Source organism: Perca flavescens, chromosome 17 (genome assembly GCF_004354835.1).
Source record: "Perca flavescens isolate YP-PL-M2 chromosome 17, PFLA_1.0, whole genome shotgun sequence".
NCBI classification, from domain to species: Eukaryota; Metazoa; Chordata; class Actinopteri; order Perciformes; family Percidae; genus Perca; species Perca flavescens.
This window is the reverse complement of record NC_041347.1, coordinates 16,702,708-17,157,707: the sequence shown is the minus strand read 5'-3', so window position 1 is coordinate 17,157,707 and position 455,000 is coordinate 16,702,708. Positions and strand designations below refer to the sequence as shown.

General features: G+C 40.9%; 31 protein-coding genes and 1 non-coding gene across 61 annotated transcripts in view; 13 read left to right on the top strand and 19 right to left on the bottom strand.

The window, feature by feature from the left end:
• Positions 1-2,187: 2,187 nt before the first annotated feature.
• Positions 2,188-7,511, top strand: hps6 (HPS6 biogenesis of lysosomal organelles complex 2 subunit 3). Its single transcript, XM_028603798.1, has one exon. It carries the CDS (start codon positions 2,654-2,656, stop codon positions 5,474-5,476), a length of 2,823 nt encoding a protein of 940 aa, XP_028459599.1. The 5' UTR covers positions 2,188-2,653; the 3' UTR covers positions 5,477-7,511.
• A 2,028-nt stretch (positions 7,512-9,539) lies between these two features.
• On the bottom strand, positions 9,540-21,314 carry prom2 (prominin 2). The gene is made up of 24 exons (XM_028604327.1): positions 21,197-21,314; positions 19,858-20,121; positions 18,933-18,997; positions 18,391-18,596; positions 18,089-18,209; positions 17,668-17,731; positions 17,450-17,539; positions 16,361-16,557; positions 15,787-15,861; positions 15,434-15,497; positions 15,166-15,322; positions 14,927-15,079; positions 14,669-14,792; positions 14,462-14,550; positions 14,143-14,227; positions 13,897-14,040; positions 13,716-13,784; positions 12,860-12,952; positions 12,686-12,739; positions 12,509-12,589; positions 11,093-11,161; positions 10,906-10,995; positions 10,620-10,732; positions 9,540-10,538 (listed from the first exon to the last, which is right to left on the bottom strand). The coding sequence occupies exons 2-24, from the start codon at positions 20,117-20,119 to the stop codon at positions 10,487-10,489; spliced, it is 2,517 nt and encodes an 838-aa protein (XP_028460128.1). The 5' UTR covers positions 20,120-20,121; positions 21,197-21,314; the 3' UTR covers positions 9,540-10,486.
• A 1,994-nt stretch (positions 21,315-23,308) lies between these two features.
• On the bottom strand, positions 23,309-40,964 carry ldb1a (LIM domain binding 1a). 5 transcript variants are annotated; one of them, XM_028602724.1, is made up of 11 exons: positions 40,772-40,964; positions 31,731-31,833; positions 31,002-31,046; positions 29,985-30,060; positions 29,035-29,137; positions 28,494-28,666; positions 28,269-28,391; positions 28,097-28,174; positions 27,845-27,968; positions 27,511-27,659; positions 23,309-25,618 (listed from the first exon to the last, which is right to left on the bottom strand). In XM_028602724.1, the coding sequence occupies exons 1-11, from the start codon at positions 40,797-40,799 to the stop codon at positions 25,565-25,567; spliced, it is 1,056 nt and encodes a 351-aa protein (XP_028458525.1). In that variant the 5' UTR covers positions 40,800-40,964; the 3' UTR covers positions 23,309-25,564. The 5 variants fall into 5 exon arrangements, with proteins under 5 accessions (XP_028458525.1, XP_028458526.1, XP_028458522.1 ...); XM_028602725.1 differs by having other exon boundaries at positions 27,517-27,659; XM_028602721.1 differs by lacking the exon at positions 23,309-25,618 and adding an exon at positions 25,628-26,498.
• A 9,267-nt stretch (positions 40,965-50,231) lies between these two features.
• Positions 50,232-60,722, top strand: pprc1 (PPARG related coactivator 1). Its single transcript, XM_028602720.1, has 14 exons — positions 50,232-50,445; positions 52,657-52,752; positions 52,873-53,022; positions 53,185-53,265; positions 53,411-55,484; positions 56,021-56,074; positions 57,288-57,348; positions 57,597-57,664; positions 57,931-58,648; positions 58,756-58,959; positions 59,094-59,172; positions 59,267-59,388; positions 59,697-59,848; positions 60,243-60,722. Exons 1-14 carry the CDS (start codon positions 50,365-50,367, stop codon positions 60,341-60,343), a joined length of 4,041 nt encoding a protein of 1,346 aa, XP_028458521.1. The 5' UTR covers positions 50,232-50,364; the 3' UTR covers positions 60,344-60,722.
• On the top strand, positions 59,465-59,605 carry LOC114572666 (small nucleolar RNA SNORA50). The gene has a single exon (XR_003694798.1). It is a non-coding gene; the product is annotated as a small nucleolar RNA SNORA50 (small nucleolar RNA).
• Positions 60,723-61,864: 1,142 nt separating the features above from the next.
• oga (O-GlcNAcase) lies at positions 61,865-77,201 on the top strand. 2 transcript variants are annotated; one of them, XM_028603146.1, is made up of 18 exons: positions 61,865-62,536; positions 63,387-63,438; positions 63,552-63,649; positions 63,859-63,989; positions 64,092-64,263; positions 64,362-64,460; positions 64,580-64,864; positions 65,033-65,188; positions 65,344-65,534; positions 65,815-66,075; positions 67,994-68,197; positions 68,697-68,871; positions 71,956-72,041; positions 73,138-73,242; positions 73,618-73,709; positions 73,795-73,987; positions 74,103-74,262; positions 76,276-77,201. In XM_028603146.1, exons 1-18 carry the CDS (start codon positions 62,371-62,373, stop codon positions 76,410-76,412), a joined length of 2,763 nt encoding a protein of 920 aa, XP_028458947.1. In that variant the 5' UTR covers positions 61,865-62,370; the 3' UTR covers positions 76,413-77,201. The 2 variants fall into 2 exon arrangements, with proteins under 2 accessions (XP_028458947.1, XP_028458946.1); XM_028603145.1 differs by having other exon boundaries at positions 65,030-65,188.
• A 3,097-nt stretch (positions 77,202-80,298) lies between these two features.
• npm3 (nucleophosmin/nucleoplasmin, 3) lies at positions 80,299-82,745 on the top strand. Its single transcript, XM_028603581.1, has 5 exons — positions 80,299-80,508; positions 80,685-80,770; positions 80,978-81,097; positions 81,189-81,282; positions 82,078-82,745. The coding sequence occupies exons 1-5, from the start codon at positions 80,433-80,435 to the stop codon at positions 82,197-82,199; spliced, it is 498 nt and encodes a 165-aa protein (XP_028459382.1). The 5' UTR covers positions 80,299-80,432; the 3' UTR covers positions 82,200-82,745.
• A 6,728-nt stretch (positions 82,746-89,473) lies between these two features.
• On the bottom strand, positions 89,474-99,383 carry trim8a (tripartite motif containing 8a). 2 transcript variants are annotated; one of them, XM_028604143.1, is made up of 7 exons: positions 98,999-99,383; positions 97,542-98,144; positions 92,808-92,903; positions 91,832-92,065; positions 91,559-91,590; positions 90,866-90,981; positions 89,474-90,731 (listed from the first exon to the last, which is right to left on the bottom strand). In XM_028604143.1, exons 2-7 carry the CDS (start codon positions 98,109-98,111, stop codon positions 90,073-90,075), a joined length of 1,707 nt encoding a protein of 568 aa, XP_028459944.1. In that variant the 5' UTR covers positions 98,112-98,144; positions 98,999-99,383; the 3' UTR covers positions 89,474-90,072. The 2 variants fall into 2 exon arrangements, with proteins under 2 accessions (XP_028459944.1, XP_028459945.1); XM_028604144.1 differs by having other exon boundaries at positions 99,003-99,383.
• Positions 99,384-99,789: 406 nt separating this feature from the next.
• sufu (suppressor of fused homolog (Drosophila)) lies at positions 99,790-119,133 on the bottom strand. 5 transcript variants are annotated; one of them, XM_028603304.1, is made up of 13 exons: positions 118,793-119,133; positions 115,034-115,210; positions 114,537-114,672; positions 112,688-112,824; positions 110,793-110,935; positions 110,076-110,161; positions 109,398-109,470; positions 105,199-105,355; positions 104,941-105,043; positions 104,374-104,508; positions 101,481-101,619; positions 101,320-101,388; positions 99,790-101,228 (listed from the first exon to the last, which is right to left on the bottom strand). In XM_028603304.1, the coding sequence occupies exons 3-13, from the start codon at positions 114,635-114,637 to the stop codon at positions 101,139-101,141; spliced, it is 1,233 nt and encodes a 410-aa protein (XP_028459105.1). In that variant the 5' UTR covers positions 114,638-114,672; positions 115,034-115,210; positions 118,793-119,133; the 3' UTR covers positions 99,790-101,138. The 5 variants fall into 5 exon arrangements, with proteins under 5 accessions (XP_028459105.1, XP_028459106.1, XP_028459109.1 ...); XM_028603305.1 differs by having other exon boundaries at positions 119,004-119,133; XM_028603308.1 differs by lacking the exon at positions 118,793-119,133 and adding an exon at positions 115,345-117,049 and having other exon boundaries at positions 105,199-105,352.
• Positions 119,134-120,569: 1,436 nt separating this feature from the next.
• On the bottom strand, positions 120,570-123,645 carry mettl18 (methyltransferase 18, RPL3 N3-histidine). Its single transcript, XM_028603940.1, has 2 exons — positions 123,188-123,645; positions 120,570-121,722 (listed from the first exon to the last, which is right to left on the bottom strand). Exons 1-2 carry the CDS (start codon positions 123,290-123,292, stop codon positions 120,754-120,756), a joined length of 1,074 nt encoding a protein of 357 aa, XP_028459741.1. The 5' UTR covers positions 123,293-123,645; the 3' UTR covers positions 120,570-120,753.
• zdhhc16a (zDHHC palmitoyltransferase 16a) lies at positions 123,518-128,699 on the top strand. 2 transcript variants are annotated; one of them, XM_028603938.1, is made up of 11 exons: positions 123,518-123,799; positions 124,654-124,911; positions 125,028-125,222; positions 125,333-125,421; positions 126,020-126,048; positions 126,132-126,265; positions 126,445-126,528; positions 126,629-126,714; positions 127,741-127,864; positions 128,040-128,110; positions 128,222-128,699. In XM_028603938.1, the coding sequence occupies exons 2-11, from the start codon at positions 124,678-124,680 to the stop codon at positions 128,322-128,324; spliced, it is 1,149 nt and encodes a 382-aa protein (XP_028459739.1). In that variant the 5' UTR covers positions 123,518-123,799; positions 124,654-124,677; the 3' UTR covers positions 128,325-128,699. The 2 variants fall into 2 exon arrangements, with proteins under 2 accessions (XP_028459739.1, XP_028459740.1); XM_028603939.1 differs by lacking the exon at positions 123,518-123,799 and adding an exon at positions 124,025-124,408.
• A 1,692-nt stretch (positions 128,700-130,391) lies between these two features.
• Positions 130,392-137,558, top strand: ubtd1a (ubiquitin domain containing 1a). Of its 3 annotated transcripts, none has more exons than XM_028603705.1 (6): positions 130,392-130,476; positions 131,160-131,246; positions 131,430-131,459; positions 135,512-135,739; positions 136,270-136,455; positions 136,656-137,558. In XM_028603705.1, exons 2-6 carry the CDS (start codon positions 131,168-131,170, stop codon positions 136,868-136,870), a joined length of 738 nt encoding a protein of 245 aa, XP_028459506.1. In that variant the 5' UTR covers positions 130,392-130,476; positions 131,160-131,167; the 3' UTR covers positions 136,871-137,558. The 3 variants fall into 3 exon arrangements, with proteins under 3 accessions (XP_028459506.1, XP_028459504.1, XP_028459505.1); XM_028603703.1 differs by having other exon boundaries at positions 130,394-130,746; XM_028603704.1 differs by lacking the exon at positions 131,430-131,459 and having other exon boundaries at positions 130,394-130,746.
• A 540-nt stretch (positions 137,559-138,098) lies between these two features.
• On the top strand, positions 138,099-147,654 carry rrp12 (ribosomal RNA processing 12 homolog). The gene is made up of 34 exons (XM_028603962.1): positions 138,099-138,387; positions 139,259-139,479; positions 139,765-139,848; positions 139,962-140,038; positions 140,150-140,255; positions 140,351-140,467; positions 140,582-140,720; positions 140,824-140,951; positions 141,057-141,155; positions 141,235-141,326; positions 141,414-141,525; positions 141,764-141,864; positions 141,951-142,065; positions 142,152-142,294; positions 142,390-142,511; positions 142,611-142,675; positions 142,768-142,930; positions 143,014-143,168; positions 143,406-143,473; positions 143,592-143,685; positions 143,793-143,951; positions 144,062-144,142; positions 144,229-144,334; positions 144,434-144,541; positions 144,634-144,791; positions 144,878-144,969; positions 145,613-145,768; positions 145,858-146,030; positions 146,145-146,255; positions 146,342-146,388; positions 146,521-146,599; positions 146,739-146,806; positions 146,901-146,983; positions 147,088-147,654. Exons 1-34 carry the CDS (start codon positions 138,249-138,251, stop codon positions 147,188-147,190), a joined length of 3,864 nt encoding a protein of 1,287 aa, XP_028459763.1. The 5' UTR covers positions 138,099-138,248; the 3' UTR covers positions 147,191-147,654.
• A 906-nt stretch (positions 147,655-148,560) lies between these two features.
• On the bottom strand, positions 148,561-176,394 carry antxr1d (ANTXR cell adhesion molecule 1d). Of its 2 annotated transcripts, none has more exons than XM_028603743.1 (18): positions 176,171-176,394; positions 166,921-166,992; positions 166,768-166,839; positions 166,178-166,259; positions 165,570-165,600; positions 165,422-165,495; positions 164,367-164,435; positions 164,208-164,288; positions 164,031-164,091; positions 159,872-159,970; positions 159,657-159,726; positions 156,404-156,482; positions 156,033-156,128; positions 155,906-155,944; positions 155,677-155,775; positions 155,438-155,602; positions 155,239-155,319; positions 148,561-149,717 (listed from the first exon to the last, which is right to left on the bottom strand). In XM_028603743.1, the coding sequence occupies exons 3-18, from the start codon at positions 166,833-166,835 to the stop codon at positions 149,409-149,411; spliced, it is 1,503 nt and encodes a 500-aa protein (XP_028459544.1). In that variant the 5' UTR covers positions 166,836-166,839; positions 166,921-166,992; positions 176,171-176,394; the 3' UTR covers positions 148,561-149,408. The 2 variants fall into 2 exon arrangements, with proteins under 2 accessions (XP_028459544.1, XP_028459543.1); XM_028603742.1 differs by lacking the exon at positions 176,171-176,394 and adding an exon at positions 171,719-172,111.
• znf488 (zinc finger protein 488) lies at positions 173,568-176,833 on the top strand. The gene is made up of 4 exons (XM_028603744.1): positions 173,568-173,674; positions 174,426-174,645; positions 175,008-175,236; positions 175,403-176,833. The coding sequence occupies exons 1-4, from the start codon at positions 173,664-173,666 to the stop codon at positions 176,464-176,466; spliced, it is 1,524 nt and encodes a 507-aa protein (XP_028459545.1). The 5' UTR covers positions 173,568-173,663; the 3' UTR covers positions 176,467-176,833.
• Positions 176,834-180,880: 4,047 nt separating this feature from the next.
• Positions 180,881-200,424, bottom strand: gdf10a (growth differentiation factor 10a). The gene is made up of 6 exons (XM_028604209.1): positions 200,374-200,424; positions 198,436-198,535; positions 183,857-184,045; positions 181,705-182,444; positions 181,300-181,497; positions 180,881-181,164 (listed from the first exon to the last, which is right to left on the bottom strand). The coding sequence occupies exons 1-6, from the start codon at positions 200,422-200,424 to the stop codon at positions 180,973-180,975; spliced, it is 1,470 nt and encodes a 489-aa protein (XP_028460010.1). The 3' UTR covers positions 180,881-180,972.
• Positions 200,425-215,058: 14,634 nt separating this feature from the next.
• LOC114572537 (tyrosine-protein phosphatase non-receptor type 13-like) lies at positions 215,059-236,033 on the bottom strand. The gene is given in 37 exon segments (XM_028604208.1): positions 215,059-217,202; positions 217,300-217,362; positions 217,737-217,952; positions 218,060-218,394; positions 219,609-219,699; positions 221,495-221,643; positions 221,763-221,937; positions 222,562-222,665; positions 222,927-223,176; positions 223,278-223,418; positions 223,810-223,871; positions 224,959-224,996; positions 225,093-225,303; positions 225,398-225,572; positions 225,684-225,854; positions 226,632-227,274; positions 227,713-228,140; positions 228,345-228,443; positions 229,422-229,633; positions 230,102-230,273; positions 230,772-230,857; positions 231,389-231,482; positions 231,706-231,807; positions 232,022-232,230; positions 232,396-232,512; positions 232,634-232,741; positions 232,868-232,945; positions 233,460-233,539; positions 233,640-233,933; positions 234,018-234,031; positions 234,034-234,180; positions 234,279-234,464; positions 234,633-234,785; positions 234,889-235,027; positions 235,127-235,262; positions 235,587-235,761; positions 235,981-236,033. Coding segments are annotated over 37 exon segments (6,012 nt in total). The 5' UTR covers positions 236,029-236,033; the 3' UTR covers positions 215,059-217,091.
• Positions 221,935-224,623, bottom strand: LOC114572043 (disks large homolog 2-like). Its single transcript, XM_028603450.1, has 8 exons — positions 224,578-224,623; positions 224,092-224,382; positions 223,810-223,871; positions 223,257-223,418; positions 222,927-223,176; positions 222,562-222,665; positions 222,327-222,409; positions 221,935-222,003 (listed from the first exon to the last, which is right to left on the bottom strand). The coding sequence occupies exons 2-8, from the start codon at positions 224,108-224,110 to the stop codon at positions 221,964-221,966; spliced, it is 720 nt and encodes a 239-aa protein (XP_028459251.1). The 5' UTR covers positions 224,111-224,382; positions 224,578-224,623; the 3' UTR covers positions 221,935-221,963.
• A 135-nt stretch (positions 236,034-236,168) lies between the features above and the next one.
• Positions 236,169-239,939, bottom strand: LOC114572536 (FERM and PDZ domain-containing protein 2-like). The gene is made up of 9 exons (XM_028604207.1): positions 239,816-239,939; positions 239,456-239,619; positions 238,436-238,501; positions 238,158-238,337; positions 237,933-238,008; positions 237,339-237,419; positions 237,098-237,173; positions 236,305-236,458; positions 236,169-236,186 (listed from the first exon to the last, which is right to left on the bottom strand). Exons 1-9 carry the CDS (start codon positions 239,937-239,939, stop codon positions 236,169-236,171), a joined length of 939 nt encoding a protein of 312 aa, XP_028460008.1.
• A 4,913-nt stretch (positions 239,940-244,852) lies between these two features.
• mapk8a (mitogen-activated protein kinase 8a) lies at positions 244,853-256,528 on the top strand. 5 transcript variants are annotated; one of them, XM_028603881.1, is made up of 12 exons: positions 244,853-245,095; positions 247,247-247,413; positions 247,664-247,793; positions 247,961-248,019; positions 248,168-248,306; positions 249,315-249,480; positions 252,082-252,153; positions 252,563-252,745; positions 252,863-252,987; positions 253,122-253,185; positions 254,090-254,167; positions 254,507-256,528. In XM_028603881.1, the coding sequence occupies exons 1-12, from the start codon at positions 245,087-245,089 to the stop codon at positions 254,680-254,682; spliced, it is 1,368 nt and encodes a 455-aa protein (XP_028459682.1). In that variant the 5' UTR covers positions 244,853-245,086; the 3' UTR covers positions 254,683-256,528. The 5 variants fall into 5 exon arrangements, with proteins under 5 accessions (XP_028459682.1, XP_028459683.1, XP_028459686.1 ...); XM_028603882.1 differs by lacking the exon at positions 252,082-252,153 and adding an exon at positions 251,616-251,687; XM_028603885.1 differs by having other exon boundaries at positions 254,502-254,619.
• On the bottom strand, positions 255,804-269,746 carry arhgap22a (Rho GTPase activating protein 22a). Of its 3 annotated transcripts, none has more exons than XM_028603879.1 (11): positions 269,591-269,746; positions 269,257-269,357; positions 264,166-264,362; positions 263,332-263,419; positions 259,569-259,697; positions 259,184-259,394; positions 258,948-259,080; positions 258,793-258,866; positions 258,378-258,499; positions 257,224-258,235; positions 255,804-257,141 (listed from the first exon to the last, which is right to left on the bottom strand). In XM_028603879.1, the coding sequence occupies exons 2-11, from the start codon at positions 269,306-269,308 to the stop codon at positions 256,922-256,924; spliced, it is 2,238 nt and encodes a 745-aa protein (XP_028459680.1). In that variant the 5' UTR covers positions 269,309-269,357; positions 269,591-269,746; the 3' UTR covers positions 255,804-256,921. The 3 variants fall into 3 exon arrangements, with proteins under 3 accessions (XP_028459680.1, XP_028459679.1, XP_028459681.1); XM_028603878.1 differs by having other exon boundaries at positions 269,595-269,746; XM_028603880.1 differs by lacking the exon at positions 269,591-269,746 and adding an exon at positions 268,467-268,604 and having other exon boundaries at positions 269,257-269,339.
• Positions 269,747-270,645: 899 nt separating this feature from the next.
• On the bottom strand, positions 270,646-275,235 carry si:ch211-223a10.1 (putative ZDHHC-type palmitoyltransferase 6). Its single transcript, XM_028603559.1, has 10 exons — positions 274,920-275,235; positions 274,185-274,320; positions 273,928-274,038; positions 273,685-273,817; positions 273,360-273,538; positions 273,172-273,245; positions 272,831-272,993; positions 272,646-272,728; positions 272,011-272,201; positions 270,646-271,624 (listed from the first exon to the last, which is right to left on the bottom strand). Exons 1-10 carry the CDS (start codon positions 275,035-275,037, stop codon positions 271,139-271,141), a joined length of 1,674 nt encoding a protein of 557 aa, XP_028459360.1. The 5' UTR covers positions 275,038-275,235; the 3' UTR covers positions 270,646-271,138.
• Positions 275,236-275,345: 110 nt separating this feature from the next.
• On the top strand, positions 275,346-319,046 carry wdfy4 (WDFY family member 4). 4 transcript variants are annotated; one of them, XM_028602913.1, is made up of 65 exons: positions 275,346-275,556; positions 277,169-277,256; positions 278,299-278,544; positions 279,548-279,659; positions 280,474-280,601; positions 280,797-280,925; positions 281,084-281,273; positions 281,877-282,066; positions 282,708-282,868; positions 284,109-284,341; positions 284,434-284,573; positions 285,296-285,426; positions 285,655-285,756; positions 285,892-286,082; positions 287,076-287,800; positions 288,352-288,445; positions 288,547-288,761; positions 288,927-289,030; positions 289,193-289,418; positions 289,653-289,729; positions 289,815-290,033; positions 290,820-290,998; positions 291,086-291,317; positions 291,811-291,962; positions 292,040-292,151; positions 292,242-292,432; positions 292,543-292,695; positions 292,840-292,913; positions 293,230-293,388; positions 293,516-293,610; positions 293,718-293,814; positions 293,936-294,138; positions 294,923-295,089; positions 295,733-295,852; positions 295,942-296,121; positions 296,205-296,363; positions 296,811-296,937; positions 297,048-297,199; positions 298,233-298,471; positions 298,572-298,693; positions 298,860-299,051; positions 299,149-299,258; positions 301,673-301,750; positions 301,906-302,097; positions 302,187-302,262; positions 302,353-302,567; positions 304,156-304,304; positions 304,413-304,527; positions 304,843-304,928; positions 305,019-305,081; positions 308,504-308,546; positions 308,738-308,857; positions 308,939-309,062; positions 309,147-309,256; positions 310,837-310,987; positions 311,732-311,823; positions 313,026-313,235; positions 313,324-313,444; positions 314,807-314,964; positions 316,312-316,470; positions 316,575-316,754; positions 317,000-317,182; positions 317,581-317,668; positions 318,342-318,471; positions 318,682-319,046. In XM_028602913.1, the coding sequence occupies exons 2-65, from the start codon at positions 277,236-277,238 to the stop codon at positions 318,743-318,745; spliced, it is 9,756 nt and encodes a 3,251-aa protein (XP_028458714.1). In that variant the 5' UTR covers positions 275,346-275,556; positions 277,169-277,235; the 3' UTR covers positions 318,746-319,046. The 4 variants fall into 4 exon arrangements, with proteins under 4 accessions (XP_028458714.1, XP_028458715.1, XP_028458716.1 ...); XM_028602914.1 differs by lacking the exon at positions 275,346-275,556 and adding an exon at positions 275,564-276,049; XM_028602915.1 differs by lacking the exon at positions 275,346-275,556 and having other exon boundaries at positions 276,080-277,256; positions 288,355-288,445.
• On the bottom strand, positions 305,446-308,369 carry lrrc18a (leucine rich repeat containing 18a; the record flags this gene model as incomplete). The annotated part of the gene is made up of 4 exons (XM_028604121.1): positions 308,344-308,369; positions 307,471-307,629; positions 307,244-307,366; positions 305,446-306,139 (listed from the first exon to the last, which is right to left on the bottom strand). A coding segment is annotated over exon 4 (690 nt), but the record flags the coding sequence as incomplete, so codon positions are not given.
• Positions 319,047-320,673: 1,627 nt separating the features above from the next.
• On the bottom strand, positions 320,674-329,615 carry vstm4a (V-set and transmembrane domain containing 4a). 2 transcript variants are annotated; one of them, XM_028602822.1, is made up of 8 exons: positions 329,573-329,615; positions 327,103-327,555; positions 324,124-324,177; positions 323,905-324,012; positions 323,742-323,775; positions 323,463-323,614; positions 322,022-322,089; positions 320,674-321,268 (listed from the first exon to the last, which is right to left on the bottom strand). In XM_028602822.1, exons 2-8 carry the CDS (start codon positions 327,506-327,508, stop codon positions 321,116-321,118), a joined length of 975 nt encoding a protein of 324 aa, XP_028458623.1. In that variant the 5' UTR covers positions 327,509-327,555; positions 329,573-329,615; the 3' UTR covers positions 320,674-321,115. The 2 variants fall into 2 exon arrangements, with proteins under 2 accessions (XP_028458623.1, XP_028458622.1); XM_028602821.1 differs by lacking the exon at positions 329,573-329,615 and adding an exon at positions 328,805-329,057.
• An 881-nt stretch (positions 329,616-330,496) lies between these two features.
• Positions 330,497-345,389, bottom strand: c17h10orf71 (chromosome 17 C10orf71 homolog). Its single transcript, XM_028604205.1, has 2 exons — positions 345,151-345,389; positions 330,497-342,780 (listed from the first exon to the last, which is right to left on the bottom strand). The coding sequence occupies exon 2, from the start codon at positions 342,566-342,568 to the stop codon at positions 331,250-331,252; it is 11,319 nt and encodes a 3,772-aa protein (XP_028460006.1). The 5' UTR covers positions 342,569-342,780; positions 345,151-345,389; the 3' UTR covers positions 330,497-331,249.
• A 3,993-nt stretch (positions 345,390-349,382) lies between these two features.
• On the bottom strand, positions 349,383-354,356 carry drgx (dorsal root ganglia homeobox). Its single transcript, XM_028604286.1, has 7 exons — positions 354,288-354,356; positions 354,046-354,134; positions 353,186-353,286; positions 352,476-352,577; positions 350,557-350,729; positions 350,072-350,184; positions 349,383-349,959 (listed from the first exon to the last, which is right to left on the bottom strand). Exons 2-7 carry the CDS (start codon positions 354,101-354,103, stop codon positions 349,595-349,597), a joined length of 912 nt encoding a protein of 303 aa, XP_028460087.1. The 5' UTR covers positions 354,104-354,134; positions 354,288-354,356; the 3' UTR covers positions 349,383-349,594.
• A 1,498-nt stretch (positions 354,357-355,854) lies between these two features.
• Positions 355,855-375,230, bottom strand: ercc6 (excision repair cross-complementation group 6). Of its 2 annotated transcripts, none has more exons than XM_028603818.1 (22): positions 375,151-375,230; positions 374,421-374,632; positions 374,046-374,274; positions 373,465-373,585; positions 373,252-373,366; positions 369,666-370,383; positions 368,105-368,236; positions 367,315-367,473; positions 366,277-366,412; positions 365,860-366,030; positions 365,411-365,587; positions 362,535-362,651; positions 362,011-362,106; positions 361,066-361,284; positions 360,447-360,557; positions 359,860-359,979; positions 359,539-359,633; positions 358,898-359,043; positions 357,570-358,169; positions 357,299-357,467; positions 357,126-357,204; positions 355,855-357,035 (listed from the first exon to the last, which is right to left on the bottom strand). In XM_028603818.1, the coding sequence occupies exons 2-22, from the start codon at positions 374,620-374,622 to the stop codon at positions 356,589-356,591; spliced, it is 4,359 nt and encodes a 1,452-aa protein (XP_028459619.1). In that variant the 5' UTR covers positions 374,623-374,632; positions 375,151-375,230; the 3' UTR covers positions 355,855-356,588. The 2 variants fall into 2 exon arrangements, with proteins under 2 accessions (XP_028459619.1, XP_028459620.1); XM_028603819.1 differs by having other exon boundaries at positions 369,666-370,380.
• A 23,824-nt stretch (positions 375,231-399,054) lies between these two features.
• cxcl12a (chemokine (C-X-C motif) ligand 12a (stromal cell-derived factor 1)) lies at positions 399,055-408,436 on the bottom strand. Its single transcript, XM_028603293.1, has 4 exons — positions 408,269-408,436; positions 404,777-404,894; positions 403,694-403,777; positions 399,055-401,411 (listed from the first exon to the last, which is right to left on the bottom strand). Exons 1-4 carry the CDS (start codon positions 408,333-408,335, stop codon positions 401,384-401,386), a joined length of 297 nt encoding a protein of 98 aa, XP_028459094.1. The 5' UTR covers positions 408,336-408,436; the 3' UTR covers positions 399,055-401,383.
• Positions 408,437-437,173: 28,737 nt separating this feature from the next.
• Positions 437,174-442,161, top strand: tmem72 (transmembrane protein 72). Its single transcript, XM_028604318.1, has 5 exons — positions 437,174-437,449; positions 439,744-439,810; positions 440,640-440,711; positions 441,093-441,232; positions 441,572-442,161. The coding sequence occupies exons 1-5, from the start codon at positions 437,374-437,376 to the stop codon at positions 442,006-442,008; spliced, it is 792 nt and encodes a 263-aa protein (XP_028460119.1). The 5' UTR covers positions 437,174-437,373; the 3' UTR covers positions 442,009-442,161.
• Positions 442,162-444,471: 2,310 nt separating this feature from the next.
• rassf4a (Ras association domain family member 4a) overlaps positions 444,472-455,000 on the top strand; it is a 26,416-nt gene continuing 15,887 nt past the window's right edge. Inside the window, exons 1-6 of one of the 5 annotated variants that reach the window (XM_028602786.1) lie at positions 444,472-444,595; positions 447,079-447,135; positions 447,310-447,375; positions 449,838-449,887; positions 451,188-451,256; positions 451,409-451,484. In XM_028602786.1, the coding sequence (XP_028458587.1) occupies positions 451,204-451,256; positions 451,409-451,484 (129 nt within the window). In that variant the 5' untranslated portion in view covers positions 444,472-444,595; positions 447,079-447,135; positions 447,310-447,375; positions 449,838-449,887; positions 451,188-451,203. Of the gene's footprint in view, positions 444,596-447,078; positions 447,136-447,309; positions 447,376-449,834; positions 449,888-451,187; positions 451,257-451,408; positions 451,485-455,000 lie in introns of all 5 variants that reach the window. The other 4 variants (XM_028602785.1, XM_028602784.1, XM_028602787.1 and 1 more) reach the window with 4 other exon arrangements.
• Positions 448,963-450,455, bottom strand: LOC114571691 (growth-regulated alpha protein). The gene is made up of 4 exons (XM_028602788.1): positions 450,376-450,455; positions 450,081-450,210; positions 449,826-449,906; positions 448,963-449,290 (listed from the first exon to the last, which is right to left on the bottom strand). The coding sequence occupies exons 1-4, from the start codon at positions 450,440-450,442 to the stop codon at positions 449,155-449,157; spliced, it is 414 nt and encodes a 137-aa protein (XP_028458589.1). The 5' UTR covers positions 450,443-450,455; the 3' UTR covers positions 448,963-449,154.

The window sequence follows — 455,000 nt, the reverse complement described above, 5'->3', positions numbered from 1 at the left end:
ACATATATGATAGCTGAAAGCACCTGCTTTGAAAGAGCAACCTCAAGGAAAGTCATTCTCGTTATTGTTCAGCTATTAGGTCAGAGAAAGTTTAAAAGAAATGGTAAGTAAAACCTTTTTCTTTCTTTTTCCCTAAAGCAATGACCTTTCAGCCAGTAATAGAAAAGTAGATAAAGAACATTATGAATCTGAACATGCGTTTATGACCAGAAAATAATTATTTTGAATCCTTAGCTTGGTAAAATGTCATTGAAAAAGAGAATGAAAAAACGTTTTCACATCCCTCAAAAACTACTCAAGGCACTTCAGCTCTCAGTGGACCCCCACAGCTGGCTGTGGCTGTAGCCAGAACTGTCCAGAAACAGTGAGGTAAAACAGTTGCAATAAAAGTCATGAGATTTAATGGTTAAGTTTAGTTAACTGCGGGTGCCTTGTGATGCTGGCTCTATAGCCATGTGATATTCATTGAAAAACACAATGAGTGTTGTCTGTGGTGCCTTAGACAATGATTCAATGCATTTGTGCTCTCAGCGTCAGAAAGAAAAAAAAAAAAAGACATGATAAAGAACAGCATCATCCATATTTATCTCTACCCTTGTGAGCTCTTATATAGATATTTTAATTTATTTTTCCTTACTACAAGTTCCACATGCAGTGAGTGAAGATAAATACTGCCTCCTCCTGGATAAGAGGTAAACTTACAAACACCAGAAAAACAATTCAAGTAATACTCTAATATTGAAGGTGTGAATATTCGAATTTTTTTTTTCCATTTGTCAAAATGTAAAAGGAAAACATTTGACCAAGATGGATAGGCTTGTGGCCATAAATAATTAAGAGGCAGTGAGACACAGACAGTGGAACTTTCACCATGATTTGATTACGTTATTGGTATCACAAGCTTGTCTGCTAATTCATCTAAAAATATTAAACACAAGCAAACGTGTGATTTACTTTATCATTGGTGTCCTCATTCAATTACAATACGTGAGCTCAGTCTCTCAGGTTGGTATTAGCCCAGCTGATTTTGTTATTGATCAGACACTGTCTTCACAGCCCCTTGCCAAAATGAACAAGTATGTACTGAAACAGTTACTCAGCTGCATTCAGTTAAAGGTTCTTGCCTGGAGGGAAAAACTGGTCTCCATAGTTACACCGTGTAAGAGTTATCTTTAAAAACACCCATTAGAATATGCTGTCAAGGCAGACACGGAAATTAGCACAGTTCCTCATTTGTGCTTATCTGGATATTGTTTTCAACTTACCTACTGTGATTTTCAATCACTTTACTGCACGTCCTCTTTGCTCGTTCTCTTTTGAATTTTCCTCCAACAACATGATGAACTGTTGAAAGATCAGAGGTCAGCTACTGAAGCTGGATCTGAAAGTAGTTCAGTATCTTGCTCAGATACACTTCAGCACTTACAAAAATGTTTAATTTGCACGTGTCTCTGTAGTTCCCCAGTTTTCCACTGTTCAATTGGGGTGGGAAAACACCTGAATGGCATAGATGTAGGCTATGGATAAAGTAGGCTATTTATGACTCAAAACAAAAGTGCACCACATGATGAACTTACTGAAAACCTAATTCATGACAACCTTTAAAGAGTTTCAAAGTTTCCAGAATTGCAGATGGCCCATAGTTATATGAGATGGCCACACAAACTGCATACCGCTAATTTACAACAATCAGAGAGACAATAAACGAAGTGATAGCCTACTTAAAAGAGACTATAAATGTAGACACATTGTTGCAGTTATATCTTTTTCTTCTACTTTCTCAGAAGCTAAACCTAAAACTACTCCAACATGCACCCGATTTTTCTTCTACTTAAAATAAAATGATAACGGAGTGTCTATTTGCACCCCCGGTGTGCACCGGCGGGGTACTAATAGCATTCATTTCTAATTGCACCAGAGTACAAAGAGCATACTGCTAATTGTAGGCCTACCAGGGGTGCAAATAGCATACACTTCTAATTGTACCAGGGGTGCAAATAGCCTCACCCTAAAGATAAATAATGATTAAATATGGAATACTTATTATAGATGATGGTTAGCCTACTTTCTCTTCTCAACATAAGTTAATGGAGGTTTTTTTTATTTTCAACGCAAAGATGTTAACTAAAGTTAAAAGTTGACTATCAACTTGTGTTACCAGCTTGACGTAACGTAGGCTGACTGAAGACCAACGTGCAGCGGCAGTCGCTCTTCTCTCTGCCTCTACACACTCTTTGTTGGCCTCAGCTCCTCCTCTTATGCAAAACGTCGTCATCGGTATCCGGAAATTAACAATCCCGTGATGTCAGGGCAGTGCTAGCATAGCATCGGAATGACTATAGTGCCTTTCTCGATTTGGGCTTAGAACTTTTTTCGGCGGTTACTGTCGCCCTGCAGTTTAGCTCCGATGTCGTGTACCGACATGGGGTTACCGGGGTCGAAGGCTGTCGGAGGATGTATCCTTCCGCAAGGACGTTAAGAACGGGATGAAAGCTCAGGACCTAACGTTGACGTTAAACGGGATGCCGTTCGGTTAGTCTCTCCGGAGCCCGAGATCAGATTTATGTGCCACACAAGCTAGCAGGTTAGTTCATACGTTGTGTCGAGTTAATTACAAGCTACATTCCGCTGCTCGGGCTGGAAACAGGGAGTCATGGCGCGATTGGTGTTGGAGCAACTGTCAGATTTCGGGGACTATACTGGCGGTAAAGAGCTGACTGAGATCTTTAAACTGACTAATAACGAGCTCAAAAGCAGTCCGTCAAACGTTCGCCTGAGCCCAGATGGACGTCATGTTCATGTCATCCTCCGCAAGCCTAAGGTCGGTCTTGTGACTTTTGACAAATATGAAAGACCCCAACTGGCCCAGAACCAGAAGAAGCTGGATTTGCGGTTAACACAAACCGTGCCTATTGTTGATATTTTATATTTGGACCATAATAACAGCAGCAGAAGCAGAGACACCGCAACTGTAGCAGTGGTTTATGAAAATGGAAAAGCTGAGTTTTGGAAATTCCAGGAGCGCAAAGCTGGCTGGCATCTCCTGCAAACATCAGATCTGTGCAACAGCCCCAGAGCACGAGTGGTGTCGGTCTCTGCCTGTTCCAATCTTATCATCTGGTGTGAGGAGAGGCCGCCCTCAGAAAGCACCCCTGCCCTCAGCTCCACAAAGAGTAAGCTGAGATACTGTGTTTGCAGACGTGAATTCGAGGTGGAGGAGGGGGCTGTCAGCTTGGGAGGAGTGAAAATCGCCCTCCACAACAATCCTAAATTCACTGTGGTCAGCTCAGGTGAATATGTACACCTTCTTCCTGAAGTGAAAGTGAAGCCGCTGATGAGTATCTCAAAATTTTTTATCTCCTGGTCCCCTCACAATGACTCCTTCACAGTCAGCACCACATGTAAAAACACTCCCCTAAAAAAGCTTTCAGCTAAAGAGTCTGACTTAAAGAGGTTGGTGACGGACTGTTTGGGATATTTATCAACTCTTGAACCACCTGAGATCTACGACTTCTCTCCTACAGCCTGTGGAGGCCTGCTGCTGCTGCTCAGCACAGGATGGGTGTGTCTTCTGCAGAAGGATGGCATGCTGCGGCAGGTATACAAACTGGCGGACAACTGCTTGGTAAAATGTGGTACTCAAACTAGCCTCTGCATGTACCAGGACACCCTGGCGCTGCTGATAGGGCAAAACCTGCATCTGATAGATGTGAACTGTGGCAGAGAGATGGAAAAGATCATGCTGAAGAAAGAGGGGTTATTGTATGTAAATCAGGCTGAGAGATGTGCACCTCACCTGCTCTCAGAAACTGGACTTTTTGTGGTTGTGAACAGGGAGACGGACTCCAGAGAGAGCAGCTCTAAGCTGAAGCCTTCTGGTCTCGGTGCAGTGGAGTGTATTCATCCTGGAGCCCTCCTGGTAGAGGCGGTCTTTGAGGAGGCCTGTAAATACTACCAGCAGAGAAGCCTGAGCAGCACCCAGCTCACTGTGGACACACTGAAGAAAGGAGGTAGGTTCCAGGCCCCCACCTCTTTAGCATCTATCGTCAGGAACTACCTCAGCAAAGGGTTGAGGCAGAAAGGAGCAGAGCCGTCCCAGAACGGTGGAGGCGAATGCACAGCAGCGCAAGACAAACTGATGGGCTCTCTGGAGGCTGAGCTCAAGGCTCTGGTCGCTCTGGAGGAGGTGAAGGGGAGTTTAGTCAGGGGGGATGTTAAAGAGGTGGAGGCAGTGTGTGAGAGTCTAGTTGAGAAAGAAGTAGCCAGGCTGCTGTCAGTCTCAGAGCTGGATAAAGAGGCTCTGCTTTACCTCAACTCCATCTTCAGCATCTTTCCCTGCCAGGTGTGGAGAGCGGTGCAGGCTGCTCTTCAGCTACACTACAACGGGGAGGGCTCTCTGTCCAGCAGGGCTCCCCCAGACGTGTGGAAAACTGTCCTCAGCCCTGCTATGACACCCAGCACCCCCTCCTGCCTCCCTTTCACAAACGGCGGACCAAAACACAATCATAGCCTCAAAGGTGATCAAGCCGCCAATTGTAAAGACAAAGCTACCAGCTCCACTTGCCCAGCTGCCCTGCCTGTGTTTGAGCTCCTCTGTCGCTCGGTGTTCCACTTCCAGCCCAGCTGGTTGCCCCGGTTCCTCGAGCTTGCCCAGCAGCAGCAGGGCTCAGCCGGCCTGTGCCTGAGCCTGGCCTCTTCCTCCTGGGGCTTTTCCGGTGGGAGAGGAGTGGACGGCAGGGAGAACAACGTGCCGCTCTACAAACGAGCCCTGTGCGTCTTGTCCGGCCTGACCTCAGACAGAGACCAGCTGCAGGACATGGAGGTGGAGCTGCTGCTGGTCAGTGGGCGGCCTAATGCCATCCTGCAGGCGCTGAGGATCCTCATGGCCAAGCAGCAGTGGCAGCGGGTCACCCAGGTGGCCCAGAAGTTCTGCAAACAGAGTCCGCTGCTCAACAAGGAGATTTTCACTTCTCTGCTGTGCGAGGTGGCCCAGCACAGAGACCTGGACCCCTATTTGGACCTCCTGTGGACCCTGTGCCCTGAGGACCTCACTGTCACCACTATTCTCAACCTAGTGCTGAAAAACCTCCCCTCCCCTAACACCCCCCCATCATCCTCCTCTTCCTCTTCCTTCTCCATGTCCAGCACAACCTCCTCATCCCCTGCTCCCTTTGCAGACTCCAACAGCAGCCAGTTGACCATCGGGCTGTTGAAACCTCTGCTGAGAAAAGTGCTTCAGAGGGAGACCAAGCCTAGCCAGCGCTATGCTGACATCCTCCAGTCACCATCATACCCCCCTCCTGCACCTCCTCGCAAGCCTGTAGAGCAGCCCAGGACAGCCCCAGATCCTAGCACAGACTCACCCGTCGACAACAACATCGCCCTGGCTTCTTTTGCAGAAACAGCCGAACAGCAGTCGTCCACACACACAACTGTCCCAAGAGCCAGGGTGGCGCTACCTGCTAACCCAGTCTGATTTCCACAGAAATGGACAAACCCTCTCAAAATGGAGTCTCATAAAACATTCCACACATAATCTGACCAAACTGTGAAGCAGCGTGTGTTGACAATCAAATTAAAACAGAATAATATCAGTATGTTACAGGTACAATCAGTGTAATGCAGTCAATTGTGATATTTGATGGTGTTTAAAAAAAAAGAAATAAAAAAAAGATTGGTATGAAGTATGACTTCTAGAGACTATGAAATGACTACTGAAGATCTTACCAGTGTAAATACTGCAGATAATTTTAAGTCTTAATGTGTATATACTGTATCTGCAATGTTATTTATCTCTTAAGCCTTAACTGCACGTGGCTGAGAATGTTATTGCATAGTCTTGCATTGAATAAGTGTTGTCTTTATCAGAATACCATTAATACATGATAATATATTGTGTCAACACAGTGTAGGGTTTATCAGCTCAGTCGAAAACAAAGCCACCAACTCCCATTTTGGGGGTTTATCGTATCTGTGTGTAGAGTATTTGTCTTTGCCGAGCTGATGTCTGCTAATTGTAGCCAAGTATAGCTGCCTTTCATTTGCTGATGTCAGAGTGTGTTCATGCAGTGGGTAATCTACTGAGACGAGCTGGCCTTTGTGTTTGAATGTTTGTTTTAAGTGTGGTTTGGTTTAGAAGAGGAGGAGGGAGTCCAAGGTCCCTTTACTGATTTCTAGTTTCGTACTTCTATCGTAAGTGCTTAAACATTAACCTGGTTTCGATGGGCTCAACTGGACCACGTAACCTCTGTAAATCAAACCCAAAACAGGCTGCCTTTCTGCTTTTTATTTTTCAATTCCTGTCATTCATTTGCCTCTCTAGACCCCATCTTGTCTTCTCTGCTCCCTTGCAGCAGGACATTCCAGACATAATACCCAGTAAAAGTGACTCACAGTTTGACTTTAAATTCAATTTTGGAGGTAATTCTGTTAGGATTTGAGTGTGGGTTGGGCACGATGTGACTAACATAGGAGCCCTGCTGCTCGAAGAAGGTCATGTACGTTTTCCTTCGTGGACCCAGTGAGGGTAATGTTATTAGAGATGTTAGGTCCTCTGTCTTCTTGCTCCTCTTAGTTTTCTCCATGCTCTGGAACTAATTGCACTTTTATATCACCCCATTCCGTATTGTTTGTGCCATGCATCTGTTGAAATGAATGTTTTCTGATTAAGTGCCGTAAACAAAACTATATTTAAGTGCCTATTGTCTTTGATGTCTTTGTTAATGTTTGAGCTGTCAGCAGTTTAATCAAAGAAAGTGTTTCTTTGTATGTAAATGTGGAGCACTTCGAAACAAAATGCTATTTATTTTGTAACAAGCTTTGAAAAACTACTAAAATAACAAGCTTTGGCCCTTCATGGGTGACATTCTGACAGAGAAACTCTTGTGGCATCTCTAAAAGTATTGAGTGACAATCAGACTTCAAAATGCTGCAGAATAATTAGAGTGCCTTTCACAGCGCTGCTGTTCATTTACAGGGTAGTGTCACATTCCTGCTGTGTCTCCTCAGCTTCTCTCATATTCTGGAGAAAGAACTGGAGGTAGATCCCAGGATAACAGATCTTGGCCTCTACAGTCAAAGGCTTTTTTTAATGACATTTTAATATGAAACCTGCTGTTGTCTTACTCTGGTCTGATTGGTGTACTAATGGTGTCCTTCCAAACTCTGTACACCTAAACAAGCATGACACAATCTGTGTGACTGATTTCAGATCAATGTCATGAGTTTTGCTGTGTTTCAGCCCATCTCAGAGTTGCTGGGAACTCCCTGACTTCCCCAGACACGGCCACTCAGCCTGATGCTAGGACTGCTCAGATGTTAATTAATTTGACTTGAACTTTGCTTCTGGTTTCTGTTAACAAATAGGAATCCATCCGGGATTTGACATCTACATTTTTACTTTGTTTACTTTTGGCTCTCCTGTAAGTGTTATTTGAAGGAAAAGAAAGAAAATGTATACAAGTATTTATGAACTGATGCTGTATGCTATTAAACTGAAGATACAACTTTGATTTGCTGTCCCGAGTTTTACATATTAATTTACTTGTTCTGCAACATCTGTGAAGCTTGTAATATGCAGTGTGAGGTTTTCATTGCTCCGATTTAGCTTGCATTATATTGTGCCCCTGTTACATCCCTGCCCTATACATATGGGCCTGGATATGTGTATGTGTCAGCTGGTTTCGTTTAATGGTACTTTTAAACACATGTAACAGGTAGGTGACAAACCTACCTGCCACATCCCTGTTCCCACTGATTGTTGTAGTTCTGGTTGGTTCAGCTCTCTCAGCATATTCCATTCACTCTAATAGACAACAACAGGTCTAGCTGACAGATCACACACTATTTGGTCTTAAAACAACTAACATGTCAAGGCCAATATACACTTTTCAGGTTTATTTATTCAGTTACAGCTGTTTTCAGTCTAAACTGAAAAACAGTCTACTGCTTAAAAAAAAAAAAGCTTAGCTATAGTTGTGTACACACAATTATTCATTCACATGATCCACTGCCCCCATTTCTGAGTTTCACCATATCCCTTCCATGGACAAATCCACTTACAGCTGCAGTCCCGTGTGTGTGTGTGTGTGTGTGTGTGTGTGTGTGTGTGTGTGAGAGAGAGAGAGAGAGAGAGAGATCTAGTGGAAGGATTTGAGTGTGTAAATGCACTCGTTTCCATGGTCAGGGCCTATAAGAGGAATGTTCAGTCGTTACCCATTAAGCTTCTCTTAACTAACTCTGAAAACGACAAAAGCAGAACACTGAGTGCATGTGTGTGGCTGCTGGTTGTCACAGCAAATAGTCAGGTTCCACATGGGGATGTAAGGGGGTATGATCACAGGAGTGGCATAAGTGTAGAGGTAGAAAGTGGAGGGTATCCTGTATCTTTAGTGTATGAGGGAGAGGGTGATAAGAGGCTGAGTCTGCCCAAAGGGCAAGAAAACAGCAGAGGGCTGCAGAAACCTGATACCTAACATCCATCAGCCAATCTCTATATTTCCCTCCCACTTTCTTTCTTTCACTTTGTGTCACATTTCTTTCTTTAGATTGAGTTTCTCTCTATCCAGCCTCTCATATTACAAGGGTTTGAGTCACGATGGTGCTGTAATGCCATCGATTGACTTGTTCTAATTATAGATGTCATCCTGTAAACAGTAATGAATATAAACAGAGGCTGGCCTCGTCCTCTGCTTGTCCCTGAACAGCTGAATATATGCTACAGAGCTGCGCCAATGACTGCATCAGTGGAAGAAGAACTGCATTAAAGGACATTTTCATGGGACGAGAGAAAAGCAACACCAAAGCTTCAAAATACTTTTGAGGGTGGTGATACTTTTTAATACTGAATACCTGCAGACCTGAGCCAGCCAGCTGTCTGTTGGCTTCCAGCATGCGTCTGGACCGTGTTCTGTCTGACATGGTGGTGAGTGGTACAGGGACTCCACAGGGGACTGTGCTTTCTCCTTTTCTGTTCACCTTATACACCTCGGATTTCAGTACAACTCAGAGTCATGTTATCTATAGACATTTTGCTATAAAACTTCCTGTGCTTAAAAAAGTCCTTTACCACAATATATGTCTGTTGTTATTTGACCATTATCTAATCAACACAAGGAAGCATGATTCATATTATTGTAAAATCTTTACATCAGTTTACAACCAGCTCACACAAATTCCCTCTTGTCATATGTTCATTAATCAGTGTCACATGAGTGGGGAACTTAAGAGTTGAACTGTTTGCATGGATAACAGATGCCTGACAGTTATTGTGATTACAAAGACACACCATCTTTGTCTATCACAGTAAAACATAACTTGCTTTTAACTGTTTTGTGTCTCTTTGCAGAGACTGCATTTGTCACCATAGCAGACTTTTGTTAAACAAATTGTTGATGTGTACGATCCAAAGGGGCATGCCGGGCTACAAATGTGCACTGTGAAAAGCATTTTCATGGTTTGTGTGGAAAATAGACTGACTGATCCCTGAGATTCCACTCATGTTACGGTAGTAAAAGGTAGCAAAATGCACAGCAGACTCATTGCGTTTGTTATCAGTGGCAATTTTTACTTACAGCAGTTTTCACAACAGCTGGCAGAAATGTTCACAACCTTTTTTTCACATTGAGCAAACAGACCATATAAAGTGCTGTGTAACAGAAAGCTCAAACACAATCTACTAGTACAAAGTAGTACAAAATTCATCATTATCGAATCATGAATCGCATCAGTTAAAATCAATATGTACAAAAACATATTTGCAATCAAAATTGTACCAAAAAACTTGCATTGTCTTGTTTGCAAACAGCAGTGATACCAGTTATACCCGTCACATCTGTCACACAAAAAGAGTATTCATTTCATGATTCTTACAAAAAGATTTGTGCTTTGACTTCTGAAATAAGTGCAAGTGTAATTAAATATCTAATTAAAAAGTGTTTCCCATTGAAATTAGGGTGCAGAACAATGGCAATGAACAGACAGAGGCTGTAACATTATAAGAAGCCTGTTGGCACAGTAACACACTGCTGCGTTCTCAGGGATCAACTCTGATCAACAAAAATCTGCTTCGCAGTTTGAAATGTGAAGTATATATTCTCAGAATTCAGCAGCAGCTCAGTTCATACAATAAATACTTACAAAACATTTATGGAATACAATAAATCTCTTTGATATGTTTATTTAAAATGGTGAAAAAAATCCCTGCAGATTCCCTGTGTCCCCCTGATGTCAACTGATGTCAAAGATGCTGTGTGTGATGTTTGACATGTAATGCATGACTACTGCAGTCACTTCAGCTTCTCCACTCTATGCTGAAAATTGGAGTTAAAAAAAAAAGTTACCTCACTTTTTTTCAGTTTAAGACTTTTCACCAGAGTAACAATGTGTCACATCTGTTTAGGATTGCACCATGTGTCTTTAGTTTGTCAAGTTCTGCCACAGTTGTGCCTGCAGTCTTTTAAAGCTGTAACCCACACATGCCGGCTTCTCAGGTAAATTTCGTCTGGGCCCGCGGTATGTGAGTCATAATTAAGTGGTTGCTGGAAATAGAGACATTAAGAGTGGTCAAGGGCAGCCAGTACAGTGAAATAATACAGGATACAGTTTTTTTTTGTGCTTACTCATAGGCATCAGAGTACTTCATCCTCCGGTAGTACTTGGCTAGTTTGATAGAAAAGATGATGCTGGGGATGAAGAAGATCATGCACCAGCCCAGACTGAACCAGAATGCATTCTAAAGAGAGAGAGAAAGAGAACAATACAGGACTGAAGAGTGACTTTTGACAAACATAAAAATTGCTATTTTTTTTTAAACTAGTCCATACTCTCCAGACTTCAGAGTATTTGTCAAAAAGAAATCAATGAGGGATGTAGCTGTAGGTGGAGCTAACAACGTCTGATCCTCACCAGAGACTCCACAATGTGTGAGCATAGGATAATCTCAACAGAGTCCACAGCTCCCGCCACCGGCCCACAACGGCCCACCTGCTGTGTTATCTGAGGGAGAATACACAGATCAGTAACAGTACAAACATACACACATTAGACACACATTTTGTTTGGGTAAAAGTGTAAAAATCTGAACAAACTTTACCGTGATGTTGGCCCAGTCAGCAAAAACAATGAAGTAATTCAGCTGACAGTCCAAAAACTTTTTGCTCTCCTATGAACGTGACAGAGAGAAAGAGAGTAAATTCCACACATTTTCTCCCTGCTTTACAATGGGAGGTCATGAGGAATCGGTGGAACGTCTGGCCATCTCAGCATGTGGAATTCTGGGTAAATCCTCTGAAGTGACCCGTAAATAACTGCAATGGCAGTATGATAAGGCATGGCGAGGCAATTAGGTTATGTAGAACATTTCATGCACAGACGCAAATCAAAGTGCTTTACATAATGCATTAAAACATTAATAGCTGGTGATATTTTATATTTCACTTACTGTCAACAAATCCCATGAAAAGACTGACCACCAACAATGACTTAATCCAACACACTGACACAGCTTATTCTTGTGTGCAATAGACCTCCATTGTTGTCCAAAAAATATTAAAAACACATAAATAAGGCACACTTTTGCACTGGGTTATATGGTCCTTCATTACCATAAACATGGGCACTGTAGTTTATTTTGAGTCAATCCCACGTATACAGTCCTGGTGCCGTAAATACTCACTAGACCACGAGATCAGCATCTTAAAATAGTCCCAAACAAATGAAATATGTACTGCTGTTTGGCCAACTTTTACCTAAAACTATAATGTCCATCTGTTTTAGGAAATTACTTTTTCTTTTTACAAAAAACTAGATACAGTGGTTTCTTACATTTTTTTATCTTCACTAGAAACGAATGGGCTTAGTGCAACCAACAAGGTTGGGAAGTCAGAAGATATGGAGGGATTGACTTACACATTGTTAGTTTTGGTCTTTTCATGGGATTTATTAACATTAGGTCAAGATGTAAGTGCAATGTGGAAAATTAAAGTAAAGACAGTGGATTTAAAGGTCATTAAAGTCAGGGTGAGTTGTTCCAGTTTGTTTGTTACAACTCTGAGGTGCGTAGTTCTCTGAGGATGGTTAGTAGATTGCAGGAAGAGTTCACATGGTCAAGGACAGTCATAGATGTATTTTTACTTTACACCCTATTCTATGACACACTGGAAGCTACACCTAAGATTGGTGTAATATGTTCAGTGTTGTTTCTTTTTGAGTGTTTACTATACATGACACAATATATCATCCTGGACCCCTCAGTACATCTGCTTCACTTCAATGGAACTAGTATTTCGTTACCAAAAAGCTTTCGCAACTACAATTGAAGAAGAATACAATTGGACACTAAATGGAATTAATGCGCTGTAGATGTGTAACCAACAGGCACATTTTTACAAATATAAGCAGCCCACCTCCCCCTCGCCCCCTCTGGCTAAATGACTGACCGACCACAGGCATTAACAGACCACATGGAGCACATTTTCTTCTAACCCATGTGACTCGTGGCTCTACTCACGGTCCTGACGATCTGTGCTGTTTTTGTGTTGAGGAAGTCTTGTGCTGCTCCCACGTTGCTCAGCACCTCCCCCACTGTTCCCTAGATGAGCCGGAGAGGAGAGAATGAGCCACAGGAAGAAAGAGAGGAGAATGACCTTTCCTCTTGGCAGTTCCAGGTGTTAGTCAGTGCACTCACATTGATTTTTACTGCAATGGATCCAAAGCTCTGGAGGGTCGAGTTCAGGTTTTTCTGAGGGCAAAAGCAGTAGGTATCTATGTTTAAGTTCAGATGGGGGGCCAACACGGGAAAAGGAAAACCAGAATGAGGAGATTAGGAGAGATGGCAGCCGAGATGGGGCAGGCTACTCACCAGTTGTGGGATGATGGTTGTTTCTATGTTGGTCTGGATCTGCCTCAAGTCCCTGGCCTCATTTTGGAGCTCTTTTTTACTAGCATTGTTTAACTGAAAAAAAGCAAATAGTTTAATAGTAAAAATAACATGTGACGTGTTTATAGAAAAGCAGAGTAAGGAGTAAAATATCAACAGGGCATTTTGTGTTATGTTACAGTTTTTCTGAATTGCTAAAACACTAAATTCTCCTAATTCTGTGAACCAAATGCTCAGTGGCCTAAACCCATTTGTGGAATCAATAACTCTTCTTGCAAAACTCTAAACACATTCTCACTCGCTAAAACACATTTAACACTGTGATTGTGCTCCAAAATGGTTAACACAGGCAGCAAAAGTTAAACACAACTACAACACAGTTGTCATCGTTTACACACAACTCAAAATTGTAACCAATGTTTCTACTGAGGTGATCAAACCAATTGTAGAGAACACAGTATAAGCCAGTTCAGAGTGCACAGGTGGCACAGGAGCATTGAATGTTGATGTCTGATTTTGCGGTTCCACAATATTTTTTAGTGTACTGTCATGTGCTTTTCATTTCGTTTCCTTTGTTCTTTGGCCTTTGTTGGACTACTGCATTGTTCTACAAGTAGAAATGTTTGAGGTAATGTCTAATGAATGCTCTGTAGTGTTTAGTTATTGACTGGCTATGTGTATGATCTAAAAGCATTGTTTGATTTTGCCAGCAGAGTCAGATGTTTTGTGAATATAGTTTGAGAATTTGGTTGTATGTTTATAGTTTTGAGAAAATGGGTGAGGGTTTCAAGAAATGTGCCTTAGCAATCGAGAAAAACTTGAATGTCTCGTGACTCACTTGTGTCACAGCGATCGCATCAATTTTATCTGCTGTTGTATTCAGATTGATGCTGGAAATGTTGTTCATCTGAGAGAGACAAGAAAGGAACACCAGATCACGATTACGTGACACGCAGATACATGTAATAATGGCGATAAATCTACACAAAGATACATGCAAGCCCATGAATAATGCCCACCTTCCGCGTGACAGCAGTGAAGTCAATATTTGTCGCCCTTTTGGAGAAGTTGCTGAGTTGGTTTTTATCTTCAGGGCTCAGGAAAGTGATGGTGGGCAGAGTGATGTTTTTATTCTCAAAGAGCTGCTGGATCTGCTCTGTGTACTGAGTGTGACCGACACATTTCAACATATGTTTAATAAAATGATTGTAGGTTTGAACATTATTTATTTTTGAAAAATTAAAAAGGACAATCAGGAAACTCACTTTAGATACATTGAGCAGGTCTTCAAGGTTTATGAGCTCATACAAGTGCAGCGTTGTCCACAGAGGCTGGTTATTCTCACAGTCCCTGTAAACATTAACATCAAGTCTAACATATTTGTACAGCACCTAAACAAGATAACAGATTTGCAGTGCTTTATGAATCCCGCCAACTTTAAACCCACAATGGGATGGACAGGTGTGTAATGGATGTCACGAGATAGCAAATGAAACTACATTACATGGAGACCAGCCTGTGTGTATGCATGCACATGTGTATAAGCATTAGTTCCTGTGTGAGCGGTGGATTGACATCACATACCTATAGATATCAGATATACTGATGTTGGTTTTCAGTCCCAAAGTTTGACCTATCTCCAACCCTGGAATTAAACCTGGAGTATCAATGAGCTATGGAGAGAGGAGGCAATATGATAAAATGTTAACACCAAGATATCTCACACAGCGCCTGTAGTGTCTTTGTATTTCTGATGCGCACAGATATTAGTGTGTGTTTTTTTATAGCTACCTTTAGCAGTTCTCCGTTGCTCCATGGCCGACAGAGCAGAGTGTAAACATTCCCGCCCAGCAAGAACAGCACCAGCACCCCTATCATGAACAGCCAGGAGAAGAGGAAGCTGAAACCTGCGCCCCTGTAACCACATCCAGGTCAGAGGTCAAACAAGCGGTAAGGAGGTGAAACAGTTTGAACAGTTTGACGTTTCCGCCCTGGATAAGAGCATCATATGAGACTAAAAATGATACGACATTACAATTCAGCACTCACATTATGAGGAAGATGCCTCCACAATCCGACGTGCAGGAGCGCTTTGTGGGGTCTGCTTTGGGTGTCAGACCCAGAGGGCCCAGGACCAGACCCAGGAGGTTACACAGCACCACCAGAAGGACCACGCAGCACAGGACCACGCACACTGTCCATCTGGAGAGGTATACACATGTAATGACTGATTTTCAGTTTTTTCTTGCATTGATCACGTGTTGTTTGCACATACAGGCTTTTTTTACCTAATATACTCAGCTTTCTCGACTTTTGGTGCAACACTGCCGATTTCTCTCTGCACCTGGTTCAGAGTCTCCAACACGTTGGTCAGCTCAGATAAAGGGATGTCATTGGTTACCTGAGAGATCTGTATTTTTATGTTATCCAACATCTGCTTGCTGCCTAAAAACACACACAAACGTATATCGTTTTAAAATTGATCTTATCTTACAACTAAAGTTAATTAAGAGAAGTGAAGGCCTAAAGTTTGTGGCAGTGAATGTGCTCACTCACTTTGAACTGCATCCTTGGTGTCATTGGTCACCCTCTGGGGGATGCTGTCAAGATAATCCTCCACCTGAAAAGTCAGTGCGTTTATTGAATATCAAGTAAACATATGTTAAATATAGTGTTGAAGTTGAATTGTGTCTATCTGTCAAGCTCTTTTCTATTAAAAAAAAAAAAAAGTGGCTTTTCTGTAGTCAGCCATTGATTTAACTCTGTTTACACACATAAGCTTCACCTAAAGTGTGTAGCTAAGCAATGATTACATTATCTTTGGTTTTACGCTTATTCAGATTAGTTAAGTAGGCAGGCATACATTATCAAGATTGATATTATATTTGTGTTTATTATGAGTCACCGACTTTCTTGATTTTGGATGTGAGATTTATTTTGTTGATTTCATCCACTGCAGACTGGAACTCATTGAAGCTGGGAATCTGTGGAACAACCAGAGACACAAGCATGCTACCATTGTGACCAGCAATCAAATGTAATGACATGTTGTACTTTAAACTAACAGAGGGGGGCAGCAGACTTCAGCAAAACAAGCATTTACAAGTTCAATGCTGATGAGGAGAGGAGAGGAGAGGAGAGTGCGTATGTGTCAGAATTAGTGTAGGAGGAATAGAGAACAGATGGGCGGAGGACAAATGAGCTGTTTAGATAAAACCAAAAATGAAGAGCTATTTTAATGTGTCACGCTGTCTCAGCCTGCGTCAGAAGTAGTTTGCATAAATGAATCTTCCTGTTGCTTCATTGTGATGTCTTGTCAAACCAGCTAATTCGTCTGTATTTTAGGAAGTTTATAATCTGAGCAGTCAAACCTAACTCCTCTTTTGCATTAAACACTGGAGCTGGCCTGGCAGGATTCCATTCAGGAAGAAAACACAGGAACATCCATTTTTACACACCAGGTTACGCAGAATCAGTACTTACGGTAATGGAGGTATCCACTGGTAGGTTCTGTAGCTCAGACTGCAGGATGTTACAGCCAGTGCAGTTTGGTTTGGATAAAGTCTGATTTATTTGATTTTTAACAGCAGTGACATTGGCCTGGATGCGGTTCATGCTGGACTGCAGCTGGGCCAAAGATGAGTTCAGCTTGTCCACTTGAAGACTAGTGTTTACAGTCTCTGCTCACACAAATGAAAAACACACATAATCAGTGTATGCATGTTTAGAAAATAATTTTAATACATTCATCTGTGACATTTGTGATGCTACCTGGCTTTGAATTCAAAAGCAATTTAAAGTTGAACTGAATGTAAGTCCTAACAAAAACAGAGCAGCATAAGAGAAAGAACATCAGGAAATTGATTATAAAGGAAGATAATCCAGCTGCTTTTATTATTTTCCATATTGCTCTACTACGCCTGCTCTGTGTTACTCTAAGAGTGGAAGTGCAGTGAAGCAACATGGCGGTAAATTATGTATCAGCACCTTTGTCATCTTGGAAAAGGCGAAATTACTGCAGCCAAAAAAAAATTGTACTTTATGCTGCAAACCTCTACACTCAATTACAAAACCCAATAATTAACACTTTCTTTTAAAGTATTGATTTGCAGCCATATGTTGAAAGGATGCATGTTTATTCTACTTAAACTGAAGAATTGTATAGTATTAGCTAAGAAAGCTAAACATTAAAATGCTTAGCTTTTTTATGTAGGTTTGGCAGAGACTCAACATTAAAGAATTTATATCAGGATTAGAAGCAACATTACTGATCAGGACATCCCTGCTTTTGACTATCTATCTATCTATCTATCTATCTATCTATCTATCTATCTATCTATCTATCTATCTATCTATCTATCTATCTATCTATCTATCTATCTATCTATCTATCTATCTATCTATCTATCAATATCTTCTTGAAAACAGTTTTTAGTGTCAGGGTAAGAAGTGAAATATACAATGCACTCATGAACAGCACCCCACCTATGATTACTAATCTCCTGTCAAATATGCACACAAGGATTAACATGCTCAGACTGAAACAGGACAGAGCATGCAGGTATACCATACCTTGGTACAGGAGTCTAACTGAGCTCAGCGCTGGTTCCAGGGTTCCTCTGAATCGCTCCTTGATCTCTGTTCCCAACTGAGGTCCAATGGCTAATAAATACAAACAAACAGGGGTGAGGTGGTTAATCACGTGTTTAGAACAAACACTGGATCGCAGCCGTTGGAGTCAAAACAAAAGTGGTTCCTCTATTTTTACATTATTACCTTCCTGTTCTTACCATCTAGGTTTGTGGTAACCTCCTGTACAGTTCTGTAGCTTTCATTCACCACATCGTTGACTTGCTGGAGATAGGCAGCGGAGAAGCAAACAGTTTTAAAGTGTGCACATAACATATGGGTTGAAATACAAGCTAATTGTACATAGCAGCTTTTGCAAATGAAGAAGAACAAACAGAACACTACTCTGCTTTTCCCGCTCCCTTGTATCTTGAGATAAGTGTATTGACACTGCAGAGTCAGTGGACTGACTGGATAATTTGCAGGTTTATTTGCATCTCACAAAAGCTGTCGACTCACTGCAAACTGATGGCAGGAATTAATGTGACTAATCTGATCAATGCTGCCACATTGAGATCCCAGACCTTTGTATATTTCCATGCTCATAACATGCTCTGCAATCAACACAAGGTTTTCTCTTACCTGAGGCACAGCAGTGAGGAAGGAGTGGAGGTTGCCTATAGTTTGGTTGAGCTCCACTTGACTCTGCTCCACACTCACTTTCATGGCTTCGTTACTTTTGAACATGCATATGTTCCCAGCACTACAAGCGCACACACACACACACAAACAATTAAAATTGTGTCATGAACCAAGGGAGACACACAAAGGCAGTAAGGCATGCACATTCAAGCTGTCTTTATTCAACGGTAATTTCAAATAACACATCATTATGTTGTTCAAAACTGCACGCACACACACACACACACACACACAAAACTCACAGGATAATAACTGTGGTGACGAATGCAGTCCAGTAGAAAGTTCTTCTGCGACAATGAATGGAGGATGTCTGCTTCTGGTACATCTTCCCACCACAGTTGCCACAACAGCGACAGCACGCCAAGAAGAAACCAACTATGGGCATCAGAACAATGTACAGTACGCCAATGGCTGCACACACCAGGAAACCCACTTGATACACCAGGACCTGAACACCAAACACGCACACAGACACATACATAGAGACAAATGACATGTATTACAACTAAAATGTCACAAGATGGTATAACAGCGGCATATTTTTTACTTTACGACAGAAGTTTTACTTTACTGTGGGCAAAGTCCACAATCAAAGTGGACAAAAGAGTCTCAGTAAATTCAGTCGACTAGGAAAAATACACACAAGGCTGCTTTAACATTAAACATTCTCAGATTACCAGCTCAAGAGGCTGTGAGGAAGGTGTGTCTGTTTGTTTTACCCACATACATGGAAGTTCAAAACAACATCCTAGAATATGTTAATCTCATAAAAACATTCACTTACTTTTTTGATGATTTCTTGATTTGACAGCACTTGGTTATTATCATGGACTATTTGCAGGATCAGATCTAAAAAGAAATTGATAAGAAAAAAAAGGGTTTTGTGACTGTGTTTTTGAATAACTTCAGAAGACACAGAACCCAGGGATACCTAATTAATATTCCACGCTACTGGTTTCTGTCCCAGTTGTCCATGTACACAAGCCCGGCCATTGGGACATTGTGTCCTGTGGTCCGTACAAACATCTTAATCTCTCGCATTGTAAAAGTGGAAATCTGACACCTCCATGTTGTGGTTACTAGGAAACCAGTACAGCTTTCTGGACACATTAGATTTTTACACCAACAAAAAAACCAAAGCCAAACAAAGCCATAATCAACGGTTGACACCTACACAGTTCTTTATGCCTCATTGATTGTGGCTATTGGTCTCATTCAATGACTCTGAACTGGGCAAAGGTTGTTCATTGTGTTTTTTGAGTACATTTTTGTTTCCTGTTTGAAATTCATACCAAGCAGGAAGTAATATAGAAGGTTTTATGGAGCAACAATTACGTCACATCACAAGTTTGGGAATAAGGAAACACTGGCCTTAAAACATCGGTTAATGACTTAATGGTTAAAGATTGACCGTGGAAAATACAAGAACTACCATTTACATACGGATTAGCCAAATCTTGTCATCTTTCTGTATGGGCATTATTAGCTGGGAGGTAAGAGGGTTAAAACTGATGTGTCACCTTTGTGACTGTATAGAAATGTTGCTCAGCACCATGGAGCATGAAAGGATTTGAATGTAATTTGAATTTCACCTGGTTGCTCTGTGATTTAAAACGATCAAGCTAATGACTTAGCAGACTGTGTCTTATGCATCAGAACATGATGAGATTCAAGATCTTTGATTACTGAGTAATACTGATGACACTGACCTTTAGGTAAAGGCTTAGGCTGGACTGTTTGAAGGAAGGACTGGACCAGAGCTGCCATGAAGCCCACACCGGCGTCCACTGCTGCTGTGTCCTGGTACTGGGGCTGGGCGAGGCTCTGTGGGGCCGCAGCTGCTGGACAGGCAGGCTGTGGAGGGACAGACTGGGCCAGGCTGAGTCCCAGCAGCAACACTCCTACTCCGGCCCTGAACGTTCCAGCGCTGCCCGGCCAACTCCAACCCCTCACGCTCTCACATAACCCCATGTCTACAGGTAAGACAGGATGAGAAAGACTTTGGCAGTCAAAACGGATTTATAGAGTGATCACCTCATGGCACAAGCTCTGGCTTGATGCGTCTGGAAATAAGACAAAAAGACTGAATACAATGACACTCATTCAAGGCAGGAGAATTTGAGATTGGAGAAGAAACCCACAGATTGAGTCACAGAGAAAGATGTCGCAGTGCAGTTTGTTACAAAATGGTAAGGGGAAAAAACTGCTGCTGTTTTGCAGAAGTGCAACAATGACATTTGGTAAATGGTAAATATAAATGTTAAACCAACGCCTATTTCGTGTCTGAGAAAAACAGTGCCCTTTAGGCATCTATTTCGTACTTCTACATTTAACCAGAGACTTTGGAGTTTGTCATTGAGGACAGGATGTGATGACATTTAGAAGTAACAGGAAAAGTTGCAGAAAGAATGACACATGGGTTATTATAGCATGTCTGGCGGTCGGTGCTTTGTTCATAGTGTACACATACAAAAAAAAGCACATCCGCATCAGATACCTGCATCACTTCTATTTGTTCAACATTTACTAGATCAAGTGGTAAAAACATCTTCTGTCTTTATGAAACTCATAAATAAAAAGTTATTTCTAAATGCTTATTGACTGTGTGTTTTGTATAGGTGTACTTCTCTTAAGCAAATAACTTCACAAGGGTTAGGCCCTAAAGTAACTGAACATACTGTATCTATGTTTCTCTTGTGGTTAAGGCAAGCTGCTGAAATCAGAGAGACTATATATTATTAGATAACATGACCACCCTCTTTAACATAACACACAGTAGCCTGAGGGTATTTAAACTGTACATATATGAGCTCTAGAAACAAACTGCCTGAGCAGTTCCTCTAGGTCTAGTGTTGTCAGGGTAAAGGTGTGAGTGAGAGTGTAAAAAAGTGAGTTCAAAGTGAAAAGAGGCCAGAGATAAGGAAGTAATAGAAATGTAGAGGAAAACAAAATGTAGACACAGGAGAACAGAGTAAGCTTCTGGCTGTTTTCTCTCAGTCAACTCACCTTCCTCGGTCAGGCAGTGAAGGATAGTCGCGCTGTACTTACCTCTAGTACTTCAGTAAGGGACGTGTGACTCTTATGGTCCTGTAGAAACCTGATATGCTCTGCTCTTGCTGTGAAGTTGAAGCTGACTGTGTGCTCGGCCGGAGAACACAGGCACTAAGGAGAGAGGGAGGGAGAGAAGGGACAGGAGGAGCAACAAAGGGAGGAGAGAGAGTGGTAGCCGGAAGCAAATATTTGGTAGGGTATTTTTCCCACTTGGGTTACCTGGATTCGGTGGGGAAGACGGGGATGTCAAGCCTAACATGCCAGTAATAATTGTTGATAGTCTTTTTTTCAGTCATCCATTCTTTTCATGTAAATCAGCCCACATCTGCAATGGTGTGGTGTCCAAACAAGCAACAACACAGCCCAAATATGCAGGACACATAGCTGGGACCGAGGCACTTGGGGAGGGGGGGGTTTGAGAACACAACAACTAAATGTTGCCAAGAAATTCTCAAAAATATATCAGCAGACACTATTGAAAGAAATGATGTTTTCCCCATGTTATCATCGTTGTCAAAAGGGAAGATATACAGTTTAACTCTGCAGCTGAACAAGCCTGAACAAGAGTTAAACAATCACTACCGTCACGAGAATAAGAACCACTTGTACAAGATGGAGATAGTGCTATTACTCCCCTATAACCTGCTTTTGCTGAGGCCCAACTTTGACGTGAGAGAAAAGAAACTCTTCTCATTCCTTTTATCAGTTTATGAAGTCTAGTTTGTCACTTTGGTCCACAATCTGCCAGGCATCGTGACACTGCCTTCTCTGTAACACATGAGAGAACACATTTTTACATGAAAAGGAACGTGATACTACAATAGGAATGAATCTTATTTCCCTTTGGTAATACATTAATGCAAATGAAGCAGAAGGAGTATACTGTACCCGTGTCTGTCCTCGTCTCTGGTTTTGTTTATCAAGTCCAAAGTCACTTGGCGATCCCCCATTCCTGGTTCACCTCAACCCAAAGTCTTCAATTATAGGCTGATCCTTTAATAGTCAAGTCAAGTCAAAGTTTATTTATACAGCACTATTTATACAGACAAGCTGACCAATGTGCTTTACAGAGCAATAGAATATCACACAACAGACAAAACAAGAAAAATTTAAGAACAAATTAAACACTATTAAAAGCAATTGAATAGAAGTGTGTTTTCAAGAGTGACTTGAAAACTGACAAGTTGCTTTAATCTGTTACCAAGAGAGCTCTTACAAAATGGCTTTGTAAAGATGTAATGTAAAGACTATCAAGGCCTTGCAAGTGCTGCCACTCAGTGATTGTTCTCAATGTCTTTATGATGTGGTTAAAAGTTCTAACAAAGCAAGTGTAACTTAAGTTGATATGATTTGATCCCACATGCAGATCCAAAGGTCAAGAATTAGCTTCCGTGCTTTAACATACTTGCTGGATCAAAAGGTACACATGTGAAGCCCATTATGTGCCTCTCTCTCTGAGCTTCAAAAAAATGTTCTTATCTAAAGTGTCAACACTCTTTTGTCTCCATTTTGTTCCAATGAGTTGCTTGTTTGATTCACCAACTTGGTAGGGAAAACAGACACCTAGTATTGCTATATCAGGTATTTACTACGTCCATTGCTATTGTCACAATTTCTGTCATTAGTTGTCCTTCCTCATTTCTAACCAACTAACATTCTACATTAGTACTTCCCTGCCAAGGATAAATAACTGATTTAAAAACAATGGCAAATAGGTCACAGGAATTGCATCCTTGATAATTTGGTGTATATTAACTCAGAAACAAGGGTTGCAGTGTCTTGCTCACATTCTACTTGCAACGTTTTCCATAAGAAAATTCAGTAAACTGTTCTTGGCACAGCTTGTCCATTTTGCATGGCAAGAAAAACTTTTTGGAACATGTTTTCATTGCAATAGCTGATTTTATGAACTTACTGAGGTCAGATTTACCAAAGCATATCTAATTGTTTATTACCGAAGAACATTTTAGTAATCGGTTTTACTTTACCCCACTTTTTCTCTGTTTTTGTGTGCTTATCCTGTTAGGATTAGTGCATGATTAAAAAAAATAATTTCACATCACAGTAACAAAGATTTCATCACCATAGATTAGTCCAATAAAAACAGAGTTTTCAGTGAAAATTCAATTTATTGATGCCATACATGAATTATCAATGACAGAAAACTGGCAAAAAATATATAGATATAAAAGCACCCGTATGGTGAGGTGCTACAGGAGCCAGCTATGGGTGAATGGCCATTTCAGCTCCATCTCACATATCACAAACCCTTATTCCCTAAATTATGTCAACTTGGGAAACACAGGGTGATGAAAAGTTCCCCTTAGATTCAATTCTGTCAGCCTGCTTAGTAGATAGACCACAAAAGTAGACTAGTGGTGCTAAAGACTCTGTGTGGTTTTACAGATGGCATATCCCGCAGATATAATAACGGAGAATTTCTGACAGGCTGCTCAGTCTGTCCTGGTGCTCTGGGAGACCCCTACTGGGCGAGTCTGCACATTACTTTAAAAATAGCTATCAGCTGTTGGGTGATGCTGAAGCCCACTAGTTAGGCAACACTTTACATCATATGTACGTAAACAGAAAACCCTGACACAGCAGCTAAAAGGTCAAGCCCAGTGAGTCTTTTTTTCCCCCTACGACAAGATTTAATGTCAATGGTCAGCAGCATATTACCATTAATGAAATATCCACTTTCCAGGTACAGATTTGAAATGTATCTGAAAAAACATCCATCACATACATTTCAAGACAAAAACCACAAAAATCATTGAAGGTTTAGGTAAATTTGATCAAAATGCACTAAAAGTTGCTCCATTGTGGAACATTCCCAGAATCAGAGGATGACTCGCCGTAAAATAGAGCAACTTTACAAAAATAAAAAAGGATGACTTTTCTCTGATTATTTATTGTTTTTTAGTGCATCCGATAGGTTTTCAGATAGACCAGGTACCTCCAAGAGCAGAAAATGGCCATCTCTTATATGACAACATACTTGACCATAGTGATAAACTGGCCAGAATGACCTGGGAGTGCCATGTCAAAAAACACAAGTATGGAATGACCTGTATTAGCATTAACTGACTCAGAAGCCCCAATAACTCCTCCATATATCATCATGAGTATAATACAGGTGGGTTGGACCTAAACAGAAATGTCAGTACATATAAAAATAAATACAGTTTGCTAAAATGAGGGCAAAATTCTTTTATCAGTGATTGTACTGTTAAAAATATCACATTTAAAAAGACTTAAGAGGGCTTTTCATCTCTTTACATTAGATTAAGTTTCTCATAATTCTAGGGAGGGATACGTTGAATAACTTTTACAGAAATGACTACCTAAAAATATACAAGCACAGACACAAACATGAGTAAAGCCAACAAAATGATTCGTCATAAAACATAAAACAGCACAGTGTAATCAATATCTAAAGAATCTTTACATGTAGCTCCTTGGTCTGCAGCTTTCTTAATCTTGATTAAAAACATTTCTGGGAAACTTAAGTTAATACAAAAGTCTTTTTTTCTTCTTATTTTACAATCCTGTCAAAACTTGTTTTTAAAATATTTTTGAGTAGCAAATTTGAGAAGTTTTCTGTTATGTTCTCTGAAGAGAGGACCCCCAGATAGAGATTCAAGACAAAGCAAACAGTTCTGCAATAACAAGTCAACAGATCCAAACCAGGCGCTGGATGTTAGTGGGGAAAATGCTTCCAGTGTGCTGCTTTGGACTCACATCAAACAAGATGGGAGTACAGTATTAAAACACTAGCCTAGTTCTCCCTTCTAGCACTGAAGCCAATGGACCTGATGACAGTGTGATGGCTGACACAGATAGGTGACATTATATTAAGCACAGACTTACATGGAAGTTATTACCATCACAATAAGAATGATCTAACAGCAATACGTATACATTAATATACTGCAGGTTTCAGATGTTTTACAATTCTTACATTAGCAATAATAGAAAAAAAAATACACTGTCAATTCATAAGAAAAATAGATTGGGAGTTAATAGTGGAAAACAGTGCAAAGAATAGTCTGGGGTGTTTTTGTTTGCTTGCTTGTCTGTTTAGTTTTTAGAAATTGTTTACAAAAATAAAAACAATTCAAAACAGGTCTAAAACATAGAAAATGAAAACACTTCTGTAGCATCTGGTGCTCTGGTCCAGACATGCTGCGTACCACCTCTCTCCAGTACCTCAATGTTTTATGCTGTAGGTGTAGGTGAGTGAGTGAGTATTTGAATGTGAGGATGTGTATATATGTAAGAGTGTGTGTGTGTGTGTGTGTGTGTGTGTGTGTGTACTGGTCTGGATGTGTGTGTGTGTGTGTTTAAGATTTAGCGTAGTGGTTCTCAACTCCGGTCCTCAAGCTCCGGCACTGTACAGGTTTTTGTTCCAACCAGGTCCTACAAAAACAAATAATTGAGTTTTTAAAAACCGAACGTTGAATTTTGATACTAAGAGTGCACACAGTTTTCTGCAGCCTGCAAAAAAATAAGTTAAATAAAAGCTAAGCATTTCTTCCCTGTGACATGAGCACAACAGAAACAACGGGGTGCGTCGTCAAGGAAAACGCACGCCTGAGAGACCCGAGGTTGGAACAAGAACCCACTGACATGGTCGCCATGGCGAGCACTCGGACAACAGGACAGGCCAACTTTGGCTCAAACACTGTGGTGAGCAATGATGGGGGGTAAAGACACATGCACACACGCCGCCACCCTCACCACACCTCTAAGAGGACTGACTGGAGCCGAGCAGACAAGGGCCAAGGCTGAGCACCACTGATCATGTGCAACAATGTGACGGAGCGAGAGGGATTCTGCTGACCCTGTCCTTTAAAAAGAGCTTTATCAGTCCATCAGCTATTGTTGCTATTGTCCCTTTCCCTAACCACTCTCCTTTCGTCTCGAAAAGAACATGACGGAACAAAACAAACAAAAATCAATTGAACTCAAGTGCCCGAGGCCACCCTCCCTGACTCCTTTCACTAGTGTGTTGGCTCAGGTGGATCCCAGTAGGATTTAAGCATTGAAAAAGGGGCTGGCTGGGACCTCAGCACTACTGGGACGACTGGGAGTTGTCATTCTTGCTCTCCTGACTGGAGGGAGCCTTGTTGTTCCAGGGCGACTGTGCCCCCAGCGCAGGCGAGCTGTTGAAACTGTCCTCATCCTCCAGGCCATTCGCCCCATCGAACTGCGTGTTCTCCAGCCGCGTGATCAGACGCTCGTCCTCGTCACCAAACTCCCCTCCCATCAGAGTGGGCTCTCCCACCATCATCACGTCCTAAAGGGGACAGCAAGGGCCGGTACATATTATCCCCATAATACAGGGGGGTGCGCGGAATGACTGGCTGCACGGACGAGTTGTAACTGTTGTTTCCTGCCTATGGTCTCTAACTTGGTTCAATTCCAGCATTACAAATTCATTTTTTCTAATGAAATGCATTATAATTGATACTTCAAGATAAGTTTTACGGACCAAGGGAGTATTAAAAACCTGAGGTATTCGTGTCCTCTCATTCTTAACCCAATCACAACAGGACAATGTGGTGTCTGGGCATCTACCCTCACAGTTCAGTAGTCCATGTGGCCCTGACTGCCTGCCGCTGTTCCAAGAACCAGGGTCAAGGGGCCCTCCCTACTGGCCAGCAGTGGGCATCCCTGATCCTTGAGTGCTGCATCAGGGGAGGGGAGGGGAGGGGGGGGGTTCATTCCACCTCGGGTCTCGTTCGCTCAATCAAGCAACCAAATAAGCAAAGACAGCAGTGCTGTGTGAATCATGTGCTCTGATAGACTTAGTGTTGATACACTGGATTTAGAGAGAAAACCTAATTGTCACACTGGAAATCAGAGCAAGGTAACCCTACCCCATGGCCCCAAATATTTTGAACATTACATAGTAATGGAGGTCACTAGTACCTCATCTAAATAAACCCATTAACCTGTGGCCCCAGAAGACCAGGGACTGCCCATCACTGGTTCACATCAGGGGGTCTACTAAGTAAATCTACTCATCCTCAAAATAATTAAATAGAGCAAGCCATATTCCCCCTATCACACCTGAATTCAAACCCCACCTCCAGAAGTCACCCTATGCTATCCCGCTGCTACACCTCCTCCTTAAAAACACACCAACAACCCCAGCTACCAACCCCTACAAAAAAAAAAAAAAAAAAAAAACACTTTCTACCTGCTTGCCTTTCTCTCCAACCCATCCACCCTCTGTCTTATCCTCCAATACCTTGCTCAGCTGAACTTGGAGGTGCAGATAGAGGAGAAGTAGATGCAATGCTTACAGGTACCTGGCTGGAGAGTGAAAAGCTGTTGGCTGGACTCTTCTTTTTGCTGTTGCTGTTGTTATTGCTGCCACCGCCAGAGCTCACGGTGCTTCCACCGGACACCTTCCTTTTCCGCCGCTTGTTTGGAGCTTGTCTGGCTGGCTCAGCTGCAAGTAGACAAAGTGAAGAGGTGTTTCATAAGAACATATTTAAGTCTCTGTACAGCTGTTGTTATTAGGCCTGTTGCAGATTAACGACTTTAAGGCAATTGCAACTGGATTAGTTTGTGGGTACTTCACAGCTTAATGAATGGAAGGGCAACACTGCCATAACTGCGGTGTGTGTGCGTTACCTGGAGGTGCTACCATTCTTTGCCACTTTTGGAAGAGGCAGGTCTTCAGGCAGTCTCTGGGGCTCAAGCTATACGTCTTATGCCTTGACATCAACTCTTGCATGGGCTCCAATATCACACATAGCTTTAGGGAAAATAAAAAGAGGAACCAAACAGACATGAGAGTATTAACATGTTATTGCAAGTGTAGTTTAGCTTAATTCAATGATTGATCAAAAGAAGAATAAGATCAACATAAGGAGATTTGCTTACACGGAGGTAGTTGAGCGTGGAGTTGGATAGCCCACATCTGGTGATATTTTTAGCCAGCTGATCGAGCATTTGGGGATCCTGCATGATTGGGTTGAAAAGATGAGATGCTTAAGTGCATGTACAGTATGTGCATTTGAGTGTGAGTGTGTGGTTGTTTGAGTCTGGAACGCACATGCATAGCCAAAATGCTCCTTGGTAGGACCTCTCGGTGTTGTCTGATGCTGAAGTGCCACGTCTTGATCCTCATCATGTCATCAAACATGAACTCTAGGTACAGGCGGCCCTCCACACACACCTTATCCACAGGAGAGAAATAGAATGTTAGAGGTTACCGCACCAGGAACAGAAAGATAAGAGAAGGCTGTACATTGTTCATCCAGTGGGACATTAACAGTACCTGTGTGAACATAGGTTTGCCGTTCTGGGTCACCATGGTGCACTGGTCACAGTCGAGAGACACAAAGTTACTGTGGAAGGACTCCTTTGGGTGTTTCAACACATAGAACAACTCCGTGGCGCCCCCCTCAAAAATACTTCGAAAGTATCGCGGAATCAACGTCCTGCCGATTGCTGCACACATAAATGATAACTTTGTCAAAACCTTGTCAATCAAATGAATACACGTAGAGAGGGTGTGTGGTTATAGTAGTACAAAATCTGACACAGACATGAAAATAATCAAATTAAAAATAGAGCAGAAAGGATATACATAATGCTACTAACAGATATGCCAATCTTTATCTTGATGAATGATGATCAAATTTCTCAGATAAATTTAAAAGATATATGAAACAACAAAAAAAAACATTTAAAGATGAGATGTAAATTGTATACCATACATTACTAACATAAAAATAGTTTCACCGTCTTAACATTTACAATTAGAACCTGAAAATACAAATAAACATTAGCATTTCCTTTTTTCTTTTTATTCTTACTGTATCGTTTTGGTCCATCTTCCAGACAGAATGTGATGGTGAGCATGGCGTCATCCTCAAAGAACTCTGTGGTGAAGGCATCCCACCAGAGATTGTCACAATCCTGAAAGCAGAGGAAGAACCATTACTCTCAATTACCATTACTCTCAATTCTCATTCCTTAAACTCTGCAAGCATAACTAGGCACGTTGCAAATCATCTCAAATCACAACATAGCATTCAAGTCCAATACAGGACGAGGAAATAAATGCTATTATATTCTCCAGTTAAAGTGTTTACTATAAAGAGATGAGGAAGTTGCATAAGAATGAATAAACAATGAACACTCAAAAAGAAGAAATTCTTGTTTCCTCAAATTTATCACTTGTACAATCCCTAAACTCTTCTTCCGTATAATCTGTATTGATTATATATTATGTAAAACACTGGATGTTTGAAAATCAAGTGAGATCAGATATGCATGCTTCATCATAGTCACGGAAGGGCTCTAAAAGATGAGCAGATGAATACATATTTTGTTGGTGTAGCGAAGAAGCAAAAACTGTTGGATTCCTAAATAAGGCATGCTGCGATTCAGACATTGGGCGTTTTGTTGGACTTAATTGTAGTTTAAATCTTGTATATGTAAAAGTGTGCAGACTGACAGCCACATAAAAAGCATTGCTCGTAACAGCTCAGGCATATAAACAGTTGGCACTCCAATTACGTTTTAGCCAGGTTGATCAGATAATCCTATTAAGAGCCTGAATGTAAATTAAGTCAGTGCATTCTCAGGCTTAATTTCCCACAAAATCCCTAGCATGGTTAGATACACAGACAGCAGTTGGGAAGGAAAATCTGAAAACACAGCAACAGTAAGTAGTTTACAGGAGCTGCAGAATGTAACGGTGTTTTTGTGCCGCATGTTGAGTTCTTATTACTCTCTGTATGAATGATGAAGTGACTCTCACCTCTGTCCAATTCTGTAGCCTTTTGTTCAGCTCATATATCCGGTAATCTGTCTGGTTCCCATACGGTGTGGGTCTCCTAAAACAGAAAACAAGGGGATTCAACACTGTAGTTCAAGCTGCTTTAGTGGCTTTTCCACACCCATAGTGCAAACAAATGACATAAGCTATGAGCAAGTTAAGTACAGGCAAATTGAATGCCTATGTGCTTCTAAATGTATGGAGTAGAGGGTATAAAGGCTATATAAAATTAGTTCTGAGCTGGGACAAACCACAACTGTTTGTTCACTATGCAAGCATCAGTCAGTGTGTTTGCATGCACAGCAGTAACCGGGGTGAATAACCGGGTTATGCCAGCTCTCCTCGTCGACATGAGCGGGAAGAGTGGCAGAGTAACTCTACCTCTGGTACAGTAGGTGGCGATCTGCCAACGCAGACTGTTTTTTTTCTTCCGGTTGACCTATGTCACTGACAACTTGTTCAGCTAGTTATATCAGTAACCTTAGACTGTGTCAGGTGGAATTAGCAAGCTAACTTTGTTAGCTAACTAACATTAACGTTAGCCAGCGGCCGCAGCTTAGGCGCTTGATCCCTCTACTTTTTTGCCGAGACGCAACGTTGACAGCCCTCCCTAGCCATCTCCCGATATCCACTGCTGCCTCAGCGGTGAGTAAAACATTTGGGCCGTAGGCTCCATGCTGCCGATGGCCCGCTAATTCGGGCATCGCTCACCGACTCACAGCACTGACGGATTATTTCCGGTACAAAAACCATTCCAGCTGAGTGGGGAGGGGCAGTTGAAGCATGCGCAGATGCTTAAACCAATAATAGGTGTATAAGACAAGGTGTATACATGGAGGAATACCCTGGTTACTGAAGGAGTTCTCTACCTCTGTTAACTGGGTTATTAGAACTCCGGTTATTTAACCGGAGTAAGGTGTTTACATGACGTTTGAGACATCAGGGTATTTCCTTAACCCAAATATAATAGTTTTTTTAAACTGCATGTACTGTACTCACCCCATTCCAGGCTCCATGTATGATGGGGGGTACATGGGTGTAGGCCTAGGAGGAACAAAAAAATATAAACATCAGCAATAATTTTTTAATAAACATAAGTAACATTAAGAATGTGTGTTTCAGTACTATATGTATCATATGACATGACCTCTGAACCTTGATCTCAGGGTTAGGTTTCAAGGCTATCAGAGCGTTTACATAATAATCCACATTACAATATAGAACAGAGATGTATAGAAAAGCACTTGCAACAAAAAAGTATACATGTAATATACTTTAAAAAGTAAAGAGAGCCACACTGCATTAGTGTAACATCCAACTTTGTCTGCCACTTTTAATTAGGGTGAATGAATGAATGAATTCTTTATTTTTGCTTTATTAGACCACATTTAAAACCAATTGGCTTCGGTGTGGTCAACTCTCTCGATTTTATTCCAATATCACTATTAAAGATGGGGTGATCAAACATTCCAATTGGAAAAATATGCAAACACATAAGTCGTAAAATATTAGACGTAGATTACTATTTATAAAAAAACCATCAGCATCTAAAAAATATGTTGTATTCTTCAGTAAATCATATTTGTCAAGACAACAATGATCAAAACTAACAGCTTGCAAGAAGTAAAAAAGGAGACATTGAAATCATGTTAAAAAGGCGCCTTAGTTTTAGACATATTTTCCTTTTAACAGAAACTCTTGTGTCATGACAGTATAACCCAGACCTACCCAACATCTCTGTCCAGCATAGCGCCTGGATGGAAGGGGGGAAAGCTGCCGCCGTTGGGGGGTTCCTTAGGAGAGTACAGCTTGAATGACTTTGACGAACAGCCTGCACCCAAGCACACAGCAGAGGAGGAGAAAAAAGGGCAGAGATTTAGAGGAGATTTAGATTACTTTAGATTTAGCTCATTTAAATCACAGCATCATCTAAGTAATCCAATGCTGGATGATTTTGTTGAGATTTACTCAAATAAAAACACACGCTGCCAAAACAATTTCCTGCTGCTTTCATTATCTAATGCATCTTCAATCTTGTAAATGGAAAAGAAAAAATCACAAGGAGGAAAAAAAGAAGAAGCCATATTTATTAGCCTGCAGAAATGTGAGAAAACAATGGGTGAAATGGGGGGAAGGAGATACAAGCAGATGAGATGGTCCGGCATGTTCTTTGTGTTCTTGTACCATCCATACAATTATAGAGAACCCTCTTTTCTGCATACAGCCCCATATGATCCTAACCATGCCTCTGCTGTGTGTGTCCCTCTAGTTGCCTCTTCTACCCATCCCCCCCTCCCTTTCACTACCCCAGCTGTTGTTAACCCTTGTCTGTCCATATAAGGCATTCATGCTCAAACCATCAGGGCTCTGAGAAAACATCTATTCTGTATCTCTACTCAAGAAGGAGACCTACTGGACTACTACTGCTTGTAATTACTGTAGGTCTGACCAAAAAAATTTGCATACTAGTGGCTGACCGGGATGTTGAGAAAAATAACCCCTGGAAATCCCAGACTGGCCAGTCACAACCACACTACAGCTTCACTACTTTCTAGGACATAAGGAGAAAAATGTGATACTAACATGGCAATGTTGAGATCATAAAGAGTCTTAACTGTTCCTGTATTTGCCCCCTGATAATACTGTTAATGCTGGCCCTGCTTGTAAATCCGATATTCCCAACAGGCAACTGAAGGCTGTTTAATTTGTGACTATGTCACAATTGATGCACAACACTCAAACTATCAGCTAGGCATATACATGATGATTGTACCAAATCAAAACCAGCAGAGGGACAAAGAATCAACATGGGCCACTCTGATAGAGGATCGATAGCTTTATCTTTTAATCGTTTCACATCACTTTTGGTGAATTAAATGGATACCCCACAGGTAGACTACTCTACAAATGGTGATGTCAAGACAAATAGAAATGGAGGGGCTATGGCATGAGTTGGGGTTAAGTATGCCTGTGTGAACTGTGCTCTGTCTTCGCTCCTTGAACAACTACAACTCCTTCATCTCTCTCATTCTTTACTCCCTTGATTCAGTATACCCGAAAGAGTCATGGCAGGTCATCTTCTCCTCCCCATTACTATATGGGTGAACCTGTTCAGGAATAGCAAACAATGGTTCTCTATGAATTACCGCTGACCTATAGAACCCCCCCTCTCCCCCCACCAGTCCCAGACAGCATTCAACCACTTATGAAGTCTTTGTTGAATCTGATACACATTGTGTCAAAACACAAATTCCAATGCAACAAATTAGTCGTATTTTCTCCGATATATAACGCCTCTACATTGAGAAACATACATTCTGCACAAATGCTGACAGTTTATTATCACCTTATATAAACACCAACACGCACCCTAAGAAACAGGTCCTGTCGACAGAGATAAACCTATCTACAGCCTCTACGGATTATAGGACCCCAATCTAACAGAAAAATCTATAATGACAATTTCACGAGCCAGATATAACGTCTTGCCAGTCAGCATAATTTAATATAAGATAAGATGAGAGATCATGATGCATAATCACTCTAACAAAGGTTAGCTTTAAAGTGAGAATTTAGTGCATTTCAATCCGCCCAAACTGTTCATTGCAAACAATAGAGCTGCATCCAGAGGCTGGCCCTAAGCCAATAACACATCCAAAGCAATGTGCTTAGAAGGCAAACATACTTGCACTGTTTGCTGGTGTAAATGTATTGCTCTCGGTCTGTGGAAATGCACAGTCGACATTAACAAAAGACGAAGGCCGGTAACGTTATCACTTTAACACACGCGACCAGACGTACACTGAACTGCAGGCCGCATTCATTAACCGTTTGCAGAGGAAGGATGCCATTGCTAAGCTATTAACCTAGCTGCTAAACTAACGTTACCGCTATCACCGCCACACACTTAGCTATAATTCCCCGTGCTTGTTTACAAGCAGTTTCAGCGGTTTATTGGGAACCAGTGTTGCTGCCAAAGTAGTGAGGCTGTAAGTTTGAGTTACCTGCAGAGAAACGTCCACCGATACGCGGTGTTGCTCAACACCTCTGCTCGGTGTTTCTAGCCAGCTAGCCTCGCTGCTAGCCGGAGCGACTGGATGGTGAAAACTCCAGCTCCCGGTCGTTGATAATGTAACCTTAGTCCTACAATCACAAACAAGACGAATAGCGACTGAAAGTACAACACTCCAGTTAGTTGCCCTGGTTCCTGTCAATTAGCAATCCCCGACTAAATGTTTTAAATGTCATTTGTTTGGGGGATGGTGCTATCTTATCTACTACTACTATAGGACCCTTTGTTCCTGCCAGCCGAGACACGAAAAAAACAAAGGCCCCGCCTCCTCCAGGCTCCCCCGCCCATCCCATAACAGGCCCGGGACAAAACACAGACCTGCCTCCCTGACAGCCATGCATGCAGGGACCCTAATTTGTCTTGTCCAGGACTCATACGTATCATTGGTCCCCACCCCAGAGTGGTACAAGGTTGGTTCACTTGAGAGGTACAGTTATTACGAATGGAATAAAGAATCTTATTCCACCGTCTGGCAGCATCATATATTATGTATGAGCTCAGCTTGCTCCAGCTCTTCCTTGAAGCTATATGATGTTTACACTGTGTCAATTGGCTTTATGTTTGTATCACTTTACTATTCTATCAAATGGAAGTTTTATTGAAATGTGCATAAATGTATACACATGTCCACATAATTCACTCAGGACCTATTAGGTATGGAAACTTTGGGGACTATAATGTAGAAGTTTTGAACAATTTTTGGCTGGGAGTTTGTAATGTGTGACCAACTGGCAGATAAGAGATTAAGTTTACAGTGTTTCTTGTTGCAAGTCTTAGACATATATGATGCCCTCAGATTCATAATAAACCATACCATAAACATATGAAAAAGATACTATCAACATACTATAACAAAGACTATAACCAAATATGTAAAATATAGCTGTTTTAAAATTGGAAGCTGTACAGTTGTGTGCAGGATGTGCAAAAATATTAACATTATATCAACACATTTAATGAGGAATAATAGATGCCAGTGCAATGGAAACTATATTCATTCATATTTTTTGCAGGGTTATATCCTGTGAAACTGCAGTATTTGAGAATGTTTTTCCAACCTGGTGCTTTTATAAAACCTTTGTATGGTGGGGGCATTGAAACCTCATTCAGTCATAATAATCATTCATGAGGAATAAAGTGATAGGGAATTTTTTTTACTAGGGCTGCTGGAACACTGAACTAGCACTGACAAAACAAATGACAGTGATTCAGACGTTTTGTTTAGCAAATCTGCGACAAAGACTAGTTACTTAAACAGGCTGTTTCAAGCCAACTTTGTAAAGGCTTATGAAAAATGATTGACTTGACGGATGACTCAAATCCTTTAGACCACAGTCCTGAGCCCCAGATTATGTAAGGGTATAATCTGCAGCCTCACTTTTAATCAATAACCACTCTAATGTTTACAAGCAATATATTTGAAGCCTGGAAAACCTTTTGTGGTCTCAGAGTGCATTTAAAGCTCAATTTGTTGAGTCTTTCACTTGAGCTGCCAGTCAATTTGTAGAATTGTATAAACCAGGAGAGCAGATGAGAGAAGCGAAGCAATGCATTTCATTGAGAAAGTAAACACATCTGACCCACACCAGTCAGATACTGCATAAACACCACATCAAGCAGATACACAGCATCATTTGTAGGTTGTGTTCAGTGTTCAGACTGGAGGGGAGTGCCACAAAAATATCTGGTGTGAACTGTGGGCTACATCATTGGTTACATTTTGGAAAACGATGCACCTCAAAACCTCTTTCTCTAGAGAAGTGACTGTGTAGTTATACCAGAAAATCAATTATTAAACAGCTGCAGGGGGAATAAAAGAAAGACTAAAGCCTTTTGTTGTAACATAAGACCAGATCCAGGATCTCTTGTTGAAAACAATGATTCCTCAGCCTGCTTTCTGTTCAGTGTTGATGGACTGGCACAAGAAGAGATGTGACAGAACAGCATCTCCCTCTGCTGGCAAATGCTGCAAACATACTCATGTTTCACAATAGAAAAGAGTAGAATACAGTAAAATGATCTTTTTCCAGCAGTTTATACTGTACACTAACATTTAAAAAAAAATAAAAACTATAAAATCTCTCATTTATATCATTTAGTTATGATACATGATTATAACAATAACTTTTGCATGCACAATACTGCTTATATTTTAAGACTTAGGCATCTAAAGGAAGTCTGCATTATTTGCATTATCATTACAGAAAACAAATAAAGATGGGCCAAATGGAAATGAGGATCATACGACACAAAATATGGGATATTGCATACAGTACATACATTACTGTTGGAGTGTTTCAGTCCTGACAATTGGATCCTATTTCATCTGTATTCACTAAGAGTCACATTTAGTACACACATACACACAGAGTACCTGGCAAGTAGGACTGGCAGGCAGTGATCACATTAAATGGCAGTCATATACACAAGAACTAAGTCCTATTTTAGTCCCTGGAAAACTGGTCTTGTACTACACACGATCTCTTGTATTTATAGATCCCTAGCTCCTAAGACCACATTGCATGTGCTATTTTATGCAGAGGTGGACTGCATAGCAGCATTCACACTGAAATGCCTTACACGCACTTTCATGGCACATAATAATGTGATCTATAATACAGAAAAATATCAAATAGATTGGTCCATTACTCAGACATCCTTACAGTTAGTTTTTTCTTTTCTTTTTTCAGTTGAGTAGAACTGAGGTGAGCTGTAAACAAGTCTAAACTGACTCCACACAGGCCATACACCATACACGTGGAAACATGCTTTGAATGCATTTTTCGAAATCTTCCAACGTATTGTGTCTTGTGACAGAGAGTGAAGCAGTAGTAAGGAAATCTGAAGAGAGCCGGATGAACTGCACATTCAGACTCCTGTTGCTGCTTTTTCTAGACACCACAGTGAAAGCACAAACCTGTCAGGGAAGCTAATGTGACACCTGACTGGTAGTGATAGCAACAAAGGCAGCAGACAGAACTAACACAGACTGCACCCAAAGGACACAACTGTGGCTTGACAGGAGGAAGTCAAACAGCATGTGTTGAAGATAAAGAAGGATAATAAAAGAAAGCTAGTATGTGAATGTCTGTGTGAAGGTTGGTGTTGTAGACACTGCAACAGAGGTCACTGATCTGAATTTAGGCAGAATTAGTCTGTTGTTGACAGACAGGCTTTGGTGCAGCTTGGTCATTTTTACGGCTTCTGTTGTTGTGCCAACATCCAAGGAATGAAATGATGTGGCCTGAAATAAATATCAAACCCAAATGTACTACTAAAATGTGTTATTAAAAAAATGAAAATCCACCATAAAATATAACTTACACTTCTTATAATACTGCACAACTCCATTTTAATGTTGGTTCTTAAACTGAACAATAGAAAAACAGACAGCACAAAATTATTTAAAGAGCACCTGAATTTACTGGAATATGGGCACTTTATCTAATTGACAACATTAGGCCCAGAATACTTTAATTTAATGTCCCATTACAAATTATATAAGCCTGATGAGTCAGTCGCTTATTCCAAGTAAATGGACCAACTCTACCAAGTCCTCCAATTTCTGACATCAGTTTAGAAAAACATTTGTTAGGCTTTACTGTCCAAAGAACAAAAAACATTTGGATGTACAGCAGAAATCCCTTAATAGCTAAAATATCAATATTCGCCTTGATTTGCATACACTTTATCACATCTAGTCTGTTCAATTCATCTTTGACACCAACCAGATCAAGCAGGCTGTTTACTTCAATACATTCATAAAGTCTTGTGCAAAAAATAAACATATCTAGTAGATGGTTTGTATGCTAAATTTACACGACAGTCACACTTTCAAATACACAGGTGGCACAGAGATTCAACACAAAGCTTTCAAATAACACCTTTTGTTTTCAGCATAGCTTTGTTTCAATCGGAGCACTGTTACCATCACCTTCTACCTCAGTACCAAACCTGCTTTCATGTTTTAAAGACTCTGCGGCTTGCACATCTTTGATAGAAAATCATTTTTCCCTTCCCACACATTCTCCCTATCCTCCCCCTCCTCCCGACTGTGGCACATGCCAGCTTTCCTCTGCCATCCTGTCGGCCTGCAGCAGATGTGACATCACTATAGCACGTCTCCAATCTGCACCCCCCCATCTCTCTGACTCCCAGCATCTCTGTCTCCCACGCATTCCTTCTTTCTCTCTGCCTCTGCACACACAGCCATTTTGATGTAGCAAACAAGATCTGAGAGACTCACTAGGGTAGAGAGAGGAAGGGACGAGGAGAAGAGAAGAAGTAAAGAATTGAGGAGGGGAAAAAAAGAGGCATAGGCTTTCAGCGCAGTGAGATAAAGCTGAGGCAGTCTTGTTGTTGTGTAACGGTAATCAAAAAAGCCCTGGCTGTTTGGCTGCCATCTTGGCTCTGCTTTAAGTCACTTTTCTCCAATCAGGAGCCATGTGACTTTCTGCATGAGGTAACACCACTGTTACTGCAAAAAGGCAGTGAAGGAGGGATGAGGGAGTGACAGAGAGGGAGAGAGGGAGAGGGGGGGGGAGAGTGAGATGAGGAAGGCAAAAATGGGAGGGGGGGTTAGAGTGAGATGGGTGAGAGATGGAGAGAGTAGTGAGCAAAGGGGAGCGCATGCTTGAGTGCATGTGAGAATGGAGGGGAGAGAGGGGGGTATCTTCAGCTCACAGGCAATCTATTTTTACCATTTAGTCTGAACAAAGGATGTGATTGGCTCCACTGTGTTAGGACGGATCTCCTTCATGCCGGGAACAAAGCCTTAAAAAGGCTGATTCACAGCAAAGTCACAACAACAGCAGGATGTCACAGGGTTGTCAATGAACTAGACAGACAGGAGGAGTCTGTTTAGTATTATGGCTCACATTCTGTCACATGCAAATACGCTCAGTTCAGATCCCTTTATTCTATAATGCTTTAACCCAATAACAAAATAAAGACAAATGGGACCCGATGAAAATAGAAAGTGGTGTAGAATAAGAGAGGATTTGTTTTTCCAATGCAGATTCACACACAAAGGATGGGGAGGATCTTCCATCCACCATTGTACAAGAATGTAAACAAACCAGCATTCAAATATAATGATTTACAGCGCACGCACAGCGAGGAAGAGAGAAATTGTTGATCAATGTTGCCCTGTGGTTATCTGACAGATCCACCAGCCTAAACTTGTTTGAGCAGGCTCCTTGTGAAGATGTATGTGTGTGTGCGAGTGTACGTGCATGCTGTACATGTGCACACATTTCCTGCATGTGTAAACCTGTGAGTGTTTGAATGTTGGCGCACACAACATGCACATGGCAGATCTCTCTGGTTCGGCCTCTTTCTCCGTGCATACATAAAAAAACATGTGGATGTCATTAAAAGTTTCTGCTCCAGAGTTAAGTCTATCATCAGAGAGAGCAAAGGAGGCAGATATTCTGGAAAACTACAGGAGAGAGCGAGTAAGCGAGCTAGTAGAGAAAAGATCTGAGGAAGAACATCAAGCAGAGGCCTCTCTAATATTATTCCATCTGATAGGCAACTACCAATGTATCAGAGCAGCCCCATTAAAATGATACTGACACCCTAATTCAATTTCCCCTCTCTGAGATCCCCCTGAGCAGATGCTACGATTCAATTTTCTATCTGGTACTTGCTCCCTTGTGCTGCACAGACTCCGTCCCCTAGCACTGTGAGGCTTTCACTGTGCACAAGGCAACCGTCTCTGTAGCCCGCCTGCTCTCACTGTGGTGAAATTGCTCCAAAGTCATACAGAATCAAACACTCTATGGGAGAGAACCGATTATAAGATCTTCTTGATAAAATTTGCTACATTTTGCTTGCCAAAGACTGACGTGTGAAGACAAACTAGGACAGTACTAGATTTCCTGCCTCTTGCTCTGACACAGTAGCACAAGAGCAGAGTGTGGATACTGAGTAACCAATAAGACACCATAATATATTATGTAACCTTAATTTAAAGCTCAAGAATGTTGGTTTCAGGAAAAGCCAAGCCAAGCGTAACAACTGCATTAAAAAACTAAAATATGCAGGAATGCAAAGTCACAATCACGAAGAGCTGCCTAATATCCAAACAGCAGCTTAACTCCAAGCTAATTTAACTCTTTGTTAAAACTTCTTAAGTACCATCATCAAGAAAGACCGTCTTTAAACCATTTTGCAGTGAGTAAAGTACTTTTGACTCATTCAATTTTGCCCCATGGGACAAATATGAAAAACAGTTTGTGTTACAGTAAGCAGTGGTTTCCAACAACTCGATACATATAAGAGCACAAATAATGACCTATAGTGGCTAGATAAAGTGGAGAAAAGGAGTGAAAAGAACCAGCAAGTAAAGTATTATTGATATCTCAGTGTCTCTGTACGTGGCAAAACTCAAAGAGCCATTGATCTGCTGCACAGCAAGCTAGCGTGACTGAGAGGGTCTGCTGAACAACTCAATCCTAAAGCGTGGTAGCCTCAGTCTATAACCTTGTTTTAGGACATGTGTTGAGAGTGTAGCATGGCTTCACAAACACACACGCGCATGCACACACAAACTCTCTCACACACACACACAGCTTGATGCTGGCCCTAGGCGGCTTTGCAGCACTTTTACATAAGTCATCTTTCTGACAGCACCACTGAGCACAGAGACGGAGGAGGAAAACGGGAGAAAGAAGGAGAAAGAGTAGGCACTCACCGGGACAAGCACAACCTCCAACAGACATCTTCTCACATGTTGGGCTCTGCTCTGAACGAAACAGCTGCACTCAGTCCACACGCTGCTCGCATGGGCTAACTCTGAGGAAAAACAACACAGACAGAGGGCTGGAGAGATTAGAGGGAGTGGTACAAAGCAGGGCATGTACACAACACAACTACACTCCTCTCTCTGTCAGAGGCAGGAAGTTGGCAGTTGTGCTCTAGCTGCATCATTAATAGGCATATTGCAACACAAATGGGAGGGAAAATGAGAGAGTAGTGAAATAGAAAGAAAGAGCCTTTACATAATGTGGGACTGGAGTAAGTAATATGGAATGGAGCAAGGGACTGTGTGTTTGTGCATTTGTTTGTGAAAGGGAACATGCAAGAGGGAGGCAATTAGAGCAAAGGAGAGGAAAGAGAAAAAAAATGCAGAAGTTGTGTGTGTGTGTGTGGCAGTGATGTATCGTCCATTTTTGCCCGGTGCTGCTGTGGGAGATAAACATACTCAGTAGGAGCCCGGAGGCAAAGGGTCATTACTGCCAAACAAACACATATAGCACACACAAACTCACTCACACACCCTGCCTTCTGTATGACAGATTTCCATATCTCTTTCTGTCTCCCTCTCTTGCTTCTTCCGTCAGTTTTTCTGTTGCCCAGAGAAGACTGGTGTTAATCACTACAGACAGTATCGATTAAAAATGCAAAGCCCACCTGGAGCGCAGGGACACTGGAGACCCATGGGAGGCAGAAAGAGCGCGCATTACGGATGTGCACACGCTCACACCCAACAGGAGGTGCAGGTAAACGGTCTGACTTGACTGCAGACTGTTTGCCCAGCAGCTGCCTCTTTTCTGCTCTTTTCTCGCTTTTTAATCTTACTTCGCTCTGTCTATTTAATCTCCTCACCTTGTTGATATTACTTCAACCTTTCTGCAGCTTGATGTGATTTTGTTTCATTTCCTTTCCCTCCTCTACGTCTCTGGTTTCCCTTCCTGTTCATCCCATAACTTCTCTTGGCTCAAGCGTGCCTGTTCTCCGAGCCAATAATCTCATAATCTCACACTCCACTACACAAACACACGCACACATAACTGACTCCCATGAGCTGGATGTCTTTGTTGCTTGTGCACCTGATCTTGTCAGGTGGATAACAGGCTGAGCCATATCATGGAGTCATTGTGACTGAAGTAATACAAGAAAAAATAGAAAATGTTTAAAGAAATACAGCTTCAGTCTTAACTGACTGCAAAGAAATACACCAGGACTAGTGACACACACTACACTATAAAGTGATTACCAAAAAAAGGCTAATTGTACCCCCAGGGGGTACTTCTGCGGTTGCTATGCAGTACTTGTAAAGACTGTAGAGCTCTAATTATTTGACAAAATAGAAATTATGATTTCTTAAAAAATATTGAGTCAGCTGTAACACTGGAAGATTACATGTTGCAATTGAGAGTGCATGAAACTACGTAGTTAGCAAGCAAGAAAGCAGAGAAGTCTGAACAGTTGGCTAAAAAGTAATGGATAGTTAAAATAGTGATGGATGACCCATGAACGGTTGAAATGAATGGCAAGATGTGATGGAAAAATCTAAAGTAATGCATAAACAGTTCAACTAGTTAGGTAATATGACAGGTTTACAGTTGAAATACTTAGTTGAATGTAATTGATAAATGGTTGAAATGGATAAAAGTAATAGATAAACTGAGTAAAATTATGTCCAGTTTCTGGTGAGGTTGTACAAATGCAAACTTGACAATTGTTATATAAAAAGTTTTTGTATTAATATTCACTTTTATATAATAATGGTTTTAAATACCATTTAGTTTAAAATAATGACTGTGGGGGTACATCAAACCACTGGTCTGTAATAGGCCTATCTATGTATCCTCTGCAATAAAGAAGCCCCCCCAAAGTGAGTTGAAGCCTAGTTTAACAAACCTCAGATTTCTGTTGTCTGTCACTCCCAACCAATATACTAACAAAAGATAAACAACTATCTCCACTGAAGCGAAAGCTGAGCAGGTGCATTCCCCACACACCAGCACACTGGCAGAGGCATCACAGTTAAATGTCATACACGGTGTCAGACATTGTTTTCAGGACCAAGACACAATGAATAACCCTGCGGGCCTCCTCTTCTTTTCCCCCTACTTGTCTTCTCCCCTTCTTTTCATTTCCACGTCACACACACAAACACTTTGTTTCTCTTTCAACAAGGTCTGTCTCTCTCTGAGTCCTGTCATGTCTTGCTGCTATTCAGTCACCATTTGGTCCTTTGTGCTCCTTGTAGGTCGCGATCTGCTGGGTTTGACATTTACAGCAGATTCTGCTACTGTAAAATGGTGAACTCTGAACAAAGGCAGATATGAGAGATAGAGAGAGGCATCCCAACACTGCAAAAGAGAGAAAATGAAGAGATAAGAGTGAGAGAGCCAAAAAGGAGGAGGGGTGCGTGAATGTGATTTGGGAAATGGCTTCTGTTTTCAGGAGCGATTAGGCTTTGAAGCTGAGCACTTCACCACTGACTGCACTGTCAGGCATGCTCTCTCTCTCTCTCTCTCTCTCTCTCTCTTCCTCTTGCAGATACAGAGATTCCCGCTATGTCAACACATCAACACATCGCTCAAAAAGCTGCTCTGAGAATAATGAAGTTCCCCCTCTGTTCTCTCACTGTGGAAACATGCAGCAGCTCCATAACACTATGTGACAGACAGCAAAGTGCCTGCACACAGACACACTGACTGCCTTGCTCACTGAGGTATACATCTGCTCGCACACTAATACACTCTAAGCATGTTGTCCTCTGACAGCAGACAAACACTTGCTCACATGCACTGACAACCTTGTTTTTTTTTTCAAAATTCCCAACAAAATGTTTAAAAAGCTCCAGGTAGTATACTTGTTATCTCAGGTGAGTTCATGTCATTAATGCTTACCTCTCAGTCTTTTGTCTTGCAGCAGTTCAGCCCCCCCCCTTTCTTTTCTGCACACTCTTTCTCACAGACCAACTACTCTTAAACATCACCCTTTTCAACGCTTACCTTTGTCTTTCTCTTTCTTCTGTGCCCACCCTCACTCGAAAAAGTCTGCCTGGGTCAGCCACGCAGAGGTAAACAAGCTGCGCCAGCAGAGAGAGAGAGAAGGAGACTGTGATGAGCAGATGTAGATAGGACACACAAACGGAGGTGGGATCTAGCAGTGTGCAAATTGGATGATGAGAAGGAAGGAAGGAAGGAAGGAAGGAAAGTAGAGGAGGATGAGGGGGGAAAGGGGGGAGCTCTCAGCTGCACTGGTATGAATATGACGCAGAGGCAGCAGCCAGAGCCACTTCTCCTCTCCTCTCCAGCCCCATCCCTCCATATCCACCGAGAGAGGGGGAGAGAGGGCACTGTATCCATGGCAACGGCAGAGCAGCGGTAGGTAGCGGTTAAGGAGTGTGTTGGGGCACAGTGGTGTTCCTCTCTTTCTCTGTCTCTCTCACACACAGACATGCTCATAAGTCTTTCAGCTCCCAAGCTGTAGAGGAAATATGAGCAGCAGTGGATTCATCAGGATGTGACTGGTAATGAGAAGCAGAATGGTTGGACCAGTTGTGTCTCAGACACGTGGGGAACAGGCACAGAGAAAGCACAAGTTAAATCTACTGTAACAGCAGCAAACTGCATCACGCATCAAGTCATAGAATACTTTTGTGTTAAACTCTAAACATGCAGATTACTCTCACTACATGAAGTAGGCCTACACATCAGGGATGGTGTGAAATACTGCAAACACAAGGATTTGAGACAGAATAAAGACAGCGATTTAAAACTAGGAGAAAACTAAAACCAAAAAAACTCTGACTGTCTCCGTGTAAAGCCAAAGAAGAGATCTTCAAACAAAACGATAACAAATACAAGAATGTCTTCTTGTGGCATTCAAGTAAAATCGCACAATTATAAGAACAAATATTTAAAACTTTCTTCTACTTTTTGTCTACTTGTTCTTCCTTGAAAACACTGCTACAGCCATTAGGCACATGCTTCAGTCGAGAGCCATGTAAATGTTTCCCTCTCCATACATCCACACTCATCAGGAGCAAGTTGGGGTTCAGTGTCTTGCTTGAGGATTTTCAACAGGACAGGAAGAGCCAGGGATGGAACTACAAACCCTTCCATTGTCAACAAACCCAACTTCTAAACTAACATTATATATATATATAATTTATATAAATGTTATATTAAATGTTATATGCTGTGGCACATATCTAAAAGGGTCTTGTTTTTCAAACGAAATGCAGCAAGGGACAGTGAGGATCATAATTGTTGCCTGAGGGATTCTTGGATTGACTGGACAACTACAGTGCAGTGGGTCTGTAACCTGGTGTGTTTATTGTTTGGAGACAATAATATTTTTTCAAATTCAGCATAAGGCGTGTATGAGTTTTATTCTTCACACAGCACAGAATAAATGACATATGTTAAACAGATACACAGACAAAGTGGTATACCCCAACGGAAGACCACAGTTAGTGTGTGTGTGTGTGTGTGTGTGTGTGTGTGTGTGTGTGTGTGTGTGTGTGTGTGTGTGTGTAGCTGGTCTCACCTCTAATCCATTTCTGCCTGTGGGACACAGGGAATTGCTGATGGCTTTCCTGTGCCATACAGTACTAAACCCTAATGAGGAACACATCCTCCCCACTTTTGTATATGACCCAATTTAATCCCCACCTGTTTCACAGCCTGTCTTCCTGTTCACTCATCATACCTTTTCTTTATGTATTACACCCAGTAATAAGAGGACATTCACCACCTCCCGAGCTCTGAGGGGAAACAATTTTTCTTCTCAGTGATGCTCTTTTCGTTAGTCCTCACTGAGCGATATATGTTTTCATAGCAGTAGACTTATATAGGTGATTATTGTAACCTGTGTCTCTGTCTTTTTTGATGGATATGAATGGTGTTTTTGATCTTTCTCCAGCCGTCCACTGACGCTTGGAAAACAGAGAACGTCATTTTAATGTTCAGGGCAAAATGTGCACCAAGAATTGAAAAGTCTGCATCTTTTAAAATAAAAATGGCTTTATATGTAGAATATTAAAAAAAGAGAGCCTATATAACATTTGCTAAACAGCGCCCACTGGGGCTACAAGGGGCAATTACAGGATAATGGTAAGTGCTTTTTTTTTTATTTAACTTTTCATTCTCAAGAGGATGAATGTGTAATTTCTTCAAAGGTTACATGGTCTTTTTAAGTAAGCAAGATAAAGTATTAGCATCTAATTGTGTGATTTCATGCAGCCTATACTATGCACTTTTTAACATCCCAAATTTGAGGATTTTTAACATCCTCAAATTCAGCCATCATATAATCTGAACACAATATAGGGACGGATATACAGACAACAGCATTACACAAGTTATAAACCAATAATCCATGACTGTCATTGTGTAACCCAACAGCGTGAGCAAGAATATAATATTTTAACAAATGCTTCGGTTTCTTTTAGTGTTTAAACAAAGACACCACTAGAGGAGTCAACAACTGTTTCTCCCAAACTTATTATATTTCAATGTGTCTTAACTAATTAATTGAATGGGCCATTTTATGTTTTATTTTTCTTGTCGGTTTTCTGCTGTGTTAAAGGGGGGACTAAGTGGTAAAGTAGACATCTTGCATGTGTGCTTTACTGTGTGGTTTGAGTCACCTTAGCTTGCTGTGAGTAGGTACTTTTGTTTGTTGTAAAACAGTTTTGATTTGGTTTGAATTGGTTCGTGTGTAGTGGTTGTTCATTCATAATGTGCCTACATATGTTGTGACATTAGGCTATCCTCTTTCTACGCATAACTCCACACCAACCTCCTGGATAGTGCAGTCCAGCCCGACATTGTTTATTTTATTTGCCTGTTTATTTATTTTGATTTATGTATTAACTGTCTGTACAATTTACTATATCCCTCATTTTTTATTATGGGCTGCATTTAGGCATCCTATTGAAACTCCCTTGCTGTCCCCTAGTTGAATGGAGACAAGTCTTTTATTTCATGCATTGTCAATATATCTATATGTTTGGTATAGCAGTCTCTGGCAACAGTTTATTCTGTGTTTTGTGTATTGAGTTATGACAAAGAACAACATAAGAGTCCTCCTGAAGAGCCCCCCTTACTTTCTTGTTCCAGTCACTGGAAGTACAAGCAATTAAATGAAAACTGTTGGAGCAGTAATGCCAGACAGATGGAAAATAACCAAGAAACTTTAGTATAGGCACTGCCAATTAACCATTTCTTAAAATTATAACTTTCTCCAAACTTCCTATAATTAACACAAGGTACTAGAATGTGTACTAAAACAAGGCAAGTAGATGTATAACCAACAGAATAGTTTCACACAGCCTGTGCATTGTAAAGTCACATTTTTTTCCAAATTTTTTTTGGAGTTGGTATTATATTAGGAAGTAGTGTTTAGGAAGTAGTGCACAATAGTTTTCACTCAATGTACCATGACAAACAGGCAGTTAGGCTGCTCTTACAAAACAACCATAATAATCCCATGATGAATTTTACAATAATTTCATGCAAAATATTATATCTTTCAAACAATATTAAATGATGCATATAACGCACACCTATACCCTAAAGGGATATTATAGAATGTCTGCAGATAAGAGATTAATTGGAAAGATTGTAATATGATTTGTCCACCAATACCTTCAACATTAGATGGTTTACTTCACATGACTGGAATTCACATTAGGGCTGCAAGTAGGCCTAACAATTATTTCCATAACCAATTAGCCTTCTCTATTACGTTGTTTAGTCAATGCCCATCACAAGAGTTCAAGATGACTCTGTAAAGTTGCAATATTTACTGTCAATTACTGCAGTCCGAATTCAAAATACTGGAGAGAGTCGTCTCCCCCGCCCCTTCCTCCCCAGACTCGAAGTTCCCGTTGGTTGCCAGGCTGAGACCGCAGCCTCCAACAATGGTGCTAGACGCTTGTCTCACATAGCCAGACATTACTCCACAGCACAGCAGAGTAGCTAACATTAGATGCTACCGACAGTCATAAAAGCCTGTGCACACGTGGAGCTCTAACAGTACCCAACTGACAGACAATTTTCCGCTTAGAATTACGGTAGGAACCACTAATAAAAAAAACACAACCTCGCTGTCCTCTCCACCCGCCAGACAGACACACTTTCTCGTCTTAGAATTACGGTGGAACCGCTAAAAATACTACCTTGCTGTCCTTTTCCACCCGACTGAAATACACACTTTATTGGCTTAGAATTACTGCAACAATTGCTAATCACACTGCAAACTCACAATCCTCTCTTCCCGATTTACAGCTCCCCTTTCTTGGCACGACGCTGAAATTGGCTTCCGATTCACAGATTCTAATTCAGCAGGGAAACATAATTACATTGCTGAGTGACTGATCCTCCGTTTATTGAACCTCTTACTGTATTGAAAGCATGTTAGTCATTAAGGTAAATTACTAATTATGTCTAAAACACACTTTTAGATTTGTGAAAGCTTTACTGTCTTTATGAGAATGCAATAAAGGGAGATTTCACAGTTTTTTCATATGTAGACCACATTAGACCAGGTCCAGATCCAAAACCACTACACCTAGACTTGTCAAATCTGGACCAAATTATCCTAGAGAGGCTAAAAACACAGGTTCAAGTTTGTGAAAGCTTTATTCTATTTGTGAAAATGCAATCAAGGTGGATTTCCCTGTTCTTTTTCATATGTAGACAACACTGGACCAGGTCCGGATCCAAAACCACTACACCTAGAGTTATAGGTATAGGTTTACTTTTAACTAAATTATCCCAGAAATGCTAAATATTCTTAAAAACACAGTTTCAGATTTGTGAAAACTTTATTCTATTTGTGAAAATGCAATAAAGGGAGAGTTCCCTGTTATTTTTCATATGTAGACAACATAAGACCAGGTCCAGATCCAAAACCATTATAGGCCTACCTAGACTTGTCAAATCTGGACCAAATTATCCTAGAGAGGCTAAAGATTCTTAAAAACCTAGTTTCAGATTTGTGAATGCTTTATTCTATTTGTGAAAATGCAATAAAGGGGGATTTCGCCATTTTTTTCATACGTAGACCACATTGGACCAGGTCCAGATCCAAAACCACTATACCTAGACCTGTCAAATCTGGACTAAATTATCCCAGAGAGGCTAAAGATTCTTAAAAACACTGTTTCGGATTTGTGAAAGCTTTATTCTATTTGTGAAAATACAATAAAGGAAGATTTCACTTTTTTTCATTTGTGGACCACATTAGACCAGGTCCAGATCCAAAACCACTATACCTATCCCAGAGAAGCTAAAGATTCTTAAAAACACAGTTTCAGATTTGTGAAAGCTTTATTCTATTTGTGAAAATGCAATGAAGGAAGAATTCACAGGTTTTTTTTTTTACATGATGACAACTTTGAACAAGGTCCACATTGAAAACCACTATACCTAGATTTATCAAACCTGGACTGAATTATAAATAGTGATTTTGGATCCGGACCTGGTCCAATGTGGTCTACATTATGAAAAGAAAAACAGGGACATCTCGGGGGTTACCCGAGGTTAGTTACGACTCTTGTCAGCAACTGTTAGAAACATGCGAAGTCTTTTTTATAGGTTGGGTAGAATCTATCTCCGTTGATCCCGTTCGTTTATTTGCTGCTTTCATGGCTGTACTAACTTTACAGCTGTAGTGCGCTGGGATTAAGTTTTTAACCATAGACTGTATCAGTCTATGTTTTTAACAGGTATATCTGGCAACCTGGCCTAGCTGTCAAACTGGGCAGTTATACCAACATACAGGCCAAAACACAAACAGACATTCAGAAATTTCAAAACGAAAAAAATACTGGCATTAGTTTTCTTGTCAGAAAAGATAGTATTTCAACTTAGCATTTTTCCTTAATATTTGATGACGCATTGGGGTCATTTTTGGATTTATTACAGGAAATATATTACATATTGCACCTTTAAATGTCTTGTTTTGTCAAACCAACAGTCCAAAATACTCAATTCATAAACAGAGAAAAGCAGCAACCCACCACATTTGAGAAGCTAGAACCAGCAAATATTTGGCAATTTGATTTATCACAATTTCCCAAGGTCCTGCAGTCAAAATCCGTCTTAACTAGCTAACATACCTGCATGTATTTACTGGATAGTTGGAATCATAGACTGTAATATACAGTAATATACTACAACCATATACTGTAATATACATGGTTGGAATCCTGATGTTTCTGTCATTGTAACCAATGTGGCTAAAATATAAAACAGAATATAATAACATACTATTGTGGTATTGTGCCTACTGTGTCTTTTTGCAGCAGAGATAAAACAGCGACCCACCACAAGGCAGCAGCCGAGCCAATTTATAGATGTATTAAATAGAACTACAGAGAAACGTGGTCGCGTAACCCCTGACCCTCTGCGTCACTTTGCGTCATTTTACCGGGAATGTTGTACCACGTGTCTCGTGCCGGCGTGTTTGTTCCTCCAATGCGCGATTCATCACTTTTCATTCCGAAACGAGTCAGGCAGGGAGTGTACTTGCAAGATGGCGGCGCGGTGGGGAGCAGGCGAGGAGACTTTAACTACGTGCAATATGGAATTTTTCCCTATGGATACACTAGGCGAGGTAAATAATATGTTCTATACTTTATTTCTTATCATGTAATCCCACTGTTACTAGTTTGGTGTATATGTTTAGAAGCAGGGGCAGAGCGTGTTGTGTGTACGAGCTGTGCAATGCGCATGGAAAACTGACACGTGGATGCCACCGTAGTATCACTAGTAAAACTTATTTTAAAAAGTTCTCATTGTTTTGTGGCGATAAGAGCTAGATAACTCTTTGGCATATTTATTTAGCACTACATAACGCTTCATTATAAATGTGCTGGTGTGTTTTTTTTTTAGCTGTACGTTATGTAAAGGCTATCTGGTGAGTCGTGTAGCTTGACCGGTCGGTTAGTGAAAGACACAGGTTTTCTCCCTTGTAATATAAACAGTCGTCTAAACAAGAGAAGTGACAGTTGTGTATTTTTATTGGCAGTAGGCCTGGCATGTGCCCACTTGTATAATCAATATCAGAAATAAGCGTTGAAGCTCTATCAATGTGCAAAGGTAGGCTACTCTGTGTAATGCTGCTCAACTGATTCATACACACGTGGTAACAAACACTGCAAGATGCTAGTCAGCTAACGTTAGCTTATCATCACTGCAGTGTGTAACGTTTTGCATACTTCTTTTCTTTGCTTGACAGTGGTTAAGGTTAATTATGCTATGTATTTTATAGGCTCCATGCCAGCACATTGCAGTAACGTTAATGTGTGATCGACTCAGTGATGATGCTCACAATGATGAAGCTATTGTATTTAACGTTAGACAATGACTGCAGTGAGGACAGTTACACACACCTGGGTGATTATTCACACACACACACACACACTGTAACAGCGTACCACGTTTTTATTATGATTGTTTTTATTTTATTGTGTATATCCACATGTGCTTAAGTCGTGGTGAATCACATGTTGGCTTCCTTCACACATGCGCAGCAGGCAAAATCAATTTATTATCTACACAAACCCGTCCATAGATTATAAATGACTACCAAGCGTTTTTTTTTAAAACGTTTGGTGTAAACGTGTATTTAAATGTAGCCTATCAGTTGGCAATTCTTCAAATAGAAAAGAGCAGAGATGAGGGCGCTAGTCGTGTTTGTTGTAGTGCAACACGTGGGCTAGGTGGCACCCTTAGTTTGGACGGGGTGAGGCGAGGATCAAATATGTCTGCGCACTGTAGAAAGCAACACGTGGGTCACTGTCTCCTGCGTTTTTAGCTGAAACTACATAATGTTGTATGGTTGCTCATATAGGTGGGCCTGTCACCCGTGCTAGACTTATTGTAGTTATGCATATAATTTAAATCTGAAGAGTTGCTCACTAAGTGAGTCTCAACATGTTATTGCGCAACTATTCTAATACTAATTTCATATGCATTTTGTAAACGTATTTAAATGGCACTACTTCACACTTAATGTTGTCTTCTTTGGACAGATTACTTGTTATGGTATTTAACTTTATTTATATTCAAGTTATATGTAAAAGTTATAACTTGATAATGTAAGTGTAAATCAGAGTCCTGCATGTCCAGTCGGTACTCGCTCCAATGTTCTTGTATATTTCATATTGTAGGAAAATGCCTTGGTATTTTGTTTTTCTCTTTTTCAAGCTGGACCTTGGGTTTACTCCCAGTGCCTTCAACCACCAAATAAACTATGACTATTTCACCATCCAACTTTGTACACAGACTAAACTTTTAACATTTTCTGTTTTAAGTTCTTTGGTTTGTTTAAAACAGTCAACTCTGACTCAACAGATTACATTCTGCACCACTGGTTTTGTTTAATTTCAGTCCAGTTGTAATGGGAATACAGCCCAGTGGGCCATATATGATACTACAAGGATGTTTACCCTCAGGATCAAATCCCCTCCCCCCTCCCCCCCCTTACAAACCTTTAAAAAAAGCCATGAGTTTTTTATAAAATAATGTTGCTGCCATTACTTGATAACATGTCACGCTTCTAAATATTGCTTAATATAGAATTAAGTTAGCTGTTTTAAATGATAGTGACGGAAGTGGTTTTATTTAGTCGTTGTCTTTAGATCTTGGCGTACTAAGGGATTAACCATGTTTTCAGTAACAACTCCTTGTTTTCACTTTGAACTGTGGTAATTAAATGTTAGCCACACTGTACTTGTGCATGGCTGGTTGCACTTTTTTTGTGCGAATCATATTTTCATTGGTTTTTCCAAATAAATCTGAAGTGTTTTTTTTTCCACTGTAGACTGATGGGCTGCACTCTGCAGAAACTCTGGAGGCCCTTCAAAGCTGCTTAGACCCCTCCATTCTTTCTATCTTTGAGGACACACCAACAATAGAGGTAAGACAAATGTCACATGGTTAAATTTAAGTATTACAGTAGCATAAGAAATCTATGATTTGTAAGCATTGTACAGTTGTTTATACTCCCCGTTGACCTACTTTCCATGTGTTTATTTAGACTAAGGGTCTAGATGAGGAGAGTGAAGCCACGCTGCTAACTGCCCTGACGGAGATCCTTGACAATGTGGATGATGCGACCCTCTCCCCATTTGACACACTGCCCGACTCAGACCTGCTGTCAGGTCAGAAGGGCAGGGAACGCTCTCCGGTTAGTGCCCAGCTGTCATGCATAACTCTGTGTCTCACACATTCTTGCTTGAGTGAAAGGGGTTGGAAGAACAACCTGTGTTGTTGTAAAATGTTTATTTATGTTAAAGTCTACAAAAATAAGTCTTAGTCATTATGTTTCTGTTCATCTTTCACTCTCTAGCTCAGGAGATTGCTGTGCCTGTCCCGTTCCCCTCCAGAGAAAGACTCACTATGTAGTGCAAGAGCCTTATCAACGGGAAAGGTAGCTTTTTTCACTCATAAGATATATATATATATATATATATATATATATATATATATTATATTTATTTTTATTTATTTATTTATTTATTTGTACAGCAGGTTTTTCTGAATTATTATATATTTGTCTCCCTCTCTGTACTCAGAGCCTCCCCAGGATACTGGCAGACTCTCTCCAGAGAAGTGATGGGGAGGAAGAGGAAGATGGCTCCCTCACTCTGAGCCCAGTGAGTCAGGATTCCTCTCCTTGCAGTGACCTGCTACACTGGGAAGGTCTGACCCTCCCGCTTCCTGTCACCTTTGAGCAGGAGTTTGAAGATGGTGTTTCCATTAGCCTGGGGGACTTGGTCAGGCATATGCACCCGTACTGTATGTCCATTTGTATGGAGAATGATGAAGGTGAACAGATGTTGCCTGAAGGAGGCATCTTACTTGAAGTTGTGGACCAGGGTGAAAATGGAGAACCCATCCTGGCCATCCCAGACATGGATCTCCCAGTCACTCTTCCCCTTCAAGAGCAAGCTTCAGAAAATGAGCAGGAAGTTTTTGACGAAGCAGAAGAAGTGGCCTCTGACAGTTCAGAGCATATAGTCGTTGACGATGAAGACGAAGCTCCGGTGAAAGTTGCAGCCCCTGTGACACCAGACCCATGTTCGGATGTAAAATATGACATCATCATTAAAAGACAGAAGGAAGAGATAAAAGAGAAAAGCCCCTCTCGGAGAAAAAAGAAAAAGAAATGCAAGGAACAGTGCAAACCTGAACCTGTGGATGGAAGGGTCCTAAGGAGTGGCACAGTAAGAAAGACAGCGCAAGAATCGCCCCAAAAGCCTGAAAAAAGGTCAGTCAAAGAAAAAAAACACAAAGTCCCAAAGGTTACTCTTCTAACTACTCCAGCTTCTTCATCTGTAAAACCTAAGAAACTAAACCGATGCCAAACTGAAAAACAAACACAAATCACCGCTACAACACTATTGCCTGAAAGGAATGTGCAAGTTGCCACTGTGTCACCTAGGCAGGAAACGGTGCTGTTAAATACTAGCCCTGAGAAGAGTGAGCCTAGCAGTTTACCCACAACATTGAGCTCCAAACAGCCTGATGAAATGCCTAAAAAGTCTGCTCTGGCTCCTGAGAAGCTGGAAGACTCATCAGCAGCTCCCTCTGCTGTCCTGCCCCCGGTGTCTGCAGAGAGCCCTGCAGCTGTTTCTAGTCCTGCAACACCCCAGACACCACCGGTTAGTGAGGTCCTCCCTCATGTGGCCCCTGCAGTCTCAGAGCCAAAGCCCAAATCACTCAGCCTTGCGGAGTACCGGCGGCTCCGACAGCAGAAAAAGCCAGCTCCAGTAGAAAAGCAAGACGACAACAGCACCAAGTGGCCCAGCCTTCCAGAGCTTCCTAAAGAGCTTCTCCCCATTCCCTGCCTGCCTGACCCCAGCCCTAAGGATCTTCGACGCCCCAATCCCCAGGCAGAAGTGGAGGAGGTCAGACCTGCCTGGCAGCCAAGGGGACCGTGTGCACCACCCACTCCTGAGGCGCTTTTGATGCCACCGGCCTACATGGTTGCCTCATCCAGCAAGGTTTCCGCCATTACCCCTGTTCCTAAACAGCAAACACCTGAACCTTCCAAACCTTCTGTGCCCCAAAAGCCCTCATCTCCTGCCCCTAATTCAGTGAAGAATGTACCCACACATCAACACACCACTGCTCAACCTTCAGTACCATGTGTGCCTCAGAGCTCTCGGTCTCCAACTTCTTTAATAGTTGCCGCTCAGTTTGTGTCGTCAGCAAATGGGAAATGTTCTCCTGCACATTCAAGAGGAAAGAGTGGAGTCGATGAAAGGCCCCAATCTCAGCCTGCATTTCCTAAGTTAGTAGAGCTTACTAAAACCGGTCCTAAAACCACTACATTCAAACCCACCACTGAAACTGTGTCTAAGCCCAGTGCTCCCCAGAGGACCATTGTTGTTTCCCAGAAGGTGCCTGAGGTTACTGCTTCAATGTCATTAAATAACTCCAACACACCTGATGGCAAGTTCTTCAAACCCACAGCCAATGGTACCCAGCTCTGTTCTTCTCCAGCTGTCCATCCCTCAGACTCCCAGAATCTGAAGGTCGAACCTGTTGTACTTGAAACTAAAAAGAAACCCACTACAGCAGTGAAACTCCAAAGGGCAAAGAGCCCCACACAGGAGCTGATTGAGGCCTTCACCAGTGAGATAGGTGAGCTTAAAGTTGGTTGCATATTTTGAATGCTATTTTTAGTTGGGTTGCTGAAATGCTGACTATAATGACCATTTTATCTCCACATTTTCCTTTTTGATTGAAGTCATGTTATGTTTTCTTGTGAACAAAAGCACATTTAAATGATTGACATATTAGCAGCTAGTATTTATCCTTAAAGTCCTTGTGAGAAAATTGCCTTGTCAGTGTCTTAACTGTGCTGCTCTTCAATTCTATCCTGTACTTAATCTGCTCCAGTGATTGGCTGATTTGAAGGAAGCCTGTATGAGAAATGATTTAGGAAAGGCTATCTGCTGCTATTGCAGCAAAATAATATGCAGTGTCACTGTAAAAATCTAAATACTTGCACCTCTCTGTAGCTTCAACACTGTTTTCTATTATCATCCTACACCTTCCTGTCACCACTTTAATTTAGCCTGTTTGCCTGATCTGTCTGGTCTATTATACAAGTATAATTATATTATGTGTTTTGTATTATACGATGATACCTAATGATATATTTTTTTTGTGTGTAGGTATTCAAGCTGCTGATCTGACCAGCTTGCTGGAGCAGTTTGAGGAAACCCAAGGTAATAAATAATGTAAATGGACTGTTTTTATATAGCGCTTTTCTAGTCTTAAAGACTAAAAGTGCTTTTACATAGTACAGGAACCATTCACACACATTTATACACTGTGGCCTAGGCTGCTGTACAAGGTGCCACCAGCTCATCAGATAAACATCACACACATTTACACTCCAATGCGCAGCATCAGAGGCAACTCAGGGTTCAGTGTCTTCCCAAGGACACTTTGACATGGGACTGCGGGCCAGGGACCAAACTCCCAACCTTCCAATTGGCAGGCGACCGCTCTACCACTGAGCTACAGCTGCCCCTGATGTCCGATTTTTACTGTATTTTATTTGTCATAGTGGTTGCTGTACTGGCCAGTAGCTTGGTGTGTCATATAGTTTAGAACCCAGCTAAATGTAGTCAGAGTATCAGTTTTCCTGGTTTCATAATGGTGGGAACAGCCATACAACATTGCAGCACTATCTTTGGTTGGAGGGTAGTGGGACTTTGACTAAAAGACTTCAAGTGATAGAAAGATGACAGAGCATTTACGAGAGCCACCTGAGTTCGTAGTCCACAAAGGTGACCTACGGAACAAAGCTATTATCGGCTTGTTCATATTAGCTTGAAGCTTATCTGATCCTCCTAGAGAAGTGTTAACATTCAAAGATTGTGTGGGACTTCTGATTGTTCAAAATGGCAGGATTTTTTTTCCCCCACTGAAACATTCCCCTTTTAAGAGATGGGTGCTGCAGGGGGGGGCAGAGAAGCCGCTTTGTGCTCTTGTCTGCTCAGCTGCTGAAATTCTGCGCTGTCCGCAAATCCTTTTAACTCTCGCCCTGCTGTCTTTGTTTGGGCGGATGTACAAGCCCAAGCCCTACCAAGTAGCTGGCCTCTGTATGTTCCATTACTCATGTCAGTGGGCTTATTATTGAACCATCATACTGTGTACTATGGCTAATGTAACTGCTGACTTTTCTGTAAATTCCCATGGAAAACTAGTATTACAAGAGCAAAACACATGTTACACTGCATTTACACCGTGTGTGTGTGTGTGTGTGTGTGTGTGTGTGTGTGTGTGTGTGTGTGTGTGTGTGTGTGTGTGTGTGTGTGTGTGTGTGTGTGTGTGTGTGTGTGTGTGTGTGTGTGTGTGTGTGTGTGTGTGTGTGTGTGTGTGTGTGATTCCTTGTGCGGATGCACTAATTTCCCTTGTTCCTTCTCTCTTCAGCCAAAGGAGAGCAATGTGTGCTGGAGGTCTCTGGTAGAGCAGCAGCTGTAGGAAACTCGAGGTGAGTTACCCTACAGCCTTAAGCTGCTCTGTGTGAGTGACGGAGTCACGGTTTCTCTGAATGAAACTGTTTTTGTGTGTAGAGATGACACACTCCCACCTTTTGCCAAGACCTACCGCAAACCCTGCTCTTGTCCGGCCACAGTGATTGCCTTCTCATCACGAGCAACCTGGTTTACGGGGTTTTTTGTCTAGACTTTACTGCACTTTACCAGTGGTATGCTAATAGACTCTGTGCTCCATTTACAGTGTTGAGTTGGCTCCAGAGAAAACCGTTGTTGAGCGTGTGAGAGCTAATGACCTCTCAAGTACTGCAGGTAATTCAGCATTTTGACTTTGGCTTCAAGATGAGTCCATGAAGTTAAATCCTCAAAATAACAAAGAAAAGTGTAAAGTAAATGTGCAAATTAGAATTCCATTCTATTCCTTTCTTGTATGGCTTCTGTGCTTCCAGCAAGTCATTAGATAGAATTATCTGAAACACTACATCATGATCAGAGATTTGCTAGCTCGTAATACAGATGACAAACTGCTCTTAAATGTTGGGTTTAATTGTAGTGCCCTGTCTTTCTCTCTGCCTCAGCTTTGACTCCTCCAGCTACTCCTCCCCACCAGATGTGGAAACCCTTGGCCCCTGTGGCCCTGCTGGGAAAGAGCAAGGTCGCTGAGGCCTCAAAGTCGAGCCCCTCCAAGGTTATCCAGATAGAAGCCCGGCCTCTGCCCTCAGTCAGATCCCGCAGCAAACCCACTCCTGCTGCTGCCACTGTAGCCCCCGAGCTGGCATGCATGGACCATGACTATTGCCTCCCCAACAAAGGCACTTCCACTGGAGAGCCAGGCAAGCGTTGGAATGTCAAACAGCCCTCTTTTATCACTATTAAACCTATCAAACAACCCAGTACAACCACTACACAAACACCCTCAGCTGCTTTGCCATCATCTGACCAATCTACCACAAACCCTGCGGTTACAACCAAAACACAAGAGTTTCCACTGACAGAGCCCCTGGATCACAGGACTGATAAAATTGAGAGAAGCTCTGTCCTGGAGACTCCTGATGCATCGCCTGCTCGGCAGGAGACTGATGCTACTGTTGAAGAAGGAAGCCCCAGGAGAGAGCCTTTTGGGAGGTCCTACCACCGGCATGCTGCTTCTCGCACACCCAGCCCCAGATCTAGTCCCAAAGAGAGGACTGGAGGCCGGTCTAGGAAAAGAAGATCCCATCGTTCTCCCAGCCCTATGTCCAGTGGTTCAGAGTCAGACTCCCATTCCTCTAGATCAAACACACCAGCTAAGAAAAGGTTAGACCCACAGTCAGGATATTTTAGGTGGATGTAGCATCTTGATTACCATTTTGGGGGTATGTTTTCCCTTGTTCATGACTGGCATTCCATCCTATTTCCTCTAGGTATCGCCTCCGTCATTCTGAGAGTAGTTCCAGCTCCTCATCACGTTCCTCCTCTCGGTCCTCTACCTCGGTGTCCCGCTCCCCTCCCAGGAGGTGGAGGTACTCGTATTCATCCTCTCGTTCTGGCTCTTGGAGTGCGTCCAGGTCGCGGTCTCGATCCCCTCAGAGACGAGCACAATGTAGTAGAAGCAGAAGATTGTACAGGTGCGGTACATGAATCATGCTCATCTGGGTGGTGGTCATTATATGGCTTTTATAGCTGTTTCACTTGTGCATTGCAAATACTTTGCCAAGCGGTTAAACAAAAATGACTAAAGGCATTATCTTGTTTTCCTCAGTCCCTCATCTATGTCCAGTTATGGTCAAAGTGCAACGATAAATGTGGAGGAGGTGAGGAGACGCAAGGAGAAAGCCATTGTAAGTTCTTTTAATCGGTGTACACCCTCCTCTAAGCAAAGTGGTTAAAATAATGTAACTATGAATCATCTGATCGACTACTTTCTTCTCTCAGGAGGATCGCCGGGTTGTTTACGTTGGTCGAATTCGGGGAACGATGACTCAAAAAGAACTTAAAGAGCGCTTCTCTTTATTTGGCGAGATTGAAGAATGCACCCTGCACTTTAGAGACCATGGGTAATTACATAGACAGCTTTTGTAATAATGGATTACTTTAGTTTTGACCTTCTAATAAAGCTATAATATGAGCAAATTGCACTGTCTTTGAACCTTGTTGGTCTTGTTTGTGACCTTTTTAGGCCAAGCTACAGTGCTAAAGCAAATTCAGACTTGTTCATAACTGGAGCCTCCTGGCAACAATCCCAGGTTGCTCTTTTAAAAGCAAGTCACAGCTCAAAACTATGTACAAGACCTGTTATAACCTTGACTACACTTCTGACAAATGGAAAATGAATACATGCTGATGGTTTGGTAATTTGTCACAGGGACAACTATGGGTTTGTGACTTACTACGACACCAAGAATGCTTTCACCGCCATCGAGAATGGAGGCAAGCTGCGCAAGCCTGACGAACTGCCATTTGATCTCTGTTTTGGTGGAAGGAGGCAGTTCTGCAAGACCAACTATGCTGACCTGGGTACGCATAAATCAACACTCATATTTCCTGTAACCCTTACCCATAAGTCCAGTGAGTCGTACTTTGTAAACTTTAGCTAATGACTATGAGGAAGAATCATACTCTCCTTTAATGTACTTTTTGCATGTTCAAAAGGAAAAATTACCCAATTTTCTGTCATCAAAAGTATACTTTGATTTGAACACTTATACTGTCACTATATCCTGGCAGTACTACATGGCAGCGCTGATCAAATATGAATCTAGATTGTTACTGCATTGCCTAGTTCTCGCCTCAAATGTTTTCAGCAACATTTTATTAAAATGTTGCTGAAAACATTTAGTATAAAAATGATAGTGTTCTGCCATTTTTATTTCAATGCAATGCTGACTTCTTCTGCCTTTTACCTTTTCAGATTCAAATAGAGAGTACGAACCATTGCCTGCGAAAAGCAAGTTTCATGCACTAGACTTCGACACTTTATTGAAGCAGGCCCAGCAGAATCAGAAGAGGTAACAGGAGGCCTGCAGCAGGAAGCAGCTGGAAGCAGCTGACACTTACCTCAGAGCCAACCGCTGGCTCCTCACATGCAACACTGTCTATACTTTTTAGTTGTTGCATTATTTCTTTTGTTTGTTTTTATTTTATTTCTGCAAGCTAACACCTTCTATTGAAGTGAAGATTTGTAATGAAAGTAGTAAAAGAAAAAAAATGGAATAAATAAAATTAAATTTTTTTTAAAGTTTATTTAAATGTATTAGCAAATTTGAATTGTATGCAGAGAATCATTTTTAAAGGAGGAAAGTTAAGTGGAATGGAGCTCCCCAATTACTGGGAGAGGTTGTAATACATTACATGTACTACAAACCTAAATAAAAACAGAACCTCAAATGTGTAGTTTGTTTTTCATTTCAACTTTCATATCTGCGTTGCTTTTGTCATTTAGTTGCATCTTCTTTAAAAACATAAATGGAAGTTATTTGTCAGAGAGGTGATAGGCCTTTTTCACATAAGACATTTTGACATGTCCAAGGAAGAGTGTAGGTGTAAATAAGTAATGGCTGAATTCTATTTTCTTGCTTGTTTCTGGGTATTTGTAGACATGTTTCACAGCACATGTATTGACTGCAGAAAAAACACAGGTGAAACTAACTTTGAGTAATTGCTCAGTTCCTTAAGTGTCTCTGTGAGCCAACATGCAAAATACCAGGGCCCTTGAACTGCATTTATTTTATTAATTAACCCTGTGCTTTTCGATTTATGACATAACAAATATCTGAAAGGGGTCCGGCCTACTGGGACACTCCCAAATAAAACATACCCACCTTTAAACTTTATTTTTTAAACACCTAGGCTTTTCGAGTAAACATTTCTGCTGTGAAAAAGGCAGATGAAGGAGAAAGGGCCTATCATAATCATAGAGCATGCACAGCATTGATTTCATTAACCAATGCACATTGCGCTTCCTTTGTGGGGTCCCTTGCTGTATGAGAAATTCTGGATAATTATGCCAAAATATAATTGTATATTTCATGGTGACTTAATACAAAGCATGTGTGATTTGCTGACACAAGGTATACCGGCTCTGGTCATAACCAATGAGCAGCACCTCCCATTTCAATGTGTTTTATTATACATCCATGGTGTGGTGTTGTAGCTCAGCGGTATTCCTAATATGGACTGGAATTCCACGATATTAGAAAGCTGTTGAGATATTCAACACAATCACCGATTAGAGCGAGTCAACGAGCGTTATGATTTTTTGCTGTAAATTCAGGAATTCTGCGATTAATCCGGCTCCTTGACAACTCAGGGATGTCATTGTTGCTCTTAATAACCACAAATAATCGGGCCATGATTTATATATTCCATTTTTATAAGATAGAACATCAAAAACACAATCAAATATAATAATAAAAAAAAAAAACGTAACGTAATTAGGACATTTTGTACAAATTCCGTCATTTAGCTTAAAGAAATAAATTGTCCGTTAGCTGCATTTATACGGTAATTTACTTTTATGTTCGCTACATTGGATCAAAGTTAACGTTGCGGAGTCGGACATTGGGACAAACCACTGTGGGTTGTGGATTAGAAATGTTATCGATCTCTTTGCCATGGGGATATCTTTGCGGTGTTTGGTCACGCAGATCTAGTTTTGACTGGTTTAGTCCAGTCCTATGAGCATGCGCACTCGGTGTAAACAGGAAGAACTGACTGAAAACCAGGGCAAATCTAGCATAAAGAGAAGAAAATGATCGGACAAAAACGAACGAATATCTTGTTTTTCCTTATATATTAACCACCATAAATGTTGTCCTATAACACCTGATGGTAATTTCGATTACATCGTGTAGAAGCAGTTGCTACGTTTTCGACATTTTTGATAGACGGTATTAACGTTAACGTTAGACAGACAGACAGTGACGCGATTTATTTCCTCCAGGCTTTGCTTGGCGAATTTGTCTGCTGAACAACAGACCTAAAACATAACTCGCTGCTTTCTGAATTTGGCGACTTTATACCGAGGGAAATCTCTAACAATGGTTCAAAAAGATAAGACGCTGGAAACGCCTCAAGTGGACGGTGAGCCTAGTCCCAGCCCAGTCTCCGGAGATGCTTGTGCAGAGGCCCCCGGCCCGGGTGATGAGTGCGGCATTGGAGTCGAACCGACGGCCCACAGGAAATTCATCTGTGGAGTCGTGGAAGGTAATATTGAACAGAAGCTAAAACAATCAAATGTAATCTAGTTGTGCTCTGCATACAATCATAAATAGCCTAAGTGTTTTGGGAAAGTGTTTTATAAATAAAGTTTATTAGTATTGCTATTATATAAATCCTGCTTCCTGGGGAAGAAGATTATTAGAGTTGCAAATTAAAGTCAGTAGGGCAGTGTACAATGGGAATCAATAATTAGAAATCGATTGTGAATAGCCTTAAAAACACAAAAACGTATAATTCATATGTTGCAAGTTAAAGTAATCATGCAGCGTAATGCAGATAATAAATCAACATTTTCACAGGTCGTTCACGGGCAGATCGTTAAATTAATATTTAAGGTGGCCAGTTATTAACAGGTGGTATTCAATAACAACAACAATTCCAGTTATAGGATGAATTGTCATTTGTAAAGTAAATATACCAAACATTGGCAGGTTACATCTTAACTAAGGTGGAGAATAATTTGTTTTTGTTAGTGTCATATTATAAATTGAATAAGTTGTGTGGATTGGCTTCTGGCCAGACAGAATAAGGACAAATAAGATTAGTATTCTCCTCTAATAAATTAAACTTAAGATGGGCATTTTTCATACTTTTTTGACAATTCATAGACAAAATAATTAGTTTGAGATTGGTAAGTACCAATCAGTTAGTAGTATTGGTAAGTGTTACAGTCATAATAAGCAAAACAAAAAGCACGTCTAATGGCACTTCCAGCCAACACCTGGGGGCAGTTGCTTTAGTTGTATGGTTGTAGCAGTCAAGCTGCACAGAAAAAGTAGTTGAAAATCAGCACTGCAGACTGCATGTTAACTAAATGTATTGTTTGCTGATGCAGGCTTTTATGGCCGACCATGGACAATGGAACAGAGGAAAGAGTTGTTCACAAGGTATGATGAACTATGTGAATTATTTAAGCATGCATGTTAATCAAATACCACTAATATTGCAGCTTGATGATTTTAGTTGTTATACTGAGTTTGTACAACATTGCATTTCACAGGCAGCAGAAATGGGGACTGAATACGTATCTTTATGCACCCAAAGATGACTACAAACACAGAATGTTCTGGAGGGAGCTGTACTCTGTGGAAGAAGCAGGTGACTATTCAGAACAGATCTTGGGATCAGCTGTCTTGGGGCAAGGAAAATGAGTAATGCCTAGTTATCTAAGTTCTGAAGGACGGGCTGAATTTTCCAGTTTTAAACATGGGTGAAATGGGGGAAAAGCTTTTAAAGTTAGTTGTATATAATGTATATGATAATACAATAATGCATTAAGTGAGTGATTTCCCCCATCTATCTCCTAGAGCAACTCATGACTTTAATTGGTGCTGCTAAGGAGCGTGGGATAGAGTTCATCTATGCTATTTCCCCTGGACTGGACATCACCTTCTCCAATCAGAAAGAGGTGTCTGCACTCAAGAGGAAACTCGATCAGGTATTGCAATATTTTGTATGACAAACTATTGATATCTTCAGAAGTTCCATGCATCTTACACTCTGCATTATTCTGTAATTATTTGTCCCGTCTCCCCCCCAGGTCACTCACTTCGGCTGCAAGTCATTTGCCTTACTTTTTGACGATATTGACCAAAACATGTGCCCCGCGGACAAAGAGGTGTTCAGCTCATTTGCACACGCTCAGGTTTCCATTACCAACGAAATCTACCAGTACCTGGGAGAGCCCGAAACCTTCCTCTTTTGTCCCACAGGTACATCAGTTCTGTCTGAATTTGCACATTTTACACAATTGTTTCATCTACTGATTTATTTATTCATTATTTGTTTGTTCTCTTGCCTTGAAATACAGAGTACTGTGGAACATTCTGCTACCCAAATGTCCCTCAGTCCCCTTACCTCCACACAGTAGGAGAGAAGCTTCTGCCTGACATTGAAGTGCTATGGACAGGTAAGCCTAACACAGTTTCCGGACAACTGACCAACACCATTACTGCAGTTTAGCATACAGTCACACATGTCAGAGTAGTAGATAAAACAATTAATTGAGAAATGTTTCCTTTTCTGCAGGCCCCAAGGTGGTGTCCAAAGATATAACCGTGGAGTCAATTGAAGAGGTGTCAAAAATCCTAAGAAGAGCCCCTGTGATCTGGGACAATATTCACGCCAATGATTATGACCAGAAGAGGCTTTTCTTGGGTCCATACAAGGGCCGCTCCACAGAGCTCATCCCTAGGCTGAAGGGAGTCCTCACCAACCCTAACTGCGAGTTTGAGTCCAACTTTGTAGCAATCCACACTCTGGCCACGTGGTATAAGTCAAATATGAATGGGGTGCGCAAGGATGTGGTCATGAGTAAGTATGATCCAAAAGTTAACCAACTTAATGCTGTAATGTTTTAATGCGGACACACTGTGATCTCTCTGTATGAGGTTATACTCTGTCACGTGGTACCATAATGCAGGTCCTTCATTAATGCTGTTTTTCCTGTGTTTGTTTCTCCGTCTTGCCCTCTACCAGCAGATGGTGAGGACAGCACAGTGTCCATTCAGATCAAGTTAGAGAATGAAGGCAGTGATGAAGAACTGGAGACAGACATGCTCTACAGCCCGCAGCTTGCTCTAAAACTGGCTCTCACCGAATGGCTCGAGGACTTTGTTGTGCCACATCAATACAACAGTGAGAGCAGCACCATTATTATAGCCTATCTCTATGCTAATGGGTTTTCCAGCAGTTACACTTGGAATACACCCATAGTGTGGCCATTGACAGCCTAAAATGATAATTTCGTGACTGAAGAACATGATGCAGTGAGGCTTAATTTTGTCTTTCAGGCCGACAGGTGCCTCAGAGTGGTGCCAAAAGCACAGCCATCGACGTGTCATCAATGGCTGCTTCCTCTCTCTGCTCTTCCACAACAGTCACAACTGTGTTCCAGCAGCCCATCATGTCTCCGGCCATGCCGACTCTCGGCCTGGACCCACTCTCACACCCCATGGCAAAAAGACCTGGGGAGGTAGAGGAGGTGAGGTTTATTGTTACTATGAGACAATATAGTTTCACTGGAATGAGTATTATGTTTCTTCTTCAAATCAAGCTTTCTATTGATGTGAATAAAAGAAGACATATGTTATTAATACAGTATAGTATATGATCTGATTAATATATTGTCATTTATACAGTTTTACTGTATGGGCTTCTTTCTGCAACTCAGAACATTCACTTTCTTTCTTTAACATTTGTTTACTGGAGAGGGCAGCATCTGTATATGGTTCTACAAGTATGTTTCTACTGCTCCTGTGCAGGTGGAGGTGGAGAAAAAGGATTCAGATGAGGAGCCCATGGAGATGGTGGTTGAGAAGCTTGATGAGCCAGAGCCAGAAGCAGAAGCTGACCCAGAGGAGAAGCAGATTGGTCCTATCTTAGCTGACAAGATGACTGAGGACCTGAAGCCCATGGATACAGACAAGGAGAGTCTGACAGAGTCAAAGTCCCCTGAAGGGTCTATCCAGGAGGACCCTGGGAGTGATATTGCCCCTATGCAGACAGATGATCAGCTCAAGCAGGTTCTGCTCACATTTTTGAGTTTCCTTCAGTTAATTTCCGTTGAGTTTATTCTTTGTCCCAAAAGGGCAGTTTGTATGCAGCAGGAAGACATCACATGAAGAATATACAACACAAAGCACACAACAATTAACACAAATAAAAACAGCAGCTTCAGCCTGAGTTAAAGAATAAATAGTTGCAGAATTGTATTAGAGTGATAATGAAAGTAAAAAAAGAACTACAAGAACTTAAAACAATAAAAAAATTATTTATTTAAAATAAATAAAGGAGTCATTAATATAAACAAAAACTATCACCTCCTCTTAGCTGAGTTGAGTGCCTGAATGGAAAGAGGAATAAAATAGTTTTTCGTATCTCTTTTTAAGAGCCAAGGGGGTGCTAAAACGTAAGCCAGATTGTAATAACATGTATTCTCTGTACAGAGTCCTTGCAAATAGACATGGCTTTTAAAAAAAATCTGTTTGTTAAAAATGTCAGTAAGGCTATTGAACTTCACACCCACTATCTTGCTAGCCACATTCACAATTTTTAAAAGCGCATTTGTATCCTTGATGGTGAGGTTTCCATACCAGCAGTTGATAGAAAATGTCAGGACAGACTAGTTTAATTTCGTCAGACGAGACTAAATGTGTTCGTCAACGACCTTTTTTTCCATGACGAGACTGCGCCAATGTCCAAAAGCGCTGACTAAGACTAAATTAACATGCATTATTGTTGACGAAAAAAGACGAGACTAAAATGTTTTGCATAAAATATAAACTAAGTCTCTCTTCATTTTCGTCTACAATCGCCTCTACTTTTTCATCATGAGATAGAATATTCAGCTGTTACTAGGGTTGGGTACCGAGACCCGGTGCTAATACTGCACCGACCGGTGCCTTAACGACCGTTATCTACCGGACAGAATAGCAACGCGGATTTCGATGCCACTTAAATGCCTGCGCTTCTCTCTGATGTTCATTAACGGACGTTAGAGTCAACCGAAACATCGCTGCACGGGACGCTAGTTAACACTATACTTGGCAGCAGGTAACGTTAGCCTACCGTTAGCTAGTTAACACTACACCGGACAGTAGGTAACGTTAGCCTACCGTTAGCTAGCAGCTGGAGTAACCACGGTTAAAATGCTGACAGCTAAACGGGGTAAAGTTTGTCTGTATTTCACTGTAGAGGATTCCAACACCCAGACGTACGACAGTCTGCAGCTGCCGTTGTCTGAAAAACAACACATATGTTGTGTACACTTGAAATACACCTCGCAAGCTTCGTGCTGCATTCAAAGTTATTGTAAAATATCCTTTTCCCATGCAGTGGTTGTTTTTGTTGTTTAACAGGAATTTACTGGTGAAATAAGGAAGAGGCTCAATATTTATATAACATTATATAATTTAATAACTATTTGACTGAAATGGTTATCAGAAATAATCTCAGAAATAATTTATTTAAAAAAAGACTAAAATGTTTTGACTAAAACTTTTGATTAAAACTAGACTAAAATGACAAGACTTTCAGTCGACTAAAACTTGACTAACAAAAAAATATATGTGATAATAATATGTGATATGTGAATGACTAAAACTAACAAGGACGTTTGGCACAAGACTAAGACTAAATTCAAAATAGGTGACAAAATTAACACTAGGACAGACTCAATAAAAGCTCTGTAGAACAAAGTCATTAATGTTTTGTCCACCTGTAATTTAGCAAGTTTCCTGAGTGCAAGAGTCCTTTGTTGGCCTCTTTTGCAAACAGAAGCAGTGTTCAGTTCAAATTTAAGCCGGTTGTCAATCGAGGTGCCCAGATATTTGTAATATGGCCCCATGTCCTTTTTATTTTGCCAATTTATATCTGCAGTTGAAGGCCAAAACAAATTAGAATTACCTACAAAGTCGCATTATTTCTGGTTTGTGTCTTCAGGATGTGTTTGTCCCTGGGCCCAACGAGAAGACCCTGTTCACAGCAGAGCCCCTCACACTGGAGGACCTGACCTTGCTGGCAGAGCTCTTCTATCTGCCTTATGAGCATGGACCCAAGGCCATTCAGATGTTAAAGGAGTTTAACTGGCTAAGAGCCAACAGCAGCGTCGTCAGTGTTAACTGCAAGAGAAAGGAAACTGAAAAGGTGGGTTGATTCATTGAAATTAATACACACACACACAGTTGAGAGAATAGGTCTATCTGAGAAAACTAGTTCATTATTAACTAAACTTGCCTTTGATAGTGTTGGATGCTGAAAACAAAATGGTGGATATGTACTACCCATACTGCCCATTGGGTGGTGTGGTTATGATAGGAGATGGAGTGCACCAAAGAGCATTGTGCTGTGAGTATTTGTGTTAACTACAGCTTTCCCTGTTAAACCATCTGCCTTTTTCTCAAAGACATGTTGACATGTCACATAAAAGCACAGGTATAAATAACAAATAATAAGTAATGATGTGTCAAAATCGTCATGGCTGACACGAATAGAACACAACCATTGTTAAATGGTATAAGAAAAACCTGCAATTTTCTTACTTATGACACGTAAAAAATGTCTGCTGTGCAAAAAGGCCTGTTACAAACCAAAATGGTCATTATTATTTATTTGTCCTTATTTCCAATCACTGTGTTTCATGCAGGTAGAAGAATGGCAATTAAGGGCAGAGAAGTTTGAGGAGATGTGCTGCTCAGTCATCCAGATGTTCACACGGCTGTCCAATTCAGCCAACCGCACCATCCTTTACGACCTCTACTCTTACATCTGGGACATTAAGAGCATCATTTCTATGGTCAAGTCTTTTGTCCAATGGCTAGGTATGTATGAAGGGAACCATAAGGCACTCACTTTTAACGACAGCATTACAGTAGCATAGCAATAGTCTGATCAAGTCTGGTAATCCTGATTTTCGCTATTCTCAGACACACAACTCAATCAATTACCTTTAAAAAATCAAAGAGCAAACAGATTATATAAAGAAAGAGCACTTTAATGGTTAGTTGCATGGATTATGCCGTAGTCCAGTGCTTTATAGTTAGGCTAATTTGAAATTATTTCACACATCTGGCACATTTCTGCTTAACAGATGGTAATATTACTGATCAAAGACTTGACTCCTACAGTTCTTATACTCCACATATATATAAATAAATAAATTAAAATAAAATAAATATATATTATAGTAGATCAGATAAGTACATATCAGGCTACTCACATCAGCTCTCAGTAGTTATGATTCTATTAAATTCTCATTTCACACATTAATTTCTTTCTTTTTTTTTTTTCTGACTGAATGCTGCTTGCACTGCTAGCATCCTCCTTATTTATTCCACAACAAGCTGCCCCATCTTGGTGATATCTAAACTGGGTCTCTGTGGCAAATGTCCCAGCAGGGTTACTGCTGCTTGCTGTGTATCCAGTAACATCACTGCTGCATTCCCACACAGACACACTTGCTTCCATCTCTCTGTCTGTGGGAATGGGAGCCCCCGTCCCCCCTCCCCCGTCCATGCCCTATTGCGCACGCGAGCTTGGAGAGCAAGCTGACTGTCTATGGAAGGCCATTCTGGTGCATAAACTGAGTCCGAAATATCTGAATTGGTCTCCGTTTGTTTCTGCTGGTTTTTAACATAAACCACATGAATATATTACAGGACGTTTTGTGTCACTGAGTAGTCTCTAAAATGAGGCTGTCAGTGGATTGTAGCCCTCTGAATTGTTTGCTCAATCTGTATTAGTGTGGCAACCATTTTTGTTTGTAAGATAGGATATTCGTTCTCTCCACCTTTTCTCCCTTTCCCTTCACTTCACGCCTTCTTTCATTCTTTCAGATGGTGCACTTTGATGCAGTTTGAGTGACATTCAGCCCATAACATCTCCATTTTTTTGGAGTGTTCTTTCGAATAGTCTGAAGCACCAGCATGGCCTGTAGGTTACCCCCTGTAACCCAGTTTCATTCACAGGTTTCTGTCCTATATGGTCAAGCTGAGGACACAGTACACAGCAGGCAGCATACCTACACTGGCAAAACCACCTCAAAAAACCAGACTACTGGCTCAGTAAATTGTTGTATCCAACCACTCTAGCAACATAGAGGAAATTGAGCGCTCCATAAATATAGTTGTCTTTGAATATTCCTCTTATTAACTGCAGTGTCATTAAGTGCCTAACTGTTGACTTCTGCTGTTGCTATTATCAGGGTTTTACATCAGTCCCCATGTTTTCCCCTTAATAGAAGCTGTGCAGCCAGCACCTATTGTACTGAGAAAACTTACTAATAACTATTTTCTACTGTTTTCTCCCTTCACTATGTACAGATGGAAGAATCCACAGTACACGTTTCCACTGCTATTGGATCAACAGTGGCCGTTGTGTGCACAGTGCAAGCGTTGATTCTTTTTGTTTTGTTTGCGTTTGAAAGGGATTTATGTTTTTTTTTTTTTTTTTTTTTTTTTTACTAGATTTATAAATGTAAAACATTGATTTGGAGGAAAGGAAGCAGCCCTCTGGATGAAGTCACATTTTGCGCAGCGATATAGCTTTGAATCTTAAGTGTTAACTTGTAAATTTCTCCCTTTGCCAGCAACTCTCTAACTTGTTTTTTTGTTGTCCTATAGAAATGGCTCAGACCAGCCCGATGCACCTACTCAAGGGAATTTACGCTTGAAATTTACCATGGCACATGATCTTCATTCTACTCAGGGATACTTCTGATTGTGTAGTCACAAAAAGTGTGCTCGCACAGACACACACACACACACACACACATTGGCTGGATCATGCAAGAACAAAAGCTGCATGTTTTCTGCATAGCTGTGATTGTGTTAAGGCAATGCAGTCTGAATAGATAATTGAGGTGGATGTCATCCAACAAGAGATCATTCTTTTTTCCGTTTCGTGTTTTTTTTTATTTTATTTGGGTAAGCAAGTTTGGAGTTCCTTCCTGTGGGTGCATCTGCGTGCTGTGTCGTGTCAGTTCATCAGAGGAATTGTTTTAGGTAGCAGGGTGAGGTTATGTAAAACACTATTAGGTGTCCTTCCCGCGCGCTGCATTTGTCTGGTCACATGAAAGGGCTCCTCGTCAACCAAGGTTAGACTTTGTTAGCAGGAACACCACTTTATACAGACTCTGAGAGCCTTGTGTGCAGCAGAGATACACTCCATGTCCCCACTGTGTATTTTATCTTTGGTCTGTCTGATTATAGCTTTTAATAGAAAGCTGAGAGGCCCTTTAACTCAGGGACTGTTTATACTACCTCTCGTTTTGTCTTCCTGGTTTGATGACTCATGCTCCCCAGTCATGTGACAAGGCAGATAAGATGAGAATGTGACTTCACACGGGGTGCTAAGATGAGTGGGGTGACGGCAGCTGAAGCTTACTTTTGTAGTCCACAAACAGAATGGGTTTCAGTTCTGATGGTCAGTGTAATATTTCTGAAGTCAGTCAGTTTTTCAAACGAGAATTACCCTTACTAAAACACCAAAGGGGGCTGAACTGCACTTAATTCTGTTCTCTCTTCAATTTTTGGAGAGCGTGCGTTCCTCACTGCGTGAAATAACTTATTTCTTAAGACCTGCATACCATTTTATGTGGAGCAGTTTGACATTGTTGTATTGACACGGAGAATTTAAGGTGCATTTATATCTTGGACCTGATTTCTCCTTGCAAACACGTAAGCTTTAGTTGCTTGAGCCCCATTTTATCATAAAATATTTCCTTTGAATATAGTCCCAATTAGGTCCTTTTTTATGTTTTAATGAGTAAAGTAAAATTTATTTATTTAAATGGATTATGCTATTAGATACATGACCCCCTTCCTCCCCAGTTCCCCACTCCCTTCATCTGTGTCAGAGAGCCCCATCCTGTGGTAACAATGTCCGCTTGGCTCTGCTCCTAACAGGGTGTCGTAGTCAGTCCTCAGCACAATTCCTTAGAGGAGACCAAGAACCCTGGGCCTTTAGGGGCGGTCTAGCAGGAGAGTTCCAGGTATCTAATGCACTGAATTTACCGCAATCTAATGGGAAAAAAAAAAAAGAGTGTTGTGAGCAAAGACGACAATGGTAATATTTGCGTAGATATGAAGGACTTTGGTCTGTCCAAGGTGAGCTGATTATAATGGGTTGGGCTGCATAACATCCGGGTTCCATCCCCTTCACTTGTTCTCCAAAGAAGTTCATGACCTTGTATTATTTTGGGATATTGTCAGTCTGTGGGAGGGAAGTGGGTGACCTGAAACCCATCCTGACAAAAGAGGCTACAGCCAATGTTTGGCACGGCATTTTCTGATTTGATTAATTTGAATTTCTTTCAGCAACTGCCCAAGGAGATGCTGCTTTTCCCTAGCGCATGCGGCACAAGCGAGCATTACTAGGTTTTTATTTTCATGACATCTCATTTCTTTGCAGGAAAGCACAACAGCGCACAAATTACCAAGCCAACCCTTTGCAAAGCGCACGCGCAAGCATCGCAGCGCCAGCGAGAACGCAAGCATGTATGCAAAGGGAAAACTCCATGATCAAACACACCTGTCTAGTCTAAAGTAGCATCTCCATCCTTGGAGAGTAGCACGACTCATGATGGCAACCAATATGCCATTGAATTACTCAGTTAGCTCGCATTTAATTTGCCTCATTGGTTTTTTTCCTGGAGTTCTCTCTGCGCCAGCATCATTATTTTTCTCAACAGGAGGGTCCTGCGCAGCGAAATTATTGCAATGTCTTACAAAAGGGAAAGGAGCATCTCCTTCAGCCAGTATAACCTTAGTCAGACCAAAATACCACCCTTGTTTTATTATTTGAAAAGCAAATGTGTATGTGCTTGTTGTGCTATGTTCCTCTAGCAAAATTGAGAAAGATGTGATGTTTGCTCTTGTTGTCCACTGTCAGATCAACAAGGAACGTCAGTTTATATCTTTATATGACTTATTTTTTTAAATATTCGTCATTCCAAAGCACTTTGCTCTCGTCTGTAGTTCCTTTTGGTTTGATAGTGGCTCAGCTGTAGCAAATGCAGGGTGAGGCAGCCACAGCAGCACACCTCCTGGTCTCAGTGAAACTGAATCGGTTTCTTTTGATACCCACAGAGATTGTTGCCAATAGAGGGGGCAAACGATCTTTTCTACCAACCTCCACCTGCAATGCCAACCTCCAAAATCTATTCCATAAGGCCATACTACCCCAAAGATGTGGTAAGATGTTTGTTGGGTTATGCCTTACCTTATTTTTTAGCAGAACCCAAGTAGTGCGCTTTAAATACTAACCGTTACGAAACGTCATACATGTATTGTTGCAGAAATAATGTTGGCCACTTGCTAGTATTCCCAGCAGAACTGGAATAGTTTAAGCTGTGAATGCTTTGCACTTAATGTGTGCTCAACTGCTCACTATTTGAAAATACACACTCCGAAGCTCATACATTTGTAGTGCTGCTGTAGATTCAGATTGTGTATTTCCAAACATTTGTTATACACATTGACATTCTTTGTGGCATTTTTTGGGCTTAGTTTTGGATTTTCTATCTCGTGTCATAAAAGTTACAGCTATATCTGTCTTCTTTTTTGCAGACTGCGATTTATAAAATCTGTAAAGAAATGTACTGTGAAGGAATGGAGGATATTCCAGTCTCTGATAAGGATCCTGACCTCATAGGAGACAGGTAAAACATGGAGAAGATTAAAGCCTGGACTGCAGTTATCCCCTGCATTGCAAACCAACATGGCTGACAAAATGTTTGTTCACAGGTTAGTCGGAGGTCTCCTGGCACTGAGTTCAGACTACGGGTTTGTGCTAGAGGACGATGAAGGGATCTGCGGTTATGCTCTTGGCACTGTGGATGTCCAGCCCTTTGTCAAGAAATGCAAGTTGAACTGGATTCCCTTCATGCAAGAGAAATACCTCAAACCTGACTGTGAGAAGGACCTCACAGAGGCTGAGGTAGGTTCTCAATTCATCTCTCTTACTATCATGATCTCTGTATCGGTTTGCATTTGATTGTGTGCACTAGTGTTACATTGAAATACTTTACCGTCTCTGCCTTTCGTCCATGTAGAAGATGATGCTGAGTTTCCATGAAGAGGAGGAGGGTCTTCCAGCCTCTTTCCTCTCCAACTTCCCCTCTCTCATCAAGGTTGACATTCACGCCAAGGTCACTGACCCCAGTGTGGCCAAAAGCATGATGGGATGTCTTCTATCTTCTCTTAAGGCCAACGGTAGGTGGCAGCTGCCTCCATCATGACAGCAATGTTCATTGTTACTACTTGTACTAACTACAGAAAGGGCGTAATGTATTAGTGTCATTAGTCCTGTTGGTAAGAGGGTGTTAGATAATTAAATTTTGCATTAGACAAAGGTGTTAATCAGTAATGTAAATACTTTTTTCTGTGTTGATAACATTTTAAAACAAGCAGGGACATTGGGCCTCATTCACCAACCGTTCTTACGAAGAAATGTGTTCTTAAACCCTTCTTACGAACTTTTTACGAAGATTCTGGCATTCACTAATGTTTTCTTAACTTGGATTTTGTTATTAGCTAAGAACAAAATCTACGAACACTGAAAAGCACTCTTACGCACATTTGAGTAATGACAATTTGCTCCAAATGATTGCTTACTGCATTTTATTTAATTCTACAGTTGTTTACAATGATAGTATTGTACTGTAATGTATTTCTGATCATTTGTTGAAAAAAATATCATAGTATGCAAAAAAAACACTAACACTGCAATTTACATCAGCAATTAAACTGATTTAAATCTTGCGTTATTTGGCGATTGATCGCTATTTATAGGGCCGAAATGCAGTGGTAGAATGTAACAAAGTACAAATTCGTCCTAACTGTACTAAAGTAAATTGTTCACGTATCTGTACTTTACTTAAGTAGACTCAGTAGTGCATAGCCTACTTTTGACTTTTACTTTGTTACATTTTGCAGCAATTATCTATACTTTCTACTCCACTACATTTCTACAATGTTCCGTTACATTTTCTGATCAGTTTCCCCCCCCCCTGCCAAAACGTCTTCCTGACCGTCACACGTTTGTCTCACCAGTAAAGTTTGGTTGCCGTAGATACTGTATATAAAGGGCACCGCTGATCCAAGCCGGCTCTAGTGCTGCAGAGCCCGGGCGCAGCGCCGCTGACCCTCGGTAATACAGCCTCCGGTAAAAGTGAAAATGAAAACGTTTGTTTTTATTATTCCCGTTTTTAAATCAAAGTTGCTATATCTATTTCTCTCCATCGTTTACTCCTCCGCCAGGCTGCGTAAGACGCGTTCATATCTTATTTATTTGGCTGGACCTGTTCACATCTCCCCATGTCCGCTGCTTCACACACTTTATTTGCTTACTTGCATGGTTAAAGAAAATAAAATACATCCATGAATAAAACCAACCGCATTCCGATTCTAACAACACATTTCCGTTTTATGCTGGTTAGGATAGGAACTTCTTTTAAAAGCCAGGCCTTGTTTGTGGTAATGGACACCTTATACTTTTACTAAAGTAAATATGTCTCTGGTTATTTGTACTTTTATTTAAGTACTGAGATTCAGTACTTCCTCCACCGCGACTCCGACAATCTCCGAAAACCTGTCTCCCAGGAGGTGCACAAGTGTCATGTCCTTATATGGGAATTTGCGGGGCGTTTTCTTATGCTAATTAGGAACAACTGGCACGCGCTTTCAGTTACGAAGACGTGGGATTCATCAATCCTAAGAACACAGGTGCGAAGAAATCTGCTGTTTAAGAACACGTCATGAATCCGGCGTAGACTTTTCTTAGGAACCTTCTTAAGAACCTATTTAAGAGAAAACTTAGGAAGATATTGGTGAATGAGGCCCATTGATCTTATCTTATTGTAATATGAAAATTAGTCCAAAACAACAAGAACTTTTCTGAGTTGAGTTTTCATATGACTTATTTTATCCATGTAATAGTCAAATTCATCCCTTTTGAGACGCAAAAAAAGAGAGAAAACAGGGCTTTCAGCTTTAAGAAACCTAAACTATCAAAGCACTGGCTGAAATAATCTTCTCTTCCTGGGACAGAGGTCTTGAACCATTTTATTTCTGGTCAGAGTAGAAGATTCATAGATATAGAACAACATCTATGAGAAGATTACCGTCAGCTTAACACCGTATTTGGCCACACTGATTGTGGGGGAGATAATTGTTGGGATTTTTGTCATTGACTTACATGTAGTTGTTATCTGTTCTTTCTTCCAGGTTCCCTAGGTGCGTTCTGTCAGGTTCGTCAGACTGACAAGAGAATGTTGGACTTCTACGGTAAGCTGGGATGCTTTGAAGTGGCCAAAATGGAAGGCTTTCCCAAAGACGTCATCATTATGGGACGAAGCCTATGAAGAAACGTCCTGCTTCAATAACAGACAGACAGAGAGCAAGTCAACGTGGCTTAACCATGTTTGCTACATTCATGAGAAAAACTTCCATGATGATTTTATACTACATTACTATCTGGGCTAGCCCCGGGAAACCTCTTTTTACCTTAGATGTTATGGCTCTGTTGGATTCAGCAGATCCAAAGCTAAAAGGCCGAGGAGTGATCTGTAATCAGTTGATTTGAGCCAACGTGGAAGAGTGGCACTCCAGCATTGATTGTGGGGTCCCACTTCTCGTATACCTCCAGGAGGCAGGAAGTGATAACTCCATAAGCCTTTTTTCTGATTTAATCCAGTAATCACTACATGAATATTGCCCACATGCCCTAACGTAAAGTGTCTGTATCTGAAATGGAGGCAGAGCTGTGAAATGAGGGCTGCCTGTATCTCAGGTAGTGTCTTACTACCCCTACATCCTGCTTTCCCAGCTTTGGCAGAGAGCAATAACGCAGCTGTCGATATATAAGTAGGACACCTTTATACAGGATGTGAGGTGCTATGTGAGAGTTTGCCTTTCATCATTACATCATGGTATTTCCAGTTCCTCCACAATAGACTTGGAGAAAGAGGCCTTTTACATGCCGTGTTTCTATCAATGCTGTGTCTGCACTGCAAATTGTAGCTTTTGGGGTTTGTGAAACCCTCAATAAAAGATCGTCACAGACCAGCGAGGGGAAAGTATTTGTTGAGATTGTTAAAGACTCATCCAGCAGGTCCTCTGAATTTCCATTCAAGTAGTAGACATTTGGAAAGCAATAAAAAAGCTTCCACAAGTTGACAAACATGGTTCTCAGCCTATTTCTGTTCAGCACTTTGCTTGTGGCCATTTTTCTTTTCTTTCAGCAGTTTTTTTTTTTTTGCTTTGGGCTTATTTCCGTTTGAGCTATTGCCTTTTGGTTCATTGCCTTTAGATTTTAGGTTTACATTGCAGACCCCAGTGTCTTCTGTTTTAAAGGCTTTCTAACACGTATCAGTCAGATATAGTTATGTCAGTCACAAATATAGGATTTTAGGACATTGGCCTTGTTGCTCAAATTCCAGAGATGTATTCTGACATTGGCAGTCACATGTCTTAGTTTTTCCCTGCCAAAATCCTAATTCCAGCACAAGAATCCTTCAGTAAACCTAAACTGACTGTCGGAGAAAGTTCAGACCACCTAATTAAGTTATGTCAAATTAATTTAAGTAGTTACTCTTGTGAATGAACTCAAATTCACATTTTCTGATAGCAGTGGGACCATAATCTTGATATTCTGATCTGCTATTAAGGAGAAAAATGTAACATTTGACTGGCACCAGTTTACATTAGAATACATTAGTTCAAAATAAGTAAGAATCCTGAAGATTTGGAAGGATTAATAATTCCCGCTGTCAAAAAGCGACTCACTTTTTTCTTAACCACTAAGCAGGGCTATGTTCTTGTGTTCATGTGCTGTGCTGATCTTTTGCTTGTCATTGGTAATAGAAAGAAAAATCAGTTTACCTCTGTCAGCTTGCATCCTTCCAACACTGCATACTCTCAAATGAATGTCTTCTCAGATGAGCCTTGGTGAGCACCCTTGTACCCCGTCACCAAAGTGGCACTGAGCTGTAGTTGTGGGGACTTGGAGCAGAAATCCCTATGTAGGCCTTTTCCTATCTGTCCATTGAATGTTTTATATGCTGACGCATTTCCCATTTGTTTTTGTAAATCTTGTGTAGTTGACTTAAAAAAAGGACTTATAAATAGGAGTGTTCTGTTTGTAACATAATGGTCATCAGTTGCTCTTCAGTAGCTGCCTGCCAATGTGATGTTTTGATACTGTGTACATTCATAATGTGCATGAGGTGTATTGGATTTGCCGTGGCGGTCATTAGAATAACCTCATCTTATGCTACATAGAGGAAGAAGCATGCCACTCAACTCTATGAGTATGATACTGTAGTTCGTAGACAGTCTGTAAACACTGTCAATCAAAAAGTGTTATTATTTTGTATATCTTCATTGGAATTGTGGCTAGGTTTCTGTTGTCCTTTTAAGGAATAAAAAGTGCTGCCCTTGAAGGCGTGAATCTGACCAACAGATCTGCTGTCCCTCTTCTTAAACAACAGCAGAATTTTCACTCTTGTTTTAAACGGTTCATGTTGCAGTTGGTCGATGCTCAAGCTTTCTTCCTCTTCCCACCGGTTTAATAGAAATGGGCTGTGACTGAGGAAAAAAGCTCAAATTGTACATTTTGATTATCTGAGTTTAGGGTTGGGAGGGGGGGGGGTCATAAAAGTGACAGTTTACCAATGTAAAATTTGTATGTAAGATACATTAGATTCAAAACTAATAAACCATAATAAGTTCCTTTGTTGCTTTTTGTCCTTTTTTTTGCTCAGATCATTCTGTAAACCTGTCTGGACTGAAAGAAGCCTTGCTGTTTCTGTTTAGACAAATAAAAGGAAGGTTATGTAGACTCTGTACACATGCAGGTTCGGCACTAAACTTTCACAAGCTTGAATTTGTGGTGTTGTAAACTGTCCTTTACCGGTTGCATTATTCCTAAAACAAACCCTTGACTTTGGCAAAATTGTATTTATGCATAAACTCTTGTATCATGTGTGTATTGTGTGAAATAATCTATGTGCACCTGTTTGGAGAGAGCTCTTGAGCAAAATACATATTTATAAATGGAGAGACTTCAACTTCAAGCTCTTTTGACTTCAAATAAAATACATATTTTGGTTCCTTCCATAGCCACACATTAGAAAACTTTAAAAATAGCAGTACCGTGTATTTCTTTCTTTTTTTTTTTTTTTTTTTTTACTTAATGTTTTTGTTTATCTAGTTTTAATTAACATCTCCGATATATTAGGGCAAGCGGTGCTTGCGCAAGGTGTGCAGCATCATCAAAGTGTTCTCACCCCAACCACAGTCTGTTCACCCCACTCCCATCCAGGAGGCGTTTCAGGTCTCTCCGCACCCGCACCAGCAGGTTCAGAGGAAGCTTCTTTCCTGCGGCTGTCACCCTACTGAACTCTTGCTCCGCATCCTGGTGACAATTAACCTACTAAGCCCCCCCTGGACAATTTGCACTATCCTATCCCACCCATACTGTTCTATTTATTTATTTACAAATGTACATACTGTGATTACACCTATACATAGCCATATTCTACTGCTCTTGATACTATTTATCTGTACATACACTTATTCTTACTACACCTATAATGTTACCACACTGCACATAGCTGTACATACTGTACATATCTGTCTATATGGTTCATACAGAATATCCATATTCTGTTTTTATTATATATTCTGCTAATACACTGCATATATTTATATTATTCTTACTACTATTATAATGTCGCTGCTACTACATTGCACATATCTGTACATGTTGTTCATACATTGTTCATATTACATAGCCATATTTATTCTGCTCTTATAACACTGCAATATCTTTCTTGTCCAGCCTATGCACCACCTGTCTATATTTTGTATATCACATTGCACTTTTCTGCTTTTTTTGCTCTTCTGGTTAGACGTAAACTGCATTTCGTTGTCTTTGTACTTGTACTCTGCACAATGACAATAAAGTTGAATCTAATCTAATGTAATCTAATATTAGGAGCATGGAATCAGGGCTTAAAGTTCTCCAGTTTTACATTTATAAAATACTTAATTTAGTATACAGTACACATTTCTTCCAGGGCAGTATTTCAGGCTCACAAATGGTTTCTTGCCTTAACCCACTCTATTTCAACATTCATCTTAAGTTCCATATTTTGAAAGTTGGCTACATCAATTTGGAATATTCTTGTATAATGCACGGTCTTATAATACAGCTATGATTGGTCTGGAGGAGAGAGGAATCAAAAACGTCAGCGAGCAACTGGCGCATAGTGATGACGCGTGCAGGCATGCTCGAAGTTTGCGTCGCGCTTGTTATTTTTCGTGGAGGCTCCATTCGAGTTTAGTGTTAACAGCAAACCCAAATTTAGTGTTTTGACAAAATGTCTTGCCACGACGATGATTGCTCGGATGACCACGGACTAGCTGGTCAATCGAAGCTGGAGAGCTTCCTGTTTAGTAAGAACCATTTTAATACAGTTTCAGTTCTGTTGGCTCGCACGTGGGGTCTCCTTCTTGATGTTCCGACAGTGAAGAACCTGCTTTGATATTTCTATATTTCAGCTAGTGCATTAACTTACATGAAATCCAAAAACTGTCCCTAAAATCATCGTGGTTTTTGACGTGTCTTCCAGGCTGCGAGCTATCCTCTAAAGTGCCTTTCTACACTTTCCAAGGCGACGAAGAGGAGGACCTGGAGCACTTCCTTGAACTCAGAACAGTATGTACAGTTGCAACTTGAGTTTGTATAATCAAATTCACTGGATGCAAAAGGCTGCACCCCGCCACTTTAATACCAAGCTTACAGGAAAGTGTGTTATCCAAGGCTGTTGAACCATAGTTTTGTCTTCAACTCGGCTAAAAACATACTTTGATCTGGCTGCCAACAGTGTGTATAAATGTCAACTGAGTTATTATTTTTTGGTAGGTTTGTCTGGGAGAGGGTGCCAAGGAGGAGAGTAATGTGGTGGAAGTAACGGCCATGAACCACCAAGGAAAGACTATTTCAGTGCCCATCGCCAACCTTCACATCAGCTGTCTGCCTATGGTACGTACAGTACAGTGATCTCTGTCTTCAAGCAGGTTGATGTACCGCACGTGGCAGAGATGCATCTCAACTTTGACCTTTTTCTCCTCAGGTGAGTCTGGGAGAGTTTGAGCTGAAAGCGCCAGTGACCATCCGGCTCAAGGCTGGGACAGGACCAGTTACTGTCAGCGGGTTACACCTCATAGGTAACACTTCACCCCCCCAGTGCTTGAACTGTTTTTAACGTTTAGTATGAGAAGGAAAAATGCCTGATGGGTCTGAAGTCTTGAAATCTGGGCACACTTTGGAGAAACATCTAACAGTACAACGTTGAAATGTTTAGATCACATTCAAAATTACACTTTTATCAGTGGTCGAAGTCAGGATTTTTTGAAAAATTAGGAGAAACGATAACATTGTGTTTATTAAATGTCGTCCATATGAAATATTTGTTTTGTATGTATTATGCAGGTCATATTCAACTTGTTATGAGTTCATAGATACCAAATACTATATTGTGCTCCTTTTTTAGTTTGTGAGATCCAGCCATTTTCTTATACTATATTCATTTATTTTTTGGGCACATGGTGGGAGTTGTTTTTCCTAAAATATAATGAACTAGAAGGGCTCTCTCCCCCATTGCTTGCCCTATCTCACAATGTTAATGCATTGTGAATTTTCATGAAAAGTAAAATGCATCTTTGGGCAATACAATGGCAAATTTCTTTGTAATAAAAAAAAAAGACCTTTGACACTTTTTATATGTATTTCAATTAAGTTTTAAATATAGGTTGTAAAAAAACAAAAAATCAGTGACATGCACATGTATCAATACTGCAGGGATTAACTTTTGCTCTTTATAGTGGTTATGAGTGTGTGCACCTGCATATTACTAACTGCAGGAAGTTAAAAGGGCAGATTAAATAAAGTCACCTTTCTGACTTTATAATTAAATATATCCGTATTCTACAAATATATCTTTGTCCACTGTTCCTGTGCAGCCTCTCAGGTTGAAGAGTCAGACTTTTCTGATGAGGATGATGAAGACAATGATGATGAGGATGACGAGGAGGAGGAAGAGATCACCCCCATTAAACCAGCAAAGAAGAAGCAAAAGCAGTAGGCGGAGAAGTCACTGATAGGTTTTTTGTTACCGGACAGACACATTTTACAAAGTTACTACTTCTTCCACACAGCCAAGTGAATGCTTAACTTAGCTGAACACACTGTTGGAGGAAGTGACATCATGACGGGCTTTGACGTTCTCACTTCTCCAACCGTCAGTTTCTCACTGCGAGTTCTTAGTCTCAGCAGTGTATTTAACTGCGGTTTCAACATTCAATTATAGAAGAACTGTTTTTGCTACTAAATGCGACCCAGTGTTTTATACTGCATATGAGACAGTCACACTGACTGTGTGTGTGTGTGTGTGTGTGTGTGTGTGTGTGTGTGTGTGTGTGTGTGTGTGTGTGTGTGTGTGTGTGTGTCCTGTACAGACACGAAAAAATATGCAATCACATGACTTGCATACATACAGTTTATTAAATGTTGTCGGTGCACAAGTATCTTCATTTCCAGTTGTTTGTAGTTCCAAAAATGCTGTTTTTTTTATGTGATATGTCAACCATAAATGTGAAGATTTTGTACTTCTGGTGAATGCATCAAAATACTTTTTGTTTGTGTTTTCATTTAGCTTCTTTTTGAAATAACATGGTAATTTTTAGCCTATTGCATACAAATTATACAGTTTATGTATCTAAATAGTTAAGTTTACTGCCTTTTTTTGAAATACGCAGGAAGTATGTTGTATTTTAGTCAATTTTAATGTTTATAACCACAGCACTTTTTTAAAGCCCCTGAAAATTGTTTAATTTCAATGTACACCACTTTAACATTAACAGTCCATGATTAAAATGGCAAAAAAATACATTTCAGAAAAAAGACTCAAAACTTTCAATGTGTCTGGTTTCATCCAATTTGATTGACAGTGGCCTGCCATTATAAGCAAATGACCCAGACAAAATAAAAACTAGAGAAATCTCCTAAGGGAAATAACCAAAATGGTCAAATTAAAGTAAAGCTGAATTCAGTGGGTCTACAGGCTCCAAAGATGAAAAAGCAATATGACTACAAAACAGAACCGTGAGAGGAGAGCCAGACAAATAAATACAAATATTTGACCAGAAGGCACCATTTCCTAAGTTGACAGTTGCTGCGTAGAATTATTGGCCAAGCTGACAGTAAACAAACCAACAAAGGACAGCTCATTGGAGGGGCTGAAGGGTGACAGTAAATCGTGTGATATCAGTTAAAGCTTCATGAAGGCAGATGTGATTGTATCAGTCTGCATCGTCATCTAATACGTACACATCACGATCCCATCTGCACTGTACAAACATCCTCACGTGTAAACCTAGTCTTTGCAAGGCAGCTGTAAACAGCAAATCACTGTAGTGTATTGTACAACAGGTTTGTTGCAGATTCATTAGAGCCCCTGGCTGAAGTAGATGTACTGCACTTTATCTTCATTCATACTGAGACTAACTGAAATGCATTGGAGCTCCTTAACTCTGGTTGCAGTTTGGATACAGAGAGAAAATTACAAAGACAGATCTTCCTCATCACATGTGTTTACTCCACATTTAAAGTGTTTCTTAGTTGTACTTTACTGTATAATAAAGAATTTATCTGGAAGATAACTGTCAACTTCAAAAAGCCAATAAACCACAGTCCAGTTAAAAGTTATGCCCATCTGTCACAGTTATCATTCTGTTATCATTTCTGTGGGAAGAGCCAGCAGGCTGCAGGCGCCACGAAGATAAGACTGGAGGAGGAGATACAGGGAAAGCGATAGGAGAAATCAGAAAAATGAGCCGCATTGTGGAGTAAAAAGTGCAATATTTCCCTGAGATGGAGTGGAAGTATAAAGTTGCATAAAATGGAAATACTCAAGTACAAGTACCTCGAATTTGTACTTAAGTACGGTACTTGATTAAAGTGAAGTCACAGCTCTCCTGTCTCTGCATGATGATGGGCAGCATGTCTGTGGCACAGTAGGAGAGGGAAAAGCTGAGGGAGAAACTGCTAAACAAGCCACACCGCTGAGCAGCTGATGTCCATTAGACAAGTTTTGTCCCAACAAATAAGTCATGCCATTTGCGGCCATGGTAACATGAGAAATGACCACCTGTGTGATGTCCTTGATGGCAGCATTCAGCTAACAAGATAACAAGAGACAGGATTAAGGAGGAGGAGGAGGGTAGGGTTGCTTTAATCAGAGGAAGCTTAGATAGATGATTTAGCATTATTAGGGTAAGGTGGGGAGCGAAGGGAAGGGAAGCAACAAGATGAGTAACCCTCATGTCACCTTGGCTCGGAGCAGGCGCTGCTGCTTCTTATTTTCTGACTCATAAACCACGTCCAACTCGGTGTACGCTGAGTGGGAGTTTTGTGAACCTTTATACCACTTTTATTGGGCATAAGGGTTTTATGGTGCAGCGTCTGTGTGGTGCGTTAACGTCCTTAACCTTTGATGTAGAGGTTAAAGCTGCGTCCAGGGCAGGCTTTGTGTCTGTAGCATAGGCAACAACAGTCTGCTGGTTAACACGGTGAAGCATGTTGAAAGAAATGTTACTGAAAATGAGACATCACTCACTGCCAGATCAAATGTCTTGTGGGAAGTGTTCCTCCTATTCGTCAAACTTGAACTTACCTTCATGTCAAACTCCACTGGCATTTGGGGGACAGTGTTAGCAGTTCTTTCTTTTTGCTGACACTCATTTACTTTAAATGTGAGTCCTTTTTTATATATGTGCACTATAAACATAGCTTTACTTGTCTATTCTTTGAATTATATGCTTCTATGTCACATAGTTCATCTGTTCTTCCATATTTTTATGTTAAACCTGAAATTAGGAATTTAATTATACAGTTAAACTGTCCAAATGACAGCGAGGACATGACCTTTTTACAGCTTCAAATGAGCAGAAAATGTCACAACTCTCTAAAAAGCTTGTGAAATATAATACAAGTCTATCCATCAACCATATGGTGAGAATGGGTGCAGACAAAAAAAAATTATCTGGAAAAAGGTTGGCCTCATTAATGTTCAGTACATTAAGAGAGGGCTTAGAACTGCTCATCTGTGGAAGTATTATAGATCAGCATACTGTAGTCTACATGGATTACTGATTTTTAATACAAATGGTTGATGATTGGAAAGTACCACGAAGTACAGTGAGAGCAATTAAGTACAAAATAATCCAACTTCATCTTTGCCAGAAGTAGTTTCATCATCATAAATACTGCTGATGCTGAGTCACAATTTCTTTACGCCACTCTCATCAAATAGCTGTTGGCATGTGATTCGAAATAAGATGATGCAGCATTGCGGTTGGTGTAGTTGACCAGGGTGATGAAAGACTGGTTCACCCAAACCAAAACGCTACAGGTACTATCCTGAAGAATAGCAGTATTTATTACGGTAACAAAACACAGTGGATTGCAATTTTCAACCCTGCTGAGTTTGGAGGTTCTGTGTTCAATAGTTTACCAGTGGAAGAAAGAGTCATGGATTCCCAACCACCAATAAAAAGAAAAGCAGAAGAAGAACAGCTCAGTGGAGAACCGCTGCTCTTCAGCGTTATACTGCCCGCTCTAAACACACACACACAAACATATAAACATGATATCATTAACAGCGTATCACAGTTCCAAACATGTCCTCTTCATGCCGACTGAGTGAATCCATCCAGATATGTGCCATGGTTGCCAGGGGCCTGTCGTCTGTCCACCTGCAGCTGTCTGCCTGTCTGGTGATCTGGGCCAGGTTGGCATAAGGCAGTAGGACAGTTCAACACTCTGTGATATTGAATAAGGGTTTCAGTCTGCACTAGTAAATGTACTCTGATAGAGAGCCTCGATGTCAAGGCCACTATAGGGAGAACCAGGTAACAAATAGACATACGGATAGTATAGTATTTCTGACTAATGTATGTGACGTGTAGTGTGTAAAAACATTGTAGGCTACATTTAGTTCATTCAAGTGTCAATCCACATTCAAATGTTGGAATGAAGATGATTTTGGAAAGTAACATCACTGTCAATGTCGCTACATTGAACCCGAGAGACAGTTACCGGGGGATTTTTAGCGGGTTTTTTTTACTTTTAAAAAGTGCCACTTCAAAGAATGTATGTTCATCTGAGAAGTTGTTTGTTTGCTAAATACCTGGCAGAAACAACTTCCTGTTTGCTAGCTCGTCATCGACACATCATCATGACCAGACCACAAGATCTCTCACACACACACACACACACACACACACACACACACACACACACACACACACACACACACACACACACACACACACACACACACACACACACACACACACACACACACAATTCCTTAATTGTCCAACAAACTGTTGATATATCTTATGGACAAAAGTTCATAAAATTAAAGTTTAATTTAGGATGCAATAACTCTATAACTAATAATTTCTACTACAGCCTTTTAGAGAAAAAAAATGTGGAATAAAAGTATGCATCTGCAATAATAATAATAATAATAATAATAATAATCATAAAGCTAAGTGCAGTACTTCATTAAAGATATTTTATTAGTTTCCACCTCTGACACTTGCATGTGTCACTCCAGTGTGGTCCAAAGTTACTATGGCAACATCTGAGGCACGCCACTGTATTCTCACACAATAACTGCATACAGCTGTTCTCTACAGAGGGAGTCTAAAACACCTACCATATTCATATATACAAACTGGTACAGTTACTCTGCACACACCCTTCCTGTCTGTGCTTATTTCACTTATATACAGTACATTGTTTTATTGTTGCCTGTTTCCCTTCAGCTGAAACTCGACAGAAGACTGGTTAATATTACTTTGATTTCCACAGGCAAAAATAAACCTGGAGATCAATAAACATTGGCCATGGATCTTTTTCTTTGATGTTTTTGCCCTGTGTGTATGTGTGTGTGTATGTGTGTGTACACTGTTATCCTGGATTGGAGTTTTGGCACTGATTTCAAAGACCTTATCAGATGAAGGTTAGCATTCTGCATGGTTGATGAATAGCCACTCTGTATGCATTATGCTGTACATGTCCATGTTCCTGTCAGTGATACTGGAAGGACTGCTGAGAATCTGTGTGCCCAGACTAACAGCACTAATGGCCACTTGTTTATTCCACATCCTATGATACTTAAGGCTGCCATGTCAGCCACTTCTCACATCTACCCCTGAACTGACGGGACAGTTATGCAAGCTGTGCAAATGTATTGGGACAATGTCAATATTATTCATCAAAGGCCTGAGTTACAGAGGAAAACCCCACCCTCAACTGCTGTATATCAGTCTGTGATGTTCAGTAGATTCCAGGAGTTATTCTTTGATGAAGCGTTTATCAGTGCAGAAATGGTAAATCTACAAAGCCCATTCTAAGGGACTGACACCGATATTTTTAAGATATTTGCCTTAAGCAGAAGTGGATCTGTGGCTGCGATGTGAATGTTACAGAGCTATTACTGACATCTCAGGATGCAAACATCTGTTACAGTATCAACATTTTAACAAATGTAAATATACCCTGAGAATATAATAAATTCTGGGCAAGAAAATGTGTATGTGAAAGATTCAGAGAGTGTCCACTGTAAAAACTAGATCTAGCCATTGACTAAAGTACACAAACAGGTGCACAACAGCTGAAAGTTCCCCATGCATTGAAAACACACACACAAACACTACAGGCTTATGTCCTGTTGCAGGCACGGTGTGTTGTACTCATATACATACAGCTCCAACACACCTGCCACAACAGAGCACAGCTGTCAAGTACATCACCCTTTACCTTATATGTAACCTCACTGTGCACGCACGCGCACACACACACACACACACACACACACACACACACACACACACACACACAAGAATCGACTCACACTAAGCCTGCACACAAGGTGGTACAAACCAAACACACAAAGCTGCACACCTTTCTTTTTTCCAAGCTTGTGCTAATACAAATGTTGGTAAATTACTATGTAATGATCCGCAGTAGGCATTCCAAAATCTTGTTAAATTTTGTAGATTGTATAAAATAAGACAGAATTCAAACATTTAAATCCCTAATTTTTGATGATTTTACAGTTTAAAATGGCAACGTTGATATAAACAGCAGCTACAGATGAAATTATTTATATGGATTCAATTAATGGTTTGGCCTCCTTCAGGATATCTACTGTATGTTTTATTAATAACACAGAAGGAACGGTGCTCAAGGGGAATGCTAATAGGCTTACACACACTCTCACACACACACACACACAGTCAGAATCATGCCACACTGTAACTAAACCTCAGCTCCTCCTTCTCCTACTCTGCCTTATGTGTTCACTGCTAAAAGGGGCCGGGTTCTTTGGGAAATTTAAGAAATGTATTCACTCTCTTGAATAAAAAAAAAGAGAAAAGGAGAACGAAACAGGAAGACAGAACATTTTATAACCTATAAATAAGTGATGTGTCTCACTTGCTCTGTATTTCCCCCCTCTCTAACATTCCTACCTTTCTCCTCTCCTCCCTCTAAGCCGTCCACCCCGCCCCTCAGCTCCCTCCCTCTATCTCATGGTCTAGCTGGGGGGTGGGGGGGTGATGAAAGGAGTATGAGTGACAGATAAGTAGATGACTATGCTGTCCCAGCTCTCATTAAAACTCTGCGCTTATATCATCTGCCGCTCAAATCCTCCTCCTCCTATGTGTCGAGCCCCGGCAAATGATACCTCGAGAGAGTCGGGAGATGAAGAGAGAGAGCTGAGGGGAGGGAGGTGCTGCTCATCAGTTATTCCTGTTCTCTGACCTAACTTGACAATGAGCTCCAATAATGAGACAAAGAGGGATGAGACAGAGATTTTGCCAGAGACCAGGATGTTGACAAGGAAGTGAACTGTCCTAAATTGGCAGATAATGGGCTTGCTGTGGCCTGGTCTGTAACAAATCATTGTCCAAACCTCCTCCACCGTGTTCTACGATTCCTCTGAATGCGGTAGATCTTAAACATGTGGTCATCCAGTGTTTTTTTCCATTTACAACCCTTTGAGCCTATGAATAGATTGTGGGTGAATTGCAGGGTGGGATGCACTGCAATAATGGCTTTGCTTCTTTTTTTGTGGTTAAAATGTACCTTTTTTTTTTTTTACAGAAGTTATGACATTTCAACTGTAACCCAGTGAGTTAAACTGTAAAACCTCTTAACCTAAACAAACCAAACTATGTTTCTCAGTACAAAGAATACCATACAGTTTACACTATAAGCATGGATAAAAGCCCACAAAATTACATAAAAGTGTAAACTTAAAATGCTTAAATTATGACAAAAAGGTAAATTAATATGCTTGTTTATTCAATATTTTCCACTGATTTTGGTTTATTCATAATCTTGTATAAAAATTCATGAAAAACCTGACAAGCATTTGGAGTCCAGTGTGTTTTTAAAGCCACATGGACTTTGGAGTGCATGGAGAGGCTCCCTGCATGCTTTCGGCCACAAACAGGAAATAATCAAGAGCTAGGAACTTGCAAGTACAATAAGAGCATGTTAACAGTCTTTTTAGGCACTGAAGTCTCTGGTGTCCTATGACAGGACCCGTGATGAAGGATATGTTGTTTCTTTAGTTCACCGTTTGAATGGATTTAAGACTACATTATTCACATTAGCACTTCCAGTCAAATTGAAACAGAAAATAAATAAAAATACTAACTCCGTTTTGAAAATTAGAACATTATTACTGTCACTGTGATTTAGGAAGTAAACAGGATAACAACATTAACAGGGCAGGGGTTTCCCAAAATGGGGTCAAGTAAATTACATTATCATGAAGGCGTGTTGCAGACACAAACTGAACCAAAATGGAAAGGAACAAAAAGCAAACATGGAAATTCTGATTTCATAAAAACGGAACAAATGCTGATTCTGGTATATTACTTGGTCCCATAATGCTTGGTTGAAGACTGGCCGTACAGGCCGTAGAAGTCAGGGTGCCTGGCTGCCTGGGAGGCTTCCATCAGTCCCCTCATGGGAAAATGCTGCAGTGGTTGGCTTGCAGGTAGCGTGGCATGTGGGGGAAACTCCTGAGAGGTCATGGAGGGGAAGGAGTCCGATGCTGGATACGGAGGCCGGGCACGAGCAGCAGAGGCCCTGGAGCAGCAGCAGTTATTCAGAGTGCACATCAGTACTTTCCTCCCTTCGTACATGGCTTGTTGCGAGGCACCTCCACTGGAGAAATGGGAGGAGGGGAATATGGTCCCTGAGTGGTGGCTAGAGCTGGACCCTAGACCCACCATGTGATGGGCTGGAGTGTCAAGGAGTCGGCTATGGCCGGGGCCATCGTGAGGATTCTGGGAGAGGCCTTCAGAGGAATATATGGATGAAGCACGATGGCTCTGATCAGCCAGGAAGGGTTTTTTGCTGCTGTACAGCAACGGTGGAGGATCGTGGGAGGTGGAGTTTGCGGTGTTACTCTCCAGAAAAGCCATGCCATATTTCCTCTTCTGTAGTCCTGAAGCAGTCCCCATGTGGGAGCCAGCAGAGCTGCTGTGAGACTGGACAATCTCAAGAATAGGCGCCTCATTGAACGGTTCTGAGAAGTAGTGGTGTGGCAGAAAGAGATACTAGTTAATTCTGACCATACTATATCCCAGAGATTGATGTTAAATATCCTAAAATACACTTTTCCCTCATCTTTATTTACTCCTACTTGCAATGTTTTCTTACCTTCCAGCATTTTTCGCATGTTCTTTTCTCTTGTTGAAAGTTCAGATAGCAAATGATTAGAGTTGAGCTGGCCCACTCTGAATGGAGGGATAGCACTACTCATGTGCGAGTTTGACCTATAAAGAAAGAAGAAAAAAGAAAAAAAAAAAAAAAAAAAAAGCGACACATAAAATACTGTGGACCAGATTTAATAAGCCATTTGCACCCTTGCTTGACATGCATTCTCCACCTTAAGACTTGCACTTTACTTGACACAGACTGGAAGCCTACGTTGCTGGTGACGTATACCTTCCATGCAACAGTGAAGTATACATCTCTCCTTTATGCATACACATTTTGAGTAGGATTATGTGAATATTAAAAATGAGATAAAAAAAAAATAAAGTATGGTTGATTGCCTATATCTTCTGTATTTGACAGAGTCCTCCAAATTTGCTCAGGTACATGGAAAATAAATTGCGGTTGGGAAAACAATATTTGATTACAGCAGGATAGTAGTCAGTGCCCCAAAACAAGTGTGCATAAAAGCATCACTGGTTTATTTCAAAGAAATGAACCACTTTGGCATATTAAGAGACTACAATATTTATAAAGTTGATATGCACTTCTATGTACATCCTCACCCTCATCGTCTAACATATGATAAACGCAATCACGTCCCAGGAAAGTAAAAACAGGCGTAGAAATGCTTACCGGTCCATTAGCAGCTGGTAAGGTTTCGTGTTCTGAAAAAGACAAGAAGAAGATCAAATCCACCTTCTGCCTTTGAACCTCTCGCTAACAGCTACCATGAGGAAAACAGAAGAATACATAGACAATGAGCCTGCTGTGGTCTGGCATCAACGTTCGTGCAAATGAGGTTTGTGTGCAACAATGTTGATGCTAAAATACTCTAAAACATTTTCAGCAGGTGTGTGGAATTATGTGCGTTTGTGTGGCTGTATACAGATGTGAATGCATTTGTACCTTCATAAAGTTAATGCCGTCTGCTCTTTTGAAGAACATTTGTACTGAGCTCAGGAGTTTTTCTGCTTCCTGGCGTTTCTCGTTGAGCTGCAAAACCTTCTGGGAGTTTTTCCTCACATACATGGTGTAGGAGCTCTCCAGCATCTGCAGGGTTTCAGCCTGGTTCGCTTCTAGCAGCGCGTGCATCCTCTGATACTGAGCTCTCACACGCTCCTTCAGTTCAGACACTGCATCCTGTGAAGAAAGGACAGGTTGGAGACAAGTCAATTCACACACACACACACACACACACACACACACACACACACACACACACACACACACACACACACACACACACACACACACACACACACACACACACACACACACACACACACCTCTTTTATATGTAAAAATTAATTTACTAGCAATGCAGAGTATGACTGAAAATAGTTGTATAATGTCTTTGGTGGGTCAAGAGGAGGCTCTTGTCATGTCTGAGAAGAAATTACTAAAAGGTCATCACTTTTGAAGGTGCAATATTGAATTACTGGAGTGCCAATTTTAACAAAGAACTTTGCCTTGTTACCAATTATTTCTGCAATTTTTTATCATAAGCATCTCTACTACATTAATTATTATTAACACCATTCAGCAGAAAACAAGTAAAGACCTAGAATCCAATACATATTAATAAATAGATGTGTTCAGTTACTGTAGGTTAAAGTTCAGGGAATCAATACTTTTTGAAGTAGGAAAGTCATTTGCAAATTTGCATTTCCCACCCTAATGCACCAGCCATTCAAAGCTAGAGATAAATTACATTTTCCTTTTCATTTTGCAACAGTGAACAAAGTAGTCATTTCATTACAGCAGCATGTGGACGAAGTAATAACACAAAACCCACATGACGACAAAGATCCAAGGGGCAACTACTGATAATGTTTAGAATAGTGTCTCTGTAAGTACATAAAATGTGCGTGTCGTACTGTACCTTCATCAGCGTCTTGTCTGACTCCAGCTTGGTGAGCTGCTCATCGATGTTCTGAACACGACCATCCAGTCTGCCTTGCTGCCTCATTAGCATGGCCTGTGGAGACATGACATACAAGAGATGGGTTTGACAGATTATCCCCAACAGGATACATTTAAATAAAAAAGCAGCAAACCTGGCTGCTAATTCATGAGTAACTAAGACATGAATCTCAACCTCCCGATCCACAATCCAGATTTGACAGAGGAAACAACAGCTGCCAGCAGCAACCACATGCATTTATCAATGAGGAAAGCACCAGCATAGGAAAACACAATTGTCCATCTCTAATTGCTTCTAAGTTTGTCAGGGTGACAACATCAAGTGAAGTCCATTGTTGGGATCAGCCTACTTCCTCTGTTGGCTGAATCAGAGTGCAAAAAGAGCCAAAGGCCAGTAAAAAGAGCACAGAAGAAAACATAATCCTTCTCCATTTACTGCAGGAGATGGAAATCCATCTACAGTGACATACTGACAGCTAACTAGGAACAAGGGAGGGCAGGTACACTTTTTAATGAACTGTATCTACATGGGAAAGGCACCATGCCCAAATAAAAGAAACCCTGCTGTCATGGCAACAAAGCAGTGTGTATGTACTTATATGTGAAAGCTGAAGTGTATGTGAGGGAGAAAAAAGCGGGGGTGTCTCACTACCCCTCTCTGCGTTCTCATTTTGCCACATGCATCACTCCCATTGTTTGCATTGGCCTCTGTGTCAGTGACAGATTGTCATGTCTGTGTGCATAATGCTGGGATCTGCTCTCTCCCTCCGCATGAGTGTGCATGGGAGAAAGAGAACGAGAGGAAAAGTGCTATTGGGCTCTGCTTGCACATGCCAAGAACGGACAAAAAGAAAGTGAGAATGAGTGAAACCAACAGAGGGAAAGTTTGAATCAAAAAAGAGAGATACGGAGAATGAGAACATTCCTGTGGTCTCTAGTGAGCAAGTTTCAGGGCAGCTACGTTGTGGTATCACAGCAACAGGCCTCTTCAGCTGCTTACAACACTCATGGAGTCTTATGTACAACAACTGGCTGGCAACTATACTATACCACAGTGAGCACTTTCAACAGTCCATCAGTTTCTAAAACAAAACAGCAAAGAAATGATCTTAAATGCCAGCCAATTCATAATACTACACCCGCTTTTGCTTGTTTGTATGTTCTTTAAATCGTCCTTTTAGTGAAGTGCTAACAATTTTCAGCAGGGTAATATTTGTCTCTTTGAGTTCACGTTTAAGATAACTTGGATCATGACGTGGCCTTTGACTATTGTCAAAAGATGCACTAACAAGGGAAATACCACATAATAAACAAAAGCAGAATTTAAAGTGACATTTTGGGCTACTTAGGGACAGCGGAACAACCTGTAAACACATTGGCATACTATCACCATATACAGTTGTTGGTGAATGTAAACAGTAGCCTAATTTCACATCCAGCAGAGTAGGACCAACATTCAAATTCATTTGGCTTCATGTCTCTGGCCACCCAACAAATATATGTCCACTAATCATTCACCTGTTAGCACTGTTAAGGTCTCCACCAACTCCTATCTGGCTTCTGAGCAGCTAAACGCTCCTCAATGTTAGCTAGTCTCTGACTGATTGTCCAACTTCTGAGTGTGTGAATTTCTCCACTATATAGTGTCCTAAGAAAATCCACAATGGAAAGACAAAAGTATTGTTTTCACTACTTTCTGCTAACAATCCCACAATGCAATGCATGTGTGTCTATTAAAGGGAGTAGTGAATAAGTGAATAAGGGAGTGATTTCAGACACAGCCTCTAACTGTTAGCTAATTGCTGCCTTTGTCAGTCTGCTATTTAGTGCTGGGCAGGAAGTGTACATTGGTTTTTATCAAAGCTGTTTTAGCTGCTTGCTGTGGCTGGAAACATTGCTGATGAGAGCGGTGAGGGTGAACCAAATCAGTAAAGTTGCCATTAGGCCATAAAACCAAAGTCCCAATTGAAATACACTAAAAAGCTCCGTAGAGCTGAGGAGAAATGCAGAGATGGGTGATTATTATCAGTGGGTTCGTCGCTACCGAGAGACCCCTTTCAGATGACACGGAGTCATTTAATCTATTGTTCCTACAAAAATATTGATCAGAGCAGCTTAAAACATTGTATTTTCAATAATAAGACCATGAATGCTGCATCCCTGTTGCAGTTCCAACAGTCAGCATTGAAGGGGTCTCACTTGGAAGTCATTTTCTCACATGAAACTGGCAGTATTCATGTTGAAAAGTGTGTGGTCCTTAATTATGTGTCACACACTCATAGCACATCTCCACACTATACTGTATATTGCTTATACAGGCAGTTTTAGCTCAACAGTCCTCTTCAAACAACCCATAACACCTGACTCTGACCTACAAACTCACGTGGCACCTAGTTACTTGGCTGTTTCTTGTTTCATCCAGTTTTTCATGTATACTACTGCGTGCACAATACTTTTCATACAGCACACCTGCACTGGTATCTCACACCTTCTGTGTGACTGTTTTGACAAAAACAGGAATGAACACTTTGTTGGGATGTTTGCTTTCGTAAACACTGTGTGCTATGTGACTTGGGTTCACGTAATGGCAACAGCTTCACTGTGACTAGATGCTTCTGCTCAACAACTGTCTTCCTCATTTCGCCATGTTTTCTCCAATCCCCTTTTTGTCTTGTGTGCTTGAAATAGCATAAGGGGACGGGAGGGAACTGTCTGCTTGCTGATCTCTCTGTAGCAGCGTGAAAGCCTACCTTTATCAAGATTAAATCCAACAATGATCACTTTCCCCATTGTCCTATTTAGGCATCCAGACACCCGCGGGTTGCCAGGAAGCTCATGTTTAAATGAGGAGCCTCAGGCTCAATGAACAGAGAGTCTCTTTCACAATCAACTGACAACTATTCCCTACTTCTGATGTCAATGGACTGCCCTCAGCATTCTGGGGAACTGACTCACTTCAGCCCAGATACAAGAAACTGCAAACTGCAGAGCTTCCATGAGCAATGGTTTCCTGCTGAGGTGCCTGAGAAAACCAAGGTGAGGCTGTGTGGGAGGACTCCTCCTCCGCCTGTCCCAGGGACGACATAACTATTATATTACTCTTCCTTTATAGTCTTGAAATTACCAGCAAGCCTGCAAAAGGTTACTGTAAAAGTCTCCTTTGAGAGCCAAAGAAAACCAAAGATATGAACACAGCTACATTGGTTTTTCCCTTTTTGTTTATCCCAAAAGTAACAAGAGTGCTGCCAGGGGAATTTAAAATCCTTTTTACCAAAATAGACTACAGCTCTGTCAAAGAGAACAACCTCTAAGTAAGAAATGAAGAGAAGCCACTCAGCCTCAAATTACTTGAAGAAATGAACCAGCATACAAAAAGCCTAACTTTTGGCCATTGCCACATTTATCAGAATTAGAGTGCACTCTGCGTCTGAAGGCTCAAACATGGACAGTGTTAATCTGAGAAGAGCCAGGAACTCTGATTCGTGGATAACTCCATTTACCCTGCAGACATACAGTTGTGAAAGAACAGAAAGATGGGTGGGTGTGTGCATGTGTGTGCGTAGAGAGCAGCTGTAGAAAGGGCTGAACAGACATCTTTTGTCCCAATAATAGCTCTGACCCAGAGCAACAGTTTGCACTAAAGACTCAAGACAACCGATTTAGAACTTTGTGATCCACACACTGGAAAGAAATGTGTCTGTAACTTTCCCAACTGGAATAATGCGATCACCAAACGTATCTACAAGAAAGCAACGCGGCAGATGCTCCGCAGGATGAAACAGGGAAGAAATGTGTATAAGGCCGTGTGGGTGGTTGTTTTTTTACACCTTGCCACTTACATTAGACTTGTGAGAAGAGAACTGAAATAATCTATAGAACTAAGGAAAATACAGAACCCTGGCCTTGTGCAAAACCCATTCTTCTATTCATCCAGAGTTTAACCCTACCAAGACTGTTCATTATTTACCTACTTTTAGTTAGATTAACACACAAACTGTAGAATCTATTTTCCTCTTTTCTAACCTTTTTTCTCCCTGAAAATTTCCAACTTCCGGTGGTGAATGGTTAAAAAGCAAAGTTATAAACTTGCTGGCTTGCGAACAATTTCACAAATCACCACGTTTCCTTCTCACGAAAACAGTATTTCAATTCGTTTATCAGCCTCTGCAGCCTTGCCAGTGTTCATTTCCTCCTAAACAAATCCTGAAAACTGATCAGGCTAGCTAACATAAACAAACTACATGTGGATCCACCCCCACTGCACAGGGGTCATCGTTTCCGGTGGATGCAGATTGCATCACATCACTTACCCGAGGGCAAAGGGTGGCTAATGTGAAGGCGTGGCAGTGTAGAATGGGCGGTGTGATCAAGGTTAAAAGCTGTTTGGGACATATGCCTAGATGTGTGTGTGTGTGTGTGTGTGTGTGTGTGTGTGCTATCATCTAGCCCGAGGGGTGGCTTTCACCTGTCCAGTCCTATTACGTCAGATAAGATTAAAAGGAAGAGGCAAAGAGAGAAGGCCTTTATAGACCGATGAACTGAAAGAAATTGCGGCTTCCTTGAAATTCAAAGAAGAATCCATCGAAGAAAGTGCATCTATCAAATCTTTTGACAGTCACCTTACTGTCAGCTGATAGTTTCAAGTGAATGGGTAAGTAAGAGAGTACTGTATGCGTGGGAGCAATTTATGTACCTGCATTTGTATGCGTTGCGTATCCACATCGCAGACTGTGTGTCTTTGGTTAGTGCAGTGAGAGATGCAGCAGAACGCACACAGAGCCACCTGCTCTTCCTCACAGTGGAGAAGCCTGTACTCCTCATGACTGGGACAGGTCCAAGCGCTCAGCTCCTCAGCATCAACTAACAGGTGTCCCGGGGCTGCACATGGCTGCTGTAGGTGTGTCTGGATATGAGTTTGGCAGCAGGGCTCCTTACAGCGCAGACAGACCTTCCGCACAGGCAGAGGGGGGCCTCGTCTGCAGAGGACACAGTGCAGCACAGCAGGGACTTTGTCAGTGTTCAGTGCGTTAAACCGCTTCACTATGTTGGCAAGCTTAAAGTTCTTCTCCAGCGTGGGTTTCTGCTCGTAGTCATGGTTGCATTCGGGACAGCGGACCGCAGCGTTGTCTTTGGCCCAAGCCTCAGAGATGCAACCCTTGCAGAAGTTGTGCTTGCATGGCAGCTGAATGGGTTCATCAAAGACATTCAGGCAAATGGGACACAGAAGCTCCTCTTCAAAGCAGTTTTTCCAACTTTCATCCATGACGTCAGCTGGATCCAAACTGATGCTGTGGGACTAAAAAGAGAACAAACTGAAAATTAATTCCTAAACATGGAATACTGTTATATAAAGAAATACCCTTGTGAAAATTAAGCCTACCACATCGTATTTCTACTTGACATACACATACATACACATATATATATATACACATACATACACATATATATATATATATATATATATATATATATATATATATATATATATATATATATATATATATATACACACACATATATATATATATATATATATATATATATATAGTCTAAAATAGAATAGAAAGGTATATATATATATATATATATATATATATATATATATATATATATATATATATATATATATATATATATATATATATATATTTATTGTCTAAAATGGAATAGAAAGGTGTGGGCCATGCAAACCCACGGGTAGAGAAATTATTTTGAGGTAAATGCGTATGAAGAATTATAGGCCTATATCATAACTGGACAATAATTAGCAAATGGAGCATTAGCAGGCGACGACTCCACTTAAAAGAAACGGGTCAGATTAACTCAAGTGTCCTACAAAGTCCAACCTCAGTGAAACTTCGACAACACATGCCAAACTATTATCACAATCAAACAATTCACATTACGTACAATGACAATATAACATTTAGCTTCTACATTCGTTGGGGAATTCACGACAGGACGGTACAAGCTGTGGCGTTTGAAAGCAAGTGACAACTTGCTTCAGAATAACACTAGAAATGTCACTCTGGGCTACACTGACATTTTATTTTTACGCACAGATACTCGTTCCTACTGTCAATAAAGCATTATAGTAGTCCAATGAAACATATTAGATGCGTTCTTATAGAAGAAAAGCAACGTTACCAACTATTTATTTTTCATGTCGACGGCAGACTCCGATGCACCTATAACGCCGAGCTTCGCATCCAGCCCGCGATGAGATCTAGCTCCTCCGTTTAGATTACAGCAGTGTGTCCGACCTACTCCTCAACGTCGGGAATTTTATAACAATCCCGGCTGTTATTCGGCTGGTTTCGCTTTCCCGTCAACTCGGAGTAATATTTAACGGTAAGTGCAGGCAGATTGCGACTCGTCGGTAGGGAGCTCAGTGCTTCCACACCGACTGCCCCCCTCCGATAACGTGACCCGTCAGAGTTGATACATCGACGGGGAGGAGCCGAGAGGAGGAAGACAAGGGAACCATAAGGGAACGGCCACAGCAAACTCTACCGGAGAGATTGTAAATGACCAGGAGACATTTGTGTGACCTGGCATCCTTTGCACCATGGTTTCTAAAGAGAATCCTGGCTGGCTGGGAAAGAGGCCCCCAGGGGCCCATGAGAGGGTTAGTGCATGACTGGAAACATTGAAAACAGTTATGTATGCCATATGTTAAACCCTTTATAAAATGTGCAATATTTTCATATATTTTATAAGAAATCATATAAATAAGCATATATTTTATTATTCATTAAATAATCACCATTATAGGATTACAGGCATTAATAGGAACACCAAAAATAGAATAATCCAGTGTATCAACCTAATATACTGTATACACATCAACCACCATGTTGACATTGCATAGCTGGATAAAAGCATGGATAAAAGCATCCATTTAGATACAACATATTTAAATGAAATAAGATCCTCTGTATTTGTGCATTAGTGTTCCATCTTTATTTGTGTAAATAGCTACACGCTTTAATGCACTTGGGATTACAATCAGGCAGTTCATTCATAACAAAAGTAATTACAAAATACCATATTAACGGTGTCTAAACTTTACATTTGTCACTCTTAATAGAAAAATACAAACAAAAATAATAAGCCATCACACGTTGTAGAAGAGTACATTTGTTAGAAACTGTAGTAAAAGTAGTCTTTTTTTGTTTTAAAATGGAATGCAATGACAGTATCAGAAAAAGACTGAATGCAGCAGCCTTGAAGGTCAGATTTATTTCAAACAATCTAGGAGCCATAGGCAGCATTAAGAGTCACCAAAGAATATGGGTTCCTTTTTCAACACAAAGCACTGAGGAATTTTAATCCAACTCATTTTTAGGCAGGTCCTACTGATGAACAAAACCATGTGGCTACCGGAGACAACACAAGAGGACACTGACCACAGATTCCCAGTTTTTGATGCATTTCATTTCATAACTTTAAAACACGCATCATCATGAGAGAGAGAGAGAAAAAAAAAAAGAAACTCAATACAGGAGTGTATTGTTCTTGGCTAAGGGGAAAAGAGGTGGTTATACCTGCTGCATTTGCCAGATACCTAGGAAAACAGGTCCGATGCTTGTTGGATTATCCCAGACAAACAGGCAGTGAATATTAGTTTAGCTTAGTTCAGCCTGTCATGTCATTATTAGAGAATCATGACACAGACTGTATTGGCAGCGAACTGCCAACAGTTAAAACTTTGGTATGACCACAAACACATAAGGGAAAAATGACCAGCATTTGTAAATATACTATACACATGAGCTCAATTGAAAGAAACACTGATAAAATTGTTCAACATGTGACTTTTCCATCCTTTCTAAGGCCAGTGGAATAAATAAAAACTGTTTTTGCGAACCGCAACAGTTATCGCTTGGGACACTGTCTGGTGAGAACAGGATGCATTCTCAACTGTATTAGTGACGTATATTTTGGACCTTAGACCTTGGCAGGCCTTACTGGAGGAATGACAACATCCTGTTTTGCCCTACAACTAGTGTGTCACCTATAATTGTTTTACAGGTCAACCATCTGGACAGGCTGGTTTGACATTCTCAAAAGCATTCAGGCCTCAGAGAAATGTCTGAGAATGCGTAACAGTCAAAGTGTTTAGATCATCCCTCAGATCATTTTCAAGAGTGAAATTGGCCGTCCAGTGTGGGAACACCACATCTGTGTGCCCTGACACACAGATGTGGCACACATGGTCCTCTCTGGAAGTGTGTGTTTGCGGGGGGGTTTTGTTGGAGTTTGCTGGTGATTAAGTGTCTCTGTCTCATTGCAGTGGGTTATCAAACACAGAGTCTGGTAGGACAGAGATCTTCAGCTTCTTTTCTGGCCAACTGTACTCCTTTGGTAACTTTGTCTATCCAAAGAGAAAGGATATACAAGGTAAAACTGGCAGTTGAACAAAACCAAACCGAAAATAAAAGTTAAATACAAGGGGGTTTACGTACCTCTTCACGAGTGTTAAGTTCCTGTAAATCCCCAAGCATTTGCTCCACAAACTCCTCAGTCAACAATATCTATACAGAGAGAGCAGAAGTTTAAATAAATGCATTAAATATGAAATTACCATATGGAAAGATTGAGTTTATGTGCAAGTCTATGTGTATACCTGAAGCCAGGGGCCATGGGCTGCATATGGATGCTCTTCTGTAGCAAAAGCTCCTTCAACTCCCGTAGACACAAATGTAATGGCTGTGTCTCCATTGATACTTTTATAAGTGAAGTGTCTCCCATGGAGCAACCGGCCCCTGTAACAGATTAAATACAGTACAGTATGAACTACAAAAGGTCAGTACAAGTGCATGAATGTGTTTTCACTCATTTGAACCATAACAGAATACTTCTCTTACCATGTGACAACTACTAGCAAGCTTTTAAAGGATAGTTATAAAAATGTTTTTGTGATGAAGATAGCCAGTTTCCCATTTTCATATTTACAAAAACATGCTATCGCTTAAGGTGACAGTCAGCATCTTACAGAATAGCTTTAAAGAAATAATCTCTTGAAGAAATACACTGCAAGGACTAAAATGTTTGTACATTATTAAGATAATGAAAATTTATGTCTCATGTTTCTTCATTTGACTTTATGGACATTTGGAAATATTTAGATATAATTTAAGATACTAATCAAACTGTTAGTTATTTGCATCTGCTGCCATTATGATAATTTAAATGTGATAGGCAAATTTCATTGATAGAAACAACATATAGTGGCTTTTTGATTAAATCAAAATCACCCACAACCTTTTTGGATACTTAGTGATGGTTCGGAGTAATTTCACCCTAGGGTCCTTTGCACCATGACCTCGAGCCAAACACCCCCCCAGAAGCTTTTTTCACCTGGGTCTAACATTGGGAGAGTTAGCGTAGAGTAGCGTTATCAACTGAATAGCTTATTAGCGCAGGGGCTAATGGACCCACGTCTGTATCTCGTAAATGACCCCACTAATAATGCCCGAAATGATACCAAACTTCTACACTAGTACAAATAGGTTATGTACTCATAAAACGATGGATTGGAAAGTTTGTAAGTAAACCAGAAGTTTATGAACACTTGCCTGAACCCCCTAACCCTAACCCTAACCCTGCAGTTAGACGAGTGCTTAGGGCAGTCTACAAATTACTACACCGAAAAGAGATCAAACTAAAATATTTATTAATTTAATGATTAAATAAGGTAATGTTTCCAAATTTATCTTAGTTATTACTTGTCTCCTGCTAGTTATACTACAGCACTTACTTGAACCTGCATTTTTATGCAAGGTACAAGTAAAAAGAAGTTAAATTAAAAAATATTTTTGTTGCATCTCTTTTCGGTGTTGTAATTTTTAGACGTCCCTAAGCACTCGTCTTACTGCCGGCAGCAGCAACAACAGCAGAGAGCAGAAGCCAGCAGGCAAGTGTTCATAAACTTCTAGTGTACTTACAAACTTTCCAATCCATCGTTTTATGAGTACATAACCTATATGTACTACTGTAGACGTTTGGTATCATTTCGGGCATTATTAGTGGGGTCATTTACCAGATACAAACGTGGGTCCATTAGCCCCTGCGCTAAGCTATTCAGCTGATAACGCTACTCTACGCTAACTCTCCCAATGTTAGACCCAGGTGAAAAAAGCTTCTCGGGGAGTGTTTGGCTCGAGGTCATGGTGCAAAGGACCCTAGGGTGAAATTACTCAGAACCATCACTTTAAAAAGGGATATTGTTTGTAGGTAACATTTGACCTAATAACACCCCATGTCAGTATCACATAATTGGGCGCTTTACACCGTGTTCTCACTCTTCACTCCCGGCACATCTCTCCCTCTCTCACACAAAAGGTCTCTCCGTCAGCTAACTTTGGTCTGGTTCTTTCCTCAGATAGAGATTACATAAAATAGGTTTGTCTCCTGGCTGTACAGAGGAGCATCACCAGAGGAGCATTAAAAAACAAAAACAAAACAAAAAAAACAACTACAGTTCCTATTGAATAGTAATTGCTTGGGAAGTGGCATTTTGTCTGCAAAAAATGTCACATTCACAAAAAAAGGTTAGCAACGAATGTGTACATTTCAAAAAGGCACAGAGCATATCAGAGAAAGAGAAAACACAAATGTTAAAATTCTGCAAACTTCTTTGTATGCATTTTACCATTTGCTTTGTCACCATAGCATGTAATGCAATAACTGTTTATTTATGAATGTTTTGTGTTTTCATAGCACATGTTTTTATCTGCTTTAAAAAAAAAAACATTTTTGTGAGACTTAAATGTAAGTTGGTTGACATGGTGAGGATCCATTGGATTTCAGCAGATTATGACCTTTGTCCATCTAAAGCTACTTCCTGTCCTTTGATGCACTTGTCGTTGGGTAAGTGAGCAGCAAAGAGAGCCAGTCAATGTACATGAGCGGTGTTGACTCAAGTGTCTGAAATATGGTGTCAATGTACAGTAATAACCTTTGCTGACTTCTCTAGTTAGTCAAGGGTCAGAAAAGAAGTAATTTGCACAAAACATGCCAGACAAATACAGGGGACCAGTGCATAGCCTTTCTTTAAGTTACAAGCTGACTGACAATGAATGCATGACAATCAATTTATTCATGTAACGGGTTACATTTATGTATACTTCACTGGCTAGCTTTTTATTTCTAGACACTTTGAAGTGGCATCAAAAGTAGAAGAAAGATAATCAGTTTGGGTCTGACTTGCAGAAGGCCCTTTTCAAGATGTCATTTGTGATTTTGCTCTGGTGTTTTATAAAGACATTCTGCGGCACCCATCCAACCTGAATGTTTGGACTTTATTTTTATTTATTTATTTATTTATTTTTATATATATATATATATATATATATATATATATATATATATATATATATATATATATATATATATATATATATATATATATATATATATTTTTTTTTTTTTTTTTTTTTTTTATCTGTCTGTCTTCGGGGCATTCCAAAAGGATGAAAATCATGTGTGGGAGTAAAAGAGAGAGAGTGGTGCAGTACCGTAGGCAGAGGGGCAGCAGTGTGCCTGACTCTTGGTTGAATTTCAAATGGACGCTCTCCAGCTGTCGTGTACGGACCAACTCATGAGGTACAATGGCTGCTGAACTCTCACTCTCCAAACTGTCCTTCCGGCTCCTGAGAAACCGACAAGGAAGAGAAAAAAAAAAAAAGATGCAACAAAACGGAAATATAAGTGAGGAAGTTGGATATGGTACAATCATCAATATGAGAATGGCTGTCTGTGGAAAAACAGCTACTGTGAAGGAAATGGCAGCTCCTTGGCCTTTGTCTGCAAACGGAAATGTACAGACACAGATTTCACAACTCCTTTCATGGAGCGGTTACCTGATTTTGCGGATGACGCAACCATTTCAACAGAAAAATGGCAAAAAATTTGTGACAAACCACCATATTATGCTGGTAACTAAGAAACATGCTGATAAGAGATCAGATGTCCGTTGCCCTGTGAGTCATTGCACATGGCGGAGGGAGTTATCCTGGTGCAACCCTTGTACTGAGCTAAACCCATGTTACGTGTGTGTGTGTGTGTGTGTGTGTAACACCCACTGAGGTCTCTCGTGGCTCTGTCTCTGGCTGCTGATGGGTGGTAGTGTTGCCTTGCTGTTAAACTCCAGTCCTTTTCTCAGAGTCTCCCTGATCTGCTCTGTGTCTGTCAACACACAAACAAAGATCAGCATGGAATTATCCCATCATGCACTGCTGACAGCATGAAACCAGAACTCCTGTGTATAGATTGGTTAAGCATTTTTGGGTCTGCTCGGTCCTTAATTAGAGGCTTTACTCTTTTCATTCCTTCGGGCATACCTTTGTCTGAGAGCCTCCGTGGCTGGGACCCTATGCAGATGGATCGGCTGTCCTCCTCATCCTCTGGCGGTCGACTCAGATCGTCCCACACACACTTGGCGCTGACCCCACTCAGGTTGGAGCCCTCTGCCTCGATACCCTGGTCCACTCTCTCCTGCTTAGATGAGCAAGAAATATACGCAATCATCAACACTAGCTCACAGAAAATTCAAATGTGGTTAACATTTTCAGAAATGAGAAGAAGACATTGCATACAGATTTCGGGGCCAACAGGGGGCACTAAATACTGTCAGAAAGCAAAATAATGTAGACATAGTTGTAAAACACTACATTATCTATGAAGGGTTCCGTTTAAAATGATTCATAGATGTCAGGGTCACTGTTCCAGGACAGTCCAAGTGAGCACTGCAAGTTATAAATGGCTTCCTTTTATTTATTTACAAGGTTTAAGATGGCGCCGTTGTGGGTGCCTCGCCGCTTACCTCTGCTGGGATTATTGTTGATTTGTTTGTTTCTACTGTTTGTCACTTGAAATGTGTCACCGCTGCTGGTGTATGACCGCCTGACTCTTTTAAGTATATGTAAATCTGCGGAGAAAGTGCCGTTCTCCGGCTCTGTCGGTCAGTCTGGTACGCAGCCGCCGCCCTTCCTGGCGTCCATACCAGCCTATCTACGCCGTCACCCGTCTGCCGCTCCGCAACAATCGCCGCAGGAGACGCGGCAAGAGAGGAGGAGTACGTGTCAGGCTCAGAGCGTACCTGGCATCATCCTCCACCTGCAATCCGGGAAATTCTGCGGAGTTTATCGGCTGCAATCTGCGGCGTTCTCCGGTCCACAGCTACCGGTGGCTCCGGCCAACTATACCGGACTCCGAGGGCCCGTCTGCCCGCTGCTGGAACAGGAAGCGCTCCAAGCGAGGCTGCATGCATGGGAATCTCCGCCCGCTCAGTCGTGCTTCCCAACAGACTGAAAGGCGCCCGATTCGCATGGCGCTGATCAACACTAGATCACTCACAAATAACACTTTTATATTGAATGACTTTTTTACTACAAATACGCTGGACTTTCTGTTGTTGACGGAAACCTGGCTGAAACCAGGTGATGACAGCGCCTTCTCGGAGCTCCTCCCCCCCAGCTGTTCTTTCCTCAACTCACCCAGAGTGTCAGGTCGAGGTGGTGGGCTGGCCACGCTCTTCAAAGAGGAGTACAGATGCAGATTATTACCTGCATTCTGTTATAATAGCTTCGAGCTTCAGCTGTTTGTGGCTGATCTGGATTCTCCTGTGTTGTGTGCATTGTTTATCGCCCACCAAAACTCAACAAGCATTTTATATGTGAGTTTTCTGAGTTTTTAGCTGATGTTGTTCCTAAATATGACAAGCTTCTGGTTTGTGGGGATTTCAATATCCATGTGTGTTGTCCGTCAAATCCACTGGCTCTTGATTTTAAAACACTTTTGAACTCTTTTGGTCTTAATCAAATGTGTGGAAGGGCCGACACATCATCTTGGCCACACCTTGGATCTCATCATCTCCTATGGGCTTTCAGTTTCACTTGCAGAAATAACAGAAACTGGTATCTCAGATCACTTCCCCATCAGGTTCGAGATCAGTGTCCCACCACCCGCTATTAAGCCTGTCTCCTCAGCTTTTAGGCAGCGCTGCATCACCTCCTCTTCAGCTGGAGAGTTTGCTTCTGCATTTGTGGGCTCAGAGTTTTATGTAAAGAATGGTCTGGTATCTCCCTCTTCCCCAGATAACATTCTCTCTGTGTTCCATTCCACATGCACTGAAATCCTAGACTCTGTTGCCCCTCATCGGATTAAATCTATTAAACCTAAGGCAGACCCGTGGCTAAATGACACCACAAGGGCCCTTAGGCAACATTGCAGACAAGCTGAACGAAGATGGAAGAAGGACAATTTACATGTTTCACTGGGATTACTAAGGGACAGTCTAGCCACATACCAGAAGGCTGTGAAGGTGGCAAAGATGCAGCATCTCTCCTCTGTCATAGCCGGCAGTTGCCATGAACCCAGAGTGTTATTTAATGTAATAAACTCTGTTGTGAATCCACACACCTCTGCTCTGACAGATATTTCAATCATGACGTGAGAAATTTCTTTGTTATTTTATTGACAAAATAGCATCTGTCAGAACAAACGGCAGTGCTAATTTTAAGTTGTTTGTACCTGCTTCTCCTGCACACTCAGCTTTGTTCGAGGAATTTAAGCCAGTTTCTCTGACGTTAGTGAGGTGGTACAACACATGAAACCTACCAACTGTCCCTTAGACATTGTTCCCGCCAGAATGGTGAAGGAGGTTTTTAAATTGCACCATTGGGTTGAGTCTTCTTACTTTTTTTATTTCTTGTCTTAGTTTAGGCTCTGTCCCAGCTGCCTTTAAACATGCTGTGGTCAGGCCTCTTCTTAAGAAGCCTAATCTTGACCCCACAATGTTGTCCAATTTTAGACCAGTCTCATCTGCCTTTTCTGTCAAAGGTTTTGGAAAAAGTTGTTTTTATACAGTTATAAGCCTTTTTACAGCAGAACTCTGTGTTTGAAAAATTTCAATCTGGTTTTAGATCACGTCACAGTACTGAGTCTGCACTGTTGAGAGTACATAATGATATTGCCTTGTCAGTAGATGCCGGGAATCCTACTGTTTTAGTGCTTTTAGACCTCACAGCAGCTTTTGACACAGTGGACCATGCAGTCCTCCTCTCTCGCCTTGAACATTGTGTAGGCATCAGAGGCTCGGCACTTAAATGGTTTAGCTCCTATTTGGCAAATAGGAGCTTTTCTGTCATGATTGGGGACCTCTCCTCGTCAGCTGCTCTTCTCTTGTGGGGTACCCCAGGGCTCAATTCTTGGCCCCATTTTGTTTTCTTTATACATGTTGCCTTTAGGGGCTATTATAGGAAAATAAAGTCATTTCATTGTTACGCAGATGATTTGCAAATCTATTTGCCTATGAAAGCTAATGACAGTGTTGCACTACATTCCCTGCTTAGTTGTATCGCTGATATTAAGTTGTGGCTTTCAGAAAACTTTCTTAAATTGAATGAAGATAAAACGGAGTGTATTATTTTCAGTGCTTCAGCCACGCAAGATGGTCCAGCTTCGAATCTGGGAGCTCTGGCATCCTACATTAGGTCATCTGTCAAAAACTTGGGGGTTACTTTTGATTGCAGCATGAAATTTGACAACCAGATCAGTAAGGTTGTTAGAATGAGCTTTTTCCAGCTTCGTCTCCTGGCTAAAGTTAAGCCTTTCCTGAACAGGCATGATCTAGAAAAGGCGATCCATGCTCTTATCAGTTCAAGATTGGATTACGGGAATGCTCTTTATATTGGTCTGAATCAAACCTCCATCTCACGTCTTCAACTTGTACAAAATGCTGCTGCTCGCTTTTTAACAAATACACCTTGACGTGCACATATTTCTCCCGTTCTCCACACTGGCTCCCTGTGCGTTTTAGAATATATTTTAAGATTTTGTTTTTGTTTTTAAGGCCTTAAATGGTCTGGCCCCGGAGTATTTGTCTGAAATTTTAACTTTGCGGGAGCACAACCGGTCATTGCGTTCTTCAAATCAGCGAGTTTTAGAAGTGCCTAGGTCAAGGTATAAACGTTGGGCTGATCAGGCTTTTGCAGTTGCTGCCCCGAGACTCTGGAACAAATTACCCCCTGATATTCGCACTATCACAGATGTAGCTCTTTTTAGGTCCAAACTCAAAACGTATCTGTTCTGTCTGGCCTTTAATACATAGCAGTGGTGTGACAATTTCATTCTTTTGTTTCTGTGTAACCTTTTCTGATTTTACTGTTTTCTATGTTCATTCTTTCTATTGTATGACATGTGTTTCTGATGTTAAGCACTTTGGATACCTGCTGGTTTTGTAAAGTGCTATATAAATACATTTTGATTGATTGATTATTTATATATCTTTATATGGACAATCTGTTTCCTTTGCATCACTTTCAACTAAACTCTTTACAACTCAGCTCCACTTTATTACCCAATACCCTTTACTGACCATCTATCCAATCCCAGGTCGTCGCAATAAACCAATTGCGCAATGTAACAGGGGATTGCGATGATATTCAACAATTGGCTGGCACAAGCACATAAGACGACTACTCATCTCACACACTATAAATACAATACAGTTCACTTTGCGGAGTGTGTAGAACCTTACTTGTAGGTGTGGATCAATGTCAAAAATGGTCTCCCCTCTCCTCATGTCTGTAATTAGCCAGGGACCACCAGCTCTGTACACAGGACAATCATCAACATTAGTCCCAGACAGCATTAACTATTAATCAAGTTTAACACTGGGTTAATAAATGAACAAGTAACTAAGCGCTTCACTTCCTTCTCACAATGTATTTCTCAAACTGGACACACATTTTACTTCACAGGAGTGGCATCAATGCAACAGCGTTTTGTTTTCACTTCAATGACTGACCGTTTGGAGGGAAATTTAAATATTGTGTTACAATAGACAAAATAATCTATATTTGATTTGCTAATACCATACAAGGAAAGCAGACCTGGTCTGCATTATGTCATTTAAGGTTATAGGGACAAATCACAAGCAAAAAAAAAAAAAAAAAAAAAAAGGACAGCTAATGACTTAAGGTGTGTCAAGTTATATTTACTGCACATCCAAATGATGAGTATCCCATCACATACTAAAATTGCTAAGACTGACATAGTAACCTATAAAATAGAGAAATAACCTAGGTTGTTCTGACTAATCACTTCACAAACAAAATAAAACCAAAAGGAAAATATCAGCACAGTATATAAAGTATCCCAAAAACATGGCTTCTTTATCTAGCCAAATCCTATACTGATGCACAGTTGTACTCACACTCTGACTCCACGCATCAGCTCGAGGATGCCTTGGCCATTCCACTGTTGGGCCGCCTTTAGCTCCTCTGTACAAACACCCACAATCTGTAGGAGACAGTGAAGAGCATTAAAAATGAGCATGTGTGCATAAAACACACTGTCATAAGTTAGTGTACTGTTGCCGCTTCACCATTTTTAATTGAGGTTTGATGCCAGTATGTAATATTAACTAAATGTCACAGTGGGTTTAGTCAGCTGCATAATAATATTTTCATTTAACAATACAGTTGATGTGACTTGATGCAAAGAGCATACCGAGACACTACAACATTGTGCCATAGAAACACATACACTGAATGAACTAATTTCCTCAAACTTACTAAAAGAACAAGATGTATGTACACACACGCTTGGGCTCCAAAGATCTATCATTTTCCTGGACAACAAAACAGAATTTTTACTTAGATTACACAAAAGGTTTTTATTTCATGTGTTAACTTTTATTATTTTAGTTTGGTATTTTGGCCAAATGCAATGAATTTTAGGATAACTAAATGGGTCCTGCATTATCATTACTGATATAAAATTGCTGTGCTATGGTCATCTTCATCTTTCCTAGTGCTTGTAGTCCATGTTTTGTCCAAATGGCCATTATTGGCTTTAATTTAGTTGGCAAAAATATCCCAAAAGTGCTCGATTTAAAGTTACTTAAACAAAGTGAATATCACATGGTCACCTGGAGAAAGCTCACTGAGCCAAATGGTGTTTGAACTGGTTGCATCTGTGGGTCCTCTGTAAGCAACATATGCTGGATACGAGATTCACTGTTGTCTAGTGGACTGTGCCACGATACATGGTCGCCACTACAAAATGTGTTTTCTGTAAAAGAGACAACAAAAGTAGACATTCATTTTAAAATAAATATGCCGTTTTAAGTTGTCTAGAATAAACATGGTCATGAGTCTTAGTCTGCAGAGTCCTGTACCTTTAGCCACCAGTGGGAAGCAGTCCTACTTTCCTACTTTTCATTAGCTTATGGTGCAGAATTGCTAAAAGAAAGTTGCAGTAACAAGAAAAGAGGGGACACTGATCAGCGAGAGAATGAGAACGAGCAGAGCAAAATTGAGAACTAACTGGGGCAAAAAAAAAAAAAAAAAAACATCTGAGGAATCTGTCTGCTTGGGAGGTAACATGCACCCAGTCCAGATTCACTGCAGGAGAAAAGAGAGGGGAAGATGGCCAGGATCAGCCTTCATTTAGCTCAGGAGCCCAGCCCACCCACGCGCAAATTGACCCCAGCTGGATAGCAGAGAAGGGTTGGGTGGTAAGAAGAGCGGAGCCTGGAGAGAATAGCCTTCTTCTGTTTCATGGCTTTTAAATGCCCCGGCTGACCCAACCACACTTTCTTGTGTACATTATAATACATGACTGAAGGATTTAAAGAATTTAGCAGCACCTTACATACCCATTACACACAGAGTATATATTCACACACACTACAACAATGGTCTCATTTGCCATTCATAAAAACAATCCTTTTAAAATGGCGAAGGGAAAGAAAGGAGAGATTAGACTTCCTGTGAATACCCAGAGCTCCAACAAACCTAAGACTGCTGCCTGCAGCAGACTTGCATGTATCACAGGAATTACAAGCTACCTTTACAAAGAACACATTCTTCACATTCACAAAGACGTTACAAGCAGGCATGCCAATGCAGCCAAAGAAGTGTTCTATCAAAACCTGTGCAGATAGTAAATCATTTACTAGACTATTAACAAAGTGTATCTCTTTGTCAAACATTTTACAGATGAAGGATGAAGAATGTAGGGCAGGAACTAACAAGGTTTCTCATTACCTCTGGTCAAAACAGCTTGTTTAATCTGACCAATAGCTACAACTTTTAACTAAACTAAGAAAAGCATGCAACTTTTTACAAAGCCAACTATAATTTTGATACAAAAGTATTTAGTGATTTCAATACGATAAATTAAATGTAAAAAGATCCCTTATCACTGGAACATGTAGAGTATGAATTATCCTAATTCTTCATCATTATTGCTGCAAAAGTGTCCTCAATAAAGTTGTTCAAACCAATTTATAATTTATTTTTCCAATAGAGCATAGATCTTCAAAAGAGGGTCGTCAGAGTCAATGCAAAGGGGCGTCCAAATTATTGTTTTAAATCCCCACTGCTTACTGGCCTTTATGTAAGGTAGTCACTAAGGCCATCCACAGATAGTTAATCCTAAGGATTCACTGTGCCACATGTATGTTTAACATTACAACCAGATTTATAAAAGCATGCCAACAATTATTAGGCTATTTTAATAGCTTAGTATTCTATGCAAAAAATGTATGTATAAAGGCTTTAGGCCACCCTACACATTATTGTAGGCCCAGTTTATGCAACTTCCTTTCATACAATAAATGTAGTAGGGTGTCCTTGCTCCATCTCTCTTTGTTAAGGGGTCCTTTGCTTAAAAAAGGTTGAAGACCCCTGCAATAGAGTATGAGAACAAATGCTTGCCTTGATCTTGGGATGTTATAGTGTAGCTTACTCCATGCAAAGATACAAGAAGAAGAGCTTTATTTCATTTATATTGAACCCCCCATAAACCCTGTGCTTTTACCTGACTGGAACACATAGCGAGCCAAGCCTTGCATAAGTTCAGCCGGCCAGGTTGGTGGTGCAGTCTCTCCCGTCTCTCGTTTGAGTCTAAAGGTGAGCTCAAAACCAAACCCACTGGGCCCGTCTGCCCCTGTGAATCTAACACAGACACAAACAATAAGAAACTGAGTAAACAAAATAACAGGAGCTGTACTTTTATTTATTATATACATGAGCGGTGTAAAAATCCCAATGCTTGAATAAGTCAGAAGGTGGTCTACTCTAAGGGCTCCTGACATAAGCAAATATTTGGCATAACTTAAAAAAGGCCTGATGTGATGTACAGACTTCCCACGGTTTTCACACACACAAATATACATACATACATACACCTAAAGGATTATTAGGAACACCTGTAAGATTTCTCATTAATGCAATGATCTAATCAACCAATCACATGGCAGCAGCTTCAATGCATTTAGGGGTGTGGTCCAGGTCTAGACAATCTCCTTAACTCCAAACTGCATGTCAGAATGGGAAAGAAAGGTGACATAAGCAACTTTGAGCGTGGCATGGTTGTTGGTGCCGGACAGGCTGGTTTGAGTTTTTCCCAATCTGCTCAGTTACTGGGATTTTCTCACACACAACCATTTCTAGGATTTACAAAGAATGGTCTGAAAAAAAAAAAAACATCCAGTATGCTGCAGTCCTGTGGGTGAAAATGCCATGTTGATGCTAGAGGTCAGAGGAGAATGGGCCGACTGATTCCAGCTGATAGAAGATCAACTTTGACTCAAATAACCACTCGTTACAACCGGGGTATGCAGCAAAGCATTTGTGAAGCCACAACATGAACAACCTTGAGGCGGATGGGCTACACCAGCAGAAGACGCCACTGGCTACCACTCATCTCCACTAAAAATAGGAAAATGAGGCTACAATTTGCACAAGCTCACCAAAATTGGACAGTTGAAGACTGGAAAAATGTTGCCTGGTCTGATGAGTCTCAATTTCTGTTGAGACATTCAGATGGTAGAGTCAGAAGTTGGCGCAAACAGAATGAGAACACAGATCCGTCATGCCTTGTTACCACTGTACAGGCTGCTGGTAGTGGTGTAATGGTGTGGGGATGTTTTCTTGGCACACTTTAGGCCCCTTAGAACCAATTGGGCATTGATTAAATGCCACAGCCTACCTGAGCATCGTTTCTGACCATGTCCATCCCTTTATGACCACCATGTACCCATCCTCTAATGGCTACTTCCAGCAGGATGATGCACCACGTCACAAAGCTCAAATCATTTCAAATTGGTTTCTTGAACGGGACAATGAATTCACTGTACTGAAATGGCCCCCACGGTCACCAGATCTCAGCCTAATAGAACATCTTTGGGATGTGGTGGAACGGGAGCTACGTGCCCTGGATGTGCATCCCACAAATCTCCATCAACTACAAGATGCTATCCTATCAATATGGGCCGACATTTCTAAAGAATGCTTCCAGCACCTTGTTGAATCAATGCAACAAAAAATTAAGGAAGTTCTGAAGGTGAAAGGGGGTCAAACACGGTATTAGTAGGGTGCTCCTAATACTACTTTAGGTGAGAGTGTGTGTGTTGCATATGCATATATGCATATGCATATATACATACATATGCATACATACATACATACATACATATACATATATATACATATACATATACATATATATATACATATACACATATTATATATATACATATACACATATTATATATATACATATACACATATTATATATATATATACATCCATTTCATCAAACGTGTTGAAATTACCCCAACTCCTCTGTGCAACAGGAAGTCAAGTATTTACATTAGCGTACTTACTCATGAACCCTATTATCCCCATACAGGTCACTCAGTCCAAAGCTGACATAGTGCCAATGCTCCTGGATGTCCTGAGCTGGACAGCCCGTACTCCTATACATACTGATGTAGTCTAACGGGTCAGGTCCCCCCTAACCTGTGAGAAGCATAAAATGAAAACCATCGGCCAGGTCAAAAATTGTTATTGTTTTCAGTGGACCGCGTTTACTCTTAAGTACACCTATGTAAAGACCATAACTTATAAAAGTAGTGAGCTACATTTAAATTAAATGAATGACACCTTAAACACCCCGAAACAAAAGTGGCAGTTACTTACAGAAGGGCTCTTGGACGTAGCTAGTTAGTTGAAAAGTTAACATTAGCTTAGCAGCTAACTATTGGCTAAACGTCTAGCTAAGCATCACTAACGTTATATAAACTTGTCCCACAAACGTATGGCTTATAAATTTGTCAGGCAAACAACAACAACAACAACAATAATAATACGGGGTACCTACCAATATTTTACAATGGCTGTAACTTGGAGCGGGTTGGCCTGCTCGGGGTAAAGACGCCGGCATTCCCCGTAGATAGCCTGCAGTCCAGGAGGAAACAGCGGCACCAGTCCGTGGGCTTGAGCACCACTGGTAGGCCGTACCTCATCCATGCCACGGCCTGCAACAAATCTGGTTATTCTAAAAAAAAACAACAACGTATATGCAGTTATCTTCTGCTATCTAGCCCCAGTTCAACAAAAACGAGAAAACACTAAATCACAAAGGCTTCACACTACAAATGTTGACCGACAAAATACAGGTTTAACACCGACCGCTGTGGTACTCTCAGCAGGGGCAGTGGGACACAGCCTGTTGCTCGCTGCTCGTTCTCTACAAAAAAAAAGTACCTCCCAATTGGTTGGATGGGTATAGTGACTTAATGATTGACGACTACTTATGGCCAATGAAGAATGAGGTTTTAAGTTTGTGTAGATTTTCTGATGATTGTGATTGGCTGATAAACTGTCAATCAAGGGGGTCGCGGTTTTAAAGTTTTTCAGTGGCCAAATGATGGACGGATGAACCAAACTGGTAAACAAAAGCTCAACTAACGAATAACTATTGCCAGAGTGATAGAGAAAGACATGGCTCTGACTATTTCTATTGCAATATCAAATGTAACAACACTCTTCTTAAGCCCTGGATCCAACATTTTACTTGAGTAAAAGTACAGAGGTATTATGAGCTGAATTAGTAGGCTAGAGAGGTATTATCAGTAAACATAAAAATTGCCCATGTGAGAGTATACGTTTTACTATTGTATTGTAAATACTGATGCATTAACATGTAATCATAATTTTAATGTTGTAGTTGGTTTAATTTTAGCATCCTTATTAGGTTGTTTAATCTGTAACAATGCATCATGTTTTATGAGCTGATCCAATAAAAATCACCTGGTTTCAAATCAGAAAGTAAAAGTAAATAATTTCCCTTCTGAGTTAACTAAGTTAATGTAGTAAATGTAGCCTACTGTGACCCCTGTACTGTACACTGTACACGCGGTATAGTGCATGTTTTGAATTAAAATCCTCAAATCATTATTTAATTAGAAAATAGAATTTATGTAATGTTGGCATGAGGGTGCATATCATAGTCAACTGACTATATTTGAGCCACAGGCAAAGGCCTTATTGTATCCTAAATGAGTGATAACAGGGAAGGAGTGCCTATATTTGTAGAATGCTATTTATTTATTTCAGAAACATAAAAATATGCATTCGCAGACACTTCTCATGAGAGAAAAAACAACATGCTGAGGTGAGGAACTTATAGTTAAAAAAAATCCCCTGATAATCACGGCATTGTCATCTCTTTCATAATACTGAAGGTAAGAGTAGAGCAACGGTAGTGAAGTAATGTTTTATAAGCCAACTGGTTTCCTCACTCTACACATCCAGTGGTACAGCAGCCATCTTTTTCTGCCTATTATCGCTATACACAGCCATACCTGGAGCCTGAAGACTAGGAACTTTAGCAAACCAGGATGGTGAAAATAAAACCACTACTAAAGCCCTTATTCTGTAATATTGTTCAAGCCATGTGGGAGACATATGTATAAGTACAGAGTTTATTAGGAGGGCCCGAGGACAGTGCATGGCGTATACATGAATAACTTTGAGACACTACGGGTATCTCGAAAAACTGCTTTAAACCAGTACTGGTATACTACAACTATCTATGCTTTTGTCTTCCTCTCTTAAAAGTCTACATAACAACATGCTGTTTTGTATTTTGTACTTCAATAGTTGCAGCTGGACGTTTTGTTAGATCCCCATGATATTGTAATTGAAAAGGATGTTGGCTATTGTTTATAAGTCATCTAACTGACATGGCTGCAGATTTTTATGGAACTAAAGCTGAGATAAGATCTGAAAAAAAAGTGGTCTGCATGTGTGGGTTGTATGTTGCATGGTAGCCCCTGTATTTCTGAAAATCATTGTCAGTCTTTGTACTGTATTAAAATGTTGCAGTAGCCTATTTTAAAATTCAACTGAAATATCATGAGTCAACAAATTACAGTAGAGTAAATAATTAACTTTGATTTATTTTATTAACAATATACAATATGCTTGATAAACTCTGATTGGTAATTTACAAGTTTATTTTATTCACAGTAATGTTATATTAAATTTGAAATTAATTCCTCAATCATCATTTGAAGAAAGGTAACAATATACACAAACACAACAAAAATAATGCGTAGACATGCAACCACACAAGTATTAATCCATTCTGATGGTCATGATTTCCGCTCTCTGTTGGTGTGCAGTAAGGCTGACAAACTAGTACCATTCCAAAAGAACTGAGCCCATAGATGACACCTGAAGACGCCACCATCTATGGAATTCAGTTCTCATAGTACAGCACTTATCAAAAGTTGGTCCTCAGGAACCTCGAATGATCCTTATATCAATGTAATTTTCAACTCAGTTTACTACTGTCTTAATGAAATAAAACCCAAATAAAACCATGCACAATCAATAAAACAACATAAAGAGTTTCGTATTCAACAATAAAAGTGGGGTTAAGATATACAATCTTCAAGATGTTGAGCAGCACATTAAGGTTAAGTCACTCATGACCTTCCCTATTTCTCAAGAAATGTGGGGTGGTGATGAGATAACGTCAGCCCTACTTTTTTCGTTGGAAGATTGAGCAAGAGACCATTACAATGGCAACTAAAGTTCAACTTAAACAGTGATCTATCACAGTTGGCATTTGCATTATACAGTAGTGCATTATGTAATTTAAAACAGACCTTTTCATAAATTGGCAACAGATAGAGAGGCATTTTTATGTAAGTGAAATAAAAACCAAAGTGGGAAACAAACCTCCAGAATGCCATTATGATTGAATGGATCCAATGCTGTGGTTAGACAGAGCCTATGGAGAGTTTCAGGGTTATCTGAGGAAATCCAACCATTCTAACCTAAGTACTTCTTGAAATGCTTCTCAACCACTGAAATGAAAGTCTATCCACTGGGCTGATGCAAGCACTGGTGATAGTGCTCTGGTTAAAGCATGAAATGACTCATCATTTATGGCTATACACTCCCAGGAAAAGAACTTTGGGACAGTGTGATTACTGACATAGACTTGGTCGATGTATCTGACTCATTTAACGTAAGTTTGATATTAAACGACCTGCAAAATCACCTTGTTCAAGGCCTGGAGTCAGTTACAGTGACAGTACAGTGAGATAATTCCTCAATGTTATCTCAGTCACTGGGGTTTATTCAGTATGAGTGTACATTCGTTTAGGATACATGCAATAGAGTACAATGAACTTTCTGAGGAAAGCCACACCTGAACACGTTCAGGAAACTCCTATCTTTCCGGCCATTGGACTGGGAAACAACCGGTTCCACGGTCTATTACAGAAAATAATTCCCCTATGAGGGAATGCGTTCAGTCTTAAAGCCTGCACTAGTTTAAACAGCTCTAACAGAAAGATCAGGCTCATTAATAACATAGTATGAGGACAGCATTAACACCCTTCATCTGCTAGTGCTCAGAAAATGTGGAAGTTGGTATTTCTTTGTGAAAACTCTTTTCTAACTAATCCAAGAATTTCACAACTTAAAACATGTTGACATTTTGTAGCTTGTAGTTCTGTAAAGGCATTTCTGACAGTTTTAGATCAAATGTGTCCAGTATATATATTTTTTAAATTGATCATACTTTGAGCAATTTGAGATCGTTTTCTAACTATATACTTACCCCAGTCATTCACTGAAACCTTTCTCTCCAGATCTTGGACATATAAATACATCTCCTCATAAAAGGCCTCCCGGGACAGTGCTCTTGCAGGGTCGAGCTTTAAACACTCTTCAGCAGTCCCATCTCAACCAAAAGATGTTTTAGCATTGAATCAGCAGCAAGTCTCTCTAAACTGAATGAACATACAGTAAGCCATCCCTCCCCGGTTCACCTGCATGTTCTGCTCGCTCTCCCATGTCCTTCAAGTCCCAAGGAAGGATACGGCATACTGTCTGACATTCAGAGCAACGAACCTTAAATACCACCACCTTTCACATCACCCATCAGTCGCCCTCCCTCCTCTCTATCTGTTTTTCATACGCTCCCTCCGTTCGGTAAGCCTGACAGTCACTTCCCAGTAAGAAGGAAACAGTGGGAGTGGTGAACAGCACGCCCCCTCACAGTGAATCAACACATAATAGTTTCTGAGGAAAACCATCTGACTGGCCCTGCCCCTGTTCCCATAAAGTAAGCAGGGGAAAGGCTGTGTCTACTCGAGGAACCAGGAATTCCCCCACAGGCCACGAACAGCTGTCGAGATGAGAGATGACGACGAAGCAGACACACTGGAAGTTTGCTGTCCGGCATATACAAACAGAAACCATGTTGGGTGTTTTGTATGTGCGTATAAGTGACATATTTTTAAACACTACACTATATTTACACAATAAGTAAGTGGAAATTCTATCCACACACCGTGGGTGTTTAAATGCACAGTTGTGTTTGAGCTGGTGACACTAAGTTTCCTAGTGTTTTATCTTAGCAAAATATTATTTATCAGGTCAGTGTGTAATACTTGCGTCATGGGCATGCTTGTGATGAGATCGATTCATGTGCATATTTGTGTAGCTGGAGTCATTTATTCAGGTTAGGTCTGATAGAGGTGTATTCAATAACCCAGCCTTCCTAAATTAACTTTGTTTGCTCTCTGGTCTTAGTCAAATATAACAGGGATGTGATACTGATTGTGTTCAATCAGCTGAACATGACAGGACTGGTTCAGCAGGGTAAACCCACAGTTATTGAACAAGCTAGTTATAGTACAAATACAGTTATATCCATAGTACAGTTTTGTTTTTCAGTGACCGTGTAAAAACCCTCCGATTTCCTCATCCTCTTTACCTAGTCCCCTCAAATACGACAAACTAGTCTGTATTTAATGCATACTTCCTCAGAAAAAAGCAGAGTAATTCAATTGATTTCCTCAACCTGGACAAAAAGGGGATTCCACATGGTGTTGGGAAAGTTACAGCATAGTTCCATTCCTGTACTTGGATGTGTACTTGCACATATTTCCTTGATGTACATATTCAGTATGTGTCACGTCTTTGTTTTGCAATGGAGTACACCCAGATTACGTAGTGACATTAACTGAAGGTAAAAACCGACAGAATCAAGAGAAGCCATTACTTGAATAAAAAGGTACAGAGACCCCATAGAGTCCCGCCATTGATGTGCAGTGACTCTAGAATCCACTTTCAAACTACATCCTTGGGCTGGTGGGATAAGTTGCAATTGACATTTTGCGCCAGACTTCAGAAACAAGCCTGGCTTTCATGCTGCTGTTTGAACACTGGGGAAATCACTTGCAAAAGGTCACTGAGCCCATTTCCTTTCTTTCCTCCCTGTGCATCTAAAGACCTGTAACAGCCCCTTTCAACTGCACTTCGCTTACTGGCAGACATATTCAAATTTCTATATAGGAAGTGAAAGAAGGTATAGGTAACCAAAGTGCAAATAGGAGATGAGACAGCATATTTTATTACAGTTCATCTTTGTTTTACCACGGTTGCTGTAACATACAATTTACATCCTAATATTGTTATTTGCATTAAACTGTGGAGTAGTTATTCTTTAAAAGAGTCTCAGACAGTTATTACATAAATAAAGCTGCATATTAAACCCAGGACTGCTTTACTTAGTTAAGTGCCCTTTGCCATTGTAAAACGCAGGACTACTACATGTCTCTGAAGTCCTTCTTCCCTATCCCACACGTGATCCAAAGAGAAAATACCCCTCTGCTCCACAAAGGTCTCGAATAGGTGCAGTCCACCACCTACACCAAAGTAGTGGGATTTGGTGGCGAGGTAGACCAGTCCATCGGGTGCCAGCAGTTTGTGGAGGGTCTCGTGTAGCGCAGGGTAGTATGCAGTGTTGTAGATGGTCTCGGAGGTGAATATAATGTCATATTTGGGTTGCGGGTCCTCCTTTTTAACCAAAGCAAGAAATGCGCTCCAGTCACCAGAGAAAAATCGACACTTGGCTAGTAATGGGTGCTGGGAAAGGTCTGTGGCTCTTTTCTTAGGTGGCGGGACGCCATCTCTTACCTCTTGTTTCTCTTGTACCTTCTTTTTACAACCATCTTCCTCCTGTAGGTTTCCCTTCCCCCTCCCTTCTTTGTCGTCTTCACTGTCTACTTCATCCTCCTCTTGGCAGTTTAGTATAACATTTGGCACTGTGAGCTGTTTAATAACTGTACTGTTATAATCTTGGAAGTGGACCTGCCTGGCCCCTCTCTGCAGAGCCAATATCCCCAGCAGCCCCGCACCGCAGCCCAAATCCAAAACAGCCTTCCCCCCAAAGGTCTCTCCATCTTTCTCAATCAGCTCCAGAAGGTCGTAAGTGCACTCCCACACCTTCAGCCCACCCTCGTACACGCCAGAGATGAGATCAGACCTCTGCTCCGCAGCGCGAGACAGAATTTTCTCTCCGTCCTCTCTCTCCGAGGCCGTCTTTTCAAAAACGGTCTCGTTGAGGAAGTGAAGAGGAGGAAGAGTTCCTATGGTAAGCGTTTCAGTGACAGCATCTCTAAGGAGGAACTGTGGGTCAGGTAGTGGAAGGTGCTCTTTGGCCTCTTTTACTGGCTCTGCTGGTTTGGTATCATCCTCCATCTGAAAAACACAAAGCAGTGGGTAAGGTTAGGGATGTTTTCTATGTGTCTGATGGTGTGCATATACAGTATGACTACAGCACATAGAAAAACACGTGCTTCAAGTTGAAAATATCATGGCTTGAGGCATATTTGGCAGTAAAGATATATAAATCAGCAATACACTACTGAGGCTGTGTAGCTAGAGGCAACTACTCACAGGAATGTTCACATTTAATTAGTCATGGTGCTTTTGGGTCTTTGTAGGTATTTCCTACGAATTATGGAGGTATAAATATAAGCACAAGTATTTTGTGTTGTGTGCTGTAAGTGTTTTGGAAAGAAATAGAAATAAACACTTCATGTTTTATAAGAACAATTAAAATGAATGATTAAAGCTGTCACCTAACTTCACTTTACTTCAATTAACTTATTTTTAATTCTTACTAATCAAGTAGAGGTGATGTTGAAACACTGCTTTTTGAGGCTTTGATAACTATATTAATATTGGCGTAAAATGGGTTTCAGTTTCACGTGACATCTGCTCATGAAATTATGAAATGTTGGGAGGTCATATGAAGCAGCTGATCGGTTATTAGGTCTGGGATCCTTCTGGATGGGAAAACACCATAAACATGTAAGATCTTTGTGCAGTAATGCGTTCGATTGGATGTTAATTAGTCTACAATAATGCTACAGACTTTTTGTTACAAAATACTCTTAGCTTGATACAATTGCCTTTTTCTAATTAAGACTGGTTGATGAACTTAACCATTAAACCGTTACAAATCAGCCGTGTTATTCACTGTGCGACTGAATCACTGTTTGCAAATACCATGTGTTACTTTTTTTTAACATACCTCTGAAATTTGGTTTCATACATTAAACTAACAACACATACTGCAAAGGAGGTTTGAGAGGGATGTGTGGGTGGCTGGCTTGAGACCAGTGGAGGTGTCGGTAAGAACAGGTCTGTCCAGTCACTTTCAATTCCACAATTCCTTTATTCCAAGCATTATCAATGAGACACGTTACAGGTTTGTATGGTTGTGTGTGTATGTGTGTGGTTTCTGAGGGGAAAATGATATGGGATATAAGGAAAGGGGGCGTTGTTAGATGGGAATATAATGTTGATATTGTACAGTAGCCTAATAACGTTATTTAAAAAAAAAAAAAAAAAAAAACAGGTTTAAGCATAAGCCTAGTGCCTTACGGAAGGTTAGGGGGGTCTTGTTTTTTCCCTTACTGCCCCTAGCCCTTATAAAATTATACCCGCCTCTGCATGTACATATCGTAATATCGTCTTTCTTTTAAAACGACCAAATCCCATTTCTGTATTAAGAGCCATTATCATGCCAGAATGTCCTTTGGCAGAAGTCCCTGCTCAAAAGAAACTAGCTACATTGTGACATCACGACCTGACAGCTTTGAGTACTTTGAGTAACTTAACCTAGAACACAATTTATCAGTGAGCTAACGTTACTCACAGCTATGGCAGCAGTGTCTTTTTTTCCATTTTGCAATTCCTTTGCATCCACGTCGTCCGGGTTTGTTGTACGTGCTGCAACGTCGAAGTTAAAACAAAATGACATGATGACTGACAACAGCGCATGTAGCTAGCTTAAGGTTGGAAAGTTGGTATCCCCGTTTACTGCAGGCTCCACATGGCGAAGCTTGGTAGACCCGCTGCGTGTACGACCTACAAATCCCAGAAGTCTGAGAATCATAACCGAAACCCAGCTGCTAACTTTTCTATATTAATGAAGTAAAGTGACCGTTTATTGTAAATTGTAATTAGGTTCATGTCATGAATGTATTAGTTTTAGATCGACTGTAGTCTATGGTTTAGATGCATATAACACAATACATCCATGATGTAAAAAAAATGCCGTAATTAGTTCCTGACTCAGACTACCATGATGCATTTCGCCTCGATATTGGCGCACGCGCAATAACTCCGGATCAGGATTGAAATCTGTCAGGTCCCTGATCCTGCTCTTCTTCGCTAATATGTGGCAACAATAATCCCGTTTTTGCCTTGCTTTTGAAAATGTCGACGGGAGGGGTGGTTTCGGCAGGTATCTTACCTTCATAGAAAAGTGAGTATACCACAAAAAAAATCTGAAATCAAATGTTATTAAATATGAACGCAGCACACAGCGTCGGGTAATGTTATTTGAATAGGAAAGCAGTGACATCCAAACAAAAGGGATTTGGGAGCGTTAGGATTATATGAGTCAGTTCACAGAAATCTGTATTTATGGACTAAGTGGTCCAAATTAAAATGTTAACGCTTTCATCATGAGGCGATAGTTTAGCTATTAGATTTGTAATGGTCTTGAATAGCCTAGCATTGCCTGATGTGAAGCTGAATGCTGCCGCTGCTGACAGAAGTCAACTCCACTTCAGACTCAGTCGTCACCTTAGGTGGCTGAAAAACCTCCACCCTGTCTGGAATGCAGCAAAACAGCTCACTTTAGGTTAGGCTTTCAGCATATTAAACAGCCAGCCCTTTTTCTACATGTTGGTTTGGTTTCCTCTATTTAATTTAATTTGCATGTGAATGCTCTGCCTTAGTTATCTAGCTGCACCTTTTAAACTGTATCTGGACGTTACCTGGAGAGGTTATAAATCTGAGTTGGCAGAATTTGGCGAGTTATAAAAACAACTCAACTTTCAAGTTGACTGGCTCCCAAATTCAGCGTTTGGTAAGTTTGATTTAATACACTGTGTTTGTTTGATTTATTTGGCTAGTCAATCGACAGAAAATGAATTGCCAACTACTTATCGATTAATTGTTTTAATCATGTTTTCAAACTGAAATGCAAAACATTGTCTGCTTACAGCTTCTCATTTTTAAGGAGGGGCCGCTTCTCTGTGTCTTATAGTAAATTTAATATGGGTTTTGGATTGTTTGTCAAAAGGCAGCTAATCTTTTTTTTTTTTTTCGAAGGTGCGTGCATATTACAGATGCAGAATGCGGTGGGGTCCCAGCTCAGCGCTCCATCTGCTGCGGTGTGTGCGGTTACGGTCATGTCCCAGGAGAGGAAGGAACACACTGCCATTGTGGATTAGGGAAATACTGGCTTATATGAGACTGCTGGTGCAGTCCTTCTACTTTAACTCTCTCACAGACTCAGATGTGGTTTTCGACTCAGTCTTTGAACCAGTGTTTTGGACTGTGGATTATGTCACCCGCTGGTTTGGCACGGTGAGTGTGTGTTTGTCTGTGTCTGTGCTTTAATTAGCTGCAGGGAGTTTTAAAGTTTTTCTCTGAAGAAAGTTTTTTTTTTTTTTTTGTGGATGTCCCCTGTCTTTGTCTGACAGCTGTTTGTTTGGCTGGTGGTGATACTGGTGGGCTCCATCTTAGTGATATGCTATGTGATCCTACTGCCTATGGTCCTCAAAACATACTCCCCTGAAGGGATTGCTTGGCACCTTTGTTATGGACATTGGAACCTCGTCATGATTGTTTTCCATTACTACAAGGCCACCACGACTTCCCCTGGGTACCCCCCTACAGTAAGATATCAACTACACTTTTCTGCAGAACCACATATCACTTTACTAATCTGGGTTTTATAAATAAACTTCCATTTAGTAATTCAACGAAAATGTCTTCTTTCAATCAGGAAAAAAATGACAGTCCATTTGTATCAGTCTGCAAAAGATGCATCATGCCCAAACCAGCAAGAACACACCACTGTGGTATCTGTAACCGGTGAGTCAATGTTGTTTTTCTTCTGTTCTGGTATTTCCCTTATTGATGAGTGGTCTGATGAGTGTCTAGCTAATTTGGATGGGCGTGGCCAGAATAGTTCGCAAATGTGTATCTGCCAGAGCTAATGAATCTTGAGCTCGCAGATTCGCCTGGTTTCCAGATCCAGATGACTATCACTTTGTTATAATATCTGATTGCTCAATCTTCATGAAAAGACATTATTAAAAATCGCTGACTAGGTCGCCTGGGTAGCTCACCTGGTAGAGCGGGCGCCCCATATATAGAGGTTTACTCCTTGACGCAGCAGCTGCAGGTTTGACTCCGACCTGTGGCCCTTTGCTGCATGTCATTCCCTCTCTCTCTCCCCTTTCAAGTTTAAGCTGTCCTATACAAATAAAGGCCTAAAATTATCTTAAAAAAGCTGACTAAAAATGTCTTAGTAGACCAATCTCCTTTCGACTGCTTAGTGGAATATATAATGGACTTGCAGGGGACAGACCTGGCTAGCAATAACTTGCCTCATGTAAAGCAAGAAGAAACCTGGAAGAAGTGTTGTCTATATAAGTTTCAGACTGCATATTTTATTTTTCCTTTGCAGGTGCATTCTGAGAATGGACCATCATTGTCGTATCCTTTTCACCAACATTATTTCAAATACTTTTTTTGATGTGACTATCAAGGTTTTTTTTTCCTTAATGTCAGCATCTCAGCCTGGCTGAATAACTGTGTGGGCTATTTAAACCACCGTTACTTCTTCTCCTTCTGCGTCGCCTTGACCCTGGGCTGTGTCTACTGCAGCATCAGTGGCAGAGACCTGTTCCTAGAGGCATACAATGCTATTGAGGTGATTTGCTCTGACGCACTCCACAGCTGGTCCCTGTGGGCCTGCTCGGCATTTTGTCCTTGTAACTTAAGGCTTGTTTGGTATTGTCTGTTACTTTTCCTCCATGTCTAGTGTCTTTCTTTGCAAGGGTTAACTGTTCCTTACTAACCCTGCCTTGTTTCTGTCTGTCACTCCATTAGAGCTTTAAGCATTTGGATGTGGTAAAGCCAGGTGTACCAGTAACAGGGATGGGAGTTCTCATTGGGCTTCTCCCCCCTGGCCAGGTACAGTCTCAAAAGTACAAACACAATAACATGATGAAGCTTACATGTTTTTTCATTATCCGTTAGTTATGTAATATGGGCTCTTTTCATTTTTGTCAAGACCATCTATCAGACACCTGCACCTCCGTACACCTTTAAGGACAAGATGATTCATAAGAGCATCATCTACATGTGGGTGCTTACCAGGTAAAATATGCATTTAATATTGCCATTTGCCATACATATGGGACCAATTCAAAGCAAGCTTTCTGTATGCAGTGTGTGTTCACACTGGAAAAATGACACAATTAAGTTTACTTGTTCCACAATGCAATGCATTAGGGCTCCTGCACACTGCCTGCATGGCGTGAGCGTGTCAGCTGTGTGGCGTGTCCGTTTTTATTTCAGCTTCCATGTTAACCGGTTAGAGCTTGTACACTGCCTGTGTGACACGCACGTCTCAAAAACGCGTGCATGCTAGAAATAGGACAGAAGCCTATTTTTCACGTGACACGCAAGCGTGTTGGAAGAGTTTCCAGGCAAAATAGAATAGGAAAAGCTGTTTATAAGTCATTTTGAAATGAATACATTTAATAAATGACATTTTGATGTTTGAAAGTCTCTAGATTTTGACATAAATGCAGATATAAATGTAATTTAAAAAATAATTAAAAAACATTATCGATTATCAAATTTTGCACCTGTCAATACAGAACAAAGTATTCTGTAGTCTTTGCTGTTATCAAATCAGTATATATTTATGTTAATGGGAAACATACATGTGTACAGACAAGGCTAGCAGCAGCAGCGCCGCGTCAGACACGTTTCTGGTGTGCAAAGACATAGAAAACGCCACGCAGGCAGTGTGCAGGAGCCCTTAGGTAAATGGAGGAGCTGCTCATAGCTGCAAAAAAAATGTGTGGATGGTGGTGAAACAGGTCCAGGTTGATCTCAGAAAACAAACAAATGTTTGAAAAAAACATTTTGCCTCCTCTTCGTCAAGCATAATTTGCGGAGGCATTCCAAGTTTACAATGTGATTGACACATCTTTAATCACTTCCTGTTAGTACAAAACAGTAAAGTACATTGATTTCTTTCAAGCCTACTCCAAACATGGTTGTACTAAAGATTACATACTGTTGAGTGTCAGTATATGGAATAGAATTGTAACATAGCGGTTTTCTTTTACTATCTTGGCAGTGGATCAAATAAAACGTGTTTTGTTCTATTAGCACTGTGGCAGTGGCCCTGGGAGCTCTGACCATATGGCATGCAGTTCTGATAACCAGAGGAGAGACCAGCATCGAAAGACACATTAACAGCAAAGAAAGAAAGCGACTGGCAAAACGAGGACAGGTGAGGCGAGCATGTTGCTTATTTTAAATGTCAAAATAAGTAAGGTTGTGATAAGTTGAGGGAGATTTTTCATGATGAGCCACAAACCCTCAATTAAAAGACAAGTTATCTTGGTTTAAATGGCAGTGAAAGCACTCGGTTTTTAAATGCTCTTTTTCTTTGACTGCTCTGCCAGGTTTACAGAAACCCTTTCGACTATGGCAGGCTGAATAACTGGAAATACTTCCTTGGGGTGGAGAAGAGAAGGTGTGTCTCTGATGTTTGTAATGATTTTCTGTTAAGTTACCCATTCACCATCTGTGACCAACGCTGCCTTGTAATTCTTGTAAGCTGTTCCACTTTATCTTTTGTCTCTAGTCACTGGTTGACGCGTGTTCTCCTACCCTCTGGACACACCCCACCTGGTGATGGTTTGACATGGGACATCTTCCCAGTTAAAAAGGACTTAATACCTGTATGACAAACTCTACTCAGGCATACTTGTAGCCTAATTTCAGCAGTCTTTGCTGTGTCCAACCTACTCTGGTCATTTGTTTTGGTTGGCTTAAAGGATCCTAGCATCATGGTGGCTCCACACAGCTGAAGAAATGGGGTCATGCCAACCTTCAATACCTCAAAAACTCGCAGTGGCATTGCTCATGGTTTGACAGTCTACATTTTTCACCAGTGAAAAGAAAATATGTCATGGATGTTTTATTCTCCACTGGATTTTATTTAGTCATACAAACGGGTCTTACTTGACTCTGAGCATTGTGAAAACTGCAGTACCATGATAATGTGTTATTTATCTGTATTTTGTACCTACTAAGTTAATAAATCTTTATAAATTGCTTTATTTAAACAATTGGACATAGTGAATACACACATTTGCTGTTATTACACATACACAGGTTGCATTTTTGCAATTATGGTGTTCAGGTTTTTTGTTCCAGGATCACTTTACACTACTGAGCAGACAAACTCCACCTTCAGTCACAGTGTCCACCTTATGTCACAGTGTTGCTTATGCAGACAGATGCAGAGACACGCTGCTAGTAGGGGAGGACTAATTGAGATGCAGATTTAATCTGCAGATTCATATGAATATATTACATCAAAACAAGCAGCCACAGTAGTGGAGATGCACAAAGATGAAAGCAAATGAGCGTGGGGAGATATAGAAATTTCCTGTCCAATTTGACCAAAATCTTGCTGACTATTCCTAGGACATTTAATGCATTTGAAAATGAATTGTGATCTTCTTGGTTAAAGGATAAAATGCAAGAGAAAGATATTTGCAGATAATGAGAGAAGAGATTAAGGCATTAGAACAGATTTCAGCCTGTTTCCAACCCAGCCACTGATCAGTCTGTTTCTGTCTGAAACGGAGTACGCAACGCACGCACACAGTCATTATTCAATCTTCCAGCAGATGTCAGTGTTCGTCCAGTTTGGTAATAGATAGTTTATGTTTGGGGGATAACTGATAATACTTTTTTTTTTTTTTAACTGCAGATTTTTAGAAGAATTTTATTAGAGGTCATCAATTTGGATAATTAGGAAACTAGAGTGACATGCTGTGGTGAATGCTTGCTTGGCATAGTTTATAATGGCCAAGGGTTAGGCTAAGAATATGGTGTATGGTTCACGTATGTCCATACTCCATACCTTCAATATGTGCTCTTATTTCCAGATGGTAAAACCCCTATACTCATTCTTGGACAAATTCAGCGTTTTCATGAAGGCCTTGGATCAAGTTGTGCACAGTGAATTGGCTACAGAGTGACTTTTCCTCATTTTTATTGAGAGCACTTTTTTCTTACATCAACCCTCAAAGATTTGGATGCTTGGCTTCATGAGCAATAACAAAGTATTCCACTACACACATACTTTTTACTCTTGCCTGCCTAGACCTATCAATAAATAGGTTTGCCTAAATTTAACTAATGTTTGTGCCAATATTAAATTGGATGGGATTAACCTGTTCCCAGACTAATAACATAATCCAATATAGTTTTACATTTATAGTTGCTTTTATTTAGGCTACATACAGAAATAATCGACCTAAACAGACATAGTTTTGCAGTGTATCAGGCTGGTTCCACACAGTTTTATTCCGATGAAACTGTAAATGGCTAAGCAATAACCTCATAGAAGTTGGACTTTTTGGAAAAGACACCAGCAAAAATTGTGTTATTAGTATTCTTAAATCATAGCCTATAGAACTCCATGGATGTGCGTTTTATTTTAAATTTCTAGATGGTATTTAAAAGGAGAGGAGAAACGTCTAACAAAAAACCAACACACTAACCCTTACTCAATAAATACTTCCGCCTCGCATTTCAGACTAAAACACCTGAAAAGAGGTTTACAAATGTTTAGCATGTTGCACAATAAACCCTAACGTTTATTTTTTACATTTTTGTTTCATAACTAAGTTTTTTATTATTTCAAAATTCTGCTTGTTTGCAAACTGAATGGATAATTGATTGCAATCGCTTAACTATTCTCGGGGGTCATTATCAGTTTCCGCTTTTATTCTGGTGAGCTTTGAAGCAGGATCAAATAATTGGTGCGCATGCGTGCAGACTGATAAGGATTTAATTCTAGATCAGTACAAACGGATTGTGACGGTGAGCTGCATTCATAATGATTCGGGGGGAATACGGAAATTGATTGCTGTTTTTTGTGGAGAAGCTGAGATTCCCTTGAGGCTGTGCAGGGCCAGACTGGTCACCAGTCCGCCAGCCCTGCGCACACACACTGCTCCCAGTTTGTGTCTGTCAACCTGCTAACTCGCATCTCCTGCTGATCGTCGCGTCAGGGTGATAACACTTGGAAGCAAGTTCTGATGTGGCAAGCAAACTGCAGACGAATGCATAATTTAGCAGACTGGATTTCCGGTAGGCAAAAAGAATCACAATTAACTGTTTATTTAAAAATCCTGATATAGCAGAAGACCTGTGACTAATAAAGCAGCGAATGCCATTAAATCATTTACATTTAAAACATAAACACGTTTTTTAGCCTATGTGAATTAAAATCAGAGCAAGTACGGCGGCATGAGGTTCAGGCGCGTGCCCTCGGCCGTCAGCTGGCATTACACGTGACGTAAACATCTCAGCTTGTCTGACCTCACAGGAACAAGGAGTGCTGAGGTGTCATTATTCCCCCCAATGATGCTTTTCACATAAGGCACTTCATTTCACATCAGCATTAACTGTATATTTATCCGACGTTATTATTCATTTTATAGCATTTATATGGCAAATATGTACAAGACTGATGATTTTTCTCCTTGTGGTGTGGATTGTAGGGACAGTGATGGGAGGCTGTGTTGGGAGGAGTAGGATGGATGGACAAGGGAGTGCCCGAAGCTCGACCAGAACTAAAAAACGTGGAGGTAAGAAGCTGGAACACATTGGACTGCAGCTTTTCAGTTTCTGAAATAAGTAGGCCTATTTTGTGAATGAATTAGAAACAGAGCTGCACTAATGGAAGTGATCTAAGCATAAGATATATGATGTTCTTAAACCAGAAACTGGGACTAAGAGTTTCTATATATCTGTTGTTGTTTTTTTTGCAGAGGGTGCTGTTACAAGAGAGATGAAATGTGGTGAGAATATCATTTTGAGAGAGCGCAAGTAGCACTGTTACATTAAATTAGATTATGTTATTATAGCTAAAGGGGCATTGCTTCTGGGTTGATGCATTTAAATGCAAGTGTGTGTTACACAGCACACATCCTCTGATACATCAGACACATACGAGAAGATGAAGCCATAACAATTTATGCATTTATGATAAAATGCAGGTTGGGGGTAGGATATCTAGCTTCACCCCTGTTGCCTTGATGTCTTTCTCTGAGAGCTCACTGTCTCAGGTGTTAAATGGTTCAGGCCTCATGGCTTAGTCTAATCTGTGCTGAGGACCTGCGCTGATACGAGACAGTGTTTGACATAAACACTGGTCAATTAATTCCCTGTGGAAAAAACGGCTGTGCACTCAGCTGGATTGTCATGCATTATGTATGGAGCAGCAGCAGCAGTGGCCTGCTTTCAGAGTTTTCATATCAAAGTTTGATCTACTTGGAGCATGATTTTCCTTTGGTCGACCTGCTTTGGAATATATTTACATGACCTCACATATCATGTTTACATGCTCAGACTTTCTGATTTTGTGAGATGCAAACACAGAAGGCCTCTGTAATGAACTGCCCAGCTAATATTATTGTGGATGCATGATGTGAGAGACAGATTTACATTTATTTATACAAATAGCAGAGCCTTCATGAAGGAAAAGCACTCATCTGTTGGGGGAAGTTTGCAGAAGTACAGTGGCTTCTCCTTCAACTTTTAATAGCCTGACAAGGTTTATTGTCTGTTAATAGGTTAAGCAGGTGGCCTTTGGGTATTTCTATCCTGTCTCTAAATAGCGCTGATAGGATTAGTTCTGTTGTGTAAAGAAGCTACCTTCTGTCTAGGACATTCAACTTACTCTCACAGCACATTGAACCTCTTTCCGTGAACTGATCCTGTTGTATTTTTGGGTTGCTAGGTATTTGTTATTAGAAGAGTTGTAAGTGGTTGGAGTGTGGTCATTTTTAAGCAACTGGGAAAGTGTCACAACCTCTGAATCGGAGTCTGCAAATCATGGCAAACTAGACCAGGTGGTTGTCTCTTCCATTGAGGGTTCGGTGTTGCAACAAGCTGGTTGGACACAGCAGGGCTGTCCTCTTCCTCAGGGTTAGTGTCTTTAGGTCATTAATGTGGACTATTAAGTGACTCACATCAAAACATCCGTGTAAGAACCGCTATGGGAGTACCAAACTCCAGGGAATACAACTACTATCACGCTCCAACCACACCCTTTAGGATTTTGCTGAAAAGTAAGTATAGAGTTTTTGTGTGGTGTGAAAGAATGCTTTTATTATTTCTGTTAATATGTTTGCACTGCTCACTCTATTATTATAATAATAATAATAATAATAATAATATGTTGAGTTTAGGATTATCTGCGCTGTTGATGCTCTTGTTATTGTATGAAGGTGTTTAGGGTAACAACACAACGTCAACATTGCTACCTCTCAGTGAAATATATGTGCTCATGCAGACGTACACTGATGTCTCTTTGATAGAGATGTGAGACTGATAATATTAGGTTGCAGTGCTGATGTTTAGGATATGCTTGCTTATTAACACAGATGCTGATACTTCTGATTTAATGTATGTTTCAGTATGTGTTCATCAATCCATTTGTGCCGTTTACGCTGAAACACTGAAATACTACGACTATTGCAACTTACCTACTATTTATATAAAAAGTATATAGAAATGGTGCAGCGATAATAGCCCAAAAATAACACTTTGTTTTACATGACAGAGACTTAATCAATTCCTGTTTTGGTAGATTTTTAGTTGGTAGTTTTTCCATCCAATAGAAATGTTTAAGCTTGAGGAAAACAAACTTGGCTAAGCTTAGATTCAAGGTAGCTACGCTTACAGCTGAGGACACGCTGTCAAAGCTGAGCTCTCTGTACACGCACACAACACTGTACACAAAAACTATAGCAAGGCAAGGAGGTGGATGAAACATTCTTCAAATAATGCAGGTTGTCATCATTGAATGCGTCCACCTCATTTATTAAGCACAAAAATCTAACCAAAAAGGTACCTAAAGTCATGTTATGTTACTGTGTGTACAACCAGGACTCTCTTATGGAGCATGTTTTGTTGAGTGTGTAATGTGCTGTTGGCCATGTCCGTTCTTTCAAACGTCATGACCTAAAAATGTCCCTCTGAACTAAAAACTAGGAATGGGTTTTGTCCTCATTATCTATGAATGTGTTTCAGAAAACTTAGTTTTTTCGCCAGCTGTTAATGTGCTTACCTCTTGCAGTCATTTGTCATCACCCAACAGATCAGAGCAAGTCTCTGTCAGTCAGGTTGCCTGTTAGGATTCCAGACACTACATGTTAATGCACCCCTTTGCAACTTTGCAGCCACCTGTCCACAATAACAAAAGTAGACATAAAACCTAAAAACAAATGTTTATGCAAGATAGGTACAAATTATGGAATATTTATATTCCATAATTTTATAACATAATAATGTCACAGAGGAATATGGAGTATAATCTTTGATTGCAGTTACTTTCTCTGGACTTCTGATATATTGTAATTATGGCTTTGAAACCGAGAAAAAGCTGATTTGATATTAAAACTGCACTTTTTTTTTTTTTTTTTTTTTTTTTTTTACTAATGCATAAAATCTAAATGATAAAATGTGTAAATTGTGTACTTCTGAGTGAATACGTATGCAGACACACAAGCAAGAAAGGCACTTTAAATCCAACTGGCAACTGGAGACTCACCTCCTCTCTGAAGGTGATGGTGTCACATTCATATTTATTGGCCTACATTGTTAATTACATTTAAATCTGTGCATATTGTATAATGGGAATGGCAACCCAATGCCCAACTCAATCAACAGATGAAGACATTTATTCTTGTTTTGAAACATTTTTGCATCAGATATAAGAATATATATTCTACCAAAGGGAGGCGTGATGATGTGATAAATGATTTGTATAAGCTTTGTATTTATATTTCAATGTGCTTGTTGTTTTAGACTTGTAATAGTCCCTGAGAGTTTTTGCTTGTTTGTATTGGCCAAAGAGTGCTCATCTCTCCAACCAATGCCTTACGGGATAGGGACAAATAAATCCTGTTATGTGCAACCTGATTACGGCCTATAATCCACTGGTGTACGCTTGCATATGTGTGAGTGCAAGTCACACAGTGTATGTGTTACTAGCCACTGCAGTGATCCACAGCACTATAAATAATCACTTTGATGTTTTTCCCTCTGTGAATCAAATGGACTTCCTTGGTATGCTGGTACAGTGGATATAACATACAGTATATGCTAGCATGGAAACACCTGCAGTGGGTGTATTCAGTTACTTGGTTTATGTGTTGTTGGAGTGATAAAGAACAGTTTCATGCATAATAGTTACTTAGCTTTACTTAGCCTATGTAGCACATAAAACATTGTTGTAATTTTTAAGGGCTGTTTTACTGAAGATTCTTCAGTATGGGAGTCTTAAAATGAGCCTTTTTTTGTCCTCACTGGTGTTTACATCATTTGAAGCATTTAACTTTTCTAATGTATCTTATATAGGCACATGTTTTTTTCAGTGATGATGCTCTTATATGTTCAAAGAAGTAGACTTTGACATATTGTTTTTCGTGATGTATTTTGTCAGAAATTATAGCTCTGCTTCAGGCAATATATTAGTAATAGAAAGTACATTTGAATTACACAACAATATTTTTTTAAACTCCCACGTGCCCCAGGGTTCTAGTAGAGAGCTCAACAGCAGTTGTGGCCTGAGCCAACCTGGCAACCATCTACATACTAAGTAGGTTTCTCAGAACTTCACTACCAGATACTTGGTTGCTGCCTTGTAATCCCTTTTTACAGTAACTGTTTTAGCTGCAGCCATTATGTCATTAAAAAATAAAAAGTCACTGCAAATATAGCACCTTTTTAAAAACTACAAGCGGCCAGCAGAGCACAGCCCTGATGCTATTGGGTTACATCCTTTGGATCAGTTGTTACATTAGTCTTTAGATTAGACTGAACACTGCCTTCTTTTTTTTTTTAGGGCGCAATGAGCCCCTAAAAAAGGAGCGTCCAAAGTGGAAGAGTGAGTACCCGATGATGGAGGGCCAGCTGAGGAGTAAGAGGGATGAGTTTTGGGATACGGCTCCTGCCTTTGATGGACGCAAAGAGATCTGGGATGCACTCAGAGCAGCAGCCCTGGCTGCAGAGTGCAATGACCTGGAGCTAGCACAGGCTATAGTGGATGGAGCCTGCATCACTCTGCCACATGGTATGAAACCACCCACAGGCACACAAACACACACACACACACCCTCTCAGATGTGGAAATGTGCTTTTTCCAGCTATCAATTGTAAGCAGTAAATGTCCTGGAACTTCCAGCACAAGTGCATAAACTCACTGTAATCATTTTCAAAATGTCAAAGGACATTTGGCAGAATCCCATGCATCAGTTGTTCAGAGGTTACGGCTGTAATAGTTACATAATAGTCACAGTGCTGCATGACCACTTTGAATGGATTGGTGCACAGAAAGCCATGGCACAGTAAGTTGGAAAAAAAACACCTACCTACTTACACACAAGAGTGCTTTTGCTTTTAAGCGTTTAGTTCAAGGACACTGGTGTTGTTCATGTAAATGTGGTGTATGTAAATATAATGTAAATGTGATGACCTCATATTTCTACTGGTTTATTGGAGTAGAGAAGGGTGTTTATATATCAGGGTTAAAGTCAGTTGCTATTACTGGTAGCAAGGTTTTTGAAATCCGGTTATTTACATAGTCCTTTTGTCCCTCTGCAGGCTCTCTCACAGAGAGTTATGATGAACTGGGCAACTGCTACCAACTTCCAGCCTACACTTTAGCCCCGCCTGTCAACCTCATCTCTGAAACGTCCAGTGAGAACAAAGTATCTGACTCCACACAGAAACAAGCTCAACCCCCTCCGTGCAGACAAGAGTTCCAGCTGCGAGTGCGATTGTCAACAGGTGAGAAACACACAGTAAGACCTATAATATTACATTTAAATCTACAGAACTACATGTTATGCAGATTGCATGCATACAGCATTTCATCACATCTGGTCTCATCTAGGCTGAAGATTGATTCATAATTCATAGCTTTTCAGTGTGTCACAGCTTGTTCAGAAATATGTGTCAACTCTTTTTATGCCTTAACGTTTTTTAAGGAAATGATGTGCGTCTGACCGCCAGCATGGCGGATTCCATCGCTGAGCTAAAGAAACAGTTGGAAGAACGAGAAGAAATTGACGTGACCCGCCAGAGGTGGTTCTTTTCCGGGAAGCTCCTGACTGACAAGACTCGTCTTCAAGACGCCAAGATCCAGAAAGACTTTGTCGTTCAAGTGATTGTCAATATGAACCCTCAAGTCATAGCTAATTGAGGAGGGAGACAAAGGGCTATGAAGAGGAGAAAATATAAGGGACATGCCAGAGAGGAGGGCAGGAATAGGAGTAGGGTCTGAAATCATTTTCCAGTTGGCACTGCAGTGTAATTTTGTGTACATTTTTATACAAGAAATTATTGCTTTTATATTGCTCCTTTTTGTAATTTTCCCTTTTTCCAAATTAAGTCTATTGAAAAGCACTTTAGATCAAAAGTAGAGTCCTAAAATGCACATCCCAGTGTCTGTCTGTCTGTGTGGACATCAATTCAGAGCTCTATTGTTTACACAGGTCTCCCTCCTTACCATGTGTGTTTGTACTAAACTGAATATGTTGTTTTTTAAATTATTTTTTAGATTTATGTCATGCGATTTGAGAAGTAGAGATGACGGAAAACTTTAGACAAAAGAAAAAAAATGTAAATGTCAGTTTCCATAAGTGTTGTTTGGTCATGTAACTATGTGCACACTACATTTTACAACTTCACAACTCATAACAAAAGCGGAAGAAAATGGATGGATGGAACTCATTACAAAGACACACATTTAACAAAGTCACCTTTCTAAAAGGTAATGAGAAATGATTTGTTTTTTTTATTTCATCACTCCAAACAAGTTACTGTAGTATTATGTACAATATGATGCTCACTGTACTTGAATAACTTATTAATAAAAAAATTAAAACCATTCTCTGCTTCTCTGATTGTTAGGAACCACAATTATCTAACATAATAACTTATTCTAAAGCAATGTAATTACACAAATAATGATGATAATTAAGTTTATTTTCAGACTTTTCTCAATATTTGCATTTTTCATTGGTTACTAACCGCTATGAAATCCTTCAAATGACACATTCTAGGAAGGAAAATGTGATCAAACTGCTAATAAGAGTATACACATACATTATATTTCATAGTAGAGAGTAGAATGGCAGTAAAGTTACTTAAAAGATTTTTTTTCCGGGGCTTTCTACCGCATCACACATAAGCTGATAATGGTTCCTCTTGAAGATGTTGTGATGTGTTTAAGTGTGTGTGTGTGTGTGTGTGTGTGTGTGTGTGTGTGTGTGTGTGTGTGTGTGTGTGTGTGTGTGTGTGTGTGTGTGTGTGTGTGTGTGTGTGTGTATATATATATATATATATATATGTGTGTGTGTGTGTGTGTGTGTGTGTGTGTGTGTATTTATTCTTGCTGAACAGCGCCATCTATTGGCAAATAACAACAAGGCCCGGGCAGACACACAATCACATGGAGAAGATATTGGACACATGAGCATAGACACACATGAGTCGCTCGTGACGTCTTTTGGTAAGCGACAGCGTCATCTGGACCCGCAGAGACAGTTTGGGGTAACGTGATTATTTCAACCCCGAAAATGGTCAAATCGGGGAAACTTCGATCTGGGACGGGGTCGAAACTCAAACGATGGAAGAAAGGACACAGTAGCGACTCAAACCCGCAGACGAGTCGTTTTAGGCAGGCTGCCAAAAGCCGCTTCTTCAGCCGACCCAGCGGTAAGCATTCCATCAACGTTACACGTGGGTCTGTGGCTAGTGCTAATATTAGCTAGCGTCAGCCATTTAACTTGCAACAGCCCAAGCTAACTTTATGCGGCGCCATTAAATGTTAATCAGCCACCCAATAAACTTGTCAGCAGAATGCCTAACTCCTATCTGTCTATCTTTTCCCCTTGGTCCGCTGAAATAACGTGTCAGTCACTTTAGACTTCGATTTTACATGATAACAACTGTTGTGTGTTCGTGACTGAATGAGACACATTGTTTAACTGTGTCGATATATTAAGATAAAGCTCATTATTGCTGATGTCATAACGTTGTAACACCCTGAAATAGACAGTCTCGACAATAATAGCAAATAGTTTGTAAGTATTTGGCCAGAGACCGACATTTAGCTGTGTTGGCTCTCTGTTCAGCACATTAGACTTTAAATGTATTTACTCTGAAGTTTGAGGGTGTTTTCACATCCACACGTTTGGTGCACAATGAGGAATTGCAGCCCTATTTATACATGGCCATTGTCCCCCCAATTTCAGGGTACCAAAAACAATGATGTCATCATATTTAATATTAAGTTTCAAGTTTTCAAGCTTCAATTAATCCTTGTTTCAGCCTCATTCTCAGCAAATGAAATGCATACAACAGTAGTTGAATCAAGGTTATGTGCAGACCTATTCGTGTCTTGTTTACTTTGGTTGTGTGTTTATAATCCTTCATTCATACGCATTGTCTTAAAACGTGGTGGCTACATATGAAAAAGTGTGTGCATGTGGAAACCCTATCATGCCCTAGGATGGCTTCCATTTGCGCTATGGGGAGGTTAGCTTAATGTAATTGGGTACCTCTACATCTTTTTTTCCCCCAACAGGAAAGAGCGATCTAACAGTTGATGCTCTTAAGCTACACAATGATCTGCAGGCAGGTCCGCTTGAACTCGGTGGCCGTAAAGATGCCTGTATGGAGGAGGAGCCTGAGGCATTTTCAGAAAGAACCTCGGGTACCTTCCTCAGCGGCCTGTCAGACTGCTCCAACCTGACCTTCAGAAAGGTGCAGCGCTACTGGGAGTCCAATTCCGCTGCTCACAAGGAGGTAGGCAATACACTAAAGGTAGATAATTTCTTCACAAAACCCCATTAATAAATGGCTTTAAACGTCTGATTTGTAATACCTGCAAACCTCTTGCTTTGATATAGGCAAATCGCCTTTTTGCATTAGGAGCGAAAACTAAAACAATCGAGGGTAGCTCTGAGGAGTTGTGGTTGACATTTTTAGGAGTTGATGCAAGGATACCAACACGACTAACAAATTTAATTGGAAATCGAAGACGCAGAGTTTTCCTGTAGCTGTAACATTGTCTGCTGATGTGCCTCACAGATCTGTGCAGTGTTGGCAGCTGTGACTGAGGTGATCCGTGGTCAAGGAGGGAAGGAGACTGAAACGGAGTACTTTGCTGCTTTGGTAAGTGCTACCTTTAATCACAAAAAGTGTTTTCCAAATTACTTGTGTGTTGAAAGGTGATAGTAAAAGTTGGTGTTGTGTCTGAAAGTGCAACATGTGCTTTTTTTTTGTAGATGACCACCCTGGAGGTTGTGGACTCACCAGAGTCTCAGGCGGCGGTGGCGTACCTCCTCAACCTCGTCATGAAACGGTTGGACTTTTAACAACTTTTGTCGCCAAAACAAACCTTTCCATTCATGTCAAGGCTAATTAGATATGCCTCTAAATGTTTTTCATCTGACTGGTGTATTGTGTTCCCCAGGGTTCCTGCTCCAGTGCTCATGTCTAAGTTCTCAGACACCACCAAGGCTCTAATGGACATCATGTCTAAACAGGCCACGTCTGAGACTGCCTCGGCGGTTAGATGGGTGAGTGGATTTGTCTCTGTGTGCATTTGTCTTGTTTATTGTTCACTGTTGAAGAAGGCAGCATAGATTTGAGTTTGTCATTTTTGCATCTATAGATCCTGTCATGCCTGGCCACTTTGTTGAGGAAGCAGGATGCATCTGTCTGGACTTACCCGACTACTCTTCAGGCTTACCACGGCCTTCTCAGCTTCACAGTTCACAGCAAGCCTAAGGTTTGTCTTAGCAGCTTGCTAGTAACTTCCTCAGAAGTATTCCATGTTGAATGAAAAATGCTAAAATCCTACAATTTTGTCCCTTTTAATTTCATGTCCGCTTTTTTCTGTCAGGTCCGTAAGGCAGCACAGCAAGGCGTTTGCTCTGTTCTCAGAGGTAGTGACTTCCTATTTAAAGATGACGCTCCAACCCATCATCCTGCTGCAGTGACCACAGCCAAGTTTTGCATGAAAGAAATGGAACAGGCAGGAGGTAAGACAACTGTTTTTTTTAATAATTTTTTTTTTTAAAGGTAAATAGTTTTTATTGTTGTCCAGCAAGTTGTAGTTCATGTCTATTTCTTTCCCCCCTTCAGGCAGCAAAGAGGACACCACCACACTTCATGTGCTGGGTCTTTTGAAGGAGTTGATGGGGGCGTTTCCTCTGGGAGCTGTCAAGTCCTGTTGTGAAACTCTGCTGCGAGTGATGACACTTAGCCATATGGTGAGAGCACGGAGATATTCATAGGTGCAGCCAGATACCCTTTGTTCATCTACATAGATACTCAAATGTAGTTTTTTAACACTGCTGCTGTATTTCTGTCTGTAGCTGGTGACGGCGAGTGCCATGCAAGCCTTTCATAGGCTGTTCAGCGGGAAGCCAAATGCTTCAACCCTCTCACCGGAACTTAACGCACAGATCATCACGGTGAGAGAATACTAAACAAAACCAATGTTGTTAACGCAAAATGTAGCGTGAAAGCTAATATGCCATTTCTCATCCTCAGGCTCTGTACGACTACCTGCCCAGTGAGAATGACTTGCAGCCTCTGCTGGCTTGGCTCGCTGTCATGGAGAAAGCACATGTTCACTTGGCGAGGTAATAAAACAACAGCATCACATATCCTTTCTCTGTTTTTTAGTAAGATTACGTTTTTGGATCAACAGTTTGTGTGTCTTTGTGTAGTTTGCAGAGTTCTCTGAGTTTGGGCCACCTCCCTCGCCTCTTCTCTGCTGCCATGTCCTGTCTTTTGTCGCCTCACACACAGGTGGTTTCTGCAGCCACCAATACACTAAAGGTAAAGAAGTCATCCATCCACATTGAGTAACTCAAGTGGACAAAGTTTTTTTTTGTCAAGGCTAGGTTCAGGGTATTTCTGGATTATAATTGAAGACAGGGAAGTCTGCCAAATCATTAAAACCTAACTAGCTAAGGAAATTAAAAAAAAAAAAAAAAAAAAGTCTGTTGGTGGTTTTCATTTTTTACAATGTATGCAAGGTCCTAATTGACGATTTATTTTTGTTTATCTGTTTCAGACTTTGTTGGCTGAATGTGTTGCCCCTCACATGGAGGAAATGGGCATGCTCACTGCCACAGCCTCTGCAGGGAACCCCTCCTATGTCTGCAAAATGTTTCGGTAAGCTCTCTCACCGTTAGCTAGTCTTTTCTTTGTAGAGACTACATGTAAATGCTCATCATGATAATTGTGGCTGTGTCTTTCAGTATCGTAGAAGAAGGATTGTCCTATCGCTTCCATGCCTCCTGGCCATTTGTGCTGCAGATCCTGGGTTGCTTCTATCGAGCTGCAGGGAAACAAGCTCACCCCATCATGACCAAGGTACATGGCCACAAAACCTTACAGATCACTCTGTGAGTGGAGAAAAATAAAAGTTTGCCTGAGTCTTTGTGTTGTGTCCCGGACAGTCCCTGCAGTCTCTGGCAGACCTGCGCTCCACTCCTCAATTCCCCTTCAGCGGGGAGTTGGACCTGGCTGTAGGAGGAGCTGTAGAGAGCATGGGGCCTCAAGTTGTGCTGGGTGCAGTTCCCCTCAACATCACCGGCTACGAGTAAGCGCAAATAACATGGACACAAAAACACTGCGGAGTTGCCTGTATGTCATTGTAGTGGTTTAACTGACTGTGTGTGGATTCTTTTTCATCAGTGATGACTTGGAGTTCCCACGCAGCTGGCTGGTCCCTGTCATACGGGATCACGTGAAGAACACTCACCTTGGTTTCTTCGCTTCTTATTTCCTCCCTCTGGCTTCTACACTCAAGCATAGAGGTAAACATATATGTGATGCTCCACTTAAGGGTTGGATGACTGTGATGCTGAGTTTGCTTTTTATGTGTATTAACCAATGACTGTGTTTTTGTGTTGTAGCTGAAGAATTAGAGCAAGCAGGACAGAAACTCGAAGCCAAAGTCTACCAGACGTTACAGATGCAGGTAACTCTACACTGACTTAACTCTGGTGTATTCAGAGTTCCAGTGAATGAGTTGTTGAGAAGTGCCTCAAATGCCTGTACTTTTTCTTTCAGATTTGGACCATGCTCCCTGGCTTCTGTACGTGTCCTGTGGACCTGCTGGCATCCTTCAAAGGCATCGCGCGCACACTCGGTATGGCCGTTAATGAACGGCCAGACCTGAGGCTCACAGTGTGCCAGGCTCTACGCACTATTGTCAACAAGAGCTGCTCCACTGGTAGGAGGACACGCATGTTCACAGAGAGAGACAACACATAAACAGTACAGCAGCTACTTACTCGGTCTGCTTTATCTCTGTAGAGGAAGAAAAAGCTGAAGTGGGCCGCTTCTCCAAGAACTTCCTGCCCATCCTTTTCAATGTGTACGGCCAGCAGCCTGCCGCTGGAGAGTCCGGCACCTACAGGATGGCTATACTAGACACTATCAAGGTCTACTTAACTGTCACCGAAACACAGGTCAGTTAAGTTTGCTCACATTCTGCTGCGTAATGTTCTCATGTGGTGCCGTGACGAAGCATTTCATGTTTGTTTACATAATTTAATGATCTGACTGAACACTCTGAAGTGTACCAGGGGTGGAGGACTGGGCCTGCATCAGAAAAAAAAAAACATTCTTTCATGAAGAACTGATGATTTTTCATAGGCTCATATTTCTTGTGGTGGTTTATTTTTAATTAAAACAATCCTCCTCAGATGGTCTGCACGTTCCTGCAAAAAGCCATAGACAGATTGAGAAGCACCGACACCACTGAGTTCACACGGTGGGACATGAATATCAGTATATTGCTGTAGAATTATGTCTGCCTTTGTCTATTCATTAAATACATTTTAGAAATTGGTAAATATCAGTACACTTACGCTTCCATCTCTACCTCTCAGGCTGTCAATGATGGACCTTGTAGTCGCCATGGCTCCCTCTGTCGATGAGGTCACCATGACTGAAACCTTTGAACTGATTAGGCCATATTTAGAGGTAAGGGTATACACCTTGTGCTTAACGGAATGTCACGTTTTTAATAAAAAAGCTTTTGAACCTAACTGTATTTCTTGTAAACTGTCTCTTGGTGCATTTGTCTCCAGAACAAAGAACCAGGCATGCAGAAGAAGGCGTACCGTGTGCTGGAGGAGATGTGCGGAGGAGAGCGGGATGAGTGCAGATCATTTGTTGTGGCTAATCTGGAAACACTCAAAGTCGTCCTGCTCGACACTCTGAAGAAGGCCTCTTCACCAGCAAAGAGGGTGAGACTGCTGTGTAGAGGGAGAAAAAAGAAGCTGACGTTAGATGGAGCTGTATATCTTTATTTACGGCGCTGTCTGATCGTATCTTTCTATCTGTGTTTCTTTCTCAGCCGAGACTGAAGTGTCTGATGCACATTGTGAAAAGGCTCAATGAAGAACACAAAGACTTTATCACAGCGCTGCTGCCAGAGGTACAAACGCAAATGGGTGCTTGCAGACAAACGCACACACTGAGTATCGATATATAAAATCTTCATGAGGTTGTTCTCTCTGTCAGGTGATAATATGCACCAAGGAGGTGTCTGTTGGAGCGCGTAAGAATGCCTACAACCTGCTGGTGGAAATAGGAAGCGCATTTGTCCGCTTCTGTGGCAACACAAAAGGTAACACAGCTGTCTTCCTTCTATTGTGTACGTGCGGATGCAAGTTTCTCATTTTGATGATTTGGTTTAAAATACTAATGGAGTATCTGTCTGCTCCAGACGCCATGGAGCAGTATTTAGTGTTGGTGTACGCAGGACTCACAGGCTCCGTCACCATGATCACCTGTACAGTGTTGGCGCTAACTCGACTGGTGTTCGAGTATAAAGGTAGGCCTGCTGACTTTCCAGCAATTTCCTGTTGCCGTTTTAAATGATAATATTCGTGGACTGGATAAAGTCTGGTGTACTTTCTTCCCCAGACGCTATAGAGGAGACCACCAGGGAGCAGCTGCTGCACAACATCTGTCTGCTGCTGTCGTCGCGGACCAGAGAGATAGTCAAAGCTGCCTTAGGCTTCATCAAGGTCATCCTCTTTATCATGGACCCCAAGACGCTGGCATCACATGCCACTGTCATGGTAGGCATTGACATTATAGATACTCTAGTCCACTACAAGAGACAGGTGTGCCCTCATTTAATACAGATTTCACTCTCTGTGTTCAGATGGAGGGAGTTGGGAACATCAAAGACGACGTGAGGAGGCACTTCAGAACCAAACTAAAGAACATCTTCACTAAGTTTATCAGAAAGTTTGGGTAAGTAATTTTTTTTTTAAAGAAATGTTAAGCCTGAACTGGGCACCATTTAGCTAACTTATAGCTCTGAAGGAGACGTGGCGTTGTGTAATAATGCAAGTAAAAAAATGTGAATTATTTCAGATTGGGTTGGTAATTGCTCCTGTTTCTTTGGCCATCCCACCACTTTTACTTCAACAAAGAACAATCAAAATGACTATTTGTATGTAATCATGGTCTGTAAGTGCTTGTGTCTAGACAACACATGTATTTCACTGTATTCTAAGAAGTGAACGGAGTTGATTTCTTTCTGTGCTGTTTTTGATGGGGAACTGATATTTCATCATCAGTGATGCATCTGATTGATTCCTTTTTGTTTTAATTAAAAATGCCTGTTTGTCTGCTACCAGTGAACCAAAAAGTCTTATTATAAACGTGAATTATTAAAGCAGTCTGTCTGTCCACTGAAATTATATTAAGATTAGCATGCTAGCACTATTATTGAGTGCTTTGTTTAATAATGGCACCAGCTGTTTAACACAGCTGGACGTCTTGGTACCAGATGGTCTCCTCTGGGACATTTATACCACAACTACATCACTTTTATATGTTACATTGTCATGTACTGTGTATTTGTGTGTCTCATTATCTGCCGTATTTCCAGTTTTGAGCTGGTGAAGAGCATGCTGCCTGCAGAACACCACAAGGTGCTTGTAAACATCCGCAAGGCCGAGGCTCGCACCAAGAGAAGGAAACAGGTCGCAGAGCAGCACGATGATTCCGAGAGCGAAGACCAGGAACCTAAAACAAAGAGCCAAAGGTAGACCACCACCCCCCCACAAAGCCCTGACTCCCCTTATGCAGTTACCCTTTTCCTGTGTTATAAAGCTCATCTCCTCTCCTCTCCAGTATTGAGGACATCCTTGCAGAGTCAGACAGTGATTTGTCAGAGGATGAAGGAAAGGCTCGTAATGCTCAGAAGAAAGCAGGAAAACCGCAGAAAGCACGGGCCTGGCTCAAAGAAGGAGAGGAAGATGACCCACTTAACTTCCTGGATCCCAAGGTTTCCCAGAGAGTGCTAGGTAACACACTTTGTTTTTGATAGTTGCTGTGAGCCTGCATTTTTTGTCAAGACAAAAAACAAACCTGCTTTATCCTGTGGATGTATTTGTTCAAATGTTTTTGTTGTTTCTCAGCCACCAACCCAGGGGTGAAAAAGAGTGCCAAGGTTGAGCACGGCTTCAAGGTGACATCAGACGGACGGCTGATCATCAGAGAGGATGACGAAGAGGATGGAAAAGATAAAGGTAAGAGGAAGCCTATAGTTAATCCAAACATCATGTACATTGCATTGCTTTATGTATGAACAGGCTGTTCATATCTTTTCCCACAGATGAGGGAGAGATGAAAGATATTCTAGAAGAGGCTGGAGTCAAAAGTGTGAGTACTTAATGTATATTTGTAACGCAGTATGTATTATTGAGCGTTCTTGTTGCTGTAGAGACATTGTTATTGCTGTTTTTCTTTTGTCATCTGTTTTTTTGTTTTTTTTGTTTTTTTAATCCCCTTCAGAAAAAGTCACAGAAAAGAAAGTTCAGAGATGACAACTTTGATGAGGATATGGACATTGAACCCCATCTAAAATACAAAGGTAGGAATGGCACCAAACATCCTGAGTGATAAATCAGCCTGTGCATAAAGCTTGGGTTATAGTTTGGGAATAAATTGACTCTTTTTAGGCTAACTTTGTGATTTCGACTGAGCAGCACATTTTTTTTTTTTGTTCTCAGCTGGGGGCTCAGGCATCCACAGACCTCTGGGAAGAAGGGAAGATGCTGGGGCAGACTACAAGTCAAAGGTAAGTCAGACAGCATGCAGGAACACACACACTGCAGGAGTTGCTGGTTAGAAGCTATCATCCTGAGTGTATTATTTCATCCTACATTTCTCAGAAAGGAAAAGGAGATGTGAAGAAACAAGGAAAGCTTGATCCTTACGCTTACATCCCTCTGAAGAAGGCCCAGCTTAATCGAAGGTAACCGCTGTTGTCATTGCACAATTTCATAAACTTTTCTCACAAGGAATTGATTTATATTAGAATGTCAGGGTCTAACATTTTTTTATTGTTTGTGTTTACAGGAAGCGCGCCAAACTGCAGGGCCAGTTCCAGGGCATGGTGAGAGGAGCCCAGAAAGGGGCGCTGTCTGGAAAGAAAATGCAGAAGAGAAAGAGAAAAGCCTGAAGAACATGTACTTGTTTTACTCAATGGACTTTAAATGCATCATGTGTGTGATGGTGTGTTAACATACTAAAATGTAGACATGCACCTTGGATGTGTGTGTGTATGTCTGTGTGCGTTTCTGACAGTCATTGAAGGTAAAATCAGTTTGTTTTTAAACTGTTCATCTTTCAAAGCTCTCGAAATACTCATTTTAGCTTTGAAGGCCTTTGGCTGTCAAAAAAATCACTCAACTGTAATCTGTTCAATGCATCAGATAAAACTCCCTTTTTGGTAAAACATAAATGTATTTATGTATGAACACTGTCTGATATGTAGACAGACAATAAGACTGGTTTGGGAAGAGTAAAGTCTGCCTTTTGTTGTGTTATTTGGTCACTTGAGGGCGCTGAAGACCTCTGGCTTGTTAATGGTGAACGAGCGTGTTGCCTTTAAGATGATAAAAAACAAAGCTGTTAACACAACAATCAAAGCCGTTTTTCTACTGAAAAGTATAAAAGGAAAAATCTTAAATTTTCCTTATGAGAAACCCACTTATCTCCGGTCTGTGGTTACTTTTCATATGACAGTGTGCCTTCAATTCAGCTGCTTAAAGACATTGAGAGAGATAAACTGTAGGTTGTTGTGCTGGGGAAGTGAACATACAATGAGTCTTGTGTGATTCATTTCCCCAGATGGATTGCAGTGAAAATGAATCGTGCAGCGATCTCCTAATCGCACTCTTTTGTGTCCGAGCTCAGTGTGTCAGTCAGTGTTTCTGAGGAGGGGAGCAGATGTCCCGGAATGATTCAGGACATTCTCAGACCGGCATCATCAGCACTGCGGTAAAATATATATATAATGTAACGTCAGAAAGTATTCAGACCATTTTTTTTTTTTTACACGCTTTGTCTTATAGTTTTTATTATTTGTTTGTTTGCTACACACAATTGCGCATAATGACGAGGCAAATACAAGAAATTTGGTTTTAATACTTTACGTAACTGCACTGCAGGACTACCGCACACAAAAAAAAGTGGCAAAAGGTTATATCAGAAGTGATGTGTTCCAGAAATATGACTTTAAATGGAGCCAAAAGTGATAAAAAAACAAATCTTAGAATTTAGTATTCATGTTGCAGGCTACCTATATAAATGTCATGGATAGATTATTAGTGTCCTGAGTGTAATTAGTTTATTAAAGAATGTTGCTCCAAGAGGAACACACCAAATGTTGCATCCTGCAATATTATTCAATTAACTAATGTCATTAGGTGTCTGTTGCACTGACCCCAATGTGTGCGTAAGCTGATTCACAACATGACTGTGCAAAAAAGTCCTCTTGAAATATAACTGATAAATAATAACTGAAAGAAATCACTGCCAGACAGCACATAAAAAAAAAGTTTATTGAAGACGGACACAAAAGGTTGTAAATAAAGAAATAATGCAAATGATCATTTCAGTCAGTAAATGCAGTATACAGGAGAACCCTGAAGATACAAACTTTCAATGCAATTTTACACTTGATGCTAATAAGACCACAACAGATCAGAAGCCATGCCAGGATGCTTCCTTATACCCACCTCGATATTCCCCTCTCTCAAAGATTTGAAAACTCAGAAACTCACCCGATACTCAATAGAATACAAATGCAGACAGGGCTTGTATTATAATAAATAAAATATGGAGAAACTGCCCTGCAGTTGCAATAAGTTCACTGAACCTTTGCACTAAAATTTAAGGATGTAGAAAACGTTTCTGTGGTTGAAAAGGTAAAAATGATAAATCAGTCTGATCTGTATACAACTAAGAGAGTGTACATTAACTACTAAAGCCAATATAACCAACATTGCTATCATCTTTCACTACATTATTATTCTCTACCAACCCAAATTAAACTGTTTACCATTATCATTCATACACACACAACTGCCACAATCTAACTTGCAACAACACATTAATCCTTTCTGTTGGATTGCACTTCCTCTTGCCACTTAAGTCAAATGACATCTAATACTGTACATACAGGCTTTATCAAGTAACTACATGCTTGTTGTTTCTATAATGTTTGTGTTTTTATAAATGTGTAAGTTTTTATGAAACTTTTTGATATAAATATTTTTGCTGTCCAGCAACAAAGCACAGAGCTTCACGTCAGAGCTCATGGCTTCTTAGATTTGTGGGTGTTTTATGAAATGAGTTGACGTAACACATGTTAATCGGAGGCCCTCTCTTCATCATCAGAGCCTGGGTGGGGGTCGAGATGGCGGGGGTCCTGGGGGCCCGGGGGGTGCACGAGTTGGGGGTGGACCTGGAGGGGGTTGGACCACCGAAGGGGGTGTGCGGGAGGGTGGTGTGGTGCGGGGTCCTCTCGATGGAGGCTTTGTACGAGGGACAGAGTTAGAGACCAGAGGTTGCTGTTCGGCGGGCGGATGAGAAGGAGGAGGCGGCGGCGGTGGTGGCGAGGGAGAGTGATGTGTGCGAGGAGGAGCCTGGTGTTTTGGGGTAGACTCCCCATCTTTGACCCGTTGAAAACTAATACAGCGACCCTGCAAGACACAAGCAGGCAGACAAAGGTTAAACCACAACTACACATCATCATTTCAAGGCAAAATGCAGACTCAAATGCAGTGCATCTTGGTGCAAAATCAATTAGCTTCTAAGATCCACCAGCCAAAGTGGTCTATGTGGGTCCAGCTCTGCTGACAGAGGCATGTGTGTTTGAGGCCTTGGAGGGCACACAGAGCTGCTTCTGTCTTCTGTCCACACCTGCACTACAATAGCTGTGATGCTAGCAAAGAGAGGCACACACACACACGCGCTTTTGCAGTCTGCCGCTTTCCCCTCTTTTCTAGGCGCCTCTGCTGTGACTCGGCCTCTCCTGATGCAGAACAGAAAGTGGTTTATGTCTCTTATGTGCTTGACTTGTTGGAATGTAAAGGGGGGATTTCAATATCCCAACAATAGTTAACAGAGGCCCCTTAGCGTTTAACATAATTTACAAGTCGGGGAGAATGGAACGCTTCTCTTATTGTTCTCATTGATGCTTTTCCTCTCTGTTCCTTCTGCAGACACACATAAACAGAGACACACACACAAACTCTTGTCCTGCTCAGTCAGTTTGTGAAGGATGGAGAGTAGGTCTCTGTGTCACAGACCCTTGGTGGTCTTATTATAACACCTTATTAAACAGAGAGGCCCTAAAGGGACCCCAGCAGCAGTAGCATTGTGACTGAGGGGGCCATTGTGTTGTTAGTGTCTGTTTGAGGGGTGCGTAATTGATTGGGGGCAGCCCTGTTGGGGGTGACTGCTTTGGTCTTGTTGCCGGGCCGCGGTGAAAAGGCCAGTTTGTGAGCAGCAGAGCAGCAGAACAACACCAGCGAGAGCATATGGACACAATGAGAACACAAGCTCATGAATATGAGTGTGTTTGTGTGTGTGTGTGACTGTAAGCATGCCTCCACCAGAACATATGGCCTGAATGAAACCTTGGCCTCATGAATAACAGAAACAGAGGGAGAGAAAGGTTAGGGGGCTGGCTGCAAGAGAGCACCAAATAACAAGATTGGAGAAAAAGTAGATACTTCCACTTTTAAGTAAATATGTACAATAGATGCGTTGGGTGAGAGGTCAGCAATGTGCCACTTGTGATAGTCAGTCTCCATGTGTGCACCTTTGGCTGTGATGTCTGTCACTGCTTTACTTCCCCTGTTGGTGATTGTTTACTTCAAATCCTTAACTCCTTTCTAGGAGAAAAACAAAACCCTAAAAACGCCTCCAGCATCCCTCTACACACCACTTCTCTGTCTAGCCTCTGTTTCTTCTTCTGAGCCCCAAGACTTTGCCCTTCCCTCACAGACACACATTAAGCAGATACTTTGCGGCCGTTTACAGGGAACTGATGCGCGCACACATTTGTCACCATTATAAGAAAGCAGGGGAAAGACGAGAGAGAGAGAGAGAGCGAGAGACACACATTTGACCTGACAGCTCTGCCTGTCATCTCGCATGACATTACAGCAATCCACTCACATAAGGAAAATGCTCCATGTGTGCTCACAAGAGTTAACACACATCATAGATTACATATGCTGCTCTGAAGCATGGAATACTGATAATGGCAGGAGAACAGGTCTGAGCAGGAGAGATTGAGTGGGTGTCTTTGAATTGTGGACGGGGCAGGGCATTTGGTGACGCTGTCTTGGGCTTTGGGAGACACTGATCCACATTTTTCACCATTTTCTTACTGATTTTGGAGGCCAGGCAAGTAGTCCATTCGTCCAGGGGGTGATCGGCCCATTGATCCACAATGAAAATATTAAGTTACTGGCAGCCCTCTTAACATGTTTTAATCCTGTGAAGTGACATGTGATGAGGAACTCTTTCTGTTTCAGCTGATCGTGAGTCTGTGTTCAACACTTGTACCAAACTCGTTTTTCTGAGCAGATAACGATGAATGTGAGGAACGAAAAAACTCTTAAAGAGTCTCAGAACTGTCTGATCTGGAAACGGATTAAATAATGAGTTAAACAGTAACATAATGTTGCTGTCCACGTGATAAATTAGCATTTTTAAATCATCATACGATACAACTTTATTATCTGTTTACCCGGAAATGTATTTTAGCTTCCTGAGCAGCTCCGCTCGAAAAAAAGAGAAAGAAAATCAATTACACATATAGTACAAAAGATGAAAACACATCAACAGCCATGACAAAGAAACATGTTTCATGATATCCTCGGACCCAGATCTTAATCGGCAGTATATATAGATAGATATGATGAAAATATATGATAATGTGGTTGAATTTCGCGATAATGATACTTGCGATAAATAAACAGCTACTAAAGTGTAAAAAAAATTTAGTATTAAAGGGTCGGTTTACCCAAATTACAAAAATATATGTCATTGCTTACATGTAGTGGCATCTAGCTATGTTAATAGTTTAGATTTTATCTATTGACATTTTGACTTATCAGTTTCTGAGATTTCTTCCTCCATACCAACACAATGGAGGTAAATTACATTTGTTTTGCTCAATACATTTAACAAATTACACTTACAAAATCCAACAGTAACACGTTTTTTCCAGACTCAGTGGCTCGTTTGTTCTGGATCAGTAGCTCCCAGCCTTTTTTTTGTCTGATATAACCCCCTTTACTCAGGTTGGTTGGATGCATTTACTTTACAGTCAGCCTATTGGTTGTGAATCACTGCTTGAGATAATGAAGTGAACTGGAACTACTTTCCATAGAAGAAATAGTCCCTATGAAAACTGTTGACAGCATTTTCTGTGGATACCAGTGAAACTATTACTTGATACCAGTCAAACTATTACTTGAAACAAATGTTGCTAATAATTAAAAAATGGCAACTGAGCAAACTTGCTCTACTAACGCTCCAAACAAAAGCTCCAACACAAGTGAGTAAGTGGTCTTTTGGCGCTTTTCCATTACATGGTACCTACTCGCCTCGCCTCGACTCTACTCGCCTTTTTTGGTTTTCCATTACGAAAAAAAGTACCTGGTACCTGCTAACAGGTACTTTTTTTAGTACCTGCTCAGTCGAGGTTCCAAGCGAGCTGAGGCGAGCCGAGAAGGTGACGTGAAACCCTGGCGAGAGACGGCATTTTTAAATAGTTTAGCCAGTTTCTTTGCTGCCGGAGGCTCCATGCAGAGCTTTCTCCGTAGCATACAAGTGGCCTGATGGTTATACTGGTGCGCTGGTGTGTGCATGTGTGATGTGTGTGTGTCGAGTCGCCGTATGTGTGTGTGTGGGGAGCTAGTGAGCGAGGGAGAAGTGAGAGAGTGACGGCGATTATCTCCGCAGCGAGTAGTGACTCTAGAGTCATATATGTGAGAGAAACAAAGCGAGTAGCGACTCTAGAGTCAAATATCTGTGACCACGGTGGGAAATCTGGAGCAGTAAACGTTAACTATCTCTTTGATATCATGTTGTTTACGGAGACGGAGAACCAGGAAATGCGTCGGGGATATGTCAATGGGAAAAGCAAGCTACTAAGCCACGCCCACGGCAGTCGCTATGACGACCAGCCATGCTGAGGCGATACTAAAATCTGCAATGGAAAACGGACGCACAGCGAGTCGAGGCGAGTCGAGCAGGTACCATGTAATGGAAAAACGCCATTTGAGTTGATATTGTTTTGTCAACACAATTGGCACCACAAACACAATACCATTAACTTTGACCGTAATTCGAGCACAACCTTAAACTAAAACTGTCAGCATGGCTATATTCGACTAGAGGTAAGTGACAAAATGTTTGTTTATGTAATTTGGGTGAACTGATCCTTTAAGTGAAGATGGTGATAAAGGGGAGGTGCTGCTGATGTGTGTGTGAGGACGGATGGATGGTGGCCGCCCTCTGGTCTGGTCTGTGCTGTGTGACGGGGCCTTCAGAGCCATCAGCTCTGGGGACAAAAGAAGGGAATCTCTTCTGTCACAATATGGCTCGTGGCCTTTCAACTCCCCATCTGTTTGTGTGACGCTCACTCGGGAGAGCTGACACACACGTTGCAGTGACATACACATGCACGCACGCACACACGGTAAAGACAGATCAAAAGCAAATGGGGAGTGTGGCAGAAACTGGCAGCCCCGCTGATGGCTGTTTGCAGAGGCAGTGAATTAGATGTAATGTGGGGAGAAAGCAGGACGAGCTCCACCTGAACGGATGGTTAACAATCTGCATTGAGAAGTCTGATCCGCGCTCGTTATTGCTGTGCTTTTTGCCACCTTGTTGGGCTTTTTGTAATCCCACTCTGCTGTTTGTCATCCAGCTGATATTTCTTCCTTTTGCAGAGATGTTTGACATCACTACCGTGGGGGAATTTAGATCTGTGCCTGGCTTTTGTCAACATGAGAAATCATTGTTGTCTTTCATGTCGGATATGGCGATGAGCACCAATTCTTCACAACTATCTGCTTTGCAACAAAAGTGGATTTTCCCTCCTCATTTCTTTCCATGTGAGAAGTAGTGTTTTATTTTCCTCAGTTAATGACTCGTGAAGGGAATTGTGGGGGTCATTGTTGAACCATAGCCACACAGAAAGTGGCTGACAAAGACTCTAGAAACGTCTGTCCTGACAGAGATTAATTGTTCCGCTTAGAAAAAAAGAATCCAAGATGGAAAGGGGATAAAACCATTGATGATGACCATTTATATAGACTTCAGATACAGTAGACACATACACACAGCTACTGTTACATAGTGAAGATGAATCATGCCATTCAAAGAACAAATCAATACATTTTACGGCAATATGGCCTCCGCTATGAGAGGCGACAATGATACCATTTACAACGGAGCAGCTGTTTCACCATGACAACCAGTATGATGATGAAAACATGTTGGTGGGGTTATGGGATGCCATACACAGGGTCAAGGTTAGATAACACAGGCAACTCTGCTCTCTCTTGTTCACAGTGATGTCATGATTTAGGACTTTTCAGGAGCAGCAGTAATTGGCCAGTAATATAGCACATTAAAATCTTCAGCTTAAATAAAACCCAGTCTGACACTGTTTTGTCTATAAATTATCACTTGAAAGTAGAGAGTGATTGTGTAACATGGTATTTGGAAACCTGGTAGAAACCCAGTCATTTTCTGAGAGTCACAGGGAATTCAGAAGAAGAGTACAGTACTCCTTGTGTGTGAACAATGGCAGCTTTGACGAAGAGAGCCGGTATCAGTAGCTCAATGACTCACTGTGTGTGTGCATGTAGAAAATCAGTACTGAGCTACTGTGTTAAAGATTGTACATGTTGCTCACTGACACATGTTGTCTTTATGCAATGTGACAGACAGAATGCAGATGCTCAATTGTCCACATGCAGATATAGAAAACACACTAAAACCTTCTGTACCATCCAACTCATTGAAAAGCTTTTAGGTGGTTGTTACCCACAGAGCAATCCCCCAAACACATAATTACACATAATTACCAAATTATAGTTTAGTATCAGTCATCATGCCTGTTTGTGGTACACAAAGTCATGTTTAAGGTGAAAATAAAAATGAAATGAGACTGTAGTTAAGTGTTAGACTCACCTCGTCTCCAGCCTGTGGTCTCATTAGAGATACCTGGTCGTAACCTCTCCTGAACAGAGCCCACAGAGCATCTAGCTTCCCCTGGAGGATCCAGAAAGAAAGAAATGAAGGCAAAATATATATTTAAAATGGGAGATTTTCAAAAACACAACTTTAAATATTCATTTAACTTTTAAAGGTAATTGAATAAAAGACTAACCTTAATGGGTGAGTACCACCTTCTCTGCTGTTGGGGGTGGCGTGGTTGTTTCCGAGGCTTGGGCTCATACGGTTCAAATTCCTGCTCTGGCATCTTTACAACTGCATTCTTAGGTTTGTCCAGCTTCGCACCTTCCTCAGTGGACCCCTTCTCCCCCCATCGCACCTAGGAAAGCCTCATTAAGATGTATATTCTTTTAAGCGTTGAAAATGTGTGTGTGTGTGTGTGTGCATACATACCTCCATGCGTTTGATGCCACCCACTCCTCTTCCTCCATAGTAGGATGCATCCACTGTGGGCCACCTCTTCTTTGGCATTCCATCCTCATCGTCTGAGTCCTGAGAGTTAGACTCAATTACATGACACAGCATATTCTCTCAAACATACTACTTTCAATGTTGACTCCAATACTACCATGACAATAACAACACTAATAAGTAGTTATGAGAAAAACAAAACAAGTTTTACTGGCTCTGGTGGAGGAGGTGGGGGAGGTTCTTTGATCACCTGAAGGTTGAAAAAAAGGTGCCATTTGGGAACCAAAGATATAATCAACAAATGACTGATGCTAATGTCTCATTAAGTTCAAACTTACCAAAGTGCAGCAGAGAGGCCAGAACCACCACATCAGCAGCAGAGCCAACAGCAGGAACACCACCAGCAACGATATTAGCACGATGGTGCCGTCAAACTGCACACAAACACAGGATGACGGGATTGAGATTAAACTGGACTATAAAATAATGGATGAGAAAAAGGTGAAAATGAAAAGGGAAAGTACTCACAGCCTCCTCTGATGACAGACACAACAGAGGAGACATCAGAGAGGAAGGAGAGAAGAAGAAGACTAGAAAACCAAGAGAAAATAAGGTTGAAAAAAAGTTTTATCAAATAAGGCAGCGTGCCAGAAGGAAATACCATCACGTTTTGTTGATAATGGGGACTATATACACAGGGTGTACTCACACATTCAGTAGTAGTGATGTGAACAGAGCTGGTGATGTAGGAGAGGCCCTCATTCATGCTCACCTGCAGATAGATCACCCTGCAAAAACACACAATCGTGACTGGTCTTATCATCCAACACAAAAATGCAGCGCACATCACACGCTTGAGTTGCACACCTTCTTGTGTATTCACATTCACAGTCTTGTTTCGGCTACTGTACAAGCTCGCCCGAGGTGTCAAACACATTCCTCCATCTACTTTGTCCATACATGCTGCCTTATAAGCACACAAACATGCTGACATAGACACAAAGTCTAAAGAGGTCAGGGAGTTCTCCACCCTCAGAAGGAATCTATTCTGTTTGGATTAGACCCAGACCTCTAATGTGGAAACCACAGACAGCTAAATTACTTCTTATTCTCCAGTATCCATTAGATATATCTGCAGCTATGACTGCACAAAGACAGACAGGGCAGGGACAAGAGACGGGGGAAAAGTTTACTTTTTGGTTGGGAAGATGACGGGATAGCGAGGCTGATGGAAGCAAAGATTGTACACAGGATTGCGGGGTTATTCATATAGCTCTTAAGAAATATGAACAAAAACAAGACAGATAGGCAGGCGGAGTGTTGAAACGCAGACAGCTGGATTGTAGTGATAGGTTTGGAAAAGAATGGAGAAAGGCTTCTTGTGCTGTTCTTATGGTTTGGGGGTGCAGAGACAAGGGGGGCATTGAGCTCTGGGTTTAGATTTGACGAGGGGGCAACAAGGCGGAGGTCACTGCAGGGGGGGGGGTAGAGGAGAGGAAACAGAGTGGGGGATGGTAGGAGGAGGGCGTTTCCTGTTCCACATCGCTTTAGCACTGTCCCTCCCTTCTGACACCCCTGCATTACTTGCTCAATTACTGACTCTATTTTCACCCCCTCCTCTATCCTCTCCATACCACTGTAGCTGGTCTCATAACTCATGCTGACACTGACTTCAGACTGGGAAACTGGTGGTGCAGGTGCCACTCATCTTTTCTTCTACTTCTTCCCTCCCTTCTTTGTCCCCCCATTCCCATTATATGGTCAGCCCTCATTTCAGGCAGGCAGGGGACACGGTGCTATCAGCTCCTCTCTGACAGATAGATCTCAGCCCCCATCAATCATCAATCTGCCCACTATATATGTCTTTACCCTGTGTGTTTGTGTGCTAGTGTGTGTGTGTGTGTGTGTGTGTGTGTGTGTGTGTGTGTGTGTGTGTGTGTGTGTGTGTGTGTGTGTGTGTGTGTGTGTGTGTGCGCGCGTGTGCAGGAGGGGGAGCTGCATCCGGAAGGTTCCCAGTCAACATAGATTTGTGTGACGGCAGCGTCAATGACTTCATTATATGCGACAAGGCTTGGGAGGAACAGGAGGTGAGTGAGGGTCTTTGGGGTTTGGGTGAAGAGGTGATGCTGGGAGCTGGAGTCCCTCAGACCTCATGTATAGGCTTGACAAACCCCAAAACAGGAAGAGGTTCACATATAATGTGATCTGACAATTTTAGGGCTACAGCTAATGATTGTTTTTATTATTAAATTTGGTCAATAAAATGGCAGAAAAAAAGTAAAGAATTTGCTTTGTAATCTGTATTATGAGGCAATATCTATATTATTGGTATAATCTGTCCAATTCCTGATGTGTGGGTGGGTTCAGCTGTCTGGTTTGTTCTATCTGTATTATTTATTGTTGTGACTATTTTTGTTGCTTTTTTGTTGCGGTGTATTACTGGTCACTCGATGACTACCTCGGACAGATGCTGTGATAACTTGCTTCAACAGTTGAGCTTTAAAGTTCATTCTTGACCTTGAAAACAGCAGCTTGAAAAATGAGTTTTCAACACAATGTCCACTTACTTGGTGTTTAATTTTGAGCGACTCTTATCAATTGAGGAATACTATTAGACAGGGTTGAAAGCTTCAGAAAAATCATGCAAGTGGACCTTGTGGTAAGTATGTTTTTTGCTACTGTTATCTTAGTCAATCTGTGTTGTTAGGTTCTTTTGATAATGCGTCTTATTCACCACACTTTTGTTTTTGTATTAAAAAAGAATGATGAAAACTTAAATAACAGAAAAAAACACACCTGTCCAGTCACTTCACTACATATTTCCACGTCTCTCAGCACGTTACTGCACCGCAGCCCAGAACTCATAAGCCAGCTGTTGGCCTGCTCTCTGGGCCCTTCAGCCATTCACAGCTGACTTCCTCTTTAGCAGCACTCAGGGTGTTAGGGCAGTGCTGACTCTGCTCTAATGGGCTTCGGTTACATGGAAGGACGCCTGCTTGAGGCACCATTGCAGTGTGTAATGATGCTCCCTGTTCCACTCTCAGCAGGAGCAGCACAACCTGTGACAAAGCCATGCTGGCAACTATTGCTGGATTGTGATTTACGTGAATTGTTGCTGTCTTTTTGTCAATCCCCCAAAATTGTCTGTGAGTTCCAAGTGCCACGTCGGTTATAACATGTGTGAGTAAAATAATACTGTATGTGACAGACTCTTATATCTGCCTGCTGCCACAGTGTGAAAACAAAATGTCTTCTTTCCCCATCAAAGCAGTACTTTTCACTGGCAGACAAGACAAGCTCAAATCATCCTAGAAATCTGAGTGACAGCGACAAGACAGATGATGACTGGGAGGTGTCTGAGGCCGCAGGCCCGAGTGTATAATTATGCACAGGACTGCAGGCAGCGGGGACGGTAAGGCTGCTGGACCTCGGACCTCTCCAAGCTAAGCCAACAGCATCGCTCTGTCCGCCCCGCAAGAAACTTCTGCTCAGAATCACCAGTAGCAAAGCTGGAAGCCCTCAGAGGAAACTTTACACTGCCCCACCGACTTCACTCACACTTTCGCTCTCCCAAAGTGTCAGACAAAGACTGGGATACATCACACAACACACAAATACACAAGCACATACACACACATACACGGTTGCGGAGGGTCCTCTCCAGCAGGCTCTCATTAAGTCGTGTTCCTGGGCTCTACTCCTGTTGTCCCCTTGTGATTGGTGTCTGGCTTCGTTAGCTGTGACAAACACTGATTGATCACAGACACTCAATGACTTTGGCCCTAATTTGTTCAAGGACAGCAGTCTTCTGCGTCCAAACCAAACTTGCGTGCAGCTGGCAAATATCTGGGCTCAGAGTGTTACAGCTGAACATGGAGAATTTGGCAACTGGAGTGATGGCTGAGTGAGAAAGAGTGTAGGGGTGTAAAGGCAGTCAGAGCCAAAAGAGATGTGTAACTTACCTCCCAACCTCCTCTACAACAGGAGCAGGACAGAGCAAGAAGGTATCTTCTATTCCAGCTGGTCTCTCATCTGCACAGGGAGAAACAAAATCACACTTTATGTAGGAGGAATTTTAACATCTGCAGCCTAAACACAGTTCCCACATTCTTCTTAAATGCACAAGCCAAACCAATCCCTTAAAAGCTTGTGTGTGCTGTACATTTGCAGAACTTACCCACAGTGAGTGTATCATTCAGTTTGAAGCTGCAGAGGACCTGGTCAATGTTTCTGGCATGGAGAAACCCATTGCCTCTCACCACCACCTGGAAACTCTCTGAGACACCAACAAAAAGAGTGCAGGCACCATCAGAAATGATCATGCATGACAGTGGTAAGACAAATATTTTCAGCTGTATTTGAGAGATATAAAAGATCATAAATCGGTCTCCTATTTTATTTTAAGTAGAAGACTATTTTTGTTGTATCATTATGGTGAGTGCTGGCAGCCATTGGCTTTCTCTGATGTGCTCAACTTAAGCAGGAGAAACTTGTGCATGCCTCATTACTGCTAGTTTATATCTGTGTGTGTGTATGTGTGGAAAGGCTGTAATAAGCTCCAATGGTGCTAATGCTAAAAGTGCTGCTATTCACAAGTACATGCTGTGCATTAGCCAGAAGGTTTGCATGTGTGTGTGTGTGTGTGTGTGTGTGTGTGTGTGTGTGTGTGTGTGTGTATGTGTGTCTTTGACCTTTAGTTTCCCCCAGGCACAGTTAAAGCGCACTGACAGAGGCTTGCCAGCATATGCTGGAGTGTCTATGTGGCTGCTACTCAGCATATGTTAGAGAGCGGGAAAAAAAACACTTGGTTAAAAACATGCCTGCAGGGCTGACAACAGCACAGCACTGTCAATGTAGGTCTGACCTTACCTATGCCACCATTAACACATGTCTATATGCATCTGCATGTAACATGGTGTACATACTGTATGTGTGCACTAAGCGTCTGTATGTCTTCATTATGTGCATGCATGAATGTATGTGCAGGCATGTGTTTGAACGTGAATATAGTGTGCGTGTGGTTGTGTGTGTGTGTGTGTGTGTGTGTGGTCTCTGGCTGTACACTGAGCTTTCCTCTAGCATTATCCTGGCCAATAGAAGTGAACGTTTGCCACACCTTTAACATTTAAAGCTCCAGCGTAAAGATCACTGGATAAAAACATCACAGTGTGTGGGTGTATATGTGAAAAAATTTCCAAAAAGGTCAGACAGGCTGCTATGAAAGCCATAAATATAGATACACAGAGGCAAAGCTGAGCGGAGAAAACTAACTTTGCATTTGCCTGCACATTTCTACATTTTTACAGATGCTGTAAAAAATGTTTTAGAGTGCAGATTGGCTGTTGGAGAAGATACTGAAGGAAAACTGGTGATGTACATGACAGATGAAAATTGAGCTCTCACAAAACAGGCATACGTTGTACATATATATGATATTCATTTAATTTAATCCTCTTGGCCCCCTTGGGAGCATAGGGCGTCCATCATGGATCTCCACCTCACTCTCCTCTGCGCTGATGATATGATATGATATGATATGATATGATATAGGTATTAGATATAAATATTACTAAACATGTTGCATTAGTGCAGTTACCCAGCCTCAGAAAGATAAAACCTTCTTTAACTTAAATTTCTAATATCCTTCCACTGTGCCCACAGCCAACCTCATACAACTGTGTCTATCTGCATGTGTGTTTGTGCTTATTTACAGATGTTCAAGATTGCAACTTGTCAGTGTCACTCATGTCATTTCCTCAGCTAGACTCAGATTCTCCTTGTGCATACACACAAACACACATACACCACCCGATTAACCAAACATCTCAGTACAGACAGCCTAATCATTTCCTGTTCACCATGCCCCATGTCTTCTCCCTCCTCCTGCCCTAATTTGACTTTAAAACAAAACCACAAAAATCAGAACAATGAATTACAACTACATAATATAATATTATACAACTTGGATTGTATTAATTTTAACATAAACTGCTGGTTTATGTGGTTTTGCAACAATGTGCAACTTAATTGGAGGTCTTGACACTAATTATTCCTAATTTGCAGTGCCGTGCCGGCTTTAGCAGTCATTCCCCTTTCACACAATGTTACCATCAAACAGCATGAGCTGCACTGTGACGGGGCGTATGCGCGCACACACGCACACACACACACACACACACACACACACACACACACACACACACACACACACACACACACACACCTTGAAATGGTAATGGTACATGGCAGATATTACTCAATTACTAAAATACTCAACTGTCTAACTTTGGGACTGATTATTGTCCTACTCTTTTAAAGGTAGAAAATTGCTTACTGGTGTTGCTTTATTTATCAGCAATTAAGTATGCATTGCATTATAACTACATGTTTAACATCTATGAGAGAATTATCTTATTCATTTAAATCCTGAGTCACTTGGGTCAACCAAAACACACACACACACACACACACACACACACACACACACACACACACACACACACACACACACACACACACACACACACACACACAGACAGTTTAAAGGTCAGTGCTGTCAGACACGTGGTGGCCAGGGACTGGTGGTGCCCTGCTGACATGAACAACACATATGTTTCTGCCCTCTCCTCTGCTTTCCTTGCCTGCCTCTGTGGCTACATGTCCATTTACATTTACACCTGAGCATTTGATAAGCTTTGTATGAATGTGTGGCTGTGTGCAACTATACACATGTACATGCATGTGTGTCTTGTGTGCATGGAGAAAATTGGCTACGGCTTGTCCGAACAGTGGCTCTTCAATCACGTTAGTGCGACGGGACAGTGAAGGGCAGGGAGGGGTAAAGGAGGACGGAACAACGGCGAGGAAAGGGTCAGACGTTAATGAAAGCAGCAATCTCTGCTGTCATGTTAGATCTAAGGCCCATATATATGTGTGTGTGTGTGTATGTGTGAGGGGGAAATCACTGCTGTCATGTCTGATAGTGTGGCCCAACGTTCACTGTCCAGTCTGATGGCCTGTTTGCAGGCAGCTCAGTCTGGTCACTTCAGATCAATGTGAGGGGCATGTGCGTACATGTGCTTGAAGATGTGTGTGTGTGTGCTGACTAAAGGACATCTTAACATGTGTGTGTTGGTGTAAAGCATGTATGGTATGTGACTACTGTACATGCAGGCAGAGAGAAAGAGTGCCACAATACCTATGCAATATGTCAGTATGTAAGTACATGTACAGTAAATGCATCAGGATGGATGGATGGATGTGGGTAGATGGTTATATTCAAACCTATAGGGAATCTTGTCCACAGTCTTGCAGTTCAAAATAAAAGCAAACTCTGACAAGTGCTTGACAATAACATCAAATCACATTATACTGCAAGGATGAGCTCTGAGTAAGGGACAGAAGTGCCTGTTATTTCTTCACAGGACAATTTAAAGTCAACCATAAGCATAAGATGTAATTATATATTATTTATACACATCGTGTTACAACAAAGGCAGCATGTGCACTACAATCTTTGCCCTTTATTAATTAGAATTAGGATTTGGTTAAAGTGGGTCCTTGGTTTGTAGTTCACTGACCATTAGGCTGCTCATCAATCGAATAATAAATGAGGCTGTTGGAGGATATTTGGGCACATGTCGAGTGACACACTCGGGCTCTGGCAACAGACCAGTAATTATCACATGGGGACAACTGTGATTCTTTATTATTCCTTCCTCATTTTTGTCCTTGAATGCAACATTTTCATTGCTCTAAATATCCTCTCCTCTCCCCTCCTCTCTCCTCTCCATATCCCATAATGGATGCTAATCTAAATTGGTTGTCCTGGTAGCAAAGCTGCAAATGCACTCTCTTAAGTGAGTCCTAATAAGGTCATGTCAAAGCTCATCCATCCTACTGGCTACACATAACGGCTCTCTCACACTGTCTCTCTTATCCTGTTTTTTTACTTCCTGAAACTGCTGTCCAGAAGCAGAAGAGCTGGACATGGAAGAAGAGGTGAGAAGGAGGACAGGATTGAAACAACTGTATAAACATATACGATGTGGCAAACTAGGCCAGAGAAGCAGCCATGCTTAAAGATTCTCGGCTAATTCCTCTGACCAACACCCGTCCCCCCCTTCCTCTTTTTTGCACACACGCTGTGCTAATTTCCCCCGGCCGTGAATGACAATACGCTCTCTGTCACTCCGTGGTCATAAGCGTCCATGCGATTACTCAACCTAATGTTCCACTCCAGAGGCTTTAGATGACTGTCATCTGACACAATCGCACACCGTGACTGCCCAGTGTCTTAACAAGGAGGGGAAACCCTTGCACCTCACACGTCTTACCTCCTGCACATACGCTGGACGGCTCGGCTGCTAGAATCTCAATGCAGGACTTCTTGATGATCTGAGAGATCAGACAAAAGGAATAAAACACAGTCACAAGACAATTTACTTGCATATTAATATGATTGCGTGTGGATGAGTGTGTATCTGTATACATGCTGTATGTATGTGTCATACCGAGTCAATGATTCCCCTCAGGGCTTGGAAGTTTCCCCACACAGGAAACACATGCTCCATAGTGTCTGCAATAGTTGCAAGCTAGAAAAACACACAGACACAGAATGAAACATTTGTATCTGTTTTTTTTTATGTATTTGCAATATCTGTGGATCATACCTGGGTCTGGTTGAATTCTTTGACCCCTACACAGTAAACAATGGCTCCCATAGATCTGGCCCTCTGTGCCTGAAAAAACAAGAACAAATAAACCAAAATGCAGTGAGCTTTAAAGAGACTCTGATACGCTTATGAAGCCAAATACATCTCCCAAAAGACTTTCTTAGTCCACACAGTAGAAATGTTAGACTGGAGCGAGACAATATGATGTTAGCTCTGAAGTAACATAATAAAAACACCAAAATGAAAGTTGGTTTTATTTCCTAAATACCAGTTATTTACCAACTTTAAAATCGACCCAAGAACTAAAATATTCCACATTAATTATTTTTTAACTTTTCCCAGGGACTAGGAACTATTTGAGAAACTCAAAACTAAGTTCTGGGAGCATTTGTTTGGGACCTTTTTACCCCCCAAAAAGTCCCTGATCGGAGGGTAGTACTTTGTGAAAGTAAAGGAACCTTCAGGGTGGGGTTTGCAGGGATGACCATTGCTGATTGGTCAAACACACACAGCGGGGCTGCTTCAACTCGCCTACCGCTTCATTCATGAAACAAGGAAGTACTCTTAGTATTGATTTATGACTTTTAGGACTAGGGGTGTGTGTGTGTTTTGATGACATTAAAAATAAATGTCAGTGTGCAGCTCGCCCTGCAGCTCTCTAAATGGCTTTGCTATCGACTTCCAAACTCATTTAAAAGCATTTACCACTTGTGTTCATTGTGGTTATGTGGGCAAATAATTGGCAATAAAGTTATGAATCTTGAATCTTTAAAGTAATGTGAAACAATTAATGGAGCACTAAAGCAGCCAAGTCATTTGATTTGCAGGTGCATCTATCAAAACAAAACTGTGACATTATTATGTCATATATATGAAAATCACAGAGCATCATTAAAAAGAAAAGCAATAATAACTTAAACCTAACAAACAGGACTAGAATGAACAGTACCCTACAGTATCAAGACCCCCTGATACCCCTGTGACAATGTTTGAAAGTGAAAATCCATTCATCAAGTGTCCCTGAAACGTCTCTATTTGATAATCCATCTTACCTCTCGCTGAGCTGTGTCAAACTGCCACTCATTCAGTTCTCCATCTGTCAGAGCGATGATAACGCTGGCTGTACCTGCAGAGCACAACACTTTCATGTTCTCTGAAACAATGCACTAAATGGAATTAAATGTATTAGACAGAGCTTACCCTGCTTCTCTTGGTATATCTGCGCATTAGCCTGCAATTGCAAAGAAGGCGGTAGTAACGATTGTGAACCAGTTAAATTAACAAAAAATAAAAGAAGTACACTTTCAGACATTACAATAACCTGTGATGGTTTAAAACATGTTACAAAGCCAGCCCACAAATGTCACATTGCTCAGTGTGGTCTGGTGATGCTCATTACTCATTAGTTTGGGACAGGTGTCATTTTTCAGATTGCTTTTTTGCTAGGACATCAACATGAACCCTTCCTACACCTGATTGGTCTTTGCTTTACATTTTTAAACTTGGGATGTTAAATATTTAACCACCAAAACATGTTTCTGATTGAAAAAAGAAAAGAGAACTAGACCACGTGGAATGTGGATTCATGCTTAATTTGACAATGCCTTAAATACTCATTAACAAGGCTCAGCAGTTTTAAGAAACAGCAAGTCATTCATGATCTGAGCCACTCCTCATACTGATCTAACTGGCCTTGGTTCCAGCTGCCAGGCTCAATTAATCGCCAGTAGATATTTTCCAGAATAAATCTTGTAGCGAAGACTAAGCTCTTGAGATTTTATTTGTTGGGTTCTCAGTCTCATCCTTACCATCTCCAGGCCTAAGTTCATAAATGTGTCTCCTCCAGGGATAACCTTTCTCAGAACCGTTAAGCCTCCAGTGATGGCCTCCCTGTTGGGTAAACAGACAAACTGCCTGATAAAATACATTGAAAGAAAGCTGCTCTTAGAAAAGATATTAGGAAATATTTACAATACAGAAGTTATAGTTAGAAAGTGAGAGGTTGAGAGTGGTTTGAGATGGCAAGTAGTAGTAGTAGTAGTACTCAGGTAGTATCCAAGGTTAGCAGTGTTGGGAGTAACGGCGTTACTAATGGCGTTCAGTAACGGAGTAATCTAATTAATTACTTTTCCCATCGTTGCAACGCCGTTATCGTTACTGAGAATGTAAAGTGGCGCGTTACTACAATTTGGTTGAATGAAGCGCGAGGTGGCTTTCGCTACACATCAGCTGCCTGGAGAGAGCGATGCCCTGCTCACACCAACACTGAAGGTTAGTCATCAGCCAATAGTCATCCCTAGTAGACCAAATTCAATGCTTTGAATTACCTAAAACTGGATGAAATCTGTGTGCAATTACATTTTGAATTGCAGTGACAGTGTTCAGGTGTGGGTCTTACCTGTTCTCTGTCAGTTTCATGATGATGTGTCCTCGTGTGGAGAAGACAATAAAGGACATTCGCAGCATGGGGCTGCAAACATACGGTTGTTTTAAATTAACAGACAAACAACAGAAAACATTCAAATTCTTGGATGACTAATCCAGCTTGTACCTGATAAACTTCTCTGCCAGCTTCTCAACAAAGGAGTAAATTTCTATCCAGTGATTCTTCACACTTCCAGATCTGAAACAACAAGAACACAACCTTATAAGGAAAAAAATGGGATGTTGCCACAGATCTGGCTAAATTATCATCAGCCAAAGCCAAAACAATTGTATTGAATTAAAGGCAGGGTTACTTAGATTCGTGGCCAGCTCTCACAGGAAGTTTGGGCTTATTCATACAAAATGTTTTTTTGTCTTATAATGTAAAAACAAAGATTACTGAGTGAAACTATGGCAGTTTTTAATGGTTGGTCCACCACTTTGGTCCAGACTAAAATACATCAACAACTTTCAGATGGATTGCCATGAAATTTGGTACAGATATGCATGGTCCCCAAAGGATGAAGCCTACTGATTTTGGAGTCCCCTGACTTTTCATCTATTTCCGACTTGAGGTCAACTTTTGTCGTTTTGAGTGAGATGTCTACTCAACTTTTGGATGCATTGCCATGAAATTAGGACATTCATGGTCCCCACAGGATGAACTGTAATAACTTTAAGTATCCCTAATCTTTTAATTTAGTGCCATTATCAGGTCAAGATTTTGATTTGTTCAAATGTTTGTATTAATGACCAATACCTCTTAAACTGACGACAATCTTCTATACCTTTGTGTTCAGTGCTAATTAGCTGTTAGCTTGCAACATGCCAAGATAGTGAACACGGTAAACCTAATGCCATGCTAAAGATCAGCATGTTGGCAATATTATTGTGAGTATTTTAGCATGCTGATGTTAGCATTTAGCATAACTTCAAGGATTGCTGTATGTACAGCCAGAACTGGTAACATGGCTGTAGACTAATTTATGCTAAAGTAGGCAAAACCATGGCTAAAACTATACCTTCATACAATTATTAAATCCCAATTTAGCTTCACAAAACTAAAGCAAAACCTACAGAAAGAGATGTGCAATTCAGAAATAATTCTTAAAAATACAAAACTATCTGAATAGGGCCATCACTTGTTGTATGTGATTCAAAGGAAGGCCTTATGTAGGTTTTGTAGGACACGTACGAATATGTATAAACTGGATTTAATGGCCATGATATGTTTCAGGAACAACCGGAACAGTGTATCTGCTCCACATTCAAGGACATTCCTCTGGCCACTCAGTCACATTCCATTAGTTTGGACTGTAACCTGTGAGCATTGAGAGCTGCTGATTGGCCTGCTACATGCTGCTGTGTACATGACAGTGTCCTTAATGAAGCCCAGTCCCAGGGGACCACTAATGGGGGCTAATTGCTGCTGGGCCAGAGGGTTGAGGTTAGGCAGGGACAGATGTAGCAGTCCGCCTCTAGCAGGGACCATGTAGCAGGCAGCTGGCCTGTGTGTCCGTGTGTGTGTAGTATCTGTGTTTATGTGATTGTGCGTGCGTGTGTGTGTGACTGTGAGGGGGAACAGATGGTCCCAGTGAGCACAGCCAGTCTTACAACAGGTTGGCGGTCCACAGAGTGAAAAGGCTGTGACATGAACAACAGAGGGACGCAGAAGTAACACTCAGCAGGGAGTAAATGTGTGTGTCAGACTGTTATAGTGAGCGTCTATTGAAGGATGCAACATCAAACAGCAAAAAGCAAGGCTGTGTGTGTGTGTGTGTGTAACAGGGTCATAAACAGAGTGAAAGTCTGAGCTGGGTTCTCATGATGGCTCTTTTGCACCTCTCATTTAACCAGTCTCTTCCTGCTCTACTTATCCTTTCCCCTGGAAGGGAGGGCGTGCTAAAAGCCCTGATCCAGGAGGAGTCTCCTGGGGGAACAAGAAATCTTAATCTTATTTTAAATGTCACAGAGTTAACCAATACGTATACACAACAGTTGTAACAGTTTCAATCCAGTGAGCAGGACAGAACGCACCTTAAAACATGTAACAAAGTAAAATATGTTTACCAGTACTGTTCTTTTCATTAAACTGAAAGTCAAGCAAAGGGCTCCAATGCCAGTCTAACTTTATATATATGAATGACTGAGGAAGAGTTGACCTTATTAGCATTATTTGTCATTTTCTATGTGTGGAAATGATTGGTTAATTATCTAAAATGAACTGTAAAAGTTTTGAGTATTGACTCATTATTTTAAGGCAATCGTCAAGCAGCTTCTCAAATGTAAATATTTGATGTTTTCTGTTTTATTTCTCTGGGTTTTGAACTTTTTTTCAGATAAAACAAGCAATTTGGAGACATTACCCTGGGCTCTGTGCATTTTTCATTATCTTCTGACATTTTTTGGAATAAAAGGTTATTTGAGAGATTTAGCACTTATGAAAAACAACCCTCCAGACACTGTATGAGTTAATGTAATTGCTTTTAAATACTGCATTAGGAAAGCTCTCATTCTCTGCAAATGTACCATACATTCAAAGACAGTTCATGTATTGTAAACACACTGATCTTTACTACTTTCATCAGACCTATATCACTGCCATCATCCAACCAATTCAGCAATTAGTCTTCACCTTTTCTACCTGCATTCCTAAGTTTGTATAATATTACTGCAGAATCTCATTTTGCAGAGATCATTTTTGATCACTTTCTGCAAGTCATTGGGTCAGTGAACACAAATATCTGCTGAGAACCCAGCCATAAAACATAAGACCTATTATTCTATTTGTGGGCAACCAGATAGAGAGGAAAAATGCAGTCTGGTATTTATTGTGGGCCAGACGTGGAGTGTAGGAATGTTTTCTAATGCTCATTCTGTATGTGCTGAGATTCATCCATTGGAGCATGCACGCGCACACACACACACACACACACACACACACACACACACACACACACACACACACACACACACACACACACACACTCTCTCTCTCACACACTCTTCTCAGCATGCATGATTTTTCTCCATTCTCTTTTAGATTAGGTCACTGTGTGGCATTTAAGATCTGAAAAACAGCCAACAAGTCGGTGCCATCTCGGGGAAAAAGAGCAAAAGCTTCCTGAAGGCTTGCTGGAGCATGCATGTCCAGATAATCAAACAAACAGAGGCGTACCAGAGGCTTGGCCATGCATGACGTGCCACGCTCCCCAGGCTTCTCCGAAACGCAAAGAGTAAAGACTGGGGTGACAGATGTTTGCCGTGGACATCCGAAAGATCATCAAATGTGTTGAAAACCAAAGTAAAATGTCACTCAACGTGTCCAGTTCATAGGTGGTGCAAATATGGCAACTGAGGACGTATACAGAAAGCTTTTTGAAAACCATTACCTCACCATATTCCCAAATGTTATACACAAATACCACAGTGTTTAACAGCTTTACCGCTAAATCACATTCTTTTGACACCATAACATGTTATTCTTCCAGAAAAATAGGGCAACAAATTCAACCATACTTTGTTATTTTTTGTCATTCTCTCTCTTTCTCTCTCTCTCTCTCTCTCTCTCTACTCATTTAGCATGTTTTGACATGTCTGATTGTTTTGTGTCCACATGCTTGATCTCACCTTGGAACTGGAGGTAAGATAGGACAAAAATGTAAATTATAATGTCTGAGCAGCTATGAACAGCAGCACTGTCTGAGACTGCAGAGAGATCACACATGGATAACTACTGGCCACTTAAACAGCCCAAAAAAGGTGGCAAAAACATCACTGACCATAGCCTCAAAAAACGAGATTTAACATAAAGTCAAGTATGTATTGTTGGGGCTATGAGGTGGCCCGATTTGCATTCCTCTTAGCTTACAGTAGTGTTAAATATGGCATAAAAGATATTTAAAGATTGATCTGGGGTTAGTCTGAGAGTTGGTATTAGTTAGAAACAGGGTCATAGTGGTCTAGAGGTCTAAAAGTCTCTGATTGAAATCAGGCTGGGGATCTTTGTCATTCTCACTCTCTCATGCCTCATTTCTGAAGGTGTAGTAGTACCACTTTCATATACAGCATATTTTTTTATGAGGCATTCTTTAAAAGGGATTTTAAAATTGGTAAAAGCTGGGTAAAAGTTTGTCATCATTTGACAATTCAAATGATGTTCTTACAAATGGCTTATAACCGATCTATAAAGCATTCTTAACTTATTTACCAATGACGAAAGTGAGAAAGTGGTGCTAATATACATGTGTCTGGTGTTTTTGTTCCATAAAATATCAACTTAATCCTAATCACAGTTAAGAACTCTAACTCCCCATATGGAAAAACAATAAATAATGGACTCTGTTTCTGGTCGATTCAGGATACAATCGGCCTTCAGTAGCCAAGATGGAGAGAAGAGTAGTTGAAAGGATCACCAGGCCACATAGCACCGCTGTGGGGCTGCAGCTGTGTCTGCAGGCGTCACCAGCCTGAAACTCTATCCATCCTGCCCGCCCTTCCCACATCCCGTGGGTAAAAACTCAATCTGTTTGCTTCTCCACTTTGAACCGGACGAAAAGAAAATAATAGCATGCATGCATGTACGAAATACTATTCATACTTCTAATACAATGCTAATAGCCTACATGTGCGAAAAGACACTTAAAAGATAAACAATCAGGGTTAAAATGGTTTTGGACGGGCTCTCCGTGCAATTATCCCATCAAACCAGAAACGACTTTGTGATACAACAAGGCAATGAATAAAAGCTGCCCTTCCGAATTTACAAGCTCAAACTTGTAGGTTACTTTTCTTTAGTAGCCTACCGTTACAACAACAGACTGAATGTGACGGACGCGCACCGCGTTTCCAAACAACTGGGCGGTTGCATGGCAATGCGCAGCGATGAGAAAGTAACAAAGCCGTAAATAATATGGGACACTCACTTGTCCAGGACAAAATAGAGGTCGAAGGCGCCCTGACAGGACCTCTCCTCCTCCTGTTGCTCGCCCTGCAGCTCTCCTTTCACCGAGACATCGAGGAAGAACATTCCCAGCAAAGCCAAGGCGAGGAACATGCGAGTCTGTGTCCTCGCCATCTTTCCCGGTTACTGTTGACTACTCCAACACTGTGACAACTAAAGACCTTCACATTTTCTCTCTAGCATCTGTTTGTGAGTCGACTGTGTGTGTATAACGCGTTGATCCTCGGTGTTCCGTCCTGTTAGGTTGAGTGCATTCAGCCTACAGGAGGATTGTTCCGTTTAAGCCGGGCTCTCCAAGTCTTCTCTTTCAGCTGATAGAAAAACAGGATGGAGGAGAGGAGCGACACCCGAGGAGAGATACAAAACTCCACTTTAACACAGACATTTTTTAGTGGGATACAGATACTGTCTAGAGATTACCCAAAATAACAGACAGTTTGAAAATGGAAAAACATCAAGTCCTCGCATAAATCGGCTTTATTTTTGTTTGTTTGTTGACGAACCGCTTTACAGTTATTTTGAAATTAAACAAGGTTTTAGTATGGTAGGTGAATTAATGTCATATTTAGTAAATCCCTCATTTTGTTTTGAATAATCAATAGCCTAATTTGGTAATTTGGAGAATTTGTGTTTTTAGTTCCATCCAGTCACTGTCTCAGGCATTTCGCCCTCAAATGAAAACTGCAAAGACAATTCAATTATGGGCCTGTATGCAAATCGACCAATAACAGGATGTGATGCTGGAAGGTTTCCAACGGTTCCCGAGGTTGTCATCAAACTTCCCAACACAATGTAATGTGATAGGCTACTAAATTTCGATGAAATGTTTTCGGACATGAAATAAAACAGTTTCCAGCCTAAAGTGTAATTGTACTGTAACCAGACAGTTGGAGTCCCCACCGAAAGGCTTTAATGTCCCGCTTTCTTTTTACAGAAAGTTGGCTCAATAACCAGCAGGAAATTTACCCAAACCAAAGCTTTGATGCATAATAATCCATTAAATGCTCATTAGACAGAAACATTTAGTTTATGAATAATGCATTTTCCCGGTGGCAAATCCAGACCACCCTGCATCATGTCATGTAATTTTACAATGAATGCCCACATTAGCCAGGACTACTTCACCCACTCGTGTAACTCTCGTGTAGCTGGACTTATAGTTTTCAGAAACGTGACCAACACATTTCTCTGGATCCCACATGGCGTTTATAGACTATAGTCGTAATATCTACAATTAGTGGAGTGACTTTAATTTAAAACCATGAGAGACAATAAGATGTCAGAATAGCTCCATGCACACATTATAATAAATTCGGACTAACTGCTGGCTGGCACAGGCTGGTGTGAGGTCTTGCTCCACAGGATGTGGTCCTCTAAGCTCATGGTTTTAGGAAATGTAGGTGTACTGGTACAAATTGTACAAGTTGCACACAGTAAAGACACAGGGAACAAATATTTAAATCGTTTCATAGGTGAAAATGTTACTCTTGTTCATATGTGGTGCACAGTATATCCACATCAGTCATGCATGCTGTATTGGATGAACACCCTTATTATAAGGACTCCATAATAATCCATTATTGTTTAAATGATCACTGTATTTCCTCACGAGCGCCCGTTTCTCTCCTCTTCCCTGAAAGGACTGTAAATCAGACAAGGGGAAATATGACAAGGGTCTAAATTCAAGGCGTGTGCGCGCGTGTGTGCGTGAGCGCGCACGTGTTTACATCAATGCGCCACGCTTCAGTGCGCTATCCGAAGGGGATAAGTGGGAGTGGGAGAGGAGAGGGGCGACAGTACGGGGGAAGATTCAGTCGGATAAGTAACTCGTCACCAAGAGGGCATCGTTACCGAGGTCCACTGCACCTGCTGCAACTTGCTGCCACACGGCACAAACATCCTCCTCAATGTCCAGCGGGTAAGTCCACATGCCACACTATCAATATGACTTCTCTGTTTTCTCCACAGGGATACACGGTCTTTCTCTCAAGTGTCATTATTTATTTTTGACCAGGAAGTCATTTTCAGACACCAGATCATGCTGTTATGATGCTGTGCAATCAATTGTCAACATTCTTTAAAGATAAAACCCTAAAGATCCGATCGTTTGTATTGATCAGACAGGGACAAAATCAATAGTCACGTAATCTTCATGCGTTAATATTGTTGATGAATTAGGAAAAAAGCATATTGAACTTATCCTGCGCACAGCGGAGGCAGTTGGCTCCACGGCAGATGGAGAGACAAAAGGAGAAACCGAGTGAAAAACTGAGACAAAGGGCGTTAGAAATAATTTTGCCTCAACAGCGGCTGCGTCTGCTTCACAATTGGGACGCTTATCTTTAACAGAAATAACATAAAATACTGTTGTATTTATAGATTTTTCCAGTATTGCATGCAAGAAAATCCAGACTGGGTTTAGAGCATCTGAATCCAAATCGGCATGTCAGGTCACTCCAACCTATATTTTATTTAGTATATCCCAATTGTTCCTTTATATTTTGTTTGATTAAAACATAATAACAGGCAGTATAAGTTGTAACACTTCTCACGATTTTAGTCTAATTCTATTACAGAATATGTAGGCCTCGTTATTTTATCTTCGTCTTGAAATAACTTACATCAATATTGTTCACCTGCTCTTTAACAACAGTTGTATTTTATTACAGTTCAACGATGGATCACACTTTCCTGCCTCGGTCCATCTGGACTGGTGACAGTAAATTCATCCAGCATCCAGCAGATCTCTACACCAGTGTGGTCGTTACGCGCAGCATCCCTGCAGGCACGTGCTTTGGTCCATGTGTGCTCCAAAACACTTTCTACGACACCATCGCCTTCATAGCGCAGAAATCCTGCGACAAGAGAGCCAAATCCTATGTGTTCAGGGTGAGTTGTACGATTCTGTGCCCAGTTGTCAGGCATAATTTTGTGGCATCTCTGCTTTGCTTTAGTGAGTTATTATATAACTGGCCTGGTGAATTCATGACCACTGAGACTAGATTAGTTTGTTACACATTTGATGTCCCCTAAGAGAATATATTTGTATGCTGTGTTTGTCATGAAGCTGCTTTCTTGGGTGCTCTGTCAAAGGGACTAACATTTAAAAACGTGGATTAAATAATTTAAAAGATTGCCACCTGCTGATTAAAAATGTAACTTTTATTTTTTTTTATGGAATTCCAAGCTTGTAGGAAAGATAAATTAAAATGTGAGATCTCGAGTAAAATGTCAATGATTCCTGTCAACAGGTGGACCCAGAGGCCATGCGTAATTCTGCGCTGGTGCTCTCCTGGCTGCGGCTCGTGCAGGCTGCGCGCAATGGAGAGGAGCAGAACACAGAGGCCTTTCTGAAAGCGGGTCAGCTGTATGTGCGGACCATCCGGGACATTCGGCAGGAGGAAGAGCTGCTGGTGTGGTACGACCAGGAGCTGTCTCACCTACTGGGCTTCACGGACATGAGCAGAGTATCAAGTGAAGGTGAGCAGAGCTCTGTGCTGCGAGTGAGAGGTGTGCCTCTACAGCACCGTTGAGTATTTTTGGCAGGATGTACTATCATGTTTGACTTCTGTGAGGATGTAAATTTAATTTAAATTGTATATATGATCTGTACATAGTCCCATCGTGTGATGTTTGTCTCTTTCAGAGTTCAAATGTGGAAGATGTAACCAGGCCTTCAAGAATTTGTATCCTTTCCTGGCTCACTGCCGATTTCTGTGTACTCAAGTAAAGACTGACACCTGGAGCCGCGAGATTTACGAGCACAAGCATGTGGAAATTAAGAGGCAACACCGAGTGACAGATTTCCACAACATCGCCAGAGATTTGGAACACAAAAAATCTGGCAGCAACGAGGACGCAGAGATTTTCCCCAAGAGAAGGAAATACGAGGAAACACTTTATCCCAAAGGGCGGAAAACGGTTCTGTTGGAGAAAACGAATATATCAAACGATAACAATATTACACCGCTGATTAAGAGCTACGACCAGACAGCAGGAGATGCATCTCCCTCTGCGGGGAAACTGAAAGCTGATAAGATCAGACCGGATCATTTGGGATGTAAGAATGATGCTTTTACGCACGACAGAGAGATGCACGCACGGTCGGAGGCAGGTGAGAGCTCTGGTGTGTACTCAAGCAGCAGCAGTGCATTTTCTCTGGTCCTGTCCAACAGTCAGGGCGAGCAGAAAAGCGCTTTCTGTAAACCGAGTAAAAGAACTTCCCCTATTGACCCCCAGGCGCATTTGAGCAGCACTTCAACAGCCCCCTCTAGCCGCCTAGAGGAGATGACCGATGCCTTTACCCCCAGGACTGTTATGGGATACAACAATCTGATGGCATCCAACATCCTGAGCGGTGACTTACAGACTGTACCCTCCCCGGTTGCAATAAACAATGCTTTCCATTACGCACCGGAGCACTGGTCCAGGAACCTTGGCGTTCAGCTGCAGACCACATCTTCTCTCACGATCCTTCCACCGACTTTCACTTCATTCGGCGTGTCGGTGCAGAACTGGTGCGCCAAATGCAACCTGTCATTCCGCATGACCTCCGACCTCGTTTTCCACATGCGCTCTCATCACAAGAAGGAGTTCGCGGCGGAGTCCCAAGTGAGGAGGAGGCGGGAGGAGAAACTCACCTGCCCGATCTGCCACGAATACTTCCGGGAGCGGCACCACCTGTCCAGACACATGACGTCTCATAACTGAGACAAGAAAGGACAACAAACACTTTAATTTATTAACTAAATGATGCTCGTATTTAACAGGTTTGGACTCCAGATTCACGAGACTTTGGTGTATAACAGTGAATGTAGGTAGCTGTTGAAAATAGCAATACGGACACACGCGGCCATCAAAGCCTGTCCACTAGATGACGATAGAGGTACGTGTAAGCTGAACTCACTGCAGTGTGTTGTCTGTCCTTTAGCCCTGTGTGTTAGGTTGATGATTATGTTGTGCCTTATGGAACTCAGGAGGGAAAAAAGACGGAGATATCTCGAGGACAGCTCATGATTGTCATAAATATCTCGACGCAATCCTCTTATTTATCAGTTTTTCTCTGCTCTGATTTGTACAAGAAGATGTGGATTGAGTGTGTTTGCACATTCGTTTTGAAATCTAAAATTATGAAAAAGAAACATGCGTGTCGAGTATTTTGTTCCACCCATGATAGGTTCCAACATCATGTTGGGCGTCAGTTTGTGTGTGCTCCAACAGGCGGCGACTGAGATGAACTTTTCTTTTTGTCCCCTGTAGATGATTCAATATAAAGAACATCTAAACATTTGGCCTTGTGATGAGACTGTCCTGAATAATAACAAGTTTTATTTGCAGAAAAAAAGAATAGTGTATGGGAGGAAATTAACATATATTTTTTCTCACTCTGCTCTAATGCACCTACTTGACAAAATGATACAAAACTAGTGTTTAAAATATCAATACAATATCTGCATGTCATTTGAGACTACCAAACATTTGAGCATGCTATTTGAAAAACAAAATGGAGCTGAAAACAATAAGAGGCAGAATTCCAGGCTGCCACTCAAAAAATGAAATCAGGTTTAAAAAGTTTCATGGTTATCATTCATCTACAGACTTGGAAGGAGTCCACATAAGTCTTTGAATTTGTGATTTTATGTTTCTCCACCCATAGCGAACAGCTCACGTCCCATTCAGGTCAGGCTGCCGACAGATGGACATAAATAGCCGTCTCTGTTGCAGGTAAATGAGGCGGGAAGAAAGCATGAAGTTCATGGGAAAGTCATGCCTCGACCCTGTTCAGCCACTCTGTAACATAAGCAGGGATGTAAACCCACCCACACTGCTGTTATCTACTTTTACTGGAGTATCAGAGTTTATCCTCCAGTTTCTTCATACTACTGATAATATGTTTTAAACCTACACATGAAAAACATGAGAACAAATACACTTATACTTGTTCATAATCTTTCATAAAGCCCATTTATCTTTAGCCCAAATAATATTTCTTTCCAGACTAAAATGGACTTCTTGGCTGAATAAAAGTTCTAAAATTTGGATACGGTAAAAGTAGATCTATTTGACTTTCTAAAGGAAAAATAAGATTTTAAAATAAAATACCCAGTGGCCCACATGATTAAACGGGTGATTAAGAGGCACAGTGTCACTCTATTAAAGCTATGTCCTAATGAACAGGACTATTAGTTCTCTGAGCTCAGTAACCATGTGAGGAAAGAGCCATTTCAGCCCAGACACAGAAAATCCTCTGTTGTCTAATAATGGCTGTATTGCTCTCCTTTAATTGAACAGTCATCATGTGGAAAAACAAATATTGTTCTTGGTTCCCCGCTTGCCTCGTTTGGTTTTGGCTTTTAGGCATATTGGGCTCTGAACACGAGCCTAGACTACTGTGGTTTTCTCGGCTGGAATTGACCATTGTAAGTACTCTCCTGTGACTGTGATTGCGGTTGACATGGGGTTCACTTTGTAATAGCAGACTGTGGGTCCGGACTGTAAAAGGGATCAGTCAGGAAATGAGGAAAAAAATGAACCTTGATGTGTTCATTACATTTGGGCCGCCTACTCTGATGCTAAAACATCTATTAATGTAAACATGATTTATAATAACCCTAATTACAGTCATTATATAATAATTTAAGTGGAGTTTAGACCCCATAAAGGGTGCATTTGTAAAAAGGTTTGTAATTGCTGAATATTTCCACTTGTTTAAAATGGAGAAAACTGATTTCTGACTCTCTCCGTCGTCCTCAAATATGGACTAAAATTGTGCTACTGCTTATCATCATCATCATCATCATATGTTACAGTACAACAGCATCACTTTGTCAGTGAATGCTTAAATTGTATTACCAGGCTAAAATAATAAGCTGTCCTTTTTTATACTGGTTTAATATACAAAGCAGTCCCCCTCCTTGGAAGTTTTCATTAGTTTTTTTTAAAGATTATTTTTTGGGCATTTTCGGCCTTTATTTTTGAGAGGACAGATGAAGACATGAAAGGGGAGAGAGAGGGGGAATGACATACAGAAAGGGCCGCAGGTCGGAGCCAAACCCGGGCCTGCTGCGCCGAGGAGCCAATACATACATGGGCGCCTGCTCCACCAACCGAGCTACATGGGTGCCCAAGAAGTTTTAATTTGTTATTTTCACCCAACATTGAATCCTATGGCATTTATTGTGTCTTTTTTGACACTGATCAACAGAAAACAATAACGTTTTAGTCAAGCAGAAAATTGGCTAAATTAATTACAAATATAAAATACAAAATACATGTTTGCGCAAATATTCAACCGCTTTTAGAAAAGGTATTGTTGAGTTGATGTCATATTCGTAGAGATCTGTTTTCACTTTCACAATAAAGGGTCTTCTTCTGTTGGTCAGTGTTAAAAAACATAAATAAAATAAAAAGCCACATTAACTGCCTTTGCTGACAATACAACACATAACAACTTCCAAAGAGGGTGAATACTTTTAATAGTCTGTGTATATCTAATGGACAAAGCAATCCAGACAGAAGTGGTGGCATCATTTCTTTTTTGAGATGATAACAGGTGACTCCATGCACAAGTGCAAGCCAAAATACTCATAGCATTACTCTCAACTGCAATAAACAATATAATGGCTCAATATTTTGGTCCCCCCCGCCCCCCACTTGGTAACGTCTCTGTCCGGTCTTGAACTTCAGAGCATTATGTTGTTGCACACAGATGTGGTACTCTGTGCCAACTTTTTCCAGGCTCAAGGCAGAACAACCACAGAGTAATGAGTTAATAAACAAAAGGCTCCCTCTGTCATCTCACTGTCAGTTTGTCACACTGTTTAGGCACCACATGGGCCACCTTCTTCCTCTTATGAATAAAAGTGACTAGCAGTTGAGTTAAAGTGGTTTATATAATCTGTCTGTAACCATCTGTTTAAAAAAAGACTATTGAGGAGAACATCCTGCCCTTGGAAATGCTTTTGAATGGAGGGATAGAAAAAGGGGAAGTGCACCACGTTTTGAAGTTCAAGTGGCTGCCGTCCTAATAGGTGCGTGCCTTCTTCCTCCATCAACCATTAATCCACGGCAGCTGCATCAGCCACATTATTTGCTGGACAACAGACGTCTGAGCCTTTGGTGTGGGGTAATAATGGGTTCAAGGGGCTTTAGGGGAATGTTGGCTATCTTTGAGTGGAACCTTCCTGCTTTTGTACAAAGTTATTTTGGAACAGTCGTGCCCTTTTGGTTTTCTTTTGATGAAAAACATTATATGCAGTAATGACCAAGTAAAGACCAACACAAAGTGTATGAAACAATAATATTCCAGCAAGAGCATTGGATTAAATTACTTTTTTATTCTAATTTATAGAAGGCTACCTTTTCATAATTTAAACAATACACATGTACAAAACACCATCTCATCTAGAACATAGTAATACTTAACCTAGTAACAATGACAAATTATTTTTAACCAAGTTTCACATTCAAAATAGAAAAATATTTCTGGTTTCATTATAACATTCTTGAAGTGTTATGAGGGGGTTGGTTGGTGTAAATGATTTCCAGATGCTCTCTACGATCCATTGGATATTTCCTTTTAAGGATGTACAGAACAAGAATATACAATAACCTTCCTGTCTCGCAAACAAATTAACTTTGCATGTATCTACAATGTGGCGTATGATTTGTTTAAAAGTATGAACAGCTGTACACAGTGTGTAAAAATGAAGGAATATGTTTCTGTCATCTGTATGTGACTGTGTAAGCTGCCCGACGACACATTGATAGTCTTTTTTTTTGTAGCCTTTGGGTCCAAAGAAAACATGAACACAAAGTCACTGTGAGCTGTCTGAAAAGTAATTACATTCTGAGATAAAAGGAAAAAATGCTCCTGTCCATGAAATCCTCAATATTATCTCAAACACAGAATCAAAACAACTGGGCTTCTTAGACATGCTGAGCCCTGACTTTACATGTGTGACTCTGTTCCTCTTGCTAAGGCAGATGCCAGACAATGTGTCTCTTCATGTCTGCTGCCGCAGGACAAAAGAGATGGAAGTGATTTCTCTACAGCCTTTGTTTCTCAAGGAATAACGACGGCCAAAGTGACTTTGTTTCTCAGTATCAAGAAAGCACTTAACAAACAGAGGTAGGGTTCTGTCTCCATTAGTCCTGTTTTCTGTTTCTCTGCACATCCACCCTGTTTTGTCCTCTGCCCTCGTTGCCCTCCCCTTCCTATCTGCAGGAGCAGGACTGGACGGACATATTGGGGTAGACCTTGAGCACCGGGTTCCTGGATTCGTCCTGGTAGAGCACAGCCAGAGGACTCATCTTTTCTGGGACACAGCAGGGCTCAGGAACACCGGGGATGATCCCAACGGCACGGACTATGCTCTGGATGGTGGCGTGGTTTGACGGCCTCGCCACCTGGGAGAGTTTGAGTGGAGAAGAGAGGCAGAAAATCAATAAAGGGAAAAAAACAACATACTGTAGTTATTCAATATAAATAGGTAATGACTTTTGGGAACCAAATGAAAGGGACCTAGATGTTTGTGCTCCTACCTTGGGCATTGGGAATCCACATGTGCCAGCGCAGTAGTAGGCATCAAAGGCCTTGGGTGCTATGACCCATTCGCTCCAGCCAATGTCTGCAAAATCCACTCTGAGGTTCCTCCTGGAGCAGCCTCTGTGCTGGGTGTCGCCCCACTGCCTCCTTCTGGCCTTACGCATCGTTTGTTCATCAAAACTCAGAACAGGCGACTGAGAGTTAGTGTTCTCCTTGTGCTTTTTTCCGTCCTTTTCCTCAATTCTCCGCTCATGCTTTCGTCCGTCGCTGGTAGTCAGCATGCGGCTGTCTTTGGGTTTTTTCTCTGTTGAGTCATCAGGTTTGATCCCTTGTGATGTTCTTTCTTCTTCTTTGAGAACCCGAGGTTCTTTTTTATAATGCGCTCCTCCACCTTGCTCCACTCCTTCCTCCTGGCTCTTTCTCTTCTTTTCCTTCCTTCCTAATTTAGGTTTGAGTGCCAGGTACCAAGTGCTCTCCCAAAGGTGATCCTTCCTGTACCCATCAGGCATGTAGTCGACCTCAGGCAGCTCATTGTTCTGAATGGGGTCTGAGAGCAGCGTTGCTTCCCTTTTCTTGCGCCCTTTCGACTCTGGTGAGGAGTTAGGTCTGTTGGAGGAATGTGAGGGCTCTTGTCCCTCGTTGATCGGGTCATATCTCTGAAGGCTTGCAGCCACGCTGTTGGGCTCTGCCAAGGCTTGGTCTTTAGCATACAGTAACAGGTAGGGCAGGCTGCCATCAGACAGCGCCCCCTCTGGTTTCCTCTGGTACTGCTGCCCTAAGTCCAACTCCACTGACACCAGGAGATGACCTTTGTCCCATGCCTCCTTTATGACCTGGGTCACATCTTTCATCTGCCACACCCCTCTCCTGTGGGGGTGGAAGGTCATATTGCCTAGAAGTGACCCCATTGACCCAGATCTGACCTCTGACCCAGATGAGACAGAGCGAAGGAGCAGGCTGATGGACGGAGAAGGGTGGACGGCTGAGGAACGACAGGATGGGCGTTTGAAGCGTTTGCAGAACCAGGGTTTTTGATGAGGGCGCCGATGGAGCAGGAAGTGGAATGTGGCAGAAAGGATGACCTCTGAGTCCTGGAGGGTTGTGAGGTTTAGTCGGTACAGCGTCCTGTGGTCAGACAAGTCTGCAAAGACAATCAATCAGTCAGTGGCAGGTGAACAACCTGGCAATTAAACCTTTTTTTTTGTTTCCACAGAATTATGTTTGTAAAAGCTAAATGTTTTAAAGATTTCCCACTGATCCTGGACATAGAGGATGAATCCACATAAAAACAGATTAGATTTCTGTTTGTTCTTTGGCTGTTGAGCTGACATAATTAGATGATAGTAACCAGAAATTGAACCGTATTTAAATTTACACATTTTATACTATTACTAAACAGTTATTTCAGAGGAAGGAAGGACAGAAAAAGTATAGAGAAAGAAAGAACTAAATAGTTGGTATCAAATAGCACTAAAAGCACTCTTCAATCTTTAAAGTGTTACTATTAAAAACTTTTCTTGTTACGTGAATGAGCTGGGTGGCTGGTACGCGGCTGCATGCCTTGGTAGGATTTCAGAAGGTGCCCTTAAGAGGAACCAGACTCTGGGGATCTGGCTGGTAGGGGTGGATGGGGGTGAGCAGAGAGCTACATATTCATGATGAACATTAACTTCAACAGCAGAGTTATTGTTCATTGTATAAGAGTTCAGCGGAAGTATGGACTGACTCAAGAGATATACATTACCTCGGATTCAGTCTGCATATGGAAATGCTTACCCCAGTTTCTCTTAAAGCTTTCCCTTAAGCCTAATACAGCCAGCACTGTCTGCCCAGACACCAAGACATAATCAACTGTTTTAACAGATCTTACATTGTTGTGAAAACTCTCTTACATCTCTCCTTGTATTACACTAAGCCTCAGCAGTAAAAATACACACGTGTTATGATATGCCATTTGAGAACTATGAGGGATATAAATGACTATGAGTTGTGTTTATAAAAACAGCATCAGACAGGGAGGAACGATTGTGCTTTGAGCCCCTTAACTCCAGGACGTGGAGTCGCACAGGTCCTGTCGTCACAACAGGAACGTAGAAGCCACGACAATGACCCTTTGCAGCGCGTTACTGCTGCTGAGGTTTCACTGTATTGGATCTGGGCATTGCTCGCAGGGAATCGCATGCATTCTTGCGCGTCTGTCTGCAGTAATTGATCAGACTCCGCGCAGAAGGGGCACAGCTGCTGCTACAAACACCGTGTGCGCACAGCGTCCCAAAATCATTTAAATGCATTCTCAGACTGTTCCAAAACAATCCTACCTATTTAGAGTGTCTGGCCAGGCAATGCAGCCCCACTGAGCGCTTTTAATAACCATCCATATAGAGGATCAGTGGAGCTTTCTGACTACTCCTTACAATTTTTCTTGGATTACTGGTGAACTAATGGCACAGGCTTTTTTGTTCCATAATACAAAAATCTAAATGGTTGCATTTAGCAAGAGGTGATACCTATTGATTGCGCACTGAAGGCAAATTAATCAATGTCTTCACACACCTTGGCTTGCTCTGAAGCTCCTGACGGTGTTTCCCTCTCTGAGGCGGTTTTCCCTGTTGTATTTCTCGTACAGTTTTGACATGTGCTGGGAGACCATGTCCTGCTCCAGATCATCTAAGAACGGCTCGGACGAGGGCTGGAGGAAGCTACTGTCCTGTGCGCTCCCAGAGCCCCCTTTCATGATCCTAACTGATGCAGCACCCAGGAAACAGTTTAACATCAACAGGAACAGGTGCGAGGAAATCATACTCAGAGATGCCATTTAAGTGCTGAAATCAATACAACATCCAAGAGGAAAAATGTCCAAAACGATCCAAGGTGGACTTTAAAGACGCGCAAAAACAATCCAGACTAAAAAAGGCTGTGCGTAAATCTCCCACCTCTCCTCTCACTTTTCCGCTTCGCGCTCGGTGAGCCGTCTCCCTCCTCTGTGTCAGACTGTGTAGGATGCTGAATCGGTTAGTCCGGGCAACAGTTGGAGCTGCTACTTTTACACTTGCGTCTGTGTGTACGCCAGAGGCTTGAGGGGGTTATACAGGAGCGGTGAGAGGTGCTGACGTATACTCCTGTCAGCCAACGAGGTCTCTGCAGAGCGCACAGCCAGAAGTGCAGGTCATGATGCTGACCCCCCCTTTCTCTCTTTGAGGATGATGATGATGATGATGATGATGTTGACGACGATGATGTCTTCCTTAGGTTGTTTTGCATTCGTGGAGTAATAACCAGTGGCTTTGGCACAGTGTCTCAGTGCAGAACTTATTTGTTTAGCACTGGTCAGACATAGCACTGTTGAAACTCATCAAACTGTGCTTTTTTCCACCTCACCATTTCCAGCTCACCACATTATTTCCAGTAAGTGCTTTTGACATTCTCTCAGTCACACATAATTAGCATAGAAACACCTACAATAATAGTCCTACCAACCACCCATGGGCTATTGTTAGCAACAGTGATCCACATTTTGTACAGTGTGTTGTGTGTGTAAGAGAGAGTTTTGTAGTGAAAGGCTGTGGTGTAGCTGTGAGATGAGACTCTTCCGAAGGACTTACTGGGATTTTATTCATTGCAAACAGAACATGATCTCTGCTAGGATTGCCAGTTTCAAACTCACGCATGTTTTTTTGTTGTTTTTTTTCTCTGGCGTGTATTTATTTTTGTATGTGTGTGTACGAGTTGTTTCCAGTGTGTGTCTCTGGTGTCTGGAGCTCTGTACCAACAATGCTTGTTTTGTAGAAGTGGTGGTCTCCAGCAGAGAGGCTGTAGCTAGCTGGGCCTCTCAGGTCACTCTCTACCACTACACACACACACACACACACACACACGCGCGCACACACGCATTCGCACACATACAAAGCTACATAGTACTTTTCTGGCCCCCAAGGGCCCCACAGGATACTCCTTTTCACTATGTTCCACACCAGCGACAGGTCTTAAATCTGGACTATTCTGGACATTTGTTTAAAAGTGTGTGTGTGTGTGTGTGTGTGTGTGTGTGTGTGTGTGTGTGTGTGTATGCGTGCGTGTGTGTTTGTGTGCGTGTGATAGTGGAGGAGCATTATGAAGGAGTTGGCTAAAGTGGCATGGGTTTGTCACAGCACACATGAATGTTTTCCCATACCATTCTGAGTATACTCTGTTGAAAAACAAAATATGATTAATTGTTGTGGTTATTTGTTTGAATACATGCAATACTGTTTTCCGCTTGGTTAAGTGTCATCTTTAGAAAAACAATGTAAGAATTCAGAGAAACATTTGAAACCAAATAATTGCCCAACATTGAGTCGTTCTCTGTTATTAATACGCCATTAAAAACCCCTTGTCATTATAACAGCATGGGAGTATCTCGTTGCGCTTCTCTAAAGTAACACATGGAAAAAAAAACAAGGAGACCATTGCATTGTTACTCAGACCAGTCACTATCTGTTTAACAAAATGCAGGAGTTTATACTTAAATACCTCAAAATTATGACCAATATTCTGTGAGCAGAGAGAGAGGAAGGGAGAGTTAAATTGATATCTGAAACCAGGACATTAGGGTCATAATAAATAGTCCTGGGGAGAACACAAGTTCAAGCGTGAAGACAATTACATGAAATGGCTTTGACCTCTAACCCTGAATATGTAGGGCAGTGTGAGATTAATGTTGGGCATTATCTACAATAATGCTCCACTCTCCATCACAACTGTGAGGACAGCAGCATCACTGTGACTAGATCTAATAAGATATGAAAAAAAAAAAAAATACAGCAGGACAGAGAAACCGCTGGTAAATGTTTCAATCTCAACCAGGCGTGTAATCTCAGGCTACGGTTACACGTGTCATTTCAGTATTACTTTAATGTTTCTGTCTGAAACACGGGTGTATTATTGTGACAGGTCATAGCGCACAAAAAAATTGGATTTTGCTTATGTTGCTATTGGATCTTTAAAGCCACACATGGAAGTAGTCAGGCTCACACTGAGATCATAATCCCACACATTCTGAATTTGATGAATACAGCCACATAAAGACACTTTCAGGCCAAGTGTGGACATGCAGCAATGTGGTCTTTAGAATCAGAAATTACATTCAAAGGATAACTGAAACTGCAGCCACCATGATACACAGCATGCATCAGTGCACCACAGAGCTGAAAGAGACATGAAACAGAAACTACCAGCTGGATGCAATGTGGATTGTTGCATAACTGATATATACGTAAGTGATGTGAGTCGCTACTGCCCATTGATCTCTGCAGCAGCACTGCACTATGAAGCCTGATGTATCTGACTAGTTCGGCTGTGTTACAGGGCAGCGGTGTGTTATAGTTTGTTCAACATGGAGGTCCCCTCGTAGGGCCATCCAAAGCAAACAGGAGTTGTGTTGTGCTCTCTGTGGGGGTATGAAGGAGCATGAGGAATGAACATGCCTGTGTATGTGTGTGTGTGTGTGTGTGTGTGTGTGTGTGTGTGTGTGTGTGTGTGTGTGTGTGTGTGTGTCTGCGTGCATGTGGTGCAAGGACCAATGGTTGGTTCTGGAAATGCTCCTAGTTTAACACCTTTGCATGGTTTTGGGTGATACTTTCTGGTTCCAGAGCTCAGCAGTGAGGATCTGATAGATGTTTTTGTGTGGGCACAGGGGATTTAAAATGTATCAATTATTGGCCAGTCATCATCTAGTGACTGATTTTGTCATGGATTCTCCAAAAAGAACAGTGCTGTGTGCATATAGGGGACGGACTAACTGGCAATGTCTTGTGCTCATAAAAAATAAAGTGGGGGTAATTTGAGCCAAATGTTCTCATGTTGTGCATCCTCTACGATGTTTACAGCTGCTATATGTGACTTGCCTGTGTACCTCAGGAATATTTTATTGGTGGACAAAACAACAGGTCACACTCTCACGTACAAGAGGTCACTCAGGATTGTAGAGACTTGTAGGGAAGCGGAAAGCACCAATGTCAGTTTAAAGGCTGTTTTAAGATGTTTAGGATCCTGTTAACCAGACAAAAACATCAGAGCGAAAACTTCTGCTACATCTAAGTTTTCTCTTTATTGGATGCATTTCATAAAGCATCAGGTCACCAAAATTATGAAAAAAAGGGAAATATTTGATTTGGTGAGAGTTAGCTGAGAAGATAAAGTCCACTCTCATATCTGTATGCTAAATATAAAGCTAAAGCCAGATAAAATGTAGAAAGAACAAAACACAACGTTGTGGAGTCTTGTTGTTACCATGGTCTCACAACAAGCAGAGAATCCAAGAATCCAAGAATCACTGGCGTTACCAAGAAATAGTTCAGCACATAACCCCTCTGTAAAACCACAACTACACTTTACGCTAAGATATGCTAAGCTAACCGCTTTGCTTACCTGGTGGCTGCTGGCTCTATAGCTTCATATTTAGATTACAGACTGAGAGTGGTATTGATCCTTGCATCTAAATCTTGGAAGGAAAACAAATAAGTAGCCTATATTTCACAAATTCTTTAACTCTTGTAGTAGACATGCAAGTAATTTTGTTTTATTTGTCCAAATTTTGAGACTTGGAAATTTCTGCTTCCTACTCGAAAGGAATGTTGTTTTTGGTGCTCACATCATTGAAAAATGGCATTTAAAAAATCAACAGCAACATCTCTTCTCTTTCCAGAAACAGTTTCCCAATTTCTAGAGGCACCTCAATGCAGAATGTTACCATCACAAACAAAATTCAATTGTACTTGGGTGGAAGCAGAAATCTTGGTGACAGCAAATAAAACTCAAACTACCACTAGTGGTAAGTGAACGTTCAATGCTTATTTGTGGCAAAGAACGCCCTGCTTCAGCAGTAAGCAGGATAACAGTGTCCAGTAAAACACAGACTGCCTTCACCTGGAGATTCATGTTTTTTGGCCAGATTCAGACAGTGTGACCTGGTGGGATTCCTGGTCTTTAAAGACCAGGAATCCCACTAGGTCAATGTCATCCACTCCACCTTGTAGGTAGGTGTGAGTGTGAGAATGAGCAGGGGCGTGTTTTTGTGTGTGTGACTATGGAGACTGTAGTTATGCTAGGGGGTGTAACTCTGTGACCCATTCACATGGTTAATAAAACATTCATAGAAGCAGAGGAATGTTATGGTTTTTGTGTGAGTGTGCATGCATGTGCAGGCAAACATGTATGTGTGTGTGTGCATGCATGCATGTGTGTGAGAGAAGGAGAATGTGTGTGTGTGTCCTTGTGTCTGTGATGTTGGGCCTCCTGCAGTGACCCCACGGAGTGCACCATTCTGTCTGCAAACAAAGGGCCGGCTGTTCCCCCCAACTTCAACCATGGATTGCTCCAACACTGCCGACGGTTAGCTGCCGAGCTAACCAAATATTTCCCTTCCTGCTCTGAATTTGTCTCAATAAATAGTGTTATGTTTTGGGGTTTTCTTTCTCCTCTTGCTCTTTGCCTTTGATAGACGACTCCTGAACACACAGGTGGTCACGTTAATCTCAGAAGGTAGAGGTCTTCTTTTAAACTTGGTTGAAAACTGGAGGACGCAACCTGACTTCTCACAATTGTCACCTCATGTGACATCCTTTCTTTTGTATGGAAATAAACATCCCACAGTGATTATTCTGTGCTTAATTGACATCTGATTGATTAATTTTGGTTCACGTTTGTCCTCACAGCCCGTGGTGAGGTACAGAGAGACACATTGTGCTTTAGATCTCACTGACTGACTGAGTATTTTCTCTGAGCGTGGCTCAAACCACTTGACAGGACGGCTGATCGGTGATTAAGGAAAATAAATGGAATATGTGTGTGTCTGTGTGTGTCCGTGTGTGTTTCAAACACTTGCAGGATTGATGTCCTTTCCCAGGTCTGACATACAGCCTTTGTTCTGTGTCTCCATCTCTCAATGGCCACGTTATTCACCGGTAGAAAATCAATGTCATACTATGTACCTTGACTAATAGCTAATAGCTTATTATTTTTTTGTGGTTCACATTCATGTTGTTGTGTTTCTGTGCCAACTGTAATTGCCCCCATGACAGATTTTTTTCTAATACCAAAAACATGTTTGTTGTCAGCAGTGGTGGAATGTAACTAAGGACATTTACTTTAAGTACAAATTTGAGGTACTCTTACTTTTACTTGAGTCTGTTCTTTTCATGCCACTTTCTACTTCTACTCTACTACATTTCAGAGGAAAATATTGTACTTTTTACTCCACCACATTAATCTGACAGCTTTAGTTAGTAGTTACTTTACAAATTATTTTTTTGAAAAACACAAAATATGATATTTCATTATAAATTAAACCACCCAGCAATATACAGGCCTACAAGTCCAGCTGAAATAATTATCTGATTAAACACTTAATTGACAGAACTGTTTGGATCGTATCCAGTTTCTGAAATGTGGGGATTTTTCTGCAATGAGTACTTTTACTTTTAACACTTTAAGTAAATTTTCCTGATGATACTTACATACTTTTACTTAAAGTTATAGTGCGTAGTTTCTGCCGCCCCCATGAGGAATTCTAAGTAATGACAACAAAACTGACATGATGGACTCTTCAGAAGAGGTAATTATCTTCTTAGGAGTTTTTGCGTGGGAAAGTTACCGGACGCCACAATCTTCTGAACATAGCCATACTGAGAAATACAGAGATAGTTGTGTGGCACTGATAGTCTTAATTAGCTTTGTAGCAACTCATTTAACAATGGCTTGAATGTAACTGTGTAAATGTGTTCATTAATACAAAAAAGTTACACACTAAAGCTTTAAGTAACATTTTTAAAGGACTTTTACTGTAATAGAGTATTTTCATATGTGTGGTATAAGTAAAGGATCTGAATACTTCTTCCACCATTGGTTGGCAATTATCCATTCATACCATACAGTCTCCGGTTAGACTTATTTTACAGACAGTACCAAGCGAGCAGCTCTGTACTCAGACACTGAAGTAACTGAGATTGCAGTGTTAGCTCGGAATGCAGAATATTGTAGAGAGAGTGGGATTTGAGCTGTGACTGGTGGTGTTGTGTTTACCCTGACGCCAATGATATTTGATATTCATTACAGGCTACGCTATGTGCTGCTACTTCCTGAACACGTCCCGTAGGCCCATGACCTTCACCTCCACAGGCTACCCTTAAACCCCATTGGGTTGGAGCCAGGATGGAGGAAATTGCACTGTGAGATTGATTGACTAAATCCTTTAATTTTTCGAATTTCACAATGGGGCCTGAGTGACTGTGCCTTTGGTAGTTGACTGTGTCAAACAAAGATAGGAATGTTTGGACGTCTTGACAGACCACGCTGTTTTTATTTCATTTTATTCTAAAATTCAAGTGAAATTTGAGGTTTTATTTAAGGCGTGGGAATTGCAGCAGGTTTCATAATATTGACAGAAAACAGAGACAAAACTCTTGGGAATGAGCTTGAGTGTTTTAACTGTAAAACAAATCAAAGGGCACTTATTTGTCACTTCCTCCTCACTTCAAATTTTTTGTGTTTTTTGAGTGAGATGTGATAATTTTGTGCATGCATGCATTGTGTTTTATCTGAATGTGATATGCCCACACACATTCAGTACAATATCCTGCTGAGATTTACATGGGGTTTGTTTCTGTTGGGCTGACTTTTACCCAATGGCTTTAAGGTTCCTCAAAAGAAAAAAAAAACTGTTATCCTAGACCTCTGGCTCTCTAAAGAAAGCAGATATGTAATACGTGTTGGGAATATGATGGCAGGGTCTTTTCATAACTTGATGGATCTGTCAGATTGACCCTTGCTCTAATTTGCGTCTGTCTCCATCGTTCAGTGAGGCGGTGTGTGATATTTCCCAATAGATTTACCCTCCTTGCAGAGTAATAACTGCAACATCTATTTCCCATTAGTGCGGGTTCAGGCCTCTTGTTGCTCTCCAGGCTCTAATTGGACGTGACCATTGCACCAGTGATGTCATGTTCGTGAGTTTTAGGAAGAGAAAAGCCCGGTAGTGGTAAGTGACTGATTAGTGAAAGTTAGGAAAATAGAGATTGAAACAAAACACATTGTTATATTTCCAAGTCATGTTGAATCAGTTTGAAATTTCATGATTCTGGCAATCGACGCAAAAGTAAACATTTCATCCATTGAGTCTAATGGGATCTATTGTCTCTGGTGGTGTAACAGAAAGGTCAGCCTATAGAATAAACATACCGTTTAAAAGACTGAGGGCCATGTCTATTTTCAGCCCTAGAAAGCCTGCTGTTAGGTCAAGCCCAGAGCAGCGGTGGCCAATCTCACAGGAACGCAGATTCAATTAATATCAGTGAAGGCCCTTTGTTGATAACGTCCTGGTTTTAAACAAAGTGAACCTTCAGGTTTCACTGCGTTATTGCTCCCATTCTGACATCAGACTAGAAGAGCAGAGCGGAACATTGTTTTTAATTAACACAGGGAACCAGCACCACAACATATTAGGGAGAACCCCAAGGTGTTTTAGAAAAAGTGTTCATAGGGAGAGTTGTGATGCTGGGATGCTAAAATAATAAAATAAATAATTACGAAAAAAATATTGCACAATGTAAGAACATGGGAATTTGAAGAAAGCGAATATGTAATTCTTTATTTATGGGTTGATCTGGCAGTTATTTGAATCAAATTGGTCAAACAAGTAATGCCCACATTACAGCCAGAGAGAGAAAAGATGAATTTGTTAATTATATCATGCCATAGAAATCTGTATTCTGTTTTAAACCTTAGAAGTATTTCCTTTTTGCAATGTGCTCTGGGAGATATATGTTTCATTCTTCTCCTATTTGAAGGCCTACGGTCACTTTCTCTCATTGTTTCAAATACGCTTGACTTGACTGATGCTGTATTAGTAATAGTCCAAAGGAAAATACTCTGCTGCTAGCAACTTACCACTAAATGTCTCAACACTATCCCTCCTCCTTTATTTTCTTCACTTCTTTTCTTGTCCACACTGTATGATTCGTCCTTACTTTGGTTGTCAGCTACTTTCTTTTTCTTTCACTCCCTCGTTCTTAGTCTTCCCATGGCTTATATCCACTTTTTCCACGTCTATGCATGTGACTATTTTACATTTTCTCCCTCAAAACTGGAATCCTACAGCAATTCCCCCATTCTTACTCTACTGTGTGTGTGTGTGTGTGTGTGTGTGTGTGTGTGTGTGTGTGTGTGTGTGTGTGTGTGTGTGTATGTATGTGTATATATGTGTGTGTGTGTGTGTGTGTGTTTGTGTGTGTCCATAACAAACATCAATCATCATTATCAATGATAAATTGCCTCTGAATGAAGCTCAAATTTTGGTTTGTGAACAGGAAATGCTAATAGGGTTGTGATACATCTGCTAGTTGTGTGACTGAGTTGTAGAAAGCCACACAATGGAACGCAGCATTTTGTGTAGAATAAGACATTTGGCTGCTAAAGTTTTGTATGTGGTCAAACTGAACAAATTTCACGTTCCCTCACTTTTACGGTTCAATGGAGCCTGCATCGCCTCATGATCGATGGTCCCAGTCCACCTTATCATTGCCTTTGCATATAAAATCTAAATATTATTTATGAATGGTTTCGGATGTTAACGTTAACATTAACATCCATCTCCATGTAAACTGAAACCGTAGTCCTGGTTCAGAGTCTTTCTGATTCACAAGGAATTTTTTCTGAAATGAATGGACTTCCCTTCCTGACACGGTGGGAGCAGCAGGGGAGCGGTGTCAGATGTTACAGCGCATGTGTATATACTGAGTGTGTGCATGTGCGTTTGTGTCTGTGTGTGTTTGCATTGCACTTGTGACTGCTTCCAAGGCCATGGACCATGAGGTCTTCACATTATGTCTCTCTCATTCTATCACACTGACTCCACAATCCTCTTATTCAGCTTAAAAGCATTCGAACCATGGGAAACAAAGAAAAAAACAGTCTAGTGACTTCTAAAATCTGCATGCCTGAAAACTCAAATGCACACTCCACCTCTTGTACTCCCCTGTACCTGATGTACCTCAGACATGAGGTAGATACATGAGGTAGACACAGATGATAGAATTGAATAGGAGACTTCTGATGTCATGCTTGGCAGCTAAATAAGTCTGGAGCAAGAACAATATTCTGTCCAACAAGTTGTTAGTTGTGACCCAAAAGTAATAGGAAATAAGTGAATTTGTTGGAATTAAAACACTGTGAAGCTGTATGTTTTTTTTTCTACCTTCTGGATATAATGAGTCTAACTGGTTGCCCTCACTATTTAAAGGAGTTTTGCCCTGGAAAAGTAATTAAATATCAATTAAATCATCGCTAAATGAGGATGTGTAAGTGACAGCAGTAGCTATGATCTCACCAACACATCCTTTTTAATAGAGTTGTGGGGTCATATTAGGGAGATAAAGCTGTACGAGTAGTGCAGATTGGGTCATGACAGTGTCAAGGGTGAGACATGTGGCACACACCAGAGTATGTCTGCTAACACCTAGACGTCTGCTGTGCCACACAGAGCTTATTGTTCCACAGCCATGGGTCATTCCATTCAGGATTGAGCCCTTCTCTGGTCCATCCCAGGCCCAGAGAGGACTCGGCGCTCCTGGGGTGACTAATGCTGAATGACAGGCAGACACTGATCAAAGCTGCTCCTGGAAGCCCTCCTGTCACAGTTCGGAGGGGGTGGAGAGGAGACGATAAGTGGAGAGACAAGAGCAGTATGCCCGGTCTGGACCTGGGCCAAATATCAAGGATCAGACAGCATGGCTGGACTTTATTAGCTTCATTACAGACAATACACTCTCCACAGTGGACCTCCACCATTGCCAGATTATCTCATCTCTCTTTCTAGCCCAGTGGCCCAGAGCCACACCACACTGGAGTTCTGGAACCATGAGGTGAAGAGATGCCTGCTTAATACTGTAGATGCTGAATCTGGCCTTTTTTCTACTATCATATATTCCCCATGGAGGTTATGTTATGTTTGATGTGCCTTGACGGCAGCAGGCATGAAAAGCTTTCACGAAACGTGAAACACGATTGAGTGAAGATCTTTGGCAGTTGGATGAAAAATATGTTTGCGCTTTTGCATTGATGTCTGTGTTTTTGTGCACACGTCTGCGTCTTAGTCCACTAAATATCCCCCCTGCACATCTTTAAAGTGAATGCTAACCTCTAAGCAACAGAGGAAGTAAACTTCTGTTTGATTTCTGTTTATATTTGTAAGATAAAGTACAGTACAACATGTCATGGTATATCCTGGGAGCATACTTTTCTTCCATGTTACCCATTCTGACTGACACACTGCTTGATCTGAACTGCTACTCTGAGCTACTACCTTTCCCTATCAATGCAGTTGGTGAAATGTGCGAGAAAAATGTGTAAAGTCTTCTATTCCACACAGGAAACATACTGTCAGCCTTTCATTAATCTTAATGTCTCTGGTCAAATACCTTTGTAAGATTGTCTGTTTAAAAAGATAAAGTGGGATTTGCCTTGACCTCAGAAAATCTTTGTTTGACCTACTCCTCACCTCTGCTGAGGACACAAGATATTTCTCAGGTCTGTGAAGAAAATCAAGGCTTTTGTGCAATCAGCTGCTGAACTGGACACACTATGATGAGGAAATCGCTCCAGGGACTTTATGAATAAGAAAGTTTTGATCTTGATTTGACACTGCTTTGATGCCTGTGTGTTGTTTACACTACAAGGATGAGGTTAAGGTATAGGAAGTGCTTTGTGACCTCTGTGGTCTGTGCCTCAAGGCAGATTTTACATTGAGCAGGGCTGGAGCTCAGTGGCATTAATTGCTTGTAGAAGCTCTGCGTTCAGCCCTTGATGTGATGGATGAATGAAGGGCACAGAGCAGCACTCTGGGCCTCGATTATGTTTCTCTTCAGTCACCACATCGCCAACACAAACCTGGACAGGCAAAGGCAAACAGGAGAAAGGCCAATAAGTCATTCTCCCTCTCAAAAAAACAGACTGTGGTCAATAACAGTTACATATAGCTCGTTAGGCTAAGGAGGGACACACTCCATTCTACAAACTAATAATTTTCAAATTTTTTTTACCTTATAAGCCGCACCCATCAGTATTGTTAATATACTACTCAGTGACTAACACCATTAGTAATCGTGATTGGCAATCACGATTTAGTAATTAATAATTTAGCATTTCTCCAAACAATCACATTTGCAGCAATTGGGGTTATGAGGTCAAAAAATTTATCCATTTAGTGTATAAACAGGAAATAAAACCATCCTTCATGTACTTACATGTGTGAAGTTGTGGATGAAAATGCCCTTGACTTTCTGCCCTTCCTCTTCATTGGCTTAATACCAAAGGTAAAAAACAACCCAATATTTTGCTTTGCTTCTCTCATCATATCTCAATATATCATTAGGACTGTTTATGCTTATGTAATTATTTATATTATTTTAATAGAGCTGGGGGGATAGTTCATTGTTCAAATATAACATTTGATCTGGAGATCTTCAAACGTGTTCCCATAAATCCTGAAATGCAAATCATAGACCCGGAGGATTGCTGTGGTGCCTTGAGGTCTGAGTGCAGTTTTGATGGGGTGAAATTCAAAAGAATAATCATGGTTTTGGGGAATGAAAACTGAAACCGTAGCCAAGCAAGATCCTCTCTGAAGTGCTTCCGTATGCCTCCTGAGTCAAAAGGCCTATGATTACATTGTTCAGCAAGTGCAGTATGTGTTCTGAATAGTTCCTATAATTCTCCACCCAAATCCACCTCATAAAGTCAGCCCCTCCTTGTTCCACTGAAATTGTTTCAGTGAAGCTCAAAAGTGGCTTGTTTAATTTCAAACTCCATCCACAACAATAAAACACTGTTATTGTGGCCCCCAGGCCTACTCCCAAAATAGCACTGCAAGTTTCTGCTTTAATAGCAGAGATCAGCGTGAGCGTCTTTGAAAATAGATCCAGTACGTTGCCATGCAGTTTGGCCGACCACAACAACCAGCTTTAATTGAATGTGGGGACTGATCCATATGGAACCAAAATGTGTTCAGGGCATTTATGCTGCTTGACTACAAATGTCTGTCTGGTTATGATATATATTTGAAGATAAGGCAAAAATAAAATTAAAGTATTTTCACTTATTTCTTTCGGTGTAGCCATGCTGATAGTTTTGGTTTTATTTGGGCAGGTTGTTGCAGCCCTGTCTCATAAAACATAACCTAACCCTAACCCTAACCCTGGGACCTAATTCTGAAAATGCATGTTATTGTTAAATATTTTAAAAGTAGTCTTTGAATACTCTGAGCACCACAAATTAAATCCCATTTACCTCTATTGCACCATTGTATAGGAAATACCTCACAGATATCTCAAATCCAAAGCAAATAAACCCCAAACCATCTGCTTTCTAAATACCACCAAGAGTTAGTAAGGAAATGTTTTGTTTTGTTATTTGCAAAACCAACACTTTAAAATGATTAAACAACCACAAGTTCAAGGCTGTGAAAAGAATTTGCATTCTTCATTACCCCTAACACCAAATGCAGAGTCTCATCTACACAATAATCATGCTGGAGACTATGTGGACAGAAGCATGCTGCTCAGTCTCATGTATTTTGGGTGGGTGCATTTTGGGATGATGTAGTGTATGGGTAGTTTTGAAAGTGATGATCAAGTGATGACATGTCATGTATTTAACCTGACAATAAAATATGTGTATACATGAAAATATGGAACACGAAGATCAATACCCTGGGAAAAGTGGACCCCCATACATTAAGGCAGTTGGTGAACATTGCTGAAGAGATTTATGAGAATTCAACAGAGTTTAATAAAACAAACAACTAAAAAAAAAGGGAAAAGTGTACTGCCTATAAAACCCTTCACAAGGACACTACTTAACTATTGTATAGAAAATGACAAGACTAAGACATTTTAAGTTGTATCAGAATGTTTTTACCTCACTGACACTGCTTTTGGTTTTACTTTTGTATTAATATGATTTAAACCAATAACATTTTTGTTAAAAAGGCAAATTATTTAGAGAAGACTAGAGTTTGGTGACGGGCCAGAGGATTGGGGTCCACTCCCTCTCGAGTCCTTTACTGTATTAACCCACATGGCACATGACCAGCTGTTTTAACAGCCCCGGAGGAAGTCTTCTGATTGTTTGTGAACATTGTAGCATCAGTAAATGTGTCTTTTGCTGTCAGTTTGGCTGCAACCACATCTCAAGCAGCTCTTAGCCTCCGCAGCATTCCAGTACTATTGTGAATATTCATGGGGCTGTGTGATGAGCACCAGAATGTCTTTCTTCTGAAACCTGGCTGCTGCACAACGCCTGGGAGGAAGGAAGCAGACTCTTTTTTTTTTTTTTTTTTTTTTTGTGAGACTTTAAGGAAGATCACAGCTGACAGATGCATCACTCTTGGTGGCCACTGGTGCTGTTTGAGGACTTGGATTAGATCGGAGGGTGATGCTCATCAACCACTTGTCATTGTCTCCTTCAAAGAATACAGCTGAGCCAGGTCCATGGGTGTGCAGCATTTCTATTTGACCTCAAGAAAACAGGAAACTGCGTCCTTCATTTTCACTCTACCACATCTTTTATCTTATTACTGCTCTTCTGCTTGAGATCTGGCATACTTTGATAATGGCTTTCATGGTGGGCGGGTCATCGGGACCATGTGAGTTCCCATGGGAATGGTTGATATGCCCACTGCTCTAGAAAGGTGACGTAGTTCAGCTGCTCCGTTTTCTTGCTTTCTGTGTAAGGCTCTCACATGACTTGACCCATAGTTAATTTGGATTCCTGAAACCCCAAAGCCAGCACTTTATTCTTTCTTTGTGTTTTATGTTCTCTTTTCTCTTTAGTGCAGCTGCTACTGAGTGGAGGAGCTTTATCAGCCTTGCTTTCCTGCTGGGGAGATAAAAAACCTGCAGTGCTGGGTCTAATGAGTCCAGCTTGTTGATTTATTCCACCATTGAGATCCAAGTCCTACACATCTCTCTCCAAGTCCGTTTCTTTCATTCTCCTCCTCTCTGGTTATGTCAGCCGCTCAGGGAGTAGTATATAAAGTTGTTTTTTTTTTTAGCACAGACATTTTCTGTTTCTCTCAAACACACGCTTACACTGGACACTCTCACCAGCTGGCAGTCTCGGACTGTGGAAGAAGAGGGCTTTGTGATTGAGGGCGGCCTGCTGGGCATGCTCTAAACACACCCACAGTGCTTCAGGGGAGAGGAGCTGGGAAAGGAGAGGCCTGAGAGAACACAGAGGCCTCAAAACAGCAGCCAGTGACCCGGCCCGCTGCTAACACTTTACATTATCGCCCTGACACCATTACAATACACAAGGGAAGGAAATACCCCAGTCACAGGCTTGGACTTTCCTAAGTAGGATACTGTAAGAAATAAGAGTCATAAATGCTAAAGGAGGGGCCAGATTGGCTGCAGAAATGAGGCCTGCTGCAAAAAGTCAACCAAAGAAAGTTCTGTAAATTGTGTGTGTCATGATTGAGAAGGGAGGCAGAGAAAGAAAGAGAGCAGGGGTTTGAGGTTTGACAGACTTCTATATTACGTGTGGGGCACCTCAACATCTAAAAGTAAAGCCAAATAAACTGAGTGTTGGTGCCAAATGTACAACTGGATTTCAAAAAGGCTTCATGCATTATTCAAGATTAAAGAGCACATAACATGTCACAGGAGAAAGAATAATAAACTCCCTGCAGGAGGAGGCCTGAGTGCAGTGGAGAAAGGCCTGTTAGATGCTTTCAGTGTGTGTGTGTGTGTGTGTGTGTGTGTGTGTGTGTGTGTGTGTGTGTGTGTGTGTGTGTGTGTGTGTTTGTTCAAAGACAGCAGAAGATTGATGAGGCTGTCGTCTTTGGTGGTATTGTGGTATCATGGTAACGGTGTAATAGTGTAATGGAGTGGAGATTTGGACTGGGATAGTTGTCAGATGTGGACGTTGCAAGATCCAACAGGTTTGTCTTGCCTTTCACCACATATTCTTTCTTTTCCAATTAATTAGTATGTTAGACTAAGTTTAGACCAATTATATATACACAGCCAGTATTGACAATTTAATAAACATTGAAAACATGAATTTTACTGAACAGCTTTATGGACAGCAGTCTGTACAACCTGGAAACACCTGCCTCTGTCTGACTTATAATGAAACTTGTGTAATGTCTTGGGCATTATACTGTATTAGTAGAATTAGTTGTACCTGTGACTCGGAAGTTGGGAATGGTGTTTTTTCAAACCACATGCTTCCAGTGTATATAAATCCTTTCCCATCCAGCCCGGAAGCCCGGAAGCAACTGATAAAAGCAATTGACAATATTAATAAAATAATTCTTTAAATTCTTGCTATAATTGAGTTTTTGGCCACTTTGGGCAGCGCAATAAGCTATGAACACAACATTGATATTATCACATTATAAAGTTGATATGGCTAACGTGTTAGCAAACAGTTGCCTATAATCAGACACGCAGCAACATCAATATCAATTTTTGGTTGTGTTTCTGGTCAACTGGAGAATAGAAGTCCAATATTCACTCTGTTTTTACCTCTCGTTTGGTCACCTTCAACTCATGAGGGACATATGACTCTTTAGCTGCTATATGCTTCACTATGTTCAGCAGCTAGTTGATAAAATTGTCTGAGACATTGTAATTTGGTGGTCTTTAAATGACTAATTTAAAGACATTAAATATGACCAAAAAAATCAGTTACGGCCAGATTCAGTCCAAAAGTGTCACTTAATTAAGAGCCATAATCATCAAATCCTAGTTGATGAGACAGAACCTCTTTCTTGCATGCATTCAAATCACAGGCAAGAAAAATGTTGCTTTTGTCTAGTTACACATGACATCAACTGCCAAATGATACATTATATTCCATGACACAGTTCATCCTGCCACCCGAGATCAGCCAGTGTGCTTTCTGAATGTGTGACATTATGGAAAGTATTAGTGCTGAGATGTTACACTTCAGCTTCAATACATTTCAGTCCAGAATGAGCAGCAGATGCCAATCTTTCTAAAATCCCATGTTAGGAATGAAAATCACCAAAATGCTACCCTCTTGTCGTTGTCTCCTACAGTGCAAGATCGGAAGCTGTTGTGTTCCATTACCTCTGGTGGTTTCTATACACTCTTTAAGGCCAACTTTTCTTTTGCCGTGATGTGAAATCAAATTGCAAAGGCTTTTTTTCCCTTTCTCGTTAAACCGGGTTCCTGGTTTAAGTCTTCACCCTGTGTTCTCTATGGGGTCTTTACCTGGTAAATACCTAAACAACTAAATCAGTGGAAAATGTGCCTAACAGTGTTGGGGAGCACTGCTCCACTCTGCCCAGCAATTTAGAAATGGTATAAAACATTACAACCACATCAGCTGAACACTAATGAAATGAGGAGTAAAATATGACTCTAATGAGAGGGAGGAGGGATTAATAATGGTGAGACAGGGAGACTTGTATGTAGTATTTAATGTACAGACACTGATTCATCACTGTACTTGGAAAAGCTACACTATGTAGCAGCTGTACAGCTGAAAGAATGTGTCAGGTGTGTGTTGTACTCAGGGTCCTCAGAGAGTGAAAAAGAGTGAAGCTCTGTGCAGACGCACTCCTACGCTCCAGCTATTTGATGTCTTAATAACACCAATGAATCCAAACAACCTGCTGACTTCCTGCAGGGTTTTATCATTGTCCAAGAGAAGCAGAAATTAGCATGCCTCACTCTCTCTGTGTGTATGCATGTCACTGTCCATTAGCGTGTACGAGCGTGGGTGCCTGCGCGGGTGGAGGAAAAGGATGTCGAGGAAAGCCCTGGTGAGGTGTTTTCTAATGGAATCCCCCTCCAAATGCTGCTAGCTCGTTAGAGTTTCCAGCCACTTAAGAGAAACACTGTTATTTTAATATATACACACACACACACACACACACACACACACACACACACACACACACACACACACACACACACATTCCTGGTCAGTCACATAACAGCCTACACGAATACAAACGCGCCAAACCATACACAGTTTTTGATGAAAACAAGGTATCAATGTTCTCTAAGGCTCTCAGTTTGGTCTTGGCTTGTAATCGGATTCTGCCTGAACATAGACCAGAAAAGTTTCTACATAGACCAGACTGTTACGTTTTTTTCCGATTGCTAAACGACAGTGGGCACAACTGGAGTCACATGTGCAAAACTCAAACTACAGTCTGCACTACCAACAGTCACCTGAGCTAAACAGTTCACATCACCTGCAAAACAGGCTCAGTGCAGCGAAACACTCTGCACAATCCTCACTGAGATAACACACACTGTCATTCAGAACACACTGAGGGTAAAAACACTAGCATCAAACACCAATACAGAAATTACAAACATTTTCATCTTTACAGTTTGAACAATTTGAGTGACTTGACACTACTCAACAGTTTATTTAAGGAAAAAATATAGATTGTATAGCATACCCATTTTTACATAAGGTAAAAAAGAAGGAATGAAAATCAGCAGTTTTCTTCAATAAAGTATTTTGTCTCTAGTAATTTATGGAATTACTGGGGAAAAAAAACTAAAGGTACATACGCAACAATAACAAAGAATAGTGTGACTAATCCTGCCACTCTCCAGCATCATGTGGCAAGTTTTCTTCATCACATTGGATGTCTGCATCATCTCTAAATAAAAATGAATGTGGTGTTTCTATTGCTTTCGCCGCCATTACTTTCTGAAAAACAGTAAGAACACAGTTTTACTATTGTAAAGATATAGTGTTTGTAGTGTTTTTATAGCTGTGTACATAACCTCAGACATCTTACCTGGACATATTGTAATCTTTGATATTTTACCTGTTTCTCTCAAACGGTACAGTGTATAATTGTTTCATTCTTATTTGGTGTTTGTATACAAAAAAAGGCTTTCTGAGCTTTCTCTGTATAAATACCATATATGTTCACTAACTAGTCTAAAATAAGACACCTACTTAGGCTTTCAGCTAAAATTGCAATCAGCAGTGTTTGATAGGCACCAGACTGAAATCTATACTGTTTTGAATGCATGGTTAACAGTTTTGACAGCAGTGTGTTAGCATTTGAACAAAGTGCTGTAAATCTACAGTGTTGTGCACGTTGTGGTTAAAGTCATGGGATAAGTTTGTAGAGTTTTGAAAACTGTGTTCAAGCAATGAAAAACGAACTAGAGTTTGGTCCACATGAACTGCTGCTGTGCAGACTTTAGTTAGAGTTTTGCACATGTGACTCCAGTTGTGCCCACTGTCGTTTAGCAATCGAAAAAAACTGTAAATTGTTTGCACTCTAAAATAGGTTGGTTAAAGCAATGTGATAGGAGAATACTATGTAACTAAAAAAAAAGGTGAATAAAGACTCCTTATGTGTTTTACAGCCCCTGTTATAAGTTTACAGGCACAGAGTTGTCACGGCTCAGTAACAGTTGCATGGCCACGGTTGATTTCAGGGGTCTGATTGATGCCCTCCAGTAATGATCTCCATGTCCCATGCTGTGAGGTTCACTAATTGTTAAATAGACTGAAATATGGGTTTGTACTTTAGCAGCTGCATGACGGCCTTTTGACCCAGGACCATCTGTTAGTTTAAGCAAATGTAAGACTTTCCTGGGATTGTTAGCATCAAAGGAGTTGTTAAATGTTTATACATGTCTATCATATCAATCAATCAATCAATCAATTACTTTAATTTACATTAAAATCCCATCAGCTCCTTAAACTTGTGCATGATTCATCATGAAGCAGAATGTGGTCGTCAGATCGGCACACCGGTCAAGCAGTTGAATGGTACTGGTGGCACTCCAGGATCCAGCCAAGTCTCGGGGAAAGGACACCACAGCTCCCGACATCCGCTGGAAACCGGCGGAGGCCACCCAGCTCACCATCCGCCGCCTGAACACAGGCCAGCAGGACACCCAGCAGAGAAGTCGCAGTCGGTGTTCAATTTCCTCCACGCTTGCCTCTGTGGCCCTTCTGACGTAGAGATGGAGATGGACGCAGAGATCTTGCTTGTCCATGTAGTTGGGATCGTAGCCATAGGTCGTAGCTGATAGCCATCTTCACTTTTTACCACTGTGTTTACTCTGATGTTTACATTTGAATACCTTGACCAGCCAGGCCAGCAGATTCAGCAAGACACTGGTGAGTTGATCAATCATATATAAGTATATATCACAGTATAGCACAGAGGCTCCTGCACACGTCTAATTTAATGTTTCCCACCAAAATTGACTATCTTTTCTTGGGGCCCCTGCTACTCCTTTAACAATTAGAAATATGTGCCTCAACTGGCTGTGAAGAACATCAGGTACGTGGTGGAAGGAGGAAGATAATGACTTTGTCAAAGTGTTTTTGGTTGTCAGCTCATAGCTTCCTTGATGTGTGTGGGAAAATGTCAGAATGTTAGGGTAAGGTCACACTCAAGCGCCCACACACAGCCTCAAACACACACACACACACACACACACACACACACACACACACACACACACACACACACGAAAAAAAGCATGCACACATTTTCAATTTTGTACACAAGAGTTTTACTCAACATACAGTGATTAATGACTGCTCATACAGTCTTCATATAGCTGTGATAAATGATGCTTTAAATAAGAATTAATGATCTTCGCTGTTCTTGCCCACATGCACCTAAATAGCAATTTGCATCCGTAATGCCTCATGTTAGAATGAAGATATTTAGCTGTCAACAAATCCCCGGGTATTGGAGAAGCTTTTGTCTTCCTCTGCTTGTGGTCTCACTTCACGCCATCAGAAATAAAAACAAAAAAGACGATCTCCACTGCATCTGCATCCACACAGCTTCAAAGTAAACATGTTTTTCAATTCTATTCTATACATGCAAAACTGTCAGCACTGCTCTATTCACTCAACCCACTGGACATTTATTCAACAGAACGGCATGCATGCACTCACAGAAAACACACATAACAACAGCAACCTGCGCTTCTAGATACACACATCTCTATCCTCACCAGTCTCTGGCACGGTCCTGCTGCCCTCTCTTTGTGCTCTAAACAACATCTTCCCGTCCTAAAAGAATGCCTCTGATGGGCCTCTTTGACATACATTGTTTGTGCAGGAGAATTTAGACCCTCAGCCCCTGGCCTTGGCCCTCAATTGCAATCCAACCATAGGAAGGGCTGCCACTGTGACTAATGCCTTATAGACCTGCCTCTCTGAGTGTGAGTGTGCATACATGTTTGTGTGTGTCAGAGAAAGAGAGAAAGTGTGACTAATGCCTTCAGAATGGTATTTATACATTAGGGGGCCATTAGTAGTTTAGGCTCCTGAGTGGAACAGCAGGGAGGGAGACAGGCATTGTAGTGGCCCCCGTCAGCCCTATCACTGCCAGCCACCGCCGTTCCTGCAGCGCACACACACAACCATTTTTTATGTGTTGGAGAAACAAACAACAGCTGCCAGTGCACTGGAACATGCTACAGTAAATGAACATGCTACGTAGCATCCAAATCAGTAGCTAGATGTTGCTTTTTTTGGTTTGATTTAATGTCAGGTTGTTTAATTGCACGTGCTCCCACAAGTATTACGTTGATAGTATACCTTCATATTTCCCAGAAACAATGAAGCATCAACTGCAGTTGAAGATTAAACTTCCTGCCCCACTGATTATTTGTTGTAATTTTGATTGGTACATTTCCAAGGGAAGTTACTGTAAGCTTGGGAATTGTTTTGCACAATTTTGATAGGCCTATACAAATCATACCTTTTAATACTTAACTTATTTGGTGAAAAATACACATAAAAAAGCAGTCCTACGTCTTATGGCATGTTGAAGTATGCCTAATTAATTGAGCAGCATTTCATTAAATAAGAATTCAGTTAAATTACAATCCTCTGCATGCACAGTGCATTCTACCATCACATGTGCAGCACACACTACTGCACTGCTGTCCGGGCCAAATGACTAACATAAAGTTTTGATTATATTACTGGAGTAAATATATTTTATATTTTTTACGAAATTTCAGCTAACCAGCAGATAGTAGCCTAGCTACACAGTTTATAACGTAACACCTTTAGTGTTTTTGCTAGTTGGGCTAGCTGTTACCATGTGTGATGTAGCTTGATTTAGCATGCTAATTGAGTTTAATTAATGTATTAATTTATTCAATAATGTTTTAATTTATTTGTTTCTATTAATTCTTTATTGTAAAATAAATGAGTTGTTCACTTTAAGTTTGCACACGGCCCACATTGTCGGCTTGAACTTTCAAAGTGCCATTTCCCCATTAGTTAATTGCTAGCTAGCTAACTCATCACATGATACATTTCACATAATTTGACAAATTAGTGGCTTTATTCAGCAAATAAATGGATAATGTGTGCTTTTGATTTATATAGTGCAAGGTTGTTTCTATCTGCATATGACATGGTTAAATACAGCCTGAGTAAGTAACCCATATATTTCCATTTAATTCCTGTTATTCCCCGTTAATTCCAATGAATTCCCATTAATTATCATGGGTTGTTTCCACTTTGAATATTTCCAGAAAACTCCTGCCTGCAGAGCCTCCTGACATGGAGGATTTTGTTGAAGCCATCAGCCGTCAGGAGGAGGTCTGGAGGTTGATCCCTGAGGCTGCACTTGTGAGGTACAGCACCTCTCAGACACAACCACTCATTTTATCTATAAGTTGTACCCTGAACACCCAAATCTTAATGGTAGAGTCAATGACTCTGACCCCTTTTACCCACTCTCCAGATCATTTATGGACATCAAAGGGTGTCACTTCTCTGGTGATGCAAGACATAAAGTGTATTCAGTGCATTCAAGATGGCGATTTGGTCTCCAGAGTTCCGGGATCTCGCAGAAGGTGAGTAATCAGGTTTTATGGTTTGCTGTTTTCAACACTTCTTGATAGTTTCCCCTCTGTATATACATTTGTATGATTGCGCGTATCTGCAGGATGCTCATGAGTTCCTCACCTCCATGCTGGAGCAGATAAGATGTTTGAGCCCACGGCTTCTGGTGATGTCAGCCAGCATGGGCAGATCCTACAGCTGTCCGGTGGAAGATCACATGGTGTTTAAAATGGTTAACACCAGGACCTGCAAGAGGTACAAGTACACAGTTGCGCACAACTCACACACACATGCACACATGCACGCACGCACGCACACAGCAGTATGCAGCACTATTACAACTGTATTGTCCTTTTAATGTGTAGGTATGGTGTAGGATCCAGCAGAGAGGAGGAATTTACAAACCTCTCCCTAGACCTGGTACCTGTAGGCGGAACCATGGAGCAGATGCTCCAGGATTACCTGATGGTATGAAACACCTCTCCTCATTCATTCACACTAGAACCGACTGAGATGCTGTGATCATATGATGTAGAAAACACTGACACATTTCTATCCCACCACCACTGCTTATGTCAGCATGTGTGTGGATACATAGTTGTGTTGCTGTCATGCATGTAAATCCAGTATAGAAGTGAAAGCATGTTGGTCCTGTGCTGTTCTGCAGGAGAAAGAGTTGGAGTACAACTGCGAGTGTGGTGCCACCACATCAGGCCAGCGCTCGTCATTTCTGACCCTGCCAAAGTGAGTGACATCACATCCATCACAAATGACTAAACGCTTCACAACAGTGCTCAGTTAACCCAGTGGTATCAAACTGTTTCACTGACGCAAAAGAGTGATTGTTTTAGTGATTGATTTAACATAGAAAACACCAATAGAAAGAATTTGTAACGCCATATTCTTCACCTTTTCTTTCTGTCTACAGAGTGCTGGTCTTGCACCTGCAGCGCTTCAAGTTTACTCCGTCCTTCCAGCTTAAAAAGGTCCTTGACCCCATTGTCCTGCTCAGAGAGCTAGTGGTGTCCTCCAACCAGGTAAAGATCAGACTGGGGCTGATATGTGTTTATCAACCACATCTCCCCAACAGCAAGAAGTAGTAAGATAATAAATTATTTTATTTTATTTATACTTCATAAATCAAGAAGAATCTTTTTTTCTTTGTTTGACAACAACTGTCTTACATTCTACTACTTTTGGTCGCTGTAAAAAATAAAAATAATAATAATAATTGTAAAATATCATGTCTTTATACATGTGCTTTTTTTAATTAAGAGAGTCCAAGACAAATATAAATATTTCCTCACTGCTTCCTCTCCTGTTAGGACACTACATATGTGATGGGGTTGATCCAGATGTGGGACATTAGGACCCAACTGACCACTGGTTCCCCTACAACGATGCAATCAGGTCAGATATGAAAGGGGAGAGAGAAGGGGAAGACATGCAGGAAACCGTCACAGGTCAGACTCGAACCCTGGACCCTCTGCGTCGAGGAACAAACCTCCATATACATGCACCTGCTCGACCAACTGAGCTAACCGCCCACACTACCCATGATTTAATCTCTAACCCTAGCTAACATTACAACCTCAAACAAGGAAAACACTACATTTCAGTGCAGGAAAGGCCATCTACTCAAAAAAATACCCTCTCTTCCAGGAGTGCATCTAGGTAGGAAGTTTGTATAACACAGGAAGTCAGGGAGTCCCTAATGGAGCTCGCTAATGGCAGAGCAGAGAAAAGCTGTACAGGCAGATAACGTATGACAAACACAAAAAAAAAGGTGGAACTACAGTGTGCAATAACAACCTCAAGTGGAAAACAACTATATAAAAACACAAATTCATAATAACATGAATTCTACTATCCAAATAAAAAGAATCATAAGCCTTGTGACATAAAATTCTTTTTCACCTTCAAGAATTTCCAGTAGTGTTTCCCGTCATTATGGACACTGAGTCCGATTTTAACAAATGGTTAAACTTTGCAAAGACATGAAAGGATGTCTTAGAGCATACATGTTCAAGTGTTTTGATATTTTTGTGTTGTGCACATTGAGGTAGCGCACCAAGGCCAAGGTTTGCCCTTCATTGGTGGCCAGTGGAAGACCTCAGTGTGTGTGCGTGTGTGTGTGTATAAGACACGCAGTAACGAAAGGTGTAAAAATACCATACTGCTCCAAGATAAACCCTCTCTCCCACGGTCTGACATTTACAGAGGCTGGAGCGTGGGAGTGATGAGGGGGTTGCCCTATGAGTGTGTTTCTGCACGTGTGTGTGTGTGTGTGTGTGTGTGTGTGTGTGTGTGTGTGTGTGTGAATGAGGTTTCCCTCCACCTGAGAGAAAAGCTCCATTGATGTAAGCTGGTGCTCCTGTTCCAGTGTCAAGTCTGGACCAGGGTCAGTAGGAAACTCTGGGATTTTCCACAGGTATACAGTGTGTATGTGTTTGTGTGTGTGTGTGTGTGTGTGTGTGTGTGTGTGTGTGAATGTGTGTTTGCATGTTTCCCATGTGTGCATAGAAATGTATGACGTTTTAAAGTGTGTGATTCATGCATAATTGAGAGGGGAAATCTGTTTTCATGCCGCAGAGCTTTAGGAGGGCGATGTATGCCTCTGTGGGCCCCAAGTCAGCCAAGGATGTCTCAGCGTACAAGAAGAATCATAGAAAGTTGTTGTGTACATAGGCTGATCTGAGGCACCTTAACACACAGCTTTTAAAGGGTTCATTGAAAAACGTAATCATACAGCTTCTAACGAATACTGCTATTTCTTTATGAAGAATGATTTTTACCTCTAAAAAAGGTATTTTAATGTAATGACAGTCAGGCTTCTTAGCCCCATCTACTGGTATCCCCACCAATTAAAAAAAAAATCATACAGGCACGAATGGCTATAACTTCATGATGCATGTAATATACCATTGTCAGTGTTATAAAAAAAGGTTTCTACAGAAATATAGCTCAGTTGGTAGAGTGGGCACCCATATATATATATATATATATATATATATATATATATATATATATATAGAGGTTTACCCCTTGATGCAGCGAGCACAGGTTTGAATCCGAACTGCAGCCCTTTGCTGCATGTCATTCCCCCCTCTCTCTCCCCTTTCATTTCTTCAGCTGTCCTGTCAATAAAGGCCTAAAAATGCTAAAAAAAATAATCTTTAAAAACAAAACAAAAAAGAAATATGGTTTTTTGTTCAAAATCACTCCCTCATTTACTCATTCACTTCTCAATACAATATAAACAGTAAATACGTGCATTATATTGTAAATAGGTAATGGTTTTAGACATTACCATGTTACTCTAAATACATAGTTTCATTCCCACATAAATTAATAAATATAATCTGCACCATCACTTTGGCAGATTGGGACTAAATCTGTACTAACATAGAACATTTGCATGTGGCTTGAGTTCATTAAAAAGCAAAGAAAAAAAAGCTTTAAAAAACGTAAGCTGTTCTTTCTTAAAAGCTGCCGTGTTTGACATTTCCATATCCAACACAAACAGCCCTTAACCATCAGCCTTTGCTCCAGCCTTGTCACCTTTTCCAGCAGGCCCCCTGCCAGCGACCTGTCAGGTCAATAAAATATGACCTTTGGCAGTGTATATCTGATAAAGTTCCTCACTTTACAGCCTGTATTTGTAATTTACCAGGCTTCAATAAAGGAGCACTCAGCTCCTTTTGCCTCCTCTGGCTCAGTAGTTTGTGACAGGCGGGCAAGTGGAGGAGCAGCCCAGTCAGTGACCCGCCATGGTTGATGTTCATCACAATGACACTGACCTACTTAACTGCCATCTCTTGGATGTCAAAGAAATCACTGCCTGACATTTAGAGAAAAGCTTGGTCAATATTAGTCAGGCATGACAAATAATAACCTGCACTCCTGCTGATAACAGTGACTGCCGGCTAAATAAAAGAGAAGACTCTTTACTGGGTAGCACCCGTGTCTTATTCTGCATCTGATTGGTGTTGTATTTTAGAAGGTAGGTTCATTTGCTGATGTGTTCTCATCAGCATACACACACACACGCCTAAGTAGAGTTCCATCAAGGCTGACGTCTCAACTTGAATCAGACACAGATTGATGGTGGTGAGGCAAAGAAGGCTTCTCCGCCACGTACTTAGTAGGAGGCGAATGTGGGAGGCAGTGACCCGGAGCAAAGGTCTCATCAGTGCCTGTCCCTGTCTGAGGCCCCTCTGCCTGTCAAAGTCACATTTTAATCGCAAACATAATTTGAATTTACACTAATGAATACAAATGACTCCCAGGACTCCACAAGCTGAGAGTAATAAATTATTATCGCTGCTAACAATCGCATTTCTGGAGCCCTTTTTCAATTAGCCGCCCCTGTGGAGATGATCATGGAGGGCCCGCTCAAATGAAGATAAACGATGCCCCTCGCAATGCCGTGCGTCTGCTCCTCTGATTTAATAGCTTTCTAATTCAAGAACATCTTCGACGTGACGAGGCGTGAGGCCTTTTTTTTCTGGTTCCAACCAGCGCTTTATGAGAAAGACACTTAATTGAAAGCAGGTGTTAATCAACCTTGCTCTGATGTGGCGCGTGATTTAGGAGGGAGTTTGACAAAGAGAAGATCGTCCTTGCCACTCAGTGACACAGACCATTCAGTTCACAAAGAGGGGCTTTTGCTGCACTCTGCACTTTTTGTAGTGCTGTCCATCCTCCATTTTATCAAATATCCCTATCACATAATTAACTGTTCTTACATTTGAACTGCCAACTTCAAGAGAAGGACTAAAATAAGCACATGAGTATTTCATTCATCCTATATTTAGCAGATTTTGTATCTATTTATTTGTTTTTGGTAGTCCTCCTGTGTTGTTCCCTCCTGTACAGAGCATCAGCAAAACCAAAGTTTATGCCCATTGACAGGTGCTCATTTACTTTGGCTGCTTGGAGAGGTCACATAATAATTATAGCTAATTATGGTTGTGGAAAAAGGCCTTTCCTTCTGTCGATGGACTCAAAAACATACAACCAAACCAAACACCGAAAATACTCTCTGGCCTGTGAGAGGGATAAATGAATAACTCTGTTGCTATTTGCTTCTAATGTAGCTGTGTGATTAAAGTAAATCAATGGCAGGCTAGCTTCTTATTTTAGACAACATTCTGCATCCATTCACTGCATCCTAACATTATCAGGAGCTGGAGTCTACACCACAGTCAGTTGAGTTGTCTTTCCTATCTCCAGTTTACATAAAACAAACTCTTTACTTCTTTGGAGATTGAAAGCAAAATGATAATTCATCTTACAGTGAGACCTGTAAACTATTTGACCATAATATTTTGCATATATTTTATATAATGTAATTGTTTCATGCTGTTGTATGCAGTGTGGGATAGGGGTGGGCAAGAACAGGATCAATACCAAAAATAATATATGCCAGTCCATGTTCTTGGTACATGAACACTGTTCTTAGTACAGGCACGCAGCCATCACCTCGTTAGGACAAATAATTGACAAAATACACCTTTCTTTTACATATATCTAGAGGTTTATGCCTTGATGCAGAGGTCCAGGGTTCGAGTACGACCTGTGACGATTTCCTGCATGTCTTCCCCCTCTCTCTCCCCCTTTCTCAACTAGCTGTCCTATCAATTAAAGGTGGAAAAGCCCATTCGCCTCATAAATCATGACTCATGGAGCCACTCTTAAAATAATAAGCATTGGCATTAGTATTGTTCTTGATCATTTTGGCCCTGTGATTACTTGGTATTGGCTCAAAAACCAAATATGTGACAGTTTTCTTACCTCTTGACGTTATGTGAACTGTTTTAGTTGTTGTCACACTGTTTTTATGCTGTCTTCTTGCCCAGATCTCTCTTGACAATGAGATTTTAATCTTCATGAGACCGGTAACACTTTACAGTAAGGTACACAAAAATGGAGGTAGTTACTGAGGAACGAATGAGGAACAAATGAGGAACAACAGGTTAGTTAATGAGTAGTTGCTGATTAACTGTGAGTCGAGCACTAATGATTAGTTACTGGTAAACAGACTGGTAGTAACTATATTAAAGAATGAGGAATGAATGAGGAATGACTGGCTGTTTAATGAGTAGCTACTGATGTATTTACTCTAAAACTAAATTATTACAGACTGTACAAATTGTAAAGTGTGTAGTTTGTCTTGTGTTGTTTGTTGTATAGTTTTAACTAGACACAATTAAACAGACGAGGAAATGAAAAAAAATCTGAAGATTAAATCCTTTCCCCAAAAACACCACTAGATGTAATTCTAGACCCCAATTGTAGCTCACCACAGAAAACCCAATGGCGAGCCCAGCTAACCCTTTACGTAACCAGCTTAAGATCATTACAAGTGAACATAAAAGAGGAGGCCGTAATCATAATCGGCTTCCTTTGACAAGTCTGTGGTTTTTGAAAGTTTGGAAAGCCACAAAAGTGACATTCTACTCAGAAAGGGGATGAATGGTTCTCTGTGTCTCTGTCAGTGGGCTGTCATCACAGAGAAGCCTGTGGGGTCGATTTACAAAGGGCACAACTACTCAGAAAAACACATTAATGCTCATTTATTTTTCTGCTTGAAACTCAATCAATACCATATTTTGGAATAGAGAGATGGTTCAGTTCAGCTCCAGCAAACAAGTATCTGTAGTGAAATACAATAGGCCTCTGTAGCATGTGGGGAACTTTAAGACGTGTTTTAAGCTCTTTTACTGTATTGGTTCACTCTCATGGTTGTTACAGCATTGCTTTTGCCGACTGAATGCCTCCTACCCAGCACCAACGGCAGGCAGACATGGTTAACGACTAGCTGCTGAACAAATGGATCAGCTAGCAGCTACAGAGCCAGATATTTTCCTCAGGAGTTGGTGGACCAAAAACAGAGATAAAACGCGAATTAATTAAAAATCTGTTATTGCCAACTAAACAATTTGAAACCCAGTGGATTAGCTAAAAAAAATGCATTGTCACAAAACTGAAAACAAAAGCGTTTTTCTGAGCTCATGGAAAGTTTTGGAGACAGCAACAAAATGTAACAACTCTAATGCAAAATATATTTCACATGAGAAAAAAAAACACATTATGTGAATTTATCACATGTGAAATACTTTTTCAAGTGTACAGTTCCATGTAGGATACATGTTTAATTGTTGTCCCTGACATTAGAAATGTGATGTTTTTTTATATGTAATGTCATACAAATGGGAAAAATCTGAAAAACCATTTAGATTTCTGAGTGCCAACCCCTACCTTGGCTAAATTCCAGCCTCCATGAATGCTCTCTGCTCTCTGGTAGTTCTCCCTTATCAGCTCAAGTTTAATCTTACTGGTTGATCAGAAACCACAAGCTGGAATTCATCCCTGTGTTTTTCTAAGAATCTAAATGGTCTATGACGGGTTCTGTTTTGCAAGCATCCTGCAGGATAATAATTCTCAGTCCGCTGTGGGAGGGTCATACTTAACCTCTTCAAACCTAAAAGACCTCAGGGGAATCAGACATTAAACTAACCCACAGAACATTTATCTTAAATTCTAGTCAAGATCCCAAATTCTCTACAATGCCAGGCTGAAATGCAGGAACATTTGCATTAAGTAATGTATGCTTTTCCGTTGAATCTAATGTCTAACATCTAATGTTTCAGCCACAATAAGTTTGAATGTGAATATTTCAGTCTGTGTAAGCAGGCTGCAGCTTCACTGAGGCGTTGAAACAAGCAGATACAGAATATATGTGAATGTGATCAGTCACACACACAAAACACAGAAGTTGTACATGATTTTTGAAGACTTGCAGTTGCCTGTTAGAAACTCAAAGTGATATTTGACAGCGAAGGAGGATGGGACCAACATTAGGAGGGGGTGGAGAATAGGTGTGTGTGTGTGTGTGTGTGTGTGTGTGTGTGTGTGTGTGTGTGTGTGTGTGTGCGTGCGTGCGTGTGGATGTAGATTGTGGCAGCACATAATTTGTGTGCTATTTTTAATCAGTACATAGAGAAAAAGAAAACAGGCTTGTGTCTGTGTTACACTGTAGAGAGCCCAGCAGAGAGCAAGAGGATTTACTGAGAGCATATGAGCTCATTTCTACACCTTCTTCAGGCCTTTAAATCACACTCTCTGACTGAACGGCCTTCTGTTAATTACTTTACCGTCGACTTAGTTCCCATCTCTTTACGGCCTGGTTGCTACATTGTTAGACCCTGAATACATACTGTACAAAAAAAGATATTCCACCCTGATCATTGCTTAGACTCCTCTAATGCAGCAGTTATCAGCTCAACAGATTTTCAGTTATCATCCTCTCTACTTTTCAATATCACCTTTAAGTCAGTGAGCCAGTCGCTAATAAACAACCGTAAATGGGAATGGGCCTTGAATAACTGAGTTGCGGTCGTTCCTACCATAACTTACAGTAATAACAACGTCTTAGTTGGGGAGCAAGGAGAAATTGAGGGAGGAGGTGGGTGACTGGAGGGGTTTGCATATGAGTGCGTGAGGGGCAGGCGGTTGGAGAGATAGTGCCCAAGGGCAGTGAGAGTAGAGAGAGAAGGTGAGGGAGTAAATCTGCAGCCATGGCTTCCCCCAGAATCAGGTTTATGTGTGTGGAGCGTGTAGTGTGTTTCCAGTGTTTCCATGCTGTCACAAAGACCCCTGTGAGACCAGCTTATTTACCCCGCAGTAAAACCCGAGAGGGAGTATACCCTGCAGTAAAAGTGAAGAGGGGGCTCAGTGGAATTAGATTTACGGCCGCCTCCGACTTTCTGTTCTGTGTGTGCCGTCAGGGAAAACCCACTCTGCTGCTCCTGTTCCGTTGTTCAAGTTGAGTTATGTTGCATTCAGAAGGAGGTAAAGTGTGTTGTATAACATGCAAACAAGTTTCACAATAGTTTTTAATTAAAGAGAGAGGTATTACATTGTTCTCAGTTATTGGTTACATAGTGGCTGGTACAGTGACAAGAGATTAATTTAGCATAAATAAGCCGTTGTGCAATTAAGGGTTATTCAATTTCACAATGCTATTGCATAAGCACTTGCTTTGACTGTACAAGATGCATTTCCACAGATGAATGCAAAATGTGCTTTTGTTTGTTCTGAAGATCTGAGGGAGAAAACATATCAACAGGATTTTAAAGAGAACGTGAACTTGCACATAACAGAGAGTAACCTATCGCTGGAGACCAACTGACCAGCATTGATGAAAAGATGTTGCATACACAGTACAGAGGCTGATGGCTCTGTGTAGCCATCCACATGGCAAAAGTAGAGTAATGCATGTGTCTTACCAACATGCTCCAAACTGTTTGAAAGATGTTATCAGGTAAGAAGTTGACATTCTGATCACCCCTCCTCGTGGAGAGTATTGCTTTGTTACATTCCACATTTTGATCATGTTCAATTCATTCAGCCAAACACCAGGCTCAGACGTCTGTACTTTAAGAGTCTGCATGCAATAAGAGAGCTGGTGTGTGTGTGTGTGTGTGTTTGTGTGTGTGTGATAGCAGCTAAAAGAAGTTACATACAGCAGTTACATCCAAAGTTCGAGGTTCAAACCAGCAGCTATAAATCATCTTTGATCTGTGACTCAGAGATGCAGCTCTGTTGCTATGTACACATCATATAGCTACAGCTAAAGTGGCAAAATGGAAATTTTGTAAACCTCATATTTTTTGCATTTTTGGCTGAGTGTGTATTAAAATAGCTATGGAATACAGATAAAGGATGTTGTTACATAACAAATTACACCTTAATGCCCAGCAACTAACTATTTAAATTGTCAATTTAAATCAGTTTTGTACATTCTACAAAAAATCTGAATATTTAGTGTTAACGCCTCATTCAAATTTTTGTAAAACAGTGAATTGAAAATATATGAATTCATCCAAACATTTGTTATGTTGAATCATTCTTTATCTGTATCAGGATGTGCAAGTTGTGATTATGTGTAGTAAGACTTTCATTGTTATAAATTCGGCCCACAAACAATAAATTGACAGGCGGTGTGCAAACTTCACATTGTTTCTAAGTTACATTTGAACTAAAAGGTGAGATGTAATCCTCCTCTGGTTTGGATCAATCAAACATTCACCTCAGACCGCAAACAGACTGAAAGCTACACATTCAATCTACAGTAACCACCACCGGGTGCTCTCAAATCAGTTTCATGCTCTCTGTTCCCGACCGCTTGTGACAAGTGGCTCGGGGGCAATGTGGAGCAAGCGGTGTGAGTCATTCCAAGGCACTTGATTCTTTTCATTTCCAGAGATGATGAACTGAAAAATCAATAGTGTTCTTTTGCTAATGCCCTTTTCTCCAAGGTACAAATGCACTTAATGATATTATGACAAAATGCCTAATGAAATGCTACTCATCAAGGTTACAAACAGATACTCCCGTTGGTATGATGATCTTATGTTCACTTGTGCACTTTGCTAATGACGTTAGAAATATTACTGCCAGATAAAAGATGTGAATATTACCAGATTCTAAATCCCATGCAATATGACTGTTGCAAATGAATGCAATTTGCAAATTAAAGGACATGGAGAAAATAAATGAGATACATTCAAATAGTGACACACATTTAAAAAAAAAAAAATGCTAAAGACAGAAGGCAAATCACTAAGCCTGAAAAGGCAAAACAACCTCAGTGATCTAAATTAAATTGACATAATCACAGCACCGAGAGCACATACAAGAACAAAAACATTAAAGTTAAAGTCATTGTAACTAACCAATAGGCCTCCTCAACATAAAGTATCAAAACAGAAAAGTTCAGGTTTCCTATTATAGCTAACTAAAATAACTACAGCCGAAGAAAAAGGTATAACCAGTATTATGATAGACTGCACATGGTACTCATACACAGTCTGTGCTTTACAGGTCGGTGAACTGGAGGTGGAGACATTCAAACTACTTTGTGGTCTCGGGGGCTTTCCGGTTGCCATTGGTTACCGTGAAGCTGTAAAATGCCCTGTAAAACCTCCAACCAGACTTTGTAGCAGAAGAAGTACTGTTCCTGAAACGAGAGAGACAAAGGGGAAGTCTAGCTCTTGGAAACAGTATTATTTTTTTAAAGCTGAACTTTGAACTTGAACCCCTCTGTTGGTACTCACCTTAGTTTGGATCATCCCATGCCGCTGGTATCTCATCTCCTTTACAATGTTGCTTACGTTAATCTGAAGACAGAGACAAAAGGTTGTTAGGCCCAACTACAGCATGTTTTTGAACTATTCTATGACGGTAGTTTATTTCTAACAAGACTATGCTACGTGAGGCTGTGCTTAGGCACAGTGGTGCTTTGAGCTACATGCTAACAACAGCAAGCTCACAATGACTCCTGCTGGAGGAAAATACAGAGGATTACCAAAGTCAGTAGGATCCATCATCTAAGGACCATAAATGTCACGGTAATCCATCTGATCATTTGTGAGACATTTCAGTCTGGACCAAAGTAGTGGACATGCCGATCGACATGCCACTAGCATGGCTAAAAATACAAAAATGTTATGGTAAACCAATTAGTAAACCTAATTAAATGGCTTCCACTCACAGGTAAATCGTTCTGAATGAGGCAGAGGAGAACGTCAGTGCAAATGAGAACTCCTGTGCGTCCGATGCCGGCGCTGCAGTGCACAGTGACTGGTCCCATATGGTGCACTGCCCTCAGGTAGCGGATGAAGCGAACCAGCTGCTCGGAACTTTTCGGCACTCTGTGGTCAGGCCAGTGTGTGAACTTCAGGTGATGGACAAAATGTGTCTCACCGGTCTGGAATAACAAGAAGTTAGGAACCAAGCAGAATTTTGAAGTTTAGAGTAAACCATAATATTAACGGCATTAGACAGGCAGACAGGTATTCCTCACACATCTTTTACCTCTGCCTCCACCATGCGGATGACCTTGATGTGGAAGTACTCCAGGTACTGATGGTTCTCCAGGTGAAGCTGGTACCTGCCGGAGTCCAGAGGCACGCCCAGCTTCTCTGGCCAGTACTTGTGACATTTGATCCTTCCCCGTTCTACTTCCTGGGTCATCATTGCAATGACATCAGATTTGTTTTCCCAGATCATCTGCCAGAAAGCCGGCACTGTGGAAGGCAGAGGGCCCTGACAGGAAATGTAGAAGAACTCTTCATCGCCAACTTGCATACGGATGTAGCTGGCGTTGATGTAGTCCTGGTTGTTTCCAATGGCAACACGGGTTTCATCATCTATGCGGGGAAAGAGAAAGAGGAAAAAACACCTTAAACTGTGTGTGTGTGTGTGTGTGTGTGTGTTGTTTTGAGTGTGAGCATGCATCACTGCATGAATTCATAACATTCAAACAAACTAATTACACCTCCAGCAGCATCCTCCCACAAACAGATCTGACAGACATTCCTTCCAGTTGGTTTTCTCGATGTTTGATAAATCCAGTAATTTTTTGATCACAAACAACAAACACTGCTACCTTGTTGTTTTGCCAAAAGCACGCAATCTAAGTATACAGTAAATAAAGCCAAGTAAACAGCTCTAAGGTCTGGAGTCGGGCGCAACAAACCAGCGCTGTGAAGAGGTTTGTTGATGATGAGAGAGGTGATAGACTGAAGGCAGTTAGGAATGTTTTCTGGGTTGGTCCCCCACCTCCTGCTTGTGAGGTCAAAAAAGCCACAGACTGGAAACCAGGCTTTCTATAGAAAATAGTTAAAGGCTATAAGCAATGGCCCGGATCAGGAAATAACATGCCCTTTTTATCTGGACCTTTTGCACAAACAGCAGTTGTAAAAGGCTGCAAGCAACAAGCTTTTTATCATGCTCATTTATTTCAACTTTGATCCTTTCACTCCAACACACTGAGTGCTGGAGAAGTCAACACTTCTGTGTGTTTGTGGGCATTTGAGTGTGTCTCCAGCTTTTACACCTTCAATATTAACAGTGTTGAGCACAAGTATTATACCCCAGGGTACACACACAGACACACTGTTTCATTTTGTCTCACTGTATTTACCTCCTGAAATTCATATTAATTATACAGCTTATAATATAATTTTGATCCTGATGTCACTTTATTTATTAAAAATATAAATCCCAGATAATTACAAGGGGCAACAAATTATATCTTTTTCATCATCACATACTTGGTGGGATGGGAGATTATAAGTGCTGCTCAAGTGAATTATTGATACTAAAGTAGGAAATGATTTGTTGCGCAGACAAGTGTTGTAAATAAACATCTCTACTCCCTTCAGTAAAGACCTTACAGAAAAAAAGTGCAAACAAACTAGCTATCCTATAAATGCCAAGTCTGTGAGTATCCACAAGTAATACAAGCTTGAGCTCACCAAAAAAAAAAAAAAGTGCAGGGGTTTGAACAAACGGAGAAAGTAAAAGTTTAGATTCTGTTAGAAGAAAGTAAAAGTTAACAGAAGTCGTCCTTCAGACTTACAGGGTAGGATGTCTCTGTAGCGGTTCTTATCTCTGTTCTCAGGGGCTTTTCCCACCAGACAGTTGTCAGAGGGCTTCAGATGTTCCAGAGCCTGGATGAACAACATGAGCACAATTAGAAAAAGGAAATGTAAACACTTAAAAACGTGCAGCTGGATCACAGTATGTATATAAAAATAGTCTAAAACTGCAATGTTTTAAAGTGCCATATTATGAAAAAAATAATTTTGTGTCTCTGGTGCTTCCACACGCTTACAAATTTTGAAAAAAATCCATCCATGCTGTTTTGAGTGAGATACGGTTTCTGAATGTGTCCTGCCTTCAGTCTCTGGTGAGCTGCTCAAAATTGGTTACGGCTTTCTACGTCACAAGCCGAAATGAGCTGGTTAACCGCAACCATTAGCATGCTAGCATGCTACCTCGTTCTCAATAGCAAAGCACTGCTACAACACACACAAGTTCACCATAATCTACAAAAGAACTTACATGTGCGCCCTCGTTTAGAAGTCTCCCAGCTAATCCTGCCTTGTAACTGACCGAAGTTGGAGAAACAGCCTTTCTTTTACTGTCTATGGAGCTAGCTGACATCTGATCTACATCTGAGGTACTGCGCATGTGCGAGTGCAATCAAAGATAGTACAGAAGAAGAAGAAGAAGAAGAAGAAAAGAGGTCTCACTCTGTAGCTAAAACAGAGACGAGGTGAAAAGAGGAGCTGCAGCAATGAGAGAGAGCTGTGCAGTACAACAAAAATATGGTGTTTTTTGAAAATTAAACCATGTAAACCTATTCTGGTACAACCTTAAAATACAATTATGATCCTGAAAATGAGCATAATATGGGCGCTTTAATAATGAGTATGGCTCTGTGTGTGTGTGTGTGTGTGTGTGTGTGTGTGTATGTGCAAGTCCTTTTTTTTTTGCTTATTTCTCTCAATGTGTCAATGTGCAGTACTAATTATAATAACCTCCTACTGTATGTATAGCTCTTATGGCAGGTTCAATGTGGAAAAGGTTACATTTATTTATTTGACAGGGACAGTGCACAGCTCCTTAGCAGTACCACAGTTAGCTATAAGCTAATTTTCATCTGTAGTCCCCAGGCAGGAAACAGAGAAATACATCTCTGTCAGCATTAAAACCACAACAATAGTACCAACAATAAAATCACAACATTAAGACACCACTGCAACAGGACTACACAACATTAAGATTAGCTGTTTGGGTTTATGCTTGATGGTAACATGATTGGGTTGATTTCAGCCATGATTTCATCTTGAATTTAAAACCAGCAAAACTGTTCCATTCTCTGATCTCGCTTGATACTTTGTGGCTCTAACAGAGAAGACTGATCTGCCAAACTCAGGAGATCTGTGCTGTACTGCATAGTCATCTCTGTTGGTCGTCCTAGTTCTCCTCCCATTGTCTGAGCAGTGATACAAACTCATTTAATGTGTGGCATGACACACATTAACTGGTCAATGTGTAATTTGACCCTTTGTTAAAGGGATACGCCACCGTTTGTTGAAATAGGGCTTATCACAGTCTCCCCTAGCTGTAGATAGGTGGGCCAAGGCATTTTTTGTGCATGCATTGTTTTAGTCCGGCAGCGCCGCCGCTAGTTAGCTTAGCGTAGTTAATGGAATCTTTTGTTGCTGGTTAGCATGTTGTGAGTAAAAGTAAGCCAACAAAAGATAAAAAAAACAACCTAATTACTTGCACTGAGACAAAAAATGCATTATCTATGCTATCTACAGCCAGGGTAGACCGTGATAAGCCCTATTTCAACAAACGGTGGCGTATTCCTTTAAGGCAATTTTACAAAGAATAAATTACACAGATCGGTAAATACCATGTACATGAACAATTTTGTCCATAAAACATACACACCATGAACTCTTTGACCAGTTCCTGCTGGTCCAGCTGATGCTGCAGAATCTGGATGAGAGCTTTGACCCTGGAGCCTGAATACTGGCTGGTCGTAGCGGGGGTAATGAGAGCTAAACTGGCCAGTTCCTCCTCTGATACTATGGGTGGGCCTGAGGAAACAAAACAGGAAAAGAGGAGGACAAGGGTTGCTAGTACTGTATGGCTCAGCATAGATACAATTTTCACCCTGACACATCAGCACAGTAGAGAGGAGTAGAGCAATAGACACCTGTTTGTGCTGAGGTCATTTCCCGACCAGTGGCATCAAACACATCATCATCTTCTTCTTCGCTGCTCCAGCCGTCTGACTTGGTTTTCCGGATGTCTTTGCAGGACCGGTCCAAAAGTTTGGTCACAATTTGTTTCCTGGGGGAGTCAGGGGGCAGGGGTGAGACCAGACCATTTTACTCTTCGGTAGGAGGGGATGAAATCATGCAAGGCTGAGCTTCCTTTCCCTGCGACTTTTCCACCTAAAATACAGTATAGACAAGAGGCTAAAATAGCTTTATACTTCTGCCATACTTTTTTTTTTTTAGGCTACAGAGAAGAGTACTACAAACTTCCTAACTGCTATTTTTGTCTCATTGGGGCTCACAGCCCATAAGCAACAGCATTTATCCCAGGGTGTTTTTTTTTTTTTTTTTTTTTTTTTTTTATTGCTCTCTGTTGCCTCATGGTGGCGTACAGTGGAACTCCAACAGACCAAAACAGAAGAAGAAGCAGGATGAGGAGGTGGAGAAGGGGAGGAAATAAGTAGACAATAAAATAGGAAAGTAGTTTGGGAAGTTACTACCTTTCAGAAGCTCCATGCAACATGTCAGTGACATTGAGGGATGGGCAGCAAGCTTGATGAGAAGGGGTGCTGTTACAGCTCTCCTGTTCCACACACAGGCACCCAGAGGAGGCAACAGACAGAAGGTGCAATATGTTAGTAGTAGATGTTGGTAAAGGGGTAAGAGGCGTGAGATTTACGTTAAATAGAAGTTGACATAATTATTACTACACACACTAGCCCATGTGCTTGTTACCTGTATGATTTCAGTGTCATCTGTTACGACAGTCAGTCGGCGTGGTGGAGGAGGTGGTGAGGTAACAAACACTCCAGCTTCATTGACCAGAGGGTCTGAAGTCACTTCGGAGACAATGATAGTAGGACACAATACATTTAGTTACGGCTGTCCAACTCTTCAAAGGCAAATTGCAAGTCAAGGTGCTGTCTTATTCATGTTTTGTGATTTTACCGATCACATTTAGTATTTTAATTTGAATTCTTACGTCAAGTCTTTAGGCAGTGAAGTCTCAAGTAAGATTAGCAGCACACACAGCTCTTTATTTCAGCATTATTTCCTTTCTAAAAATGAATGCTAAAAGGAGGAGTTGTCAGAGATCGTACCAGGGGGGTGCTCAACTGGCCTTTTCAGCATGACGTCAAGGGAGGAACAGGTATCAGGGCTGGACACAGGAGCCGGCTGCTCGGCTAAAATAGCTTCAGTGTGAGCAGACATGTTGGGTGGTGTAGGTGACTCGGAGTAGGCCAGGGGCAGGATGTCTCTGCAGATGGTGAGCTGTACACTGCCTTCAGCTCTACGCAGGATATCCACCACCTTACTGTGGCTCAGCCCAGACACGATCACACCGTTCACCTAGAATACACACAGTGAGGATGAGGGTCTCCCCACTATAAATAAATATAATGTAGTTTGGGTGTATTATGGGCTGTTACCTCTAATAGAATATCTCCCACTCTTAGACGGCCGTCCTGCTCAGCTACTCCACCAGAGCAGATTTCCTTCACTCTGAGCATGCTGCCATTGGTTCCCCCAATCAAAGCAAAGCCAAGGCCTCCTCCTTCTGGTTTTGTGAACTCCACTTGCATGATGCAACTCTAAGGGACCACAGGTGAAAAGGAGGAGAAAGAAAACGAGAATTCGGAGAAGTCAGTTTCTTCCAGTGTATTTACAGGAGCACCTTATGTTGGCAGAAAAATGCCATTCTGTTGTGTCTATGAGTAAGGTGTAAAGAAAGCCTGACACACACACACACACACACACACACACACACACACACACACACACACACACACACACACACACACACACACAGTGACCCCCGCCAGCAGAGTGTGCATTCACAGATTGACACACAGTAGACTCATGTTACAGTTTGTGTTTAAACTGCAAAAAGAACAGATAGATCTGGCAAGAGGCGACAAAAATGAAGGAGTACATCAGAAAGAATGAGCTTTTGGACAAAGATAAATATGTTCAGAAACTTACATCCTGTTCTTGTGTGAGAGAGCGACATCTGAAATTTCCAGGAGTCCCATACAAGGCTTCAGCTGAAAATAATTAGAAGACAGACAAAACAATGTATTCAATTAATATTGATCAAGCCATTAAAAGCGATGTAGAAGCTAAATAAGAGAAAAGGTCTGGAGTTCGGCCCTAAGCAAACAATGGAACTTATCTTCTGTACCAGTTTCTATCCATGCGACCATTTTCAGCCAATGAAATTTCCGTAACAGACACACAGAAAGAAAAAAAACAGCACACACCAACCTCCCACCTCTCCGGCCATTTTGAAAGAGAAGTGTTGATGGGTACGTCTCTTCTATGACAGATGAACAAGGCTGGTCTTTTCAGACTGACCCTCTCCACTGTCCCTTACCGATGCATGCACCGTCACCAGGCAACTGAGCTACCTGCCCTGTAGACCACTGGCTGTATGGCATTGTCTGTGTGTGCGTGTGTGCGTGTTTGTGTGATGGCTACAGCCCTGCAGTCCAATACACCAGTGGAGGGCCTGAAGCTTGCTAATTATTAATCCTTCTGTGAGAGCCCAGGATCTGTCTGTCAGCATTCAGATCACACACACACACACACACACACACACACACACACACACACACACACACACAAAGAGAACTATCTTTCAGCACCAAGCTCCGGCTTCACACAGACAAAAGAGCAACAAGCAAAAGAGTGAAAGAGAACCAGTTATGGTGCTGAAAGAACATGTGAGAGTTCGATGGAGAAAAAACCCACCATCTTCAGTAGGAGAGTCTTTCTCTGGAGAAACGGGCTCTTCAAAACGGGCAAAGAACTTCTTTTCTTTTTTCCAGTCAAACAGACCTACAAAAGAAAACTTATATATATATATATATATATATATATAGAAATGCACTACCACAGATTGCACAAGGAAACAATTATTTTGAACTACTGGTGCTAAATCTTGCACTACTGGTGTCTTCCCAGAATTGAGAATGCTTTCTGGTAATGATTGAACTTTTTTTCATTGTTCAGTTGAGCACAAACATATCTGGTTTCTAGGCAATCCATCAGTGCATATTACAAGCAAACTATGTGTTTTTGGATTAACTCAATCAGGTGAAACCATTCCATAAATCCTTCAGAAGCCCTTACCATTCCACTTAGCTTTGGGGTTCACTGGCTGGTCTTCTCTGTGACAGACACAAAAAGTAGAGTCATTCAAGAAACAAAATCAGACCTACTTCAGTGTCAGTATAAGTATCTCTCGGGCCTTTGAAGGCACATACCTGAGGATTTTAAGCTTGACTTTACGAGGGGCGATCTCACAGGCTTTGACTGCATCCTCCAGGGTCATTCCCAGGGTACACCTGCCACAGATGTAGAGGATCTTGTCACTGGGTTGGACGGTGCCCTCCTCGCTGGCTGGGGAGCCTGGCACCACCTGCAGACAGTAGATGCCCTGCCATTTGCTGCCAATGCCTCCTGTCAGCTTTATACCTGGGGAAGGCACACATATATTGTAGATACAACTAAATGATACTGATGATGTGTGTCTGTGTCTTCAAAATGTGTGAAAATATGCAGTTCCCACCTAGCTGTCCTGAAGGTGTCTTGTAGAGAACTATATCAGGCAGGCTGTCACAGGACGGCGGGGCCACCAGGTTGGAAACAGCCCTCCCCAAGGTCATACTCAGTCTTCTTGGAGATGACCTGAGAATCGTCATGGCAAAATCATCTCCCACATTGGTAACATCATGTCCATTTACCTAGAAACAAATGACAATGTGTCAACTTGACCAGCACATACTCTAAATAAAATAATCAAAATAATGTTTTTAAATGTGCATAAATGTACGGATAAGTGTGTTTGTGCATACTGTCACAAGCCTGTCTCCTGCCCTGAGTCGTCCATCTGACTTGGCTGGGTTGTCCAGTATTTCCTGTATGTAGTAGCAGTTGTCCAGTTTGCTTCGAGTGATGGTGAACCCAAAGCTTCCACTCCTGGACTTGGTCAGAACCACTGTCAGCTCAAACTCTTTAACCAATCCCTGACAGGCAAGAAACAATGATAAATTATCTTTTTATTAGCAACAGAATTTCTCCAAATAACTTGAGCACCAAGAATTATTTTCATCACTTCATGTTTAAGCTTAAACTTCAACACTTTGTTGACTTTGATGAACCCTGTGGACAAAGCCCAAGAGTTCCTTTCAATCACAGATTTCTAACCATAACTTCACTGTAAAGTGAAGTGTCTAAGATGACTAACTATGGTACAGCATATTTTATATAAAAAAAACAATTTACCGTATGTTATATTGTAGCCTGTGTAGCTTTTTGTCTCGCATTTAACATAGCATACAAGTATAGGATATGATTAACCAGTAAGCTTTTGGTAAATAAGATTTATTTGGAAACATTATAAAACAGTCTTGTTTTTTTATGTAATGTAGTGTCATTTTATTTAAACCGGGACAATGCACAATTAAACATTAACCTTGTATTAGAACGAGGAGAGATGCATTTATTATCATTTGTTAGTGGTATTGTTGGTTTATATTTGTTATTATAGTGGAATCACAATTAAAATATAGCATGTAAATTATACAGTGCAAACGTCCTGGTAAATGTTTTAAATAGACTAGTTGTCTACAATATCTCTTTCTCTGTTCATTGTTGGTTTCAAGCCAAAAAAACACCCAACTTTAATTACTGGTTTGTTGTACCAAAGCTTGTATTCCCCAAACATTATGAAAAAGTTTTCAAATGTGTTTTATGCTGGCAAAGCTAAAGTGAGCCAAGAACACAAAAGATCCCAAACTTGCCTTCCTCCGACTCTCTTCCTCCTCCTCCTCATTCTCTTCATAATCATCATACTTGTATTCCCTTTCTTTCTTCTCTGCTTCTTCTCTCAACTGTGTATGGCTCTGGGCAGGAGGGGGCAGCATTGTGGGGGGCAGCGTCAGGGCAGGTGGACTGGCACAGGGAGGCACAGAAGGGACAACCTGAGCTGTAATGGGGGTCAATGGGGAATCAGGAGGCTGCGGTAGGGGCACGATAGGCTTACTGTTCTTGGAGATGGCTTTGTAGTGACTTGGAAGAAGCCCCTGCTGGATTGGATGGTGCTTGGATTTTGGTGGCTGGGTTGTGAGCGGCTGGGATGGGTGGGCCAGGGAGCAAGTGGTTGTGGTGTCAGACGAGTGGCTGAGGGGCAAGCTGGTGGTAGCAGTGGGGATGTGAGGGCTGAGGCTTGGATTCTGAGAGCTAAAACTAGTGGAGTTGTTGGAGATTTGAGAGTGGAGGCCTGTGAGGTTGGTTGTTGGAGTGTGAGTGGCCAGACTGGAGGGAAGGCTGAGAAGAGGCTCCAGTGTGGAGCTGATGGTCAGGTACTCTTCATCTGCCATGATAGTCAGTCCATTTCCCATCAGGCAGTAGGTCACACTTCCATCTGCCTCCTCTCTGACTCCACTGCAGATAAACAGACAGAAATACTGTATATAACGTACATAACATAGTACTTCACTCAAAACTTTCAAAGTTTCTATCCAGAAAATGTAGAATTTAAATTGTACTCATTGTACTGTTTTTAATGTTTAAATTCATTAATTAAACACTTAAAATATCTAAAATGACTTTGATGGCACACTACTAACTTAAACACAGCTCACTCCTTAGCTGCCCTGAGCAGGACTCTTGGTCACTGAATAGGCCATAAGTGGGAACGATTTTGCCAAGAATTATGCCAATATTCTAGTAAAAGAACATGCATGATTACTGTGCTCTGTGAAACGTTTTCATCTGGCACGCCAGGCTACAAGAGAGGAATAATTGATACAAACATTTTTATTATAGGGTAATGTCCAAATATGTAACAGTTTTCTTGTATGGCTACCTTTGATACCTTACCTGGCATATACGTAGTTCGAAGCACTCTTAGGACAGTCATCCATAAGCATCACAGTTGAGCTTGTAGTCGTTGCAACATCTTCTTTCTCTTCGTCTTTCTCTTTCCCGTCCTTGTTCTTCTTCCTATCTACTTCCTGTTGTTCCTCTAGTTTACCAGTGGTTGGTTGTGACTCTGGTAGAGCCAGGGGAGAGCCACAGGCAGGTGAGGTAGGTGATGCTGGGGAGGCAGGTGAGGGTGGGGAGACTGGTGACGGAGGTGATATAGGTGAGGTGGGCGACGGGGGTGAGCGAGGAGGAGATGGGAGATTTTCGTTGGATTGCACTTCACCATCCAGACTCTCCTGGGTCTCCAGGAATGCTGGAGCTGCATGAGGATCCAAGCTTTTCTCTGCTGTGTTTGTCAGATCTTCCTCATGGGTGGGTGACTGCTTTGGGGCAGATATTTTGAGATCATATTGAAATTTAAGGAGCTGACTGTAATCCTCTCCTAGTCGGATGTCCAGAGACTGAGATCGAACCTCACGGAAGAATGCAGGACTCTACAGAGTCGGACATGAGGATGAGGATTACTGGGGCTTACTTAGCTGTTTTTTGTGTGTATATGTACTGTACTTGTGTGCATGTGAGCTCACCAGTGTGTTGTCATCTGCATCATACAGTACTGTAGGACCTGGTCGGCAGACCAGCAGATGAACTTCAGATGGAGCTCCACGTAGCAGGAACAAAACCCTCTGAAACAACACCAAAAAACTGCGTGTTAGTGCGGGAATGTTTGGGCACAGCTTGAGATAGACTCAAAATGGGCAAATCTTTTAAATTGTTACACGCTGACTTGCGTAAGTGCACCTGTGTGAATGCCATTGTAACTTCTTGGCAGTACACAAAAGATTAAATGACACACTAAAGGCTATGACACAAACAGCTTTCTATTTTCAGTGGCATGAGATTAAAGGATTAGTGGACCAATGACGTGGCCGAGATCTTAAGAAAGACCAGAGCCACTAGTGGCGCTCCTACACTCACCAGCCCATTCACAATTATTTATACACAGACAAAATCACCCACTGTGCTGCCCTGGGCTAAAGATTTATTGCATTTGCAATAATATCGCAATATGTTAAAAGAAGATTTTTTAATCGCAGAGGCTGCAATTACACTCTGGTCCTGTGACACGCGAGAGTAAAGCAGTCTACAGAGAAAGCATTATCTTCTACCTCGACAGAACCTGACACTACGGAAACTTTAGTGCCAAAAAGGAACACTACGTCAGTTGTGTGGGACTATTTTGGCTTTAAAAAAAGAAGATGAGTCTGGCATTGTGCAAAAACTGCTTGCTATCGTTGCTACCTCATGGGACAACACTACTAACCTGTATCAGTACTGACATTTAAAAAAATAACCGCATATTAAATCGCAACTGCAATATTGTTTAAGAGAAATCACAATTAGATTATTTTCCAAAATCCTTCAGCCATTAGTGAACAATGCTTTAGGCTGTAGTCAGCACCGTCTATTATTTGACATTTTTTTACATTGTGCACCCACTTTTTTAAGTCCCTATTTCAATTTTGGAAAAAAGATTAAACAAAACTGCATCCACGACAAAACCACATATATGCAATTAGCAAGCTCTATTTATGAATGTGGACATCTGCTGGCTTTATTTTCAGGATAGGATTAATAACCATTTTAAATACTCTAAACCCAACCTGGTAAGAGAGGTCCTTGACAGGCTCTTTGTTGACAGACAGAATGATGTCTCCCTCTCGCAGCAGGCCACTCTCTAGCGCTGGTTGACCCGGGAACAGACGTTTGATACGAACCACGCTGCCACTGTCTGGACCCGAATGCAGCTGCGAAATGTTAAAACTGAAGCCGAGGCCAGACAAACTCTTCTTCAGCACCACTTCATGCGTGTTTTCTAGGAATGAGAGGAGACGGAGGAGAATCTTGGAGCATTAATGTGTGTTGTGTAATCTTTAATCTGTAATGTGGGCTGAGATTTGGTACATTGTGATAAAAAAAAGTTGATCAATTCCCCTAACACGTCTTCCCATTCCAATCACAAAATATGAACAAGCAGACTATCCCTTTTTCACATATTGTCTCACATTGCCTTCAGAAGGAAAGCTTTGTAGAGATGAGGAACTATCCCTTTAACTGAGCTCAGGCAGTGAACAGGCAGCTTCAAGGTTTCAGTGCATGCTGTCTCGGGGGACTAAGGGAGCGTCAGCCCTGGATGACTCTGACAGCAACCACAATGTAGCTGTCAGATGACTCACATTCACCTTTGGGCCATGTGTGCAAGTGTGTGTGCGCCTGACACTGTCTATCTTTTCTTTTTTTTCCTCCTATGTGAGAGTATGTGCCCCTTCCTCTCGCCTCTCACCATCAGTCACAAAGCTGTAGTCCTTGGCTCGACCACTCAAGGTCGTTTCCATGGAGACTTCAGTCCTTAGGTGCTGTATATGTGATGAACTGTGGGCCAAGGGGGGGCAGGGTGAGTCAAGTCTGGGCTCCAAGATCACTGTGGGTTCCCTTTCCAACAGCAGGTTCACCACCTATGGGGAACAGATTCACATACAAGCGCTTTATATGTTCCGTAGTTCATACTCCAACATGCACCTACAAGTACAGAAAATAATGTACAGTATCACCAGCTACTGTGCTTTTTTTCAGTGCATATTGATTATATCAACTGTGAAAAAAGCTTCTCTAGATTACTGCAGATAAGGTTGAAGGATTGTAAGGGTCCATCAAGTGCGACTAAATGATAAAATGGTTTCATGATGTTAGGGAAGGATTGTGTTGATTGTCGAAGACAATCAACATTGACTAAGAATAGAAAAGGGGTAACACTGACACTGACACATGAACATATGCTGTTTACATGTAAAATAAAAAAAAAATTCTGGAGAGGGCAGTCACATTGTACTGCTATTAATGAAATCATATCTGCAAAAGACAAATTATGTCTATGTATAATTACATGTGCATGTTTGCATGTGTGTGTTTGTGTGTGTGTGTGTGTGTGTGTGTGTGTGTGTGTGTGTGTGTACCTCCCCAGTCCTCTTCAGGCACTCGACAGCTTGGTGGTGAGTCACACCCCTCATGTTGGACCCATCAACCTCCAGCAGTCTGTCACCTGTCATATGCACAAACACAAATCTAAACATCAATACAGTACATAAACGGTTTGTGTGTGTGTCGGTGTGTGTGTGTGTGTGTGTGTGTGTGTGTGTGTGTGTGTGTGTGTGTGTGTGTGTGTGTGGGGGGAGGGGGGGGGGGGGGGGGGGGTTGATGGGCATGTCAACAAGTCTAAAAGTCGTTCCTGCTCACTGAAGCATGAACCAAGCTGATGCAGACACAGCACAGTGACCTTAGTGTTACACTTATATTCATAAAGGTTTTAGCTGGCATATATTTTAAAATGTTTTCATGATATTGTTTGATAATGATGCAAAGGGAAATGGAGATGTCATTCACGATAACACAACACAACAAAAAATTCACAGATGAGAAATGCAAATGAATGACATGAATGGCTTTTGCTACTATTTGCCCCACTAAATCAGAAGTTAAGTGAACATCCTGCACAAAATCAAACCTTTACAGAACCTTTCATGTTTTTGGCAGCCACCTGATCACCTATCGAAATGACAAATGAAAAGATTACCGATCTGAATGCGCCCGTCCTGCTCTGCAGCACCTCCAAGCACCAGACTTTTGATGTAAATACCTCCATAACGCACATTGGTGTTTTGTCCTCCCTTTTGGCAAAAGGGAGAAGTAATTAGTCAATGTCTAAAATAATGCTAGAAACAAACACTGACTCAGCGTAAATGGATCCAAGTTAATGTGCATCATAGCTTGTTACCTATAAAGGATTTGTTGCAGGACTGTTGTAGTAGTTGTAGCTATGTGTACCTAATAAACTGGCAGCTGAGTGTATATGGTAAATGCTGTATAATAAAAAGAAAACAATTCACTCACAGCGACACTGATGCCAAGACTACCACTGTTTTTCTTCAGCTCCACCATAAACTGCTCCCCAGTTTTCAAACTTAAGAGAGACGGGGACCTAGAAGACACATCCTGATAAAGAGAAGCAAAAAGGTAAACAGAAAACATTTGTTTTAGATTGAGAGAGGAATAAATGAAGAAACGATAGAAGTGTGTTTTCAGGACACTACGTGTTTTTACACATTATTCAGAGCACTTAATCCATTTAACAATTAGCACCGGGTTAAACTCTAGACACCATGCTGACAACTTTGCTTCCATGGAAACAAAGTCACTTATCTCTAACCTGGGCATCATGGATTCGCACAACAGGAATGTGAAGCCTCCTGCTATGTTTTGGGGTTGCCATGTTGGACAGAGTGATGGCCTCCTCCAGTTCCTCCACGACAGGACGGTACTCTGTGCCACTCAGTGTGGTCTGTGACCCGAAGCTTCTCTCCAATGCCAAACCGAGAGTACTTTGACTTAAGGAACATCTTCTGTCCTTCAGATAGTCTGATAGGAAAACAATCAGGTGGGATAAAGGACCTCAGTACACATATAGCTTATATCAAGTGGCACTACCGTACACACAACCGTACAATGATTTATGAATATTCCATAACTGTATAAACTTCTCAGACTGTGCATGAGGAGAAGAAAGCATTGATCAGATCTTACATTTAGGTTGGGACACAATAAGCTCCACCTCTTCAGGGCTGCTCTGTAAGATGGCAGCAGCGTCAGTAAATGTCACTCCTTCCAAACTAGTCTTGTTTAGGGAGATAAGACGTCCACCTGGAAAAATCAGCTAATTATTACAAAATCCTTGTTATAGGTTGTCACATGCAGCCCAACATGCAGCCCAATGTTATTCCTAGTGATGTTAAGTCAAGTTCCCTTCATTGGTGCTTCATACCGGGTTTGATTCGTCCATCTTTGTCCGCGGGCCCGTCAGGCACAATGGAAGCAATGAAGATCCCAAGGTCAAGTTTACCTGTATTGTCCTCGCCCACTATCACAAAGCCTGAAACAGGACCAGAGAATAAGTTTGAAGAAAAGTCTCCTGTTAAACAATCAGATATGTGGTACTCTGCTGTCTGCTCATTCATTTTACATCACATTCACTGCTAAGCTGCCTTAATAAACTCACCAAAGCCCAGTTTGGGATCTTTCTTCAGGGACACACAGACTATCTCTCTCTCTGGTGGGGTCCTGGTTGGTGTATCAACTGCAAGTCACATGTTTTAAACGGGCCACTGTAATGTGCTTATATATTTTAAATACCTGATTATCATGTTCAGGGTCACATAAAAAACAAACACATTCACACCTATGGGTAATTGTGGAATAAGACCCAAACACATTATTACTTCTTAACAGTGTTAACCACTGAGACACCTAAATATAATCATACAGACAGGTGACAAATAAAAGCCTCCATAAATGGGAAGAGAAACAAAACAAATGCAGATGCAGAGTATGAAAATGTTAATCATATGTTAGGGCCTTCACAGTCAAGATCTCAACCCAACTAAACACCTATGGGAGATTGTTGAGCAACATGTTAGACAGTGCTCTCTACCACAACCATCAAAACCAGTAGAGGTCAAAGATTTCTATGCCTAGGAGGATTAAAGCTGCTCAAGAGGCTCATGGTGGCCATACACTTTACTAAAGATGCCTAATGTTGATTTTCCTTTAACCTGTCTCTATGGGTTTAACAAAAAAATAGACATTTTCACCTCGTATAGAGGAAGAGGCTTCAGAGTCCTGCTTCTGTAGCGAGACACTGGACATCATTCTGGGAAGCGACTCAGGAGTGCTACAACACATGTGCACAGTTGCATTACAAAGCTGTGTGATGTTCACAGAGACAATATTTGTATAAGAAGAATATTATTTGTTATTATCATAAGGGCTACCTCCAACACTGTCGCTCTTTCATGTCTCTGAGGTCTACTGTTTCAGTGAGCTCCTTGTTCAGCTCTCTGCTCATCTCCCTCCTCATCTCCCTCTGCTGGCGCAGCCTCGCCTCCAGCTTGGCAGTCAGGTTGTCACAGGACTTGGAGAGGGAGTCTGGTTGACCAGATGTCAAACCTATATGGTGCAACATGCCCTCTGAGCAGGACATCCGCTTTAGGTCCAAGTTACGACACCGGTAGACAGACATGTACTTATCCATGTTTTCATCTAGAGAAACAGAGGTGTTATTTATTCTTTGTAATTATTGGCTATAATATGCTTCGATATAGTCAAAGTCAAAAATAATTAATTCTACACAATCAGTCAAATTTAGTCACCTGGTATCATGGTGTGGTTAAGTTGACGGGACGTCATCTCGCTATGGAACTTGTGCTGTGCTGAGCAGAGGTTCAGAAGGTACTGTGCTATTTTTGAGCTTTCTGTTATAAAACTGTGCTTTTTCCCGCTGGGCCCGCCACACTCTATAATGAGTTTACGACGCTGAAAGACAGACACAAGTCATCATACATTTACTTTGAGCTTTGTGACAAAATGAGCTGTACAAAGTATTATCTTATATAGCAAAATCAAATTTTTACCCCAGTGGATATGGTGTCGGTTTCCCTCCAAAGGAAGCGTCTGATGACAGTCCGGAGGTGGTTCTTTATCTCGTACACAATGATTCCTTTGGCACAGACTCCCAAAACCAACTCTCCCACCGCTGTTCTTTTCTCTCTCCCCACACGGTGGAACATAACCCCATACTCCGGCAACTGCTGGGCAATCTAAACGGTACATGTTTTTTTTTACATGCATTACATTTTAAATTATAGCCCTTTATTTTAACAATCCTTTAGACTTAAAGGAAAATAGTAGTAGTTAAACAACTTATTAATTTAGAATCATGCAAGGTGAAATATGCGTGTGAGTGAATGCATTGGTAGTCCGGGTACCTTTAAGTACTCTGTTTCTGCCTCTTCAGGCAGAAGTTGGGCATGACTAGCATGTAGTCTTGGCAACTCTTCTTTGACATTGGGCAGGGCCAGCTTCTCGAGCATCCTCTTGGACACATAATGCTCTGGCTGATAGTAATTCTTACCATACAGCTAAAAAGACACACAAAAGAACAAAATGTGCTGCTGTAACACTGAAAGATAATGCTGGTATTTAAAGACATAAGGTGAACATTTTTCTTTTTATCTGCGGTACCTCTGGCATGTAATCCCCAAACTCAGCCTGCAGAGCAAGAGCAGCCAGAAACAAGCCTGTCTCCTCATTACAGTAAAGCCTGTCCTCCAAGAGATCCTTACGCAGCTGTAAGTAGTACTGGTGACGAGTCAGTCTGTGCCTAGGAGGCAGGACAAAAGATAAAGTAAAAGACTTTTAAACTATGTATTTCTATTAATGAATTTTCCACATAACGGTAAAATGCCAATACTGTACTTACAAAATGAAGGACATATCATCAACAAAAAATTTGATTCGAAGAAACACCAAAAAGGAGAAAATCTGCCCTTTTTTCCAACTGTCAGGTGCAATTTTGGAGATTTTTGTTTCATGGTCCAAGAAGAAATATTCATCATCTGCAGAATGAAAGAGAAAGGCCTCTTTGACTTCATACTGAAACAACAAAACAGGCATAAAGATCTAATATATAATAATAATAATATATAATAACATATAATATATACTAAATTCAACTTTAATTTTTTTTTACAATTTTACCCCTCATGTCAATTGTGAGGGCACAATATCATATCATATATCATATATATATATATATATATATATATATATATGCAGTCACAAGTTGGACTATGGATATTTTGAATTTCTATTTGAAATGTTGCAATGTGATGCACAATCAGTGCAGTCCAGATAGTTCCCACATAATATGTCACTCTTACCATCTATACAGGCAAGACCAAAGTAGAAGTGTTCCACCAAGTTTGCGTGAGCCACCACCATGTCAAACACATCTCTTGCTTTGGACTTAGTGTCACAGCGAACCACCACGTACTGTCCGTTAGGCAGCACTACTGTCACTTCTCTCTGAGACGAACACGAACGGCCCTTTCTGGACTGTGGTGGACACGCACACAGACACACTTGGACATAAAAAAAACTGACAAACACACTCACATGCATGCACATAAATACTGTACATGCAAGTATGCAAACAGGCATAGTTCAGCATGCAAATAAAAGACAAATTCAAATTCAATTCAAAAATGAAAAAAACAGCAAATTACATCGATATTGATCAGAAGCAGAGGAGATAAAGAGAAATTATACATTTACCACAATAGATCCTGGAAGCTCGAGAACAATGTGTTGTTCGTCTTGCATTCTGACAAACTCAGGACCCAAAGCCTGACAAAACACACATTTATAATATGAACTATTTAAGCAGCAACACATCTGACAACTTCTCTACATGCTCTGCTGTCTGCTGAAATATACTATAAACTATACTCCACAGTTCACTGTCATTCTTCAACTAAATACTGTATACCAAAGCTGCTTGTACAGATCCACAACATACACTTTTAGCTTATGGTCTACAAAAACATTTCCCTTGCATTTATGTAACTGAACAAACATTTAAAAAATGCATAATCTTACCTTAGCTTTCCTCTGGCTCAGGCTGAGCGAGGACTCGCTGAAGGTGATGGAAGGACTGTGAGATCTGCCCAATGTCTTGGGAGAGATGTCGTGTTGGGGGCTCCTACCAAGCCAACTGCAGTTGCTGTCCCTGTGACGGACCCCACGAGGGAGTCTGAGGGGAGAGAGAGGGATGGGACAAGGACAGATTGTGTAATAGTTGTGCAGACAAGTTGGAAAACTCAAACTCTGAGATAATGTCATGTCCCCTTAAAGTCACTACAGACAATGAAGGAGCGAAAAAGAGAAGCGGATGGATTTATTTGTTGACATGCACATGCAAATAGCTCTAACAGAATCTTTATCTAACTACAATATTAGTGGTGATCATGTGTATGTATGCACAGTAGGCGATTTGGTTCTGTATTATAGATCCAAGATGAAACTGAGAGAAGGGCGGGACTCAGAGAAAAAGTCGCAATTAAGAATCCGTTTGCTACTTCAGCACCACGGACAGCCCCATGGATTGATCAATACACAACATAGTTAGGCTACTGATAATTTTGAGCCATGATCGGGCCTATAGATTTGTAATTTGCACAAACTTCAATCAGATAAGGGATCATGAGTCAGGCAGATTAGACTAACATATTCAACTAAACAACCGCTCTGCCCCTGCACTCTCTCTGTTAATGAGAGATGGAGAGAGGGGTGGCAGGTTAACAAGGGGCAGGCATTGTGGTCATTTTGCTAACATAGGGGATGGCATCCCCCCTCATATGGTCTACTGTGTAAGCAAGCATATTGTACATACCGGTCTAAAGAAGATTGGTACAGCGGTGTGGGAGAGCTCCTTGGTCTTTGTCTCCAAGGTCTCTGAGGTAAACTCCCTAGAAAACCAGATATAAAACGATCACTTGCATTGTCAAAACAGCCTCTGATGAAACACACAATAAAGAAAAGTTAGTGATTAAAATGTTGCATTTAAGGATGACATCTGCACACCAGAGTTAGGGAATTTTGTTAAGTGGACACAAGAAACTTGTTTTCAGTACCTGACTTTGAGTCAGAGTCCGTTGAGTATCTTCTCCCTTCACCACTGCCTTCGCTGAAGTCTGAAAGTGGCCCTCTCTTTCCTGTCAACCAGGTAAGAGATGAAAGATGACAGCAATTTTTGATTCCTGTCTGTCACTGTGCTCCCAGGAGACACTGAGATGTTTTCACAGAACTGAGGCGGAGGATTTAGCCTGCAAGCCTCCACACTCTGTATCTGATTATTGGCTCTCCCAGGAGCCTTATCCTGGGCTTGCTTTAGGGTTAAGATTTTAATCCTGTTGACCTGTATGCCGTCTTGAATTAAAAGAGCAATGACTCAAACTAAATGCTGCAAATATGTAGGGTCAAACTTCAAGTTGATTTATGATGTTAAAAGAATAGAAGCAATAAGGCATACTACTTACTGATGTACAGTTAAGTAATCAAAGATCTGCTTGTTTGTCAAAAACCCTTATTCAAGAAAATTCCCAGTATCATCCTTATGTTCAGTAAGATTTCATCTCTGCTTTCTCCTCTTTTACGTGATGCTTTGGATGTTACTTGTACAACTGGTTTAATAAAACTCAGGTTTGTAAGGACCATAACATGCTCACCATGAAGTTTCTCTCTGATCATCTGACTCCTGCCACTCAAAGGGACGTGACTGTCTGGCAGAGAGCCATGGTCCACCTGGAGGAAAAGAAATCGCTATAATTCACAATCATTTTAATTTATTTTGTCATTATGTAGATTGTGCTTCTGGCACATACACAATGGCCTTCAAAGAAGCTGAAATGCTTGCAGACAGGAACATACTGTAGGTAGATAACTAGACTCACTGATTCGTGAAAAACCTCCTCCACCAGCTGTCTGATGACTTGGGCGGGGGGCGGCAGGATGGTCGCTTTATGCTGAAATTCGCAGCCTTCCAGGATGGAGATAAGATTCACCCTCCGGTGGGCCAGGTCCTCACACATGCTGAGCAGGAGGCTGTTTAGATGGTCACTCAACTGGACTGGCTGAGAGGAATGAATTTGGAAAGTAATTATAATACTTGAGGCTTGGGACTGTGATAGGACTGCATTAAAAACGACAGCTTTGTATGAAGGGCTCCTACCTGATTTTGAGGTAAGTGAAAATCAACTGACCAGTAGAGCGTCATACCCAGTGAATACACCTGCATCTGTGCAACAGAATGAATAATACAGGTTGGACATAGTGCTATAATTACCAACTAGCTCTAAAGTAAACTTTTACATACATGTATTTGTGCTTAATGATGCTTCATAATGTTTTTTCAGATAATACTTTATATTCAACCTTTGCACTGATGATTAAAATCCGAAAATGAGCGCCAATCATCATTATCATTACATATGAACATAAATGATATATGTGGGATTTTAGATTTAAAGTGCAGGACTATGTTGACACACAACATCTTGTGGCCAAGCAGGAGAACTATAAATTAAATATTAACAAGTTGAGAGGGAATTTATATAATAGACCAGGCAGGGACATAACAATCAAATTATGATGAAAATAATAGATTAATAATGTGTCTCTTAATTTATTCGTCTCTTAAATAGTTTACATAGGGTGTCTGAAAAGCTATAGATGAAAGAAAAAAATGCTTGTTTGAAAAGACTACACAGAAAATAGCCCATCTTTAAGTAAAAGGCAACAGTGGTTGTGATTTCTATAAATAGCTGATAAGACAGCACATGTTGTTTTGTATTATGCCAGGGTAACATTTCCTGCAACTTTCACATATAAAACGCTAACCTATCTATGAGTTATATTAATAGGACATATTTTGATTAAGAATATGAGAGGCAGATTATTTGAAGGTGTGTGTGAGACAAGCGCACACATGTTTAACAACTTCCCTGTATGTAAAAACATTCTAATTATTTTATTTAGTAATTACTTTAGTCTTTTCTACCCAAAGTTCATAAATTAGGGCTTTGAAGAGCAGAATATAGAGCAGTGGTTCATTTGCTTAGCCACTAGATGGAGTGCTTACACCTCAGTCGTCCTTCAACTCCTGACATCCAGAGATTTTACACTCCAAGGAAAAACACAGAGCAGAGTTTAAAGTTACTATTAGGACAAGTATGAGGATGAATGCACTGACCCTCTCTATGGCAGGTTTGGTTGAGCTGGCACGGCCCTGCAGCATCTCTGGAGCAGTGAAGGTGGATACCTCATCTGATAGGCCACAATTCTTAAATGCTAATGTACCAGTGGCTGACAGCAGCAAGGAGGTGGGGCTTATGATATTATACATATTGTTCTGACCTGCAAAGAAAGTAGGAAGTCCATAACATATATGATGCTGCTAATACAGGTCTACTGTAAAGTCAGAGTGAAACTGAAATACTGCAAGTTATATTCAAATGGTTATGTTACATTACATTGCAAAAACATAATGGAATGGTCATAGCATTGATGTATGTGCGACGACAATGAGAGGTGGTGATCTAAAATGCTTTACCCTTATAAGAGACATCCACTAAAGACTCTGCAGTGGCCAGCAGCAGGGACCAGACCTCCTCCTCCAGCAGAGGTCCCCCTCGTGCCTCCAGTACTTCAGCTAATGTGACAAATGTGCTGCTCATCCTGCACACATTCCAAGTACGCACCTGAGGATGTACGCATATAGAGTACACGTACATACATATGAAACACACACATGTAGAAACCCAACACATCACGTGTGAGAGCTTTTGCTACAGGTCATATTTCTTTTTTTGGGGGGCTGTGGCTTTGTCTACAAATCAAACATCTACAGCTGAATGTCTTATATGTCTTTTGACACTCAATTGAAAAACAACAACAATGGAAACTCTGTTTTAGGCCAGCTTGTTATCCAATTAATTCTTCTCCAATCACCAATACTACACATCTTTACTTCATCTTTAGGCCACAACTCTGTGTGAGGGTATTACTGTTGTTGTTTAATCCTGTCAACAGTATTTTGTCTTCAGAGACAGTTATGATAGATAGTTCTGAGAAAAAGACAGTTCTTTGCTCTGGACCCTAATCATGTTATCTAACTTCATTAATCTCACTGCCTCTCGCTCTCTCTGTCCCTCCGATTTCCTAATAGGCTTTCTCCTGACCAGAGGGAGCTGTGCTTCTGGGACCAAAGCAACTGTGTCATGATCCTGTGTTAGTTTAATGTCACATACTGGGTTGGTATTACCACAACTATTTACAGCTGAGAATATGGAGGAAAGAACAAACAGGGGATGCTCTGCGTCAGTTATATAACATGTATAACAGAACACATTAGTTTGACTATATATATTTAGGTCTTTCTTTGCTTTTCAGTCTGATTTTATAAGGTATGTAATGTATATATTAAAACACATTAGATGAGGTAGATACATTCAAATTGAACCAATCACACACTAAAAGATCAATGCATTCTCCAATTTTCTAAAAGATTGCACGTTGTTGTAAATCTGGGCAAATCAAAACACCCAATTAAGTCTTGACTTGAAATTGACATCATTTTGGAAGATTACAGTAAAGGCTAACATCAACATTTTAATTAGCATCTGTCTCAAAGGGCAGAACTAATTGCAACTCATTGACGTTTAAAAAGTCAGCAAAAACTGACTTGCTGTTTTCTTCCAACTGTATTTTCTCAATTACAAAAAAAAACCCAAATCAGGTTGTTCCTGATGTGTGGTCAAGGCTGTGAGACCCAACCATCATGCTTTTTATTCCACTGGATCCATTTTTCTATTTGTCTGTTCCTGTAAATCTTTCAAAGCAGTAATACAATAGGCTACTCACAGTCAACCATGTATATACGTAGTGTACTGAACGAAGCAACATGCTTCCAATGATACAAACTCAACCTAATTACTTTAGGCCTAATAATCCTGCCCTTAAACTGAATTTATCCTTGGATTGTGACACAGAGATTGTCGACTAAATATGAGGAAAGGCCAACAAGATTAAATGTGTAGCTAGAAACAAAAAAAAAATACACAGATACAGTGAGGTTATAAGGTTTCCAAAAATGCACAAGGCCATTTAAATCAGTGATTACATAATTATATTGTTAAGAAATATAAAAAGTCCTACTGGATTGCTGCACGCTGGTTTGTTGTTATGATGTAGAAGGGATCGAAGAAGAAAGTAGGAACCCTGCCAGGTGCACCCACCCATCCACTCTAGAGCAAAACTTTTGCAGCTGTACTCCCTCAAAGTGGTCTGTCTACAGGTGTAAAGCTACTGTTGTGAAGCCATACACTACAGGGACCAACACAGAAACCTGGGTATTGGTTGCTAGTTATATATACACTATTATCATGTGTTGCTGGATATCTGGGGAGTAAAAAACATAAAGGAACTGTGCTGTGCATATAACAACATGGCTTTTACCTACACATGTGAATTGGCTCTCCTGCCCTCGCTCACCATAACATCAAACTTTCACATCCTATTGCAGCACCTGCATTTCCTAAATCACAACCCTTACAAATTGATAATTGAGATTAAAGATGTCTCATACAATTGCAGGATGTTCTTTTGTTGTCTAGAACCAACTTTAGTTTAGTATCTAATAATCTGATACCATGTCCAGTTTACACTTCAGTTGCCACACCTTTTCTCTCCTGGATGTAAAAATATATTTATTCTCCTATCCAGCCATGGTTTTAATGAACCAGTCAACAACTAGTCGTATTACCCTGTTACATACAAACCACCTTAGTGCTCAATTAAGCAGACCACCACATGATGTAGACACAGACAAGAGGAGAAGCTTACTGTATCCTTGGTAATTTGGGACAACATGCTTCTTCAGGATCTAGGTCTCTTACAGCCTTTTCTCACTACAGTAGAGAGTGACAACACATTCCCACGTTCATGTACCATGACACAGTGTGGTAGTATAGCTACTGTGCTCAGAGTGCTGTTTACGTAGCTACATCATAAGCAGCCGTACAAACAACACATTTCAACAAGATGACTTTTGTCGTCACAGGCCTGAATATGAAGGCTATAGGCTACTATGCATTAATCTTAAAGGTAAATCTCATTACAGTCCTGTGAGTTTCTAGCTATCGTTAGTGCCTTTACCTTTCATATGAAAAATCTGAACAAATGAAGGCTCTAAACATGAAGACACCCACCTCAATTAACCAAACTGTCAAACAGCCCTATAGAAAGGAGGACGATGATAAAGAATAGCTCAGTGGTAGAAACATTACCTGGTACCATATGTAACCTATGTCAGCGGTCTGATCCTTTGTATTATCTTCAGTGCTCCCACCACGGATCCAAAATCATCCTTGTGATCATCGCATTGCTGTTCTGACGTTCTCTCAGTAAAGGCTGCTACGCTCCGGCAGGTAATTCATCAATGACATTATCTATACATGGTGCCCCATTCATTTGCTCTATTGCCACCAGCACCACGCTGACGATCTGAAACTTTTTACAGTAATTGGGGCTATTCTTAGCTTCTCGCCTTTAAACACTTAATTGGATTAGCCTCGCGGTTTGACAGCGACAGGAGAGCCACCAATAGCGGGTGGCGTGGGATCAGCTACACCGATTTAACTAATCCGTCGGACGCCCAAAGGTGCGGTAGATCCCCGGCAGTAGGTGCGCTACAGAGAAACCTGGGAAGGACGAACGACCTCGGCCAATCGAGTGGACTGTAGCGTGCTGCTGTAGGGCTGCTCCCCCACAATGATCATAACACTGCGGGCTCTCTTCGAACAAGGGGTAAGAAACCGTAGTAGCCTTGTCTTGCTGCGGGAGTCGGTGCTGGGACCTTTACATGCCGCTGCTCTTCTGAGCGCTGCTTGTCTCTGCAGGCCCCGGGGTATATCTGCGCAGGGACAAGGATAAATAACAACCATCCAGAGCTGTCAGGTGGGTGCAGGGGGAACTACTCAGCGCTAAGTTAACGTAATTTTACCTAATGTCCTTTTACAGTCATATGCCTGGCCCTTTGCAGAGCATGGCTCCGTGAATACCTCCGTTGTTGTAGCGTAGCGTAGCCTACTGATGCATGAACTCTAGATGGTACCCTAACTACTATGCTATGGATTTCTGCAGAGCCTCTCTGCATGTCATCGTTCACAAATGATCCCACAGTTTAACAGAAGATGCTCCACGGGCTAATAGGAGATGCTCGCTAAATATTGCCCTGATATGACACTGATCATGCAAATAATCAGTTCATTTAAATATGTAGGCTATGATCACTGCAGCGTCACTGTTTACTCTGGAAACAGACATAGGCTCATAGACTGTATATTATTAGTGCATATGCTTTACAGTAAGCTAATAGACCCATTGGATCCAGACTAAAAACTAACCCTAACTAACTAACTAACTCACTCACTCACTCACTCACTCACTCACTCACTCACTCACTCACTACCTTTGAAAAAACATACATGTTAATGTTATTGGAAGCCTAGTCAATGTTTTTTTTTTGACTATTCTGTAAATCACAATTAGGTGAAAATGGCATTTTGTCTGTTTACCAAACGATCCTAATTGAAGTAGACCTGTTTTCTCCTTGTGTTCACTAACACCACTGATGAAAGAAATCCCTTCAGAATAACATAATTTAGAATTGTCTGTTAGTCTGCATATAGGCTACTATTAAAAGAACTGTCAATAATAATAACAGGGTTCCAAATCCATTTTTTTTTATAAAAGGCATTTAAACAGCCACTTACCAACTATAGCCTAATTGATCTAAATAGATCTAAATAATGAAAGAAAGACAGAAAGAAAGAAAGAAAGAAAGAAAGAACTAATTGAAAATTATTACACGTGAATTTCAAATGTATTCATAGGCCTACTTGACTATTTAGCTTTAAACTGGTTGTGTTTCACTATAGGGCCTACCCTTAATGTGGACATTGGGCTGTCCTTCCATTTATCCATGTGAAGGATGTTGCATCAAGGACATGGCCATCAGTTTCCAATGCATTTAGTTTTAGTTACAGAAAAGAATGTGAATGACTTTTTGACCTGTGTGCTCAGTGATACATAATCCACACAACCTGTAATCCCTCTCAGCCATTCTCTTTATTGTCACAAAAAAAGACATTTTATGAAATATAAAGCAAAAAATAAAATAAAAAATGCAGCCTCATATGTACTCTTCATTTGGAGATGCTTATTTCACTTAGCAACTTAACTGTTGGACAGAAATATGGCCAACATCTCAATATCTATCATGCAGTAGTCTAGGGTCTATATTTTCAGTGAGGCCTCTACAATACATTTACAGCAGACATAAGAGCATTTTATTTATTTTATTGAACCTTTATTTATACTCGAAGGGCATTGTTTCCCTCATTTTCAATGACTACGAGTTATAGCGAGCATACAATAACATCTAATTTATTATGTTTTAAAACGGAAGTGGGCCAAAACAATTTTATGTATCTAGATATAGATAGATAAATAAACAGACAGACAGACAGACAGACAGACAGACAGACAGAGAGAAAAGCGGAAGGAAGGAAGAATGGATGGAGGAGTTGGTGGGTGTGTCTCTGTGGATGAGTGACGTACTGCTGGGACGCATGCCCCGTGCGCACTGCGCGTCCTGGCCTGTCAGTAGTAGCCAGATAGAAACGTAGGCAAGTGAATTCGGTGAGGTCATGTATTTCTAAGCCACACAACGGAATAAATCATCCTTCATTGGCGGCATAAAGAAATAGTCCGGAACATTTCGCCGCTGATCGGACCGCTAGTGGATCGATAGTTTCATTTGATGACAGAGGTAAGATGAGGATTCGCACCTCAGCTCCGTAGACGTGCTTATTGTTTGGCCGTGGGGGAGGGTCGTATGTCGCTGTGTGCATGCTGCTTAACCGATACGGCTGTTGTTTAAGGGTGTTAAATTATGGCTTCAGTTAGACTATTACTTACCCAAAATACTCCCTTTCGTGTCGTTACAATGTGATACGTCCGTACACGGTGTAATAACATAGTAACATATTGAGACAGCAGCTAACGCTAGTATCACCACCGACTGCGCACTGTTTCATAAACAGGGCCTGTCATATCGCGATATGGCTGTCGTTATCGCTGCAAACATGTCAGTGTCGAATTTATTCAGGCTGCTACGCTTTTAGCATGCACGGCTCTTTTCTGCAGTCTTACAGTCCTTTACCTGCCAGCTACCTGTGTCGTCGTCAAGACGAGAGGGGTCGTGTGGCCAAGGTTAACGCGCATATGAGGATAATATGTGACAGAATATGTACAGATTAGGCCTATCCATAACTTAGATTATAATAAATATGTTTATGGCTGAGATTGCCCCTGTTTTTCCTCATCTGGTGATGAGTGATGCATGTAAAGTGGGAGAACATGAGATGATCTTCCATCTATGGAAATATATGATGATACATTAGGCTGTTTGTATTAGTTATGTGTGTGCTACTAGTGTTTAATGCAGGTTTGTGTGATATTATAGACAAGAAAGCTGCACAATAGCACTTGATATTGTGTTATTTGTGAGCACAGCATGTGTATTTTTGTGAGAATGTGGGTTATTTGTAGTATAATTGTTAACCACCATTGCCAGGATCTGAATTGTCCTTTAAGTATGTGCCCTGGAAGCCATTCATTAAATCATTAATATGAAGCAGCTTGTTTAGAGAAAACAGTGGTTAAAACATTAGAGGGCAGTGCGCTCTAGGAATGACCTCACTATATTTCTGCTTTTGCAGGATACACAAGGCACCTAGAGTAGAGGTATTACCTCTTCATGCCTTCAAATCCATGAGGTCCAGACCTCTTATGTGCTGCTGAGACTACTGATGTGGCTGCTGCATTCCTTGTAAATAACTGCAGTCTAATAGTGTGCCATTGATTTCAGAAGTATTTGTCGATGCAGCATGTAATTGTAAGCATCAATATTAGTTATTTCACTGCAGGGTCAGTACTATTAACACTGGGTGTGTGACTGAATAGGAATGTAGCGGATTAAGTCAGCCTGTGATTCCATTCCTGACTTCACCTGGCCATAACTATCCTCATGGATAGTCATTATTATTATTATTATTATTATTATTATTATTATTATTACAGTTATGACCTTACCACAGAGGAACAGATAACATACCACCGACAGTACTGCACACCGACTGCAATGTCATTCAAGCCTTCATAACTCAGACAAGCAAAATTGTCTTCCTGTCTGAAATATAGAAAGAGGCGGCATTTCTATTTTCATGTTGTGAAGGAGGTGGATGTTATGTATGTCTTTGTGACGTTGGAGGAACAGAAGGAGAGCTGACTCATTTTATTCTGGCATTTATATCCCTCATATGGCCAGTGTGTCGGCAGAGTTAGAGAGTGAGTATGTTGCTTGTATAAGAATTGAAGACAGGGAAAGGAATCCCTTTTTCCTTTTTTAATTTTTGTTTTAATTAAATATTTTCGGGGACATTGTGCACACACATTGGGTTCTCTGTGTTGTGTCTTATCTGAGCTCACAGCCACATGGTGCAACTTGACCCAGTTGACGTGTCTGTGCAAGACCCGCTTGTAGAACTAAGCTGGAGTCCTGGGCTGGGGTCCAAACTCAGAAGGAATTATCACCAAGCTTAGTTTTCCAGTGTGACAGAGTCACTCTTGAGAGTCATGTTTCATATGATGTAGAAGACCTCCCCGTGATCTTCTGTTCTGCCACCCCTGCTGTGCTGATGATATAAAATCTTCCATTCTGGTGTGTTTGCTGAGTTGCTGAGGTAAGGAGCCCCAGCGCTCGCCTCAAGTGTGAAATTCAGCAGTGTCTTTTCTCCCTTATAATCAGGTTTCTTGTGAGCAGGGATTTTCATTTGACTTTAAACATTTTGGGTAGTATCTGTGGTGTAGTCCTGGCACTACAAAATATGTGATCGCTTGCCTGTTCTTGTGTACACAGAGGACATTTTTGGATGCACAGAAAACAGTAATCGAAGATTTCGCCATGAACAAAAACAAGAGAGAAAGAGAGTTCTACAGCCTTGATGTTGGGGATTCGACGTTCACAGTACTGAAGCGATACCAGAATCTAAGACCCATCGGCTCCGGAGCACAGGGAATCGTCTGGTGAGTGTTGTAACCTCGTCCATGTTCAGTTAACAGCTTCTTGCTGAAATATGGGTCACTGGTTCCAGTATGTCGGAACATTCATGAGAACCAAAACATATTTCACTTAATGTTGTCTCAAGAAATAACAATATGAATCCATAAAACTGTAAATTGTTCTCCATACACATCCATAACCTGTAATGTCTACTACCTATAACGCTACATTTGTGAAAATGTTTTGAAATTATTCACTAACCTTGTTCCTCAGCTCTGCTTACGACCAAATCCTTGACCGAAATGTTGCCATCAAGAAGCTGAGTCGGCCGTTTCAAAATCAAACCCATGCCAAGAGGGCGTACAGAGAGCTAGTCCTAATGAAATGTGTCAATCACAAAAATGTAAGTATGCAAATATATTCGGCCGAATAGCCAGTGGGAGACGTGATATTTTTGTATGGCAAAATGCTATTAGCATTTTATGCTTAAATGTGTGTAACTCAATGTGTGCTGTGATGTGTAAATGACATGACAACATCAATCTGATTCATGTCATTTTATACCCACAGATCATTGGCCTTCTAAATGTATTTACACCACAAAAATCATTAGAAGAGTTCCAAGATGTGTAAGTAACTATATGTTGGATACATACACTATAAGTGTGGATGTACTTTGTTTTAGAGCAGACAGTATGTATTGTTCATAAAATTGCCTCTCATGTGTTTGCTGAAATGCTTCTCAACCACTTGTGTAAACCATTTCTGCTCTGTCAGATACTTGGTGATGGAGCTGATGGATGCCAACTTGTGCCAGGTCATTCAGATGGAGCTGGACCATGAGAGGCTGTCCTATCTCCTCTATCAGACGTTGTGTGGTATCAAACACCTCCATGCTGCAGGCATAATTCACAGGGTAAGCATCAGCTGGCCATGACTGCACAGACTAATGCTAGGCTGATGTCAAAAGTGTAAAGGCAAACGGTCAACTGGCACAGTATGAGATAATGAATATGGTCTTTTAATTACCAACAAAACACTCTTGAAAACATATTGTAAAGTATAAAACATTTATTACATTTTTTGTTTTTTTTTAATTGATGTAAAAAAACAAACTTAATTTCTTAATGAAATTTCTTTGCACAAAACACTACTTCTAGCACAGTACAGACTTCCGACCTCCATTTCAAAAAGGGCAGGTGAATGTATCATATTTCCATATGGATCAATAATAAGCAGATGTAAAGTGTGTGCGTGCACTGTGATTTACAATTGCACCTTATCATGAAGCATTAGAAACATGCACCCAGGTGTGCATCTCATGGCAAATTATATTACAGTATGGCAATAATTCTGTTTGCTGATAGTAGTAGTAGTAACTTCGAAAATATATAAGGCAGAGGCCTTTTAAGGGTATGTTATATCTTCAACAAAACATTATTCCTAGTTAGAATGAAGGAGCAGCAAACCTGAAAAAACATTCAATAATGTAAAATGCCACTACTTGATTCATCTGGAAACCGTAAACTTTAAATGCGTTTGCTACTAGCAAGCAACACTCCAATAAGCAATTTGTACTGCAGAGAACCATGGCATAGACAAAAAGTAATCTTTAGGAAATAGCTGCAGCAGGAGCTGGAACCTCAGGCTATCAACTGGATTTCAGTCATGATGGATAATGTAATTCAGACAATACTATAATTACAAAAATAAACAATAAACAATCATTGTTTGAACAATGCTGATGTTCAAGATGTTGTAATATAGGGTCCATTTTGTCTTAGAAGGGTGTTAGACAGTGTTTTCCCTCCATTTATATAACATTAGCTGTCACTACATTTGTAGCTATTCATAATTTTTTTTTGTCATTGCTTCTTATTGACAAAATTAACAAAATGACATTTTGGTGTGTGTTCCTCTGTAGGACCTCAAGCCCAGTAACATAGTTGTCAAGTCAGATTGTACACTGAAGATTTTGGACTTTGGCTTGGCTCGGACGGCTGCCACGGGCCTCCTGATGACACCATATGTGGTTACACGCTACTACAGAGCACCAGAGGTTATCCTGGGCATGGGCTACCAAGCCAATGGTTAGTGATTATGTGTGTATCTGTCTCTCGGTCGATCTACAGTTTTGAGCCTTGTTGATTTTAAATGTTCGCTGTAGTGCACCATAAACTAGAGATGCACAGATTACAACCTGCCGATAGCGATTTTAGCTGATTCCAATTAATTTTTTTCTGACCACTTTACACCACACACAAATATTTATTTTCTATCATTTCTTTAATAGAACAGTTTTTGAACAGATAATCGATCGCTATAAAATAGAACTATAAATTACTCCTGGTGTGCGAAATTCACATACATGTAAAGTGCTATGTTATAGAAGAACCATTTCCTTCTTTTCACATCTAATATCCAACTAAAAAAATTTGATATATTTAGCAAACTAAACTTCTGTATGAAAACCGGTAATGGCAATAAAATAATATATAAATAACAAATAAAAATAAAATAACTATAGCCTTGCAGTATAAAGATATTTCTCAAAACACACACACAGGCCTGTTTGAACGTCAACAGTAACATTACCTCAAAACAGCGTGTAGTTCCTTTTTTAGCAAGTTTGCTTTATTTGTCGTTGTGCATAAATATGAACAATACCGGTGCTGTCAACAAGCTAATCTGCTAACGTTAGCTACCGACGGTTACCTCGGAACAATCCAGCAAATAGACGGTAGCCTACTCTAGGGTGCCGTTACCTGAAACGGATGATTTAACGTCACCGCACATTTTACACACAGTTTAGCAACAAAACTAAACACTGAGGGAAGATTACTACGTTTTTAATGTTGGTTTTGAGCGGTATGCACACCCACTAACCTGGAAAGCGTATTAAACAGTAACGTTAATACAGCATGACGGAGGAATACAGCGTCTCCTGCAGCGGGGCGTCAGAGGCAGAGAGACCGCAGCGTTCGCTAACGTTAGCTTCTTGTCTCATCTGGGGTCTGATTAACAGTAAATTCATCAAAATCAGTGTGCCCAACGCTATTTTCCGATAAACTGTAACTGTCATATTTCAAGGGACCCACAATTTTCATGTTCCAGTTGTTCAGCCTCAGAGGAGATAGAGCGGCTGACTGTTTGCCTGAGATCAGTAGAGCAGACTGCTCTGCAGAGCCGTGGATAATTACGACTTTATGACATTTCATAAACAGCTGATGGAGCGGTGGTGTGTGTTAAGAAATATCTAAAAGACGTGTTCGTTCTGATTTCTGGAGGAAGGAGGACAGGCTGGGGTCGAATTGAAAGTTAAGCAAAAGGTTTAATAAAACAACATGAAAACAACATTCAAAACACAATTAAACATAAAACATGAAAACACTGCAGCTGACAGCGGACTGAATCCATGCTTCTCCTTTTGGAGTCGCATAAAAACAGTCCTGAATCATTCTCCGGATTACACATTTATTCCCTTCCCTCCGGATAAGGACACACCTCTGAATTTAGGTTTACTACAGGTCACAGACTAAGGTTGATTATCATGGAAGTGTTGATTCTACAGTAATATGCATTTCCTTTGTTCTAATCACGTCTAGCTCAACAGTTACCTTTCCTGTGGGGACAATGAGTCTCCTACAATATGCTAAATAACAGCCATGACCTAATCAATTCTTTAGAAGCTACAGACGGTGTGAGCCAGACCAATGCTAATCAGTGTAGTTATTTGATCAGATCTAGCAAGTACATTGTTTTCAAAACATAAGCCGGGTTTTAACTTTTTAACTTCAACATGTGCCGCTGCTACATGCATATAGCGGACACCATGCGTGTGCACGTATGATGCTGATGTTGCGCGATGTTAATCATGCGGCGCCCGAGTGCATTTGATCGGCATAAAATCAACATATGTCAGACTGACCGGCCGGTCGCCGGTCATGGCCGATCACGTGAAAATCGGCCAATTCCGGACACCAGCTGGTCAATCGGTGCATCTCTACCATAAACTATTTTTTTGTAAGATCTATTAAAACTCATATACAAGGACCTAAAGATACATCTTACTGTTACACTGTGTAAGCTGCATGGTGCTTCTGCACATGATGGGACTTTGTTGTAAGAAACTGCTCACTAACTGGCCCCCTATGTGTAACTAACCTGTTGTCATGCTTTTCTCTCACTTCTTATTGGCTTTGTTAACCGTGTTCCACTTCACTAGTGGACATATGGTCTGTGGGCTGCATACTGGCGGAAATGGTTCGCCATAAAATCCTCTTCCCAGGAAGGGACTGTATCCTTGGGTCTTTTTAAATTCTTCTTCATGCTGTTCATCTTAACAGTCTTTGTGAAGTGTTTGTGTGTCGTGCTGTGCAGACTGTCAGATTTTTCCCTGGTCAATTCTTGGCTTCAATACAGTATTTGGTGGCAGGCAATGGGGACTTTTTAATATAACCCAGTGTAACATGCCTTGTTAGAAGCATTCTGGCTGTCATGGGCTGTAAACATATTATTTGCTCAACACTGCATTGCTCTCTCTCTCATTTATCTGGCTGATTCTGCATGTTCTTAATTTCCATCACACCACTGCCATTCTGCTTGCATTCTCTCACCTTGTCTGTGCTTTTTTTAATCTCACCATTTTGTTTGCATGTCCACCTCCCTGTCATCTAAACGTCCAACTCCAGTGGACGTATGGTCAGTGGGCTGCATAGTGGCCGAGATGATCAGGGGAAGCGTGTTGTTCCCCGGCACTGATCGTATCCTTCCCCATCATTGATTGATCACTGTGTCCTCACTTCCTTCTGTGTGAAGACAACCAACACCATCCTGAGAGTTTCCTTCTGTCACTTTGCTTTTCATTTTCAACATTTCCACCCGACAAACATGACCTCCATCATTGCTCTGCTACACCCACCTATTGTGAGAATGTCAAGCCAAACCAGACAATAAAGGGCAGTGGTTGCTGAGAGTGTGTATCATAGTTATGTATGTATTAGCTGAACAGGAAAGGAGTGAGTGGTTGCATCATGATGTGATCTAAGTATCTGTGTGTGTGGACTACATAAGCAGAGCTTCAAAGAACGTTAAATGTCACACTGTCCTAATGGTGTGTTACTGTGTGTGTGGGAGTGAATAGTGTGTGTTTCCTTAACGTTTACACTTCAGACATCGACCAGTGGAACAAGGTAATTGAGCAGCTAGGCACTCCATCTCAGGATTTTCTCATGAAGCTGAACCAGTCAGTAAGAACGTACGTAGAAAACCGGCCACGCTATGCTGGGTACAGCTTTGAGAAACTCTTCCCAGATGTGCTCTTCCCTGCCGACTCTGACCACAATAAACTGAAAGGTAGTGTTTTTAATGTGTTATTATATCATGACATAAAATCATGCAGAAATCCTTCATCATATACATTTGTAGACTTGTGATTAATAGCAGAGCATCTATTTGTTGTTCTCCCCTTAGCAAGCCAAGCAAGAGATCTCTTATCCAAGATGTTAGTGATTGATGCCTCCAAGCGCATCTCTGTAGATGAGGCACTGCAGCACCCCTATATTAATGTTTGGTACGACCCAGCTGAAGTGGAAGCGGTAAGTGGATCGCTGATCGGAGCGCATGATTCTTAAATGGGTCACTTGAGATTTTAATTACTTCACTTGAAATGGAAAGTTGGCATCGCTCTTGTACCACCAATGTGCCATTTAAGCCACTTTCTCTTTCTCAGCCACCTCCAAAGATCTTAGAGAAACAGCTGGATGAGCGGGAGCATACCGTGGAAGAGTGGAAAGGTTAGACTGCATACTGAGATTCTTAACGCTTAGTTTCAGTGTATTATTTACCTTCTGGCTTCTGAGGCAGCACAGGAAATTCCTAATAGGTATCATTCAGTAATGTTAAAATTGAATAGTCTGATAAAATACATTTTCTTTCAAAACATTTTTTGGGTATCTGCTTTGTTTTACCACTTCAAAAAACGACAAGTTATCGATTAACAGTCAATGCAGGTAGATGAATTTTGGTTTTAAGTTAACTATAAAACCTGCTGCTTACATAGCATCTAATATGTTAGATGTCACCATTAAATCTACCCATTCTAGTTAATACATTCAATTTTGTGCAAATCAGCTGCATTTACAATGAAATAGAAATGGTCAGCTGGACAGATTCTATGACTAGCAGTTCACCAGTTGTGACGTGATTAATTTCTATTCACGGAAAGCACAAAAATAAACCATGTCTAAAGAAATCCATTGGGACAGCCAGTGAATGTGTAGATATGCAGTCAGCTGGTTGCAGACATTGTTGCCTGAGGAGCTCTGTATCTTCACTATAGTTGCCAGAGCGTGCTTTGCGTGACCTGAAATCCCCCCTTAAAGCCTCTCAGTTAGTGTTTTCCACTGTGGGGAACCTGATTCTGTGAAGCACGGAAAGACTTCAGATTGTGTGTAAATATCACTTTCAGTTGTGCAGCAGGATGAGCTCATCCTAACCCCTGCCAGGTGAAAATGACCCCTCACTCATTTTTAGAAGAGTCACACCAGCACAGCCTGTCCAAGTTAGAAACATGATGCCGTTTGGACTGTACAGTATGCAATACACTGTGACTGTACAGAAAAAGTGTGATACACACATCAATGATTTCTCTCTGTCTCTCCTGCCCCATTTAACCTTCTGTTGTTCTTTCATTTGTAGTACTAATTTATAAGGAAGTGAGTGAATGGGAGGAGTGGACAAGAAATGGTGTGATAAGAGGCCAGCCACCTCCTTTAGGTGAGTGATCATTATAACTTTGGGAGTTAAGAAGAGGTGGGAAGGATGAACAACTGAATCAATAGAGGCACATGATGCGCATTTATCAGAAGCTTGATATAAGCCTAAACATGTTCACAAGTTTTTTTTTTCACAGGTTTCGGACACTCGCTGAGTCTGTACGATTAAATAATACAAAAACACTTTTTATTTTATACGAAGTTCACTGAATACTTCAAATATGCATAGTACTAACCTTACTGTACTTACTGGGAATTTAATGTTTAAGGCACTGTTCACATCTGCATTGCAGTATCCTAAATGAAACCTATGCGTTGACGTGTGTTTTTCGCAGCACAGGTGCAGCAGTGATTGAAAGCCCCCCTCAGCCCACGTCCTCCTCCTCTTCGGCCAACGATGTCTCGTCCATGTCTACAGAGCCCACTGACCCCAGCAGTGACCCCACCATGACCTCTGAAACAGACAGCAGCTTGGACAGCCACACTTCTCTGGGTGCACTGGCCTGCTGCAGATAACACACACACACACACACACACACACACGCACACACACACTTCTCATCAGTGTGTTTGATGGGAGAGGATTTAGGCCAATGGAACTTCTCATGTTAGTTTGTAGAGCTGCGCTTTTAATGTACAGTTTATTATTTCCCCTCCCCCTATACTGCTGTAAATGATTGTGGTTGGAAATTGTATCATTATTGCTGTATTTTTGCTGCAAAGAATCAGAGTATGTTTTGATGTGAATCTGTGATGTATGTTATGAAAGAGAGGGATTTGAGTGTACTTTACTACATTGCATTTTTTTAAGCTACTACTACACAGTTGAATAGCAAGCTGTTAGCACTGCAATATTATGTTAAGTATATTTTTGAATTTTTCATTGGCATTTTTTTTTTATTGTTTTTGGGACATTTGAATGAATCTACACCAATTCTTTTTTTAACAGTAGACTATAGCGCACTTCATCTTGGATCTAATTGCAAATGAATTATTTTATTTTGATATTGTTCATCTTTCTTGTAGAAAGCATCCTTTGGTGTATCCAAGTTAACTTATTTCTTAGTATTATGTCACCTCTGATTGTGTGTATCTCGACAAGCAGTCAAATGGTCTATTGTCCTGACACTGAATTTCTTTTTTACTATAGCACACTGTTAACTGTGTATTTGAACTTGTTTAGTTACTTAGATGTAATTTGTAAGCGATGGTCTGTTGGATGAGGAAAAACGGGGTGAATGTAAGTAAATAGAAATGTGGTATAGTGAGGAGCCAGTGATTACTGTTAGCGCTGTAACAATTTAATATGGGCCTCTCCACTGGCTAGAATGAGTTCTGTATTTGGGGACTGTCACCAGAGACTAAGTCTAAATTAGTCACTCTACCCTTTTGGCAGGTTCTTTCAGGCATTATTCACAGCTGTCTGATATTTAAAATTTTTATTTAAGTGCCCTTACTCAGTTAAGTGATTTTCAGTCCTCTCTGTTGTAGATGCTCCTCTCTTCTGTGGTGCGTCTTTCTGAGTTCTACCTCACACAAGCACACACTCACTCACTCAAACACATTTCTTTAAATATACAGTTTGTATATCATGGCACACATAATTTGAAAGAAATGTGAAAAAAGATCAATTTTCTTTTCTGTATTTGCATTATTTATTTATTTATTTCAAGCTAGGAGACGTCTATTGTATGTAATGTACATTTCATTCAGAAGTACTATTTATATGCATTTAGTTTCATTTTTTGTTTGTTTTCTGTGCAATATAATTCATAGATTAATATAGTCAGTCATTGATCTGTACATTTTACTGTAGATGTATGTATGTTTTCTGAGAGTCAGGAAACAGGCATTTGCTACCTGCTATGGTAACCTTTGGATGTAGTTGATGGCTCAAATTCCCAACATGTCCCTTTGCTCTTTTTAATGGTTGGGCACTCCAGGCAGTAACACCTAGCATCAGCTCCCAGAATGCACTTTGGGGATTGTGACTAATGCCCTGACCTGTTCTGGGCCACATCTCGACTAACTGTTGTGGCCTTCTCTTTTTGTCATTTTCCTCTCCTCCATCTCCTCAAAAATAGAAAAGATAGAATAGACCACGCATGAGTTTTCTCTGGTTTTAGTGCAGGTATATTTAGAGGAAAGACAGGAAAGCCATTCAGCACTACTGGGATGATGCTGCAGTCTTCTGATGGTTTGGCCAATAGGACAGCAGAGTTAACCTGTTGTGGTGTGTTTTGATCAGGCCAGATGTGTGACGTTTAGCCTTTAGATCTGAAATTGCCTCACTAACAGACCAATTATATACATCAGAAACTGTCTACCTTCAACTCCAGCAAATAAAAGAGTTGAATTTTAATGTGTCGCCTTGTTCTTTCTTTTACTGTCAAGCTAACATTTCTTTCAAGAACATGAGTTCTAAGGGGAAATGAACAGGGTGTGTATAGGAAGACTGAACCTCATGTAATCAATACGGCAGAGGAAGTTAGTCAAATAATCAGCTACATGGCCTATGGTGTATAATATTAAGGAATTTTGTGGAATTGTAAAATGCTTGCTTGGTCCAAAGGAGTTCTTGTTTGGCACCGGCACTAGTCAGTGTAGGCACAAGACGGCTGTACTAAAGAGGACACGATGGCAAGTAGTACTGCACTAGAGGTATTTGGTCTTCAAAGCTTTGGGGCTGACTGGTCTTCCCAGTAATCAAGCTCCTCCTCTTCAGATGGACCAAATGAAGGCAGGTTGGTCTGGTCTAGTTGGTTCGTGATGCTCCTGTGGTCAGATCTCCAAGTGTTTTGAAGAACTCCTCCATCTCTTTCTGGAGGAGAACGTTTCTGTTCTCTGCGTCTTGATGTGCCCTCTCTGAGTTCCTGAATCGGATCTCTAGCATGTATAACTTCTTTTTCTCCTGGTCCAGCTCCTCCTCGAGGCGGTTTACCTGGGACTGGTACTTAGAACAGGACTCCTCCAACCTCAAACAAGAGAAAAAAAGGTAAGAATAACAACTCATGCTGATTTGCATTGGTTATTTAACAGGAAATGACTCATTCTTACTTGCGAATGCAGGTTTCGTAGCTCGTCCTCTGTTTCTTCAGCTCTTGCTTGAGCTCAGTCACCATGTTGGTGAGACCTTCATCTGTTCCTGTGAGATCATCCTCAGTGCCGCTTGCACTGTGATCCAGAGTACTTGCACTGTCCCTCACATCTGTGGGTTTCTCTTGACCCTGCCCCAATTTCCCTGCCTTATCGCTTCCCGGTGGCTCGGCCAACGAGATCTCAAAGGATGTCCAGATAGAGGAGGTGTCAGCAGGCAGGCTTAGACTGGAGGGGGCAACATTGTCATAGGCAGACAGTCTGTGGGACTGGTGGAGGGCTCTTTGTGACAAGGGGGTTTGAGAGGAGTCTTCATCAGAGTCTCTCTGCGTGTCCTTAAGTGGAAGTGTCGTCTCTTTAAGGGAGAGGGTTGAATCCTTCAGAGTAGGGTCTTTAAGTCTTTCACCGGATGAGGTGGTGCGCCTGTGAGCTCGGAGGGACGACAGGCCATTCATCAGCCACTTGCTCCCACCGGCTGCTGACACATCCCCTGCTGAGCCCCCTATTTTCCCCCTCTGCCCCCCAGATGCTGCACCGCCTTTGAAGGAGCACCTCCAGGAGGGCAGGGCTTTAGACTGTTTACTGGGGCTTACAGCTACTTCACTTCCACCTTTCCCATCAGTTTTGCTATCTGCGTTTCCATCGACTTTCTCTTCTGTCTTACTTTTGCCCTTCCCTTCAATCTGACCATCCTCACCCTTCTCCAGTGTTGTAGTGAAGCTTGGTGCAGTTGGCTTACTGTTTGTACAGGTGGTGAAAGGTTGCGGTTCCTCTTTAAGAGTTTTGGAGCCTGTGCCTGAGGAGGGTGGCGGGACAATGTCTTCTTGTGAGAGCCATTCCACTTTGCACCGTTGGATAGTACTCTGCTGTTGCTGTGGGGGAATCTTGGCCTCAGTTTCCGGCTCCTCCCGTTGGTAAAGTCGGGTGTGTTCACTGATTAGCACAGTCATGAGGTGCTGCACCTGTGAACTTCCTGTTTATAATGACAAACGCACATACACTTAAGTATACACCTGCTTGAAATGTTCCATTGCATTGTTGTACATATTGATTGGAAAGCAAGTTTGTGTCACAAATTCTGCTGCAGGTTAACATATGTTGACATTATCACCCACCCTCCATCATGGTAATTGGATCCTCCACTCTGGGCCGAAGGATATTGGGTCCAAACACAGTGGCCAGATTCTGAACACTCATCTTATTCTCATTGGAGTGAGATTGAACCACGTCCAGAAACCTGAGCAGAAAGAACCAAAAGCTAGTAAAGCTCAAACTAATGACAAGGAAGACTAGATGCAGACAAGACATGCAATTATTCACATTCAGAGTCAATCAATGTGATGTTTCTTCCCCTGATGACGAGGATGTGGGTGTAATGAATGTTATTTCTCTTGTATGACAGTTGGACAAATCCTCAATTATCAAACAGTGAATGGGACATAGCATCAACAATAAAAACCGTCACAGTCACATCAGTTAGCTTAACATCTACTGATATACACAGCAGCCGACAAAGTAGTGTTGACTTACTTGCAGATGTATGTAAGGAGGTTGTAGTTGACCTGTGGAAGGGATTTCACCTGTTTGCCTAACTCTAAGATACCCTTAAAGAAAAGTAAGACATGTTTATTGCCAAGGCAATTTGGGAAATATACTTGTAAAGTGTTACGCAGATATGTAATTACCATTGCTTTGTCCTTGGTAAGAAGCTGAGCACAAGAGAGAAACTGTGTGTATTTGGAGAATGGGATTATAGGCTCCGGCAGCTCCCGAATGTACAGCTTTAGCAGTGATGCCACTGTGTGGACATCTGTGGTACTGTAAGAGACAGAGAATGGACATACAGTAAAGAATACTATCCAGCATAGGTTATAGCTTGGCATGCTGCTATAGAAAAAAATGCCCCCTCCCATTGCGTCACCTGTCAAACACTGGCTTCTCGCCACGGTCAAAGGCATCCTGTAGCTCTCGAACATGATTGGTCTGTCCAGGGGCCCTGAAAAGGCCCTCCTCCTTGAGCCCATGTTCACGTATGAAACACACACACTGTTCGACCAGCACTGGGACTAAGAGCTGAGGTCCACACTGGGCCTCGTATAACATTGTCTCCTCGAGGTGCTGCCCAAAGACACCTGCAGCCACACAGAAAATTAACATCAATCAGGTCATTAATAGCTCAGAAGTTTTCCTCATTTGTACCCTAGAAGTTTAAGTCCCCTCTTCACAGCATTCATAATTGATTTGCTTAAACAGTGCTGTATATGGACATTTGTGTTTATGGGTATACATATGTTTAAGAATCACACCTCCTCCAAGTGGAGCCCATATAACTCTCCGTATGGCTCTGACCCAGTCCTCCATGTCACTCTGAGAGTTGGCCATCAGCAGGAATGATTCATGGCTTATGCCTGTTCGATCCTTTTCTCCAGCTCCCCCTGAACACACACATATTTCATTAATTTCTCAATCAATAGGACAAAATGAATAAAACATCTCAAAGCCACTGTGCTTCAAATATGTGGAACCATACACAGAAAAGTACTTTTCTGATCACATAAATTGTATAATGTGAAAAGAAGTCAGTTCTACTGTACCAACTGAATATACCAGCATTTCCAATAACCTTATTAGCTCCAGTACCACCTTTAAAGTACAAATATAGACAGAGAAGCCATGCAGCTCTGCCTCCCTGCTTCTCCTTCCTCTGGCTGCACACAGCTTGATACCTCCCAGTTTGACATTTCAGTTTGACATTTTAGTTTATTTCAGTTTAGCTTTGATTACATTAAGTGAAACTCTCTTCCTTTATGTGACTTTGCAATGGCATGATTTTGAAGAGGTGGGAACACTACTCTGTTACAGATGGAGATAAAAGAGTCAAAGCTGCTATTCATAAAATGTTCTTACATTTTGTACGGATGAAAACCTTCTAATAAACACAGTCCAAAAGAGATTTTTGGAGGTGTTTCTTTGTAGGGGTTCCTTTGTAGGCTATATATCAGTACCTGCATTCTTTACTAAGCCCTGCACTGTGGTGCATAGTGTGTTGTGTGTGAAAGAAATGACCCAGAAAGAGTAATGTTCCCTCCGGACATCAGCAACTGCACCATATCTCATTTGTCTTTCTGTCCAGGACCTTTTCCTCAGCATCTTTTCACACTGTTGTTTCACTAACACACTTTCTCTACAAAGTGACACCTGACACCATCTCACACGTTAAGAGACCACACCGGTTTATTTGCACGTTTTACCCCATTTACTACAAATTGCATGTACTTTGCATGACCTTGCTAACCATTTTCCAAAGCACATCATTGTGTTTTAGATTTCCGAATGTGGTTTTCTTAACTTATAGGCAGCCAGTGGTCTCCATTCAGTTGTATGGAAATTGGCTTGCAGAGAACTAAAACCTGAAGGTAATTTATCAGAATGAGCATCTTATCTTCTGTCAAATCAAAGTTGATTTCCATGCTGTGAAATGAAATTGAAACCTGCCTGTGAGGTGGGGGATGATAAATAGTTTGGGATGAGGAAAACATGTATGTTACAAAACATAACGTATGTATTAATCAACAATTCTAAAAAGTTCAGTATTTAAAAAGTAAAAAAAAAGAAATTAATATTAAATTGCCAGTTGTAGTATTGCAAAAACATTTAAAATGTGCTACCTGAAGAATTAATGCAGTATTGACTCAGGAAGCCGCCCTGTCCTTCCATAGTAAGTTAAAGTTAAAACATATTAACACTGAAATGGTCCTTTATGGGAAGACGCACACGCACACATGCACAAACACAGAGAGGCCACATACATAATTAAAAACACTAACTGCAACAGCCAAATGGTTTTACACTCACAGTATACAGTAGATGACCCCATCTGATAATGATGCAGTGTGTTCCATTTACCACCATGCAACCCTGCAGTAGCTCTTAAATCTGCTGACATTCATGTAATTCTAAACACAGGTAATGTGCTGTATATGTGCGTATGTATGTTTCAGTTAGGAGCATACATTACATTTTAAACTATAAAATATGTCTGAAAATATACATACACATGAATCTGACATATTATTAGTAAATATATATATTTTTTATGTGGCCTATAGATAAGTTAGCCATCCACAGATACAGTTAAGCTTAAGGATTTACTGTGCCACATTTTAACATTAAAACATGATGTATAAATATATGACTATGCCAACATTTATATTAATTTTAAAAGCTTATATTAGTATTGTATGCACCGTGAAAAGGTATGTGTAGGCTTTAGGCTTTAGGCCGCCCTACACGTTATTGTAGGTCCAGTTTAATATGCAACAAAATTTTATACAATATATGTAGTAGGGGACCCCTGCTCCGTCTCTCTTTCAGTTAAGGGGTCCTTGGCCTAAAAAACATTGAAGACCCCTGCATTAAATGATTACATTTATGTTTAATTTGCACACATTGTCCTTACAAAAAAAATTTAAATTGTTGTCAGATATGCAAAGTGAAAATGTCACAATTGTTTCTGTGCAGTGTTTCTACAGGACCTGTGATATAATACACAAAGACCTTGTCAATCCTGGCAACACAGAAAGCCAGAGAGGAAGATAAATATAATTCCAGCAATTCAATCTGCTTTGAAAAGTACTTCAATACAGTGGTGTAAGAGTATTTCTACAATACATCCTCCAAGCCTTTTTAAAGTTGAAAAAAAGTACTTACTACCATTATTAATGGGAACCTCATCCTCAGGATAAACTGTCAAGGTGTTAGTCAACCTGCTGCAGTAATGGCCCATGTTGAACCAGTACCGATAAAAATAAAGGCTACAAATGAGCAGTGGCAGCCCTTAAGAAGAACGAATGCTTGCAGCTGAATCTATGCTGATATGGCCGAGGAGTCATTCCAAGAGCACCATCCCATCACAGCCAATGCAAACTGTCTCATATTGCTTTCTTTCTTTCTTTCTTTCATCCAAGCAGGCCTTCCTGATCTGCTGTACATACTGTCCTCTGACCGTAATCATGCCAACCCCACGCTGTCAAGAGCAGAGATGAATGATGCTGTTGTTGAACCATCAGACACATGGTCGTAGAAATCACATCCTTTCTGCTGTTCTGAATTTCATGCATGCGGATTGTGACGCATATGTAGCTATTGATTTACTTCTGTTTTCCATCCATCACTTCGATTCTTCTAGATCAACAATGTTTACACATAGAATATGACCTGCTGTATACAGTATGATTACAAAAGTCCAATGGCATGAAAATGTCCCTTTCTGAGGTTTTTTAACATTAATATGCGTTCCCCCAGCCTGCCTATGGTCCTCCAGTGTCTAGAAATGGCAATAGGTGTAAACCGAGTCCTGGGTATCCTGCTCTGCCTTTGAGAAAATGAAAGCTCAGATGAGCCGATCTGGAATCTTGCTCCTTATGAGGTCATAAGGAGCAAGATTACCTCCCCTTTCTCTGCTTTGCCTGCCCAGAGAATTTGGCCCACCCATGAGAGAGAGACATCATGGCTTTCAAACGAGCAAAGTGGCAGTTGGTCAAGGCCACACCCCCACCCTCCACCTTGCCCCCCACCCCTCTCTCCTCCTCAATACCTACAGACACAGAAATGACACATACTAAGGAAAGCTCATTGTGGGACTGGCTCTAGTGGCTGTAATTAATTGACATGCACCAAGGCTGAATGTCAGGAAAGAGACGTCAGATACAGTATTAGGGGACCACTAAGGTTTATATAAAAGCATCCAAAGAGCACCATGTCATGGGACCTTTAAAGCAAGATGGAGAGATACTTCTGCAATTTACAGCAAAATTGACATCAGGTTAATGTTCTATTGGTTGTGTTATATGCACTGATGTTGCACGATTTGGAGTTTCATCACCTTCTGAACATACTGTAACAACATTACTGTATATCAGATTTGCTTTATCATACCTTAGGATTTATTGTAACATACAATTTCAAATACAAAAAGTTTGTTTGACACTTGGTACTAAACAGATGGTTCAAGCAGCTTACTTACTTATTCACTTCCTTACACACAGAGTTCTCACCATGCCAACTCACCTGGAACAATTTCAAAGGGGTGACGTCCAGGCTCGTCCTGATTGGCAGGCAGCTCATTGACCTGACTGCCCTGAAGAGGAATACAACCCTGTAGGAGAAAGGAGAGGAAGGCGTGAGATTGGCAGATAGAAAGACGGACTGACAGGGGAGGAAAACACGTGTATCAACGGTATTCAAGGGCCAAACGAGAAATCAATTAGTGGTTCTGGACTTGGACGTGTGGTGCATGTTGAACATTGTAGAGTTCTGAGTACACTGATCTCTGGGCATCCGTCCAACAAAGGGAGGTAATGATGATGGAGGGAGGGATGAGTCAGGGAAACATCTATTCATCTATTTATCCCTCTGGTGCTTCCTGTACTGTGCATTTCTGATCCCTCCAACATAGAGAGGAGCAAAGGTCCCCTACTAAGTGCTTACAACAGAACCACAGGGCAGCTAGTTACCGCATTATCAGTGTGTGTGTGTCACACTACAACTTTAATGGAGAGGGTGGAATGGATATTTCTCCACCTATAGTTTGACACCAAAATATAAAGACAAGAGCATGCAGCTTTAAAAAGCACGGTCACATAATGTAGAAAAGTGCTTTATTTTACTTGAGGGGTACAACATGTATTTTGCCGCCTGATTTAAAAGAATCAATAAGCTATTTTCAGAGTTGGAGAAGAACACACAATAGGACGACTGGCCCTGGGGGGAAAATACTAATCATGAAGTTTGAATATTTATCAGGCTTTGAACTGGAATAATCCAAACACACAGCAGCGCAGCCTCTTGGGGAAAACAGGTAACATCAGGTGACTGTCTTGTATATGTGTTACTTTGTGTCACCTGTGCCTTGGTTTCATCCTGGTCCTTGTAGAAATACAGAGCTTCAGTCCTCAGGACAAACCAGCGCAGTTGCCAGTTTTTCATGATACTCCGTTGTCTCTTCAGCCAGCCTGCTTTTAGTGCTTTCTCCTGATCCAGAGGAGAGCAGGGCCTGGAGACCCGAGACAACTCTCCAAGCACCATGCTCTTGGAACGTGCTGAATGGACACACACACATAGAGATATAGTGAGGGAAAGGGGACCTTGCAAGATTAAGAGCATCAGAATGAGAATGAGTTACATACAAATATAGGTTTCATGTTATTTGGGGATTTTCTTTCTTTGTTGTTTGTTATTATTCTAAAAATCACCCATAGATGATCCTGAATCATTATTCACAGAAGTCTCTCCAGTGTACAGCTACAGCCAAGCCCACGGGCTTGGCCATGCATCCAGATTTCCTCTTAAGTCAATCTACCAACGTCCATTTTGCAGCGAAGACATCCTGCTTTAGATGAAATCCATAAATCCATCTATTCCATTACATTTTATTATGTGTTTCAGATATAAATGAGTGCATATATCATTTCCAATTTCATTGTGGTACGGAGTAGAGTTTTGCTTTGGATCAGGTTACGCTTTAACTGCTTCAGACTGATTACTGCAAGCATAGATTATATATTAGCATAGGTATGGCAAATGAATAGAGCAAAACAGTGACAGTAGAGGAATCCCTGGGGAGTCAGTGAGAGAGAGAGAGAGAGAGAGAGAGAGAGAGAGAGAGAGAGAGAGAGAAACAGAAGGCAGATGGAGAGGGAGAGGAGAGAGAAATCAATGGCGTCTTTTTCCTGTTAATTGCATCTTGCTTTCTGCTGAGGACAGCAGGGAAGGTATCTGCAAGGGCTTGGACTGAAATCTCTTTCCTGTTTCCTCTCTCTCTCTTTCTCTCTCTCTCTCTCTCTCTCTCTCTCTCTCTCTCTCTCTCTCTCTCTCTCTCTCTCTCCCTCCCTCTCTCACTCTTTTGCTTATCAGCTCTATGTCTGGACTCCTCATTTTATTTCTCCCCTTTATGTTCTGGATGTCCTTCATTTGCAGAGTCATTATTGCTAGGAAGGTAGAAGTCAAGAAACCACGTGAAGCAGTCATTAACAAAACTGTATGCTGACAGCAGGAGCAGGCAGAGCAGGATCTATAAATACAGCAGACGTGGCCGCGTCTTGTAAATCATAGTCATCTTTAAAAAAAGGCAGGAAATCTCAGAGAGGAACTGCTTTTTTAAATCTATTGTCAGCAAAGAATATATTAGTGTACAAGGATCAAATTGTTATCTTTTCAGAAAATAATGTTACTCAAAGTGTATTACTTCATATTTAATAAATTAATATATATGACCTCATTAGTGTTACAGATGATAGAAGTATTCAGATAATTTACTTACAAACAATAGTACACAAAATGGTTCAGCACTCAGAATTTTAGATAAGTAAAAGTACCTACAAAGTATAATATTTCCCTATGAATTGTAGTAGAAGTATAAAATAAAGCATAACATTGAAATACTAAAGTAAGTACCTCAAATGTGTTTTAAGTACAGTACCTGAAGAAATGTACTGTACTGTAGTTAAATACCACTATTGTAGGTATCAAAAGTGATAGTACTAATTATGTATGAAAATGGCCCCAGTCAGTGTTACATTATGTCACATTATTTATTAATGATGCTTTACTGTAGTATTTCACTGTGATGTTTGGTTGCAGTGGAGCAAATTTAATTTTACTAAAAATGTATTTACTGTTGGTTAGATTCATCTATTGTGACGTGTCACATTTTCAGATCATACGTTTCAGATACTTTTTGTTAATATGTAAAGTAAAGTTTTCAAATAAAATGGAATAAAATGTACAGACATAGAACATCTTAAACAGCCTTAAATGGAAATAACCGACTACTACTAAGTACCTTAAAATTGTACTGCACTTGAATACATGTATTAAGGTACATTCCACCACCACTGTAATTAACCTTTGGATATTCAAACCTGAAACTTACTTAATACCAGGAATTCAATTATTCAACTAATATTGTAATGGTTAAACATTAACACATAATTTCCACACACACACACACACACACACAAACACACACACACACACACACACGTTAATGGTCTTTTTTACCAACATAAATGAGACCATATTAATATTTTGTATTATTATAATTAACATGGTGCAGCATCAAACCTTCAATTTGGACTGTCTCATTATGGAATCTCACTTACAGTGCCTCAAAATAATAATCTATTGACTTAAAGCACTTCAATATTCATTCAAATGTCCTCATATTGACAATTCTTCAGCCACACTTATCACTCAGAGTTTTACCAATAACTTCCCGTAAGACTCTACGACTTAACTGCTTTAGGATTCTGCTCTGATATCTCAGCTTCTAAGTGCAGATCCGGCTCTGTGATGCTGTATGATGCTGCATTAAAGGGTCAGAGGAGAGCAGAGCTGGGAATCTAATCAAAGGAGAATACCATTACAGCAAATGAGAGATGGCAAGCGCACAAAACGTTGCGAGCAAAGTGAAGTGGCTACTGTGCACTGTCCAACTGTGTTGAAGGAGAAAGAAAAGGCATTTCTCCTTCTCATCATCTTTTATGGTCAAACTTTTACTGCTCGTCTAGAATAAGAATCCAAAAAGCACCAACCTTGCCTAAACACATACACAAAAGTAAGGGTTCTTGAAGCTGCTGCTAGCCAGTATTTTGTTCTGTTATGTCCATTTTCATACAAAGATGTGAAATAAAGACTAAAGAAACCCTTCCTGTTAGGGTGGAAATGCCTCTAAAAAAGCAACTGTGTGGATACTCTTCTCTAAAAAACAATACTAATCCATTTCCCTGAGATAAATTGGCAATTGTCACAACCACGCAAACCACCTGAAACAGCGTGTGTTGGTTGTCTATAGATACCACCTGCATCATGATAATCTCAGTGCCAGGAGTTGATTCAGTGATGGACAACTTCCTTCTTTATCTTCACACAGTCATGTGAGAGGCATGTACAGTATATGTGGCGTCCCGACTTCAGCGGTCACAAGTGGGTTTTACCCGGCGTTAGAGGAACTATGTTTGACAGTCAGCTGTTGTGATTTATAGCAGTGGAGAGCCCTGCATTCCTTTCACCACCTCTGATCTAGATCTAGAGTCACCTGTCAAAACCATGCCAACCAAAAACTAACCCAATAAACCCTGAACAAATGGAGATACTTGTGTGTTCAGGTGTGAACATGTAAGGATGCAGACCATTGTTGGAGGGTGGATTATCCTTCCAGCAGCCATGTTTACTACAACCTACAGAATCTCCATCAGGATCAAATCTTCTAGTAGTATATACAGTATAATCAGGAGACACTAGGGATTACATCACTCTGTAGTAGAGAGACTGTTAACTATCAATGAGCACTGGGCACAGAAGATAAAGCCTCAACACTTTAGATCATGCAGGAAACCTCAGGTCATCGCTGATAACAATAGTCACTGGGATGCAGAATGACACTGGTGCTACGAATATGGCGCTGTTCCATCTTTTTGAAGTCATTATCAATGAAAGCACTGACACCAATATTGATGTCACATTATTACAAAGACAGCAGGACAAATAGAGCTCTGCATAGACAGTGAGAGATGGAGAGAATGAGCTGGACTGCAGAGAGAAAAAGGAAAGAGAGAAAAGAAATGGAGGGAAGGGGAAAGGGAAGGAGGGACTGTGCTTACCCCGGCGTGCCTGTTTTATCTTGGGGCTCAGCATGGTTACCGTTGCTGTGCTGCTCCCTCTCACTGAGACATGACTGCATCCCTCTGTTCACACACTATTCCTCAATCACACAAACACACTCAGAGCCTCTCGCTGCTGCCTCGCCCTGTTACTCCTCATCCTCTCCGAGCATCTCTCTCCCTGGCTCACTGTTTCACTTGGACACTGTCCTCCGTCTGATTTCACACACACACACACACACACACACACACACACACACACACACACACACACACACACACACACACACACACACACACACACACACACACACACACACACACACAAATACTCTCCTCTTCCTCCTCCTCCTTTTATCTCAATCCCTCTGTCTGTCCCACTGGCCCGGCGTACTGTTGTTCTCACATACTGTACCTAAAGCCCTGCCGACTCTCTCTCTCTCTCTCTCTCTCTCTCTCTCTCTCTCTCTCTCTCTCTCTCTCTCTCTCTTTGCTATCTGTCTTTCTGCCTTCCACTGCACATTCTCAGTATCAATTTCTCACCGTCTATAAATATATGTCTGGCTGTGAGTCCTCTGTCTTGTCACCCATGTCTTTACATTGGCTCCCGCATCGCTCCACAGTCTTCACAATTCCTCCAGCTGTTTGCTCATGGTGATTTGATTATGGTCTCTTCTGTACCTGAAGTACAACCTCAGATCAATACATTTGATTTAACTGACACCATTCCCACTAAATGTTTGATGCAGCATGTGCCTGTAACTATAAACCACTGCAGAGGTAAGATACATTTGGGTTTAATGTTAATGTTAGTTAAAAAACTTCACTGTGCGGCACTTATATTTAGTATCCCGACTCCTTCAGGCTAAGATTTATAATGTAATGCCACACTACTCAGTCACTCAGCAATCTGTATAATCAAAGGCACAGCACATAAGGGTGTGATGTTCTTGTTCCTATTCAGCCTGATAGGTAGTTCAGTGATGAACTAGACTAAAATGCAGTAAAAGGACACTGCTGACTGTGCTTTCTCATAACAAAAAAAATGACCTACTCAGCTCGCACTTAACAATCAATGACAAATATTCCCCACTGTACACTGTGTGAATGAAGGCTTTATATAAAGGACTGGCAGTACATTAGTAGCATAACATTGGTAATGTATAAAAAAAAACAGCTCATACCCTGACAGATAAAAATCTTAAAATTAGAGCTCAACTAACTAATTAGAGCTCAGATAACCACATGGTTGGACCATAAACAACAACATAAATCATCACATTGCTTGATACAATGATCACTGCTGCAAAACAAACTAAAAAGAGAAATTTACCTGCCAATTCCTTTGGTTTGTCACTAGTCAGATGAGTCCTGGATGGTTTCATGGTAGTGAACCCGATCTGCACAGTGTATTCCTCTCCACTGGGGCCATTTCTAGAGCCACAACACAGGCACACTCAGGGTCTAAACAATGGCAATACTGATATCTCAGCCCTCTACCTAATTGATAATCACTAAGAAACAAATCAAATGACATTCCCATACCCAAAGAGAAGGGACTACTATAGCTGCCATTATTAACACACCGATGACATGTGCCTGAAGAATGCTGATGTGAACAGACTCTGATAGAAGGAAGGAAATAAAGACAGTCATGCCAGTATTACTTGCCATGTCATCTCGGATGAGCAGACCAGACGACTCTCAGTCTGGAGCCAGACTCTCTGTGCTGCATGAGAAAGCATCACCGTCCCAATCAGCTGCTGTGATAGGTACTGCTTTACTGAGAAATAAAACACAGCTGTGCGATGCTCTTTGCTGTCCTCCTCTTTGGAATTTTTCAGTCTCTCTCTCACTAAGGAAGTGAGCTGTCTTGATGGAGAAGTGAAAACTGCTGACTTCTGTGTAAACAAATGTTATGAGTTTCTCCATCAAATGTTGTTACTGTACATTTTCGCCACTCACAACAGTGTGAAATTCAATGATCTGGCTGCTAGTGATTCTACTACGTAAATCAAAAGTGAAGGTCACAAGCTTTGAATTCGAAAAGACCTTAAAAGCCTGTTTCTCTCTACAGTAGCTGGACAGTGAGATAAAAGAGAAAGATTCATGTTTTTTTAAACTTCTTTTCAAGGCAGTTTTCAGTGTTTTTTTATTAAGCATATTTTTCCTACAGCATAAAAAGTCATCATGGCACAAATTAGGTATTATCTTGGAAACAAAAATATACTGCTTACCCACAGATACAATACATTACTACATATGAAACATATTGGGATAGCAACAAGTTGCAGCGAGTTAAATACAATAACACTGATCCAGGGACAGAGACACAGAGGCTTACATGCACTCATCTTAACCACTCCATATGCATGACAGGCAGTACAGCAGACACTAAATAATATCACGTGACGTAGCCGCTCACATAGTCCAGACACTCCAGCCTCTGAGGGGTGTGGGGAACATCATCTATAATCTAGAAATATGGTCCTGAGGGACACAAAGGAAATGAGTGTGTTTAATTGAAGGCATGAAAAGAGCATGTCTCATTAGTGAGAGCAGAGGAAGTGTGATAGCTCAAATGACTGGGAGCAGGTCAGAGAGGTAATGACATTATGTGAGGAACAAAGTCTTTAAGTGCATCTGCTATTAACCATTATCGCTAATCGCTAATCTCAGGACTTGCTAATGTTATGAGTACAGAAATCATCACAACGCTGAATGATGCTTTACACCATGATGCACTTTATTTCAAACAACAATAACAATGGTGTTAAAAAAATTGCTGATTTGGGATATAAAACAGGTGTAAATTTGAGCATTCATTCAGAGGTGTTACCTGCTAAAACACAGCTTTGGAAATATCCAGTACTTTACACAGAGCGATGTGAACAAATACATTATTTAGAACACTGTTATCTTAAAAGGGTTTTGTGACGTTTCTAAAAACTAGTTGAACATTTAAACTCTTAGTGGTAGTTATCCTGCTAGCCACTTTATGGACAAATCTGCTGATAAATCTACTCTATAGCCTACTGTATATTAAAATAGAATATTGAGAGATAACCACATTTTACATTCAAGTACAGCATGTTATATGGCAGAATCTAAAGAGGACATTATCACAAGGTTGAGTGCACACCAAAGACTCCGTAAACTGAGAAGTAAGTGAGCGATGAAACAATTTCAGCTGGATTCAAGACAAACTGGCAGTTTTAAATGTCTATGGAAGTCTTGTCCTCTTTTTGTCCGCTTCCCACCCGTCTTCGACCCTCCAGCAGAAATGACAGTACTTTAACCCAGCGCTGTCCTAGTGACCTCTGCCGTGCTTTGCTTTCACACTGTCTGAAGTAGGTGGTCGTTCCCGTGGCAACAGCATCAAACTGCTCGGTCAGTAGCCACGCCTCCCAAAGCAGTGTCAGTGCATTCATAACCATCATAACCACAACCCAGAACTCCTCCCCTAACAATGTGAGCCACAATGACAAGCTGTGATTGCCTGCAGGCATCTTGTCATACAGGTAACTTGTTGCCGTGGCAACAAAAAGAAGGTGGGCAATAACCATGAAGAGGATGAAGAAGATGAAGAGGCGGTGGTTTCCCCGGCCGACACAGCGGTTGAGGAAAAGGCAGTGGTGGTCATAGTCTTTAATGCACACATCACACAGCTTGCAGTGTTTAGTGAAGTCGGGCTGAAACAACTGAGGAAAGCAAAGACAAGGTGGGCAGGAGAGAACATACTATTATATTATGTAGCGAATTAACTAGAAAATGCGCATCTTTACTGGCTACCTTTTTCAAAAGGATGCTGCAGGTTTTGTGTTTTATCGCCTACTTTTTAGACATTTACTGCTTTTGATACCTTTTTATTTTTATTTTCAATATGGGATGAAAATCAACTGGCAGAGACTTAATCACCTTAAACATTTCATCACATTTAATTGTTACATCATTGATTCATTGTGACATCTGAGATTTTTGAACTTTTCGTAAAGGGAAGACCATGTGAAGGAACACACCAAGAGGAGAAGGACTGTGTGTCAAAACACCATGGCTCTCTGAACCAGGACCAGTGTGAATGTTTTACCTCACAGTATGGACAGAACCGGTGAGGGCTCTGGTTGTTCTCCACCAGGTCAGCGATACAGGAGAACCGAGGATCTGCATCTGCTCTGTCCATTGTCCCAGGGTCCTGAGTCAGAACCTTACAGAACAAACCGATGACTAGGGAGAAGTGGAACATTGCCACCTGGACCAGAACACTGATTGGCCACACACATTCAAAAGGTTAAGGATGAACCATTGTCATTTTAATATACTAAATCCTAGATTACATTTGCTGTACTGTGTATATCTGTGTGGAAAATGTGGCTCAATGGTGGCACTGGAGGAAAGGTTAGACTAGGTAATTTCATGAAAATCCAAATACTTTTAGAATATCTTGTCATAGACCAAGATGTTGGTCACATGTTTGGTTGGCCTGAGGGTGGCACTATAATATTTATGAATCATCCTGCGAGGACCATGATAATTAAGGACCAACTTTTAAAGTAATTTGGCTTTTTCTTGAGATATGCCTCTCTCTCAACTCTGAAGTGTTGGAAAGACCAACCAACATTGAGAGCATTATGTCATACTGCTAGCACGGCAGAAAAAGCCAGATGATACATACAAATATGCATGGGCATGAGACTTAATGTGAGCTATATTTGTTAAGGATATTAGGCATTATCTTTCCATAGAAGCAGAGCAGGGAATGAAACAAGCCAGCTATGAGGGTTCCCAAGTAGATTGGGTTGGGTAACCTGGAAGGAAGAGAGATGATGTCTCAACAGCGATATAACAAACAGTGAAATATGTTGACTTACTGATAAACATTTCACATGTACAACATTTTTTTGTCAAACCTTTGGTATGTGGTCATGCGGTGGTACTGTGTGAAGATGTTTCTGGCCAGCCAGGGGAAGAGCAAACTGCAGCTTAACCCCCCATAGCCTCCCAACATGGCTGCTATCAGCAGGATGGCAGCTCCACTCAGGGTTGGAAAAAACAGTGTCCAGTAATACAAAACTGGTGAGAAAAGACACATGATACAACAATACAATGATGTGTGAAAAACTTGACACACATGCATGCACACACAGCACTTTAAATGTTACCGTGCCATTATTATCATCACCATTGTCATCATGCACAACCCTTGTTTTTATCTCTAAAGAAATTAACAAAACCACAGAGTAATATTCACCATGAGACTCTCTGGGCTTGTGGTGTATTGGCTCATTAATGTACCGACTCAGTAGCTTGGTGAGTTGCTGATGTCTAGAGAAAAATACACAGTATAGCAATCTATTAATCAGCATCAGAATCCCAAGAGAAATCAGTCAACATACTGGATATCTAGTACTAACAGATTTCTTAAAACAGCAGATTCACCTAAATGTTTTCCCCTGTTTGCAGAGGTCCAGTGGTGTGAGGCCGCTGTGGTTCTTCTGATAGAGCATCCCGCACCCTGTTCTCTGCAGCAGTGTCCAACACACCTCCACTGCACCCCTCTCTGCTGCAACATGAAGTGCTGTCGCTCCCTGCTGGTCAACTGCATCCACAGCACATCTCTGAAACACAAACAGAGGGTTGAGGTGCACAGCTGCTGCTAAAAGACAGTCACATCTGCACCGGGCCCAGTTGAAACCAAAGTTTAGTCATACTGTTGGTCAACAGGAGCGTGTCAGTGAGTGAGAGATTCGAGACTATCTCATACCTGGTCTCTGAGCAAATACCGGACCACCTCTGTGTTGCCTGTGGATGCCGCCAGGTGAAGGGGTGTCACCTGGTGCATGTCTGTGTCTGAGAAACGGAACATTCCTGTCTCCCACAAATAGTGCACTGTAACACTGGGAAAGATAACTAACAGTTAGTGCATGCAATATATAAGTGTGTGTGTGTGACTGTGTAGCCAAACAAATACAAGACAAGTTTGTGATGTGCTGTTTCCTCTACTCACATGCTGCCCCCTGTGACTGCATGATGCAGTGACGTTTTTCGCTGCAAGTCTATGAGGCGCAAATCAGCTCCATACCGCATCATTTGGTACATGATAAAGATGTTCCCTTGCCTGATCGGAGTCAAAAGCACAAACGGTTATGACACAGGATCAAGCACAGAACAAAATGCATGATGCTCAGATCATGACATTGTCACCTCAAGAATCCAGGCATGTTTGTTTAACACCAGAGACCTAAATGTGCAACTACTGCTCACCTGCAGGCAAAATGAAAGGCTGTCTGTCCTGCATCACATGTCACATTAGGGTCAGCTCCATTACTAAGGAAAAGGTCAACCATGGAGCGGTTGCCATGGAGGGCGGCGTAGTGGAGCGGGGTAAAACCACCCCAGCCTGGATGAAGACAAACACATGCACATCACAATCCCATCTGCAGTCTCTGTGACTGTAACAATATAGCCTGACATAAATGCCTGGTCTGTCAGCCTGTTGATCGCTGGATTCGGGTTCAGGGTTCCCTTTGGCACAATGTGACTTTGTGCTGTGTTGTCAGAGGAACTGTCCATCTAGATCTGTGCCAGACCATCTCATAGAGGAGCTGCAGCAGGGTAAGGTTTCCCCTTGGCATTGTGACAAAATCACATCAGGAGACACTGGAGCACGATAAACGTTAAAGTGGTCCTTTGAAAATAACATTGTACTTGCTCAATGCTATAATAATTGCACATAGGCTAATTGGTACAGATTTTTAAAAGACAAAATTATAAATGACACATGACACAGGTATAACAGGTTTGTTCTCTTGGAAAACAATGTCCATCAGCGGTTGGACATCTGTCTTTTTAATAAGCAAATCTGGAAATACCATCACTGACAGGTAAAGGCGATCTGTATGCTGACAGTATACATACAGTAGGAAGTGGTCTGTAGTTTCACAAATATTCAGCGAATTGTCCACATCAAGATCTGTATTGTATATTATTCCACCTTACCTTTTTGTTTGAGAAGTGATCGGTCATTTTGAACGAACTGTATACACAGTTCAATATCTCCTCTTTGTATACAGTCAAATATGTCTCCACCGCTAACGGAGCACACAGGCGGATGCATTATGATCGGTGCACGGAGGCGGCCTGCTACATCCACCGACAGGACAGCAACTGCAACAGAAAAACAACAAAAAACAGTTCCTCGGACGAGGCGCTACAACATCACAATATAAAGTGAGAAGGGAGATTATCTTTCGCTGCAAAGTAACGGGGATCATTTATTGTGCTAAACTGATTGAGGCTGACCAGACCACGCCCTGGACACCTCGTTGGTTGCTGCAGGTCACGCGATCAGTGATGTCACCTGTGTCTCCAAAACACGTGGTTCCTATAAACATGCATTGCAGTAAATATAATTCAAAGAGGATCGTTAAATATGAGACAGAACAGGAATGGAGTTTTAACTTCAGGAAAATCAGAAGGGGGTTGTTAGGTTAATTATACAGGCAGGATTTCAAAATAGAATGTGTTTCATTTTTTAATTATTCGTTTTTATTTCTTTTCTATACACTCCGACACTGTAGGTGGCGGTATGCACCTTAAAGTTGGTTTGCAATCCGCCAATGAACTCACAAAGAAGGTAATTAGCATGCTCTAATCGAACCCATGCACGCGAACGTGGAAATATTGGTGACAGAAATCTGAAAAACACATTTGCAGAGATTATACAATTTAGCTTAACATACATAATTGGAATGTAAACTCATAATATGCAATACATGCAAGTGTTATTATTATTAGCCTAGGCCTAAATTGTATTTATTTCGCCAACGTTTATACTGCAACGTACGCTAGCCTAAAACTATTAATGAATACAGTGAGTGCGACTCGTTCTGCAGTGTTCTGCAGAGACTGCATCGTCAAATTTAGGCTCGGAGGGTTTTGCGTATTGCACGTGCTGTCAGCTTATAAAAGTTAGTTAACAGTGTGGCAACAATGTAACAACTATTGGCCAAAGCACTGGAGTGTATCAGCTCGTATGGCGTTTTATCATCTCGAGGCAACACTGCAGGCCTGCAGATGGAATAAAATGGATTGAAAATTGGGGCATGTATACGCACTATATTGAGATCGTAAGTGGTCATTCCTATGACTGATGAGGTATTTAGGCTACTTTTATGAGCGGAAACATAGGTTTATAGTAATATTTGTTTTCCTTTTGTAATGCAATGCAGAGTCTTTTCTTCGTAGATATCTTGACTTTTCATACTTGTTGAAGATGTAATTAATCACATACATTTTCAGACCCCGGCCGGTATAAGCCACTGAGTTAACATTATACATACCATGCCCATACCAGCACAGTTAACCACAGATAACGACTATGGCTGCATTATTGTCATTGGTTACACGTAGTTTTCCTGCATGTCTTCAGTAAACGAAAGGGCTACACGATTGAGCAGGTTTTCTATTTATTTCTGGGACCGTTTTTTCTCTATTTGGCTGTTGTCCGCATATTTATATATCATTAAAACACACAAGATGGCGCTGTTTAGCTAAATTAGGTTAGCACACTGCTTTGGTTTTCTGTCACCGATATAAACACAGCAGTTTCACAATCTAAGTGCAGTTACACTCTATAGGCATTCAATCCAAGGCCCATTATGTGAACCAAATGTAAAACAAAGAAGAAAAAAAACAACAAATATATTGTATTCCTACTGAATTGATTAGTCTTTAATTACAAGATTTAACACTAACAAAATCCATTTGGATGTTTTCTGATGCTATTAAAGGTTTGTTTACCTTTTTTTTAATGGAACATAGGCTAAACACAACTTGTTTGTATTTGTTTCTCCTATAAGTCAAAGCTTTCAGTCTCTCCAAATAAATCTATTACTACAAGTGGTGTTTGCTGGCTGCTTTGAATCATGGGATCCTGTGCTGTGATTCATATCATACCAGTCTAACATGACATATCTATAAAAAGCAAAGTGACTCTTCTTGAGCTGTGGTGGGAGGGCCCCATCCAACCAGCTAAACAACACTTTTTCACTTCTGCTTCACTAAGGAAGTAAGAAGGCACATGACCTGGGCCAGCTGATTTGAGTTGCTCTGCTTGTTCAAAGTTCAGTCTGCTTGGTGCAGATTAGTAGGGGCTGTAGTTTCATAGAAGGGTTAGCACAGTAAGCGCTAGTCACATCTTAGCAGGTCTATGCTTGTCTTTCCTTCTAACATGGGAACTGAGACAGACCACTCACTCAGTTGGATTAACGCAACACTGATAACCGCGTCCTCTTAGAGCTGGGAAAATCCCAGATGGCTCTCACACAAGTACAGGTAAGAGGACTTGAACCATGAATTATTTTTCAAAATGCATATTAAAGGCAGCAGAAGTGTCATTGTAACCTTGATCATGTATTTCACTTTGACATACTTGATTGTATGTAATTGTCAATTGGGCTATGTGTTGCTTTTTCATTTCACAAGTAAGCAATGACTTTGGATGCTTCTGCGTCTTCTTGCTATCGGTCTCTCTCACACACTCTGGACAAAGAACATTCTCACATGAGAAAGCATCAAAGTATTAATTCATTTCTATGGAATGTGAACTGCCTTTCCCTTTACTTTACCATCATAACTGATTTTACTGGCTTTTGGCTTATCAGTTTAACAGTCTGCCTCTACCAATCTCCCTCATTGTTCATTATGTGTGACTCTAAACAGAAAGTGCCAAAAATAATATATAGTAACTGCAATGAGGAAACAATGCTCTAGTCAAAGCCTCAGTCATACAGTAACATGTCTGCTTGGGAGGAAGACGTCTTACTCACACTTAGTGTGACAGAGAAGTATAACATTTACTGTATTCGCAGCATCCTGTGTGAAGGAATTCAAATTCAATTGTAGAGTAATTTTTATCATTGTCACATTCATTTGATTTTGTAAGAACAAAAGGTACTTACTTGCATATGTGCACATTACGTTAACTTGTAAGTGACAGGACTTATTAGGTATTATCAAACTACTGCACAATTACTGTTGATTAGATATTGCATGGTATAAAAGTAAAGAATACGAAAAAATGGTAAAAAAAAACCAAACTCTGCCGTAAAAAGTGTCCATGCAGTGGTAAATTTGAAGCTTTAAAAGCTTTTAATATTTACTGGCATTATGTGCTTCGAATTACGGAAACTTGGGCATCAATTATACCACACGGATCCCTCACAGAGGTTGGGTAGGGGATGAGGGCTGAAGGTTTGCTTTGGGACAAATTTATTTGAGGAAGTGAGACAAATATGATTAAAATACATTTTGGATATTATGCAAACTCAGGGTATCTAAGGATTTCTTACTTTTGGCTCTATTTTTTTCCCTCCAGGACCAGACTGCTAAAGGGGAAAGGATCAATAAGGAAACCGGAGAGCTGAGTGCTTCAGGGGAGTTATCTGTCTCTGTGGAGTTGAAGGTGGAGAAAGTGGAGGGCTCTTGTAGGAACCCTCAACTCCAACAAGTGCTCAGGGAAAAACTACAGGAGCTGGGAATTCACAAATGCTCGAGCCCTGACCACAAAACTGACCATGTTCCTTTAGAGCATCTAGTCAAAGTCCTGCCTTTCTACATACAGGTATGGACCACTGGGACAAGAATGTGTGCCTTTTCACGTCACATTGTTCTTTTAGAGTTATATTTTGCTATTCATCAAAAAACTAATTTAGTTATTTTACTGTCAACTGGGGAGTCATGAATCGACCATGGTAGGAGAATTTAAAGTGGAGTTCAAAAGGAATACCCAACCTTGCATAGGTTAAATGGATGCCTCAGGACAGTGTGGTTTCCAAAACCGCTCCAGACTGCATGAATGACAACGTGAGGTGGCTGTGTGGGCTGTTTCTTTGAACGGAAGTATATGTGGTCTCTCAGTAAATCTACACAGTTAACTGAACGCTTTAGAGCCATAGCTTCAGGCCTCGCTTTGATTAATTGGAAGAAGAGAAATTTCTCATTCTCCGTGTCTGAATTGCATCACAGTTATCAAGAAACCTCCTGACTTTTTTTTACCCCAGGCACACACTCGGTGTAAATTCCATCACTCGTCAGTGTGTGTGTAACACCATTGATTGGGCTTACAACTGCAGACGTAATCACTCTTTGGTGTTGTGTGTAGTTCTGTGTGTATGTGTGTTGGTATATACAGTATGTAGAAGCCTCATGACCAGAGATTTGAGCAGAACGTAGGGCCTCACTTAAGAACAGCAAACTCAGTGAAATGTGATATCCTCTTATGAAACCGAAGAGCATATATTGTGCTTTGGCTTTTATTATTTATAGTGTAGTGCATTACCCAAAGCAGCTGGCATTCAACTATAGTGTAGTTACTTTTGTTTTACTGCATCTCGTATCTTATAATGCACCAAATGTGGCAAAGTACAACCCAATGAGTACAACATGTCATTTTGTGCTACTAATTTACACCAAAAAAGTTTAAAATGTATATTAAAGACACATTTAGATACAGTTTTCACCCAAAAATGCAATTTCATCACATGCTTCATTTTGTCAGTATATCACAGGTGTTTGTTGCTCTCCACCAGTATCTTTGTATAATAGACTCTCATCTCTGATCCCAGGTCTGTGAGGATGGAGGCAGACTTGAAGGTTTGAACATAAAGGGGCTTGCAGCTCTCATTGCTGATGCTGTCATCCATAACATCCACACCAGATTGGCGGAAAAACCTGCAGGTACTAACAACTGCTCATATCAGATCAAATACAGCCGTTTGTTTTTCCAGGTGGAGGGACTTTCTACCTCCTCTATCTACTTCTGCATTTTCTGTGTGCTGCTGTTCCTTTCCAGTAGTTGTTTTCTCACATTGTAAATGTCACTCATGCCATTGAAAATGGAACGCCAAAGCAGAACATGCAATCTGTTCCAAAAAATGTGGAAAAATATGTAGTTCCTTTCTTGAGGTGTGGATTCTTTCTTTCTTATTACATTGATCTACTGATGTTCTGTCAGATTTCTCTCTCTATGTCTCACCTGTCTTACTCCCTGTCCCTCTGTAGCTGGTTGTTTATGTGTTTTTCTGGAGGTTTGAAGGAGAAGCTTTTTTGTTTTTAGGCAAGTAGATGGTTCTGGTTTTTGATACTGGGTTCAAGTTTAATAAGGCAATAGCATGTTGTAGCTATTTAGTACTTGTAAGTGTGACTTTCTTTTTAGGTGTCACTGTCATTAAAATAATTTCAATTCTAGCGTAGCACAAAAATGGACACTTGCCAAAATAGAAACAATGCAAATTTTCTCTAGGAAAACAGAAATGAAACTTTATTAGACAACGCCAAAATTCTGTTTCGATATGCATTTTGCTTTTTATTTGAACACTGGTACACTTTACTGAAATGTGGATTTTACTGATTTCTGTGGCAATCGATTGTGAAGTGAAGCAGCTACAGTATAAACAGTCTTGCTCCCTTGTTGTCTTTGACTTGTTCATCACACATTCTTTAGGCTCATTGTTTAGCACATGTTTTGTCATGTTGAGTTTTCTGTTTTCAGAGGGGGCTCGTGGTGAGGTGGTGCGATTCTTCCAGAGGCATGATACTAAGGAGACAAACTGTGACGGGAGAGACAATCAAGGATGGCTGCTGTTAAAGTCTCTGCTGCTGCTGACAGCTGACAGCTCAGTGAGTGAAAATAAAGTTTTGAACTGAGGTTTCCATACTTTTAGTTGACGGATCTTGCCGAAAACCTTTTTACATGTCATTGGAGTCACTCATTCATGGGGAAATTACTCTTATTTGTGTTAAGTCCTTAACATTGTGTGTGTGTGTGTGTGTGTGTCTGTGTGTGTGTGTGTGTGTGTGTGTCTGTGTGTGTAGGATATATTGTCCTGTATAAACCCAGGGCTTCCTGCTGCTTTGGTGAAATGTCTGTACCTGCTAGTGTGCCTTCCAGCTAAAAAGGAGAACTTGGCCATTGAAGAGACCTTTCAAGAGCACCTAACGCAGGTCAGTTGAGGCAATAGCTTAATTTTACGTTTTGTTTACTCTCTGTATTTTGTTTTCCTCATCATGCAAGCTCTACTTTCCTATCCTCTATGCTCCTTCTATCCTTTTTCATTGGATTTTGGTCTCACACTAAAGTTTTTCCCTCTGCTCTTTACCAGGTTCTCCTTCAGCTCTGTAGGCAGCCAGCCAATGTTGAGAGACTGGTGGAAACTCAGGAACTGCAGTGTCTTATCATTGGCCTCACATCACTATGGGACCAGACCAGCGCTGCATGGAGACATCAGGCCTCCCGCGTGCTCAAGGCAGTCTCGGCTGTAGCAACAAGCAACACTGTCCCGAGCTTGCAAGGTGAGCTAACTATTGGTAGAAGTAACATTTCTGTTTATCTTATGGTCATTTAATAGTTTTGCTTCCTTGTTATAATAGACTCTACATTCGTTCCACTAAACACATTACATCAGAAAACAGGCTGCACAGAAAGTGGCTAATTAGATTTGTGCAGACAGATATTTTTATTCCAGTAATGAGTTGATTATACAGAGACACATGACCATGCATCCCAGCAGAAAGACGTACTGCAAGAAGTTTCACATGATGCCTCCATCAGCACAGATAATTCACTTAAATGTTCTGCTACACATAAGTTTACTTCGATTTGTTTTGGACACCAAGAAGATATCTGCATTTTCCAGCAAGAAGTGTTTTTCTCTTTGCTATAGAATCATTATTCTATAGCAGTTTGTCAAATCTGGGTGAAGACAGGAGTGAAGGAATTTATTGGAACTGTATCACTGAAAAAGAGCAGTGCACTTGAAGTAGTGCTTGTTTGTGGTGATGTGTTTCTTGAATTGGAAACTTTGTGTGTGAAAACACTATTCTTCTGATGTACTCTATATATCGCAGAGTAATTACTTATTCACTAACCAGTGACCTCTGTCTTTTCCTCATTAGTCAAGAACTGTGTGCGTATCTGCATCCAGAACCTGCTGCACATCAGTGCTGATGTCTCAGGGCCTCTGCTAGCTGAGGTGGCTGTGGCTGTGTTTAGCTTCATTAGAGACGCCTATCCGCTCAATCCAGCCCTCTTCGTGGAGTTTGACACCAACAACGGCTACAGGGCCCTTGAGAACATCCTGAAACGGTGAGATAAAGGGACATGAACAGAAGAAGAATGAAAAAAATTAAATGAGACTCAATCAAAGAGTGCGCTTAGAGAGGACATACTTGTTAAAAGAAATGAAAAGGCATCAAAAGAATGTTTGTGTTCTTTTTGGTCTTGGTCAAGAGTAAATGGACATTCTTTGAAATTAAGTTGAATTTCATGGTGTAAATATACAGCCCCTTCAAAGGGTGGACTTCTTCATAATAAGGTTATGTCTGTTCTTAGAGTTAGGGCTGGGTACTGAATTAAACACTTTTTAGGCACTGACTGAATTGCCTCCTTAGAATAGAGTATCAAAAAATGCCTTGACATTCAGTACCAAATTCCAGTACCTTGGAGGGCGGAGATTGGCTGTCTACACGTTGTAGAGACAATTAGGACAAACTACATTACACACAGAAACAGGGCTCGCTTAGTAGGAGCTGAAAAATAAATAAAAAACGTTTATACTCGAAAAAAGTATCGTTCAGGAACCGGTATTGAAGTCACAGCATTGGTACCGGTATCAAAATCTTTTGAACGTTGCCCAGCCTTACTTAGAGTCAGTACACAGATATCTTTATTACTCTCTGCTACGCATTTAACGTAACCCTTTTGTCTCATCATCATACCATCATCAGCTGTGAGGAAGGTGTTCCTGTGGAACAGTTCCAGCCTGTCGAGGAGTTGCTGGCTCTCATTGCATCTTTTACCCTGCTGGGAAAAACTGAGCTGAAAGTGGCTCTTTGTGTCACCAACCCCCAACCTCCAGCCTTTAAGTTTGACCCGCCACTCACCAAAGGTAGGTCAAGTCTTTTTCACTTTTGTAAGTTCTGCATTATTATTCTCTGGCAACCCCTCCATAATTATCTTTACTAACAGCTGATTGTATTATGAGGATAAACTCTGAACCATCCCTTCCAAATTCACACTCCAAACCATCTAATTATTATCACATGCATGACTCAGCAAAGATAGGCTTAGGAGGGGAATGGGTCCCCCAAATGACCACATAGTTCATCCCTCCTTTGCAGTTTTGCCCTCATATAACCCACCCAAACTGCTCCACTCCCTTTTCCTGATTTCCCACACACCCTGGCTCTCCATTCCCCCACTGCTACCCCGCTGCAGTGCACAACACCCCTCAGGTTAACAGGAAGCTGAGGTAATTATGTCTGGGATGATGAAGTGGAAGCTTTCCCTCTAACTTTGTTAGGATCTTCCACATCCACTCACCACTGGCCTACAGCAACCAGCCATCTATCATAGATGCACACACACCTCCATTCAACACTCGTAAATAGAGTGTCCATAATAAACACACACACACACACACACACACACACACACACACACACACACACACACCTAATTATACACACAGATACACACACTCAGCACCCATCCCTCACATCAAGGAGAAGCTCTCTTTCCAGCAGAGGCACCAGAGGGACTGTTTTGTGCTGATCTTATTTGGATTTTATGCAATTTTGATTAAGTATGAACATGAATCCTATTACTAACCAGGTATATATTTATTCACAACAAACACAAGTGTGTTTTGGCTCCCAAATCTAAGACCTCCTCTAAACATTTTGACAATGCAGCGAACAAACTCTATCAAGGCAGATCATGCTACTTTTCTTTTGCGTTCATGCATGTTGTGCTGTTTGTTTTCAATCTATCTATGTATGTATAACTCGATTGGCTTATTGGATTCAGGATGTGCTCTGCGTTAAAGGTTCTTTGTAATTTTATTTGTTTTCCTTTTTCTATAAAATTGACTGTCTGACCTTGCCAGAGCAAAATCTGATAAATTGAGCCTTAAATTCAAAAAATATTTTGGGCTAAATTGACCTTAGGCTGATATTGTTTTGCAGTACCATATTGTATAGACTAGTACAAGAACATATTGTCTCCCAATTAATAACGTTCGATAAACACGCAGACTGTTATTCTATTCATTGACCCATTTTTAAGGGCTAAAACCTCCTTAGACAAGTGCACTGACACTTTCTCTCCTAATGTCCCTCTGTCTCCAGGTTTAGCAGTAAAAAACCTGCCTGCCTTCCACCTGCTGCAGGCCTCCCTTTTGCGTTCTCAGGATTCACTGCTATGCTGCCAGCTTCTTCGAACCCAGCAGACAATATGGGAGAGGGACCCAGCCAATTTTTTCCTCTTGGAGTGGACCGTCCAGTCGATGGCCCAGCTGGCTGCCTGTCTGTGGCGTAAACCAGCACCTGTACAAAAGCTATTCTTTTCACTGCTAGAGATGGTATGACTTATAATGTTGGCAGTAAAGTCCTTTGCATATTTTTTTTATTGATACACCGTGCATTTGAGGTTTGATTAAATGATTTCCTACAGGTGATATTTAAATTGAACTACATCCCCCATGAGACCTTGCGGGCACTGCTGGGTGTGCTGAAGCAGAGCTGGGCTGGGACACTGGCTGGAGGAGTGGCGGGGATAGAGTTTGGAGTGGTGGCTCTCAAGTGTTTCCACAGGTGAGCAGTGCTACTGTAGTTACTCTGAATTGTTCAGGATACTCCTACTTAAAATATTTTATCCTAAATGTATCTGATGCTAGTCAGAATTTGTTATTCTCCTCTCAATTGCCAACCTTATAAAGATAGTTTAAAGTGCTTATATTATACTTTTTGGCTTTTTCCCTTCCCTTTATTGTGTTGTATATCTCTTTGTGCACGTTATAGGTTTACAAAGTCCACCCAAAAGGCACTTACCATCTCCAACAGAAAACACTGTTCACAAACTGCTCGAAACAGCTCTGTTGTAGTCCAGCCTTTACTTCCGTGATGAACGTGCGTCACTTTGTAACACGTTATAATGCTCGCCTAGCTGCTATTGAGGTGTGAGGAGACTAGTGAGGCATCCTAGCTGGATGCCTCACTCTGTAGCTAAAACAAATAGCTCAACACACAGGGTGAAAAGATGAGCTGCAGCAATGTGCAGTACAACGAAAATATGGTGTTTTTTGAAAATTAAACCATTTAAACCTATTCTGATATAACCTCTAAATACAATTATGAACCTGAAAATGAGCATAATATGAGCACTTTAAATAAAAAGAAATTAACAAAGATTTAACCTTCTCCAAATTCTACTGCACAAGCTTGGTTAGTCTTATCATTAAGACGATGAACACAGAACAGGTAAGACAGGATAAAGTTGCAGATCTTTTCAAAGAGCTATCTCCTCTGTTCTGTAGGATGACCGTGCACAGTGGTATGCTAGCTGAGGTGCTGAGTGACTGGGGCCTGCTAGAGCTGCTGCTCAGCGAACTTCGTAGGAGAGCCAAAATCCTCAGGAAGGCTGGAGTTGTCTCTCCCCCCCAAATAAGTATGAACCAACATATTTGTTTCCTCAATGTATGATGTACTTATGATTGCACAACTACTAAGAGCAGACAGAGAGGGATTTTTCAACATAATGACACATCATTACAGCGAATTTGGGATTGAGTGAACACACCCAGTCATAATTCAGTACTTTTACTTTCAAAGTGAGTGATTTTAAAACTGAATTGATGTGGACAAAAAATGCATCTAAAGTTCATGTGCTCTTTAGACCCCCAGCAGCTGCCACATGTGGAGGAAAGTGAGAGACTGCTCACTACCTGTATGCTTCAAGTTGTGTCAACCCTTACTTTGCGTTCAATCAAAAACGCAGGTATACACATTCACTTCTTTTCATGTCCAATTTTTGATAAAATTCCTTACTCTTTCACTATCTGCAATGTATTATTTCATTTATGTCAGGGCTTGAAACTGCTGTTGTGTATTTTCTTTTGCATGTATATTCCAGTTTCAGTGCGAGACCTTGGTATGGTTCCCTACCTAAAGATCTTCTTGGATGAGGATCAGTATCGAAGTCCTACTCTGAGCATTTTGGAGCAGCTAGCTGAAATTAACCCAGAGGAGTTTATGAGTACCGCCATAGGAGCCCTCTGCTCCTCTACACAGCAGGAACTTAGTTTGAAACGGGACCTTTTGCAGGTACTTACATTTTAGATTCACCCCACAGTCACAGACGACTGCACACACACATATCCAAAAACACTCAAGATATGCAGTGATCTCAGCTGAACTGTAAACATAGTCTCCACTCTACATCAAATCAAACACATTGTAATGCACTCAAAACATAATAAGCTAGTGAATTTATTTTCTTAGCATGTGGGACCCTCATTACATTATAGACAAATGCAGATTGATTTGCTAAAACAGGTTTAGCTGTTAACTCTGGACCGATTTGATTAGGCCAGCAGCCTTATGCTGTGGCACTCTGAAGATTACCACCTCTATCAGATCAGTGAATGGGACAGAGATCTGATTAAGCCTAACTAAGTTACACACCCACTGTATGTGTCCGTTTTTATAGATGGCAGTGAGAAGAGCTCTTACTTGCTGTGTGTGTGTGTGTGTGTGTGTGTGTGTGTGTGTGTGTGTGTGTGTGTGTGTGTGTGTGTGTGTGTGTGTGTGTGTGTGTGTGTGTGTTGTGTGTGTTTGTGAATTTGTGAATGCATGCTTGTTTTGGGGTGTGTGTGTGTGTGTTCTTTGTACTAACATGGTTAAAGCAGGTGGCAATCAGATTGGGTACGACCTGGGTTGGCAAGTGTTAAGAGCCATTGTGATTACTCCAGTTTCAGTTAATCACATTTCCCTCTGTGTTCTGCCTTACAGATTACCTGCCTGATGGATTAGGTCTCTAAATTGAATAAAGCTAATGTGATTTTGTTCACCTCCAAAAACTAGTTACCAGAAATGATTTATGATATATCTATGCGTTTCATCTATTTTTCATGACATTGTTTTAATTGACCAGGGAGATGCTATTAAAAGCTGAGACTTTGAACTAAGCTTAGTGTCTGTCAAAATACAAGTATAGAATCCGCTTTGTCACGTGTGTGATTAGGCTTACGTGGTTTTGGTGGTTCCACATGCTCACTGTCCAAATGGTCTGTCTGACTTCTCATTTCTGTATTTCAGTCTGTGCTAAAGGTGATGGAGAGCCCCAACAGCTGGGATGCCTTCAGGAGAGCAGGAGGCTTCACCGGACTGCTTTCTCTGGTGATCGACATGGAAGGAGCTCTGTCTGACCCTCCCCAGGGAGAAGTGTGGAAGTCCCTTGGGCACCAACTGCTGCTGGATCTCCTCCTCCTCACTCTACACATTCTGGCCTTGGCTGTGCATCTTCACACAGTAAATGCACACCATTTTGAGACTGGTGGCTATTATGAAAGGCTGGCAGAGGCTCTACTCCAGCTGGGCTGTTTTTACACAGAAGGCCCTGAGAAAGTGAAGTTTGATGGAGAGGAGGGCTCCTGTCTCAAGACTGCAGAGGACGACCAGTCTCCTGAAAAGAGCTTCCACCAGTTTGTTGAGTTAGCAGAGGCCCCTGAAGCTCCCTCAACCACACCCCAACCGCCCAATCTGCCTGTCACTCTTCGGACATGTATAAGGTTGCTCTCCTATCTCGACCAGTTCGCCACAGGGACCTACTCTTCTATGGAGATAAACTTGGGACTAGAGCCAGAGGATGGGAGTGACGGAGAGAAAGAGAAACTAAATGGACCAGTAGAGCATGAAAGAGTGCATTCAGGGTCCCCTCCTATTCACTTGAGATCAGGCCTGCAGTCTGTGGAGAACACACAGGGAAGGTCCAGAAACGCAGCACCCAGTATTTCCACAGTCTGCACAGAGTCTCAGTACAGGTGTATATTTCTAACCATTTGGAAGTTTTGGAAACCATATCTAGGCCTGTCACGATAACAAATTTTGCTGGACGATAAATTGTCCCAGAAATGATTGCGATAAACGATAATATTGTCGTTCTGAGACCATTTTCCTCTAATATGATAATGGCATAATAATGCAGGTACACTTTTTCAAATATCAATAAACCTTTATTTCTGAAGAATATTTAACACTAGAACTGGAAGACATTTTAAATATCCACAATAAATAAACAAAACAACCAAAAAGAATAAATAAAATGGACTCTCAGTCTCTGTTAACAAAAAATGCACTGGAATAAAAACCAAACACAATCAAAAACAATCAATAAAAATCATTTCTCAATCATTTAAAAATGATTGAGCTCATTTTTATTTATCATGCAATTAATTGATTGCGACAGGCCTACATATTCCTATAAGATGAATTACAATTTCCTCTACATTCATGTATAAAATGGAGTGAATGAATGTGATCTCATAAGTATCAACCCATACTTTTTATTTTGTGTTTTTTGCTTGGCTTTCAGTAGGTTCACCTGCAATCGTGTTATTCTTCATCCAGGAGCAATCCGGGTTATTATGACTCTTCTTTCATCCGTATTTACTCCTGAGCACCCACAGGTACCTTTTCTAGACTGAACATATTACAGTCTCTTAAGTTACACATTATTAAATACAGGATATGGCCCCAGTATGACACACATTTCTTTCCCTTTTTCTAGCTCTCTATGGAGGTCCAGTTCTCACTGGCACACCACATCCAGGCCATGGTTAAATCTGAGCGAAACCGCCAGATAGTGTGCGAGGGGGGGCTGGTTTCCACACTCCTGGCCCACTGTCAGAGCATGTTGCTGGCTCCAAACCACCGGTTACATCTACCAGTTACCCGCATCTTGGAGAAGCTCTCCTCCCAGGCCATCACACAATCAGACTTCAGGTAAAACATACTCCGTCTCCGAGGTTCATACACATGCATTTCTTAATTGCACTGGAGATGAAGAGGCTTTTGGATTTTTTTTTGCTTTTAAAATTTATTTAAAAAATATTTTTCCTACAATATTCTGAATCTGATGTCTGATCGTGTTTACTTTTTCCTCCTCAGAAAGTTCCTTTGTTTAGGGGACCCACTCATGTGTTTGGCAGACAAAACGGCCATGCAGTCGCAACTAGAATGTCACCCACTAGTCAAAGCTCCTGTTTCAAGTGGTACAGACTAGTTTCGTTCTAATGCCTTAATCTTTCTGTTATTTTATGCCTGCTCTTTACTCATGCATGTTAAGTTCAGTCCACTTGAGGGATAATTTGGCCTTTCAAACACAGACATCAATCAGGTCACACATTGGATTTTGGTTGTGTTGTCTAAACTAGGTCACAGTACACAGGAAGATGCCTCTTCGGGATCTTCAGGAAAGACACTGAAGCGGGCCTACAGCTTGTTACAGTCTACAACTCGCAGTGAATCCTCTGGTTCGGCAATCCCTGTCCACCAGATCATCAGTCTGGTGACCATGACATCACCACGCACCTTCAGGCCACACCGACTCTCCTCCTCACCTGCCTTTGTAGAGTTTGACATGAGCGAGAGTGGATATGGGTGAGTCTTTGTTTTACTGGGTGTCTGTGCAGTCCTGCACTATCAAAGAGACTAAACTATGGTAGATGACTAAATGGGACTTACTGTATACTTATGCTCTATGTAAAATAATCAGAATGTATGTGCTGCAAAAATGACCTCAGTGAGGTTTGGCTTTTGAGGAAATCTCTCTGTAATGTTAAAAAAACATCAATTATTTACAAATTTCTTGCCATGTGACGGTATGTTTTGCAGCTGCCTTTTCCTGCCCTCTCTGGCGACAGTGAAAGGAGTGACTGCTGATTCAATCCCAACAGGTGGAATTGGAGGAGGTAAGTGATGAGTCGAAATGCATCATACTCACACATTTGTGAATAAATCTGAATAAAATGGCTAATAATCTTTCTCATATTTTAGACTGCCGGGGTTTTCCTCCTGTAGCTGGTCTCTCATTTTCCTGCTGGTTCCAGATCAACCGGTTTAGTTCAGCCTGTGATTCCCACCCAATCCGTCTACTGTCAGTGGTTCGCCACATGTCGCGGACTGAACAACAGTACATCTGTCTGTCAATCTCCTTCTCGGCCTATGACGGCTGCCTGGTCATCTCCACAGAGGAGGAAGCATATACTTACCTGGGTAAGAGCAATAAAAAGTTTGGTCAGTATTTGCCCTTAAACTTCACATAATGTGCCCCTGGTTAGCTCACCTGGTAGAGTGGGTGCCCATATATAGAGGTTTACTCCTCGACACAGTGGCTGCAGGTTTGACTCCGACCTGCGGCCCTTTGCTGCTGGTCATTCCCCCTTTCAAGTCTAAGCTGTCCTATCCAAATAAAAGCCTACAAATGCCCCAAAAATAATCTTAAAAAAAAAAAACCTTCACATAACATTTATTGATTGACAAAATGAATTAAAGAAAGTAGGAGAATTTCTTTAGCATTGTAGTTCTCTTGCTAGCTTTCAAAACCGTTTTTTAAGTAATGACGACAACAACGACGGACTGACGCAAGCCTTCGGTGATCGCCCACTCCCCACACTAAAGCATTTATCGCGTCAAATCAAGGATGACACGGATGATTTAAAAAAACAAACTGGACTCTGGAAAATGGACTCTTCAGAAGAGGTAATTATCCTGTAATTGTTATCTCCTCTTCGTCTACAAAGCTGAATGCTGCTGTTGCCCTTTCTCAGCGTTGACGTAAAACGCATCACTCAAGCTGAAAAATACAGAGAGTGTTTTGTGGCGCTGATAAACTTAATTAGCTTTATATCAACTCATTTGGCAATGGCTTGAATGTAACGGACGTTCATCCATATAAAATTGTCGCGCACTATAGCTTTAAAAATGGACTGCACAATAGTTGCATTATGAGTTTTTACTGCAGAGATTGACCGAATGTCTTTCTCCATCTTTGTTCAACAGATATGTTGGAGCCAGAAGTTTGCACTCCCACTTCTTTGCCTACATCACTGAGGTTCCGCTGCTCCAGCGTGCTGGTCCCAGGTCAGTGGCACCACCTGGTTGTGGTCATGGCCAAAGACGTGAAGAAGAGCTGTTTGACTTCAGCCTACTTCAACGGCAAAGCAGTGGGGACAGGAAAGGTATGACAAGGGGAGAGAAACTGAGGAGCTGATGACTGAACTGGCATTTATGTATTCATGTATCATAGCCTCTGCATTTTCCGTCAGATGAAGTATATTCAGCCATTCCCTGGTCAGTATGTCTCCATGGACCCCACAGCTGTGATTGATGTGTATGGACTGATAGGAACACCAGCTCTTTGGAAGGAGCATGCTGCTCTAGTATGGCGAGTGGGTCCTTCTTACCTGTTTGAAGAAGCTTTGAGTCCTGAGGCTGTGGGTGTCATGTACACACAAGGCACCGCCTACCAGGGCAACTTCCTTGCTTTGCGCAACACAGGTGAGTCTCAAGATCTTGTGCAAGAATTTCACAGGATTTCCACAGTATGTGTTTTGTTTACTTACAGTAAGTCATCCTGAATAAGAGCATATTATACATGCGGAATCTGTAAATATATCTGTTTGGGGTGTGAGTCAAATATGATCCTAGAATAACATAACGTTGTTTCTAGATGCATTAGGAATGTAATTTTGATAAGTCTAGGTTCATCTATTTTGTGCTATGTATGTCTTTCCACCATGCCATGAAATACAGTAAATCATGTTGTCATGGCGCTCATGGCATGCATGCATGATTTTCTCTGCAGAACAGATGATTTGCTTTACTATAGGGGACCTTGTATACTGATGTATGTGTGTGTGTGTATATATATATATATATATATATATATATATATATATAGTGATGATTATGGTTACACATGACATTTGACTTTTGTAGGGCAGTTCTACTTTACTTGCTTGTGTTGTTACACATCTCTTTTTGTGTCCAGGCCATGATCTAGATGCTGAGTCTCTCCCTCTCAGGCTGGTCCCTGAGGAGAGGATCTCATTTGGCATCAACCCAGCAATTTCTACATTAACCACTGTCATGCAGATCAGAGAGGATTACAATGAGGTGGACTGCAGACTGATTGCTGAAGAGGTAAGATGAGTCCATGTTGAACCTATGTATTTGTTGTTTTCATACAGAGTAGCAATCATTATGTGCAATTATTGCAGATGGAGATAACCTCTCGGGATCACTCAACCCCTGTGTTCCTAGCTCGAAACATCAGCCAGCACCTAAGCGGTACAGCTCGCACCATAGGAGCAGCCCTGATTGGACATTTTGGTGAATAAAGTATTATTTGAAAGTTTTTTTTTGCTCTTTAGTTGATTCTTGCAGGCACATTTGGTAAGCTCATGTTCCATTTCATTCTAGGTGTGCGTACATTCACCCCCAGCAGTGCATCCAATGGTTTCCTGTACGTTGGTGGGCCTACAGTTGTTCTCAGTCTAGTTGCAATGGCGCCTGATGATAGCTCCCTGTATGCGGCTGTCAAAGTTCTTCTTTCTGTTCTGGAGACCAACTCTGCCATGCAGGAGGAAATGAACCGCATCAACGGGTACAAGGTCGGTCGGACCCGGCAAAATCACTGCTTCACGTTATGTAGAAACAGAAATCAAAATCTGCTACCTTACTGTAGTGATCTGTCCTTAAGTATAATTTGTTCTCCTTGTAGCTGCTAGCTTTCCTGCTGAAGATGAAGCGCAGCCTGGTCAGCTACAGAACCTTTCAGTTGGTTCTGTGTCTTTCAAACTCAGTGGAGCTGAGCTCTGGGTCTGGTTGCCTAAAGAACACACTTGCTTTCCAGTCCCTGCTGTGTGACCTGGAAGTAAGCATCCACATTGTAGCACAAAAGTTCAGCGGATGTAGGGATTGGATAATTTTTTTATGTCCACCCAGTATTTATTTGGAAAGTTTGTAAACGTAAAATTGTTTATTTTGTGTTGCTGTCTCATTATACCATGTTTTTTAGGTGTGGCAGAACACATCAGATAATTTGGACCTTTCAATCCTAAACCACTTTGCTGAAATGCTGAAGTCCTCAAGGTAAATTCCACAGCTATCGGCATGTGACCAGGGAACACAGTAGCTTTAATCTAATTCATTATCAAGTCACATGGCCAACTAGTTAGATTACACAATAAAGAGGGTCCTGTTCAGGATTGAAAACACTCTTTGTCAACATCTGCAGCAGCCTTGGGCATCAATATCATGTAAATGTACAACTGAAATAGTCAAGGGAATGTTCAACAGAGGCTGGAGAGAAGTGCATGACTGAAAGTGTGCATGGATTGCAGTCAGTGGGAACAGATTGGGATTGATATTAATGCTTTCTCTGTTAATCTTTCTGTATTCTCGGCAGTGACAGCAGAAATGCAGTGGTCATGCACAGAATGGGCCTGCTACCAAATCTGCTATATGAGCTTTCCAATCCTGCTGTGACCGTTGAGAAGGTTAAGATAATTTCTTGTGTGATCACATCCCTCCTAAAAGCTCACTTCACCCCTCTGGACATAAGCAGGTACAGTCTGGGAATACATCAGCCACAACAAAGTGTTCCTGTCATATAGTTTTTACATAAACATATCAGGCCAATAAGGTTTTCAGGAATAGCTCTGTATTTAAAACATGTCCTTTTATTCGGTCAGACTTGGGCTCTTCCTGGTCTACACACTCCCTCGTCTTAGTAACATGAATGAAGGCAGTGAGCTATCTGACAGTGATCTTTCACAGGATACACCAGGTACACCATATAACACCCAACCACATCTTATACAGTCAATTATATGTCTCATGGATGACACAAGTTGTTGCCAGTACTGACGCGGAGTTGTCCTGTCTGTGCTGTAGCTCAGAGTTCGGATCCAGCAAGCCTCATCTGGATCCGCAACCAGCTGTTACTCTCTCTTTGTGAAATCCTCAACTCCTACAGCATCCTAATCAAAGAGTGAGTGGCATCTGTTACTACTTAGCAAAACCAAAACATATTTCCCTAGTATTTCATGTGCCATAATATCATAGCAGAAACATTAACTGAATTAGTCTGTAATGTTCTTCTTCTCCACTAGTCAGTTGAAGGCCTTATTAGATGCCCTGGGCAGTGGTTGGTTCCTGGTCTTCCTTCAGCCTCACCTTCACCCTTCCACCTTGAAACTGGGTCTCGTCCTGCTCACGCACTTTCTGTCGAGTCCCAGCCAGCAGAGCAGCTTCAGAGAGGGTGTACTTCCAGCTACACTCATAGAGTGCATGGAGGAACCCTTTGCTGTCACGGGTACATAGAGTTGAATACCTTCTCACAGTGAAGCAGGAAAATAATTCAATGTTGTCAGTTTGGCCCCTTTACTGGAATCATATTGTGATGACATATACAAAGTGATGTTAAATTGTATTTACATACTGACAAAAAGAGGTACTTTTAAAGGTCCCATGACATGGTGCTCTTTGGATGCTTTTATATAGGCCTTAGTGGTCCCCTAATACTGTAGCTGAAGTCTCTTTCCCGAAATTCAGCCTTGGTGCAAAATTACAGCCACTAGAGCCAGTCCCACAATGAGCTTTCCTTAGGATGTGCCATTTCTGTGTCTGTAGCTTTAAATGCTATTGAAGAGGGGGGGGCAAGGTGGAGGGTGGAGGTGTGGCCTTGGCCAACTGCCACTTTGCTCGTTTGAAAGCAATGATGTCTCTCTCTCATGGGTGGGCCAAATTCTCTGGGCGGGCAAAGCAGAGAAAGGAGAGGTAACCTTGCTCCTTATGACCTCACAAGGAGCAAGATTCCAGATCGGCTCATCTGAGCTTTCATTTTCTCAAAGACAGAGCAGGATACCCAGGGCTCGGTTTACACCTATCACCATTTCTAGCCACTGGGGGACCATAGGCAGGCTGGGGGAACGCATATTAATGTTAAAAAACCTCATAAAGTGAACTGTTCATGCCATGGGACCTTTAAGAAATATTTGGGGGTTTTTGTTTGACATTTCCATGCCGTTCAGTGTAATGAACAATAATTAACATGATAACATGATGATTCTATCATTGATTTCTTGCCTTGTCCCCAGACAACCTTCGAGCCCATTCTTGGTCTTATGAGTGCCTCAGCACCACGTGTCCAGGCTTTGATGTTCTACAGGGGCTGCTGATCAGACACTCTCACCTACCTCAGGTGGTTGAAGCCATGGCTGCTCTGCTGGTGGAAAAGAAGGCCAGTCACACTGCAGAGGGAACGGTGGGTAATTTTTCATCTGGTAAATCATCTTTATTCTTTCTTTTTTTTTTTTTTTTTTTTTCTTATTCTTTTTTTAAGGACAACACACATTAATCAACATTGCTGTAAATGTGCCAGTGTTAGCCAGCTGGCTAATTTCCAACTGTAGCTCTTTTGGCAAATGTTTTGAGACCAAAGCAACAGGAAACTGCAAGACATTACTGAAGGACAGGTTCAAATTTACAGAAAGAAAACAAGATGCCATAAAGACAGTAAGCATAAGCATTCTCAAGACAGTGCAGAGCAACAGGAAGCAGCAAAACATTAGTACTGTAATACATCAACAATATCCACATTAAGTACACGCAATCAACACAAAGCAACAAAGCAAAGCTTTGTCGCATGCAAACATGCAACACAGCAATAAGCAATGAGACAAATAAAGTACAATAATCATGATGGAGATCTTGATAAAATGTTAAAAGACGCAGTAAAAGTTAGTAAATGGTGAAATAGTTAAAGTACAAGTGGATATTCCATACATACCAAGGCCATGCAGAGCTGACTAAATCTGATAATGGGCAAGACATGGGACAAGTTAGCCAGTTATAACTATAGCTTCATCTTCATCCCTTTTGATAATGCTCTTATGTGTCATTTACAGATGCATTTGGATGATATCCTACAGTCATTGATTGACAGCCAAGCAGACAATCCTCCTCAGCAGCTCTGTGTTGAAGCTGCGGCAATACTGCTGGAATTAGTCAAAGTCATCATCACTCAGGTAAGAATGTAATAACCTTACACCTTCAGTATTTTTCACCACAAATTGATAATGTGCAATACCATTTGTTTATCTTTATGTTTTAACAGCCTGTTCCTCCAACAAAGCACATGTCAGGCACTGATGCATCATGGGAACTGCAGCTCCCAGCAAGTGTGATGCAGTTCCTTTGTCTTCTCCATAACCTCCGGCCCAGAGACCCACTGTGGGCATCACCAGAGTTTCTCTATGCACTTGCTGGAGTTGTGTACCCTGTGAACGTTTCAGAGGTCTGTGTGTTACTCTGGATTAATGAAATCCTAACAGTTCTCATATCTCTTGTCTTATGCACTGGTTTGTTCACTTCTTTCAGGGTGGGGTTGAGCCTTTCTTAATGAGTGAAGGTGAAGACAAATTCAAGAGTCATCCAAACAGGAAGCCGGTGTGCGACTTCATCCGTATTCTGCTGATGGACAGTCTTCTTAATGTGTCTGTCAGCCCCAACACACATCCTCTTGTTCTGCTGCTGGAGGTGAATGCATGTACACACACACACACACACACACACACACACACACACACACACACACACACACACACACACGCCCATGCAACACATGCATTATTGCTACCACTGAAAAAAGGCTCTTCAAATACTGCAAAACTCTAATCTCTCCAGAAGGTGCCACTCTTTGCTTAGCTACTAAATAAGCTAGAGCCAAGGTACTATAATATGATTCACCACTAGGAGAGAGCGAACACCACTAGGTCTGCAGAACTACAGATTTCTGTAGAGGTGTTTTCAGCTAGACAAGCTTAATTTACTGTACATGCACACACACCACCACCGACACCTACACTTTAGATAAGATGTCAATCAAGCATAATGGAAGAGCTGTCGCATATTAAAGTGTCAATCTATTTTTTGTTTATCTGTTTCAATCAAGTTTTTAACTAATAAAATGCTTAAATGTCACAGTTTACCCCTGATGGTTCATCGCTGGAGCAGAGGCAGAGTTTCCAGACTGAGTTGCTGGAGTTGATCATGGACATCATCCACATGCTCAGCCATGAGGAAGAAAACAACACTCATCTCAACTCACAAGGTAGAATTACAATGCATGCTTCCCTCATAGCTCCAACTGGCCTGACCGTGCCCATGCAACAACAACAAAATCTCTCATCTGAATGTGCTGCTTTTTATTTTATCTCTCAGACTGCAAGAGTCAGACTCCTGAAGGACAGATGGGCACGTTGATGGAGAATGTGGTGCTCTTCAGTAAGACTCTGCAGCAGAAACTTTACAGTGGAACATTCTTGGGAGACTCTGGAAGTTTGATCAACTTCCTTGCGGATCAGATTGTGGTGGTGAGACCAACACATACATAGCTTACACGCTAGGGCTGCTGACCAGTACGGGTATCTGAAATTCGGTGGCTAATGCCCAACGGTACTTTTTTTTTTTTTGGTACTTTACTCGCTGTGAAACATTTATTTCAGTGAATCAAAATAAGTCCAAACTTCTCAATTTCAACATTTTATTTATTTAGAAATTGTACACACTTAGACAAAATAATCTCCCTCTCCCCTCCCAAACCTGTCCCTACAACCTATTAAATAAAATAAGTAGTAATTTCTTACACTGCACTGTAACTTTTATTCTTTTATTTGTACCTTGTTCTATTTTAACCTGTTTTTATTTTCTATCATGACTGTTTTTAATTGCCTTGCCTTGCCCTACAACCTCCACCCTGTTAGTCTGTCACCAGGGCATAGAAAATGCTGTTGTGCCTGTCTCAGAGGAAGTGTAACTGCACCGCAACCGCTTTCGGCTTGTCATTATATTATATTGCAGCAAACGCTGTCTGCGTGGAGTTTTAAAAAGTGTAACCACACTTGTGACCGCTTTATCAGCATTACCGTGACTCACTGTGACTTGAACAAGTTGCAGAAGCGACGTAGTCTTGCACCATCTGCATGCAGCTCTGCGTGCGTGTGTCTATTTCTGTCAAACATGCAGAGAAGAGGACAGAGAAGCTCACGCTTGCATGCTCTCAGGTACGGAATTTGGCACCGATTTGATTTAACGTGAAAACGTAACGTTTGGTCAGTACCCTAGAAAGTACAGAGTTCGGTACCCAGCCCTAATACATGCACCTCCATATAAACACTTAATATGGAGAAAAAAAAAATGTTTTTACCATAAATCTGAAATTTTAAAATTCATTAACATGCTAACTAATGTCAACCTGTGAATAAAAGTAATCTGATAATTGTCAATGTGAAGATGTTTCCTTTTAACCAATGGGAGCACTGGATTGTGAAAATCTGCCCATAGGCCACTTATATTAATTCCAGTTTAATACTATCTGATAACCGATACACTGCTGTATACTTCTAGGCTCTGGAGAAAGGCCAAACTCAGAAAGAGAAGACTGTGTCAGCCCTCTACTCATGCACCAATAAAGTCCTGCTTTATCTCTTGTCTCAACCACGACATTCCCAAGAAGAAAAGGACGGGGTCATCAGGGCTTTACAGACCTTAATGGAGCGCTGGGATGTTGTCATGGCAACTTACAATGCAAATGTAAACTTCATTACATGCCTTCTTCATTGTCTGTTACTGATACGATCGGGCAGGTAAAGCAAAAAACATACATTGAGACACACGGAAACATGTTGTTGAAACCAGGATTCACTGTTAATTTAAACAATCACGCTTTTCTTTTATTTTTTTTAGCTACCCCGAAGGTTTTGGATGTATGGCACAAAAAGTGCTGAACAGAAAAGCTTCGTACCAACTGGTTGCTACCAGAACCAGACATTCTGCACCCCCCAGCAACGGAGCAGACGTTGCCACAGGTATGAAGGCCAGTATGTGGGGGTTTATTGAAGCCTGACATTTTTGTAGACTCAATGGAGGTTTACTGGGCCACTAGAGAGTTCAATGTGTGTGTGTGTGTGTGTGTGTGTGTGTGTGTGTGTGTGTGTGTGTGTGTGTGTGTGTGTGTGTGTGTGTGTGTTCCAGTTGACCGAGAACTTGTGTCCTTATCGGAGGCCTGCTGGTCAAAGGTCATGGCGGAGAGGCAGCACACACTTGAAGAAACCTCTAAGACAGAGATTTCAGCGAGCCACACAGCTGAGACAGGGCCTGTCAGCATGACTGACATCAGCCCTCTGTGGGAGGAGATGGCACACAAAGCCTGGCGGCTTCACATAGGTTAGTTCTCCCTATGCTAATAACTGAAGAGGGAAATGATTCCTGAATGTTAGCTTTATTCTTGATTGTTTTAAATTTATTTTGTTTGCCTTCTTAGAGTCTCAGAAGCAGAAGGTGGCCAGCAGCTCTCAGAAGACATTTGATACGATCAGCAGTGCTGTTCGCTCAGCTTTGGGCAGACAAGGCAAAGAGTCAGTAACAGTAGAGGTAAATACACACACACTCACTTTCCCCCAAAGTTCGGTTCTTTGGCACGGGACAAGATAGAGAGATGTGTAAGGTTTGTGACTGTTGTCATCTTGAGGAGTGTGGGGTCGTTACCTTTTCCCAGGTGCCCAAGCATCCCAGAGTGCAGTGCCCAAACACTTATCCCAAAGTCACTGCTGTGTTTGTGCTGTGGGCCGTCCAGCCCTGTGGGGGTGTTTGATTATTTCTTTAAATGGATTTGGATTATCACAGCTGATTGCCCCTGAGTGGGCATAGTAATTGATATGTGTTAGGCCTATCAATGGGAACACTCACTACAACACACTGTTTGCTGCTGAAGGTTAAAGACTCGTTTATTGTTGTTTTTCCCCCCGAAACACATGGCCCACATCATTAGTTCCCCCACACCGCTTAAGACGTTGAGCCATCTGGAGCAGGGAGCGGGGACATATTACTCAGGCACACAGGCATGAAATTACCGTGTCTGTGTGTCTGTCTCATCCCCACAAAGCGTGTGTGTGTGTGTTCTTGTTTGTGTGATTCTCTTGCAGACAGAAATCGGGTTGGCAATTATAGTGGTACCAATCTGATGAAAACATTATTCATTTGATGTTATTCTTTATCATATCAGTCTTTGACAGGCTATCAGAGAGGGTGATGAATTGTTTTTCCATCTGAGAGGTGGGGAAGAAGAGAGAGGGATGTTTGCCTTCTTCCTCTCTGCCGTGTGTCGCCCCACTTCACTCTGAGTAGGTTGCAGCATGCAGCGAGTAATAAAAAAAAAAAAAAAAGATATTCAAATCATCGGTAGTGGTCAGTCAGTCTGTTCATTTTCCATTCATCTTTATGAAGAAACAAGTGAGTAATTAATTAATTTCTGGATCATCAACTTATGACCTTTAGTTGGCAAGTCATGAGCTTATGGGGAGTTTCTTCTCAGTCACTGGATCCATAGTGATGTATTTCTCAGAGCACTGAGCGTAGTTTCCGGGTCTCAGATATCTACTTTTATTAAACAAAAAAGGAGTTTTAAAGCCTTCTGTAGGTAATGAATGAGAATACAGAGAATGATAGGCAGACTGTGTCCTCAGTCAAGCTTCAGTGCAATTCTTCTAGAGATTTATTTCATCAGCGAATGCAGTTTCCATAATCATATCTGTGTCCTCATATTAGAAAGATAATTAACAGCACTAATGATCACGTTAAGTTCATTACACATTCACTGCCAGCCCAGAATGAAGTTGACATTATGTTGCCTTATCATCAAAGGTGGCGTATTGTTGGGAAGTCATTAAAATGGAAATGAGTGTGATGTTCTGATGTTAATTGCAGAGGGAAGAGATGAGTTATGTATTTAATGCAGCATTTAAAAAGTCAATGAGGTTCCTATCTGCTAAATAGGGTAATTAATGCTATATATTACTTATGTTTGTCCAAATGAAGGAATGAAATTAGGAGATGATGACGCCGACTTGCTGTTTATCTGCTGCAACACAGCTCTAGTTTGCAAACTTCATTATTACACTCTTTTTTTGTCTGTAATATTTCTATAATCTCCCCTCAAATTACTCTTTTATTTTTTTCTCTGCACAACTTCCCATTTGGATAGGCAGTCAGTCATTTAGAGAAACAGTTTTCATTCTCCAGAGGGCTTTTCAAAGTTTGTCAACTTTTACACATGGGTTTATTCAGAAATTTTGCATCTCTTGTATTACAGAAGTAGTTGTTTTTTTGATTGTGCTTGAAATCAATTATTGCATTAATGGGGTTATTTGGCAAAACACAGAATTAGCATCTGTAAATAAGACTAGATATAAAGAGCTACTGCATGTTCATTCAGTCAATTAAATGGCTTTCCTGGGTCAGCTGTGAGGATGGACACATGTTGTTTCACTAGTCTCTCAGCGAGCACCGCTGTGATGATGGGCTTAATGAAGCAGTTAACAGTCAGAATATGATCCCAGTGTGTCTGCTGAACATGAGCATCCTGCAGTGTCAACACGGCTCTGTTTTGGGGTTTTTCAATTTTTTCTTTTCGCTTTTAATCGACACATACATACATACATACACTCACAGTAAAGGTACACACACTAGCCTTGCCCTTGACTGTGGCGTGGCTCAGTGATATTAATGTTTATGTTAATTAGATCACACCAACAAATGATTACATTTCCAGACAGGGTTATTGTAAGACTGTAGCCACTAGCTTATTTTGCCCACTGAATGCAATTTAGAACAGATGTAATTGTATGAATGCAATGTAATTGCATGAGGAAACAACAATACCATTATGAATATGCAATCTCTGTGAACATGATGTGTGCTATGTGTTTACAATATGAGCTAGAGGAAGAGCGATTGTGTGGCTCGCTCTTTTCATTTGCACCCATCAGGTTACTCTCCTTTTCTTGCAGGAGTTTCTGTCCTACATGGAGTCACATCGACAGAGAGGCCACAGCATGTTTGAGAATATGAGGACAAACCACTTACAGGTTTGACAAAAATGACTATACTATAAAGTACTAAAGTAATAAATAACCAAGAATATACTGAAATGAATGTTAACAAAAAGCCAAAATTGCATCTGTAATAATGGTTATCTCGGTCTCATCTATTCCCCCTATCCGGGCCTGTTTCTGCGCCCCAGTTAAGAGCCAGTGAGTGGGAGCGAGTGAGCTCCAAATGGCTGCATGTGGAGGCTGAGCTGCTGAGGGAGAGAGCTGTGTTTGGCCCTGGCCCAGGGGTGCTGCTGAACCGAGACTGGGTGCAAAATGCTGCTGAAGGACCCAACCGGACCAGATCACGCATTCGCAGAAAGGCTCTGAGACAATCCAAACGGGTATAGCCTTTTAGTTTAAAGCAGAATATGTGGAGCAGGGTCCTATTCAGTGTTCAACCTCTTAACACTGCAATGTGTATTCACAACAGGTGCTAGGAACACTGTGTCTGGGTTTAAGGACTGGCATGTCTGAGGATAACAAAACTAGAACAGAAGGTGACACAGGTAAAAATGATTTTTTTGATTATTTAGTTTTTACTATAATGTGGGTCATGGATGTAAGCTCAGTGGGAAAATGTGTTTCCTTTGTAACAGAGCCCAAGATCCTGTGTGAAGTTGGAGCAGAGGCTAAGGAGGATGAAGAGGTGGGGGGACAGGATTTTGACTGTCTGACCTTCTTCCCTGTTCTGAATGAGACAGCTGCTGTCACTGAGGGTCCCCCCAACCCCTTCACCCCCGAATCCTGCTCCCACACACAAGACTGCCAGGACATACGCATCATCCTGCAGGAGCTGCACCCTGGAGAGGAGGTACTGTAGCACAGGAGGGTGTGTTGGTATGCTACGTTTAAAACAACATTCCTCCTTCCCACCCTGCTAATATTCACAATCATAATTATCTGATGTAGACTAAGGGATTCCAATAGCCCAGCGCTGCTATCAGAATTTCATCTTTCCTCATTAGTGTAATGTTTTTATGTCGAGGCCCAGCTCAGCTCTTCGCATTCTTCCAGTGAGTTAGAAACCAAGGCACATGTTGACAGGGACTCTCATCACTCCGGCAACCAGCCGAGGCTTTTAATGTTTCTGACAGAAGTATTAATAAAAACAGTAGGAGGTGATGCAAGCTGTCTTGCATCCGCTTAGTAAGTGTGTGATGTGTGCAAGTGTGTCCTGTTGTCTTGCAGTGGTTCAGTGTGTGAGTCCTGCTGAGCTTCCTGTCAAATAAACACAGTCATTAGCTCTGAAAAATGCACACACGGACTCTCACACACACACACACACACACACACACACACACACACACACACACACACACACACACACACACACACACACACACACAGTAACACACAAAGGGAGACCCACTCATAATTAGCTTGCCAGCGCCAATAGTGTGATTATGACAGTAATGTGTGGGGGAGAAATCAATGGTCTGACATTAGGCTCTCAGTCAATAAAAGTCCTCCTTTTCTCTCCTTCTTCCCATCATGAGCTAAATCACCCACACACTGATAACGCATATCTGTCCAGTGCACAGTAAGGAGATAAGGAAACTAGTTTATTGTTATGTATTTAATCTTTGAAAACAATAAATGTAACTAGTTTTTTTTCTGAAATCTAGTCATTGTTAGGGACAGCATTCAGTGATGGAATACTGCCATACAGTACAATCTGACCATGATATAGCTCAATGTGAGATTCCTGGGCCATGTAACTGAGACTTGCTCACCTTGACTCTCATTAAACAATTTTACGTGACAAGTGATATTATCCATCATAGCGTGTCTCTGTGTGCATTCAGACCAGAGGTTCTGATCACTTAGCAGGTTTCCTATTGTGTGCTTGGCAGTGATTCATTTTCCTAATAATGGCCAGGCAGTGCCTCCTCCTCCACAAAGTGTGTGACTCTGTGTCTGGAGGTAGGGAGTCTGATTTGATTAGTATAAATTGTGAGGGGCCTGCGGGTATGTTGGGGCCCCATATGGTTTTGGGGCGCTGTGTCCCAGAGGGCCGGCAGAGGGGCCAACACAGGGAGACAGCCAGGTGCACACACTCACTGTGAAATGAGGAGAGACAATAGAATTATCCACACATCATCACAATGCAGTTAGCATTAGCTACAACCAGTGCTGAAAGCAGCATGTGGGTCCACTTTGGCGCTGGATGAAACACACAGTCACACGGCTCCCCATCAATCAGCTCTGATAATGAAGTGTTCAACTGTGTCTTTTTAATAATGATTAGAATATGTGATTAAAATGATCAATCAAGTAAAGCCTGAAGTGCCTGCGTTGCTGCCATGTCATGTCCCGGGAGAGAAGTGTGCTGATGTGTATTGTGCCTCTCACACAGGGCTTAATGTATCTCTCTGTCTCTCTCTTCTCTCTCTCTGAAGGTAAAGGCTAAGATGTGTGTAGTGACGGTAAGTGGCCTCAGAGTCACAGAGGGGGTGCTGCTGTTTGGGAAGGAGAGCCTGCTCTTGTGTGAGGGATTCACTCTTAGTCCTGCTGGAGATGTTTGTTGCAGGAAACACCACCCCAGCAGGTACAGCTGTGTGCAGTTACAGCAAAAGATATAAAGAGCATACATTTGTTTTTTAGTTGTCTGAATCAGTCATCTGTCGTTCTCTGTGTCCCTTTCTTTCTCTGCCAGTGTGAGGGATTCCTATATTTCCACCATGCTGAGTAAAGAACTGCCACCAGCCCGATGCAGACGCTGGCTCTATGAGGATATCAAGGATGCCCGCTTCATGCGTTTCCTTTTAGAGGTCAGACATCCTAATGCTCCAGCAGATGCCTTGAATTAACGTGCATCTTTTATTCAGATTATGTCTACATAGGATTTAGTTGGAATGCATTGACATTAGATGTAAAAGTTTTTCTCTGAGTACTCATAGAAATCAGATTGTTAACTTACTCTGTTGTTTTCCATTACATTGTTTCTGCGTGTGGATAAAAGAGTCAGTCAATATGCATGTTACATCTAGGTTTAAAAGGGATTGATGGATAAAAATATCTACTTGACACAAATTAAATTAAGTCTGATTAGCAAAAGACCCACTGTGCATCTCTGTCACTATCAGGGCAATGCTATTGAGGTCTTCATGAAAAACGGACTTTCAGCCTTCCTGGTATTCCTGAATAAAGACCATGTCTCTGCATATAAAAGGTACCACATTTATTTTGACTGGATGGAAAAAATATATATTTTCAGCATTATGATTGATTGTCATTCTTTCCTCTCTCTTTCTCCCTAAAGGTTGTGCATGGTAGTGTCAGCATTAAAAGGCAGAGGGGTTGCTGAGGTCATTGCTAATGCCAGGTAAGACAGTTAGTCACAGTCATCCAACAGCACATTTTGAGACAGTAACATGTAATCACTCTTTTTATTTCATCAATTGAAACGGAAAATAAATCAAAATATAGTTGTGACATAGTAAGATATGCAAATATTCTTAAAGTTTTGAGAGTTGCCTAAAAGTGACATTTATTTGTTCAATAGTTTAAGATTACTTTTGCGATGCTGTTTGGTTATTTGTGTGCTCCATCTTTCTTATTCTCCACACATCTTGATTGATTGTAGCCACTGAGTTTGGCACTATCAGTCCTTCATAAGTCCTTTTCTCTTCAAACGCGTCACCACCTCCTCCTCCTCCTCCTCCTCCTCCTCCTCCTCCTCCTCCTCCTCCTCCTCCTCCTCCTCCTTTAGGAACCCCTGTCCTTTGCTCTTTACACCTCTTAAGGCATGTCCTACACAGGCTGCTCTCATGGACCAAGTACACATTTTCCTCTGGTTCAGATTTTTTCTTCTGCCTCCCCTCACCACCCCCCTGAACATACGATAGAGGATTCCGTTTCATGTTCACCTTCGTGAGGTTGCATAGGACTTTCACAAACTCTGGTGGATTGATGAAGAGGTTATCAAACAGACCTAACTCTTGGAGACTATCTAAAGCCATCATAGTGGGAGGCAGGGTGTCCAGCTGGTTCATCCCCAGATAGAGAGTCTTCAGGCTGCTGAGCAAGCCCAATGTGGAGGGTAAACCTGCTGAGATTAGGCGGTTGTTTGAGAGGTTGAGGTGGGTCAGTCCCACCAGGTTGCCGATGGACTCGGGCACAGACTCCAGCTTGTTGCTGTGTAGATCCAGCCATCTCAGTGACGAGAAGTTCCCAATGTTATCTGGGAGTTTCTGTATCAGGTTTCGGCTGAGGTCCAACTCGTCCAGGTTGGTGAGTTTTAGGAGACACTTTGGGAAGATGGTTATACCCATGTTGCTAAGGGTGAGTCTGCGCCGTCCATCTGGGGTCATCCGTATTGCCTTTTTGGCTATCTTGAGGGTCAGCTTTGTCCCTTTGGCTCCCTTCCCTTTGGGCATGGTACTGCAACAACACAGAGAATTAATGAGCAGGACAGTTTAAAATTTCAGCTCAGTCTCACTTTTGCCCCCAAGAGGCTGATTTCAAATAATTCATCTAATCTACACAACCACACAGTACTATAGCAAATAAATGAGTTGTGTGTATGTTTACGTGTAAATATGTGTGTGTAAGGCTGATGTGATTTATTCAGATACAAGGGCTTATGTATGGCCTAGGGCAGTCAGGAAAGCATGCTCTCTGAGGTATGAGAGCTTGAGCTGTGTGTGCTTGTGTCTCTGTGAGTGCGTGTGTGTGTGTCTGCAGCGTTATGTCTGCACTAGTGCGTGCTCACCCAGTGTTGCCCATGGGGGTATTTAAGAGCATGACTCTCTAATTAAGGCTAATGCAGGGGAACAATAGGAGAGAGGCGACACAGGGTAATACAGCAAAAACAAATGAGTGCTGATGCTTCCTCACCATTCAACTGATGGAGCAGTTTGGCTCCTGTCGTGTGTGTGTGTGTGTGTGTGTGTGTGTGTGTGTGTGTGTGTGTGTGTGTGTGTGTGTGTGTGTGTGTGTGTGTGTGTGTGTGTGTGTGTGTGTGTGTGTGTGTGTGTGTGTGTGTGTGTGTGTGTGTGTACATGGATGTACTACAGTACATGTGCGCATGCACAAAGAGTCAAATCAGGACTTTGATAAATGATAGTTGGGTAGTGTTGGGAGTGTGATCAGGGCTTTGCGCTTCTCCCCTCCGTGTCTAAAAGAGCAAGGTGTGTGTCTGTTTTTGTCTGTGTTACACCCCAAGGCCCTCTCTCGCCTCATTCATCATCCTCAGGATGAGAGAGGTTATCCACTAGTGCTTGTTCCCATTATAACCTCCTATAGAAAACTATTGCATGAAATGATTGCCTGCAATTAGATAACACATACTGGGCCAAATGCAATGATTGATTTAGTGTAGTTTTACAAAATAATTTGGTCAGGAGTTATTGGACGAGGGGAGGAGTTATTGGATACACTTCAAATAGCCCCTCACTCTCTAAATCCATTTGTTTTTTTTCAGTTGGTTTCCTACTGTTAAACCTTGTATCTGCATTTTCAACATAAACAAAGTTATCTACTCACCATATTTTATCTTCTTTTTTTCTGAGTTTTTGTTAATCGAGTAATGAGATTGTCTTCAGTTTTAGAAACACACCAACAGCTTTAGCTCCTGTGAACCGGCCATTCAACCCGACGCCTCTCACCCTTGTACCAAAAAGTCATAATGTTATATCACAGCAACCAAACATAAAACACTTTAAAACTACATTTCCAATTTGGTCAGCATGTAGAAGTTATACTTATAATACCTGGTAATCCTCTCTATGTGGCGGCGAAGTCAAGAGGAAAGATCAGTAATGCCCCTTTTGTATAACATTTCTCTAGCTTACCTAAAGTCAAGGCTCCTCTTGTTTAATACCGTTACTTAGCAACTGGGTGCTTGGCGCCAGGACTTTATTACCATGTTACTGGCCACAGAGGGAAAAGAGATTTCAGGAGTAGTTGAATGTTAATTTAGATTAAACAAGTTAAGATAGGTGTTACATGAGTAAAATACATAATGAAATGTTCAGCAACATTGTCATTGAGTATAGATGTTCTGTTTAGCCAAACACGTTCTGGTAGATTAATTGGAAACAAGGTATTTTGATTGAGCAGTTTTTGTACTCTGCAGTAAAGCAGAAACTTCCATTTGAGTGAACGCCTATTAAAGGATCACCTTACAACATTCTCTGAACAAACACGTTAGCGTTAGGCTAACTAAATGAAAAAAAAACAACTAAAGAGAAACTATTTGTTTTAGCTGAACTTGTCTAAGCAGGAAGTCGTATTATTTGTTCTTGGAAATCAGTGAACTGTTCTGCCAGATGAATTTGAAAGAAAGACAGTTGTTCCTTGTTTTAACCTGTAATTATTAACATCTGCGTGTCATTTAAAAACTTACTGCTCAAAGAAAAACATTACTTCCTCTTTTAAATCGCTCACTATGCAGATGGAGGCTAGTCAGACAAGTTACAGTGCTACTTAAGTAAAATAAAGTATATTTCCTCACAACCTACAGATGGCAACGTGCTACACCCTGCACATCTCTACTCACTATTTATGCTACAAAGTGTAGCTCACCTCAAGCACATAACTGCTCCTACAGCTGTGAACACACAATTTCAGTTTCACTCACTCACCTCCACTCTGCTGCTTCAGAACTCTGGCTGTGTTACATTTCAACATGGGTTGCTAGGCAACAGAGCAAGCAGAATTACTTTGTGTTGGTAGGCATTGCTCAGTGATTAGCTTCTGATGCTAATTCAAGGTATTTGTTGGTTTGTTTTTATTGTGCTTTAGGAAGATACCGGTGGTTGAAAAGGCAGCCCTTGGTAATTGGCAGGTAATACAACAAACACAGCCCTTTTGTCAAAGTTGTTTATGCTTACAGATTAACTTCTTACTCCTTTGACATCAGTAGACACTGCCAAAATGTTGAACAGATGTGACATTAATAGTAGTATCTGTTGTTACTATTTACCTGTGTTATGTAAGGTGGTTATCTGCTTAATATTACTCTTGTCTGTCCTCCAGAGAGGGGAAATAAGTAACTTTGAGTACTTGATGCATCTGAACACCATTGCTGGGAGAACATACAATGACCTGATGCAGTATCCAGTCTTCCCGTGGGTCCTAGCTGACTACCAGTCAGAGGTTAGATCACATACAGTGGCACATTCATATTGGAGGGGGGTGGGGTAATGAAAGTGTTTGATTTATCTCTATCCTTGATAGACGCTCGATCTGTCAAATCCCGCAACTTTCCGTGACCTCTCTAAGCCAATGGGAGCTCAGACAGAGAAAAGACGACAGATGTTCATCCAAAGATATGAAGAAGTTGGGAACATTGAAGGGGAAGGTATGACTTCAGCTCCTTACTTTTCATTCTTTTTTTCTTTTGCTATTCACTGTACTATTCATTCAACACACTTTTACTCCATAGAAAATGTGTCGACACAATGCCACTACTGTACCCACTACTCCTCAGCCATCATAGTGGCCTCCTTCCTTGTCCGGATGGAGCCGTTTTCACACACCTTCCAGGCACTGCAGGTGAGGCCTTGGACACTCATTGTTGGTGCATTTGTATGCCCTTAAAATAAATAAGCTGGTATTGGATAAAGTTTGGTAGATCAGTGCCCAAATGTTGGTACTGACCCATTTTCACACAAAAAAATGGACTTCTTTAGTTCAGAATACCATAGAATAGAAAATGGAAGCATCTTTTCTTTGTGAGCACACGATTATTTTGTGCCATGACATTAAATACATCCATCACATGCAAAAGTATAATACTAAACAACTACACCTTCTAATGTGAATTTATCACAGCAAACATTTTATCAGAAAGGTCAATCATGGGGCGACCTATAGCTCACCTGGTACAGCGAGTCCTTGGCAGCGGCCTGGCTTTGAATCTGACCATGCCCTCTCTTTAGCACCATCCTGTCCTGTCTATCTGTACTAGCTAATAAAAAAAAAAATAATTGCATACAAAGCCCGAAAAAATCATCTTTAAAGAAAAAAGAGCGGTCAATCATAAAAACTTAGAATAGTTAAAAGTTAACTGCATGATGACAGACAGGATGAAGCGTTTCTGAATCCATTGCCTTTAGCAATTGAACTGGTCTGTTGATGAATCAAATACAATCTAAAGCTGCTGTCTAACAGCTACAGCACAAGACTTTCAGTTCCACTAACCATGTCCTTTTGGCATGAATGCAAGGCTCATCTAGCACATTGGAGTCTCACACACATGAATACATGCATTCAAATCTACACATGCAAACACGTTATAGTAATTGTTAAATGTATAATATATTGTGTATAACGGTATGATGTAGGACAAATTCTGAATTGAATCCCTGCTGACGACTGCAGGTGTGGTCTTGATTTTTCTGGAGAAATGAAAGAAAGTTCAGTTTATTGGTCTGTTCCCACTAACCCACTGGCACTGCCAGCAAAGATTACCATTGACATGCATCACTTTGTACATTTTTACTTTCAATCATAAACTTGCTAATAATCTGACTATAATATGACCTATTTTCAGAACTCCAGATTCTGTTTCAATGCTGTTTTTGGCATTAAAGCATATTATAGGGAGATTTCAATATATATGCAAATAATTACAGAAAGCATCTTAAAGAAGCCAATGCAAATGCCCACAGATGTTACCAATTTACAATACAGCATCCAATTGATTATAATGAAAAGGCATGCATATTTGATAGTCAGAATAAAGCAATAAAGATGTTAGTCTGGTGAATTATGGAGCCTTTTTGTCTTCTGAAGCGCATAACGGGTGTGTAGTAATATCCATAACTGGATTTACATATCTAACCGAGTTTATCAGTATATATGCTATTTTCATTCATTGAGGTAATTGTTTTACTCTAAATTACATTCTCTCTCATGAGATTTCCATCATAGATTATGGAATTTTACAGAAAGATGAAAAGCTTCCTTCAAATAGTAGCAAATATTTCTTGCTTACAGAACACAATGAGGAATATCAACTATGGTTCACTACACTGAATCAAGCAGACTACTTTATTAATAATGCCTGTTTGCAAAGTTTGGTTCAACAGTGTGCGAGGGGTCTGACAGTGTTGTGCCTTCTCTCCCCACAGGGAGGGTTTGATATCCCAGAGCGGATGTTTCACAGCGTAAAGAAGGAGTGGGAGTCGGCCTCCAGAGACAACACGGGGGACGTCCGAGAGCTGATCCCAGAGTTCTTTTACCTGTCTGACTTCCTGCTCAACTCCAACCACATCCAGCTGGGTCAGTCACACAATTTCCTGCTAAGATATATACCTTATGCAAACTCCTTCTGTTAGTTATGTGCTCAAAGGATTATCATTATTCTATTTTTTCCTTATTGTCAGCAAATCCCATGAAAACACTCAAACCAACAATGTGTTAGTCCATCTCTCAATACTTTCGGACTTCCCTTCCACTATCTGTGGCTTTCAGTCCCAAGTCCATTTGTTTCTAGAAGACATCATCAAACCGGTTGCTCATTGTAATGAGGGAACACATCACCCAGTGCAACAGTGTGGCTCATTGATATGTTTTTAATAGTTTTTGGTATTTGGTCTGTCCATGGACTTTGATGGCAATAAAAAATATACAATGTCACCAGCTTATTCTTTAAAGGTACCCCGTTGAGTTTTCTTGTAAACAAACACAACTGTTTACATTCAGTGGTTTTTAAATTACCAAAACACATTGAATTTATTCTAGAATCCTTACAATTATGTAGAATACATTTCCTTCCTCATAAATCATTTGGAAAGACAATTTTGAAATTGCTTACATCGACTAGCAGGGATGTACATCCATTGGTGTCCTTGTCCGTTTGCTAGTTAAGCACAAAAAAATGGGGAACACTCATCAAGACATTGCTCCATAGTGCCACCAGTGGGGAAGAAAACTCCACAGGGCATATTTAAACTCCTTTTCAAGGATGACATACAGAGATGTGACCCAGCATGCTGTGTGTACTGTTTATCCATATCTCTGTAGGCTGTATGGAGGATGGTACCGCTCTGGGAGACGTGGAGCTGCCTCCATGGGCGAAAGGTGACCCCCAGGAGTTTATTAGAATCCATCGAGAGGTCAGTGACACCCCCCGCCCCCCTCAAACTCACCAGGCTTGTCCATTACAATTGGCCAGTCTGGCCTATTACATACAGGAACCTTTCCCATGAGACATAATAATGTTTTTTAATATTAGCTGGTTGATGTACACAGAAGATGCACTGTTTTTGTATCTAAAACAAGTATCCACTGTAATAGTGTTGGTTGCAGTCAGTCTGTTTGTCTTCATTGTTTCTACCACAGTATAAGAGACAGATCTTATTCACAACAGCCACTATCTTATTCATTATATTCTCTAAAGGCCATCTTGTCTCATTGAGTTTGGTTCAGTTAAATTCTTTTAGCACTGACTGTTTTTTCTTATCAAGAAAATCTATGAAAAGGCATGTATCTGAAGTTTTAGATGCCAGACAATGAAGGACAACAAGACTTTTTAACACTATTCAGGGCAGGCACAATACTCACTATTTTATTCATAATGCCATTATTTCTGCAAGTTGAATATGTTCCCTCTTTTCTCTGCTCTTTCTTCTCTTTCCCTGTGTGGGGTTATTGTATATATCTGTTCTTTTTCTCTCTGTTGGTCTGATTTCTTTAGTGTGACCCTCCCTTTTTCCATTCCTGGGGCATCTATGATGGTTATCACTCTGTAATCTACTGAACTACTCATATTGCCCACCATTCTCATAAAATTAGTGACTTTAGAAGATTGTTTTTTTCTTCCATAGACAAATTAACTCAGGACAATATATCCTTGTTATGTTTTTTTTCTTCAGTTTTCTCTTATTCTTGGATGGGTTTATTAAGATTGGGTGTAAGGATACACATGCTGGTCATAATGCCCACTTTACCTTATTAACTCTTCAAAACCAATCTCTGGCTAATTCTACCCAAATCATTCTTTAATTTAAACATGAAGATACGCTCATAACACAGCTGTGAAGCTTCCTGCTGTTCTACACTTCTAAATTGACTTTTGGAAGAAATCATACTGTACCTGAATAATTTGATTGGTTGTGCATTCTTGGAGAAGTTTCATGTGTTTCTAAACTCTCATATTAACAGTTTGACTGATGGTTTTGGTCCCACTGTAATAACATGCACTGCACACCACTGTATTTTAAGAGTGCGCAGTGCATGTATAGTAGTTTTGTAATATTACTTGACTAGGTGGTCTTACTGTAGTTGATACCACAATATCCTGCACTGTTTCCCTTAGGCCTTGGAAAGTGACTATGTGAGTGCCCACCTCCACCTGTGGATCGACCTGATTTTCGGGTACCGGCAACAAGGCCCAGCCGCTGTAGAAAGTGTTAACACGTTCCACCCTTACTTCTATGCTAAGAGAGACCGGCAGGCTGATAAGGATCCCCTCATCAAGAGCACAATCTTGGGATACGTCAGCAATTTTGGCCAGGTTCCCAAACAGGTAAAGAGAAAAAGCTAAGTGGATGAAGTGCAAAAATTTCTTCCTGCATGTAAGTGTTCTTTGTAAATCATCTGTGTCTTTCCCATAGCTCTTCACCAAGCCACATCCACCTCGTAGTGGCACTAAGAAAGATGGATCATCACCACCCCATCCAACTCCATTTTTCTACAAACTGGATAAACTAAAGACCACCGTGCAGCCATTCAGAGGTATAGCTACAAATTAAAAGAGGAACTCAGACAACAAATATGATATCTTAATCTTAAAGGAATTGTTTGACGTTTTGGGAAATAAGCTTTTTTGCTTTGCTGCCAAATGTTTTATGAAATGATAGATGCCACTCTCATGTCTGAGTGCTAAATATGAAACTATTTTTAATTTTGTACACATTAAACAAATGAGATGTAATTTGTTAATTAGTGAGCTTTTTTTTACCAGTGGACAGAGCCAGGCTAGCTGTTTCAACCTGCATCCAGTCTCTATGCTAAGTTAAGCTAATTGGCTGCTGACTGTAGCTTCATATTTAGCGTACTCTCAGCCCAAATGTCTATTCCTTTAAATGAAGGTATAAAATTAAAGCAAATCGTAACATAGCCTTATAAACAACATATATTTCCAAACAACTAAACTAACATAGCTAGTTTCTGCAAAGTAAACTAAATTCAATCAGTTATAGTTATCTGCATTTGTTGCTTTTTTGTATTGTTTCTGCTTTATTTTATTTCACACCATTTGATGTCAATTATTATATATAGGATGTGCTCAGGTCTCAAGGGGATCATTGAAACAGAGCGAGAATGTCCATAGATTAATTTACACTATGGAAGGGTAGAAGAAGCTATCTTTTAGAGCTACAATATGGAGATGACTCTTCCGCTGAGCCCTACTTAATAATCTGAAGATCCCTACAGGCCCACTGAGGGAGAGGAGATGAATCTGCGAATGCTCAGGGAGAGATTCCTGCATATTACATTTCATATTAAATCTTAGAGTGTCTGATCTGATCAATAAGCAGATAGATGAATAAAGGAACGCTAAAACTGATGCAGACACAACTTCTTTCTGGGGATTTACAAGAAAAAACAAAACTGGTGATAGTATGTAGTGATTTCTGCCTGTTCCTGCATGAATAGGTCAATTACAGCCACTCTCTCACCCACACACACCCACACACACACACACACCCACACACACCCACACACACACACACACACACACACACACACACACACACATACTGTACAACTTGTGCTGTTCAGGATGCAGGTGTCCCCCCAGGACAGATACTATCTGGGAATAGCTGTTTTAATTGCCCAGGTTTCTGTAGTTAGCAATTTAATGAAATTCTTTACAAGTTTACTGAGCTACCAAACTCTTTAATGTGATGTTTTTGAAGAGCCATTACCTTTATTTGTCCAGGCAAGTTCATTCAGGTACACAAAAGGCAGAATGAGGTCACTTTTTTTTTATAGTTTAACCGTTGTTGTTATTTTAAACACCCTCCTGGCTTTCTTCCACAACGTCTTGCTTATGGGGCCCCACTCTCAGTAACACTGTAAACTTTTCTGCAGAGCTGCAGAGAGGCCCTGTAGGTCAGATACTGTGTCTGGAAAAAGAGGTTATAGTCCTGGAGAGAAACCGTCTCCTCCTGTCTCCTCTGTTGGGCTGCTTCTTCAGCTGGGGCTTCCCTGACAACAGCTGTGTCTTTGGAAATTATGTCACAGAAAAGGTATGTTTGTCAGCCTATATCAATTTGATATTGTTTGTATTATTTCACAACCTTCCATCTCTCTACCCACTTGCATGAATCAAATTGAAATGAAACAATTGCCTGCCCACAAAGAATAGATTAGTTTTTTACATTAATGAAACTTTAATAATATACAATGTACTCCCTTTTATCAATTAGATAGTGCTCAGTATCAGTCTTTAGCACATTTAAAGAAACGTAATTTTACCCAATTTAATCACCTACCTGATATGAAGCTTCTCACTGGATTGTGGGTCAAGCCACACACAGTCAGCTCAGTAGCGGACTCTTATATTGCTAGTCATGCTCAATCAAAACAGTGAGGCGATCTGCCAAGCTTTCACTTACTTGATAGTGCTACACACTGCTGTCTTAGCTGTGTCAGCTGATTTCTTGACAGCTATTTAAATACTTATGTGTATTTACCATACCTGGCAATGCAATCTCTTGCCCTCCGCACACTGTATCTGTTATCTCAGCATTGTCTTGGTTTCTGTTCATATATACAATGCTGCAAGATACTTTGGGGAGCAATATGATAGGGTTAAAGTGAAGATCATTTGAAAAAATAATTTAAAATCAAGAAAATGTAACTTATGAAAATATTTAATATGCTAAACTGCTAAAATATCAATTCACTCACTGCATCATCTATACTTAAAGGTCCAATATGTAATATATTTATTGTAATAAATCCAAAAATGATCCCAAGGCATCATCGGATATTAAGGAATTGAATTATAGAGTACCCGAGGTGGTTACTCTCAAAAACAATTGAGACAGCCAGTGAAGTGATCCGGACTGGTCCTGGCTAACGCCGCCTAACTGCTAACGTTACAGCAGGACCAGGCAAGCGGGCCACGGCTGTTTACAACGTGTAATCTTAGCCTGTTTAGCGGCTGTAGCTGAGAACGGTGAGTTATTTTAAGCCAAGAAAGGGGGGCTGTAAATTGGGAAGAGAGGACCATGAGTTTGCAGTGTGTTTAGTGATTGTTGCCGTAATTCTAAGCCAATAAAGTGTGTTTAGTCGGGTGGCGAGGACGGCAAGGTAGCTAACGTCAGTGTTATTTTTAGCAGTTCCCACCGTAGCTAAATCTAAGCCAAGGAAGTGTGTCTGTCCGTCCATTCCTATGGGTGATGTCAAGCGGCTTTTAACGCGCCCACAAAGCATCCCGGGAAGGCAACGCTACATTTGAAAAAATGCTGCGTGTCAAAAAGCTGTCCGATGCCCATCTTTATGCAAATTAATCAGTTGAACGCAACTATCCAATAGAAGGGGAGACTGGGGGAAGAGACATAAAGTTATAATTGTCTGTCCATCTCTAGACCTTTGCTGTGTGTGAGAGTTTGTGTGACTGGGGGAAGACGTTGTGCGCCGCCTGTCCCAACCCGACAACCATCGTCACTGCAGGAACCAGCACTGTGGTGTGTGTGTGGGATGTAGCTGTCAACAAGGACAAATTCACTCACATGAAACTCAGACAGGTTAGTTTGTCTGCATGTCTGTTGGCAATTTAACAGTAACATCCTAAATGTATTTGCACACACTTACACACTCAATATAACACCGACCCAATTTTTCTTCATAGCCGTTATATGGTCACACAGATTCTGTGACATGCCTGGCTGTGTCGGAGGTCCACAGCATGATAGTAAGTGGCTCCCGTGACCTCACCTGTATCCTGTGGGATATGGAGGAGCTAAGCTACGTCACCCAGTTAGCGGGACACACAACCAGCATCTCTGCACTGGCTATCAATGAACTCACCGTAAGTCCACCTTCTTGATCTCCTTTGTAATTCTCTTCCTACACAACTCTGAAAATCTCTCTCTTTCCTCTCCTTCTTCCTTTCTTTGTCATGTTGATCCCCTTCATTCAGCTCACAGCATGAGGAAGAAAGGATTCTCATTGTTGAAAGCATGCATATTCTCTTTGTGTGTGTTTTGCTTTTCTGTGTATCTCTGTGTGTATCTTTGCGCATTTGGGCGTCAACACCATATTACTCTGTCCAAGGGTGAGATTGCGTCATGTGCAGGACCTCTGCTCTACCTGTGGACCATGAAGGGTCAGCTGTTGACCTGCACCGACACTTCCTGCGGGCCTTTGGCAGACATCCTGTGTGTCAGCTTTACTCAGCGACACGAGTGGGATGCCAAGAACGTCATCGTCACTAGCTGTGCAGACGGCATCATACGGGTGAGTTTTTTTTGTATGTGTGTAATAATGAGACAGAGACAGGATGTCTGTCTTTACAGTCACTGTCTGGCAGCTCTTTTTAGGACTAATAGATCAGCGAGAGAGGTTGCTTTGTTTTTATTCAGTATGCTGTATTCAAATGTGGCAGTCAGGGTTGTGTGTGTGTGACTGCACATACTGCCTCTCTGCAATCAAAGCTGCAAACTCTAAATTGGGCTTCACTTGGGATTGGGTGCCCATGCCGCATGCACAACACACACACACAAATGGTGTTATTACTTTATTATTACCTTGAGTTATGGGTGTGTGTGCGTGCACGCTGGTGCTTATGTGAGTGTGTTTGTTATTATGTTGAATTATGTCAGATTTAAGCTACTCGTTATGTGTCTCTCATACAGATATGGAAGACAGAGTACACCAGAACACAATTACCTGGCCCTCCAGAAGAGCCTGTGTCCCCAGGGCAAGACCGAACAGAGAGAGACGGTAATGTTACTGGCAGTAGGATGGTATATGCATATAGGTATTGTATTTCTAACAACACAGATGATGGGAATGGCTGACATTAGAAAACTGTGAGACTGACTAAGAAGCAACTGCACAAAAGGAAAGGATTCTTGTTTTCAAAAAGAAACCCTTCGCTATCTAATTAGATAAATCCTTAAGTGTGAGATGATTATTTTTAACCGCTCATCTCAGAGCTAGACAGCGTTGTTTCCAGATGAGAGCTTATAATGCCTACCCCATCCCTCACTAGCATTAGGGGCTAGCAGGAATTATGTTGTTATAAAGTTATTAAACATAGAGGCAGTAAACACTGATGAGTAATTCTGCTGACGTGTGTGTGCATGTATAATTTAGAAAGCAATAATACCCAGATCCAATTTGGCATACGTTGGTTACAGCCCCGTGTCACCTCATAGGAGTATTCTCCCTTGCAAATTACATTGAGGCAAGTCTTTACGTAACACTGAAGCATTTATATTTGAGGGATTTTTCTCCCTCTTAATGGCCTGCTGACCGCAGATAAACACGGTGTTAATGCACTTTTTATTTTTTTGGTGGGGACCGCTGGGTCAGGGTTACAGACAGGGTGGGCACCTGCCCTGTGATTTTAGTAATAAATGGGGGTTGATGGATTCTTATGATGTATCCACAGTGAGCAGCTCATGCCAGGTTAAAGGCTGGGAAAGACATCTGGTGTTATGTCAAGAGTTGAACAGAAATCTTGCTACGTCGCAACGCCGCAGCAAAAATAATCCGGCCATCACAGCGCTGGCCATGTCCAGGTACAGTAAATATCATGCACCTGCTCACAGATTTAGTTTACATTGGCAAACATTTAACTTTCTTTTTTTTCTTCTTTTTTTTTTTAAATATTTAATTTGAATTATATTTCAAAATTGTATTATTGCCTGCTTTACAACAGAATACATGTATATAACCTCACTGATTGGAAACAATTTTCAAATTATTTAAGCATCTTCTCTTCTGTGTAGGAGCCATGCTACTCTGTTGGCAGGCGATGCCTGGGGCAGAGTTTTCACCTGGACCTGTGAGTGAGAGGTTGCAGGGTTTGAACACAAGCATGCCTCAGGCCACCATTACTGCACAGCATGTATCCTCTCAAAGAGACTCAACGAAAATCCATTGAGGTCTTAGATCTGACACCAGCTGAGCATTGAGACCTTGCTGTATTTCAGTTCAGTTCTGTGTGTACATTCAGGAAGAACTAACATTCAAGTCTCAGACAATATAAAATAGGTTATCTCCTATATAGATATTTCACTCTGTATTTTTCTTTGTAAATACTGAATTTCAACAAATTTGAATAAAACTAACTATTGACAGCCATTTGCATAAATTGTCTCCTATGAGTCTCTGTGATTTTGATAATGACTGAAATCTAGGTTGGCCAGGATTTTATTTTATTTCATCTGAGAATCATCATGAAGATGAAACCGGAGATCTCCAGAACTGCTGGGGGAATTTGCATGAGGAATATGAAGGGGTAAACAAGCATTTAACTCACTTCAAAGCAATCATTTAAATTAACCCTTGCTGCTCCAGTAAAGCTTAAAAGGGGCCACTGGTCAGCTTCAAGCTGAAAGCAAGAGGAATTGTGTGAATGATGAACAAGAGCATGCATGCTCATTGCTCAGCCAACGTTCCCTGAGAAACAGCTTTTTAATAGTTTTGTAGAGCTGGAGCAGTTCAATTCTCACGATCTGCACAACAAGCATCCATGATCATAAAAAGAATGGCATGCACATGTCAGCATTTTGTGCTATGGGGGTTGTAGTGTTTTGCTTTGGTAAATGTTTGTGGTTTGAACAATTCTGGATGTTTTAGTTAGTTGTGAATAGTTTACTGATCTTTTTGTTGTTGTCCACAATGTGTTTTCAATCTGCTTTGTAATGTAATGTATTGTGTGTGTGTGTGTGTGTGTGTCTGTGTGTTTTTATGGTTAACCAAGGACAAATCAGACTGTTCAATCTCTGTTTAATCACTGTAGGGCCTCAGCATCATACTCCTGGGTAAATCTGACCCATTTGAAGAGAGACAGTATAACCCTTTTTTAAACATTGATCTTAATCTTTCAGTGGAAAAGTACAATACTGACATATCAATGCACTGATATTGCAATAAATAAGTTAGCGTTTTAAATGATAATAGATTGTCTAGAGTGTGGATGCTTGCTCTATTTCTGTGTCTGCCTTTCTTGCTTGCTCTCTAATGCACATGCACCACTCCTCTCTATCATAAAGGAAGAGGTCTCTCTCTTTAACCTTTTGTGTGTGTGGCTAATTGTGCTAAGTGGAGTAGCTTAATAGAGTGGAAAATAGTCCTCATAATTTTCCCAGAGAGCGAGCAATGACCTTCTCTAAAGCTAACGGCCATCTCAATTCTCTCTACACCGCTGGTTTTATGATATGAAATGTCAAACCATTGGGTTCCTCAGAATAATTAAATCAAATAAATTATTGCACCTAGGCAGAACCATCTTGTAGTCTAACCCAATTATAATGCACTGTAAAGCTAATTATTAACCATGATTACAATTAGTCTAATTTGAATAAATGTAGTCATTAGCGGGTTCATCCTAGTCAGTGAGTCTGAGCTGTGGGGGATGATGGTCTCTCTCTCCATCTCTCCCACTCACAGAGAGAAGGATGTGGATGTGCATCATTCTCTTTCTTCATGCACCTATATCTTCATAACCATTTTTCACACACTGACCTTCACAAAATGGCCTACACCCTTCACCTTTCTTGGGTACTTGAGCATAATGCGTGCTGCTTCCAGGATTCATATTTGCTGTTGCAAAATCCACCTGCAGCAACACTGAATGCACTGCAGCTGTTTGTAATATTGCATTGTTTTATCTTTTGTTGTGTGAAACAGATTTTGCTTGTGACCCCCAGACAAATTATAGATCAATCTGACAAAGTGCAATCCAATCCACTTAGAAGAGATAATTTAAAACAGTATTTAAATGAATCATCAGACCCAGGCATATATTTATTAATTTTGTGTATTAGTTCTGTAATTATAAACGCATTTAAAAAGTGGTACAGTACCTTATGATACTGCAGTAAGAGAGCCTGGTTTCTTTCCACACAGTCTCCTGAGTTTATACAGAATAGTTAACAGTAAGAGCGTTCTATAAACATCTGGCTCACATGCCAGCGATGCCAACAAACAAAACAACAGAATTATAAGACCCAGAAACTGCTGTGCTGGAATGGAACTGCGCCGAGGAAACACAAAACCCTCATTTACCAACAGTTGTACTGTAGCGTACTTACAGCCAAAAAAACGAATGCTAAATGCCATACTGATAGTTCATAAATATAGTCCTTTGGTTGCCACTCAGTTCAGTTGGCCTCACTGGGAGGTACCATGACATCCATCTGTCCAGAGCTGCTGTGTTTACAGCTGTTTTTCCTGGAAGAGGATCTGAGCATACACCGTGTCCGGGCTGGAGGGAGTGGGGTCAGGGTTGGAGGAGACTGGGGGCTCGGGCCTCGGCCGGACCAGCTCCAGTTCTGCATATGTCAGACTATCCTCCTGTGGTATTCGAGGCTGGAGGAGGGAGGGAATGAGTGAGATAAACTTAACGGAATTTAACCCAGAGATAAGGCAAAAAAGGGAAATATATATAGTGAGCGTAGACATTTCAAGAAAAAAAAAGATGTATATAGGAAGTGTATGCATTTAATCTTTCAGCAAACAGTAGTTTCTTCCACTTTCCCATGATAAACATCTCCTTAGTGCTTTTCAGCTGCAGAAAGTATGTGTTTACAGGACCTCTTGGAACATCCAGTTTACCCAAAAAACATGTTGTACAATAAGTCCTATCCAACATCGTCAGATCCTCCTAGTTGCACTAATCCAATCAGTATGTTCATGCAAAAGAAACGCTCACATCTCCGGAGCTTCGTTTCACTTCACAATCACAAGAATGTAGAAATACTGATGATCCTTAGTTTTAGTAGTTTTCTGCTTTATATACTTGTTTGACATTTTTATTGTAGATATAAAACCAATGAAGCACTCTAAATAAATAATTGTGTTTGAGAAGCAATAAAGCTAAATAGAATTATCAAACTCATAACTGAATGAAGAGACGGCAATAAACTCCTGTAGACAATCATGCAGTCGTGAGACAAATTCCCTCTTGCATGTACCTCAATAACAATAACTCTGTGCATGAGAAAAACATCTTTTCAAAATGTTAATACATATATTTTAACAGATATATTAAGTGCATATTCTTTATAATTGATTTTATGGAGGAAGTGGACATTGGTGTTTGTATGACGGGTAAGAACTCACAGTGGCAGAACTCCTGAGCTGAGTCTTTAACCTTCTGGGCTTCTGAGGTCTCTTTGCAGCAATGGGCACTGAAAAACCGAGACAACCTTAATTGACTCAAAAAGAATAGCCAAGAGGAATTAACTCACAAATATGCCTGTGGTCCTTTACAACCACTTCTAAACCTAGTCAATGTGTAGTTTAAAACCAAAATAAGAGCTGTATACTGTCATTGTCAGCATCAGTGTTGATTGTACCTCAGACAATACACTCAGCAGGATTTTACCAAAATGCAGTATAAAGTTTAATTCTCTGCTGTTTTCTGTTAGTCCTCTATAATCTAAGTTGTTTTTGTCAAGAAAATATAATTAATTATACATCATGCTAGATGTATAATTTTCTGCTTTTGTAATTGCTGGATACCTTCATTTACTGTTGTTTTCTTTACTCACTTTTCTTGGGGCTGGAGCCTCTCTCAGCCCTCCTGTTACTCTAATGCCTGCAGTGTGTTTGGAATTTGAGAGGAAACTTAAACTGCACACAGAAAGACTGAGGAATTGAACCATTCTGTGAGGGGACGCTATTAACAACTAAGCCACTCAGTCTCCCCAAAAAATTTTACTGTGAAAACATTGGATCTTGGTGGTTCAAATCGGAACAAAGTTCACTGCGTGAGATGTATTTACATCCTAATGCAGTAATCAGAATCCCAATTAGTTTAGTTGTTGTTTTTTTTTCTTCAAGAGTTTTCAAATTTTTGTGAAATACTGGCTACTTTTACCTCTCCAGGCTGATATAAACCATTTAAATGAAACTTTCTGAGTAGGAAAAATACTCTTTGGTTAAACTGCTCATAACTCATGTCCACACTGAGGCCATAACCTGTGACATGGGGTCACAAGTACACTTAGTTTTTTTTTTTTCAAAGGGCACAAGCCATAAAGGTTGAAAACCACTGAAGAATTTAAAGTGCTCATATAATGCGCTTTGGCGTTTCCCTTTTTGTCCACCCCAAAGCCACTTACCATCTCCGACAGAAAACACTGTTCACAAACTGCTCCAAACAGCTCTATTGTAGTCCAGCCTTTACTTCTGTGACGAATGTGCGTCACTTTGTAACACACGTTATAATGCTCACCTAGCTGCTAGCGTGGCACGCCCTCATACTCTGCTTCTGACTAGCTAGTAGTCCTTACCTAGGTACTGCGCATGTGCGACTCCCAACAAAGATGGAACAGAAGTGATATGCCTCACTCTGTAGCTAAAACAGAGAGCTCAACACACAGGGTGAAAAGAGGAGCTGCAGCAATGTGCAGTACAAAAAAAATATGGTGTTTTCTGAAAATGAAACCATGTAAACCTATTCTGGTACAACCTCTGAATACAATTGTGAACTTGAAAATACTATGAACACTTTAATTTTCCCCAAAGGTTCCATCCTGCCCTCACAATGTCACTTTACCTTTGTGGTGTGGTATGTATGGTGGTGGCTCCTTGGGTAGTTTAGGTGGTGTTACTGTTATTCTTCTGTCAGTTTTCGGTCTTGTGTCTTTCCTTTGGGCTTTTGGGGAGGAACTGGAGGAACTGCTGAAGCTGGTTACAGTCTCTCCTGAGCTGCATGGAACAGAAGCAATACTTTAAAATGTGATTATTAAAAGTGTGCCTGATTAATTTTCTGTAAATTGACTGAGCAATTAATCAATAAATTGTTTCAGCACTAGTTTAAAAAAATAAACTGTACCTGCTTTCTGGACACTTGACCAGAAGGTAACTGGCTGTGGAGAAAGTAGAAAAATCCTGGTGACTCATCAGCAAAGGCATCCAGTTATTGTTTTGAACAGGAAAACTGCAACATAAAGGTATAAATGTGGGGTTACTGTAGTAAAACAAATTATGTTTTTTACCTTTGAGCCTGTGTCTTCTGTGAAAGTACTGGCAGGTGAGAACCACAGAGAACAGGAAAATGGACAGCAGGCCCAGAGAGCAAATCAGCACAGCGCACAGATACACATCTACAAAACAGACAGACAGAAACAGAAAGACATCAGAACAGTGGCATTGTCAAAGTAAGAATTGTGTATGATGACGTGAAATAGAAGAAGGACTAGATATGAAAACCGTACCTGCAAATAAACGCCACAGTCCTTTACTGCTACCATCCTCGAGAGTGAAGTGTACTGAAGAAAGAAATTGTTTAAAAAGTCAGAAAAAATAGTTTGTTGAGAGTAGAACACTGTGTTGAGACAAAGTATCTTTGTAAATTGCTGTTGTCTGAGGGCACTGGCCCAACACAGCAGACAGCCTCAGTGGTTTCCAGAAATATCAAAACTGCTCTCATGAAGGGAGATTCTGCTGCGGCATCAGCCAAACCCACAACACACACACACACACACACACACACACAGAGGCCTGGTTGTATTGCTGTTCTTGGACAGTGTTTTTGGTGGTTCCCCGTTGCTCTGCATCACCACTTCCTTTTGTTGGTCACTTCACAATCGTTTAATGTTGCAATTTTCTTTGTGTGCTTATTAATGTGAAAAGGGAACCAATAAGGAAGTTGTTGTCAGTGTGTGTCAATGAATGATGGGTTGTATATAGGTCAGGGGTATTTAGCAAGAGGTTGAGGAGAGTGAACACTACAGAGGCTTTGCACATAAATTACTTAGTCTCTGCTCCCCGTAATGAGTTTTTAATATGTCTTTTAAACACAGGTTGATAAACATATTAATAAGAAATGATCAGATATTAACTCTAATTGGCTTCTAGCCTTTTTCCAGACCGCTGGACTGGCAGAAAAATTGTCAAATTTGGTCTCTGCCGTTCAGTCTGAATATCATGGTAATTAATGTCAGGCAGCAACACAATGGTTGTTGTGAGCAAACGTGAGAAATTGTATGAGATGTTTCAGTGATCAGTTTTACAGGCAGTAAAGGCAGGAGAAGATACACTTTAGAATCTCAACACTTCTGTTATGTTATATAATCTGCTGATTAGATTTTTTTTTACGCTCCTCATTTTTCCTTCTAAAATATGCATCAGTCCAAGAAACAAGACTTTAAAAATATTTTTGAAAAAATAATGAGGAACGTAAAAAAATCTAATCAGCAGATAGACATAAAATGGAGGCTTTATAACAATGTAGTATAATACAAGAGCCCTGTAATATGCTGTTTTTTTTTCTACATTTTAAATGTAATTTTTTTGTGTTGAGACTAGCTAATTAAATGCTATAATCATGTTGTTTGATTGGACTGCATTCAGTCGTATGGTGTTCTTGTTTTTTTTTTGTCCAACCACTGTGTACCACAAGATGACAAGTAATTACAGAATTGTAAAGTAGACAAAATGTAGTCTAACTCAACTGATGAGGTGACAGGCTACATTTAACAGGCATCTCTTGACAATTTCAGCAGTTAACAGTTAATGTAAGTAAACCACATATCTGACCTTTACACTGTGGTTAACCACATGCTAAACCCCAAATCTAATCTGTGCACCAGCCCCAGGTTAACAGGTTGGCTGTTGGTTGGGAGCTGTTAAAGAACACACTCTCTACAGATGTGTCTACACAAGCTCAAGTTTATGCAAAAAAAACAAAAAACAGCAGAAAACTATCAGGTATATATTTCGGCTCATCTGCTTTCCTCCCATCGGTCCAGCTGTGAAGGCAGGATTCAGACAAATGAACCATCCACTGAAACTGGCAGGGTTTGAAACCTGAAGTCAGACAGAAGTGTGTAAAATTGTAGTACAGATTGACTGCTAATTTTTCCAGTTTAGAAAAGCACCAGAAATCACTCAACCATTATGTCTGAAGTGGGGGATTTAGAGATGTGGGAGATGACAAGCATCTTGTCTTCGTGCAAAATCTTTTGAATAAGACTAGACTAATTATCTCAATGGGGTGTGGCCTTTGCTCTGAGATCTGCAGACGGAGGGGTTACCTGGATAATAGTTACAACTTAGTTACTTTCTCTTTGTTTACACTTATAATGTCAGCTCTTGGGTTTCTGGATCTGTGGTCAATGCATGTCGGAGATGCCTGAGGTTGTGTGGCTTCCTTAGTGCGACATTTCCCTGAATATAGGGCAGGGCGTTGTCAGATGGCTTTGTCCAACTCTAACCTCTAAGCTTTTCTGGCATTTAACTAGTGAAAGGTAAACCGTTCAACTGCGTCAGGTGTAGCCACGCTTATAGCACAGTATAGCAGCATCTTACATCTCTATTGAACCCCTTTTATCAATTGCATCCCACAGTGACAGACGGCTTCCTTGTTGATCAATCCAGTTAAATCAGATGAAGGATCGTACTGTATAAAGACATATTTATTACTGCATCAGATTTAAATTAGTTCTTAACCTGATTAGTTCAAGATGTTTATCACACATTGGCACAGACTAAATAAGTTCCACTGCACGTATATTCTCCAGTACATTTTCTCTTGAGGCGTGCATAAAAGTAAACCCAGAATGCTGACATCATGTGTTATAGAGTTTTTGAACGTAGCCAGCTCAGCAACACTTTTACTCCTCACACTCCGTCGACACACAGAGTGATATTGTTGAGTGTGGTTTGGCTGTGTGAGCTCATTGTTTTGAGATGGAAATGCCAGAGGATTGGGGTCACACTCAAACACACACTACTTACAGCAAAGCGCAGCTCGAGTCAGAAAATATATGCTACACATTTCTATTTGGCCTTTGTCCTTTAATAAAAAAAAGTTGCTCCTCCTTCATTTGGTAATTTCCATTGCCAGATAACATGGACAGCATGCCTCAGCTGTGCGGCTATAAGGGAATTCCTTGGAAAGAAATATTCCATGGAAAACCTTTTCACCGGAGGCCCATTTGCATTTGATCATCTTTTGTCAGTGACCAGAGTTGCGCAAAGCTATATAAAAAAAGTAGAAATGACTTTCTTCATATTTTTTTGTCAAAGGCCAAATGGTGTACAACACATTTCACACTTTTACTGTGTCGTTTAATGCAATCTGACCTATCCTGTCCTATTCTGCTAGAAATAGTGCAATAAGTGTCTGGCGCTAGACAGACACATATGATATGGAGAGCAGAGTGTGTTAAAGTAGGCTACACCTTTATTACCTGTCAGCTGTGTGGTGCTGGTACCATTGGACAATGCCCTCCATGTGTTTCTGTGTTTGCGAATCTCCTGAACTTTGCAGGTATAGAAACCCTGGTCCGTCCCTGTCACATTGAGAATCCGTAACCGGTACAACTCTCCCTCCGTTTCTTCATACAGACGAAACTTTAGCTGGGGGAAACGACGGGTGTAGTTCCCGTACAGCTTAATTTTCTTTATGCCCATCTTCACAATCAGAACCTGAGAGGGCTCGATTGCAGGAGGAGAGCGGGATGGAGAGGAGGGAGGAGGCACGAGAGTGGGAGCAGCAAGAGGAGAAAGGAACCAGCGTAGGATGAGGACGCTGCCGCTCCTCTTCCTCTGAGATACCAGGCAAGAGAGCGTCACATTGTCTTTCTCTGTTACCATGACAACAGGCCCAGGGGTCACTGTCACATTCAGGCCATGACAGACCTCTGTTGACAAAAGACACAAGCATTCAAGCAGTTATTTTTTGTTATTTTCTGTTTTGCATACACATATCTTATACTCTATTGAATGTGTTCCTTTTTTGTGTGCTTATTGTATTATGTATTGTTAATATTTATTCTGTATGTTATACATGTTTTTTGACGAATAAAATCAAGCCAAATCATAAAATGTATGCCTTTCCAAACATAAGGACACTCTGAATACTGTGATCTGGTAGCTTGTGTGACCCCTCCCTGCTAGTTAAATTGGTAATTGCTAATGAACCCCACATGGGAAAAATCTGAGTTAATTTTGGCAAGATCTTTGATTTCCTGCCAATTAAACATGATTGTAGCATTTAGACAAAGCACGTTATACGAACACCCACAGTGGCTGCTTGGATTCCACACCATCTTTGGTTCTACTTATATATGTCATTCCATCACTGGATGGGAATTTGGTCTGTCACAGCTAGAAAGTGCAAGAGGACTGAGAACCAGAAAACTAAAACATACTTTGTGTGCACCTATTTTACTTCCCTGAAGGTACTTTTATTGTGCTGCCAGCTGGGTCAGGTCTGGAGTTTGAACACAATATGTATGATCAGACAGGCAAAGAGAATCTACAGGTGGGAAACATTCATCTTCAGTACGGTACCGCCCGAAACAGGCCAAGAGAAACACAACAAGATAACAGGGACCATCTGGGCTGCCTTACTGTTTTTATTTTTTATTTTGTTGCTGTGTTAGTTGGGGAATCTCCCTCTGGGTCTGTCCTACACTATTTAATTTGACAACAAAAGCAGCGACAGGGACTCAAACCAAACACAAAACTGAGCATAACCAAAAGATTATAGGGCAGGAAATATGAGTTGTAAGTCCACTTTATGGCAGTTTATAGAATGCAAATTATACTGAGGTTTTCTCTGATCACAGGGAACGAACTCGCTTAACTCCACAACTGGTTTGATTTTAAACAAAACCATATTTGCCCAAATTGCCCAGTTTGCAATGTCGTAATAATTAAAGCATTTGCAAGTTTTGGTTGTTGTAGACGATGACTATTGAGAGGTGTGTTTTTTTGTATGTTTGACATGTTTTTCATGCTCCATAATAAACTCAAAATGTATGGTTCACAATGGTGTTTCTTCGATGATAGATCAAGTACTAAATACTAGTTTAGACACATTCTCTTTCTTTCTTGCCAGCTTACTCACTTTCTTACTGGTTATTGCTGTAAACAAGGTGAACTTACCTGTGACCAGAGCCTTAGTCAGGACAAGGACCACTATAGAGAAGTACATTTTCCACAGTCAGTGAATCCATAAACCCAGAAAACTGCACAGCACTTACACAACCAGCTACATTCAAAACAGAGCCTGACTGGACAAGCCACCAGAGCCCTTACCCACCATTAACTCTTCTCCTCTTTCTCCTCTTTTCTGTGTAATATGAAACAGAAAATTCTCTGTTTCCACTTAGAAACTCCCACTCACTCTCCCAGTACACTCTCTCTCTCGCTCTCTCTCTCTCTCTCTCTCTCTCTCTCTCTCTCTCTCTCTCTCTCTCTCTCGGTGTCCTGCAAAACGTAGGAAATGTCATTTCCTGTGTTCCTGTGAGGAGTCTTGGACAAAAGCCCAAAACCCCAGAACTCTAAAGCGATGGTCAAGTCTCGTGGTTTGTGTGTGTGCATGCGCCTTTCATATTGTGTGTCATTTGGAGAAGCATATACAGTAAAGCACTGAACATGCATGCATTGTGTGTACATAGTGGTAATCCTCCTCAACTGACATCTCACAATAAAGTTTACAAAGAGCAATTTTCATTTATGTGAGCTTTGTGTGCGTCTGCATGCATGTGTTCATGTATTTGTGTGTGTGTGTGTGTGTGTGTGTGTGTGTGTGTATGCATGCATGTGTTAATGCATTTATGTGGATGTGTGTGTGTGTGTGTGTGTGTGTGTGTGTGTGTGTGTGTGTGTGTGTGTGTGTGTGTGTGTGTGTGTGTGTGTGTGTGCAGGAACCTCTCCCTGTCTGGCTGCTGGTCAGAGTGGCATGGGCTTGTCTCTGCCTGTGGTTGTCAGACTGTCCCAGTGGTATGAAGCCTGCTGCTTTATTGGGCAGGCTGAACTGCTGAGGCAGGGCTTCTGCTGGCGCTTTGAGCTCTGCCAAAGCCAAATGAAATTACACAACAGATTTAACCCTTCAGGTCATATGTAGGATTCTCTTGAAAAGCATGGATTCAGTGGAAAATGGACTGGCTAGGTTGATAATGGGGTTTAATATTTCTAACATTGACAAAATATTTTATTTTGAAAAGACAATTGTATGTACAGCTAAGCTGTCTTACAAGTTTTATCAACTGAGTGTCGTACAAAAGTGTCAAAATAATAGTTATGGTAACTGTGTAGAAACATTATGTCTTCTGAACTACATCTTTTACTTGGGGTTTCCCTCAAGGTTTCTCCAGTGGAGAATCGCTCTCCTCTGCCCTGCAGTGGTCAAAGCAGGTTACTGCTTCTCAGGGGATCAACAATATTTAAGGTTACTCTGAAGCTGGGGTGTATATGCAATGCAGGAATTCTCACCACAGCCATGTACATTTTAGCTGCGTTGGGGAAACAAGGCAAATCAAAAGACAAGACATTTTCATTCGATTATTTCTCATTGGATCCCATAGGTATACTAGGCAAATACATAAACAAATTTCATTACCAAAATGTTATTTTGTCTTTTTGTGTTTATCAACTCTCCCAGGACATATCATTGAGCTCTCTCAATAACACTTTGTAATTGCCTTATGCACTCAGTAAAAAAGACTCTTCATTTTGAGTCATTTAGACCCAGGGTACATTTCAAGAGTGAGAACAGGATCACAGTGGCAATAATATTATATTGTTATTATAGCCTTCTGAGTGGTAAAATGAAATCAACCTGTAGCAGCAATCTTATATTTTTACTTTTTGTTTATTTATAACCTTTACAATGTGATTTTGAAAGACAGTCATTGTGGTGAGAAAATTATTTATTTGAATCAAGTGTGTTGTAATTGCCTGAGTAAGTCCATGTCACACAATTCTGTTTCACAGCAACACAGAAACATTCTCACACACTTCCAACTTTAAAAATGGACTACAGTATGAAATTAAACCTCCAAAACGGCAATAATCACATCACCATGTTTTCACATCGACACAGTGGTTGAATACACAAACTATGCTTTACACCATCTGCAGATAGTTAATTGACACTGTGGGTTTAATCACAAAATGCCAAAAGTACGATTTCTTCAACAAGAAAAAAAAAATTGCAAACTTAAGCAGGCCTGCCAGTGTTCAAAACTACTAAACACTGTGGACACACTGTTGCTGTTTGATATATGATAACATACTTTTAGGTTTAGTAGGCAATGGGATACTGATCATATACACAAGAAACACATAAAAGTCAAATGGAATGAACTTCTCTGTAACACAATAAATAGCTCAACAGTGAATCTCCAAAATCAATCTAACAACATGTCACAAGGCACCTTTTAAAACTACAAACCAAAATCTTTCTTAGACTATTTTCACTTGAAAAGTCATATACAAACAGTTAAAATACTGCATATTATGATTTTTTCATACTGTGCTTTTGGGTATCTTTATTTGATCAAATACTTTATTTAGCTACCCCTTCTGAGTAAAAGCTCTTTGTTCTCACCAGTCAGACACCTCCATAAAGTCCTCCAGTTCACTCATAGTTATTATATCACGGGGCTGACATTGTGAGTGGGCTGAGTTATCATTTTCACAAACTGAGCTTCCTGCAAGCTGGCTGTTTGTTTCTCCCTCTGGGGACGACTCATATGGAGCATGTGTGCTGTAAATGGTGTTATATGTTTTGCCTTTATCATTAACTGTGTCCATGTATGGAGTCTTTTCTGGGCTGTAGCGATGCCCTTCAGAGTTCTGTCCCATTTCAGGGGCTGGATATCCGTAGCTGTGGCTCTCCCTGACAGGCTGTTGGTCCTGGTGGAGAGTCACAGGGGCTGATGACCTGCTGCGGGGCACATAGTTGATAGCCAGAGGTTGGTAGTCCTGGGGATGACTCTGGTTGCCCTGATAAAGCACAAAAGGCTTGCCAGCTGGAGAGGCCTGTGGCTGTTGTTGAAGCTTGACCTGCATTTGGGGTTGGAGCTGAGGTTGTGGGTACGTCTGCTGGGGCTGGGTTCGGGAGGTGCTCTGGCCCGACTCGCGAACATTCAGCTGGACATACCTTCCCGTCTCTGGGTCAAAGAAAGTCTTCTTTTTCACTTGAACAGGCACGTCCACCACGAAATACTGACCAGAGCCGAGGTCTTGCAGCACCTTTCGCTGGGTTAGTGGGTAGGACTGGGGATAGCTTGACTCTACATGGTACTGTGTCACTGGAGCTGGGTGGTTGGCATGATGGAGAGTGGGAGAAGAGGAAACATGAGCAACTGTCTTAGGAGCAGCAGTGTGGGAAGCAGGGCCAGTAGCATTATGCGAGGCAACAGTGAGGGAAACAGGGGCAGTAGCATGATGTGAAGCAACTGGGATGGAGATAGGACCAGTGGCATGAGGGGAAGCATAGGAGGAGCTGCGAGAAGATTTGTGCTCTGTGTGTGAAGAAAGCAAGCTAGACCCCAATGTTGGAGCATGAGCGAGGGAGACAGGTGAGGAAAAATGGGAGGAAGCCATAGCTTGGCGGCTGGAAGAGCGTACCTCAATGGAGGAGGAGGAAGTAATATTGGAGACTTCTTGAAGAGATTTCTCATCTCCATCAGGGCTGTCTGCTGCAGCTTTGGACAACTCCTTCTTGATTCTCCGAGTAGTCAACCTTTTTGCTCTGCGCAAGGCTTTCTCACTCTTTGGGGGAACAGTTGGAGGCTTGCCCAAAGAACGGGAGACATCACTGCTAAAGCTACAGGCTGATTCTGGCCTCTCTCCGTCATAGAGGCCTCGTATATCTGCCAGGTCTGCTGCACTGGTGGCAAAACTCTCTACATCTTCTGACATGTTGCTGATGAGAGAACGGGAGTCATCTTCATCCAGAGCGATGCTCCTCCTGGAGTAAGGCCTGTGTTGTGGGAGAAGGGCTGAGTAATCCTGTGATGAATATGCTGGCTGAAAAGTGGAGGATTGTTTGATAGCAGCAAGTCTGTTTAACCCTGTGTCCGGATAGACAGGAGTTCCAGCACTGTGTCTCACTATGTCTTGCTCTTCCTCTCTTGACCCCCTCTCCATCGGTGAACCCACTCGGAAATCCTCTCCAAAGTTCTTATGGAGGCGTGGTTTGACTGACTTGAAAGAGGAACCTCTGATGGTGTTATCCTTCACCCTGAACATTGAGGGCTTGGCTCCCAGAGCAGGAGAGGAGGTGTTGGAGCGGGGCAGAGATGGAGCTGGAGAAGCAGGGGCATGTGGCCTATAAGGCCGAGTTTGGGCTCCTGAGTCCTCAGGTGATCCAAGTCCTGATGGATTGGGCCTTTGTTGGGATGGTAAAGGGGAGCATAGTTGTCTTTCTCTGGGTTTCCTCTCTGATTCTGTTGAGGTGATGGCGTAGTACTGGAGAGCATCCATCCTCTGCGCTGCTCTTTTTTGCTCCTCCATCTGAGTGGCTCTCTCCTTTTCCCTGTGAGCTGCTAACTTTTCTTCTCCTCTCTTTTTAGCCCTGATCTCGTCCTCTCTTTGAGCTAGCATCCATTCTCGTGCTACTCTCTTCTCCTCCTCTTTCACTGCTGCTTGGCTCTCCTCAAGGAGTCTGGTTCTCTCCTCTTTGGCTTGCCTTTCTTCTCTTTGTTTTATAATTGTTTTGTCTTTTTCAACAGCTCTCTGAGTTCTCATCCATTCTTCCTTTTGCTGTCTTTCTTCCCTCAGCTCTTCAATCATCTGCTCTGCTTTCTTCTGCTCCTGGATCGGTTTGATCCTTTCCTCCTCTGAAATCCGAGCAGCTTTTTCCTCAATATCAGCGAGTATCCGCTCCTCAATCACTTTAGCTCGCCTTTGCTCCTCAATTAGAGCAGCTCTCCTCTGCTTCTCCTCTTCAGCAGCTATCTTCTGCTTCTCCTCTTCAGCAGCTATCTTCTGCTTCTCCTCTTCAGCAGCTCTCCTCTGCTTCTTCTCTTTAGCAGCTCTCCTCTGCTTCTCCTCTTCAGCAGCTATCTTCTGCTTCTCCTCTTCAGCAGCTATCTTCTGCTTCTCCTCTTCAGCAGCTCTCCTCTGCTTCTCCTCTTCAGCAGCTCTCTTCTGCTTCTTCTCTTTAGCAGCTCTCCTCTGCTTCTCCTCTTCAGCAGCTATCTTCTGCTTCTCCTCTTCAGCAGCTCTCCTCTGCTTCTCCTCTTCAGCAGCTCTCCTCTGCCTCTCCTCTTCAGCAGCTCTCCTCTGCTTCCCTTCTTCAGCAGCTCTTCTCTGCATCTCCTCTCGTGCAGCTCTCTCCTCCTCTTGCTGTTTCACCCTCCTCTTCTCCTCATTCTCTTTTATCCGCTCTTCCTCCTCTCTCAATTTTGCTTTACGCTCCTCCTCAATTTTTATTCTCCTCTTCTCCTCAATTTCTTTCATTCTCCTTTCTTCTTCCCTTTGATTTGCTTTCATCTCCTCTTCTTGTTGAGCAGCTCTTTCTTCCTCTGCCCTTCTTTCTGCTTCTCTCTGTTTTTCCCGCTTCTCCTTGATCTTAATAGCAATGGCCTCCCGCTCTCTTGCTCTCCTCTCCTCCTCTCTCTGAGCGGCTCTCCTCTCTTCTTCAGCAACAGAAGCTCTATTCTCCTCTATCATATTTCTTACTCTCATGTCTTCAGCTCTTTTCTCCTCTTCTATCCTAGAAGCTTGTTTTTCCTCAAACTGTTTTGCTCTATTCTGATGTTGTGTTTCAGTTTTTTCATGCCGAGTTGCAAGCCTTTCTTGCCTCATTTTATCTGTTCTCTTTTCCCCAATCTTAGCCAGTGCATTTTCAATCTCCTCATCTTTTTTTAGAGTTGCTGTGCTTTCCTCTATGTTGTTCACTTGTCCCACAAGTTTTTCATGTGGATTGGAGATCTCAAGTGGCTTTAGGTGTTGTGACACAGAAGTGCTTCTTGGCTTGTTGACTGCAGAAGATGATGTTGCTTGCATAGGAGGATTGTTTGGCTGATGAATAGTTTGTTCTACTTGTCGAACTCTTTGGGTATCAGTTCCAGTCAGTTGTTCTTCTCTTCCCTGGTTCTTAAGATGACTTGATGGTGACTTGTTACTTGCTTTGAGCTGTTGTGCATGTTTTGCCCCAGTGTCTAATACACCTTCATTGGCTTTGGCATCTAAGATCATTTTCTCTTGTCTTTCTTTTTCTCCCAGTTTAAACATCCCTGTCCTTTGGTGTTCTCTCTCAGTAATGGGAAATACTAAGGGTTTGGGTTCTTTGTTCACTTTGGAGCTGACCTCTGTCTTATTTGGCAAACTTTTCTCTTTTACAGAGAGATCTTGTGGGTCAGCAGTGAACATTGGACGTCTGCTGTGACGAGTCTGTATTAGTGGGAAAAATCCCTCCTTTTTGTTGGGTGGGAATTCCTGAATTTTGTTTGCCTCGTCTTCCGAAACAATTACTTTTAACCTAGCATAGTCTGCAATTGCTGATATCTCAGGTATTGTGGATACTCTTTCTTTTGGTTTAACTTTTGGTTTTTCTTTAACCATATCTTCCTGTGTCAGGTATGAATTTCTTGAGCTCCGTGTTTCTCTTGCTGTTAAACTGGACTGATTCTCTGTATGATGTTTTCTGATATGAACAGCTTGACCAGCCTCTGTCTTCTCATTTGTATTACGCTGTCTCTCTGTGGGACCATCACTCAGTTTTGAATCCAGATTATGATCTGTTTCCCTGTTTTTCTTTTTCATGTTCTCATCTTGAACTCTTACTGAACTTGATTTCCTTTTACTTTGGTCCAAAACAAATACTTGATTTTTTCCTTCATTGCAAGATTCATTGCTGATAGCTGCCTTGTTTGACAGTAATGCTGGAAGTTCCCTTCCCTTTGAAACAGCATTGGACGTATCTCCAGCATTTGACCTATCTTCAGCATTGGTACGATTGTATGGTTCATTATTTGTTGCTGCAATCCCTTGCACTTGAAAGTAGTCTCCCACCATTGGTCTTATGGTTAATTCATCCGCTGATTTCCTGCTTTCATTTACTTTTTCAGGCTTTCCATTTTCAGCTTGACTATTCTCACTGGTGGTGTTTATGATGTTCTGTTGATTACCGAGTTGTAGTGATTTGGACAGTTTTTTCACACTGGACAAAACACATTGTATTCCAAATTTGTCTTCCAAACTTTCCTCCATTTGCTTTTCCCTACTTGCTGGATTGAGGTCTTTGGTTCTGTCTTCATTGTTTTCAAGACTAGATGATGCATCTTGTTTATGTTCATTAGCTGCAGCTACATCAGACGGGACAGTGGTGATGTTGACATGATGTTTTCCTGCCATTTTCAGGTTGTCCTCAGTTACTGCTGGCACAACTCTGATTGCAATGCTGCCTATATGCAAATCATCATCCCATTGCTTATTTTGTCCAACGTGTGTCTCTTTATACTGATGTTTTGGAGATGCATGAGCATTTTCATTCTCAGTTAAATGGTTAGATGGAATAGTTTTGTTGAATGGCTTTGGTGGTGTTAAGTCACATCTCTTTTCTTCCACTGGTGCACTCTTACCATCTATGTTCCTGCTTTTGGATGGATGGATGCCAGTTGTCATATCTTCTTTCACTGATGGCTGAATGTCATGTTTTATCAGAGTTTGAGCAGCAGCTCTGTTTGAATCATTTGTGACGCTGATTGCTGTGTTCACCACTTTGGCTATGCTGTTCTCATTGGCATGTGCTGTATGACTTTTTTGTGGATTTTTCTCTTCGGTATTACTCTTTACTTCAACTTTCTTTATAATCTTCACTGGGTTTTCTTTTGGCATTTCATTTGTGTTGTCTTTTGTTTCATTTGCTATTATGTCTTGGTTGTAGAGAAGCGGATTCGTTTCAGCCAACACTTTATTTTTGCATGGCACACCTTTTTCAGCCAATGGCTCTTGGAGTTGTGTTATCCTTTGGGGTCTTACATTTATAGAAGAACTCTCCTGTTGGAGATTAGTCCTTTTCACAGTGACATTCTCAGACACATTGTTTTCAGGATGATTATCCATATCAACTTTAGTTTGATCTTCTTTCACTGTAGGATCAGTGTCCTGTACAACTCCATCATTCAGCTTTACTATGCTAACTTCCTTTGAAGATGTATTTCCTTTACCTACTTCCAGACCTGAGCTGGGATTACATTTATCTAGCTCTGAATTACTGCACTCTTTCTCTTTTACATTCATTTGTTCTTGAGTGCTGTTATTCCTCTGACCATTGTCCACAGAGGGCTTTCTTTCTCGTACAGTTACCGATATTCCCATTATCTGCAATTTGTCCTCAGCCACAGGGGTCTCATTCTGACCAAAGGCAAGACTTAGTGAAGGTGCTGAGTCTTCATGAACTGCCTCATGTTTACTCTCAGCCTTTTCTGTCGACATCGGTTTGGAGCTTTCAGCTTTGACCAGAGCTGTAGCTTGTGGAGGATCCTGTTTCTTTTTGTTGAGATGGTCAGTGTTTAAGTCAGGATTGTCTTTAAGTCCCTCTTTCTGTTTTCCAAATATTTCTCCTTTATTTGCTTCCTGTGTTTCTGGCTTGTTTTTGAGTGTCTGCTCTTTACTTTGTGTAAGTGATTTAATTCCAAATTGATTCTCTTTCTTTTGATTTTGTACCAAGCCGTCATCCGGGCTCATGGTATGACTTCCCGTCTGTTTTGCTTCTCTGGTTTTTTTTGGCAGATTATCATTGCTCTTCATTGGTTCGTTGTGAAGTTGTTTCTGTGACTGAACCTGACTGGTGGTTGCTGCAGACTTAACTGGTATTGTAACAGAGCTGGGAAGTGAAACAAACTTGACTGGTTCCATCTGTATTCCTGAAGGCTCCATCTGGTGCTTTAATGTAATATTACTGGCCATTGTGCTTTCATGCTTTTTAGACACTTCCTGTGATGGTGGTCTCTGTCGTATATTATTACCTGCTACTTGCTTGGTAGAATTTTTGGATATAAACCCATCTCGTACAGCAAAACCTTTTTCTTTAATAGCTGAAATCTCTTTTTCAGCATGAGCTTTTATCTTGGAAGTCAGAATCTCCTGCTTGGTCTGAGCTCTCTCTTTATGGAACAATGCTCTGGGAGGGGTAAAAAGTGTATCTTTACCTGGACCTAAACTGTGCTCAGTTGACCTGGGTTTTCTTACAAGGGGGAGCGGTTTAGCCAAATCAGAATCTTTTTGCTGTGAAATATGTTTCAGAGGGTCAAACTTTTCAACACTTTCATCCTTCACTTTATCAGAAACAATGTCACTATTTTCTCTTTTATCTACATTGATAGGCAAATAATTACTCTCAGAAAGTTTGAATTCTTTGGATGACTCACTGTAAACATACTGACTCTCTGTCAACTCAATGGGTTTAAAGCTGCCCACTTCCTCCTTATTTTCTGTGTTAGCACTTGCAACTCTGCTTGTAGGACTAGAATTTCCTTTTGATTTCTCGTAATTCGTTGTCTCAACTTTATCAAGAGATAAAGCTGGTGTTTCATTGGCATCATTTGACACTTTGTTTCTGTTTGGTAAGTTTGTATCAATAAAACCATATTTCTCTCTGAGACGCTCATACTCATCCCCTCTATCTCTAGCTTGATCTGAATTTTGCCTGCTGACAACAACTGAGTCTTCCCCCTGTTTATGCATTTGCGTTGCCTGGTCTTGATCTTTGTACTCTTCCTTTTTATTGATATTTACCTTCAAAGGAACATCTGTCTTAATCCCATCTTCATTTGTGGGAACTCTATTTCGGACTTTCTCTTTTTGCTCTCCTCTCATTTTCTCCTTTATTTTAGCCAATTCTGCTTTAGCTTTAGCTAACTCTGTCTTAACTTGTTCAAGTTTATCTGGCTCATTTTTTACCTGTTGTGTCACTGTTAGTTTTGCTGCGGGTTTAGCTGACCTTTCCGGCATGTTCTCTGTTTTTGTTAGTTCTGCTTTAGCTAGCTCCACTTTGGTTTGTTCCAACTTTGCCAGCTCTGCCTTTCTATCGTTGGCTTTACTTATCTGTGTTACAGGTTGCTCTGCATTTACTCGACCCGCTTGAATTGAATCTTCCTCAGCTTTCTCTTGGTTAACATGCTTAACTTGAATGTGGTTTGCTTTGACCTTTCCCACTTCAACTACGTTAGTCTTCTCTTGTTCTGCTTTAGCTTGTTGCTCTTGTATGTGCTCTAGTTTAGCTTGTTCTGCTTTTTTATGCTCTGCTTCAGCCTGCTCTGATTTAACCTTTTCTGTTCTGATTTGTTCTGCCTCCACTTGCTGCCTTTCAACTTGATCTGCTCTAACCCGTTCTTCGTCAATTTGTTCTGCTTTGATCCTTTCTCTACTGGCCTGTTCACTTTTAGCTTGCTCCGAGCAATCCTGCCTGGCCTGCTCGGCCTTTGCCAGTTCAGTTTTTATGTGCTCTTCTTTTAGCCTCTTTGCTTCAGCTTGTTTTACTTTGACCTGCTCACCCTTCTCCTCTCTCAAGTCCTCGGCTCCTACTTCCTCTGTTATATTTCTAGGCTCTTCTGTTACTTGTACTCTGGATTGCGCTGCCTTTATCTGTTCCTCTCTGGCACGCTCTGGTTGTTTTTCTCTGGACTGTTCTGTCCGTTCCTCTTTTCTCTTATCCTCTTTAATATGTTCTGCTTTAGCCTGGTTTACTCGCTGGTACTCTGTTAATTCTGTTTTGGCATCTTCTGCTTTGACTTTGTCTGAACCAGTCTGCCCTGCTAAAATTAACCTAGCCGACTCTGCTTTGGGCTGCTCCACTTGAGCCCAGTGCTGGGCCTTTGCCAGCTCTGCTTGGGTGTGTTGTTCTTTTACATGCTCAGCCATGACCTGTTCAGCCTTGACCTCAACAAACTGTCTGTCTTTTACCTGGTTTGCTATTGTGGTGGCAGATGCATTGTCAGGATTCGATAATGATGTTTTCTGCACATTCTGTTCAAACTGTGGTTTAGCTTCTATTGGCTGGAGACTTTGCATTTCATACGCCTGTGGAATTGACGTATATTGTTTTTTCTGAACTGTTTCTTGCGTGGGCATTCTTTTGTCTTTATTAGAATATGTGTGTTGGTTTATGTATTCTTGATCACTATATCTGTTATAATTCTGTGTCAAATAATGATCTTTCATTTCATTTTCCTTATTGTTATACTTCAGAGCTCCTGGTTGCTGTTGTCCATAATATGCTGGATTTTCTATAGTGTCATTACTAAATGGAGCATTTTGTTGCTGTTGGTTTGAAATGTTAGTGTTGACCAACGCAGACTTTTTATGAGAAGATGTTCCAATACCAAAACTCTCCCTCAACTCTATTTTCTCAAGTTCTTTATTTATGCTTTGCTGATTTTCCCCTCTGTACTTGTCTCTTGGTGAATTTAGTTCCTCCTTTATCACAGCTGCTCTTTGGTAAGCCTGTGCATGTTGGTCTTTTTCCATTGAAGCAGTTATCTCTTGTTTCCATGGAGAGACTGCTTTCAGACTGAGACTTTCTGTGTCCTGGCTGTTTGTCTGTCTCCACCTATCCTGTGAGGACACATTACTATAATCATGTTTGTTTTCTTTGAACTGCTGATATCTATCCACCTTTGTGAATTCCCTTCCCACTGTTTCATTAAAATGTTGCTCAGCATTTGCCTTACTTATTAAATATTCTCTTGGTTGATTGTTGTCAGCATGTATCCTTGGTGTTTCTGTAGCTGTATAAGATGTGTTCAGCCTGTATACATCTCCTCCCAGAGTTTCTACATTATCTATCTTGCCTTGCTTATAGGGAGTAAATGACGATAAGTCTTCATGGAGATGCTGCCCATTAGCCAGCTGATTGCTAGCGTAATTTTCAGGTATGAAGCCAGTAAACCCCGAGTGATGAACCATCTGACTTTGCATCTGAGCTGTCTGGTAATCACTTAAAGTGTATTCTGAGTGTTGGCCTGTATGTGCAGGTTGAGAATTTGGTGTTGTAAGTGACAATCCAGGGCTATGGTACTGGTTTACATATTGATGCGAGGCAGCATTTGCTCTGCTGGATTCCTCTACCTGAAGAAATTGAAAGTCTACATCTGGATAATCAGGGATGTCTATCACAGTGTCTCTAGGCTCCTGAATAGAGTGATGTTTGCTTTTTTCCAGTGTCTCCAAGGCTTTAAATTTGGCAGGACTGTAGGTGCTTTTTACTCTTTTCCTGTTGTCTTTGAGATTGAAGAGTAGGCTCGTGGCTCTGGATTTGTAGCTGGACATCCTAACATCAGGAGTGGCTCCCCTGCTTTCTGCTCGCACTGGAGGATGTTCCACAGGTTGAGGGGAAACTGCATACTGCCCGACCTCTGATGTCTCTGTTTCTTGATGTGCTTGCACTAAAGGTGTGGGCAGTTGGCTGATGTTGAAGGGAGTCGTGCTTGTGTTACTGCTGACAATGTTTGGTGCCACTGTTTTTGCATTGTTGCCAAAGGGAATTAAATTATCATTGGTACAAAATACTCCTTGTTGATTTGCTGTCATCCCTGTTGTTGTATTTTTCTCTGTCATCATTTTAATTTTTTTCTGGAGGGCTTTGACGGAGCTGATGGTGTCCTGGACACGTCGAGACATTTCACTGGTAGGTGATGCAGTTGATGGCCGTTGCGATGGGAGTCTGTTAGTTCCCAGGCTCTGCGTTCGCTTCCTGTGAGGGTAATGACCCGTCAACTCTGACTCACAGCGTTTCTCTACAGCCGAAGCTTTCTGCAGCATTGTGGATGTTGAGGTGGAGCGGGGAAGAGTGGAAGGAACCACAGGTGCAAAGTTATTCCTTTGGTGTCTGATACCCCTCTCCTCAAATCTGTATGGACCCTGTGGTTGGGCCTCCATTGAAAGCTCCCTGTACATTGGTGTGTCATACCATTTAGGGAATTCTGAACAGTGCATAAACCCTGAGACTTCCCCTTGTTGGAAGGGAAACCTGTTATGGTCCCTCCAAACTTTGAAGGGACTAAACTCACTGTGTATAAAGAAGTTAGAGTTGCAGTTGACCTGCGTGGACATGCTATGTTTACCGTGGGAAGATCTCATAAAAGAGGATGCAGAATTCATGTGAGCCACTGCTGCTACTTCAGAGGAGTAGAAGTTGGTGTCTTGGGATGAGAACGGGCAAGCTGAGGAGATATGACCACTGTTAAAGTTTTGCTGGTAAGATGTAGAGAACTCAGAAAGTTCCCTTTGGATACTCATCAGAGCTGATTTGTCCCAGCTTGTCTCATTATTCCACTCTCTGAGTTGGCCATCCTTCCCTGCTCCATCCTTTTGTCCTTCTGAGTTAAAAGCTCTGATCAGAGACGAAACTCTGGAGCGGCTTCTGCGTTGCCGCGAACTCAACTCCGTGGGTCCATTGCCTAGAAAGGACAGCTGTTCTCCCCCCAAATATTCCTCCTGTTGAGAGGTTTCCACAAAGGAGTGCTGGAATGTGGCAGAAATCCTCTCCTGTGTCCTTTCCCCATAAACCTCCCATTGTGGATCTCTCTGGATCTCAGCCCCATACATTCCTCCATGGATCCAGTCCTGTCCATACTGCTGCATCCTGATGCTGAAGCTCTCATGTGCAGCTCTCTTGAGTTCATCCCTCTCTCTGTCCTCTCTGTCTCTGTCCTGGCCACTCTGGCTAAAGGCCAGCTGCCTGTCTCTCTGGGTGCAGGGAGAAGACGAACAGAGGTCTGAGTCATTATAAACAGCCTCATCCCCAATGCAGAGGCTCCTGAATGCTCGATCTGTCAGATTGCTGACCTCACGGTCAGTCTCATCCAGAAAGGACCCACCACTGGAGGTGTCGCTGTAGCCTCCATCGCTGTGCTTTCGATGCCCACCGCTCTTTCGGCCTGAGCGGCGCTTCTCAACTGAGGTCATGATGCAAGGTCGCTAGCAAAGAGCTCTGTCCTCAGTTGTTCAGTCATTCATGCAAACACAGACCTCAAAATGATACACTCTGCCTGCTGATGGAGCTACAGGACCCAGAGTTTGGGGCCCCTTAGACCGGATTTTCTACAGCTAGTAGCTCCTAAGGCATTGTGCCTTTTAGTTGGCCTCTGTCCAAAAAAATCCTGGAAATTTTTCTTTTCCTACAGGAGAAAAGAAAGGAGAATTAGCCTGAACCTGAACAGGCACTTACATAACCACTCATCTTAAAAGAAAGAGTTTTATAATAGTGTTTGCATTACGTGTGTGATGTATTTCAACCTTGATCCAAAGCCTGACTGATATATATATATATATATATATATATATATGAGAACATTTTAAAAGCTTTTGTTGTGGTGCTTATTTTGTGATAGCTGGCCTTGATAAGAAGCTTTTTTTCCCTATGCATTAAGCAGCAATGCACTGTACAGTATGTGCCTCTCAAAACAGCCCTGTAAATCCATCTACTCAATCACTATGACCTTCAGAGACATGTTGTGAATAAAACTACACTGTTGCTAGGCCCAGTAAAGACAGCCTCACGTGAGTTATGTTGGGAAAGCAGGAAACATCCGTACAAACTTAGATGACCACACACACACACACACACACACACACACACACACACACACACACACACACACACACACACACACACAGGTGAACATTTGTAATAAACAGCATGGTGACTCTTTGTCTTTGTCCTTCTCACTTTCTCCTTTCTTTTCTGCCCATACTAAGGACATATAGTACACTTAAATGAAAACAGACATACACATTTAGAAGCACACAACTGTGTGCACGCACACAAACACACACACACACACACACACACACACACACACACACACACAAACATGCACACACATTTTTTAATGGGTGACTTAGATCACTTGGATTAAGAGCTAGATAGAGGCGTTGGTTTACTAACAATAATCAGAGGTTGGAACTAACTAACAAAACTTCACATTATCAATGTATTAATATTGATAAGAGTTTAGACAAGTTAGACCAGCAGGTTAGACTTCCATCACTCTTTGAGTGAAAGACTGTTTACGGTCAGTCAACTGTAACCCCTTTGGTTTTACTACAGTAGAGAGAGCAGGTGGAAAGCAGATTATATATCCTTACACAGAAGTGTTGCTACATTAAGATTTCAGAGTTAAAATTACATTTATTGCTGGTATAAGTACATAATATGTGATCTAAAATGTTGTGACATGTGACATTTTAATTTATTAAAAACCAACTGTGTTTAAACTTAAAAACATTAACATTACCAAAATGACCAATTTACAAAATAAAAAAAGTGTATAAAGTATAAAACCAGTGTTTTCTCATCTATAGATTTAAGGCCATGGGCTGTGACATATTTGTTTGTATTTACGCAATAGCTTTTTCTCAATGTTACTCCCACTCATCACCAGTAAGCTGGCCGTTTTGCATTGCCTGTGGGGGGCCTTCAAAACTGTACTCGTAATAAACTGGATTTAAAATATTAAATGATATAATGCAAAACATATCAGTAAACATATCAGTAATAAAATAAGTGTTGTGCTCGTATAGCCTTCTTATTGCATACTCCCTCTCCCTTTAAATAAAAGGGTTTCACATTTAGATGCAACAAGGTAACGTCATATGTTCTGGTTAAATTTACTGTAGCTGCCAGGCAGCAGTCACCTCGTTTAGAATATCCAGTAGTTCAATAATATCTTCTGACCTGGAAGCTATCCATCTTATATGCATCTACGAAACAGCACACGACACTGCTGTACTGCACGGCTAAGTCACTATCAAATAAAACTGTTGCAAAAATGAAAGGAAGTCTACAAATGTCATGCAACACCGTTCTTCTGAAGCAGAAAACAACAGCAGCTTAGGCGAGGACATGTCTTTTATAGTCACACTCACTTTATCTTCTTTTAATTCATGGTAAGCATTAACAAAATATTGAACACATATTTAACTCATTAAAAGCATTAGAAAATCATGCACAGTTGTGGTAACTGTCCCTAATTTGAGTCATTTTTCTCATGTCAATTTGTCAGGGTGATTTCTGTTAATTCTTGCATGTGGCAGGTTTATTTCTGTCCTTTCCAGTGATGGGTATCCAACTGTAAAACCTGACACCAAAGAGGCCTCGTTTTCAGAGGGACTGTGGTCCAAAGAAGACTGTTCAGCAGCAAATCTGTCAAATCTGAGAGCAGAAAGGATATGACTAAATGTTTATCAGTGTCAGCAGCTGTCAGTGTAATAAAATAAAATTCTCTCAGTCAATACCTTTAGTACGTAATTGTGTGTTTTCTTTTGGGGATAAAAGCAGGGATTTTTTTTTCATGTGTTTTCATTTATTTATCTGCATGAAAAATGCCCACTCTTACACTTAAATTTGCTGTAAATGACAATGCATGCATGTGTGGAAAGTCAAGTATATCTATTGTTTTAACTCTTCCCTGAGGCTTTTTATATATTATCTTTTAAGTGTCCCTACATCAATATGAACAAGAATGTAAAGCTAGCTCTTGGCTTACCTTTCAGTTTTATAATCCATAATTTGGTCCCTGTTGTAAACTCCTCAACAGGCTCCCCAAAAAGGCCTCTCACCTCACACAAGCCCTCTCTGGTAGTTGTGACTCTGTATATTGACAACAATCCAAAGCAAAAACCTCTATGTAGTCCACAGTCAAGTCTTTGAGCATCTGAGCAGAGGCAGGCAGTGGGACCCGGGGCTGGAGACCAGACAGAAATAGAAGAGTTGTCCCAGAGAGAGTGTCCACTATGGGGGGACAGAATGAGGCCTTGAGTTAGCACGCAGATCTGTGAGATCATTTGGTGTCGAGTGTCAGACGGATGAAACAAACAGCCTCTCAACTATTTATAAATCTGGACAGCTAACTGTTGGTCATTAGCAGCGAGAGCTAACTGTCACAAAGTGAGAAAGTGTTACAACTGACTGAGGAGGTTGTGGGGTCTAAACCAGGAAAAAAAAACTAATTTCCTGAAGGTGTGTTATTATTGTGGGTGTTGGGTAGGTGGGTGAAGGGGGGACTGTAGTTTGGGTGCTCCTCTGGCAGATATAAATAACTTATATGCCTCACACTAGAGTGCCACCCTCTTAATTAAACAGATACTATATGGAGTGTCTCCTGGTCACTACCCACCTGCTATCATCACCTTACACTTGAATAAAGCCTTCTGTTGACTATAAGACCAAATGGCAGAAGCAGAATTTCTGAATTTTACAATGACTTATTACAGTACTTTGACTATGGAAGTCTATTCTCACTCCCCCCCCCCCCCCCCCCCCCCCCCCCCCCCCCCACCCCTCCCCCAGCCGAAAAGGTCATAAGGCCGAGGAAGGGAGGAACTGTTCCTCCTCCCTCCTACAGCCCGCTGCTATAATAGGAGATTGCTGTAGCAGATAGTTTCCTGGGATTCTTGGCGGGTGCAGGGCCAGCCTAGCGGGATGATGGACACACACACATGGGCCTTAATGGAGACGCACTCCTCCACACACACACACACACACACACACACACACACACACACACACACACACACACACACACACACACACACACACACACACACACACAGATGGTTTTGCATACAGCTCACTAAACTTTGGGAAAGGCTGAGGTAATCCCTTTTTAACTAATCTCTTTCCTCCCCGTCTAAACAACCTCCACCCACACGCTAATCTCATCCACCATTTTTCTCTGAACACTGGACTCTTTGTCAATCAGTAACATCCATGGATTTCCTCCATGTAGATGAGGGAATCAGCTTCACAGATGAGAAACATTCCCATCCAGAATTCGCAACTTCCTGCTGTATCATCTTGTTTTGCTACTTTTAGATCTTTCAGTACTCAGCACTTAAAATTTGTTTTTGATTAATACAATTTAATTTACCAACACGTCCCTCAGCAAAAATTACTCAGTGTGTGTTTATCCAAAATGCTCAGATGTCCCACTGAAAATAGAAATGAAGGCTGTTGAGGAGTCTGGACAAGTTTCCTGCTCACTAAGTCCCTCTAGTGGACAAACTAAGAACAGACGTCCATAACATTTGGTCTGTATAGAGATTTTGACTTTTATTTAAAAGACATATTTCCTCAGTCTTTGCACAGTGCAACTCTCCAACTTTGCTTTACATAGTTGTGTTGTAAAGCTACTGAGGACTGTAAGCATTGATCACAAACGCTGAGGATGCTCTTCCCTGTGCTGCTGAGTAAGGAGGAGCAGAGCTGGGGTTGTGTGGCAGACAGCAGACAGGCACATTACTTGCTGCATTAAGATATGCTTTGTTTGTATTATCTCCATTCAAAAATTAGCTTAATTGATTCTAATTGATTGGGTTATTGATCAGGGCTGTTGCAGGAATGAAAAGCAGAGATGATACTTTAGTGTGGTGTTTTTGGCTCTTCAGTGGGCCGGCCCTCAATACCCTTTACAGTATGTCTGATTTTGGAAACTGGGTCTTTGAATAGTCAAATTCAGGTGTTGCACCCAATGTCAAGCAAAAGAATTGTATGTATGTGCCAGTCTTTCTTAAGCAAACTGTGTCTTTTAGTGTGCCTCATATTGTCTGTGGATGGGTGCATGTACACAACGTCTCCCTGTTTCAGGACATATTTCCCCACATCCCTGCAAAATATTTCATTACTGCAACAAAAGAAGCCCATTAACTGTACTGTAAGAACAGAGTTCAACTGCTGTCCCCCATATTCACCATGTTTGTCTGGTTTTCTGGCCGCTCTCCAGCTAATTTGATATAACAATGCTCCACAAAACCGCCTTGGGACTTTTTTTAGGTGACAGAAAATTATCAATGATGCCACATGCACAGCTGAATGTCAACACCAACTTGACTTGTTTATGAAATATTAAAGCAGTGAATTATGGGCACCATGCAGACTTAATGATGATCGGAGTCATTATAACTTCAGCATCCTTTGTTTTGGCTAATGATTAAATTCCACAACTACTGTATTCAATTTTGGAGAGATTGAATGTGTTTTTCACGTCTTTTGTATGAGTTGGCTGGATTCCGTCATCCATATTGGTACATTTTTGGAAAAAAAGAGCTGATTTGTATAAGGATATATTGTGTTATCATTAGCTGCCATGTCAGGGGGCTTAACATCTTTGCTCTGGAGCTCTCTTAAAGCCAAATCATTATATTAGGACATCATGTTTTTGGTAATATTATTTGTGGCATGAATAGATACAACAGAGTACCTGCTATATAATATTATGATACCAAATATATAACAAAATGGGCCATAGGTTCTGATTTTGAAAATGTATTTTAACTGCATTTTGACATTTCTGTCTCAAAAGTGGAAATGTATTTGTATGGATGGTGTGTGTGTGTGTGTGTGTGTGTGTGTGTGTGTGTGTGTATGTTTTGTAGGGAAATATAGTGTCCCAATAAAATAAAATCCCTTACAATTTTAAAAAGTGTTAATGTCACAAGAAAGTGACTCATAGTCAGTGAAAGTGTCACTTTATTGATTTATTTGTAGAGTGCGTACAACATGCACATACAATGGTGTAAAAAAGAGGATGTGAATGATCTGTACTCCGTGTACAACCTGGTACGACTTCTGACATTATCTCCCTCTTCTATGTCACCAGGGTGTCGCCTCATCAATTATTGAACCAGTACTTCATGGTAATACATAATTTCTTATCAATTATTCATCATAATGTGTGGGTAGTTTACTTAATTGTGTTATTGACTATCAAAAGCAATTTCCTGAAAATCCTCAAGGATGCAAATTGAATCAGCCCAACTACTGGTTGTGTGCTCTGCGGTTAAGTATTCTCAATCTGATCAGCTGATCCTTTATTCAAGAGTCATTCCAGTGAGGAGAGATATTTAGGAATAATAAATCAACACATGTATTGCCTGCGATAAACTACTGTATGAAGAGCCCTGAGGTGATGAGAGATGATATGAAGAAAAGAAAAAAAGTAAATTCAACATTAATAAATAGCATGTATCATGTTTAATAGGGTTTATTAAAAAATGCTCAGGGAGAGGAAAAGAAAGAGGAAGAGGGTGAGCATTACTAAAAGTAAATAAATAATAAGAGTCACAATTGCTCTTCTCTCTCGGCTTTAAGAGAAACTGATAAATAATGTATCAGAACAGATGGCTGGAGCGCGAGGCAACAGGAGAGGAACATGAGCAACTACATCTTTAATTGTTTTAAAGAACATGTCACAACAGGACTGGCGTGTGTGTTCCCTGTCTGCTGGCGCTACAGATGTGCTAACAGAGTGGAAGGGACAACTACCGCTCTGTCACTGGGTCTGCTTCAGCCTGCCTGCCTGGGGTTCACACATAAACATACTGTATTCTGGCACATGTACACATTTACACTGAAAATGGCTGATTAATATTAAAGTGCACGTTCACTTTAAACTCAAAAGAATAAGAGATTGTTTGACCCCTTTAATGACCTGATAGCATAAACATTATATTGCCAAAATCCTCAAACGCCTCACTGTCCTGCCATCAGTTGTACACTTACAGTTTACATGCATTAACATTTACAATGTAAGCATCTGTCCTCTTTATGAAAATGAGAGGAACTGTATTAGGATTACTTAAATTCACATTATCAAATAGGTCTTTGTTGCACACATGTTGTATCTATCTTAGTCCATCAAATAGAGTCCAAGAGTGCGTGAAGATCCAAAACCACATTTGTGCTTCTATGGGGATAACAAGGCCCCAAATATTCAGCATTTCTCACAAACAATAATAATTTACTGTCAAATAAATATTGTAATCTTTGCATCCATACAATGTGATATCAGCAAAGTCTTTTCCAGGCTGTTTCTTGAGTCAGTCAGTATTTGTGCTTAGGTGCTCATAGGACCAGAGTAGAGTAGAGTAGTAATAACAGGCACGATCACACAGATTTAGAGTATCAGTACATCCATTTTTTTGTCCAGCACTTCACTTTTTCTCCAGTGGTTCCTTGGAGCAGTGAGGGTGTTTGTCAGGACTGCTGCCCAGGACTGGGACCTTGGTGACCGTGCTAGGACTGGAGCTGTCTCCCCCTCTTCCCACAGTGACGGGCACCTCGATGGCAGGACCCACTGTGGGCCTCGCCACCCCAGCTGCGCCCATGCCGACTCCAGACAGGACTCCCACGCCGGGCCCACCGAGCAGGTTGGCAGACTGCAGTACAGCCTCCGAGTGCTCACGGGCCTTCATGCGCAAGGCGGCCACGCTGGCTGTGCGGTTGCCCTGACAACCGTAGGGCGGCAGGAAGGACAAACCCATGGGGTCAGAAACACAGCAGGAGCACAAGCCATTACCTGAAATATACCAAAAGTGGGATTAGTGGTTAAACTACTTAAAACCAGATGTTCATCCTCACATCCCCATTATCACCATCTCTATTTTCCAATTAATGAGAATCATATTTACCTTTCAGTGTGGCGACCTGTGAGAGGGCCTGGGCGTAGGTGGCAGAGTTGAGGAGTGTGCCTGGTATACAGGATGGGAAGAACGGACCACTTGGACCCACTGTCCTGTTGATACTGGAGAAAACAGACATACTGTATCTAATTATCTAGACGTTAAAGTTAACCAGACAATTTTTTTTAATACACATACATTTCTATACAACTATTGTACAACTTTCTTCTAACTAAAATATGCACTAGGAGCTGATTTTCTCTGTGGATTTGATTGTTTCATAATCCATTCAACTGGAAGATTTTATAAAGGACATTGTTTAATTTAAAGAAATGATCTAGATGGCTGTCAGAGTTTTGTTGTGGCAGTTATTATTATTTCCATCACCCAGATCCACTAGTCTGCAAATCTGGACCAGCCACCTTTCTGCTACCAATGGGACACTGTTTCACAACAATAGCAGCTACAAAAAGCCTCTATCTGTCTTTTCTCACCTCTGCTGCATCTCCAGTGGTTCTTTCTGCTTTCTGCTGTGGTCCACTGGGGACTGCGAGTTGATGTTGCGAGATGGAGGACTGCCGTCACTCATCTGCTCTTTCCCTCCTTCAGGGTCTGCGCTCCCTCGCTCCGTCTTCCTCCACTTTGCTCTGCGGTTCTGAAACCAAACCTGCATAAAAAAAAATTAAAGGGAAGACAATTAAATAAAATCACCAATTAAAACTGGAAAATGGCTGCATTTCCTGACACATTGGCAGTTTGCATCCATTTATTTTATTTATTGAATGCAGCTTTATATCCATGGCAAATTGTTTTTACCAACATCATTTCCATTTGCATATTCTTTTGGCATATCACAGACAAACAAATGCAAATTTAAAGCATACATATTGTATTTTTCTATCTTCTTAAGAGGTCTAGCAAAGTTTAAGCAAATGCTCTATTTGCTTTGATTTCCCTTGTATATCAAGAGGTGTTTAAATGTGTCACACCAGCGCTCCAGTTTCCCACAGTCCTCGACTTATCCCAAAAAAAATCACTATCCACACAGCTGAGAACATATAACCAAGTTCTGGTGTCTTAATCGAATGAAGGTCGCTGCCTATAACAACATTTAATTGAGCAATTTTTCATTATCATATTTTAATGACTTCCCACTGACAGTTGTGCTGCCCGAGAGAGAGAGGCAGCTATGATGAAGTCGTTTATTTCCCTATTTAGTGATTGTTTGACAACATCAGATTCGATTAGGACTTGGTTCTAGCAGGCATTAATCATGATGTGTGAATGGAGGTTAGAGTTGGTGAGCATGTGCTCTGCATCCCTCCTATTGTACCAGAGGTATAAATGATGTCAACAGCCAACAAAACACATGCATTCATTCGGCATAAAGAAAGGACAACATGTTGGTGGCAGGACAACAATACAACCAATGGACTTATCTCACCCCTGCACCTTCCAGCTAGAAGTCGCGCCCCCCCACACACACACACCCGTTTCTGAATGGGCTATAATTGCTCCATTAATCTCAATTTGCAGCGTGCTCTTAATGCGGGGGAGGCCCATTGACACTTTACAAAAAGGGGGGCAATAAGACTACAACAGAAAGGAAATTTATTTTCTAATAATAATGTAAGTTTAATATCCCTGCATACTGCGGTGGATTCATGTTCAGATTTAATAATAGGAATGTGGTAATCGGATTAGGAGGGGAATAATTTGTTTACAATCCCTAATTTACAGCGCTGGATTCCATTATCAACCCCGCCATTGGGTTTAAGCGATAGTAAGATGACCCTGGGGAACAAAAAGCAAACTATTATATTTCCCACAATTAGATCTGTGCGCACAACAAAACCCAAAAGCAAATCTGGAATGCAGGAAATTACATACAGGACACATAACTTAATTACATTTGGCCAAGTTTATAACCGCGCATATGTGCAGGGCAGGACCGGAATATAAATTGCCAAATTTAAGGTGCGTGTATGTGTTTTTGTGTGTGTGTGTGTGTGTGTGTGTGTTTTTGCTTTAAAGTGTGTGTGTGTGTGTGTGCGCGCGTGTGTGTGTGTGTGTGTGTGTGTGTGTGTGTGTGTGTGTGTGTGTGTGTGACAGAGAGAGAGAAATAAAGGGTTTTGGAGGCTGTTTGCCCTCTTTTAAAGAACACATCGTTTTCTGTCTGCGAAAACTGGAAAAGGATCTGCATGGATGATGTATTCCTACCTTTGAGACGCGGACAAATTAGCGAGGAACATTATCGCTGGTTAATTATGAATGACCGATTAATCAAGCTAATCTAATATTCACCATTATGTTGATGTTATTAAAGTGCATCGCCGGAATGACAGAGTGGCTTAATTTACCCTCTCTTGCATGGTCAAACGTGCCCAGGACACATAACGCTGCTGCAGCCTACCTGCACCCTGGCCTCGGTCAGGTTGATCTTCATGGCCAGCTCCTCCCGGGTGAACACGTCCGGGTAGTGAGTCTGGGCGAAGACGGCCTCCAAAGCCTCCAACTGCATGGACACAAAACACCAGTTATAGGCTACTTTAAAGAAGTTTATTTTCTCTTGATGTAGGCTATTTGTACTTTTCTATTTATTTAGGTTTTTATTTATTTCATTATTTCTCTTCCTATTATCATCATCACATCTATGCTGATTAAAATGTACTCGCTTATACATTTGATAGGGATAACAGACTATAAGATGAAAAAGGTAAAGTAGCCTAAAATAGGCGTAAATATTGGCCTAACGTCAAATTGCCTGCATACATAGAGAGGGCTATACTGCACGTCCACGCACATCTTCAAAAGGAGAGATCTTACATTTTTGTTTTAGTTTCCTAATCTTCTTGCCTATTTTCATTTTCATGTGTGAAGCGATGTTTTTTCTTTTAGGTTATTATCGCATCAAACTATATATTAGTTATATTTTTGTGATGTTTTTGTTCTATGATAGTTATCCGGAAAGCACAGCTCTCTGCCAAAGTCCTTCATTTTGAAAACTTTTCCAAGTGTTTTATTCTTTTCCCATACTTTTAGTAGATGTGCCCTATGCCTGTGTCGCTTATGAAGTTTCATATATTTCTTATTCGGGATATGTTTGTCCTGGAAAATAATTACCTGTTGCAAAGTAAATGTTGTTCTGTTTCTGCGCTGTTTTCTGCGTAGAAATCCATCATCAAAATCAGCCGGGGCGTGGTTGCCAAAGCCGCTTGAATTCACTGGGGGGAAAAGTTTATTGGAGAGAATTCAGCCACTTAATAAAATATGGTTTACAATTGCATGTTTATATTAAAATAATTTCAATACATGTGTTAAAAAAAGAAGAAAAAAAAGAAATGCAGAAAAAACTATAAATTTTGGCCAAAGCAGACAAGACCTCTGGCACATTTTGTATTTCTATTAGTTGAATAAAACATTGATGCTGGGTGTCTGAGGGGAACCATGACGGACTAAGAGCCATGACACCCAACATCTGTGCCCGGGACAAAACGCCCCTTCTGCCCCGGGGCCAAACCACCAGCGCTTTTCACCAAATCAGCCAGTAGATTGACATCGCAGAGTGAAAACCAGACTTAACCCTTTGTATCCCCCCCCCTTTTAATTTGTGGGAAAGAAACATACTCGTTGATTTAGGTGTTCATGGAGATGCATCAAGCATCCACGTAAAAAAAAATGAATATCTGTGTCCATGCTGTTGTTATAGCGATCACTATTCACTGCATAAAAATAACTTTTTCCCAGGCCTGTGTCATTTTCATTATTAATTAAAGATAATCATAAAAAAAAGAATACATCTGCTCAGGCCTATGCTCGGTCCTCCAACATTAACAACAACAACACACAATTTGTGCGCACGCAGCCTTAATATCACAAAGAAACTTTTCAGACTCTGGCTTTAACAGATCCTAGATTTACATTAGACATAACTTGCAGATGTATAAAAAGGATGTTGTATAAATGCAGGAGAGACAACTTACATGTGTTAGAGCGACAGCACTCTGCGTCCAGCTGAGGTGGACAGTGAAAGTAGAACATCCTGGTGTTTCTCCGAGCTGCGAAACTGAACCTGGAACAGAGACAAGAAGTTTCAGCGACATGCGGCCGCTACCGTGCGATTCAGATCGGTGGTGGAAAAATAAACACATTTAATCGTCCTAAGAAGAGATGTCGCCATGCGGGACTTGGAAAGATTCAAAGTTGATGTGAGAGAGCATCCTACCTGCAGTCAGGGTGCTGATGTGAGTGACTTCCCGCTCTGAAGAGAAGTGGCTGCTGCACTTCCACTGACTCTCTGACTGGGAGTGTCCTCTCTCTCTCTCCCCCCTCCTGCTCTCCTAACACACACACACACACACACACACACACACACACACACACACACACACACACACACACACACACACACACATCTCTGTCTCAGTCTCTCTCTCTCTCTCTGGGAGTGTCCAGATGTCTCTATAACTGTATAACTGTCTACAGAGTGTTAAGGCTTTCAGCTAGAGTCGCAGAATCTCACGCCTAATTGGTCCTAATCGGATTATCACGGGTTTGCCTCTCTCACCCTCAACCCCTGGTGGTGTGTGTGTGTGTGTGTGTGTGTGTGTGTTTCAGAGAAAGACAGAAAAAGGAGAGAGGGGAGATATACCCAGACGGCAGCTCTGCTCTGGTGCCAAAAAAATTCATCACAAGTGATTGTTATTCCAGAGTCAAGCATATTCCCTAACTATAAACAAGCACACATATCCGCTACACTTTATTTGGTTCTTTCATATATTAAAAAAAGGAGGATGACTGCTTTTGGGTTTTAGATTGACTGTCGGGTGGGTTAATTGCTCGTCAGGGTGTGTTAGGGGGTCCACTTTACAAGGGGTTGCGCATGTAGAACACTCACAAGGCCAAATTTTTGATTTTGTTCACAGCAAGGGGTCCAGCGATTTATTTCGCTTCCTCAGATAAATGATCTGCTGCGGGACCCTTTCAATTAGTTTTAAAGCGCATCTGGGACGGCAGAGCGCAGACGCCATGCGTCTCTGAGGTGGAGGCAAAATGAGGCTTCGAGAAGCAGCTGAAATTTAGAAGAGGAGTGCGGGATTGGACTAAACCACATAAAGTGCAGAAAATCCCTTCTAATGGCGCGTAATTGGTTCTGTAATATCATTACAGGCGGATAATGGCCAGTTACAGGGCCCCGCGCTATTAAGGGTTTCCCTGGCGTGCAGCGTTTATGTTATTAAAGGGGGAATATAATGATATTTAGTTATTAAATGCGCGTAATTAATTTATGCACCACTGAAAATAAAGTTGTTATTATGACCTCGGTGAGGTGCGTGGAGAAAATTGAAATCAAATAACGGTTGATAACTTTATCCCAATATTTGGTCTAGACAACTCTGACAAGAGTGCAGGCCTGAAGTGTGTGTGTGTGTGTGAGTAAGTGTGTGTCTGCTTCCTGTCAGCGGCTTCCTCTCCATCCTCTGATGATTGCTTAAGTGACTAAATGAAATTACACTCTCATCTTCGTTGGTTAGAAACTATTTTACACGTTAACTTTACCTATGTGTAGTGGATTTTGAGTCCCATTTTTACATGATTTCTAGTTATCAACCGGACTTAAATCAGATTACATTTTGATTAATCAAATTAAATAGAAACTTACATATCTACCACCATTACTGCGTTAAATATGATCATTTACCACAAACGTGTCATTTTTGCTCAGCAACCTGTATTTATCATCTACTTTGAAATACAATAATTGTTTACATTGTTTCAAACTAATAGTCTAGACTAATAGGTATTCCTTAACTCTAATGTTCAAACAATTAAACTGAAAAAAAACAGCAGTTACAGAGGTTTATTACATACAATAAATGCAAGCCAGTGCATTACTAGCCTTTTATTTTTTATAAAACATGACAGCTAAATTACTCTGCTTTTGGCCCATTTTTTCAAATAATTGGAGGTAGGTCATTTGAACATTACTGAAGTCCCCCCCGCACCCCCACACACTATATTTGCACAGTTTAAGAAGTTCTTACAAAATCTATGGTGATGTAGTCATATTTACAAAATGACACTACTCCCCTATTATATTTCATAGAAGAATATTACAAAATATGTCACAAGTGAAGCTGTTAAATCTACAAGGAATTTGAAAGAAAAACATACTGTATCTCTTAATAAATCATTACTCAATGTATTACAGTTTTAACTTTCAGGCAAATATAAAACAAGTGAATTCAAGTATAACCAGGAACAACAAAAAACAGACACAATTGCAACAGATTTTCCCTTAAAGACGTAAACGGTTAACTGATAATAATATGAGTAAATGTCTTTCCTACAATATGGTCCTTCCATGACAAACACATTTCAATCTATTGTGATTTTGTTGTTGTTAGACATCTCAATTTGACAGAACATAAAAAAGATATTCTAGGCTTGAACTCTACAGACATATAGCTGACAAGTACTCAAATATGCATCACAGTTCAGTCTTTTCTCCGCTTCTGTGCTTCACTCAGCGGAAGCGCTCCTTCAGTCTCCATATGCCCTCCTGACCAGAAGTCCTCTGGAAGTCACAGATGCTCCTGAGCAGCTCTCTGAAGACAGGCGCCTGTTTCTCTGTCAATCTTGGTTTGAAGTACTCCAGCACTTCCTGGGTGGAGGCCTGTCCGTCCACATTCGCCTGGAAGGCTATAAAGTTGCGCACATCCACCAACAGCTCGTCATGCTCAGTGGGCGGAGGTGGGGGGGAGCTCGTTCCTGGAGCTCGGGAGCCGTCCTCTTCTTCGGCTTCTTCTATTTGGCTGGAGGGCATGCTGAGGTAATTCCGGGCTTTCATCTTGGCCAGCAGGGAGGAGGAGGAGAGTGGGGCGGAGATTGAGTCACTTTCGGCGCCCTCCCCACTGAAATGAGCTCCTGAACCAGGCTTCTTTGACACAGACCTCTTCACAATAACAGCATCCTAAAAGAGAAAAACAGATGCATTCACACAACATGGCCTCTAACTGCCATAGCTATACAGTGTATCTTTTCATAATAACAGTGCTGTTACCTTGCATTTGCCCGGAGTGGGGACAGATTTAACAGAAGGTGCAACCAGGAGAGAATTATTCTTTTGTCCAAACCGTTTCCTGAGACAGCGAACAAGGGAAAAACTGAGATGTTTATTTGACATGAGATTAGTGGAGCCCTAAACAAACCGTGTGTCAGTGTGAGACTGTATACCTTGCAGGTGGAGGAGGGGGTCTGTTGAAGGACAGCCTGCACTGCTGGCGAGAAACCTTAAGCGCTTTCAGGGCATCTTTGGCCACCCTGTTGGCTTCTGCTTCCACAAGAACATAGTCAGGGTTGGAGGACTCCATGATGCTGTCATGCTGCATCACACTGTGGATACCTGAAGGAGAAAAGAGTCAACAAAGAAGCTTATTGTTTTGCAAGACTTACTAAATGAACCATGTCTGATATGGCTGATGGGGGTTGTGCACAAAAAGCCTACCAGATTTCTTGAAGAGCTTTGCCAAGACATAATCGTCTGATTTCTTCTCTGTCTCATTGTCTTCACTCTCTGCTTTTTTAAAAGTCTTTTTCTTCACCAAGTGAGAGATGCGGTGGCCTTCAAACCGAGAACCCTTGGAGTGTTTACGCTTCTTATGTTTGTGTTTGTCCGAGTCAGCTGAGTCACAGTGCTTCCTTTTTTCCCTGTGTTTCTGTGGGCTAGTCAGGACAGAGTCTATGTCTCTGTGTTGGTGAGAGCTGGATGAGTTTGAGTTTCTAACTGCTGGCTTGGCTGCGTCCCAATCTCTGTTATTTTTTCTTGTACACTGTGTATTTGCTGAAATATTTGGCTCTACATCCTGGCCATTTTGGTTGGTGCTTTGACTGTCTGTCGGGCCGTTTGGTTTACCCGGAGAGTTTTTACTGCACGGAGTGTTTCCATCTCTTAATGCAGGAATGTCTGTAGCGGAGTGTCTGCTGCCTGCACCAGCTTCATTCTGGTTTGCTGAGGAGTGGTTCCGTATGTGACTCCCATGGGTGACCGTGTGTGATGGCCTTGGCCTCTGAGGTTTCTTGGGTGCCTTGACATCAGAACCAGTACCTGTATGACAAGCAAAACAAAACCTATGAGGTGAATTCTTCCAAACCTTTTTATTTTTTTTTTTTTTTTTTTTTGAAAGTCAGTTGATGTACATAATACAGTACAACACATCCATAATTTTCCGATGTTATATAGAAAAGAATAGAATAAAATTAACCAAAAGATAAATAAGTAATTGAACAAACAGGAATAAAAAAATTAAAATAAAGAAAATAAGTGAATGAATAAGTAAACAGCATTTGCACTAACCAAGGTAAAGCATAAAGTAAATAAACTACTAGAAAATAAAAAAACTCATGAATTAACAAATAATACAAAATAATATGAAAGTAAGTCAGGCTGAATATATGTACTTCTAGAACCAACCTAAATAAAATGAACAGTTAACATTTGTGTATCTTCAACAAGCTCTTGGGGGAGGCGACGTGTAAATTAGATTATCTTGCGTCAAGTTAATTCTGGTCGGAGTGTGGATAATTATTCAAGTATTTAAATGTATCCAGTTCAAGTCTTACAGTAAAAGTAAGTTTCTCCATCACATAAATATCATGAATGACATCGAACCAATCCTCAGCCTTGGGTACATCTGTTGTCAACCACTTTCTTTTAAGGGCTTTCTTACTAGCTATCAACATAATATTAAACATATACTTATTTCTTCTAAACTAAAAGAAATTCAGATGATCTAATAATAAGATAATAAAATGGTGAATGCAAATTCTGCAGACCTGCAAATATGGCACTGGTCTCGGTTCCCTGACCTCCATCAGGGTCAGACAGAGTGAAGAGCTCATAGATGTCGTTAGACTTGAAGAAGCGCCTTTGTTTGGGGTCCTTCAGAACGCGGTTGGTCAAAAACTGTTTGAAGATTTGTCTGAATTACAACAGATAAAATACAGAATTAGATACTTGTGTGTAATTTGTTATTTTACCTCAGCAGGCAACCTTGATCATCTGTCACCACAGAGTAGTTTGGCTGATGGATGAGAAAATTAGTTAACCGCACGACTGCAGGTATCAAAATAGAATCCCTGCAGATCTTTCAACTTGCTTTTTGAAAGCACTTTACAGACCCAAACCAAACTGAGCAACAGTTTAGAAGTCCTAGATTGGCCATTTAATAATGCAGGAAAGCTTTTCAATTACTGAGAACTGGGAAAGTGCAAGTAGTAATACAGCAATGATGTGAGCAATTAGTCATTTCATTACCAATATACACAAACGTGTGAAGTCAATAGAAAGATAACTAAAATGCAAGACTGCATTAGAAAAAGAACAAAAGCCAGAGCAGGATTTTTTTTTTTTTTTTTTTTTTTTTTTAAAAGAGCTTACGGCCAAACATAAAAAGAAAAATTGCACTCCGACTGACCTGTGGTAGATTTTCTCCTCGATGGTCCCTGCAGTCAGCAGTCTGTAGACCGTCACCTGCTGCTTCTGACCAATCCTCCATGCTCGCTCCCGTGCCTATGAACAACACAATACATTCAAATTAATTGTTCATGTAAATGATTTGAAACACACAGTCAAGTTTAGTCTTAAGATAAAGAAGGAAAAAACAGCAAGAAGCAGAAAAAGCATGCACTAGAAATGTAGGTAACAAGTACGTTAAGTAGAATAATTAAAATCCATTAGAAATACTGCACCTAGTTAAGGTTTAATTTGAATTATTGAGTGTCTGCATCTGTCGAACCTGTGTGTCGGTACTGGGGTTCCAGTCTGGGTCATAGATGATGACTCTGTTGGCTCCAGTCAGATTGACTCCCAGACCTCCGACTTTAGTGGTCAACAAAAAGATAAAAATGGATTCGTCCTGCAAGAAAAAATGTCAGCGATTAATGAACTTCATGTCAAGTTTTATACTCCTTTCAATCATCACTTTGGTATATAATCAAATAAATAAATTACATTAGTAATTCAATTACATTTCAAATACACTCTATTTAAAGAGAATCAAATAGCTTAATTTAAACTTGGCTTTTGGTAATTTGATTCTCCCTACAGAGAAGAAAAAAGTCAGACTTTGCATTAGATATGACTCAAACTCCAAAATACTTGTACGTTTTGCCATGCATTTTAACAGAATCAGAAGGTTTGATAATTAAAAAAAATGTTTTTACTAAAGACAGAGACAATAAGGTATGTCCAGTTTGAACAACAGATTGTAATCAGTAAGTGTTTCCACCTCAGGGTGTGCAGGGTTCCACTGAAGCATTTTATCCCTCAGGACGGGATTTTCATGGGAAACACTTAGAGCCATTAGGGATAAATAATCCTTACCTTGTTGTAGCGAGCGATGAGGGGCTGTCGGGAAGCTATCGGGGTAGTGCCGTCCATTTTCAAGTAGGAGTAGTTATTCTCTGTCACAAATACCTCCAAGATGTTCAACATCTGGAGAGGAGGAAGACGATAATGACAGCAGAGAGACCGTGAGAAAAGGAAGACAGGGAGAGAAACAGAGAGGAAAAGAGGGGCTGAGGTTTGGACAATCTCTAAAAGGATTAGAGCAGATTAATATTACATGGACAGAGATACCGACAGGGAGGGTCTCAGGTTTCCTCTGAGGTATAATCTCATTGGTATTGACTGCAACAGCTGGGCTCTCTCTCTCTCTCTCTCTCTCTCTCTCTCTCTCTCTCTCTCTCTCTCTCTCTCTCTCTCTCTCTCTCTCTCTCTCTCTCTCTCTCTCTCGTCAGGCGCAAATACAGAGAAGTGACAGGACAATTTAAGACATAATTTAATTCTTAAGGAAGAAATTACATGTCTTGCCTATGCAAAACTCCACACAAAAAGTGCAGTAATTACAAACAATTCTAAAATGGTATTATTATGTATTAACTGCAATTTTAGAAAACTGATTGATAGGTGAATCAGAAAGTCAGAGCAGCGTGTTCCTAACCTGTCGCGACTGAGTGAAGAGCAGGACTCTGTGGCCCTGCTTGAACCAGAGTCGCAGCAGTGACTCAACCACTATCAGCTTGCCTGAGCGTTTCCAAAAGCCAAAGTGTTCCTCCTTAGTTAGCTGGTCTTCAGGGATTCCCCTCAAGATCCGGGGGCCACCCGAGAAAAGGTCCGGGTGGTTACAGATCTTACGTAGTGCTATCAAACCTGAGAATACCTAAACAGCACAAAAAAAGAAAATAAACAGTTTTTGTTCATTCTTTAATGAACACAGAATTGGTGGCAGGTTACAAAACTGGTAGAAAAAAAAAGCATAAAAAAATAAAAACACATTTACTTTAGTCTACAGGAATTCGTTACATAATTTATTTTCAAACAAAAAGGCTGTGTTTCTTGATGAAGGCACAACGGTCACTGCATTAGTAATGGTGGTTAATGGACTGAGAGTGACCACTGAATATGTCTATAAGAGTGTGTGTGTACACACTTTGCTGTGGTCAGCCCTGGCTCTCAAACCACGTCTATTTGGTCAGTGGTGATAAATGGTCGAGTCTCTCTCTCTCCAGGGTCTAGCTAATGTGAGAAGACCAACTACACAGCTTCCTTAAAAGAGAGCATCTTAAAGAATACAAAAGTCAAGCTATTAGGTGTTTAACAAAATTTTGATTGCAAAGAAAAATTAAATTCCACTGATGGCACTTCAAGGTATTGTTCTTTAAGTGTACAATACTCCATACAAATACACAGAAAAGGGCTGTGAGTGAGAAAAGTGAACTGATATTCATCAGTTAGGAGGTTAAATAGTGAACGGGGCAAGTCGTGTTCCTGGACGCCTTCTCCTTGACCGAGAGTTTTGCTCTTCTTGTCCTTATAATGTGGCGTGGGTCAACACAAAGAGCCCAAATGGAGGAAGCATAAAACAAACTATGAAATTGAGGCTTACCTGCATGTCCCCATTAAGTATCTGGTAGACTTCTTTGGAATCTAAGAAGCTCTGATACACCTGCCGCTGGTCCTCTGTTAATCTGCAAAACAGAACCTACACACACACACACGCACACGCACACGCAATAAGCAGTGAGTGAGCTTCCACTTTAAAACCCCTTGATGAAGTGTATTGTGTGAGAAGAGAAATTAGAGGAAAGCAACGTGTTTTTGGAGCCACTGCTGGCCCGAGGGACTGACTTAATGAGCTGAAGAGGACTGAGGAGTCAACCATCATCAGCTGCATTGGACAGACCAGGGACCAGCCACCTTAATGAATACCTGCTCCTTTTACTTTACTAGGACTTTATTAGCTGGCTTCACTTGACAATGGCCACGCACATTCATCAAATACTCCTTAGACGTGGCACATACAGTCACATCCAATCAGATAAACACCTCCCCAGTTAAGAGAACCAGGCATGAGAGGCTGTTCAATACCTACACACAACTGGGTCAAATGTCTTAGAATATGATGAATACCTGTTCATTTTTGTCAGGCAAGGAGAGGTTGGCCTTAACGTCTGCCTTCATTCTTCTGAGCAGGTAAGGATTTATCGTGTCCCTCAGCACACATGCACACTTAAATGCCGTCTGGACCTGAAAAACAACACAAACAGCTTTAAAACAACATTCTGTTCAGTGTGTCAAAACACCCACATCAGCACCCACACCTGTCAGTGTCCTGAGGCATGATTGTCGTTTAGCCCCTCCTATGCCCTCTCTCATCACCTCCCTCATGTTGCTGTCCCTCTCAGCAGCCCAAGCCATTAAACATTGATCAGAGTGCCGTTAGTCTCGAGGGACGGAGCCCTCTTCTTTCATCAGTACTACTAGCCAGCTCCACTGGAAACAGAGGGGGAGCACTCTGTCCCACCCCACTAAAAGCTCTACTGCAAATGTCCTGCTACCCCTCATCCAGAGTCAGTGCTAAAGGCCAGTTAGCCTTTTAAACATTAACTCACTGGGGGTCCACAGAGGGATCAAAGTCACCCTTGGCAAAGCTAGAGGGGACAATAATATGGTAGGATTTAGGGCTCAATAAAGGTTAGAGTGGAAAAGAAGAAGAGGATGGCAGCAGATTATCCAGTTATCTCTACACAAGCTGCTGAGTGGATTCACATGGGACTGCAAATGCATGCTTGAGTAATGGATCTTGCATCCACATGTTCATCCAGCACCACCCCATCCACATGCAGTTTTACATACATCTAGTTCATATACATGAACATCAGTCAAGGACCTGCTTTGGTGTTCTGAGAATTTTCAAGAAGATAATAAGGCAGCAGCGCTTAGCCCTCTCTGACCATTTAATAACATTAATAATTAGTAAAGGTTTTTATTATCGACAGCGGAAGAAGCATCAATAGCAAGCTTAAATAATTAAATTCATACAGTCAGTGGGTTATTAACGATTGAGCACTAATGACAAAGGGCTACAATTTAGCTCACTGGCTCTCCACTTTAGCCTCTCCCTCTCTCTCTCACACACACTAGGGATGTACTGTTACGTTCTAAAGCACAAATAAATAACCATCAAACACTTATCAGATGATTTTGTGCAGACTGATTTCTCCTCCTCTGCATATTTATTGCAGCAGCTGGACAAGGAAGTAAGTTACTCTACTATCGATTTATAACCATTTTAAGACGAGGGGAGAACATTTCTCTTTGTTTGATTTCATTAAAAGCAAAGTTGAGGTTTGCTGTAGGCTTCATGACAATTTTTTTTAAAAAGACACGAGAAAAAAAAGAGAGATTCGCATTATCGAAGCAGCAAACTGCAGGCTGGAGCGAGACAAAATCTATGTTGTTGTCGTTGTGTGCGACAACCTGTGACGACTGCCCCATTCTCATTTCCAACCAATCACATAATTTGGCCCGCCTCTGCTGTTAGCGACCCAGGTTGTGTGCAATTCACATTGAAATCGACCCTAGTCTACCCTGATCCAACACACCTGGCAACCTGGGCCGCGAAGCCGAGTAGATCGAGGAGGGTTAACCCATTCAAACACACAGGCAACCTTAGTATAACCCTGGTTGAGCCATTGCTGTGAAAGGGGTATTACAGGGTTGCAAGATTAAAAATTAAAACAGATTCACAAAAAAAATAAAGTAACATGCGTAACAGATGAATGAGTTCCTCCAGTTACCACGGTATCCAAAAACATATTCCAAGTAGAGAGAAGCGTTGACTGGATGAGAGTCTGGAGGTTCATGCACTGTCACTTACAGTCAGGGGGTAGAGAGTTGCTCTATAGAGCCTTTACTTTATATGCTTTTTAGCAGTTTTACAAAATATCTAATTCAGGTTATGATCGATATGATAAAAATGGAGCACAGTTTGCAGTAGGTACTGATGTATACCCTGCTGTTTTTACCTCTTATGAGTTTCTCCTAATGTCAGCAATTGATTTTTAATTTTTTTATTGTTATCCTATTCATATTTTGAAAGTAACTTTGTTAAATTACTTTGTTTTAATTTTAAATAAAAATGGTCAATTAAAAAGGAACACGCCGACTTATTGGGAATTTAGCTTATTCACCGTAACCCCCAGAGTTAGACTAGTCCATACATACCCTTCTCATCTCCGTGCGTGCTGTAACGCTGTCTGACGGCTCCAGCATTAGCTTAGCCTAGCAGAGATCCTGCAGGTAACTGGTTCCAACTAGCCTACTGCTCCAAATTGTGACAAAAGTGACAAAATAACACCAACATGTTTCTATTTACATGTTGTGATTTGTATAGTCACAGCGTGTACAAAAAACAACGTAACATGAGACACAGCCATCTTCTAACAGCAAACAAACTGGGAACTATATTCTCAGACAGGCTTGCTGCGAGCATATCACTCCGCCCAAGTTACGTTGTTTTTTGTACACGCTGTTACTCTACAAATCACAACATGTAAACAGGAACATGTTGGAGTTATTTTGTCAACTTATTCGGAGCAGTAGGATTACTGGAACCATTCACCTGCTAGTTCTGTGCTGGCCTGATGCCGCTGGAGCCGTCAGACAGCGTTACAGCACGCATGGAGATGAGAAGGGTATGTATGGCCTTGTCTAACTCTGGGGGTTATGGTGAATAAGCTAAATTCCCAATAAGTCGGCATGTTCCTTTAAATCAAATTCTACAATCCAAAATATAAAAGAAAAAGCTAAATGACAGTTATGCTCAGTCCTTACACCTGGTTTCTGCTTTCTCTTATTTTCTGAAAATGTGGCCCAAGTCTCAAATGGGGTGACATTTCTTGATGGATTTATTGTACTACTAGCCTTCAAAGTTCAAAAGAAAGGAAGACTAAAGAGCCGAATTTAAACAAATCCTAATTATGCATTTGTGTGTATACCAGTACCTGTACAGGTGAGGCATTGCTGTATCCTCCCATGGTGATCGGCACAGAGAACTGCTCCATGAAGACAGGCAATGTCCCCAGTTTGCCGGGGAAGACGAAGTCAAACAGAGACCACAACTCCTTCAAATTGTTCTGCATGGGAGACCCTGACAGGATGAACCTGTGGGGAGTGCGAAACTAGAGAGAGAGACGAGAGAATGTATGTTATTCCTTAAGATCAATGTGATGTCCTAACATGTTTGAAATTGCTCTACAAGAATGAATGGAAGTAAATAAATAGCTTATTCTAGGTAGGAACGTGGAAAGGGATTATCTAGATAACTGACAGACTTTTTTAACTGAGCAGAGTTTAAATGTATTCACAAGTAAAAGTTGTCACTACTGTATGGTTTCAAATGTTGTGGTTAGAATGTGTGTGTTCGTGAATGTGTCTGTGTTTGAAACAATACCTGTTTGCAGGCAGTGGTAACTCCAGCATTTGGATTCCTGATCTTATGGCCCTCATCCAGGATAACGTAGTGCCAATCGAAGCGCTGCAAGGTGTCTTGCATATTCCTCACAGCTGAATATGAGGTTATCAGGATACCATGACATGATGCTATCTCTGGAATAAGCTTTTCCTGCAACAGAGAAAAAAAAACAGATCAGTGCAGGTTTTCATCAGTGCAATTACTAACCATCTCTGGTAGCTTGAGCGTCAAAGTAGGGCATCTACTTTAATGTGGTTTGAGGAAGGAGAGGTGAAGAGGGGAGAAGGTTAGGAGATAATGCTGCATCAACAGACCTCTAGTGCCCCCCAGAGGTAGAACGACCCTGTAGAAAACTTTTTTTTCTATTAAAATCAATTACACAGGAACACTGATTACCTTGTTGCTCGTGAACGAGCCAGTTTCATGTAGAACAGCCACTCTGAAAGGAGGCCACCAGGTGTGAAACTCCATGACCCACTGGTGCATGACTGTAGCTGGGCACACGATGACCGTCGGACCCAAACCAACATACCTACAACCAAACACACAGTACAGAGCTGTTTAATCACAAACCTGTGATTAAGATAGGTAACAAGGGAACTTAAGGTTCATTTAACTTTGGATAGCCTCAGTAAATTTCATTAGCAAATTACAGTCATCATTTCTATAACAAATTATAGAAAGTAAAGGCTTTTTCCCCAATAAGTGAAAATGAGCTTTGCTTGCATGTACAACGTGGGATGCATAAGGGAAATAGAGGAAGCCGAGTGTCCAGGTACAACAATGCAGCAGAATGATCTTACTACAAAGTCTAGCCCCACTGCTTCACACACACTCTCTGTGAATGAATCTATGAAGGTGCATGTACACATGCTCAGCTCCTCTGAGTTGTCAAACACAGACACACACAGACACGCATAAAGATACACTAATGGGCTGGTATGAACCTCTGCCTGGTGGAAGCTATTGATACTTGGCCATAATTGAGTTTGCAAGCAATCAATTTGTGGGCGTCTATAGTAGACAGAGTATTGACCATCAGAGAAGCTCCACCTTCTTCAGCATGGCTGTTGTTTGTGCAGTAAAACAAGATGATCGCCACCACAGTGTCATGTTTTCCATGGTTGATTTGTTGTCCCACACCTGCTCCACCCCCAGTTCATCTGTCCAAAATTAATTTTAAGTGTTCATGAAGACACTTACTCTACGCTAAACATACTACTCAAACACACACACAATGACACAGTGTCAGTGTTTCCTCTGATGTCTGCAGTAAGAAAGTGAAGAGTCTGATAATTGAAACATGTTTAATAATTCAGATGAACACTCTCAAGCAGAAATCCCCCTAATCAAATATTCATACCATACAGACACAAAGTCTCTGGCCACAGTTTGTTTGTGCGTGCGTGTGTGCACGTGTGTGTGAATGTTTACTTGTAGTTCGATCCTCGGGTCCTCAGTTTGCTGTAGCTCAGTCCAGCCAGAAAGCAGATAACCTGGATGGTTTTACCCAGTCCCATCTCATCTCCCAGGATGCCTCCTGCCTGCTGACAGTGGAGTTCCCACATCCACCGCACACCAGTCTGCTGATACCTGATAAGGTGATATACACATATGCAAAACATTACAACACCAGTGCATCACAGCAACTATGGACACCCAAGTGCACACGACAGGTTGGCCAGGTAATTGTACTGTATTTTAAATTAAATCTAGCTCAATTAAATGCTTGCCAGTAAAGTGTCAAATTACCCAATCCCTACCAGCTAGAGAAATTATTTACTCGTACTTGCAAGCCAAAAGTAAATTAATATAAGTGATTAATATAGTATTATTATTATTAGTATATTATTAAATCCATGCCAAATAGCAAGTTCTGAAAAGATACAATCACAACTAAGGGTTGGCTTGGCAAAGCAATATTTATCGACTAAGCTAAAGTCAAGGTTGCCACAGTTATTAAAAGTGTTTAAAAACAACAGATTGACAAAATGACTTACCAATGAATACTAGTGACCTCTTGGCAGTAAGTGAACCAAGTTTATGGTGTCTTGATCAAATACTCTTTGGTTAATCTTTACAATTTGAAAAGGTTCAAAATGTTGTTAGAAGCAGTAGGGTTTGTTGTAGATATTTTTATACACCAATTGTTTTACAGCTATTATTCAAATGCTATCACTTCTTTAGTAGGCATTTATAAACATTTGTAACACTGAACACTTACTTGTAAAGTTTTTTCCACAAGAAACCAGGTACTTTGAAGCCTTCGTCAAACTCTTCATCACTGTCATCTGTTAGCACCTCACCGCTTTCTCTCTTTACCTCCCTGTCTCGAAGACGTTGTCGCTTCCATCTCCTAGTAAGAGAATGAGTACATATTAATGAAGCACATCTAGTGGTAAAATGCATTTCTCTGTTATTTACTGTGAAGATCTTCGGGGGCTTCAGCCAATATAAGTGAACACAGACAACTCGCTGAGCTAGAAGTCAAAGAACAAAGACTTTAAACGGATAGTTGGCTGGTCACTGGTAGCTTCAGTATTGCTTGACAATATTTTAGACTAAACTTTAAGTGATTGATATTGTGTTTATACATCCAAAATTAAAATAATTTGGTAATCCAAGCTCGAAAAAGAGTGAGACATTTCAAGTTCATTTAGTTTCATGTTGGATTTCTCCCTGTGACCTGTACAGGGTGTACCTCGCCCCCCTATGCATACTGGGATAGGTCCAGCTACACACAACCCTAAACAGGGTAAGCAGGTATAGGGAATGGATGGATTGATGTACCATTTGCAACTCTTGCCCTCACTGATTTATTTTAAGACTTGCCTACACAAGTGTATGGATAGCAAATGTTTTAAGTTGTGGGTATTTCCCTTGAGCGGTGGAACATCTACGGCAAAAAGGGAAATGTAAAGGAGAACAATTTTAATGGTGCAGGAGAGAGGGCAGTTAGAGGCACAGTCGTCGCGCAGCAAATGAAGATTGATACGGACAATTAGTAGTGCGAGTTCCCCAGAAAGGTGTGAGGTGGAGAGGATAAGAATCCATCTTCATTTGGGCCTGGTCCTGTCACCCGGCCACGAAACTGGTCCTTTAGCTGGGCCTGGGAGACCACACTCTCTAATTAAGTCAAGACTAAGCATTGGTTCAGTTAATTACACTCCTCTGCCCCCACTCCACCCAACTACAAATACCACCCGCTCTAATATCATTCCTCATATAAGCTAGCCTCACCATCCATGCCACGTCTATGCTGTTGAATTGACATTCAATCACGATAGTGTAAAAAAAAAAAAAAGACACATGCCAACACAATTTATTTGGCAGCTATAAATATGAAATCTCATTAGGGCTGCTCTTCCATTAATTTGAGCATTAGAGTGAGTGAGTGAGTGTATAGAACCATGTGCAGTAGGATAATTAGGCCAGTGTGAGAGCATAGAGAGAAGAAGAGCAGGGAGTGAATTTGCTTAGTCAAGAAACAGCTGCCAATCTCATCTGGGATTAACTCTCCTTCTGCACTATGGAGCCAGCAGAAAGCAACTGATTTTCTCCTTAACTAAAGGGAATAACAATAGAACATTTGCACCACTGCCATTGCAAATGTCATGCAAAGTTAAAGGCTCATTATGGTGTTTGTGGAGCATGTCATTTACAGGCGTGGATGTATGATGAGAACATCTAACATCTACAATTGAGAAACTGAACACATTATAAAACTAGGGGCCACAATGATCAATCATTTATCCAAGTTTATAGCAGCAGGTTTATGATCATACCTTATTCTCTGTTTGTAGCACTCCACATCTCCATCATCTTTGTTTTTTTTGTCTTTACCCTTCACATCCTCCTCTTCATCTGAACTCTCAGGGCAGTATTCTTCATCACTCTCCTCTTTTTTCTTTACTTTCTTCCTCCCTTTTCCTTCACTTTTTTTCTTGTACGGTTTCAACTCATACTCTTCTTCATCATCCTCCCCAAAGCCCTCCTCAATGGCTTCTCTTTCCTCTTGGTCAGGATCTATGCCTTCATCACTGGGCAGGTATTCTGACCCCTCACTGTCTGTTTCCTCTCCCTCAGTGTGATGCTTCCTCTTTGGTTTAGGGAGCTGTGGCTCAGCCTTAGGCCGAGCCTTAGGATGGGCTTTCAAAGCAGTTATCTGGAGCTTTCGTATGCGCTTCCTCATTTTTTTGTCCTTGGAAGAGGTAACAATTGTGTTGTTTCTTCCCTTGACCTCACCAGGGCTGAGTCCGGAGCTCCTCTTCTTCTTCTTTATAAGAGGGACTCTCTTCTTCTCAGTAGCCATCTTGGCCTGGTCCGCCAAGTATAGGTCAAAGGCAGAGTTCTCGACAAGCATCACTTTTCGAGGCTCCTTTTTTTCCTCCTTCTGCGGGATTCGTGTTCCAAAAGGAGTCATGTGACCCTTCCGGATAAGCTCCTCCCACTCGGTCTCCTGAACAGGCATGAGCATGCTGCCCAGTGTGGACGGCCCAGCTTCTGGTACAACACACACATCAGGCAGGGTTAGATACAGAAATGTTGAGTATCGTTTTTTTTTTTGAGTAGCACTATAGAGTAGATTAGCATGCCCCCGTTTTGTTTTGTGTACTTGTACACACATATGATGACAAATATGTGTGCAAGCAGGTTTTAAAAAATTTTTTAAAATCTGTTTGTTCTCTGTGAAAAAGAGAATGCATTGAACACAATTGTTAGACCTCAAGGATGCACACAATACATTTTGGTGATAAACACTGAATGTAAACATAACCTTTTTGGTTTACAAGAAACTTCACAGTGCACCTTTAGGCTATGTGCGCAGCTACATTTACATGGATTTGTTCAAGGTGCTAAACAAAGAAATGAACTTGTGTTCAGACATTTTTCAAGGGAAGGTTAAATCAGCAGTGAATCACATTTGGCAGCAACACTGCTCTTTTTAGGTTACAACTTTTAAATATGTCTGTCTAATAGTCATCTCTGTTATGTCTCTGTGATGTGATGATGTTTTTTTTTTTTATACGGTTCATGTTCAACTCTACCAAAACACAGCATAATGTACATGACTAAACAGAATTGGTTATGTATAGCTGTGTCCTTTTCTGAGAACATTGTTATGTTGGATTTTCACAACAGATGTATTGGTTTTCACTTCCACACACCCAACAAACAGTAGCAAGCAGATCTCAAAGGCTATTGCAAAACAACATATAAACTGGAGACAAAACATTTCAACACTAAATGTAACGCAGATGTCACAATGAAAACACCAGCGGAAAGTTCAATGTGAAAATGTTTTGGTCAAATGTGTGCCATTTTTGTTATTACAGTGCACATCTTTTAAAACCTTCGACATACAGTGGGGGAAATAAGTATTTGACCCCTTGCTGATTTTGCAGGTTTGCCCACTTACAAAGAATGCAAAAATCTACAATTTTAATCATATGTACATTCTAACAGTGAAAGACAGAATCCCAAAGAAAATTCCAGAAAATCACATCATATGAATTTATTAAAATTGATAACCATCTGATGAGGAAAAACAAGTATTTGACCCCCTGGACAAACAGCATGTTAATATTTTGTAGAAAAGCCATTATTGGCCAGCACAGATGTCAAACGGTTTTTATAGTTGGTGACAAGGTTTGTGCACATTTCGGCAGGGATGTTGGCCCACCCTCCCTGCAGACAGCCTCAAATCATTCAGGTTCCGAGGTTGTCGCCTTGCAACTCGAATTTTAAGCTCCTCCAAAGATTTTCAATCGGATTCAGGTCTGGAGACTGGCTAGGCCACTCCAGAACCTTGATGTGCTTCTTCTTCAGCCACTCTTTTGTTGCTTTGGCGGTGTGCTTAGGGTCGTTGTCGTGCTGAAACACCCATCCTCGACCCATCTTCAGCTCTCTCACTGAGGGAAGGAGATGTCGGTCCAGAATTCCACGATACATGGCCCCGTCCATCCTCCCCTCAATACGATGGAGATGTCCCGTCCCCTTGGCTGAAAAGCACCCCCAAAGCATGATGTTGCCACCACCATGCTTGACGGTGGGGATGGTGTTCTTTGGGTTGTACTCGGTGTTCTTTGCCCTCCAAACACGACGAGTTGAGTTGAGGCCAAAAGGTTCTATTTTGGTCTCATCTGACCACATCACCTTCTTCCAGGCCTCTTCTGAGTCGTCCCAGGTGGTGAATGGCGAACTTCATGCGGGCCTGTACATGTTTCTTCTTGAGCAGGGGGACCTTGCGTGCGCTGCAGGATTTCAATCCATGACGGGCGTAGTGTGTTACCAACCGTTTTTTTGTAACTGTGGTCCCAGCTGCCTTCAGTTGATTCATCAGTTCCCCCTTGTGGTTTTGGGATGATTCCTCACCGTTCGCATGATCAGGGACACCCCACGAGGCAAGATCTTGTGTGGAGGCCCAGACCGAGGGAGGTTGGCGTGGTGTGGTGCTTCTTCCATTTCCTGATAACTGCACCGACAGTTGATCTTTTCTCTCAAAGTTGCTTTCCGATTCTCTTGTAGCCCATCCCAGCCTTGTGCAGATCAACAATCTTGTCCCTGATGTCCGTAGAAAGCTCTTTGGTCTTGCCCATGGAGGTGATGTTGGATGCTGGTTGTTTGGGTGTTGACAGGTGTCTTTTATACAGGTAACGAGGTGAGGCAGGTGTATTTGATGTAGATAATTGGTTCGGATTGGGGCTGTGTCTTAAAGAAAGACTAACTGGCTTGTAGGAGCCAGAATACTTGCTGTTTGTCCAGGGGGTCAAATACTTGTTTTTCCTCATCAGATGGTTATCAATTTTAATAAATTCATATGATGTGATTTTCTGGAATTTTCTTTGGGATTCTGTCTTTCACTGTTAGAATGTACATATGATTAAAATTGTAGATTTTTGCATTCTTTGTAAGTGGGCAAACCTGCAAAATCAGCAAGGGGTCAAATACTTATTTCCCCCACTGTATATTATGGCAGGTGTGTCAGGGTGATATGCGCTGAAGATGTAACTTATATGAACATCCACAGCCATCTCTGCACCATACAGAGTATTTTTAACCACCCGTTATTTATTCAAGCCTTTGCTTGCAATCTTCTCTGACAATTCCTTAAACAAGGAATGCCACAGAATAGCCTTCTTGGCAACCATAACTGCAACTGCTATTAATGCTTTGCATTGTTCCTGTTTTGCTTTGTTTTGTTACACTTTGGGCAGAGCTGAACATGACCCTGGTTTCACATTATCTGTAGCAAGCAGGGAGGACTTTTTTTTGCCTTATGTGACTCAGTATTGATTCCCCTCATTAATGAGTTTTCAATGCTTTTAGTTAATACATTGAAAAGCAACCACAAGTTAAAAGACACCTCACCTTCCTCTTCATCATCCTCTGCCAAAAGCTCAGCTTCCACCCTTTGGGTGTCCTCTCCTCCCAAAATGGCCTGAAGTCGCTTCTGTTTGGCTTTGATTTTCTTCAGCTGTTTCTCCTGAATTAAAAAATGTTTTAATCTTCATGACAGTCACTATCAATATTATGTAAATCATACAAATTTAATTTCAGGATTTGCCACATTTAGTATTTTACCTTATTTTCTTTCTGTCGTTTGACAGATTCAATCTTCCTACTGATATCTTTGCTGGAGGCAGCATAAGGAGACAGCTGCTCGATAATCTTGTTGATTTGTTTCAGAGACGCTGTGACGGACCTGAAACATACAATTTTATAAAAACAGAAGAAGATTTATCAGCCCCTTTAAGGTTTGTTGTTATTTTGAAATCAAAAATACATATGTGAAGATAATGGAGAAATGTATGTTATGAATTTATTTTTTCATTTTTTATTTTCGTCATCTGAGCTTACTTACTGATACATTTACATCTGATCAGGGGTCAAAAATACTACTGTTAATAAGTCTTGGAGAAAACTAAATGATTATTATGCTTTTACCAGTGCTAGTAAACAGTATGATCTTTCATTTAAAAACATTATCTTAACATTTCACCAAGCACAAAGGTATAGGATACTGGTATCAGTACAAATTATGAAGACTTAGATTGAAGGACTTTCACAGGAACACTTCAACATAAAACTAATATTTTGCCTAGAGGAAAACTCAGGAAAACCATCTCAGAAGTCTATATTTTATTGCAGTTATTGTCCTTTACCTGACATCATCGAGCACAGAGTGGTATTCCTTCTCAGCCTCAGCTTTAGCAGTAGCCTGACTGGCCTCCTGGATTGCCTCGTCCACTTGACGAAGGACACCTTGCTCAAGGACGTCCTGGTCATACACAGCAACACCAAGGCCCTGGAGTTCATCTGCTCCAGAACTGGCAGATGCTGCTTGAATACGCTGTCGGTCAATCTGCAGCAAGGCTCCAGACCTCTTACCACCTGTACCACACCACATATGGCAATACATGGAAGCATGAGATAGCCATGGGTGACTCTTTGAGGTTAACATGAATCAGTTTGACAGATCAACACTATTCATTATGTTCTTCCCTACTCTCTTGTGGTGCGAGAGTTGCATAGCTCACCGTTGTTACCCTGCCCAGGTCCAGTGTTGGCAGGATAGGCTGCAGCAACCTTGGAACCCTGACTGTTTTCAGGTAAAGAGCAGATTGCTGAGCCCCCTGACGCCCCATCCTCTTCTGTCCCTCCCGGGGTAAGGGCAGCACTGGCAGGGCTGGATAAAGAGGAGGGCACTTGGTCCTCTGAACCGTCTAACGTCACAGGCATAGTGATGCAGCTGCAAACGGAGTCAGTCAAGTGTGTCATTCACGTGTCAAACAGACGATGTAACGTTAAGTTAAAAGCTCTGGTTTTACTTCAATACAAGATATATTGTAAACTTAATATAACTAATAACTGTATATGAACTTAATTAACCAGGTAATTAACGTTAGTTAGAGCAACGTTAACGTTAAGCGTAGAAGAGGAAAATTTATATTTCTATTAACGGTACCTGCTCTAGCCAAATAATATAATACAAGTTAGGTAGACCGTTATTACATTTACATAAAGTTGAGTTAGAAAGTCTTTAATAAATGTCCATTGTTTACATGGCTAGGCTAGCATGCTAAGCTAACAGTGAGCCGAACATCATCAGCTGTATTGGCGACCAGCAGCAAGTCGGTTTGAATTAAACTAACGTACCAACAAATACAGAGTCATACAACAGACAGTTAGCGGTGATACATTGTCGGTGTTGACTTGCTAATTGGGTGAATTAAGAGCGTCGAAGCAACAATGACAGAAATGACTTACAAAACCTGCAGTTACACAACATCACTGCCTTGGTATGTCACGTAAGTTGGTTGTTGCTACTAGTCAAGCGTTTATTTCCGGTGCCAGAGAAGGCATTGTGCTCGCTGTTCAATGATTAACTTGTTGGACAGCGCCCTCTGCTGGTGCACAGCTGCACAGGGCTCTAGTCCTCTAGATGGCGCCACTAAACAACTCATTTTAGTTAGAGAATGGAGGAACTCACTGAACCACCCCCATTCCAATGAAAATGTTCTGGACCACATTTTGCCATGTAAACCATTGTGTTTGTGTTTTGCATAATCAGCTTGGTTAGATGTAGCCTATGTGTTGAAGAGGAAGCAAGAGAGTTTGGGAGTTTTTGTGTCGCAATCAGGCTGTAGTCCAACCAGACCTTGCATAATGGAACGGATCTACAGTAAAGCCTCTTCAAAGCTCCAAACTTCTATTCCTCTGCAAAGCATCAATCCCTTTTTAATGGAGTTTCCTTCAAACAACTGAAAAACCATACACTTCATGGATGTCAAAACATGAGCACAAACTTCTCAGAGGAAGTTTGTTTCCAGTATCTTGCAAAAATAAACAAAAGACTTAATTAAAAAATCTTCTCCGCGTTGCATTGCGGTGCCTGAGCAAAGGCCAGCAATCTTTCCAAACAGTGTTATTTGTGTAAAAAGACATATCTATGTAGGGATAGATATTGCTGTCACCCTTGGCTCAGAAAGTGTAGAAAGATGGAGACACTGGTCTATTTTATTTGTTAAATGTGGGTCACCTTCAGTAAACCTCTCCAGAGGCACTGGAGGGGACTTGAATTTACAGTAAGAAATACTGAACCAAAAGGAAAGTGTGTCACAGTAAGAAATGGGCCTTTACTTTAAAAAAAAAAAATACATGTGCTGAGCTCCGATCAGGTAGCTAACAGACACAATGTTTTCTCTGTTGGTTTTTGTCTGGCGAGTTAATATAAAGGCCCACAGATAGGAGTCAGAATAAGTCAAATAAACTATCAAGGTGTTGATTAATCACCTATGGTGGGAAATAAACTGATACATTCACATGATGTTGTGACTGCAAGGTTGAGCTGCAGAGAGGAATGTAAACTCATGTCTGTCTTCGCCCTCCATCTTTTGTTTATTCAAGCAATACTTGACAACTTTTATCACAGAGGAGAAGGAGATAATACGTATGTATATGGCTGTGTTTTCTGCACATCATAATTTAAGGAAAGGTAGTTGAAAGATCACACCAAGCTCACAGGATTTAGTGGGTGGCAAAGCTGTCTATCTTAACTGTGTGTGTGTGTGTGTGTGTGTGTGTGTGTGTGTGTGTGTGTGTGTGTGTGTGTGTGTGTGTGTGTGTGTGTGTGTGTGTGCGCGTGTGTGCGTGCGTGCGTACGTATGTGACAAATCCTGCTTCTGTGTATGTATGGGGGAAGTAGATTTATAGGGTGTAGGAGGGTAGATTGCAAATCCCAGAGGGTGTGGTGGTGTGATGGTAACATTGTTGCTCTGTGCTGCTTAGCATCCTGACAGTAGAATAACAAGTGAAACGCTGTGCAAAGCATGGGGGGCTTACTTTTCATAGACTTTCTGCAGAGTTATGGTTAGACAACATACTGAGTGTTTATGTGCATAAAGGGGTAAGTGAGATAACACAAGACACTATAGCACATTTCCACAGGTGCCACGTGCTACGTAATCTTCTCTGTGTGGTGATAGAGTTTGAAGTTGTATTTCATCCGTTATCAACTTGCTACGATAAAGGGAGTCTGTATGGCCTTCATCAGATACCTGGAACCTGACGAATGTCTTGAGGATGAAATCATTTTGCAAAGTTATTGTGAGAGAGAAGGAATTTTTTTGGCTTTTTGTCTTCGGTGAACCAGTTACTTATTAGGTCTAGGATCTTACTCAAAACGTCAATGCTTCCGCATTGGATTATATGAAACTGTTTTGGGAGGGTCTTCTCTGATAGATTTTAATGTGGACAGGCTCTACTCTGGCCTCGTTAACTGCGTTGTTGAATTTCACTTAGACCTTATCCTTACAAAGTTTTTTGCTGAAAAGCTTTTGTGTTTGTGGGTGTGTGCCCCAGTAAAAAAGTGAAATACGAGAATTGTATGTGGGAATTTCACCCCCTCAAAATTTAGACAAACAATTATTTTCAAAGTAGTTGTACTGGATTTGATGTTTTTGTCTCCAACTCCACAAAGAATTCCACAGCTGAAGGGCATTTTATTTCTCTCAAGTGAACATGAATTTGTAGAAAATGACATATATATATATATATACAGAACAAGAGATACTGTACATCATGCTTCCGTATGTCACAGTACATGCACACACATTGTTAAATCGTTGCTTTTCTACAGGTGAAGTCTGCAATTTTGCACAGTTGGGTGGAACACTTTGGTTTTTATTTTGGGTTGAGTGAAAGCTTCTGGGCTTAACTGGGAAGAGCCGAGAACCATGATGTTTTCTTAAGCCCCAGACTGGTTAATAAATCAACATAAGTAAAGCATCATTGTGTCTATATTAATGCATATTTAAGCCATGTTGAACTTTACACGTGTGTGGCCATAGTGACAGTGCTAATGTCTCCCATGTGTTCCCCTGTCCCAGTTAGTATGTGTGTGTGTGTGTGTCTGATAGTAATTACAGGGGTGGGCTGGGTTCTCATCCGGGTGCATCAGACCTCTGCCATGCTACAGTATGCCTAATGCATCTGCATGTGATTTCACTCAGCAGCAAGTGTGTGTTTATGCACATTTGTGCGCACATAACCACACAGCAACCGTTCACTACTGTGTTCCCTATAAACATCTTGACAAAAATGAGCTTCGGAGGCGGATCGTCCAAAATGTTGAGCTCAAGGAAATGAGTTTGAATCTTTATCCTCCTGTAAAAGATTTTAAAGCAATTCCTAGAGTGCACAGGAAAACACCTGCATGCAAACTAGTTCTGACCAGGACCAAACATGTTTTCACATAATGTCTACCTCCTCCAGGTCAGGTTGGGTCAACACATTACTGGGAGTTCACACAGAATTGTGTATTTAGCGGACCTCAAACATAGCTGGAACAAACCACACCAGACAGAATCAGGACGAGGCTTGTGTGCTACATTGACACGTCAAATGAAATCCCCAGAACCGCAATGTGGATTCAGTTTACTGTATATGCACATGCATGTTTGCGTGTGTGTGTGTGTGTGTGTGTGTGTGTGTGTGTGTGTGTGTGTGTGTGTGTGTATTTGTGCATCAGTGTGTGAGAGCTAGCTTGGGTATGCATTGCTTTCCAGTGATAAATATACTCTTTTCTCAGATGTGGCTTGGAGGACTCCAGCCAGTGATAGCTATAGACCACAACAATGGGATCAGGACTGTTTTGGTGATATATAGTGGCAGCAGTGCCTTGACACAGAGCATGGCCTGAAACTCAAGCTGACACAAGCGGAAAGAATACAGTGCAACAGATGTAGAAATGTCTAAATTGGTGACTTTACATCCTATATCCTATTTTCACTTTTCATGGGCCTGTTTAGTGTTGGTTTACAAATTGTTGAAACATAGTTGCCAAGCTGATAATAGATGCACTCTTGGAAGGTGCAATGCAATCTGTAAAAACAGCAGTTCATCTGTAAAGTCTTGAAGACAGAGGGCAGGTTTCATGGGAGAAGAGATGGATGGACATAGTTAAATGTAAACTTCCTACTACAGGAACACTGCCAGTCTACCACATTTTCTTTCATCCACCAATGGTTGAACTGGATGAATCACAGGCATGTACAAAAATGTTATGAGGAATCAAGATGGACCCCAAACACTTCTCCAATTGTGTGTGTCTGAATGTTAGTGTGTGTTTGTGTAATACTCAAAGTGATGTATGACCACCTGTTCTATGCTGTGCTTCCTTCTGACGTTTGTCTGGAAACACAGTGAAGTTACCATCATCTTTTTCTCCCCCTCCACCTCTCATTCCACTTCTCTCCAGGCCTCTTTCTGTCATTACACTGTTTGCTATCTTTATTCTCACAATAAATTGTAGAAGTGTGTGAAGGGCTCTTTCTTAAAACCACACAAAAAATCAAGACTCAAGGTAAATGAATACTGACAACTTCCATCACCCCACTTTGGACCTATAATATTTACTTATTCACTGCCACAACAAAAATGTTTCCAAATGTCAAATGCAATGGTGCTCAGTTTCTCTGACTTATTTGGCTGTAAGCTGTGATTTTTCATGCCTTTCAACGCTAGCAGTCAAAGTTAGATTCTTCACATTTCTCTGTGCCGCTACCCTGTGGTGCTAGATAGGTTTGATGCTTTTTTTGCCCACATGGGCTACATCTATAGAGAACATTTGAACAGCTCTATTGTTTGTTGTGTGTGTTTTTTCTCCGTCTAATCAGAAACATGTGTACCATCATCAGAAATGTGCACTGGATACACTTTAACCAGGGGACCTCTGCACACCAGGGACCCGCCCACTGGGCAATTAGCTTAAGGGGCATTATTAACAGATTTGCAATAAACCCAAGTGATAGAGCACAACAACAGGAATCAGTGGCGATGATGTGCTGAACCAAGTACATTGCTAGTACATTGCTGAAGTAATCATATTAAGGTTCATAAGGGGACAGACAATAATGAAGGGAGATAAACTTGTTATTTAAAATCTGGTGTGTCTAAGCTTATTTTAGAGAAAAGGATGAAAAGATTATGTATGATTCTTCCCAAAGTTGCGACAAGAAGGTCAAGGCCAAGAGGATCACTGAGTGGGACAAAGCTGGGTGACAAAGGTTATGTCAAGCTCCAAGTTCAAAACTCTCTCTTCCTGTCAGCATATTGAGACATACTTCTTCTGGGAACAGGAAGCAACTCAACACTTTTTGCCAACTTGACACTTACATGATGTACTGTAGGTTGAATCGCTGGAGTGTTAAATGATGGTGTCAAGTAAAGTGGGTAAAAGAATTTTTTTTGGGCTGTTTCACAGGAATTTTCTATTACTGTTGCTCGGGAAAGAGAAGTTTGGGGTCCCCTGCTGGAGCTGCTCCCCCCGCGACCCGACACCGGATAAGCGGACAAAGATGGATGGATGGACAGCTAATATATTTTGAGAATCCCACTGCCAAACCATCTTGTATTATGTTTAGGGAACTTTCATGCAGTTCAATTCAAAATTAAATTGATCATTGTTGTTGGGTGAAAACATGTCCAAATACTACCTTTTCAGGAGCTACAAATACTTTATGTGCAATTTATTGTTGTGATTGGTACAGTCGGTGCTGTCCTGTTTGTTCATATGTTGTTGGGGTTTTCTGTAACTGTCAAGGCAAATGTGTGCAACTAATTTCCCTAAGGGGACAATAAAGCCTATTGTATTGTACAAAAGGTGGCCTGGTCTTGTTCCTTTAGTTGTACAACAACAAAGATCATGCATGTAAGAGCTTATGTTATCATTTTTTAAAGGTTTTCATAAGCTCAATGGTCAGAAGACCATGGCATCCGTTAACAGGAGATTGGGAAATAACAAGAGTAATATATTTCATTACATTGATATGGCTGATGCAATTTGATGTTCAGTGTTTTGCTCAAGGACACGTGGAAATGTGGACAGCAGGAGCTGGGGATCAAACCACCAAGCCTATTTGGACAAAAATACAGACTGACTAACATTTATTGGGCATAAATAATGTAAGATGTCTTGATCTTTTCAGCCTAATAGAACTGGTATAATTATATTCTCCAGGCGTGCAGTAAGTCTCTGTGTCTGTCCAAGAAAACTCAACTAAACCCACACATTGACAAGAGGCAGAGAGCATTGTGTCTCCCGGGACCTTGGCCTCAAGGGAACCCTTTGTCCATCACTCCCTCTGACTGCCTCTCCCTATGACATCCAGCTGATTTACACCAGGCCTAAAGAAGGTAGTGTGGGGACGATTGGCTGCTCGGGCAGTCAGGGTTTTGAGCCGTTGATTTACTCCAGGGTAGAATCACAGGGTGTTGAGCCCAGGCAGGGCGCCTCTCATGGCCGAGGAGCTGCGACCAGCCCCCAATCTGCTCTGGGAGTCATAATTTAACCAAAAGCTTTGTTAGCTGCTCACTCCTCTGCTCCTGCCCTTCTGCAATACTTACCATTCATCCCCACCGACTTGGCCCCTGTCCTCACTCAGCATGATTAGAAGCACACTACACGCCATGCAGCCAGGAGCAAACAGAGCCGCAGGGTATGTATTAGTTGCTGCACTTAGTGCGATAACAGGAAGGCCTAACCGGCTTGCTGGCTGTCCCCAGCAAACTGAAAAGCAGAGAAACTGCATCACTCTTCACACTTGCAGCACACTACCTGCTGCAGTCAAATGCAGAGATTAAAATAATGGATGTCACATACTTTTAATTACAGCTTTAACATATATGTAATTATACGTGAATAACTCTTAACCAAACTTTTTTAATCTGCTGCTAAACAGATCTGATGAGAAAAAACGACCAGGGAAACAAAGTGCATGAACAAGATTATCTGATCTCTTTAGTGGACCAAATCAAACATGCTGACGTCTTCTGAGACCCATTTTTAATCACGAACTCAGAAGTATTTCCAGCTGCACAAAGATATCATGTGTGGGAGGCAATGACCAATCTTGTAAAAAACAACCTTAAAAGAATATATGAAGTGCTACACCAAATCCTTTTTACAAAATATTCAATCCCAGCTCAGCGATGACTTACTTGGGTTGTTAATGAGAATTCTTTCTAACTTTCTTATAAAGTCCTTTCTTTGGCTGCTTGTTCTGGTTTCTAAACTTTCAACAGAGACTTGGCAAATGTACTGTACACCAGGCTCTGATTACAAATGTTTTGTGTCTCATCAATGCATAGCCTAAAAAGTGCATTAAATTAGCCAGGTAAGCACATTGAGACAAACACAGGTCGTGAGCATCATGTGGCCCGTTATTGTAGAGATTGAGGCAACTGCACATCTCTTGGAGAGCACAGGACTCTAGCTCAGCAGATCAATGTATATACACAAATACATATCCAGATAAATGAGGAGTATTGCTGGAAAAGTGAAAGGCCAACTCTGGAATAGATAAAGTGTCATGTCTGAGAGCCAAGAGTCTATTAGCCGCTATGCAACCCAATCTGATATCAGCTCTGGGCCAAAGTATCAGCAAAGGAGTCATGTCAGTGTGGAGAAATAAATAATTTCTGTGTTTTACAGGTCAGCAGGGAGCATCCAGAACCTTGAAGAGAGAAAGGGAATGAACAAATATAGAAACCTGCTTTTTTTCTCCATTTTATTGTGTCCTTGTGTATCCTTTTTTATCCGCACCACATCCTCTGTACTGCCAGTTCACACTTTAATACAAAGTGATCAAACCATGGAAAATACAGTTCCCTGCTGCTGCCAACCATGTCCCCTTCCTCTCTTTACCCACAACTGACCTTCCTTCCTGACACTCATCTCTGTTGGCTTCCTGTATCAGGGATTGTTAATTGACGAAGTGGGCAGCAGACCCCCCTCAGAATAAATGTGAGCGGGAGAATCACTTTGCTTATTCAGATTGTTTTGTTCAGTTCAGATAAGATCAGACTATATAAAGTAGTACACACCCCTCTAAAACTTACTAGTTGATTACACTGCACTGTCAACAACATCCTTATGCTAACATTTCATCGTTTCATCGTTTCATCGTTTCATCGTTTCATCGTTCATCATAAGAACAATCCCAGGCCTGCTTGTTTATTTTTGTGTAAGGAAACATTATTAGTTTGCCTCTGTTAAGATTAATGATGTTTTTTGGTTGTTTTCTGTCATCTTTGTTGTCTTTAATCTTAGTTTGTGAGAGCACTGAACTTTCTGAAGTCAGACTTCATGACTCTAGCACCCATCCACTATTTGCCTGTGGTCTAAGTTTAGTAGTAAGTGCTTAAGGTCATGCCATTTTTATTGTCACTTCTCAACACAGGCTATTATGTTTCCTGTGTCAGGGCATTTTCTTATTGTCCAGAACGAATTTTGCCTCGCTGTGTAATATCCTGAGGGGAGCTGTGATCCTGGTTAACGGAGGTCTTGTTATCTTGCCACATGTTTTTAATGACCTGGGGTCTGTCCAGAGTGGACATGCAGGGAAACTCCTAGCTGAGGACAGCGATATGGGGTGTCAGGAAAAACAGGAAATTTTGGAGCAGAGGAATAATGCACTTCTTCATACACTGTAAACAAAATGATTATTGGAAAATGTTGGCCAGATCTCTGCTGCATATATTCACATTACTTTCGTCAGATAGGCCTATTGGACTAATGAATAAATATGTTTTTATATATTGGGAGATAGTTTTGTTTTTCTATGGAATGCATTTTTTCGATATTTGAGGTAACACATCCTTCGTCATTACTACATTTCCTTTCATATTTCTGTTCTGGCAGATATCTGGATGGCCCACAGTGATGTGCTGTATATATAGACCTTCTGGTCTTAGCTGCTGTGGTTAAGGTGCTAAAATGTGAATCGGAGAAAAAATGCAACAGTGAGGGTGATATTGAGAAGAGGAAATGTTCTGGGCATTTTCATTCAGCAAAGTCAGCTTATTCCATTACAAATAAATGGTCTAATGTCGTCCAAATGTTCCCTTGGCCTTACAGCAGCAGTCAGGTAGTCGTAAATGAGACTGCAGAGACTTCCACAGAAGGGAAAAGAGATGAACAAGCTCATCAAGCCAAGAACTAAAATAGTTTTAGGACTTAAACACAAATTAATATTTTGGCTATTGGCAGTAACCTTCCTTAAGTCTTATAAGCTTGGTTTCATCCAGAAACATTGATCCAAATTATAAAACTATTATAAAGGCTGATTCAGACTAGGAACTGAAACTCAACGAAAATGGTCACCATTATTTAATTCTAAATGATCATAATTTGATATTTATTTATTTTAATCTTTATTTAACATCAAGTTTGTTCATGTTATAACATGTTGGTACATGTATTAAAATGACATAGTACACTATTCAATTAACATGTTACTTAATAAAAATTGTATTGTAAATACATTTATAATGTCAGTTTGTGGGTAAATTCCCCTCATATGAAAAAGGTAACTGTTGTGTCAGTCTACAAACTCAAGTCACAGATGGTTCCTAGCTGTTTTTGTCCTTTTTGTTAAAATATCTTAAAAGCCTGTACTCAAACAGCACGAGTCAGAGGCACTGTCATAAAAATGAAGCACTGTGGGGGAAATGGTGTGCAGAAAAGTATAGCTCTATTTATTTTTCAGAATCAGAAAATGATTTATTTATTGCCAAGTAAGTAACACTTACAAGGACACTTGTAAGCCTGTTTTTGATGCCACCAAGCTCTGCAACCAGGGAATGCGAGAGGATGACAGGATTTAAGAGTACTCTAGTACTTCATAGAGGGCATATGGCAGTGCATGTAAAAGCTTTCAAACAAAAATCTTGTGAATGCTCCCACCTAACAAAATAATACATATACAAATAAATAAATAAATAAATAAAAGGCTAACTATTCCAGACAGCCCACATACAAAAAACTCTGTTATTACTACTTGATTTGTTTTACTCACAGTTGCACTGCATCAACATAACTGTGTGAGGTCTCACCTGCTCATCATGCTTTGCTTCACATGTAAATGTGTTTGATTGACAATTACCAGTAAAAGCAGCTGGTTTAACATGACTAACATCTGTTGTTTGGCTGCAAAACATTTTTAGTAAAGTAGACTACTTTTTGGCTCCCAGAGAAATGAAACACAGATGTTTCTTTTACTTTGTGTTCTTGTCCAGTGTGATCTAATATGTCATTGTCATTGTGCTTGTCACTTAATAACAGAAAGCAGTTTTCTATGATTGTTGGCACACTCATGTTCTCATTGGTTCAGAGAGCTGGCACACAGTATTCATGATGCTGTCCAACATCATCTCCCTCCCTCAAGGGAAAAGCACTGCCACTGCTTGATGCCCATTGAAAAACTGAACCCAAAAACATAAAGATGCTGATTCAGTAACATGTCAAGTTTGCTCTTCCCTTTAAGGAAAATGCCAGTGCCATCTGGTAAGTTTCAACAGTTTAAAATGTGGGATACAAAAAGTACAACATGATTTCTCAAGTTAAAATATAGCATATTTGACATATGTTATATCAACACTCACATTTATGTATACTAAATACAGATAAGGATAATATATGAAACTGTCTCAGTGACAGTTTCTTCCCATTAATACCTCTCTCCCTCATGTGCTGTAAGACATTTTTATAGGGCATAAAACACCAAAAGGATCAACGTTATCTATATGATGAGAAGGTATTTTCACACTTGAGAAGCCACAATCTCCTCTTGCTCCCCAACCCCTCCAGGTATTCAGATTTCCCGTGGCTATGTTGTTGACTCAGCTGGGGTCAGTCAAGTGCTGCTGTTAGAAAGGCCCTCTCATTTGTCCTGCTGTTATCCACCAACAGCTTTCAAACCCTCTTAAGTCCTTCTTTATTATCCTTAACACTTACTGAAGGCCACAGTCTGCCTTCCTGTCCTGCTCTCTCTCTTCCCCTCCGCTGCCCTCTTCCTCAGGTTCCTGCTGCCTCTCCTTCTAGGCTTCCATTCGTTTCTTCTTCTCGCTTTCAATTGATAAAGTCTATCTTTTTGTTCAAATGCAGCAGTGTCCATGTTTTCAGAGCCCCTCTGAGAGGTTAGAGGTCAGAGAGGTTTCGGGGTCCTGTATTGGCAATTCTCCCTGAAGGGTTTGGTGGTCCTGAGACTAAACATGTAAACATCCTCTCTAATGCGGATGGTTTGTATCAGCATCAAGGTTCAAGTGGTGTTTGTGTGCATTTTTAACAAGCCTCCTCAGGCACAATGCTGATAATGTTTCAATGTATCAACACGTTCCTTGATATATTCTATTTATGATGGGTTTTACTAACACCCAATATCCCACAATATATATTGATTGTGCAATTTATAGCAGAAACCCTCTTCTAAAACCAGATGTGGCAAGACACTGCCAATATGATTGAGTCCCAGACCACATCTTCATGCTCTAAAACAGCTTCCAAACCCTACAATTACATTTATTTTCAATGCTTCCCAGTTTCCCTTCTTCGGAATTGGACGGTCAATCTGCCAGCATGAGCTGTCAACGCATCAAACAAATTCAATTTTTCTAAGTAAAGCATGATTTTCGGGGTTTCTAGAGAAGGAGGATGATGTATATTTACTAATAATTGGCCCAATCTAGACATTGATCTTCAAATCTATTATTGGTCAAACCATGGTTCCCACTGTGTCTGCTAGTTCTCACCTCTGGGTGTTTGCTTGGTTGTTTTAATGTGATCATAGTTCATATTTGTTGAACCAGCATTGGCCAATATAACTAACCACCATCTGCAGATGATGACCTTTTGGGTTTTGATCAATGGCGGAAGGCTGCTGGTAATTCCTTCAGACTTAAACTTTAGTGACTGATAACAGCCTCTGTCATTGAGAAAGACAAATAAACATCCACACCAGCAACCCCGCGGTTACATCTGAAAACAGATCATCTCTCCTCCCCCAGAACTAAAATAACAAACTCAATATAACAGATATCGTGCTTCCCCAGAGAGCGCATCCCTCTGGAGGAACGGTGAGTCCTGGTCCTGTGTTCTCCTCTGCCATAACTGCAAATAGTACAGGCTACATGAGGAGTTAGCACAACACAACACATATGGACATGTGGCTTTGTAATCTGGCTATAATAGGCGACAGCATGTTACACTTTGAAGTTGTACAGGTCATTTCCAGAGCAGTAATATATATGTTTCAGAAATCTGTCATTGTCAGTTTTGGTACCTGATTTTCATTTAGTCTGAGTCTCACTGTCTTGGTTAAGATTGAGATGAGCAGCTTAAACATCAGACGACAATTAATGGAGCGCTATTTCTTTAGTGAGCATCTAGGTGAAGATTTCGATGGTGACCATCCTTAAAATTAAATTAATCCTGCACAATCGTATGAACACAAAAGACACCAAATAACATTACATGCACATCCACAGACAATAACGTTATGTTCATGTTAGTTTACCTTTTTATAAATGTTGGCCTGCATGTGTTCATGGTTTGTCCCAGCCGTTTCGTTGCTGCTTCCTATCTAAATGTCAGTGGGATTACAAAGGGATTTTGTCCATTAAACTGATGTTGGTCTGACCAACCAGGGCCTACAAAGTCTGATTACACAAATGCATGCATGCATGAAGTTGAATTAGACGTTGTATTACTTAGTTTGTCCATTTTTTACGTCTCTCTCAAAATAATAATAATAATATTATGAATGTAATACCTTTTGTCATAGTTATTGGTTTCATGGGTTACATTTATTTTTATTTTTTACTGTGTGTGTGTTGTTTTACATATGTTTTTCATCAGAGATTTTTGCAATGAAATCAATACTGGTGTGTGTTGTATGCGTTCACATTTCATCAAATCATCTTGCTTCATATGAGGAAACAAAACAAACATGAGGAATTGTGAGCCCAGTGTTAGCCATTGAGCTCAATATGCCTTTACGCCTATAAACATCAATTAATATATTTGAATTTGACTTTACATACACTCTAATTTGGAGGGTCTCTGTTATGTGTAACAAAATAATCTCAACTCAAAGTCCATTTACTAACTTTTTGGAGATTTCAACACCATCTCACGGACTTCTTCAGTGCATGGAGCTGGTTCAGTAGTGGAATGTAATATAAATATCTGTTTGTTTCGTAATCATGACTGATAATTGCTAAATTTCGAAAGACCTAGATCACCACCAAAAAGTAATTGATTGTTCCGCTAATAATTGGTTCTGTTGACAAAATAATATGTTTTGTCAACAGACCAACAATATTTAGTTGACAAAACATGGTGTAAATCTGTTTGCAGCTTTATGAGATAACCGCTGATCCATCCAGAAAGAGAAACTGATTAAGTAAAACAAAAACATAACCTTCTAGGTGGAGGTATAAACATTTTCCCAGAACATGAGAAACCTTAACAGTTTCCCATCCTTTGGAGGTCAGTCTCTATGGTGCAATCTTTCACTGGGGCTTCCTTCCAAGTTAAACCTACTTCTTTATTTTTTACCGACAGCGGCAAAAATGCTTTCCTTTTCTCCAGTGTGCCTTAATCCTCACTGCCTGAGGTGGCAGGTTTGAGTAGTGTGTAGTGCATCATTGTGAAGCATCAGTGCAAAACCAAACAGTGAAACGTTTCCAGATCTCAGGGTCTGTGGTTGTCTGTAGAGAAAGAAGCTACTGGCCCGCTGCTCTGTGTGTGGGTGGAGGGTGCTGCTGGGTATTTCCAACACAAAATGAAACAAGGACAAGTCAGACTAAAAATTTTTTGCAATCCAATCATCTTGAGCTGAAGACCAAACATGAGACTAGCTGGAATTCAGTTTGAGTAGCATCACTGATAAAAAAAAAAATTGCCAGAGAGCCAATTGCACCATTTGTGTTTCTGTAAACATTTACTCTGACTCTACAGTGCTGTTTTGTGATGAAAGTATCTGAAATCACAAATCAATGCTCATTTCCTTTGCTTATGTATACATGTTCATTTTGTTTGATAGAATCCTAATATTTACATTTGACCAACAAAATGAGATGGCTGTATTTTATTTTTAGCCATGCTAACAGCTCTAGTGATGGCATTGTCAGTCTTGACATGGTGCTCAGAGGATGAATCCTAGTATAGACTTCGGTGATCCTCTGACTTTTCTTCTACTGTCACAAGAGGTTCCCATCTGTGGGTCACAACTGTTAAATGGATTGCTATGAAATGTACAGACATTCATGTCCATATCCACATGAACTGTAAAAACTTCGGTAATCCTCTGATTTTTCTTCTATTTTCTTCTAAAATTTCCATTTGTCCAACACCTTGGTTTATGATTACTGTAAGTAGTCCTACCTTCAAAACTAATAACATTCCCATCAGCCTCAGGCTACTTTGTGTTTAGTGCAAATTAGCAAATGTTAACATGATAACACTAAGATGGTGAACATGAATATATGGATATTAGCATTGTCATTGTGAGTATGGTAGCATGCTGATGCTAGCATTTAGCTCAAAGCATCACTGTCCCTGCCACCTAACAGAGCCTTGCACGGCTGTAAACTCTTACCATTTAGGTCAAGCTTTAACATGCTAATTATTGTGCATTTTTATCACTGGATCAGCAAGCTGCACTTTTAAAATGCACCACCCTGAGAACTCTGATTACTTTCTCAAAGCTATGTGGGAAATGCCATGCTTTACTGGACACAAAGTGCTGGGAAAAACAGTCTAAGAATTGTATTGGTTTTCACACAAGTGTATTGAAATAACTTTTTTGCAGAACTAAAAAGATGTATGAGTATCCAGAGAAAGTCCATCTTTGTGGTACAATCAAGGATATGTTTCTGATGAACTATCAGAATTTGTAAAGTTGTTGATTTGTTGTGTTTACAGTTTCTACTGTTTGTTCAACACCAATTGTGTACACTGAGAGCCAAAGTAATGAGTTTGTAAGAAATAGCACTGAGAGCAATTTTATGGTCCATCCCTGTGGCTGGACAGGCTGGATAACATGGATGTAACCTTAAGCCTAACCTTAATTACTGAATGGGACTGCAATAACTGCTTCAATCTCTGGAGTGAAATTACCAGGCCTGAGAAGGTGTGAGATGCTCTTTCACCCCAGAGAAAATTACACACAATTAATGCAACCACTCATCCCTCTCTCTCTCTCTCTCTCTCTCTCTCTCTCTCTCTCTCTCTCTCTCTCTCTCATGCACACACACACACACACACACACACACACACACACACACACACACACACACACACACACGGATATAAATATATGACTATTGTAAAAAATAAGTTACACTGTATTTTTCATATACTGTTTAGAAAAGTGAAGCTTGATTCTCCTCTGTCACTCTTCTTTATCTCTAACTTTTTCTCTGCTGATTTATCCTCCATTTCTTTTATCTCTCTCACCCTTAAAGTCTTATTCTGTCTATCATTTTTGCCCTCCACCTACTCCTCCTCCTCATCTCATGTCGTCCTACCCTACATATTTAAATTATTACCCTGTTTTGATTACTGACACTGACATATTTTTAATGTTTAACATTAACATGAAAGGAGGCAGTTAGAAATTAAATCTTTTTTATATTCATTAAAAATGTTGGAGGGGATTTCTGTATTTCTAAGGACAAGCGTGTGAATTGTGTTGTGTGCTGCCCTGATCAACACTGTCAGCAAACTCATCTTTCCTGAACAGCTATGCCCTTTAACATTACAGGACACATTACGGCGACAAAGATATGCAATATCGGTTCATTTTTTATACACATAAAAAGCCTATTTGTCAGTTTTGGTTCTTTTGTTTTAAGTTTTATTTTGACAAATATTAACCACAGCTTTTACTTTTGTGTCAGTTTTATTGTGTTTGAAATTACATTCATGACATGTTGACAACAGTTATTTTCTTATTAACTCTTGATGGTTGGATGCAAGTAATAAAAAGCCTGCAGGGGGCCGGTGGCTAAAATGAGCAATTGTGTATTCAGCAAACCATCAAGAGCTGGTGCAGAAATGTATGTCACAGCAGTGCTTTTCACAAGGCTCAATGAAACTCCTCCAGCTAAGAGAGAACATAGAGATTTGTCCACAACTGTGAAAATTGCAGACCCTCTTGAGGTGGGAGGGGCCCTGTTAGCATGCATGTGGGTGTTTGTGTGTATGTCAGGAAAGGAGGTTGTCAATTTGCCCCGACTGTTTCTGTTAGTGGCCCTTGAGAAGCTGGCAGTGGGTTTGTGAAAGGCAGGAATGGTTGGCTGCTTGGTTGTAGTTTGACGGAGACAAAAACCATTTAGTGAGGACATTACTGAATCTGCCTATCAGCACCTCTAGACCTAGTGTTATTTGCCACTTGTGCCAGGCTATTTCATGGCCAGGAGTCTTGACTGGTTGCCTAGCAACTGGTAAAATGGCCAACATACAGTACAGACAAAATTTGGTAAGAAGTGGGACAGACAACTGACGACCAAATCATTATTTATGGTCAAGGCGTCATCTGCGAAATCAAAATAAATAATTAACAATTTCCCTAAAAGGATCAATAAAGTATTCTTATTCTGAAGATTCAACGGCTGGGCTGTATGATCATCTATATCAAGGTTTAAAATGTGTGATTACAGAAAAAGCTAGAGGATGGGAAGTTGCTTTCCTAACTTTGCTGTCACACAGCCAAATGCCAGCCATTACTCTGGGTCATTTCCAGGACTCGTGGCAAAAAAGCTGATTTCCCATGCATTTCCCAAAACCTATTCCTGTAAGAGACTATCGCAAATGACAGCAAGGTGCTCTGTGAGCTGTCAGTAGATTCATAAGTAAAATATTCTAGTTCTTCATCTGTCTAGATCTTGGGTCCCAACACTAGTCTGCTTTTGCTTTTCTGTCCTATCATTGCTACCAAGTCTCCAAAGTAGACCAGCACTATCTGCAGGCTCTCATTTTTGAACAAGTACAGTCAACACTGTGGCTTCTCTAGCTGTGGTTTGTAAGGTAAAGTACACCAAAAAGAGGACAGTGCAGCCCATTTTAAATGAATGTGACAGTTTGAGGAGAAACAGCATCACACAGTGTAACCTCATGTTGCAGGTGGAGAGACATCTTCAGTTACACCCAGAGAACATGTGTTGGCTGTTTTGCCAGCTTTGTTCAAGTTTCCAGCTTGGGAAAGTGAGGGATCACTGTGAGATTGTGTGAGGGGGAGTAAATGTAGCAACAATAACAAAATCTACAAGGGTTATTTGATGCCAGCATTAAATTTGCTTTTATGTCTTCTGTTAAATGTGAACCACTATAAGGAATATGAAGATTTACCCCGTGAGTTTTGTTTCAAATCAAACACTCTTCCTTTAGTAACATGTTTTGTTGCTTTTTTTATTGTTCTAGAAATCTATTTTCAATTTTTAAACAATAACATTTCTAATGGGACCTATTTCCTCAGTAGAAAGTTCTTTCAATGAAAACTTTCCCCACTTTCATCCAGAGTAACAGGAACACACTGTGATCACAACAAAATCAATTCCATTTGCTTCCACTTTACTGGATCAGAGTTAGAAATCTCAGAGACAGATATCTCAAAGCCTGGACAAAAGAAACCAAAACTGTCTGTGTGAATACCACTAGAAGCAGAGGTGCGCAATCTTTTGTTGCATCTAACCTAAACTACCTAACTATCTTTACATCTTCTCATTTTCCAGTTATTTCATGCTGAATAACGCTGAGTAGAACACTGACATTAATCCAAACCATGTGTGAGTAAGCGAAGCAAACACACAAACCAGAAAGAAACTTTCACACAAATAATTACAGCTCTTGTAAATTTAAGGTTAAAACAGATTAAATGCACGTAAAGCCATTGTTGTTATATGCATTTACATAGTCCTAATTATTAATGTTCCAGAGTCAAGTTTTATAGTGGCTGTAGCTTGTTAACAAAGCTCCAGCTGCGGCTGTTAGATGTCCCAGCTTGTGTCTTTCCTTTTTTTGAATCATTTTATGTATAGTTTTGTTTGGTCTCTGTGCCAATGTACACAGACTTGATAGATGGGAAAATAAATGGAAAATGTATTTTTGAGGAGTGTTGAGGCAGTGTTATACTGTACATTTAAGATTAGTCCTGTACAAACAGTGATAAACTGCATCCTGATTTGTGAGCTTCCATAAAGAGGACAAAGGAAGAAAAACACTTCTGCAGCCTCTTTAAGACAAGAGCCATGTCAGATTTGTCTCTGCCGCGTCCAACTTCTTTTAGCTGGCCTGCACAGCAGTGTTGTAATACTGAAGTTCATCTCTCAGACTCTCAACTCAACTTGGACACAGTTTTCATGAGCTGTACAACCTGGACTTGTCACAAAAACACCCACTGGATACACATGTTATATACCTAGGCTATGTTATTTTGGGTTTGGGTTAAATTGAAGTTGTAATGTTTTTTCTTTAAAGTAGTTCTTGCTATTAACAGGCAGTAGCCAAACGCTGTTACTCTGTACTAGGGCCAACAATAAACAGCCGACTTACACGATCTCCTTTATGTATCGCACAATTCATACCAGCTTGATAGAGAATTCCTTTCAGTCTGGGTATTAGACAGCCTTTGTTCTAGTTTCTTTGATGTGTTTTATGTAAACTGCAACAGACAACTGGTTTGTCTGCGTGTTTGTGTTCTCCTATAACAATAGATGTGATTCCAGGAAGGCTTTGTTTAGTCCACCAGATGGATGGAAACAAATGCACCAGGCAGACTGCAAGGTGGATGGTCTTTACTATTCCTCTGTGTTAATGACTTCAGCTTCACAACTTTACTGCAGTGTAATTGGATTTCCTACAAACTGAGCGAAAGGCACTCTAGTGAAGGTTGAGAAACACCAGAGAGAAGCTGGAGCTGGGATCTGTGTGATGTGAGATCAGGTTTACTTTGGATGATGCACTTCTGGTCCTTCAGCCAGAACTGGCGAGAATTTCTTGTGTTGGCTCAGCTTTGGATAAGGACTGGCAAGGCCCTAGATATGAATGGAAATACTAAACTTTTAAACATTTGGTGAAGATGTTGCTCTGGCCTAGGTGTATTGTGAAGATTGACTAAGGACTGATGATTGTCCAACAAAAAATAATATCCTTCTACTGATCATCATCAAACCCAGCTGCCTTTTTCCTCTCTCAGAAAACTATTTTCATAGGAATGACAAACCACACTTGTCACATTAAAGAATAATTTTCTGATAGACATGAACTTACATACTGAGTTTTCTTTGTGCCTGTACCAGAAAATGTACTTTTCACACAGTTAAGTTCTTTTAAAATATAGCAAAGATCAAATAATCTTTGTCAAATTTGAAAGCAACACAACTACCTAATGAAAAAAATGCAATCCCAAATATTTGTTGGGTATCAGTTACATCAAAATGCTATTCAGATGTATTGTGGGTGAAATCGCTTTGTTTTCCAGAAATATTTAATTGTTTGAGGATGAACAATGTTGGTGGATGGTATTAGGCATCAGACCTCCCTGTCTGTCGCATCTGGACAGCGTGCTCAGGCACTGAGTCACACTGCAGCCCAACAGAAGGGTCTCTATAGTGATAGGCCTTATGGTAAAAAGAAACACTCTGTGGTATTGGAGATGATGCGAATACTGTATATCGGTTTCATCACCAGATAATGGCGTAATTGTTTCTTTCTTCTTATGGTTAGTCACAACCTTAATGCTCCCTCTCTTTGGGTGTCACATGGTACTCAGAGCTACATATGGGAAGACATTTAAAACACCATTCATGGAGGCATCCGGGTAGATCAACCAATTAGGATGTGGGTGATAATCCTGAGAGGAATGGAGATGAAGGGAAACACAGTGTGTGATATGTGGGTGAGGTTTAATGTTGGTGGAGTTTTAGCCTCTCTGGGCCCCGCAGACCAAGGCCCCCTGAGTGTGTGACTCCTTTGTGTCTTATCCATATCTAACATCCATAGTGTTTCTCCTGAGTTTGAAAACAGAATCACACTGAAGGAATTTGGACTATAGCCATTATTATTTTGTGAAGGGAAGGCCCCCATGTCCATGCAAACATCTGTGTGAAGATGGATGGTGTTGGGACTCATAACCTCAGCAATATTAGCACATGAAAGGTAGAGAGACTGCAGGAGGGCTAGTTTAACCGCTCATAGGGCCCCCTCTATTAGCCTCCCATTCATTCTCAAACAGACACACACATGCCGCTGTTATTACACACTGCATGTTGGTCACTTTCAACATCCGTCGCAGTGACTACTCTTCTGAGAAAATCAGCTGAGTAATTTTGTCATAATTGTGATTAATGTTCTGGCGGGTCACTGGCAGTGTTAAGGCAATTAACAACACTCAGTGGCCCCCCTTTGCACAATCAACAAGTCATTTACAAATCATTACTTGGGATTTTTCAGAGTGAGAGTGTGCACTCGTGGAAATGGGCTTCGGGTCATCTGATACAAGAAAAGCTATGACTCTGCTAATGTCTCCCTTGGGGAGTGTGATTTTGGTGCACACGATGCCCCAGGGCAGTGGCCTGGTCTGGGACAGGGGGGTAAATAACAACAGAAGGGGGGAGCTGTGGTTGAGAGAGAGCAGGAGCTGTGGACACACACACATCAACCATCAACTTTTTTTTCATCTTTATTTTCTTGTTCTCAGAGTCTAAAGCTGGGTGCCATGGAATTTAAGATAACCCTTCAACCGGAAAAACCAAAGATCAATCCCACATGACAGCCAAATGTCTGCTCCACAGTAGCTGACCCTGTGTTCTGAGCTTGTTGTTGTTGGGGTGAAACAGAAAAATGTTTTCCTTTGGGAGATCAAATGTGATTGCATAACTATTTGGTTGTCTCTCATCAATTCATCAATAGGCATACAAAAAATCTATGGAAACAATAACTTAGTGTCCAAGAGTTTAGCACATCTTTTCATAAATATGTTTTTCTTTGTGTTTGGATAAAGCAGTTACTATGGAGCTTAAGTGAATATAATCAAAACTTCAGTAAACCACAAAGCACAAAGAACAACAGATCTGTGTGCACTAACATCTTCATTCTGCCAGTTCAAACAATTCACAAGTTTTAGATCACAGCTGCTCAGTAACTGGCCTGATAGTTTTAATTTCCGTCGAAGAGATTATTGTTCGGTCGTAGCATTTTACTCTTCCTTGGTCAAACCACAGTGACGAGGAAGTGTCTGTGTTTTGACCACCTAATACGCTCCGCAGGGCAATTTTTATGATCCCTTGACATTGCAGGTGTGACAAACTTTAGGGGTCTTTGAATTGCTGTGGTCAGCTGCCAGCATGGCTAACGCAAAGTTAATGGCCTTGGAGTAGAGTTAGGAAGTGACATTACACATGTATACATACACATACTCACTGATACATACATACGCATGCACACACACACACACACACACACACACACACACACACACACACACACACACACATGCACACACACACACACACACACACACCCATGCACACACAGACTAACATTAAAACTGACCCCAGGTTACTGTAACTTTACCACCTTTCTGACCAGGGAGAGTAATGTCCACTGGACCATCTTGAAGTGGCTTTATATGATCCCTGTTATCTTCTCACACACACATGTACACACATACACACACACACACACACACACACACACACACACACACACACACACACACACACACACAGGTGGATGGTTTTTAATATTCCACGGCACTCATGACTTCAGCTTCACAACTTTACTGCAGTGTAATTGGATTTCCTACAAACTGAGCAAAAGGCACTTTTTTAACTTTTAAGTTTATTTGAATAGGGAAAAGTATGTTACATAAGCTCATGTTACATACTACAACATTTTAGCCGAAGCTAATTCTCAATGTCCGTCCCTAACTCAACCCACTCTAGTGCAGGTTGAGAAACACCAGAGAGAAGCTGGAGCTGGGACCTGTGTGATGTCAGGTTTACTTTGGATGATGCACTTCTGGTCTTTCAGCCAGAATTAGGCAGAATTTCTTGTGTTGGCTCAGCTTTGGATAAGGACTGGCAAGGCCCTAGATATGAATGGAAATACTAAACTTTTAAAAATTTGGTGACGATGTTGCTCTGGCCTAGGTGTATTGTGAAGATTGACTAAAGACTGATGATTGTCCAACAAAAAATAATATCCTTCCAATGATCATCATCAAACCCAGCTGCCTTTTTCCTCTCTCGGAAACCTATTTTCATAGGAATGACAAACCACACTTCAATCTAGACATACCAGGGTTAAAGCTCCATTGTGCAATGTTTTGAGTTGACTCTTAGCAAAAAACCCTTTGTTCTTTCACAAATATGTGCTCATTCATGTGTAATTACTTCCACCAACAAATCAAAATATTCTTGTAAGCATAGAATCTGCCATTCAGAATCATTCAGAATACATACGAGCGACTCGCTCGTATGTATTATGAATGACCCATGTTGCGCCTCCATCTTTAAAATACATTAGCCAAAGAGGGACATACCTCCGCCTTTCGCACTGGCACCGTGACGAATGCCAGGGGGAGATTACTCGATCTGCCGGCAGATTTGAAAGCCTGTTGAAGATGGAGGATCACGCTGATACTTTAATAACATTAGCTTGCATTCATTTGGGAACCTAATAGCTGATGTTAGCAATGAAATGGTACCAAAATAACAAAAACGTGAAACTATTATTACACTGGAAGGAACACTCACGGACAACTTCGTACTTCTTGGAATAATACGGCCACCGTAGGAGATTAAATACGATCGGAATGGGAGGGGCTAGAAAATAATATTCAGTTTATTGTCATATATAATGTCACCGCTAGATGGGAGAAATTCTTACACAGTCCAGTTAAATATGTCCAGCACTCAGTGTGTCATGTGTCACACACACACACACACACACACACACACACACACACACACACACACACTGAAATTTCATATTTTCATGATCAGCTTTTCATGATGAATAACCACTAAGTAGAGTTTCATTGGCTGCACATCTGGGAGCCCTTACAGCTAAAGATGGAGGGAACATATACTGTATAAATGAGCACATACACCCCACTCACCCTTATTTCTGCGTCATTCTTTGCATTTCACATGACAAATCTTTATTCATCTGTCAAGGTGTCAGTTTTTCGTCTGACATTGCGGTTGAACTCCAAACCCCAACAGAATTTGAAGGCAATGCTGAATATTAATTTCATATGTCTTCTCCTGTCTTGTACATTCCTCAGTCTTTGAGTAAATCAGTACAGTGCTGGCTGTACAGCTCATACCAAGGTGCTGAGTAGCATTCTGGTTTTATTGTTTTTCAGAATATTTTACAATGGAATAAAACGCAACCTTACAACTTCTTCCTCCAGCAGCTGCTGTGCGCCACTGCGAATACTAATTTTATAATCTGCATATTTGATTTTAATATTTGTTTTGCACCAGATGCCCTTCCATCATGTTTTGGAAATGCGTGAGAAAACATTTTTGTTGTGAGGCAACAGTGCTAACCACTAACCCAACAACACTACCAAACAAAATGCAACCTTGCAACACAGAGTTTAATTCACTTTTAAACTGAGTTCTTGATTTGAAAAGTTGCTCTTTCAGGGATTTTCATTATCATTAAAGCTGCCTTGAGTCACAGGTCTATTGGTCTATGTGCTCCTCTCTTAGGTTTGGTGATAAATATGTGAAACAAGTTGGGATGAGCAGATCTGTGGTGTGTTTATTTAGGTGCTCAACTAGCCTCAAGTACCAACGTGACACTGATATAGATTACTCAAGTAAATCTTCCAATAATTAATTTAATCATGTTGTTCTGTTACACTTCAGAAAACTTGTGCTGAGACATTAATGTTTAAACACACCTCATTTACTTTCCACTGCCTCTCATTTAATGGAGACTTTGTTATAGAAACCTCTTTATATGTTTAAATTAGCTGTTTCGTTTCTTAGACATAACACATTTTATATGAATGAGCTAATTTTACAAGCAGTGTGATGTTTTCAGACATTTCTTGCATTTTTGTTCTACATTTTCAGGTAAATATAACATAACTTTTACTACACCTCAGGCTTCATGGCACCAGTTACACAAGCTGCTTGGTTTAACTGGTGGGTTCTGGCAGTGGTCCCAAGATTCCAAGGAGTTAAGTACTATTACAAACAACTGCTTTTCATTAGAGGACATATCATATTTGCATGTTTTTTTGCAACCCACACAAACGGTGATAATGTTGATACGTTCACAATACAATATTGATGATAGAAGGCAAATGATGTGAGCAATTTTAAGTTTAATTGAAATATTTTTCAGTAAGCAAATTTAAAAAAAAATGGTCTCAGAGTAATAATAGTTAACACTTTATGAGGATGTGTCCTCTGTATGATAAAATGTCACACAACACGACAAGCTGCCCAATCTTCACATTACTGGGGAGGAAAACACTTGTTGCTACCTCTAGATCTCTGCAGTGATATCAACACAATCAATCATACAGTGATTATATATGATTTCTTTCGACTCAAAATTGGCACACCAGTGCTAAAAAAAGTGGCTAAATCAATGGCTTTATCTCACACAAGTGCTGCTGATGCTGCTTTTCCGCTTAACCCGGACTTCAAAAACAGTATCAGTAGACAAAGCAAAATTGGTTGTGGAGTGCCATTCACGGCCCTTTATCTCTCCCTGATGTTTTAATCAGCAGACCACTCTCCTCACATAAACTACTGTGCTCTGCCTCACATAATGCCCTTAGAGGGAAGTTAAAAGTTCATCCCTTTTAGCTCTAATGTTTTCCTAATGGTGGCTTGATGAGTTAATAGTTAAATAACAGGCAGGATCATTGTCCTTGCCTTTAATTTGCCCTTGTGAGTAAAGCTAAACACATGTTCACACATCAAAGTCTATAGATTTACCCTCTGACCTGCTAGTACAGTAAGATTACAGCAGCTGCGTGTTGGCTCTGGAAAAGCTGGCTTTACACTGAATATAAAGATATAAAGAGTCACTTAACTATGTGTGTGCATTAGTAGGTATAAGTGTGTATATTTATGAGGAAAATGCTTGTAACATGTATAGGAAAGTATACATTAAAAATAGTAATCGTAACATTTTAAAGATTTCCTTTCTTTACTGACCAACTGTATACAAGTTCTACAGTAAAATGTTGGCTGGTTGACTCAATTGTGAGAGTACAGTTCCTTCATTTAAATGTTTAGATTTAATATATAAACGCATAAAAGAGTACAAAAATAAACATTTGTATAATAGATGAATGAATCACCCAGGCTTTAAAAGTTAAATGCAGCTAGATATTCAATGATCAAAAAGAACAGAATAGCAACAGCATGATTAAGATAAAAAATACAAAAGACAATTTAATGATCAGACTTAGTGAGTAATAGTAAATGTTGTTAAAACATGACTACATCAACTATAAAGTGCATCGCTATCTGCATGACAGTTGTAGGTAGTTACATCTATGTACATGTATTTATTGTCAGTAATACCGTAGTACAACTACTTTCTCTACTGTGGCTCCCAGTATAACAAAGTGTTTTAACTACTGATGTGGTTACAGTTATTCAAATTGCAGTACACCCTTGTGTACATTTTTACTAAGAGTATATTTAAATCTTTTTGACAGCGAACTGTGATTCATGAATGTCACCATTTGTTCTTAACATCTCTCGTTAAGCGACACAGCTTTACAATTCCTGTCAATTTTGACTTATTGGTCGCTCAATTAAAATGGTTTTGGATCCAGATGTTCAGCTTTTCTCCAAGAATGAAAAAAAGCAGGCACGTTGGGTAACACAGGGTCACATAATCACAGCCACAGAACTGCTCAGGAAATGCTCAAGCTCTTCTGGCATCCTAATTTCCATCACAAAAACATTGTTATAGCCATTTTTACTAGGATCTTATATTCAGTCTGGGGGTAGCTGGCACCCATTGAAATTCCACGGTGCTAATTAACTTGAAACATGAAATACGACTTGGCAAACTCTGCGGCTCTGCTTGTTTTTAGAAGAGAAACTATACATTGTTGTTCATATTGTAAAATTTTAAATCAGAGACAATTAGGATAAGCAGATCCCATGTTTTGGATTAGATTTAATAAATCTGTATTCTGCTTTTTTTAGCAGATGAAAAGACTGCTACTTGCAAGTGGGATGGTAACTCCTGTTTGTTGTGGAGAAAATTCACCCACTGACCTACATCTCCCCCCTTTAAACACTTTGACCAGAGAGGCCAGAAGGACGAGAAAATCTCCAAAAAATAGTTCTTTACTGTTTATGTCCATTAACAAAAAAAAGTATAAACATTATAGTTAGAAAAACATACACACAGATATAATTGCACTTTGCACTAATAACGTCTACAATCTCTATAAGTGGTGAGAAGGGTGATGGTGAAGACTGCAACAAGGCTGGTGGATGGTGTTCACGATGAAGAGTTGTAGGTTCATTCCATGCAAAATGCCGCATCGTGGCAGTCGTGATAAGTGCTGTTTAACATACCAGATGATCTCATATCACATGTTACATAGCTGTGATGGTTCAAACTCTCAGTGATGGCTTAGGAGGATTTCTGCCGGGGTTTTTAGTTGTCCTGCCTGTATTTCTTCACCCTGGAAGGAAAAGCAAATTTGGTGTGAGTTTTATGAGAACAAAATAGATGTTATGTCGAAATCATGTTCAGCTCTAGCTATTCACACAGTGGGTAGTCTCGCTTTGCCCGATCTTCCTCCACCGCGGCGCTGCGGAGGAGGGTCTGGCTAGTCCACACAGCATTCTGGGATAAGAGAAAAACGTGCTCTGGTTTATTGGCATTTCTTTTAACCAATAACAATCGTCTTGGGTGGTGCAGTGGCACCGGGAAAAGCCGCGGTGCCACTGCAAAATAACCTCGAGAAGGAACTTTTTTGTTTTAGTCGTTCAACAGAAAACTCAGATTGGACAAATAGACTAGCTAGCTGTCTGTATTTACCCTGCAGAGATCTGAGAAAAGGTTAACCATAGTCCTGATAAATTGACCAGAGTTTAAAATGCCAACACAAAGACAGAGTGGAAAGCCAGCGGAATTTTCGTCGCAATGTGTTCCGAGCATTCCCGGAAGTGGAACGTCGAGGATATAGACTACACAGTGGGTTGCTGACTTCCAAATTATGTCTAACCCAACAAGAACTGATTATAAAAGATCACTCTAACTGAGTGGCAAATACAATTTGTATCATGTTCATTTGGACAAACGCTTGGCTGTTAAAATTTAACTAGTTAACAGCATATTGAAAATGAATAGTTAAGTTAATAAGTATTTGTTCAGCCATAACTGGATGCCAAGATTACAATGAGAAAGTGCCAACAATCCAAAACAAAAACTGCTGCTTCAAGTTTACACAACCAAAATGGTTTTGACCTGCAATCAAGAACTTAACATTTAGAAGTTTAGCATTCCGTTTTAGCTGGTTAATCAGTCGCCTTTTATCCCATAATTCAGTTGGCCTTCTCTAACTCCAATGTTTTCAGTCAATTACATGTTGACAGGTTGAGTTTGTCTTTTCAAGAAAAGCTTTTGTAAACTTATATTATTAATTATATATAATACTGACTGAAAAATTACATTCCTAAAGATGTAATTTTGAAGAACATTAATTTGCAGCAGTTGCAGAGTGATAAACACAAACCTCTTCACAAACCGTAAAACACTAGAGCATGGGTGGGCAGTTTAGTTATTGACATTGGAATAATACTCTGTAAATGCTGAGCCACATTTCAACTGATAAAAAAGGTTATCATGGTCTTATTTACCAAACTAAAGAGTAGCATAATGCATGACTTACAATTGTCTGCCTTTAGACACATTGTAAATACTGTAGGTGTGCCCCTCCTATATACTGGATGTGTAATTGGAAACACATTAGGTCTGATCCAATGTAAATTACCACTATCTACTCTCTACATGGGCTGTTTTGTTATGCAGAGGACTGTTCACACCTCAACAAGTCAAGGGCTCCACAATCATCCTTGAGACAGACAGTCTGACTGCGGGACTGTGGGTGGATGGTGAGTGTGTAGGTCAGAGGCTGGAGCATCAACATCCTCAATGGGTCAGTGACTGCATAAGTGCATTTAGTTATCTACAGGAAATTCAGTTTTTGCATCCCTAAACTAGCTTTTGTTTTATCCGACCGCTACAGGGGTGCTCAATCCTTAGAAATATGTGACTGCACAGAGTTCAGGATGGCAACTTGATCCCTTCTATAAACTTTATGGTGCCAACATTTTCTCAGAAAAGTGTCTCTGAGCAGGAAGGAGACAGTTGATATTGGCGGTGACTTTTATCCCTTTCAATCTCTGATAAACTATTATATGATTGTAGATAGAAGTTGTTGCATTAATGTTACATTAAGTGACCAAACGAGAAAAGTAATTCTATCAAGTTACACCCATATAAAGTTGAAAACACTGTCAAAAATATACAATATTTGTTCAAGTGTGGTATACGTTCACCTGTGTCTTGCATAAACACTGATGGTCAGGGATGAACACATAACAGCACTTTAGTAAGAGCAGAATAAACATGGTTTAATAGTGGGCGTAGTATCCCACATCAAACCCACAGTTTGTGTGTGAAAGTGGACTCAGTCTCTACTCCCACTTGGTCATGTACCAGCATGTCTCAAGTTTGGGCTCCAATATATATTGGGCAATTAAGAGCTGTCACTCTTACAATGGTGTATTGATAGATGTTCAAATGTGCTATATTCTTTACTTGAAATTTCTTTACAGTGTAAATGATTTTACAGTGCTCCAGATGCATTTTGGTAAAGGTTGACAACTGACAGTAGACAACAGAACCATGTATTGCAGCAAACACACAATCCATAATAGTCTTTGCTGTTCAACTTACTTGTCGATGGCGTTCTTCAGGTACTGCTGCAGCCAACGGATATCTGGGTTCACACACACTTCTTTGTTTGACTTCAGCTTGGCACTGATCAGAAAAAGGGAAATAAAGTTCAGTACATGTCAATTATGCCTCAGTTGAAGATGAAAGAGTGAATTATGCTAAGCCAGTGACAGCAGGTGTCTTGACACATTGTTATTAAACGGAGTGACTTAACACTGCCTTGTCGATTTGACACAGTGACAGCTTTTTCACAATGGTGACCAATCACTCTTTTACCCCATATGATGCTGCTACAGCTAAAGAACATGTGCATTCAGCCAGTTCTCAAAGATCATATCCCTTAAGTTTGATGTTTCACCCTTGATTGAACTACCTAATTAATGTGCCGTAAAAATGTTAGTACATGGAGGTAGCAGTCAATCCCTCAACATGTGGCTGAAGTCTAAATCCAGCATAACCCTGTGGTTATTTACAGAATGGGTCAAGACTGGATCATATGTCTCTAAGTGGGTGATCATGCCTCCTTTGGCACACACATCCTGTTTTTGAGTAACAAAAAATCTGTTTTTCCTTTTTCCTGTGTGTGTATTTCTTATCTTTATAAGACCTGCCAATTATATTTCCTCCATATTTAACTGCTCCTGAAGTTTTCCTGTCAGTAGTAACTAACTACTGCTTGTGCTACTCGACACTTTAACCTGTAAATTCCCAAAGGTTGTACAAGAAGGAAGCACTGCGTGACAAGCAAATAAGAAGCAAACCCGATTACAAAAAACACATTTATTGCTTTCCTGCTGAAAACAAACGTGCATCCAATTTCCACCTCTTCTTCACATTCACTCATACTTAAATGGAGCACTTCCTGTGTGGATGCGTCAGTGGGACTGCAGTAAAAAGCGAGTGGCGGAGGGGCGTGTGTGTACACATGCATGCACAACTCTTTTCTCTGGCCTGTCACCTCTTTGAGATTGATGGTGAGAAATGGCCAACAAGGAGGAAACCTGTCAGACATTTTAAAGCCAGGGTGGAAAACATACACTTCTCTGTGTATGTGTGGGTGCCAGAATTAAAAACAATACTCACATCACTTGGAAGGGGCAGTTGGGTGTGTGGATGAACCTGAGCTCTCGAATGTAGGATCGTGGGAGGTTGTTGACTGTTGAACGACAATAGCATCTCTCCACCAGACTGATGGGCTTTCCTGAGAAAGAGAAGAAGAGTATCAGCAACCCATTTACAGCAACACACTTTTCTAAGACAGCAATTAAACATAAGATTAGATGAAGGCAATGATCTCCTCTGGAAACAGGGAAACTACTAGATATATTAAATAGAAATAAGAATAAACATGATTACAATCAAATGAGCTGAAAATGATACAGAAAACTAATAAATCCATATCCTCAACAAATCTAGAGAAATTTCTTCACTCATGAAAACTGTCCATGCACTGTACTGTACATCCCAGGGGCGGTAATATAGACAGTGCAGGGGGTGCGGTTGCACTGGGGCCTGTTGGGTGGGGTAGATGCCCATAGACAGAGCGGGCCCTCCAACAATGTGTTCGGGCAGAGAATGAGAGTGACTTGCAGAGGATTTAAATTGCCCCCTCAGAAATACACCTGAGTTCAAAGAACTCACGTTAAATATTTGCTATATATGCCTTCCAAAAGGCAAACACAGCTGTGTCAAGATTTCATTTTTTTGTAAAATAGTCAGTAGCAATCTACAAGAAAAGTATATACTTACACTACAAAATCATTAGATCAGTTATCAGATATCAAATCAGGTCAGGGCACTCTTCAGATCGACACAAATCACAAACATTACCTATTTTGTAGAGATGATACATGGTAGCTAGTTCAGGTGCTCTGTCAAGACTGACTGAGCAATGGTAAAGGCCTAATGAATGGCAAATGGTGTATGTTTCATAATTAGTATTTAGCGTTCGCTGGGGCCCATAATAACTACCTTGCGCCACTGGTAGGCCTACATCCATCAATTATCTATACATGTTTATCTTTTGCAGGGTGGCAGGGGGATGGAGCATCCACCATCATCAAATTAAAACTACATATTTAAAGTAACCATATGTAACTTTTAAATGTTTCTGAAACTGTGTAATTTTTCATCTGAAGATCATAAATGACCTGTAACAAGACTTACAGTGAAAAGAACACTATTTTTATATATTTTTTATTAATGCCTTTGCCCGAGTCAGATTTTTCCCGCAAGGTCACAAAATTATTTACAGCCGCTAGACCGGCTCTACAGTTACACATTCTGATGGGTCACAGATTTTGGCGCAACACTGGAAAAGCCCATAGTGAGTATCCAGCGATATTCAGCCAGGTAAAGGGTAGCAGGAGATGTACTTATGGCTGATACTGGGGCAGGACCATCATAGGAACAAAGGGAATTAAATGAAGAACAAATAAAAGCTAAAAGGGAAAGTGACAGATGCCCTGAGTCAATCTCGATCGGGCTTTCAACAAATGGAGACAATTATGGAAATTGGCCATTAGGTATGTAATATGTCTATTTCATTAATAAAATAACTTTACAGTGTGGTTGTACATCAGTAGTCTACATTAAATTACTTCCCCTTCCATTTAGCGCTGGTTTTTATATTGTCTCAATCCGTGTTTGTGTTGACCTACAATTTTCTTTTCCCTTGTCTCCCTGTAAGCATCCTTGGGTTTCATGAAATGCGCTATACAAATCTAAGGCCTCCTGCACACTGCCTGCATGGCGTGAGCGTGTCAGCTGCGTGGCATGTCCGTTTTTATTTCGGCTCCCATGTTAACAGGGTTAGAGCTTGCACACTGCCTGCGTGACACGCACGTCTCAGGCGTGCAGAAAAAGCGTGCATGCTAGAAATAGGACCGATGACTATTTTTCACACGACACCCAAGCGTGTTGGAAGCCTTTCCAGGCAAAATAGAATAGCCTACGAAAAGATGTTTATATGTAATTTTGACACAAATACATTTAATAAATGACATTTTGATGTTTGAAAGTCTCTAGGTTTTGACATAAATGCAGATATAACATATGACAAATACTTAATGCTTTGGCTCGCAACACAGTGTGATACCCGGTTTAGCTCACGATACATTCAAAGGCTAGGTTACTGTATGCAACACTTGAAATGCAACGATGCATCTGTAACGTATTCTCTTATTGTAAATGAGCAAAACATTCATCGCAACTATATGACCTCCCAGTAACGCTAACTCAGTAAGAAAAGACCTTTATGACAGTGTGGTAAAAACACTACTGCTTTTGTTCAAAGCGGACGCTAGAATCAACACAAACTGAAAGTTACATATAGCCACTTTAAGCTTTGCAGGTTTTTTTTTTTTTTTACTTGCCCCAAAGAACACACACAGAGATTTGAAGCATTTATATCAGGACCCACAAACACTAAGCTCTTTCAGTCATATACACGTGTGTACCGTGTGGTCCTTGAACTTCCCTGATGGATGTGCATACTTTCCATTACAACCTCAGCTTTCAGGAGATTTTCATGGTTGATAAATGTGGAAAAATAAATAGGACTATGTTTGTTTGTTTTCATGAACGCAACATGACAGTGTTAAAATGGATGAAGTTAGGCTTATTTAACTTTACTTAATTTACTTAGGTTATTTAATATCAGTTGGGTGAAAGTTCAATCAGAATAAATTAAAGACAAGGACAGAGTCATTTTTTGTCAGTAACTATTTTTAAAGGAAAACTGAGGTCACACAAACAGATGGTGAGAAGCACCACTATAGATTAAACTATATGCTAATTTTTCTTTTACACATGATCTCACCGTATTTCCATGATAAAGGGCGAAACACCTTCAAGTTGGGTGACTGATGTCGCCATGTAAACTAGCTGCGGTTTTGTCTTATAGATGCCTCATTTGCGAGTAATTAAATGGAAACAAAAAGCAGAACAAATACACACCTTGATCGGTGATCCGAGTGGGAATTTCTGTACTGCTAGAGCCACATGTGTGCAGCCTGTTAGTGTCTTAATTCCCACTGCAGAACAGGCTCATGCATCAATTCAACTAACATGTGTGCAATGAAAAAAAATGTTGTTGTTTTTTTAAATAAAGAGGTTGACATTTAATTCAGGTAACATTTGCACTTTAATTGTATGTATTGAGAATATGTTTTAATTATTTTAGAAATAATCGATTATTTGGATGTGTCACGAAAATTGAGACTTTGCACGTCACTTGACGAAAATCATGATGAACTTATAATAATTGCAAAAGTAGCGTAAATGAGGGCTCTTTCTATGTTTATAGGCTATATATTATTTAACAAAAATACAACAATTGTGGAATGGAAATGGCTTATTCAAACATTCTTCTCTATTTATGCATGAATGCATTTTATTTTCTAATCTTATTTTCTAATAAAGAATAAACACTACATCTATCCTCGCAAACAATGGTTAAACAACAACCATAACGTGTAGATAATGATCCCTTTATTTTTATACCGACAGCTGCAAAATAATAAAAACATCTAAATAAACCAACACACAGCAAACCAGCAGAAAATGATCTCATACCTTGTGTTGGAACCGCATATATCACCACCGTGAGCGCCACTACGACTGCCAACAGCTTAATATCCATTCTGCGATAATGCCAACAAGATTTGATCCTGCTCAAAGTAAAGTCCAGAGGAATTGTGACAGACGGGACAGAGCCGGAGTGTTAAATAAAATACTCACCAGCGTCAAGTCAGCCACAAAAACAGAGAATACTTCCGTTCCTGGATAGCTAAATAAAAGCGACAACGGGCAAATATTTACCAAGGTGATACAATGTATCAAAGTATAACCAACCGAAAACATATACAAGTTGGACTTATGTGTGTGGCACTGTCTGCGATTGAGGGCTCTGTTTTCACAATATGTTATTGTTATGCTTTTATTTTGTAAACGTGTTTCCTGTTTCCTCGAGGTGAACTCAGACTTGACAGCCAAATTACGCACAGCGCTCAATGGAGACGCATCCCGACCCCCCACTCCACTCCGCTCCACACACAAACACAACACACACACACACAACACACACGCACACGTACGCACACACGCGCGCGCGCGCGCGCACACACACACACACACACACACACACACGTACACACACACACATTATACCATATAATGTTCTCTGATTTAGCAGTGTGCTTCAGAAGAAGTTAATTTGGTAGCCAATTTGTTTATGTATTAATTTAAGTTAATTTGAAAGTCATCTAGCCTAAAAACACATTTGCCCACCAGGCAAACACTTGATACATTTTCCTCTGCTTAACAGGGTCCTTATGGCTGTTGCTAAGGCTACGAAAAGAAAAAGGAGACATTTTGCGCACGTGTTTGTTTTTAGTCATGCTTTGTCTTCTCATGGACTTCATTGGCTCAAATTAATTAAAAACTAAAAGTGTAACTGGAGAGGACTCACTTGAGTGTAAAGTGTTCTGTTACATTGATAGTTCCAATAAATAGACGAGAGGGATAGAAACAACACATGCACACACACACACACACACACTCCAGTGTATATGTGTGCATGTGTGTATAGTATGAGTAAATGTGTTATTTTGGGGTGTGTGTGTGTATGTACATGTTTGAAGTTTATTCCTAGAGCTCTGAAATGAAAACATAAATGAGCTTTTGCACTGATCACACACTGGGTTATGTTAATGCTTTAATACCTGAAATACTTTTGAGAACAGTGTTTTAAGCTTGTGATTTACTGCGTCTAAACCTGTATCATATAAGTAAAGTACAAATCTTCCAGTTTATGTAAATTATATGGGCAAGATCTGTCTTAAGGATTGAATGTACAAAGAAAATAATGATTATAAAGTGTTTTTACAACCTCTTGCCTATACTTGTGAAGCTATGTGTGTTTGTCATTGTGTGTCGGTCTGAGCCATCTTTGCTCCAAACGGTGCAGACTGCCTGTGTTTTGGGTCTCAAACAGTCGCTATGGATGATGCCATGGAGACCAGACAGACTGGAGGGGACGTACGGAGCAGAATCAGCTGACAGATGAATGGACACATATTGACTTCTCTCACAGGCCACAAAGTCTAACTTCAAGTGTGTGTGTGTGTGTGTGTGTGTGTGTGTGAAACTATAAGAAGGAAAAAGATAGAATAAGTCAAGTTGACTTATTCTATCTTTTTCCTGCTTATAGTTTCACAGAGAGTGCGCAGTTTGAAAGCCAATTATTTGAGTAAGGTTTTCTCAGCTTGGAGTAAAAGGTTACTGCAGAAAGTATCAGATCAAAGTGCACCGATCAACAGCATGCCTGACATGTCCTACTACTACGTCTGGGACAGGTCTGCTTGCTGTCCCCAGTCCGAACTAAACAGAGGGAAGCAGCATTGAGTTTTTATGCTCCACATATCTGGAACAAACTCCCAGAAAACTGCAGGTCCGCCTCAACTATCAGTTCTTTCAAATTAAGGCTGAAGACCTTTCTTTTTGATGTTGCCTTTCTTTAAATAATTGTTAATTTATAAGTCCTCTGGGAGGCCAGGTTTGGAACCTGTGTTGCAACAGAAAAAGAGGTGGACTCGGTTAACTTGTTCTTATACTGCACTGCAACAAACATGTGCAGTTTGGTTTGTGCAAGCACAAATACAAATGGAAGTAATTTGTCTGTTACACACACAGACACGCACGGACACACGGACACACAGACACACACACACACACACACACATACACACACACAAAAACACACTAGTCTGTGACATGTCATGGGAGAGAGAGCGCATCCAAGTATTTCAACATTTCTGCTACAATCAGAGAGATTTACTTTCTTCTGCTGAGGTGAATAGACTGTATGGTTACGTAAGCAGATTTGGCAGCACATCCTCTTGCCCAATTGTTTTGTTCTTTCTTGCATTAACAAGTTCGGAGTCTGCATTTTCCCGAAAACAAGTTCTTTTTCTCACTGGGAACAGAAAGTGGAAGAAAGTGTTGACACTAATATTTTAGGGTGTTTTGGGGTCAGATGCTGACAGTTTTGAATAAATATGTGGGTTTGCATGATGCATTTTCAGTGATGTAAGGTGATTTGGGCACACACACTGAACATCCACGCTACCTGTTATGTTCCACTCACACCTGTTCAGCATCCAGTATACTTGTCTGAGCCGACAAGAGTTGTGGTGTAGTGTTCTGTGGTCCATCTGTCTGTCTCGGAGGTCCTCTCTCCAGGGGTCCATCTCCTGCTCTCTGCATGGCTCATTTCTTACTGTACTCTCAAAGAACATGGTAAGTACTTTTTTGACTACAAGTGTAAATCACACATCAGGTTTTTCTCTGAAGGTCTGAAGGCATAGCAGGTGTCCTCAAGGTTTTTTTTTTTATAACTTTGAAAACCTTACTACAACTGCCAAGTTTGATTAACCCTTTTTCTGTTGTTCGGCCGGACTCTGTCTTTCTCTCTATCACTTTCAATTGTTTCTTTATGAGCATGACATTTAATTACATTTGTGTTGCCTAAGCAAATAGAGGAAGATAATAGTAGAGATATAAAGAGAAAAAAAAGCAAAGAAAAATCATAGAATGTTTTTGTATCATGGTCATGTCAGAAGCTCCATGTGTTACATTTTTCTAATCTGTGTACTTCTTTATATTTATGTATTTCTGTCTTACATACATGCACACAACTGAAATCTCTTACCATCCTGTACCAAATCTTATATTTTGAGACAGATCTTAAAAGCTAAAATAACATCTCATCATAACGCTTTTCCAACAGTTTCCTCTCTAAATGTTTAAAAAACTCACATTACATCACACTGTTGAATAACTAGTAGAAGTAAATGAATCTTCGTGCTGTCGAGGATGAGTTAGAGAAAAACATGAATCTGTCACATGCCAATAGATTGTTAAACATTCCTCAACTGCTATTCACATTTAAAGAGAGACCACGTGACCCAGGAGGCAGGAGTATGGATGGATGAACGTATTATGTTGAAGAAGCCAGTTTCCATAGATCAGACTTTGGTTTGAGAACGTACAGGCAACTGGCCTCAGTGGGGGATCTGCCACTGCTCCATTGAGGCTCTGAGAGGCTGAGGGCCTGCTGGCTGAGCCTTTGTCTGGTATCCTCTACATCCTCCAGAGAGTCACGAGCCGTGCTCCTTCACACCACCATATGGACCACCTCAACGGCCTGCCAACAAAGTCTTTAGCCGTAGATGTTGAATCAAAAGAGAAACAATATGTTGGACAATGGCTTTATAATCACTTGTAGGTTTCAAGATCCTCCAAACATAGCAGCAAAAAAAAACTTCTGCCTCAATTTATCTCTTCTAATAAAACTTCCATTTCAAATAACATGGTTCAGTTTCTCATTTTGTTCTGGCGATAGTCCCTATATTTGTTGCTTTTTTTCTACCAGGCTGTCCCCAGCTTTCCCCTGCTGCCCTTGCTAATAAGTGATTTCTTTTTTCTTATTTTTAATAAGATGTAATCAGCGTCATGTTTTGATCTTCTGTATTGTCCTTCAAAAAAGGGTGTGGGGACAACACAACATCATTCTTGCGTAACAATACTTTCGTAACATAGATGCTTTACTCAAATTTTACATTTTTGCAACAAATCTCACATGACTCAAGATCCTGTTTCTTGCACATGCAGTGCACAAAAACAGCCTAATTGTGTTAAGGCAGGCCAGAAACTAGAGCTGGAGTCATATTAATAACAAACAGCAGAGTTTTTGCATTCTGATATGTCTTGTGATGCAGTGAAAAACAGTTTCCCCAGGTTCTCTCAAATCAAAATCTACTTTACATTGAACCATGAAGTCAATTCAAAACAAATGTCAGTTGTGTAGGTTTTTATGGTTTCAGCTGTGGGTTTATGCCAAAATGAGCCACATGATCTACAGCTGGTGTTGAGCTAGCTGGTAAGGTTAGTGGTGGATCCATAGAGTTTGACACCTGGTGCTGTCCGGCCACGGGAACAAAAACCCTTCAGCTGCTTCTGTGATGTTGCCCAGGAGGAGACGAGAAGCAGCCCAGATACACATGATAAGGTTCTGCTGGATTGGCTTTTTGAAGTCAAGACGATGATATACTGTTGTCATGCAGTTACAGGTTTTGTAAATCGAAGGAATGCTATTGAGGTATATTATCTTGATTCTTTCCTGAAAACATTTTTTGTAGATTTTTCAATGGATCATAGAGATCTGTTATTAACTCTCACAACATTTAGAAAAGATAAGTTATTAAATTGAGATTGCAGAAAATGTCCTGGTTTCAGTCTGATCTGTAAGGCAGATCGGTGGCTCTGTTCCTGTATTATAGTTTCTCAATTCTGTATAAACTGGGAGCAGCAAACCATAAACCTGTGTATATATACAAGTTTCTCCATGTGTGTGTATTACTATTTTGCAACTCTACATAAACATACACTAAATACCAGGACAGATTCACATATGCAAACACACTTTTTCTCACAAGCAAAAACTCTTGCAGTTTATTTTGTCACTGGAACTGAAACCCACAACACAAACAATATGTCTCATGTGTTGGTCCCAACCACATGTTTAATCTTTGACAAAGGAATTGGCACAAAATCTTTCTCTCCATTTATCTCCCCCTTTCTTTCCAATTTTCTTTAAGTCTCTTTGGCTCTTACATTAGTCAAAGCATCCTCACACATTTGAGGGTTTTGGCTATCCCTTAAACCTGATCCATTTGTGTGATATAAACCCTTAAAGACACATGGATCCTGTTAATATTTCATTATTCATTCAGTCCTTTGTGTCAAACAGCACAAGTGTTATTCACTACATTGATCCCTTCTGTCATCAAGCTGGTATGTGGCCATGTTGCTGAGTGCTGTGAGAGATGCTGAAACAGGTGAGAAGGTACCAGAAACAGCTGAAAGCCACTCAGACATTAATCACATCTAGTGTTTCTTTGTTTAGGTTGAAACAAAGCAAATGACAACACTTGCTACTAAATGGAAATACCATTTAATATAACAATTGAATAGTTTTGGAGATATAAGAAACTGTCTTTCAGTGCAAAGCTTTCTGGTAATTGTAGTATCTGAAATATGCAGTCTACAGCTGTGTCATTTGAGTTTTTATACCTGATAACAAATCATTTCATAACCGTATTAATAGTTCTGCAACCCATAAGAAATTAGCTCTCTAACTAGCATTTTCCCATCTTTTTTTCCTGTTCATCCTGCAATAAATAAATATAGCAATAAATATTCAGTAATACAACACAATTGTACCTAATCTTGTCCCAGCTATTCAAATTTAGCAATATTCTTATTTTACTGTGGCAGTATGAGGCCATCTACAGCTGCCTTCATCCTCCCACAGAGATGAATTTACATTTTGGAATTCATATCAGAGACTCAAAGGCTAATTAAGAAAGGTTGAGAAAAATGATATTTCCTAAAGAAAGAAGAATTCTGCTTATTTGTGTTAAAAATCCAGCCAAACCTGCAGATTTTACACTAAAAGCTTAACATGAAGGATTCATTATATTGTCCAGTCTCTGGTGCATGAATTTGCTAAGTGCATGTATCATGTTTCTTAGACTGATCAATTATCGTGGAATCATGGCGTAATTGTAAAGATAGCTCTTTCCCCCGATTTTGACCTCATCTTTCCCTTTTCCCTTCTCCCCTTTGGGACAACCCCCCAGGTCTTTCTATTCTCAGTCCTCCGCTGAGCCGCAACACCACAGCTGCTATCTCTTTACTGCTTTTCCATGCCCAGGTCACTCCATAAAACTCTTAAAGAGAGAGTGAAAGCTACAGCTGTCAATCAGAAAGATAGAGCAGCTCAATGTGACTGTCACTTTTATGTGCCCTCTTTGTAACTTAGCAGGCTATAATAGTAGCGCCGATGCAGCTCTGTGTGCTTGGGTACTGGTCTGTCGCTGCAATCAAATTAAGGCCTATTAATCAGAGTGAGGAAACAGCACCAGCAGAGAAGCGAAGACAGAGTATCTTGTCCTCTTTCACATGGACAAATACAAGATATTGTTACATGCAATTCATCCTGCATGGCGCCTTTGAAGTAATTCCCCAGCTGGGACACAGGGTGATTTTTCAAGAAGGCATAAATGAACACAAAGGGGATTATGTGTACAGATCCACTTGCATGTGCACTGACACACAATTACACATGCATAATTATACATACACACACAAAAAAAGACAAAAACAAGTGAGTAAAGATGTTTAAAAAAAATCCATGGGGCAAACAATACTGTTTTTGTAGTATGTACCTGAAATCTGGAGTTGTGGAATTGTAAATGTGTGCGTGTGCGACGTGTGTTGACATGGTGGTTGGTTGGCCTGGAGTTATTTGTCTCTCCTCCTCTGATCTTAATGAGCCGTGTGATCCTCGAGGCGTCCTGTAGGCTCGCTATCAGCAACGTACATACGTCAACAATGTTCTCTAAGAAGCAGAGCAGATGAAAAATTAGTACGGGACGTTAAGAAAAAGACTGGCAGGAGAGGGAGAAAACAGGAAGTAGAGCACTGACAGGTAAGAAGAGAGGACAGGAGGAGAGGAGAGGTACAGATGATGTAGAGGAAAGACAAAGTAACAAGAGGTGAGGGAGAGAAATGAGCAGCCAGCTAAAGTTCTGTTTCTAGAGCTGGCTTTGATTAGTGAGTGTAACCACGCTCTGTTCCTCATTAACTCACAAGAGCGTGGAGGTGCAGCAGGGAGAGAGAGAGAGAAAGAGAGAGAGAGAGAGAGCACGAGAGAGAGAGAGCACGAGAGAGAGAGAGCACGAGAGAGAGTGAGAGAGAGAGAGAGAGAGCTGACTCTCTATGGGAAGTTAGACTATGAAGAGTGAGTCAAAAACCTGTCCCGCTCTAAATTCAACCTCTGCACATTCCCCCTTCAAACTAAGGTTACCATAATAACTGGTGTAAAATATGTGTTTTAGAATAAAGTGCTCTTCACTGGGGAGCAAAAGGCCTCACCAGCTATAAAATGTGTTGGTATCTTCATCAATTAGGCAAAGCATTATCTCTGCTCAGTACTTGACTGTCAGCATAGAAACATTTAGATTGTATATATATATATATATATATATATATATATATATATATATATATATATGCAACCCTTTATATACAATAGTGTATTGTATTATTTGTTGCCATGTTAACTGCATGCCATATGGATAGCAATGTTGGTCTGTCATTTAGTTCACCACATTGCTTTGGTCCTGACTAAAATAACTCAACTATTTTATTTTATTTTGAAAAGACATGCATGGTCCCCAGATGATGAATAATGACGTTGGGGATCTCCTTACTTCCTGTAGCACCACCATGACGTTGACATGACGTGGTTCTGAAACAAAAGTAAAGAAAATGTCTCAACAACGGTTGGATTGATTATCAATAAGACCTCAGATCTCCAGATCCACTGAGCTTTTCTCTAGTTCCATCATCACTTCAAATATTTACTTTGGTTCATGACCAAATACCTACAAAATTAATGACATTCCCATCATCCTCCTGCTCCAGTTTAGTGCTAATTAGCAGATGTTATCATGCTAACACACTAAACAGTGACCATGCTAAGATCCGTATGTTAGCATGGTCATTGTGAGCATGTTGTCATGCTGATGTCAGCAATTAGCTAACTTTAGCCTCCCAGAGTTGCTAGAATGGCTGATGACAGTTAGGTAACTTCAGGATGCATTGCAATCTTACTGGACTGGATTGCTTAGAAAATGTGATTATATTATTAAATATAAGATATTTTTATTTGAATATATTAGTAAAGCAAAATTATAGCTAGAAATAAGGCACTAATATTAGCTGGGCAGTTTACAGAAAGATTAAGCTCAACAGAAACACAATATGTAGCATTGGTCCACGCATTGGATGCATACACTGGCCCAAATATAAGATGCTATTTTTTTCTGAAAACATAAAAATATAAGTTGTTTTATTATTTAAGCACTAGAAAATTCAATATTCACAAGATCAGATATTCTTTTTGCAAGGAGAGAGCACCGGTGTAACACCAGCTCCTACAGATAATGTTTCATTATGGGATTTTTCTAGCCTTAATGCTCTGTATGTGTTATGCATTTCAAATGTGTCTATCTGCCCCAAAAAGTGTTTGGTTAGCTCTCTTTAACCTACTGGAGTTTCGGACGAGTCTTTTTGCGAAAACGAGTCAAAAACATCACCCAAAGTATTTTCTGCAGAAATAAACCAGTAACCGAATCATCTGTCCAACAGCCAAGAATCACCGGTGTCACTGAATGTCATGATGAGGAGCACAAAATGAGACTTGTGTGACCAAAACACAAGAAGTCCTATTATGGGTGGTCTTTGAAGTAGCCACATCAACCATTAAAAGCGCTCTTTTCAACTTTCTCCACATGTGGCCACTTGCACAAGCCTGAGCAAGGTTTTTATGCTTTAAAGGTCATAAACCGCTAACATGTCTCACACTCACTCACTCACACACACACACACACACACACACACACACACACATACACCTGCCCTGGCTCACACACCAAGGAGTTACAGTTCTGCTTAGGTGTTCCTAAACACTGTGATGAAGTGAGTGCAACATAAACTATTAAACTTTCATTGGAAGCTAATTTGTTGTAGCAGAAATAGCTACAGGATTGAACACATACTTGGAGGATTCTACACCACTCTTGAATGAAAACAGATATAAATTACTCTAAAGTGGTGGTGAAATGTGATCTGTTCGTCCCGTACTTCAGAGGACAAAATGACAGATGAAAAATAGTTAGATTTATGCTTGTTACTTTCCAAACCCACAGTGGGCCATTTCCAATGGGCTCTCATGTTTTTGGTGTTCTGCTCACTCTTTGCCAAACTACAGTGGGGGGACGAAACAGGACCAACATAGTGAGGTTTAGGATTTAGCAGATCATTCACAAGTTAACATCCTTTACTCTTCTCTTCTCCTCTCCTCTCTTCTCCTCATCCATCTTCTCTTGTTCTGTTCTTCTGCGTCAATGACTTCACACTCCTATCATGTCCTTTTCACCACACAGAGCGGAGGGATGGTTGTGCTCATTGCAAAAGGATTCACAAAAGCAGAGATGGGAATTAACGAAGTACAAATGCTTCATTACTGTACTCAAAAAGATTTTTTCAGATATTTTTACCTTACTTTACTATGTATTTTTGTGCCAACTTTTTACTTGTACTCCTTACATTTTTAACATGAATATTGGTACTTTCTACTCCATACGTTTTACAAAATTGGCTCGTTACTTTAGTTTCAAATAATTTCAGTGGAGTTACCGTTACTGTTTTTGCATCATCAATGCAGAATTCAATCTAATTGGATGGGAATATACGTTGCACTTGACGCACTGCTACAAGACGATTTGACAGATTCGGCGGCATTCATTCGCGGCAAATCATTGCGGCTTGATGGCGGTAACGTTAGCACATAGTAGTATGGACGGCGACATGATTGAAAATGAAGAAAACGGAGATCCCAGAGATTCGGCAGACAAGCAGCAAGACATACCAATCATTCTTGGCCTTATCTGAGAGAGATGTTTGAGATAGTTGGCATCAAGAATAACTTCTGGTGAATGTGCTGCAAATTTTGCCAACCGAAACTTCTTAATTAATGTCTGTTTAGTAATTCATTTTTTATCCTTTATTTTCTTTTCTAGAAGCCTATTTGAGCACACACACATGTAGATTATTTTAAATGTTAAAGGGAAGATTAAAAAACAGAAACTGTGAATTCTCACAGAATCACAATTGAATTAATATCTTGCTACTCAGTCAGAATCCCGTAACCTGGTGTCCCCAACCCGGTCTCACACCAGGTCGTAAAATAACGTAACTATATAACGACCTGCCGTGAGACCTGGCTCTCTGTCACAATAATCATATATGTGATGTTTTAGGCCTATTGGCTAGCCTGGTTGACACCCGACCCTTCTCAGTTGTAACTGAGAGTGGGTCTGGGAAAGGTTCATTGACAGTTCATTTCCAAAAGGGCGTCACCAACGGACGCTGCTCAAATGCCTCTGGGCGCCATTGGATAGTCCAACCAATCAGACCAATGATCTGGGTGACGCTGCGTTTCAGTAGCCGTCATGTTGAATGTAAACAAAAAGCTGCTCGCCGTCGCTGCGCTATCATCATCGGTTGTGATTGGTGTAAAGCCCGCCTCAGCAGTTGTGATTGGTGCCTCAATTTTGGGGACATTGGAATTGTGTTTGAATGGGCTCTTCGCCAGACTGACTTGCAGAGCAAATCTCAAATTTGCCAGAAGTTTGTCAGGGTTTACCCAGGCTACCTATTGGCAGACATCCATTTAAAATGTAGGCAATTGGCATATAATGAGTCCACTGAAGTTTCTCAGCTTGCACTTTAGTAACATTTGTGTGGTCCAGGTAGCTTTGCAAAAAAAATGGTTGCCGTTCGCAAGGTTACTTTTACTTTTATACTTTAAGTACGTTTCCAAGGCTGTACTTTTACTTGAGTAAAGAAGTTAAATCAGTACTTTACTTTTACCAGAGTATTTTTAACACAAGTGTCTGTACTTCTACTTGAGTACAGGAAGTGAGTACTTTTGCCATCTCTGCACAAAAGTTCCAATCTGTAAAAAAAATAAATAAATACAAGCACTTTGTGTGTGCTCATAATATCTGTGTGCATTGTTGTATTTTCTGTCCTGACAAGGACCATGAGAGTATGAAAATGAAATCTATTTAATTATAATCTAATTCAGAGTTGAGATTTGGGTTTGGGGTTAAGTTTAAAAGTTAAAAAAAAATAGTTTTAGACCATGTCAATATAGTAGAGATAATTTGTTTTTGCTGTTTTGTCCCTTTATCTACACAAAAAGCCAACTTTATTTTGCTTCCAGGTCTCTTTTTGGAGATTTATTTCTATTGACATATTTTTCTGCTTCTGTTGTATGACAACTACACAAATATACAATTATTTGACCAAGTCTCAATGTAGCAATGCCAAAGTTATTGTTAGCCCTGAGGTACAGGCACTTTTTAATAAATCAGTATTTGAAGAGAGCAGAGCTTTACCAAGCAAAAAAGTTTAAGTATCTGTTCATGTTTGTCACAATGCCCAATCCGTTTAGCCATGGTCCTTACCATTTGTTATTGATAATGCCCCATCCCAGCATTTTCCAACCGCAAATGAACTATATGAAGAGGAAAAAGATGAGACTTGAGACTCATTTTTTATGCGCATGTAAGTGTGTGTGGATAGCAAACATTTAGAAACCCATCTGAAAAGGCTAGCGTGGACACAAAACCTTTAACACTAACATTTAAAAAAAAAAGACCAGATTATGTAATGTAGAGATGGCCGATGGTTCAACAGTTTACTGTAAGAGAGAAGGTATTGATGAGGGAAAATTTACATTAAAGGAAAGAAATTTGTTTCATGTTATAGTTAGTCAAAATACAATAGTTAATATTTTTAACACTTATTTTTCACAGTATATATTATATATTTATATCAGTGTGTGTGTGTGTACGTGTGTGTATGTGTGTGTGTGTGTGTGTGTGTGTGTGTGTGTGTGTGTGTGTGTGTGTGTGTGTGTGAGAGAGAGAGAGAAGGCATGGAGGACCTTAACAGGACTCTGTTAACCCCAGACTCCCTAGACAAAAGCAGCTTTGTGTCTGAGAGCTGTGTGTGCAGTGAAAAGGTTTCAGGAGGTGAATGTGAAATAAGGTTTTCGCTTTTCTTCTTTTGCAAGCCTTTATTTCACTTCCTCGCTTTACAAATGTATGGGTGCCATTAACAGGGAATCAAAACCATTCAAGAGGTATATAATGGTCAAGAAGCTGTGATAATCTGCTGTTCAGATGTTGGCTGGCCGTTGAAATCTGAGCTGGCTTTCACTGGAACTGTATGTCTGTCTGTGGGTCTGTGTGGCAGCTATTCAGCTACTGTGGCTTTCACATGAATCCCATTAAAGAGGACATGCAGAATAAGAGACCAATCAGTGTAGCAAACCTCTGCTTTTCCCTCCACCTAAGCTCATTTTTATTGTTTTTTGGCCATAGCACTTCATAACAGTCAAACAGGAAACAACAATTTCTGCATTTATTATGTGAACTGGAGAACAGCATGTTTTCTGGATTTTCATGACTCACACGCACATACAAAATATGAGGCGGGAAGCTACATGGACGTCATTCTAATAGGGCTTTTGTGTAAATCTCAACTGGGCTGTATTAGTGTGGGACAGTGATGATGTTGAGGGTTTACTACAAGGAACCCTGCTGTGAACATACACACATTAAAACCGTCTGCCTTCTAGACATCCCTAACAATCACAGCAGGCCTCCATATGCCATAGTTCCCCTGGCTGAGGAATAAGATCAGTGTTTGGTTAGTTTCACTGGATAAGTTGTGGTAACACAGGTTTAGTCAAAAGCCTTTCTTCATTAACACCTGGTAATTATTAAATTGTGGGTTACAATTTAGTACCCATATAAAACCCTCTATGTTAATCTCCCTCTCTTCCTTCCTTTTTATATTTTACTGTTTGTCGTAACTCTTTTATACCCCCTTCTGTTACACTGCTCATTCTGAATCCCTGTTATCAGGTGAGGTTGGTTAGCAGGTCTGTGTTGCGCTGTGATTTTGATAAGAGATGTCTTGTTCCCAGGCCTGCATAGGGCCGCGCCAGGTGACCCTGCTGCCTGCTGTCAATCTGCCTGCAAGGACCTCAGGACCCACAGGGGCTTCTGGGAAGCTTTAAAGACGCTATCTTAAACCTTATAAAACCTGATAACATGAGGGGAAGGACAGAGGAAGAGTGGAGAGAAACAGCTTTCTTTCAGTCACATTTTGACACTTATAGTAGCTATAAAAGGGTTAAAAGGAGATAAAAGGAATTGACTTTGCATTGTGCAGCAGGGCTGACTCTGTGACCCTCTGTGTTACTGGAAATTAGAGGATACAGAGGAACCATGGCTGCATGGCTGAACGGTTTGTTGGCTATACTGTCTGCTGTGGTTTTTTGAAACAGAGCAAGAGACTATTAAGGGATGACTGCTATTTGCTAAAGCCTGTGATCATTATGCATCTTAATCTGATTTGAATTGTTTTAGGAGTAAAGGTTACAATTTAAATATGCATGTTAGGTTAATTTGCTCATTCCCATTCTTGCAAAGGGTCAGATGAGGAGATCACCACCTTCATATCTGTCCACTTAATATGAAGCTACAGCCGGCAAGCCAGTGAGCATGGTTTAGCATGAGGCTGGAAACAGGAGGAGACAGCTAGCCTTGCTCTGTTACAAAATCTGCCCGTCTAAAGCTGACTAATTTCCATGTTATATGTTGTTTGTTAAAAACAAAGTGTAAAAATGACAATTTCTAGACCAGGTGCAGTAAATTCCTGGATGACTGTTTTGTGTCTTTATGCTAAGCTAAGCTAACTGCTGGCTGTAGCTTTAAATTTAACAGACACATATATGAATGGTATCAATCTTCTCATCTAACTCTCGGTAATAAGCGTCATTTGCTAAATGTAGGCTTTTCAATGAAGCATTAAAAAAGCTGTTATCATCCAGTCCTCGGGACATTCACTTAAGAAAAGGAGTTATCTTTAGATCTAGAATTTCGAAGACATAAAAGTTTCATTACCATATCTACATCTCTCTCATCTCGCTCCAAAATAAGCCACAAATGTTGACTGTATGTGAAGGCATGACAGCTACCTCTGGAAGATATTAGAGAGTTTCCCTTCTGGTTCCATATCTGTGGTTGAGGCTCTATTTGGCAGTTTCTATTGTCCTGATATATTAGGTGTCCCCTCTACGGATTTAATTTCCAAAGTTTGAACTTTATCTGCATTGGCTTGTCTGTCGGTGTCTGCCACAGGGCTCTTGTATGAAATGAAAGTTATACTCCATGTGGGTAAATCTTTCATATTTGCACAGCTGGCCAGGGCTGCGTAGAAAGGACAACTAAACAATGTTAATTTGAAACCAATTAACATTCTCCTTCAGTTCGGGTTGAGGCAGATATTTTCAACGCTTAACAAGAACAGAGGGCAGCATTTGTTTTCTCTTGAGGAGACTTGCCATACATTTTCATCCGTGAAATCACAATCACCATGCAGGACCCTACCGCATGGTTTTACGGAAGAAATGTGGGATAAAAAACAGCGATTGAACTTCAGGTTGTTCTCTCATGTTCAAATATTTGCCCGTATGTCAAGCTGCAAGTGGTTAAGTGTCAGAGACACTATTGTTTTTTTGCTGTGTTATGTTATTGTGGCAGAAGTAATTATTTTTGCCATTAATTGAATCTGTCTGGGGCTTAATGGAATGATCCTGATGGATTCAGCTGGTTTCCTGTCCTCACCCTCTGCCCCCCAAACACATACACTGGTAAGCCACTCCACTCAAGCAGTTATGACTTGTAAAGACAGCTTGAGGCCATTTTATCCAGCCATAATCCAACGCGTCCTTTAGGAAAAACACTATCAAATGCAGCTTTCACGCACGTGCGGCAGTTTGGGGCTCCTGAGATCACACTCCGGCCTCACGACCACAGCTTAGGGCTGGACGGTGGTTAAATGGGCTTCCCAGCAGGGCTAATGTCCCCTGATGTATGATTTATGATGGGCTTCCTGAAAGAAACGTGGGAGTCTCCTCTGCCCTACAAAGCCAAAGAGCAGTATCAGCAAAAACGCCAAACTGAGAAAAACAGCTTTTTGTGTTTTTCTTACACCAAATATAATCATCCAATTAAATTTAACAACAAAGGGTACAATTAGATAGATCAACGGGAGGTGAATATTAAACATTTAGTTTTTTGACAGTCAGGCAAAATTTGGTAGTTTTATAGGCTATACTGCGCTTTGCCTTTGCATTACTGCGTATACTTACATGGCTATACAATAACATATAACAGTAAGTGTAGCAAGTGATCATAATCACTTGTTAATATCATAAATCAAATCAAATAATTTATTGAGGAGGCACTTATTACATTTTCTACAGATTTGCTGCTTGATGCCTTAACAATGGCACAACTCCGTCATTTATAAAAATGTATGTAAACATATATGAACAAAATCAATTGGGTATTCTTGTAGACCTTCATGTCAAGCAATATTGCATTGCTGCACACCAAAACCTTTGCACACTGCTGCTTATAGTATTGTCAATGTACAGTATATGTTAATTATTACCAAATATATTATATTATAGCATACAGTAACTGTATGCTATAAAACCTGACTCATGCCACTTAGCTAGTTGCAACAATGTTCATACTGATACAAAGGCAAACTGCAGTATCATAGTGAAACCAAGGCAGACTGCAGTACGGGCAGATACTGCATTCTGCCTTGGTTTCACTCTACTTTTCTATACAAACTGCAAACTAAAAATGTAAATTTATATAAGAAATGTATTAGGTAGCCATATGAAATTTTAACAGATTGAAGATCAGGTCCTCCACTTGTTATTTGTGCAAAAAAATGTTTTTTGAAAAATTGGAGATACTGCTCTTAGCCTTTGTAGGGCAGTCCTCATGTAACTATGTACTGCCAGTGTTAGTTTACAGCAAACTTGTGTCACCTTGATCCTTTGAATGTGGCCTTTCTGGAAATGAACGTGGCAGTATGTTGTGGCTGAAAATACAGAATTTATAAAGAGATTTTAAACAAATGTAGGCTAATATTGTATATACAAACACAATATGGTTTTAATAAATGACAGAAAGCTAGAATTTAGCCTTTTATTTCAGGAACAAAAGGAGGATTTACTGTCTTTTTAATTTACTATGAAAGTCATGATGCCTCCATTATAAATCATTTGGTCTATTCTAATTCATTATATGATCAATTAGAAAGCTAATAACTGAATAATAATGTTTCATGTGTGTGTACAGTGTGTCTGCATTTGTCTTTGGTCAGGTTCAGGTTTATCTGTCTGGAATTTGTTTAGACTGTGGTCATCCTTGTTTTATGGGGTCCTCAGGGAAACATCTCAAACACACAAACTCAATTTGTGAAGTAATTCTGCTCTTTTTCACATAAAAAAGACTTGTTTGCCTCTCTGTGTATTTGGTCTTTGTCAAGCGTGGGTGATGGTCTACATCAAGCGTGTAGGATTAAAAAGACAACATGGGTGTAAACAGTTGCTTAAATCATGAATAAACCAGGAGCAGATTTGACATTAAATAGGTGTTTTTTTAAGCACTCATTCAGTTCACTTGTCTTTGACTTATCCTTGACTTATCAGTCAAAAGTTGCTTTCCAAAAGCCTTGTTAACCTCATGCCAGCGGCAGTAGTACACGAACTATGACGTATATTCAAGAGAAAATAAACATCTACTTTGCCAAAACCCATTCAAACTATTATGAAAATCTTTTTAATTTGTTCAACAGAAAATATAAACACTCATACAGCACCTTTAACAAAGCCGACCACTGTTTATAATGCTGACGTAAAACAGTCAATCATTTTCTATCAAGCTTGCATCATTTGTTTGTGTTATGATGCAGACAGCCCAATTGGTTTTTCTCTTAGTACAAAAAATAGGTCAGAAACATTAACTGTCTAAAAACCTCAGTTTATTATAATCATTGCTTATGTGTTTTTTTCCCCCTATATGTGACAAATGGTATGACGCATATAATAATTAGCACATGTTTTTACAAGAGAGCATGACCTCTGCATCAGTTAGCACAGGTCTGGCACATGTTGGTGTGTGTATGAGGTGAGAAGGGGTTCTATCTAAATCTGGGAACCCAGCAATAATATATGTGAAAACTATGAAATAAGTAAAACCTGTCATTTGTCCTCTGTTTGCTTTCTTTTTCCCTCCCCGTCTACCTATGATTAACTGTAAAGTCTGTATTATTGTGCTTATGTGACTGCACATATATTGTGACGTTTGCATTTTTTTAAACATGAGGTATGGTATACAATGTATTCTTCCAAATTAAAGTCAGGCCCCCTGTAGTGATACTTAGAAGAGTGACAGCGCTGAGTCAAGATGTGAAGGCGCATGACTGCTGACAGCAAACCTCCTTCTGTAATCTCACATCATGTTTGGATCGCTCATTCACACATTGTGTGCGGTCGCCAGAGGCCCCAGTACTAGAGGTCAGGACTGTAAGTATATATCATAGTGTGACCTCCATCAAATAAAGTGACCGTGAAATTTGGACAAGGTGCAGTGTTGGACTGCTAATTGACAATTTTTTTGTGGTACTCTCCTGAGCATTTCAAGGAAATTGTTGGTGTTTAGATTGAAGAGTTGAGTTGCAGTTTGTGAAGTTCATATTTCTGTTGATGCAGTGGTGGATAAAGTCTTCAAATCATTTACTTATGTAAAAGTATCGATAAAACACTAATAAATAAAGTTCGTGCATCAGAAATGACATATGGCATGAACAAAATGTAGGCTACTCAAAGCATCAAAGTAAATTTATAGCTTGCTGGATGCTGGATTTTTGTCTGAGATATATTTTTTATTGCACACTGCAGCCAACACTTTTGTATCACTAACAGCATTTTCACTTTATACTTTAGTGATAGAGGATTTAACCAATCCATGTTTCTGTTTGTTAAACACACTGGCCACATCTCACTATTCCTCTGAAGGCAGCTGAAACATGGGCTGTAAGTAGAATTTCAGGCTATTTACCTGTTGGCCTTTAGCCGTGTATATTACTCTTAGCTTTTAGTTAGGTCAAGATGTCCTGGAGCAGATGCAAGGGTTAACGGCTCTGCTGAATCACCCTCTGACCTTAACCCTGGGAAGACCAGGTTGGGAAGAGGACAAGCTATACATTCATCAGGTGTTCATGCCACTTGAAAAACTGCCTTTGATTTCTGGGAATGAGGAAGATTTCTGTCAGTGCAGGTGGATTCCATAGAGGAGGAATGAGTAACTAACTACAGCAATGATGTTATTGGGAAATCATAACTCTTTGTCTAGATGAAAACCAGATCAGCTCTATGTATATGGAATCTACTTTTGCTTTCGGGTAATGTCATCCACCCCCAGTGAATAACGCCTACCAAATTTCAATGCCAAGGGATAAACTGAAACAATTATAGTCATTACTACTCATGTTGTTCCAGTAACAGAATCGTGTTCCTTCATATTTATGTAAGCATTTGCATAAAGGACGTGTTAAACTCTTGTGTTTTGCTGCTGTGTCTTGTTAAGTATAAAAACACATTTCATGTATGACTTATTACTGTGCTGAGTTCCACCATTTAGACAAATGACCCTGGCTGAAAAGGGACTCTTGGGATCTTGCACCTCATATTCACAACCTCCACTAAAACCTAGAAATGAGAGCTTTGCCTTTTCACGCTTTGCAAGCACTCAGTGTTATGAAATCCCACTGACCTCGCTCTTAACCTTCCACCAATCACTGAAATCGATCTTTTCCTCTTATACCTTTTCTGTCTCCAACCCCCCCCCCCCCTCTCAAAATTTAACAATAGTTTGGAGGCCCCCCTGCATTGACTTTGAGGACCCCGTGTTGAAGATCCCTGCATTAGAGTATCAAATATTTGAGTCAACTGACTGTTTAAATCATTGCCCCCTTCCATGATCTCTTGTTGCCATAGCAACCAGCCCAAGCGAGGATGACCCATGATGTCAGGGTCACAGGGACTTAAGGACATCCTTGCACCTCTGCGCATGTTTTACAACAATGAGGCCGGAGAGAGGGTTAAAGTGCGGCCATGGCCCCGCTGATGGAGAGCTTCTGTGTGGTCAAGCAGGGTCACAGGTTCACAGAGGAGCAGCATGCAGGCAGCGCATCTATCTAACAGCAGAGCAAAACACATCACTCTGACAGTGGTCATGTTCTCATCCATTTTGTTTCAATGGCCCACTCACTCTTTTCTCTTGATGGCTGTCCTTTTTCACCACTTCCTTTACTTCACTATTGGAAGCTCAGTGGCTGCATAAAAACAACATCTTACACAAGCATTTATGCTATTTTCTTGTCTTGTGGAATTGGATCTTTTAAAAGGCAAAAACAGGCAGTGGATAAATATCTACATCTTTTCTGTTATATAAGATCACAAAGCATAATGTTCTTTCACTTTAAGAGCCCATCTGTTGTCACTCATAGCTCATTAGCACATCCGAGAAACAGAGTAAATAGAGAGCATTCCTCCTGTGTGTCCTCTCATAAGTCTGATGTGATTTGTGTATGTGATAGGTATTAACACAAGTATACACACACTCAGGACGTGCTGTAGCTGTTATTACTATAAAGTCAAAGTCATATTCATACAAAAGCAAACCTTTGCTCTCTTCTCATTAGGACAACAACTTTGATGCCAGAATAAACGATTTCTGAATTTCTCTCATCAGATCAGTCTATTCTCATAACATTGCAGAGAATTACTTTCGCCAAAATGCAACCTAGGGTCTTTTTGTGAATGTACCCGAGTCAAACTTTCGTTTAAAAGCATATTCAGGACGGAATCGCCACTTTTAAGATTTACCGTATTTTTGTTTTTCGGTCAAATGGCGTTTTGAATGGGAGTGCTAGGGCACTTTTATGCTAGTCTCAAAATAGCTATTTTTAAAACACTAAGAAGGCTCAACACAACATTAAACTTTGCTTGAAGTATCACCAGGGGCTCTACACCTTAAAGAAAGCATTGACAACATTGTTTGTGTACCCAGAGTTTACTAAAAAAGACTCACCCTAGCTCTTGTTGTTTCCGGCCGCTACCATTTTATCAGTCAAAAACAATCGATTTCCGAATGTAACATAACAGGGAGGAGAGTAAAGATGGAAATTAAGAAGTTGTCCAACATTCAGAGTATCCTGAGAGGATTCAGATGAACTGCAGCCCATGTTTTTTTAACTGATCTAATAATAAAGTTAACAAATCCGTCTCATTATGATGTTTGACTCCTCTCTCACTGTCTCACAAATTGAACATTCAAATTGCTCTCTGGACAGTAATTGTATTCTTCAAAAACTTAACCTTTTTACAGGACATGTTCCCATATGTGCGTAAATGCATCCATTTGCACAAACACATGAAGAATGTGCATGCAAACTCGCAAACTATCAACTGAAGCGATCTTCCTTGCAGGTTGTCCTTGATCGAGGCCTCCTCTCATTGGTACAATCGGGCAACCAGCTGCCGTTAGCAAAACTCGGCAGCATGGAAACATTTAACCAGGCTGAAGGATGGCCCTCACCCTGACCACCGCACACACTCATAAAACTTAACCATATGTAAAGGATCGGGAGGATGATGGGTTCTCTTTTGATATTCAGTAAGAGGGCAGTGGGCATGTCTAATGACATGGTGTTTATAATGTGGCGTATAATAAGACATGATTCTACTCTCTTAACCTGGATCTTGAACTTAATCATCCAATTTATTAGCTGTCTGTAGGCATAGCTGGCAATTGTAAAAGGCAGCCATGGGATTAGGGCTTGTGTTTTTGCAAAAGACTGTACACCAAGAACACACAAGACATGGTCCAATTTCTTCCAATCAAGTCATTTTATTTTCTGGATTCCTTTACTTTTCCAAATATGTGTCCATCCAAATCCCTGATGACCAGTCAAACAGGAGCTGCACTCTCTCTGGTCTGGTTTTAAGTGGCCCAGAAATGTAGAAACACAAAACTGATCACCATCTGTTCAAGCCCCTGAGGATGCTGACTTCACTCCTGGTTTGTGGCCTTGACACACACAGACACACAGGGTATAGACAAACGCACATACCAGGACTAATTGTAAAGTAGCAGGCAAAAGGTTGCACGCCAGTTGGTTGTATGTGTACTGTGTGCTGTACAGTATATGTCCATTGTAAGTTCAATTTATGACTGTTTTTGCTTGAAAGATTTTGTATGTTTTGCATTTTGTGATTTTCAAGACTTCTTTGACACGTTAAATCTTTGTTTTCTTGCTTTTTAATTTTATTACATTTAATTTTTTGGCCAATGCACCTGTAACATTGACCTGTGGTAGTTTCCTGACCGATAAGATGTTATTTCTGAGAAATGTTGTTAATTGCAAATTTGTAGTAGTATTTAAGTGATAATGTTACTTAGAGTTTAAGTCTCTCTCACTGAGGTTGTTACTTTATTTGGTCTATGCCCTGACAATTTGTACTATATCCGTGAAGACATTCAGTTATGACATTCATTCCCTAAACCCCCAAAATCCCTTTTTCATATCTAACCATAACCCTAAACCCAAATTTGAATAAACCCTTTCAGAAAAGAGACAGGAGGTGCAAGGTGAGGTGCTTAATTTGGGTGATGTTCCTCATATTTGTAATCTTTATATTTTACACACCCATGCACACGCACATGGAGACACACCCACACACACACACACACACACACACACACACACACACACACACACACACACACACACACACACACACACACACACACACACACAAAGAGACACACAATAATAGATGTGCGTGATCATAAGCTGTGGTCTCTGATTGGCCTCCAACAATATTAACAACGTTAACATGTTAAATATCTATAAAACTGGTCTGGCTGCAAGTAATAGTGTACACAGTGTGATAGGTAAAACCCGTGCATGTACTGCCAGTTATATATTGGCATATTCAAGATGCTTTGCGTGTATTATTTTACTAAATTGCCCTTATATGGTAGATATATGGACCATCACTGCATTTTACTGCTCCCAAATGGACAATACAGTAACAGGATTTTCCACTTAATTCCAAACAGACCCTCTATGTGTTCTGTGACAGGAGGTCAACCAAAACCTGCAGTTAAGCTTTCTCCATCACCCTACACGTACACACTACATTATGATATACAGTACAACAGCATTTCCTCAGGAAGGAAACCTCCCATATCCACTGTCATGCTCTTATAGTCTATCGCACTCAGTGGTGGATTTGGGATTGTCAACATCAGCCTCTCTTGTCTCTCTTCTGAAACCTCCACATTTTATAAAAGTAGGACTTCTGTCTCTGAGGACCCCCTCAGAAAATCTTTACAACCAGGCCAGATTACCATGAAAGCTTTTCTTCTATTCCTGAGTTGGAACAAGGAAGAAATGAAGAACAGATTTTTATGACTAAGGTTTAGACATTTCATTAAATGAATGCTGGACTATGTTACTGTATGGAACTTTTGATCTGTTTACAATGAAACACAGCACCATCTTAGATATTATCACAAGGAAGATGATGCTACACAGCTTTGTGTAGCGAAGGAAGAATACTGCGGGTTTTGTTAAATGTTTTATTCATATTCTTGAATCATTTTAGATCCACTTCCTTCTGTTGTATTTGAATTGCTGAAGAAGGCATGTGTAGTAAAGCCAACATGGGCCAACCGGGCCATATGGGAGGCTGCCATCAGTCTAGAGGGAACAGTGGGGTCTGGGTTTGTGCTGCAAACTCTTGGTTACAGGGCAAATACTCTTTTAAGACTTTGCACTAACCACAGAATAACTACTCATGGGACAGAAATGTTGTTTCATACAAAAAGAAAAACTAAAGAAAAAAAATATCAGAACCCCTCAGTACCAAGGCCAAACTCTGAACTGCTTACAGTTCTCTTCTCTGTTCACTATCAGTGCGGCAATCTAATTGTGTATACTGTACTAATGTGTGTGTATGTGTGAACACTCGAGAGGGAGGGCCCTCTCACTTTATACTGCATTCCTTAACCTTGCCTCCGCTAGACAATAGTGCGGACCTGTAACTGCTCAAGATAATGGCCTGGTATAAAAACATCAGACTGGTCTGACAGGGAGCCGTTTGTCATCCTCCCATTGGACACTGGGCAGCTGATCTGATGCCATTTGTCATTGAAGAGTTCAGTTGTTTCTGTTAATTAAGCTTCTCTGTGAGCTGATAAGAAGACAAATGAAAGACAGGCGGACTGAAAAGCTTTCCATTAAGTATGAGACAGGTAAAGAGGTCCTGGTTGATGGAAAAATGAGGAAACACTGTTTTGCCTCATCATAACATGCTGTAATTTAAAGTGAAAGGGCAGATAGTGATCTGTCAACACAATCACCACAAAAAGCAGCCGATGACCTCCGTGGTATGTGATGAACACACACAACAGATCAAAGTCACATTCTCTTATTGCAGAGGATGCAAACGTCCTGACTCAGCAGTGCTCAAATGAAAACCGGCAACAGAAAATACGTGACAGTTTAACATTAGCTTTGGAAGAAAGATTGGGGAAAATTACTTATTTGACTGGCATTAGTGAAGCTGACCTCAAATTCACAATTAAGATGCCAAAGATTAACGCTCAGTAGTACATGCACACATGTACTGGTATGTGAGAATCTGGATTTGAAGCTAAGCTAAGCTAAGTGGACATTTCAATGTTGTCTACATCCAGCTCATTTGCATCTTGCATGAACGGGAATCAAGATTTCTCACACTTCGCAGCCAAGTCACGCTCTGCCAATCAGAATTAAGTACATGTGACGTGGTAATATCTTATTGTATATGCTGCTGTTCGTCTTCTCTTCGCTGTGTCTATGCAGTCTGAGGTGGCTGTGGCTTAGAGCGGGCCGGCCCCTAACCACAAGATTGGTGGTTCTATCTCAGGCTCCTTCGGCCACATGTCAAAGTGTCCTTGAGCAAGACACTGAACCCCAAGTTGCTCACCGGATGCTGAATGTGGTTGTCCACTGCTCCTAATGCTTAGCGTGGGTAAAATGCAGAGATTGAATTTCTCCACATTGTACCGTACGATTGTATGTGACGAGTAATAAAGTTTCTTTCTTTTTTTCTTCTGAAGTACGCCCAATACATTAGCAAGTGACTATAAGAAATATGTTTACACTACAGTAACAATGGACTGAAATTGACTACATGTATGGGAGAAGAGTCTTGTAGTGATGAACCGAATTATCACGTGAGGTTCAGTGTCCTTCAGCTCATTGTTTTCTGACCCACAACGTGGTTCACTCTCACCACTCTCATCAGCATGATGTGATTGTATACAGTGCCCCAGAAACACTATAATTCTTCCTTAAAGCTGTGGGAGGTCTGAACACTTTGACAGATCACCGCCTCGTAATGATGTATATAATCTGTGTTGACTATTAGACATTATACTGGCAGAGATTACACATCCTCTCTGTCTTCCCAAAACCTTCTCCATAATTCATATCTGTTTCACAACCACATATTTTCCTGCTCCTTCCCATGTCTGTGCTTCATCTGCCTGGGGGATGCTCCTGACCTTTTGGTATTGTTATAAATGGTATCTGAGAAAAAAAATAGCTTAGAAATAAGACACTTTTTTTCCTGATCAGTGTCAGCCATAGGGGTCGGCATGTAAATATCACACGTCATTTAAGGGCAGCAATGTACCAACACATCTCAACCACTAGGTGGCTCCCTGCATTTGTAAATTGAGTAATTAGACTCCACCATGGTGGAGTACCTGGTGTTAAAGACTGCAGGGAGGTGTAATAGTCACAGTGTGTCCAGTTAGGTTTATGTCTTCATATTCTAATAAATATTCAAGTATTCTGCTGAAATTAGTGAAGTCTTTCAGATATCTTTCATAGCCCTCCCTCAACATTAAGATATAAAACATCCCATAAGAAGTGATTATGGAGATATTGCCTGAGCAAAGCAACAGAGTAGAGTAATAAAGCTGCTGGTGTATTTAAGATTAGAGCTGTTTTAACTGGTTCTGACAGGCACCAGACACCCACACAGGACTGAGAGGGGATGGATGGGGAGGAAGTGAGGGAGAGAGAGAGAGAGAGAGAAAGAGAGAGAGAGAGGCATGACTAATCTAGTCCCCTGCCCATGGGCACAGTGGAGTGAGGAGGAGAATGGTGTGGAGCCAAGGTGAGGAGGTGTAACACAGGCATGATTTAAGGGTGAGAGAACATGTGAGAAGGCGAGTAAAAGTTTGGGAAGAGGTTGAGAGGTCATATCTCAGGCTGTGTGAGGCTGAGAGGAGAGGAGGCATGTAGCTGCACAGACTAATTAGAAAAATGAGACTGTATTTATACTGTAACATTAGATTTACAGTCTCACTAGATGACAATCAGTCCCATTTACAACTACAACTACTCCACCCTCTGGCACATCCTGACAACTGCCATAAACTCATGATGTACAGTAAATATCAGCAATGATCCCCTCACAATACATAGTGACCTATTACCATTAATTGTGTTTTTTGTGTGACTGTTTTTCATGTTATCATGAGGGCCTAGCATGTCAAATACACATAAACACCCAGCCCGCTGTATAGTGGCAAGGCTCAGTTAACATGCACAGGACACATTCCTATCTCATATATCTGGTTCATGTGCAATAATGCACTGCAGTCTAAATATATATGCGATTTCATTAAGATTTCTTCAGAGTTCTCTTTTATCAATTCAATCACATAAAGTGCTCCTGGCATTTTTTTATTGTATGTTACAGTGAGTGTGTATGTGTACTGGGATATGTCACTCAGGACGTAGAGAAAATTGTCCATTAACTGCTATAAATCTTCTACAAAGCACAGCTTATTAAAGGAACACGCCAACTTATTGGGAATTTAGCTTATTCACCATAACCCCCAGAGTAAGACAAGGCCATACATACCCTTCTCATGTCCGTGCGTGCTGTAACGCTGTCTGACGGCTCCAGCAGCATCAGGCCAGCACAGAACTAGCAGTTGAATGGTTCCAGTAATCCTACTGCTCCGAATAAGTGACAAAATAACTCCAACATGTTCCTATTTACTTGTTGTGATTTGTAGAGTCACAGCGTGTACAAAAAACAACGTAACATGAGACCCAGCCGTCTTCTAACTGTAAACAAACCGGGAACTATATTCTCAGGCAGAAGAATATAGTACTTGGGCGGAGTGATATGCTCGCAGCAAGCCTGTCTGAGAATATAGTTCCCAGTTTGTTTGCTGTTAGAAGATGGCTGTGTCTCATGTTACGTTGTTTTTGTACACGCCAGACTTACAAAATCACAACATGTAAATAGGAACATGTTGGCGTTATTTTGTCACTTTTGTCACAATTTGGAGCAGTAAGCTAGTTGGAACCAATTACCTGCAGGATCTGTGCTAGGCTAAGCTAATGCTGGAGCCGCCAGACAGCGTTACAGCACGCACGGAGATGAGAAGGGTATGTATGGACTAGTCTAACTCTGGGGGTTACGGTGAATAAGCTAAATTCCCAATAAGTCGCCGTGTTCCTTTAACAAGTTAATGAGTCTACAGGCATGTTTGCAACTGTACTAAGGTACAGTGGTGCTTTGAGCTACTGTAAATGCTATTGTTAGCATGCTAACCTGCTCATATTGACAATGCTGACATGCAGATGTTAAGCAGTTATAATGTTTATGTTCACCATCTTAGTTTAGCACGTTAGCAAGCTTACATTTGCTAATCAGCACGAACCACAAGCTGAGGCTGAAAGTCATCAGTTTTGGTATTTTGTCAAAAACCGAAATATTCTACAAATCAAAATTTTAACCTGATAATGGCATTAAAAAAAACACATTAAGGGATCACCAAAGTTATTACAATTTATCCTGAAGGGGTTGTGAATATGTGGACCAAATTTCCTGGCATTTGATCCAATAGGGTCAGTGTAACGCTTATCAGTTCAATTTTCTAAGCACAAACTGACATTTGGAAAAACAGAAAAATAACCAACTTTTAATTTTTTCCGCCTTGACAAATTAAAAATTTATCTTTAACCTGTTTTTCCAATTTTCTGTTTTTATTCAGAGGATCAGAAATTTAGAAAATTACAAAATTGCGTCTGGGCTCCAATTATTCAATACTGCAATGGTATTCTCTCCCTCGTTCCGCCTAGCTACACCCCGCCCCCCACTCGAAACCATCAGTTGCAAGCACCTCTGACCCCAAAGTCTATCAGTTTTTCATTTTGGGCCATATGCAATTAATGACCTGCATATTCCGCAAAGTAGAGGAAGAGAATACCATTGCAGTATTGAATAATTGGAGCTCAGACGCAATTTTGTAATTTTCTCAATTTCTGATCCTCGGAATAAAAACAGAAAATTGGAAAAACAGGTTAAAGATCCAATTTTTTAATTTGTCAAGGTGGAAAAAATGAAAAATTGGATATTTGAACCCATTTTCTGTTTTTCCAAATGTCCGTTTGTGCTTAGAAAATTGAACTGATAAGCGTTACACTGACCCAATAGGCCTAGTTGTTGAGTTATTTCAGTCTGGACTAACTCAACAGGACAGCGTTTTCATCCCTAGAAAAGTCACACCATTAAATTATGGTATTACATTTGTCATTACACATCTTAACACCTGCAGTTTCTGCAGCACTGCTCACACACTCACTTATACTCTTTACCATAAATGCCACAAATAGCCTGGATGCTAAGCCGGAAACAAGTGGAACAAGTACACACAAGTGTCTTTGTTAGAGATTTAAGGAGATTTATGTAGCTTACTTTGGCCCCTACCAGGAGTCATGGTGTGTGAGCTCTGTGACTGTTACTGCTTGTTCCAGTAGGCCTCTGCTGTGCGCGAACAAGCTTACACCTCAACCAAACCTCCGTCAACTGATTATGCGGGCTTACATTTACACATGTGTAAGTGTGTCAAAGGGTTTCTGTTGGTTCTTGTGCCATTTTGTCCCATATCCATCGCATTGTTAGACTATTCACAACGTGCAGAGAGCAGTACAGTAAAGTAAACTGCAAACTAAGTGGAATTTGTTTATCATTTTTGTAACTGTTTTTTGTTTAGTGACACAAGCTGCTTTTTCTTCAACCCTCACTCTTAATGAAACAGTGTTCCAATGAATGAAAGCTGTGGCCTTGAAAAATAAAAAAATAAAGTGTTTCTGATGGTTTGATTACACTGAATTCCCCAAATCCTCACAACACAGTGAAATAAAACAGACAAAAACAAGAGGAAACTGTAGGGAGGGGACAATAAATTATTTGGTTGAGAAGCAAGGTCACCAATCTCCTCTGCAGTTCTAGGGGGCATACAAATGACTGCTAATTGAGAGTACGTGTGAGTGTTTGTGTGTGTGTGTGTGTGTGTGTGTGTGTGTGTGTGTGTGTGTGTGTGTGTGCGTGTGTGTGTGCGTGCATGCGTGTGTGCGTGTGTGTGTGTGCGCGCGTGTGTGTGTGTGTGTGTGTAAGTTAGTTTTCTATTAATTCTTCACAGATAATTTTTAACCAGCTTTATGTGGTAAAGTGCACAAATTTCAGAGCTGAACAGTTTCACCTTGACATACAGGGTGGAATGCTAAACCAGTTGAAAGTGGTTTAGTTAATTTTTGTATGGTTTGTGTGTGTGTGTGTGTGTGTGTGTGTGTGTGTGTGTGTGTGTGTGTGTGTGTGTGTGTGCGTGCGTGCGTGCGTGCGTGCGTGCGTGCGTGTGTGATTAGCAGTTATTGGAGCAACAGGGGCACTGAGTCACAAAACTCTCTGAGGTAAACTCGTCCAATCTAAGAGGCTTCACATCATGCAATCATGGACTACCCCACTTTGGCTTTTTTTTTTACCAACAACCATCTATCTAGCTAACAGTCAACCATGTTTTTAGATTGCTACTTTAGTAACAACCAAGCTACCAACTATTTTAGAGAAGTGTGAAGGTTACATTTCTAAACAGTGAAGAGGGAAAGTACCTGAGGTCATGGGGAACTCAGAGAGCATTTGGTGGATTGTAGTGGAATGTACTTGCAGGATCCTTGGTGTTTCTACAGCAACGGGTAAGATGTAAATATAAAAACAAACAGAAACATATAACAAAATTAAATTCAGACTTATTGTTTCAGTGTGGGCATGATTTAGTTCTTTGGATACACTAACAGATGCACAACAGATTCCAGATCCTCTCTCTAATAAGTTCTGCAGTCAGAGTATACATGATATTGTAAAAATACAAATAAGGACTAAACATTCAGCATTGAATCAGTATCAGTAGTAGTGTAAATAATAGCTATACATGTGTTGCAACCTGTTGTTTAAAGCTGATATATGAAAGTGCATTTTTAAGATCTCCTGTGGGGAACAGTTATCCAGCTCGGTTTGTAAGGATTTCATAAACCCAAAATGTTAGAAGGTCAGATGGTCATGTTGGCCAACTGTACTCTTGACCTTCAAGAACACCAAACCATCTCTTGGCTGATATATAGAGCATATAAAAACATACATGATCATACATAACCTTGCTATTATGGTCCCTCCGCTGTTTTCTTCAGGCACACAGGGACAGATTGCACGCAGCTCTCTTAGCCACATTAAATCATCACAGGGGAAATAGCTCTCTGTTTGCTGCCTCCTCCAGAAAAATATGGGACCCCCCTCCCCTTAAATTCAAACAGCTGCTGACACTGAACATTTACTGAGAGACATGTGCCTCACATCACACCAAAACCAAGGCTCTGTATCCAGCTGGGTTACTGGGCTTATGTGATAACAAGGTGTTATGCATTCACATCTACATCAGCTTTCTGTACATTGTCTATATGTGTGTGTATGTTTATGGGCCGTCTACATGCACCTCTGTCTCTCTGCTAGTGTTCACATGTTTACATGTCTGTGTTGGGCTGTCTGCCACTGTGTGTGTTCTGTAGACAGACATACGTGCTAGGACCAAATATATGTTAATATCCAGATGGTCTATATGCAGCGTTAATTCCGCTCACACTCTATAAACTACCAGAAACATTTCAGCCACAATCCCCTGATTTCCCTCTGGTGCTGATTCTATCTCTGAATTTCCACCAAGCCAAAGAAATTGTTTCCATGTGTTTAGTGGCGATCACCACTTAACCATGCTTAACTCTTTTATACCTCACAGGAAAAAGATTGATAAACCAAACAGGCTTTCCTTTATAGTTTTCAAGACTTTGTTGTCATCTAATTTTATATCCTTTTAAATGGGTTTAAATGGGTTTTGAATAGCACTCAGATTCGGGAATCTTCACAATAAAGGAATAGTTTGACATTTTGTTTTTTTTGCCAAAAGTTAGATAAGAAAATTGGTACCCCTCTCGGAAAGCAAATAAACGTATTTCCCAAAATGTTAAACTATTCCTTCAAAATATTAGGGAGGTGGCAGTAGCAGAAGTATAGAATAATACAATTAAATCACTTTATAGATCTCTTCAGGAGAATTAAGGACAGCTGTAGAAGCAAAGTTGATCTTGCAGAGGAATAAATCAGAAACCTCCAGTTGCAACCCAGCCTCCCTTTTACAATAACTTTGTGCTAAATATAGATGGAAGAATCGAAGAAATACTGTTCTGTATCATTTATTACTCATAATAAGGCCAAAATGTTGAGAAAGGACCATCAAAATACCATGATGTCTAATGACAACTTCACCTGCAAGTGCAAAGCTTTTTAAAATGTCATGATTCATGCTTTGTTGGCAGAAGATCTGTGATGTGTCCACTTTAAATAAACACCTAGCCTGCTGGCAGTGATATGGTAATTACAAACATGAGTAAGCGATTACCAAAATGTTGTGAGCATGATGGAAACAATTACAAGAATTACCATGTTCTTTAAAAATCTTTATATAACTTGCTGAATATCATCAGTTCAATATTACCCCCTGGAGTGTAAACTATGAGTTCAATTTGAATCCTTTCAGGGCAACTCAAGTCAATCTCCATTGCTCAATGAGGGGAGAAATGGTTTTCAGCCCGGACTTAAATTACTATGTAATAACTGTCTCAAACATCACAGCTACAAGTATGGCTGCAAGAATACAGTAAATACCTTGAATGAAATATGACAAATATACATAAAATAAATGTGCCTCATGAGAGTAAAAGCAACACAAAGTTGCATTGCCGTAAAACTATGTTTGATGGGTTACATTTAAATCACCCGAGTTTAAAGCAGTTGACCCACTACTGCAACAATGCCTACAACTAATGAGCAGATCATGAACTTAGCCTGACATCTGGTGGACGAAATCTGCTCACTATCCGAATAAATGAATATAAAACTCTCACAATAATAAAAACTGACCTTCCTGTCTCTTTTTCAGTGTTGTGTGCTGTGGGAGTGGAGACCCTACAACAGGGAGAATTCAACAGCCTTGGCATCTACCTAGTGTAAGTGCTTAGGTTTTGTAGTTCACCTCTTAATATACTGTATACATTTACTGTAAACCCACCAAAGCACTTGATACTATGGCATTCCTGAGTTACAAAAACACTGTATGGATTTAAATATGGCACAGAATGTGTGATCGGAGGGCTGGTAGAAAACAATTACAACACTGTACCTGCCTTCATCATAACTCATAGTATATATACACACTCTTGCAAGGAGATGTTGGGAGGGAGTCAGAGGGATGAAGTGAGGCGCAGAGGGTAGAAAGGAGACCAGTCCTTCAGTGCTGCTTCGTATTATCTCTGTGGCTCACAGCCAAACTCCCACAGAACAGCAGGAACACATCTCTCAAAGGAGACTAGAAATGCATGACTGTTTATTCTGTCAGTAAACACAAATGCAGATGAACACTGCACACACACTCACACACACACACACGCACACACACACACACACACACACACACACACACACACACACACAGAAACACTCAACTGAGCGATAACTCTTTAGAGAGAGGGCAGTATATGATGAAGGTTAGTCTGGGGGCATTTTTCTGGTTCACTGGACATACTGTAGCAACAAACAGTCACAAAAAACACAACTTCTTGTGTCTTTTGTGCCACATGAAGGCAATATCTCTTCACTTAAAGCATCCCCTTGCTACCAACATTTTGGACAATTTAGAACATGCAATCTTCACCCAGAGCCCTAGATAAAATACACAGAAACTGACATATTTAGATGTAGTTTGCATAGTTTAGAAACAGTATACCATTATATTACTGTATCAGTTTAATCTTGCTCTAAACTAATTTCTCCTCCCAGAGTATCATCTGTTGGCATCATGATGTTTGAGCTGGCCTATTTCCTGGACATGATTCTGCTCATGTGTCTGCCGTGAGTACACATGAGAACAACCATCTGCAATATCTGTTTTGCATGGAAAATTTAGTATCAATCAATCAATCAATCCATTTGTATTTGCTCCATGAATGTACGAGGTACAATTCCAGTGAAATGTTATGAACACACAGAGGGAAAACCACATCCAGTGTAATTCTTTAAGGTAATCTAACCTACTATGAACAATGCAAAGCAGATTAAAAAAACTAAATCTGAACATGGATTCTCAATTTTATTAGTCTGTCATGATGTTTGCCATATCAGCATTCGCATATTCAGCTCTCTTTACTGTCAAAAGAATCTTAAATTGTAAGGACATGACTTTCAGTCCCTGTTACTGCCTCAGTCCTTCTCTTCTTCCTACATTCTCTATAGCTGTCCTCCAGACTGGAAGCTCTTTTTGTTGTGGGGAAAAATGGCTCGCATTGGAGGCTTCCATAAGTTCCTCTATTACTCCATAATGTCCTTGGTCTGCTTCTTGCACCCTGTGTTGGTGTGGCATGCAATTATCCCAGGTACAATTGCACCAGCAGGCACCATATTTACATGGATAATTACAGTTCTGTTTACTGCACTGTTAGTGTCATAATTAGCCTTCTCAGCAGCAGACATTTGACTTGTTACTGAGAAACACACAGGTGTGGATAATAACATTAGCAATGGCTCCATTCGATTCAAGTGTCTCAGTAAGCTGTGACAATGTGAGCCAGCATGTACAATATCCGGCCCCTGAAATTGAAGCAGCTAAACAGAATTCAGCCATCATTCATTTGATTATTTACACCTGCGTGTTTATACTGTAACATGTCAAAATGTCTTCTGTGAAAGAAACGGAATATATTTTCTGATTGCAGGGACAATGCTTCTGGTGACAGCCTTTTTCAACTTCATACTAAGCAAGAAAACAAAGACCAAATCACCCAAAAGGCCACAGGAGAGTCACAGTGACCAAGGCCCGACCACTGTCTATGTGACAGAAGGAGCCTCGAACAGCACTGTCTCATTCTTCCACGTGGTGACAGGAAGGAGAGCGGGGGTACTGGCTCTCCCAAACAGAGACCGCTGCCTCGGCCCGGGAGAGAGAGGAGACAGCGTCCAGGCCATGCTGGAGCTGGAGCAGACAGCAGCACCTAAAGGCACAGACAAGGAGAGGAGGAGGTGGAAAGAGAGGAGACTGATATGCTTGAGCGGTTGGGAGGAGCCTGTGGAGAGAGAGATGGAGGAGATGGACGGATACTGTGAGCCAGAGCCAGACACCACATCAGACACTGCACCTATGATTACTGACTGAACGTCCCTCTGCACTCAGACTCAGCTGCTTACTGATATCACACAAAGAAAAGCATGTGTATGCATTCATGCTGACTGCTGAGTGCACTAGCTGCTGCTACTCTGTGGCAGACGTTAAGCTGAAAATCACATTATAAAATGTCTGACCAACCAAAAAAAGACTTTTGAGTATTTGTGAGTGTTCAGTACGAATATGTATTTTATGTAATAATTCAACAAAAAAAATGAAGATTAATAGTTTTTGTATTAAATGTTCTACTGATTGGTATATTTTTTACTTCAAAAAGATCTCTTAGTACATCATTCAAATCTTAAATATTTCTAACAGTTTGATTTTCGGATGTATAAATTCAAAGAAATTAAACCATTTGAGCATGTGGGTGCTTTTACTCTGATTTTTGCAAAGCCAGCATTGATTGAAGAGCAGACATTAATGCCGAGCAATACAATCCACTTACTGCAGCATACATTATTCATGAGGTAATAAATTAGATCAACTGCTTCATTCATTCAACGTCAGAGAAAATGTGTGTGACTTTGACTGGGAATATCAGGCATTAGAGCTCGTGCAGGTGCATGTGTTAGTCACATTCAAGTCTCCTCATTGTGCGTTTGTTGTGTGCAAGCGGTGACCATGGAGACGGAGCTCTGGGAGGAGTGCTCACGTTATTATGGTGATGAGAAAAACATCAGATCACCCACCAGAGCGCCACCATAGACCTACATTTCACCAAAACACACCAAACATAATTACAAGCATTATTCAAGCAATAATAATATGTCATACGCTGCACATTGATAATATTAACAGGATGTGTGAATCAGACCCAAGCTCTATAAATCACCCTGACATTTGCATATTTATGATAAAAAAGCAAGTATGAAAAGCCTGTATTAACATTTGTATTTATTTTTGTTTTATCATGCGACAAAGGATACAATTCTCCATACAGACATTCCTCTTTTGTTCAGGTCATAAATCAATACTGTTTTGTTCTGTCAACACACACACACACACACACACACACTGTATTCCTCAGTCCTTTGTTCACTGAATTGTAGATATATTACTGTATGTAGCCTTAAGAGGCAATCTCTCTGCAGCATCAAAGCTGAGGAGAGAATCAATAAAAGCAGAGAGCCTCATTCATCAGAAAGCACCTCACTGAAAACTGGGGCCAGACAGCAGACACGTGAAAACCCACTGACACATAAACAACCTGTCAGTTAAACAACTGGGTTATTTTTCCATATTTGACGCAAATTACATCCCCAGCAGCTACACAGTGTCATACATTCTTTCAGTCTTTTGCACAGTTTTTTTGTTTTGCACAATATAGGCTATCAAAGAGATTACATGTGAATCCAGTCAGGAGGGATGATATGTTCTGGTGCTTTATGGGAAGAACAGGGAGTCTTTGTTAAGAGTTCACTGAGGCCGATAATCAGGGCTGTATTATTTGCTTCACAATGATCTTTGGTCACTAAGAAACTGAGTGACCCAATAATGGAGAGGAAAAGAACGTCAGTCTGCTTCCACCAACTTTGTCATATCCTTTAGAATGAGCTGTTCTCTGTGGGGGAAGTTATTCAGCTGCTGGAACAACTTACTTCCTCTGTGCATGTTAAACCATAAATCCTATTCAGAGAGAGAGAGAGAGAGAGAGAGAGAGAGAGAGAGAGAGAGAGAGAGAGAGAGAGAGAGAGAGAGAGAGAGGAAACAATAGTTTCCTAGATGGCATATCCAGCCTCAAAAACAGGATGGGAGAAACAAATCTTAACAGGTCACAGCGACTTCTTCCTTTACTGCTGAGCAGGAGAAAAAAACAGGATTAGTACTTTAGTGGTGGCTGTGCTAAAGGAATTAGATTTTTCTTATCACTGAAGGCAGAAAACAGAATGAAGAGAATTGGTTCTTTGTATTGTTTGTTTTCTGTCATTCTGTCAAACAACATACACATAACACTTATAAATTAAAAAAATAAATATAAAACACAACAAACTATGAAAAAGCATGTAACGCATAACATTGATACAGGAAAAAACATAAAAAGTTTAAATAACTTAAATCAGCACAAATTAGCTAAGAAGGGTCAATAAAATCCTTAACCTCATAATCGAAATAACACAAGACATGGGTGTCCATTGAAAAACAAAATTGTACTCCATAATCCAAAATATACGTTTCATGTGCATTTTTACACATTAATGAACATATTATAAATGTTGCCTCTAACCTGAATTTTCCAGTAGATTATAGGACAAACTAACAAAATCAGTAAAAGAGAAACAAAAAAGTTTAATCTGATGGATGTGACTGATGAGGCTGAGGCAAAGGCACCTTGATCAAGAGGAGCGAGGTATGCGCTGTGGGGATGCAGCCCTGGCTCTGTTCGCCCCGCCCACGCTCAACGCTGAATGTCTGAGGCGTACAAGCGCGCTCTTCTATTGGATCATCCTGTTGTCAATTTTATCTTCCAGCTCTGAATAGCGCACGACCAGGGAGGCATGAAGAGAGAAAACGACCGATACGCGGGATACACAGCTGGTGGATACACGGAAGAATAAGGAGGACGCAGTGTGCTATGGTAAGAAACCAAACGGATCAAACTTACTGCAGGATATTTTTACACAAAAAGATCCAGAGGGAAGGAACTTTACCGATGCGAAATGCGGCTTAAACCTGAAAACAACATAATGCCCCGATGACAAGAGGTGTTCTGAAGTTGGATGCAGGTTACTAACGGTGTAAATTCAGTTGTTTGCATTTTGGAATATTTCATCAAGTCAATTACTGCTAAATGTCTCCCTCCAGTACTTGTCCATCAATTTAGACGTTAGCGGAAAGGTTTTGTATGTGCGTTATTTGGAGCTGTCCATTTTACGCGTGGGAATGGGATTGTCTCCGGGCGCAGCTGCCAGAGTAGGTGCGATAATTGGATACGATTCTCGCGATGATCAAACCAATTAACATACTTGCACTGGTTCTTTGTCCACCGAGGGAGCTGTCACACAAAGGTGGTCACAACAAGAAGAAGAAGAGAAGAGAAGAGACAGATTATGTAAATTCACCTAAATCTGATCATCCAATGACCCCTATTTTCTTTGCACAGTATTTGGTCCATCTCCTGTGCAGCCATGTGTGGTGGTTGAATAATTCATAATAATGGTGACAGACTGAAATGCTTCCTTGAAGTAATGGAATACTTAAACACCCATTATTTTGTGTGTGTGTGTGTGTGTGTGTGTGTGTGTGTGTGTGTGTGTGTGTGTGTGTGTAGACAGATAGACAGACCATCCCATTATGCACCTATACTTTATGAGCAGTTTCCTTGGATGAAAGTGAAGCTCGGCAGAGGTCATTAAAGGGAGGGCAGAAGGCTGATAGGTGCTTCTATTGCCTAAGTAATTAACATAAATATGTTGGGGATTTTTTTAATGTAGATGATGAATAAGTCCATTGGAGGAGTTTGGATTTAAATCTTCAGTTGTATGAAGATTAAATATATATGTAATCTTTCGTGCTCTGTGTTCATTGTTCAGCTGAATCTGCACCACACCTCCCAGAGATCACTTCCCAGTCAGGCAGTGCTGTGGCCAGTACTGGGCAGTCTGTTTCCTGGTTTTTGTGGTGACTATCGCTGCTCATGCAAGCTTTTTTTTCTTCTGTTTTTGCCGCTAAGAAACTTCTGTTTTAGCTGCAGGAAATGCTAAAGAATTACTTCCTGTGTACCAGAGCTGACTCTTGGAAAAGATTAACCTCATTTACATTTAAGAATAACATAAAATAAACAAGGGTTTGATGGACGATGTTGTTTATCATGATTGGGTCAGTAATAGATCAAAATAAAGTATATCAAAGTGGAACTGCATCTACATTAAATAATGCACACACCATTCAGCCTATTAACCTTTTTTCTTTATGACCAAATTATGCTCTGCAACTAAATAGATAATCTCAGAAAGTACTGAGAGTCCCAACCAATAACTCAGCCATTAGCACTTTAAATACTACATGAAAAGCTCCAAAGTCCATCTGTCCACTGTCCTGCTGGCTGTGTTCCTGCATGTGTCAGAGATCATAATTAGTGCTGTCAGTTAAACGCGTTATTAACAGCGTTAACGCAAACCCATTTAACGGCATCAATTGTTTTATCGCTAGATTAACGTTCTTTTTGGCCTAGCAAACATTGTAGTTTTTTCACATGCTGTTGCAACAGCTAGTAACGTTAGAAAACTACAACACTACACCGGATCTAGCTGGACCGGAAACAAAACAACAGGCATGCCACACACACTTGTTTGGGCTTGTGAGTCAGACAAAGAGTAGTAGGCTAACGTTACGTTTTGAGTGGATGGCAAGCGCAAGACGCCGAAATGGATGCCAATAAGATTCTGAATGGTGAGTTTACTTTTAAAAAGTTGCCAAATGGTTCCATTGACAAGACCAACGTGATCTGTGTGTTTTGTCGTTGTGAACGGAGCTATCATCGCAGCACGTCCAGTCTGAAATACCACTTGATGGCCAAGCACACAGCTGATGCCAATTCTCCGCCCCCTCGTCAAAGCCAGGCGACAAAAGCACAAAGCAAGTTGATCCACTTTTCCATGTTGATAAGAGCATTAAAAAGAAAAAAATAATGGGACAAAAAGAAATCAAGGGACATTTAGAATAGATACAAATGTGTGATTAATTGCGATTAATTGCGAGTTAACTATGGCATTAATGTGATTAATTAAATATTTTAATCGTTTAACAGCACTAATCATAATCCAAGTTAAACTGAACAGTGTCTCATCCATCACTAGATAATGATGGAGCTATGCTGCTACATTTTACAGATCAGGATGAAGTTCAGTGTACATAATGCTTTAGACGCTAGGTGGCAGCATCATAGCACCAACATCATGATTTTGGACCCAGTGATAGATATTATAGATACTGTGCATTAGAATCTTGTGTTCAAATGTAAACTGTCAGTGTGAGTTCGTATATTTCTACTCTTATAATCTGCCAACCTTTCTATGTAGGTTTTAATAACTGCCAATTGTTTTCTAATTCTGTCAACAGAAAAAGAAAACCTCACAGTTGTCAGACCAAAACTCAGACTTGTAAATGACTGTAAATGTAAGTACTCAATCTCATGTTACCTTATAAACTTCAGATACCACAAACATGAATACAATACCATTACACAGTGATAAGAGAAATATAAAACACTCTACCATACAAAAGACGGTAATCAAACATTTGCAACTGCAAATTTGCTCTTTCAATTACATGGTTACCTTTTAATTACAGGAAGATGTGTGTGGTGTGTTGAAGAAAAGGTTACACAAGTCTGCAGTAAAGGTGTAAACAAGTTTGGTAAGCATTCGTTCTTAGCTGGTAGCTAATGTTAAGATTTGGGATGTTGTATTCATGAAAGAAGTATTGTGTAATAATAATTTAAAAAAAAAATGTAATGCAATTACATGGGATTTTAACAGTGGTGGAAGAAGTATTTAGATCCTTTACCTAAATAGAAGTAGCAATACCACACTGTTAAACTACTCAGTTACAAGTGCAATGCCACATTCTACTTTATTATTAGCAAACAGTATCAGAAGTAAAAGTGTTCTGCAGAATAGTGAAGTGTATTTTAGTATTTGTATAACTGTTGTTGTAATAATACTACTGACACATTAAGCAGCATGTTAATGTTATATTAGGTTGAGATGGTTTTTAATTATTCATATGCTGTTGAGTAGTTTATTATAGAACTATTATTGTATACTATATTATTTTCTTTTACATGTTCAAAATAAATTTCAGAGAAAGAAAGAACTAATTGAATAACAAATTTAATTTATGTAATAAGATGATGGTCTAACGTACTGGAATTTGAGGGTGTTTCTGTTGCACATTAACCGTACAGTTATTACGTAACAGCAATTAACAGTTCCCTTTAGTCAGTATTCTGTCCTAACTTCGTCGCCCATTTGACTTCAAAGGCACCCAACTGCTTGCATTAGTAATTATCGATAACATACTAGATTTGATAGATTACCCGGCTTGGCCTGGAACAAAGGCAACCTTGTTTAGCAGTTTACTTTCACTTTCCATTTTGTGTGTGTGTGTGTGTGTGTGTGTGTGTGTGTGTGTGTGTGTGTGTGTGTGTGTGTGTGTGTGTGTGTGTGTGTGTGTGTGTGTGTGTGTGTGTGTGTGTGTGTGTGTGTGTGTGTGTGTGTGTGTTCTCTTTTGTCACATGCTTTACAATCATAGAAATCACAGAGCACTCACTTTCACAGTCCATGCCCACGCCCTGATCACCTTGATGTCTCAGTTGTGCAACAACAGTAGCTATTCCATAAAAGTATTCAACTATCACCTGTGATATGTACAATTTTGGTGCAATGTTTTCTCCAAAACACCTCCAGCAATGCTCTTACATCAATTGGTCACCTCTGTGGATTTTACAGAGTGCGATGGAAAGAGATATTTATACATGCACATTATAATACACACAGTTAGCTGGATGTTTGTGCAGATGTTTTAAGTGAGACATGTTTGCTTTGTGCCTGCCACTGACTCACATCCTGTAGTTTATTAACTAAAGATCAGGTTGTGGATTAAGCGACCTCTTGTATCCTGTCAAGGAATTAATCGTCTTTCCCATTATTCGGTTCTAAAGAAAATCAGGGGTTTTAACAATAAATACCAAGCAAGGCCACACTGTTGTTTCTGATATATTTATTACAAAAAAATGTCTGAAAAATGCTCATTCATATAAAAATAAATAACCAACTAAGTCTTTTCAGTTAGCTTTTCCAGCTGCATACCCAGAACTACACAGAAACAATAGATTGACCATTTAAAATGTGTTTTAAAGCTTAAACTGTTAACATTTAGCCTCCAGGGCTCAGTTTTCAACATTACATCAGTCATTTGCACACAATCAATAAAGCCCCCTGCTACTGGCCAACAAAGAGTTTAATTTACAGCTCTGACAACAATTTATAGGAGCCTGATATTGGAACTGTGCAATGTTTATAGAAAGAAGCGTGGTATACATGCTGTTTTTCTCAACAGCCTCTGGTGGCAAGAATCAGCATGTAGACTTTTCTCTCCATATAGTAGCTTTGTATCATTTGTCAGGCTGGTTGACTATTTGGAGTTAGAGGATGAGGATTTCCTGTTGTGGCCCCGGCTCCTCTGTCGAGAGCGCTGGCGCTGACCTCCTTTCCCTCCCCTCCTCCTCCTCTTCAGGCACAGCTTCACTTCACGACCTATCTTATGAGCTCTGGAAAACACACACAGAATAACAAACTTTAGCCTGAAGGATGGGCTGTGAATTGATACTCATGTAGTACGTATCAGTATTTGGATACAATGTTTGTTTTGGCATGACAAGCTTTTATGACAGAATCCATAATAGAAAGGAAAGCATGGAAAACTTTGATTCTAATACAAAATTAGTTAATTACCACTACGTGAGAGGCACTGTTATTCTTTTCTGTCTCACAAGTAGCAAAGCATGTTGAGAAAAAATCAAGAAACTGCTCAACCAGGTGCTTTGTTAGTACAAGAACTGGCTTGGCAACAAATAAGATACTGTTGGCGGCGATATACAGGAAATATGAAGACGGGTGGAACCCTTCTCTAACCAGTTAGGACGCACATCCTAAATATTCTGCAATCTGTCGTGTAAGAAGAATATTGCTGTTGTGTGCAAATGAATTGAAGGGTTACATGATACTGACAAAGCTGAAGAATCCATTATAAAACCCAGTTGCTGTGCATGCCCTGAGTGAGTGTTCACTGATCCAGACTCTTACCTATTCCAGCAGTGGATCAGCTGTTTGCCCATCGGTGCCTCTGGATTCAGACACACTTGATGGTAATTCTTTAGTGTCACTCTGAAAAACACATGTAAACCCACACATTTACTCATCTGGACGTGTGTGTGTGTGTGTGCATGATGTGTGTGTGTGTGTGCATGATGTGTGTGTGTGTGTGTGTGTGTGTGTGTGTGTGTGTGTGTGCATGATGTGTGTGTGTGTGTGTGTGTGTCTGCAGGATATGGTACTCACATTACTGTAACTTTGTCACAGTTGGGGCTTTTTGGGTAGACTTTGAGCTCTTTTAGTTGTCCTCTGACACCTCGTTGCGTCTGCGGACAGGAACATCTTCCCGGGACAAACGTGCTGTCTGACTCTCTCACTGCACAGATAATGTTACAGGATTACAGGTTAATTCAATACAGTGAAACACAAGTCAATATTACGTTACTGTGTGTTAACATGCTCAGACAGCTTTGCCCAAATAAAACAGCTGTCCAGATTTTCTTATCCAGAATACACCTATATAAGCATAGATGTATCTTACCTGTGATCAGCAGACAACAGAGGCTCAGGAAGGCGAGCTGACAGACTGACTGAGGATTAAGCTTCATACTGGAGACAAGCTGAGCATGGACACTGAGCCCCTGAGTCGCATGTAGCCGTTTTATACTCTTGCACCTCCCCCCGCACACTCAGAGCTGGGCTTTCCAAACCAGGAAATTCCCTCATGGCACTTTCACTCTAAAATATCAGGAGGATGCAGGAATCAGGGTCACCATTTCTCTGTCTTTTCATAAAAGACTTGAAACCCCGAAGGACACAGTGATTAATAGATGTCCTTTTGTTTTTACTGCGTTCAATTTATTGGGCAAAAAAAGACATGGTGTTGCACACTGGTTGTTTTCTTTAAAAAACTGTGCCACAGAGATGACTGAGTAGTGTTTCTTTTCATCATTATGATGCTAACAGTTTATAAAAAGATTGCCACAGTAACAGGAGTATCCTTGAATGAGACAGAAGTGTTTTCCGGGCTTTGTTGAGCTCTGCCACAACATGTTACTCTGTTGGCTTTGTGTCTTCCAACACCATGTGCTTTCTCCTAATTCTCTATCCCTGCTTTTACCACCGGAGCCTTTATAAAATACCTTCCAATCATCAAAAATGAGTCAGGTCAGCACATTAAACTAATGTGCATATTTTATATTCATTGTTTTTGTTAGCTATTTATATGTGTTAGTCCATCATCTTTTTAAAAGCACATACTGTAGTCATTAGTTAAGATTTTACACAGTGTTATAGAGATAATAAATCGTTCTGTCATTATTAATGTTTGTCTCTTATGCTTTTCTGCCACAGCTGGGCTCTATTCGGAATGGGTGAGCATCAGACCTACGTGAAGCTCAGTGAAGAGAAACTTATACCAAAGTAAGTCCTTTTAGTTCACTCACAGTAATCCCATAAGATCAAGCACAATTACAATGGTGATTACATGTATTAGATTTCATCACCGCTTGCATTGTGCTGCGTGAGATCCATGAGTGCTAATCTACCCTTTGTGGTCTTATGTTCATATTCAGGTCTGACATCTTGTCACTGCTTAGGACCTACAACTGTTACCACGAAGGGAAAAACTTCCAGCTGAGGACTCGCGAGGTAAGACAAACTCAGATACCTGACAGGAGAGAATGCTGGCAGAAATAAAAAGGTAAACGGGGAGAGTTATTGACGATTGTTTGGTGGTACGTCTGGGCATGCTGGATTACAGGACATACAGTGTTGTGTAACGGGTCGCACACATAACAAAACTGGAACCAGTTAAACCAGCACTTTGATTTTCAGGTAGATAACAAGGACATGAAATATTGAGACCAAATATGCTCCCAATGTGGCAACAGTTCGGAGCACAGACCTGCCATTCCTGGGTTTTTTCCAACATGCCAAATGGATGACAAACCACAAAAAATGAAAATGGAAGGAGTCTCAGGTTTCAGTCATATACACTAACTGCTTAGCAAAGTATTTCCTCAGTAAACATTTTGCTGTTGTGGTGTGTCTGGTTATTTGTTTGATAATCATTCTATGGCTTTTGTGGTCAGGAGTTCCCCTTTGTGTTGAGAGAGAGAGAGAGAGAGAGAGAGAGAGAGAGAGAGAGAGAGAGAGAGAGAGAGAGAGAGAGAGAGAGAGAGAGAGAGAGAGAGAGAGAGAGAGAGAGAGAGAGAGAGAGAGAGAGAGAGAGAGAGAGAGAGAGAGAGAGAGAGAGAGAGAGAGAGAGATCATAATATGTCCCTCTTTTTGGTCCCACCAGCCTCTACATTTTCTTCTGGGAAAATCCCCCCACAGTCACAGACATAATATGTGTACATGCAACATACACATGTATAATAGAGGGACCACTGATATCACAACATTGACAGAAATAAGGATACAATATCTTGAACCTCTTAAAACAGTTGATTGTTCATGAGAAGACATTAACTCACTACAGAGAATGACTCAACACATTGCATTACACCACTGTAGCTTGTAATAGGCCATATGAAGCTTTAATGTGGGGTTTTAACAGGGGGTCATCTTTTAACTTTGATAAAAATGTAAGTTCGTAATTCAACCAAAACGTAGATTCAGTTCAGACAGAATAGGCTTATCCTAATATATTTCTGAAGTGTGATGTAAAAGGAGGATGTAAAACGAGACTACTGCAGTGACAGCTGGCGATTCTACAATGTTTGGTGAGAAATATAGAAAACGGACAAAAAAAGAGTGAAGGGTATTAGCCATAACAGAAAAAAATTACTCACTTTAAAGTGACAATAACTCACGAATAGAAGCTAACTTCATATGATGCATAGCATCAGCTCTTTTGTCAAGAACAATATATTTTTTTTGATTAATTGAATATTAACAGTATCATAGCAGCCTTTTAGCCACATTGTTTTGATAATCTCCACATTTAATACATTTCACATTTATTACATTAAAAAGGTTAGTTGTAACTGAAATATTTTTTAGCAAAGATAATGTAAAGTATAAATACTTAAAGATACAGGAACACTTGTTATGGTACGGCATTGGAAGTTGGACCAAAAAGCAGACATGATACAGGAAATGCATTTAAGTGATTTAATAAAGATAATTATATACAGTGTATAGTGCAAGGGGGTGTCATGTCCAGGGGATCCAGTGGTGAGTGGTGGGTGCAGTGCGCTTTCCAGAACGTGCCCAGTGAATCAGTGTCTCTTGTCTGTGGCGTCAACCATGCGGTAATGGTGTCCTCCAGAGTCCAACAAACAATTCCAACACGTGGCAAGCTTCCTGGAATCCAGAGAGAAGCAGGCAGGTTAGCAAGCAGGTAGGCAGGCAGGGGTAACAGGACATGCGAGCACAAGCAAGCAAGGCAGACAGAATCAGGAAAAAACCACAGGTCACATTAGCTAAACAAGATATAACACCAGGAAACCATATTACACAGGGAGCCAGGCTCTACAACTGTACCACACTAGTAGACTGAACAATCTTACAACAAGGGGATCACAGAGCCGGCCTTAAGTACTGCTGGGGATGATTAGGGAATGAGCTTCACCTGGCGCAGCCTGCAAAATAAGCCATGCCCATAGACACAGAGCTGGGGCGTTTCTCAATACCTAGAATGCAAAGAACGGACTCGTGTTCTTGGGGAGAACGTTCTTGCTGGTTGTTCTTGGAAGAATAAACTCGCAAGTTCCCATGCACAGAAAACGCTGTTAACAGTTTGAGACAATGCGTTCTTCCTGTTATTGCTCAACACCCCCAGCACAGAGGCTACCTGCAAGGCTCCAAAATACCAGCTAGAAATGAAAACCACAACAATATAACCACTTTGTATTAAAACAATCTCCGGACAAGAAAACCTCATAATGATACAACTATTGCAATAATATTGAAAAATAAAACTAATTGAGCTTTAATTTTATTGTTTATGGTTTAGCATAAACACCCTTTACTTATTCAAAAGAGTGGAACACGATCCCTACTATTATTTGTGTATAAGTTTAAGTCAGTTTAAATTAAAAAAAAGAAATAGGCATATGCACTGGTGTGTCCTATGTGTTCCTATTATTATGTGGAATTATCATTTCTATATTATTGTATTGTGCACTGTATATGCCCAGGGAGATGGAAATTAGAAATTCAAATTATAAAGGTTGGTGTCTCCCCTTTAGTCTACATAACATGTCATAGCATGTTACCACTTTATGTACAACTGTTCATTTATCATGGAGACTGAAACTCAACTTCTAATAAATCAGAAAACAAATACACCAAAAATATGAACTAAATACAAAATATAATGTAGGCTATAGCCTATGGCATAATTTAATCAAGTCTCCCCAAAAGAAACGGGTATATCTCATAGACTAATAATATACAGTCCATGGTATACAGTATCTCTCCTCTGCCGTGTGTGTGTGTGTGTGTGTGTGTGTGTGTGTGTGTGTGTGTGTGTGTGTGTGTGTGTGTGTGTGTGTGTGTGTGTGTGTGTGTGTGTGTGTGTGTGTGTGTGTGTGTGTGTTTAACTCCAAAAAGACAGTTAACACAGGTTCCCGTTAATCTTATGATGGACATGTGTTGTGATATTTAAACAAACGATCCGTCAACGGCGAAATAAAAGCCTCTTATTTACGGAACCGGTCCGGGGTCCTACAGCGGGGTCTCCGAGTGTGACTGTCCGAGCGCCGAGCTAGTGGCCCTGGCAGGCGCAAGCTGGCGGCCGCGTCAATTTATGGAGCTCCGAAAACTCCAAACTCTTTGGAGCAAATTGTAAATTCGGCAAAGATTTTCGCAAGACTATCTATATTCGAAATCTAAACCTTTCATTTCTCACCTAAAATGTTCTCAGAAGTGAATTTAGTGATGAATAAGATGGTGAAAATTGGGCTGTCTATGTACTGGAAATCCAACCATCATTGAATGCCGAAATGAATGTTGGGATACAGGTGCTACGAAGTTCATACAAGTTACCAACCGATATCCTTGGTAAATGGGCGTGTCAAGAATACATCCGGGAATTTTAACTGTTCTTGGCGAAATGGGAACTTGTGTATTGGGCCAGTACTTTGGCAACACAAGATGACGTTTCACAGGGACACAAGAACACAAGTCAATAGAAGAACGCATATTGGGAAACGCCCC

Coding starts and splice junctions, on each gene's coding strand:
- hps6 (XM_028603798.1), top strand. CDS start 2,654: ATGGCGCGATTGGTGTTGGAGCAACTGTCAGATTTCGGGGACTATACT.
- prom2 (XM_028604327.1), bottom strand. CDS start 20,119: ATGGGGTTATGTGAGAGCGTGAGGGGTTGGAGTTGGCCGGGCAGCGCT. Junction 12,740..12,859: donor CAACCATCATCCCACAACTG/GTGAGTAGCCTG, acceptor TTTTGCCCTCAG/AAAAACCTGAACTCGACCCT. Junction 10,733..10,905: donor CACACATTGTGGAGTCTCTG/GTGAGGATCAGA, acceptor CTCTCTCTTTAG/AATGCATTCTGGTTCAGTCT.
- ldb1a (XM_028602721.1), bottom strand. CDS start 40,799: ATGTCTGTTGGAGGTTGTGCTTGTCCCG. Junction 31,834..40,771: donor TGGAGGTTGTGCTTGTCCCG/GTGAGTGCCTAC, acceptor GCTTGGGTGCAG/GCTGTTCGTCAAAGTCATTC. Junction 28,175..28,268: donor GGAGCATTTTGGCTATGCAT/GTGCGTTCCAGA, acceptor CCAATCATGCAG/GATCCCCAAATGCTCGATCA.
- pprc1 (XM_028602720.1), top strand. CDS start 50,365: ATGGCGGCGCGGTGGGGAGCAGGCGAGGAGACTTTAACTACGTGCAAT. Junction 53,266..53,410: donor GAGCCTTATCAACGGGAAAG/GTAGCTTTTTTC, acceptor CTCTGTACTCAG/AGCCTCCCCAGGATACTGGC. Junction 58,649..58,755: donor AACACACCAGCTAAGAAAAG/GTTAGACCCACA, acceptor TATTTCCTCTAG/GTATCGCCTCCGTCATTCTG.
- oga (XM_028603145.1), top strand. CDS start 62,371: ATGGTTCAAAAAGATAAGACGCTGGAAACGCCTCAAGTGGACGGTGAG. Junction 62,537..63,386: donor CATCTGTGGAGTCGTGGAAG/GTAATATTGAAC, acceptor TTGCTGATGCAG/GCTTTTATGGCCGACCATGG. Junction 72,042..73,137: donor GTCTAGCAGGAGAGTTCCAG/GTATCTAATGCA, acceptor TGATACCCACAG/AGATTGTTGCCAATAGAGGG.
- npm3 (XM_028603581.1), top strand. CDS start 80,433: ATGTCTTGCCACGACGATGATTGCTCGGATGACCACGGACTAGCTGGT. Junction 80,509..80,684: donor GCTGGAGAGCTTCCTGTTTA/GTAAGAACCATT, acceptor CGTGTCTTCCAG/GCTGCGAGCTATCCTCTAAA. Junction 80,771..80,977: donor ACTTCCTTGAACTCAGAACA/GTATGTACAGTT, acceptor ATTTTTTGGTAG/GTTTGTCTGGGAGAGGGTGC.
- trim8a (XM_028604143.1), bottom strand. CDS start 98,111: ATGGATGAAAGTTGGAAAAACTGCTTTGAAGAGGAGCTTCTGTGTCCC. Junction 91,591..91,831: donor ACGGCATTAACTTTATGAAG/GTACAAATGCAT, acceptor TGTCTTTTTCAG/AACACGAAACCTTACCAGCT. Junction 90,982..91,558: donor TACCAGCTGCTAATGGACCG/GTAAGCATTTCT, acceptor CTTTCTTTATAG/GTCAAACTCGCACATGAGTA.
- sufu (XM_028603304.1), bottom strand. CDS start 114,637: ATGTATAGGAGTACGGGCTGTCCAGCTCAGGACATCCAGGAGCATTGG. Junction 105,356..109,397: donor ACATTGATCCACACCTACAA/GTAAGGTTCTAC, acceptor TGCTCATCTAAG/CAGGAGAGAGTGGACCAGGG. Junction 101,389..101,480: donor CCCATGGCCCCTGGCTTCAG/GTATACACATAG, acceptor CTCTCTGTATAG/ATATTGTTGACTGAGGAGTT.
- mettl18 (XM_028603940.1), bottom strand. CDS start 123,292: ATGTCATTTTGTTTTAACTTCGACGTTGCAGCACGTACAACAAACCCG. Junction 121,723..123,187: donor AAGACACTGCTGCCATAGCT/GTGAGTAACGTT, acceptor TGTGTTTTTCAG/ATGGAGGATGATACCAAACC.
- zdhhc16a (XM_028603938.1), top strand. CDS start 124,678: ATGCGGTGGGGTCCCAGCTCAGCGCTCCATCTGCTGCGGTGTGTGCGG. Junction 124,912..125,027: donor TCACCCGCTGGTTTGGCACG/GTGAGTGTGTGT, acceptor TTTGTCTGACAG/CTGTTTGTTTGGCTGGTGGT. Junction 125,223..125,332: donor CCCCTGGGTACCCCCCTACA/GTAAGATATCAA, acceptor TCTTTCAATCAG/GAAAAAAATGACAGTCCATT.
- ubtd1a (XM_028603703.1), top strand. CDS start 130,695: ATGTGGCAAGCAAACTGCAGACGAATGCATAATTTAGCAGACTGGATT. Junction 135,740..136,269: donor CTGCATCACTCTGCCACATG/GTATGAAACCAC, acceptor GTCCCTCTGCAG/GCTCTCTCACAGAGAGTTAT. Junction 136,456..136,655: donor GCGAGTGCGATTGTCAACAG/GTGAGAAACACA, acceptor ACGTTTTTTAAG/GAAATGATGTGCGTCTGACC.
- rrp12 (XM_028603962.1), top strand. CDS start 138,249: ATGGTCAAATCGGGGAAACTTCGATCTGGGACGGGGTCGAAACTCAAA. Junction 142,676..142,767: donor ACCAGACGTTACAGATGCAG/GTAACTCTACAC, acceptor TTTTTCTTTCAG/ATTTGGACCATGCTCCCTGG. Junction 144,335..144,433: donor CTTCTGTGGCAACACAAAAG/GTAACACAGCTG, acceptor TGTCTGCTCCAG/ACGCCATGGAGCAGTATTTA.
- antxr1d (XM_028603742.1), bottom strand. CDS start 171,870: ATGGCGAGGACACAGACTCGCATGTTCCTCGCCTTGGCTTTGCTGGGA. Junction 165,496..165,569: donor GATATACCAAGAGAAGCAGG/GTAAGCTCTGTC, acceptor TGTGCTCTGCAG/GTACAGCCAGCGTTATCATC. Junction 156,129..156,403: donor ACATCACTACTACTGAATGT/GTGAGTACACCC, acceptor GTTTGTGTGCAG/TTTGACGGCACCATCGTGCT.
- znf488 (XM_028603744.1), top strand. Junction 174,646..175,007: donor CCAAATCCTATGTGTTCAGG/GTGAGTTGTACG, acceptor TCCTGTCAACAG/GTGGACCCAGAGGCCATGCG. Junction 175,237..175,402: donor GAGCAGAGTATCAAGTGAAG/GTGAGCAGAGCT, acceptor TGTCTCTTTCAG/AGTTCAAATGTGGAAGATGT.
- gdf10a (XM_028604209.1), bottom strand. CDS start 200,424: ATGGAACACAACAGCTTCCGATCTTGCACTGTAGGAGACAACGACAAG. Junction 182,445..183,856: donor GAGCTTCAGAGCAAGCCAAG/GTGTGTGAAGAC, acceptor TTGTCTTTGCAG/ACTTGTCTGACCACAGGACG. Junction 181,165..181,299: donor GTGGATTCCCAATGCCCAAG/GTAGGAGCACAA, acceptor AAACTCTCCCAG/GTGGCGAGGCCGTCAAACCA.
- LOC114572043 (XM_028603450.1), bottom strand. Junction 223,177..223,256: donor TGGGAGATATTCTATTAGAG/GTAACAGCCCAT, acceptor TGTGTATTCTAG/GTGAACGGTGTGATCGTGTC. Junction 222,410..222,561: donor ATGACACTGAAATCATACAG/GTAACAAGCACA, acceptor TGTGTGGAACAG/GAGAGCTGTAACAGCACCCC.
- LOC114572536 (XM_028604207.1), bottom strand. CDS start 239,939: ATGAGCAGCACATTTGTCACATTAGCTGAAGTACTGGAGGCACGAGGG. Junction 238,009..238,157: donor AGGAGGTTTTTCACGAATCA/GTGAGTCTAGTT, acceptor CTTTTCCTCCAG/GTGGACCATGGCTCTCTGCC. Junction 236,459..237,097: donor TACCAATCTTCTTTAGACCG/GTATGTACAATA, acceptor CTCTCCCCTCAG/ACTCCCTCGTGGGGTCCGTC.
- mapk8a (XM_028603881.1), top strand. Junction 248,307..249,314: donor CTGCAGGCATAATTCACAGG/GTAAGCATCAGC, acceptor GTTCCTCTGTAG/GACCTCAAGCCCAGTAACAT. Junction 252,988..253,121: donor ACCCAGCTGAAGTGGAAGCG/GTAAGTGGATCG, acceptor TCTCTTTCTCAG/CCACCTCCAAAGATCTTAGA.
- arhgap22a (XM_028603879.1), bottom strand. CDS start 269,308: ATGAAACCATCCAGGACTCATCTGACTAGTGACAAACCAAAGGAATTG. Junction 264,363..269,256: donor CAAACCAAAGGAATTGGCAG/GTAAATTTCTCT, acceptor GTGTCCATTCAG/CACGTTCCAAGAGCATGGTG. Junction 258,500..258,792: donor CTCCTTACATACATCTGCAA/GTAAGTCAACAC, acceptor CTTTCTGCTCAG/GTTTCTGGACGTGGTTCAAT.
- si:ch211-223a10.1 (XM_028603559.1), bottom strand. CDS start 275,037: ATGCATCCGCCTGTGTGCTCCGTTAGCGGTGGAGACATATTTGACTGT. Junction 274,039..274,184: donor GCCTTTCATTTTGCCTGCAG/GTGAGCAGTAGT, acceptor GACTCCGATCAG/GCAAGGGAACATCTTTATCA. Junction 272,729..272,830: donor CGCATGACCACATACCAAAG/GTTTGACAAAAA, acceptor TCTTCCTTCCAG/GTTACCCAACCCAATCTACT.
- wdfy4 (XM_028602913.1), top strand. CDS start 277,236: ATGGCTCTCACACAAGTACAG. Junction 289,730..289,814: donor AACAGGTGGAATTGGAGGAG/GTAAGTGATGAG, acceptor CTCATATTTTAG/ACTGCCGGGGTTTTCCTCCT. Junction 296,364..296,810: donor CTCTTGTTCTGCTGCTGGAG/GTGAATGCATGT, acceptor TAAATGTCACAG/TTTACCCCTGATGGTTCATC.
- vstm4a (XM_028602821.1), bottom strand. CDS start 328,853: ATGTACTTCTCTATAGTGGTCCTTGTCCTGACTAAGGCTCTGGTCACA. Junction 327,556..328,804: donor GACTAAGGCTCTGGTCACAG/GTAAGTTCACCT, acceptor TTTTGTCAACAG/AGGTCTGTCATGGCCTGAAT. Junction 323,776..323,904: donor CAGAAGACACAGGCTCAAAG/GTAAAAAACATA, acceptor CTTTCTCCACAG/CCAGTTACCTTCTGGTCAAG.
- c17h10orf71 (XM_028604205.1), bottom strand. CDS start 342,568: ATGACCTCAGTTGAGAAGCGCCGCTCAGGCCGAAAGAGCGGTGGGCAT.
- drgx (XM_028604286.1), bottom strand. CDS start 354,103: ATGTTCTACTTTCACTGTCCACCTCAGCTGGACGCAGAGTGCTGTCGC. Junction 350,730..352,475: donor TGACCGAGGCCAGGGTGCAG/GTAGGCTGCAGC, acceptor TTTTTTATGCAG/GTTTGGTTTCAGAACCGCAG. Junction 349,960..350,071: donor ACAGGTCGCCACACTGAAAG/GTAAATATGATT, acceptor GGTATATTTCAG/GTAATGGCTTGTGCTCCTGC.
- ercc6 (XM_028603818.1), bottom strand. CDS start 374,622: ATGCCTGTGACGTTAGACGGTTCAGAGGACCAAGTGCCCTCCTCTTTA. Junction 373,586..374,045: donor TCTGTGCTCGATGATGTCAG/GTAAAGGACAAT, acceptor TGTATGTTTCAG/GTCCGTCACAGCGTCTCTGA. Junction 366,413..367,314: donor ACCCGAGGATCGAACTACAA/GTAAACATTCAC, acceptor GTTTGGTTGTAG/GTATGTTGGTTTGGGTCCGA.
- cxcl12a (XM_028603293.1), bottom strand. CDS start 408,335: ATGGATATTAAGCTGTTGGCAGTCGTAGTGGCGCTCACGGTGGTGATA. Junction 404,895..408,268: donor ATATGCGGTTCCAACACAAG/GTATGAGATCAT, acceptor TCTCTTTCTCAG/GAAAGCCCATCAGTCTGGTG. Junction 403,778..404,776: donor AACTGCCCCTTCCAAGTGAT/GTGAGTATTGTT, acceptor TTTTCTGATCAG/TGCCAAGCTGAAGTCAAACA.
- tmem72 (XM_028604318.1), top strand. CDS start 437,374: ATGGGGAACTCAGAGAGCATTTGGTGGATTGTAGTGGAATGTACTTGC. Junction 437,450..439,743: donor TGGTGTTTCTACAGCAACGG/GTAAGATGTAAA, acceptor TCTCTTTTTCAG/TGTTGTGTGCTGTGGGAGTG. Junction 441,233..441,571: donor GTGGCATGCAATTATCCCAG/GTACAATTGCAC, acceptor TTCTGATTGCAG/GGACAATGCTTCTGGTGACA.
- LOC114571691 (XM_028602788.1), bottom strand. CDS start 450,442: ATGAAGCTTAATCCTCAGTCAGTCTGTCAGCTCGCCTTCCTGAGCCTC. Junction 449,907..450,080: donor TGTGACAAAGTTACAGTAAT/GTGAGTACCATA, acceptor TGTGTTTTTCAG/AGTGACACTAAAGAATTACC. Junction 449,291..449,825: donor CTGATCCACTGCTGGAATAG/GTAAGAGTCTGG, acceptor TGTGTTTTCCAG/AGCTCATAAGATAGGTCGTG.